At 38.8% G+C, this 518,551-nt stretch overlaps 4 protein-coding genes, 1 non-coding gene and 3 pseudogenes across 20 annotated transcripts in view; 7 read left to right on the top strand and 1 right to left on the bottom strand.

The window, feature by feature from the left end:
- The first annotated feature begins 21,965 nt into the window (after positions 1-21,965).
- RAB3B (RAB3B, member RAS oncogene family) lies at positions 21,966-94,945 on the top strand. 2 transcript variants are annotated; one of them, XM_025912555.2, is made up of 5 exons: positions 21,966-22,191; positions 31,557-31,784; positions 68,551-68,669; positions 71,562-71,686; positions 84,586-94,945. In XM_025912555.2, the coding sequence occupies exons 2-5, from the start codon at positions 31,557-31,559 to the stop codon at positions 84,771-84,773; spliced, it is 660 nt and encodes a 219-aa protein (XP_025768340.1). In that variant the 5' UTR covers positions 21,966-22,191; the 3' UTR covers positions 84,774-94,945. The 2 variants fall into 2 exon arrangements, with proteins under 2 accessions (XP_025768340.1, XP_086573086.1); XM_086716960.1 differs by lacking the exon at positions 21,966-22,191 and adding an exon at positions 31,301-31,410.
- Positions 94,946-125,019: 30,074 nt separating this feature from the next.
- Positions 125,020-233,772, top strand: NRDC (nardilysin convertase). 3 transcript variants are annotated; one of them, XM_025912297.2, is made up of 33 exons: positions 125,021-125,541; positions 170,804-171,110; positions 173,940-174,070; positions 174,981-175,050; positions 175,206-175,287; positions 176,610-176,763; positions 191,823-191,896; positions 197,384-197,479; positions 198,703-198,825; positions 200,607-200,664; positions 202,584-202,657; positions 203,975-204,044; positions 206,692-206,769; positions 208,075-208,195; positions 208,272-208,330; positions 208,619-208,673; positions 213,483-213,587; positions 215,867-215,990; positions 216,540-216,626; positions 218,349-218,468; positions 219,746-219,797; positions 220,964-221,114; positions 223,637-223,764; positions 225,581-225,743; positions 227,576-227,607; positions 227,861-227,999; positions 230,221-230,268; positions 230,561-230,613; positions 231,046-231,129; positions 231,698-231,788; positions 232,074-232,190; positions 233,306-233,395; positions 233,553-233,772. In XM_025912297.2, exons 1-33 carry the CDS (start codon positions 125,198-125,200, stop codon positions 233,748-233,750), a joined length of 3,678 nt encoding a protein of 1,225 aa, XP_025768082.1. In that variant the 5' UTR covers positions 125,021-125,197; the 3' UTR covers positions 233,751-233,772. The 3 variants fall into 3 exon arrangements, 2 of the variants coding, with proteins under 2 accessions (XP_025768082.1, XP_025768083.1); XM_025912298.2 differs by lacking the exons at positions 173,940-174,070; positions 174,981-175,050; XR_015254698.1 differs by lacking the exons at positions 230,561-230,613; positions 232,074-232,190; positions 233,306-233,395; positions 233,553-233,772 and having other exon boundaries at positions 125,020-125,541.
- LOC112872161 (S-adenosylmethionine decarboxylase proenzyme pseudogene) lies at positions 152,024-157,596 on the top strand (annotated as a pseudogene).
- Positions 233,773-234,448: 676 nt separating the features above from the next.
- Positions 234,449-428,591, bottom strand: OSBPL9 (oxysterol binding protein like 9). Of its 11 annotated transcripts, XM_086716949.1 has the most exons (25): positions 428,458-428,591; positions 386,242-386,292; positions 352,360-352,438; positions 313,727-313,803; positions 287,964-288,032; positions 282,438-282,533; positions 281,411-281,458; positions 280,333-280,362; positions 278,958-279,008; positions 268,868-268,906; positions 265,042-265,132; positions 261,438-261,542; positions 255,754-255,913; positions 249,779-249,891; positions 249,538-249,656; positions 244,845-244,930; positions 243,453-243,624; positions 242,145-242,229; positions 241,328-241,438; positions 240,991-241,054; positions 240,729-240,869; positions 238,207-238,285; positions 237,277-237,368; positions 235,419-235,554; positions 234,449-235,167 (listed from the first exon to the last, which is right to left on the bottom strand). In XM_086716949.1, the coding sequence occupies exons 1-25, from the start codon at positions 428,566-428,568 to the stop codon at positions 235,093-235,095; spliced, it is 2,280 nt and encodes a 759-aa protein (XP_086573075.1). In that variant the 5' UTR covers positions 428,569-428,591; the 3' UTR covers positions 234,449-235,092. The 11 variants fall into 11 exon arrangements, with proteins under 11 accessions (XP_086573075.1, XP_086573078.1, XP_086573076.1 ...); XM_086716952.1 differs by lacking the exon at positions 261,438-261,542; XM_086716950.1 differs by lacking the exon at positions 268,868-268,906.
- LOC112872158 (T-complex protein 1 subunit zeta pseudogene) lies at positions 262,843-264,568 on the top strand (annotated as a pseudogene).
- Positions 428,592-450,870: 22,279 nt separating the features above from the next.
- On the top strand, positions 450,871-475,584 carry LOC112863652 (calreticulin-like; annotated as a pseudogene).
- A 14,821-nt stretch (positions 475,585-490,405) lies between these two features.
- Positions 490,406-490,513, top strand: LOC112849094 (U6 spliceosomal RNA). Its single transcript, XR_003222536.1, has one exon. It is a non-coding gene; the product is annotated as a U6 spliceosomal RNA (small nuclear RNA).
- Positions 490,514-515,034: 24,521 nt separating this feature from the next.
- EPS15 (epidermal growth factor receptor pathway substrate 15) overlaps positions 515,035-518,551 on the top strand; it is a 145,570-nt gene continuing 142,053 nt past the window's right edge. Inside the window, exon 1 of one of the 3 annotated variants that reach the window (XM_086716938.1) lies at positions 515,035-515,192. In XM_086716938.1, the coding sequence (XP_086573064.1) occupies positions 515,160-515,192 (33 nt within the window). In that variant the 5' untranslated portion in view covers positions 515,035-515,159. The remainder of the gene's footprint in view (positions 515,193-518,551) is intronic. The other 2 variants (XM_025934971.2, XM_025934969.2) reach the window with 2 other exon arrangements.

Here is a 518,551-nt window from a genome sequence, read left to right as displayed (position 1 = left end):
AGAAGCTGCCTGCTCTGTCAACCACATTTGTTCCCATTCGTGTCTTTGCATTTTGTGTTGTGGTGACACCAAATTGCTTCAAATTCCCCCCAGAATATGCTTTTTTATGCTTTTGTGTCTTTGCTTGGCTTGCTTCCACTGCCATCTCTTCCTGAGAGTCTTTCCTGACCCTACTCATGAGAATAATGTGTCTCCGTATCCCCCCACAAACACATCTGTCCCGGCACCACACTACATTATATTATAATTCTCTATCTGTGGCTGTCACCAGGTGGTCATTCTTCTCCAGGGCAGAGATCCTAGGCCTGTAGCCAGGTCTCCAAACAATGTAGTTTCAAGTGAATTGTCAACGTCTTATGGTAGGTTCTTTTTATCCGTTCTCTTTATAGTTCTATAGTACAGGCATTGTTAGCCTCATTCATGGAATAGGAAACTATGGATAGGGAAATGGCTTGCCCACAGTTTCTAGAGTTAAGTAAATACTGGATTCTCACTACACGTATCTTATTCCAAACTCCTGCTTTTTCACACCACACGTTGCATTACCTCCCTTATGTTCTAAGGTATGACTCAGAACAGGAGTATTTAATCTGGGTTACATAAAGACTTTACAAGAGAGACATGGACACAGAAACTTCAGTGAATTGATATCCAGATCTTCATTTTCTTTTTTAATGATTTTTTTTTCAACGTTTATTTATTTTTGGGACAGAGAGAGACAGAGCAGGAACGGGGGAGGGGCAGAGAGAGAGGGAGACACAGAATCGGAAACAGGCTCCAGGCTCTGAGCCATCAGCCCAGAGCCTGACGCGGGGCTCTAACTCCCGGACCGCGAGATCGTGACCTGGCTGAAGTCGGACGCTTAGCCGACTGCGCCACCCAGTCGCCCCGATCTTCATTTTCTTAAAAGTGATTTCCCAGGAGTCTTCAAAAAATTAAACATAGAATTGCTATATAATGCAATTCCACTTCTGGCTGTATACTGAAAAGACTTGAATGAAGGGACTTCAATAGATAATTTGCACACCCATGTTCATAGCATTTTTCACAACAGCCAAAAGATGGAAGCAATTCAAGGGTCCATCGATGGATGAATGGATAAACAAAATGTGATGTATGCATATAGTGGAATGTTATTCAGTCTTAAGGAAGGACTGATGCATGCCACAACATCAATGAACCATGAAGACATTATGCTAAGTAAAACAAGCCAATCACAAAAGGATAAATATTGTATGATTACACTCATGTGAGATACCAGTCAAATTCATAGTCAAAGCAGAATGTGGTTCACAGGGGGGAGGGGGAATGGGGAGCTAGCATTTACAGAATTGCAGTTGAGAAAGATGATAAAGTTTTGGAGATGGATGTTGGTGATGGCTGCACAACAATGTTAATGTACTTAATGTCACAGAACTGTACACTTAGAAGTTAAGTGGTAACTTTTATGTATATATTTTATCACAATTAAAAAAAAAAAAGATTTACCAGGAAATATCATTCCCACCTCCCTTTTCACTATTCACCTTTCCCCATTACAGAAAAAAAGCACACCTCTCACCTTGAATATTAATGTGGTGCATTGCTCTGGTATGTAAAACCTCGGGGGTGCTAAACAAAGGAGAACTGAAATAAGACTAATAAGTTTCCATGATTAAAGGCCTTTTGTCCTGTCAGTTCTGTCTTAAGCATAGTTCTGTTGGGAGCAAAACTTGACATTAGAAATGGACAGTTTGTACCATTTGGAAGTGTTTTGAATTCAGACAAGTTGTACAGTGAAGTGTTGAAAATTTGCTTCTTCCAATCCCCAGTTATTATTAAAGAAGGGATCTCTCCCAAGGGAGAATTCTAAGGGAGCATAGAAGGAAGTTTGAAGTCATCCAGATGACAAATTCAGGACAAGTCTTCACCTCTTAGAATTCAGAATTAATCTTAGGCATGCCTGGGTGGCTCAGTCAGTTAAATGTCCGACTCTTCATCTCAGCTCAGGTCTTTGTTTTGTTTTGTTTTTGTTTTTAATTTTTTTTTTTAACATTTATTTATTTTTGAGACAGAGAAAGAGCATGAACAGGGGAGGGTCAGAGAAAGAGGGAGACACAGAATCTGAAACAGGCTCCAGGCTCTGAGCCGTCAGCACAGAGCCCGACGCAGGGCTTGAACCCACGGACCGCGAGATCATGACCTGAGCCGAAGTCGGACGCTTAGCCGACTGAGCCACCCAGGCGCCCCTCAGCTCAGGTCTTGATCTCAGGGTTGTGAGTTCAAACCCCGTTAAAAAAAAAGAAAAAAAGAATTCAGAATTAATCTTAGAAGTTGGACCTAGGATAGTTGTCATAGAGATTCATGTTAACACATTTACTTGAATTGGAACATGGAGTTACAATGTTGCCTCTGGGCAAAGACTTAAATGGATACTTCAAAAAGAAGATAAATGAACGGCCAATAAGCATATGAAAATGTGCGATATTATTAGGCATCAGAGACACGCAAATTAGAACTCAGATACCATTTCCTACCTGCTGGAATTGCTAAAATTAAAAGGGCTGATGATACCAAATGTTTAAGAGGCTATAGAGTTGCTCCATAGCAACTCTGGTGGGAATGTAAAGTGGTAAAACCACTCTGGTAAACAGTCTGGGAATGTTTGTAAAATTAAAAATGCACTTACTTTGTAACCCAGCAATTCCAAGATTATGACTATGTGGATTATATGAAACAGGTCTGCAAACAAAAAACTTGTACAAGAATGTTCATAACAACTTCATTCATAATATCCCAAACCTGGAAACAACCGAAATGTCTATCAACAAATAAATGGATAAATTGTGGTATATTCATACAGAGGGGTACTTCTCAGAATAAAGAACAAACTACTGATGCATGAAACAATATGGATGAATCTTAAAAACATGTTGTGTGGGGGGTGCCTGGGTGGCTCAGTCAGTTAAATGTCCAGCTCTTGGTTTGGGCTCAGCTCATGATCTCATGGTTTGTGAGTTTGAGCCCTACATCGGGCTCTGTGGTCAGCACAGAGCCCGGTGAGGATTCTCTCTCTCTCTCTCTCCCTCTCTCTTTGCCCCTCCCCCACGTGTGTGTGTGCGCTCTCTCTCTCTTTCAAAATAAATAAAAAAAAACAAAAACAAAAACAAAAAAAGAGTACATTTATGTGAAGTTTTGGAACAGGCAAAACTTACCTATAGTCTAAGAAATCAAATAGCGGTTACCTGCAGTTGGGAGTGGCAGGGAGGGAATTAACTTGCAATGGCACAGGAGGGAACTTTATGTGGTGATGGAAGTATTGACTGTGATGGTTACATAGGTTTATGCATTTGTCAAAACTCGTACTGTAAACGTACATTTTTAAAAAATTTTTTTTAACGTTTATTTATTTTTGAGACAGAGACACAGCATGAACGGGGGAGGGGCAGAGAGAGAGGGAGACAGAGAATCGGAAGCAAGCTCCAGGCTCTGAGCCATCAGCCCAGAGCCTGACGTGGGACTCGAACTCACGGACCGCGAGATCGTGACCTGAGCTGAAGTCGGACGCTTAACCGACTGAGCCACCCAGGCGCCCCGTAAACATACATTTTTGTATGTAATTTATATGCCAATACATTTGATTTTAAAATACCTATTCCAACTCTCCAAACTGAAGTCTCTGAAAGAGGTCTGATGTGGCTGATTGATTTAACAGTAAAGGCCGATGTGGCCAGTTAGGTAACATATAAGATTTTTCCCATAAATTGAGTGAAAGCTGAGTGTTTGATTAAAACATACTTAAATTACATGAGAAGATACATTTTATGAAAGTGTATTGTGTTTTTTTAAAGTTTTTATTTATAGTCCAGTTAGTTAACACAGTGTCATATTAGTTTCAGGTGTACAATATAGTGATTCAACTATTCCATGTAACATCCAGTGCTCATCACAGCAAGTGCATTCCTTAATCCCCATCACCTATTTTACGTTCCTTCAAAGTATATTGTATTGGCAAAGATTTTCTTAGCCCTTTGTGAGGAATTGGGTTATACAGTATATCTCAAAGGCAAGTGAAAAGGTCTGAGATTTGGTTAATGAGTATTTTTTTTTAATTTTTTTTTAACGTTTATTCATTTTTGAGACAGAGAGACAGAGCATGAATGGGGGAAGGTCAGAGAGAGAGGGAGACACAGAATCTGAAACAGGCTCCAGGCTCTGAGCTGTCAGCCCAGAGCCCGACGCGGGGCTCGAACTCACGGACCGCGAGATCATGACCTGAGCCGAAGTCGGATGCCCAACCGACTGAGCCACCCAGGTGCCCCTGGTTAATGAGTATTTGATAAGTCTTTGTGGTATATGTCTTAGAAATTGAGAAAGTGAATGATTAATGAATGGGCAACAAATTCTTTCACTAAGTAGATATTTTCTACTTCTTTGCTTACAATGTGATTTAAAGATGACCTAATTGAATTATCAACTCATCTATCATTTGAAATTTTTGATGTTACACCAGTGTGATTTTGGAGTATATAACTCGGTTGAGAGTTGAAAGAATTTAATGCCATGGCAATAACAAAACTCCTTCCATTCCCATGTATTTATTTATATGAACATTTCTCAGCAATTATATCTCTAAAAATAATAACTAAATAATAAAAGTTGTGTGAAACTTTTAATGTTTTTGTAGAGCATTGTTGTAACAAGCTTGCATAAAGGGTTATGTGACTTTCTAGGAGAATATTACTTAATTTAATTCACCATTTACTATTAATCAGGGTACAGACATTTTACGACTCTATGAATTATATGTTAACTTAAAAAAAACTAATAAGATGAAAATGATTTCTTTCCCAGAGAGAAAATAACCTTAAAAGTGTTGGCTCTATTACCTTTTGGTCATTAACCAGTTTTATATCTGATTTAGCAATCTTATCTCAGGATTCCTTTTTGTTACTGACGATATGTATATACATTTCTTGTATCCTCTTTTGAATTAGTTTTGTCATCTTGCTGGTCCTCATTAATCAGTTAAAATTTTGGCATGTGCTCAGAAATTTAGAATTAAGTTTTTAACATTCTAAGAATTACTTTTGATATAAAAAAAATAGAGTTAATGCTGAGTCCTGCTAGCCATAACTAACATTCTTCCCACAGATACATGAATGACATTTTTATTTCAACGTTTATTTATTTTTGGGGGGACAGAGAGAGACAGAGCATGAACAGGGGAGGGGCAGAGAGAGAGGGAGACACAGAATCGGAAACAGGCTCCAGGCTCTGAGCCATCCGCCCAGAGCCCGACGCGGGGCTCGAACTCACGGACCGCGGGATTGTGACCTGGCTGAAGTCGGACGCTTAACCGACTGCGCCACCCAGGCGCCCCATGAATGACATTTTTAAAAAGTTGTGTCACTAAGAGATGCACTTTCAGTAAAGTTTTGCTTTTATATTTAATAATTATCAGCATTTGTAATGTTTGTTCTGATTGACATATTCATGATTCTTATAGTGATAACTGAATCTGGAAGAAAAAATTTAACTCATATGTTTTAGTTTAGGTTCCCCTAAAAGCAGGGCCCGAGATAAAGCTTTCTGTACAGCTCATATATTTTAGGAAGAGATTCTAGGGAACAAGAGTGGGGAACTGGGGAGAGTGAAGCATAGGAGGGATAGTCAAAATAGGGTCTACTGTTGAGCTGGTTATCCTTGTTGGTCAAGGATTGCCTCAGAAGAGTTAATTTCTTGAGAGATCATACACGAAAAAGTGACAGAGAACCTTGAGGCAGACAGCAAGAGATAAGGGAATGCAGTTATAGAGAGTTGTCCTCAGCTTCTTATTGTAGCTGGTCACCAGAGTGACAGCTGAAGGGGAAAAAAAGAGGTCAAAAGATTGTAAAATAAGGTATGAAAGCTATCTAACATAGCTTCTTACAATCAAAGGAAATTTTAGCATTTTAATACCAATTAAGTACATATTTTTGCTACAGAGAAGTATGGCATGATGATCAATAAAAGACTTTAAAGCATATAAAAGTATAACATTAGGTTAAAATTTTCTAAGTAGAATGAAAGAAATACAAATTTAAGGGGAAACTATGATACAAAATTTCCAATTGTTAAGAAGAGCTTGTGCATGTATTAGTTTTAAGTGGATAAGATGGGTATAAAATTTCTATGGTACTTAGATTCTAGTGGATACATTCTAGAAAATGACATAAGTTTTATTTTATTTATTGATTTGTTAGAGGGTGCAAGTGAATGAGGGGCAGAGAGAGAATCCAGGAGGGGCAGAGAGACAGAGAGAGGGAGAAGGGGGGCTCACCCAAAGTGGGACTTGTTTTTACTGGAAGCAGGGCTCCTGTTCACCCAAAGCAGGGCTGAAGCTCACCAGATGTGGGACTTGAATTCATGAACTATAAGATCATAACCTGATCCGAAATCAGATGCTTAACTGACTGAGCCACCCAGGCACCCCTAAGTTTTATTTTTAAATTTTAATATTTACAGTATGCCAGAAATTATGTCCTTAGCAGTTATTTAAATAATGAAACTTGTAAATATCAAGCTAAAGTTGTCATCTTAAAAGTACATAGTTTTCCAAAATTCTTTCAAGGATTATTCAACCTAAATTTCTTTCAAGACTACTGATTTCAAACATTCCTCATCTGATAATGCAAATATTTATATAGCACTATATGCCAGGAACTGTTCTAAACCTTCAGTTACATTTGCTCATTTGATCCTAATAACAACCTGATGGATTTGATTCTATTATCATCATTATCATCTGTTTTATAGACATGAAAACTGAGGCACACAGCGAGAAAGTAACTTACCCAGCCTAGTAGGTATTAGAGCTGGGATTTGAATGTGGGCAGTCTGGCTGGTGAATCCATACTTTTAACTGCTATCCTATCTGATACAGTTTCTAGTCAACCAACTCAGGGAATGCATTAATGCCTTGTGCTGTGTAGTTGATCTAAATTTTCAAGATAATAAATACAGTTACAAAAAAAGAGGGAACAATTGTACATTCCAATAATTATTTCTCAAGCCTCCCTTCTCATGAAAACAGAGAAATATTTTATGTAGTTGGATCCAAGGTTTTTTAGGTATTTGAAGTTTTAACTCTGTCAGCTTTTAAAATTTTTATTTTCTTCTCCCTTGGGTGTGGCATCTAAATCTCAGAAAATTATGCAGTGTCACGACATCAGATAGACATTGCCCAAGCTGCCATCTTCCGAGATGTAAGACATCCTGCCTGGTCCTGGCACTCCTATGAAAGCATCTGCTGAGATGTCTATTTTCCTATCAGCCTCCAGTGGTCAGTCCACTCACTCTGTTCCTTTATCCTGTCAGCAAGACCCCTCTGGCTCCATCAGCTCCTCAGCACCATTTCTACTCCCTTCTGTGGGCAGGACAATTTGGTTGCCCTCCTGGGCCACTCAGAGCCATGAGGAGCAGTACAGCATCAGGGCTACTGTTCACAGTTACACTGTTTCTCCAAGTCTGACACTGTTGAGTCACCTGGCACTGTTGAGTGTCCACTAGGCCAGCAGCAGTAGCAACCAACACTGAAGCTCCAGTCAGGCACTGAATCAAAATCCATTTGATTAAACCAGTTTCTTCCTATCATGGATCAAATAGTGATTTGACTTTATTGGAAGAGAATCTTAATCTGGATTTCTCACCCACCAAGCTTCTGCTGTCACATCGCCCTCTGTGGATTTACAGACTGCTTTATATATCATCATGCTACCTCGCTTAATATTGCCTTTGAGCAGTGAACTCACTTTACAGTGATGTTTGCCTGTGAGACCTGAATTGGGAATTGTGGGGGAAAGAGTTGGTAGAGTATGAGGCCACCATTTTGCTGGCATGACCTTGCAAGTGTGACATAGCTCTTGAGCTAACAGTTCTGGCAGCAGCTTCCTCATTCCAGGTTGTAACTATGTCAGTGTATTCCAAGAGGACAATGGCTTCCTTATTTCCAGACTGTATGATCCTGGAACCAGAACCTGGAGGGTAGTAAATTCCTGATGTGAAACTTTCTTTCCTTTTTCAGGACAGTCTGTGATGTTCTGGGAGTCATTCCTTGAAGCCCAGCCCCGTATCTTTTCCTCTAACCCTCAAACTGATTTTTTAGTACCTAATTCTCTGTATTAAATGCTTTTCTGGGGTGCCTAGGTGGCTCAGTTGGTTGAATGTCTGACTCTTGATTTCGGCTGAGGTCATGGTCCCAGGATCATGGGATTGATCCCCATGTTGGGCTCCATGCTGAGTGTGGAGCCTGCTTAAGATTCTTTCTCGGGGCGCCTGGGTGGCTCAGTCGGTTAAGTGTCCGACTTCAGCTCAGGTCACGATCTCACGGTCCGCGAGTTCGAGCCCCGCGTCGGGCTCTGGGCTGATGGCTCAGAGCCTGGAGCCTGCTTCCGATTCTGTGTCTCCCTCTCTCTCTGCCCCTCCCCCGTTCATGCTGTGTCTCTCTCTGTCTCAAAAATAAATAAACGTTAAAAAAAAATTTTTTTTTTAAAAGTTTCTCTCTTTCTCTCTCTCTGCCTCTCCCCTCTCTCTCTAAAATAAAAAAAAAAATTAAATCGTTAAAAAAAATGCTTTTATGATTATAATAGTTAGAATGGCTCCTAGTAACCACAAAAGAACCTTGATGGTTATAGTGGTGAACTTTCTAATTCAGATATCCTATGTACAGACATAACTCCCAGGTCATTACTTAGAGGTTCTAGATTTGTAACTGGATGTAGTGAACGAAGAGACTTTGGGTTGCACCATCTTTAGTGAGTGAGTAATTGCAACTTTGAGTTGCACTATGTTAACTGGGATTTTTCTGAAGCATAAATATGGGGGAAGGGAGGAAGTTTATAGTTCGTGGAGGGCAAATAAATTAGTGAATTATATGGACATTTAAAAATTCTTTTTACCCGTTGCATTAAAATCTCATTCTTAGATTTAAGAAATCTTTCACCTTATCAATTTGGAAGGGAGGCAAAACCCCCTTTCCATTTTAGAAGTTGGAAGTGCCAGGTAATTGCTTTCCTGGCCTCCTCTGCAGCTAGACTACAGGCGCATGGCCTAAGCTCAGCCAATGAGATACACCTGCAACTTTCTGCAGCAGAAATGTGACAGTTCTTGGGGGAATGGTGGTTGTAGTGCCCATGGTGGTGTGCAGTGTTGGAAGCTAGTAGTGTTGGCCGTACAAACTTAGTGCTTAGTGGCGACAGCGGTAGTGTCTTTCCCAGCATGTCTGCAACATGTACCCCCAAACCTGGTTCTCCAGCCTCCCTGGGTATTTCATGGTCTATTCAATATTATATAATAAATTCTTTTCTTCCATATATAAGCCAGAGTAAGTTTCTGTGGTTAGCCACTAACTGTGATTGATGTAATTATCAATACCATCGTTTAAAAGGTTACAGCAGCTCCATCCACACTGTTGCAAATGACAAGATTTCATTCTTTTTGATTACTGACCATTGTATATATATACTACATCTTCTTTATCCATTCATCAGTGGGTGGGTATTTGGGCTCTTTCAGGGTTGCTGGAGGGGAGTTGGGTGGAGTGATGGGCTAAATGGGTGATGGGCGTTAAGGAGGGCACTTGTTGGGATGAGCACTGAGTATTGTATGTAAGTGATGAATCACTAAATTCTACTCCTCAAACCATTACTACACTATATGTTAACTAACTTGGATTTGAATTTAAATAAATAAATAAGAAAAAAACCAATTGGGAACAGCTTAAATATCTACTGAGAATTAGTTAAGTAAAAGATATGCAACAATCTAAAAAAAAAAAAAAAGGTTATAGCAGCATCTTCAAAAGTCTATTTCATGGAACACTAGTTTCTCAGAAAAAGAGTCCACGGCTCAGTAAGTTTGGATAACAATGTATCTCTTAGAATGATTCATAATTCAAAGGAATACTTTAGAAATTCTGAGAGGTCTCACAAGAAAGATTTTTACTTGTTACCAGACTGACTGTGAAGTTGACTTATGGTAGGAGGGGGTATACTGAGAAAACTACAGTGAAACATGGTGGGAGCCAGGGAATTAAGTCAACTTTGAATTCCACATTGTTTTTGGACTTTGAGATATGTGAGGTAACATTCCCTTATATTTAATACCGTTGAAGCTCAGCTTCCCATTACTTGCCATGAAAAACTATGTAAAACATCATCTAACATCTTAACCTCTCATTTATTTGACTTTATCATCACCAATGACCTCCACTCTATCTCAGCCACTCACTCCAATGGTCTCATCTTGTTATCACTCAAAACTGTTCTACTTTTAAAATCTTAAATTCAGAAATTCTTTTGACCACAACCACCTATTTGTCCTTTCTTCCTAACTGATCAACATCTTTTATTACACTTTGACCTTATCTAAATCTTCTGCTGAAACTTGCTCAACTTTCCACTGGTAAATTTATAGACCTTCCCTAAATCTGTCCCATCTTCTTCCCTCTTGTTCAGTGGAGGAGATGACTCCTACTTATCAGAGGCTAATCCTTCCACTGAGCTCTGGAGCCATCCCCTCTTTGTCCTCATATTTTTTTTTCTTCCATCATAAATGTTTCTTTTTCCCTCTTTTATATCATTTGTCTATCTTCATTGGATCATTCCTATACACATTTAAACAAGCACTGTTTTTCTCATTTAAAACCGGACCATCTAGGGGAACCTAGCTGGCTCAGTCGGTAGAGCATGTGGCTCTTGATCTCGGAGTCATGAGTTCGATCCCCACATTGAGGGTAGAGATTACATAAAAAATAATAACAAAAATCTTAAAAAAATAAAAAGTGAAAAAGAAAAGAAAAACAAACCATCTGTAGACTTTTTGTGTCTCTTCAACCTGACCCAATGCAGTCAACCTTTCTTCACCTCTTATTCTCTCTTCAACCTTCTACCTGCTCCACTCTGGCCTATCCCTTTACAACTCTATGGGAGAAGATATTGAGAAGTGAGTCAGGGGAGTTTGGCTGATCAAATTATTTTTGAAAGTTCTCTTTCTAATTCAGACTTGCATGGATAATGCTTGATACAACCTCCCATGCATTTGTGATGTTATGTGCCAATAAATGCCCCAATATGTTGCTGGCCAAACTATTGTATTTTTATATGTTGCTTTACAACTTCCAAAAGATCACAACTACTGAAAAAATAGGAAATGGATCCCAATGGGCCTAACAGTGAACTTTCCTACAAAGTTCCTTATCAAAGTAAATAGCACAACCCTCCACTGTTTTACATGTCAGAAAACTGACACCATCCTTCCCATCTTCTCCCTTACTCCTTAATCATCAATTACTGTTCATTCTTTCTCCTAAATATTTTAAAAATTGATTTGCTCCTTGTTATGGACTGAATTATGTCCCCCCTCCATTAATATGTTGAAGTCCTAACTCCCAGTACCTCAGAATGTGACTATATTTGGAGATGAGGGCTTTAAAGAGGTTATTAAATTAAAATTATGTCATATTGAGTAGGCCCCAATCCAATTTGACTGATGTACTCATAGAAAGAGATTAAGGCATAGACACACAAAGAGAAGACCATGTGAAGATTCAGGGAGAAGATGGCTATCTATAAGTTAAAAAGAGAGACCTTAAGAAACCAACCCCAATCTCAGACCTATAGCCTCCAGGACTGTGAGGAAATTAATTTCTGTAACTTAAGCCACCCAGTCTGTGGTACCTGGTTATGGCAGGCCAAGTCGACTAATACATTTTCTTCATCTCTATCCCCATCACCACAAACATTTGCTGCCTAGATTTTTGCAGTGTAAGATCCATCAGGGAAGGGCTTTATCTATCTCATTTGCTGCTATATCCTCAAAGCCTAGGACAGATTCTGGCAAATAATAGGCATTTGATAAATATTAATGAAACAGCTAAATAATCGAATAGCTATTTAGATGGTGTCCTTGCAACCATCCTTGCCCCTCTCTTCAACTGTTCTCCACAGAGACTATTCTCTTTATATAAAAATTCTGGTTATATCATTCCCCTGCTTGAAACTCTTTATTGTCTCTCTTCCATTATTCTCAGGATAAAGTCCAAAATCAATAATACTGTTTAAGTGGATGGCATAATTTGGCCCACAAGTCTCCATCTTTGATGCATATTATTCTCTCATTCTATCATGAGTATTCCAGCCATTCTTCAAAGTTCCTCATGGCCTTTCCACATGATATTCCCTCACTGGAGTAATCTTCCCCAGATTTTTGCCTACTTCATTCTCCAAAAATCCCACCTAAATATTATTTTGTGAAACCTTTTCTGATCATGACACCCATATCCCCCACTTCTTTTCCTTCAAAACAATTATCACAATGTTAATTAATTATTGATGTGATTATTTGTTTAATGTCTGCTTTCCTCCTTAGAATGCAAGCTCTGGGAGAATAGACTATATCTGTTTTGCTCATTATTGTATTTCTAGTGCTCAGACTGCAACCATACCTCTGTACCATAAATGAATAGTTGTTGAATAAAAGCATGGCCAGTGTTAATTTCTTAGGACTGAATGTTCTACTTTAGCTCTTATGTAACAACAGCAAGCCTAAGGTCCAGAAGTAGTACAAAGGAAGGTGATTAAGTTATCTCCAAGTAAGAAGGATAGGATGGATTGCAGGATGAGTAAGGAGTTTTCTGGATAAAGGAGGGGTATTGAGAAAGACACTCAAGGTAGAAAAGGCCTGTGAAAAGTCACTTTAAAGAAGTTTCTGGAAGCTATAAGTCATTCTGTGTGTCCACAGAGCAAGGAGCAAAAAGCATTAGTGATGGGAGATAAAGATAAGAGTAAAGAATCTGATCAAGTTTGCTAAATAGGTTGAATTTTATTTTATAGTGCAATAAACATCACTGATTTTTACAGTTCTTTCCTTTGTTTAGGTCTGCTTTGTCTTTTATCCATGGACACTTGGGAAAGTCATTTAATCTTGCTGAGCTTCAATTTCCCTTCCTGTTGAATGGCTGGTGAGAGACGTGAGATAAGGCATGGACGGTACTTCAGAGGTTCCAGGAATATGGTAGATGCTTATCAAATGTGAGTTCCCTTTTGGGGTGCCTGGCTGGCTCAGTCAGTAGAGCATATGACTCTTGATCTCCAGGTCATGAGTTTGAGCCCCAGTTGGGTGGAGAGATTACTTTAAAAAAAGTTAGCTCCAGAGCATCTGGTTGGCTCAGTCAGTTAAGCATCAGACTTCAGCTGAGGTCATGATCTCATGGTTTGTGGGTCTGAGCCCCATGTGGGGCTCTGTGCTGACAGCATGGGGCCTGGAGCCAGCTTTGAGTTCTGTATCTCTGTCTCTCTATGCCCCTCCCCCACTCATATTCTGGCTCTCTCTGTCTCTCAAAAATAAACATTAATTTTTTTTTTTTTTTTTTTTTTTTTAATGTTACTTCCCTTTCTTTCATTCCTATGATTTCAGCACCATGGCTTTTGGTCAGTCCTGAGAGAATGCAGTTCCCATTTAGAGCACAAGAGGGAGTATGAAACCAAACCTTTCCAGAGGGTCACAGGGCTGACTTAGCCTCACTTAGCCAACCTTCTGAGAAAGACAAAATAGATGTTTTTCCAAAACTAGAAAGGAAACCTGACTAAGTAGTAACTGCCTTTAGGTTCCTGGACATGTATATAAAGGGGGAAACTATTGGCAAGCATGATGGATTTAGTTATAAGAGCCATCAGATCCCTTAAAACAGCTGATATTTTTAAATATCCTATTATACACCACCTATTTTACATATATTATCACTTTTAATTTAACTCTCACTCCCTTTTTATAGATGAGCAACCTGTGTGATCAAGAGAAAATTAATCACATAACTACAAATGGTGAAAGTTGGATTTGAACCTAGACCTTATGTGCTTTTGGTTATTCCATACTGGTTTACCTTAGAAAGTCTTGGGGTTTATTTTAATTCAATTTCCTTATTTAACAGAAATGGTCTAGAAGGAGAACTGGTCAGTGGTGAGTAGTAATGGAGGAGACCAAGGGGGACTTTGTGTCCACAGTGGGCTTGTGGACACAAAGACCCTGACCACAGACCATTGCTGTGCCCATGTTGCTGCTGTATAAACATGCTGCAAGATGGGAAGTTTTGATTTGGTTATTTAGCCGTGGTCTCACCCTAGGAGAATTGCCTGTCTTGTCTGGCTCTTAATTTCCTCATCTCTAAAATGAGCTGGTCTCCAACTGGTCTCAACTCAGATGTCACTTCCTCAGAGAGGCTTTCCCTGTTTAATCATTCTAAAATAATCCCCTCCCCTAGTTACTTTTTATTCCATTGTCTTGTTGGAATATTTCCTTAAAAGTGCTCATCACTAACTGAAATTATCTTATACATTTTGCTTACTTATTTGTTAGTCTCCCCTCCTAGGATTCATAACCTCCCAGTGAGTAGGGTTCTGTTTGTTTAGTTCACTGTTTGTGTACCCTGTGCCTAGAATACTGCTAAGTGATCAATAACCTATGTGGAATCAATGAATGAATGACATAATGATAAAGATCTGGGGCCAGAGGGTGAAAGCTATAAGCAGGCATATTTCAACAAAGAAGAGGACTTCCTAACAATAAGAGTTGTTCAAAGACAACGTCTGCTCTGGAGGAGGTAGCCTTCTCATTCTGAGCATGCCAAGGCTTAGGGGAGGCTTCCATGTTGGGTTGGAGGGAAGGGCTGATTTGAGGTTCCTTTGGCTTCTCAGTAAAATCTTAATTAGATTTTGAACTAAAACCCTGATAATAGTATGTGGTCTAGTCATTGTTGGTGTTTAATTGTGAACTGGGTAGGGGCGCCTGGGTGGCTCAGTCGGTTGAGTGTCTGGCTTCAGCTCAGGTCATGATCTCACGGTTTGAGTTTGAGCCCTGTGTTGGGCTCTGTGCTGACAGCTCGGAGCCTGGAGCCTGTTTCGGATTCTGTGTCTGCCTCTCTCTCTGCTCCTCCCCGCTCATGCTCTTTCTCCTCTCAAAAATAAATAAATAAATAGACATTAAAATTTTTTTAAAAAAAAATTGTGAACTGGGTATTTTCTCTTAATAACTAGGGGAAGATTAGCCCAGAGGATAGGGGAAGCAGAGACAAGGGAATTGTCAATACTAGCTCCTTCTTCTGGGCTCTGTGGCAAAGGCCTAAGGCACTGGTGGGCTTGCTTAAATTTGAATAAAATAAATGAAAACAATTATGAGTAATCATTTCCAGCTCAGTTGCTGCTTTTACCACTGGTCTTATGTTCCCTTCTTCTGGACCTCACTTCCCCCTTGGCTGTCTCTTCTGTTCCCTTTCTCATAGGGAATGCATCACCCATGTCAGAAAGTTCTCCTAGTTGCCTCAATATTCTTTCTCCCCATCTAATCCAGTTACCAGCTCTTATATTTTCATCCCTTTGATGTTCAACTGCACCTCCCAGATCAGGTCTCATAATCTCTTTTGAAGTCACTGCACTGGTATTCTCTCTGGTCTCCCTGTCCTTTGTCTCTTGTAGCCTCCAATCTGTCTCCCATTGTGCAGGCTGAGATCTTTACAAAGCGTGAGTTTGGCTAAGTCTTCCCTCTGGATGAAGCCCTGTAACAGCTCCGCATTGCCCTGATCAATGAGTCCATCATCCTTAGCACGTCTCTCCCCTCCTCCCAGGCCTGGCCAGCCTCCAGCTCTGACTTACCTCCCACCTCACTCATCACCTCTACTGTGCCTGTCATGTCTGTGCTTCCAGCAACTCACAACCCCTGCAGTTCCCCCAAAGACTTCACACATCATTCCAACCTTTGGGCCTTTGCTCATGATGCCCCATCTTCCTGGGTTGCTTCTCTATGAGTTTAACTCCTATTTATCCTTGGGGTGCCTGGGTGGCTCAGTCAGTTGGGCGTCCAACTTCAGGTCAGGTAATGATCTCACAGTTCATGAGTTTGAGCCCCGCATTGGGCTCTGTGCTGACAGTATGGAGTCTGCTTGGGATTCTCACTCTCTCCCTCTCTCTCTCTGCCTCTCCCCCACTTGCACTCTCTCTCTCAAAATAAATAAATAAACTAAAAAACAAACAAACAAACAAAACAAACTCCTACTTATCCTTGAAGGCTCAGCTTAAGTCTCAACTCTGCATTCCAGCATGGGGCCTAACCTAACTCTCAGGCACCTCCCTGCTGACACATCCCACAGTGAGAATACAGTCCTGTCTTGTCAGATTTATTATTGTGGCTGATTTTAGTCCTGGCTTTCCCTACTCTCAGTAGCTAAGAAACTATGGCCTAGTTATTTCTTCTTCACATCCAAGATAGTATGAATTAGTCTCTACTTTATAGGTTTATTGTGAAAGTTCAATGAGATGGTGGGTGGGAGAAACCCTTTGTAAATATTTATATGACTATTTTTCAGCAAATATCCCCTGACTCCTTCTAAGAATGATCCAGGAGGCACCTTGTTGAGTACTAGTGTGGCCTTTGCCCTATGGAACTCAGACTAGCTGGATCTTATAGCTTGCTGTGCTGCACCGGATACTGAGCCTCTTTGGGGTCAGGGACTGCTTGTTATTCACCCCTCTATATAATAGGTACGTAGGAGATATTTGCTGTGTGAGTGAGTGAATGAATAAATGAATGAATGGCATTCCATGTAGAAGACCCTGACACAAATTCATGGAGGTGTTATGGATCAGGTCACATTCAGGGAAGAGTAGGTAGTTTAATGTTGGTACTTAGGATATGATGGGGGAATTTTTAGGAATGAGTCTAGAGAATAAGTGAGGCTAGACCACAGAGGGCCATATGTGCATATTAACAGACAGACTTTGGAGGAGGGCAATGTGGTGGGGGATTTTAAACTGGGTTTAGGGAGAGCCCTCTGCTGCAGCATGGAGCTCAGATTACAGGGGAAGATTGGGAGCTATGGTGGCAGTAGGACAGTGAAGAGGCTATGGCACTGGAATGGAGAGGAAGGAATGGAATGGAGAGTTCTCAGGAAGTAGAATGGATCAGCTTCTGTGAAGGATTGGCAGAGTGGGTAAAGGAAGAGGGAGGAGTGGTGGGTGGTACCTGTGTTCTGACTATTCACAATTGAATGTTTCCCTGTGTGTCTCAGATTCCACCCTGCTGACAGTGGTGTGCCCTGATGATGGGGGCAGTGTCCTCAATGTACATTTTACCGAATTTCACTTATAAACTTATACTAGTGGGGAGAATGCCCATGCACATTCATTTACTTTACAGTTGAAGAAACTGGAGCACAGAGAGGGGAGGAATGATTAGTGCATGAAGTGGCATTTGAGATACTCATTATCTAAATCTGGTCCCACTCCTGCAGTAGATTGGTTAATGGCAATAGATTCTTCCCTTCCCTGTATCGATGCCCCCTTTGCAATGTGACTTCGCTATTCTTTCCCATCAGAAGTTGATTTCTCCATTCCTTGAAATCTGGGCTGTTCTTGTGACTTGATTCGGCCAATAGAATAAAGTACACGTGATGCTATGCAATTTCTGAGGCTAGCCCTTAAGAGATTGTATCTTCTGCATTTATCCTCTTGGCATACTGCCTGGAAACCACCAGGTAAGCTGATCTAGCCTACTGGTGGATTAGAAAGTGGAGAAGAACCATGGCGCTCAGCTCTCAGCCAGAACCAATTGCCAGACCTATTAGTGAGGCCATCTTAGACCTCCTAGTCTGGCTGAACTTCCAGCTGAATGCTGCTCAGAGTGATCTCAAACAAAACCAGCAGACTAACCTATTCAGCCATCCACTGAACTGGGAGAAAGAATACAGTATTGCTGTTTAAGCCATGAATTTTTGGGAGTGCTTTGTTATGCAGCAATAGGTAACTAAATCAGCTTCTGGGCTCCAGTTGTCAATAAATAGCTTCCTTGTCTACCTGGTTAGTTATGCCAGTTCCCTTTGCCTCATATCTCACATTTAATCCTTCCTAAATACATATCAAATCTCTCTACTCTTCATTTTCCCCACTGTTAGGACATGAGTTCTAGCCCTCTTCATCTCTCACCTGGATTATCAGAGCAATCTCTAATTGTATTCCCTGTTTAGTGAATGTTGTCACCCTGCTCCCTACCCTTCCCATTCAATCTGTCATACCCACCACAATCAGAGCATTCTTTATTTTTTTTAAATGTTTAATTATTTAATTTGAGAGAGAGAGAGAGAGAGAGAGCGCAAGTGAGCGGGGGAAGGGCACAGAGAGAGAGAGAGAGAGAGAGAGAGTAGGCTCTGTGCTGTCAGCACTGAGCCAGATGCAGGGCTCAAACTCATGGCCCTGAGATCATGACCTGAGAGGAAGTCAAGAGTCGGATGCTCAAACAACTGAGCTACACAGGTGCCCCAGACCATTCTTTATTATATGTATATGTAGCCAGGTTACTCCATTGCTTAAATCCTTATGCTTGCAAGGTAAATTCTCAAATCTTTGCCCTGATTTATGAGGACTTAAGATCACCTGGCCCCTGCCTCTTCCCAGTCCTGTCTTCCAACACTCCTCTCATTGAACCCAATGTTTCTAAAGCTGCTTTACAGATTCTGGTGACCTTCCGACACCTGCTTAAGCTCCCTCATTGCATGAGGAAGCTCATGACCCATCGAGGAGGTCAAATGAAAACACTTACTTAACCTGTCAACACATCTAGGTTGGTCATAAGGGACTGGCACTGGGGTGTGGATTTGAACCTTGTAAAGATTTGAACATTCCAAATGATATACACACTTATGATATTACCTTTTCTAAGTGACTAATTCTCATTAAACAGAAAACATCAATTTTATATTTCATGAAAAAAATAGGAGCTGGAAAAGGATGATTACTCTGGAAGTTAGAAAAGATTTAAGGAGATTTTATTTGTAGGACTCTAAACCACGGTGGTGACCATTGACCAACCACAATTCTGGGGGGTCTAATAGAAGGGTCTTAGACTTGGAATCAGACAGACTTGTATCTGGTTCTGCCATTTACCAGACATGTACCATTGGCAAGTCACTGGAACTTTCTGAATTCTGTTTCCTTATTTATAAAAAGGGGATGACAATCCATACATTGCATGATTGTATTGAGAACTAAAGGAGATAAAAGATGTGAATGGGCCCATCACATGTTAAGGTCTTAATGATCATAGTTATTAATCAATCTAATCAAAGACAAAAACTAGACTTTTGGGATAGAATAGATCTTTCTTCCTGTTCTTATTTGGGCATTTGGATCTGGAAGTGAAGGCAGTTCAATATAATTTGAACTGGTGGTAACCTGCTAGTTAATAATAGGGAGGTAGCTATCAGGGGGCATAATTGATACAGTCCAAATGCCAGAAGTGGCCTCTCTGCCCCCTTAAGATCTAACTGCAATGGACTCGAACCTCAATTTTCACATTTTATAATCCTTATATGTTCTAAGTCTTCCTGGAAATTTTTGTAAATTCTACGAGGACTGTGTTCTTATAGTCTCTGCCTCTAGTCTCCTTTTTCAACTCAGGAAAACAAAGCCCACTGCACAATTTCCCTGCTTACTCATCCTCAGTATGCCCCTGTCTCAGAAAGCATTCCTGAGTTCCAAAGTCTCGAGAGTCACAGAAAGCAGTTACATCATATGTATGACAAACAACATATCACATTTTATACATTCTCGAACTTAAACACTCTGTCCATCTGCTATGGGAGGGCTTTTTCTCAGCTTTTACCCATGTAGCACCTACCCTTACACGGGATTTTCGTACTCATCTTTTTCCTTTCCCCCTTCAAGTTCTCTTTATTGCCTCTCCCTTCCATTTTGCCAAGTGAATTCTAAATTCTCCTCCCTTTCCTACCCAGAGCAATTTAGTATTACCCGTTCTCCTCCTACACTTACATACCCACACTCCTCAAGGCCCTAAGTAGACAAAAGATCTTTGTACATTAGGGTCAATCCTTCTTGGGAGGCAATTGTAGCTAAAAATAGCATTTTTTTTCCTGGTATAATAACCACAGTGTTTCCTCTTTATTGAGTGCTTACTATGTGCCTGGCGATCTATCAAGTGCTTTCCAGTAGCAATCTCATTTTCTTATTTAGTCTTCACAATGACCCTAAGAGGTACCTCTCATTATTGCGATTAATACAAACGAGGATGAGGTGTGTGTATCAGAAAAATTATGTAATTTGCATAAGATCACATAGCAAGCAAGTGGTGGAACAAGGATTGAAAACCAGATCTAGCTGGCCCCACGCCTGTGCTCCTTCCACTTTACTACATGGCCTTCCAGGGGAAGCAGAAAGAGAAAGTAATCAGAAGACCTGAGGCTACATAAACACAACACCATCTGTTCTCATATTGTTTCACAACTTTAAAAGAATGTGTTTATATGTTAACTCATTTTTCCTGTGAAGAATGAATAGTAATTATTATGATACCTACTTTGAAGTGAGTAAACTAGGGCCTTATGGGAGACAGGAAATGAGGGAGCAGGCAGTATAGGATATTGGATTTTGAGATCACAGAAGCACTAGTTCCAGGTTAGTAAGAAGTTCAGCGTGTGCCATGGGAGCCAGTGGCAAAAGTGATGTGAGAAGTAGACCAAGGACTGAAGGATCAAGAAATCATATGGCTACTGAAGTCAGGAAGGCAGGACAGGGGTTAATAGGGATAACCACAAATCGGCGGTTGGGATTTTCAATGCATAAGGAGCAACTAAGGGGGTCAGTGATATTTGCAATGATGAAGAGTAGAAGGTGGTATGGTTGAAGAGCAAAGGAGAAGGCATTTTTGTACAAGGATAAATGTGGCAATGCTGACTTTTAGCTTTTGGTGTGTGGGGAGTGGGAAAGTGAGAAGTCTTCCTGCAGAGGACTACAAGAAGAGTCCTGGAAGAAGGTCAAGTTTCAACAAAGGCAAAGAAGAAAACTCACTGAAGAAGCAGAGGATGTAGGAGAGTTTATTGAGAAAGGAACAGGGTTCTAGAGGGCACAGTGGAAAGGTCTGCCAGGGAAGTGGGCAGGGAGAAGGTGAGTGAAAGGGAGGAAGATGGAGAAATTCAGAAATGTATAATGATGAGTCAGATGGAAGTTAGACAACCAGAGGCTATCAATTGGGTGGTTTCCCATGTTGGGGAGACAAATTATAGATAGGGTCGTAATGGAACTTGAGGGAAAATGGTTTTGGTATCTGATTCAGACCTATAAGATTTGGGTTGGAGGAAGAATGTGGAAAAGAACAATGATTCTAAACCAAAGCTGGCAGCTGACTCCTATGACCTTGGGAAGACTTAAAGTGAAGTGCAGGTCAGGATGGGAGGTCAAATTGCCTCCTATACCTGCCTCCTCTGACAGAATTGGGGCTTCCTAATGACTAGGAAATAACCTTTTCTCACTCTAATGGGGAGCCATTGAAACTTTGTTTTGTTTTAACTAGGTTGATGGTAACACGGTGACATGTAGAACAATCACTCATGGTGCTGGTATAGAGGATAAATTGAAGTGGAGGCAGGGACATCTATTAGGAGGCTGTTACATTAGCCTAGGCAAGAAGTGATGAGCCTGAACCAGGGTGAGTGCAGTGGTGATGGAGAGGAAGGGCAGGGATAGGGTATGTTAAGTGGGTTTTATTACCAGACTGATGGGATGTGGGGTGTGAAGGAGTGCATAGGGAAGAGGACAGTGCCCAGGTTTCTGACTTAGTTTCCTCCTGTAGTCAGCGGTCCAGGTTCTGCTTCTCTCCCTGGGCTTTTGTGAGGATGAAGCAGTATGACAGGAGAGTTCTTTGGAAATGGCAAAGCTGGGTACCAATCATCATCTATATTATTATCAAAGCTCTCAACCACCATAGCAGTAAGTTCAGTCTATGGAACGAGACGTGACAGTTAAGATAAATCACTGTAGTCACTCAGATATCCGCGAACTCGTGGGAAGAAGCCTGGGGGGGCCAAGATACCACTAATTTCCTGCACCTGCAGGCTGCGGGGGCCCGGGGAGGAGCGAACACGGACTACGCCCCTGGGCGGGGCGTGGGTGGGGCCTGGACGCTGCCGTAGCGGAGCAGAGCTGTAGCTACAGCCTCAGCCCTAAGTAGCTGCGGTGGGCGCCAGACCCGCCCCGCACCTCCCCGCGTCGCACCGCACCGCACCGCACCTCCCTGCTCTGGGAACCCGGCTGCACATTCCGCCGCGTGCAGCTAGATCTCCAGTCCAATTGCACTGCCAGGAGCGAGCCGCTCGTCCCACACCCGAAGTCCCAGGTAAGGGGCGCGGCCCGGGCGCCCCGCCCGGGGAGGATGTGGGACCGACCCGGGCTAGGGGCGCTGGCGACACCGGGCGGGCGCTAACGAGTGCAGGGCAGCAGAGGGGACACCGAGGAGAAGGGGCTGGGGGAGGCCGCTGAGGAGGGGGCGCCACGGCCGGGAGGGAGGCGCGTAGCTTCGGGAGCGGCGCTGAGGGTGGGGGGGGAGTCTACCAGACCGTGAGGGCGGGGAGGGGAGCTCCGAGGGCAGGGGGCGGCAGGAGGTGGGAAAGGACAGGCGGCCACTGGAGCGCAGTAGGGGCTCTCTGGGGGGAAACGCGGAGCGTTGGGGGAGGGGAGATGTAAGGAGGGACTGAGGGGCAGTGCGGGAAGAGGGTGCCAGGCAGCCGAGGAGCATGAAGCGGGAGCTGAAGCGAGGGCATTGAGGACAGCTAGGGCAAGGGGGTGGCTGGAGGTGGAGAGCTAAGGGCAGGGGACGGGATCCGCAGGGGTCGCTGTGAGCTGGAGAGGAGTGAGGGGATGAAGGGAAGGGGCGCTGGGCAAAGGGGGGGGGGGGGTGCTGGTCGGGGAGAGGGGAAGAGCACGAGGGGATGTGATTGGAGACCTGGGAGCGAAAAGGATGCGGAGCCAGAGGCCAGCCTTGTGCGGCCACGGGGCATAACCGTGAGTGGGGACTGGGGGGTGGGGCTCGGAGGCGGGAATCCTGGAAGAATGGGAAGGTGGGAGGCAAGGCTGGATCTACCCGGACTGCAGAAGAAGGGTGCGGGGAGCTGGTGGAGGGAGAGGGCAGTGGCCTTGGATATGGGCAGTGGGTGCCTGAGTTCTGGCTAGGGGTGGCGGGTGGAGAGGCACTGGAATAGAGCAGGGGTCTGGCGGCTGGGAGTGGAGGAACTGTTTGAGAGCCTTGGGAAGGTTAGGGCAGTGCTGGGTGTGCTGGGTCAGGCTGGAGAGGAAGCCAGGTGTGGGTTGTGGTGTGAGGGTGAAACGATGATGTGGCCCGTAGTGGAGTCCACAGGCACCCAGGTGCTAGCTGTGTCTCAGCTACTCAAGAAGGCTGAGGAGGGGGCGCAGTCACTGAACTTTGTTACACCGACATCTGGGATCACAGACAAGAAGATAATTTTGGAAAGAAAAATTCATCCACTGGCTCCCTCTGTTCCAGAGTCCAAATGTGGGAGGGGACTTTAGGGATGGCAGGATGGCAGCCTCTGGAAGCTAATGCAAGTGTGGAGGGGGGTGGGAGAAAGACAGGGCCTCCATCCCAACTTTCTGGAATCCGGATAGAAAGGGGTGGGGGAGGGTAAAAGGAGTGTGTGTGTACAGGTGGATGACCACGTGTTCTGTGCCTATAAAGGGAGAAAAATCATGGAATGCCATGAAAAGCCCTGGCTATGGTAGTGGGGAAGTCCTGGCCCTGTGTTTGCCAGAGGAGACATTTTGCTAGAAGACGATGGGTAAGGGAAGCCTTTCTGGTAATGAAGAATTTAGCTAGCAGTGGAGAACAATGTGTTTCTGTCAGAGGAAGCACTGTGGGAAAAGCCCAAACTCTAACATGATCTCCAGTCCACGAAATGAATCTCCAGTTTCTTAAGGAATATGTTGTGAAGAGAGATACCAGTAACCTATAGAGGATGTTTTGAAGGATTTCCCTCCCTAAACTCAGAACTCCTTATGGTTCCTCTCCCTCCCTCTAGAGTACAGTACAGGTGTGGTACACAGTAGGTGTTCAGTGAATATTGATTCAGTGAACAATTGACCTGTGCTGGTGCTCGTGCCTCAATTCACTTACCACTACCACCCCCCACCCCAGGCAAGAATTGTGAGAAGTGAATATAACATGGGTGAAAAGAGCTTCATAAGCTATAAAGCACTGTACAAAAGAGAGAGGCCACTAATATTATGCAGGTGTGCCTATATTCTGTGCAAGATAGATTGCATTGAAAGCACTTTATAGAGTGCCTGGCATTTAGTAGGTGCTCAGTACATGGTAGCTATTATGATACTGTTTTCGTGGCTCTGAGAGACCTGGAGAAACAGCGAATAGGTGGCCTAGGCTGGGCTGGTGGTGCTGCATTGGGGAATGGTCTAAAGAAAGGTTGAATTAGAAAAGTTAGTAGAGTTTGGCTTTAGGGGAGGAGGCTGGATATATAATAGGATGAAGTCCACATTTGCCCAACTCCCTTTCTATTCTCACTAAATGTTCCCAATGAGAAGATGGAGTCACATTTATTGAGCACCAACTATGTGTCACATATTACCTAAATGCTTTACCAACATTGACTATAATTTTCTCAATGATGCTTGTTTTACAAATGAGGAAACTGTGTCCTAGTTACATAAAATTTCTTGCCAGGGTCTCAGAGCTAATAAATGACAGACCTGGAAACAGAATCTAGTTTGTTTGGTTTGGAACCCCAAGCTATTTCCACTACCTGAGATGACTTGGTAGAAGAAAATATGAAGCAGACAAAAAAAATTTTTTAAGGGGTTTATAAAGCACTCTCCCATATAGTAGTTTTAATTCTTATAACAATTTGCCAGGAAGTCTTTTATTAACTCATTTTATAGGTGAGAAAATTGATCTGCCTAAGGTTTTACAAGTGCTGAGAGAGCCAGAGCTCAACCCAGGTGTCTCGGACACAATCTTGTGCTCTTTCCACCAAAAGAGAAGTTCATCCGATCACTTGTTCATTACATGTAATGAATTGATCTCTTGCTGGATTTTAGGGCTTTCTCCTCCTCTCTCCCCTCTTTCCTAGCTGAAGTTGGCTTCTTCCGTGGGTGCTTATTTTTGCTGCCTATCAGACCGAAAGCCTTGTTTTTCATACCAATCCTTGCAGGGGCCATTTCCTTCTTTCCCCCAGCTTGGGACTAGAGATGCCTTCCCAGATGGTCCCTGGACCTTCATCTTTATTGCTTGTCATGGAGACAGTGAGCTACCCAGCTCTATCATTTATGTGACTGTCACAAAAGACAGGAAGATCTGATTGATGCTTATCTCACAAATGCGTTCTGCACTCGCTGCTGTGCAGTGAGTGACCTGTCTGCTCATATCTGCCTCAGGTGGTTGCCTGCTGGGATGCTTTTTGCCTCCCCTCCAACTGTCTAAGTAGCCCCTGCCACCTTCCTGAAAAGATCTCCTTGGGGGCTTCCATCTGAATGTGCCTTGCAACTGAACCTCTCTGCCCTCTGCCTCTCCCTATTCTCACACCACCTACTGGGAATGCTGTGCTGTGTGCACATAAACAGATGTTGATAGTACAGTATGGCAAGCGCCAGGAAAGAGCTGCAGGGCGCTGGAGATGCTTCTTTACTCACACTAAACTTACTGAAGTTTTTAATTTCCCTAAGCCTCATCTAATCTGGGAGTCATTAAATAACAGAAGGTTTAGTCATGATACTCCAACTGACTTGCTATGTGACCTTGGACAAATCACTTCTCTTTATAGAGCCTCATTTTATTTTTATTATTTATTCTTTTTACCTGTGCAATGAAGGGAAGTGGATCATATCAGGAATTGAAACTAGTTTTTAGTCTTGTCTCACTCCTTGTGGCAGGCATAGCTCATAAAGGCAGGCACTTTTCCCGCTGATTCTCCAGGAGGCCCCATGTGTTTTTCTCAACACAGTGTATGATGCACATTTATATGCATTCTCTTATTTAAAATTCACAGCAGCTTTCTGAGGTAGGTAATATTTTCATATCATAGATGAGGATAATGAGGCTCAGAGTTTAAGTGACTTGCCCAAGTTCATACATTGAGTTATGGGAAAGTTGGGACCAGGAGTCAGGGGTTTTGTTATGGTAAAGCTGCCACACCCAAATCTCTTCTTATTCCAAAAATCTAAGTGTGTAAACAGCTGCCTCAGAAAAAACGAAGACCAATAATATGACTTTTACATTAATAGTCTGGCACATGGCAAATGCTCAGTAAATGTTTATCGAAAGGAGTAACATAGGGTGCCTGGGTGGCTCAGTCAGTTAAGCATTTGACTTTGGCTCAGGTTCTGATCTCATGGTTGGTGAGTTCAAGCCCCATATTGGGCTCTATGCTGACGGCTCAGAGCCTGGAGCCTGCTTCAGAATCCGTGTCTTCCTCTCTCTCTGCCCCTCCCCCTTTCGTGCTCCGTCTCTCTCTCTCTCTCTCTCAAAAATAAACATTAAATGATAATAATAATAATAATAATAATAATAATAATAATAATAGGGGCGCCTGGGTGGTTCGGTTGGTTAAGCATCCGACTTCGGCTCAGGTCATGATCTCACGGTCCCAGTCCGTGAGTTCGAGCCCCGCGTCGGGCTCTGTGCTGACGGCTCAGAGCCTGGAGCCTGTTTCAGATTCTGTGTCTCCCTCTCTCTCTGCCCCTCCCCTGTTCATGCTCTGTCTCTCTCTGTCTCAAAAATAAATAAACGTTAAAAAAAAAAGAAAAACAATGTATATTTAAAATAATAATAATAATAATAATAATAATAATAATTAAGGGGTAGCATACCCTAAAGATTTGCTTTAGGTCCAGTGTTGCCAGGCTGTAAGGATAGATAAAACTCAGATGAATCCAGAAGAAGAAGCAGACAGCTAATTGTGAAACAAACTCCAATAATGTAGCCCAGATTAGGGAGAGGGCAGTTGAATAAGATCTGACTATGGAAGTGAATTAAAGGGGCCAGTGAAATAATGTTTATTGAGTACCTCTCATAGGCCAAGAAACTATGCTAGATTAATTACATATGGCAACTGCTCATTCTATATGTACCACAACTCTGTGAAGAGAGAGTATTTTCCCTATTGTAAAGTAAAAATGTTGTGGCTTAGAGAGGCAGTACGACTCACCCAAAAATTCAGCTGAACAATAAATAGAGCAGGGATTTTGAACTCCCTATAATAATGCACAGTACTAGGTCTAGTCTCAACTGTTAATTGTAACGCCTGGGCAAATCCTCAATTTCTGGGTCTCAGTTTCTTTCTTGATTAAATAGGAATTATAATCTCTCTTCTTCCAATTTTATCTCCCAGGTTTAGAGAATAAAATAAGGTAGAGGACTTGCAATTGAGGTAAGGATCAAATCTGTGTTTCAGTAAAGTTACTCTTTGACCAGCAGTCCCATTTTTAGGGATCTTTCTTAAGGAAGTAATAGAAAACTGAACACATATTTATGTAAATACATGACCACTTTGATTTAATTTATAATAATTAAGAATAGAAAAGTAAAGGTACAATATTAAAGAATTGGTCATATGACACATACATAAGATGGAATACAATGTAGTCAATTGAAATGATATTTCTGAAAAGTTTTAAAGGTCTCAATTGTAAATAAACTATTGTGGCTGTTAGTTTTTGAAAAAAAAATGAAAAAATAGAAGTCTCAGAAAAAATATTTATGATATAATGTTAAGTGAAATATACATAGAAGTTACAAACAAGGATATATGGTATGCTGTCATTTATATATAGATAAAAAGTATAAATAGATTTCTATGTTTATATATACAAAAACTATCTCTGAAGGGTGCATAAATTGGTAACATGTTTGCCTTTGAGGAGAGGACCAGAGACTGGAAGTCGGAGTGGAAAGCACTATAAACCTTTACATATTATTTATTTTTTAAGTAAAAATTAAAATAATGCCAACTACAGATGGTGATAAGATAATGCTTGCAAATAGTAAAAGTTTGAATTATTTTCAACATATGTATTACCATTTATTTATTTGTTTGTTTATTAAAGGAGATAGAAGTTTATTGAATACACTGCAAGGGAGAGGTAGGCAGGACAGCAAAGGAGAGGCTGTCTGCCCGTATTACTTTTAAAATCAACAAATAATAAGATATAATTTAAAAACAGATGGTACTTTGTTGCATAAGAAAGTAACGGAGGAAAAAAAGGCAAGGGCACCTGGGTGGCTTAGTCAGTTGAGTGTCTGACTTTTAATTTTGGCTCAGATAATGATCCCTGGGTCGTGGGATCTAGCCCACAGAGGATCTAGGCCTTTGTGCTGAACGTGGAGCCTGCTTAAGATTCCCTCTCTTTCTCTCTCTCTCTCCCTCCCTCTCTCCCTCCCTCTCTCCCTCCCTCTTCCCCTCTGCCCCACTCATGTGCACTCTCTCTCTCTCTAAAAAAGAAAGAAAGAAAAGAATAAAGAAAATAAGGGAGAGAATACACTTAACTGTTAATGATGGCTGTTTCTGAGTAGATGGGGTATCTTACAATGTAAAACTTTCTGGGTTTTTTTTGTTTTTTTTTTTTTTAATTTTTTTTTTTTCAACGTTTATTTATTTTTGGGACAGAGAGAGACACAGCATGAACGGGGGAGGGGCAGAGAGACAGGGAGACACAGAATCAGAAACAGGCTCCAGACTCTGAGCCATCAGCCCAGAGCCCGACGCGGGGCTCGAACTCACGGAGCGCGAGATCGTGACCTGGCTGAAGTCGGACGCTTAACCGACTGCGCCACCCAGGCGCCCCTAAAACTTTCTGTTTTACACTCTTGTGTTCTTTTCTTTTTTCTTTTTATTTATATATTTATTTATTTTGAGAGAGTGCAAGCATGAGCTGGGAAGGAGCAGAGAGAGAGGAAGAGAGAGAGAATCCCAAGCAGGCTCTGTGCTGCAAGTACAGAGCCTGACTTGGGGCTCGAACTTACAAATCATGAGATCATGACCTGAGCTGAATGAAATCAAGAGTCAGACACTTAACTGAACCGCTCAGGCACCCCTCTTGTGTTCTTTTCTAATTTTTTATAGTGAATTTATACTTTCAATGCAAAAATTCTGTCTTGTAAACAAACAATAATGACTGGCAGCAGAGTGGAGGATGGTGTGAGGTTGTTGTGGTTGCTTCCCTTGTTTTAGGTAGGAAAAAAAGCATAATTCCTTTGAATTGCCAATTCTGGAAACAGGCTCTCCATCTGGTACCATGAAAAGCTGAAAAGTTAGGGCTATGAGACAGTTTAAGCAAGCAATGGCATCCTCCCCTCTAATCTCACTTTCTTCTTCCGTGTAAATGCTCCAGGTGTCCTGGGCACGTTGCACACCCAATAGTGAGTGTTGATCTGGGGCAGATTGATTATGGGAGTGGGGCCAAGGGTCTCAGATAAGGGCTTGAGAGCTGGGAGAAAAGAGAAAGGAAGAACAGAGGCCACCAGAGGCTAGTGGTGGCATATTTAAGAAAGTATTATTAAAGGGCTGCTATTAGGGGCACCTGGGTGGCTCAATCGGTTAGGCATCCAATTTCGGCTCAGGTCCTGAATTCGTGAATTCGAGCCCCACACCTGGCTCTGTGCTGACAGCTTGGAGCCTGGAGCCTGCTTCGGATTCTGTCTGTCTGCCTGTCTGTCTGTCTGTCTGTCTCTCTGTCTCTCTCTCTCTCTCTCTGCCTCTACCCTGCTCGCATTCTGTCTCTGTCTGGCAAAAATAAATAAACATTAAAAAAAATTTTAAAGGCCTGCTAATAATCCCATATATTTCTTTGACCTTTCTTCAAGAGAGCTTTAAATCTTCTACGTTTGTCAGTTCCTTGTCCTTACAGCTCACCTGAGAGACCCATAGACTTAAACCCACCAGCCAAACTCTCTTTCTTTTCCTTTGAAGAACAAAAACAGGAATTCCCAAAGAGAGTGACACCCTGGACATTATCTCATGTTAGGGCTGTGTTCCCACCCTCCTTTGACCACTTATACAGCCTGCCCAAGAACCCAGTGCTGAGCATAAGGGGTGACTGCAGGTAGAGAAGTAGGGTACTTACTTATTCCAATAAGACTATGGGACCAAGTGCTGGATTATGGGGTTCAGATCCAAAGTGTTCTAGGAAAAGAGAGGATGGTGGCAGGTGTGAGGGAGCTGGGGTCTCAGGGAAGGCCTGGCACATAAATAAATACTTGCTGATGAGTATATGGATGAGTGAGCAAATGAACAAATAAATAAACAAAGGATCTGGGCTTTAAAGGATTGGAATAATAATAACTTATGTTCACAGCTGTGAGGGCTTTATCAGTTTATTAAGGTCTTCCTTAGTGTTATCTCATTTGGGTCCTATAACAGCCCTGTAGGAAAAGCAGGGCAGAAATTGTCCTCTCCATTTTCCAGATGATGAGATTGAGTCCCAGAGTGATGAGTGACTTTTATTAATCCAGCACACATTTACTGAGTGCTGATTATGTACGAGTACTTGTGCTAGAAGCTAGAGATGCAGAAATGAAGTACATTAAGTCCAAGATGCTTGGTCTAAAGGAGGAACTGGAATAGTAAACAGTTTCTAAATGACACCAGTGCTGTTAGTGTGGTCTGGGGGCATAGAAGCAGGAGTGCGTGCCTTTATCATGCACAACGGAAGGTGAGATTTCATTTGGATCTATAAGGATGAATAGGAGTTTATTAAGAGTCTTGTAAACAGAAAGAATACATGTCTAAAGGGATAAAGCAAGAAATAACATGGCTTAGAGTAAAGTGTATAATTTGGTATAAAAGTGGCACTGGTTGGTAGAGAGAAAGCCTAGAAGAAGATCAAGTTTATTTTTTGGTAAGTTGGTTCTTTGGGCTTGATTTTTAGAGTTGTGGGGAGCCATGAAAGTTTTTAAAAAATTTTTTTAATGTTTATTTATTTTTGAGAGAGAGGGAGAGACAGAGCGTGAGCAGGGGAGGGGCAGAGAGAGAGGGAGACACAGAATCCGAAGCAGGCTCCAGGCTCTGAGCTGTCAGCACAGAGCCTGACACGGGACTCCAACTCACGAACTGTGAGATTATGACCTGAGCCGAAGTCGGACGCTCAGCTGACTGAGCCACCCAGGCGCCCCTTTGAAAGTTTTTGAAACGGGAATGATAGCCCCATGCTGGGCCTTTCCTGGAATATTCATATGTTTACTGTTTTGACTTTTTCTTTTCAAAACTCAGCTCAGGAGCTGCCTCCTACAAGAGACTCTTCCTGACCACCATGCCTCTAGGTTGGGTTAGATGTTAGATGTTTCTTGTGGGCTTCCTGGGCCAAGCCTTCCCTCTGTCCTATCACTTATCTACTGCCTTGTTACCCTGTGTTTACATGCTTTTCTACTCTAATCTGTGGCCACTCAGAGGTTATAGCACCATGTCTGATTCATATTTGTATTCCCCATACCCAGCACAAGGCTTGACCCAGAGCAACGTGCTCAGTAAATATTTGCTGAAAGAATGAATGGGAGGAACCGGGTTCCACCCCAGTCCTGAGACAACATTTGGAGCAGGTGTAGTACTGGGGTGATTCTATGGTGTGTGTGTTTCTTCAGTGATGCTTGGGTGGAGAGAGTGTATGTGAATGGTGGAGTAACCATTAAAGATTGGTGACACTGGAGGTGTGTTCCTCCTGAGTGACCACAGGTCTTTCCTATAGATGGCTTCTGTGACTGATGGTAAAGCCGGAGTCAAAGATGCTTCTGACCAGAATTTTGACTACATGTTCAAACTGCTCATCATTGGCAACAGCAGTGTTGGCAAAACCTCCTTCCTCTTCCGCTATGCCGATGACACCTTTACCCCAGCCTTTGTCAGCACTGTGGGCATCGACTTCAAGGTGAAGACAGTCTACCGCCATGAGAAGCGAGTGAAGCTGCAGATCTGGGTGAGTCCTGAGCATCTTGCGCAGGATTCTCTTGGGGGGTGATTGGTCTGCTAGTACAAGAGCTGGGAGGCAGGCCAGTCTGGAACTTCTGGGTCTTATGGCATCAAGCACCAGTGCTGTTGAAGGCCTGGCCCCTGGACTGCCCCTTGCTGCTTTGATAGAAGTTTGCTCGCTTCTGGGGCCTCAGCTGTTTCTGCTGCTTAACTTTCTAAGAGGCTTTATCCTGCCTATACAAATGAGTGACCAAGAATTTGGGCTTTGGGGTTAGAAATTTGGATTCAACTTCCAGTTCTGCCACTTATTAGTTATGGAATCTTGACTAAATATTTATCTTCTCTAGGCCACCCTTTCCTCTTTGGGGGTGTAGCATCGACATCATAGGGCTGTTGGTGCTTAGCATACTTCGTGGAATGCAGTAAATGCACTGTAAATGTTAGCTCCTGTGTCCATAATCTATTACTGTGTAATAAATCACTTCAAAACTTGATGGCTTAAAATAACAGTAATTAATTATTACACAGTTTCTGTGGATGAAACATTTGGGGGTGGCTTGGTTTCTGTCTTGTTGCCTCTTATGAGGTTGCAGTCAGATATTGGCTTGGGTTGTCATCTGAAGGCTTGAATGGGGCTAGAGGATCCCATTCCAAAGTGGCTTACTCATGTATCAGGTATTGGCTATTAGCAGGAGGCCTTAGTTCTTTCCCATGTGGTTCTCTCCATGGAGTTGTGTAAGTGCCTTCATGGCATGGCATCTGGCTTCCCCCAGGGGGAAAGATCCAAGAAAGCAGAGAGGAAGTGACAATGTCTTTTATTACTTAGCCTTAGAGTATCTTTTGGTCACTGATTCAGTGTAGGAGGAAATTACATAAGGGTATGAATCCTGGGAGGTGAGGATCATTGGGGACCACCACAGCTACTATTATTGGTATTTACCAGTGGTACTAATAAAATATATACATCTTTGAGATGATATAGCAAAATGTAGATCATATGCTTTTCAATAATGAATTATTGCCAGGATTAGATATTTTGAAAATTAGTGATTTTTAGTATTCAAAGCATGTGTTGTTTATGATCTCTCCATTCAACCTGATACATTGTGCACATATCTTATTGGCTATATACAGTACTTTTCTTTTTATAAATTATCTCCATATGTTATTATCTTCTGATTAACCCCAAGGGACAGATATTATTTTAATTCACTCCTATTTTACAGAAGAAAAAAAGTCAGACTCAGTAATTAACTTGCCTTAAGTCAACCACACAGTTGCAAAGTGGGATTCCAATTGAGGCCTTCTGATTCCAAGTTTTGTGCTCTTTTCTCTACACTGTGCATGTTAGGTCTTATAGAGCCCTTATTTCCATTTATGATAATGTTAAGTATTAATTTATATAGAGATAAAAGTTTATTTTGTTCATTTAGTCTTTATTAAAATCACTGAGGAATTGTGAGTTATTAGAAATATGAGAAGCTAAAAAGACCACTCAGTTCATTAGTTCTAGAAGTGTGGTCTTCAGGTCATCAGCATCAGCATTACCTGGGAATTTATTAGAAATGCAAATTCTCAGGCCCCTCCTCAGACCTACTTAAATGAGAAACTTTGAGCTATGGCCTAACAATGTGTATTAATTATAACAAGCCTTCCAGGTGGTTTTGAGGCAGGCTAAAATTGAAGAACCACTTTGGTTTAACTACCATTTGGTTTAACTGTCTTATGGTGAGAATCAATAAGCATTTATTAAGTACCTATTATGTGCCAACTGCTTCCACTTGTGTAATCTGACATCCTCTTGGCAGCCAATGCACAGAGAAGTGAAAGCACAGGATATTGGGGGGTGGTGAGCAATACAGGGGAACTGGAACAAGGCTGTGAAGAGCAGGGAGGGGTGCTAAGAGGGAAATTTGCTGGAGGGGCTGTTAGGCAGTGGCTTGAGGGTAAGGGAGACCTTGCACAGCAAACAGAAGTTTCTTACCATGGGCCAGAGTTTACATACCTGACGATTCTTTAGAGACCTGAAGAAACTATTAGGAGTTTTTTTTTTTTTTTAATCTATAAACATAAGATAAAGGTTTACTCATATTTCCTATATGGATTGACACAGATGTCTTCATTTGATCTCCACATCACGTGGTCACATATCCTACACTCAAAAAATCTTCAGGTAGGAGAAGACAGTCTGTCTTCCAAGGGATTTGGCAGTGGTGGCTCCCTCAGTCCTTCATTTATGTTCAGTACATTGTGAACTTTTGCAGTTTCTCTGTCCCTGGTTAAGTGGATTTATTGATTATACTACCTAATTTTAACTAAATAAACCCTCACAATGGATATGTGGCTTTAAAAGAGTCCTGCGAAGATACCTCTGCCTGAAGACTATACTAATTATAGTGAGCCCAAGTGAGCATGGAAAATGGCTGAACTGATGTTTCTTAGACTCCCAGCATAAGTTCATTGTCAGCCATGTTTTGAGGTAAAATCAATGATGATCTAATTAGATCTGACATAGTCAATCACATTGCTTTTGCTAAAAAAAAAAATTAGCAAACAGATTTTGTGCGTGTGTGCATATGTGCCTTTCTATAGCAGAGAAAAAGTTTTCTGTACTGTTCATAAATACATTAAAATGTAAAGATTTAAATATTTGTCATTTTTATGAGTTTTAACATCTTTTGTGTACAGATATAGATCTATATGTATGTGTAATCTAAATAAATATACAAATATTGTGGGTATGTGCTCACATTGTTCACATGGCCTTACTTAAAGGGTATAAATTTGGAGACCATTACCAGACCATGGGGAACCATAGAAGGGTTTTAATAAGGTCAGATTTGCATTCTAGAAAAATCCCTTCTTTCAGTTTGGAGAAAGGATGGAAATAAGGCAAAGAAACCAGTGGTTCAGGTAAGTTATAAGGGCCTGAATTAAGTGTATTAGTCTGCTTGGGCTACCGTAACAAAATACCACAGACTGGACGGCTTAAACAATAGAAATTTATTTTCTTCTAGTTCTAGAGGCTGGAAGTTCAAGATCAAGGTGCTAGCAAGGTTGATGTTTGACAAGAACTCTTCCCTTGTGTTGCAGATAGCTGCCTTCTAGCTGCGTGCCCACATGGCCTTTCCTTGGTGCTTATATATGGAGAGTGAGGGAGCTCTCTGGTGTCTCTTCTTATAAGGACACTAATCCTATCAAATCAGCCACCCCGCCCCCCGCTTATGGTCTCAATTAACCTTAATCACTAACTTAGAATCCTCATCTCCAAATATAGCCACACTGGGGGGTTAGGACTCCAACCTATGAATTTTAGGAGAATGCAGACATTTGGAACATAATATCATGACAGCGACAAAGTGACCAAAGGGATGGAAATGAGGAGAGAGATTTAGGACTAGAATTTACAGAATTCGATGATCAATTAATTGTTTAGGAAGAAGGAGGAACACATATCTGCTTATATATATCTGCTTACATATATTTACTTCTGTAAACAAAAGTTCTGTGATTTTTTTTTAATTATGTGAGCTTTGGTAAGTCACTCTATTTCTATGAATAGATAATATCCTCAACTGTAAAAGGCTCACAGGTTTGTTGATGGGGGGTGCTACATGCGATAACATAGTATTGTGCCTAGCATATATTAGGAACACAATAAATGTTAGGTTCCTTTTTCTCTCTGTTCCTGATCTAAATGCAAAGTGTGACTGAGTTCCTTGCCAGATTTTCCACCCATGGTTCCAGGAGTGCTGGAACATCACTAGCACTGTCTGAAATGTTCAGTTAAATTTCTCTGGTCAATTTGATCTCTCAGGGGATTTCAGAAAGCCATTGTCAGGGTGGAAGGTGGAGAGGGAGGAAGAGGAGGTTATGAGCATTGCTGAGCAGGACCATTCGCAAAAAGAGTTTCTATCATCTCTGGAGGATGTTGGATGATGAAGGTATTGGTAGTGCTTTGTTCCCTGGGGTCCCTGAATACATAGGTCCCTAAGAGCCCCCTCTGTTTCATGAGAGGTTAATTATTGTGGATCAGAGATGAGAATCTTACTGGGGAGGTGGGGGTAGGGGAGAAGTCTCATTAATAGAGAGTGAGAGCATGCACAGGTGTGAAGTGAGAGAGATTAGGTAACTCCACAGCAACAGACCTGACTAGAGGCCATTTACTGCTTGGTGCTGGTTGCCAAGCAACCACTGGAGGCCTGTGGGAAGAGATGAGCAGGAGAGGGCCTTCCACTACTTCCATTTTGAGCCCATTGCAGGGACTGTTGGGTCTGGTGCTGGTCAAGGGAAGAATCTGGGTGTGTGTGGGAGGACTCAGCTGACCTAGGACTCTGGAGTCCTGGGTTCCAGTCCTGGCTCTGCCCTCCAGTCATGTGAGCTGGAGTGACCCTTCTCCTCCATGGGCCTTCCCTAACTATCAAACGGAGAAAATAATCCTTGTTCTTCATGCCTCATGAGTTGTTGTGAAGATCAAGTGAGGAAATGCAAAGGAGAGCCTAAAGAGAACTATGAAGCTTTGAGGAGATCAGAGGATTATGGATATTGTCCGCTATGTGAATTCTTCTTGTATATGCTTTCAATCATTCTTTGTATCTTTCCCACCTGCCCTCTGACCCAGGGAAGTATTGATCTCCTTAAAAGAATTGGTGTTTAAGTCAGAGATGTGAAGTTACTTGTGTAGAGCCAAACTGTAAACTTCATTCTTTAATTCATTCAGTAGATATTTACCTGGTGCTCACTCTATGCCAGGCATTATACTAGCTATGGGGAAACACCCTTCCTACTTACATGGAGTTTACCCTCTAGGAGGGGAGATAAATACTAAGTACATGAATAAAAAATACATAATTTTATCTGTGGTAAGGACCCTGAAGGAAAAGAATAGACTTGTTTCAAACCCAGGCACTGGGACTCCGAACTCTGGAATCGCTGAACTGTGACTTTAATCTCATCCCTGGGCTTGCAGCTGGACTTCAGGGTCAAATTCTATTCACAATTTAAATTTCTTTAATGTTTTATTTTTATTTTTGAGAGAGACAGACTGCGAGTGGCATGGGGGGGGGGTGGGAGCAGAGAGAGAGGGAGACACAGAATCTGAAGCAGGCTCTGAGCTATGAGTACAGAGCCCAACATGGGGCCTGAACTCACGAACTGTGAGATCATGGGCCCGAGCCAAAGTTGGATGCCTAACTGACTGAGCCACCCAGGCGCCCCTCTATTCACAATTTAAAAGGCTAGCTTAGTTGATGACCTTCACCATACCAGTTCACTTCAGAACTGTCTCTGTTAGGGGACATGGTGGCAGGGGTCTCCATTGTGGAAAGATAGTATCTCCTGCTTACATCCACCAGTGAGGCTTTGGGTGACCTGAATGTCCAGAAAGGTTTAAAGATAGGAGTACCTCACGTGTTTGGGATTACTTGTATAAAGATTGGGGAATATACTGGCTGGCCTGTCCAACATTCTTCTGTTGGCTGTTTTAAGAACTCTGTCTTGTGAAGGATTTATAGGCCACTATCCTTACTCCTGGGCCTCTTGTGGTATCACTGTTTCCTATCATCTTTCTTTTTCCGCAACTCATTCCTCTGAAGCCCTCAGTTACTAAGGCCCTTGTGTGTACTTCCATTATTCTATTTCTTTGTTGTGGTAGTAGTGAAGTGTATAAAGCACCAACATATTGCCTGGCATGGGGGAAACACTCAACAAACAGTAGTATTTATTAAGGTTCCCGGGTGATCAAGAAATGATATTCATTTTCCTCCCCATTTAAGTTTGGAACCAAGTGAGAGATAGATGCAGGAGTCAGAGAGATGGGGAGTAATGTGACAGCCTTACTACTGATAAAAGCTAGGATGAATCACATGGCCCAAGTCCTCAGGGAAGTAGAGCTTGCTAATACTTCACTCTGGAGTCGGATAGATGTAGAAAGCCAATCACAGGCCAACATGGGGAGCTAGCTGCAATCTGCTCATGCAGTGTACACCCAAGGTCAAAGTCCATGTGGCCCAGACTTACTAATGCTTCAGACCTAAAGCATCCCACTCAGGACGATAGTAGATGCCTCTATGTCCATGTTCAGTCTTTCTCATGGAGGAAAGGAGGGTGCCTCCTCCAACAGCTCTTTTTGTATTAAAGAGATAGATGGAAGTAAGCATTCACTCCAAAAGGAGGTTGAGTACAATAATGAAAGCCAGGAAAAATAGGAGGAGTCTTAACAGATTTCCTGGGAATCCTGAATTTCACAGTTACACGATTCACTTCCTATGTAACCAGGAGCTGAAAAAGTAAGACCAGGTGAGACAGGGCTGTTGGGAGTCAGCTAGGTTTACTCACTAGCCAACTACCTTATTCCCACACAGCCACCTCAATGAAATTTAGGTTACCACATGATTTTGGAGTCACTTGTAAATATTAAAAGTAGTGAATATTAAATCTGGGAATGCAAAAAACTTATATCTTGGAACCAGTAAGATAACAATAAATGGAATGGGGTTTAGGAATATGGGGAAATATAATCATACCAGAAGCCTAGACTAAGAAGGATTGTGGATCTTAAGTAGTCTTTAAAAAAATTTTTTTTTCAATCTTTAGTTATTTTTGAGAGACAGAGAGACAGAGTGTGAGCAGGTAAGGAACAGAGAGAGAAGGAGACACAGAATCTGAAGCAGGCTCCAGGCTCTGAGCTGTCAGCACAGAGCCTGATGTGGGGCTCCAACTCATGAACCGTGAGATCACGACCTGATCTGAAGTCGGACACTTAACCGACTGAGCCACCCAGGTGCCCCTTAAGTAGTTTTTTTTTTTTTATTAAAAAAAAAATTTTTTTTTAACGTTTATTTATTTTTGAGACAGAGAGAGAGAGCATGAATGGGGGAGGGTCAGAGAGAGGGAGACACAGAATCTGAAACAGGCTCCAGGCTCTGAACTGTCAGCACAGAGCCCGACGCGGGGCTCGAACTCACGGACCGCGAGATCATGACCTGAGCTGAAGTCCCCCGCTTAACCGACTGAGTCACCCAGGCGCCCCAAGTAGTTTTTTAACAAATATTTACTGTGGCTTACACTGGTGATAGAGAAATTAATATGAAGAGACACATCCTGTGCTCTCCAGAAACTAGTGCGATTGGATTTACCTGTGAGCTCCAAAAGTGAAATGAATAGCATAGTTCTCTTGTTCTGGTTAAGGGAAACAAACTAGGACATCAGGAGAGATTGACTTTTTCTAAGAATTTAAGAATATATAATAATGGATTATATGAGATTGGGCAGCAGTTACCATAAATTACCATAAATCTAGTGGTTTAAAACAACACAATTTATTATCTTACAGTTCTAGAGGTCAGAAGTTCAAAATTGGTGTCACTGGGTTAAAAATTGAAGTGTTGGAGGCGCCTGGGTGGCTCAGTTGGTTGAGTGACTCTTGATTTCCACTCAGGTCATGATCTTATGGTTCATGAGTTTGAGCCTTGCATTGGGCTCTGTGCTGACAATGTGGAGGCTGCTTGGATTCTCTCTCTTTCCCTCTCTCTCTCTGCCTCTCTCTCTCTCAAGTAAGTAAACTTAAAAAAAATTGAAGTGTTTGCAGGTGGACATTCCTTCTGGCAGCTCTAGCGGAGAATCCATTAATTTGCAGTTTTCAGCTTCTGGAGGCCACTTGCATTCCTTTGCTTGGGGTCCCTTCCTCCATTTTCAAAGCCAGTAATGCAATATCTTTCAATCTCTCTCTCTCTCTCTCTCTCTCTCTGACCTTCCTGTTTTTCTCTTATAAGGACTCTTTCATGATCTTGGGCTCACATGAATAATCAGGATAATCTCCCACCTCAAAACCTTAATTTAATCCCATTTATGAAGCCCTTTTTGCCATGCCAGGTAACATATTCACACGTTCTTGGAATTAAGATGTGAGTATCTTTTGGGATCTTTTGGGATGTTCTGACTACCACAGCATCTATTAATAACATGGAAAAGATCTATTATACACCTGAAGCTAATATTATACTGTAAATTAACTGGAATTTAAACAAAAACTAAACAAACAAACCCTCAAACCTAACTCCCCCCACACCAAAAACAAACAAACAAACAAATAAATAAAAGTGATAGAGGCAAAAACAAAACAAAACAACCCACGGAAAAGATCTAATATAAATGCTCCCTATCCTTCGAGATTCTAACTTAAGTTCTTTCTCCTCTGATGTTAGTCCCCGCTGCTAGCTGCCTGAAACAGGCACTGTTTATGTCTTAGGCTTACACTGCCCACTGAGAATGCCTGTCACATTGTTAGGTCCCAATAAGCCTATGAGCTCAGAGCTTATCACACCTTAGTCTCTCATTTTAGACATGAGGCTAAGGTCCAGAGAGATACAGACTTTACTAAGGGGCTGCAGCAAGGTTTCCTAACACATTTCAGTGCTCTTCCTACACTTCAGGAAGGTGAAGTCTGTCCACCTGAGCATAGAGAGACTGACGGGCAGCATAGAAGAGGCTGGGGGCTGAACAGGAACACTAGGGCTCTGACAGGGCCCTGTTGCTCCAGGAATCTGGAGACAGTTCTGTGTACAACATCTCATGCTTAGCTCTTATGATAATCAGAATTGATTTTTATAGGCAGCAAGTTTCCTGGTGTGGCTGCAGAGATATGTTGACACTCACCTCCCAAAGCCTGTAGGAACCAGCTGCTAGACAGGTTTAATCTGATTTTTTAAATCACAACAAAGACTATGGGAAGTCAAACCAGAATTGCAGGCCTCATCTGCCTTTGTAACTTGTAAATAAATTAACCAGAAGTCCTGACTGGCTATTCCAGGGGTCTGTGTTCTTTAAGGCTACCACCCCTTTACCTCTACCCAAACTGGTGTGGGTGGAAAGTAAATACCTACAAGCCATTTGCATACTCATTCATTCAATAAACCTGTACCTATTACGTGCCAGGCACTGTCATAAGAGGACAAATACACAGCTATGATACAATATGAATGATATAATAAAGGAGTGAGGAAAGTGCCAGGAAAGGGAAAGGAGCTGCTACCTCTGCATGGGGAAGTTATTTTAGGCTTCACGAAGAGGGGACACTTGAGCTGGGTCTTAGCAAATGAGTCAGAGTTTTTCAGGTTAATGCTGGGGAAGATCTTTTCAAGCAAAAGGAAGCACATTTATTTGCAAAAGCATGATCACTTTTAGGGACCTGTTATATGCCTGGCTGTGGTAGGTGAAACAACATCCCTACCTCTAAGGGGCACTCAGTGCAGTAAGACGGATATAACACACATACAAATTATCAATGATGCTGTAGACATGAATGATGCCTTGAGAGGTACAGAAAGTTTTAAGGGAGTTCAGAGAGGGAGTGCTCCCTCTCAGCTTGACAGCATCAGGGAAGGGTTCATTGAGGAGGTGGCCTTATTGTAATGAAAGTCGGGTCTAGCAGATAATAACATCCTCAGAGGCAGAGCTATCTGTCTCATTCTTCTAGGTCTGTGGTCCAGGCTGACCTCGGTTTTTGACTCAGAGGCAATGTTCTGACATTCCCTGAAACGATTTGCATGTTCAGGAAGCAGTGCAGCATGTCCTTAGGAGCAGAGACTTTAGAGTGAGCCAGGTCCATGCTCCAAACCCATTTCTGCGACTGTTACTTTGTTCATGTCCCCTTTCTTCCTTGTGTTTCTCTTTCTTCTTTTTGAAATAAGGATAATTTTAGTAACAACTACATAGTGTTGTTGAGAGAATGAAATAAGATAATGCTTAGCATGTAGTAAGTGATCATTAATTGGTAGTTTTTGTTATTATTAATTCTGGTTCTCTCAGGGATTGATTTGTGGCACCAAAGTCTGGATGTTATCTGAGCTGGACTCTGCATCTTTTAGGATTTGATGAACATCCATCTGAATTCTTTCTCTGAGTCCTGAGCTGAGTCTGCAGTGGTTGGTGGCTGATCTCTTTGACAGAGCTGTGCCTGATGGCACATGCAGTTTAGCTGGGGGGATAGAACAATTTAGAAAGCCATTAAAAACTAAAATATGTGGCACTGAATAAATTTAATGGAAGTTTAAAGGAAAGAGTTCAGTAAGAGTGGGTAAGAAAGACTTCTGGGAGGAAAGCAGCAAGGGGACCACTATAGGATGGGGAAAGAAGGAAGGTTGTGATGGAGACATCCCAAGCAAGGGGACTGACATTAGAGGAGGGCATGATTTGTAGTGTACTTTGTACAGTGTTTTTCCAGTGAGGTGACTGGACTTCGCCCATATGTAAGTCACAGCTCCTGCCTCTGCCTCAATTGCCATGTGGTGTAGCCATTCCCTCCTTACAATATTTACATTGTACACACCAAGCATAGTTCTAGGTGCTACAGATACAGCAGTAAAAGTAACAGACAGAATCCCCTATCCCACATTTCCCTAGATTTAAGGGGGAAGACTGGCAGTAAACAAGCAAAATATACAGTATATGCTATGATGATGTGTTGTGTTCTGGGGAAAAATATGGCAGGAAAAGGGATATAGGAAGTGGAGTGTTATTTTTAAACATTTTAAAAATATTTATTTATTTATTTTTGAGAGAGAGAGACAGAGTGTGAGCAGAGGAGGGGCAGAGAGAGAGGGAGACACAGAATCCAAAGCAGGCTCCAGGCTCTGAGCTGTCAGCAGAGAGCCTGATGTGGGGCTTGAATTCACGAACCACGAGATCATGACCTGAACCAAAGTCAGACGCTTAACTGACTGAGCCACCCAGGTGCCCTTGAAGTGGAGTGTTATTTATTTGTTTGTTTATTTATATGTTTAAAAATGTTTAATATAATTTACTGTCAAGTTAGCTAACATATATTGTATAGAGTGTATTCTTGGTTTTGGGGGTAGATTCCTGTGATTCATTGTTTACATACAACACCCAGTGCTCATCCCAGCAAGTGCCCTCCTCAATGCCCATCACCTATTTTCCCCTCCCACCCCACCCCCGTATCAACCCTCGGTTTGTTCTCTGTATTTAAGAGTCTCTTATGGGGGCGCCTGGGTGGCGCAGTCGGTTAAGCGTCCGACTTCAGCCAGGTCACGATCTCGCGGTCCGTGAGTTCGAGCCCCGCGTCGGGCTCTGGGCTGATGGCTCAGAGCCTGGAGCCTGTTTCTGATTCTGTGTCTCCCTCTCTCTCTGCCCCTCCCCCGTTCATGCTCTGTCTCTCTCTATCCCAAAAATAAATAAATGTTGAAAAAAAATTAAAAAAAAAAGAGTCTCTTATGGGTTTGCCTCCCTTTCTGTTTGAAACTATTTTTTCCCCTTCCCTTCCCCCATGGTCTTCTGTCAAGTGCCTCAAGTTCCACATATGAGTGAAAACATATGATAACCTGTCTTTCTCTGACTGACTTATTTCACTTAGCAGAATACCTTCCAGTTCCATCCACATTGTTGCAAATGGCAGGATTTCATTCTTTCTCATTGCCAAGTTGTAGTCCATTGTATATATAAACCATATCTTCTTTATCCATTCATCAGTTGATGGACATTTGGGCTCTTTTCATGATTTAGCTATTGTTGAAAGTGCTGCTATAAACATTGGGATACAAGTGCCCCTATGAATCAGCACTCCTGTATCCTTCGGTTAAATTTCAAGTAGTGCTATTTCTGGGTCCTAGGGTAGTTCTATTTTTAATTTTTTTGAGGGAACTCCACACTGGGAAGTGCAGTGTTATTTAAAATTTCTCAAAATAAATAAACATTCAAAAAAGTGAAAAAAATTTTTATTTGAATATAACTGATCCTCAATGTTATATTAATTTCTGGTGTGCAACATAGTGATTCAACTTCTCCATGCATTATGCTGTGCTCACCACAAGGGTAGCTATTGTCTGTGTAATATCACTGACCATATTCCCTATGCTGTGTTCTTTATTCTCATAACTTATTTATTTCATAACTGGACTTTGGAGGGTTTTTTTTAAATTAATTAATTTATTCTTGAGTTAGAGGGTGGGGCAGAGAGAGAATGTGGGCCAAGGAGGGGCAGAAAGAGAGGGAAAGAGAGAATCCCAAGCAGGCTCCGCACTGTGAGTGCAGTGCCCCATGGGGGGCTCAGACTCATGAACTGTGAGATCATGACCTAAGCCAAAATCAAGAGCCAGGGAGTTGGATCACCTGGGTGACTCAGTCGTTGAGCATCCAACTTTGGCTCAGGTCATGATCTCACAGTTTGTGAGTTGGAGCCCCACATAGGGCTTACTGCTATTGGCACAGAGCCTGCTTCAGATCCTCTGTCTCCCTCTCTCAGCCCCTTCCCCTGCTTGTGCTCTCTGTCTCAAAAATAAATAAGACATTAAAAAAAAAAGTCAGACGCTTAACTGATTAAGTACCCAGGTGCCTCTGGACTTTGTGTTGTTTTTTTTTTTTTTTTTTTTAATTTTTTTTTTCAACGTTTTTTATTTATTTTTGGGACAGAGAGAGACAGAGCATGAACGGGGGAGGGGCAGAGAGAGAGGGAGACACAGAATCGGAAACAGGCTCCAGGCTCTGAGCCATCAGCCCAGAGCCCGACGCGGGGCTCGAACTCACGGACCGCGAGATCGTGACCTGGCTGAAGTCGGACGCTTAACCGACTGCGCCACCCAGGCGCCCCTGGACTTTGTGGTTTTTAAAAACAGCTTTATTGATGTATAACTGGTACACAAAACAACCTGTACATATTTAATGTATGCCATTTGATTAATTTGGACATATGCAAACATATGTGAAACCATCACCATAATCAAGATGATAGACATATTTATCACATCTAAAAGTTTTCTTGTGTCCTCTTCCCCAAATCTTTTTTTTTTTTTTTTTTTGGTGAGATTTACCTTTTAATAAAATTTTAAGTGCATAATATAGTGTTGTTAATTATAGGCACTATGCTGTACAGCAGATCTCTAGAACTTATTCATCTTATATCACTGAAACTTTATACCAATTACATAATTCCCCATTTTTCCCTCCCCATAGTCCCTGGAAATCACTGTTCTATTCTCTGCTTCTATGAATTTTACTACTTTAGATATGTCATATAAATAGAATCATGCAGTATTTATCTTTCTGTGATTGGCCTATTTCACTTAGCATAATGTCCTCCAAGTTCATCCATGTTATTGCAAATGGCAAAATTTCCTTTTTTCAAAGGCTGAATAATATTCCATCATATGTGTATACCACATTTTCTTTATCCATTCATCTATCAATAGATAGTTGGGTTGTTTCCATATCTTGTTACTGTGAATACTGCTGCAGTGAACATGGGTTTACAGATATCCCTGAGATTCTGATTTCAGTTCTTTTGGGTACATACCCAGAAGTAGGATTGCTGGATTATATGGCAGTTCTATCAAAGAACTTGAAAAGACATTTCTCCAAAGAAGACCTACAAATGGGCCAACAGATATATGAAAAACGCATCAAGGAAATGCAAATCAAGACCATTAGATATTACCTCACATGTTAGGATGGCTATTTAAAAACAAAACAAAACACAAGTGTTGGCAAGGATGTGGGGAAATCAGAACCGTTGTTTCACTTGTTCACTGTTCTAACCTTGTGTACTGTTGGTGAGAATGTAGGTGCAGCCACTATGGACCATATGAAGATTCCTTAAAAAATTAAGAAAAGGTAGGGACGCCTGGGTGGCTCAGTAGGTTGAGCGTCCGACTTTGGCTCAGGTCATGATCTCACGGTTTGTGAGTTTGAGCCCCGCATCGGGCTTTGTGCTGACAGCTCGCAGCCTGGAGCCTGCTTTGGATTCTGTGTCTCCCTCTCTCTCTGCCCCTCCTCCGCTCACTCTTTCTCTCAAAAATAAATAAATTAAAAAAAAATAATTAAGAAAAGGCTTTTGGTTTTACTCAGAATGAGATGGGAGGGTTTTGAGCAGAGGAATTACATGATCTGGCTAACATTCTTAAAATCAACTTTATTTTTGGATAATTTTAGATTTATAGAAAATTTGCAATGAGAGTACAGAGAGTTCTCATATATCCTTCACCCAGTTTCCCTAATATTAACATCTTACATTACCATGGTGCATTTGTCAAAACTAAGAAATTAAAATTAGTACAATATTATTAACCAAACTATAGACTTTATCTGGATTTCACTAGTTTTCAAATAATGTCTTTTTACTGTTCCAGGATCCAGTTCATGTTATATTTAATAACATATTTTAAAAATTGAGGTATAATTCATATCTCATAAAATTCACCTTTTTAAAGTATACAGTTCAATGATTTTTACTATTCCTAAAATTGTGCAACCATCACTACTAACTCCAGAATATTTTAGTGGCTTACATTTCAATATTTAATATGATTGCTCTGAGGAAGGATTATGCCTACATCAAGAATAAATTATAAAGAGACAAAGGGCAGAAGCAGGGAAGATCAGTTAGGATGTGTAATAATCCAGGCCAGGAGTAATGCATCTGGAAGTTGAGTGGTAGTAAAAGTGGTCAGATTCTGGGTATATGTTGAAAATATTGCTGATGGTATTTGCTAATGAATTGGTAGTGGGGACAGAAGGAAGACGAGGAGTCAGGGACAATGCCGAGGGTTTGGGCTGAGTGACCAGAAGGTTGAAGATGCGTCTAATGGAGAAGGGAAGACTGCAGGGAGAGCAGGATTTGGGGGAGATAATTGGGGCTGAGTTCTGGTTATGTTGAGTTTGAAAAGCCTTTTGGAAAACTGAAGGGAGATACAGAATAGGCTGTTGGAGGGGTGCCTGGGTGGCTCAGTCGGTTGAGTGTCCGACTCTTGGTTTAGGCTCAGGTCATGATCTCACAGTTCCTGTGATCAAGCCCCGTGTTGGGCTCTGTGCTGACAGCATGGAGCTTGCTTGGGATTCTCTCTCTCCCTTTCTCTCTCTGCCCAAGTCCTGCTCAAACGCACTCTCTCTCAAAATAAATAAATAAACATTAAAAAAAAAAAAAAAGGTAAAAGGACTCAAATGTGTGGTACCTGAAGGTGAAGGGAAAAGTGAGTCAGAAAAGGTTTTTGTTTTTTGTTTTTTAAGATGGTAGAAGTACCAGTATGTTCGTGTGCTGGTGGAACAATCCAATAGCAGTCAACCAACCAAACTACCAACAAAGAAACAAAAACACAAACCTGGTGCTGTAGGAGAGAGAGGACAATTACTGGGATAATATCCTTGAATTGATAAGAGGAGGTGGCATCACAAGCAGGGGGTAAGCCCTTGCTAGGAGCACAGACTGTGCATCCACATCAACAGGAGAGAGAACAAAGAGGCTGGGCACAGGTGTGGCCAGGGGCTACATGTGCTGGTGGGGGTTCTCCTGGATACAATTTTGGGATGAAGTAGAAAGCAAGGTCAGTGGTGGAGAGTGAGGATGGGGAGCAGGCAGTGTGGAGATTCAAGGAGAATGTCATCTAGGAAGAGTGAATAGACTAGGGAAATGTAATTTGATTGCTCATTAGCATTAAGGCTCTACTTGAAATTAGTGATCATAAATTTAAATTCATGAATTCATGAATTTGAAGCAAGGTTGTATGTTTCTCTGCAACCATGATTTGCTCTGTGGATACAGTCATAGAGTAGGCAGAGAGTTGGCTTTAATGAAAGTATTGTTTTGCTGAGTATGGACAAAGCAATAGAAGGCCAGGGGAGTCAGGGTTTTGTACAGAGAAGCCATTGTATAATGACCATAGGATTCAAGCTGGGCAGAGAGGGAAGTGATGACATAAGGCGGGTAGAGGACAGTGAAAAGATCACAGGGGGTTGATGAGCATTGAGAAGGAATGAGCTAGAAAGATCATAGAGATCGGAAAGTGGGAGACTGGAAATTACTATTGGCAATGACAAGGTGCAGGGTATGATGATGAGGGTGAATGGCTGAGCTGGATTAGAAATGAACATTATTAGAAGAAAGCTCAAGGAAATGAGAGTCCAAGATATTGGAAGTCTCATCTCTGTGGATATTGAAATCACCAAGAATTATGGAGAGAGTAACAATGAACCAGGAGTTGTTGATTGGTCAGTAGACAAATAAGTGGGTGGCACAGTCTCATGATGCTCGAGATTCAAAGCTGAAGGTGTTTTGATTTGACTTTTGAAGGAGGGAAAGAATGATCTGGAAGTAGGGGTGAAAAGCAGCACTATCTATCCCACCTCCTGGCCCAGAGATTCAAAGGTGGTAAGAGGGAAAGGGACTATCAATTTGGAGGTGTTAGGAGAAGGTGTGGCCTCAGGGAAAGCTGGTTTCAGTCACAGCAAGGGGGTGAAGAAAACATTCAGAGAAGAGGCTGAGGAAAAAGAGATTTCTCTGATGACTCTGTGTTTCAGAAGGCCCAGTGAAAGGTGTCAGTAGGGAGGGGACTGGAGAGGGTTGGAAAAGATAACGTGCTGAGCTGTATGAGATTCAGAGTCCAGAGATCAAGAATGGCTTGAGAGGCTTGGGATGCTTGCCATGACTGACATGAATAGAGGAATAAAAGGTGCAACGTAAATTAAAATGCAGACAGATGGCACCAAGACAGGCGGTGGTTGTAGGGGAAGAGGAATACGGCCTTGCTTCCTCTTGGTCCCTGCTTTTAGAAGTCAAGAGGCTGGTGGAGATGCCATTCTTACTTGGACTGCCTTCCTCTCGATTTCACACATCAGTGATTATTGTGGCAATAAACACCAACTACCATTTATGTAAAATATCCTCACCTGCATCATGGGGCTAATAATACCTCTCACAGGACTAGCATAAGCTGCCATTGGCACTGGCTGATGGCCATCTGTGCTCAGTGCTAAAAGAAATTTTTTTTAAGTAATCTCTTCCCCCAATGTGGGGCTTGAACTCATGACCCTGAGATCAAGGGTCACAGGCTTCACCGACTGAGCCAACCAGGAGCCCCTATACTCAGTGCTTTTATCAACTCATTTCATCCTCACAAAACCCTATGAGCTAGGTGCTGTTATCGTCCCTATTTTACAGATAAGTAAATCGAGGTCTGGAGAAGTTAGGTAGCTTAAGTTCATACAAATAGCATGTAACAGAGTCCAGATTTGAACTGAGTTCTGTCTTTAAACCCCCCCATGTCCTGTGCCGTTACTCTTCTTGTTATATCTTCACATGGATAAGGGCTTGGGTGCTTAGAAAGCACTTAATAGATGGTAAAGATGTTGCTAAGAGTTGTAATTTATTGGGAAGCAACTATATATTGTGCAAATGATTACATGCATTTTTCAAAAAGTGATTACAACTATGCTGCACAGAACAAATGAGAAAACTAAGACTCAAAAGTTAAGGAACTTAATCTTACTAAGATTGGTAAGTGACAGAGCAGAGATTCAAAATTAAGGCCATCTGCTGTGGAGCCTGTATTCTTTTCACAGCCAACTCCCCTCCCACTCTTCCCACTGCCCTGTGATACCCCAGGGACCTCACAGGTGTCAATGTCATGGCTGAAACTTTGGAACCTCCAAGCAAACACCCAGAAAGGGATGGGTCATGTGTTGTAAACTATCTCCTCTTAGCTTTCCTTCCCCTCCCTCTCTCCACCCCACTACAACTTCCCAGGTGATTCTAATGGACATCCAAAGTTGTACAACACTGATAGATAGGTATATAGTAGTTCCTGCTGCACATTCTGGCAGATTCAAAGGAAGGATGGGGGACTGGGTTAGTTCAGCTAAGGAAGAAGTAGAATGAAAACACAGCACCAGCAATGTGTTAAGTAATGATGTCTCTGTAAAATAGGAATAATATTAATAGCTACTTCTCTGTAGTGCAGTAAAGATTAAATGAGACAATATAAGGAAAGGACCCAACATGGTGCCTATGACATATTATGTGCTCAAATAAACTTGCCCAATGCCACACAGTGATTGGTAGAGCCAGGATAAATTCATGAGTGTTCTCTTGTGCCATACTATTGTACTGATCTTGGTTACTACCATTTCAAAGATTGGGGGTGCCTGAGTGGCTCAGTTGGTTAAGTGTCCAACTCTTAATTTTGGCTCAGGTCTTGATCTTACAGTTCATGGGATCCAGTACTGTGCTGTCAGCCCAGAGCCTGCTTGGGTTTCTCTCTCTCCCTTTCTCTCTGCCCCTCTTCCTGCTCATGCTCATGGGTGTACATTCTCTCTCTCTCTCTCTCTCTCTCTCAAAATGAATAAATCAACTTTAGAAAAAAAAACAAAGATTATGAGCTGTGGGGTTTACAGGGTAGAGTCTATCAGCAGAGAAATTAGATATGAGTCACGGATGCTTTACCCCCATTTTCAGTGGGGGATAGAGAGAGCAGAAGTGCTCTGCTCTCAAAGATGCCCAGTTGCCTTCAAAGCCTTCAAAGATTCTCCTAGCTTGCTTAAGTACTGCCAGATGTGTTGCAAAGGGCAGGGGAAGGAGTAGGGGAGGCCATTCAACTGAGAATTTTATAATTCCTTCCTTCTACAAATTTCTTCTTCCCCCACACTGTTGCCCAACACCATTGCCCCACACCTTGGGTTGCCAGGTGGCAGCTGGAAATTCTTATCCTCTCTGTACTCCTGTGCTTCTCACCTTCCTCTGTGAAGTTTGTCAACTCTGTGCTAATGACGCAGAGGCTCTGAGCTCAGGCCCCTGGTGGAGGTGGAGGAGACACGAAAAGGATGGGAGGTCAAGTCCAAGGGAATATCTATACTCCCTCTCTTTTTGAGCCTCCACCTCAAAACTGAGGGTCCTCCTTTATTCCTCTCAGCTTTTGTCCTAGTCATCCAGTTGTTCATGAGAACTAGCAATTCTATCTCCCAAATTTCCCTCCTGGGTTCTGTGCTATAAACATTTATCTAGGGTTAACTGTGTGCCTCCCTTCTGCCCCTTTCTTACCTTAGGTTCCTCTTATTTCCCCCCTTAGACTGTAGCAGCAGACTGAAGGAATCTCCCTGCCCCCAGTCTTGCTCCCTCCTTATGTTCTCTGGTCACTGTCCCTCCACTGCATAAAACCCAGAAAGGGCTGTCCACTGATACCCAATAAATTCCTTTGCCTGGCATTCCAGGCCCTTTCTTGCCTTCCCAGCTCCATCCTCAGTCACTCAGCCCTCAGGCACACTCTACCTGCGTGTTCTCCAAACCCCAAATCCAAACACAGGATGCACTTACAAAAAAACAAAAAACAAAAAACAAACAAAAAAACCCCACCAAAGAACAAAACTCACTTTATTTTTTAGAATAGTTTTGGATTTATAGAAAAATTATAGAGATAACCAGAGTTCTTATTTACCGCACACCCAATTTCCCCTATTATTACCATCTTACATTAGTTAATATGGTACATTTGTTCTAATCAACCAATATTGATACCTTGTTATTAACCTAAGTGCATAATTTATTCAGACTTCCTTAGTTTTTACTTATTATCCCTTTCCTGTTCCAGGATCCCATCCAGGATACCATACTTCATTTAGTTGTCATGTCTGCTTAGGTTGCTCATGGCTGTGAGAGTTAGGATGCACTTTTTTTGTGTCTTGCTTTCCCTTTCTGTAGGGAATACTTTCCCCCACACCCATCCCCCATTTTCTACCAGCAAACTTCTATTTGACTTTAAAGGCTCAGTGCAAATAAAGGCTTCTCTGGAAACCTTTCCTGACCCACCTCACCCCTAGCCTAAGTTAAGGGCCCTTCCTTTACTTCCTACACTTACCAGCTGTACTGCAAGTGTTTCAGACTTGTCTGTCTTCCTCCCAGACTGCAAGTTCCCTGAGGGCAGGGTCAGGTCTGATTCATGTCTACAGTTCCATTGCCCAGCAGGGCCTGGCAAAGAGTAAGCATTCAATAGAGTTTGGCAAAATGGAAGTCAGTGTTCAGGCTGTGGCTTTATACTTCCTAAAGTCAAGGCTAGCCATTCCTCCTGCACGTCTGACACTCCTTTGGCCTAGATTAAGTTTTGCCTCCCCTAGGAACCTCCTCTGGTCAATTCTGCCCCTCGGTGGTTGGGAGGTCTGAGGCTTCTCTTGGGTTAGCCTCTTTGTAGAATGGACAACCACTTTCTCATGTGCTTTTCTTCTCAGAACCATGTGGGCACCAGTCCTGTTAGATCATCAGGTATATCAATGATCTCATTTAATCCTGAGAGGGGGTCTTGTCATCTCATTGTACACATGAGGACACTGAGGACCAAAGAGGTGAAGTGTTTGTACTTTACCAGAGGTCACACAGCTGGTAAATGGGTTAAGTGAGACTTGAACCCAGGCTTTTGTGACTCACCTTCAAACCTGGGCTTTTCTCACTGGCCCACAGTGTTTCTGCATATAAAAAATGAGACCTAACCCCCAAGCAACAATTTAGTGCTGTCTCAGAGCATCCCGGGACATCCCAGCCTCCTCTGCAGGAACTGTTTTAAATAGGGGTCCAGGCTGAACCCTTTAGTTTCCTCAGGAAGGACTGGGGAGGAGAAGATGAGGGAATGGTTTCCTGGGTGGCTCAGTTGGTTAGTGTCCAACTTTGGCTCAGGTCATGATCTTACAGTTCGTGAATTTGAGCCCCAAATTGGGCTCTTTGCTGTCAGCACTGAGCCCGCTTTGGATCCTCTGTCCCCCTCTCTCTCTCTGCCCCTTGCCCGCTGATTTCTCTGTCTCTCTCTCTCAAAACAGATAAATAAACTTTGGAAAACAAAAGAGAAAGATGAGAGAATTAAGAGAGAAGAGAAAGAATGAATACAGGAAATCAGAGGTGATGTTAAGGTTGGACATTGTGTCCAAGCTCCTATGAGGAGTCATTTTGTGAGGAGAGAAAATATTCTCTCAGGATACTGTCCTCCCCAACTGCTGTGTTGCTGTGTCAACCGATTGAGCCCAAAGGCCAGCCTGGAAATTTACCACCAGTGGAGGCATAATTACCCTTTTAATTTCCTTCCAGCGGAAGTTTGCTCAGGTAGTTACCAGCCCTGTTTTCTTGGGCTTCTCCCTCTTAGCACTTTCCCACACGTCCAGCTCTCTGGGAATCTGAGGTCTTCCCTGGATGTGGCACTAGGGGAGGAACAGCAGATAATTGAGGGCATGTAAATTGAATGAACATGACTAATGTTTATACAAAGCTTTACAGCTGCCCAAGCACTGTCACAACAGTTATTTTATCTTTCCAGAAATACAAAGAAAAGGATATTATTTTCAACTCCATTTTGCAGCTAACAAATCAACTCAGAAAGTCAGATAACTAGTCTGAGGTTACATGCCAGGAAGTGGCAGAACTGGAATTTGAACTCAGATGTGTTCCATCCCCAAACCCATGCTCTTACTGCTGTTCCTTACAGTACCCATTCATTCAGTGCTCACAGTGTTTGGTTAAATGATAAATTAAGTGCTGAAGGTACACTAAAATTAGGGGGGATTTTGAGAATGAGGATTTTAATAGGCTTCTTGGAGGAGGTGATCCCACCTTGAGATAGGAACAGAATTGAATACCAATGTATAATATTTACAAAAAATATATTTTTGTCTTGTTTCCACAGGGATTTAAAATGGTAGAGAAAGATTAGACAGAATGAATCATTTTTTTCTTTTTTCCAGTTTGGTTTTGACTCTAGCCTGATTTTTTTCCCTCAGGTTTTCTGCTCCAAATTACCTCCTAGCAGTTTAGTCAATCCCAAAAAGTAAAAACCAGACCAAACAAAACTAAAAGAGTTTATGGTCTTGTGGATAAGACAACTTGGCAATTCATACAGTATTTCCCTAGAGAGAGGGTAGAATAGGGGTTAGGAAGGCTAACCCTGGGGTCAGACTGCCTGGTTCAGACCATTATCAGCTATGTGACCTTAGGCAAGCATTTAACCTCTGAATCTGAGTTACCTCATCTGTTGAAGTGGTATGACAATGGGACCTCTCCCAGAAAGCTGTAATAATGAATTAGCACAGTGCTTGGCAAATGGCAGCCAGTCATTACTTCTATCTGTGAGTTTTGGGGGGAGATTTGAACAGAATTCTGAATGGTAAGTAGGGACTGGTTTAGCAGGGCAGGTCAGGCTGTTCTAGGCAGAGGGAACAACATGGAAGAAAACACAGAGACTTTGAGGAGAACAATATTTGGGACCTGGAGAGTAGCTCAGAATGGTTAGAATCTGAGGAGAAAGAATGGGAGGGGTGGCATGAGCTTAAGGCAGTAAAACTATTGGGTTAGAAAACAAGGGATAAGTTTAGCATCCTAGCATCTTGGAAAGAAGTATGGCACAGGGCTTAAACTACCTTCAACATTTACTAATTTGGGCTAGTTAACCTCTCTGTACCTTGGTTTCTTTGCCCTACCCACTCAGAGCTGGTTGTGAGGATTGTGAAGTAATGCATGAAAAATACTTGTCACAGTGCCTGATACTTAGTAAATACTCAATTTATTATTATTATTATTAGTAGTAGTAGTAGTAGTAGTAGTAGTAGTAGTAGTATTTATCCTGACTCCTTAGAACCAGAAGGGGCCCTAAAAATTATCTAGTCTAATGTCCCTGTTTTTTTTTTTAATGTTTATTTTAGTTTTGAGAGAGAGAGACAGAGCATGAGTGGGGGGTCGGGGGGTGGGGAGAGAGAGAGGGAGACACAGAATCTGAAGCAGGCTCCAGGGTCTGAGCTGTCAGCACAGAGCCCAACGCAGGGCTCGAACCCATGAACTGCGAGATCATAACCTGAGCTGAGGTCGGACACTTAACTGACTGAGACACCCAGGTGCCCCTAATATCCCTGTTTTAAAGGTGGAAAACCAAGGCCCAAAGTGGGGTGTATTTATAATCCCACAAAGCAAGTTAGTGGTAGAATTAAATCATACCCAGGCCTCCTGACTCCCAGCCTGCACCGTGTGGCTCCCTTACTATTGTCAGGCCACCTCTGACAGGTTCTCCCTCCCTCTACAGATGATTGTCTCCCCTCCTTTGTAAATAAATTTCAAGGCATTTATTTTGTGCTTATCCTATTTTTAGAACACTCTGGCACCTGTATGCAAATGATCCTCAGGGGACTTTGTCTGCTATGGTGACTTGGGCCAACTCCCCAAAGAAAGCAGCTATGAAACCAAAGGGAAAGCACAGCCCAGGGTGGGGTGGAGACCCTGCACTATCTTTCTAGTGAAGTCTTAGAAGTCCTGGGGAGTTCATTCATTTTTTTTTTAAGTTTATTTATTTTGAGAGAGAAAGAGAGTAAGAGTGAGTGGACGAGGGGCAGAGAGAAAGACAGGGAGAGAGAGAGAATCCCAAGCAGGCTCTGGCTGTCAGCGAGGAGCCCGGCTTAGGGCTCGAACTCATGAACTGTGAGATCATGACCTAAGCCGAAATCAACAGTCCGACATTTAACTGACTCAGCCACCCAGGCTCCCCCTGAAGAGTTCATTCTAATCTCTTACCTGCCATCTGTATTTTAATTCTTTTTGTCTCTGTTTGGAAATGAGTTCATAAGGAGGTCTTTGGCCAGGTTCCAAGCTGAGTTTTTGGGATTCAAATGTCATGTCAGAAGGTAATGTGAAACCCAGGCCTGTGGACATTCATATCAGCTATTTAGCTGTGATGCTGGCTCACGTTCTGGAGAAATGATTCTTACTTTCAGGAAAATAGAAGTATCATGGGGGATTGGAGGGAAAAAGATAATTTTATCAGACAACCCAATGGTTCTGCCTTACAGAGCTGAAGAGAATTGGGACTAATGAGATGATAAGAAGGACATGGGAACAAGGCCTCAAGCACGTCTCCCATAAAGGGCAATTTCCCTGGCCCTTGGCATAAGCAGCAGTGTCCCCATCCTCAGTGGCCTCACCATTTAGCACACACTTCCTGAATGTCTTCCAGGTGACAGGCCCAATGTTCAGCGCCACAAACCCCTCAGTGGCTTTTCTTTGCAGGACAGTGTCCAAGCACCTGGCCTGGCCTCAATGATCTAGGTAGCTCCAGCCTCACTTTCTACTTCTACCCTCACCTCGTATTTTAACTATTGTGTTTCAGAGAATCTAAAATGCTATCAATTGTAAATTATATTCTTATTTCAGAGATGTTAAAATGTGAAAAAGTGAACATCTTAGAGTCCTTCTGAGTATCTTATACTTCAGTGAAAATGGAACTGCTCGTACTCTCCCCAGATGCCATGGCGTTTCAGGCTTCACTTTTTTTTTTTTTTTTTAACTGTTTATTATAGGAAATTTCAGACAGGCAGTCAAATGGGGAGACTACATATTACATGCATTCCATAATCCATCTACAACAATTATCAACTTATGGTTTATCCTCCATGTTTTCTCCATATTTTGTTTTCCCTGGGCTATATTAAGAGCAACTGCCACTACCTACTATGGACTTAATTTTTCTTAATTATAGAAGTAATATATGCCCATTAAAGAAAATACTTTAAGATTACATTCAGGCATAAAGAAAAAAAACCATTATTGTTGTTGTGGTTCCTTTCTTTCCAGTTTCTTTTCTATGAGTTTTTATCGTAATGGAGGTCACACTGTATATTCAATTTTATATCCTGCTTTTTAAAAATGTAACATAGGGGCGCCTGGGTGGCACCCCTACTTCGGAGCCCCTACTTCAGTTGGGCGTCCGACTTCAGCTCAGATCATGATCTCGCGGTCCGTGAGTTCGAACCCTGCATCGGGCTCTGGGCTGACAGCTCAGAGCCTGGAGCCTGTTTCCGATTCTGTGTCTCCCTCTCTCTCTGACCCTCCCCTGCTCATGCTGTGTCTCTCTCTGTCTCAAAAATAAATAAAACGTTAAAAAAATTTTTTTAAATGTAACATTATAGCATAAATATAGCTAAAATTATTAGCAAGTCTTTACAAATATGATTTTAATGACTTCATTGTACATCATAGGGAGGATGCACCAGATCCATTCATTAATTCATGTAGTCAACAATATTTGTTGCACTTACATGTGTTGGGCACTATAAATAAGGTAAAAGAATGAGGCACAATCTCTGGTTTCTCAAAGTTTAGTTGTTCTCTATGGTTTAAATATTTAATTATTTTTCAGTTTGGGGCTGTTATGAATCATGTTATAGTGATTAGTGATCATCCTTGTGTGTAAAACTTTTCCTAGGTTTTAGATTATTTCCTTTAAATGGATTTTCAATCGTGAAATTCCTAATTCATGTTATCTTGCCAGCATGGAATATGATGTTAGCTTAATTTTAGCTAATTCAATAGGTTAAAAATGGTACCTCATCATTTCAAATTACATTCCTCTGATTACATATGGAACAGTCATCTATATATTTATTAATCATTTGTTTTCTGCAAATTGTCTGTTTGACAAGGTTCCTATTTTTATCAATGTCAATTTCTCAGTACAAGGTCTGATTCTCATTTCCTTTTACTTGCTGTGACCTGGGAATGTATTAGGTATAATCTTGTTCCAAGCTTCTCTTTTTTCTCCTAGCCCTCTCCTACCTCACTTCTTCCCCCACCACTTGCTATCCTGAAGGGGAGTTGGGTGAGTCACCTAAAGGATACAGGAAGTAAAAAATTAAGTAAATTCCTCAGAGAGACTTCTGAGAATGCTCTGAATGGTGCTGATGTCAATTTGGAAGCAAAAAGGGTGAAGAGGAAATGGGTTGCCAACTCTGATGCTAAATTTGTCTATGCCAAAGCACTGAGGTTTTATGGATGATGGTTCATTCAGTAGGTATCTTTAAAATACCTGCTACATGCTCAGATCTGTGCTGGGTGCTGATAAGGGCTTACTAGCTAGAGAAGACACAAATGAAATAGATCATAATTTTTTTTCTAAGGTTTATTTTGAGAGAGAGTGAGAGAGAGCACGGTGCATGTGCACGTGTGCTTGAACAGGAGAGGGGCAGAGAGAGAGAGAGGAAGAGAGAGTATCCCATGCTGCCAGCACAGAGCCTGACTAGGGGCTTGATCCCATGAACCATGAGACCATGACCAGAGCCAAAACCAAGAGTTGGAAGCCCAACAACTGAGCCACCCAGGCATCCCAGAAATAGGTTGTAATTAATAGTCAACTATGTATATTTTAAAGGCATCCAGACTAAGTGGAAAGGTTCAGCAGATAATTAGTAATTTCCATCTAAAACTTAGAAGTGAGGGGTTGAGGGGAGGATAAAGAGCCAGTGTAGAAGACAGAGCAGGAGCAGGGGGAAAATAAAGGGAACACACTGATGAAGCAAGTTGATGCTGAGGAAAGGTGGGGTTTCAAGAAGAGGAATGTATGTTTGGGGGATGCCATCTTTGTTATTTAGGGCAAAAGAGAGACCACTCTTATTCATTCTCTTATTCATTCATTTCTTTGTTCAGTTAGTATTTTTGAATACTTGCCAGTTGCCAGGTACTGCTTTAGACATTGCAGAAGGTATAGAAATGAAAGACATAGCCCCCAAACCATAGTCTAAATGAGGAGATGCAGATGGGAGTGGAAACAAATCCCTGATATAGGTGCTGTGAGTCATTCATTCAAAAAATATTTATTGGGGCACCTGGGTGGCTCAGTCGGTTGAGGATCTGACTCTTGGTTTTGGTTCAGGTCATGATCCTAGGGTTGTGGGATCCAGACCTGCATCAGGCTCTGCACTGAGCATGGAACCTGCTTAAGATTCTCTCTCTTTCTCTCTCTCTCCCTCTGCCCCTGTCCCCTGCTTGTGTACTCTCTCTCTTTCTAAAATAAAATAAAATTAATATTTATTGAACACACAAGACATGCCAGATACATTGAGGAGCAATGAAAGGAAGTCCTATAACCTTTGGTTTATCTGCTTGAAGTAAAATGTGGACATCATGGAAGTCAATAGTTATATCCTTGAGAAGTTTTGAGTGTTTGACAAGGGTTTTGTGTAAGAGACCAATGCCAAAAATAAGAATCCAGGGCATTCATTTCTCTGGGCCTTGGCTTCCCATCTGCAAAATGAGGGAGTTGACCCTATATGTATCTATCATAGGATTAGTCACATATGAGGTAGCTTCCCCACTAGACTGAGAATTCCCAGAGCAAGGATTACATGGGTCTTTGTCACTGGCACAGTGAAATATTTGTGGTAAATCAGTAAATATTTGTGGAATTGATTATTCTTGTGAGGGCCTTCTAGCTCTAATATTCTGTGCTCTGCTGCTGCTAAAATAAAGTCCCAAGTACGTTCTGTGGAAGCCCAGAAGGAATGATGACAAATTTTGATGCTACATCCCAAAGAACTTTCCAGAATAGGCGCCTGCTGACCTGGACCTCAAAGTTAGATAGGATTACAGTGAACAGGGAAGTGCTTTATAATCCCTAGTCCTGGATTCTAGTGACCTCTTTCCTGCCTTGTGCCCTCAAGGATCTATCAGTTACTACCTATATGCCCTTAGGCTTTAATTTTCTCACCTGTAAACCAGTAGTGACGATAATACATGGTATGCGGAAGAGAACATCATGTGGAGTCTGAATAGTTGGATTTGAGTCTTTGACTAGCCAAAAAGTAAGCAGCCATATGACCTTGGGAAAGTCACTTTACCTCTCTAGGTCTCAATTTCTCTACCTGCAAAATAAAGGAGTCAGACTAGATGAGCTAAGATTGATTTCTTCTGGCTCTAAACAGTCTGCATCCAGGGTCATTGTTAGGATCCAATAAGGTGATGCAACAAAATGTTTATAAACTCTAGGTGGTCCACAGTGTGGTCTGTATTGCTGAGGACAGATGGGTGTAACACCAAGCCAGCTCCAAGGGATCACTTTCTCCATTCCTCAGTCCTCGGCTTCTCCCAGACTCCATTGAACCTCTCTGAAAAGCTTCTCTACCTCTGGTTTCCTCCCACTCCCATGGGACACAATGCCTTGGCTTTCTGCTGCTGCAAATACAAAGGGCTTGGAGCTTGACAGGTGTTGGTCAGAGGGTGAGGTGTAGGGAGAGCCAGCCCAGAAGCTCTCCTTACTGCCTTCCTGGTGCTCATTATTTCTATCTCCCAACATGGCCCAGAGGGAGTGAATTGAATAGGAGGGAGGGAGGAGTCTGGCCCGGAGGAGAAAGTATGCAACAGGGCAGTATCCAGGGATGGAGGCCCCAGAAACAACCTCTTACCAGTTGTGTGACCTTCCAGGATGTGTCACTGCTTTGTGCCTCCTGCTTTATCTATAACATGGAAAGGGACCAGTAAGAGGAGGTGGTTTGTATGATCTCACAGACCCTTTTATAACCAAAGGGGTTATAAATGAGGTTTGAAATGAGTTTTCCCTACCAACCACATGGTCAGCTCTTGAGTTTCATTCAGCATTCTTATTAGTGCCTACTATGTCCCAAGTGCTATAGTCAAGGGCCTGGAATTTAGCTAAATATAGGATTGGGTCTCAAGATGCTCATAATCTGAAAGAGGAGACAGACAAATAAACCAGTACTATAATAAATGTGACGTGTCCAGTGACATAATGCCAAACCATGAAAGGGCAGAAAGGGAAGTTACTTTGTCAGGGGAGGGAAGGCCAGGAAAAGCTTCAGAGAGGATGTGACCTCTGAATGAGTTTACAAATTATAAAAGAGAAGGGGATTCCAGGCAAACATCTGCATATCAACAAAAGGCCACAAGTAGTTAGGCAAAACTGGAACTCATGGGTTCAGTGGAGGTATGAGAAGGAAAGAACTGGAAGGGAAGCTTGAGCTAGATCCTGAACACTCCGTATGTTGTACTGAGAAATTTGGGCCCTATGGTGGGGGCTATGGGAGGCCAGAGAGGGGATCTAGACCAAGAGGGAAATGATGAGATTTAGATTTTAGAAAGACCTATCTGACATTGTAGTATGCTCTGTTGAAAATGTTGCAGACACCCAATAAATTCATCCTTTCAACAAGTTTTTATTGGAAATCTCCCCCACCTTATGTGCTAGTGCTGTGCCAGCCACGGAGACACAATAGTAAAGCAAAACCAGACATCCTGTTCTTGTGGCACTCGCAGTTTGGCAAGGGAGACTGACTTTAATCAAATAACTGCACGACTAAATACAAAATTACAGTGAGGATGAGTGCTACAAAGGAGAAGTACATGGTGCCAGGACAGCATGTAATTGGAGTATTTGACTTTACCAGGATGGTCAGGGCAGCTTCTCTGCTGAGTTGAGCTAAGCTCCAAAGGGAGAGTGTTGCCTCAAGGAAAGGCACTAGGAAGGCTTTACGGGAACAGCCTCTCAGGCTTCAGACTCCCATCTGACACATGTTTACCTTCCAAAGCAAACTTCAAGCAAGTATTGCATTGTACTCATCCTTTGATCTTCGGGACCTAGCAGACACTAACCATAGAATCAGCGAAGATTTGAAAGAAAAGGAAGGTAAAAGAGGAAAACCTATTAGGCACCTTAGATATTTGAAGATAGCAGTGCTATTTCCTAGAGTACTAAACATCTTCCATCCTGTAGTTGTTCCCCCTGTAAAACAGTTTCAAGTTCCTGTCACTGTTCTGGTTATTCTGCTAATTGTGAAGGTCCCTGTGACAGGTGACTTAAAACAGAGACATAGCCTTGTGCCAGGAGCCATGGTCTCTTGGAGCCAAAAGACTTGGTATTCTTTAAGCCCCTTTCCATCATTCACTGTCTTTCACCTCTGCAAGCATCAGTTGCCTCTGTTGTGGAATGGGGATTTGGTTCTTCTCTCATAGGATTTCTTTGGGAATTAACTGAGATAATACACTTTATAACCTCTAAGAGCTAAACAAACATAGGATTTAAATTTTTGGAGGGCTGCCACGTGAGTGAAAAATTAGATTTATTCTTTGTGTCTCCGGAGAACAGAATTAAATCAATGGATAGAAATTACCACATGCAGATTTCAGCTCAAGAGAAGGAAGACATGTTCTAATAATCAGAACTGCCCGTCAATGGAATGGCTGCCTTTTAAGGTAGTGGGTGCCCAACATTAGAAACACTCAGTACAAGTATGCCGTGGAATGAATTCCTAGTTTGAGTGAGAGGGTAAGTTGAATAATATTTAAGGTTTACTTTTAACTTTATAATTCAACAATCTGGTAGTCAAGACAAGTGGAGGAACTGGGAGGGGGCATATGTGGCAGAGAGCAGCATGAACAGAAATATGGAGCAGAAATGAGTGTGGCATGTGTGGGCGACCATGAGGAAACTCCAGAAAGAAATGAAGAGTCTGTGTGGTTTGATGATTCAGTGGAAGATAAAGAAGATAACTAATGTTGGTTGAGCACATGTGTGCCAGACACACGTGATTCCATTTAAACTCTCTGGGTAATTTCCAGCCTTACCCTCTGGTGGAGGGGAGATTGTTCACCCCAGGAAACCTTAGAGGACCCCCTCTCTGGGAGGGGGGCGGGGTGCTGCAGAGTGGATTGGTCCTGTCCTAGGGGGAAGAAGGGGATCAAGAATACATAGTCTGGTTGGGCTATAGGTTGTGTTGAAAATGCACAGGCTGTGGTCAAAAGACAGAATTTGAATCCTGACTCTGTCTCCTTACAGTTTGTGACTCTAGCAATTTACTTAACTTCTGTGATCCTCGGTGGATTTATGTATAAAATGGAGACTCAAATTTGTCCTGCTTTAGGCTGCTGTAACAATTAAGATAAATGATGTAGAATAAAGAGCATCCTGGGAAAAGCACAGGCTTTGGAATCAGACCTAGGTTTGAATCTCAGTCTGGCATGAACTGGTTGCAAGATCTTAGGCAAATTATTTAACTTTTTCTCATCTGTAAATAGAGATAACAGTATTTCAAGGTTATTTGGTAATTAAATAAAATAGGTTAAGTGCTTAGCATGGTGTCTGGCCTGTAATAATTCTCAACTAACAGTCTTATTTTGTTACTATAAATAATAAGTGAGATCCCATATATAAAACATTTATCAAAATGCCTGGCACAGAGTAGGTGTTCAGTTGATGTTAGCTTCTCTGCCCCTTACCTATGTGTCTGTCTGCCACATGGGGCTGCTGGAGGCCAGGGCGGCGGCTTGCTCACCCTGGTGTCCACTCTCTGGAATAATGCTCTGCCCATATAAAGAGCTCAATGAATGCCTGCTTCATAGAAGTGAATTGATTGCTCTTGATGACATGGTCTCCTTCCTCAAGTAGCCAGTGAGTCATGCCTCTTTCTCCTCCTTCCTGTCTCCTCTTTGGTTCTATTTCTGACTCTCATCAGTGGGAGGGGAAATCAATGTTTGTTGAAGTGATTTTTAAAAATAAAAGAGAGAGGGAGAGAGAGGGAGGTTCAGGAACAGTTCTCTGGGCTACTTTCCATTGAGCACAGGATGGTGAGAGCTGGATTGTTGTTTCCAACCTTGCTTCTTTTCAAGGGAAATGACAATAACAATAATATCAACAGTAATAGCAGGAACTACTATGGACTTTATTGCATACCTACTATGTGCCTGGCACTCTGCCAGGCTCTCCAAATACGTTATCTATAATCTTCACACAACCACTTTGAGGTTGGTATTATCACTTTACAAATGAGAAAACTTAAGCTTAGAAGGGTTAAGTAATAATGAAAATGATATGTACTCCCCTATTTGAGTACCTATTATGAGCTAGACATTTTAAAAAAATCTTATTTAATTGCAAACAGCCTACAAAGTAGGGATTATTATTTCTATTCCAGATGTGAGGAAGCTGAATCTCAAAGAGATAAAAAAACAAAACAGAACAAAACAAAACAAACAAACAAAAAAACCCCAAGCTTTCCAAAACCACACAATGGCAGAGCTGGTGATGAATGGTGAACTGGTGATGAATGGCAGAGCTGGGAGTCAGACCAAAGCCTGCTCAACTTTTACACTCATCCATTCCCTTTCTATCAGGCCATTTGCTACTCTTTGAGGGAAGCATCATATTGAGACTCTGACTGGAAGCAGCCCTCAGCAGGTTTGAATGAGTGGGAAGTGACACATAGCATGAAACTCATCTACTCCAGCTGGGCAGACTCTGGGAAGCTGGCCCTGTTCCTGGGGCTAACTCTGAAAGTGCAAAAATAGTAACTGAGGCTTTTATGGCTCTTACTATGTACTAGGAACTTTTCTAAGCATTTTAGGTATAATAACTTTCTTAATGTTCACAATAACTTTGTGAAGTAGATATTGTTGTTATTCCCACTTTAAAGATGAAGAGACTAAGGCTCAAAAAGGCAAATTGCCCAAGAAGGAGATTACACAAGAGCATAAATACCAGGAGATAGTGATCATTAGGAGGCATTTAAAAGGCTGCCTACCATAGTCACATAGTAAGTGCTAGAACAGGGATTCACACCCAGGAGTCTAACCCCAGAGACCACCCTCAATTTCAAGACTGTGTAGCCTTTTTGTTTGGCAAGTGATGATTGAACCTCCACTGTGTGCACAGCCCTGTGCTAGGCACTAGGAGAACAGAGATGAAACTGGTTCCATGTCCAAGCTCATTTAGTATTCCATACTAGGATTTATTTTGTTTTATTTTATTTTATTTTATTTTATTTTATTTTATTTTATTTTATTTTATTTTATTTTATTTTATTTTATTTTATTTTAAATAACCTCTACACCCAATATGGGCTCAAATTCATGACCCCGAGATCAAGAGTTGCATGTTCTACCAACCGAACCAGCCAGGCACTCCCCATACCAAGATTTCTAATTAATTGGGCATCAATTGGGTGACAGGACCCCCCCGTCAAAGAGCTGGGGCACAGGGCCAGACTCCAGTCAGAGATGGAGGCCTCAAAACTCTCACAGGGAAATGATACAACACAGGCAGAGTGAGAAAAGTTGAGACCAGCTGCTTAAAAATCCTGCCTGGGCCTTTAAATCTCTAGTCTGGATGGGTGGCTTAATTCTAAACCTCTCTAAACCTCACAGGACAAGATTTGGGGCCTGGCCTGCAGATGGGTGGGAGGAGTCTCATTTGTGGTGTGGGAGCTCAGGAAGCAAAGGCAAGGGGTGTGGGGTGGATTAAATACTGTTGAAGTGTTTCATAGGTCCAAAAAAATTCTGCATAGATAGTGCGAATTGATGATTTCTCTCAGTAGTGCCTAAAATTCCCAGTGTTATGTGTTCACTCACTCATCCATCTCTTCATTCATTTATATATTAATTCATTCATCCACTCACTCATTTATGAACTGGAGAACTTTTAGAAAGAACTCTTACCAGAGTTCGTAGGAAGAAATATTGTATGTGGTCAGAAGAGATACTCTGATAAGCTGCTTGAGGTGAAGAGTAAGACACCCAAAGATCATGCTCAATAAACAGGAGTTGGAGATTTATATGCTCCCCAAGGATAGTGGGTGTAGTAAGTACAGATTTTTTTTGCTGAGTAAAGTTGTGCAAGTCTAGACCAGAGCTGAATTGCTGAGGACATGGAGAAAATGAGGTAACAGATAACTGTTGTCTTTGATTTCTCATCACTTCACCTCCAATTCATCACCATGCCCTATATAACTCATCTCTTAAATACCTCTTGAATCTGTTTGACTTCATTCTCATTGCTACCACTCTAGTTTAAATCCTTATTGGGACTTACTTGAACCACTGCAAAGATCTTCTAACTAGCCTTCCTGCTTTCCATCTCTTCTTCCAGTCCATTCCCCACATCACAGCCAGAGTGATCTTTCTAAATAAAGTTCAGATCTAATTATGTTAATCCCCTGCCTCAAAATCTTTTATTTTAAAAGATAAAGTCCAAGGGCACCTGAGTGGCTCAGTTGGTTAAGCATCTGCCTTCGGCTCAGGTCATGATCTCATGGTTCATGAGTTTGAGCCCCAAGTCTGGCTCTCTGCTGTCAGCGCGGAGCCCACTTCAGATCCTCTGTCTCCCTTTCTCCCTGTCCCTTCCCTGTGCTCTCCCTCTCTTGTCTCTCAAAAATAAATAAATAAACTTAAAAAAAAAGATAAAGTCCAAACCCCATAGCACAACATTTAAAGCTCTTTCTAGCTTCAGCACTTATCCATTACCCATTTCCCATTTCTTCCCATTCCTTAAGTTCTTTTGGAGTACTCAATGGCAAAAACTCTTCTTCTGCCAAAATACTTTTCCCTCACTTCACTGCTTGGAAAATTCTTCTTTAGAAAAGTCCCTGATGGGGTGCCTGGGTGGCTCAGTTGGTTAGGTGTCCAACTCTTGATTTCAGCTCAGGTAATGATCCCATGGTTGTGGGATCGAGCCTGGCATTGGGCTCTGTGCTGAGCATGGAGCTGGCTTAGGATTTTCTCTCTGTCTCTCTCTTTCTCTCTTTCTCTTTCCTTCTGTCCCTCTCCCCTGCTTGCTCTCTCTCTTCCTCAAATAAAAAGAAAGTCCCTGTTATCCTCCTACTATTGTCAAATAAGCACATCTTCAGGCCAATGCTTCTGGACTTGGTACAGATTCCATTAGTGGGAGTTACGCTGTCTACCACGTTTATGATTCTCCTCGTGGGCATATTATAAGATTGCATTTTTTTGGATGTGGGTGTGTGACTTGCTTTGGCTAGTGAAGTGGGAGAAGTAGAAGTTTTAAGAGCCAAAATATGACTCACACACTTTTCCCCCCTCTGGTAGCTGCCCTGTCAGCTATGGAAGACAAAAAGCAGAGCACCCAGCCAACTGTTAATAGATATGTAGCAATAGTGAAAAATAAAACCTCATTTAAGCTGCTGAAATTTGGGGATTGCTTTGCTACTAAATAACTCAGTATATCCTAACTGATACACTATCTCTGCTTTGACAACTTCTATAATTACCCCAAACCACCATGTTTCTACCTTACCTGACTTGTGTGACACATTTTCTTTTTTTTTTTTTAAGTTTATTTATTTTGAGAGAGAAAGAGAAAGAGAGAGAGCATGTGTACACAAGGTGGGAGGCGCAGGGAGAGAGGGAGAGGGAGAATCCCAAGCAGGCTCTGCACTGCCAGTGCAAGCCTGACGCATTTTCTTTATACTGCTTATCTGGAACTAATGACATATTGCCACATACTGTTAGTTATCAGTCTAATGCTCCCCATTAGCATTAGCTACCTCTGCACTTTTACTGAGACTTCCTCAAGTTAGGGATAGTGCTTTGTCCATTTTTATATCACACAAAGTATGGTCCATGGCTAAGGTATAAATTGTAACGGGTGTAGGAGTCAGACTTATTTTTTTTTAATGTTTATTTGTTTTTGAGAGAGCGCAAGCGGGGGAGGGGCAGAGAGAGTAGGGAACAGAGGATCCAAAGGGGGCTCTGCGCTGACAGCAGTAAGCCTGATGTGGGGCTCAAACTCACAAACCGCGAGATCATGACTTGAACTGAAGTTGGATGCTCAACCAACTGAGCTGGAGCTCATCCAACCCAGGTACCCCTCAGATAGATTTATTTTGAGTTCTAATTCTGATACTTAGCGGCAATCTTCTTAAGCCTCAGTTTCCTTATCTGGAATAAAATAGAGTAATCATATATATCCTACGGAGTTTTTCTGAAGTGTGTGGATAACAGGTGCAGCATATACACAAATAATGGCATACTGGAATTATTGTCCCCTTATTTTATTATCATTATAGATTGTGTTCAGTAAATACTTGTGGATAAATCCTTCATTGATTGGAGTTTAGTGGTATGTGCGTTGGACTTGGAATCAGAAGTCCTGGATTTAAGGCATAGCTTTTGTCTCCAGCTTTGTGACCTTAGGAAAGTCACTTCCCCTGCCTGCATTTTTGCATTCTCAACTATAAAATGTAAATGCTAGTGAATAGACATTTCTCCAAAGAAGACATCCAGATGGCTAACAGACACATGAAAAAATGCTCAACATCTCTCATCGTCAGGGAAATACAAATCAAAACCACAACGAGATACCACGTCACACCAGTCAGAATGGGTAACATTAACAACTCAGGCAAAAACAGATGTTGACAAGGATGTGGAGAAAGAGGATCTCTTTTGCACTGCTGATGGGAATGCAAACTGGTGCATCCACTCTAGAAAACAGTATGGAGATTCCCCAAAATATTAAAACTAGAACTACTCTACGACCCAGCAATTGCACTAGTAGGTATTTATCCAAGGGATACAGGAGTGCTGTTTCAAAGGTGCACACGCACCCCAATGTTTATAGCAGCACTATCGACAATAGCCAAAATATGTAAAGAGCCCAAATGTCCATCGATGGATGAATGGATAAAGAAGAGTGGTGTATATATATACAATGGAGTATTACTCAACAATCAAAAAAAAAAAAAATGAAATCTTGCCATTTGCAACAACATGGATGGAACTAGAGTATATTATGCTATGCAAAATTAGAGAAAGACAAATATATGACTTCACTCATTTGTGGAATTTAAGATACAAAACAGATGAACGTAATGGAACGAAAGCAAAAATAATGTAAAAACAGAGAGGGAGATAAACCATAAGAGACTCTTAAATATAGAGAACAAACTGAGGGTTGCTGGAGGGGTATAGGGTAGGGAGATGGGCTAAATGGACAAGGGACATTAAGGAGGACACTTGTTGGGATGAGCACTTGTTGGGATGGGTGATATATGTAAGTGATGAATCACTAAATTCTATTCCTGAAATCATTATTACACTATATGTTAATTGAGTTAGATTTAAATTTTTTTAAAAACGTCACGTGCTTTACTGACTGAGCCAGCCGGGCACCCCTCTTTCTTTTTTTAAAGTAAACTCTGCCCTCAATGTGGGGCTCAAGCTTGTGACCCCAAGGTCAAGAGTTGCCTACTCTACTGACTGAGCCAGCCAGGAGCCCCTCAATTATTTTCTTATTAATTTTTATGAGGTTTTAAAAAACATTTTATTCTACTTACCAAGTACAATACAAGACACACAATAGGTACTCCTTAAATATACTTTGGGCTATTTCTTAATTGTTCCTGAGGACTTTTTAGGAAAAAAAGCAGACTTTCTAGGATGCTAACTCTTTTCTCTTCCTACCCAGGACACAGCTGGGCAAGAGCGGTACCGGACCATCACCACAGCCTATTACCGTGGGGCCATGGGCTTCATTCTGATGTATGACATCACCAACGAGGAGTCCTTCAATGCTGTCCAAGATTGGTATGAGATTCATTCATTCACCTCATTCATTCATTCATTCACCTCAGTTATTCATTATTCATCAAACTCTTTAGGAAAACCTAATGTGTGCTAGGTCTTGTGCTGTATGCTAGGGAAATCTATGTGAATCAGACATGGCTCCTGTCCTCAAGGAACTCACAGATGAGAGGAGAGGAAGATAAGTAAGCAAGCAGTGAGAATATCATGTACATGTGCAGTGATAGAGAGGTACTGTTGGGAATCCAACAGAGGGCTGTGACCCAGCTTGGGGAGTCAAGGAAGGGGTCATGGAGTTGCTGACACAGATGCTACATTTTGTAAGATGAACAGGAGTGAGCCAGGGGGTGAATAGATAAGAATATTCCAGGAAAAGTATACAGATGTACAAAGATGAGAAGGTAAGTGAGGGGTATAAAAAGAGCAGAGGTCATGAAGAATTTTGTGTGTTGGGATAAGGAATTTGGAGTTTATTCCCTAGATGACGACATTTGAACAGGGAACCAGCAGGTTCAGATTAATGTTTTGGAAAGATCATCCTGGTCATAGTAGTGAATGAATCCACATATGACATCCCCATAAAGTTTATCCCCAGGCTAGGGGTCAAGAACACATCTAGTCCAAGTTTGTAAAGATTCAACATACAATGGAAATCAGCACAGCTTCACAGGTACAACCTCTGAATGACTTACACAGCTTTCTTCCTAGAGTATAATTCACAGGGAGAAGGGAGCACAAGGGGAAGGACAGGTAAGAGGGAGGGCCCAGGACACGGTGCCCCTAATCAGTAGAAAGGATTGGGATGGGAGAAGATGGAACATCTGTGCCATGGTCTTCTTCAGAATCAGAGATGCTGAGAAGGCCAGCAATTCAGCAGCGGTGCTGGCCAATGCCAAGGTTATCTCTGCTGCCCTTTGCCCAACAGCCATCCTTCGATGACTTCCCTTCTGTGAAGGAACAGTTGCCGTGACTGTGTGAAGTACTATTGGTGCTTGTAGTCTTGAGTTGTGAGTGACTTTGCAGGCTCTCCAAGGTGCCATTCACGTGTCTGTCATTCATGGTGGTCTAGGTTCTCCTTCTCAGCCTATTGGTTATCCTCCCCTTCCTCCTTTTTCTCTCTTCCCTTTTAACAAGACCCCTCCATCTTCCTTTTCTCTTTACTAGTCTTTTTTCCTCTTTCCTTTTCTCTTCCTTTTCTCCTTTCTTATTCCCTCTTTTCCCTTCAGTCACGATTTGTCTCAGCTCCTCCTCTTTCTCTCCCTCTCCATCTTCCCCCCTACCTCCTACCATGGAATTATTAGCTCTTTCTTTCAGTGTCTCTACACTGCTAATTCCCTGTTGGCCTTGACCTCCTTCCCTTTTGCCATCAGTCCCTGTTCATTCTGTCTCAGGAACACAGTGACTTTAACACCTGGTGACGATTCCTCCAAGAATAACCTGAATTGCTAATCTGGGAGCTGAGAGTGGATGGGGGTGAGAAGAGGGACAAAAATGACAGAAAGAATAGTATGGGGAGACATTAAGAGTTGGCTCCAGAGACCTGCCTTGAGGCTAAAGATTAAGTGTCTATTTCTCCTAAGCCCTGGCCTTTAGGTTTTGCCTCTGAGAAACTTGGTCCTAGCCTAGCCCCTCCAGTGCCCAGCACAGAGCCTCATTCTTTGTCAGCCCATGACCAACGTGGCTGAGTGAATTCCGTATCTTAAGGGAATGGCTTCTCATCCTTAAAGAGAAGATTGGTGGTGGGATCAGCTTTAGGAGCAGGGTTGGTAATAGGTCCAGAAACAGTTAGGGTTCAGTTAGTTTGAGTGTCAGTGTCAGGATAGGGTTGCATTTAAGATCTGCTTCAGGATTAACCATTTGCTGGCTTATTCATTCACCAGAAATTTGCTGACATCTCCTCTACTTTGTGCTCCGTGCTGGGGACTGGCACCCCAAAGACCAATGAGACTATCCTTGCCCTCAAGGAAAGACTGATAAGTTTAGCTAAATATAACAGGTGCCATGGTAAAGGTTTAAGTGACCAAAATGAGATTCCATTTTTGTCTGAAGGGATGGTTAGAGACAGAGTTAGGCCCATCCCCACAAGGAGATGTCCACAATATAAGGGCCCTATTTTATTCCTTACGTTAAAATTTTGTTTCTCATTATGTAAGTAGTATATACTCACTTTTGAAAAATTGAGAAGTACATAAAGTATTTTTGAAAAGTTTCATAATCATCTTTTGTGAGGGAAACTACTGCTGACGTTTTGGTTTCTAAAAATATTCATCATCTGAGGCTTCAGTGAATGTTTGCAAGTCACAGAAGAAGAAGGAGAGGCTAGCTGGGCCTAAGAAAGCCTGAGACGACTTCCCCCAAGGAGTTGTGGGACCATCCTTGGGTCTTGGGGGATGAGTTAGTGTGGGGAAGGGACTCCCAGTATAGACAAAGGCACAAGCTATGGAAGAGCATTTGGGGATGGGTGGGAAGTGAGAGGAAGTATGATAAAGCTGGAGAGACAGGATGTGAATGTTCTTGAACACCTGAGGGATATAGACTTCATCACATAGCTACTCGTTTTGTGGGCAGGGTTGGGGGGGGGGGAGCATAGAAGAGTCCTTTCAGGAAAGGATCAGCTAGATGTTTTAGAAAGAACTCTCTGCCCAGTGAAGAGAGGGATGGGCAGATGTATTAGAGGAATGCTACTAAGAGGTGGGTGAGGTTTGCAACCAGGGCTTAGGGGTCAGCACCTGTGACAACCAGCAGGGGCAGGTATCTGTCTGTCCTCAACTGAGTTAATTGACATAACTTGGGTGTAGCCTGCCTCCTGGAAGGGAAACCACGTCTTAGAGTTTTGCAGGGTCTGCCACCAGAGCAGGATGTCATTAACACAGTCTTCTCTTGGTCTCTCTTTAGGGCTACTCAGATCAAGACCTACTCCTGGGACAATGCGCAGGTTATCCTGGTGGGGAACAAATGTGACATGGAGGAAGAGAGGGTTGTTCCCACTGAGAAGGGCCGGCTCCTTGCAGAGCAGCTTGGTATGTGTACAACGTGTGTGTGTGTGTGTGTGTGTGTGTGTGTGTGTGTGTGTGCGCGCGCGCACGCACGCACATGCATGTTTACAGTTAAGTGTGACATTAAAGGTATGTTGTGATTGTGAATTATGTACATGTGTGCTCTATGTATATTGTTTATATTTGTGTGATGTACGTGTAAGCTTTGTGCTAGTGAATTTTAGGTAATTTATTATTTATGATAATGTGTATATTTTGTTACATTGAATTAATAAGTAAAATTTAAATTTATGAACTATTTTTTTTCACCAGTGCCTTCCACAAAGGCTTTGAGGTATCTTATAAAAATCGTCATAATAGGGGCACCTGGGTGGCTCAGTTGGTTAGGCATCCAACTTCGGCTCAGGTCAGGATCTCGCATCTGTGAGTTCGAGCCCCACATGGAGCTCTGTGCTGACAGCTCAGAGCCTGGAGCCTGCCTTGGAGTCTATGCCTCCCTCTTTCTCTGCCCCTTCTCCACTCGTGCTCTCTCGCTCTCCCAGAAATAAATAAACATTAAAAAAATGTTTTAATTATCATAATACATCAAAAAAATTAGAAAATCAAAGTAAAGGGAAAACAAGGGTAGGAGGAAAATAAGAGGAAGCCAGGGGTGAGATAAGTAATGTATGTTTTAGGTTCCCAGGCATGTGTAAGAGTTGGGTCAAAATATTGGCTTTTAGCTTCCTACCAGCCATGCAAAGAGAGAAACATAATCAATTACACGGTCTCAAGATGGTCCTTAAAATAAAAACAACCCCTCCAAAATAAAATAAAAACAAATCCATTATTCTCTTCACTGGCCACGATAGAGCAGACTCTATATGCTGGATGTGACAATGTCCTTAATAGCAAACATCCTTATAGCAACCACAACACTGTGTCTTAGTATTTCTCTCAATGTAAATTGATGCTTCTTCACCAAAACACAATTCACAACAACAGTAAATGTTTGAAGGGATGAAATAATGTGATTTAGGTATGCAGCTCAGTCTGACTTTTTCCAAGATTAAAGCACTCTTATCTCTGTGTTCCACTGAGACCCAGGTACCTCGGGTGCGTCTCAATGGCCCCACAGCAGAACTCCTACCTATACTTGCTTAAAGGAGCAGCTGCTTTTCTTTTCTTTTCTTTTCTTTTCTTTTCTTTTCTTTTCTTTTCTTTTCTTTCCTTTCCTTTCCTTTCCTTTCCTTTCCATTCCTTTTTTTTTTTTTTTAATGTTTATTTATTTTTGAGGCAATGCAAGAGACAGAGTGCAGGCAGCAGAGGGGCAGACAGAAGGGGACACAGAATCTGAAACAGGCTCCAGGCTCTGAGCCGTCAGCACAGAGCCCGACGCAGGGCTCAAACTCATGAACCATGAGATCATGACCTGAGCTGAAGTCAGACGCTTAACTGACTGAGCCACTCAGGTGCCCCCCTTTCCTTTCCTTTCAGTATTGGGGTTTAATGTAGGATCACCTCAGAAAAAACTTCATCTAGAAGAAAGGATATATTTCTTAACTTTTAGCCAGCCTCCCTAAATATGTCTCACAACCTAGGTATTGTAAGTATTGAGGAGTAGGAAGTTTAAAGTTATTCTCCCTTATGGTCTCTAGAGTATAGGTATTTGGGCTTGTAGGTAGGAAAATTGTGTAATATATAAATGTGAGTTGTGTGTGGTATATATTTGTATTATGTATATTATGAGTACATGTGTGGGAGTGTCTTATATGTCTTTCTTCCCTCCTCTGTTCCCCAGGGTGGCCTGGAATAGAAAGTAGCAAACTGTAGGTGTTTAATAAATAGGGAGGTTGAGTTATCTTGGATTTTGCTGTTCTTACCCCATTACAGAAGTTCACAGGGTCCAGAAAGGGTCTACCCGTCCCCCTGGTTCACAGAACAGTAAGCATGTGGCTAAGCATACGTTTGGGTGACCCTTGCTATCACTTTATGCCTTCAACCTGCTGTCCCCAGGGAGACTCCCAGCACTTTCCCTGGACTAACCATCTGTTCAGAATGCTCTCTTCTACTCCACACCCCCTACCCTCATCCAGCCAGTAAATCTAAACTCACTTTTCAAAGCAGCTCAAGCTTCACATCTTCTATAAAGCCCTTCCTGGCCCCCAGAGCTCTTTTCCTCTTGCCTCTACCCAATGTACCTCAGACACACAGCAGTCACAGTCCCTATCGCACTTGGGTGCACTTGTTTACTTGTCCATCTCCCTAAAGTTCTGTGAGGACAGGAAATGAGTCTAGTTTATTTTTGTGCCCACAGTGCCTACTATATGGCCTGGCTCTGAGTAGACACTGCAGAAATATGTTTCGATTAAATTTTATTATGTTAAGTATTTGGCTACTTCATTTTACTTCAATCCAATTAAGACTTTCTGAGCGCCTACTTTATGCCAGGTACTGTGCTGTGAAATAGGATACACATTCCCTGGTCTGAAGGACAGAAAGAGTGATACCCCAAGTGATCAGTGTTGTGATAGAGGAATGTGGTGAGGGGTGTGGGGGTACAGAGGAGGTTACCTAACTCAGCGGGGATCAGAGAACATGATGCCCAAGCTGAGTCTTGAAGACAAGTAGGAGCAGCCAAGTGAGGAGAAGCCAGGACATTTCAGGGGAGTAACACTGGCAAAGGCAAAGAACAGCACTGTGTGTTCAGGGTACTATAAATTGTTGACTGTGTGAGTCTAGCATTTCCCAAAGAGACTTATGCCATTGGAAGTGTGCAAGATGATTTTATATATATACTTTGGTATGTATTTGAAAAAAATATAGAGGTGCCTGGGTGGCTTAGTTGGTTAAGCATCTGACTCTTGATCTCAGCTCAGGTCTTAATCTCAGGGTCATGAGTTCAAGTCCCACGTTGGGCTCCATGCTGGGCATGGAGCCTATTTAATAAAAAGAAAGAAAAGAAAAGAAAAGAAAAGAAAAGAAAAGAAAAGAAAAGAAAAGAAAAGAAAGAAGGAAGGAAGGAAGGAAGGAAGGAAGGAAGGAAGGAAGGAAGGAAGAAAGAAAAAGAAAGAAAGAAAAGAAAGGGGGAAAAAAATCAGTACATCAAGACCTTAGACCAAGTTTTAAAAGATGAGGTAGTTTTGTATTTGGAAAAAAAATAACCAGCATGCCAAGCCCTTAGGACTAAGATTTTTAAAAAGCGAGTTGGTTAAATATTTATTAGGTGTTTACCATGTGCCAGGCACTATTCTAAGTGTTTTAAAGTATTACTCACTTAATTTAATCCCCCTAGAACTCTCTGACATATGTGCTTCTCTTATCTCTAAGTTGTGTTAGGTGTTTTTTTGTTTTGTTTTGTTTTGTTTTTGTTTTTTTAAACAGAGGAGAAAACTAAGGCACAGAGAAATTGAGTAACTTGCTTAAGGTCACACAGCTAGTAACAGGTTGAGTCAGAATTTGAACCCTAGAAGTGGTCTGGCTCCATACCCTGTGCTCCTAACTACTTAACCTCACTATATATGGTACCATGTATTATCACTAAATATGGTAATAATAGGTGATATATATATTGATCTAGGTGTTATATGAAATGCTGTATAGTAATTCATCTAATTCTCACTATAACCCTTCAAAGTAGGTACTATAGGGTATGTCCAATACTCTGAAAAATGAAGTTCAGAGGGGTTAAATAATTTGCTCAAGTTAAGAGATAGTGGGGTTAGTTTAGATCTATCAAATTTATATAGGAACGTAGATGGAAGCAAGATTAATTCTTAGTGTAGGGTGTAGGAAGGCATTTAAAGAGAGTCTTAATGAATTAGTCCTATTTGGGCAGTAAAGTTAAACCATGTCTGTCCTGTACAATTTCCCGAGTTTTCCTCCATTACTTACCAGTATTTGCATATTGGACATCTATTTCTCTTGCTAGACCTTGAGAGCAACCAGGTTATGTCTAATTTGGGTCATTATCCTAAGGATCCAGCATAGGGTAGATATTCATTCATTCATTCATTCATTCATACATTTATTCACTTATTCATTGAGCACTTAACTCTGAGCTAGGTTCTATTTTAGCATTTGGCATATAATAGTGAACAAAACAGCTATGATCCTTACTGTCATGGAACTAATGGGAAGGGGAGAATAAATAATTATACAAATAAATATATAATTTAAAATGTTGTAGGGGCGCCTGGGTGGCGCAGTCGGTTAAGCGGCCGGCTTCAGCCAGGTCACGATCTCGCGGTCCGTGAGTTCGAGCCCCGCGTCGGGCTCTGGGCTGATGGCTCAGAGCCTGGAGCCTGTTTCCGATTCTGTGTCTCCCTCTCTCTCTGCCCCTCCCCCGTTCATGCTCTGTCTCTCTCTGTCCCAAAAATAAATAAACGTTGAAAAAAAAAATTTTTTTAAATGTTGTAAATAGACAAATTGAATGGTATGTGAATTATATCTCAATACAGCTGTTAAAAATTGTGTTATGTTCTACATGAGTTAGGACTCTTGTTATGGAAAGTGATAAAATCCCAAATCAAACTAGCTTTCATTAAAAAAAATAGCTTATTAGCTCATGTAGCTGCACAGTTCACTAGACCCAGGATTCAACTGCCCTTTCCATTTCTCAATTTTGTTTATCCCTTCAGCCTCCCTCCTTCTCCAGGCAAACTCTGCATGGGGAGTAAGATGGAAGCTCCAGATTCATATCTTCTCAACTCCTGAAAAAAAAAAAAAAGGCCTTCTCTTCTCTCTCCCTTCAATCTTAGGGAAGACTATGATTGGCCACCTGTGAGTCACGTGCCTGTTCCAATGGCTGGGGGAGGCGGGTATTATGACCTATAGTGCCACCACAACTGTTTAAAAATAGGGTTCCCTAAAAGAAGGAATGGTGGGCAGATAAATGTAACATAAGTTACAAGTGCTATGAAGAGAGTGAAACAGAGAAACTTAATTTTAGACTGGAGCGTCAAGATCCTCCCAGAAAGTAACACTGAAGCTGAGAACTAAAAGATGAGAAAAAGTTAGGCAAAGAGTGGGTGTGAGTGAGTGTGTAGTGGGGGCGGGGGCAGGGCATGGAGGCAGAGGACCATGTTCCAGATCAAGAATAGTCCTACTGTGGGGTAAAGCTTGAAGCACTCATGTTATTGAAAGAAGGCCATACCACAGGGACTGAACAATCAAGGGGGGAGTAGTGTGAGGTGAGAGTGGAGAGGTAGGCAAGGGCCAAGTCATGAAGGATCCTGTGGATCATGTTAAGAATTTTGCAAGGATGTGACCAGATTTGGGAACAGTGAGGGTGGATGCTCAGCCTTCCTCATTCCCACTTCAGTCCTATCTCTGCTATGCCAGCAATTGAGTTTCAGTGGTCTGTTTGCCACCATAGTAGTGCCACTCGCTGCTCGATGGGATTCCTCTTCAGGACTCCCTTTCCCTTAGCTTTTCGTAGCTCACTAGGCCAATCTAGTCATATGGCCAGCTGCTAGCTTTTATTAAAGCTGTGAGTAGCAGCAGGCTATCAGTATCCTCGAAGTTCCTGGGACATGGGTGAGACTGTGGCAAGTGGATCTTAGGGAGTATGGAGCAGTTTCAGGGACTCCTATTGTGAGAAGCATGGCATTTTGGGGCCTCTTCCCTCCTGTGCCCCTCAGAAAGGGACATCTTGTCCCTTCTCTGGATCTGAATGCAAATGGACCTGGCCAGAGCCCAGAGAGGATAGTAAAAGAGAAAAACGCACTTCTGCTTACAAGGGAGGGAGAGACTCATTTACGATGCGGTCTTAGAACACACACATACACTCACTCCAGCAAAGTTTAGTGTGAAAAGCACCAGAGTAGGAGTTGGAGGCTGAGGGTTTTATCCTGTTTCTGCCACTAATTTGCTATAAGATCTTGAGCATCTTGTCTCCTGTCTCTGGGTCTCAGTTTACCCATCTGAAAAATAGGAGATTTGGGTTAGTTGAATGGGAAGGTCCATTTGGCTCTATCCCTTCTCTTTGATTCCATGATTTCAGTTCACACAATACCTACTTATCACTCAGACCTCACAGACCTTTGTACATTGCCTTGCTTATTTTAGGTGCCTGTTAAATGGGCTTGTTTATTTGTTTGTTTTTTGAATTGGGATGAACAGTTGAAACCTGCACCACAGAGCCTCGTTGCAGAGAAAGACCTGACATTGATAGTAACTAACTTTGATGCAGTGACTTACAGTTTACAAGGTGCTTTCACAACAATTTTCTGTGACCCTCATCCTCACTCCTAGCCTGGAAGATGTCATTATCATCAGCTCCATAATACTGATGAAGAAGCTGAATCCAAACTTGTGTTTTCTTGCACACAATGAGCTGTGCCACTCACTTCTGTCTCTTTATTTTTTCATTTAAAGATTCTGTAACTTTTCTAAGCCACGCAGGTATCAGGTGGTAGACCCAGTACTCAAACTCAGGCTTTGGACTAAAAATCCTAATGTTCCCATTATATCATCATCCAGTGGTATTTTCCCAAAAGCTTGCCACTGTTTCTCTTCAAATTTCTACCCTTAGTCACAGTGTTAGTGAGATTTCTTTAGATTCTGTTGTGGTAACACATAACTCGAGTCAGGAGCTTAGATAATAAAGGTTTATTTCTCACATATGCTAGCTGCAAGTCAGCTGTGAATCTGTTCCATGTGTTTTCCTACTTTGGGGTCTAATCTGGGATGGCTAAACCACACAAAGGCTCTTAAATCTTCTGTTGGGACTTGGAATGCCCACATCTGTTGGCCAAAGCAAGTTACATGATCAAATTTGATGTCAATGAAACAGAAAGATATAATCCTCCCACAAAGAGGTTCTGCAAAGCACTTGCCAATGGGTGGATATGCCAAATCCTGTACAGAGAGGGCAGTGAATAATCTGCCACAGTTGTCTAACACATGATGGACCCTGGGGACACAGAAGTGAACACCTGCCTTCACCCTGCCTTCAAGATGCCAATTGACTAGGGAAACAAAATAGTAGAGAGGTAATTTCAACATCCTTTGGGTAGATGGCTGTGTCAGTCCTTAGCCTGTTTGATATCATTCTTCACTCTTCTGCTGTCTCTCCTGCAAACACCCCGTCCCCCACCCCCATCCCAGGGGGTTGACATTTGCAGGCTGTGTTTCCCAGGTTCCTGTGACAGTGGCTTTTGGATGCATTTAGCCAAGGAGAGACATAGGCAGGTGATTAGAGATGGGGAAAAGGGAAACCTGTATATTCCCTCTCCCCACCTTGGATGACTCCTCAAGTAGAGGCTGCTCCTCTTCTTTGGCTCCTGCTTTCCTGGCTCTAGCTTCCTTTGGCCTTAGTAGTAGGTTTGTTTTATTTGTTGGTGATAATGTCTGGTTTCCTCACTATTCTTATTGGCCTCTTTGTTCTTCTGTCTCTTATATAACCAGTTTCCTCTAGTTTAAATGTTAAGAATAGTTCCCATTTTGCTGTTGGAATCTGATGGAAACAATTGTGTAAGGTACTATGGGAGAACAGGGGAGAGGTACATTGTATGTTCTAAGTGGTGGAGGTGGGGTGAGAAGAGAAAGGTAATTCCACAGTTGAATAATGAAAGTAACTAGGAGTAGGAGCTAGAGAGTAATAGCATGAGTAATGGCACCAAATGAGAAAGTGTTCATATCTCTGGAGCATGGTGTGTGCCAGGAAGATGGAGCCAGGGAAGTAGATAGAGGCCAAGCCACGAAAAATCTTGGATGTTAAGCCAATGAGTCTGGGTACTGCATTAATTAGGCCTCTTTCAGTCCCAGTTACACAAATCCAAGTCAAAATAGGACAGAAGCATAGCTGAGCAAAATGAATGAGAAGGTCGCTGTAAATGAGATGATTGAGAAATTAAGGGTGTTAGATGAATTGACCACATGAAACCCAAAGTTCCTGAGAATGAGAACAACCCTGGGCATAAAGGAACACAGTGAGTCACTTGCCAAATTATCAATGACCAGCAGGTCATGAATTGAAGATTGATACATGACAGAGATGGGAGGTATCAGAGGGAGGTAGAGAAGGGATTTGAACATAAAAGTGGAGAAGTGTTCTAGGGCAGTGTCAGGATGAGGAGAGGTAAGTTCAGTTGGTTATGAATTTTTGAATAGGATTCTGAGGTCAAACTCAGAAGCAGGCAGTGTGGACAAACTGTAGAGTCTGGGTCTATGACAGCTACCTTTGGGCAGGATAGGTAAACATGATCCTGGAGGGATGTGGATTATCTCAGATTCAGCTAAGAATTGGGCCCTATTAAAGATAGAAGAAATATTGTTGTGAAGCCAATTAGAGGGAGGAAAGGACTGAGGGCTAGTCTGATTAATTGGTTGTCATCTTTCTGACCTCACTAGGTTCTCAGCTCCTGAGAATCCTTACTAATGAATCTGAGGGAAAGGTTACCATCTGGGCCTGCTAATGAAGAGCCTTCCAGAAGCCTGACAGTAATTGGATGGATGTGAATTTGGAGTGGTCCTGCTAGGGAAAGAGACCCATGAGCTGGCTAAGGCCATGAGCTGGTTACTCAAATCAGAGTTCCCACACCTTGGGTACCTTTAAGATGACAGTGACGTCTCTTTGGCATGACACATGAGCCCTCCATGAGTCTCCATGAGACTTACTGTCTCATCTGTCATCACTTTGAGCTTTCTGCTCTAATGATAACAAACTACTATGCTCACTCTGGCGTATACCAATGCTGTTTTTGCCCCATTATCTGTGCTCATGCTGCTTCCCCTGCCTGGTGTAGTACACACAAATGTGCTCACACATACATTCACAATCACCTGTCTTTATCTAGTTGATATCTGTGTAGGAATCAGCTTCTCCAAGAAGCCTTCCCTGGCCCCCCAGGACAGTTAGGTGCCTCCTCTTGTGTCCTGCTAATCCCCTTGCTTCCCACCATTCCAGCATTTATCATGGTAATACTGTCAGTGTGTCTGTCTCTCACACTTGACTAGGAGCTCCTCAAGGGTAAGAACTACTGATTCACCCAAGTGTCATCATGCATGTTGAGCTGACTTTTATGACCCCTACTGTCCACATCCTCTCAAGCACACTCTCCATGCTTCCCCCCTCCTTCAGTCATCTCTTCATCAACCAGCACTCACCAAACACCTATACCTTTGGCTATTTCTGGGGCTCAGATGAATGGCATAGTCCCTGCTCAGGGACCTTCTTGTCAAATGGACTTCTACCATGCAGGGTAACATGTGCTATAGCTGTATAAGAGGCTGTATCTAAGCTGAGCCTGAAAGAATGAAAAGTTAGTTAGGTGAAGAGTTTTGCTCAGTTGTAGCCTCAAAGATTCCTCTTTCCACTAACTTCTGGAAGCCTCCTCCTGCTCTCTTCCCATGCCACTCTCTCTCTCCACTGCATTCCTGCACATCCTCTGGTTTGCTCTACTTGGGTTAGAAATGTTATATAGTGTTCAGTCACTATTCCAACTGAGAGCGAGACAAAGGGGCATAAGGGATAGAGCCCTAGCTTATACCACATCCCCAAGTCTAGGTTTTCCTGTCTGTAACTTACAAGTAATAACCCCTGCCTTGCCCCCCACCCCGCTCACAAGGCTGTTTTAAAATTATTTTGGGGGCACCTGGGTGGCTCAGTCAGTTGAGCATCTGACCCTTGATTTTGGCTCAGGTCATGATCTCAGGGTTCGTGAGATGGAGCCCTGTGTTGGGCTCTGTGCTGACAGCGTGGAGCCTGCTTGGGATTCATATTCTCTTTCTTTCTCTCTCTCTCTCTCTCTCTCTCTCTCTCTCAAATAATAAAACTTAAAAAAATAAATAAAATTGTATTTGTGAACTCTTATAGACTATGCATACATAAGGGCTCTGATTAGTGTATCTTTTCCAAAATTAGATTTGGTCTCCTTTTGTCCCTGGCTCTCAACATGAGACCTGGCACAAAGTCAATGTTCAGTAAAGACTGGTTTATTGATTGACCCTGAATGATTAGGAGAAAGAAGATTTCCCTAAAGGCCCTGGGTGCAAGGAAGCTGGGACTAAAGTGAACTAGGAATATAAGGAAAAGGGAATTAACATGTATTCCGTATGCCAATCATTTCACATACTTATGTGCATTTAATTCTTATTACCTCACTATGAGGTAGGTAATATTCACCCCATTCTACAGATAAAGAAATAGAGGCTGAGAGAGGTTGGGCAACTTGCCCAAGGTCATACAGCCAGTAGCTGACAGGGACTATAATCAAATCCGGGTTATATGACTCCTGGGCCTCTTCCCACTGCCTACCTGTACAACATGACATGTCCTCCCCTCAGTGCCAATTCCTCAGAAATGATTTGTGCCCTGGCCTTGAACTGGGTCCTCATCTTCATCCAAACTAATAGTTAAAGCCTATTTACTTCTTTACCTGTTTGCCCCTTTCCTAGGCAAGCAACTCCCTCCTCTTCTCCAAAAACTATCACTTGTGATAAGCCAGTCAAAGGCCAGAGAGTCAATTTTTATGATACTCATTAAGGAAAAGCTACATGCTGGAAGGTCTCTGAAGCTGACTGGGTTTCTGTAGTCTGAAGATAATGAGCCAGCAGCCAACTCTTTCTTTATCACAAGTCGATGGTTAGCACGCACTCCTGCTGCTTGCCTTTCTCAGGTTGGGGAAAGGGCCACTGAGAGACTGTCAACCAAAGGAGGCCTGGAAGGAGCTGGGAGTGCCTTCAAGCTGAAGATGGTGGAGGAAGAGGAGGCTTGTTTGTTCTCGGGGGCTTCAGTCCTTCAGTCCACAGTGGGATAATAGGGAGTAGGAAGTGGGGAGAAAAGAGAGCCCCTCCTTTGTGGGAAAAGACAATAGAAGAAGGAGAACAGGATGAAGAGGAGGTGAGAGGAGCAGATGAAAGTAGAAGGAAAGAAACTGTTATTCTAACAGGCAACTTCGTACACCAGTTTCTCTCTCCTCTCACTTAATTCTCCCAGCTGTTCTCAGCAGGAACACACTATAGCTATTCCTATTTGACAACTGAGGAGTCTGAGACTCAGAGAGGCTAAGTGATTCACAGAGATAAAGTGACTTGCCCAGATTCAGACAGGGTAATAGTCAGATAAAGGCAAAGGCCAAAGAGACTTGTAAAGAAGAGAAAGGTATAGTCAAGAAGGAAGGAAGGAAGGAAGGAAGGAAGGAAGGAAGGAAGGAAGGAAGAGAGGGAGGGGGGAGGAAGGGAGGGAGGAAGGGAGGAAGGAAGGGAAGAAGGGAGGGAAGGGAGAAAGGAGAAAGGAGAAAGAAAAGGAAAAGGAAAGAAAAGAGAGAAGGAAGTAAGGAGGGGTACCTGGGTGACTCACTCTGTTGAGCATCTGGCTCTTGATTTTGGTTCAGGTCATGAGCTCACAGTTTGTGGGTTCAAGCCCTGCATTGGGCTCTGCGCTTACAGTGCAGAGCCTGCTTGGGATTCTCTTTCTCCCTCTCTCTCTTGGCCCCTCCTCTGCTTGCACACACACTCTCTCTGTCAAAATAAATAAATAAACATTTTTTTAAAAAGAAGGAAGGAAGGAAGAAAAGAAATAAAGATGGAAAGAAGAGAAAGAGAAGAAGTAGGAGACAGGACTGTGTATGAACTTTGGAGCTAGCCAAACCCAGATTTAAACCCAATTTCCACTAATATAGTCCCGTGACCTTGTGTGAGTTATGCAATCTCTTGAAGCCTTCATTTTCTCATTTATAAATTAAAGATGATTATATTTACCCGCAGTAAGATAATAGTTCCAAAGCTCCTGGCATCGTGTCTGACATATAGTGGGTGCTCAATAAATATAAAGAATCCAAAGGAGAAAGTGTGAGGAACATAAGGGAAAAGAAGGAGAGACATGAAAACAAGGGAAGAGAGAAGTTTTGAGAAGAAATAAAGATGGACCTGAAAGGAAAGGAAAGAGGAAGTTCCTTGGACAAATAGGAGGGAGGAGACTGGGTCAGGGACCTATAGAGAAGGAGGCTTTTACTTCTAAGAACTGCCACCAACCTGGTCAGAATTCCTCAGCTGGGAAGTAGCCACTTTGTCTGAATCAGGAGGGACTTTCTTGTGTCTCTTGGGACAATCAAGTTCTGTTCCTTGTCACAGAAAGTGTCACTAAAGATCTCAAGGTACCAAACAGACAAGAATATTTTATGCTTCAAGTGCAGCCTTCCATGTGCCTTCTGTTGGGTTTGTGTGGGAGGCAGAGCTATAGAGAAAGTCCAGGGGAATTCAGGGAGGAGGAACCTCATGGAGTAGAGATAAGCCAGTGGATCCGGGGTGGAAAGGGCAAATGAAGCTTTATTTGGTGTGGATCTTGGGGTGCCTTCCAGATCCCAGAGGGCTAGGCTGTGAGGTGACTGAAAGGCAAGAGAAAGAGGAGGAAAAGCCCTAGTGAAAAAGGTCAAAGCTTGGGCTTCTTTAACTGGTGCCTCTATTTATCTTGGGCAAGTCAGCTTATTTCTCTAAGCCACAGTGTCTGCACTAGTGAAATGGAGGGGTCTGCCCAAATACTCCTCCTCCCAGGGGTGACATGAGGATCAGAAAAAATAATGGATTGGAACACTGTGAAGTGCTGTGTACACATATTGAAGTATTCACTCTTTCAGAAAACACCTAGTGACCCCCACTCTGTGTCAGGCACAGGGCTATATACTTTACATGCATTATCTTGTTTAATGAGTTAGGTAAAATTAACACAATTTATAAACCAGGGACTTGATTTATAAAGAGAATACGTGACTTGCTGGGGATAATACAGCTGACCAGTGGTAGAACCAGGATCTGACTGTAAAACCCGTGCAGGTAATGCCCCTGCCTTGTACCATTTCTTTAAAGCAGAATCCCCTGCCATGGAATTAGGCCTCCTCACTTCATTCCTTAGCACCAGCTGTATTAATTCGGAGTGTTCTGGCCAGGGGGCATACAAAGGAAGGGAAAAATCCTTACTATTTTCTGTCTTCTCTTCTTAGGGTTTGACTTCTTTGAAGCCAGCGCCAAGGAGAACATCAGTGTGAGGCAGGCCTTCGAGCGCCTGGTAGATGCCATTTGTGACAAGATGTCTGATTCGCTGGACACAGACCCCTCTGTGTTGGGCACCTCCAAGAACACCCGTCTCTCAGACACCCCACCGCTGCTGCAGCAGAACTGCTCATGTTAGGCAAGGCCCACCCTCCCGATTTCCCCTTCTTGTGACCCCACACCCACTCTGCTTCCCGCATTACACTCTGTCCACCCCCAGCCCCAAGCAAGCTGAGTTGCTGCTGTTCTTTGCCTGTAGTGGAGGTGGAAGCATGCCCCTCGAATTCTCTGCAGATGGCCTCCCTTGCAGACACCCAGCCCCAAACCAACAACCAGGTCATGGCATGGGTTAAGGTTCACTTTACAAAAGAAGACTCAATCTTACAAAGGGGATTCACTTCAGGGACGTGGAGAGTGAGTCTCTTTTCTGCCTTTAAAATAAGATTTCCTCCTTTGACCAAAATTTGACACATGCACACTTTTCAGGCCTGGCCAACTGGGTAAGTGAGGCCAATCTACACAGCTAATCCTATTAAAGAAAACCTCCTCATACACAACATGCTTGTTTCATATCAGACTCCCTGTGGGGCTCCTCTCAAAGCCCTATGGCTATTACCATGGATGCCCACAGAGCCTGGGCAGTTGCTGTGGTGACAGGCCAGAGCTAATCTCCAGAGAGCTCAGACTCTCTAATGATGCTGAAGGAGCAAAGGCTAAGCCAGAAATACATTTAAAAGAAAAGATTATTCCCTGCAAAATGTCAAAGGTTCCTGCTATATTAAAGAGTAGACGAGTGAGCTCAAGAAAGAGAAAGAGAAAGAAAAGAGAATCACAGGCAAGATAAAGGAACAGGTCATGACTTTCTGATTTTGCTGCTTTCCAGGTGGTTCTTAACTGTGGGAACTCCATGAAATTGGTCTTTGTTTTTTAGACTCCCAGAATTTGAAATATTTAGAGTTACCTGGTCTGACTAGTCAATTCCAGTCTTCACATCTCTGATAAGTGGCTGTCAGACCTCACAACCAAATCTCTTTCTTCTAAAGCATACCTTCTAGGCAGGGATGGGAGCTCGTTGTCCGTACCATCTTTGGGCAACTCTCATAATTGAAATTTTCCTTGCTTTAGGCTGAAATCTGTGCCCTGGCAATTCTTCTTCCTCTTTTTACCCCATTTGTACCAGCTCTGCTGTCAGAGACCTCACAGTCTCTGCCCCTTGACACCCTCAGATAATTTGAGAACAGAAATCATGACCTCTGCCTTTTCTCCAAGTCAGATAGTTCTGCTGTTCTTCATGGTGTCTTCCCTCCAAACTGCCCTTTCCTCCAACCCATCTTTCAATCACTGCTGAGTAGTACAACTGGGAAATGTAATTTAAGGCAGAATAAATCTAGGGGGCATGACCCTGAAAAAATTGGGAAAACTGAACTCAGAGGTCCCAATCCCAAACTCACCCTCCTGGGAGTGAAATCTTAGTTTCCACTGAAGAGAGGATGTGAAACCATTCCTAGGGAAAGCTGCTTAATGAAAGCTGCTTAATTAGTCACATAATGAGTAAAAGGAAAAACCAAAACCAAAATCAAAACCACATGAAAACCTTTGACACCAGAAACAAATGGAGTGGATTCTAGCTTGTTTAGACATGGCACATGTTTGGTTTTTAGCTGAAATAATGACATGGAACTAGCACTGATTCTTGAAAAATCTTTCCTCCCAGCCCTAGCCCGAATCCCCACTTCCCCCTTCACTAACATGCCACCTCAGAAGTTGGTGGGGGAAGTTTTTTGTCCCAAGTTTTTTGTCCATTCCAAATGCAGTTTGTTATCCTAGGAAAGTACATTAACTAGCATAGGTCCAATGACTGCATAAGAGGACCCCCCAGAGTCCTCCCCGTGGAGATGTTGCTTTCTTTGATGTGATGCAGAGGATAGAGCTTTTGGACTTGGACTTGGAATCAGGAGACCTGGACTCTGCCCTTAAATCAAGTGTGACTCTGGACCAATCACTCCATCTCTGAGTCTTGATTTCCCACTTATAAAATGTGGAGGTTATTTGGGTAATCTTTAAGGTCTCTTCTAGCACTAATAATTCTGTGACTCTTTTTTTCACTTTTATCATTTCAGTTGATCTGCAAAATGAACCTGAGAGATGAGGATTATCACCCCAATGTCATTGTAGCTAACACTGAGGTCATGCTTACTCTATACTAAACATTGTTCCAAGCACTGTACATATATTAACTTATCTTCTCAATATCTTTGTGAGGGATGCACTATAGTCAACCTCATTTAAAGATGAGGTTAAGTAAGATACAAAAAAGTTCTTTAGCTTGCCTAAGGTCACATAATGAGTAAATAGTAGAGCTGGGGTTCAAATCCAGGCAGTAGGTTCTAAGGTTTGTGCTCTTTATCACATTCTATATGATATTTTTTATAGATAAACTATGACCCAAAAAGGTTAAGACACTTGACCAAGATGATACAGCTAGCAAGTATTAGAGCCCTGTTAGGATTCAATCCCAAGGCCATCAGATTCAGAGTCCACTGGAGAAAAGACTTATGTCTCTAATCTGTTAACAAATTACTCAACTATTAAGACTAATCCAAGATGATGGATATCTAATGCTTCTGGAAAGGAGTCAGTCTCTGAGGCAATCAGGTCCCAAGGGCCTGAGCGAAAATTGTCCCGTGTTTTTCAGGACCAAGTCCCTGTATCTGTCTCTGTCAGGAAATTCTTATCTACCTCTCAAGCAATGCTTTAAGCAGCCTCCAGCAATGGGGCATTTTGCAGGAGTGACTTGATTAACTTCTTCAACCATGGACAAATGTGATCCCTTTACAGGCAGTGATTCTTGATGTGCTTTTTATACTGCTAAGTCAATACAGGTCAGGTATAATCACTATTTTTCTGAGCAGTAACACCCATCTACCCTAGTACTAGGATTTCAAACTGAGCTCCTCGTGACCTTTGGATATTTTAGTACATATATCCAACAATCTTTTCTCTCATACTGGATATCCAGGCAAATAGTGAAATTTCTACTTAAAAATAGTTAAATTCTTTAAAACTCAGGAGCTAGTTTAAGAGAGCAATCATCTTCACAACAGATAGAATCAAGAGTTAAATGTGATAATGGCAAACCTACTGGGCAACAGACCAACAGAGCTGCTTGCTAGATGGCAGTCCCCCAGACCTGTTCTGTGACCTCATTTCTGCCACATGGAAGCCAGGAGCTTCCAGCCGATTACAGTGCAATGTTTATCAATCACAGTAATAGTGCAACTAGCCACCAAGGTTCAAGCTGCATAATATGTGTTAGTGGCAACTTGTCCCGGTTTTCATCTTGCTTAACAATCCAAATAAAGGAAGACTAAACAAACAAACAAACAAACAAACAAACAAACAAAAACCTCTTGGCCTCAAAAGAGGCAAAAGTAGGCCAAATGTGCAATACAGTATCATAGCTATTTACAGAATCTGTTTTAAATGCATGTGTATCTGTAAATACAAAGTGATTCGTGACTTATTGTCTCCTCAGTCTGTAGCATTAATTAACTTCTGGGAGCAGCAATGGGGTAGACTGTACTAAATGGCCACAGATTCAAATATTAGATCTGGAAGGAGTTTAGAGAAAAGCTTGTCCAGGCTTCCCATTTTACAAAGAGGAAGGTTGCAGTCCTGGGAAAAGGAAATTTCCTAAGGTCACTCTGAGAGTGTATTAGTGATAGAGTCAGGACTAGATCTTGGGTTATCTCTAGGTAGAAGTTTACCTATTCTGTATCTACTGTGAGTCTGGCACTGTTAAACACTAGATAAATATATATGGAAACAAATTATGCCTGCCTACAAGGTACCTATAGTCTAATGGATGTGCTGTTTCTAAAATATTATCCCAATTTGGCAGTCAAGGAAACATAGCCCTGGGAAAGTTAACATGTTTAAGTCACTTGGTAGTGTCATTTGAATTCACCTCTGTCTGACTCATTTTCATTCAATTTTTCTCTTGAAGTTGTGTCTGAAGAGTAGTAGTAGTGACCGACTCCAATGTCCCAATTGAGATTGTTTAATTATCTCTGAGAATCCTTTGCTCTCACAATTACTTTGTGAGTGCAGCCTTGTAATGTCCACAGAATGATATGAATATCCTCCAGACCTGACTTTCCCATTCACATCACCTGCCGCTCCAAAGCTCTTTGCTTGGGTGTCAAGTTTTCTAGAGTGTCTTGAGGAATGTTTGTCTGATTTTGTTTGCCAATAGTTTGGGGTAAGAAGGAATTAGAATAATCGGTGTCCTGGAATCTCACTGATTTCAGATTCTGCATCTCTACTACCCCTGATTACCTGCCACAGTTGGAGGATCAGCCTATGCCTGGGAGTGCATGCAAGAGACTGGCCCATGAGACGTGAATATTGTTAAGTGATGTTTTTGAAGGCCTGGATCCCCAAAACTCAAATTTATTCATTCATATTTACTCATTCAATAAATTAGTGTCTAGTATATGCCAGAATATAATCAATGGCAAATTAAACACAATCCTTGCCTTCATGAAGCTTATAGTCTAGTAGCTTGTGGTTTAGTCTAGACATTGTAAAATACCCAGATATAATTACAAAGTGCTCTGAAGGAAAGATACATCATTCTATGAGAACACAACTGGAAAACTTGAATCATATTTGTGGAGCTGTTTCGGGAATCCTAGGAAGACTCCACTGATCCCCAAACACCTCCATTACCCACTGGCCATTGCTTTACATTCCTCAAGCTTTCATCTTTCAGTTCAAACCTTTGATGATTGATCAAACACAAATCCTCCAAAAGAGTAATGGTGAGAGAAAGAATATCTGTACTTGCAAAATATCTTTAGATGCCTGGTTCAGAGCTAATTATTGTCTTCTGAGGGACATAACAAACCACTACAAAACTTAGTGACTTGAAACAACAAACATTTATTATTTCTTATGATTCCATGGGTTGGCTGGGTGTTTCTCCCTGCTGAGGTTGGATGGCCTAGAATGAATTCACTCACATGCCTGGGGTCCCAGCTGACATGACTAGGGTGGTTGATGTCTCTGCATGTGTTTTCATCTTCCAGAAGGCTGCCCAGGCTTGTTCACATGGTGGCAGAAGTTTTTCCAGCAGCATGAGAAGGCAAGCTCCAATGCAGAAGTACTTTTCAAGCTTCTGTATCATGTTCGCTAATGTCCCACTAATACAAATCACGTATAAGGTGTGGAGAAAGAGATGCCATCTCTTGATAGGAAGAGCTGCAAAATACTTTGGCTATTTTTTCAACCCACCAAAGAAAGCAACACTAAGTCTTATGAAACCAAGTCTGGTAAATTTCCCTAGGTCTTAAAACCTGCTATCCCCAAAGAGAAATGTCAAAATTGTTTACAGCAGGGCAATCTCACCATTTGTTTGGTTGTCCGAAGGGTCTACTCTGGAGGAATGACAACACATCTGCATGGGGTTTTGAAGCATATTTCACCGTTCATTTTATTACTTCTTAACTGCTCCCTGGAGGATGAATCTGGCTTCTCATTCTATGGGATTAACGGTAATAATGGTTGTGATTCCCATCTGAGATTCCTGGCTGGAAGCCCAGCAGAAGGATTCATTATATGCAAAAAGGATTATTCGAAGAACAGTTGAGGGGCACCTGGCTTGCTCAGTTAGTAGAGCATGCAACTCTTGATCTCGGGGTTGTAAGTTCAAACCCCATACTGGGTGTAGAGATTACATAAAAACAAAATCTTAAAAAGAAATAATAGTTGAGTCCCCTGCTGTAGCTGTACTATCTTCCTTGAAGCCCTCATCTAGTTCTGCAGCTTTAGATGCCAAGTATTTGGTAATGACATGTGTACATAAGTGCCCAGTAGACATCTCCATAGCTCAAACTTAACATGTCCACACTGGAACTCTTAATTCTGCCCCAAATTTGTTTCAACCCCACTCTTCACAGAAACCTTGATATTCTTAACTCCTTATTTTTCTTTTTCTTACTGTCCACAGCCAGCAACAAGTCCTATGATTTTATCTCTAAAATATATCTCAAGTCTGCCTACTTTTCTCCAATTCCATTACCATGATGTTGGTCCATGCCATTTCTCCCCTAGATAGCTACCACAAAGCTTCTAACCAGTTTACCTAGTCCACACATGCTCCTCTACAGTCCATCCTCCACACAACACAAATATTTTAAAAATGTAAATAAATGAACAGCTCAAAGCATGGGGGTTTATTTTAATACCACACATAAAAAGAATCCAGAAACTTCCATTATTATTAATAATTATTTTAATTTTTTAAATATTTATTTTTGAGAGAGAGAGAGAGAGAGAATCAGAAAGAGAGGAAGATACAGAATCCAAAGCAGGTTCCAGGCTCTGAGCTGTCAGCACAGAGCCTGACGTGGGGCTTGAACCCACAAACCATGAGATCATGACCTGGCCCAAAGTCAGACGCTTAATCAACTGAGCCACCCAGGTGCCCCATTAATAATTATTTTATCAATTCTCTTTCTAGTCCTGAATCTGCCCTAACTTACTGTAGGATCCCTGGTAAATCATTTCTTGTAATAGCCAGCTATCACTTCTCCCCAGTATTTCTTCTGGAAAAGCAATCTCTTCTTTTGTAGTAATACTGCTCCTTCATCCAAACCAGGTGATTAGTAAAGACTGTCAGTAAAGGGGGCATGTGATCAAGCAAGGCCAAGCAGAATTCTTCCCTAGGATTTAAAAAGAAATAATTGGAGCTATTTTATTCCAAATATTCCAATATTTTTTTTCTGACAAATATTATGAAGACGTTTGCTCTAAAACTATAATGACCGATCCTTAACCCACGTGTAGAGTGCTGATCTGTGGCAGGAGAAAATGAGGCCATCATGCAGACAGAACCATAGGCATGAGATGAGAAAGTGTGTCCTGGGGCCTTCCCAGCTGTGCTTCTGGCTTCTTGAGGTTTGGCAGGTCACATCTTCCTTTGATTCTATTAGACAATTCAGTATGTGTTTCTAATAAAGCCCCGATTTAGTTTTGCTCATTGGAGTTAGGTTCTTAACAACCAAAAATACATTGTCCTCTCTTTGGTTCTCAGTTTTCTCCTTTATGCATACTTCTAGCTCCAAGTGCAATAATTCTAATTTTTAAACACTGAGTCTTTCAGAAAAATCGCACTTCTGTGGGCTTTCTGATGAAGACTTTGTATAATCTCAAACTAAAACCTACTTTCTGCCCCATTTTCTCTTCATGTATCTGAATGTAAGAGGAAGAGGGATTTCTCATGGTGAGAAGTAGTTCTCCACAAACACTGATGACAGCACAAAGTTTCCTATGGTTAGGTCACTGTCCACGCAGAGTCTGGCTTCCCAGGGGCAGAAGCTAGACAAAACAGTGAATGCTGCTGCTGCTCTTTCTCCACATCTGTTCCTATGTCTGCCAACTCAGTGACACCTACCATCTTGACAGAATACCATTGACTGGACTGAGTTGTGTGATATGTTTTGTCTGCTTCCTTCTATCATTTTGAAGTGGCCAAATAGCAAATACCCAAATAGGAAATCTCTGGGAGACTTGAGTAAGAGTTTCTTTTGCTTGGTACAAAATCATGCCATAGAAATACTAATGTCTGGCAAAGTAAATGTCAGCAAGTCCCTGAGGCGTGTGATTAGGATTCCCAGCTCCCTTCAGATTCTGATGCATCTCTTCCTGGTTTTTGCCAATGGACCGGGATAAAGCCAGTAGGCTGCGCAACCTTGATTAAGTCACTCTCTATTTCCAGGCTTCATGAGTTTGGATCAGATGATTTCTGTAGGCCCTCTTGGTGCTCTAATGCTCTGTGATTTTAGGCACATTTTTCTGTCAGAACTGCAAGTGGCAAACAGGATTTTGGTGGGAATCCTTTCATTATGAAAGCCTTCTTTCTTCTTGGGTACAATGAAAACAGCCAAGGCTGTGTGACCACCGCTCCACCCCCCGCCCCCCCCCCCCCCCCCCCCCCCGCCACCACTCACCTAGGCTTGTGGCTTTGGCTTCTGAAGCTTCCAGAAAGCATCTTAGCAATTAAATACATCTGGATGGTCCATGCCTACCTGTCCGAGGCTAGGGGTTCCTAAAGTCTAACAAGAGGAAGAGGAACAACAAGAATCTCTGATGAAATTTGTTGAGAATGGAGTGCAGACATATGTGTTTGAGAAGTGACACCAGGCAGCCATATTTAAGAGCCAGAAATGCATTCCACTTCAAGGGGGAATTAATTTATCAAGCACCAAATCTGTGCCAGGCTGAGCTGAGTAAGATCTTTCTGAGGACAATTTCTGTCATACAGCAGGAAGCCTGTAAACTAAAGAGCTAAGAGATCTGCATCTATCTTCCAGTCCCTCCAAATGTCAAGTTCCAGAATGAGGACTGAGAAAGTAGCATGGTGAAGTGGTTAGGAGCTCAAGATTTGTACTCCAACAGGTCTGGGTTCAGTCCTTGGATCTTCAACACTAAATAGTTTGTGACTTTAAGAAAATTACTCTTGGAGCCTCAATTACTTCATATGTAAATGGAAGAATATCTACTGCAAGACGTTGTTGAGAGGATTAAATGTAAGAATGAGTGTAAAGCCCTTAGTGCAGTGCCTGACACTCATAGTAGGTGCTGAGCATGTAGTGTTGACTGCTGTACTACACAAGGTCATTCCAATCAGGCAGTGTTTTCTGGAGCCTTTGTCAAAAGATGTCCCACCGAGGATTACCTGGCTGGCTCAGTCAGTAAAGCATGTGACTCTTGATTTTGGGGTCATGAGTTTGAGCTCCACATTGGGGATAGAGTTTACTTAAAGACAAAAAATAAAAAGCCCCCCAGCACTCAGAAAACCAGGATTCTGAAAGACCTGGATTTGAGCACGGCAACATACTAGCTGTGTAACCTTGGACAAACATATTTTCATCTATAAAATGAGATTAATAATCTCACTTTTGTGAGAGTCAAAAGTGCATTTTAGAAACTGTGAAATGTTGTGGACATATAAGACAGAGCCACTCACTGCAAGGGGGTGGAAGTAAGCAGCATTCATCCCAGAATAAAACTGAGCCTACCCCTTCCAGAGTCATTTCCAAGTGTCCCTTCCACCTCTACCAATTTCCCCCTTTTCCCCCACATTTTGGTCCCAGGAAACTAACCTCACACAGAAATATCAGGGTCAACATGCCTTACACCTAGAGGTTTAGTTGGCCACAGAGAAACTTCCAGATGCTAACATCAGTCAAAGAGAATCAGCCAGTGCATGCTGAGATTAGATGAACAGAGCAGTGACCTGTGGATGGGGTTGGGGCCCAGGAGGGGCAGACAGTAGAGTCCATTTTACTATGATTAGTATATTATAACAGAAATCATCGATTGTGTGTTCAGCACTTTACAGTTCTCAAAGCACTTTCTCGTTGAAGCTTCAATGGTCTTTGACACACCCTGTGGTGTGGGTTTTATTATTCCCGGTATTCAGATAAGGAAAACTGAGGCCTGCATCAGTGAAACAACCTGCTCAAGACTACATAAAGAAGGCAGCAAATGGCTTAGGAGTTGGTCTCAGAACAAGGTAGAGTCTGCCCCAAGGAGTAGGCAGTCCTGATCCTGAATCCTGCCTATTTTCATCAATGTATGTACAACTGGCTTCCTCTCTGCTTGTGGGAGAGAAGGAAGGAGAGGACATACCGCCCTTAATACAATGAAAGTTTAGAGCAGAGGCATTCCTCATATCGTGGGGCGAGACACTGATGGTCTTGGCAGTCACACAGAGAAATGTCATCTTAATTTGCACACCAGCTTCAACTCCCCCAGTTGCTCTTTCTAATTTATTCAACCAGGGACTGGGCTGGTCTCATGCCAGCCTAGGAGATGTGCCATAATAGGCTGAGCAGAATTCCTCAGGAGGAGCAATTAGCAAAAATTGGAGTTCTCCTTCTATAGGACTGAGCAGAAAAAGGAATAATAACTCATAACTCTCCCTGTAAGATTCTAGCTAAGCAGATGCTTTCATGTTTTTTTATTCTTCCTATGTTCTGTATACTGACATCTATTCTCAGTGGTATATGAAATATATGAAATGGTAGGTGGTATTGTGAGTTTGTACAAATGTGAACACACACACCCACACACACATATGTATACACAGTAACAAAAAGGAAGATCCCATTTGCAAATATCTGTGCTGCCTCCCTGTTCTGTGTTGATATGTTTTATTGATACAAACTGGCTTATTTTAATATATTTCCTATCCTTATTGTAATGGCAGTGGTGGTATGTACATTAAAGCTCATCTGAACTATACATCATTTATGGAGTGACTCTTCCCTGGGTTTGTGCTAAGAACTTCGGGGGTAGACTTCTAAGATCTTAGAATGGAACTGGGAAAACAGGTCCAACACCAATGCAATGAAAGCCACAAGTTAGTGGTTCTTGATGGACTCAGGATAGGGGGAAATCAGGATGGGCTATAACTGTCGGGGAAGGTTTCAAGGTGGAAGGACTGGCACTGTAAGAGGTCAAGGACAGCCAATCAGCTTGTACTTCTGGAGACCCTGTGAGTCCTGGCTCTATACTGGCTGATGTAGAGGATGCAGAGAATCACAAGGAGCAGTGTGCACCCCAACAAAGGTTTAGGCTATACTGCTGGACAGCATGTGGAAGCAAAGCTACTGAGCTGGAGAGAAAGTGGTGAGCCCACAAGAAAATGAAACAAACTGCAGACAGAATTGACGGCTTCTGAAAACAGCAGAACCCACTCCCTACCTGCCAACCCCCCAAAGCTAGTCTAACAAGACAGCAAATTCAGTCCAGTTCTTCACCCATTGACACTACAGTGTGGTAGGGGAACCCTTTCCCTTTCTTCAGCCTGGTTAGCTCCTACTCATCTGTCAGGACTCAGACATGGACACGCTGGTGGGCCAGAGAGGATGCAGAGCTGTGGAAATGCAGAGCAGGGGTGACAGAAGTGTCAGATGCTGCATTCAGTCAAGATTCTTTGGTTATAAGTGACATATCCGAATTTTAAATAATCACAAGGGAAAAAAAGAGGTCATGGTGGGAGGGGAATTTGTTAGCTCATGTTGCTATAAAGTCCAGTGGTATATTTAGCTTCAGGCCCATCTGGAACTGGGTGATTAAATTATTTTATCAGGATTCTCTGGGTTGGCTTCATTCTCAGTCAGCTCCAGGCTTACCCTACCAATATAGCCATCCAGACAGAGAGTCTTTGCTTTAATAGTTTTGGCAAAAGTCCTGGGATCAATTATGCCAGGAAGAGAGATGTTCTGATTGGCTAAGCCTAGATCTTGTCCAACTCCATCTGTGGAGTTGGAGACAGGAGTCAGTACTAACTCAAACAAGATGAACTGAAAGCGGGAAAGGAATGGTTGCTCCAAAAGAAAATTAAGGTGCTTTTTCTAGAAGAGAAAAGAAGGGAGGCAAACATACTAGCTATTCACAGGCGATACAGAATCAGATCACTGCACAAAAGACATCAAAAAAGACTGGACAGAGGAGAACAAAAAATGGGTTCTAACCCCAGGATATGGGAATGGAAGGAATAAAGTGGGCAGGGATGGGGGTGCAGACTTGAGGCAGCCAGCTGAGTGCAGAGCAGAGTCAATATATATGACTCAATAGGGTCTTCCTTGCCACGGAGGACAGCAAGGACTAAATGAGGATTTTGCAGGCAGCCACCAGAAGCTTAGGAGAGAAGCACAACACAGATTCTGCCTCAAAGCCTTCAGATGAAACCAATGCTCCCAACACCTTGATTTTGGACTTCCAGCTTCCAGAGCTATAAAAGAGAATATACTTCTACTGTTTTAAGCCCCCCAGCTTGTGGTACTTTGTTACAGCATCCTTGGGAAACTAATACAGGTGCTATGTGAGCTAGCAGCTACCCTGAGAAAAAGGTTTTCCTACACCCCTGTTCTGGTAGAAGACATGGACAACTCAGGTACTTAAGGGATCCCAGCAGAAATATATGGGCCTCCTCATGGGTATTACTACCTAAGAGTATCCTGGAAGTGTCTGTTACCTTCACTTGCACACAGAGAATAAATTATTTTCAAACGGCAGTAATTCATAGAGAGAGTGAGGCCTGACAGTAAAATGAGAGGCCATCTATCCCTGGTTTGAGAAGAGGATGGGGGCACACTTTAGATCTGAGCCTCTGCATATGCTGCTGTCTTTACTCCTGGCTCCCAAGCTGAGTTAGGTACCTCCTCTAGGAAACCACACCCTCCTTTGTTTTCCTTTGCCATAAATCTACTGTAACTTCCCAGTTACTTGTGGGAGTTGATTGTCACATGTTTCTGTGAAAGAAGCATATTTTTCTGTGAAATAAACCAGGCAAGCAGTAGGCAAATGTGCATAAGGGGTCTGGAGACATACTTACACCAAGGAAATGAGACTCCAATAGTTTCATTAACAAGATTCAGAGTTCTTGAAATGTGAAATGTGAGGTAAACCAGGGTGGTTTGAACACAGGCCAGTGACACGGAAGGGCAATGAATCCCTGGGATGTCATTGCTCAGAGAAGTATACCCCAACTCTATCATACCCCTTCTTCTTGTTATATTTTCTTCATTGCATTAATCATGATGAAATTATTTTATTTGTTTAATGAAAGTTTCATGATAGCAGGGATCTTGCCTGTTGTGTTCACTGTTGTAGGCTCAGAGCCTTTGGCAAGTTACTTTACTTCTATTTTACTTAAAACCTCTGTTATAAACCTCTAATTTGTAAAATGTACCAACCTCATAGGGTTATTGTGAGGATTAAAGGCATTAATATGAGAGCTTACTTTGTAACCTGGCACATAGGTGATAGTCAATACTAGCTAGCACTTATATTGTGCTTACTCTATTCTAAGCCCTTTCCATACACATCAAGTTAATCTTCACAACTTTATTAGATAGTTTCTTTTTTAAGATTTTATTTTATTTTTTTAATTAAAAAAATTTTAATTAAGTTTATTTTGAGAGAGACAGCATGAGTGGGGGAGGGGCAGAGAGAGGGAGAGAGAATCTCAAGCAGGCTACATCCTGCCAGTGCAGAGCCAGATGCGGGGCTTGAACTCTTGAAACCAGGAGATATGACCTGAGCCAAAACCAAGAGTTGGACTCTTAACCCACTGAGCCACCCAGGCGCACCAAGATTTTATATTTAAGTAATCTCTACACCCAACGTGGGGCTTGAACTTAACAACCCCGAGGTGAAGAGTCTCATGCTCCACCAACAGAGCCAGCCAGGTAAACCTGCCCCTAGATAGGTTTCATTAATATCCTTATGAAGTAGATACTATTATCATCCCCATTTTATAGATGAGTAGATAGAGAGGATATTTAATTTTCCTAAATCCACACCATTAGTAATGCAGAGCAGGGATTGAAACCCCAGAGTCCTTGCTCTTAACCACAATACTATATTGTCTCCTAATATAAATCCTTTTTGAATGAAAAAAATCACCAAGATAATGGAAAGAGATAGAGCCACTGGTCTGACTCAAAAATCAAGACAGTATTGAAAGAGAATAGTAGTTTAGGGTCTGTGAGGCAGTGATACTGAAATTTGCGTCTTATTTGTCCTCCTGTGGGCAGGCTTGTGCCAGGGCAATGGCTACAAGGGTCTATTTATAAAGTAGTAAGGAGCAAGGTAATTCTTGACTGACTGTAACACTGGGATGGGGGGTTGTCTTCCTTTACATCCTGAAGAGCTTCTGAAGCCTGGTCAGGAATTCATACTAGTGGCAAGCACAGGTGGAGATGCTGGAGACCCAGCTCCCATCACATAACATGGGATAAACCCAAAGCAACACCTTCCAGTGATGACAGAAGCAGAGGAAAGGATTTCTCTCAACTGCTTACGTTTCAGACACCTCTGGCTTTGGTAGTTCCACCTGTGCTTTATGGAACACTACTGGGGCATTCGTTAAGAAATAAACTTGTTCTGGTGCTCAGCCAGTTTCTCTTTGTCACCACTAAAGAGTGAGCTCCTGGAGGTCAGGGAAGAGGGTTTTATTTCTCTCTCAATCCCCTGATTCCCACAGGTGCCAGTACTTTAAGGATATCCAATGGCCATTTGCTAAATGAAGGGAATTGGATGCTCATTCTGAACAGATGGGATGATTCCTGGACAAGGCAGTTGCTGATATCTTAGATTTTTAGCTGAAGGGTGGGTGGTGGTGGTGGTATTTTGGAAGGGTGTTGAGAGCATGGAGAAATCACAGCCAAGCTAGTTCTGGAGGGGGCAGACAAAGGAAATGTTTGTTCAGGTGGCCACAAGTTTAAAGCCCTTCATGGCCAAAGGTCTTATTTATTTATTTTTTTTCAACGTTTATTTATTTATTTTTGGGACAGAGAGAGACAGAGCATGAACGGGGGAGGGGCAGAGAGAGAGGGAGACACAGAATTGGAAACAGGCTCCAGGCTCTGAGCCATCAGCCCAGAGCCTGACGCAGGGCTCGAACTCACGGACCGTGAGATCGTGACCTGGCTGAAGTCGGACGCTTAACTGACTGCGCCACCCAGGCGCCCCAACCAAAGGTCTTATTTAAATCCTTTCCTAATATTTCTATGGTCTGCTTAAGTTAGAGAACCCTTTCCCCCTGTTTTTCTTTGAGGATAAGTGGGCTGTAATATCCAGAGTCCACTATCAGGCACCTATGGGGAGCTGTGTTTCCAAGGTTCCAGCTTTTGCAAGAACTGCCTGGATCACAATTTTGCCTATTGAAAGGGAAGCCTCTATGCTTTCCTTAATGATGTCTTCTTGTCTGTCAGGGTGGATATAGAGGATGCCTGTGAATCAACTGATAATTGTCTAAATTAAATACTTGGGTTATCTATGCATGACTCAATTAACTGACTTTAAAAGAACAGCTCTAAAAATATGAGTAGCTATTTTTCAACATCTATCTATATAAAACATTATATATATATATATATATATATTCACATAAGCAGATTTCTTTACATATATTGAAAATATGGTTCTAGAAATACTTCTGCTCCATAAACTTGCTCATCCTGGCAGATTAGATCTGCATAAATATTCCTTAGCTACTAGGATCAGGCTCACCCCTCTGTATCTTCCTTCATTTGCTCCCCTTTGCAAAGGGCACATTTCAGGTAACCAGAGTCTTCATGTTGCCTTAGATCCTGTTCTGTCTTACTCCAACATTAAAGTGACCACACTCTCAGATCCTGATAGATACTAATAAACTATTCTCCTGTTGAGATAATCTGAAAAATCTTGGCATTAAGCCAAGTATTAATTTCTCCAGAGGAGCTAATACCAAGTAAGACTTCAGGAGCTGAAGTTCCTAAGAATATACAGACTCTCAGGCACTGTGTCAGTCTAGCAGAATATATAGAGAATCCAGGAAAAAAACTAATACATATATTGAAGTAAAAATGTTATCACAGAAAGCATTTGCAGCCAGTTGGAAAGAAATGGACTATTCAATAATTGGTTATCTGTATGGAAAAAATTAAATCAGATGCCTGTCTTAAACCATACACAAGTATCAGTTCCAGACTTATCTATGGGGGCACCTCGGTTGGCTCATCTGGTTAAGTGTCCAACTCTTGATTTTGCCTCAGGGAGCCCCACTTGGGCTTTGGACTAGGCCTGGCCTGCTTTCGATTCTCTCTCTCTCTCTCTGTTCCTCTCTCTCTCTCTCTCTCTCAAAAAAAAGACTTAACTCTGAAAGACTTAAAACTTATAGTATAATGTAAAATGATGGACCTTTTAGAAGAGAGAATAGGAAATATTTTTATGACCTCAAGGTAGAGAAGGATTTCTTAAAGGGGAACCAAAGATTTTACATGAAGGGAAAAAAGTATAAATTCAATTATGTTAAAATTAACAACTTCTGTGCACTGAAAAATACAATGTGAAAAAACAAAGTGAAAAAACAAGGCACTAATGGAGAGATGATATTTATAACACATACGACTGACAAATGAGCAAAAGAAAAAATAATCATATATATGGCATGTAAGCATGTAAAAAGATGTTCGTTTGTTAGAAACAAGGAAATGTAAATTAGAACCACGATAAGATACTATTTCCCACCTATCAGACTGATAAAAATTAGCAAGTCTGGTAGTAATAGTACTGGTGAGATGGTCGAGTGACAGGAACCTTCATTTAATGCTAGTTGGAGTGTCAATTACTGTGACTTTGGAAAATAGTTTGGTATTATCAAAGTTTAACTTGTACACATCCTATTACCCAGAAATTCCATATACATATACATATTCTTGCATTTGCACACCAAGAGATACACATAGGAATATCCACAGCCACATTGTTTGTGAAAACAAAAAGCTGGAAACAATCCAAATGCCCATCATCTGTAGAATGGATAAATATATTGTAGTAGATTTATACAATGGGATACCACACAGAACTGAATATGAATGAACTACATCTACACACGTGAACTCTCTAATGTATAAACAGAAAGGGCAAGTCACAGAAGAATACATACTGTATGACTCCATTTATGTAAACTTAAAAAGGCAAAATAAGCAACATACTTAGGGTATCTTCAGTTTGCCCCTCCAGATTCACTCTCCACACTTCTATTTCCAGGAAGCTAAGTTGCACAGACTGGATCAAAGGGCTCTTTGACTCCTGCCTTATGGTTAGGTTTGGCTGATGGTAGGCACCAGCAAAGGATTGGAGAACTGGAGGAGAGTGACGCTGGGTATTTATTCTCTGGTACTCTCACTGTGGGTTGTGTGAGCTGGTTGGATTCTCTCCTCTCAAGGTCGCAACTCCTATCAAGTGACCCTTTTCACACAGCCCACCATTTTTTACTTTTGGTAGCTACTCTCTCCTCTCCCCCTTCAATCCTGTGGTGGTAAAGAGCACTGTTACTAGCTTCCAGATAGTATCCTATAGTATTCCTACAATATCCTATATTCTTACAATATCCTGCCTCCTTATATCCTAATTTGAGTGTGTCATATGTTTTCTGCCAGGACCCTGACTGATACAATCATGTTTAGGGATGTACAGATGGTGTGAAAAAACTTATAAAGAAAAGCAAAGAAATTATTAACACAAAATTCAGGATAGTAATTACTCTGTGTGTGTTGCAGGAGGGAAACATGATATAAAAAGCCAGATGAAGAACTCATTATGTACTGGTAGTATTCTATTTCTTAAATTTGGCGGTTTGTAGATGTGTATTTGTTCTATGATTACTCTTTAATATGATCCCATATGTTGTAGATAACTTTTGTATGTATGATATATCTTATAACAAAAATAAAATATAATAAACTCTCATCAGGATGAAAGATTGGGAAGGCATTTTTGCCTTGTTTCTTTGCTAGAATGGTATTGAGACATTAAGTACTAAATAAATATGTGTTAAATACTGGCCCAATGGATATCTAACTTTGGCCCAGGATACGCCCATCCATGATAGAGTCAAGAAATCTTCACTCACACTTTTTTTTTTTTTAACTCTAAATCCCAGGACACCTGGGTGGCTTAGCCAGTTAAGCAACCAACTCTTGGTTTTGGCTCATATCATGATCTCACCGTTCGTGAGTTCAAGCCCTGCATCTGGCTCTACGCTGACACCACAGGGCCTGCTTGCGATTGTCTTCTCCCTTTCTCAAAATAAATAAATAAACTTAAAAAAAAACCCTCTAAATCCCATTGCACAAGCCAAAGAGAGCTTCATTTATTCTGCCTTCCTTGCTACAAGCACCACAGATGCTGTTTCCTTTTCTCTCTTCTTGGTGGTTACCACCGCACACTCTGTGTTTGGAATATTCTGTCACCCCTCCACCTCATCCTTTTCTCAATCCGACTACAGAATTAGATACACTCTCTCTTCATCTTTCTTCTTTTTCAGACTGCAAGATCAAAGAGGGTTTTTTTTTGTTTGTTTTTTGCACTTTTTTGGTAAAGGATTTTATTACCAACGATTTTAGGGAAATACAAAAAGAATAAAAAACAAGAAGTATTTACAAAGGTCTTGGTTGCCAGTGCAGTTTGACTTCCTTATAGAAAATCAGGTTCGATTTTAGCCCTTCTCTTTTAACTATTCTTCCTTTGGGTTTGGTCATTACCACTTCTTACTCTGGGTTGGTCATTAAAGGAACAAACTTGGCAGACCTCCATGGAGGGTCATTCCCCATTCTGGGAATAATTCATTTGAAACAGACCCATACTCCCTTCTCCAAGGTTATTGAATATCTGTCTAGATCCTAATGGTGGTAGTGGGACAGTTAAGAACAGGCTGATCAGGATAAGAAAAACAAAACTAAAATAAGTATTTTCTTTTTTTTTTTTAATTTTTTTTTTCAACATTTATTTATTTTTGGGACAGAGAGAGACAGAGCATGAACGGGGGAGGGGCAGAGAGAGAGGGAGACACAGAATCGGAAACAGGCTCCAGGCTCTGAGCCATCAGCCCAGAGCCCGACGCGGGGCTCGAACTCCCGGACCGCGAGATCGTGACCTGGCTGAAGTCGGACGCTTAACCGACTGCGCCACCCAGGCGCCCCCAAAATAAGTATTTTCTTTTCCTTTTCTTTCTTTTTTTTTTTTAAAGATTTTATTTTTAAGTAATTTCTATACTCAGTGTGTGGCTCAAACTCACAACCCTGAGATCAAGAGTTGCATGCTCCCTAGACTGAGCCAGCCAGCCAAAACCATAAATACGTATTTTCCAAATTGTTTCCCACAAAATACTGGTCTTGTAAGACTGCTATCTGCCCCCTCCCTCCTCAAAAAAAGAAGGTGTTTCTATGGTCAAGCAAGTTTGGAAATGCTACATACTATTTCGTCCTCTTGGAGAATCAGAATATGTTAGCAAATTAAAGATCCTGAGAATCAGCTTTAATTTGTTCAACCTTATGTTTCTCAAGTTTATTTGACTATTGAATAATCTCTTTTCTAGACCTCCATTAATACTCTGCTGAAGTTCTACTGAACACACTTTGGGGAAATTCTGCTCTCATTAGAAAGTAGAATAATGTCTGAGACGCCTGGGTGGCTCAGTCGGGTAAGTGTCCAACTTCGGCTCAAGTCATGACCTCGTGGTCCCTGAGTTCTAGCCCCTCATTGGGCTCTGTGCTGACAGCTCAGAGCCTGGAGCCTGCTTCAGATTCTGTGTCTTCTTCTCTCTCTGCCCCTCCCCCACTGGCACTCTGTCTTTGATTCTCTCTCAAAAGTAAATAAACATTTAAAAAATTTTAAAAACTAGAATAAAGTACTTTAGTCTGCTAGGGCTGCTATAACAAACTAGAACAAACTGGGTGGCTTAAACAGAAATTTATCTTCTTATTTTCTACAGGCTATAAGTCCAAGATCAAATGTTAGCATGTTTAGTTTTCCCTGAGGCCTCTCTCTGTGGCTTTCAGATGGCCAATTTCTCATCATGTCCTCACGTGGCCTTTTCTCTGTTACATATATCCCTTGGAGTCTGTCTTTCTGCATTAGGATATCAGTCATATTGGATTAGGGCCCCACCCTTATGACCTCATTTAACTTTAACTCCCTCCTGAAAGGCCCTATCTCTAAATACAGTCACACTGGGAGTTAGGGCTTTAACATATGAATTTTGGATGGACACAATTTAGTACATAATAGGGCCATACCTTTATACTTTCTCTTTCATCTCATATTTAAACAATTGATCACATAAGTAAATCATACTCCCCAGGCCTTAGTGTTTATCCAGTGGGGCAACAAAATCAAGAACTTGGAGCAGCAGGCCATGATTTCATTATAAACATTTTGAATACCTACTGGGTACAAAATATTCTGCTAGGTACTGCAGGGGGTTTCAAAGATGTTGGTGATAAAGTCCAGGTCTGACTTTCAGGACCTAGGGTAGTCCCCTTTGTCTACCACCATACTTTTCTTATTCTTTAACAGAAATTCTGAGTTAAAAAAAACTTAGATTATTATATTAGTTTTTAGTGTAAGTATCACATAGGCTCCTTAGTTTCATGGAGACCAGATGCTGACAACATCGTGCAGCTTTGGAATCAGTTATGAGTTTTGTGACCTCAACCCTCTTGGTTCACTAATATAAGATGAATACCCTTCTGGAAAATAAACTTGGAAAGTTTATTTTCATAGAAATCATTCCATTTAATCTTAAAGCAGTGCTTGAAGGAAGCACAGGTGGACAGGCAAGGAATAAAGGAGAAAGAGGTACAAGTAAGATACCCAAGGAGAACTGCTGAGGAGGTGCATGTGATGGGGCTAGGAGCAGGAGTAGTTTGAGCCAAATCTTGGTGAACAGGAAAATTTGAATAGAAAAGGCTGAAAAGAAATCATTTCAGACTGAAGAACTAGCAGAAGTAAGGAGATGGAAATTAGCATGATGCTGGGGGCAGTAATCATTGAGGAAGGATTGTCTGGCAGGAGCAGACAATGTTATACATTGGCTATATAGCGGATCATGAGAGACTGAAATTTAGAGCTAACGTGGATCAATTCTGCAGAAGCAAGAGAAGTTCAGTCCCCGGTCGAGGACATGGTAGCAATATCAAGCCAATTTCAGTTATCAAGTTGATCTGCTCAGGACCTAGGGCAGCGTTCCTCAAAATGTGGGCCTAGGAATCTGCATTTCTGATATTTAAACTATCTCCCTAGTTATTTCTTAAGTCCTCTAAAGTTTGAGACTTACTCATTTACTTAGCGTTGAGGAGGCTTTCCTCAGAGTAATGCCCTGTATACTGTATACTAGGCTTCACATACTGACTTTAAAAAAAAAAAAAAAAAAAAGATGATGGCTCTAAGCTATCTCCCTACCCTCGGCACTTGACACTATGTGGATAACATTTGTTAACACCTTACTATGAGCCAGCCAGCATTATCTCATGTAGCTCTCACAATTCTTTTATGCCCATAAGTTCTATTATCCTCCATTACACATGAGGAAATTGAGGCTCATTGAGAATATGTAACTTGCTCAGTATCTCACAGCATTAGAGCCTTGATTTGAATCCAGCTAATCTGACTCCACCACCTCTGCTGTGCTAGGCTGCCAGTTTACTGTAATTGCTTGATGTTAGTTCATTTATTTAATAGATATTTACTAAGCACCCAGTGTGTCAATAAATAAGAAAAGTAATAAAGTAGCAGAGTAATTTTCTCATCTTCATTATAGCAGGAAAGTCAAATTGAGATAAAACTCAGGAAATAATTTCCTGGGAGTATTGAGTTATTTATTCATCCAATAAGTATTACTGAGCACTTACTATAGGCTACAAATTATGGTAGTAATTAAAGCTAAGGATATGAATCAGGGTTCTACAACTCTGTTCCTGACTAATGGAGCCTCATATGGGAGAAAGACATATGAACCACTAAACCTAACAGCAGACACATGCCATAAAGATGCCACAGATAACCAAAGTACTGTGGATAACCAAAGGAAAGAAAGGTCCAACCGTGTTGTTGCAAATAGCAGGATTTCTTTCTTTTTTATGGTTGAATAATGTTCCACTGTGTGTCTGTGTGTATGTATACCACATTTTCTTTATTTATTCATCCATCAGTGGACACTTAGATCGTTTCCACATCTTGGCTATTGTAAATAATGCTGCAGTGAATGTAAGGGTGCAGATATCTTTTCAAGTTAGTGTTGTCATTTCCATCAGATTAATATCCAGAAGTGGAGTTGCTGAATCATCATTTCTATGTGTAATTTTTTGAGGACCCTCCATACTGTTTTCCATAGCGGCTACACCAATTTACATTCTCACCAACAGTGCATAAGGATTCCCTTTTCTCCACATTCTCACCAACACTTCTCATTTCTTGTTTGCTTGTTTGTTTTGGATACTAGCCATTCTAACAGGTGTGAGGTGATATCTCATTGTAGTTTTGATTTGCATTTCCTGGATGATTAGTGATTTGGGCATCTTTCCACATAACTGTTGGCTATATATATGTCTTCTTCAGAAAAATGTCTATTCAGGTCCCCTACCCATTTTTAAATTGAATTATTTATTTGATGCTATTAAGTTGTATGAGTTCTTGATATATTTTGGATATTAACCCATTATCAGATATATGATTTGCAAATATTTTCTCTCATTGCATAGGTTGCCTTTTCATTTTGTTGATGATTTCGTTTGCTGTGCAAAAGCCTTTTAGTTTCTTGTAGTCCCACTTGTTTATTTTTGCTTTTGCTGCTTTTGCTTTTGGTGTCAAATCCAAAAAATTATTGCCAACACCAATGTCAAGGAGCTTACCCCCTATATTTTCTTCTAGGAGTTTTATAGTTTCAGGTCTTACATTCAAGTCTTTAATTCATTTTCAATTGTTTTTTGTGGATGGTGTAAGATAGGGTCCAGTTTCATTCTTTTGCATATGGCTGTCTGGCTGTCTAGTTTTCCCAACACCATTTATTGAAGAGATTATAAAAAAATAATAAAAAATAAAAAATAAAAAAATAATAAAATAATAAAAAAATAAAAAATAAAAAAAACTAAAAAAAAAAGAGATTATCCTTTCCCCATTGTATATTCTTGGCTCTTTTATAAATTAATTGACCATATATATGTGAGTTTATTTCTGAACTCTTTATTCTGTTCCATTGATCTATGTGTCTTTTTTATTTTTATTTTTTAATTTAAGTAGGCTTCATGCCAAGCACAGAGCCAAACGTAGGCCCAAGCTCACCACCCTGAGATCATGATCTGAGTTGAGATCAAGAGTCAGATGCTTAACCAACTGAGCCACCCTGGTGCCCCTTTATGTATCTTTTTTTTTTTTAATGTCAATATCATACTGTTTTAATTGCTATCTCTGTGTAATATAGTTTGAAATCAGAAAGTGTTATGTCATCAGGTTTGTTCTTCTTTCTCAAGATTGCTTTGACTATTTAGGGTCTCCTGTGGTGCCATCCAAATTTTAGGATTATTTGTTCTATTTTTGTGAAAAATGCCATTGGAATTTTGATAAGAAACCCCCTGAATTTGTAAATTGCTTTGGGTCATAGGAACATTTTAATAATATTAATTCTTCTAATCCATGAGCACAAAATATCTTTCCATTTATTTGTGTCGTCTTCCTTTTTTTTTTTTTTTATCAACTTGTGATAATTTTCAGTGTTTTAGGTCTTTCACTATCTCAGTTAAATTTATTTTTAGGTATCTTATTCTTTTTGATGTGATTATAAATGGGATTGTTTTCTTGATTTCTCTTTCTGATAGCTCATTATTAGTGTTTAGAAGTGCAACTCATTTTTGTGTATTGATTTTGGGTCCTGTAGCTTTAATTTGTCTCACAGTTTTTTGATAGAGTCTCTCTTTCTCTCATTTTCTCTCTCTCTGCAAATGAAGACATCTGCAAATAGAGACAGTTTTACTTCTTCCTTTTTGATTTGGATGCCTTTTGTTTCTCTGCAAATGAAGACATCTGCAAATAAAGATAGTTTTACTTCTATATTTTTGCTTTGGATGCCTTTTCTTTCTTTTTCTTGTCTAAGTGTTCTGGCTAGGACTTCCAATACTTTGTTTAATTCTTAGAGCCCCACTCCATGGAATAGGTATTATTGGTATTATAGGTATTAGGAAACTAATACCCAGAAAGATAAAGTGACTCACTCAAGATCACCCAGGTAATAAACTCCAAATTATAAATAAAGGTCCATTTCATTCTTAAACCAATGCATTTATATTGCCTCCTGATCCCAATTCATCTTCCAAATTATGCTGAGATTAGCAATAATATCTCCTAAACCTTTTGATTTCTCTCCATTCTACTGCTATTGCTTCAACTTACAATCAACTCTTACCTCATCAAAGGAGTATAGTGGTTAATAACACAGACTTTGGAAACAGACTGTGTGTATCGAAATTCTGGTTTAGCTCCTTACTAGCTCTGGGACTTTGGGAAATTATTTAATTTCTCTATACCTCAAATACATATTTGTAAAGGAGAGATTCCTCATAGAGTTGCTGTGAGCATTAAATAAGCTAATGTATGCAGACTGTTTAGTAGGAGAATGCCTGGAACATAATTAATGTTAGCTATCATTATTACTACTTGTTTCTTTCTATATCAGAGTCCTGGCAGAAAACATATGGCACACTCATACTAGATAATTTGTAGTGTGTTTAATTAAGGAACTATTTACAAAATATGTGCAGGGTTTAGGGAAACCAACATGGGATATAAAGCTCCCCCTGGTGCTAGCAATGGTGGGAATCATTACTAGCCAAAGGCATAAAAAAATAAAGGAGAAAGTGATTACCAGAATCTGAAGAAGACAGTTGAATGGAGGGTTCTGTCTCATAAGAGCTACATAACCTTTGGTGGACGGAAGTATCCTCACAAAGCTACTCTGTCAGGGAGGAAGCTGGGGCATAAATACTCAGACTTTTCTTTCCTCCTGATCTCTGATCTCCTACTATTTCCCAATGCTAGACCCAACCAGAAGCCAGTGGGCAAGGGAGCCTGTTGGGAGCCCATACAGGTCAAAATTCTGTGACACAAAGCAAGTGGAGCAGGATGGAAAGATTATCCGGAGAGACAAACAAAATATTCAACACACCTTCCATATAGTCTTGCCTTCTTTTAGTCTCTATCTTTGCAGCTAGAATGATCTTTCTTTCTTTCTTCTTTCTTTCTTAAATACTGCCTTAGTATGGCTGTAGGAATATTCGTATTATTTTGGTAGGTGTCTCTGTCTTGTGTGTGTGTGTGTGTGTGTGTGTGTGTATTCATTTATCTATTTTTGAGAGAGAGAGAGAGCACAAGCATGCATGAGCTGGGGGAAGGCAGAGAGATGGGGAGAGAATCCCAAGCAGGTTCTGCACTGTCAGTGAAAAGCCCGGTGTAGGGCTCAATCTCACCAACCATAAGATCATGACCTGAGCAGAAATCAACAATCAGACCCACTTAACTCACTGAGCCACCCAGACACCCCATCACAATGATTTTTCTGAAGCATGAATCTGATCTTTTCTTGTCCCACCTTGATACCCTTTGGTGACTGCATTGTCCTCAGATAAAGTCCATACTGAACATAAAACACAGGGCCTAATGATTTGTCTCCAGCTTACCCCTCCAGTTTTAACTATTGCCATTCCCCTTTCAATCTTTACTGTTAAGCCATATGTAATTACTTTCAAACCTACAAGAACATTGCTTTTTCTTTTTTAACCTTTGCATGTCTTGGAACTCAGATCTTTCCTCTTTCCTTCTCCTTTGCTTGGCTAACACTTATTCATCCTTTGATTATACATATAAATGAAGGGATTTCTTTTATCCAATTAGATTTTGGGGGGAATCTAAGCTCTGTTTTTGCAGTAATACTTTCTTAAGTCCTAAAAGTAGTAGCCCTTTGAAGTTGGTATTTGGTAGTACCTTCATCTTTTGAGTGGACTTTATGATTTTATTGAGATTCTAATCCTAACTGTACATATAATATAATATATAATTTTTTGAGACTATAATTATAATAGGTACATAGCCTGTAACCTCATGCCTGAAGGTAATGAGAGTTGAGTTTTTAATGAACTTTTCAAAATATACCTACAAAGTGATCCTCTGAGAACACCTGAGGCCAAATCTACATCCTGAGAATCCTGGGATGCTAAGATAGACTTCTAGGAGTCTTATTTTCATGAGGACCCAGTAGGCTTCTTGGGAGAAAGGGTAAATATGCCCTTTAGACCAAAGAGTGTAAACAAAAACTTCCTTTTGCCTCTGGAGTGAGGAAGGAGAAAATAAGTGTAAAGATTTTCTCTCATAACTGTACAGTTATCTCTTCTGGACCAGATACCACATTTTCTCCAGGTGAAATTAAATTTTGCGTTATTATTTTTTTTTAATGTCTTATTTTTGAGAGAGAGACAGTGTGCAAGTAGGGGAGGGGGCAGAGAAAGAGGCAGACACAGAATCCAGGCTCTGACCTGTCAGCACAGAGCCCAATGTGGGGCTCAAACCCACCAACAGTGAGATCATGACCCCAGTCAAAGGTGGACGCCCAACCGAGTCACCAAGGAGCTCCTAAATTCACATTATTAAAGAATGTCTATTAAAAGCCCCATTGCCTATCTAACTCTCTCTGAAAAACAAAAAACAAACAAAAAACAAAGGCTCCCATAATGGAGGAATTTGTGTGGTGGCTTAAAAGCAGTTAGACCCAGAAGGAAAGGCTACTCTTTTTACCCCTCTAAGTTCAAAATTCCTGATAAACAAGACATACATTCCTGTGTTTCTACCTCCACCTTGTGGTTGATAAAGAAATCACCCATTCCAGAATCAATTCGTGAATTTGGTAAAGAAGGTATCAGGATCTGTATACTTGTCAACAGTTCTTAAGCACATACTTTGGGCCAGGCTCTGTCATAAGTGCTCTTCAAGAATTATGGCATTTACTTAGGGGCGCCTGGGTGGCTCAGTCGGTTAAGCGTCCGACTTCAGCTCAGGTCACGATCTCGCGGTCCGTGAATTCGAGCCCCGCGTCGGGCTCTGGGCTGATGGCTCAGAGCCTGGAGCCTGCTTTCGATTCTGTCTCCCTCTCTTTCTGCTCCTTCCCCGTTCATGCTCTGTGTCTCTCTGTTTCAAAAATAAATAAACGTTAGGGGCGCCTGAGTGGCTCAGTCGGCTGAGCGTCTGACTTCAGCTCAGGTCACGATCTCGCGGTCCGTGAGTTCGAGCCCCGCATCAGGCTCTGGGCTGACAGCTCGGAGCCTGGAGCCTGGAGCCTGCTTTGGATTCTGTGTCTCCCTCTCTCTCTGCCCCTAACCTACTTGCATTCTGTCCCTGTCTCTCTCAAAAAATTAAATAAAACATTAAAAAAATTAAAATTGTTTAAATAAATAAATAAATAAACGTTAAAAAAAGTTAAAAAAAAAGAATTATGGCATTTACTTAGAGAAAGACAAAAATCATATGACTTCACTCATATGAGGACTTTAAGAGACAAAATAGATGAACATAAGGGAAGGGAAACAAAAATAATATAAAAACAGGGAGGGGGACAAAACAGAAGAAACTCATAAATATGGAGGACAAACTGAGGGTTATAGGAGGGATTGTGAGAGGGGGGATGGGATAAATGGGTAAGGGGCACTAAGGAATCCACTCCTGAAATCATTGTTGCAAAATAGGCTAACTAATTTGGACGTAAATTTAAAAAAATAAAAAATTGAAAATAAATAAAAATTAAAAGAAAAAAAAGAATTATGGCATTTAATTCTCACAGCAACTCTATGAATATTTTATAAATCAGAAAACTAAGATAAAGATAATTTACCAGAGTTCAGGATTTGTCCATGATCATACAAGTGTCAGAGTCAGGAGTTGATCCAGTCTCTTCTAAGCTTTCCTTTCTTTCACAACTGTCTACTTATACACTAATGCGTACATCTATCACACATATTTTTCTTTCCCTTTACAACATATGTGAACAAGATAGTCTTATTTAATCTGCTACTGGAGGGATTTGTATTTATCTTCCACAAGAATTTACATTTGCAAGGCAGTTCATAAAAAGTGGATGATCCATAGGAACAGATTGATGTTTAAGTCACAGGCATTAAATTAGAGCATTAGGCCCTGGGAGGAGCTATTCTTGGTGACGAAATGATATAATGGAAAAGCTCTGATCTTTGCAAAGGACTGGTTTGAATTCCTACTCTGCCACTTAGAAGCTGTGGATCCTTGACCAAGTTACTTAATGTCATTGGCCTCAATTCCTTTATTTATTAAATTAAGAAGCAGTGAACCCAAAGAATATTAATTTTTGTAAATCAAACTCCAGCTCATTTTTCATAAAAACTAATTTCTGTAAATTAATAATGTATTAGTAAACAAAGTCTCCTGTTAGAATCTGATGATTGATTTCGTAGATGGAAGAAATACTCATATCATGAGTTAAGATGCTAAAGTGCTCAGGGAATTTTAGGGAAGTGAAACTTTGAAGAATATACACATGACAAGCAGAATAGTGGCCCCCAAGATGTCCATGTTTTAATCTCTGGAATCTGTGAATATGTTGGGATACATAGCAGAGGAATTAAGGTTACTGAAGGTATTAAGGTTGTTAATCAACTGACCCTAAAATAGGGTGATTATCTTGGAGTATCTGGGTAGATCCAACTTAATCACAAGGGTTTTTGTAAGTGGAAGAGAGAGGAGAAGATGAAATTATAAGCAAGAGCAAAAAGAGATGCACCATTGCTTGCTTTGAAGATGGAGAAAGGGTGACATGAGCCAAAGAACATGACCAGAAGTTGGAGGGGCAAGGAAATGGATTCTCTTCTAGTGTCTTTAGAAGGAATAAAACCCTGCTGACTCCGTAATTTTAGCCTAGTGAGACCTTGGTTAGACTTCTATCTTACAGAATTGTAAGCTAATGTATTTGTGTTGTGTAAGCCACTAAATTTATGATAACTTGTTACAGCGGCAATTGAAAATTAATACAATACCTATGACCATCAGCGTGTCCAGACTTGTTACCTGTTTCTTATGGTAAAAGCTCTAGACTTGGAATCTGAAGACCAAGGTTAGCATACCATTTCTGCTATTAAATGACTTTGTGACTTCCAGGAAATCAGTTTTTGTCTGAGCATGTTTATCACGTGGCGGCACCTACCTCACAGAGTTATGCAGAAAAAATGAGATAATGGATGTGTAGGTATTGCATAAAATGTAAAGTATTCTATACATGTGAGGAATTACTATTTACAGTACCTGATACATAGTGAGGATGCAAGAAATATTCACTAAATGAGATCAATTATCCTTTGACAGTCCTTGGAATGTGGAAATGTGATTTTAAAACATATGCTAGGTACCATAACTATAGACTTGCCAAATCACTATGCTGTCCACCTGATACTAATGTGATGTTGTGTGTCAACTATACTTCAATAAAAAACAAAACAACAACAAACATATGCTATGTACCCTGGGAAGAAACAGAGGTCATATATGGTGTCTGCTCCTAAGTTGATTACAACTTAGAATTATGAAGATGACATATTCAAGAAAAGGCTTAAACAAGAACTCAAAAATTATGTATGATAATAGTACAAGAGAAGTAATAAAGTCATATATGATTAAGTGCCAAGGAAGTAATGCAACAAATAAGTATCCGGAGATCTGGTATCGAACGGATGATGAGTGTAGTCTGGAAGAGTTAAAGAAGGCTTCCAGGAGGAGGTAGGTTTCTATCAGGATCTTGGAGGATGTGGTTCGATGGAGGACAATTGCCACTATTAAGCCCACAAAACAACGTTTTCTATCCACCATTCCAGGAATCACGTTTTCCATTTAAGACATTGGCATTGACATTTTACATTTAAGACATAGGGTATTCCTTTGGACTCCCTTACTAATATTTTTTCTTTTTATTTAAAAATATTTCAAACTTACAGGAAGGTTATAAGAACAGTACAAAAATATTTTTTAAATTTCTAAACCCTTGAGAATAAGTTGCCCATATGATTCTTCATCATCCATAAATTATCAAAATCAGGCAATATAATATTGATGCATTACTGTCATCTAATCCACAGACTCCACTCAAGTTTAGCCAATTGCCCCAATAATAGGCTTTTGGTAATGCATTTAATTATCACATCTCATTAGTCTTTAATCAAAATAGTTCCATAGTTTTTCTTTGATTTTCATGCTTGCTACTTTAAAAGACTATACGTGAGGTTTTTTTTTTTTAATTTTTAAAAATATTTTTATTTATTTTTGAAGGAGAGAGAGAGAGACAGAGAGACAGAGACAGACAGAGACAGAGTGGGGGAAGAGGAGAGAGAGAGGGAGACACAGAATTCAAAGCAGGATCCTTGCTCTGAGCTGTCAGCACGGACCCCAAAGCAGGGCTCAAACTCACAAACTGTGAGATCATGACCTGAGTCAAAGTCTGACGCTTGACTGACTGAGCCACCCAGGTGCCCCTATAGGTGAGTTATTTTATAGAATGTTCCTCAGTTTGGGTTAGGTTAATGTTTCCTCTTGATTAGATTCAGGTTACACGTTTTTAGCAAGAATAGCACAGAGTGATGATTTTTTTTCCTCATTGCATACCATCAGGTAGTAACAATTTCAATTTTCCTATTACTGATGCTAAGTGTTCACAGATTAAGTGATATTTGCCAGATTTTTTTCATAGTAAAATTGTCCTTTTCTTCTTCTTAATAAGTATTTTGTAGGGAGGTACTTTGAGGTTACAAAAATATCCCATACCTCATCAAATTTTGGCTTAGCATACATAAATGTTTCTTGCTTTAATTGTTACTAGTATGGTTGCCAGATGATAATTTTTTAATTCCATCATCCCTTTTACATTCACTGTTGGCTTTCCATTTTAACAACAACTTTCTTCTATGCCTTTTGGTTTATTTGTATCAGTTTAGATGCATGGATTCCTATTTTATACAATAATCTGTTGCTATTGTTATTTATTTTGATTCTCAAATTGTCCCATTCTGGTTCTGTGGGAGCCCCTTCAAGCTGTTCTCTGTGTCCTTTTGGCATGTTCTCATCATTCTTTGAATACTTCCTTACTTTCCAGCATATGAGATGTTGCAGGTTCATCTTGTACCTTCCCTACCCTGGCCTTGGAATCAGCTATTTCTCCAAGAAGCCCCAGTTCCTTTTAGTGGAGAACAGCATTTAGAAATCAAGATGGAGGGGCGCCTGGGTGGCGCAGTCGGTTAAGCGTCCGACTTCAGCCAGGTCACGATCTCGCGGTCCGTGAGTTCGAGCCCCGCGTCGGGCTCTGGGCTGATGGCTTGGAGCCTGGAGCGTGTTTCCGATTCTGTGTCTCCCTCTCTCTCTGCCCCTCCCCCGTTCATGCTCTGTCTCTCTCTGTCCCAAAAATAAATAAAAAACGTTGAAAAAAAAATTAAAAAAAAAAAGAAATCAAGATGGAGATATTAGATATGCTTATTGCTGTTGGGATGTCACTGCTCCCAGTCAATGAACATGGCTTGAAAATATACGTTATGTATATATATATCCTCACATATGCATCTACGCACAGCTACATTTACTTCCATATCTAACTTTTGAAAATCTTGAGTTCACACTGTTACCTGTAATTCCAGTCCAACACCACAGAGTTTACTCTAATTTCTGCTTTTCCATATTTGTAACTCCCTTCTCCCATCTCTCTTCAGTGAGGAAACAAACTCCCATTATCTTTAATATATTTATTTATTTGATCAATCACCTCTGTATGTAACCAATCTCCATTGTGCCACTGCTGCCATCACCCCTCACCCTCCTTCCTCTGCTTGGACTCTGACATCCTGCACCATCAGCCCACATATTCACCCTTCTCACATTGCTCATGTTCCAATACTTCTCATCAAACTACTCTTCCACACCCTGGGTGTAGGGCCTGCTTTGTTTAACCCCACCTAAGCAAATGACTTTTAGATATAATCGTTCAGAAAGGAAGGAAGGAAAGCTGATGGAAAGCCAGATACTTTCTTAATGATAGTTATGAACTGTCCTTTCAGGATATTTAAGTTACAACATTTGTTATTTTGCATATTACATTTAAAAACTGAACTGGGGGTTGACCAGGGAATATCAGGGATATCAATAACCAAATTAATGAGTTAGAAGTCTGTTTATTCTAGGTATTTGACAGGCAGCATGTAAGGGACAAATAAATAAAATCTTTGGAATTTTGGTAATACTACTTTCCTGTTGTGTGATTTTGTGCAGGTTGTTTAAACTCTTGAATCTCAGTTTCTTGATCTGTGAACTGGTGAATAGCAGACTTAGGTTGTTGTGAGGACTGAATGAATTAATGTAAATAAAATGCTTTGCCAAAGTATTGTTACTCAGGAAATGAACACTACCAACAGGGCTTGGCTTCAAGATGTGTAAAATTTAGGGACGTCTGGGTGATTCAGTCCGTTAAGCGTCTGACTCTTGATTTCGGCCCAGGTCATGATCTCATGGTTGTGGAACCCAGCCCCACAGTGGGCTCCATGCTCTGCTTGGGATTCTCTCTCTCCCTCTTTCTCTGCTCTAACACCATTCACTTGCACACACATGTACACTCTCTCTCAAAATAAACTTTTTAAAAAAGATGTGTGAAATTTAAACAAAAAAAGCAAATATCTTATATACTGATTCCCATGGAAGCAGGACCCATCACTACCTATCCCCTCATTTCCAGCAATGACTTTAAACGACATTTCAAAAAGAAAGTGGGGGGATTTATTTATTTAGAAAGTGATGGCTTTTAATTTTCTACCCCTTCTTTCCTCCTAACAACATTTAAAATCTTTGCTGCTTCTGTACCTATCTGTGACTCTCTCTCTGTGACCAATGAAAAAGGTGTTCCTTTCTAATTTAAGGCTAATCCTTCTCTTCTGCCTCCCTAGGGACCTTGTAACTTCAATGGTCCCCTCTTTTTCCTGTATCATGTATTCATTAGTTCAACAAATATTTATTGAATACCCACTCTGTGCCTGACACTATTTTTGATGCTGGGGATATGGTACAGAACAAGACAAAGTAATAACTCTCCAATGGACCTTATAAAATAGAATTTATAGGCAAATAACATGATTTCAGATAATGAGGACTATTTTAGGTAGAATGGTGAGAGAAGGCCTCTTTTAAGAGATCACATTTGAGCTGACATATGACTGGCAAAAAGGAGCCAATGATGCAAAATCTAAAGGAAGAACAGTCCAGGCATGGAGCAGATGTAATGGCCCTAAGGCAAGAACTACTCTAGTGTGTTGAAAGAAATTAAGAAAACCAGTGTGAATGGAGCAAAGGGCAGAATAGTAGATGAGATTGTAAACATAGAGGAAGGATAGAAATCATAAGTAGGCCTTATAGGCTATGGCAAGCAGCTAGACTTTATTCAAAGTGCAAAGAGAAGCCACTGGTGGGTTTTACAAAGGGAAATAATATGATCTGATTTCTGATTTATATATTTTAAGTATCATTTTGTGCCTTCACATTCCCCCTTCCAGGCAGTCTCAAAATCTCTATCTTTAGATCAGAGATGAGAGTACTTAGCTGGATTTGTGATAGAATAACCTTTCATTTGACATAAAGGCTTTTTTTTAGAGTTTGAATTCCGAATTCTTCCTAGAACTGTGTTAATAGTATAGGAAAACATTGTTTTTAAAGATTTTATTTTTTAAGTAATCTCTACACCCAATGTGGGGCTTAAACTTACAACCCTGAGATCGAGAATCACATGCTGTACTGACTGAGCCTGGCAGGTGCCCCCCAAAAATGACTTTTATGGTCACATAAATTCCCTCATATATTGTACATACATTTGGTCTCCTAAGAGAAGACTATATAAGAACAAGCCTACTTCTTGACCTAGATACAAAGCTGCCAAATATGGAGAACAATCAGTGGGCAGTACCCTTAATAACTAGAGCTCCAAAGGTGTAATTGCTTACAGTGTGGGCTCAGGACAAAATTTTAAAGTAAATAATATTTCTCTTGTTACCTACCTCCTCTTCCTGTGCCTTTCTCCCCACCCTAAGCAAACTCTTCACCCACCCCAGGTTCATGGTGATCTCAAATTTCCCAGTGTTTCAAAAAACAGGGAAATAAGACAGATCCATATGCAAAATGGTGGTAGTTTTTCATTCCTTTCGAGGTTATTATTGGCATTTAAAAGGAGTTCTAAAGAGAATAATGAGTCACTAATGGGGGAATTTTAGACATAAGGCAAAATAGATATTTTTGGGCTTGAGACTTTAATGGACTACCAGCAACACTACCAATCTATTCAACCTAGAATTAATATTTCATATTTCTGATCTATCATGACTCTCAAATATAAATACAGGAATGGGGTTAATAAAATTATTTACCTTTGAATGTTTAGGAGTAGGGCTCAGATTTATCCCTCAGGGATGTAGACAGCCATTGCATTGACTAAAATAACTTTGAGAGGCAAGCACCAAATATACAAATGAGATGCTTTTAATTTTCATGATTTCTGACCTCTCATCAGAAAAATAGGGAGAGAAGGGTCATCAAACCTAATGGGAGGGAAATCCTTGAGGTAAAAACGGGAAGAAGTATAGGCTGGCTGAAGACAGAACATCTAAATACTCTGAGAAGGCCTGTGTAAATGAGGCTAAAAATTATGATCTGCACACTTCAACTTTCTTTTTCTTCCTTTCTCCTTTCCTTTCTTCCTTGTTTCCTTCCTTCCTTCCTTTTTGAAAAACTGTTTACTTATTTATTTTGACAGAGAGAGAGAGAGCCCGTGCACATGCGAGCAGGACAGGGGCAGAGAAGGACAGGGGCACAGTCAGCACAGAGCCCAACCCAGGCTTGATCTCATAAACTGCGAGATCATGATCTGAGCCAAAATCAAGAGTCAGAGGCTTAACCGACTGATTCACCCAGGCATCCCTCTTTCCTTTTTTCTTTTTAAATATTTTATTTTTAAGTAATCTCTATACCCAACATGGGGCTTGAACCCACAGCTCTGAGATAAAGAGTTGGCATGCCCCACTGACTGAGCAATTTGGGTGCCCCTGTGCACTTCACCTTTCTTTCTTTCTTTTTTTGTACAGGAAAAATAATGTAATTATTTTTACTCATATTCTTTTTTTTTTTTTAATTTTTTTTTCCAACGTTTATTTATTTTTGGGACAGAGAGAGACAGAGCATGAACGGGGGAGGGGCAGAGAGAGAGGGAGACACAGAATCGGAAACAGGCTCCAGGCTCTGAGCCATCAGCCCAGAGCCCGAACCGGGGCTCGAACTCCCGGACCGCGAGATCATGACCTGACTGAAGTCGGACGCTTAACCGACTGCGCCACCCAGGCGCCCCTCATATTCTTTAATAAATCTTCAACTTTCTTGAGGATCTCAAGCTTTTAAAAAACATTTCTAATGTCTCAATTTCCTATAAAATGATAATAGCTTAACTTACCAGTTTTCTCTAAGGAATATTTTACAATAATTATGAATATTCAAATCTTCAATTCAAATGAAGAATGGCAAATTTCTAAACTACAGTTGACCCTCAAACAACATGGTTTGAATTATATGGGTTCACTTATGTAGAGTTTTTGGATAACTACAGTATACTGTAAATAGATTTTCTATACTGTAAATGTATTTTCTCTGATTTTCTTAACAACTTTTTTCTTGGGCTTACTTTATTGTAAGAATATAATTTGTAATACATGTATCATACAAAATATGTGTTAATTGACTGTTTTTGTTATTGGTAAGCCTCCTGGTCAGTAACAGTAGGCCATCAGTAGTTAAGTTTTGGGGGGGTCAAAAGTTATATACAAATTTTTGACTGTACAGGGAGGGAGGGTTTGGTGTCCCTAACCTCTGCGTGTTCAAGGGTTAGCTGTATTTTATTATTATTACTATTTTTAAATTTATTTATTTTAAGAGAGAAAGAGAGAGAGTGAGTAGGAGAGGGACAGAGAGAGAGGGTGAGAGAATCCCAAGCAGGCTTAGTGCTGTCAGTACAGAGCCCCACACGGGGCTCGATCTCGCAAACTATGAGATTATGACCTGAGCCAAAACCAAGAGTCTGATGCTTAACAGCTTAGTCGACAGAGCCACCCAGGTGCCCCAGGTTAGCTGTATTTTAAATGGGAAAACCAATCTTCTGGTTTGGAGGTCCTGGCTGTGTCATAGGTTGCTTATGAACTTTACCTCTCTGGGTAGGTATTTCTCTTTACATCTGAAGAGGCCAGATTAAAGTATTTCTGTGATACTCTACTAGTTCTCATCTTTTATACATCTAATCTGACACTTTGCAATTTGCTATAGGGTCAGAATGGTATTGAGCCAAGCATCAAAGAGGTATTTTTCTGGAAATATTACATTCTTCTGGTCTTCCTTCTTACCAGGTAGTTCCTTCTGTCACTTTTGGGAATTCTTCATCTGCTAAAAGCTCCTCAAAGCTTGGTTCTTTGGCCCTTTTTTCTTTTCATTTTGCAATCTCAGTGTGGGTGATCTCATTCAATAGAATTTGGTTACCATCTATATAAGCTGATAAACTTCAAATTGGCATCTCCAGTTAAAGCCTCTTTTCTGAGCTCTAGACCTAATCTTTCTTTCTTTTGCATGACACACAAATGACTCAAACATAATATATCCAAAACTGAGCTTATGCTTTTCACCTTCAAAACCTGTTCCTCTTTCAGAATTTGTTCACTGAGGTATGGCACTATTACCTACCTTGGGCTCTCTAAACAATAGAAACAGAAAGGAGACCACAGGGAGTTTTAGGCAAGGCTTTACTCTGGCTTATGCTTGGACAGAAGGGAGACAGCACAAAGGAAAGAATCCTCACTCAGGTTGACTCCATGAGGAGAGGTCAGGGAGAGTTATTTTAAAGAGACTTAGATGGGAAAAAGGTGATGTCTAAGCGTGTAGACGCTAGGATTTATTAGCACCTGTACATTTAAAGGTCATGGTTCTTCATGTGTCCCATGTCTAATTGATGTGTTAAATCTCCATCACCAGCACAATTTTTAGTGTTATACTGAGAGAAAACATCGGTGAAAGTTCAGCACTGGAGTCCATCTTGGCACAGACTGGTTTGGTCCGGTCTTCTTCAGTCTCTGTAGTAAGGATCCTCTTTTTGTAAGCATACTCCCTCTGCTTTCCTGCAAGATATGCTACTCAAGAGACATAGAGTTTTAGCACCCCCCCCCCCCCCCCCCACCTTATGGAGGAAACCAAAGAACACTAGATTTTGCAGTCAAGATAGAGGGGACCCAAGTCCAGTCCCTGGTCTATTTCATACTCATCCAGAAAGTAAGACACCAGGGAGTTATACTTGACACTTCTTCCACATCAAGAAGTTCCCAAACCAGTCAATTCCACCTCCTAAATATATGACATATATGTATACATCTCTCCATCTCCACCATCACTCCTCAAATCCAAATTATCATTTTCTAGTGCCTATATTATTTTAATACCCTCCTAAGTGATTCCTCTCTTCTTACTTTTAGTCTTGTCCTCACCTCCACAATCCAAACTATTTTTCACACATCAACCAGAGTGATCTACCTGGAAAACACTTGTGATCTTGTCTTCCTGTTTCATTTGTTCAACCATTATTTAGTGGGTATTTATACATACATATTTAAGTAATCTCTACATCCAATGTGGGGCTCAGACTCATGAACTCAAGATCAAGAGTCATATACTCTACCAAATGAGCCAGCCAGGTGCCCCTAGTGAGTACCTTTAATGTGGCAGACATTATCCTAGAAGCTAGGAATCCAGTGATACACAAAATAGATAATGCAGGGGCGCCTGGGTGGCTCAGTCGGTTGGGCGTCTGACTTCGGCTCAGGTCATGATCTCGCGGTCCGTGAGTTCGAGCCCCGAGTCAGGCTCTGTGCTGACGGCTCAGACCTGGAGTCTGTTTCAGATTCTGTGTCTCCCTCTCTCTCTGACCCTCCCCCGTTCATGCTCTGTCTCTCTCTGTCTCAAAAATAAAATAAAAATGTTAAAAAAAATTAAAAAAAATAGATAATGCAATTATTTCTTTTTATTCTTATAAAGGTTCTGTATTATTTTGGCCACTGACTCACTTCCCCTTTGCTCTTTGATTATGACACGTTGGTCATATTGACTTGCTTTCTCAGAGCTTTTAAACAAGTCTATTCCTATAAATTTCTACACTAATTCCTATACATGTTTCAAATTTAAGTTTAAATGTCTATTGTTTAGAGAAACTCTCTATTCTAGGTCTCTCTAGATTTTTCCTTTTAGAGCTATTCACAATGATAAATTTAAAAATTTGTGTGCTTATTTATTAGGTACTTACCCAAAGGATGCAAAAATACAGATTTAATGGGGTACATGCACCCCAATGTTTTATAGCAGCATTATCAACAATAGCCAAGCGATGGCGAAAGCCCAAATGCCCATTGACTGACGAATGGATAAAAAAGACGTGGTTTATATATACAATGGAATATTGCTCAGCTATCAAAAAAAAAAAAAGAAATCTTGCCATTTGCAATGACGTGGATGGAGCTAGAATATATTACGCTAAGGGAAATAAGCCAATCAGAGAAAGACAAATATCTTATGATTTTACTCATATGTGGAATTTAAGAAACGAAACAGTTGAACATATGGGAAGACGGTGGGGGTGGGGGGAATAGAAGAAAAGGAAACAAACCACAAGAGGTTCTTAATGATAAGAATAAACTGAGGATTGGTGGAGGGAGGTGAGTGGGAGATGGGCTAGCTGGATGATGGGTATTAAGAAGGATACTTGTGATGAGCGCTGGGTATTGTAAGTGATGAATCACTGAATCTACTTCTGAAACCAATATTGCACTGTATATTAACTGACTAGAATATAAATTAAAAAAAAAAAGAAAAAATTTGTGTGCCTGTTTAATGTCTCTCCCACTAGTTCTCTTGTAATTCCCAGTATCTTTATTCCCAGTACCTGGCATATATTAGGAGCTCAGTTTGTTGGTTGAATGAATAAATGTATGCCTTGATATTTATTTATATAAATAAACACACACCATATCTCTTACCGTATCTCTACAGTCGGGTCAACTATAAGATTTAGAGGGCTCTTTCTAAAGGGAAAAAACTAACGGGTCACACTTTATTATTATTTTTTAAGATTTTATTTTTTAATCTCTACACCCAACACGGGACTTGAACTCACACCCCCAAGATCAATGCTCCACTGACTGAACCAGCTGGGCACCCCCAGGTCGCACTTTAGATATGGCCTCTCTTTGTTCCCAGCTATAAAATTCTAATTACTGGCTGAATCTGAAGATTCCTTATTTATGATGTTATTGCTTTGGTAAGTAAAAACAAAACACCTTCAAAATAGACATGTCACTTCAGGTATTTATTCAACAACAAACATTACTGACTGCTTCACAATGTACTGACTGGGAAGCTAAGCTGGGGGCTGGATATACAAGAAAAACCATTTCCTTGAAGGAGGGAAGTCCAGAGGAGTTCTTAGCTTAAAAACTGATAGATGATCATCCTGAAAAGATGTATGAAAATAAACTGGAATATTTGAACAATATTTTTTCAATTTTATCTCATCTGCTGCCCTAGTTCAGGTTTTCATCATCTCCTGCCTGAATCATTGCACTTACCCTTCCCAACTCCTTATCCGCCTACCCTGCATTGTCAGAGCATTCATTGTTTTAAAAATATATCACTGATTTTATTCTCTGTCCCCCCCCCACCCCCCATTATCATAAGCATGCAAACCCCAGGGGCATCTGGCTGACTTAGTTGGGAGAGTATGCCACTCCTGATTTCAGAGTATTGAGTTGGAGCCCCACCTTACAGGTAGAGTTTACTTAAAAAAAAAAAAAAAAAAAAAAAAAAAAAAGCAAGCCTGATAAAGACAGGGATTTTTGTTTGTTCCTGATTGCATTCCCTGTGTCTGGAACTCAGGCGGCCTAGAAACATTTAAATACCTTTAACAGCCATTAAATGAATCCCTCCCTCTGCTTGGTCTTTCTCCATTCATTTATACAGATTTATTCCCTTTACGTGTGAGGATCTTTTGACTCACGGTGTCAGTATATTGTACTTCATTAACATGGCAGTTGCTTTTCATTTTCCAAGTATGTCTGTTTCAGTTACAGTTTAGATGATGGCCCACCAAAGACCATTACAAGCAGAAAAAACTTTGGAAAAGGTACTTCAGGGTAGTAGCCAGGGAAGCTGTCGCTACTTAATTAAAGTTAGCTGAACATAATGCTGTGGACTCTAGGCTGTGGGGTAGCTAATGTTTTCGCATGGAAGAATGAGCACACTGGTCTTTCAAGCGCTTTCTTAGGCTCTGAGGGCAAATAGCACCAAGGTTTGCCTGGCGATAAGGTGAAAAACCTTAACGGCTATCTGGCATTCAGCTTAGCTTAGCTCTCTCGCAGCTCCCATCCGGCGGCGAAAAATACTTCCGGCGTTCCGCTTTTTATATGCTGAGTCACAGCCTATGGCTACGCGCCGGCTGTGAAGGGCAGAATACACAAAATATAATCGGAGAAAAAAAAACTTGGGAATTCATTTTCTCCACTCGCTTCTCGGTTTTCTCATTAGGGGAATATTTTTCTCAAGGCCGCGGAACATTACTCAGCCTCTCCCTCAAACCTACACCCCGGAAACGTCATAAACGCGGCGCAAGCACTTGCTTCCCGTCGTCCTCCACGCCACTCTCTCCGCCTCTACTTCCTCGCCCCGCCCACCCTAGGTTTCTAGGTGCTCTAAAAATCCGGCCCGGTCGCTTTGGTTCTTTTTATTCCCTGTTCCCATTGGTTGTTTGCATGCGCGTGACCTCTCTTCTTGCCTACTGATTGGCTAGAATCAGTAACGTCATCGGCGACCGCGAGGGCGGGGGCTTGAGGGAAGTTGGTGTGAGGCAGACCGGATTGGGGGAGGGGTTCAGGCCTGTCCTCCCCAGCGGCTGCGGCAGCACCAGCGCCGGCCGCCGCCGCCTCTGGAACGCGGAGGAGGAGGAGCGGCTGGAGGAGTAGGAGGAGGAGGTGGGCCCAGGCGAGCGGGATGCCCATCGCTCTAGCTTGGTGGTGAATGCTGAGGAGAGTCACGGTTGCTGCAGTCTGTGCCACCGGGAGGAAGTTGTGGTTTGAGGCCGGGCGGGAGTCCGCGGCGCTGTGGAGAATTCGAGCGCGGGGTCGGTGCGAAGACTCGGCTGCTGCCAGACCCTTTCCTACTCTGACCATGCCTGGAAGGAACAAGGCGAAGTCTACCTGCAGCTGTCCTGACCTGCAGTCCAACGGACAGGATTTGGGAGAGAGCGGCCGTGTTGCCCGTCTAGGAGCTGATGAATCTGAGGAAGAGGGACGAAGGGGGTCTGTTAGTAATGCCGGAGACCCTGAGATCGTCAAGTCTCCCAGCGACCCCAAGCAGTACCGGTGAGGGAGGAGGCTTGGACCCGGGAGGAGAGCCGGGTGGGGGCTTCTCTGTTTCTGTCTCCCGAAAGAGCAACAGGGGCACATTTCCCATCACAGGTGCTTCCTTGGGTGGAGGGCAATTAGGGGCTTGCATGTGGTGTCAGCCGGACAAGTGGGAAATCTTGAGTTTCACGAGGAATCAGGATGTCAGAATGGGAAGGGCTCTTGGAGTAATTTTGACATTCGCTAAGAATGGTGGCTTCTCTGAGGAAGGCATGCTGGATGGTGAGGGAGTCTTGGTATTAGGTTATGAGGAAAGGTTGAAGGAGTTGGGAATTTTAATTTTGGAAAAGATATTTAAGGGGCATATTATCACTGGCCACAAATAAATAGGTGCCCTTGGTTGAAAGGGGTAAAACTAATGGGTGGAAGTTATTAGAGGGTAGTGTGGCTTCAGTAAAAAAACTTGGGCGTCATAGTTGGCCTACGATGAAGTGGCTTGTTTCTATGGGTTGTTCTTCATTACTAGAATGTTTGGGTGACCTCTTCCAAAGTGTATTAGAGAGGACGTAGGTCTGAGTTGTGTGAGTCATAGAAGTCTTCTGAGGTTTCTTTTAATTCTGAAATTGTCTGCTTTTTGTTTTATGCCGGAATCCTCTAAACATGTACCTGAATATTTCTTTCAGAGGTAGCTTATTTCATAGAATGTTGTGACTATGATGTATTTGAAAGAGAGATCATATTGTCCAACAACTTCATTTTCCAGGTTGAGGAAATTGAGATCCAGAGAGTTGGCTTCTTACTTAGAATTACACTGTTAACTACAACTGATATAAAAACCCTGTCCATTTGACACCAAATCCAGTGCACCATTTACTGATTTTTATAGAGTTCTTGATCCTGTTGAGTTGAAAGGTGAAGGATTCTAGGTCCCAATTTGTTAGAAACCTCTACAGTGTTAGAACAGGAAAGAACCTTGGAGGTAATCTTTTCCACTCCCCATCACTCCCATTGGACAGATGACTGAAACAGGTGATTTAGCTTCTAGTTTAAGACTGGCCGAATTTCTCCTTTAGCTTCAAGTCTAGAGATTAACAGTACACAATTCTTTGTACTATTTTTTCCAGGCTGCAGGGTCAAGAGATCTTTATGGATGGGCTAAATCTTTTTCTCATCAAAGATGTGTTTGCATTAGTAATATGTGAATGAGCAAATTGAAACCTTGATTAAAGGTGCTTAGTTTTCTAGATTAAATGTTCAGTAATAGCTTCAGTTTTTTTAGCCTACGTAAAATTACATATTAACAGCTAATGTTTAAAGAATATACACCATGTGTCAAATACTGTTCTAACTTTTTTAGATATGTTATTTCATTTAATGACCTATTTTGGCAAATTTATTTGACAAATACTAAAGTCTTGTGTGCCACGCACTGCGCTATCTTAAATCTTTTCTAAAACTTGATTGGATATAACTTAATTTTATTCTCAGTGCTGGGCATACAAAAAATGAGTAAGACAGCCTTTGTGTTCAGGGAGCTTCCAATGTAGAAGAGGGACACACACGTGTTAAAAAAAAAAAAAAAGTTAGGTGCACCTGGGTGGCTCAGTTGGTTAAGCGGCCGATTTTGGCTTAGGTCATGATTTCGTGGTCCATGAGTTCGAGCCCCGCATCGGGCTCTGTGCTGACAGCTCAGAGCCTGGAGCCTGCTTCGGATTTTGTGTACTCCCCTCTCTCTGCCCCTCTCCCACTCGTGCTCTGTCTTGCCCTGTCTCTCAAAAATAAATAAATGTTAAAAAAAAAAAAAGTTAAAATTAGGGTGCTAAAAATTTACAGAAGCCATAATGGAAGTATATGTTATATATATTAAGGAATAATATAAGGAGTTGTAAACTGCATTTAGGGAGAAAATTAGGAAAGATTTAAAAGAAGAGGTAATACTTAAGAAGAATTCTTTGAATATATTGTATTTCTGTTTCGATGTGGGCCTTTGTCAAATCATTTTTCTTCTTACTGTCTCGTTTTTCTTATTTTAAAGTGAATGGGGGTTGATTAGTACAGGTATTTTCCAGTGACTTTCTCCTTTCAAAAGAGCAAGTCCGCTTTTATCTCTAATATACTGAAAGTTTCAATTAGACTTCTAAAGAAAAGATTTTGTTACTTAAAAAAAAAGGTGGAAAACCTCAGTGCTAGATGATCTTTAAAGACTTATCCAACCTAAAGTGAAATTCTGTGAATTTTTGTAGCCAGAAACAGACATGAAGCATCTGCAGCCCAGAGAGCTGAATTATCCTTCTAGGACCCTCTCAGATGTCTTCTCTGTGAAGTTTTTATATGTAGAACCAATCCCTCCTTTAACTGTATTTCAGTAGGATTTTGTACATCGTCTGTTACAGTACATATCCGTCTTATTATATGTCTTTGGAATGTGTGAATAAGCACCAGAGGCAGACCTGATTAAAGGATTATTAGGGTGAAATAATGCCTAGAAAGATTTGCTTACCAACCTGCACTTATTAAGTAATAGCCTGTGGAATTTTACTTATGTATATGTGTAATTTGTATTTAGCTTTTGTGAAATGTTAAACATACCTACAGGACATCTATTCTGTTTTTTTTTTAGGGATCTGTATAAGTGTTTAGTAAATGTTGATTTCCTTATTTGGAAGAATTAAGGGACTTCAAATTGGGAACTACTGTTTTTTTTTAATGTTAATTTATTTTTGAGAGAGAGACAGAGTGCTAGCAGGGAAGGAGCTGACAGAGGGAGACACAGAATCAGAAGCGGGCTCCAGGCTTTGAACTGTCAGCACAGAGCCCTACTGGGGCTTGAACTAAAATGTTTCTTTTGGAAATAAGATTTAGCATTACAAAAATTCTCTAGTCCATTAAAAAGAATTCTGATTCTTCTAGACTTTTGGTAGAGTTAGGGAGCAGATACTGAAGCACAAATGCATTAAATGTAAGAGGTGTTAGCATGTGTAAAGTATGGCATTTTTAGTCCTTTGTGTATCTAGTCTTCTGTCACTAGTTATGTGACGTTGGGCACATTAATCTAAGGCAGAAGACCTTTAAGGACACAGAAGAAAACCAGCCCATAAACCACTGAAATTGAAAAGGAACAGTTAGGAAAGAGAAAAACTAGATGATAGTGGGCTTTTTTTTTTTTGTTTTTGTTTTTTTTTTTTTTTTTAATGAAGAGCAGTGGAAAATGCTTTATGCAAAGAATGATCATTGTTAGATTATTCTGAGAAGTCAGGTACTATAAGAACTGAGAAAAATCTTTTTTTTTTTTTTGAAGTTTATTTTGAGAGAGAAAGCATGAGTGGAGAAGGGGCAGAGAGTGAGAATCCCAAGCAGGCTCTGCTCTAACAGTCTGGTGGTTCGAACCCATGAACCAAATTGTGAGATCATGACCTGAGCCGAAGTCGGACACTAAATCGACTTGAGTCACCCAGGTGCCCCAGGAACTGAGAACAATCTTATGGAGACCCAAGAAATTGTTTGTTCCTGGTGACAGCTGTTTTTTTTTTTTTTTTTTTTTTTTAAATTTTTTTTTTCAACGTTTATTTATTTTTGGGACAGAGAGAGACAGAGCATGAACGGGGGAGGGGCAGAGAGAGAGGGAGACACAGAATCGGAAACAGGCTCCAGGCTCCGAGCCATCAGCCCAGAGCCCGACGCGGGGCTCGAACTCCCGGACCGCGAGATCGTGACCTGGCTGAAGTCGGACGCTTAACCGACTGCGCCACCCAGGCGCCCCGTGACAGCTGTTTTAAAGGAATGATAGGGAGGCAGAAGCTAGACTTCATTGAGTCACAAGGTGAGAAATTTTAGATAATGAGATAGACATTTTTAGAGAGGTTTGGTTTTAAAGGGGAGGAGATGAGAGAAAATTTTAGGATAAAGTATTATGTGGGGTGAAGGGAGAATTTTTTTCAAGGTGGAAGAGACTTGAGAATGTTTATTGCCTGAGGGAAAAAAAGAATCAGAGAGGGAGAGGTTGAAGATACAGGAGATAATAGAGGGAACAAAATCCTTACATAGTAGTGAGGAGACGGGATCAAGAATATTCATGAAGCGATTGGTTTAGAGAAGAGGAACACAAAATCTCTTCACTGAAAATGGAGGAAGGTGTAATGAGTATGGATGCAGGCAGTTAGGTGCTGAAAGCATTCTTGCTTTATAGACTTTTTTGTTCTGTAAAGTAAGCGTTGAGGTTTACTTAAGTGATTCTTTAAGAGTTGTAGTGGGAAACAGGAATCCTTTAGTGGTGAAGGTTGAAATAGCTAATGAGAATGGGTGAGGTGTATTTGGGAAATACTAAGAGAAGTTGTGGGTTCTTGAGCATGAAAATGACGTAAGTAAACCAGTGTTTTAAGATGAATCTGAAGATCAGATCCATAGGATGTGGCAAGACTGGTTTAGGAGGTAATTATAATTGTGTATTGAATGGTGTTTGAATGGTGTGCACTGATATAAGATACTAGTCTTTCTTTAATTGATGTATTCTATTTTTTACTTTTTTTTCCTCTCTCGTTGTTAACTCAGTTTAGCTAGGCTAAAACCAGTGAGTATGGAGACTATGTCTTGTTCACTTAGTGTCCAGCACATAGTAGGTTCTCAAATAATATTTGTAGAATGTACAAATGCATGAGTGCTCATATGCTAGGTATTTTCATGGAACTCATGGGGATATTCTGCCAGAAATTTTTTAGATTAAATTTGTATCCTGGCCATGGGTGCCTGGGTGGCTCAGTCAGTTAAGCCTCCGACCCTCGGTTTCTCCTCAGATCATGTTCTCACAGTTTGTGGGTTAAAGTCCTGTGCTGACATCTCAGAGCCTGGAGGCTGCTTTGGATTCTGTGTCTCCTTCCCTCTCTGCCCCTCCCCTGCTCATGTGCCTGCTCAGTTGTTCTCTCTCTCTCTCTTTCTAAAGGTAAATAAACTTAAAAAAATTTTTTTTGTATCCTGGCCAATTTAAAAACATAATTAGTTGGTTTTCAGGGAAAATAGTATGAATGGGTAGGTTACAGAAGACAAAATGTAAATTATACAAGTAGTAATAATATAGGTGATATTGTGTATTTAATTCATGTAGAAGCTTGTGGTGTTTGGCACATAGCACACAGATGTTAGCTATAATGTTCCCAATTACTTTATTATTTTTTAATGTTTTAAAGTTTATTTATTTTGAGAGAGAGACAGAGCACAAGCAGGGGAGGGAGCTCTGAGCAGAGCATGATGCGGTGCTTGGAGATCACAACCTGAGTCGAAATCAAGAATTGGTCACTTGACTGAGCCATCCAGGCACCCCAGTATGTTCCCAATTAAATGATGTTTGCAGCATTGTTTGTAATAGCAAAAATTGGTGACAACTTTAATGCCCATTAGTGACTAAAGATTAAGTTTTTTATATAATGAAAATCATATATAGCAATAAAAAAAAGAAATGGAAAGATGTCCTGATATATTGTTGAATGAAAAAAGCTAGTTGCAGACCAAAGTAGGTTGTATAATTCTTTTTTTTTTTTTAATGTTTGTTTATTTTTGAGACAGAGGGAGACAGAGCATGAGTGGGGGAGAGGCAGAGAGAGAGCGAGACACAGAATCTGAAACAGGCTCCAGGCTCTGAGCTGTCAGCAGAGAGCCTGACGGGGGCTCGAACCCACAGACTGTGAGATCATGACCTGAGCCGAAGTCAGATGCTTTACCGACTGAGCCACCCAGGCGCCCCTATAATTCTGTTTTTAAAAGGAAAAAATAACACCTCTCATTATATGTTTACCTAAAATATAGTTCTTTATGTTTAGATTTATATAGAAATGATTAGGAATGATATTCAGTAAGCTTATTTCTCTAGGGAAAGAAAGAAGGAATTTGATTTGGATTATTTACTTTTTAATAATGAAAGAAGATCAGTAAATAAAAGTATTAGGTATTCATTGTAGGAAATTTAAATAACAAAAAATTTAAAAATTCTTATAATCATCCCTTCCAGCATTAACCACTTGTAACTGCATTTTTATAGTCTTTATTCCTTTGTGCTATGCATTTGTAATTTGTATGTATATTTTTAATTGACATTTAGTTGACATGTAAGTTTCAGGTGTATAACATAGTGAGTTGACAATTCTACGTATTGTGATATGCTCACCATAGTAAGTATAGTTACTGTCACCACACAAAGTTATTATGATATTATTGACTGTATTCACTATGCTGTACTTTTATTCCCCGTGACTTATTTATTTTATAACTGGAAGTTTGTACCTTTTAATCCCCTTCACCTGTTTTACCTATCCCTCCACCGCCTCCCCTCTGGTGATCACTAGTAGTTCTCTCCGAGTCTGTTTTCCTTTGTTGTTTGTTTTGATTGTCAGATTCCATATATAAGTGAAATCATATGGTATTTAAATGTGTTTGTCTGATTTATTTCACCTGTAGGTCCATCCATCTTTTCATGAATGGCAAGATTTCATTCTTTCTCACGACTAATATTCCATCATGTATGTATACCACATCTTTATCCATTCATCTGTCAGTGGACACTTAGGTTGCTTCCATATCTTGGCTATTGTAAATAATGTTGCAGTAAATACAGGGTGCATATATCTTTTTGAATTAGTGTTTTCATTTTTCTTGGGTAAATACCCAGAAGTGGAATTATTGGATCCTGTGATACTTGTATTTTTAGTTTTTGAGGAACTGCTATACTGTTTTCCATAGTGGTTGCACCAATTTACAGTCTCACTAGTAATGCACAATGGTTCCCTTTTCTCCACATGCTTGCCTTGTTACTCCTTTAGCTATGCTGACTGGTGTGAGGTCATTTCTCTTTGTGGTTTTGTGATTAGTAATGTTGAGCATCTTTTTATGTTTCTGTTGGCCATCTGTATGTTTTCTTTGGAAATATGTCTATTCAAGTCTTCTGCCCATTTTTAAAAAAAAATTCTTATTTATTTTGAGAGAGAGGGAGAGAGAGTGAGGGAGTGCACATGTGTGTGAGCATAGGAGGGGCAGAGAGAGAGAGAGAGAGGGAGAGAGAAAATCCCAAGCAGGCTTTGTGCTGTCAGTGCAGAACCTACATGGGTTTTGATCTCATGAACTGGGAGATCATGACCTAAGCTGAAATCAAGAGTCAGTCGCTTAACTGACTGAAGTCCCAAGGTGCCCATTTTTTGCCCATTTTAAGTCAGATTATTTGTTTTTTTTGTGTTGAGTCATAGGAGTTCTTCATATATTTTGTATATTAACCCCTTATTGCATATGTTATTTGCAGTTCTTCCAGTGAGGAGGTTGCCTTTTCGTTTTGTTGATGGTTTCATTCTCTGTGCAAAAGCTTTTTAGTTTGATATGGTCCCAGTTTATTTTTGCTTTTGTTTTCCCTTATCTGGGCAAACATATCCAGAAAAATATTGCTAAGGTTGATGTTTAAGCGATTACTACCTATGTTTTCTTTTAGGAGTTTTATGGTTTCAGGACTTAAATTTAGGTTTTTTAATCCATTTTGAGTTTACTTTTGTGTATGGTGTAAGAAGGTGGTTCGGGCCCATTCATTTTCATGTAGCTGTCCAGTTTTCCTACCACCATTTATTGAAGAGAATTTCTTTTCCTCATTGTATATTTTTGCCTTCTTTGTCATAGATTAATTGATCATGTAAGCATGTATTGGTTTATTTCTGGGCTCTCAATTCTTTTACATTGGTCTATGTGTGTATGTTGTGCCAGTACTATACTGTTTTGCTATACATTTAAAAAAAATGGTAGGGGCGCCTGGGTGGCTCAGTCGGTTGAGCGAGCGACTTCGGCTCAGGTCATGATCTCACAGCTCGTGAGTTTGAACTCCGCATCAGGCTCTGGGCTGACAGCTCAGAGCCTGGAGCCTGCTTCAAATTCTGTGCCTCCCTCTCTCTCTGCCCCAACCCACTCACATTTTGTCTCTGTCTCTCTCATTAAAAAATTTTTTTAAAAATGGTATATATTTAATAATGTCGTGAACATTTTCTTACTGTTTTTTGGTATACATGCTTTGTCTACCAACAAAGTCGGTCCATTGTGTAGATATACCATATTTAATCATTACCATTTTATGAGATATTGTCAAATTTTCTTTACCTAAGAAGCCTCTTTATTCCCTACAGAGTCCTTTGGGAATGAACCCAGTCCTAATGAGTTTGGTAGATATGTAGGGTAACCTCTAGTGATCTTGTCTGTTTCAAAGATGATCTGTAATTGGGAGAGCTGGCAGACAAGACGATTGGTTTATTCTGGGACTTCCACTCTGACATAGGTCTCATAGTCATATTGTTTCCCAGAATGAAGTCAGTCCAACTCACAGGAAACTGAGTATAGTCTATTTCTAGCATTTTGGGGGAGGGGGGCATCGGAAGGCTCAATTATATGGTTGGACCAAAATTTAACTGTTTTCGCGAGGGTTGGAAGTAGATTGTAATTTGAAAAGTTATTTCATATATATATCACTACCATCAACAGTAATCTTCCTTCTAATAATAATAGCTGGTATTTGTTAAGTGGCTACTATATACTGGGTCCTATTCTAAGGAGTTTACGTTAGATTATCTCACTTAAATTTTTTTTTTTTTAGCGTTTTTTAATTTTTGAGACAGAGACCGAACATGAATGGGGGAGGGTCAGAGAAAGAGGGAGACACAGAATCTGAAACAGGCTTCAGGCTCTGAGCTGTCAGCACAGAGCCCGACGCGGGGCTCGAACTCACGGATGGCAAGATCATGGCCTGAGCTGAAGTTGGACACTTAACCGATTGGGCCACCCAGGTGCCCTGATCTCACTTAATTTTTATGGTAATCCTATTAAGTAATGCTTTTATTACCTGATAGCCTAAAATGCTGTTCTGTGAAAACACATTCTGAACAGGTATTGAGCACTGATTAGTGTAAATGGATTGTGTTCTCATTTGGTTCCATCTAAGCATATTTCTTACCATGGGAGATAAGCTCCAAGCCCGTCCATTTTGGTTTCTTTCTAGTTTCATCTTCTGTTGTGCTGTTTTGTACTCTTTCTTGGCACATGCTATACTCTTAGGTCATATTTGCCTTGTGAGTTGAAGTATTGCCTCCTTTGTGAATCTTATGTATGTGTGTAATCTCTGCACCCACTGTGGGGCTCAAACTCATGACCCCAAGATCAAGAATCGCATGTTTGACCGACTGAGCCAGTCAGGTGCCCCTTGTGAATCCTTTCTCACTCTTTTAGGTCAGTCTTCCCCTCCCACATGTGAGTTATTTACACTCCTGTGTGCCCCTGTAGCAATTTTTTTCAAGCTGCTTTAAATTTTTTAAGTTAAATTTATCTTTACCCCTTATTCTGAAATTTTTGTAGGGAGGGACTTTGTCTCTTTGAGTCTTTGCATGCCTTTTCTTTTTTTTAAAAAAAATTTTTTTTTTTCAACGTTTATTTATTTGTGGGACAGAGAGAGACAGAGCATGAACGGGCGAGGGGCAGAGAGAGAGGGAGACACAGAATCGGAAACAGGCTCCAGGCTCTGAGCCATCAGCCCAGAGCCTGACGCGGGGCTCGAACTCACGGACCGCGAGATCGTGACCTGGCTGAAGTCGGACGCTTAACCGACTGCGCCACCCAGGCGCCCCTGCATGCCTTTTCTTATGTTACTAATGAGTCACATGTCTGTACCTCTTAAGACCCATCTCTTCATTTGTGCACTGGCCCCATCTGCTCTTTGTTGATGCTGTCCATCAATTCCAGCAGTCGTTCCCCTTCCATTCTGCATTACCAGTTTCTCTCTTTTACTGGATCATTTCCACGAGTATACAAATATGTTGTAATCATTCCTGTCTTCAGGGGAAAGACTTTTTTTTTTCCACATCCTCTGTGAGCTATACCTTCCATCTACTCAAGTTTCTTGGTTTTCTTTGTAGCAAAGCTTGTTAAAAGAATTGTCTACACTTGAAATTTGCAGTTCACCTAATCTCATTATTTCTTTTTTTTGAGATAATGTCCATTTTAATTTATATATTTTTTCATTTAATGTGTGATTTATAGCTTTCATTGCCATTAATATGTTCCATACTATCATTTAAAAAATTGAAAAATATTTTTAATGTTTATTATTTTTGAGAGAGAGAGAGAGAGAAAGCACGCGCGCATGTGGGGAAGGAGCAGAGAAAGCGGGGGTGAGGGGGTGGGAGGGGTGGGGTAGGGGGTTGGACACAGAATCCGAAGCAGGCTCCAGGCTCTGAGCTGTCAGCACAGAGCCCCATGTGGCGCTCAAACTCATGAACCGTGAGATCATGACCTGAGCCGAAGTTGGATGCATAACCGACTGAGCCACCCAGGCACCCCCCAAAATTAATTAATTAATTAATTAATTAATTAATTATTTATTTTAATGTTTATTTTTGAGAGAGAAGGAGACAGAGCATGAGCAGGGGAGGAGCAGAGAGAGAGAGGGAGACACAGAGTCAGAAGCAGGCTCCAGGCTCTGAGCTCTCGGCACAGAGCCCGACGCGGGGCCCAAACTCACAAACTGCAAGATCATGACCTGAGCTAAGTTGGATGCTCAACCAACTGAGCCATCCAGGTGCCCCTATTTAAAAATTTTTTTGAAATGTTTTTATTTATTTTTGAGAGAGACAGAGTGGGAATGGGGGAGGGGCAGAGAGAGTGAGGGAGACACAGAATCTGAAGTAGGCTCCAGGCTCTGAGCCGTCAGCACAGAGCCTGATGCAGGGTTGGAACTCACAAACTGCTAGATCATGACCGGAGCCAAAGTCGGACACTTAACCGACTGAGCTACCCATGTACTCCCCCCCCCAATTTTTTTTTTTTTTTAATTGAGGTATAGTTGACACTCCCATAATTTCTTGAACTCAAGAGTGGTCTTTTGCCACTATTGCTATATCAAAACAGCTGTTTTCAAGATCACCAATATCCTTTACAGTTGAGCCGTTCTCAAGTTCTTATCTTTCTTGGCCTTTCAGTATCATATGACATGGTTAATCATTCTTTCCTTCTTGAAATGCTTTTTTCAGATGGCTCCCAGGTCAGTCAGCACTGTTCTAGTTCTCTTTCTGCCTCACTTGAAGGTTCCTTCTTATCTCCTTGACCTCTAAATTTTGGAGTACCGAGGGCTCAGTTCTCAGACCTCTTCTTTTCCCTGGCTACCTTTGCTCCCTGCATTATCTCATCCAATTTCATTGGCTTTAAATAGAACCCTGTATAAAATAACAATTTTACTCAGGTTCCCAATCCCTATACCCTTTCTCATGGTTATGTTTCTTCATAGCACTTATTGCCACTTGATATACTATATATTTACTGGTTTGTGAGAGCAAGGAGTCTGTTTTGTTCACTGCTGAATTCCCAGTGCCTACAGTAGTACCTGTCTCAGCCTTGCTTCCATCTCTGACTCTTTCATCCTTTTCTTCTCTGCTCTGATTGTTATATAAAGATAAGTTTTTCAGTCTTTCTTTTATCATTTTATTTCTTGCTTTTGTTTCAGATAAAAAATTAAAAAAAAAAATAAAACCATACTGCAGTGCCTGGGTGGCTCAGTCGGTTAAGTGTCTGACTTTAGGTCAGTCATGATCTCAGTTTGTGAGTTCTAGTTCCACGTTGGGCTCTGTGCTGACTGACAGCTTAGAGCCTGGAGCCTACTTCAGATTCTGTGTCTCCCTCTCTCTCTGCTCCTGCCCCGCTCATGCTGTCTCTCTCAAAAATAAACATTAAAAAAAAAAATTTAAAATAAAAGAAATAAAACCATACCAATACAGTTGAAACTCTTTATAACTGCTTCTCTCATTTCATTCCCTACCCTCTTTTCCCAGTATTAACCATTATCTGAATTTGATAAAATTCATTCCTATATATATTGTTATACTTTTTATCAAATGTACATTTATCTGTAAACAGTATATATTCTTGTTTTTGCATGTTTTAAGACATACAAATAGAAATTGTCATATTAGATGTCTCAGAACCTGCCTTTTTTTTTCCTTTGTTTTAGCATTGCTTTTGAGATTTATCAGTGCTAATAAAGTGTAATACTCTAGTTATTAATGGTAAATGCTCTCTTTAGTAATATCTTGTATGAATATATCATAATTTGTCTGTTTTCCTATTATTGGTCATTTAGATTATTCCCAGGTTTCTGTTATTTTTTTTATGATTATGCCACAATTTATCTTTTCTCTGATTGTTGACATTTAATTTGTTTCTAGTGTTCAGTGAACATTTTTTCTTTTTCTCTTTTGAGAGAGGGCACAAATGAGCAGGGACAGAGAGAGAGAGTCTTGTGAGGGGCAGAGAGAGAGAGAGAGAGAGAATCCCATGAGAGAAAGAAAAGCAGCGTTCACCCGAAGCAGGGCTTGAGCTCACTGGATGTGGAATTCAAACTCTCCAACCGGGAGATAATGACCTGAGGCAAAGTCAGATGGCTTAACTGACTAATGACTAAGCCCCCTAGGTGCCTGTTCAGTGAGCATTTTTATACATGACTCCTTGGGCACACATTTGAGAGTATATATACCTATAAGGGAAAAAGTTTTTGTTTTTGTTTTTAATTTTTGAGAGGGAATGTGAGTCTGGGAGGGGCGGTGGGGGGGTGGGGGCACAGATAATCTGAAGTGGTCTCCACACTGACAGCAGCGAGCCGGATATAGGGCTCCAGTCCATGAATCGGGAGATCATGGCCTGAGCGGAAGTTGGAAGCTCGACCAAGTGAGCCACCCAGGTGCTCCTCTCTTTTTTTTTTTTCCCCCTGAAACAACTTGTTTTTTACTAGATGTTTCCAAAATACTCTTCTAACTGGTTGTACTGTTTTATTTTACATTTATGCCAATAGAGCATTAGTGTTCCTGCTTTTATAGAGTTTTCTACCAACTCTTGATATTGTTAGATTTAAAAATTACTGAGGGGCTCCTGGGTGGGTCAGTCAATTAAGTGTCTTCAGCTCAGGTCACGATCTCCTGCACATGAGCCCTGTGTCAGCGTGGAGCCTGCTTGGGATTATCCCTCTCCCTCTGCCTCTCTCTCTCTTTTTCTCAGAAATAATAAGAAATCAGACTTTAAAAAAATTACTGAGAATTGATCTGTAGGATGTATTTTCTCTTTCAAAAAGTCCTTTTGTTTGCATTTTACCTTATTACTAATAAGATCAGGCATTATTTCATGTTTCCTGGCCATTTGGATTTCTCCTTTTATGAACTGCCCATTTTGTTGGAGGGGAGTGTTCTTTCTCTTCTTCTTTAAAATTGATAATTTACATATTTTGAATCCTTTGTTGGTTATATGAGTTGCAAATATATTCTCTAAGTCTGTATAGCTTATCTTTATCCTTTGTTTATAAAGTCTGAAAAGTTAGTCATAGTACTTTATCTTTATATTTATGGTTTGTGTTTTTTTCATCTTATTTTCTTCTAGAAGTTTTACAGTTTTGCTTTTTATAGGATATGGATCTAATTTTATCACTTTTTAAAAAATAGGGACAACCAGTTGTCCAATACACCTTTTGAAGTCTATATCCCAGAAGTCACCAAATGTTTTCTTTAAAGGGTAAATAGTAAACGTTTTAGGCTTTGCCAGTTAAGAGGCAAAATTAAAGATATTAGGTGGGTACTTTTAAAACAAGGAAGAAAGCATTTCTGCAGTTTTTAAAAATTTCTGCAAATTTTAAAGTTTTTTTTTTTTTAATATTTATTTTTGAGTGAGAGAGAGAGAGAGAGAGAGAGCGCGCAAGCAGTGGAGGGGCAGAGAGAGAGGGAGACACAGAATCGGAGCTGAACTCCATTCTCTGAGCTGTCAGCACAGAGCCTGATGTGGGGTTTAAACCCACGAACCGTGAGATCATGACCTGAGCCAAAGTCGGATACTTAACTGACTGAGCCACCAGGTGCTTCCAAAATTTCTGCAAATTAAAAAAAAATTTTTTTAATGTTTATTTTTGAGAGAGAGACAGAGTGCATGTGGGGGAGGGGCAGAGAGCGAGGGAGACCCAGAATTCAAAGCAGGCTCCAGGCTCCAGGCTGTCAGCACAGAGCCTGATGTAGGGCTAGAACTCACAAACGGTGAGACCATGACCTGAGCTGAAGTCCAACATTTAACCAACTAAGCCACCAAGGTGCCTTTGCAAATTTTAAATAAAATTTGTATTAAGTTCAAAATATAGTAATAGTACTTTTTTGATAATACAGATTTACTAGTGAGAAGAGTGGAATTCTTTGTTTTCTTTCTTCCTTTTTTTCTTTTATTTTTGAGAGAGAACTTATGCTTCGGGGTGGTTGGGGGTGGGGGTGAGAGGGAGAAGGAGAGAGAGAATCTTAAGCAGACTCTACACTCAGCACCAGCCCATTGTGGGGCTTGATCTCACAACCATGAGATCATGACCTGAGCCCAAATCAAGAGTCAGGTATTTAACTAACTGGGCCACCCAGGTGCCCACAGTGAAATTCTTTTTATTGGGGTAACATTTGTTTTTTGGGGGGTTCACAGTCAGTGTTTCTTGTAATCAAAGTTGATTGTGAATATGCATCTGTTAATACTGATTTGTAATGAGATTTTACAGATTTCATCTTTGAAAATGTGTTTTCATCCTGATAGTTACTACTAAATACTGATATCAGTCCCTGAGTATATGCTTTTAATTTAGCATATTCATTGCTTGGAAAGCATTTATAGAATTCTCTTAGATTCTTGTGATATTTTTGCCCCTTAGCATGTTATTACATAGTAGATTAATCATTTCTGATTGAAAATTAGGTGGAACCTCCTTAATTAGATGGAGTCTTTGCACAGTTAAAAGGACTTACAAATATGGAAATTTCCCTTATGCTTGCACCAAAATCTGAAAAACTTGCTGGAACTAGAGTTTGCTTGGAAAACATAACTGCTGCAAATTTGTGTGGTAATGGAGCTATGGCTTCTTGTTTTAACTTTTGACAGCACGGGAAGTGTATAAAGCAGTTTGCCATTATTGTGATTCAGATAACTTTCGTTATTGTTGAAATGACTTTACCATAAGATGTTTTGCATAAGTCCTATTTTGTAATTTTGGGTTGAATTCATTCAGAAACATTATGGAGCCTTCAGCAAAAGCTAATTTCCAAAGCCATTTGGTGTTTGACAATAGTGGTGGAAGGCGGTTTTTTTGCAGAAAAATTTGTCTTAGCCTTGAGCTCAAAAATTGCAATAAAATGGGGCGCCCGGGTGGCGCAGTCGGTTAAGCATCCGACTTCAGCCAGGTCAGGATCTCGCGGTCCGTGAGTTCGAGCCCCGCATCAGGCTCTGGGCTGATGGCTCAGAGCCTGAAGCCTGTTTCCGATTCTGTGTCTCCCTCTCTCTCTGCCCCTCCCCCGTTCATGCTCTGTCTCTCTCTGTCCCAAAAATAAATAAATGTTGAAAAAAAAAATTAAAAAAAAAAAATTGCAATAAAATGTTCCCATTGCTGAGCCATCAAACTGCTCTACAATAAGGGTAATTCAAGATATTCTGCCTCTATTTCTAACAAAAATTCACAGAACTGATGATTGTGAAGTGTACGAGAATAAGTGACACTACTGTCTCACTAATACATGATAGATTCAAATATTTTCTGTGGAGTACTGCTGATAAGATCGTGAATAATCATAGACTTTGAAACACCTCACGAAAGGTAAATTTGTCCAACTAAATCTTTTTTTCTGCTCCATACCTATTTTACCAACATTAGTGGGACTATATATTAGATCCCACTTACAGTTGTAGTACATTCATGTTTTCTCAACCCCTTTGAAAATATTCTTATCTGTAGTTCTTGCAGAATATTCATGGAGGCTAATTGCTCAGTCACTTCAGACTTGGCACTGACTCTTCAAGTAAACAGCTGAGTTGTTGGTAACATCTCTAGGCACATCAAAAGTCAAAATCTTGAAATCATTTGCCTTGTTTTTTTTTTTTTTTTCAATGTTTATTTATTTTTGGGACAGAGAGAGACAGAGCATGAACGGGCGAGGGGCAGAGAGAGAGGGAGACACAAAATCGGAAACAGGCTCCAGGCACTGAGCCATCAGCCCAGAGCCCGACGCAGGGCTCGAACTCACGGACCGCGAGATCGTGACCTGGCTGAAGTCGGACGCTTAACCGACTGCGCCACCCAGGCGCCCCTCATTTGCCTTGTTTTTAATTGCTTATCAGTTACTAAGGTCCTCAAATCTTTGAGCAGTAGTTCTCATCAACAGGCTAATAGTTTTAATTAATAATTAATTTTATAAATTTTTTCAGCTGTTACAAAATACAGTCTAACTCGTCATTGGTAAATAGTTTTCCTTGCTTAGCTAACAAATGGAGCTACTCAGAAACTTACTTTGGTTGTAGTCTCATTTTCATCTTTAATTTTTGTGAAGAAATTCTACTGTAATGAGGTATTTCATTTTAAATTTTCTGATTTTTCTGAGTGTTGCTCTTCTGTGAGTTGTGAATACTGTGATGAGTGCTAAGTATTGGTAATAACATTTTATTCTTTTAGCATAGCTATAATATTACATAATAAACACAGCATTTTGCTATTATTTGGTAACAAAATCCACACTAAAAGCGTGACATTTGAATTTCACTTTTCCCTTTCCTTATTTGGACATGATGAATATGTATTGCCACTTTAAAAAAAGTTGCACTGGGGCACGCACCTGTGTGGCTCAGTTGGGCGTCCAAGCTCAGGTCATGATCTCACTGTTGGTGGGTTCAAGTCCTGTGCTAATAGCTCAGAGCCTGGATTCTCTGTCTCTCTCTTTCTCTGCCACTCTCCTACTCGCACTCTGTCTTTCAAAAATAAAACATTTTCAAAAATATTTTTTAAAAAGTTGCACTTACAGTGATACATGTGGCACTTGAAATGCTGGTGGGTGATAAAGTGCATTGCTGCAATTTTTACAGTGTGGAGCCTGCAGTGCACAATAGTGAAAATGCCACAAAGGTCTTTGGAAGGAGAAAGCAGCAATAGATGATATGTAAATGAATGAGTGTGGCTGTGTGCCAGTAAAACTTTATGGAGACTGAAATTTGAATTTCAGAGAATTTAATGTATCATGAAATATTTTTTCATTGGATTTTTTCCTACTGCTTCAAAAAAAGTAAAAAAGTTATTTTAAAGGCTGTAACCATAGTTTCTTAATTCCTGGTATGTCTTTTTTTCCTGTAATGCTAACTATCATATGTTAGGTTTTCATAAATGCATGGATATTTTTTCAGGGATCTTTACTACGTTCCATTTTGTTGATTTCTTATTTCATTATATTATGGCCTAAAAGTTCATATTTTTTACTTGCAGGGAGGGTTTTTCAAAAAATCTTCATGTTATGTAGACAAAAACAATAATGATTTCTTACTGTTTATTTTACTTGACACAAATCTTAATCTAGTTGATTATGTTGCTAAAATAAATAATTTTTTATTTTTCATTAGCCAGGTCTTTTCTGGTAATGAAATTTATATCTAACTCTCCCCTCTTCCCTTTCTCTATTGTAAAATACATCCCAGTTTTTTTGATAAACAGTATTCAGTATTTGCAGTATCCAAATATTGTTTGTACTAGGACATGTAGTCTACCCTAATTATATTTTCTTTCTTGAACAACTGTTTTCTCTTTAATTGCCTTATTTTTAAAAAATTTTTATTAAAAAATTTTTTTTAATGTTTATTTTTGGGGGAGGGAGAGCGAGCATGAGTCAGAGAGGGGCAGAGAGAGAGGGAGACACAGAATCTGAAGCAGGCTCCAGGCTCTGAACTGTCAGCACAGAGCCTGATGTGGGGCTGGAACCCGCAAACTGAGATCATGACCTGAGTCGAAGTTGGCTACTTAACCAACTGAGCCACCCAGGTGCTCCTAATTGCCTTATTTCTAAGAACAGCTTTATTGAGATCTAAGTCACACATCACACAATACACTTTATTTAAAGTGTACAACTTAATAGCTCTTAGTGTATTTGCAGTTGTGCATCCATAACCACAATGTTTTTATTACCTCAAAAAGGAATCCTTCACTCCTCACCTGTCAGTCTCCCCAGTCCCCCATCTCCATAGCCCTAGGCAAACACTCATCTGTCTTCTGCTCTCTAGATTTGCTTATTCTGGACATTTCATGTAAATGGAATCATAAATTTTTCATCCTTTGTGACTGGCTACTTTAATTTAGTGTATTGTTTTTAAGGTTCATCTGTGTTGTACCATGTGTTAGAACTTCATTTATTTCTGAGTAATATTCCATTGTATGAATATGCCGCATTTTATTTATTTCAACAGTTGGTGGACACTGTTTGGTTATTATGAGTAATGCTGCCGTGAACATATATGTACAAGCTTTTGTGTGAACTTATGTTTTTATTTATTTTGGGTATATAATAAAGAGGGGATAATTGCTGGATCAGATGGAAACTTGTTATCCATTTGAGGATTTTTTTCAGACTATTTTTCAAAGTGGCTGTACCATTTTACAATTTTCTCTAGCAGTGTAAAAGAATTCCAGTTTCTCTGCATCTTCACCAATACTTGTTACAATCTTTTTTTTTTTTTTTTAAGTTTCAGGTTTTTATTTAAATTCCAGTTATTTAACATACAGTACAATATTAGTTTCAGGTGTAGAATTTAGTGATTCATCACTTACATAACAACACCCATTGCTTATCACAACAGTACCCAGTGCTTATCACAAGTGCCCAGTTTAATACCCATCACACATTTAACCCATCCCCCTGCCCACCTCCCTTCCAGCAACCTTCAGTTTGTTCTCTGTAGTTGAGTCTTTTTTATGGTTTGCCTCTCTCTTGTCCACCCCTCCCTCCCATGTTCTTCTGTTTTGTTTCTTAAATTCTCATTTGTTTCATAATACTTAATATGAGTAAAATCATATGGTGTTTGTCTTTCTCTGACTTATTTCATTTAGCATAATACTCTCCATCTCCATCCATGTCATTGCACATGACAAGATTTCATTCTTTTTTATGGTTGAGTAATGTTCATATAGATATATCTTTATCCATTCATTAGTCAGTGGGCATTTGGGCTCTTTCCATAATCTGGCTATTGTAGATAATGCTTTAAACATCAGGGTGCATGTATCCCTTCAAACCAGTATTTTTAGATCTTTTGGGTAAATACCTAGTAGTGCAGTTGCTGGATCATAAAATTGCTATTTTTACCTTTTTGTGGAAACTTCATACTGTTTTCCAAGTGGCTGTACTAGTTTGCATTCCCACCAACAGGGTAGGAGGGTTCCCCTTTTTCCTCATCCTCACCCTCATCTCTTGTTTCCTGTGTCGTTAATTTTAGTCATTTTGACAGGTGTGAGGTGATAGCTCATTGTAGTTTTGATTATAGCCCTCCTGGTAGGTGTAAAGTGGTATCTCATTATGATTTGCATTTCTCTGATGGCTGATGTTGAACATCTTTTCATGTGGTTTTTGGTTGTCTTGTTGTCTTATACCATGTATATCTTATTCGGAGAATGTCTATTCAGATCCTTTGCTCATCTTTATTTTTTGTTTTAATTGAGTAGTAATAGTTGTTGTGTTTTAGATATGGATCTCATTAGATAAATGATTTGCAAAGTTTTTCCTTTGGTACTATTCTTTGAAGCACAAAAGTTTTCAATTTTGATGATGTCTAGTTTATTTTTTTTCTCTTGCCGTGTGTACTTTTGGTGTTATATCTAAGATGCTTTATTATTTTTGTTTAGTGTGCTTTGTTATCTAACATGAATTTTTCCCTACTACTCTGCCAGAGCTTTAAAACTTCTCCAGCTTTGGTCAAACATATCAGGTAACAATCAATGCATTTGTTTTGTTGTACCTTTATTCCTCAGTCAGTCTAGAATGTATGTTCTTCAGTTCCAGGAAGTTTTTCTTTTCTTTTTTATGTTTATTTAATTTGAGAGAGAGCGAGAGAGAGCACGCACACACACATACATGCGCACATGAGCAGGAGAGGGGCAGTGAGAGAGAGAGAGAGATTGGGAGAGAATCCCGAGCAGGTTCCACACTCAGTGTGGAGCTCGATCTCACCACTGCTCGATCATAACCTGAGCTGATGCCAAGAATCAGAAGCTTAACTGACTGAGCCACTCAGGAACTCCAGCCAGGAAATTTTCTCAAAAAAATTTTTTTCTAGTTCTTCTCCTCTGTTTTCTTTTGAAACTATTATATACTACTATAACACTGGTTAAGTGTGGAGGGACTTTGCTATGGGAAAATGCAAGAGCCAAGATGGGCTGGGGACACAGGTGAGGGGTTTGCAGCCAAGGATTCTGCAGTGGAGCCTTTCTTCCCCTCCCTCAAGGCACAAAAAAACTCGTAGCTTCTTTCTTTACCTCTTCTCTTCACTGGAGGAGTGATTTATCTGATTAATGAGTGCAGTAGAATTAGCTGGGGCATGTGCCAATTTAACCTGTTCATCTCTCACTTCTTTCCAGCCTGTAGCCAGCAAGTACTTTGGCATATTCTTTTCTAGTACAGTAAACTGAGTGCAGGACAAGTTCTGCTTTGGGGGGGAAATAGTTCTATTTTGGTTGATAACTTTAATTCATAGTGTTTGCAAGCCATTTCTGAACCACTCTTAAGCCATGTTCTTCATCCTACCTTTTTATCAAAGATAAAGCTGATATTTTCCTTTCTACTTACCTATTCCTGTAACTTTCTCTTGTTTGATTATGAAATCAAGTGGGGAAGAGTTGTGCTTTTTAAAAATGTGGTAAACTATACATAACAAAATTTACCATTTTAACCATTTTTAAGTGTATGGTTCAGTAGCATTAAGTATGTTTATATTGTACAGCCATCACCACCATCCATCTCCATATCTTTTCATCTTGTCAAGCTGAAACTCTGAACTCATTAAACAATAACTCTCCATTTCCGCCCCCCTCCCAAGCCCTGGCAACTACCGTTCTACTTTCTTGCAGTGAATTTGGCTTCTGTAGGTATGTTGTATAAGTGAAATTACACAATATTTGTCCTTTTCTATCTGGCTTATATCACTTAGTGTATCTTCAGAATTCATCCATCGTGTAGCATGTGTCAGAATTTCTTTCCTTTTTTGTATTATTATTATTTTTTTAACGTTTGTTCATTTTTGAGAGACAGAGAATGTGAATGGGGGAGGGGCAGAGAAAAAGGAAGACACCGAATCTGAAGCAGGTTCTAGGCTCTGAGCTGTCAGCACAGAGTCCAGCACGGGGCTTGAACCCACAAACCATGAGATCATAACCTGAGCTGAAGTGGGACGTTTAACCAACTGAGCCACCCAGGTGCTCCAGAATTTCTTTCCTTTTTAAAGCTGAAAAATACTCTGTTGTGTGCATATACCACATTTTGTTTATCCATTCATTCAATGATAGACATTGGGTTGTTTGCACCTTTTAGCTGTTGTGAATAATGCTGCTATGAACATTGATTTACAAATCCTGTTTGAGTCCCTGCTTTATATCTAGAAGTGGTGTTGCTCAACCATTTGAGTTCTCCCAGTATATTGGTATTGTTGTGTAACAGTCTACCTCACAATTTAAGTGGCTCAAAGCAACAATGATTTATTATTTCTTAAAATTCTGTGGGATAGCTGGGCACTCTTTTGTGCCTAGGGTCACATTTGTGTGCTGCATTCATTCGGTGGGTTGACTGGAGCTAGAGTATCTAAGGTGACTTCAGTCACATGTTTGGGACCTTGGTGAGGACAGTGAGAAAGTGGGCCTTCTGTCTGCACAAAATCTCTGCTTATTCAGTCTGGCTTGTATTACTTTACATGGCAACTGATTCCCAAGAGAGTAAAGGCAGAAGCTGCAAGACATCTTGAGGCCTAGGCTCCAGGACTTACACATCAATTTCATCACAATATATAGGACAAAATTTACAAAACTAGCCTAGATTTAAGGGGTTGAGAGAAATAGCCTCTGACCCTTGTGGGAAGATTAGCTATGTCAGTAATTGGGGCCATTATTAAAATAATCAGTCACACCTAATAACACCTGTTCCATAACTGAGGAACCTTGAGAAATGGGGAAGGACTGCCATTTGGGGAGCAAAATGTACCTCTGGTGGGTCCTAAATACAGTGGCTTGGTATTATGTTTTAACAAGTAAAGAGGCATGTGAGTTTTTTGAGCGTGGTTATTTGCAAGAACTATGTTGTACCATGCAGGTCTTCTCCCTGCGCCCCCCACCCCCCATAGCTTTTTTAAAAAACAGTTGTATGTTTAGCTTTAAACTAATGCTGCTTGGGTAAGAACACTTTAGTTGATTCAGGCTGGTCATGTCAGTTTTAGTATATGGGCTGTTTTGACTCAAGAGTTGCAGCTGGCCTAGAATTATAGGCAAGGGTAAACAGGGATTTGATTTTTTAAAGCTTTTTTAATGCTTTTATTGATTTCTTGAACCAGGCCTGCAGTTTTAAACTGCAAAGATGTCTAAAATTCCAAATGTGCTGTAATTAATGATAAAGGCTCTAGCCTTAAATTGTTAATTCTAGGTCTAAACAGTGCTAAATCTCTTTAGGTTAAAAGTGGATATTGTGGGGCGCCTGGTGGCTCAATTTGTTAAGTCTCTAACCCTTGGTTTCAGGCAGGTCATGGTCTCACGGTTCATGAGTTTTAGCCTGCAGTGCAGAGCCTGCTTGAGATTCTTTCTCTCCCTTTCTCTCTCTGCCTCTCCCCCTTTCGTTCTCTTTGTCTCTCAAAATAAATAAACTTAAAAAAATTAAAAAAAAAGAGGCTATTTGGGAGGGCTTACTTTGTAACTATGTAACTTGTCCCCACTCTCCCTACCCTCACCATGTGGTCTCAAGTATTTTTGGATTTAGATATGTGAGCTCGTAACTGGTAATTTTAGTGACTGAAAGTGGGCTTCTTAACAAAAGGTTAGCTTGTTAATGGAACAAATAAAAGTGAGTGGGTGGATACTTTATGATGGAGAGAATAATACCATCTACTTCAGTCTTCACTATCAGTACAGGAGCAATGGGAGAATGAAACCAAATAAAGGAAGACAAATTGAATAAGTTGGAGGAAGAGAAGTTTTCTTAGAGATAGGTGACATCTTATATACATACAAATATTTGAGACTAAATCGTTTGGGGGGAAGTAATGACAAGTTTATGTAATTACACTGTTAGCCCTCCAAGTATTCTTTTTGACTAAAATGATTTAGCACTATCTAGGCCTAAAAATAGCAATTTAGGCTGGAACTTGCCTCACTATTTTCTCTCTATATGAGAAAATGAGGTCTTGAAGGCTAAGTAGTATGCTATGTTATGGTTGTAGAATAATTTATTTGCACATTCATCTATCTGTGGACATTTGGGTAATTTCTAGTTTTTCTCTATTAAATGTTGCTTTAGTGAACACTGTTGACATATCTTTATGGTGTATATGAATATTTCCATAAGATACCTAGAAATGAAATTATGAGGTTAAAAGTATGCAGAGTTTACATTTTAATGGGTATAGCTGTATTTCCCTATACAAACACTATACCAATTGAGATTTATAAACAGTGTTGCACACTATAAGTCTGGAGTTCTCTCTTGTCCATCAAGAGAGCGGACACAGAATTGAATATGAGAGAGGCTGATGTTTGGGAGGAGACAAGAGTGGTGAACAGGGGTTTCATCTCTGTATTTTTTGAGCTCACAAGATTATTACTTATGTGGTGAAAGTGAAGAAAACAAGATTTACACATGTAAATGTGGAGAAAACAATCAGACAGTAATCATTAACTTGTATATGTAAGAAGCAAAGGGTCTGGGGGCAAGTGGAGTTTGTGATCAAAGTATAATAGTATATTGGTGTCAGATGGAAAGTAATTTCACTTGTGATCCCATTACAATATTTTGCTACCTAACCTTGGGCACTTTTTTCTAACCCATTTATGTAAGCAGAACCATTATGTAAGCAGAACCCCCAGACTAGGTGAGAATATTCTCTCCCTTGTCATTACTGCTATTAGATAGCAGTAATTTTTATTTTTTTAGCTAGTTTGCTAGATGAAAAATATATTATTGTTTTAATTTGGTTATCTTTGATTTCTGGTGAGTTTCATCATCATTTCATTTATTGGATGTCTTGTGGTTCTTCTTGAAATGTTTTTATATCTTTGTAAAACTTGTTTTCCTTGGGGCACCTGGGTGGCTCAGTCAGTTAAGCATCCAACTCTTGATTTCAGCTCAGATCATGATCTGACGGTTCGTGAGTTTGAGCCCTGCATCGGGCTCCATGCTAACAGCACAGAGCCTGCTTGGGATTCTCTCTCTTCCTTTCTCTGCCCCTCCCCTGCTCATGCTTGATCTGTAAATAAATAAATAAGTAAATAAATAAATAAATAGTAAAACCTGTTTTCCTTACTTTTGTTTCTTTGCTCATTGATGTGAAGGAACTTTTATATATCGTTGATATTTTCTCTCAGCACAGGCATACCTCATTTTACTGTGCTTTGCTTTATTGCACCTTACAGATACTGCATTCCCCCCCTCCCCCCCCCCCATAAATTGAAGGTTTGTGGCAACCCTTTGTCAATCAAGTCTATCAGCACCATTTTCTAGCAGCATTTGCTAACTTTGTGTCTCTGTGCCCCATTTCGGTAATTTTCATCATCATTATTATTATTTTTATTATTTTATTATTACTACATTATGGTGATCTGTGATCAGTTATCTTTGATATTACTATTGTAATTGTTTTGGGATGCCACAAAGTGTGGCCATATAAGATGGCAAGCTTAGTCAATAAATGTTGTGTGTGTTCTGACTGGTCCACTGACTCGTCATTCACCTGCCTCTCTCTTCCTTGGGCTTCCCTGTTCCCTGAGATGTAACAATATTGACATTAGGCCAGTTCATAACTCTACAGTTAAGTGTACAAGTGAAAGGAAGAGACTTGTGTCTCTTACTTTATTTAAGTCAAATGCTAGAAGTGATTAAGCTTAGTGAGGAAGTCATGTCAAAAACTGAGACTGTGGGGTGCCTGGGTGGCTCAGTTAAGTGGCTGACTTTGGCCCAGGTCATGATCTTACGGTCCAGGAGTTTGAGCCCCGTGTTGGGCTCTGTGCTGACAGTTCAGAGCCTGGAGCCTGCTTCAGATTCTGTGTCTCCCTTTCTCTCTGCCCTTCCCTTGCTCCCTGTCTCTCTCTCTCTCTCTCTTTCAAAAATAAATAAACAAAAAAAAATTAAAAAACTGAGATAGACTGAATGCCAGATCTCTTGAGCCAGTTAGCCAAATTGTGAATGCAATCAAAAGTACTACTTCAGTGAATACAGTAATGATAAGAATGACAAGAAAGCAGAACAGCCTGATAAGGGAGAAAGTTTGAATGGTTTGGATAGATTATTTCCTTAAATCAAAGCCTAATCCAAAACAAGGCCTTGATTCTCTTCAATTTTATAAAGGTCGAGAGAGGTGAGGAAGCTGCAAAAGAAAATTTTGAAGCTAGCAGAGGTTAATTTATGAAGTTTAAAGAAAGAAGCTGTTTCCATAAAAGTGCAAGGTGAAGCAGCAAGATATAGAAGCTGCAGCAAGTTATCCAGAAGATCTGACTAAAATAATTCATGAAGGTGGCTACACTAAATAGATTTTCAGTGTAGCTGAAGATGATGCCATCTAGGACTTTAATAGCTAGAGAAGAGTAGTCAGTGCCTGGCTTCAAAGCGTCAAAGGACAGGCTCTCATGTTAGGAGCTAATGCAGCTGGTGGTTCTAAATTGAAGCCAGTTCTCAGTTCCCATTCTGAAAATCCTAGGGCCTTTAAGAATTATGCTTAATCTACTCTGCCTGTGTTCTATAAATGGAACAACAAAGCCCGGATGATAGCACATCTGTTTACAACATGGCTTACTGAATATTTAAGCTTACTGTTGAGACCTGCTCAGAGAAAAAAAGATTCCTTTAAAAAAAAAAAAGATTTCTGCTCATTTTATTTTATTATTATTTTTAAAAAATATTACTGGGGTGCCTGGGTGGCTCAGTTGAGTGAGTGTACGACTTTGGCCCAGGTCATGAATCTCCTGGTTCATGAGTTAGAGTTCCCTGTTGGGCTTTGCACTGACATCGCGAAGCCTGCTTGGGATTCTCTGTCTCTCTCTGTCTCTGGCCCTCCCCTGCTTGTGTGCACTTGCATTCTCTCTTTCTCAAAAATAAATAAACATTAAAAAAATAAAAATATTACTGCTCATTGACAATGCACTTGGTCACCAAGAGCTATGATGGAGATGTACAGTGAGATGAATGTTTTCATGCATGATAACACAACATCCATTCTGCAGTTCATGGATCAAGTAGTAATTTTGGCTTCTCTTATTATTTAACAAATACATGTTATAAGGCTATATCTGCCATAGATATTGATTCCTCTCTTGGATCCGGGCAAAAAGTAAATCGAAAACCTGCTGGAAAGGATTCATGATCTAGATGCCGTTGAGAACATTTGTGATTCATGGGAAGAGGTCAGAATACCTACAAGTACATGAATAGGAGTTTGGAAGAAGCTGATTCCAACCCTCATGGATGACTTTGAGAGGTTCAAGACTTCCATGGAGGAACTAACTGCAGATGTTGTGGAAAGAGCGAGAGAATTAGAAGTGGAGGCTGAAGTGTGACTGAATTGCTGCAACCTCATGATAAAACTTGAATGGATGAGGAGTTGCTTCTTATGGGTGAACAAAGACAGTGATTTCTTGAGATGGAATCTACTCCTGGTAAAGATGCTATGAAGATTGTTGAAAGGATAACAAAGTATTTAGATTACTATATAAACTTGTTGATAAAGCAGCAGTTGAGTTTGAGAAGATTAATTTAAAGAAGTTCTGGGGTAGGGGCTCCTGGGTGACTCAGTCAGTTAAGCATCCAACCTTGGCTGAGGTCATGATCTTGAGATTCATGGGTTTGAGCCCTGCATTGGGCTCTGTGCTGACAGCTCAGAGCCTGGAGCCTGCTTCAGATTCTGTGTTTCCCTCTCTCTCTGCCGCTTCCCCACTCCTACTCTCTCTCTCTCTCAAAAATAAAAATAAACATTAAAATTAAAAAAGTTCTGTGGATATAATGTTGTCAAACATTGTATGCTACAGAAAAATCCTTTGTGAAAGGAAGAGTCAGTTGATGCAGTCAACTTTATTGTCTTATTTTAAGAACTTGCCACAGCCAACCTGTGCTTCAACAGCCACCACCACAATCAGTTAGCAGCCATGAACATCGAAGCAAGACCTTCCACCAGCAAAAAGATTACGACTCACTGAAAGCTTGGGTGATGATGATTTTTTAGCCCTAAAAGTCTTTTTAAAAAAAATTTTTTTTTTCAACGTTTTATTTATTTTTGGGACAGAGAGAGACAGAGCATGAACGGGGGAGGGGCAGAGAGAGAGGGAGACACAGAATCGGAAACAGGCTCCAGGCTCTGAGCCATCAGCCCAGAGCCTGACGCGGGGCTCGAACTCACGGAGCGCGAGATCGTGACCTGGCTGAAGTCGGATGCTTAACCGACTGCGCCACCCAGGCGCCCCTAAAAGTCTTTTTAAATTAAAGTATGTATATATTTTTAGACAATGCTATTGCACACTTAATAGATGACAGCATAGTGTAAACATAACTTACATGCACAGGGAAACATAATTTACTTGACTCACTTTACTGTGATATTTGCTTTATTATGGCATCTGGAACTGAACCTGTAATATCTCTGAGGTATGCCTGTATGCAGTTTGCTCTTTGTTTTGTTTATGATGCTTTGTTTTAAAAAAGTTTTAAATTAGGGGCACCTGGGTGCCTCAGTGGGTTAAGTGTCTGACTTTGGCTCAGATCATGATCTCAGGGTGTGAGATTGAGCCCTGTGTCGGGCTCTGCGCTGACAGTGCGGAGCCTGCTTGGGATTCTCTGTCTCCCTCTCCCTGTACCTCTCCCTCTCTGCCTCTCTCTTTCTCTCTCTCTGTTTCTGTCTCTCTCTCTCTCTCTCAAAATGAATAAATAAACATTAAAACAATACTTGTAGGGGTGCCTGGGTGGCTCAGTCGGTTTAGCATCTGACTTTGGCTGAGGTTATGATCTCATGATTTGTGATTTTGAGCCTTACATCTGGCTTTCTGCTGATAGAGCAGAGCCTGCTTTGGATTCACTGTCTCCCTCTTTCTCTCTGCCCCTCCCGCGCGTGCATGTGTGCTCTCAAATATAAACATTAAAAAAAAAATACTTTTAGAACATTTTTTCCTTTTAGTTCTATAATCTCTCTGAAATTTATATGTGTTGAATGTAAGGAAGTAGATATTGCCTGTTTTTTCAGCATCATTTATGAATCATAATAAATGGTGTTGGCAGCAGTATTATAAAGACTGCTGTTTCTAGAATATCGTTTCATTGATCTGTAAGTGTTCCTGTACCAGTATACTGTTTGATTTCAATTCATTTAAAAGTTTATATTTTTATAATTGGTAAGGCTCTTCCCTCTCATTGTTTTCCCTTTTCAAAATGTTCTTGCCTTTTTTGTGACTCTTGTCCTCATGAATTTTAGAATCAGTGTGTATGTTATGTTGCACAAAAAATCTTGAGATTTTTTCATATTGGAATTGCCTTGAATTTACAGATTTCATGTGGGAAGGAATTTATATCTTTACAATATCAGGTGTTTTCATTCACCAGCATGGTATGATTAGTCACGTCTTTTATTTTCTTCTGCAGTTTTCTACTTTTCTGCATGTTGATTGTGTTGAGTAGTAGTGAAAAGAATGAGTTCTAGTGCCATGCTATTTGGGTTCAGTGTGTGCTAAGCTTGGGCAAATAAAAACCCCTTTTTATACTTTAGTTTTCTCATCCATAAAATGGGAAGAATAATAACTCATTAGGGTTATTGTGAGGATTAAATGGTTAAGACCTGTAAGTTAACACAATATGTTAGCTATTGTTATTAAGTGTATATTTAGGTATTTATAGTTTCTGTTGTTTTTGTGAATGGGGTCTTATATTTAAATCTCATTTTAATTGGTTTTGTTTGATATATAGGAAAGTTCATGATTTTTTGTTCATGGTTCTTGATTTGAATACTTTGTGGAACTCTGTTTCATACTAATATTTTTGTTTTCTGTTTTTTCATTTCTTTTAAGAGAGGGAGAGAGAGAGGCAGAGGGAGAGGGAGAGAGAAAATCTTAACCAGGCTCCATGCCCACAGTGGAGCCCAATGCAGGGGTCAGTCTCAGGACCGTGGGATCATGACCTGAGATGAATCAATAGTTGGATGCTTAAGCAACTGAGCCACCAGCTCCTTGTTTTGTTTTTCTAAATTCTTGCATTCTCTAGGTAATCATATATTTTGCAATGAATTCTTTTAGCTTTCAGTATTTTTGCCTCATAGTTCTATTTATTTATATCATAGATCTTTTTCATTGACTAGAACTTCCAATACAATGTTGAATAGAAGTGATGAGCTTCCACAGTATGGCTGACGACATAGCTAGTGCTCACTCTACTCTCTTTAACGGGGAAACAGCGGACTACAGGAGACTGAACTGTATCTGCCTCTATTTCCAACAAGCTCATGTTCGTTCAACTTTCACTCATGAAAAAAAAAGCCAGGAAAATTTTATTAATCCTTTTTTAAAAAAAATTAATATAAAATTATAGCAAAAAAAAGGAAACTGAACTTTAGTAGCACAACTGGAACAATCTGCAGCGACGGCAGCAGCGGTGGGAGAAGAGATTTAATTTAGTTGATTTTCTGTGGTTGTTGGTTGTTTGCTAGTCTCACGGTGACAGAAGCTGCACAGTTTTTCGAAGGGACTGAGAAGCTGCTGGAGGTTTGGTTCCACAGGCAGCAACCTGACTTAAACCAAATATCTGGGGATCTTCGCACTATCCCAAGATCCGAGTGGGACATACTTTTTGAAGGATGTGCAATGTTCAATCATAAGTGTGACAACTGACAAGCAGGAAGCTTATGTACTCAGTGAGAGTAGCACGTTTGTCTCTAAGAGACGTTTCATTTTGAAGACCTGTGGTACCACCCTCTTGCTGAAAATGTTGGTTCCTCTGTTGAAACTTGCTAGGGATTACAATGGATTTGACTCAATTCAAAGCTTTTATTCTCGTAAGAATTTCACAAAGTCTTCTCATCAAGGGTACCCACACTGGAATTTCCAGGAAGAAATAGAATTTCTTAATGCAGTTTTCCCAAATGGAGCAGCATATTGTATGGGACGTGTGAATTCTGACTGTTGGTACTTGTATACTTTGGATTTTCCAGAGACTCAGGTAATCAGTCAGCCAGATCAGACCGTGGAAATTCTGATGAGTGAGCTTGACCCAGCAGTTATGGACCAGTTCTACATGAAAGATGGTATTACTGCAAAGGATGTCACTTGTGAGAGTGGAATTCGTGACGTGATACCAGGTTCTGTCATTGATGCCACACTGTTCAATCCTTGTGGGTATTCGATAAATGGAATGAAATCGGATAGAACTTATTGGACTATTCACATCACTCCAGAATCAGAATTTTCTTATGTTAGCTTTGAAACAAACTTAAGTCAGACCTCCTATGATGACCTGGTCAGGAAAGTTGTGGAAGTCTTCAAGCCAGGAAAATTTGTGACCACCCTGTTTGTAAATCAGAGTTCTAAATGTTGCACAGTGCTTTCTTCACCCAGAAGATTGAAGGTTTTAAATGTTTTGCTTGCCAGAGCATTATGTTCAATGATTACAATTTTGTTTTTACCAGTTTTGCTAAGAAGCATCAACAACAGCAGAGTTGATAAGAACAAATGCAAAAAGAGAACACACATAGAAGGAGGTGGTGGCTGCTTTTTAGATATTGATACCAGGAGCCATGCTTTCCATAACCACCACCTTGTAGCTGCAGAAAGCCCTAGATGTAATGATAATGTAATCATTTTGAATTATATGCATTATTATATGAAGGAGTTAGATATCTTGCATGAATGCTGTCTTCTGTGTTTAGGTATCCTATGCCACTCTTGCTGTGAAATTGAAGTGCATGTAGAAAAAACTTTTTACTATATGAAACTTGACAACACTTGTGAAAACAATTCAATTTGGCTTATGCACAATGTAATATTTCTCCATGTATCATCCAAAATTCCCCACAGACAAGGCTTTTTGTCCTCATTAGGTGTTGGCCTCAGCCTAATCATCTGGGACTGTTCTATTAAATTGCTGCCAGGATTTTACATCCATTTACCTCCACTTTCCAGAACATATTCTCTACTAATATTACTGAAACCAATTTCTACTTCATACAGTTGTTTTTTGTAACAGCGTTTAAAATGTATCTTCCATGAGCCGAGTCCTCTTTAAGAAATGATTGCAGTTATCCATTTTGTGTATTACTATTTTAACATTATTGCTTCTTGTACCTGTACTTTTTTAAAAATTGATTTCATTCCTTGCCATGGTGTCTTGCCTCCTGACCCCCTCTCAATAAAGCAATACACTGTTAAAAAAAAAAAGTGTTGATAAAGAGCATTTTTTCCCCATGGCTCTTTAAATGGACTTGGTGTTGATTTATGAAAGATAACCCTCTATAAAGCTAAGGGCTTTATGTGTGTATATGTGTGTTCTTAATTTGTTGAGTAGTGGGTTTTGGATTTTTACTAAATTTTTATTATATAAATAATAATTGAACATACTTTTATTACAAAAGATTGAAAAGTACAGAAGTGATAGACTATAGACTAATTTTTAAAGCATGGAGATTCTTTGTATCCTGCTCTACTTTTATTCCTCTCTGTACATATATATGTTACATTTGGTTTATACCTTTATATATATTTAATGTGTACAGGTGTACACATACTTTTCTTTTTAATGTTTATTTTGAGAGAGTAAGAGGAGAGGGGAGAGAGGGGGAGAGAGACCAAGTAGGCTGCACACTCAGTGCAGAGCCTGACATGGGGCTCAATCCCATGAATTGTGAGATCCTGACATGAGCTGAAATCAAGAGTCTGAGGCTTAACCAGCTGAGCCACCCAGGTGCCCATATACACATATTTTTATTTGTTTCTATAAAAGTAGGTGTTAGATTTTATCTGATATTTTGTTTCATTTAGCAGATATTAAATACCTACCATGTATCAGGCATTAACCTTCTTCTGTTCATTCAACAAATCTTTAAATGGTTCCTAAGTGCCAAACAATATCTCTTAAAACGTTTACTAAGTGCCAGACAATGTCTCTGGTGCTGGGGATATGGCTGTGAAGAAAAAGAAGAGCTCTGCTCTCAGAACTAACATTCTAAAGGTGTAGACAATAGAAAGAAGGGAAGGAAGGGAAGGAAGAAGGGAGGGAGAAAAGGTAAGAAGGAAGGAAGGAAGGAGAGAGCCAAATGTTGAGAAAAAAGTAAAAGGATAAAAGAGCATAGAGATTGGGGTGCTATTTTAGATAGTGTGGTCAGAGAAAGTTTCTGAAAAGGGGAAATTTCAGTAAAGACTTGAACTAGGTGGAACAGTCATGCAAATACTGTACTTGGGATAGAGCTTTAGGACTGGGAGTAGCAAGCCCAAAGGCCCCAGTGTGAAGCCTGTTGGGAATGTTCTTGAAACAAGAGTCATTTGGTTAGAGCAAAGAGGATGAGGGAAGAGTGGAGGGAAAGCAGGTTGGAGAGGTAGTGGGTGGACAGATTATGTGGAGCTTTCTAGGCTCTGGTAACGATTTTGGATTTTATTCCAAGTATGACAGGAAGCCACTGATGATTTTTGAAAAGTGAAGTGCCTTGTATTAGTTGTTAGGATTGTTTTGACAAAATACCACAGACTGGGTGCCTTAAACAACAGAAATTTACTTTCTTACAATTTTGGAGGCTAGAAGTCCCAAGATTTGAGTGTCAATAGTTAGGTTTCTTCTGAGGCTTCTATGACTTACAGGTGGCTGCCTTCTTGCCCTGTCCTCATGTGATCTTTTATCTGTGTAGATACATCTGGTGTCTTTGTGTCCAAATGTCTTTGTCTTATAAGTATACCAGTCAGATTGGATTAGGGTTCACCTCAATGGCCTCATTTTAACTTAGTCATATCTCTTTAAAGGTTCTATTTCTAAATATAGTCACAGTCTGAGGTACTAGAGGTTAGGACTTCAACATATGACTTTGGGAGAACATAATTTAGCCCATAACACACCTGATCTGCTATTTCAGACTGCTGAGGATAGATTTTTAAGTTTATTTTGAGAGAGAGAAAGAGAGCATGCACGGCAGGGGGAGGGACAGAGAGGGGGTGAGGGTATCTCAAGCAAGCTCCATACTGTTAGTGTGGAGCCTGATGCAGTGCTCAATCTCACAAACTGTGAGATCATGACCTGAGCTGAAATCAAAGAGTCAGATGCTTAACCCACTGAGCCACCCAGGCTCCCTGTGATCTGTTTTGCAAGTGGAATGCTTAGGATTATTTTGAAAGTAGAATGCCTCCACCCACCCCCACCCTTTTCTTTTTCTGGTTTTGAAAATTTGAAGCTAGTAAAAAAAACACATTTTACAAAGGCTGTTTGGGGTGTTCCCCCCCACCCGATTTTTTTTTTTTTTTTACATGCCTTGATGTTTGCCTTTTGAAGATTCTGTGTCTTAAGATTTATCCTAGGATGCATTTCTTGACAGATTGTTCACATTCTTAGAAAATAGCTCTTTGATTTTAACATATCCTACTGCTGTTGAGTTGATTATTTGGCACAGAGGAGCATGACCTGACTGGCCTATTATTAATGAAGTTCCTTTGATTGTTACTTAAGAAATTTATAAGACTAATATTTTATTTTTATTTATTTTTTTAATGTTTATTTATTTTTGAGACAGAGAGACAGAGCGTGAATGGGGGAGGGTCAGAGAGAGGGAGACACAGAATCTGAAACAGGCTCCAGGCTCTGAGCTGTCAGCACAGAGCCCGACGCGGGGCTTGAACTCACGGACAGCTAGATCACGACCTGAGCCGAAGTGGGACGCTTAACCGACTGAGCCACCCAGGAGCTCCAAGACTAATATTTTATATATACAAAAGAGAACACACAGCGTTTATGGTGCATAATAAACCCCAAAATGGATAACCTATTACTCAACTTAAAACTATTTCATGGGGCGCCTGGGTGGCTCAGTCACTTGAGCATCGGACTTCGGCTCAGGTCATGATCTCGCGGTCCGTGAGTTCGAGCCCCATGTCAGGCTCTGTGCTGACAGCTCAGAGCCTGGAGCCTGCTTCACATTCTGTGTCTCCCTCTCTCTGCCCTTCCCCCGCTCATGCTCTGTCTCTCTCTCAGTCAAAAATAAATAAAACATTAAAAAAAAAACAAAAAACTTCAGGGGCACCTGAGTGGCTCAGCCTAAGTGTCCGACTTCAGCTCAGGTCATGATCTTGCAGTCTGTGAGTTCTAGCCCTGTGTCAGTCTCTGTGCTGATAGCTTAGAGCCTGGAACCTGCATCTGAGTCTGTGTCTCCCTCTCTCTCTGCCCCTCCCCAGTTCATGCTCTGTCTCTCTGTCTCTCAAAAATAAAGATCAAAATAAATAAAGGTCAAAAATTTTTTTAAATAAAAAACAAAACTAGGATCTACTTTAGTGTTCTGCCACATGCCCCTTCCTCTACCCTCCCATATTGTTTGCCCCCATAACTATTCTGAATTTTGTATTTATCATTCCTTTGTTTAAAAAGAAGTTTTATCACATGCATATGTATAGCCAAATATAGCCTTTCCTTTTCCTTTTTTTTTTTTTTTTTGGTTTTATATAAATGATATTCATATGGTATATAATCCTTTGTGATATGCTTTTTATACTCATATTTTTAATTTAAAAAATATTTATTTTTAAGAGAACATGAACAGGGAGGGGCAGAGAGAGAGGGAGACACAGAATCTGAAGCAGACTCCATGCTCTGAGCTGTCAGCACAGAGCCCCATGTGGGGCTCGAACCCACACACCATGAGATCATGATCTGAGCCAAAGTTGGACACTTAACTGACTAAGCCACCCAGGTGCCCCTATTTTTTTTTTTTTTTTTAAGTTTACTTATTTATTTGGAGAGAGAGCGAGAGACAGAGCTTGGAGGGAGGGGTAAGAGAGAGGGAGAGAGAGAGAATTCCATGACCTGAGCCAAAACTAAGAGTTGGACACTTAACTGATTGAGCCACCCAGATGCCCCTACACTTATTATATTTTTAAGATTTACCACATGTGTAGCTTTTTGTTGGATTATGTAGTTTCCTGTATTTAAACATTTTTTTAAAATCTTTATTATTTATTTTTGAGAGAGAGAGAGAGAGAGAGAGAGAGAGAGTATGAGCAGGGGAGGGGCAGACAGAGAGGGAGACACAGAATCCGCAGCAGGCTCCAGGCTCCGAGCTGATAGCACAGAGCCTGACGCAGGGCTCGAACCCACAAACCCTGAGATCATGACCTGAGCCGAAGTCAGGCGCTTAACTGACTGAGCCACGCAGGCGCCCCTGTATTTTTCTGTATTATAATATTATGTGAAAAAGAAATACATTCTTTGAACATACCACAGTTTCTCCATTCTGCTGTCACTAGACATTTGGGTTATTTCCATTTCAGTTAATAATTGAGCGTCTTGCCCTGAGTCTCTCCCTACTTTCATTTTTTGGTGTGGAGTTTAGGCTTCCTCCAGGGCTTCTTGGGAAGAAGTAATGTTTTATCATGTATATTTAGGTAGGCCTGCAGTTCTCCTTTCTATTTTCTCCATTAGTCTAATTAAATTTACTTATTGTTTTCTAATAATTTCTAAAAACTTCTGATCTGCTAACAGTGTCCTTTTCTATTTTCTGAGTCTGTCATGATTTTATTCTCAAAACCAAAATGAAATATAACTTTTTCGGTTATTTAAATGTGATTTTTGGTATGAAAGTAGGTAAATCTATATGTTCAGTCTTTCATCTTAAGTCATCTTTCTTTGCACATTATTCTTCCCAGTTTCTGCTAGACTGACTTTTTCTTTTTCTTTTTTTTTGTCTTTTTTTCCTCCCCTTTATTTTATTTTTTTAACTATTTTAATATGAAATTTATTGTCAAATTGGTTTCCATACAACACCCAGTGCTCATCCCAAATACAATCCAACTCTTAAAACAAGTTAGACTAACCTGAAGGCCTGTGTCTCAACTACTAAGGGATGAAATTAGTAGTGAGAGGGCTTCTTGCCTGAATAGGAACTAGTGTTGTGAGTTTATGTGTAAGTGGTCAGGAGAGCAGTGGCTCAATATGGTGGGTGTGGAGGCCTACTTTTCCTTAAAAAACCTCACAGGCTTTTTTCATCCTAACACTATTTTTTTAAATTCATTTTGCTACTTCAATGTTAGATGTAATCTAGATGTTCAGATGATAGTGTAAAATATGGAAAAGCAGAAAAATAAAAACCACTCATTTAACTACACAAAACCATCCATTGGGTATATTTTAATATATTTCTTTCTAGGGTGTTTCTTAAGCACTTATTCTAATGGCTTTGGTCATATTACATGTGTGCATAATTTAGTGAGTATTTTATTTTTTTTTATTTTTTATTTATTTTTTTTCCTGTTTGTATTTTTTTTTTATTTTTTTTTTTTATATATGAAATTTATTGTCAAATTGGTTTCCATACAACACCCGGTGCTTATCCCAAAAGGCGCCCTTCTCAATACCCATCACCCACCCTCTCCTCCCTCCCACCCCCCATCAACCCTCAGTTTGTTCTCAGTTTTTAATAGTTTCTTATGCTTTGGCTCTCTCCCACTCTAACCTCTTTTTTTGTTTTTTGTTTTTCCTTCCCCTCCCCCATGGGTTCCTGTTAAGTTTCTCAGGATCCACATAAGAGTGAAACCATATGGTATCTGTCTTTCTCTGTATGGCTTATTTCACTTAGCATCACACTCTCCAGTTCCATCCACGTTGCTACAAAAGGCCATATTTCATTTTTTCTCATTGCCACGTAGTATTCCATTGTGTATATAAACCACAATTTCTTTATCCATTCATCAGTTGATGGACATTTAGGCTCTTTCCATAATTTGGCTATTGTTGAGAGTGCTGCTATGAACATTGGGGTACAAGTGCCCCTATGCATCAGTACTCCTGTATCCCTTGGATAAATTCCTAGCAGTGCTATTGCTGGGTCATAGGGTAGGTCTATTTTTAATTTTCTGAGGAACCTCCACGCTGCTTTCCAGAGCGGCTGCACCAATTTGCATTCCCACCAACAGTGCAAGAGGGTTCCCGTTTCTCCACACCCTCTCCAGCATCTATAGTCTCCTGATTTGTTCATTTTGGCCACTCTGACTGGCGTGAGGTGATACCTGAGTGTGGTTTTGATTTGTATTTCCCTGATAAGGAGCAACGCTGAACATCTTTTCATGTGCCTGTTGGCGATCCGGATGTCTTGTTTAGAGAAGTGTCTATTCATGTTTTCTGCCCATTTCTTCACTGGGTTATTTGCTTTTCAGGTGTGGAGTTTGGTGAGCTCTTTATAGATTTTGGATACTAGCCCTTTGTCCGATATGCCATTTGCAAATATCTTTTCCCATTCCGTTGGTTGCCTTTTAGTTTTGTTGGTTGTTTCCTTTGCTGTGCAGAAGCTTTTTATCTTCATAAGGTCCCAGTAATTCACTTTTGCTTTTAATTCCCTTGCCTTTGGGGATGTGTCGAGTAAGAGATTGCTACGGCTGAGGTCAGAGAGGTCTTTTCCTGCTTTCTCCTCTAAGGTTTTGATGGTTTCCTGTCTCACATTCAGGTCCTTTATCCATTTTGAGTTTATTTTTGTGAATGGTGTGAGAAAGTGGTCTAGTTTCAACCTTCTGCATGTTGCTGTCCAGTTCTCCCAGCACCATTTGTTAAAGAGACTGTCTTTTTTCCATTGGATGTTCTTTCCTGCTTTGTCAAAGATGAGTTGGCCATACGTTTGTGGGTCTAGTTCTGGGGTTTCTATTCTATTCCATTGGTCTATGTGTCTGTTTTTGTGCCAATACCATGCTGTCTTGATGATGACAGCTTTGTAGTAGAGGCCAAAGTCTGAGATTGTGATGCCTCCTGCTTTGGTCTTCTTCTTCAAAATTCCTTTGGCTATTCGGGGCCTTTTGTGGTTCCATATGAATTTTAGGATTGCTTGTTCTAGTTTCGAGAAGAATGCTGGTGCAATTTTGATTGGGATTGCATTGAATGTGTAGATAGCTTTGTGTAGTATTGACATTTTGACAATATTTATTCTTCCAATCCATGAGCAAGGAATGTCTTTCCATTTCTTTAAATCTTCTTCAATTACCTTCATAAGCTTTCTATAGTTTTCAGCATACAGATCCTTTACATCTTTGGTTAGATTTATTCCTGGGTATTTTATGCTTCTTGGTGCAATTGTGAATGGGATCAGTTTCTTTATTTGTCTTTCTGTTGCTTCATTGTTAGTGTATAAGAATGCAACTGATTTCTGTACATTGATTTTGTATCCTGCAACTTTGCTGAATTCATGTATCAGTTCTAGCAGACTTTTGGTGGAGTCTATGGGATTTTCCATGTATAATATCATGTCATCTGCAAAAAGCGAAAGCTTGACTTCATCTTTGCCAATTTTGATGCCTTTGATTTCCTTTTGTTGTCTGATTGCTGATGCTAGAACTTCCAGCACTATGTTAAACAACAGCGGTGAGAGTGGGCATCCCTGTCGTGTTCCTGATCTCAGGGAAAAAGCTCTCAGTTTTTCCCCGTTGAGGATGATGTTAGCTGTGGGCTTTTCATAAATGGCTTTTATGATCTTTAAGTATGTTCCTTCTATCCCGACTTTCTCAAGGGTTTTTATTAAGAAAGGGTGCTGGATTTTGTCAAAGGCCTTTTCTGCATCGATTGACAGGATCATATGGTTCTTCTCTTTTTTTTTGTTAATGTGATGTATCACGTTGATTGATTTGCGAATGTTGAACCAGTCCTGCATCCCAGGAATGAATCCCACTTGATCATGGTGAATAATTCTTTTTATATGCCGTTGAATTCGTTTTGCTAGTGTCTTATTGAGAATTTTTGCATCCATATTCATCAGGGATATTGGCCTGTAGTTCTCTTTTTTTACTGGGTCTCTGTCTGGTTTAGGAATCAAAGTAATACTGGCTTCATAGAATGAGTCTGGAAGTTTTCCTTCCCTTTCTATTTCTTGGAATAGCTTGAGAAGGATAGGTATTATCTCTGCTTTAAACGTCTGGTAGAACTCCCCTGGGAAGCCATCTGGTCCTGGACTCTTATTTGTTGGGAGATTTTTGATAACCGATTCAATTTCTTCACTGGTTATGGGTCTGTTCAAGCTTTCTATTTCCTCCTGATTGAGTTTTGGAAGAGTGTGGGTGTTCAGGAATTTGTCCATTTCTTCCAGGTTGTCCAATTTGTTGGCATATAATTTTTCATAGTATTCCCTGATAATTGTTTGTATCTCTGAGGGATTGGTTGTAATCATTCCATTTTCATTCATGATTTTATCTATTTGGGTCATCTCCCTTTCTTTTTGAGAAGCCTGGCTAGAGGTTTGTCAATTTTGTTTATTTTTTCAAAAAATCAACTCTTGATTTCGTTGATCTGCTCTACAGTTTTTTTAGATTCTATATTGTTTATTTCTGCTCTGATCATTATTATTCTCTTCTTCTGCTGGGTTTAGGCTGCCTTTGCTGTTCTGCTTCTAGTTCCTTTAGGTGTGCTGTTAGATATTGTATTTGGGATTTTTCTTGTTTCTTGAGATAGGCCTGGATTGCAATGTATTTTCCTCTCAGGACTGCCTTCGCTGCGTCCCAAAGCGTTTGGATTGTTGTAATTTCATTTTCGTTTGTTTCCATATATTTTTTAATTTCTTCTCTAATTGCCTGGTTGACCCACTCATTCTTTAGTAGGGTGTTCTTTAACCTCCATGCTTTTGGAGGTTTTCCAGACTTTTTTCTGTGGTTGATTTCAAGCTTCATAGCATTGTGGTCTGAAAGTATGCATGGTATAATTTCAATTCTGGTAAACTTATGAAGGGCTGTTTTGTGACCCAGTATATGATCTATCTTGGAGAATGTTCCATGTGCACTCGAGAAGAAAGTATATTCTGTTGCTTTGGGATGCAGAGTTCTAAATATATCTGTCAAGTCCATCTGATCCAATGTCTCATTCAGGGCCCTTGTTTCTTTATTGACCGTGTGTCTAGATGATCTATCCATTTCTGTAAGTGGGGTGTTAAAGTCCCCTGCAATTACCACATTCTTATCAATAAGGTTGCTTATGTTTATGAGTAATTGTTTTATATATGTGGGGGCTCCGGTATTCGGCGCATAGACATTTATAATTGTTAGCTCTTCCTGATGGATTGACTTTTTCTTTTTTTTTTGAATAAATATAGTATGTAACATTGTGTAAGTTTAAGGTGTATAGTATGTTACTTTGATAAATTTTTGTATTGTAATATTGCTGATACGGTGATGTTTGTCACCTTACCTAATTATAGTACAGTATTTTTGTTTATATTCATTATACTGTGTGTAAAATTGCTGTGGCTTATTTGCTACTCATTATAAGTTTGTTCTCTTAAACACTATCACTCTTACTTCCCACCCCTAACCCCCATCCCCTTACAACCACCATTTTATTCTCTTTTTTACAGGTTTAACCTCTTTAGATACCACATATAAGTGATATATGTTTATCTCTGACTTATCTCATTTAGTATAATGTGCTCAAGTTCTGTCCATTTTGTCCTTTCACATGGCTGAATAATATTCCATTGTGTGTGCATACCACATCTACTTTATTCATTCAATCATTGATGGACATTTGGGTTGTTTCCATATCTTGCCTATTATGAATAGTGCTGCAATAAACATGGCAGTGCATATATCTTGTTGAATTCCTCTTTTCATTTCCTTTGGGTATATGCCCAGAAGTGGAATTGCTGCATTTCATGGTAGATCTAATTTTAATATTTTGAGGAACCTCCGTATTGTTTTTCATAGTAGTTGGACCAATTTGTATACCTACCATTAATGTTAAGGGTTTTCTTTTCACCACATTCTCTCTAGCACTTGTCTTTTGTTTTCTTAATGATAGCTATTCTGACAGGTGTGAGATAATAGCTTATTGTGGTTTTTATTTGTACTTCACCGATAACTATGATGTTAAGCATCTTTTCATGTATTTGTTGGCCATTTTGATGTTCTCTTTGGAAAAGTATCTAGTTCTTCTGCCCTTTTTAAAATTGAATTGTTTTTGTCATTAAGTTGACTTTTGTTCTTTATATATTTTGGATATTAACACCTTATTCAGTATATGGTTTGTAAAAATTTTCTCCTGTAGGGTGTCTTTCATGTTGTTAGTTGTTTCTTGGTCTGTACAGAAGGTTTTGGGTTTGATATAGTCTAATTTTTTTTTTTGCTTTTGTTGTTTGTGCATTTGGCATTGTATAGAAAAATCATTGCCAGGGACGTGCCTGGCTGGCTCAGTCAGTGGAGTGTGCAAATCTTGATCTTGGGGTCATGAGATTGAGCCCCATGTTGTGTAGAGATTACTTAGATAAATAAATAGATGTAAAAAAAAAAAAGAAAAGAAAAATCATTGCCAAGACCAATGGTGGTGAGCTTCTTTCCTACATTTTTTCTAGGAATTTTATGGTATCAGGTCTTATATTTAAGTCTTTGATCCATTTCAATTTCTCTGAACGGTGTGAGGTAGGGTCCAGTTTCACTGCTCTGCGTATGTTTCTCCAGTTTTTATAGTGTCATTTGCTGAAGAGACTGTCCTTTCACCATTGGGTATTTTTTTTTTTTTTTTTTTTTTTAAATTTTTTTTTTCAACATTTATTTTTCGGACAGAGAGAGACAGAGCATGAACGGGTGAGGGGCAGAGAGAGAGGGAGACACAGAATCGGAAACAGGCTCCAGGCTCTGAGCCATCAGCCCAGAGCCCGACGCGGGGCTCGAACTCACGGACCGCGAGATCGTGACCTGGCTGAAGTCGGACGCTCAACCGACTGCGCCACCCAGGCGCCCCTCACCATTGGGTATTTTTGGTTCCTTTGTTGAGTATTGTTCACCATATATCCAGGGATTTAATTCTGGGCTCTCTGTTCTGTTTTACTGGTTGATGTGTCTATTTCTGTGCCAGTATCATACTATTTTTATTACTATGGCTTTTGTAGTATAGTTTGAGATCCAGGAGTATGATACATCTGGCTTTGTTCTTTTTTCTCAGGATTGCTTTGTCTATTCAAGGTCTTTTGTGGTTCCACACAAATTTTGGGATTGTTTCTTCTATTTCTGTGATGAATGAATGCCTTGGATATTTTGATGGGGATTGCATTGAGTATATAAATAGCTTTGGGTAGTATGGCCATTTTAACAATATTAATTCTTCTGATCCATGATCATGGGATGGCTTTCCATTGGCATCTTTTTAAATTTCTTTCAGCAAAGCATTGTTTTCATTGTACAGATCTTTCACTTCCTTGCTTAAATTTATTAAGTATTTTATTGTTTTTGATGCTAATGTGAATGGGATTGTTTTCTTTATTTCATTTTCAGGTGCTTCGTCATTACTGTAAAGGAATGTAGTTAATTTCTGTATGTTGATTTGTAGCCTGCCAGTTTACTGGTAGTTTTTGGATTGTTTTTTTCGGATTTTCTCTAAGATCATATGTTCAGCAAATAGTAGTGGTTTTTAATTATTATTTTATGATTTGGATGCCTTTTTTATCTTTGTCTTTCCTAATTGCTCTATCTAGGGCTTCAGTACTATATTGAATAGGAGTGGTGAGAGTGGACATCCTTGTTTCTGACCTTAGAGGAAATACTTTCAGTTTTTCACCGAGTATACAGGCATACCTCATTTTATTGCACTTCACAGATACTGCATTTTTTGCAAATACAGGGTTTGTGGTAAAGCTGTGTCAAGCAAATCTTTTGGCACCATTTTTCCAACAGCGTTTGCTCACTTCATGTTTCTGATAATTATCACAGTGTTTCAAATGTTTTTATTATTATAATTGTTATGGTGATCTGTGATCAGTGATTATGATTTGCCGAAAGCTCAGATGATGGTTAGCTTTTTTTTTTTAGCAATAAAGTTTTTTTTTTTTTTTCAACGTTTATTTATTTTTGGGACAGAGAGAGACAGAGCATGAACGGGGGAGGGGCAGAGAGAGAGGGAGACACAGAATCGGAAACAGGCTCCAGGCTCTGAGCCATCAGCCCAGAGCCTGACGCGGGGCTCGAACACACGGACCGCGAGATCGTGACCTGGCTGAAGTCGGACGCTTAACCGACTGCGCCACCCAGGTGCCCCAGCAATAAAGTATTTTTAATTAAGGCATATACATTTTTTTCTAGACATAATGTTATTGCTTAATAGGCTACAGTATAATGTAAATATAACTTTTATGTGCACTGGGAAACAAAAAAATTCATTTGACTCACTTTATTGTGATATGTACTTTATTGTGGTGGTTTGGGATTGGCCTGTATTTCAGAGGTAAGCCTATAATGTTAGCTGTGAGTTTGTCACATGTGGCCTTTATTATTCTGAGATATGTTCCTTATATGCCCAGTACATTAAGGGTTTTCATCATGAGAGGATGTATTATGTATATAATATACAATGCTTTTTTTGTGTGTATGGAAATGATCATGTGATTTTTGTTTTTCATTTTATTGATGTGATGTATTACATTTCTGATTTGCATGTATTGAACCTCCCTTGCATCCCAGGAGTAACTCCCACTTAGTCATGGTGTATATCCTTTTAATGTATTCTTGAACTCAGTTTGCTAATATCTTGATGAGAATTTTTGCATCTGTATTCATTAGGCATATTGGCCTATAGGTTTCTTTATCAGAGTAATGGTAGGTTCATAGAACTGGTTTGGAAGTGTTCCCTCATCCTTGTTATGTTAGAAGAATTTGAGGAGGATTTGAGGTGTTAATTCTTCTTTAAATGTTTGGTAGAATTCTCCAGTGATTCTGTCAGGCCAGAGTTTTTTGTGTTGGGAGTTTTTTGATTACTGATTCAATCTCTTTGTTATTGGTCTGTTCAGATTTTGTATTTCTTCCTGATTCAGTCTTGATAGGTTGTGTTTCTGAAATGTATCCATTTATTCTAGGTTAGGTATTTTATTGACATTGCATATTTTTCTGCTGTGATCTTTGTTATTTCCTTCCTTCTGCTAACTTTGGGCTTAATTTCTTATTTTCTAGTTTCTTGAGGTTCAAAATTAGGTTGAGATCCTTCTGATTGTTTAAAAAAAAATTTTTTTTTTAATGTTATTTCTGAGAGAGGGGAGAATGAGCAGGGAGGGGGAGGGGCAGAGAGAGAGGGAGACAGAACTCAAAGCAGTTTCCAGGCTCTGAGCTGTCAGCACAGAGCCTGATGCAGGGATTGAACTCACGAACTGTGAGATCATGACCTGAGCCAAAGTCAGAAGCTTAGCCGACTGAGCCACCCAGGCGCCCCTCATTCTGAATTCTTACATGTATTTATTGCTATAAACTGTCTTCACAGAAGAGTTTTTGCTGTGTTCCACAGTATTTGATATGTTGTATTTCCATTTTCATTTGTTTTGAGATAATTTTTTATTCCCCTCTTGATTTCTTCTTTGACTTAATTGTTTAGAAGTATGTTGTTTAGTTTCCACAATTTTGTAGAACTTCTCACTTTCCTTTTGCTGTCAATGAGTAGTTTCATACCATTGTAGTTAGAGAAAATAGTTGGTATGATTTCAATCTTAAATTTGCTAAGATTTATCTTGTAGTCTATCATATGACCTGTCCTGGAGAATGTTCTATGTGCACTTGAGAAGAATGTGTATTGTGCTGCTGTTGGATAGAATGTTCTGTATGTCTATTGAGTACATTTGTTTTTAAGTGTGGTTCAATTCGAATGTTTCCTTGTTGATTTTCTTTCTGGATGATTTGTCTATTACTGATAGTGGGATATTGAATTCCCCTATAATTATTGTATTGCTGTCTATTTTTCCCTTAAGATTTGTTATTATTTACTTAATATATTTTGTTGCTTGGGTGTTGGGAGCACGCATATTTACAATTGTTACATCTTTTGATGAACTGACACCTTTATCATTATATAATGACTTTCTTTGTTTTGAAGTCCATTTTGTCTGATAAAAGTATGGTGGGGCATCTGAGTGGCTCAGTAGGTTAAGTTGGCTTTGGCTCAGATTATGATCTCATGGTTCGTGAGTTTGAGCCCCGTGTTTTTTTTTTTGTTTTGTTTTGTTTTTTAAATTCTGCTAAGATGATTACTTGTGTGACGTAATGAATAGCTGACTCAAAATGTTTGTGATTTTTTTTTCCTCTTTTTTTTAGGTACATCAAATTACGGAATGGCTTGCAGGCACTTTTGATTTCAGACCTAAGTAATATGGAAGGTAAAACAGGAGATGCAACAGATGATGAGGAAGACGACGAAGAGGAAGAAGAAGAAGACGATGACGACGATGATGATGAAGATTCTGGAGCTGAAATAGAAGATGATGATGAAGAGGGTTTTGATGATGAAGATGAGTTTGATGATGAGGATGAACATGATGATGAGGATCTTGATACTGAGGATAATGAATTAGAAGAATTAGAAGAGAGGGCAGAAGCTAGAAAGAAAACCACTGAAAAACAGGTGTGAATCTTGTTTATTATTATGTCTTTTTCTGATTTGGAAATTCTTTGGGATAAGTCCTAAATTCATGTTTTATTTCTTAATGTAAAGAAGGAAGTATATATTTATCTTTTGATCTTTAGTAAAGGTCTATTTATTCTGTATAAAAATAATATTTAAAAAACATTTTGCTCTGATTAGGAAAGTATAAAAGCTCATTATAGAAATGAATGGAGTATGGAAACCAATTTGACAATAAATTTCATATATATATAAAAAAGAAATGAATGGAAAATAAAGAAAAACTCAAAATGTAATGATCTCATATCATAAGTCTTAGAGGTGTTCACTGGTAATATTTGAGGATCTGTGCAATTCTTAGCTTGGAATACAGGGATAGGAGAGTATATTATCCTTGGAGGGATAGTGTAGAACAGGGTAGTGTAGAATTCTCACCTGGGCCTATGGTTCTAAGCATCCTCATGGATAATTTCCGCTTAGTAATTTCATGTATTTTTTCTCTTTTTATGGGGAGGCACCAAGTAAGTTGGAGGAATTGAAATAAAAATGGGCAGTTGAACTTTGACTCTTGAACAATGTGGGGGTTAGGGGTCCCCATCCTCCTGTGCAGTTGGAAATCCATGTATAACTTTTGATTCACCTAAAACTTAACTACTAATAGCTTACTTTTCCCTGGAAGACTTACTGATAACACAAACAGTTGATTAACACATATTTTGTATATGTATTATGTATTGTATTCTTACAGTAAAGTGAGCTAGAGATAATGTTATGAGGAAAATCGTAAGAGAAAGTACATTTACAGTGTTGTATCTATTGAAAAATATAAGTTAAGTGGACCTGGGCAGTTCAAACCTATGTTGTTCATGGGTCAAGTATAATAACAATAAGTAAATATATCAATAGGGCTTGATAAGGAGAATTTTCCTCTCTAGATATCTTTTAAAGAATGCCTCCATTTTGCAGTAGGGAGTACCTACATTAGAGGATAATATTTTGGAGGCATTATAGTGGGATTGATCAGCAAATGTTTGTTAAAGCTAGTTTCTTGAATACTGATAATATATTCAACATGGTACAGTCAACATACAAATGAAGTAAGGTTCATATTATTAAGACTAAAATATAGATGTCAAATGTATTCTACCATAAGGTGGTCAGCCTTCAGAGATAAAAAGATGTGAGATATAGGTAGTGTAAATATGTTATGAGTAAATCCTTTTGATAGTCACTCTTCCTGGAAAAATTACTTTCTTAAAGAAGATTGTACCAGTTTTTTCACTTTTTTGTTGAAAGGGGATTGAGTCATGTTTGTGAGAAGCTATTTGCCCCTTGCTATGTAGATTATGAGTAATGCCTGTTTTGGGGTAACATGTTAGGACAAGTGGTTTTAGTTGGAAAACTTTAGTCATAAAAACCAAAATACTGAAAGGAAAAAAATATATATACATATGCCACTTGATACTTTGTATTAAGGTCTTTATAAATAAATTGGGAACTAATACATTAATTTAAAATAGATCTCATAATTCCAAATAGAGCAATAATAGGAAGAAATTATATAAGTCACAAAGTGAAAAGAACACTGACAGTCAGGAAACCTGAGTTCTAATTCTGGCTCTGTCTCTATCTGGATGGTTTTACGCCTTTTCATTTTCTTATTTCTAAAACAACAGGATTAGATTATATAGGTAGTTATTTTTTTAAGATTTTATTTTTTCTTTAAGTAATCTCTCCCCCAACATGGGACATGAACTGAAAATCCTGAGTTCAAGAATCACATACTCTTACTGACTGAGCCAGCCAGGTGTCCCTAGATTATATACATAATTTTTAAGTCCTATTTTAGCTCTAAAACTGATTATGTTGTAACTTAATAAGTGAATATTTCCTATCTAAAAGTTTCCTTCTATATCTGTTAGCAACTTTTCCATACTTTGGATTTCTTTATATCATCTGTCAACTGATAAGTAAAACTCTAGGGTTAAAGACTTGTTTTGACAGCTGATTTTATTGTCAAGACATAGTAAAATACTTTAGATTTATTATAGGGGTTGTAAGCCCCTTTGACTAATGAAGATGTGCATCCAGTATTTTGGTACCCCTTTTTATTTTGCTTAGGTGGATCAAACTCTAAATGTTTACCTTTTTTAGAACAGCAAGATCAGATTCTAGTGCTCATTTAAAAATGGTTTAGATGCTGCCTTTCTTTTCTGAAAACTCAGTTGATATATTCCCTCATAAGATATTGATTGCTAATGTTCTAGATCGTATTAGAAAGGAATGCAGGAACCTAATGTAGTTTGAAGATGAAATCAAATTGTTTATTCAGCTGCAGTGGTTATACTAGTGAAAGGAAAGATCCTATGACTGATTGTAACATTGGAAATGATTTATATTCATGAATGAATAAGTGTATGCAAAAGGGAAATAGTCTATGTAAGAGATGGCTTAAAGAGTAGCTTAGGGTTTTTCAGTGATTTTATGGTTTAATTTTTATTTGAAAAATGTGGATCTTGTTTAAGGTAAATATGAAAGTTAATAAAAGAAGCGGGAAGAAATAATTTTGAGGTTTTTGGAGAACATTTACCTAATTAAGAATTAACTACTTACCTGAGGCATCATTTTTAGCCCTCTCCATCTTCATCTTCCCAAAAGGAAGTTGTTCTTGATCTGAAAGGTTTGATAAACTAACAAAGTTGAAATTTAAGTATGATACATACAGAATTATGATTTGTTCAGGGTTTTCTTAAGTCAGTTCTCAAGTATGAATTTCTCAAGTATGAATTTCTTGGGTAGATAATTCTCAAGTATGAATTTCTTTTCTAGCAATCGCAGAGCCTGTTTTTGCTGTGGTCAAAGCTGACTGATAGACTGTGGTTTAAGTCATCTTATACAAAAATGTCTTCAACCCTGGTCGAAGCAAGAAATCTTTATGGGGTAGTTGGAGCTGAAAGCAGGTTAGGCACCTATTAAACATCCCAGAACAGGTTAGACTGTAGTTTGAAGAAGTGGATATTCCCCTATTTTTTAACTGAGTTTATGTGCCTACAACTTCAAAATGGGATTTACAGTGTAAAATGAGGCTGTTTGGTTCTTCTGTAAACATATTTTCCATTTATGACACATGGTCAGGCTTTATGCCAGGTACATGCTATTTTTTTGAAAGCTCTCTTTTTAGAGGAGTAACCATTTATCAAAACAGTCTATATCACCAAATGTTAGCCTTTTAAAATTGACATTTCTAAAATGTGGGGAAAGCTAATAATTCAACTTCCTATCCTCAAGGATTCAAATAGACTATTTTCCTCTTCTGTTTTGTGTCTTTTAATTTACAATCACATAATGGTATACCCTAATCATTTTTAGTGCATAATTTGGTATACCTGTTGGCCATCCATTTTGTTAAAAACTCTGATTTGCCCAAGGTATTGGGAGAATACCTACTGATCAGATATATGTTCTGTATATCATCAATAAGAAAAGAAGAACTAAAAAGCCTCTTTAAAGTTTAGTTCTGTAGTTTTTTTTAATAAAGACTTTCTTTTTTAACCATTTACTATCTTTATTAAATGTTTTCCTGACATGTTATTTTTTACCCTGTTTTAATAAAAACAAAATTTTCTGAGTAACATATTGAGAAGTCTCACCTCTGATAACTGAGTTACTGAACACATAGTCGTTAATTGCTAAGATCTTTAGAAATAATCTACCTAGATAAATTATTTCTGCAGATTTCCAAAATCTATTAAGTCAGGAAACATACTTGGTTCGGAACTCTGAAATGCTGGCAGGAAATAATATTTGGGTGGGCTGGCTAGTCCCCTTTCCTTTTTTTTTTTTTTTTTCTGTTTCTGCTTTTTCCCTTAGGTCTGCACCTGTTCAGCATTTGGGAGGATGGCAAGAGGAGGAGCAGCAGGGTGAAACTGACACAGTTCTGGTGAGTTTCACTATGCTGCTCCTCCTGATTCTCAGGGAAAGAATTTTGTTACTTTCTGTTGGAAACATCCATCTCCAAGTGAATCCTTAATATGTGATGACAGTGTTATTCCTTTAGGATTGACTCACTATTTGCATGTGTTCTACTTACTCCAGTCTGCAGCGGCTCTTTGTGTTGGAGTTGGGAGTTTTGCTGATCCAGATGACCTGCCTGGGCTGGCACACTTTTTGGAACACAGTAAGATCTTTACAGAATATTATTCCTGAGTGTGTTTTTTCCTCCAAATTTGTACAAATTGATTTTAAAGATAAATAACTGGTTTTATAGAAATGTGATATGTTTAATAAGAGAAAAGACTAAGAAAAACATTTATTTATTTAAAAAAAGTTTTTTAAACATTTATTTTTGAGAGACAGAGACAGAGTGTAAGTGGGGCAGGGGCAGAGAGAGAGAGAGGGAAACAGAATCCGAAGCAGACTCCAGGCTCAGGGCTGTCAGCACAGAGCCCGACACTGGGAAGAACTGTGAGATCATGACCTGAGCAGAAGTTGGACACTTAACTGACTGAGCTGCTCTGACGCCCTGAAGGAAAAACATTTATTAATATCATAGGGGAAGACTTAATTTTAATCTCCTTGACTGTATAATTTTGTGGATTAGAATGAAGCCCACCTATAAAACTATTTTAAAATGTAGATTTTATTATTGTTCTGGTATGGTAAGGCCAACAGATCAGGAGATAGTTGCCCATCTCTAAGAATCTTATAACCTTGGGAAGGACTGCCTCTTCCAGGGTAGCAATGCCCCAAGCTGTCAAACATTGGGAATACAGAAAATAAAAAGGCATGATTAATACCAAAACGAAACAAAATCTTCAGTTTAATTATGAATATACCTAAATAAAACCTGTGTGGTTGCTGTACGGTTATAAATTTAAGTCTATATTTGTTTTCTTGAATTATTTATTTATATTCTGATTTTCTAAGCTATTTGAGGGTAAACATGCACCTTAGGACTTTCATAGTAACAATCTGCATATATGCTAATACTTACATTTTAACCTTTTTATAAATATTTTTAAAAAATAAAGTGCTTAGGGGCGCCTGGGTGGCGCAGTCGGTTAAGCGTCCGACTTCAGCCAGGTCACGATCTCGCACTCCGTGAGTTCGAGCCCCGCGTCAGGCTCTGGGCTGATGGCTCGGAGCCTGGAGCCTGTTTCCGATTCTGTGTCTCCCTCTCTCTCTGCCCCTCCCCCGTTCATGCTCTGTCTCTCTCTGTCCCAAAAATAATAAACGTTAAAAAAAAATTTTAAAAATAAAAAAATAAAAAAAAATAAAAAATAAAGTGCTTAGTTTTTTTAGTATAAAACTAATAGATGAGCATTATGGAAAATTACAAAAGCAGAAATATAATGAAGAAAGTATTATCCAGGCATAAGCATTGTTAGTATGTTGGTATATTTCTTCTGTTTGTTTTGTTTTGCACATGAGAAATTTCATTGTTGATAATAACATTGTCTACATCTTTGTGTTCTTTGACTTTGTGTTCTTTCCACTTAGTGGTATTCATGGGTAGCTTGAAATATCCAGATGAAAATGGATTTGATGCCTTCTTGAAGAAACATGGGGGTAGTGATAATGCTTCAACTGATTGTGAACGTACAGTCTTTCAATTTGATGTCCAGAGAAAATACTTCAAGGAGGCCCTCGATAGGTAACTAACTCAAAATGTATTTTTATTTTAATTATCTAACGACATTTTACAAATGGAGACATTGGGCATTTTTCTATGGTATTTCTTTTCAAGCTGTATTCTAATTCTGTAGAATTGTCATACTTTATCTGGAGAAATGAGCAAACTATTAAATGCACCTTGGCTCTTGTTCTGTAATATACTTAGTCTTTGTGTTGAAGATTACACTGAAACCCTTAAACACCTTTGAGTTTTATAAATAATGTATACTCTATTGGCTCATTATTGCGATTATTTTTTCTAATTTAGTAGAAAATATGGAAAAACAGAAGCAAAAAAGGGGTAAGATTGTTCCTAATTTGATATCTAAGGATAACTATGGTTAATGGTTTTGTGTATGGTCGTCTATATTTTTAAATGTATTTAGGATTATTATTCATATTCTTTTATATTTTTATTTTAATTTTTAAATTTTAATTTCAGTATAGTTAATACACAGTGTTAAATTCATTTCAGGTGTACAGTATAATGATTCAACAATTCTAACTATTACTAAGTGCTCATCAAGATAAGTGTATTCTTTTTTTTTTTTTTTTTTTTATTTTTTTTTTTTATTTTTTTTTTTATTTTTTTTTTTTATTTATATATGAAATTTATTGTCAAATTGGTTTCCATACAACACCCAGTGCTCATCCCAAAAGGTGCCCTCCTCAGTACCCATCACCCACTCTCTCCTCCCTCCCACCCCCCATCAACCCTTAGTTTGTTCTCAGTTCTCAACAGTCTCTTATGCTTTGGCTCTCTCCCACTCTAACCTCTTTTTTTTTTTTTTTTGTTCCCCTCCCCCATGGGTTTCTCTTAAGTTTCTCAGGATCCACATAAGAGTGAAACCATATGGTATCTGTCTTTCTCTGTATGGCTTATTTCACTTAGCATCACACTCTCCAGTTCCATCCACGTTGCTACAAAAGGCCATATTTCATTTTTTCTCATTGCCACGTAGTACTCCATTGTGTATATAAACCACAATTTCTTTATCCATTCATCAGTTGATGGACATTTAGGCTCTTTCCATAATTTGGCTATTGTTGAGAGTGCTGCTATGAACATTGGGGTACAAGTGCCCCTATGCATCAGTACTCCTGTGTCCCTTGGATAAATTCCTAGCAGTGCTATTGCTGGGTCATAGGGTAGGTCTATTTTTAATTTTCTGAGGAACCTCCACACTGCTTTCCAGAGCGGTAAGTGTATTCTTAATCCCCTTTACCTATTTGACCCATCCTCTTACACACCTCCCCTCAGTAGTTAGTTAAGCGTCTGATTTTTGAGTTGTCCCTTTTCTTCCCTTTGTTTGTTTGTTTTGGTTCTTAAATTCTACATATGAATGGGTCCTTTTTATATTTTAAACAAGACCTATCATTTTTATACATCATGATGTAATTTATAAAACCTAATTTTAAGGGATTGTGTGTTATTTTTATCGCATAAGGAATAACATAATCTGTTTAACAAGTTACATATGATTGGTTAGTTGAATTGTGTTCAGTTTTTAAAAAAAAAATTTTTTTTAACGTTTATTTATTTCTGAGACAGAGCGTGAGTGGGGGAGGGGCAGAAAGAGAGCGGGGAGGGACACAGAATCCAAAGCAGGCTCCAGGCTCTGAGCTGTCAGCACAGAGCCCGACGCGGGGTTCAAACTCACAGACCGTGAGATCATGACCTGAGCCGAAGCCAGACGCTCAACTGACTGAGCCCTCCGGGCGCCCCTGTGTTCCGTTTTTAGTATTTGTAATGCTGTGATGAATATCCTAATCTCTGTGCACATCTTTAATTATTTTTTAATTAAGTTCTAGGAAGTAAAATTGCTGAGTATATTTGCATGTGTATTTTTTTTCATGCATGTGTATTTTTTTTACATGTGCATTTTTAAGGATTTTTTCTTTTTTTGAATTTTTTTGAATACTTCTATTACTTATTTTTTAAAATTTACATCCAAGGTAGTTAGCATGTAGTGCAATAATGGTATCAGGAGTAGAATCCAGTGATTGATCTCCTACATCTAGCACCCAGTGCTCATCCCAACAAGTGTCCTTCTTAATGTCCCTTGCCCATTTAGCCCATCCCCTCTCCCACAACCCCTCCAGCAACCCTCAGTTTGTTCTCTATATTTAAGAGTCTATGTTTTGTCCCCTTCCCTGTTTTTATATTACTTTTGCTTCCCTTCCCTTATGTTCATCTGTTTTATATCTTAAATTCCACATGAGTGAAGTCATATGATATTTGTCCTCTCTAATTTCGCTTAGCATAATACCCTCTAGTTCTATCCATGTTGTTGCAAATAGCAAGATTTCAATTTTTTGATTGCCGAGTAATACACCATTGTATGTAAATATACCACATGTTCTTTATCCACTCATCAGTAAATGGACATTTGGGCTCTTTTCATACTTTGGCTATTGTCAATAGTGCTGCTATAAAACATTGGGGTGCATGTGCTCTCTTCTGTTTCATTCTTGATTTTATTTATTTGTGTCCTTTCCTTTTTCTTTTTGATCACATTGGCTAGGGATTTATCAATTTTGTTAATTCCTTCAAAGAACCAGCTCCTGGTTTCATTGATCTGTTCTGTTTTTTTTTTTTGAGATCATTGATTTCTGCTCTACTCTTTATTATTTCCCATCTTCTGCTTGTTTGGGGTTTTATTTGCTGTTCTTTTTCCGCTTTTTAAGGTGTAAGGTTAGATTGTGTATTTGAGACCTTTCTTCATTCTTTAGGAAGGCCTGGATTTCTGTATCCCTCTTTTGACCCAAAAGGGATCAAATCTGCATCCTGGAGGTTTGGGGCTATGGTGGTGTTATTTCATTGACTTCCATGTACTTTTTAATTTCCTCTTTAACTTCTTGGTTAACCCATTCATTCTTCAGTAGGATGTCTTTTAATCTCCAAGTATTCGTGGTCTTTCCAAATTTTTTCTTGTGAGTGATTTCGAGTTTCATAGCATTGTGGTCTGAAAATATGCATGGAATGATCTGGATCTTTTTGTACTTGTTGAGGGCTGATTTGTATCCCAGTATGTGATCTATTCTGGAAAATGTTCCATGTGCAAGGCTTTTTTTTTTTTTTTTTTTTTAAAGCTTTTGATACTCACTGTAAAATTGTTTTCCAGAAAGTTTCTGTCCATGTGTTAGTAGAGTTTTGATGTCACAAGGTTGCAGACCAGAGTCTACACTAGAAAATTCTAGATAAATATAAGATTGAAATATAAAAAAAGAAATCTTGGGGTGCCTGGGTGGTGCAGTCGGTTAAGCGTCCGACTTCAGCCAGGTCACGATCTCACGGTCCGTGAGTTTGAGCCCCGCGTCAGGCTCTGGGCTGACGGCTCAGAGCCTGGAGCCTGTTTCCGATTCTGTGTCTCCCTCTCTCTCTGCCCCTCCCCTGTTCATGCTCTGTCTCTCTCTGTCCCAAAAATAAATAAACGTTGAAAAAAAAAATTAAAAAAAAAAAAAGAAATCTTGAATTTGATCAATATAATGTAAGCCCTCTGAGGGCAGGGATTTTTATCTATTTATTTGTTGATATCTCTCTGGCATCCGGAATTTGATAGATAATCTATACCAATATTTGTTGAGTGAATTAATACTGTTTCTTTATAGAAAAAATTACCATAAAATTAACCCATAAATGACCAGAAAATTCTCAAAACATGACAAAAATTCAGTTTTCTTAAAGAAATTGTCTTTTCCATTAAGAGATTTTGACCCATAAGTTGAAAGCATATGCCGTTCTTCTCAACGGAATAAATATTTATGTTCCTCTATCCCCAGTAAACAACCCTTTTGCTAAAACAGTGTTAAAATACCATTAAAATTGACAATATTACTTTGATAACATTTATAATAGGATACAACATTCTAGTTTTTCTTCCTTAATCTCTAATATGGCTGCCTGTGTTCAGTGAACTATTTAAAAACTAGCTGTTTTTAATTGTATATTTTATTTTATTTTTTTTAATTTTTTTTTTAACGTTTATTTATTTTTGAGACAGAGACAGAGCATGAACGGGGGAGGGTCAGAGAGAGGGAGACACAGAATCTGAAACAGGCTCCAGGCTCTGAGCTGTCAGCACAGAGCCCGACGTGGGGCTCGAACTCACGGACCGTGAGATCATGACCCGAGCCGAAGTCGGCCGCTCAACCGACTGAGCCACCCAGGCGCCTCTTAATTGTATACTTTAGAACATGCTCATAGCACACACATTTGATACTCAGTGTATTAGTTTCTGTAATTAAACATTTAATTTGAAAATAACCAAAAGATAGGGACAAAACTAATCAACTAAGGCAATGCAAATCATGTTCAAGATTATCTTTCCTGTGAACTTATAGAATCAAGAATACTCTGAGATGACTGCATGTTTGCTCTTGTTTCAAAGTTCTTAGCTCCCAAGATTTCACAAAATCCAAACAGATATTTGTAAATGTGGAGAAATCTTGAGCGGTAGTCAAGTTGAATTCTCATGACTTTATATTTGGTTAAAAAAAAAACCAAAACCCAAAAAACAAAAACCAAAAGACCAAACCCCAAAACAAACAACAAATAACAATACCCCTAAACTGAAAATACCCACATTTGATTATATCTAAATATAAAGAAGGAAAAAGCCTATTTTGATGGAAAAAAGATTAGGTGAAGAGTATGTTGAATAAATTCTGACCACCTCAGAGTTAATGAAGCATGGTGTAAAGTCTAGTTAAAGAACTTATTTCATTTCTTCTTTGGAGACTATCCATTTTTGATTTGAGGACTGCTGTAGGAAATCAGAAGATATTTATACATTTGTTTCTACTTAGAAAAAAAGAAGCTATCAGAAATAAAAAGAATGCTACTATATTAATAGAAAATAATTAGAATGTCATCATGAATTTATGACATAAATGACAGTGGTAGAGCATTAAGTATTGTATCCACTATAATTTATATAATATACTTCTACAATTACTAAGGAATAAAAAGTCTTTTGATCATTTGGAAAGGACTTCTATAGCATGTATTAAGTGCTAGGATTTTTTAATAGGTCAGTAAATCCAATTCCTTCACACAGGTCACATTGTTTATTAATATCTTGGATCATATAAGTAAAAAGTTGAGGCAATGACTGAATTTTTACTCTGGTAAGTAAATGAGAATGGAAGCTGCTTTTGCCCTGATGGCATTTGCTAATTTCAATATATTTGGACTTGGCTACATCAGCGTTTCAGGGCAAGAGCAAGAAATATCAGAACCCTGAATACCCACAAAGTGGGGTATCTAACAGGAGATCTTCCTTATAGTAATCTGGGACTCAGGTTGAGGAAGTGGATCAGGCATCCAAAGAAATTACAGCCTATTCTCAAAATGCCTGAGTTTTCTGGTGAACTTCAAGTCTTCATTGTGAATTAAAGTGGCCCAGAACTGGTAGTGTTCTCAGATGTCTGAGAGAAGCAAACACAAGTTCTTTAAAAAGAAAATGCTTGCATTGATAGATAAATGGTTGAAGAAAATGTGAAATATGGGGCGCCTGGGTGGCGCAGTCGGTTAAGCGTCCGACTTCAGCCAGGTCACGATCTCGCGGTCCGTGAGTTCGAGCCCCGCGTCAGGCTCTGGGCTGATGGCTCAGAGCCTGGAGCCTGTTTCCGATTCTGTGTCTCCCTCTCTCTCTGCCCCTCCCCCGTTCATGCTCTGTCTCTCTCTGTCCCACAAATAAATAAACGTTGAAAAAAAAATATCTAAAAAAAAAGAAAATGTGAAATATGTCTACATAGATATAGACAATGGAATATTATGCAGCCATAAGGTGGAAGGAAATCTTGGGGTGCCTGGGTGACTCAGTTGGTTAAGCCTCTGACTCTTGATATTGGCTCAGGATGTGATCTCTCGGTAATGAGATTGAGCCCCCTATCAGGCCGCCCCTGCTTGGGATTCTCTTTCTCCCTCTCTTTCTGCCCTTCCCCTGCTTATGTTTGCTCTCTCAAAAATAAATAAACATTTAAAAAAAAAGTGGGGGGGGGGGGAAATCTTGCCGTTTGCAACAACAGGGATGAACCTAGAGGACATTAAGTTAAGTGAAATAAGCCACACAGAAAAAGACAAAAACTGTATGATCTTAACATATGTGGCACCAAAAAAGAAAAAATATAAAATAATAATAATAATAATGATAATAATAATAACAATAAAATAAATAAGAAGGAAAAGAAAATCCAAACTCTATAGAAACAGACTGGAATGGTGGTTACCAGAAGCTGGGAAGATGAGGACATGGTGGTCAAAGGGCACATGTCTTTAGTTATGAGATGAATAAGTTCTCAAGATAAAGTGTTCAGCATGGGGACCGTAGTTAATAATACTATATTGTACACTTGAAGTTTGCTGAAAGACTAGATCTTCAACTTTCACACACATACAAAGAGGAAATTATGTAGGGTGATGTGTTAATTGTAATCACTTCAAAAGGATACGTAATCAAATCATCATATTGTGTGTTTTAAATATATATAGGGTTTTTTTTGGTAAGTTGTACTTCAAATAAATGTGCAAAAGAGAAAAAAGAACAAGAAAATTCTTCATCCTAGGCTTTGCATTGCTCCTGTAAATAGTTTTTCAAGTAAAATGATCAGCATTTAGTCAAACGTAAGCAGGCACACAAAACAAGACATGAGTTAAAACAGAAAACAAGGATTAAAAAAAAAAGTGTTAATATATATTTTGGATTGAGAGAAGGTGGAAGGGCAGAGAGAGAAAATAAAGATTTTTTTTTTTTTAAATTTTTTTTCAACGTTTATTTATTTTTGGGACAGAGAGAGACAGAGCATGAACGGGGGAGGGGCAGAGAGAGAGAGGGAGACACAGAATCGGAAACAGGCTCCAGGCTCTGAGCCATCGGCCCAGAGCCTGACGCGGGGCTCGAACTCCCGGACCGCGAGATCGTGACCTGGCTGAAGTCGGACGCTTAACCGACTGCGCCACCCAGGCGCCCCTAAAGATTTTTAATACATTAGAAATCTTAGGCATTGGAATGGTTAGACACAAATTATAAAAATGTTTGCACTTTCTGTTTTTAAAGAAAGAAGGCACAAGTTTGAATATAGTTGCAAGGAATAGGCAACTGTAACATGACCTATGAGATTTGGATAATAAAAATAAAAAGAATATCTTGAACTGAGATAGGATGATTGAAATTGAAAACCTAAAGTTCTGGTTTGGGCACCTGGGTGGCTCAGTCGGTTGAGTGTCTGACTTCTGCTCAGGTCATAATCTCGCGGTTTGTGAGTTTGAGCCCCACATTGGGCTCACTGTGTCAGCCTGTCAGCACACAGCCCACTTCAGATCCTCTGTCCCAATCTCTCTGCCCCTCCCCAACTTGTGCTCTCCCCAAAATAAGTAAATGTTTAAAAAAAAAAAAAAAGGAAAACCTAATTCCCTGGTTTAAGAAAAGAGTAGATACGGTTGAAGACAGAATTAGTGAACTGAAAGGCTGAAAGGCCAAAAGATGTTCCAAATGCAACATAAAGAGGGGGGAATAAATACAGAGAAAAAGAAAAGAGGCATAAAGGATATAGCAGAAATGTCAGTATATCTCGGAGTCTTAGAAGGTGGGAGAGAAAAATAGAGAAGACACAATATTTGAAAGGTTGATCATTGGAAACTTCCCAGAACATCAAATTAAAGGTTAAAGAAACCTAACAAATTCCAAAGGTGGACGTTAAAGGAAATCCAGAGGTGCCTGGATGGCTCAGCTGGTGGAGCATGCGACTCTTGATCTTGGGGTTGTGAGTTCGAGCCCCATATTGGGTGTAGAGGTTACTTAAAAATAAAATCTTTAAAAAAATTAAATCCATATGTAGAAAAACATAGTGATTTGAAGAAAACCAAATATAGGAAATGTTTGCCAGGTTAAAGGTCAAATTTCCTTCAAAGGTATATTAGATTGATAAATGACTATTCAGAGTAGTGAAAGGTTAAAGACAGTTGGATATCTGCAATAGCCTGAAAGAAAATAACTACCAACCACAAATTCTATACCAAGCAAAAATATCTTTAAAAAAAAATTTTTTTTTTTTAATGTTTGTTTATTTTTGAGAAAGAGAGAGAGACAGAGCACGAGCAGGGGAGGTGCAGAGAGAGAGACACACACACAGAATCCGAAGCAGTTTCCAGGCTCTGGGCTGTCAGCACAGAGTCTGATGCAGGGCTTGAACTCACAAACCATGAGATAATGACCTGAGCCGAAGTCGGATGCCCACCTGACTGAGCCACCCAGGTACCCCAAGCAAAAATATCTTTCAAGAATGATTGTAAAATAGACCTTCAGATACACAATTAAGTTTGCCACCAGCCAACTTACTGAAGGAAATTTCTGAAGAATTTATTTCAGGCAGAAGGAAAATGAAGATCAGAGATGAAAAAAAGAACAATGAAAGTCATTTTATGTGAATAAATATAAATGAACATTGATTAAAACAATAGTGAAAATTTAAAAGTACAAAATTAAAGCAACAATGGCATATCAGTCAGGAGTAATGGTAAATGCAGTAAAAGGTATTTTGAGGGGTAAGGTATTGATTAACGTTAGACATTGATAAGTTAAAAGTTAAAAGGATGCATGTAATATTTTCTAGGGTAACTTCTAAAAGAACAGGATTTGAGTGTAAAACTTCCAAACCAGCAAAGGGAAGACATTTGGAATAATTAAAAAAATTGTTTTAATTAAGTGACGTTAGGTGGCGTCAATTCTTAATTTCAAAGGAACTCACAAAAAAAAGAGAAATCAAGGGAGGCTACATGAAGGAGGTGTGTTTTCTAGGACCTGAAGGATGAGTACAAACTGGTTTGGGCTGGAAGCAGCATAGGAGCCAAGACCCTCTACCCTCTTCTTTTTAAATGTGTATTTATTTTTGAGAGTGAGAGTGTGAGCAGGGGAGGGGTAGAGAGAGAGACAGGATCTGAAGCGGGCTCTGTGCTGAGAGCAGAAAGCCCAGTGTGGGGCTCGAACTCATGAACCGCGATATCATGACCGTAGCCAAAGTCTGACGCTTAATTGACTGAGCCACCCAGGCACCCCAAGCCAAGTTCCCTTTTTTAATGTCTGATAGAGTACTTGCTTTCCAGTGAAATCTCTTCTCAAGTGTTAAGAGTTGAAGTTGGGACATGGCTGCCCAATTTGAATGAAAAATTTCAGCCTCCCCTGCAACAACAAGGAGTGGCCTTGTGGAAAGTCTCACCAATGAAGTGTAAATGTAAGAGAGATAATGTCTGAACTTACACCTCAGCTGGAAAGTAAATGACTCTGAAAGTCACATGTTGAAAACAACAGTGCCATTATAAGCCTGAGTCCCTGAAAGTCTGAGTGGAGGAGAGCTACCTACTTAATCTGGTTCAATCCAGCCTGGACTGTCAAAGTTGCAGGACATAAACTTTTGTTTTGATTGAGTAATGACATTTTTGGCCCTTTTGTTATAGCAGTTAACATTATATGTTTGTGTGTGTGTGTGTGTATTTCTTTTTACAAAAACAATTATCATACCATATGTACTATTTCACTTAAATGCATAGTATCAGTACATATCTTTCTATAATTTTTTGAACCTTTAGGTTGAAAGAATAGTACAAATGATACCCATTACATTTTCTTGTTTATTTGCTTTATCTCTCTATATATTCTTTTTCTGAACAATTTCAAAGTAACCAGGCTTCATGATACTTTACCCTTAAATACGTAAATGTGCATCTCCTATTGAAACAGACATTCTCCTACAATGCCATAATACCATATCTTAGGAAAATTTAATAGTCCCTTACATTATCTAATATGTAGAGTGTATTCAAATTGAATTGTCCTCCAATTATTTTTTAGCTGTTTTGATCTATGATCCAATCAAGGTACATGCATTGCATGCAGTATGTCTCTTTAGTCTGTAGTTCTCAGATTAGATAAATTCGTAGAGACCAAAAGTAGAATAGTGGTTGCCAGGGACTAGGAACATGGGGAAAGGGAATGACTGTTAACGGGTATAGGGTTTATTTAGTGGGCAATGAAATTTTCTGAAATTAGTGTTAATGTTTTCACAATCCTGTGAATGTAGTAAATCTGTTCAATTGTGCACTTTTTTATTTATTTTTTTTAATTTTTATTTATTTTAGAGAGTGCGAGCAGGGGAGGGGCAGAGAGAGAGAGGGAAACACAGAATCTGAAGCAGGTTCCAGGCTCTAAGCTGTCAGCACAGAGCTGACGTGGGGCTTGAACTCCTGAACTGTGAGGTCATGACCTGAGCTGAAGTCAGATGCTTAACTGACTGAGCCACCCAGGTGCCCCAGTTGTGCACTTTAAAAGGGGGAATTTTGCAGTATGTGAATTATTTCTCAGAGTTTCAAGAAAGTTAGATGTGGGTTCTTGAAAAAACTGATGAAATAGTTAAGCCTTTCACGAGACTGGTCAAGGGGAAGAAAAAGTAACTTGCAGATGTCAGGAATGAAAATGAATATGACTTACGATTTTTCAGATATTGAAAATATAATAAGATTTTGAATACTTATGCCAGTAAGTGAAAAAAAAAAAAAGAGAAGTGTGTAATTCTTAGAAATATAACTTATAAAACCCACACAAGAGAAATTATAATTAAAAAGTTTGAATAATCTGGGGAGCCTGGGTGGCTCAGTAAGTTAAGTGTCCAACTTTGGCCCAGGTCATGATCTCACAGCTCGTGGGTTCAAACCCTGTGTTGGGCTCTGGGCTGACAGCTCAGAGCCTGGAGCCTGCTTTGGATTCTGTGTCTTCGTCTCTCTCTGCCCCTCCCCCACTTAAACTGTCTCTTTCTCTCAAAAATAAACATTAAAAAAATTTTTTTTAAGTTTGAATAATCTTTTTTTTTAATTAATTTTTTTTTAATTTTTTTTTTTTAACGTTTTATTTATTTTTGAGACAGAGAGAGACAGAGCATGAACGGGGGAGGGGCAGAGAGAGAGGGAGACACAGAATCGGAAACAGGCTCCAGGCTCTGAGCCATCAGCCCAGAGCCCGATGCGGGGCTCGAACTCACGGACCGCGAGATCGTGACCTGAGCCGAAGTCGGCCGCCCAACCGACTGAGCCACCCAGGCGCCCCAAGTTTGAATAATCTTATAACAAAGAAATGAATGTGTAATGAAAAATCTCAAAAATCAACTTTTAGGTTTAGAGGTCTACAAAAAATTGAAGGAATAAATAATTCCTCATTTATGAAGGTAGTATGACCTCTTGATATAAGAAAGTGTAATATAAAGAGAACTGTAGACCATACTCACATACAAATAGCAATAAAGATACAGTAGTACTGAATTGGGTTGAAAATTATGAGGTAGGGTTAACATGAGAAAATCAATTAATGCAGTTCATCACATTGTCAGATTGAAGGGAAAAATGTATGTAGAAAATATGTGGTGAAATTCAGTATCTGGTCATCAAGATGTTCTTAGCTAACAGAGTGTAAGTCAACTTTCTCAAGATGATATTTGATATTTTAAACCAAGCCTTATATTTAATGGTAAAACCTGGAAAGCTTTCAAGTTGCGATCAGATATAAGAAGGAGATGCAGATTGTGATCACTTCTATTTAACATAATTTATTAGTGTGGCTTGATACATAAAATAAAAATGATAAAATTGATAATGTTTAATATATAAAAGTCAGTAGTATTTCTCCATAGCAATGATAGTTAAAATACCTTTAAAGCTATAAAAAATAAACACTCAGAAATTATTCCAAAAATTAGGTATAAAGACTCTTTTTGGGGAATATATTAAAACCTTATTGTGAGATTTTAAGGAAGAGCTAAGTAATTTGAGAAAAGTACTATTCACGGATTTGAAGCTTAATTTATTTTTAATGATACCTGTTTTCTTTAGTTAATGTATTGATTCAGCGATATTGCAACCAAGATCTCAGAAGATTTATGTAGTTTTAAATAAAAAAAACTAAGTCTAAAATTTACAAGGAAAGGCAAAGGGCTAATTATTTTTGCATAGGAAAAATAACAGGATAGCAGGACTTACTAGATACTAAGATTTGTTTTGTAATTATGACATTATGGTATTAGAAGTCTAAGCAAAGAGACCAATGGAACAGAGCAGAAATCCTAGAAATAGACCAACACATATGTAGACACTTGCTTTTTGATAGGGGCACTGTGTAACAGTGATTAAAGAACTTTTTAAAGAAATGATTCCAAGATAATTGGGCTTCTATAAACTTGACTTCTTCTCAACATACACAAAAAGTCAATTCCAGGTGGATTATAGACCAAAAAGTAAAAAGTACAACTAAAAGTTTTAGAGATGAGTATAACTTTAGCCCCAGTAAGAATTATCAACAAGATACAAAAAGCACAAAAAATAGAGAAAACTGATACTACATTATATTCATCAAAAGATACCATAAGGAGTGTGGGAAAAACAAGTATAAAGTAGAAGAATATATTTACAACACACATAACCAAGGACTTATATTTAAAATAACTGTTGGGGCACCTTGGTGGCTCAGTGGGTTAAGCGTCTAACTCTTTGATTTTGGCTCAAGTCATGATCTCATGGTTTGTGAGTTGAAGCGTCCCTCATGGAGCTCTGTGCTGACAGCACGGACCCTGCTTGGAATTCTCTCTCCCTCTCTCTCTCTGTCTCTGCCCCCACTCCCCGCCAAATAAATAATTCTTTAATTTTAAAAAAGTTAAAAGTAACTGTCATTAATTTTTAATTATTAGATTATATGTATAATTGTATGTAACATAATTAAATATTATATAAAATGAATATATATTAGAATCAAGAAAAAAATACAACATAGTAGAAAAAAGCCTTAAGTATTTTACCAAAGAAAAAATTCAAACGATTAATAAATGTATGAAATGGTAATCAATCTCATTAGGAGTCAGGAAAATGTAAATTAAAGCCAGTATGAGATTTAACTTACTCTTGAAAGTTGTAGTAAATTTTAAAGTTTGATTATACCAGGTGAGGGTGAGGTTTTGGAGGAATGGAGGAATTGGAACTGCTGATAAAAATTTTGGTTTTAGCTAGTGATGTTGAACATATGCTTGCATATACTATTACCTAGGAGTTTTTTCCTAGATTTATACCTAGACAAACTTGTGCAAATGTGCATATTACACATTTGTAAGAATTTATGGTAGCATTGATTGTAATGGTCTAAACCTGTAATCAGCCTGACCATTTGCAGTAGCTTGGATGAGTAACTTCATGCAGTGGAATATTCTACAGCAGTGAAAATAAATGAACCATAGCCACAAGTACCATCATGGATGACTATTAAAATAAATAGGTAAATAAGTCAGACATAAAAAATACATAAAATATATTTCCATTTATAGAACATAAAAAATAAAACTGGATTGTTTAGAACACGCATTCTCAGCAGGGAGCATATTGTTCCCATTGGTGGCAAAAATTGGTTCTTTCTAGATGAAAAAATGTTCAATATTATAATGGTTTGTGGCCCTCCAAAGCTTAACCCTAGCTGGCAAAATCTTTACTTAGTATTTAATTTCTGTTTTTAATTTACTTGAGTATCACGTGAGCACCATTTACAGTGATAAGAATTCATAGAAGATAATACAAAGCACATTCACTGTCAGTGCTACAAAACTGGTGCATAGATGATTGGAGAACTTTGAAATGATTGTTTGATCTTGGAGTCATCACTAGAGGTGATCTGCATTGCATGTGCCAGTTGGTTTCATGACCTGCTTTGTGGGTATTGATACTCTGTGCTTTTGTATATGACTTTGGAATTAAATAAAAATATTCTACTTTATTTAATTGAACAAGTTATTTAACCCATTAGTTATGCCAAGTACTGAAAGGAAAATTTTGATTGTTTTAATATCTAGTAGCCAGTTAAGCTAGAAGTTTCTTTTTGGATCAAGCAAAAGTGAAAAGTTTACTAAAAATTGTAGGAAATTAATTTTTTCAATTGCTTTTTTTTTTTGCTGGAAAAATAGATGTTAATTAAAATTTATTTGCATTGCTATTAATAAATGGATACACATGTAATTTGATGCATCACAATTTAAATTACATTAAAAAGCAAATACAATTATAAAGCAAAGTAAAATATTTGATAGCCTTTAAAATTTTAACTTTTAACTTAAAAAAGTTAATCATTTGTAACCCTGCATTGAATAAGAGTAGGCTTTATATACCTTATATGAAATCACAGATATACATACAGATAAACAGTGTATCTGTGATATTAAAAGTTCAAAGAGAGTGATTAGGAGAAAATCTGAAAAGGCTCCTTAGGGTTGATAATGGGAAAAAGAAAGGTCAAGAAACACTGGTCTAGAAGTACACATATGTACTTATATGTACAAACTATAAAGCAGAGAAGTGATTATCATAACATTTAGGATATAGGTGCCGGGTGCTTTTAGAGTTCTGACAGTGTTTCTTAACCTGGGTCGGTTTCTTGACCTGGGTGGTAGCCGCTCAGACTTTTACCTTGTAGTTATGCATTATTTTGTTTTGTTTTGTTTTGTTTTGTTTTGTTTTGTTTTGTTTTGAGAGAGAGAGGGTGCAATGGAGTGAGAGGGAGAGAGAGAGAATCCCATGAGGGGCAGAGAGGGAGAGAGAGTGGGTGGGGCGGGGAAGCAGGGCTCATGCTCACCTGAAGCAGGACTCAAGCTCACCTGAGGCAGGGCTCAAAGTCCCCTGAAGCAGGGCTGGAACTCTTGATGGAACTCATGAACCATGAGATCATGATGTGAGCCGAAGTCCAATGCTTAACCGACTGAGCCACCCAGGTGCCCCTATGCATTAGTCTTTATGTCCATGTTTTATGAACTTTTCTGTATGGGTATTATAGATCATAATGAAAAAAAGGTAGTTTGTAGACTTTAAAATACAGAAATGCAGAATATTACTTAGATTTTACATATCATGATTATGAACTAAATTTCCAACTTAGTAAATTTCTTAAAAAAACAGATGAACAGATGAAAAGATTTTTATGAACAAAAACAAATGCTAGGGTTTTTTTGTGTTTTGTTTTTCAGATGGGCTCAGTTTTTCATCCATCCACTAATGATCAGAGATGCAATTGACCGTGAAGTTGAAGCTGTTGATAGTGGTAAGAGAAGTGCTTTATATCTTACGACTGTTTCTTGCATTGACTAGTTATTTAGCACATTTATCATTATTATCACTGGACCATTTTATCCTTTTATCATAAAGGGCAAAATTAAAATAAATGTGTCATATTCTTGAACCATTAAAATGTAATTCATTGTAGATTTGAAATAAAATAATGATAGATTTGTTTTTCAGTCTAGTTTTTGAGCATTTTACCATAGTGACTAATCTTTTGCAGGACAGTAGCTTAATTCTTTTTTTTTTTTTTAATTTATTTATTTTTGAGAGAGGGAGAGAGCGTGACAAGGGGAGGGGCAGAGAGAGAGAGGGAGACACAGAATCTGAAGCAGGCTCCAGGCTTAGAGCAGTCAGCACAGAGCCCGATGCTGGGTTGAACCCACTTACAGCGAGATCATGACCTTGCAGAAGTCAGACGCCCAGCCAACTGAGCCACCCAGGTGCCCCAGGACGGTAGCCTAATTCTTAAAGTTAATACCAGGTGTTAAAACTTTAAAAGTTAACATAACTCTTTCTGAATGAAGAGACATTTTCTCTGAAGCTTTAAGTAACATTCTGATACTTAAATAGCTCATACTGGGGGGTGCCTGGGTGGCTTAGTCTATTAAGCTTCTGACTCTTGATTTCAGCTCATGTCATGATCTCACAGTCATGAGATTGAGCCCCATGTCGGGCTCTGCACTGGGTATGGAGTCTGCTTAAGAGTTTCTCTTCCCCTTTTCCTCTGCCCCTCCCCCCTTCAAAATAAACAAATAAATAAATGGTTTATCCTTTGTTAGGTCTATGGCTTGAATTTTGGTAGTTCTGAAAACAGTTGTGATATATTTATGAATAAAGAAACTAAATCCCTGAATAGGAAATGCATTTAATTTTGTTAACAGTTTTTCTTGTCTTTAGGATTTAAAGAATGAAGACCATAAGGAAAAACTGTACTTATATAGGGTGAGGCTTCATTACAGAGCCATGCTATAAATACCGTTAATTACAGAGTACTGGTAAATAGCACCACCATAGAATGGCCCTGCTTGCCTTATTTTAGCATTGAAAACAAATAATACTAGACTTGAGGGGACTCTCGGTTCATATAGGTTAGGCTTGGCTTGCCACAGCCTAAGAGGCAGATTTCTGTTCTTGTTTCTCTTCTTTGTCTTAATTCATTGTTGGGTTGTAATGACTTACTGCATTCATTAAGAGGAGTAAACTTGTAGATGGATAGAAAGAGCCGTCTGCCTGGACGTCAGCAGATTTTTGTTTTACTTATAGAAATTTAACTGACTGTGGCCCTCAACTTACTTGTAAAAGAGGGTGGGACGGAATTGTATTCCTCTTAGCTCTTGTAGCTCCTTACAATCAAGGATTTATTTTCTTCACTTTTGTTATTTGCCTACCACACTATCTCTTTTATCATAGCCCAGATAAGTATTTGTTGAGTGGTTGATAAACCAAAATAACCAAGGAAAACTCTGAAAGTCTTTCTTACTTTTGAAGAAAGCACCTTCTGTCTTAAGTACTTTGAAGTATTTTTCTTCATACAGTTTCTAGATTGGGTTGAAGTGTTGGTGTTTACACAATCTTTAATTTGGTTTTTATAAGTTTAAGTTAGAATATATTTTATTTTGAAATATGCAGAAATATATATATGGACATATACATGTGATATATGTACATACATACACATGTACTAAGTAGTTTTGGTTTAAAATTAACTTAAGGTAAAGGCTTTGTTTTTTTGTTTTTGTTTTGTTCATTTATTTGTTTTGATGATAGGAGACCTAGTTCAATTTGTGACCTGATACAGATAGCTAGATATATGTCATTAGTCACTTAACCTTCTAAGTGTGAAGGGTTTACTTGAGATCAGGGAGATGAGGTTGCTGTTAAGTTGTAACTGGTGTAATAACTTTAGTATTCATTAACGAGTTTTGAAAGCTCAATAATCTGGTGTTGTTTTCTTCATTCAGCTGTGATAGTCTTTCTTCTATCATTCTTTTTTTTTTTTTTTTTTAATTTTTTTTTTTTCAACGTTTATTTATTTTTGGGACAGAGAGAGACAGAGCATGAACGGGCGAGGGGCAGAGAGAGAGGGAGACACAGAATCGGAAACAGGCTCCAGGCTCTGAGCCATCAGCCCAGAGCCCGACGCGGGGCTCGAACTCACGGACCGTGAGATTGTGACCTGGTTGAAGTCGGACGCCTAACCGACTGCGCCACCCAGGCGCCCCTCTTCTATCATTCTTAACTCATTTGCGTGTTTTCAGTTGCCTGCTTGCTTGGATGGCCCATTCCATGTAAGAGGAGTTGAAGGGAGATTCAACTTTCCTGGCAGATTCCTCTTCTCATTTTACTTTTTTAAAAAAATTCCTCTCTACCTGCTTATAAAAAAGATTCTTTCCTGGGTTTTTAATTTATTATGTAGATCTAACTTCATTAGTCTTATCACTGTGCCCTGCATTGGCAATCTGTTTTGGGCCTAATCTTTCAAAGGAGTGGTTATACAGTTATATTTATAAGCATTTATTTACCCATTGCAGATAGGTGTGTTTAGTGTTTTACAGTTTTCTTGAATACATTTGGTAACAAACTCATGTCAATGTCTATAGGGTAGGTTTTAAAATGGGATTAGCTTATTCCTAAAAGAAGATTGTAGAGAAAAAAAAATGTTCTCAATGATTAGCTTTTTATTTTAGTGATAGTTCATGCTCTCACATAAATATGTGTAATTTCCTACAGAATATGTCTTAGTGATTGAGACTGAGGATATGTCCAAAACCTTTTTAATCTAACCAAGTAGCAGAATGTGTTCTCTAAGTGTTCAGATATTTATACTCTATTTTTATCAGTTGTTGTGGATAGATAATTTTTTGTGGATATGTTTACATGTCTGTTAGCTTCCTTTTGCTACTGAAACAAATGACCAGAAACTTGGTGTCTCAAAATAACACAAATTTGTTTTCTTAAATGTTTGGAGGTCAGAAGTCTAAATTATTTCATTAAGGCTGCATTCCTTTTGGAGGCCATAAGAGAGAAGCTGTTTCCTATCCATTTCCACTTTCTAGTTACCATCTACATCCCTAGGTTATGGCTCCTTTCTCTATCTTAAGAGTCATCAGAGTAGAATCTTCTCTCCTCTCTGAACTCTGCTTCTGTCCTTAGATCTTTTCTCTGACTTTGATCCTCTTGCCTTTCTCTTGTAAGGATCTTTATGATAACATCGGGACCACCCAGATAATCCAGGATAACTTCTCCTTCTCAGGATCCTTAATTTAATTTATACCCACCAAGTTCCTTTTACCATGTAAGGTAACATATTCACAGGTTTTAGAGACTAGGATGTGCACATCTTTGGGAACTATTATTCAATCTGCCACACTTAGGAATTGTTTTTCTCATGTTATAGCCATATCTTCATATTTTTTTTACAGTTTTATTTATTTATTTATTTAAAAAAATTTTTTTTTCAACGTTTATTTATTTTTGGGACAGAGAGAGACAGAGCATGAACAGGGGAGGGGCAGAGAGAGAGGGAGACACAGAATTGGAAACAGGCTCCAGGCTCTGAGCCATCAGCCCAGAGCCTGACGCGGGGCTCGAACTCTCGGACTGTGAGATCGTGACCTGGCTGAAGTCGGACGCTTAACCGACTGCGCCACCCAGGCGCCCCTACAGTTTTTTTTTATTATTTACTTGTTGAAGGTATATATATATATTGCTGTCTCATTGTTGACTTAGACTTTATGATTTATAACTAAAGTATTTTGAATATGTTTACTTTTGTTTCTTCCTATCCCTACTGTCACCACTTTCTACTCTCTTCAGCAAATATTACAGTGATGGCCCCTAATCAGTTTTCTTGTCTCTACTTTTGCTTTCCTACCACCCATTCTCTACTTTCACAACCAGAATGAACTTACTGAAGTCCAAATCTGATCATGTCACTCTCCTTATTAAACATCTGCAATGCCTTGCCATTACTCCTATGATAAATGATAATAGCTGACAGTTTGAGCACTACTTATGTGCATTATTGTGATTGTTATCCCCATTGTCCTTATTTGACATGTAATGAAACAGGCTTACAGAAGTGAAGTAATTAACTCAAAGTTCCAGAATCAGTCATTTCCCCAATTTTTTTCAAAAACTGTGTCTGTTTTTCAGAGGTGCCATAACCTCCTTCTAAGTTTTTTCTCCTTAAAATGTTTTACACACTCCCATTTCTCCTTCCGTTGCTATTTCCTAGAAGACCCTAGTTTGTCCCTCAATACTCAGCTTGAGTCATTCTGTGGAAAACCTTCCTGAGCCTCCCCCTTACCCAAAATAAATTCACACACAAATAAGACAAAATTAGGTTAAGTGACAGCCCTTATATATATTTAAATTACTCTATGCATTTTAGCACTTACCCATAGCAAACTGTAATTTCTACTGACCCTAAGCTCTTAATGATTATTAAACTACTCCACTGGCCTCTTTGCTGCCTTTGAATTCATTAAAATATTTCTTGTCTTAAAGCCTTTGAATTTATAATTTCGATACCTGGAAAACTTCCCCAAAACTTCTTATGACATCATTCTCACTTTATTTGGATTTTGCTCACTTGTCACCACCTTAGGCCTTTTATGGCCTGTTGTCACTTTCCATTCTCTTACACGGTTTCATTTTTCTTCTAGCACCTACCACTGACATTATGTCTGGAATCTGTTTGTTTTAGTTATTGTTTATCTCCTCTACTAGAATGTAAACTCTTTGAGGGCAGGGACTGGGTCCATTTTTTTTTTTTTTTTTTTTTTTTCACATTTCTGCCTCTAGCAACTGGTTCAGTACTACCTGCCTCATAGAAGATGTTCAGTGAGTAATTGTTGAAGGAATATATCTTGTCTTATTTCTTATCAAAAGCCTATGAACTAAGTACCAGTAACTCTATTTTATAGATGCAGAAATAGAATCAGGAAAGTTAGGTAACATCCTATCCTCAAGGTTGTACAGCGTAGTAAATGGCAGAATTGGATTCTAGACAAGATATTTCTGACTTCATAGTGATTGTTCTGAACAATTAATATTTTATTAATGACACAGCTGGTTTTAAAGGAAATTTAAACAGTATGTATGACAGAGTTCCCAGGTAATGAGAAATTTGCTTTAACATCTTATTAAAGCACTTTATCAGTAAATTCTTGGACATAGCATCCTAGAATTGAAACCTTCAGATCATTAACTATCTTGTTTCATTTGAAAATAAAGGAAAACCTCTAGGAAGGTGCATTGACTGCCTAAAGATACAGAATGTGTTAAATCATAGAGCCTGACCTGGGTCATTGAGTTCTCCACTTCAGTCTTATAACACACAATTCATAAAATTAATTTTTGTTACTTCGTTACTTTCAGTCCTGTGCAGTTCATTTCTTGAATTTCTAATAATAAAGCAAATACTGAATTTATTTTATTAAAAGTGTTTCTTTAAAACTGACAGAATATCAACTTGCAAGACCTTCTGATGCAAACAGAAAGGAAATGTTGTTTGGAAGCCTTGCTAGACCTGGACATCCTATGGGGAAATTTTTTTGGGGTAAGATGCTTTATACCTTCATCTTCTTTCTCTCCCCTCCCCCTCCTCCGCCTCTTCCCTCTCCTCTCCCTTCTTCTCCACCTCCTCCTCCTCCTCCTCTTCCTTCTTCTTTTGGCAGAAGTGTTATTTTTTTAATTTAAATTTTAATTAACATACAGTGCAATCTTGGTTTCAGGATTAGATTATTTTCTAATTGAGGAAGATTGAGAATATGCAAAGTTGATTAAGAATGGAAGACTGTGAAAGAGTAGCTGGGCACCTTTTAGGATTGGTAGGCAGCTTCTCAAATAGAAAGTGGTTGAGCATGCATGTATTTGGTTTTCTGACATTAGGTATATCAAGAATAGCACTTAATGTTTTGTGAATGCTTTTTGAGTGCCAGATACTCTGCTAACACTACATGAATTACCTCATTTGATCATTGTTAACATTGTTATGAGCTGGGTCCCATTATCATATCCATTTAAAGATAAAGAAACAGCTTCAGGGAAGTTATTTAATTTGCTTAAATCACACGGTGTTGGGTGTGAGATTTGAACCTCTATTTTTATATGATTATAAAGTCTGTGCTCTACCCCAACCTGGTATTTCCCTTTATCAACAGAGATTCAGCAATGTGACCAAATTTTGTTTAAATGGTAAGCTGTTTAAATGGTATGTTTTTTATAATGGCTTTTTCTTAGTGTTAGAATTCAGTTATAGCCTTATATTAATGCTTTTGACCGTAAGGTAGAATCTGAGATGAGTTGATCTAAATAGTACTTCATTCAAAGGCTGTTCTGCTTCCCGTATATCTTGTACAGTTATATGCAATTTATATGACAGCCTTACTTTATGTGGTTTATTTTTAAGGATTATGTAGAATATTATTAAAATAATTCAGAGATAAAACCTGAATTGGATGCTAGACTAATGATTAAGAGAAGAAGCTGAAGACAATTACTGTTGTTAAGGTATTGCCAATTGGAGATTAATTCCTTATGTGTTAAAATACACTTCAGAATTGTTTCTTTTGAATTTTTGTCCTATATTGACATTATTGTTATGCATTGATTCTATATTCTTGAGTCACTTAGGTTCATTAGTTATGTATCAGTAGCAGAGCATGCATTTTTGGTATAGAGGCTTTTGACAAAGTAAACATATTTAAGATATTTTAATTTTAGTGTGGTTCAAAGTAAACTACTTATTTCTGTGATGTTTTTCATCTTTTTTTTTTACAGGAAATGCTGAGACACTGAAACATGAGCCAAAAAGGAATAATATTGATACACATGCTAGATTGAGAGAATTCTGGATGCGTTACTATTCTGCTCATTACATGACTTTAGTGGTTCAATCCAAAGGTAGTATATTGTCTTTTATGGCCCTTAGAATTATGTTGAAGTAGTGCTTTCTTAGGATTTGTTTGCCTTGATTAGTGTTGCAGGGTATTATTAATTATTTTAGTGCTTGACCTTAGTATGACCTAAAGGAAGTCAGGGTTTGGAAAAGTCACATAGCAAGTGGCACAGCTTAGCAATCACAAAATCATCTGATTCTCAGGCAAATGTTTTTTTCTTTTATAGACATAGGTCTTATCTCTAGGCTGGTCTATGAGCTTACTGATGTTCTGATAGGCCATGAATTGGTCTTTTAGGTCACATTTAGTTGCTGCCTCTGTAAACTCTGACAGAGCAAGGTGTCTGTCTTTTCATCTTTACGTAGGGTCCAGTAAAATGGCATGATTAATTGAAATCCATCATGGTGATAATAGCAAAATGTAAAATACTGATCAGTACTTCTTTTCCTTCTTTTGTCATTATCTTCAGCAATTTGTGTTAACTTTTTATCGTTAAAGAAATCATGGTAGCTTTCGTTTTCTTTACACTTCAGGAAGTTGCCAAACTTCTTTTTGACATATACTATAGTTTGCACATTTGATTTTGAAAAAGTAATCTTCTCACCCTATGACTCTCCTTTTCATGAGATTTTGTTCTTTCGTTGTCAAAATTGAAATTGAAGCTGACCTGGCACTTAAATATGAAACATTTTTGCGTTTAGGATCAAAATTAGTCCACTAAAACTTGATTTGAATCTAAAGCTATGGCTATAGAATGGTAGATTCTTTTGTTGAGACTACAGACGTGTATCTAAATTCCTTTTACAACATTTGTTAAAATAGGCAGTTCCATATTCAGTATATAATTTACAGTTTTTAATTCCTATTTCCAAGTGCGTCACAAACACGCATTTTTCTTCAACTATGTATTGTTTCCTTTATTAATGCTTGTTGCAAATTTCTAAAATAAACCCTAGATATTTGATAAGAGAACCTTATACAATTTAAATTCAATTGTTTTTTAAGCTTTAGCATTTATCCATTTAAGAGTTGAATATCTATATATATAGTATAGAATAAATTCAGAACTTGATTAGTCTAATTTGTATCTTGTGTTTTACATAATGGGGCATCTCTTGAAAATTAGTGAAACTTGTGTCTGGTGGAAGTACAAATACTATTCGGTAATAGTAATGAGTCAGTGGGATAAAGGAAAAAGGTTTCTTTTTGTACCGAGATCTGCTTTTAAAAAGAATTTTGTATGAAATACAGGAATCAAAAGAAGATAGAAATCATATTATAGGCAACCTAAGAGGAAGACTTACAGATTAAAACCTCAGCAAGTATAAATTAATGTAAAATAAATGGAATGTTGACAGTACTAATGAAATCCTGAGAAAGAATGATCAGTAGAGTGTGGATTAATTGGGAGAAACCTTCCTAGAAGAATTAAGTTTTAGAATGGAGTAGGAGGATGGAGATATTTTTACTCTTGGCTCTCCACAGTAGCCTAGTGATAAACAAAAACTTTCCTTTTTTTTATAAAACAAAACAAAAACTTGTGTACATTTTCTAACTTTACCAGCTAGAAATACAGGAGTCTAATAAAATTATGTGTCTTAAGGTTTTCTTAACTATTGTTTTTATTGTTGTTGCTACTTATTACTGGTTAAGGAGTGGCAAGTAATGCCCAAATTAAAGTATCCCTTTGTTTTATACCTAAAGATTTTATACCTAAATCTAATTGCATTTCTTCCTTCAATAACAACATTGTATTTCCCTGTCTCCTACCTGCCCTCCCCAAAGAAACACTGGATACTTTGGAAAAGTGGGTGACTGAAATCTTCTCTCAGATACCAAACAAGTAAGACATTAATTTTCATAAACCATATGCTTTAAAGAATTAAAGAGGCATCTTCTTGTATGAATCCTAGAGGTGGTCCCCCCACCCCTCCTGCCTGGGGAGGGGGTGTTATTTTTTAAACAGGTGATTAAGACCTAAAATGGTTTAGCAAGATCACATAGCTTTTTGATTGGGAAACCAAGATGAGAGCCCAAGTTTCCATAATGTCTGTAGTTCAAAATTTATAAGCTTGCAATCTTACAGTAAGTAATAATTCTGAAGAATTTATGGCTCTTTCTCCTTTTACAGTTATTCAGAGTTTTTCTGTTACTGTGTAGAGTGTTTGACACTGTGTTTTGAAAGCAAGTATTATATCGAGAGGCAGCCTATATATACACTTGTATACCCTGCCTCAGAACAAATTTTGTTCTGAAAGTTTTTTTTTTTTTTTTTTTTAGTATTTATTTATTTTTGAGATAGAGACAGAGCGTAAGCAGGGAAGGGACAGAGAGAGAGGGAGACACAGAATCCAAACAAAGCTCCAGATTCTAAGCTATCAATACAGAGCCTGACGTGGGGCTCGAGCTCACCAGCCGTGAGATCGTGACCTGAGCCAAAGTCAGACACTTAACTGACTAAGCCACCCAGGCGCCCCTGGAAGTTTGATTTTTAAGTCTGTTGTTTGGAACTTGGATTGCTTTCCTCCATAAAATAAATAATCTTGTAGGTGATGATTGACTTTCCATACAAGCTAAAAAGTCTGTTTCATATATTTGAACCAAATTATCTTTTATTAGAAATTGTATATAGAGTTCCAGTTGAAATAACTACTACTTTTTATCTACTTCAAATTCTTCAAAATAATAGTTATTTAAAATACGTTTTATTGCTACATTTTTGTTACAAAGACTATAAAAAATAAATTCTGAAGTACTTAAGTCCTTTTTTCTACTCCTAAGTAGTTTGCATTTTAATACAATAAATGAAAAGTTTTTTTCTTGCATCAGGTGAGTAAGCTAGATTTCTTCCAGTTCCTCATTCCAGGGCATAATTTAAGTTTATGAAAGAAAAATTCACTATGAAAATGTTAGAATATTGTAGTAACAGCTGAATGATTATTATTAACTTGGCTTTATGTAAATTTCCATTGATAATTAGCAGTACTTTTATGTATGGAAAAATAATGAAAGTCATGCCGTAGTTGTAGGGTTGTTTTGTTTGGTTTTGGTTGTTTTGATAAGAAATGAGTATGAGCTATGGAAATGTTAAATGGCAGATTGAAATGTGTTTTACTGTGAAACTTTGCCAATAAAATCAGAAGTATATTGATTGGAGAGATTCATTAGGTCCTGTCAATCCCTGATAAGCACTTTTAGAAATTCTCTTAAATAATACTCACTAATAACTTTGGTTCTAAAAAATCTTCTAGGTATTTAATAATAATTCATATTGACCATGTTTTAGAAGAAATAGTTAATATCTTCAACCACATGAGAAGCCTCCAGAAGGAAAGGCCATGTCTTTTAAATACCACAATGCCTAATACAGTGCTTCATACCTAATAATTATTTCATATATATTTGTTGAATTAAAAAAATATCTCTAGTATGTTTTCTTTCTGAAGTAGCTTTATACAGGAGGAGAATTGAAGTTGAATGGGGCTGATAGAGGTAGTAAATATTGGGCAGGGAGGCCCCTTCAATTGTTTTCTGTCTCCCATGAGTTTTAAAGGCATTTGAATTACTACGACTGAGGTTGACATGACAGTTCAGGATTTTGTGGCTTTGTTGCCATCTATTTGCTTATGCCTAGAATGCTTTTCAGCCAGGAGTATATAGAATAGATTATAATTATAAATACCTATCAGTTAGGCATCCCTAAAGATACTGCTTATAAAGGCTTTTGCCAATTAAATTTTAATGTATGTGTTTTATTTTCAGTGGGTTACCCAAACCAAACTTTGGCCATTTAACGGATCCATTTGACACACCAGCATTTAACAAACTTTATAGAGGTTCGTGAACCAAAGGTTTAAAACTGTTTGAAATAACTTCAGCGCATTCTCTAAAACATAATTGAGGCTGCCAATTTTCTTTGAAAATGATAACAGAAAGTATAGCTGGGTTGGAAAGGAAGTATAAGGACAGAGGAGATCCAATTAGTGACAGGCCAGTAACTGGCAGCAGATTGGTCTGCTACCCTGCTGCTACTTGAGTCTGTTTCATGCTTTGTCCCTGTTTTCTCCTTGTTCTTTTTATTCTTTGGTTTTTGCTTCTTTCCTCTCATTTAATCTATGCTCTGCTCTTTATTACCTTTAAAAAGAGAAAAATACAGGATGGATAAGACTTTCAAATTATTTCCTTTTATCTTAATTATAAAAACAATTTTGTTAAATGAAGAAAAATAAAAGTAAAAATGAAGTGTAAAGAAATAGGGGGGAAAGTCACCCTTAAAGCTTACCACGTAGAGAAGTCATTTTCGCAAATTTCCTTTTGACAAAGTTTCTATAGGTATATTTTAACATACTCGAGATCATAAAATATGTACACTTCTATCTCTTGCTTTTTTTCATTTAATATGGGTAATAATTTCCCAATGAGCTCTGCTATAATTTACTTAATAATTTGCCCATAGTGAATATTGCAGAAATATTTTTTTTTTTTTATTTTTTTTTAATGTTTATTTTTGAGAGAGAGAGAGAGCATGAGCAGGGGAGGGGCAGAGAGAGAGGGAGACACAGAATCCGAAGCAGGCTCCAGGCTCCGAGCTGTCCGCACAGAGCCCGACGCGGGGCTCGAACCCACGGACTGTGAGATCATGACCTGAGCCGAAGTCGGACGCTCAACCGACTGAGCCACCCAGGCGCCCCCAGAAATATTCTTAATTCAGCTTTTCTCTTTCTTTGATCTTTTTAACATGGCAGGTTTTTTTTCTTTTTTTCCTGATTGCTTAGGTATTTCCTCCACTTCCTCCTTCACCCCATTGGCTGTCTCTCTCCTCTTCCCTTTCTTTGATCAATGGCTTTTTGTCACACCTTTTATCTGCCTTCTGTTCCATTCTATCTAAGCTGACTCTTCCCAGAGACAACTTATTTTCAGTTGTAGTTTTTTTATCCATGTTTTCTCCACCTGTGAAACCAAATTGAAGAGAAATTTCCAAAAATTGCGCTATTCAAATTGGAAAATTGGCAACTTGAAATAATAATTGCATTGTATTTAACCTTCCCCTGTTTATTGGAGGATGAAATATATTGCAGTAAAAAATCGTGTAGCATAATAAAAATTATGGAAAGACACTTATATCTGCTTTTCTGAAAAATATTTTTGTTTAGTTGTTCCAATCAGGAAAATTCATGCTCTGACCATCACATGGGCGCTTCCCCCTCAACAGCAACATTACAGGTAAGAGTTGAAGGGCAAATTTACTCTAGTACATACTGAATGAGAGTCATATTTTTAAAGAATACTAAATGGTTTAAATTTGAGTGTTCTGTAATGTGATAAACTGGGACTTCACTACTCCTAGAGTTTTCAAACTGTGCTGTATATTTTAATGTCTTCTGGGATAAAAACTAGAGTTTTCTTATAGCTGGTTTCCTCTTCTGAGTCTTTGAAATTAAGTATCTTTGTACGAGTGCTAACTTTTGTAATTAATTTCTTTAGTACTTTGAGTACAAAAATATATTAGCTTATGATTTATTTGTCAGGGGTGATCATTTAGTTTGATTTTTTTTAATGTTTTATTTTTGAGAGAGAGAGGGACAGAATGAGGGAGACACAGAATCTGAAGCAGGTTCCAGATCAGACGCTTAAACGAGTGAGCCACCCAGGCGCCCCTCAATTTGATCTTGTTAAAAGTAAAGTTAAATAATTTTGAGCCTAGAATATGACTACAGCTGAAATCTTAAGGACCTACACATTTGAGGTGGTAATGAGTTAGGGAAGATTTATTCAGATTAGGAAAACATTTCAACTGAGCAGTATAGCTTGAGCTAAAATGTTTTTTAAAGATCAGTCAATGCCTACAAATACTTTTCTGATTAAAAACAAATGCTAATGAACTAATAAAAGTTTACCTTGTTTTTTTTTTAAACCATAACCAACAAAACCAAACCATAAGAATAAACACACAAGCAGAAGTAATGTTGCTTAAGTTCAGTAAAAAATTTTTTCACATGTGATAGAATATTCAAACATCCCATCAAGAATGATACCATTCTCACTTACAGTGAGAAAGTAGAGGACATGTGTATTGTCTACTTGCTTTTGGTGCAAGGATAATACAGGAAAAAGCAGTGTACATTGATTGTGTAGTTATGGTAGATTGTGCCCAAAAGTGTTAAAATTCTTATGTGCATATTATTTAATTTTGAGAGAGAGAGAAAGAGAACACGTGTGTGTGAGCAGGGGAGGGGCAGAGAGGGAGGGAGACAATCCCAGGTAGGGGATTCTGACGTGAGATCTCACAGGCTGTGAGAACTTGACTTGAGCCAAAATCAAGAGTTGGAGACTTAACAGGCTCAGCCACCTACACGCCCCTATTATATGCATATTTAAAAGTTTTTACTATAAAAATAATACTTGTAAAATATTAAAATAGGACAAAAGAGTATTTAGTAAAAAGTAAAGCTGTGCTTCCCCATTTCTTTGTTTCCTAAAAGGCCCAACATTAATAGTTTCTTATATATCTTTCAGACATTAAAACTGAATACGAAACATACCTTTTTTTATGAAAATGAAATCATACTGTATATACTATTCCTCCTTTTTTTGGGTAATGCTTAGTTTTCTAATTAACAAAGGCTTATTTATCCTCTTATTGATTACTAAGGTAGGTTCATTGTAGAAATCCTGAAAATCACTGAAAAGTAGAAAAAAAAGTCATTCATGATTGTCTTTTCCAAAGAATGTTAAAATTTCTATGTTTTCATCCAGTTATTATTTTTTATGGACTGTTTGTTTTAATGTGCCTTTCATCATGAATCTTTTCAAATCTCTACGTCAATTAGCCTTTTGAGGGACCCATTTTGTTTTTACAAAAAAGCAAATTTTATCCCTACAGAGTTACAAATACAAAACCGTTAGTTCAGATGCAGATACTGTGTAATCTACTGAGTTCATTCTTTAACTAATGTACTTCCCTTACATCAGTCTTAGGATAGGTGTAATTCAAATTCATATTTTAAACAATCTTATGTGGGGTTTGGGAATTGCTTAATGTAGTTGAGATCATTATATTATATCTTGGTTTTTAAGAGTTTACTGAATATAATTCTGTAAACTAATTTTAAAATTTAAGAATTCTTAGATTTTCTAACTTTATTTTTCTATATATTTTTGTTTTGGTGGAAATACATTTATGAAATTATAGCAGAAGTCAGTGGGAAAAGACAATTTAAATAATATATATACAACTACTCAGATTTTAAAGTATGTTGTTATATAATGTAGCATTTTTATACCTCTTGCACTTATATTACATTGTCATGAACACTCTATGAGTAAGTAGTTGGCCAAGTGAAGAGAAAAAGAAAAATACAATGAAGTTAAGTCTCTTGTTCAGGATCATGCATTTACTTAAAGGAAAAACTAAAACTTAAATGCTAGATTATCTGACCCATAAAGCAACACATTTATTTTTACCACAGAGCCTGATGCAATACTGAAAGCTTTTCAGATACTTAGTGATTCATTATCTGTATTAGGTTCTAAAATGATAAGGAATGTATGTAGTTTCCATTTTGGGTGAAACAAAAATGAAAGATTTTACCATGAAAAGAAGTTTGAGTGTCCAAGAGAAAAAGCAGTAGTCTTAATTTTGGAATGATTATACTCATTCAGTGATTTCAAATAAAGAAGTTAAATTTTACCATGTTTTCTGTTTTTATCCTGCTATTGTCAAATGAATAATAATTTCATGTGTGGTGTAATTTATGTGATAATAAGTTTATAATCATATTCTTAAATATCATAACCTTTGAAATAAGATTTCCTGGTGTTGCTTATACCTTAATTATTTTTGTTTCTGACCTTAATATTTTTTTTAAAGGGTGAAACCACTTCACTATATCTCTTGGCTGGTTGGACATGAAGGCAAAGGCAGCATTCTTTCTTACCTTAGAAAAAAGCAAGTATTTAATTAATAAGTATTTTTAGTATACCAATGTCTGAAAAATAATAGACAGTAAACATTCTATAACCCATTCTTTTGACTTTATTTGCCAGAAAGCCTAGCATCAAATCTAATGCTTAATTATAGTCACTTAATACCTAGGTTATGTTAATAGTCCTATTATATTTATTTCCTTGGGAGCCACCTTTTAGCCCTTGTTGGAAGTAGTACACAAAATTTAAAAAAATCATAAAAAAATAGATTCCAGAGTTACATAGAAGGTTAGCTCTAATCAGGAATTTAGATTTGAATAGTAAAGAAGTCGGTTATTTAAATGCTATGGATCTCCAGACTGTCCTAACCCAAAAGGTGGACTTTAAAACTACATTGGGCAGAGAAAGCGTAACAAATAGTGGGACTATAAACATTCTGTGCAGCTGTGTTAGCAGAATGTTTCCTAATACATTTAAGCATTTGCTTAAGTTGCCTAGCCAAATCACAGAAATCTAGCTTTAAATCAGGACCAATAATTAAAGTACGTCCTTGTTTGATTTTTCTGTAGAGTAATTCAAGAATGGAAAGGAAGATGAGAATTATAAATAAGTACTTTAAAGTACTGATAGGACCAGAATATTCAAAGAAAGCTAAAAGGCCAGGGTTATTACAAAAGAATAATGATAATAGTTACATATATGACTTACATAATAAATGCAAAATGCTTTGAGATGTGCTCAATCTCTCTACATTACTGAACTTTTTTAGAATTTCACATTCTTCATTCTGGCTTCCTCCTTTCTTTAGGTTTTCAGGATTATTCTAGTCAGGAAAAGATACAGTTTCACTGCTTCTTTCTTAAACAACCTGTAGAGGTTAGCTGATAGTGTCAAAGGGCTCACTTGACATCCTAAGGAGAGATGTATCTGAAGTGTTTAAGCTGCTTCTGGGAGATGGATTCGAGAGGAATGAGTGAAATGCCTCCCAGCAACCATAATTTTAATATTTTGTACTGTTCTCTTCAACAATAATAACTATGTCTTCATAAACCTGTTTTACTATGTTGTAATATATATATTTGTTTCCATTAAACAAATAAATATGGCTGTTATTTCCTTCTGGTGATTCTTGCATGCAGTGCAATTGTTTGGGACACCTTGTACTTTAGAAATTTGTACTTTTAAACTTACCTTTGGAAAGTACATTTGCCTCAAAGACTGAGCTTCCCAAATTTTATATAGAAAGCCTACCTATTTTGTTAATTTGAAGTATTTGTAGGCTATTAATCCCAAGATATTGATTGGATTCATTTTTTCCTAACAATAGGTGCTGGGCTCTTGCACTATTTGGTGGAAATGGTGAGACAGGATTTGAGCAAAATTCTACTTACTCAGTGTTCAGCATTTCTATTACATTGACTGATGAGGGTTATGAACATTTCTATGAGGTAAATAATTAAAATGGAATTAAAAAAATATAGATATTACTTTATGCAAAAGCATAATCAGATATTTTGTTTTCAGGTTGCTCATACTGTCTTCCAGTATTTGAAAATGCTGCAGAAGCTAGGCCCAGAAAAAAGGTAATATATAGATACTAGAATTAGGCTAGGAATCAATCCTAGTGTGTTTTAGCATTCAGACTGACAAATAGACATGCTTTAGTCCTACCAAGATAGTTTTTTAGGCATTTCCTGCCTAAGTTCCTTCACTGGCTCCATATCCTGCTTCTTCTACCTGTGAATATTACATGAGAACACGAAACGTTAAGGGTTTACGTTTATGTGGCCAGTCTGTTTTTTCTTTTCTTGCTGAGGATTCGAATGAGAAATGTAAATATATCTTCTACTTATAATTTTCTTCTTTCACAGAATTTTTGAAGAGATTCAGAAAATTGAGGATAATGAATTTCATTACCAAGAACAGGTACTGGAAGTTAAATTCTTTTTGAATGTTTTCTGTGATCAAGTTGAAACTCGTGTGGACATTATTCCTCTTTTTGGAAGTGTCACTGGAGTTTTAATTCTGCCACTCTGTGTCATGTGAGTCCCAAGATGCCCTTGAGGTTATCTGAAAATTAACTTTTGTGTTTCTGAGTTATGTGTATTGTGTAACAGTGAGAGGTGGGCAGATTCACATACATCATGTTGTGCAACAATCATTTTATATATGTACTCATCCATCTGTCTATGCTTTTGATAAACAGAGAGCTTGCTATGGTACTTGATATTTGGGAAATTCTAATATTATGAAGACATGAAGAAATTCTGTAGGATAATCTCTAGTAATTACCATATGTACTATTAGAAATGGCATGCTTTAGGATTTCAGGGCAAGGAGAGCATTTGCCTTGATTGGAATAGAATCAGGGAAGGCTCCATGGATGTGGTAAATTTGAATTGAGTTCAACATTAAAAAATGGATAAAGTTTGGATACATTGTAAGCAACAAGGAAAACATTAAGTAAGGAACTCTGGAATATTGCGAAAAAGTAAATGATCCTGGGTATCTGTAGGATAGGGTATTTGAAAGGAAGGTATTATATAAGGCTGAAAGGTAAGGAGTTTAAAACAGGATTTCTCTAAAACCCTTTTGTGTATTGGATCCTTTTGGAAATCTGTTGAATCCTGTGGACCTCTCCTTAGAATAATATTTCATCCCTTCAAATTTTTAACCTCTCAGAAAAATTGTCATTGGTTACTGGTTTATCTCTCATCTAGGTTCACCAGTTGTGAATAGTTTTCTATATTTTCTTCTGTCTCTTTTCCTTATATATGTATGTGTGTATGTGTATCTTTTTTCCCAAAACATTTGAGATTTAATTACAGATACCATGGTACTTCACATCTAAATTTTTTTAATTTTAGCATGTATCTGCTACACAAATGTGTTCTCTTGCATAACCTCACTAATATTGTCATAGTTGGGAAATCACATTGAAACAATATTGTTGAATATTATACAATTCATAAAATATTGTATTTAAGTGCATAAAATAAAATACAGCAGTTTACAAACGACTGTTGAAGTATAAAGTACTTAAAACGGTAAAAAAAAAATAGTAATGTGTCTCTTTCTTAACATATTAAACAACAAGGTCTAGCAGTAGGTCTAACAATTATTTCAGTTTTAAGTAGCAGTGTGAGATATCTACAACCAGATTGTGATTTTTTATTGGTTCGTCATAGATGCTGCTAATACAACTGTGACCTGTTGCTTATATTCATAATAGAATAAAAATGCAAATTTAGAGGTTAGTGAAGATAAATATGTAATTTCTTCCCAAATTTGTGTACATACATGCCCCTGAATTTGTCCACTGTTCTATCTTGTGGGAGATGTCTGTGGACCCTGGATTAAAAGCCTCTATTTAGAACTGCTTCACAGAGCATCTTGAAGCTGCCTTTTTGGATCATCACCAGAGACAATTCTCTGAATATTTACTATAAGTAAAGAAGATTTAGGTATACGTGACAAGGTCACAAAAACTGTAAGCGTCCCGTTGCTGTTGATTCCTGTGTAACCTGCTCTTTGCACTTGAATCATTGAAATCGAAATAGAAATGTTATTCTAAGGGCACCTGGGTGGCTCAGTTAGTTAAGTGTCTGATTCTTGATTTTGGTTCAGGTCATGATCTCATGATCATGAGATTGAGCCCTGTGTCCCAGCGTGGAGCCTGCTTATGATTTTTTCTCTGCCCCTCCTCCACTTGTGCTTACACACGTGCGTCTATGCTCTCAAAAAAAAAAAAAAAACAAAAACAAAACAAAACAACCACCACCACCACCAAGAACCAAAAAACCAAAAAGAAAATCTTATTCTATGAAATCAGAAAGGCTGCTATGACACATATATTGGCCATTAGAGTGTTCTATAAACACTCTTCCCTATAAGTGGACTGATATGCATAGAACTCCACAAGACCTGCCTCCTACCTTACTAGGAGTGATTTTGTGCAGTGTCCTTATCAGCTGTGGTGGCAACATGTGGGTCAGAACTATGGCAGGGAAGGAGTGGGATCAAGAATTGTAGAATACAACCATATGTGATACCCACATTCCGTTTTTGAGGATCAGCTTTTTAGCATTGGTTGAGTGAGTGACACTTTTGTTCTGTCCCTCCAGTTTCTTCTTAGCAAAACATTTCGGATATCTTTTACTGAAATCTCCCCATTTTGTAGCTCATTTTTTTTTTTTTTTTACCTTTAACAATATTCATGAATACTTGTCTTGATTTTAAAACATGTGCCCAAGACATCTTAATTTTAAACCTAATCAGTGAAAAGTGAGAACAAATCAGAAAGGTCTATATCTCTGTGTGAACTGCTAACTCAAGTTAATTATTTTAATTATTTTTAAGGCTTTTATAAATTTTTTTTAACAAAGTTGGAATGCCTCCTCTTTAGACTTTCTGATTTTCATCAATAAAGGCAAATAGGAGTTCCCTTTCCAAACTATTCACATCAGTCTTATTTAATTAAGAAATCTAAAAAATTATTTTCCATAGGAACTTGAACTCAATATCTTATAAATCAATAATTTGAATTAGAAAAAGCTGCTTAAGTTCTTTTCTGCAGGCAGAAAAACAGCAATAATGTAACAATAATGGAAGGCAGTAAGAAGTAGATAAAAAAATTAGAGGACAGACAATAACAAGTGTTGGAGAAGAAGTAGAGAAATTAGAACCCTCATATATTGCTGGTAGGATTGTAAAATGGTGCAGCTGCTTTGGGAAACAGCTTGGCATTTCCTTAAAAAGTTACATAGAGTTACCATATAAGCTCTACCATCAGTTCTATTCCTAGGTATATACAAGAGAATAGAAAAACTGTCCACACAAATGCTTGTACACAAGTGTTTATAGTAGCAATATTCATTATAGGCCCAAAGTGGAAACACGCAAATGCCCATCAACAAATGAATGGTTAAACAAAATGTAGAATATGCATACTGTGGAATGTTAGCTGTGAGAAGGAATGAGGTACTGATTCATGCTACAACATGGATGAACCTTGAAAACATGCTAAATGAAAGAAGCCAGTCACTGCAGGTTGCATATTAATATGATTCCATTTATATGAAGTTTCCAGAATAGGTAAATTCATAGAAATACAACACAGATTGATGGTTGCCAGTGGCTAGGGGGAGTGGGTAGCAGGGAGTGACTGCTTAGCGGTTATGGGAGTTTCATTTTGGGGTGATGAAAATATTCTCGAACTAAATAGTGGTGATGGTTGTACAGTTTTGTAAATATACTAAAAACCACTGAATTGTACGCTTTATTTTAAATTTTACTTCATTTTTAATTGTGCACTTTAGAAGTGTGAATTTTATGGTATGTGGATTAATATCTTTAAAAAATTAGAGGATAGCATTTAAGTGTTTTTCTTAATACCTGCTCCATTGCTTTGGTACTGGAGATCTGCTTGTAGCCAAGGTCCTTAGTGTTTTTTTATTGGAAATATTTTGAATCATTCAATTTTGTTGCATACTGACCATTTACTTTATAACTAAGTGGCTAGTGAGAATAACTTATTTTTAAAAAGTAGAAGAGAGTAGGAGGAATCGTTTTAAATAATAATAGCACCTTAGTGACTAGTCAACTTGATTCAGGAATGTTTCCTGAAGTGGGGCAAAAAACAAAAACAAAACTTAACAGTGTTTCCTTACTTTCTTCTTATTCTATTTTTATGTGATAATATAGTAGATAATATATACCTATGGTCTCTAGTTTGATGTATGCATGCATTAGTTCTTCTCCATAAATGCAGTAACCTTCACTTCTCCTGTGTCTTCCATTAGATGAGAGAACAACCCATTCTGTCTAGTAAAGGACTGGATAGTGTGGTATTTTAGAAAGCGTGTTTGCTGCTACATTAGGAGCCCTGAGTTCTAGTGTCTACTCTGCCTGATGCTTAATGTGTGACTTTGGGCAAGTCATCCAATCAGTCTGGGTGTATTTCCTTATAAAATGTGGGAATGGAACCACTTGGTGTCTGAAGGACTTGTCAGTTTTAAGCTTCTGTGCCTCTGGGTGCTCAATAAGTACTTGAATTGATTGCTTTCCTCTGAAAAAGTATTTCCATTTCATAGGTTAGAGAACTTGTGGTCACTCTTGCATTTTTAAATTGAGGTAATATACTGATTAATATAATTTCTTATATCAAGACTTTAATGACACATTTTGATTTCTACGTTGATCTGATTCATGTTTACAGATAGTTTTCAAGTGATAGTGCTGTAGTGATACATGATGAAGACCCTGTCTTTATGGGCATCATCAGTCATATGGGGTACTTGACATATAAATAAGCATTTACAATTCAGTGTTGTAATTATTCTCACAAAGAGGTCATGACATGATTAGAGCCTTGTGTGTTATTGGGCTCAGGTTGGGGATTGGAGGGGTGTCAGGTTAAACTCCTTAAGATGGTAACTCTGGCTAAATTTTCTTAGAATTCAGAGCATCAAATTCTTTTTCTTTCTCTCTTTCTCTCTTTCTTTCTTTCTTTCTCTCTCTCTCTCTCTCTCTCTCTCTCTCTCTCTCTCTCTCCCTCCCCCCCTCCCCCCCATGGGGAGCTCAAGTGAGCATCAGATGCTTAAGCTAAAGTTGTATCTGGTTATTTCTGTTCAGAAGCTCTTGGTTTCATTGTTCATAAAAAGAGAAAAAGTATATTTTGTGGTAAATTAAGGATAATGGAAGTTTCTGGTGTGAAATAATTACATCTCTTTACAGACAGATCCAGTTGAGTATGTGGAAAATATGTGTGAAAACATGCAGCTGTACCCGCTACAGGACTTCCTCACTGGAGATCAGCTTCTTTTTGAATACAAGCCAGAAGTAAGGACATTTCATTTCTGAGAGTTACTTTTAGACAGAGAGAAGGGGGAGAAGTGCAGACATGACTTAGGAACTGTGAGAATGTAGACAACTTGGTTAAATATGTCAGATTTTTTGTTTGTTTAAATGGAAGAAATAACAGTATTTTTTTTGGCAGTTTTTCATGATTGTTATATATGATTATGTTTTAATATGAGGAGAAAACCAAGTCCGTTTCTTAGGTACTATTATTCTCACTGTTTTTCAAGTGTTGAAACATCTACTAAAACAATTAAAGTGATTCCTAAGAATTACATGCTTTGGTTATTAAGCTTACTTAGGGAGATGTTTTGCTCACCTTTTTGGTAACCTTACTTAGAGAGTTGTCTTTGCTTACCTTATCTAACTCAGTTAGATACTCTGGGCAATTAAATTTAACCATTTTGAAAATGTTTCTGAGAAATACAAGATTCCCTGGGGCGCTAGGTGGCCCAGTCAGTTAAGCAGCTGACTCTTGATTTTGGCTCAAGTCATGATCTCACAGTTTGTGAGATCAAGCCCCACGTCTGACTTCATACTGACAGCATGGAGCCTGCTTGGGATTCTCTCTCCCTCTTTCTCTGACCCTCTACCCCGCTTGCTCTCTCTCAAAATAAATAAACATTAAAAAAAAAAAGAAATAAAAGATTCCCTGAATTTGAAACATGTGACTTAGAGATAATTATTATATACAAATAAATAGTTGGTTTGGGTCTTTCCTCCTTTACTCGTTGGGGTGAAGTCATTTTGCTCCATATGGGATAGCAGTTCTCAGTTGGCTGATTTTGCCCCCAGGGTATATTTGTCAATGTCTGGAGACATTTCAGTTGTCATAACTGTGGGATGCTCTTGGCATCTAGTGGGTTAGAGGCCAGAAATGGCAGCTAAACATCTTATAGTGCAAAAGACAGCACCCCACAATAAAGTATTATTTGGTCCAAGATGTTAATAATGCTGAGATTGAGAAATCTTGATTAGGGTATTCCAAAACTACTAATTTTATTTATTTATTTATTTTTTTAAATTTTTTTTTTTCAACGTTTATTTATTTTTGGGACAGAGAGAGACAGAGCATGAACGGGGGAGGAGCAGAGAGAGAGGGAGACACAGAATCGGAAACAGGCTCCAGGCTCCGAGCCATCAGCCCAGAGCCTGATGCGGGGCTCGAACTCACGGACCGCGAGGTCGTGACCTGGCTGAAGTCAGACGCTTAACCGACTGCGCCACCCAGGTGCCCCCAAAACTACTAATTTTAAAGATAACAGAAAGGTGGGGGACCTGGGTGGTTCAGTCAATTGTCTGACTTAAGCTCAGGTCATGATCTCATGGTTTGTGAGTTTGAGCTCCACATCAGGCTCTGTGCTGACAGTTCAGAGCCTGGAGCCTGCTTGGGATTGTGTGTTTCCCTCTCTCTTTGCCCCTCCCCTACTCATTCTCTCTCTCTCTCTCTCTCTCTCTCTCTCTCTCTCTCAAAAATAAACATACATTTAAAAAAAAAAGATAATGGAAAGGTAAAGGAAGAGGCAGTGATAATATTCTTGTTATCTCCTGGGAATATTGTGTCCAGGGGCCCAAGTAGTTTATTCTGAACCTCCATTTGTTGTGTTTCTCAAAGAAATGGTATTTAAATGCTAGTCAGGGTTTCAAACTTTACCCACAAAATCTTTTGTTTATTCCTGTCATAGCTGAAGGATTATTGAAGGAGGCCCTGCAATGGTATCATGTTACTGATTCTTGGGGATGAAGGTAGTATAATACCTAGGGGTTAAGAGCATAGTCTTTGGAATCATGTACGAACTTGTTTAGAACTCCACCTTTGCCACTTCTAGATGTGTTGTTCTGTGCAGATTATGTAATCTTTAACCTGAACAAATTACTTAATTTTTAATAGGAACCTGAGTACTATTTTTTGTAAAATGGGTATGCTTAGAGTTGTTTTTAGGATTAAATGAAATAATGTATATTAAACACTACCTGGTACATAGTAAAACTTAATAAATGAGAGCTGTTTCTACTGTTAGCACTATTATTACGTAGGATTTGAGATGGGCACTGTTTATAGCTTATCAAGAAACATTTGAAACAATAGACTAACAAAGTTTTATAAATTACAGTGTTCATGATGATAATTTCATGAGCATTAAGATGCTAGGATCTTGGGGATGCCTACCATAACGTGATTTTGCCTTTTTAACAGAGATGTATTAGGTTAAAGTTATTATTGTGTATGTGTGTGTGTCTCTCTACCTTCCCCTGATTAGGTCATTGCTGAAGCTCTTAATCAGCTACTGCCACAAAAAGCAAATCTTGTTCTACTGTCTGGTGCTAATGAGGGAAAATGTGACCTCAAGGAGAAATGGTTTGGGACTCAGTATAGTATGGAAGGTAAAATATTTTAATAATAGTCCCACATTTATCTAACTCAACTGAGAATTTTTATTCCTTAATATTTCATCTGATGGTTCCTATGGGAAAAAAGTATATCCTTTTTTTAGGAGTTGACTTTGAAATGAAAATTATACTGCTTAACAGAAAATTATTTTCTGCTGTGTTTTATAGCTATTTATTAACTAGTAAAAAGAAATCCTGTTTTCTGGATAGTTTGGGGAAGGGTTTTTTGATTGTGTTTTAGCAAAGTACTTCTGAAACTTCAGTGTACATATAGTATCACCTAGAAATCTTATTAAAATACAGATTCTTATTCGCTAGCTCTGGAGTAGTGCCTGAGATTCTGCATTTCTAACAAGCTCCCAGGTGATACCAGTGCTGCTAAGACTACACTTTGAGTGGTAAATAGCTAGAATGCCTGGATATATTATAGTTTTCCTAAGAAAAGAGAATCGATTTGTGAAGGCTGGTTGTTAACTGGTTTGTCATTAAGAGAATTCTCAACATTGCTTGTTTATTGGATCAGTTTGTTTTTCATCTCCACAGATGTTGAAAACTCGTGGGCTGACCTATGGAAGTCTAATTTCGAATTAAATCCAGATCTTCATCTTCCAGCTGAAAACAAGTACATAGGTCAGTGAAATAGCAATAATTATACATAATTCATTTATGTAGTAATAAAACAAATAGCATCTATATAGTACATTTCCAAAGTATCATTTGAATTCATATTTCAGCTTCCCAGTGTAACACTCTGGGATAGGGATTACTGTTTTCTTACTTTTTTGAATGAGAAAACCTGAGGCTTAAAAAAGGAAAGTAACATGTCCCAGACTATTCAGTTGGTAAATGGAGGAAACAGGACTTAAATGTAGATCTTGGGACTCTGAAGCTTTTGCTTTTTTTTGTATGTCATAGCTGATCCTTCCCTATCATCTCTGTAGGAATTGCCTTGCTAGTGTTTTTCAAACTACAAGGTTTGTGAAATCAGTGAGTTCTGTGTGTTGTGAGTTCTGTGTAATGAGTTATGAAAGCATTAAAAAAATTAATTAGGATGGAAAATAGCAAAATGTTTAATTTCATAAAGTATTATTTCAAGAACTTTTATTCCGTGTAGATATATATGTTTGTATCTGTGCCTGTGTACTAGCTTGCAGTGGGAAACATTCTAACTATGAGAAAGCTACCTAAGTCAAAGGTTACAATTGTATATAACCAATTTATTCAGAATTTTCCCCAGCAATTCCACTCCTAGGAATATACCCAAAAGAATTGAAAATGGGTACTCAAACAAATATATGTACATGCATGTTCATAGCAGCATTATTCACAGTAGTCAAAAGTGGAAATAGCTCATATGTCCATCAGTGAATGAATGGATAAACAAATTGTGGTAAGTATATACAAAGGAGTAATAGTCATAAAAAGAAATGAGGTATATACATGCTACAATGTGGATGAACCTTAAAAACATGCTAAAGAAGCCAGACACAGGAGGTTATAGGTTGTATGATTCCATTTATGGATCCATTTATGATATATCCAGGATATATATATATCCATAGATGAAACACAAATTGATGGTTGCCAGTGGCTGGGGGAAGTGGATAATAGGGAGTGACTGTAATGGGTTTAAAGATTTTCTTTTAGGGTGATGAAAATGTTTTGAAACTGGATAGAAGTGGTGGTTGCACAACATTGTGCATGTACTAAATACCCCTGAATTATTCACTTTAAAATGCTTAATTTTGTTATGTGAGTCTAACCTCAATTAGGAAAAAAAGCCTTTTAAAAAAGTCTCACATATTTTAGACCATTCATTTCCACATCTTGAACTTTAAGTATCTAAACAACCCAATTCTTCTTAATAAATATAACCAGTAGTTTTTTCTGTTCTATAGTTTTCTCTTAAGTAGCTATTTCTCACCTACATATTGATGAAAGAATTTAGGTTTTCATTAACTGAGAGGACAAGTTTGACTTTCACTTTTTTGTTACCTTTCAGAAGTCTGTAAGATTGGTAAAAGACATTCAAGAATGGATTCATTTATAAATTGGTTTATACAACCATCCTGACTAAAGGTCCCTCTTACGGTTAACATTGTGTTTGAGAAAGGGAATGAAGCAGAATGCAGAGAGATTAGAATTGACCTTTAGGAAATTACAAATCTTCAGAGTTCATTTAGTTTAAGACCAAGAGAATTTTCTATTCTGTATTGTTTTACTAATTTACTGTTCTCTAGCATCTTAATTTGGCTTATTTTTGCCACAAAAGTCACCTAGACTTCAGAACTGCAGATTGTTGGGAATCTTGCTGAAATACCTGAATTAATGATTACTCTTTTCTGTTGTTAGCCACGGACTTCATGTTGAAGGCTTTTGATTGCCCTGAGACAGAATACCCTGTTAAAATTGTGAATACTCTACAAGGTTGCCTGTGGTATAAGAAAGACAACAAATTCAAAATTCCCAAAGGTAAAATGTTTCCCTCTCTAATTGGAGTGAAATAAGTATATCAACTCTTTCTCTACTTGGTAGCAATCTTATTTCCCTCTATCACCCTTTCTCCTTTCTCTTCATTTGAAGATGTTTTCTAGGCTTATCTATCAGATTCATACTGTGCTCCAGTGCTGTCACGGAAACCCTTGTATACCTTACAGATTCTAGGAAATAAGTAAGGATTCAAGGCTAAAATGAAATTGTTGTCAAGTATTTTTTCTTCTGGTTAAATGAAAGCAGAGCCAGGTGTTTGGCCATCTTAGGGAATGGTGGTATGTTTTAAACTTTATTTTTAAAAAGAGGATAAAAGTATGGTGAAGGAAATTATTCTGAGACACAATAGATAGCCTTTTCCAGCATTACAAATGTGAAATATTCTCCCTCTCTCTCCCTCTATCATTTTGCTTTTCATCATAAAGGAATCATGGTATACAGAAATAGACTCCAAAGTTCTAGTCTTTAATGTGTTAACCCAAACTGTTGCATTTTTATTTTCTGTTCTTGTGAATAGCATAGGAATTTACGGAAGCAACTTAGAATCAAAAAAGCTGAGGGCTCTTCATTGCTATTTAACCCATATTCCTAACCTCAAGACAACTGTAACATAGCTCTGAGGGATTTTTTAGATTACTGGGAGGGTGTTTTTTGAATAGCTTATTAGTGTTTCTTTAGAAAGTCTCTGCTATAGCTCTCTGTGAACATTGGGATTGTTCCGTTGTTTTTGACATGTATACCTCTGTAAACATTTTCTCTGACCAAAGCTATTAATAAAGATGACTATTCCTAGGCTTCTTTGTGTATCTGTCTATATACTTGTGCTTCCCATAGACTGAAGTGTGCCTTCTGAACACTGTTTAGACTGGTAAATAATACTTTTTAAAGACACTTCAGGATAAAAATGTAATGCGGATTTAAGGGCTAGTAGCTTACTTCAGAATTTTTAGAGGTACTTGGGTGGCTCATTCGGTTAAGCGTCCAACTGTTGACTTTGGCTCAGGTCATGATTTCGTGATTTGTAAGTTGGAGCCCTACATCACGCGCTGACAGTGCAGAACCTGCCTGGGATTCTGTCTCTCCCTCTCTCTCTCTGCCCCTTCCCCTTGGCTCTTTATCTCTCTCAAGATAAATAAAAATAAACTTAAAAAAAAAAAAGAATTTTTAGAAAATATGTTAGGGTCAAATAGCAGATGTATAAAATATTTGAGGCCTCTGGCCTGTAATTTCTTACCTGTTTTTTTTTTTTTTTCTTTTAGCATATATACGCTTCCATCTGATTTCACCTTTGATACAGAAGTCTGCAGCAAAGTAAGCAATTGTCCTCTTTTCTGGAAAATATATTTCTTATGGAAAAACTATTTGGTTTGTTTTGTTCTGAATCATTCTGTTATTTTCTCTGTGAGTACTGAGTTATGCTGCTGATTTGTGTATTTTTTCTGTACCCAAAACAAATTATTTGTATTGATACTGAGCATTAAAATGGAATTGTGGCAGTTCCATCTCCACCCATTTATAAAACATGCTGATGGTATAGGCTAATCATAGGATTACTGGACTGAGAAAGTTCCTTAAAGATGCGTTTGGATTAGCTTCTAGTTTGTAATGAGAATGAATGGATCTGTTTGATCCTATATTTAGAAACTGGCAAGGAATCTGATTATACTTTGTTCTTAGCAAATAATTTATGTATTTATACAGATACCTGCTCTGTGGGAGGTCAGAGCCTAAAATGTCCCTGAAACATAGGAGGTGCTCAGGAAATGTTACTGTACTTCTTCCTTTCCTTTGCTACTTAAACTGTAAAATCTGGGGAGCCTGGGTGGCTCAGTTGGTTAAGCATCGACTTTAGCTCAGGTCATGATCTCACAGTTCATGAATTCAAGCCCCATATCAGGCTCTGTGCTGACAGCTCAGAGCCTGGAGCTTGCTTTAGATTCTGTGTCTCCCTCTCTCTCTCTGCCCTTCCCCTGCTCATGCTCTGCCTCTCAGCAATAAATAAATGTTAAAAAAAATATTAATAATAAAAATAAATAAATAAATTGTAAAATCTAACCTTAAAATGATAAGCAGCACTAACATTTATTAATACCACATAAAAAATGTATTAATCTCCCCCTTCACTCAGATTTTTAATTTGTCAGTCAGAAAACCTAGGCTGTGGGGATGGCCAGAGCCTTTGGGCCAATTGCCTTGTATGCCTTTTACACTTACCCCGTTTTTCAGTATAAATATTAACATTTTGTATGTGTATATAACATGAAAAAGATTGGGAAGCACTGCTAAAGGTAGGTGTCTGTAATGTCCCTGTAAAATTGAATCCTAGGTAAACTCTAACTCAGTACACAGTTTTACATTCTGGAGTAGTGGAATTAACATCTTGCTAAAAGTGAAGTTTCCTGTTGTTAAATCAAAGTACATTTATTTGTGTTTATTTCTTGCCAATTAATAGTGCTATTTGTATTTTATATTCTCAGTGTGGTTCTCTTTGATATCTTTGTCAATATCCTTACCCATAACCTTGCGGAACCAGCTTATGAAGCAGATGTGGCACAGCTAGAGTATAAGTTGGTAGCTGGAGAACATGGTTTAATTATTCGAGTGAAAGGATTCAACCACAAACTACCTGTAAGTACACATGTTCTGTTTTCCTCATAGCTTGAAATTTTATGTTTGTTGCCCCTAAAGCACAAAGTATAGAGGTTTATGCATGCGTTGCTATACATAGAACAAAATGTGGATTCTTGGCTGGTGACAGCTATTCTAACTTGGGCCACACATAAGAGCAATATACATTCATTAATTATTAGCAATGCATGCAGTACAGTCTATGCCTCAGGCTTGATTTCCCTTCCCTTTGCTGTCAGTTCCTCTGCAGCCAACACTGGCATTTTGGACTGGTGTGAGCTTAATTTCATGCTCAGACAGTAATAACAAATTTAAAGCACGTGGCACATTACCTGACAGAGTAGAACTCAAATATTTGTATCTTTCCTTCTTCCTCTTTCACTCCATCCCTTTGTTTCAAGTATGTGTCTTATTTCCCTTCTAAGTTTTTGAGCCTTTTAGAAACGGTCTATGTATCTTGTGGTTAATTTATCTTTTGGTAAGGAATATGTTTCAGTGTTATTTGTCAAAAACTTCTTAAGCAGAAGAAGAAATAATATGGGATGCTAGCTAAGAGGGTTATGCCATTAAATACCAGCTAAAATAATATGTGTCCATCAACAAATTTTATATCTTGATTTCTTGTGTAGGACATATATTAAGATTTGCGGAACTAGGTTCATACAAGAAAAACTGTGGAGGCAAAGACCTGGCAGAAGTTAGACCTGTGCTAAGAGGCCTCTGTCATAGCCAAACCCAAGAGCAGACTATAGTTCTCTTCTTTGTACCCTTGTCCCTATTACTGTCCCAGAGAACAAAGATTGGTTTTAGGAGGAGACACTGTGGAATATTTAACCTTTATCAACCTTCAAAGATCTAAGTGTAAGGTAGCTTAGAGCCAAACAAATTAAAGCCTAATAACATTGGTTGTCATTTAAGAGGTATGTTTTGAAATTACTTGGGGAGCTTTTAAAAAATATAAGCCATATTCTGTGCTGACAGTGTGGAGCCTGCTTGGGATTCTGTCTCTCTGCTCCTCTGCTGAGCGCACACATATGTGTGTGCTTTCTCTCTAAGTAAATAAATGTAAAAAAATATATATGTAAGGTATAGACAAGTATTTGAGGCTCTTAATTTTATGAAGCTTACCTAGCCTTAATATTAAAACCTGGTATAGAATCTATCAATCTCTCTCTCTCTCTCTCTCTCTCTCTCTCAAAGTAGACACTAGTTTCACCTATATAATATGGACTCAGACATTTAAAAAATAAATTAAAAATGTAACAAAAAGAATAATTCATGTGATCAAATGGGAAGAATGCAAAGGATTGGTTCAGTATTAAGTTGATGAACACAAATCATCATAACAGGTCGATTGAGAAACATTATATGATAAGTGCTAAAAAATCATCTGATAAATGTAAGTAGGCATTCTTAATAAGTAGGAATAGAGGGAAATTAAATACAGTAAAAACCTTCAGGGGCGCCCGGGTGGCTCAGTCACTTAAGTGTCTCAGTTCCGCTCGGGTCACGATCTCATGGTTTGTGGATTTGAGCCCCATGTCAGGCCCTGTGCTGACAGCTCAGTCTGGAGCCTGCTTCAGATTCTGTGTCTCCTTCTCTCCCTGCTCCTTTCCTACTCATACTCTGTCTCTCTCAAAAATAAAACATTAAAGAGAAATTTAAAACCTTCATTAAGAACAGTAACAGCAAATGTTACAGTAACTGATGAAATGCTGAACACTAAAATCAGGAACAAGCCAAGGAAGCACATGATCATCTCTATTATTCTGGCTACTACATTAAAATGGAAAAAAAAAATCCAGTTGGAAAAGAAAAAGTATTCCCCTTTGCAGATGATATGATTGTATTCTTAGAAAACCTAAGAATCTACTGAAGTTTAAAAAATAACATGATGTGGCTGGTCATGAGATCGGTATATCAAAATCAATAGCTCTTTTTCCTATAGTAGCAATAACCACATAGAAATGGATGGAAAAAGTACTCCGTTATATGATATTGAGAAAAATGGAATACCTAGGAATAAGGAAGAAAAGTACAGAATCTCTCTAAAGGAAACCAGAAATCTTACAGAATCATATAAATAAAAGACTTTAAATAAGAGAGAGAGAGACTCATTATGTTTCTGGATAGAGTAGCTTTGATAGAAAGTTGTCATTACTTCCAAAATGAATATATATATGTAATGCCCTCTCAGTTAAAGTCAAATTAGGGGCAATGGAGATGCTGAATAAAAAGTGATTTAAGTTTATTTGGATGAAAAAAAATGTTTAAGAATACCCATGAAAACTATTTAAAAAAAAAAAAAAAGTAATCATTGCTCCAAATTTCACAGTTATTGAGGATTTTAGCTCCTAAAGATCCTTGAGTCACGTACTTCTCTTATGTCCTCTACAAATGCCTATTACCATGCTGGGCCCCTGGTAAAAAACAATGGAAAAACCTTCCCCCCTCATCCCTGCCCCAAAACGTAGTGAATTTCATGCTTCTCTACTTAAAGTGCTTTTTTCTTTTCTTTTTAGCTACTATTTCAGCTCATTATTGACTACTTAGCGGAATTCAGTTCCACACCAGCTGTTTTTACAATGATAACTGAGCAGTTGAAGAAGACCTACTTTAACATCCTCATCAAGCCTGAGACTCTGGCCAAGTGGGTATACATAGAATCAGCTTATATATATATATATATATATATATGTATATACACACACACACATATATATATTATATAATATATAATTTAATGTTTGTTTTTGAGAGTGACATAGCGCAAGCGGGGGAGGGGCAGAAAGAGATGGAGACAGAATCTGAGGCAGGCTCCAGGTTCTGAGCTGTCAGCACAGAGCCCAATGCAGGGCTTGAACTCAATAAGCTGTGAGATCATGACTTGAGCTGAAGTCAGACGCTTAACCTACTAAGCCACCCAAGTGCACCAGAATCAGCTTATATTTTGAAGGCCTGAAAGTATTTGCCTTCCGAGGGGTTAGGTGTGGGGGATGATCCTATAGTTTCAGTGCTATTTTTCAGACATACTAGAATTGGCTATGGTTTAGGAAATCGTCCATTGGATTATAGGATTTCTGAACCCAGCTTAAGTAGCTATTTGTGAGTAAGACTAAAATAAGCCTACTATACTTATTTATAGGCTAAAGGCAAGCAACCTGGGTGCTTTTTCCGAAGTTAGTAAGTAAAAGGTGGTGAATGCTGGCTTTGTTATAACTCAAAATTGTTTTACTGATGATTGTAGTATGTAGGGTATTATGATGAGGTAGCTGAGTTAAATTGCTTAATCCATAGTTTATCTGGCAACTGCAACTACCCAGAATTCAGCCAAGTTTCCAAAGGATAGCAAAAAGCTTCTGACAGTCTGTAGAATAATGCTTAAACCTCCTGCTCATAACACCCTGAGCCTTTCATTAGAGCCTGTTCTTTTGTCTAGGGCTAATGGTAGCCCAGAGGTACCTCTGTGTGAATCAGAAGAAGTGCCCCTTTGGGGTGGCCTCTATCAGCAGGTGGAGTCTTTGTGGAGGGGAAAAAGAAGTCCCCTCTGAGTAGATACCACCCTTTGTGCACATGGCTTGACTTCCTTGCTGGACATCTATAAATGGTGAACAAACAGCACAACGTTATATAGAGGCCCTACTTTTGACATAGTCATAAGGAGCCCATAAATGAACAAAATTCAAAAGCAGGGCAGGGAGCAGTTGAGAAATCTGTAATAACTTATAATCTTATCACAAAAAGTTATAAAAACTAATAACCAAGTATAAGTTGGAAAGGAGAGTTGCCTAGAGCTATCAATATGAAAAATAGACCTATGTATCCAATAACTACTGAATGCTACTTTATTAAAATGTGGTAAACTAATCATATCTATTTATTGAAGATTTGTTACTTGTTAAATCTAAAAACGTTAGATGTATATATTTATTTCTCTCCAAAACCCTATAATGGTAGCCATTATTATTCCCTTGTTTTACAAATGAAGAAATTGAGTCACAGATGTGAAGTAACTTGACAAGTTCAGATAGCTTAGTGTGAGGAGAGGGGAGTTGGGTGGTGAGGAGTAGGAGTTAGTCTGATTCTGGCCCAGAGCCACTACTTATACTGTATAGTTACTGTAGTAATAGATACCCATAATGGTGGCCTTTAGTAATTAATAAAATGTTAGTGAGAGTTGAAGTAAAAATAGTAATAATTTTAAATTGGTGTGTGTGACTCGTGTTAACCTAATGTGAAGTATTTTATTTTGCAACTGAGATACTTGAGCTGTACCGGTGAGTAAATCTATGCATAATTTTGTATATGTAATTTTATAAATACTTTTTGGTGATTATGACATTGTTTCTCCCATCTTATGATAGAAATTGTGTCTCTTTAGAAACACATCATCTGTAGAATCTTTTTTTACCTTAAGATTCATTTCAAAATGATAAAACTTTGTCTTTTTTCTGCCCTCTATATAGAGATGTACGGCTTTTAATCCTGGAATATGCCCGTTGGTCTATGATTGACAAGTACCGGGCTTTGATGGATGGCCTTTCCCTTGAGTCTCTGCTGAGCTTTGTCAAGGAGTTCAAATCCCAGCTCTTTGTTGAAGGCTTGGTACAAGGAAATGTCACAAGCACAGTGAGTGTGAGGTGCTCTGTTGCTGTTAGCTAGGTCTGAATGCTGTTGTGGGCTCTGGAATTGCATTAGTTCTCCGAAAAGGGAAGCTCTATAGTAGTTTTCGCAGGTCAGAGTTGTCCTAGCACAGCCATTCTGATGCTGGGCAAGACTTCCTTAATGAAGAAGACTGCTGATAATGGACAAGGCTTTGAGTGAAATGATTCAGTAAATACAAGGTGTTGGTTACTTGTTGAAGAGTGTGTGTGGAAACACCAGTTTAATTTAGAGATTAAAGTGGGAGATCTGGGGTGTGGTGAGGGATGTGTACACAAACAGACACACAGGCAGAACTTGTATATCAAGCTTGTGTGTCAAGTTAAGGAGCTTGGGTTTTATCCTGTAGTAAATAGAAAATCACTGAAGCATTTAAATGGGGATTTGTTGTTAAGAAAGATGCAGAGAGACCAGTTATGAGGCTGTTATAAGAATTGACATGAAGTATAATTCCAGAATATATGAAATATCCATAGTAGTCAAAGTCGTAGAAACAGAAAGTAGAATGGTGGTTACCAAGGGTTGGGAAGATGGAAAAAAGGGGGGAGTTGTTTTATGGGTATAGAGTTTCAGTTTTGCAAGGTGAGAAAGTTCTGGAGTTTCATTTTGCAACAATGTAAATATACTCAATACTGTAGAACTGTTTACTTAAAAAATGGTTAAGATGGTAAACTTTATGTTATGTGCTTTTACCATTACACACACACAAGTTGAAGTGAAAAATGATAAAGCCCAAAGTTACACAAATAAATGAAAAAGAAATAGTGAGATAGAAGATGACCAAAACTCAGTGACTGATTGGATGTTGGGGTGAGGGAGAAGAGAGAAGTCTAAGATGATGCCCGGATTTCTTGCTTTAGAAACAGTGGGTTGGTGGAGGAGTAGGAAAAATAGTAGGTTTGGGGGCATATGAGGAGTTTGTTCTGATATATATTGAGTGGGATAGGTCTGTGAACCTTGTAATTACCTGAGGCCTCTTCCAGCCAAGAATGCTTGTTTGGGACTCTCCCTAAATTTTTTGCCTGTTGACCATCTTCCTTCATGGCTTTCTAGTTTCTCAGGACTGTTCCTTCAATGGAATATGTAACTGGCCACTCTTGAGACTGCTGTCTCCTCTGTACTTCCTCTGTCTTTATTCCCCCAACCCCCAAACCAGCCTTAGTTTCTTTTCCTTTCCTCAGAAAGAAGTTTAAAAGCTTTAACCCACATAGAGAAGAGCAGGATAGCTGCCTGCTTTTCTGAATACAGTGGGAGTACTGGGCTGGGGTCCTTTTGGTCTAAACAACTTTTGTACCATGAATTGCCCCAGATAGAAACCACTGTAAAGATGAGCTCACCCCTTCAGTTATCCCCCATTTTATAGGTTAGAAAACAGAAGTCTTGGGAGAGGATGCATTCACTTAGTGTGTTAAGTGTTGTTATTCTTTTGCTCATTCTATGCCAGGTTCTGTATTTATAGACCTAGGTTTCTAAAACATAGTCACAGGTATCCTAGAGGACACAGCTTAGTGGGTTTAACTGAACAGTTAAGTTTGATCGTGTCACAGTGTACAGGTTAACAGAATGCCAAAGGGAAAAAAGAGAGGAAGCTGTTCAGTTGAGAGCCACTTAATATTCAACAAACATAATATTAAATCAGTGAATGATGAGCCCAATTGATGAATTTTGCCGATTATATCTGCTTTCCTTATGCTATCCAGGGCTTCTTAAGCAATTAGAATGTTGATAGTAGTTGGTTCAGGGTGAAATTAATGTTATAAGTGCCCAATACAGTTATTTTTTTCTCTTTTGCTTCCTAGGAATCAGTGGATTTCCTGAAATATGTTGTTGAGTAAGTATTGGTATGAGTTTTCTCTGTAGGAGTTCTATATTCCTACCAGCAGGAGGGCCTTGAACCACAGCTCAGTTATTAGTAAATCCACAGGAGATGATACTACTCCTTGTAGTAGGTTTTCTTGAGGCTGGTTATGTAAACAAAGCAATTCAGAAGGGACTCTGGATGGCCTCACCTCTTCATAGTAGTTTTTGGGAGGGGGTAAGAGGATAAAGGCACTGTTCAGTGATCCACACTCATTCTTTTGCAGTAAGCTGAACTTCATGCCTCTGGAGCAGGAGATGCCTGTGCAGTTCCAGGTGGTAGAGCTGCCTAGTGGTCACCACCTGTGCAAAGTGAGAGCTCTCAACAAGGGTGATGCCAACTCTGAAGTCACTGTGTACTATCAGGTCAGCTGGCCCCGTTACACACAGCCATCCTCATGGCTAAGAGCCTGATGGAAGGTCCAGAGTACCTTGGAGTAGTGACCCTATGACTTTCGAGGCCCTTTATTTTGCATTTAGTTTTTTCCTTGCAGTCATTTGTCTTCTTGAAGCAATTACATTAAAAAAATTTTTTAATGTTTATTTTTGGGAGAGAGACAGACAGAGTTGAGTGGGGAAGGGGCAGAGAGAGGGAGACACGGAATCTGAAGCAGGCTCCAGGCTGTGAGCTGTCAGCACAGAGCCTGATGCAGGGCTCGAACTCATGACCTGTGAGATCACGACCTGAGCTCAAGTTGGACGCTTAACAGACTGAGCCACCCAGGTGCCCCATTGAAGCAATTGCATTTAAAAATTGCCCCTATCAGTGAAATGGATTCTTTTTCAGTCATAATGCTTCATTGAATCCTTCAACCACTGGGCCAGAGGGACAGAGACTGAAGAGTAGTTGGGAGTTCCTACATGTTCCCCTGACAGAACCAACCCCAGGCAGGAGGACATTTGTTAAAAGGACAGTTTTGAAAGAGACAAAAGTAAACATAGCCAAGTAATCAGTATATATAGCAAAAAGAATGACTACCAGAATTCCAATTAAAAATTTCAAAGCATTTAGATAAAGGATTTATCTCTTGTTTTATGGATGATGAATCTGAGGTCCAGAGTCCCTTACTTGCCTGAGGTCATACTAAGTGGGGCTTGAATTTATTCCTTACACCCCCAGATCCTTTGTTCTTTCCACATCATTCTGGGAAGGTGCGATTGGGCTTAAAATAAGGTAGAGCTTCGGAATAATCTCATTTGGTCCGTAGCTTGTGGTTAGCCCACTTACTTCTAGGACTATGGGGGACCTGTGCTTGTCTAGACTGATGTCAGACTTCCTACACTCTGGGGCTTCTACCGCTAGCTGCTGCTCTAGTTCCTTGAAGTCCTGCATGAGGAAGTCCCTTCTGTGTCAGGCCCTGTGAAGAGCCCTCTGGTCAGGGCTTTGGGCAGGGCTACATGGCCTTAGTGTCTGTCACTTTGTCCTTTTATTGTGTTTCTGGCCTGGACCTAAGTCTTTCCATTGAGATCCAGTTTGTCTGTAGAGCCCATCTCTTTCTGACTATAGTTGCCTCGTTTGTTTGCTTTCATCTAGCTTCTCAGCTTATTTGAAGCTGAAATGACTACCAGGCCCCAGAGTTCATAAATAATATGGCCTGGCCCTGCTTATTAGCCTTGTCCACATTTCCAGTGCTTCTGCTGCTCAAAACCATAGTACTTCTGTTTTAGGCAGGATTTCATAGCATAAGACCATGTGTGACCATGTCTGTCGAAGTGTTTATCAATCACCTGTTAGCACTAGCTTCCAAAACAAACTGCTTTCTTTAGGGCACCACTTCCCTCCCGCCAGACAACATTTTAAACTGGAAATTGATACAAGGTTTCAACTAGTTTTGCTACAGTCCTCTTAGAGGCAAACAGGAAATATCTTTGCCTGACTAAACAGGACTTGCAGGGCACACAGGCTTTAGCCTCTTCCTCTGGTGAAGTGGGAAGGAATAGCAATGAGTACGTGTCAGAGGAGCCTGCAAGAGCCTGACTATTTAATGTACTAGCAACATCCTTGGATTTTGGCCTCCTGCCCTTTCATTCTAATTGCATTATTTTGCTACTCTTCAGGATTGCCAGCATGTGGTCTCCAAGTATGGTATCAGCCTCTTAGGTATTTCTCTTAGCAACTGGTTTGGGTCCCTGTATGTGGCCTTAAAAACTTCTATTCATGTCCTTCCTATTGAAGGAATAGCTCCAGATACTGTTCATTGATCCCATTTTCTGCTTTTCTCCTTAGGACCCTGAACTGCATGTACTTGACTTTAGGTTATATCCTTTAGGTCCTCTGGGCAGGAACTGGCAGGTTGGGTGGGGATTATTGGACTTCCCTTCATGTGTGCCTGCAGTCCTGTGCATGGGCCAAGAATTCAAATGATCAAGCATGATTTCTGTCCTCACAGGCCTGCAGTCTAGTGGAAAGGCAGATGTATAAACAAAGTTGTTGCAAGTATGGCAACAGAGGGTGTGATCAACTCTTTGGGGGGAAGAGAAGAGTGGGATGGATACCTGAATAAATGGTTGCCAAGAATAACTGGATTCTTAAAAAGCCCTATAAGCCATTGGATTTTCAGTTGGTCTGACCAACTTCTCCTTTCAGTCAGGTACCAGGAGTCTGAAAGAATACACTCTTATGGAGCTGCTTGTGGTAAGTTGTAATAAAGGAGAGTTGAGGTGTTCAGGAGCCCTTGACCCACTACGAGGACTGGCCTTTATGCCTGGGAGCTAGGGACTTGGGAGAGGTCAGAGGCCTGTTTGGTAGGTGAGATGGTTATGTTTAGTATTCTCATCTGGTGTGAGAATGGACAGGGGGCCTGGGCGATTTAGGAAGACGACAGTAAAGAAGGATGGACTTGGGGTATGTGGAACACTTGGGGGTTAGAAATGGAGGTTTCTCTGCTGGGAGGAGTTGGGCTGATGGGTAGTATGTTGAATTACAGATGCACATGGAAGAGCCTTGTTTTGACTTCCTTCGAACCAAGCAGACCCTTGGGTAAGTCTGCTGGCAAGAGCACTGAGCTCAAATAAAGGTCTGGGGCTTACTTTGCAGGCTGAGGTTTATCAGATATCCTGACTGAGCAGCCTCAGAGCTCGCTGGTCCTTCCATGCCTTAGCATCATCATCATACCTACTGGTCAAGACAACTTCTAGAATTTGCATCTTGTACTGTCTATGATCAGGTTTTCAGTTCAGTCAAGTTTCAGAGATTAGCAAGGATAAAAGCTAGCCTGTAGTCCTCAGTTCAGGAGAGGGGGTGGACACCCTAACCTGAGAATGAAATAGATGCATATACGTTTGTGGATTCTCTTTCAGGACCTCCAGGTCCAGTAAAGATGTGCAGAAACCCTTCCTACTTACCTCTAGTTTCTGAGGGCAGGGCCCAGGTGACTACCTGCGTTCATAGAACTTTTCATTCTGGTTGTAGGTACCATGTCTACCCTACCTGTAGGAACACATCTGGGATTCTAGGATTTTCTGTCACTGTGGGGACTCAGGCAACTAAATACAAGTGAGTAGATGGGCCCAGCTATTATTATTCTTGGCCTGGAGAGTGGGGGCTATAGGTGCTTCCTTAAACCTCAGGCAACTCTGACCAAAATAGGGTTTGCTTCACTTAGTCACAAGGGGGTGGGGATGGAGGGTGATTCAGAGATGCCTGCCTGATCCAGGACAGATCAGTGGTTCCGGTGATCCTATAAGGCTTGACTCAAGTCCTGTGGTCACTGTGCACGGCTTGCCAATGTTTCCTCTCTTTAGGCAGGTCTGAGGACAAAAGCAAAGAATGCCTGGCCTAGCATTCATACTAGAACCAGAGTTACAAACAAGCCTTGTTTCTCAGCTTTGGGGTGGTCAAGCATGGGTTGTCACTGCTTCAGTATTGAGGAGATCAGGAAGTTGGGCTGGAGGTAGGGGTTGGGTTCTCTCCTGTATCTCCCTCAGCGTAGGGGAGTACTGAGGCCTGGGAGGAAAATACTTCAGTCTCTTCCCTAGAAATAATGCCTTAGCTCTTTTCTTCCTCTGCATTCTGCTTGAGACTAGGTTTCTGATGACTCTTAATTGAAGATGTTTTGTTTCAGTTCTGAAGTTGTTGATAAGAAGATAGAGGAGTTTCTTTCAAACTTTGAGGAGAAGATCGAGAACCTCACTGAGGATGCATTCAACACCCAGGTAACTGTGCTGACCTGCTCTTTTGTTCCTTGGCCCACACAAGCCCGTAAGACAGCTTGATACCAGTCTTGCCAGTGCTACCTGCTGGCCAGATTTTGAGTTTTGTAGCCCCCACCTTAACATGGTCATAATGTCTTTGTAGCTTTATCCTTCCCCATCGTGCTGCAGGTCCCAAATAAAGGGACCATAGCAGGTCTGTCACTAACCAGATTGAACAGGGCTAAGTGTGTTCTGGGGCATCTGGTGTGATACTATACCTGAGGGTCTCCTTTCTTGGTGGACCAGGTCACAGCTCTGATCAAGCTGAAGGAGTGTGAAGATACCCACCTTGGGGAGGAGGTGGACAGGAACTGGAACGAAGTGGTGACACAGCAGTATCTCTTTGATCGCCTTGCCCATGAGGTAGTAGTAACACAGTTTTGAGTGACAGAGCTCTGATAGGGACTCCTGATTTTATAGGAGTCCCAATCCCAAGCAAATCAATATTGTATGGAAGAGAAACCTGGGGTGTTCTCTAGGTTTGGTTTTTTACTAAATCAAATCCTGTTTCCAGACTGGCCTGTCTAGCACCTAAGTGAGCAGATCTATTTTTGTATTTATATTGTTTTTGTAAAATACTTTTATATTTTGTATTTATATTGAGGTTCACTGCAGGATTGTGGGGGGAAAAAGGGGTTTTCTATTTAAAGAAAATTGAGAACATCTGGTCGTTACGGAATTCCTCTCCAGATTCTGGCTGTGGTCTTTTTGACAGCTTCTAGCCCCAAGTAGTAAAACACACAAAAGCTCTGGAACTTGCAGTCTAGCGCTGAGACTATAACTGTATAAGGTGAATTAGCAAAGGACACAGAGGCAAGAAAGTTATTTAATAAGAGATTTCAGCCCAGCTCATACGGTGCTCCAGTTTTCCTATTAGAAGACAAAATTCTAAGGGCACCTGGGTGGCTCAGTCGGTTGAGTGACCGACTTCAGCTCAGGTCATGATCTCGCAGTCTGTGGGTTCAGGCCCCGCGTCGGGGCTCTGTGCTGACAGCTCCAAGCCTGGAGCCTGCTTTGGATTCTGTGTCTCTCTGCACCTCCCCTGCTTGCACTTTGTGACTCTCTCAAAAATAAAATTCTTTTTACCTGCTTCAGTTGTTACTATATTTTCTCAAGCAAGCTAGAATATACAGTTACCATGTACCTGAGAAGTGACACTGAGGCAGTAGTGGGTTTTGGCTCTGTGTGTAGTACTCAGCTATAATTACAGCATCTGCTACCCTCTCTTGCTTATTTGCCAGGGTTAATTATTGCTGTGAAACAGATGAAGGTGTGTCTCAGAGGCTTGTTTTCACCCTTCTCTGGAAGGTTGAAGGCAAGCTGATACCTGGAAGAATAAAATGATGTGCTCAGGTGCTAAGCAGGACCAAAGAGATCCACCTCGGGTGTTAGTTTAATAACAGTCTTTCCAGAAAATGCATTGCTAGTGTTTTTTATAGCTTGCTTTGTTTTTTCCTATCTTCCCTTTCCCCTGTAAGATTGAAGCACTGAAGTCATTCTCAAAGTCAGACCTAGTCAACTGGTTCAAGGCTCATAGAGGACCAGGAAGTAAAATGCTCAGCGTTCATGTGAGTATGGCTAACTGAAGCTGTAGCTCTATCCTTTTCAGAGCTGTCATTTAGCCCAGTTACCATTCACTGAGTTGGGGTTGGTATCAAAGATTCTAACAGGGCTTTGCCCAAATCTGGTCAGCCTTTCTCACCTCAAGTTTTTGGCTTCTTTTAGGTTGTTGGATTTGGGAAGTATGAGCTGGAAGAAGATGGTTCCCCTTCTGGTGAAGATTCAAACTCTTCTTGTGAAGTGATGCAGCTAACCTACCTGCCAACCTCTCCTTTGCTGGTAGAGTCTACCATCCCCATTACTGACATCAGGGCTTTCACATCAACACTTAACCTTCTCCCCTACCATAAAATAGTCAAATAAACTGCAGTCCCGTTGGCCTGAAGCATTGTGTATTTAAAAATGTGTTTGTATTTTATGAAGTTAGTTATACTGCTAGTAGTGCCATTGAAATTTTGCACTGCCATCATAGAATTTGACTTCTCCTCCTACCCACCACATTATGACTAACAAACCAAGGGTTACTATAGCAGCTGGCAGAGAGAAAGTAGCAGGGTGCACCAAGTGTGACCAAAATGCTTGCAGGAGCAATATGAGAAGCCCTGGCATGTCCTGGTTCTCTCAGATGGAGGATCTAGGTCTGTAAGAGAACCTTGAGAGGCCCTATGTAACCGATGTCTTAGTGCCTAAATGCTAGGTGCTAATACCTGTGGTTTTTTGTGTTTTTTTTAATGTATTTTTAAATAAAGATAGTTCTGTAATGCCCTTCAGAATGAGCCATTTTGCTGCTGTAGCATTCTTTTGTTTCAGTGTGGGGTGGGGGGATCTAATTATTCTTCCCAAACCCTCTAAAACAATAAAATATTTTTGTATAAAATGTTGGGAGCCCTATGTGTGCTGTATGAGAGTTCAAGGAAGACTCTGGAGGATAGCATGGTGGGGGCTAAAACAAGGTATAAAGGAGGGGTGGAAAAAAAAGAATAGATCCTCTATTATTTCTGGAGAGTCCTTAACTCTTAGATCCCAGGCTGCCAAACAATAAAAGAAACACATTAAAAAAAAACTGGAAAAATTACTTTATGAAGCCTTAAGAAGCACTGAGTATAATTAAATATAGTCCCGCATTAGATACAATTTAATAGTCCAATTCCTAATAGTCCAATTCCAAAACAAAAGTTGTTATAGGTGAGGCCAAGAAATTTCCTAACACTTGATTTTAATACATTGCACTAATTTTCTAAAATAACTCAGGAATATTTACAGTAGTTGGAGCATTTATGAAAATTCTGGCATCAGGTATATATTTATATATGTGTGTATGTAATTATATATATATATATCCATCCCAGAATTATATGAACTAGGAAACAAATGTAGATCTTAACAGCCATACTGGTATGCAAGATTTAAGACTGGGATTTATAAATGCTTTTCAAAGCATGGGGTTTGGGGAAAAAAGCAGACATCTTGTTTTCAAAACCTGAAGTTTTTCTCAGGACTGAAGTCAAAACTGTAACTGCCACAGAAAAGGAAAAAACGGGAAGCTTTTCTTGCTTTAATTGTTCATCTGCATCAGAAAGTCCAGTATCCCTGAGATAGGAACCACTGCAATAAGAAGGGAGTGAATAGGTTCTCCCAAAGGAAGATTGTTGCTTAATTATGCCTATTGCCCTGGTCATCAGGTGTAAACATTGCATTTCCCAACCTAATGCTTTGCAGCACCAAGACGTTTCAGTAATGGTTCATCATAAACCCAACATTCTCCATCTTCATGAAATAGCTGTAAAAGAAATGGAAAATTCAGTTACTCACTTGCTCTGTACTTCTAGAATTATACTTATTATTTTATATTTTCTTCCATTACACTAAAATGAGTTTCAGGCAGGGACCAAGGCTCATTTTGTTTATCGCCATGCTTATTTAAAAGTGGTCCTTCACTTCAGCATTCGCTGAAATGAGTGAGTTATATACCTCAGGATACAGAGGGAATAGGAGCTGGGACCTTGGGGCAGGCAACCCAAACAAGCTTACCCTGGTCTCCCACTGAATTTCCTTCTCTTTCCTTTCCCGGGCTTCTGCTCTTTGTCTTTCTTCAAGTCTATGCTTGGCTTCAGTTGCTGCATCAATGTCTCTGATTTTTAAGTTGAAAGTGACATCCTTCCAAAGGCTAAAGAAAAGAAGTCAAGGTGCTAAGTACTTGACGGACAAAGGAGTTAGCAAACTTGAGAATGAAAGTCTAGAGCCTCACTAAATACAGCACAATGAAAGTATAAGTCAAATAACTTTGAGTATAGTTCACAGACAATCTCCTTAAAGTGGCAAAGAACAGAGAAATGGGCTTGGAAGATTGCACTGTTAGTGTCAAAGGAAGAAAATAAAGGATGGGCAGAAAGTTGGATATGGTAGAGACAACAGGAAAAAAGAACAGAACTGAAACCTGGGATTTTACTTCTGGCTTGACCTGTAGTTGCTATGCAACTTTAGGGGGTATGTTTACCTCTCCATGGGGCTTGAGTTTGCTGTATTATAAACCAAAAGGGTTATTAGATCAGGGGAGAGAAGTTCCATTTCAGAAAAACTCCCCTGAACAATGAAATCTTGGAGAAACTGTGTGAATAGAGTAAGAGTCAAGATGTGAAACAGAGGCTTATCGGGGTAAGAGATGTGGCTTCTTCTCAGAGCCTGGAAGATGACAACTAAGTAAGACTAGTGTCAGTGTACAAATGAAGATGCCTAGGAACCAGAAAAGTGGCCATGACTAAGATCCCCCTATGGATTTCTATAGATTTCCACTTACTAATAGGACCAGGCCGTCCAGCCAAGCAGACTGTTAAGTCAGAGACCATAGTTGGGTGTTTAAGATCCTCTTCCTTCACTTAAGAAATACCCTAATATGCTAAACAAAGAACTTTAGTGCATGATTCCTTAAACCACTGAAAGATCTGGATTTTACTATGCAGATGGAAAAGGAAAAAATTAGGTTTGAAACCACTGGAATATTGAGTATCAACTAGATATCTGATGATATTAAGGAACCTTTTTTTAAAAATTTTTTTAGAAAGAGTGTGAGGGGGGGAGAGGGGCAGAAGGAGAGAGAGAGGATCTTAAGCAGGCTCCATGCTGAGCATGGAGACCAATGTGGGCTTGATTCCACAGCCCTTGGATCATGACCTGACCTGAGCCACCCAGGTGCCCCAGGAATTTTTTTAAAGCATGATCATGATATTGTGGCTAGTGGTTTTTAGGTCACTTTATTTATTTTATTTTGAGAGAGAGAGCATGAGCAGGGAAGGAAAAGAGAAAAAGAGAGAATCCCAAACAGGCTCTATGCTGTCAGTGCAGAGCCTGATATGGGGCTTGAACTTCCCAACCGTGAGATCACAAACTGAGCTGAAACCAAGAGCTGGACACTTAACCAACTGAGCCACCCAGGCACCCCTTTAAAGTCACTTTAGAGATACATACTGAAATACTTAGAGATGAACTTTAAGGAAAAAAAAAATTTTTTTTTGCAACAAAAAACCTGAGGGTGTTGTACACACCTCTACTGGAAACCTCACTGCCTTCTTGTATAAACCACAAGGTGATAAGCCAACGACACAGTGAATACTTACTATATCCTTACATCATTTATATACTACATGATTATCTCATTTAGTCCTCACATCAACTCTGAGGTAGTTCCCATTTCAGGAAAGAAGGCAAAGAGATGCTTAGCTTACCGTCATGGTTACACAGCTACTAAAGTGGTGGAGCTCCATATGAACCCAGGTATTCAAAATTAGTCTGTACTGTTACACTGTGCTACTGTGTCTCTAAAACCCAGCCCTGCCTATGCCTAGCCATTAGCAGGGGCACTGCCACAACAACTCTAGCAAAGTTCTCTTACCAGCGGGATTCATACTCATTCTGATCTTCTAACTTCCTCACTTTCTTCTTAATTATAGGCAACTTCTTGGTATCTATAAAAACTGCATTTTCCTAAAAAACAAGAGGTAGGTAGATACTTTATTGTTCAAACTGTTCTAGGAGGAAAAGTCAACTCTTCCCAGAAGTCCTGAACAGATTTAATAATCAAATCCCACATTGGAAGACAACATATAAACAGTTTCATATGCTACTATCAGCATAAAATAACATTAGTGTATCTTAAGTCTTGATACAAGCTCAACAGAGGTTTTCAATGTGGCTAAGTGCTACATGCTCAGTATTAAATCTCTTAGGAAAGCTCGACCCATAAACAATGACTTCTAATGTTAAATGCTGAAGTGCTTTTTACATTTTTACATTTCAAATTCTCCAAGTCCAAAATCCAGTTCATTGGCTCCTCCTGTTAATCCCATTCCACCTTCCTCCCTACTTTAATTAGGTACTATTTGCAAGTTCCTTTAGGTCAAGGACTGTCTTAATCATTTCTGCATTCCTGGTGCTAGCTAGGTAGTAAATACATTTCTTGTAAAAGAGTCAAGCTGTGTATACAAACAGACGAGTTAGTTTAGCACTTAATTTTATAAATATACCACATATTCTAATGATATAGCTAAACCAATTTACTGGGTTTGGCATACAGTATGCCAAGCATTTTTTTCACATATATTTTGAGTATATATATATATACGTGTGTGTGTGTGTGTGTATATTTGAGAATTCTGAGAGAGGAGAAAATAAAAATCGCTGTACTGCTGGGGAAAACGCAGGGGAAGGAAAAGGATTTCCCTGAAGAGTTGGCATCAGAGCTGGCCTCAGTGTTTAAATTTCCAGATGAAGGAAGGCTATAATTCAACGTAGCCTAAAACAAGTATAAAATACAGGTTCTTACCCCTGTTGCATATTTTGCATACATTACACCATTCCATTCCCCTTCAACTGAGCAAAAAGATTTCTTGTCATTTGGAGAACTAAATAGAAAAGGAAACATTTCTGTTAGTCTTAATTTAAAAATTACCAAAGAATCTGGTTGGTGTGGCCTTCTACACAGAGCAGAACATAGAAGAGCAACTGTGAAATAAGTCTCTGGTGAAAGCAGCTTAGTAAAATTGGATTTCCCTGAGCCAACTATAAGAATGAGGGCCCTAAACAAGATGCTAATGAACTGAAGATCCTATGAACAGTGGGCATGAGATGAGCAAGAGAGCCTTGTCCTGGAGGCACAGGGGCCACAGCAGATGATGGACAGTCCCTGTCCTCAAGCTGTTCACAGCCTAGTTGTGGAGACCTCACCGTCGAGATTCTGGGTGGTAAGTGCTATGGTGAGTTTATGTGAGCACTGGAGATCAAAGGCAAAAGTTGGAATGAAGGTCAGGGAAGGTCTCACTTAAGGATGTAACACTGGAGACCAGGCTTTTCATCCTTAGGAAGGATCCTGAAGTCCAAAGGTCAAATGGTTTGACCTCTTTTCTTGAGGAAAACCCCAACAGGCCTCTACTTGGACATGACAATAGTATGTATGGCAGGTATGAAATTTGGGAAGTTAAGCATCACAGCAAAGGACAGGTTAGAAAGGGTAAGGTATGAACATAGGAGGAGCTATAAAAGAGGTCAGAAAGAAAAAAATACACAGGGTAGAAGGATGCAAACTGCAATCACAGTACTGAAACAAGCTTCCACTATGATTTAGGGGCTTTGGGTGAAGAGGGACAAAGGGGAAAAGAAATGGACGAATCCCTTGTTTAGAAGCTCATTGTGCAGTCTTCTCAAAGTGTGTTGGGGACTCTTGGGGGTTCCCAAGACTCTCTTAGGTCAAAACTATTTTTATAATATTAAGACATTACTTGCCTTTTTCACTCTAATTTTCCCATAAGGGTACAGTGTTTCCCAGAGACATGATATGTAGCAAGAGACTGACAACAAGCAGTTAGGAGAACCCAGCTGTTTTCTATTGTATCAGAGATTTACAAAATTCAAAAAATGTATAATGTCACTCTTCACAAATTTTTTAAAGAAAAGTTTTGGAAAAGTTTTTTCATAAAAATACTATTGTCATTTGTAAATGTATTTACAAGTATTTTTAAGTCTTAATTTATTTTTTTAAAAAGTATTTAAGGAAGAAAACGCACGCTCGAGCAGGGGAAGGGCAGAGAGGGAGAGAAAGAATCCCAAGCAGGCTTCACACTATCAGTGCCGAGCCCAATGCAGAGTTTGATCCCATGAACCAAACCATGAGATCGTGACCTGAGCCGAAATCAAGAGTCCGACACTTGACCAACTGAGCCACCCATGCACCCCCTTTAATTTCTAATGTGAGAGATATCAGTGGATATAATAGACATAGACAAAGCTCTTCGGGGCTCTTAATCATTTTTAAGTGTAAAAGCAGTCCACAGACCAAAAACTTTGAGAGCCACCCAGCTGGTACAACCATTCATCATCTTGTGCTCAAATCCCTAATTTAGAGTCTACCAAGTACTCTTCTCAGCTCCCAGCTTTGAGGGAAGTTTTCTATATACGGCTATGACTGGCAGAAGATTTTGCTGAGCCAGCATTTCCTGTTGGTGCTGGTTACCTCCAAAGAACACTGAGAAGCATCCATGCCTTTGTTCTGGACATCCAATTTCCACCACCTGCCTATTTTGGAGGCACAGATGCATTAAAGTGGTGACTTATGCTACTCTCTGAGCTCTGCCCATATTCTCTGACTGCAGTAATTTTTTGGATTTTACACTGATCCTTAGCAACCTTCATCTTATATTTGTGGTGCTTCCTGCTCCAGATTTGGGTGGGTGGGTGGGGGGGTGCTGATTTTGTCATCCCAATCATCTATCTCCCTGGAAAACTGGTTAACCAGTCATGTATCTTCCGTCTGCAACACTGTTCCCAATAAGGCCTTTTAGGGAAGACAAAGTCCTGCAGATGTTCCTTTTCCAGGCAGGCTCTGTCTGTTACCCAGACAGCACAGTTGTCTTCATCTGACCCTAGATGGAAGCAAGCCAAGATGTGATGTTTTCCCCCGGCAAAGGCACAGAAAAAAGGACTGTGAGGTCTTGGAGACAATGCAGCAGGAATCACAGAGTCTACTGTACAGACTAGCCCATCATCCAATCTAGCAGTAATGAGTCAGAAATCTACGATTTGCATTAACTAGGCAATTTAAGAAGACTCCCCTCAGGTTTCTGGGAAGGAAATCCCACCAATGAATGACCTGTGAGTGTTCTGAAATCCAGACTTTAGGTCTTCTTCTGATAATAGGATTTTAGGAAGAGACATGACATACAAGATGTGAAACAAGTTTACAAAGACAGAACCAGTCAAACCGTCAATTCCTAGTAAGTTATAGTTCAAGACAAAAAGAAAAGTATTTCAGCGAAGCACAAGAGCACTGAAGCAGGAAAACAAAATACCTACAAAATCTCAGCAGTAATTCTGTGCTTCTTGCCCCCATAGAAAGGCTTAGTGTGGAAGACGATATTTGCACTATATCCAGTTTTGGAACAATTGATATTGCATTCTCCACCTAGTTCCACCCAGGGCACTGTGAGGATAGACCTGCAAAACCAAAAGTGCACGTAAGGCTGACAGTTTAGAGGAAAAAAAGGAGGAGTGTAGCTTAAGGAACAGCAGGGTCTGCTGCCAGCTGGTCAGAGGAAATGGGCATAGCTCTACTTGCCTTCCATAACCATTTGGGAATGTGAGAATGTAATGTTCGTCATAATCTAGACATGAGACACAGCCTGTGGAGAGAAGGGATAGAATCTCTGATGAGTAGTGTCAACTGGCCATAAAGATTTTGTTGTCTGGTTGATAGATACTCCAGAATACTCCATTCAATTTAGGGAAAATCAATCTCCCACCCCTGCTCTCATCCCCAATACGCATATTTATATGCAAATGATGAGATCCAGTCTGGCTTTCTGGTGCCATTTCCCCTCACTAGACAAGGGTCCAGCACATATTTGAATAAAATTCTATTAACAGTGCAGTCCACCCTAAGCCCACAGACTTACCCTGCCCTATGTTGTGCACCCCAATCGACATCCCAAGGAATTTTGATTTGGTCCAGATATGAGCATTGAATTGTATCTTCTTGTTAAAACACTCAGCATAAAAAGCTGAAACTGAATAGAAATTATTTGCAATTAGTGCACTACATAGCTATAGTCACCTCTCCAACACAACTTGGAGAAAGAACAAGCTCCACTGGGAAAATCCTTGTAGCCCTCAAAGAACAGCCTCAAATGAGGCCAGAAGGTATCTAACTGCCTTTTCTACCCTGTTTCTCCCAATGCAAGCACCATTCAGGGCCATATAAGAAGGAACTTTCCTGAATGATGACGCTGTAGCAATCCTGGAAGCTTAAAACTCTTCTGGTCAGTAAGCATGTCCTCGCCACAGCCCCAACCTGGGACCATCCAGTATTTCCAGTGTTAACACTGTGTTGAACAATTAAGACATTAAGGATGTGCATTCTCTCCACTATGTCAGAAATATACGGCGCAGAAACTACATCTCATTTTATAAACTGTCAAAATTGAAGTCTCTATAACATAGCTTGTTATGTGTAAGAGGACTTTAGAAGCACCAACGAGTTAGTTGCCTAAATCCCTGCTTTCTATACACAGTTTATCAGTGAATAGAATCTTTGGCATTTATATAAGGAACAGACAGGAGAAACTAATCCTCCTTACAAAGATACAGGCAGCCATAAAACTGGTATATCAGCTGAGTGAGGTAAAGCTGAGTGACCTCAGCTATGAAGCTTCTCATGACCCTTTAGACAGAACAGTTCGACAGTGGATGGTACAGAAAAGCCCTGTAACTTACTGGGTGGATGATGGGAAACCTGCTCAGCCACGAATGTCACACAGTTTTTGGAAACCCAGGGAACTGGTCCTTCTGAAACTAGCTCCTGTAAGCAAATACAACATTTTCTTTTGATGTGGAAACAAATGACACTGTGGACAGTCTAACAATTGGAGTCTCTGCCTCCCAAGGTGGTTAACTGTTCTCTCCTCCACACACACCAAGCACCTTATACACACTTTTATTATGGCACTTAACTTCACTACTGGAATTATGGCTTTGTGTCAGTCTGCCTTGACTAGGTCTCCCTGAGACATCCTTGAAGGCAAGCATCATGTGCCTAACTCAGGGGCAGCATAGAACAGACAGCGGTCACTTATCAATGTCTGCCAAATGAGTAAGAACAGACAAATTACAGTGCCTGTCTTCAGTAAGGACTACATGTAACAAATCACACGGAAAGGGAAAAATACGGAGATTTACGTTTACTCAGGCTATTATGTATCAGGCACTGTGGGCTAGGGCCTTTTTACATTTGCTTGAGTATTCCTTGTTGGTCATCTTCCTCAAACCAACCTCTAGATGTTGGGACCCTGGGGACTCAGGTCTGGGTTACTTACTCTTCTCTATGCTGTCTTCCTAGATCATTTCACCTCATTCCAGCGCTTTAAATGTCATCTAAATATACTAAAATCTCTAAAAGACCCATTTTCCCCCTTAGACTCTTCGACTCCAGATTCTTAAAATTCTAACTCCCTGATAATTCCACATACATGTGTAACTCATACTTTTTATTTCAAATTCGAGTTCTTGATTCTTTCTCCCCAGATATAATTTTTTTCCTTTTTTGTAAATGGCATCAACCAACTGCTGAAGCCCACATGCAGGGTTCATCTCTGTCCCCTTTCTTTTACTTCTCCAGTCCACCTATCACTATTACCTCCACAATACAGCTTAAATCAACTGTGTCTCTCCTGGAATAATGCCAAAAATTCCTCGGTGGTCTCTTTCCTTCTTTTTGCCCCTTTCCAATTTATTTTTAACAAAATCATTACAGCGATCTTTTCAAAATAAAAATACAATCCTGATAAGCCATAAAATTACCATTATGGCCCACAAGGCCTTCCATGACCTGATCTGTGAATCTCATTTCCTGCCACTTCTTCCCTGCTCACTGTATCTAGAGTATGTTGCTCCAACAGCACTGCTCTGTGAGTGCTGAGCATCTTCTGATTTCTGCCTTCACCATTGTTATCTGCCCCCAAATAAAATGAAATCTTGAATCAGTCTGCAACTTAAGATTATTAAAAATGTCAGTGTAGAACTCACTGCGTTCTCTTCAGTATCATTTGGTAATGTCCAGTGACACTGAAAGATTTCGCCCAAAATGGGGTTGTATGGCTTTTTGGCAACCGATCCTTTCCTTCCTGCATGAAAGGCTGAGAGGTACCATTTCACAACCTGAACCATTCGATCTCTGGCATCCTTCTGGTCACTAATGCTGCAAGGGAGAAAGACAAAATGTAATGTCCTGCTTTCTAGTAACAGAAAAGCTGATGCAGCACTCCTCAGCATGGTCCACCCTAAGCTAGGCTGAGAGGACCCAAGACAAAGAGTTACTTCTAAGTTTCTTTTTAAAACTGAGGTATAATATACATGATTAGACACACTAGTCTTAAGTGTTCGGTTTGATGAATTTGATAAATGGATATAGCTGACCTTTGAATGACATGGGTTTAAACTGTTTGGGTCTCCTTACACGTGGATTTTTTTTCGATAAATACAGTAAAGTACTGTAAATGTGTTTTCCCTTATGACTTTAACAATGTTTTCTTTGCTTTAGCTTTCTTTATTGTAAGAATACATAATATATGTTATGTACAAAAATATGTGGTAATACTGTTTATGTTATCAGCAAGGCTTCTGGTCAGCAGCAGGCTATTAGTTAAGTTTTGGGGGGAGTCAAAAGTACACACAGATTTTTGACTGTGTGGGGGATAAGCAACCCAAATCCCCATGTTATCCAAGGGCCAAGTGAATACCAATGTCAACCAGTGTGCCCAACCATCATGAAACCTCAAAGTGATTTATATCTGGCTTCAGTAAACCACAGTCCAAGGCCAAAGAATGTAGTCAGAGAAGATGGATTAGAACATCCTGCCATAAAGAAAAATTTCCTGCTACCACTGAAAAACAATGTGAACTCATCTCCTTGTAAATCAATGTCAACTTTAGAATACTTTACCCTTTGTACATATATCTAATATTGCAATATTTAAAAAATGAGTCGGTCTGTAATCTGGACACTAGACTATAAGCTCCTCAAGGGCAGACACTGTGACTTTTTCTTTCTCCAGCTCATAACAAAGTCCTGGCAAATAAGAGGTGCTTTAGAATGGTTTGCTGAACTCAATTAACTGAATTTCGTCAGGATATAGTATAAACAGTGATTACCAATCCCTGGATCAAATAAGCTCATAGCCTTGGTTCTATAAACACTGCCTCTCAAGATTTTTTAGCATCTAACTTGGTTGCCTAACAACATCACCACCATATAACCTAAGCAAACAGACAGGTATCTAATAAAACAAAGTATTTAATGGCTTTCCCCAGAAATGTCTGAAAGGTAAAAAGGATAAAAGGAATCCACCTATCCTGTACAAACACAAAGCTACCAAGTAACATCTTAAAAATTGGAAACTACAGTGTTCAGGCAAATACCTCACAAACAGGTCCGGATGTGCAAAAAAGTCTGCATACATTTCTAACAGAGATCTTCTTTCAAGAATGAATGTTGGAAGAACTACCTGAAAAACATACACATTTGACCCTTGAGGATCAAATTCCACTACAGATAAACAGACTACTGTATTGATTAAAAATTTTTTTTTACCCAAAACCAAAAAAATCTCATTCCAATCATGGTAATACCCACCACGTACTGCCCAGCATGCTTCTGATACCTACTTTCCAAACTATTCTGATTCAGAAATGCTCATTAACCTGCCCGGCAGATGGGAAATGAAGAACAGATTTTCAATGTTCAGACGTCACTTCCTCTGTGCAACCTCCCTATTGCTCCCAAATCAGTATAACGATGACAAACTCTCAGCACCAACTCTCTGATGCTTTCTACCTGCTGGGGCACTACATATACTTTATGTTATTAAATTGTACAACAATCCTGTTATGAAAAAACTAATACCCCTATTTTACAGTCAAGAAAAATGAAACTCAAAGAGAGTAAGAAATTTTCACATTGCTCCGTACTGCTGTGGAATTCAAAACTGAGTCTGACATTGAAGGCTCTGTGCACTTTCTAATAATGCTGCTTCTCTGTTATTGTTAGTTGTATTAGGTAATGGATATACTTACAAACCTGTCTCCTCAAATAAATGATCTCCTAGAATGCAAGGACCACACTTACTTACACTTGCATTCATGGCTACTATTACACAGTAAGAAATCTTTAAATGAGCATTAAAGGAATAAACAAAGAAGAGAATAAGGATGGGAATCAATGAACTCTTTCTACCAGGGACTGAGCCCATGAAGAAACGCTGAGGGGCTGGGAATATGGCAGAGGAGAAAGTAAATAGGAAACTGGAATATGGGAAGAAGGAATGAGGAATATTAGGAACAACCAATTAAAAAGAGAAGAATTTAATTAGGGAATGGAAGAACAGTTTTTGATATGTCTATCAAATTACAGTATTCATTATAGAGCACCACAGTGAGCAAAAATTCCCTTAAATTTAGTAATTACTGCATGTGAACTACATTCAAGGTTCTGTGTTAAAATCCTGTAGAAAAGGCAAAGGTAAGTTTGAGAGAATAATATCATATAAGAGATGTTCAAAGTGTCCTGGAAGTTTAGGAGAAGGAAAGATCATGTTCTGTTAGGCAACCAGAATGAGGGCAGAGCTGGGAAATGACTCACTGAGGTAGCACTACAGAAAAGCCTTAGAAAAGAATAAGACTGTATAGAGGAGAAAACAGAAAAACAAGACATGGTCATGGGCGGGGGCGGGGGGGGGGGGAAGGGGGAAGACATGGAGACAGGAAATAGTGTGTGACAGGGATTTACCAGTGTACCAGTGTGGTTGGGTATATTAAGAATACAAGAATGATGGAACACAGTTTAGAAACAACACTATGGCTCTAACATTTAGAATCTTTGTTATCAGACTCCAGAGTTTACATTTTAAAGTTTGTTTGAGAGAGGGAGAGCAAATCCCAGGCAGGTACCTCACTGTCAGCACAAAACCTGATGAAGGGCTTGAACTCAGGAACTGTGAATCATGACCTGAGCTGAAGTTGGGACACTTAACCGACAAAGCCACCCAGATGCCCCAAGAGTTTACAGTTAAGTAAACATTCTCCTATGTATGTTTCTTTCCCATATATGCTCATAATCTAAAGATGGTTAGACTGGTAGGTAAGCTTATGTACTGACTTCGTACAACCAACTTCCTACCACTCTTGAAAAACAAATTACAAACTGCTAATTAAGAATGTTAAAGAACAAAACTGGGGTAAATACTTTTAATATATAAATAACTCTGACAAACCAACAAGAAAAAGATTACTACTGCTCGGAGAAAAATGGACAAAAGTACTGAACTTTTCTTCAAAAAGAAGAAATGGCCAAAACCCAATTTACATGTAATAAAAGAAAAAAGAAAAGATTTTTTTCTCCCTACTTAAATTTTCTTGATAACTCTCACTCAACAGCTCTTCTTCAATGTTTTTAGCAATATACTGATACATGCCATTATGTCAAGTCACTGGAACAGGGCTAGGCTGTCTTAGACCTGGGTTCAAGTACTTATTTTGCCACCCCTTAGGTATGAGGAGCCCCTGGAAAATTAACTCAACTTCTGTAAGTTTGTATAAAAGGAGGATAATTACATGCCCTGCTTCTACCTTAGAACTGTTTGGAAGATCAAGTGAGGTAAATGGGATGTGACTTTGTAGTATTTCTGAACACTACAAAGTACTTAGGAAAGAAGTCTTTTTTTAGAAAGTATCTCAAGTGAGAAGATACATTTAAAAATAGAATGAGAAAAATTTAAGGCATTACTGTAATATTTTGGAATGCATAAAGGCATCAAGATTTCAGAATCTGTTGGCAATCATAGCCATTTGTTTGTGCCAATAACTAAAATAACTCATTATTAACATACTTGGTAAAAAATTAACAATTATTATCACATCTTTGATAATATAACAAGCTTATAGTAACTATGGACCAAATGTAGATTAACTGGCAGAGGAAATTATGTGAGGCAAGTATTACAAACTTGATTGTGGCAGACACTTTTGGTTGTCTATGCACATCCCTGCTTCATCCTTAGTAAGAGAATTCTGATTCAGCTCAAGATTCATGAGAATCTAGATTCATGAAAGTCACAGGGTCCTCCCAGATCTCAAGGGGTGAATGTGGATAAATCTGTACCTATCATTTAACCTCCCTTACTAGGTACTGGTTTAGGTGTGGGCACAAGCATCACTCTGGCCAATAAGATTCAGTTGGAAGTCTGAGGGGCCACTACAGAAGAATGCCCTTCCCTAATAATAATAACAAATCCAGGAAAAGCAATTATTTTTCTGGCTCTTGACATTATTTGCCTAAGGATGTGATGACTGGAAGTGGGACAGCCATTTTGCAATTACAAAGAGACAAGCCTGAGTGTGAAAGTCAACATGCTAAGGATGGAGGAACAGAAGGAACCTAGGTTCTTTCTCAGACACAACTGACTGAATTAATCCCAGAACTATGCTACTTCTAGCCTTCTCATTATATGAGATAATAAATCTCATATTGTTCAAGATATCTTCTGGTTAGTCATCCATTACTGAAGACCAAGACAGACCAAGGTGGAAAATACAGAAAAGAAATATTTAGATGTCAACATCTAAAATTACACTATAACTTGCAAATTTGAAGTGACAATTCTGTCCCAGCAATTATGCAATCTAATGATCACCAAAAAAGTTCTGGGACAAACTTCTGCAAATATTCTCTTACCTGAAAATATTCTCATACCTGGTAAATATGCTGATTTCCACAAATTAATGCTATCCTTGTGTTTCTGTTCTCATTTAGATTTAAGGTAAAAGGTTTTATTATGGACACTTACTTGGAAAGTATTAAGGATTAGTTTTTTCCTCAATAACCCTCTAAATCCAAAACCAAAATGAAGCTGACTGCTGATGAAGACTATATATAGCCCTGGAGCTGATTTGGTCTTAAAAAAAGTGAGAGTCCTAAATTTTATTAACTTTCTAAAGCCAGGTAAAATAATAATCTAACCAATATGAAAACTACTAGAGCTCAAGTCTTTAGGACAAAAGGCAGTAGTAGAAAGACTGCAGATTTTGAAGTCACAGACCAGATTAGAATCTTAGTTCTGCCACTTAATAGGACTCAGCCAAACTACTCAGCCTCTGTGGGTTTTAGTTTCCTCATCTATAAAATGTTAACAGTAACACCTTTGCAGAGCTGTGATGAGAATGAAGTGCAAGAATAAGGTTTCCAGGGGCACCTGGGTGCCTCCGTTGGTTAAGTGTCCGACTCTTGGTTTTGGCTCAGGTCATGATCTCACGGTTAGTGAGTTTGAGCTCCACGTTGGGCTCCACGCTGGCAGTGCAGAGCCTCTTTGGGATTCTGTCCCTCCCTCTCTCTGCCCATCCCCTACTCATGCGCTCTCTCCCTCAAAATAAACAAACATTTTAAAAAAATGTTTAAAAAAAAAAAGAATATGGCTTCCAGCACAGTGGCAGGGATATACAAAAGGCACCCACATGCTAGTCTCCTAAATCAACAGGGCATTTCTGTTTAGAGCACCAAGTTTAAATTCAAATTAAAATGCAGACCATAGTAAGTGTATGGTTCAATATGTCATACAATTTCCCATTTACTACCTGTTCCAATCCTTAACAACAACCCTGTGAAGTGGCCACTGTATGTTCATCTTGCATGAGAAATGTAAAGATCACAGAGGAGGGGACCTGTGCAAACACATGGTTTCGTAATAGCAGAGGCAGGATGTAAACAAGGGTCCTCTAACCCCAATTTCAGAACTCTGCTCATTTGATTCTGTGCACACCACACTACTTTAGGTTTTATCCAAATAACTCATCAAGCCCAACACTATTCCTTGTTTGCCCCCAGTAAAAACCAAATCTTAATTCATACAATTCACATACACTATCTCTATGAATTCTAGCTTTACATATTTTATCCATTTATAAAACTTCTCAGTTTACTCATCTATGTAGATATTAAACCACAAAAGTATAAACAGAAGTTATGTCATTATGCTACATTTGCAGGCACACTCGCTGTACAATCACGAGAATCCACGCATACACATTAAGACTTCTAGCAAACGCCAAATTTGATTCTTACCTTAGTAAGATCCATTCCAAGCCTAACCTGTGATAAGAGATGCATGATAACGCTCTTGTGCTCTTCCACGGACCCTGCCTCCCCTTCATCATCTCTATCATCATGTGAATCAAAGAGGTCTAAAACAAAACAGATCTGCTTAGACCAATGTTAAACTGGGCCAATCTGTGATGCTACCAGTGTTACAAATCTTTCTTTCAAACAGTTTTAAGAAAAAGTTAAATCCTCCAAGGCTACTTACCAGCATCACTTGTTCCATTGGACATGGAAGAATTAAGTGACTCTGTGGTATCAGGGCGCTTGAGACTATTTCCTGAGCTGCTGTGTGTCAAGACTGAGGCAGATCCAGAGGAACTAAAAAAACAGTAATCACATCCATAAGCTTTTAAGAAAGCAATTTAGAATCATAGTAAGACATTAACCTATAAAGCTACCTAAAACCAATAGAGGCAGATAGGTGACAGAAATAAGCTAGACTTACAGTTAGCTGGTCATACACACACACTTTCCAACTCTTTCTCTGTCACCCTCATGACTGTAAAGTGTGATGACTAGGTTTCTTATCTTGTACTTTTTGCATAGTGTGTGGTCAACCAAGCCATGCTGAAAAGTCATCAAAAATTAGTAAGATTTTTGCCTCTGCATCTAAGTTTAAAACTAGAGTTCACTTTCTTATCGTGTTACTTTGCATAAAGTTACCTATAATTCTCTGCAACAATTTTCAGAACCTCAAAACTTGCAAGTGTATTACTTAGTCTCAGAAAGATGCTTTGTCTATATTTTTGAGATCCTTTGATAAAAGCCCACGCTAGTACATAACACTCTTCCCAGTCCCTTAAAAACTGTATTTGAAATTAAAAAATAAAAAAGCATATTATTTTTTACAAGTAAACTGATGGTAACTGGAATTATGAGCTGGTTAACAGGGTCTAAGGAAAGCTTCCTCTATTATACTGTCATACCTGTGATTACAACTTACCCAGGATTAGTTGTATATTAATAAAATAATCAGGGCCTACAGTTTACTTATTAAATATAAAAAGAAAACCAAAATTTTTACACTGCAGATACTATTTATAAAATAGTACACACATAATCAGTCTTGTTACACATTTATGGGTGCAAAACATATTATATATTCTAATTTAAACATAGTTTGCCCTAATTACTTACCTTCAATTTTTTTTTTATTTAATAATAAGCTTTCTAGTTTTCAGAAGCAGTTCTTCACAGCAAAACTGAGCAGAAAGTACAGAATTCCCATGTGCCCCTTTGCCCACACATGCACAACCTCCCTCCCATACTACCAACATCCCACACCAGAGTGATACACTTGGAACAACTTATAAACCTACACTGGCACATCATTCTCTGACTCAAAATCCACCGTTTACATTAGGGTTCACTCCTGGTGATGTACTTTCTATGAATTTTGACAAATGGATGATGATAAGTATTCATCACTGTAGTGCTGTATAGTTTCACTACCCTAAAAATCCTATGTACTCTGCCTATATTAGAACATTAGAATATTAGAACAATCTAATATTAGAGTATTAGAACAATGTATATTCTAATTTAGACATAGTTTGTCCTGGTTACTTACCTCCTTTTGATCTACTTTTCAAAAATCCTTAGGTAACTAAATATTGCTTCTTTGATAATTTAGTAGTATACATCACAAGGTACTGTAACTAATGTCTACCTCACCAGTTTTGAGAGCCAATGGAAAATATGAGTAAAAGACCTAGGTAAGAGAAATCAAATTATCATTAAATAAAGGAGCTGCATGAAAATTATCTTCAAAATGTTTTGTGGCTCTTTGATACATCATTAAAATAGAGTCAATCTTTTAACCAATTGATCAAAAAACCCCCAAATTCTTTAAAACACGTTACTTTATTTTAGGTGCAATTCCAAAGGTCAGATTTATGCTGGGCTTTTCTTTCTTACTCAGGTTAGAAACCATGTCTGGGCCAAATGAAATGCTCAATAAAGCTCAAAATTTTTAAATGGTATAAATTCTCATTTATCCATTTCATAATTTACTTCAATCAGGACAAAGAATTTAAAGAATACAGTTAAAAAATAACAGCAATATTGACAAAAATCATATGCATACAGGAAACGTTTATCTGCAACAGGCTAACTTGTATAAATATCTAATGATAATATCATAAACTAAAGCAAATAATGTAAAGTACTGAATTGCATTATAGTAACAGAATCCAAAGTCTTCCTGAGTACCTAGGCACCTGCCAAATGCTGTGTTTATCTCCATAACAATCGAACCTCCATAACAATCCTACAAAGTAGACAGGATTATTCTCATCATGCATGGATGCTCAGCCCAGAGGTTCAGTGACTGACCTGAGGTCACACAGCTGGTAAGCAGTGGAGCTGTTTCAAATGCACATCTGGCTCCTAGCACAAGTTCTTTCCAACATGCACTTTAATCTAGTTTATAACTGTGTACAACCATACTGCTCGATAACGGAGTTTACACAGTAACTATCATTACTACAGTTCTTCAGAAAGTGAACAGTGAGAAGACTTTAGCTTTTAAGTTCTCTTCCTTCAGTGAGAGACAGAAAAACTGTTTAGACCTGAGTTAGAAAACAAATAGTAGTAGCTGATGACCAGCAAGTGTCACACACTCAATGCCTACACCAAGGTCAGGCAGAGAACATAAATACATGGACAGGGCTAGGTTACAAGGCAATATAAACCTGGGGCCAACATACTCAATTTGCAGGGATTTAAAGCCCCATTTAAAAAACAACACACCCCACCCCTCCAAAAAAAAAAAAAAAAAAAAAAGTAAACAAACACTTTGCTGGCCAAATAAAACATCTGTAGGCCTACCAGTTTGGGAATCCACATTAGGGCATATAAGGAGAGCATAAAATTGAGGGAGATAAGGAACCCAATGGGCTAGCAGGACACAGAATTTAACTCTGGATCCTTTCAAATGGGAGGTTCATAAACTGTATTTGTCATGCAATGGGTACCAGGAGAGCACAGAACCTTATAAGAAGAAAAAAGAAAAGCCTATGACCCTACAGGTGATTTTCTAAATATGCCCATTACAGGTACAACAGTTAAGTATTTTAAAATTTCCTACCTCATAAAAATTTCAGGAGAACCCCTTGAAACTGATAGCCGGAGACTATCTGTATTGTTAAAAGGAAGTTAACCACATACTACAAACTAACTGAATACAGTTATATGCTTCTAGAGGATAGAGGAGTCCATTTTGATATTCAACTGTACTTTGTTTAAAGTAATACCAAATTTTTGATGTAAGATTGTCCTTAATTCTGTTTAAAGGAAACTTACTTAAAAACATCACAAATCAGTTTACTTTGGAATTTTCCTCCACTATCATAAAAAAACAATTTTAAAATTAAAGTGAAATCCCTACTGGCAAACTGCTTATAATGGTTTCTCAATAGTTTATTTCTCCACATACAACACTAAAAAAAGATACTAAACCAAGCCTTTCTGCTAACCTGGCCTTGAGCTGTGGGTTCAAACCTCTTTTCCTTTAGTCTCATGTCTTAACTGTATGTGTTTACTTATATCACAGAGACTTCACTTTTCCCACATTAAAAAGCTGAATCTGATCCACTAAGACATAAAACTTCCTGAACCAATAATCATTTTCCTTAAAAGTTTTGAGATTTTGAGCAGTTATGATGAAATTATATACGAATACTGTATTTTTCAGTTCATGTGTACACTTGAGAAAAGCAGAGTCCTGGGGTGCCTGGGTGGCTCAGCCGGTGAAGTGTCTGATTTTGGCTCAGGTTATGATCTCCTGGTTCATGAGTTCAAGCCCTGCGTTGGGTTCTGTGCTGAGAGCACAGAGCCTGGAGCCTGCTTCAGATTCTGTGCTCCCTGAGCCCTTCCCTGGCTCATGTTTTGTCTCTCGCTCTCTCTCTCAAAAATAAGCATAAAAAAAAAAAAAAGAAAAAAAAAAGATTTCAATAAAATAAAACAAAAAAAAGAAAACTAGAGTCCTACACAGTATTTATTAAAAGGAAACAAAGTTTGAGGCTTAAGGACTGGCTGATGGTACTGGGCTTACAGATTCACATATAATTATTTCCAAATTTGTACTTTCTACAAAGCAAATGCCAAGCTCTAACAATAGTACCAAGTCCTGAAAAAGCAGAATCAGAAACAATACCCAACAACAACTAAGCCAACTATATCTACAATAAACATAAGTAACATTAAAGCAAATAAGTATTAATTTTTTTCTATATATTTGAGTGCTTATTACATGCCAGATACTTTATTAAGCACTTGACTGACACTATTCTCATTTAAATGTTCACAATGACACCTTGAAGTTGAAACTATTATTAACCTCATTTTACAAATGAGGTAACTGAGGATTACACAGGTAAATAACTTGACCAAGACTACACACCTTAAAAGCAAAACAGATTTAGAACCTATTTCTTTCTGAGATTCCAGAATCCAAAGTCTTAACAATAGCAACCTATATGCCAATAGGGCATATTTTGCTTATCAGCTATCAGATAAATGACTTTACACCTAAAAAGCCTTGTCTGTGCAATGGAACATACCTAACTAGCCTTTTCAATAGTATAAAAAAGGACAAATATTTTCTAATGAGGGAAACTCTATCATTAATATCTATTAAAATCTGCCTGCTTAGGGGCGCCTGGGTGGCGCAGTCGGTTAAGCGCCGACTTCAGCCAGGTCACGATCTCGCGGTCCGTGAGTTCGAGCCCCGCGTCAGGCTCTGGGTTGATGGCTCAGAGCCTGGAGCCTGTTTCCGATTCTGTGTCTCCCTCTCTCTCTCTGCCCCTCCCCCGTTCATGCTCTGTCTCTCTCTGTCCCAAAAATAAATAAACGTTGAAAAAAAAAAAAATTAAAAAAAAAAAATCTGCCTGCTTAATGTCTCTGGAATACACATGTTTCCCTCATTTCCATGCTAGTACCTTAGCCAAAGCTATCAACATTTCTCAACTTACTACCTGGTTTAGGCTGATCTTCCTACCTGTAATGCAGCCCCACTTCATTCAATTCTATAAACAATCTAGGCAAATCTATTTTTCTAAAATGCAGACCTGACCAGTAACGGCTATTTTTTGTGAGAAAATGTTCAAAATTTATAAAAGGCTAAAGGAGTCTTTTTTTTGCCTTTTATTTATTTATTTTTTTCTGAAAGAGTGCTCAAGTGGGGAAGAGGTGCAGAGGGGGAAGGAGAATCTTAAGCAGGCTCCACGCTAACTGCAGATCCCGATGTGGGCTCAACCCCACCACTGTGGGATCATGACCTGAATCAAAAATCAAGAGTTGGATGCTCAACCATCAATCAATGGGGTCACCCAGGCACCCAAGGCTAAAGGAGTCTTAAATGACCTGGCCCTTGTCAACCACTTCTGTATCCTTTTTTAAGACAACTTATGCTCCAGTCACACTCAACAATTTATAGTTTCCACCAAGAAACTCAACTCCCCTCCCTTTGTGTAGCTATTGGCCTGCCTTAATAGGGTTCTACCTCCATGAAAATATTTCTATTTCCCCTTCATCACCACCACATCCCTTCTTCCTACTCACTCCCATTCTTACCTAGAATCACGCCCCCTGCCACCTCTGTGAATCCTTCCCTTACTTCTAAGGACTTCAAAAGGCTCCCATGGCCTTTGATTATTCTTACCATAGCATGTATCCCACTGGATTATAACTATCTGTTTGATCTCCCAACAAACTCTAAGTTCCCTGAAGGCAGGAACTAGGTCTTTTTAACCTCTAGATCATTCCCTCCACTGGTATAGTGCCTGGCTTATAGGTATTTAATATCTCCACTCTAATACAAAACAAGTAACGGTAACCTCTTATTTGTATAATACTTGCTAGCTTTCTCACTCTCCTTTAACTCTCTCCTAATGTTCTATAGAACATAGGTGCTATAGAAATAATGCCTAGAGTTTAATGAACAATACTGGCATATTACTTGAACTGATGTTTTTTTTTTTCCATTTGAATTAAATCAAAAGTAAAATCAACATTCTCACAGAAATGGCTTTGCTCAATAACCAAAAATAAGCTTATAAGGGAATATGTCAACACCAGTCTAATAACTTGTAAGGGAGTCCATCATTAACAGCAGTCTCAAAATCAAATTAATTTTTAAAAATCAAAAGAGTCACTTAAACACATAGTTCATTTACTTACTCTATTAAGCGCTTTGGGGATGAGCCACTTTGATGAAATTCATCAGCATCATAGAATTCATCTTCGCTGCTAGAATAAGAGAACTCGGGGACAGTATTTGGAGACAAGTTGACATGGCTTGGAGAAGTCAAACTGCTACTAGGTGGTGAGTGCCCACTGCCTAGGAAATTAAAACATTTTAAATTGGGAGACAATGCTGGTAACAGAGGGGGGAAAAATTAGGGAGATGGAGTCAAAGCAGACTTTCCTAAAATCAAGAAAAAGTTAAGTTGGTAGAAGTCCCTACATTATTTTTAAAGAAAATCACTATTTAAATTAGACAAAGGCAAATCATATTATAGAAGGGGACACAGCCTTTTAAACGAAAAATTGCTATGTTCCCACTCCATAATTATTTATAATTAGGGAGCTCTTTTGATTATAATCTCAGTGTGTGAGTTCTGGGGTCAGAAGTCCCACAAAAGATACAAGCCAGGGCTCCTACTTTATACTGCAGATCCAGGTATTTAAAAAGTGCAGCAGTGAGACAATGAGAACGCATATGGAAAGAATATTAAAGACCACATGAATGTTAAAATGCTATCCAGAATATCATATTCACATCAGTCACTGTTTTGGCAGTCACATGAAAACACAGAAGTGCCGCACAAAGCCCCAGCACTCACCATCCAAACTCCTTACTTCTTTCCTACCTAAGTCACAAATCAGGTGCCTGGGACTTGGGGGCAGAGAAAAACAGAGGTCTACTGTGAGAAGAATGTGGAAAAGGAAAGGACCAGGAGGAACATTTTTCTATTCCTAAACAGTCTAAGGAAATGGAAGTTAACAGAGATCCACAGAAAGAAGACTACTACTATTTAATCTCTGTGATCACTGGATTGTCTAAGTAACAAAGTAAAACAATAAAAGTATCAAATAATGGAGGACTACTGAGATATTAATTTAACAAGTGTTTACAGAGCATCTAAAGGCTTTGACGCAATGTATGCTAAACTGCTACAGATTAAAAAGCAAATTCATCTGCTACATTTAGTTGCCATGTTCACAAAGATATTTTTTTTTAATTTTTTTTTAACGTTTATTTATTTTTGAGACAGAGAGAGACAGAGCATGAACAGGGGGGAGGGTCAGAGAGAGAGGGAGACACAATCCGAAGCAGGCTCCAGGCTCCAAGCTGTTAGCACAGAGCCCGACGCGGGGCTCGAACTCATGGACCGCGAGATCATGACCTGAGCCGAAGTCGGACGCTTAACCGACTGAGCCACCCAGGCACCCCAAGATATTTTTAAGAACATAACAAAGAGTTTGGAACCCCAAAAAGGTAATCTTATTGTAGATTCCAAAAATAGTTCATCTTAGCAAATAACTTTAAGTTCTTCCTCTCTGCCCCCTGCAATAGCAGCAATAAGATGGGAAAGAGACTTTCTTTTACTAAAATAGGAAAAACAATCAACCCACCCAGGAATCAAAAATGATTAAGTAACATGCAAACACTCCAGATGATCACACAATTGAAAACGTGTCCAAAGAAGAAAATGAATTTGGGAAATGCAAACAAAAGAACGGAGTTTTCCTTATGAGAACAAACAATTTTATTTCTTTTCTCAGTTGTTATTACCTTATTTCTTTTTTGTATTGGGGAAAGACTTAGGTGGAGAAGATGAAGAAATTAGGTTGAAAAATCAAACAGGATATAAATCATATGTTAATTTAATTTCCAAAATTTCTTTAAATCTACCTACTCTAAAATGCTATATTTTAAAAATGTCATCTGAAACAATGTATCCTAAATTATTATTTATTAAGTAATTATGCTAAAGTGAATGTACATAGGAAGAGTGCTCACTTTTTTAAAGTTTGTAACGAATTTTACATATCTTCAAATAGACCTATTTTGGCTGTTTCAAAACTCTGACATAATCCTTTTTTTAGTAAAAGGCAAAAGATTTATATGATCTAAAGAGAAACCAGAGTATCCTTTCTTATAAAAACATAAGAAAACACAGGTACTGTTTTTAAAACGAACAAAAAAGGAAGATAAAAGTAATGAAATACAGAAAAAAGTTGGGCAAACATTTCAACCTCATTACTCAAACTGCTTATCAGCATTTTCCCAAGAGCTTCAAATAAGAGGAGTTAGTTTTGCTTTTCTTTCTTTCAAAATTCAGGAGAGAGCTGCCCATGCTAGTAAATATTAAAGAACAAAGTAATAGCATCAGCATCTTTACTAATTCAAATTTCAAAATGGACTAAAGTCACAAGGTAATTTTTCATTATTACCAAGAAAAAGTTCTGCCCAGGAAAGAAATCTGTGGAGCAACAAACAGGGGCTTATCTTCTACTTCCTCAAGTTATAATAGGGACAAAAGCACTTAGTTCTCCTTTGAGTTTGGTTCAACAAGCACCTCAATATACAACTAATCAGTTTCAAAATAAGAACTAAATTTAATACTAACACTGACAGCAACTCTGTAAATTACAGAAAGAATAATGACCATAAGTCTAAAGAAAGAGAATGCAAATTAAAATGAAGTACCCTTTTTTGCCTGTGAGATGACAAATATGTGAAAGAATGATAAATCTTCCTTAAAAAAAAAAATGTATGGGGGCGCCTGGGTGGCGCAGTCGGTTAAGCGTCCGACTTCAGCCAGGTCACGATCTCGCGGTCCGGGAGTTCGAGCCCTGCATCAGGCTCTGGGCTGATGGCTCAGAGCCTGGAGCCTGTTTCCGATTCTGTGTCTCCCTCTCTCTCTGCCCCTCCCCCGTTCATGCTCTGTCTCTCTCTGTCCCAAAAATAAATAAACGTTGAAAAAAAAAAAAATGAAAAAAAAAAAAATGTATGTACCAAAAGTGGCTGCACAAGGATATTCACTGAAGTACTACTGCTTATAGATAGGAAAATACTGGAAACAACCTAAATGTCCATCAGTGGAAAAACAATATGTGGTCAGGCAGCCATAAAAAGAACATTGTATGTATCTAACTGTATGAACATGGAAGGCTGTTTAAGCGTTCTCTGTTAAATGAAAAGACAAAGTCACAGAAATGCATGATCTCAATTCAGGTTAAAACAAAAACAGCAATAAGAATATACAAAATATTTTCACAAAACTAAAGCAAATAATACTAAACTCTGTATGGAACCACAGAAGACCCTGAATAGCCAAAGCAAGTCCTGAGAAAGAAGAACAAAGTAGAGGTATTACAATACCAGATTTCAAAATGTACTACAAAGCTGCAGTAATCAAAACAGTATGTTACTAGCACAAAATAGACAGACAGATGAGTGGAACAGAACAGAGATCCCAGAAATAAGTCCATTATATGGTCAATTAATCCATGACAAAGACAAAGGAAGAGAGGCAAGAATATACAATGAGGAAAAGACAGTCTTTTCAATAAATGGTGCTGGGAAAACTGGACAGCTGCATGTAAAAGAATGAAACGGTACCATGTTCTAACACTGTACATAAAAACAGACTAAAAAATGGATTAAAAACCTAAATGTGAGACTTGAAATCATAAAAATCCTAGAAGAAAACACTGGCAAGTAATTTCTCTGATATTGGCTGTAGCACATTTTTCTAGATGTCTCCTGAGGCAAGGGAGACAAAAGCAAAAATAAACTATTGGGACTACATCAAAATAAAAAGTTGTTGTTGTTGTTGTTGTTGTTGTTGTTTAAGTAGGCTTCATGCCCAGCATGGAGTCCAATGTGGGGCTTGAACTCACAACCCTGAGAGATCAATATCTGAGCTGAAATCAAGAGTCTGACACTAAGCCACTCAGGCACCCCTAAAAAATAGAAAGTTTTGCATAGCAAAGGAAACTTTTGACAAAACAAAAAGACAACCTGCTGAATGGGAGAAGATATTTGCAAATGACCTATCCGATAAGGGGTTAATATCCAAAATATATAAAGAACTTACACAACTCAACACCAAACCCCAAATAATTGGATTTAAAAAGGGGAGGAGGACCTGAATAAACATTTTTCCAAAGAAGACATACAGATAGCCAACAGGCAAAAAAGATGCTCAACATCACAAATAACTGAAATGCAAATCAAAGGCCACAATATCACCTTATACCAGACAGAATGGCTAAAGTCAAAATGACAAGAAATAACAAGTGTTGAAAATGGTAACACTAATTCAAAAAGATACATGCACTCTCATGCCCACTGCAGCATTATTTTCAATAGCCAAGATATGAAAGCAACCTAAGTGTCCATTATTAGGTGAATAAAGAAAGAAAATGTGATACACACACACACACACACACACACACACACACACACACAGAGTAATATTACACAGACATAAAAGGGATGACACTGCCATTTGGGACAACATGGATGAACCTAGAAGGTATTATGCTAAGTGAAACAAGTCTAAGGAAGACAAATATCACATGACTCCATTCATAAATGGCCACAATCTTAAAGAAAGAAACAAAGAAAGAACACAAATGAATAAACAAACAAAAAGCAGGATCAGACCTATAAATACAGAGAACAAACTGATGGTTGCCAGACAGGAAGCGAGTGGGTAAGCAAAATGGGTGGAGAGGGAAATACAGACTTCCACTTATGGAATTAATAAGCCACAGGAATAAAAGGCACAGCATTAGAAATACAGTCAATGCTATTGTAATAGTGATATAACAGGACAGGTGGTAGCTACACTTGGGGAAACATAGCATAATGTTTAAGCCTGTCAAATCACTAAATTGCACACCTGAAACTAATGTAACATTGTCAACTATACTCAAAAATTGTAAAACAATAGTTTAACTAAAAAATAACTAACTAACTAAATAAATAAACAAAGGCATATACAGGTATATGTGTACATATATGCATGCATTACGTATAAATACACGCAAATGACAGAGGGAAGAATAAAGAGGACTTTTAGCTTTTGTTCTCTATATTTTTGTACTGATTTCTTTACAATAATAAAGTATACAAATCTGACTTGAGCAAATTTTTTAAAAAGCCAATACAGATCTTCAGAATAAATCTTAAAAAAAAAAAAAGTTTATTTATCTTGAGAGAGACAGAGAGAGAGAGTGTGTGCGAGCAGGGGAAGGTCAGAGAGAAAGGGAGAGAGAATCCCAAGCAGGCACCACACTGTCAGCACAGAGCCCAATGCGGGGCTTGAACTCACTGTGAGATCATGACCTGAGTGGAAATCAAGAGTCAGAAGCTTAACCAACTGAGCCACCCAGGTGCTCCAAAATAAATCTTTTCTTAAGGTTAACAAACAAAATCCTGGAATATTTTATGTAAAATACAATTATTACTAAAGCTTCTAGCTCTATCACAAAGTTAACTACTTCATGTACAGAACTGTAACGGTAAAATTAGGATAGCTCCAATACAAATACACATTTCTTCATTCTCTTTCCCATCAGCAATCAAACACATCTTAAATGTTAGTGGGGCTTTATGAGAATTAAAGAAATTATACAGGGGCACCTGGGTGGTTTAGTCAGTTGAGTCTCTGACTTCGGCTCAGGTCATGATCTTTTGGTTCGTAAGTTTGAGCCGCACATCGGGCTTACTGATGTCAGTGCAGAGCCTGTTTTGGATCATCTGTCCCCCTCTCTCTGACCCTCCCCCACTTGCACACTCCAAAAAATAAACATTAAAAAAAAAAGAAAGTTACACAAATCTGTACCTGTACTATTTGGTGTTGGAGTCTGATGATGTCCCAAGGTAGCTAATACAGGTCCAACTGGTAGGGAAGATGGACGCTGCTCTGACTTACACAACTGAGCAGGTTCTAGAAGATTTAAACATATAAAATAAGTTAGAGAAAAAGCCAAACACAACTCTGTTAGCTGCAATTGTGTGCAATTCAAAATCATACAAGATCAGGAATTTATGAAACTGTCTTCTATTAAGTCAAATTCTATGCTACTCCTTCATGACCTTCAATCCCCTTTAAACTCAATGAGGATAGGCTACTCAGTACTAAGACATTAGGCAAGATATCAAGAGACTAGTCAAGGTAGTCCAATACCTCAGTAAAAATGCTCTGTTAAAACTCGCAAATGCTTCTAATGATAAGGTCTTTCTAAGCATCAAACCACATAAAATCATTTAAAAATGGGGCACAGTACTTCCTCTTTAGCCCCACAAGATACTTAAACTCATTCTCTTAAGGAGTCAAATTCACAGGGGTGCCTGGGTGGCTCAGTTAAGCGTTTGGCTCTTGATTTTGGTTCAGGTCATGATCTCACAGTTTGTGAGTTCGAGCCCTGCATCAGGCTCTGTGCTAATAAGCATGGAGCCTGCTTGGGTTCTCTCCCCTCTCCTCTTTCTGCCCCTCCCTGCTCACGTGCCCACTCTCTCAAAAATAAAAAAAAAATAAACATTAACAAAAATTCACAAAAGGATTTCACATACTTGGAAGTATTTTTAAAGGGATTTTTTTTTCATTATAATTTCTGACTTAACTGAATCATTGAAAACACAAAAGTGTTGGATGCCACAAAAGGTAAGAGGAGGAATTGGTATACATTGGGTGTTGCCCCTAAGCTTTCTTTTGCCAGTTCAAAAAAAAATTACTATTTTTTACTCTATACTTAAAAATTCATGTCTATATATAGGCATCACAAATTTCACTCTTCCCTTCTATTACCATAGAATCCACCATGAAGAAGAAACCATTTGTATTCTTCATAGCTATAAAGAATACCCCCAAATAGAAAGTTCCTGGATTACCTTCAAGTATATATCAAGGTATAGTAAGCTTTCTTTGGTAGCATGAATCCTGAGTCATAGGATTCTGTCCCACCAGCTAACCCAAGTCTTAGTAATCATGTTTTTCTTCTTTCTTTGAAAGCCCTTTCACTGTATTAAAAAAGCCCAATATTGGGGTGCCTGGGTGGCTCAGTCAGTTAAGTGTCCAACTCTGGGTTTGAGCCCTGTGTCGAGTTCTGGGCTGACAGTTCACAGCCTGAAGCCTGTTTCAGATTCTGCATCTCCTTCTCTCTCTCTGCCCCTCCCCTGCCTGTGCCCTCCCTCTCTCTCAAAAATAAAATAAAAGAAGCATTTTTAAAAGCCCAATACTGAGAAGACCTGGGTAGCGCCTCCAGGCCACACTGAACCGGCTTTAGGCACTCCGCACGCTGGGTCTCCTCCTCTTCCTGTGGTGGTTAGCTATGGCGGCCGTTAAGACCCTGAACCCCAAGGCCGAAGTAGCCAGAGCCCAGGCGGCGCTGGCGGTCAACATCAGTGCGGCCCGGGGACTGCAGGATGTGCTGAGGACCAACTTGGGGCCTAAAGGCACCATGAAGATGCTTGTTTCTGGTGCTGAAGACATCAAGCTTACTAAAGATGGCAATGTGCTGCTTCATGAAATGCAAATTCAACACCCAACAGCCTCCTTAATAGCCAAAGTAGCAACAGCCCAGGATGACATAACTGGTGATGGTACCACTTCCAATGCCCTAATCATTGGAGAACTACTGAAACAGGCAGATCTCTGCATTTCTGAAGGTCTTCATCCCAGAATAATAACAGAAGGATTTGAAGCTGCAAAGGAAAAGGCACTTCAGTTTTTGGAACAAGTCAAAGTAAGCAAAGAAATGGACGGAGAAACACTTATAGATGTGGCCAGAACATCTCTAAGTACTAAAGTGCATGCTGAACTTGCTGATGTCTTAACAGAGGCTGTGGTGGATTCCATTTTGGCCATTAAAAAACAAGATGAACCTACTGACCTCTTCATGGTTCAGATTATGGAGATAAAACATAAATCTGAAACTGACAGAAGCTTAATCAGAGGTCTTGTTTTAGACCATGGGGTGCAGCATCCTGATATGGAAAAAGAAAAAAAAAAGAGTAGAAGATTCATACATCCTCACGTGCAATGTGTCATCAGAATATGAAAAAACAGAAGTGAATTCAGGCTTTTTTTTTTACAAGAGTGCAGAAGAGAGAGAGAAGCTTGTAAAAGCTGAAAGAAAATTCATTGAAGATAGAGTTACAAAAATAATAGAACTGAAAAAGAAAGTCTGTGGTGATTCAGATAAAGGATTCGTGGTTATTAATCAAAAGGGAATTGATCCCTTTTCCTTAGATGCTCTTGCAAAAGAAGGCATAGTAGCTCTGCGGAGGGCTAAAAGGAGAAATATGGAAAGGCTGACTCTTGCTTGTGGTGGAGTAGCTCTAAATTCTTTTGATGACCTAAATCCTGATTGTTTGGGACATGCAGGACTTGTCTATGAATATACATTGTGAGAAGAGAAATTCACCTTTATTGAGAAATGTTAACAACCCTCGCTCTGTCACATTATTGGTCAAAGGACCAAATAAGCACACACTCACTCAAATCAAACATGCAATAAGAGATGGCTTGAGGGCTGTTAAAAATGCTATTGATGATGGCTGTGTAGTTCCAGGTGCTGGTGCAGTGGAAGTGGCAATGGCAGAAGCCTTGATTAAATATAAGCCCAGTGTAAAGGGCAGGGCCCAGCTTGGAGTGCAAGCATTTGCTGATGTATTGCTCATTATTCCCAAGGTTCTTGCTCAGAATTCTGGTTTTGACCTTCAAGAAACACTAAAGTTCAAGCAGAACATTCAGAATCAGGTCAACTTGTAGGTGTGGACTTGAACACAGGTGAGCCAGTGGTAGCTGCTGAAGTAGGCATATGGGATAACTATTGTGTAAAGAAACAGCTTCTTCACTCCTGCACTGTGATTGCCACCAACATTCTCCTGGTTGATGAGATCATGGGAGCTGGAATGTCTTCTCGTGTGTGTGTCCCTTGTGTCATTTGTATCATGAAGACTACAGAGTGATCCTAAGAATGTAGCTATGGAATTTTCGTCCAAGCTTCAAATGATTTTCAAAAGCATTTTCCTTTCCCATACGAAAAAGAGAACACTGACACTCAAATTTTGAAGTTCTGAAATTATTATTACAGTATTTATTTAAATTTCACTGCAGTGTACACTATTAAGCAGGCTGTTTTCACCCAATGAACAGGATGCTTTGCTTTAGCTTCCATGATCTAAAGGTACCATGTTAGACAAGTATGTTACCTACCTTGTTATTAAATGTTCCTTGAAAAGCAAAAAAAAAAAAAAAAAAAAAAAAAAAGCCCAATACCAAAATATATCTTTTTCCATTTCATTTTCTGTTATACCATTTCTTTGATTCCTTTTACTTATCAAAAAACCAAAAATGAGCCCTTCAAGATTACCATGACAGTCGTACAAATTAAGTTTTTTCTAATCAATGAATCTGTGAAATGTCTTTCCAAATATCATACCTGGAGGTAAGACAGTCTGAGTAGGCATTGTGTTGATCACAGGTTCCAAGGGACTAGGTTGATATATTGCATCCACAGGATTAATAGTACTCTGAGATAAAGAAACACAGTACAGTTATTTTTAATTAAATGCTTTCCCAGTGCTGACCCTCCCAAATGTATGAAATGCCCACATTTCTGACAGCAAAGTCCTGAGGGTAGCTATATAGATACACTGATCAAAATGCAAGGAAGAAATGAAACACTTTTACAATACAGAAGAATTTCCTAAAAAAACAAAAATGTAGTAAGGAAGGAAAATGACAGTCTCTGTCATATAGATAGGTAAAGCTAAAATGGAAAAACTTGCATAGAGTTGTAAAAAGGTGTGGGAAAATTTCAGGAAGCTACAGCAATAACTTCTCAATTCATTTCAGTGCTTCTCACTTAATCCTCAGTTCACCACAAATACTGCTTCTCTATCAAAGATAGAGAAACTCTCTCTTGCTTTGGTATTAATAAACACTAAACTATATTAATAAACACTATATAAATAAAAGCTATAACTATGTATAATTATATATATAAATATATATAACGATGTAACTATATAACTATATATATAGTTATATATAACTATATAACTATATATATAGTTATATACATATAACTATATATATAACTATATACATAACTATATATATAACTATATACATAACTATATATATAACTATATACATAACTATATATATAACTATATACATAACTATATATATAACTATATATATAGTCATATACACACACACACATATATATATAAACTACGACTTGCAAATTTATTTGTACCACTAGGATTTTATCTTTCCATCTCATACTATTGCCACCTTCTAATACTGTGTACACACAGTATAAGCATCTAATTTTACAGTCATTAAAAGCAAAGATGTATATTCTAATTGGGGGATGCAGGGAAAAAGCCTTCCTTTTTGAAGATTAGAAGAAAAAAAATAAACGTAGTTATAATTTTAGAGGGAAAAAAAAGTCTAGGTGTTTCTAATTTCAAGCCAAGAAATTATTCTGCCAGCAGGATGGTATTTTAAAAACCAGACTCCATAGTTTACTGATGCTTTTTTATTTGGAGGAGGTGGGTGGTATTAAAATAAGGTCTTTGTCAGAGTTAAATTTGATCTCTCATTTAGAATACCACATCAGATAAAACCCAAGAAATACAATTTTCAGTTCTTTAGCTTTCCTTGATCCAGAAAACTAAATTTTAAATGTATATTAGGGCTTATAACAGAAAATATCAAAATAGAATCAGAAGAGAAATACTTTACTGATGAATGAGCTCCAATAGTATTCATAAAAATTTAGAAGCCCCTAGCAATAACTGAGATAATGGGACAGTTTTTAATCGCATTCTCATTTAATGTCTAAGTTCAAAAAATTTTTTTCTTAAACTACCTCTCTGCATAAATTTTAAAAGCATTAAGTCAGATCTCTTAAATCAACTGATTTGAACATAAGAATTCTGAAGCTTGTCACTACAATAGCTTACCTAACATAAATATTCTAACGGAAAAATAAAGGACACTTAGAGAAGAGACCCTGAAAACAGTCATTAATAATAAAACCCCACTAAAATGAAGTACAGAAGGTTTTGAAGCACTGGGAAAAGCAGAGAAACAGACTAACAATTTTAATTCCTTAGAATCTTTCCTCTACCAAGAATTTGGCAAGTCTCTTATCTGCTGTGGTCCACACCTTCCCAGTCTGTAAAATGAAGAAATGGCTGGATTATACGTTCTATAGGGGCTTTCTGCTTATTACTTTGTGATTCTATTTTCAGATACTGGACCAGGACATAATAACAAGTGTTTCACCAAGTCCTGGAGCTGTTCTTAGAATAAATTCCATTTTTACCCAGTGGTTTTCTCCAAAGAACTCCAAGTGGTTTAAAGTCAAAATCTTGCCATTAATACTATGATCCATGGGAAGGAGAATATGTCACCTCCTTATTATCCTCATCTTTTATACAAGAAAAATTACTGAAGCAACTAAGAAATAACTTTGGGAAAAAGGACCAGCAGAATTCTATCTTTTGAATGTAATCTGTTTTCCAGGTGAAATGTTCTAAAGATTAGGCTAGTCAACCAAAGAAGATACTTTTAGACTTTTTTTGCATGGATATTAAAGGTACCACATATCTTTTGTTGCTTGTTGTTACAGAAAATTATAGAAACTCTAATTCTATAGAAATTATAGAAATTCTAAAGCAGAGCTTTAGAAGTGCAAACAAACAATAATCCTCAGCTCTAATCTGTTATAACATTTATAGAATTTATGCAATGTTATAAATTATATATAAATGTATATATATGTATAGTGAACATTTATTGATTCTGTGCTCATTCAGTACCTTACAACGTTTTGAGGTAGATCTAGCCACTTTTCTTTATACATGAGAAAACTAAGGTTCAAAGGTTGAGTAACATGCCTACTAAGGTCACAGTTAGTGAGTAGGAAGGCCAGGTTCTAGCTGTATGGGTCCAAGATCTAAACCATGAACATTTCCTTTATCTTTTAAAAATAAAAACTCTTAGGAAAAAATGTTATAGTCCTTGATCAAATGATTCAGATATGTTTGTTTTCTACAGGTTTAGATTTTCTTTAAGTATAAATTTTCTAGATGTTTTTAATTGTAAATGACCAAACATTTTGGGTATGCTTTATAAAACTCAGCCAACTTTTTTTAACATAATAAAAAAATAACTAATAATAACAACATAAATAGTCATTTTCTATGAGGCTTACAATCTTAAGTGATATCTCAGGAAGAGATACTACATTACATTGTATTTATATGACATATTCGTATTAAATCACCATGCCTCGAACTCTGAACTCACACTGTGAAGAGAGATAAAAATTCCAATGCCTTTAATTCATATTTTAAAAATGCTTCTCTTATCTCTGCCTTAAGAAACATGCAAACAACACAGATTTTTTAACTTTTTTCATTTTAAAACAAATATAAAGTTAACACGCTTATCCTTTCAAGTATAATCATGAGATGGTTTTGAAGATTTTGAAGAGTTTCCAGATCTCAGACAAGCTGGCATTTGTAAAGTCTCAAAACAAAAAAAAAGAGGCTGCCTCCTGCTTTAGAAGCACAGTCTAAACAGAAGTCACTCATTTATCATAAAAATAGGGTGGCTCCAACTATAAATCTTCAAACTCGAACTTTTATTTCCAGATGGGAAATACCAACAATAAAATTTTCTTTTCTTCTTAAAGTAGAAGTTGAATCTAAGCGAAGAGTAAAAAGCCAAGGGGGAGGAAAGAATAAGAAAATGGCTACAAGTGAAAGAATTCATGGTGCAATTTGTTCTAATAAAGATGCAATATATACTGCAATAGCAAAATCTAAAAATAAAATGGAAACCAATAATCATATTGAAATAGATTAAGATACGTTTCAATATTGTATCCTTCCCCTTCTGCTTTCATTTGAGAAAAAAGTTTGATAGTAGCATTGTGAGTTATGCCTTAGTCATAAAAGCTGCATTTTCACACCATGATTAACCCTTCATGTTAACACATGCAAAGTGATTCGATCTGAATCAATACTTAGAAAAATTTTAACATTTCCCCTCCAAATGATTGCTGAAAGATGGCCAACTTTAGAAGCTTAAAGAAAATTGCAAGAGTCAACAACAAAAAGCAGTGAGTAGGTAAAAGAGGAATCTGTGTTGAAAAATGAGTAGAAGTTCAGGCTTCTCCTGACATGACTGGTTATAATGCTCTGCAGAAGTAAAGGGAAACAAAAAGATTAGATTAAACTTACTATAATTCCATCTGCGTGCTTCTCCGCATTACACTGGTCCTTAAGGAGAAATGTTAAAAATATTAACTTCATTCTTTTAAGTAACTCCTTCTGTACTTTCTTCCCTATTAAGAAAGCTTATTTTACTATAGGTAAGTAACAACGTTAGACTATCTCTTGGCTTCTACTAAAATTGTAATTCTATTTGTACACTGCTAACCAAACACAATTCTATTACTGGCTATAAAACAAACACCACCAACAATTATTTTTTCTCTACAGGTATTTAATTAAGTTCATTATAGAAATAACTTATGGAACTGTGTACTCATATTGGTACCAACTATTAAAAGCAGATACACTAATTTAGGATGGAAGACCCTGAATATTTCTGGGTTTAATTTTATAGTATGTTATGATAACTACCCACAACCCTTAAACTCTCACTGCAATTTAAAGAGATGACAATCATATACCCTTAAAAACTTGGGACAAACACAATTTCCTATATCTGGCTGTGGGCCCAGAATTACACTTTTCTTAATAGATGGTCTGATGTTTGTTTCAGTAAATATAATCACTGTATCCATGGAATCACATAGGAGCGAATGCCTGGCAAATATTTCCCACTTATTATTTCACTTATTCCACCAACAACTCTATAAGGTAGGTGCCATTATTATTCCCATTGGACATATGAGAAAATTGAGACAGAAGGTGGGCAGCCAGGATTCCACAGTCCAGTTTCGGAACTCATGTTCTTAATTAACTAATACGCTATTTTGCCTTGCTTCTCCAAGCACATACTTTAGGAAGGTGGTGGAAAGTTACCAACACATATTCATTTCTGTAATTATAATCCACCTATTTGCATTATATAGATAATATGTTTAATTTTAAATAAAACTGTTTAATGTTTCAACTCCATAGTATGAGGATATTTAAGTTTGAATAGAAACCAGTATCTGGTCTTGGTTTTAAATGTAATGTCCACGTTCTATCTCACGTACCTATACCTTTTTCTTTACTGAGTTTACTCAGAAATCTTCATATTGAAGTGTCAACCAAGAGCACTTTGAAGATTTGGGAATAAGTTAACACTAACATAGCAGGCCTGTCTGCCTGCAAAGCTGGCCTCTGACCATTCTATCTGATAAGGGTGGCTCACTGTACCTAAACTGTATAAGCAAACAATTTGTTTGTGCTGACAACCTGTTTTCCTTCTCTAAGTCTGGAATCTTGATAAGTGCTATGTAGAAAGTGCTTACTTGACAAAGCTCCAAGGTGTTGAGTCTTTAATGAGCTTCCCTGGTAGACATTTTACACATGTTGTCACAATTTGTTACTGGAAGAATTAAGCACATTCTATGCAAATCTACTGGGAGAAGACAGACAGAAGCTTGTGCCTGGTTTTCTCTGGATTTTGCCCCATGTGCCTTTTCCCTTCGCTGATTTTGCTTTGGATCCTTTGCTCTAATAAACTGTACCTATGAATATCCATCATGTCCTGTGAGTCCTCCAAGCAAATCATCAAACCTAGAGGTGCTTGTGAGAACTTCTAGCACAGTGTGTATCTTTCACATATCCTTGAGAATATCTGGCATTTTGTTATCTATGTAATTCATATTGGGGTTTTCCCCATTTGAAAAATTAACTATATATTTAGAATATCCAAAGTTTCAGTAATTCTTAATGAAGACAGTTGAAAATAAATTATTGGGAATTCTAGAGAAAGAAATTAGAAAGTTTCTTGCTCAGATGACATTTTGATTTAATTATGGCTTTCCCCTATTAATTTCTAAATATTGGTTTTTCCAAAGGATTTCTTAGAAAGGAATATTACACACATGTGATAGATTAAATTTTCCAGAAATGGCCCCAACAAGAGGTAGTGTTCACGTCCCTTACACTAAAACCTAGTTGGGCCTTTGTGACAGTCTCTATCAGTAATTACAGCAGAAATGACTGTATGTGATTTCTAACGTTAGTTCATAGATATGTCACAAACTTTCTTTCTCCTTGTTTTCTAGGAGAAAACAACCAACCCAACCAACCACCATACTGTGAGAAAACCCAAGCAGCTGTAAAGAGGGCTCTAAGGAGAAGAATCTAGGCCCCCAGCCCAACTTTGCAGTGTGTGAGTGAGCCATCTTAAAAGTAGATCCTCTAGCCGCCCCCAAATTATCACAGGTGACACTGCATGAAATATGAACAAGTCATGAGGTCTACCCAAACTGCAAATTTGTGAGCAAAATTTAAATCACTACTGCTATTTTAAGACACTCCAGTTTAGACTGCTCTGTTATGCAGTGATTGATTACTGAAATACTATGTTATATATACACACGTATGTTATCTAAAAAAACCACTTTTAATTCTGGTGTAATTTAAAATAAATTTCAATATCTGACAAACTCCCCCCCGCCCATTAATAATGAATGATACCTACAGGGAATTTTAATTTTTTTTAAAGGGTGTATTTTTAAGAAAGAGAGGCGGGGGAGTGGGTGGGAGGGAGGGGCAGAGAGAGAGGGAGACACAGAATCTGAAGCAGGCTCCAGGCTCTGAGCTGTCAGCACAGAGCCGGATGCGGGACTTAAACACACAAACCATGAGATCATGACCTGAGCCGAAGTCAGACGCTTAACCAACTAACTGAGCCAGCCACCAGGCACCTCACCTACAGGGTATTTTAAATCAGGGTTTATTATTCTTGTTATTGTTGTGGTTTGTCTTTTAAGGCAGAGTCAAAGCTAGATGAACCCACAGACTATTAAATGCTTTCCTATTAATCCATTCCCATCATGTACTTTAGGAATTTTGTTCTACTACTTAAAATTAAAGCTATATTGATCCCCCCCTTCCCCATTTTTCTTTTTAAAAACTATTCTGTTTTTAAGTATACCACAAATGGCTTTTAATTAGGATCAGTTAAAGCTAAACCTCAAGTATTACTGAACTGGAGATTTAATTGAATTCAATATGAACTATGCTAATGAAACAAAGAAAGGGTCTAATGCTACTTCCCACTTAAATTATACCATACGTTTATCTGGTTCTAAGTCCCTCATTCCTTAATGCAAAGGCTATTCTCTTCTCTGAACATACCAGCATGACTGAGATCTGGAAATATGATAATGAACAAAAACAACAGCACAACATAACCTGGATTTCTGATTTCTGACAACTGTAGACTCCAGTATTTTTAAAACCATACCTACCAATAAAATACATGAAATATATCCCCATCTCTCTAATAAGGCAGTATAGTCTAGTAAAAGCTCTCATAATTATGGACCAATACACTTATTATATGAAACAAAAAATAAACATCTTTTGATGACAGAAAATTTCTAATTCAAGTTTGATGAGATTCAACAAATGAGGCTGGGACAATTGGATATCCACATGCAGAAAAATGAATTTAGACCCCTACCTCACACCACAAAGATGAACTCAAAGTGGATCACAAAACTATAAAACTCTAAGAACAAAACACAGGAATAAACCTTTGTGATCTAGGATTAGGCAATGACTTTCTCAGGTAAGCCACCAAAGGCACAACCAATAGAAGACTGATAAATTGGACTTCATCACAAATAAAAATATGCATGCTTCTCAGGATGCTATCAAGAAAGAGAAAAGACAACCCACAAACTTGAAGAAAAATTTGCAAATCATAGATAAGGATTTGTATTTAGAACATATAAATCACTCCCAAACTCAATGAGATTTAAAACAAAACAACTAAAAAATGGGCAAAGAATTTGAATAGACATTTTCCCAAAGATCTATGAAATGGCTAACAAGCACATGAAAAGATCATGAACACCACTATTTCTTAGGGAAATGCAAATGAAAACCCTGAGATGCCACTAAGAATGGCTAGACAATCACAGGAGTGATCTCATCATATTCAGAGGTTCCATGAATCCATTATTATTTTTTAAAGTATAGTGACACACAATGTTACGTTAGTTTCAGGTGTACAACACAGTAATTCTATGTAATTCTATGATTCTGTACGTTACGCTATGCTTATCATAAGTGCAGCTACCATCTGTCAACATACTATTACAGTATCATTGAGTATATTCCCTGTGCTGTACCTTTTATCCCTATAACTTACTCATTCCATAACTGAAAGCCTGTACCTCCCACTCTTCTTCACTCATTCTGCACCACCCCCACACCCCCTTCTCTGGCAACCACCAGCTGTTCTCTGCATTTATGGGTCTGTTTCTGTTTGTTCATTTGTTTTGTTTTTTCAGATTCCATATTTAAGTGAAATCATATGGTATTTACATTTACAGTTAACCATAAGACAGAAGCATTACGCAGGTGGGCCTGATCTGATCTCATGAGCCATTAAAACCAGAGAGCTTTCCCTGGCTGGTTGCAGAAGAGAGATAAGGTCAGAAATGTGAACCATGAGAGGATATGATATACCACTGCTGGCTCTGAAGACAGAGGGAGACTGTGCAAGGATGAGACAGAGGCCTTTAGTTGCTGACAATGAGTTCTAGCCAACAATTAGCAAGGAAATGGGGACCTCAGTCCTACAACAAGGACCTGAATAAGCCTAGAAGTGGATTCTTTCCCAGACCGTCTAAATAGTTCAACCTGTCCAGACCTTGATTTGGGCCTTAAGCATACAATCCAGCCCAGTCACCTTAGAGTCATCTACAGAACTGTGAGCTAATAAATGACTTTTTTTAAGCCACTTAAAAAAAAAAAAAAAAAAAAAAAAAGGACAATCACAAATATTGGTTGAGGATGTGGAGAAAATGGAATTCTAACATACTGATTGTGAGTGGGACTGTAAAATAGTGTAGCTGCTTTGAAAAGTAGTTCAGCAGTTTCTAAAAAAGTTATTACCATATAATCCTACTAATGCCACTTCTAGGTATACAGTTAAAATAAATGAAACATATCTCCACACAAAATGTAGACATTTACTGCAGCATTATTCACAGTAGCCAAAAAAAAGGGAAACAACCCAAATATTCATTAATTGCTGAATAGACAAAATGTGGTATATCTATTCAATGGAATGTTATTCAGAAATGAAAAGGAATTAAGTCCTGATACATGTGACAATATGAGCCTTGAAAACATTATGCTAAATAAGCCAGTCACAAAAGACCACATACTGTATAATCCTAATTATATGAAATGTCCAGAATAGGCAAATCTAGAAACAGTAGATTAGTGGTTTCCAGGGATTGGAGGAGGAACAGGGGTGAGGGTAGCAAAGAAAAGAGGAACAGGGAGGGGGTGACTGCTTAATAGATACAGTGTTTCTTTTTGGAGTGATAAAAACGTACTATAATTTGAATATGGCGATGACTGCACAAGTTTGTAAATATACCAAAAACCAATGAAGTGTACACTTTTAAAAATTTTTTGAATGTTTATTCATTTTCTGAGAAAGAGACAAAGTGTGAGTGGGAGAGGGGCAGAGACAGAGGAAGACAGAATCTGAAGCAGGCTCCAGGCTCCATGCTGTCAGCACAGAGCCCTACGTGGAGCTCAAACCTGTGAACTGTGAGATCATGACCCGGGCCGAAGTCAGACGCTTAACCAACTGAGCCACCCAGGTACCCTGAAGTGTATACTTTAAATGAGTAAACTTTATGGTATATAAATTAGTATCAATAAATCTGTTTTTAAAAAGTCTGATGAGAAATTAACAAATACTTATGAAAAACAAAAAGTCTATGAAGAAAAATATTCTGGGGAGAGAACTGGAGATCCCAAGACAACTTAAATATACAATCTACTTTGAAAGGATAATCTATACCTGTACTGTCCAGTTTGGGAACTACTAGTCACACGAGGCTACTGGGCACTTGGAATGTGGCTAGTTCAAAGTGTAATATACACCCAAGATATTGAAGACTTAGCACCAAAAAAAAGACAGAATATGAAGTATGTTGAAATGATAGTATTTTGGATATATTGGGTTAAATAAAATACGTTATTAAAATTAATTTCACTTGTTATATGAATTATGGCATATGGTCTTATCACCTAATCTTGATAAGGAATTGGTCAAGTCCTCCAATGTAGAGGCCTCCCAGGTTATTTCTGCTTTACTCCACCTTCCCCGCCCCCCCTCCCGGCCACTTCCTCTGCAATTTCCCATGAGTGAAACACCAGCTGCCTCTATCTATGGTACAAAGGAAGAATGAAGTTTTCTGAACACTGCCCACCTGAAAATCCCACTAACCCAAGTGGTACCCAAATTTTGCTGCATATTAGAACTACCTGGGAGTTTAAAATCCCAAAAGCCCAGGTAACACCCCACAGCAGCTACAACACAATGTCTGGAAATGGGAGCCAGACACGAGAACTGTTAAACATTCTCGAGTGATTCCAACAGGTAGCAAAGTTTGGGAGTCAATACATTAATCATTTAGGGAGGAGGAAAACTTGTGGGAGAATTAAAATGAAAGAATCAAAACTGGAAGGAGTTTAAAATCCTACCTACAGCATTCTGCCTCTAACAAGCTAATACTAAATAAATTCCAAACAACAAAGGCATCAAATTAGCTATCCTCTTATATCCCTTTGGGGTCTCAGGTGGCACTCTCTAAAAGTAGCTGATTTCAAGATTTTATTAACCCACCAATGAAGAACAGTCCTCCAAAGGGACTGCAACAATTCATATTCCCATCAGTATTAGACAGAAGTCCTCCCAGCACAACAGAGAGGTGGCTAAAAAAAAAAAAAATAAATAAAATAAAATAAATCATACATAGAGTGGATACACTAAACTATGCAACCATAAAAAATTATGTATTAGATGGGACACCTGGGTGGCTCAGTCGGTTGGGCGTCTGACTTCAGCTCAGGTCATGATCTCACAGTCCGTGAGTTGGAGCCCCCCATCAGGCTCTGTGCTGACAGCTCAGAGCCTGGAGCCTGCTTCGGATTCTGTGTTTCCCCTCCCTCGGTCTCAAAAACATTAAAAAAATTTTTTTTTAATTATGTATTAGAAACATTAATTCAAAATTCACAATTATTGGGCCCCTATTATGTGGCAGGCAACTGTTCTGGGCACTGAGTATACAGTGGTGTTTTGCAGTAAATATTTGTGTGCCCTGCCTTCTACCATATTCAGATGAAGCCCTAACCTCCAGTATGACTATTTGGAGATGGGGGCATTTGTTGAAGTAAATTATAGTTAAATAAGGTCCTAAAAGTGGGGTCTGGACCTAATTAAGTGTTTTTATGAGATACCAGAGAGCTCTCCTCACCATCTCTCTCCCTATATCCCTCTGTCCTTTCAACCTTCTCCTTCTCCTTCCCTCCCTCCCTCCTTTTTCTCTCTCTACTCCTTGTGCACACCATCAAGGAAAGACCACGTGAGGACATAGTGAGAAGGTGGTGGTCTACAAGCTAAAGAGTCATTACCAGAAACCAAATTGGCAGGAACCCTGATCTTGAACTTCTATAGCCTCCAAAACTGTGAGAAAATAAATTTGTTGTTTAAGCCACCCAGTCTGTGATGGTTTGTTATGGCAGCCCAAGTAGACTAATACAAGGGTAAATAAGACAAAGTCCTTAAGGAGAGTACAGTCAGGTGTAAACAGACAGCAAACAATATATCAAGTGAATTTGGCTAGTGATGCAAGGCCATGAAGAAAAAGACCACCAATGGGAAGTTAGACATTATTTAGGTAGAGTGGTCAGGAAGGTCTCTTCAAAGAGATTTCATGTGGGCAGAAATCTGAATAAAGCAAGAGAGTGAGTCCTGGAAATATGGAGGAAGTGCCTTCCAGGCAGAGGGGAAAGTAAATACACATCCCTGAAGCAGAAAGCATCTGGCCTGAGAAAAAGAAAACAAGCCAATGTTGTTGGAATAACGTGGTCAAGTGAGGGCAGATGAGGTGAGAGAGTAGTGACAGTTCAATTGATATAAGTTATTATAAGCAGTTTAGATTCCAAGGGAGATGCAAAACCATTTAGGGGGATTTTTTTTTTTTTTTTTAAATTTTTTTTTTTTCAACGTTTATTTATTTTTGGGACAGAGAGAGACAGAGCATGAACGGGGGAGGGGCAGAGAGAGAGGGAGACACAGAATCGGAAACAGGCTCCAGGCTCTGAGTCAGCCCAGAGCCTGACGCGGGGCTCAAACTCACGGACCGCGAGATCGTGACCTGGCTGAAGTCGGACGCCCAACCGACTGCGCCACCCAGGCGCCCCTATTTAGGGGGATTTAAGGAGGCAAGTGAAATGATCTGATTTACATTTAGATTTAAAGATACTCATAGAATTCATATAGAATACATACATAATTTAAGGGATGTTTTTGTACACTGAAAGCCTTTAATGAAGGCTTTTTCCTTATAGAAAAAACTAAAAAGCCAAACTCCATTTACTTAATCTATGTTACCCCTTCTGAAGGACCTTGAAATATAAGTCTATCAAGCTGGGCTAAAAAAAAAAAAAAAAAAACAAAACACAGAGAGGTAGCAAGTACAGACTAAACAGTAGAAACTTCCAGGAGAAACTGAGCACCTGGCTGCCTCAGTCAGTGGCGAGTGCTGCTCTTGATCTTGGGTGAGTGCGTGTCCCACATTTGTAGAGATTACTTAAAAAATGAAAAATCTTTAAAAAAAATAGTAGACACTTCCAAAAAGGAGTGTTAGTAATTTGAATTGTAACTCATTCCAAAGACAGAACACGGAAAATGTTCTTGATGGGAAGCTAAAAGGTGAGCTACTCAAAGAAGCTAGGCAGTCTTGTTTTACATCTATCTAAAAGTTTTGAATGACTTGTAGAGATTATCCAAACTGGCCTAAACACTATCAGCTCTTCTATTTCCTCAATCTTCTAGAGAAGGCAGTATGAATCCCTAAAACACCTACCTATTCACACTGAGCATAGTGTAGTTCACTGCTTATCTATATATTGTAGAGGCTTTTGGGTAACAGTAGGTGCCCACCTACCCATGTAATTTTACAGTCAAGAAAAACAGAAACCTTACCACCTCTTTTATACCCCCAACACTATCCTCCCTTTATAATATATTCTCATCCACAGAAGATGAAAAATTTAGACATATACACAAGAAATCAGGTATAGTGATAAAAAAAAAAACAATACACCAAAAACCTAGAAAGTGAACACAAGCCCTTAAATTCAGACACTTTAAACTCAGAAGAAAATGATATTGACCTCCTTTAACTTATATGGTGAATATCCTTACTATCTAAGCACAAATGGATTGTCCTATACAATTGTGTTATTAACAATACTAGGTAAAAAGTGACCATTACTGGGCAAACAAATATATGCAACTGAATAAGTAAAACAGGCCATTAATTAAAAACTCATGCAAACATCATTTCCCAACTTGGCTGCTGAATTGCCTGCCCACCCTCTTCTAGCCACTGGCTAGAAATACAGAGGTACAGTCAGATAGAAACAATCAGGGGACATTTTTTAAAATTCTTATTTTCAAACCCTAAAATGCCTATTTCTCAAAATACCAGGCAATCAAATCTACATTTAAGTTGAATACACCAAAATTTTTCAGAAAAGCAGGCACAACGCCATGAAATTTTTACCTCACCACAATAATTCAAAATACATTTTATTGCATGAATAAGGAACAGCAATTAAAGTAGTGGTTCACTGATGTAGTTTAGTACTAGAAAAAAAAACAACTAAAAAAATATATATTATATACATATAATACACACACATATATATCTTTTATACTCTTCATCATGGATGAGAGAAAGAACTCTTGCTAAAATTTAATTCCTTTTTTCCTAAGAAAAACTTCTCTGTGAAAAGTTTTGCAAAGTATGCCCTTGTTCTAAAGCAGTATAATGGGTAAAGTGGAAGAAAGGAGTGAGTCATTCAAATGTGCTCCCCTCCTTCCAGTCATCATATCAGAAATTACCTTATCAAAACCAGGCACATGCTGCTAAGGTAATATCCAAATACACAGTTGTTCAATAGTACTAGGAACCCCACAATTTACTGCAGAAAGGTAATATATTTCAGAACCAGGTCACCGGACTATTAAAGAGAAATGCTATTACAATTTTTAAATCTCATTAAATTAAAGGAATCAAAAGTAAAATTTACTTACTTTAGCAATCTGCAGCAACACAATGCAGTGTTTAATTGATTCTACCATGCTCTGTAAAAACAGGACACTGATTTTAGGATCTTGCACCAAATAAAATGGTCTTTTGATACAACTTTAGATATAAAAATCAGTTCAAATGTACAAGATTTAAGTCTATACTATACAAGAAATACCCTCTCTGGATATCTGGTGGGTTCTAATATATTGACAGTCTCAGATGAAGTTATCATTAGCAATTCTATAAATCATTAAAGAATGCCAAAAAGGGGCATCTGAGTGGCTCAGTCATTAAGTGTCCAACCTTGGCTCAGGTCATGATCTTGCGGTTCACAAGTTCAAGTCCTGTGTCATGCTCTCTGTTGACAGCTCAGAGCCTGGAGCCTGTTTCAGACTTTGTGTCTCCCTCTCTCTCTGCCCTTCTCCCACTTATGCTCGTGTGTGCTCCCTCTCTCTCTCTCAAAAATAAACATTAAAAAATTTAAAAATAATGCTAAAAATTGTTAATTTATACTGATAACATCCTAAACGGATTTTCAACACTTCAAACAGAAAGAAACAGGGGGCTGATTAACTTCCAAATTCTTAGATCAATGGCAGGTAACCCTAATGTAAATTCCTAAAATATCTATTGAAGACTTTTATGGAATTATAGAGAGTAAAGGATTCTAACCCCAATACTGGTGAACCTAGAATACTACTACTTTGTTTTCAAAAAGGCTTTTATCAAAATGTAGATCTTATGAGTAGCCTATTACATAATGTCAGAAGGCCAGTACATCAGGAAGCTTGAATCATAATACATTTTAATTATAAGAGAATATACGTTGTGCATGGATGACACCTTTTATCCAAGAATCTCAGACAGACAAGACCAGAAACAAATAAAATGGCACATGAAGTCCATTTCAATTAGAGGGATTATTTAGTCTTTTTAACTCCTTTAGAAAATAAAATTCTTTTTTTTTTAATGTTTATTTATTTTGAGAGAGAGCAAGCAGGGAGGGGCGGGGGGGAGAGAGAGGGAGGGAGGGAGGAAGGGAAAGAGAGAGAGAGAGAGAGGGAAAGAGAGAGAGAGAGAGAGAGAGAGAGAGAGAGAGAATATGAATCCAAAGCAGGTTCCACACTGTCAGCACGGAGCCCGATGTGGGGCTTCAGCTCATGAACCATGAGACCATGACCTGAGCTGAAATCAAGAGTCAGATGCCTAACCAAGTCACCCAGGCTCCCTGAAAATAATAAAATTCTTAAACAGCCTTGTAAAAAATTCATAAAAATTAAAATCTCAATTGTTCTTAATAGTGGCAGCTTAAAATAGAAACAGCATTTTAAAGTACTTTCTAATGCAAAGCCAGAGTTTATCAAACACATAACTTACATTTGTTGTTTCTTTGAGAGTTTCAATTTTCTGTGAAAAATGAGATGTTTTAAACAGAAATAATCAGAAGCACAAAGAGATATCATTATTTTCTACTCATCATTTAAAGAATTTTACTAAAATGTACTCATAACTCTGAGTACAAGCAAGTTGGAAAGGGAGTACTTTTGGTTATACTTTTTAAAACTTATATCAAACATTAAATAAAACATTCAGATATTTTATGGATTATGGATTACAGGATTAAAAAGAAAATGATTACATCTGCAAATAAAATTCATGTGATTCAATTCAACATTTGTAAGAATACAAAACATTTTTATTCGTTTTATTAAAAAACGTCTCTTTTCTATAGACTGATTCACTATATGATTTTAAAACACGTGTTTCAGAACTACCTTAAACTTTGCCAAGCTGTTTAAAAATGACATGGGACTAAATTCCAAAACTAAGAATGGAAAGGGAGCTAAACATGAGTTACAGATACAATTATCAAGTGTAAAAGAGCCAAATGCAAAGCTACAGTCAAAAGAAACACACACAAAAATAAATGATACTGCATTAGGAAATCTAATCAAAGAAGAAAAAATGTTAACTGGAAGAAAGCAATATTCAAAATACAAAGTAATTGTCAGAAATTCACAGAGGGCAGTACGGGAAATATAATTAAAGCAACACTTGTTTTGTTTCCTCAACTGTGGCTTCTTGTTTATTCTGCAAATTCTTGCCAGTTTACTATATGAAGTGACCACAAATCAATTTAAAAAAATAAACTTTCTACCTTCAACATTTAAAAACCTCTAAACAAAGAACTTACTCCTAAGAAGGTGGTACTTAACAAAATGGGCATCATATTAAAAATTTTGTACATTACCCTCTCATTTAATTATGAAACCATAACAGAAATTCCCCAGAACTCCCTGCCCCCTCTGCCCCGCCCTGGTCTGTACAGCAGTACTACCATAAACAGTAAACAGTACTATTATAGTAGCCAAAACACTGAGGTCCTTCTGTTATTTCTCTAAAAGGCTCTTGGTTTTAAAATGGTTTAAGGCAAAATAATGATTATAGAACTAACCTTTCTCTGTTCATCATCTTTGCAGTTTTGAAGTTTGTCATCAAAAAGCTACAGGATTAAAAAGAAAACGATTATAGTATCAAGCCACTTTACTATATTGTATACGTGTACTAAACATAAAACAGCAAACCTTAGTTCTTGAACACTTTTCTTCCAGGGATGATCTACATGTATTTTTAAGGTAACGTACATTTTTCCAAAGGACTGTATCAAATCCAGTTCTACTGAATTATTTTAAACGGTCAAGTTCAATTACTCTGGTAGAATTACAAGCAAAAGAAAACATTCTGAACTTAAAATATCAACTGAAATCTAAACTTTTTCTGCTCTGTGATCCAAGTTTATTAACACTTCTTTTTCTTCCCAGGACTTTTGCTTTTAATTAATTTTAACGTTTATTTATTATTGAGAGACAGAAAGAGACTGAACATGAGCATGGGAGGGGCAGAGAGAGGGGGAGATACAGAATCTGAAGCAGGTTCCAGGCTCTGAGCTGTCAGCACAGAGACTGACACAGGGCTTGAACTCACAAACCAAGAGATCATGACCTGAGCTGAAGTTAGACATTTTACCAACTGAACCACCCAGAAGCCCCTGCTTGTAATTAATTTTAAAGTAGGAATTGAAAAAGACAATTTCAGTAATAATAAATGAAGTAGAGAAATGATCTCTCTCAACCCCCAATCCCCAAAATGGAAAAAGGCTTTTGAAATTGAACGACTTTAAAATTTACCAGTTTCAAAGAACTTTAAAACAGAATATGAATCTAATCTTATCATGCTTTCTTCTAATTATGTCTAGATATTTATTTTTTAATGGCCAAAAAAGTGCATTATACAATTTGTCAATATAAATCAGAGATAAAGATCTATGAGTAAGTCACCCAGATCTTTTAATAAGTCAGCTTTAAAAACTGCTGATGAACCATCTAGGGGTTCAAATTAACATCAAATAACTTTACATTCAGAATGAAGCTCAGTAACATTTACTACTTTATACCAATCCAGTATATAAACTAATGCCATACCTTTAATTGTTCTATCAAGATTTGTAGGTAAGCATCGGCCTCTGTAAGTTTCTTATCAAAGTCTTGGACACTAGGAACAAATCCTGAATCCAAACCCTAGAGAAAAAGAAAATTTGTAATAAATCTAACAGTACCCATGCAATGTTTAATAGTACAGAAGATAGATACTTCATCCTTCATACATGACATTTCAATTTTTGAAGTAAAAATAGTACTTTTACATAAATAATAGGCATATTTAAACTATCTAAATTCTCCAAGAATAGGGGTACCTCAATCTCCCTCATGAACTTCTAGCCCTGTTCCCTTATCAAACATGTGCTGCTGCTTAAATTAGGATTCACCCTGTTCTTCAGAATCATTTTATTCTCTCCCAAAATGGCTCCCAGTGATATCCAGAGCAACAGTAATTTAGATAAATAACCTCGATCACCACCTTGATTACCTCCTACTTTACCCCCACTTTGATTCCTCCAGTCCCTTATCTTAACTTCATATTCTATTTAGTTCTCTCATTCCCTAACCCACCCCATTAGCACTGATGCATTCTCCTCCTTCCTTATTAAAAAAGAAAAATGAACCTCAAAATTCTCACCTCTTCTAAGAATAGGGCCCTCTCTAAGTGAAAATGACAATACTTCTGTCTTAATCAAGTTCCCTACTCACTTTCACCCTTGGCATGAACACTACACTCTGGACACGGTGTAAATGTTTATTTATTTAAAGGGTCCACTCATTTCTCAGTTTAAGGGTCCAGCATTTGCATGTCCCACTTTTTGTACACTAAAAATTTTAAACTTCAAGAGCATGGGATTCCTATGTTTTAACTTTACTCAAAAGTAATCATCTCCGACTGAAAAACACATCAATCCTAGGTGTAAAGACAAAAAGTGGGGTGCCTGGCTGGCTCAGTCAGTGGAGCGTGCAACTCTCGATCTCTGGGTTTTGAGTTTGAGCCCCATGTTGGATACAGAGATTACTTAAAAATAAAATCTTTTAAAAAATAAAAGACAAAGTTGGAGACTGAACAAGACTACCAGCCTGCCATACTTGCATGCCCAAATGTCATGCAGTTAAAAAGGGTCACAAACCACTAATGTCACAATCCCAACCCAACCACAGAATTCATCACTGAATGGGTAAAATATACCAGTTAAATATACCATACTTGATTTTCACTTATTGGCCAAAACATGCTGATCATTTTCACATTCCCAATTTAGTAAATTGAGGCCAGGGTTCATTGTGTATTATACCAACACCTCATCTCTTCACAATACTTTATTATTACTAAAGCACTTTTACAACCATTATCTCAAACACCAGACTGAGACTGTATAGTATGGAAAACAACAATGGGTTGGCAAGCCTGGTTTCTAATTGCAGCTCAGCCACTAACAGGTCTCTCTAAGCTGTTTTCTTAACTGCCAAATATAGGCATCCTCCTCATACTATTATTGATACCACAGCTAGTACTTAAGACAATTACTAATACAATCAATTACTACTATTAGCATTTATTGTTGCTCTTGCTTCAAATTCTGAATCAGAACAGTAAAAAAAAACGAAAACAAAAACTTAAGTCATATTAGACCATGGGAAAATCAACTTAGCTTGTAACCCATTTTCTTTTTCAAATTCAAAGGCAATACAACTGCCTGTTTTTTTAAATATATACATGTAAAGAAACTGCTTGAATGAGTATTAAAATATCCCTTCCCAATGAAATGTCATGCATAAAAACAAAATTTAAGAAAAATCATAATAAACATCGTGTATAATAAAACTGTGGTTTAAACATTTTCATTTTAAAAGATAATCCAAACAACTTCCTATTAAAAACATTTACTATGTAGAGCATGATAATAAAAGATGTGGAAAAGGAAGGATAGATCCATTACATTTCAGACATACTACAGTACTGCATTATGAAAGAAGTAATTTCTTTGTATGTTACTGTACCACAGAAAAATTAGAACTGCTTGGCTTAGTTTTTGTTTCACACAGCAATAGAACATAACCGCCATTAACGTAACAATAAGATCCAGTTAAAAATCAGTAAAATACATTATGCTTGCTAAATATTGGAAAGGTTAATGGCGTAGTCATAAATAAAAGGTAAAGCATCTAAACAATTAGAAAATGTAACTTTTAAGAATTTTCCCTCTTTTGAATCCAAAATGTAATTAACATATTATTTTGAACAAATCTGATTAAAAACCCTCCTGTAAACAGAAATAAACTGGATTTCAATTACTGAGATCTAAAACCCACCTAAATTAATTCTTAAAAAACAATCCTTTGATGTTGCTATAATCATAGAACCTCAACGTGGCTCTCTTCTTAGACCTGCCTCTAGATAGTCCTCCACAACATTCCTTTAACCTCAGAATAAACTCCACACGTCGTAACATCCAAGTCAAAGATCTACTTACCAATCTATTTTTATGTAATGTATAATAGGAGGTTTATAACAAGAGTTATTAGCGTAAAAGCCCAGCACTAGCCTAAACTTCCTTGCACAGTAATCCATACATCTCTAATGTACTTAAACAGAAAATGTATAGTTGCCCAATCTGCAATCAATAAAACAACATGCACACATTTATCAACATGGACAACTGATAGTAATTAAACTACTTCCTCACATTAGAAGAAAATGCCAAGTTGTTACTATGTATTGTGACTTACAGTAAGTACACAGAAACAAAGCCATCTCTAAAACCTCCCACCTGAAGTTACTTTTACAATGTCTTTGAAAGTCTCCTAGGGGTGCCTGGGTGGCTCAGTCGGTTGAGCGTCCGACTTCGGCTCAGGTCATGATCTCACAGTTCGTGGGTTCGAGCCCTGCATCAGGCTCTGTGCTGACCGCTTGCTCAGAGCCTGGAGACTGCTTCAGATTCTGTGTATCCTACTCTCTCTGCCCCTCCCCCGTTCACACTTTGTCTCACTCTGTTGCTCAAAAATAAATGTAAAAAAATAAGTAAATAAAAAAGTCTTCTAGTCTTTAAATATCTCAACAGACAAGGAACTCGTTACCTCCTAACATATACTATTTCATAAAAATTCCCTTTAAGTCATAACTATTCCTCTTTCTATTCAACATTTACAATAAGACCCTACACTTATTCATGTCCTTTTTAATGGAATTTTGTTTTAAAACAAATTATCAGAATATATAGCCCTTTACACCATGTTGAGAATGGTCTTTCTTCAAAAGAACTAAGAACAAACAGAGCAGATCCTTTAAGACAGTGTGTGACTTCATATTTCTTACAGGGGCATCTTATAGTAACTCTTGAGAACAAGCTGGCTGGGTCAAGCAGATGTACCACTCATTCAATGCTATACCCTCAGGGATAGTTCAGCCTTGAATAAATGTGTGTGGCACTGACTGCAGCATCTGGCAGCTACTGATGCCTTGACAAGGGTCTACTCCACTCCCCCTCCTCCCTAAGATTCCTCTTGCCTTTCTGTTGTCTTCATCCTCCCCTTTGTCTACCCCCTCACTTCCTTCTTCAGGTCTTTCTTTTCTTCCCTTTTGTCCTTTAGCAGTGACCAAAGTGGTTTTGTTGCACTTTTGGCAGTCAGGACCGAAGAGGTTGCTGCTCCCTAATTTACTATATTAATGAGCCATAGTTCTCATTTGATGACTTCTGTGTGAATTCATTTAAAGTTTCAATTTTTTTTTTTTAACATTTATTCATTTTTGAGAGATGGAGAGAGACAAAACGTTAGTGGGGGAGGGGCAGAGAAAGAGGGAAACAGAATCTGAAGCAGGCTGCAGGCTCTAAGCTGTCAGCACAGAGCTCGATGCAAGGTTCTAACTCAGGAACTGTGAGGTCATGACCTGAGCCGAAGTCAGACAGCCTACCGACTGAGCCACCCAGGTGAACCTAAAGTTTAAACACAACTATTACAGAGAAGTAAAGGCAAATGATCTGTGATGTAAAAGAAATTAAATTGGAACAAAAGAAACGAAACCTGTAAGTTACATACATCCATAAAATTAGAAATCAACGTAAAAGGGGGAAAAAAAGCCCCTTTATGTGGCAAATATACTAAAAACAAAACAGTCTCTAGTTTTCAAGAATACTTTGCTAATAGGGGCATCTGGGTGGCTCAGTTGGTTAAGTGCCCAACTCTTGGTTTCGGCGCAGGGCATGATCTCACAGTTTGGGGTTTCGAGCACTGCATCAGGCTCTGCGCTGGCAGTGTGGAGTCTGGTTGGGATTCTTTCTCTCTCCCTCTCTGCCCTTTCCCTATTCTCTTTCTCAAAATGAATGAATAAACATTTTAAAAACAAAAATCACAACAACAAAAAAGAATCCTTTGCTAATAAAGGAAGCTATAAAATCAAGACTTTATAGCTGTATAAAGAAGAGTAACACATGATTCAACACCAGCCAAGATCTATATATTCAGTTTAAAATATATAAAGAGAGAAACATTTGGCCCAATTTCAAAAATAATATCTAGACTGCCAGAAGAACATCAGACTGCCTCAGAGCTGTATGTAAGTACTTCCTACTATCTTCCTAATACTTATATTGAATAGCATCACTTCTCTTCTCAGAAAGCACTTCAAAGCTAACAAATGTCAGCAAAATTAAATGAATCCCTATTAATGGCTTCAGTTGGGGCCATTAAACACTATTTATACACACACATAACCAAATGCTTCACCTCCATTAAAAAAAAAAGTATTGCAAGGACGTCCTTAAAACTGAAGTACATATGAACGGTAACTGCTTTGTAGAGGTACTCTTTTAGTAAAATAGTACAGGAGGCAATTTTTGAGGCAGGCAGTTAAGAGCTTTTAAAGTAATTCCTGGTGACAGAGGAAGAGTAATGAACAGTGGAGGTAAAGGTGGTAAAAGGTGGTTAAAGGTCTTGTTGAGGTCAGAATCAGGAAATAAGAAAGTCATGAGTAATCTGAGGAACGGAGGAGATTAACACAGAACAGGAAGGGCTATGGCTGAATAAATAACACTGTGAAATTAACAAATGAGTAATTATTTTCATATCAAATCTTATTTTACAGCAAAAACATAAAGGACTAAGTACTCTATACTCTGCTTTCTCTTATATAGGAATAGTATATAATAAAAATATGTTGCAAAAAGAGAAAAGGAAAATATATTAGAGAAATCAGACCATGTAATAAATCTCACAGAAAACTTCAGAATAACAAGAAAACAGAATAAGTTATCAACAGTAGAATTGTAAAGGGGAGTAGCAGCTTAAAAATTTAACAAAGGAAAAACACCAAAGAAAACAAGCCTCCTAATGAAAAAAAAAAACACAACATGAATCCAGACAAAAGTAGATGATTTTTTAAAAATTAGCAAAATACACATCCGATAATTAAAATAATGAAAACTTTGCAGAAATGTCATTTTGATAAAATATGAGAGTATCTGGAAAGTTTAAGTTCACAATTAGCAATTTGAGATGACATGCATCACAGATAGGCTTTCATCCAATGAAAGAAGTATAGAGCATACTTACAATTCAATCACTTACAATTATTTTTGAAAATTCAAGAACTGGAGAGATACCAGAAGACTGGAAAAAAGCAAGTGTGGTACTGATCTTCCATAAAAGTAAGGAAAAGAGAGAATAGAAAGTTACTTTACCATGCTGTGAGTCTGACATCAATAATTAAGTAAAGGAATAATAAGAGAAAAACCTGTAACTGAATATTCAGAGGAAAAGTAGGTACGTGAGCAGCAAGTGGCAAATTAAAAAAAAAAAAAAAGAATATTTTATGCCAAACTTAATGGCTTTTCTGTTCCTTAGAAATTTATTAGCAAATTAAGTTTTTTGAGAAATGACACCATTTTGTCTCCTTATCAAATGACTTAAAAGTTGGCTTAATGATGAAAATAGTATACTAAAGAAACCAGAAATATTAATCAGATTATGATTTTATGTCAAGTATACTACTCTGTGATTTTCTTGGATTGCTGAAAACCTGAAAACATTTATAATCCCTATTGTCTCTGTGGTTTATTCACCTCACCTAAAGGAATTTCTGAGGGAAGAATTTCTATTTTTAATCCTAAAGACTACTCCACTATCAATTCATTTGGAGTGAAGATTATCAATTCAAAACTGTCAGCAAAACTGAGCCTATTACTAAATACTTTCCTCCACTGTAACTTCACGCTATTTTCCATTTAAGTCAATGTTCTGATAACCTAAGGCTCCAAAGCAAGTTCTTTTATCAACATGGTAGCTATAGTTAACTTACCAGCAGTGCTAGGTACCCCAAGAATATCCTATAAGGTTTTTTTTCTGTAGTTCTAACACCATGGATTCACCATGGATGTACTATATTAAAATCTTTTCACAGTATTAGGTCCTCTGGTAGATACTTTATAAGTTTTCTCATTTGATTATCACAAGACAGTAAGGTAGACAGACATTAACCCTATTTTTATAAGCATTTACCCAAGTCATGAGGCAGGAGTTTTCTTTAATTGGGATTTCAACCCAGTCCTTTGACTTTAACCCGTTAAACTTTTCTCTTAAATCACAATAATGTCTGAAAAGAACTCATGGCATAAGAGCACTAAAATGTAATAGAAAAACTGCCTGAAGGAGCTTGAGGGAGCTAAAATGGGCACAAGCTTTAAGGTCAGACTGATCTAGTTTTAAATCCTGAATCTGCAACTTCCTAACCAATTACCTGTATGATCTGGCCAAGCTACTTTCCCCACTGCCATTTTCTCATCTAGAGATGGGCATAATAACAAACCATTCAAAGTTGTTGGATAAATGAAATGAAAGAATATCTGTAAAGTAACACAGCAGTAAGTTTTCTACTTCCTCTTCATAATCTGGAATCATAAATAACCAGGATTCATTATCTCCAGGGCCTAACTAGTGCCTAACATAAAGAGGGCACTCAATGAATATTTGATAAAAACAAAACTGATTAATAACCAGATAATACCATAAAACATATGCAATTTTAATAGAGACCCATAATCAAAAAAGGATATAAGCCTAAGTGAAATTGTATTTAATGTTCCTTTAAAAAAGGAAAACAGTAAGTTGATAAATTCTGAAGATAATAGTAATGTAGGTATGAGCAATACACAAAACAAGTCATAAAATACAGTTATAGAAAATAGATCAGAAAAAAAAATTCCATTTGAGATTTTCAGGAAAGTATTGGGTATTAAGCCTGAATCATAAAAGGTAAATTGTACTGAATTATTATTGTGGTCACAAAGACTCAAACAACATAGAGAAAGCCTTTTTCACCATAAAATAAACTGATTTTTGAAAGCACATCAGCTCTTTAAAAAAAGGAATCACTTTTGAGTTTAAAAAAATGGCTTATACATAGTATTAAGTTTCTGTTTAAAAAATATATATACCACAAAGCAAACGTGAATTGCTCATACAGTTGGGAAAGACAACTCCTTTGTCAAACAGGAATTATGTACAGACATCGGTGTCAAAATTCATGAACTTGAATCATAACTCTTAGCACAACTGCTTATTCTTCATGATCTCTTCATCTAATGCTGACCCTAAATGTAACCTAAGAACTTATAGAAGGAAACACTAATATTGACTGCATAAAATGACTTGGTTACAACTGCACAAAAGAGGTTTGGGATTTGTACCATTTTCCTCTGTTTTTAAATCATTGATAGCTTGTTTTTCCAAGAGTTCTCTCAATTTATTCAATAAAGTCATATAAAAAGTCCTGTCAAAACTAAATACAACAGGGGCGCCTGGGTGGCGCAGTCGGTTAAGCGTCCGCCTTCAGCCAGGTCACGATCTCACGGTCCATGAGTTCGAGCCCCGCGTCAGGCTCTGGGCTCATGGCTCGGAGCCTGGAGCCTGTTTCCAATTCTGTGTCTCCCTCTCTCTCTGCCCCTACCCCGTTCATGCTCTGTCTCTCTCTGTCCCAAAAAATAAAAATAAAAACGTTGAAAAAAAAAAACAAAAACAAAACTAAATACAACAAATAAAAACCTGAAGTTTATGAATAGGATGACCACATATCCTAGTTCGTCTGGGGTAATCAATGTTTATGCCTGTTGTCTCAGAAAAAAATTATTAGCAGCCTCCTTCAATCTCAAAAGTGTTCCAGTCTGGAAAATAAATTGTATGGGCTCCTTCTCTATAAAGAATGTAGCTAGCATCCTGGAAAGTGTGTGAGATTGCCTCTGAGTTGTCAGAATGCAGCAAATTACTTAAAACATTGTTTTAAATGAAAAACGAGGTTAAAGGCTCTCAATGTAGAAAGCCAATTACAGAAGTAAGGCTTTAACATAACTCAAGGTAATTAATATTAACTGGGTGCTTACCTTATGCTAGCTAAATGGAGACGTAAATAATATAAAAGCTACATTTTTTAAAAGTTATCTTATTTATACACATATTCCCCTCTGAAATAAAATGCAAGTAACAAAACACATGAAATACATCATGTATTATTACCGGGGATGGGGATTAAGGAAAGGGGGTATATGAGACAGGGACTGGTATAGTTTTTAGTTTATACATTCACTTGTCTCTGATTTTTAAAAATAAGTATATATTTATTTTAATTCAAAAACATGTAAAAATATTTGGAAACTGCAGGTTTATAAATATTTTTCAAAAGTTTTATTACTGTTTTAGCTTGCAAAATTATTCTCTTACAATTATCTATAAATGCGTAAAATGTCTTGAGAGTAAATTTGACAATACAGCTGCTCAGGTACACCTTTCCAAGCAAAATGTAGCATAACAGATTTATAATATCATTTACAGATCAAAAGCACAAACTAGCAAAAAAAAAAAAAGGGGGGGGAGGGCACTAAAAAATTAGCAAACACTATGTTGAAATAAATGCCAAGAAGAAAAATAGCCAGTAAAACAAAGCAGAATACCTATTTTTTTCTATATCCTTCCTGCCAATAACATAATAACTGAACATTCAAGAAAGCAAACTCCTGAAAGACAAAAACACCCACTACATCACTCCCTCTAACAAAGCCCTGTTTGACCATGTGATGGTGGCAATCAGCCAAAGCTTTTCTTTTCACACACTAGCTGTCAGGCTATTGGCCATCTCTTTCTTACAAGTCACAGGTTAACTCATTCCAAGATTTATATAAGCTCTGAGTGACTAACTAGTATGGGATGGAAAAAATACATTCTTCCTTTCCCCAACCTCAGACTACTACCTAGCATGCGGTTTAACAGCATTCTGGAAAGCAAAAAAGTCTCACTATTGTTAAGGGCCCACAGAAATGAAAGTTTTAGGTAAATACTGGATATTTGCTCTAAGCATAACTAACAGAAACTCATATTCAAGCACATGAATCCTTAACCTGGGTATTTTAGTAGGTCAATTTTTGAAATAACTGCAGAATTCTCACAGCATAATAGTTGTTGAAATTTTGATTATGAAATGTTTTCAAAAACAAAACTTGATATATTCCTCTAACAAACCCAGATCTCTCTGTATGGCAAAACATAAAACACTGAAAATGAAACAATATCTAACAGGAGCTAAATGATGAACTAGTCAGACCAACAGACAAGTACTAAAAGGCGTAAATCTCACATAAACCAACCAAACAAAAATAGAAGAACAACACTGAAAAAGAATAAATACTGTAATTGGTTTGGCATATATCCCTTAAAAATCATATATGCCAAAGCAGTTTTTGTATATCTCATTTTAGCTGCCAGTGAACATTAAACAGAACAGGTTCAGTTTTTGCTAAAGCTGTTAAAAGTGTCATAGAAAATTACCCTAATTTAGTTTAATTGTGGTCACAAATCTATCAAGATGGTCTAAAACATAACTAGAATATATCAGGACAGGACTCAGTGTTGTTCTCAACTGTATCCAAGGCCAGTGCTTGGTTTGTAGAGGTGCTCAATAAAAATGTTGCAAATGAAGGAATTCTGAAATGTCCCTACCTGTTAGCATTTAAACATAAAAAGTAATCAAAGAAATTATAAATCAGTGTATCATGAAAAAAGCATAAATAACTTGTTTACTCTAAAGGATTTATTATTTTACAAGAATGGAAGCTGGCTTTTTTAGGGCTAGGTAAAACTTCTTAAATAAAAAAAAGAAGTAACAGATAAGACACTGTATTGTACAGGCAGTACAAAAAACAAGACCAGGCAGGGGCACCTGGGTGGCTCAGCTGATTGAGCGTCCAATTCTTGGTGTCGGCTCAGGTCATGATCTCATGGTTTGGTCCGTGTGATCAAACCCCGTGTCGGGCTCTCCAATGGCAGTGCAGAGCTGCTTGGGATTCTCCACCTCTCTCTCTGCCCCACCCCAATTCATGAACCCACATGCTCTCTCAAAATAAGTAAACTAAAAACAAAAACAAACAAACAAAAAACACAAGACCAGGCAATGACAACTGACTTACCCCTCTAAAACCTCATTCTTCTCATGCCAAATCTTCTCACGAGCAGTTTTACACATACAGGTATCCCCTGATCTTTCAAAAGTCCACCTTACCACTTTGCTTTCACAAAAGACCTTCATCAGTACTTATTTTCACTAACCAAAAGATATTTGAAGAGGGTATCTGCTTTTATGAAAAAAGGCACAAAGCAAAAACAGCATTCAACATTTGTTTTGCAGCAAGCTGTTAGAGGCAGCAAATACCACAATCAAGAATGGCACCACCAAGCTCCTTCTCTGGGAACTACACTAAGCATCTCAGCCATTATGCTGCCACAGCTTGAACTGTATCTGTGAGCATTTGTGCTTTATCTAAATTTCTTGAGCATCCATTAGCAAGACGACCTAAAGTGTCAGAAAAGTCTGAGAGGTTATTTTTAGGGTCTGAGATCCTTCAGAAATCTTTCCACTTAAATTTATGGTAATTGCTTCTTCACTTTACACCATTTTGACTTAGGAAAGATTTCATAAGAACACTCTAATTTCAAAAAGCTGAGGAAACTTACACCGTTCTAGGGTTGGAATTCAGCGTTACAATAATGATTTATTCATTGGGTATCTTTTTTGACTATGGCACTGTGCTAGATGCCAAGATGAATCAGATGTAGACCGTGCCCTAAAAGTTTCAAATCTGTAAGAGAAGATAAACATCTGTCTACAAATAATTGATTCAAACGTGGTAAAATAAGTGTTATGAGAAAAGTGCTAAGAGATCAGAGGGGAAAGTTGAGAGGATAAGAAAGGTTTCACAGAGGTAGCACTGTGAAGTACAAGATTTGGACTGACATGTGAGGGGGAAAGTATTATAGCAGTGGCCAGAGGCAGGAAACACCATAATGGAGTATTTGAACTTCTCTTCAATGATGGGGCTACAGAAATGAGAGCAGGGTTAAGTAAACTAACAAGGGATGCTGGACCCAGGAATGAGGAACAGCAGGAAGCCTTCACCACCTCAAGCCTAAAGGAACAAGGAAGGAAACATTACCTAGGATGAACTGGAGGAGGAGCTAATCAAAGGACGCTCTAACATAGTGCATAGCCACTGCCAGAAATGCATCAAAACAGAGTAGCAAGAGGAATAAAGACCGCAAGAGCTCTCGCTTTTCCTCCTTCCATCGTCTGTCACTACCTCCCATTCCCACTGGCTAACCCCAACCAGAATCCAAAGGAAAAAGAGCCTCAGGTGACACAGGCTGTAAAGGTCAGCCTTCCTGAGCAAAGAGCAGAGAAGGGCAAAGAATCAGTCTGCAGGAAAATGGAAAATAACCAGAAAAGGCATCCTTAGACTCAGGGGCTAGTATAAGCATAGAGAGGCTGTAAAGAGAAGAAGGCCAAATGAGGGACAATATGCTCTGGAAGGAGAACATGTTTTTCAGATTCAGATGCTGAATCTGAAAAGAAATCAAAATTAGTGGCTTAACTGGAAAAATTACTAGGGTTTGGGGAGGTAGGAGAGCAAAGGATGGAGAACAGCAGCAGGTTAGCACTCTGATTCTCTCTATAGTCAAAAGAGCAAGAATCATAGGACTCTAGGCCTAGTTAATCTAGTCTCTAACTGTGACCTTGGGCTAATCCTTTGGCTTCTCTGAAACTGTTTTTTCCACTATAAAAATAGATAGACGTTGTGTTAAAACATTAAGATCACTTCCAACTCTAGGAGCCTGTAAAGCCAGTATCTCCAGGTAAATAAGCATGTTCATCAAGTGAGTAAATAACCTTTCTGCACTGGAAAAACCTGGAGTCCACTTATTTACTTTTATAAAAAATTAATTTCGTTTAAATAAAGACAATAAGAACTTGTAGGTTCCAACTGCAGCCAAGTCCTGCACAATACAACAAAGAATGTTAAAATACAAGCAGACTATCATTTAGTATAACCATGAAACTGAGTGAGAAAGACCAATGTAACCAGATTTTAAAACATGCTTTGGAATGCAGAGAATGCAAAGAAACAATGGAGTAAGCAGAATAACTTGACCGAAGTGGCACATTTTGGAAAAAACAAAATGAGGTGATAAAATATAGCGAAGAAGCAAAGTTCTTAAAGGTGTCTTCAGAAATAAATGAACTCCAATGTAAAGTCTTTGTCTCTCTCTCTCTCTCTCTCTCTCTCACACACACACCTGGGAACAATTTCTTCACGACACAGATATTCAATGAATATGCTATGTGCCAGGTACTATCATGGTCTCCAAAGGACATCTTTAAGGACAATACAGAAAACAGCAAATATAATTAATCATTACCTAATCTTCTGCAATGAGCTCAAATTTCACCCCTTCCAAGCAACATACTCTGACTTCCTACGATACTAACTACCATAGAACTAATTAGTGCTGGTACTGTAATCAGTATTCTTCAAAATACATCAGAGATCATACAGACTGGGGGGCAGAGGGAGTTTGCCTAGGAATCTGCTCACCATTTATAACACTGTTTCTAAATATTCTCTCCAATCCTGTCTCTCAGAAGTGGCAGCAACTAGGGAGCTTGGTGACTTAGGAAATATTTCTACCTCACAGGGGATAAAGCTAAGTTTGAGTTTGCACACTTAGGACATCGTTAAGTCATATATTTTGACCATTTAACAAGCATTCATTGAGCACCTACTATGTGCCAAGCACTGGACTACAGACAAAGGCCCTGGGGATACAAAGATGAGTAAAGACCTTTGACCTCTGGAGGTCAGGGTGTAATGCAAGAATCAGACATGTGAACAAAAAATCTACAATACAATCCAATGAAGGTTCAAATACAGAGATATTAACAAAGTGCTATAGTGGCACACAGACAAAGGACAAGAGTAACTCTAACTGGCTCTGTCTGAAGGAAGACCTCAGAGAAAAAGTAAGATGTGAGCTGTAAGTGAAAGGAAGAACTGGAGGTTTATCACTTGCTAGAATTCTAAGCAATTATAATTCTAAGCAAGAGGGAAAGGCTGTTTAAGGACAAAGAGCTGAGAGGCTAAGTCATGTTCTAAATAATTAACAGTTCACAGTGCTGGAGTGGATAACTTGGGTAGAGCACCTGCAGCTAGCTAAGTTGAGACTAAAGAGAGATAAATTAGGACCAGGCTGTGAAGGGCCTTGGACCTGACAGACAGCTGACTTTGGCAAAATGGATTCAAAACAGATTTTTAAGCACTGATGACTGAGACTGATCTGATTAGGGATAAATAATGTGAGGAGAGGGAAGACTAGTTAGAAGGTTTTGCAAAAGTCTAGGTAAGAGATGATGAAAGCCTAAATTAAAGCATTATCATGTGGGAAAACAAGGACAAATCCAAGATATATTACTAACGCAAATTTAACAGGATCTGGTGACTGGACATGAATAAGGGAGATGGAAAACAGCTTTAAATGACTAATTACCTATGTATGGTGGAACTTCAATTAATTAAAATATTTAGGGAGAGGGCAGGGCGCCTCAGTGCCTCAGTCAGTTAAGCATCTGGTTAAGCTCAGGTCATGATCTCACCGTTAATGAGTTGGAGCCCCACATCATGCTCTCTGCTATCAGCACAGAGCTGATCCTCTTCGGATCCTCTGTCACACTCCCACACCATCACCCCCACACCCTCTGTGCTCTTTCAAAATAAATAAACTTTAAGATATAAATAAGTAACATATTTAGGGAGACTTACTTGGCTTAATTATATATTCACGCTAAGAACTATTCTTTCAAACATAACCTTTGTTTAAATCTTTATTGAAAAACCTTGCTGAATATAATAGGCTAACTACATTAAAACTGTCTTTTTCTATAGAATCCACATAAACATCAGTTATCATTCCACACTACAAAGTCTAGGCACTGATAGAACTCCACATATCGCAGGGGTATACCCTAGAATTTGCTTTCAGAATAAAAGCCTGGTATTATCTTCCTCAAGCAACAGACTGCACACCATGCAACAGCCTGATTTTCCAATCAGCAGAATATGGCTGGATCATGATGCTCCTTCCTGGTTGAATCAAACTTAAACTCCCTGATATGATCTTCATATCATCTGGGGATGGCTGGGTGATTAGATTATTACTGAATACAATCTTTTTGCATTAAAAAAAAAATCCACCTAGAACTTTAGAAATATCAAAATGGATGTGACCAAGAGCCTTTGCAGCTTAGTATTTATTGAGAGGCACTTCAAGCATAATGCCATCTCTGTCAAAACCAAACTCAGGACACTTGGAAACAGATCTGGCTTGTCTGTGATATTCCTTATTTCTCATTTAAGCTCTCAGACTAAAAGTCCGAGTTTTGGTGGTTTATATTTTCCCTGAGTTAGGGAAGGTAAGATATTATTTTATTTGTCTCTTGCTAAGCTGCACAAAAAATGAAAGCTACAAAAATTTTTTTAAGAAGATGAAAGATGTTGATCCTAATCCTTAAAGGGTTTTATCACTTAATTCAACACAGGCAATGTTCTGAGAAATGATTCACAAACAGTGTTTGAAATTTTCCAATTTAAATATCACTACAAAAGTTCTTAAAACTGCAACTACATGCCTAAACTTCTCCACTGAAAAGTAGGAGAAATAATTACTTGATTGTTTTTTAATTCCCTGAACACAGCTAAAAGTAAACAATTTAACGGACAAGCAAAACCAAATGTTACTTCAAATTAGCAAAAAGTTTTCTGGCTCAATACAGCTCTTTCATAACAAAAATACTTGTGAAGTACGGTATGAATGCTGAAAAAATTGCATGATTCAAACATGCTTTTTACCCTATTCATTATATTCAACTTTGCATTACTGAGTTGTGCTAAGAACCTAAACCTTTACCTCCAGTTTTTCTGAGAACCCCATATTACTCCAAGGTTTTTAATTTTTTTGTACAAGCTACCAAATAAGAATAAAAACACCCCCCCCCCCTCACAAATAATAGCACCTATAATTATCACACACAAAAAATACTAGGCCAGGCTAAAAGAACAACAGGGCCAAAAATAAAATGTTTGGCCTGCAACTGGAGATTCTATTAATGGGCAACTGGTCAAAATTAAGCTTTCACACTACGAGAAAGCTTAACTTTTGTGTTTATATCTTGAGAGAGCTTTCGAAAAGGAAAGTGAGTTCCACAGAAATGAGAAAAAGGGGAAGAGATACCCTCCAGTCTGGTTTGGTGGCGAATGACCCCTAGCCTCACCCTCCAACCCATCTCAGCCGAAGAAGTGAGGAGAGCTCCCCGAGAAGAGAGGGCCTCGGTGGCCACGTCGTCCTACTCACCCCAGAGGGCAGCGGAAAGGAGGCGGGGAGAGAGCGACATTCGCGCCCACGGCCCGGCCCGGCCAGGCAGCAGGGACCCCGGGGACTCAGGGGTGGGGGCCGGCCCCTTTCCCAGACCCTCTGGGTCTACTCACTCCGCAAGTGGCCAGCAAGAAAGCCATTCGCCAAGGCCCCCGCCCTCTGTGCCTCCAGAGGAGGGAACTAGGTGCCGCTTCCAAGCACCCCTTTTCTCTCCCCCAGTCCGTATCCCCCAGAATGCAGTGAAGTCTCTCCACTCAGGTTCCGCCAGTCCCCCGGGACACCCCTTTAACCGCCCCCCATTCTTGCCCCGCCCCCCGCCCGGGCCTAAGGGCTGCACCGATTGGCTGGCCCTGGCGGCTCCTGGCAAAGAAACCCCTGGCGATTGGCCATAGGTCACCTGCTGTAAAAGAGGTGAGCGGCTGATGATTGGCCGTTAGGCCAATTTTGGGTGGAGAGGCGAGAGGGAGACGTCTACTCACGGGAGGGACTGGCAGCTGCGGTGGGCACCGTAGAGCCTGCCCCCCTGCCTTTCAGCCCAGACCCAACCCCTGCTGCTTCCTCACGGAGCCCGGGGCCCCCCTCGGGGGCTGTGAGCTGGAAACCCAAGCCTGCTGCAGGACCTATGTTTCGAGACGTGCAGCTGCTGCCAGCTGAGCCCACGCACTCCTTAGGAAAGGGAGGTCACTGCTCAAGGGAGCTGGGCTTGGCTTGAGAACTTCAGCCCCAGGAATTCCCATAACGTGGCGACTGGAGAAGAATTTACCGACGAAAAACTGCTCCACCTACACCCACCGACTTCTAGTTTACTATCTAAAAATCTGGCAGCTGTGGAACCAAGTTTCATCTTGCTGCTTTGGCTTACTTCCGCAGAGTTGTTTGTGTCGCGTGCGGGGGGGTTGGGGGGAAGGAGTTGAGGGGAGGAAAAGATACTTCATCAGTAAACAAAAGCGTGGGTGCCTGTTTTATTAATACAGGAAACATCGTAGGCCTGCTGTTATGCCACAGCTCCATAAGGAATGTAGGTGGTTTGTGAAGATGCTTCAAGAAACTAAATGGCATAACTTCACATTAGATCAAAAGTTCGAATTTAGAGGGCCTTAACAGTTATCCAAAATGCAGGGAATCACAGACATAAATGATTAACTTACTGCTCCGGAGGACAATCTCCTTTTCTTTCCCTTACTATTTTTCTTTCTGGTTATTTGTATATCTGCAACTACTAAATTCCTAAGCACCTTAATTTTTCTAGCTCTGTTGCTTATCCCCTACAACTAGCATAGTGTGCCCTGCACAGAAGGCTCAATAAATGCTTGCTGCACTCAATGTTAAAGATACATACAGTTTAATGTAAATTTTTTTTCCCCAAAATGCCAATACCAAACACAATCTCTTTTTCCCAAACCCATGCTTCAAAACCCTGGTCTTCCAGTACTCCATGTCAGTAAACGATAACCACTACCATCCACTCTAATATGCAAACCATAAACTGGACAGTCCATGTTGCCTCTCTCATTCCACCTTCAATCCATCAAGTTCCATCATTTTTACCTCCCCAATACATTCTCAATTATGCCCACCTCTCCCCATTATCACCACTCGGTTATAGGTCTGGGCCTTTTGCAATAAACTTCCTGAATCTACCCTAGCTCCTCCAATTCAGTCTTAACACTATAGCCACAGTAGTTGGTTTTCAAAGCCAATTTAATTACCCCCTCCTCACCCCCTACCACAACCAATTAAAGAACTTCAACTGCTTTCCAATGTGCTTAGGATACAATTCAGTCTGTAACAATGGCTTACAAAGTTTAGCTCTACTTACACCCTTAGTCCATTTTACACCTTCCACTCCTTCATTTTTTGCATTTCACATAATGACCTTTTTCAAGTTTCTTCAATTTGCCATGGACTTTCCAAGCTCATAGGCTTGGAGCCGGCTGTTACTTCTTTTACACTTATCCACTTGACACAAATCTTCAATTTACTGCTATTCATCATCTTATCCTCCCCACCTATGTGAATTCCTATTATGTTCTCATGGCCCCTATAACTCTCCTTTACAAAACTTATCACAGCTATAATTTTACATGTATTTGAGTTACTTTTTAATTACATAAAATACTCTTGTTAATTACATAAAATACTCTTTAATTACATAAAGTGAGATAATTTACATAAAATAAAACATCTATTTTAGATGTACACTTCAACATATTTTGATAAATGTATACATACATGTAATCACCACAGTTAAGACACAGAATATTTCTATCACCCCAGGATTTCCCTTAAGCCCCTCGAGCAGTCAATCCCACCAACCACTGCTCTATTTGCATTATTCTTTCATTAATGTTCATGTTCACCACTAGACTGTAAGCTTAATTAGGCAAGGATCTATCTGATTTGGTTCAACATTATATCCTCAATATTTAGCCATATGCCTGGCACATATTAAATGCTTAATAATGGATTTTCTATGTTAATAGATTATGAAAATAAACATCAATTGTATGATAAATATCAAACCATAAACAGTGATGTAGAAAAATACATGAATTTTGCCAGATGGACAAGGTCAATGTCTAGCAACTTTCACTAACACCCTTTAACATTTTCCTTTAATATCTGCCTTTCTAGCAGTTTTGTGCTTGAGCAGCCCAAAGTATGTAATTCAATATTGGCTGATCCAACAGTTCTGCAGGGGAAAAAAGCCTCCATCTCTAATTCTATGTACTGTACTGTTTAACCCCATAAGAGACATAATACTTATTTATATCTTTCTTGCTTACCAGGTCCATCATGTGCTTATGTCTTATCTCCCCAACTAGACAGAAAGACCCATGGTGTCATCAGTGACTTCATATTTAACAGTGTCTATCAAAGTGTCACACTTTTTTAAAAAGTGTTCTCCAAATCTACCACCACCACCACCACCATCATCATCATCATCATCATCATCATCATCATCATCATCATCGGTCAGTCATTTCAAAATATAATGCACTATCATTTTTGACAATATAGGGTAAATAGTAAAGTTCTAGTAAGATTTTAGTGGACCTGATTATTATTAGTTTTTTTTTTTATTAATAAGCTGAAGTATTAAGATTAGGGGTAATGGCAATAGAATATATGAGTTATGATGGTCTCTTAAGACAATTCAATTTTCTTCTACTGTGTGTGTGTGTGTGTGTGTGTGTGTGTGTGTGTGTGTGTGTGTGTGTATAAAACTCTACATTCTAGGGGCGCCTGGGTGGCGCAGTCGGTTAAGCGTCCGACTTCAGCCAGGTCACGATCTCGCGGTCCGTGAGTTCGAGCCCCGCGTCAGGCTCTGGGTTGATGGCTCGGAGCCTGGAGCCTGTTTCCGATTCTGTGTCTCCCTCTCTCTCTGCCCCTCCCCCGTTCATGCTCTGTCTCTCTCTGTCCCAAAAATAAATAAACGTTGAAAAAAAAAAATTAAAAAAAAAAAACAAAAAAAACTCTACATTCTAGTTACACATTTAAAGAGGCCACAGCTACAATCCAAAGTCTACCCGTTCATCTAGTTTCATGCTAGAGATAACTATTTGTTACATATAGTTCTCACTTTCCTAATCCTAGCATAAAGTTAATGTGCATGAAAGATGTACTATTTAAGATGAAAAATAATTATGTGATACAGGGCAACTTGACCCATTTTATCTCAAGAAACTAGAGGACTCATAAGCAAATTTGGCAACTCAAATTGTTTTTTAAAACATCTACAAATTGGGGCACCTGGGTGGCTCAGTCAGTTAAGCATCCAACTTCAGCTCAGGTCATGATCTCACGGTTCGTTGGTTCGAGCCCCGCCCCGGGCTCTGTGCTGACAGCTCAGAGCCTGGACCCTGCTTTGTATTCTGTGTCTCCCTCTCTCTCTGCTCCTTCCCCACTCACGCTCTGTCTCTCTCTCTCTCAAAAATAAACATTAAAAAAAGGTTTTAAAAAATCTACAAATTATTTCAGAAGAAAGTTAAGGGACCAATGCCTTAAACCCATATATAGCAATGGACTTCCAATGTATGCATAAAAAAAAAGTCTTTAATACTTATCTTTGAACTACATAACTAAGGCTATTATGTGATTAAATTAGTACTTCTGTTTTTGTTCAAGATAAAGAAGAATACAATAGGATGAATAAGGAGTACAAAAAACAACCTGAGAAAAATAAAAACACAAAGACTCAGGGTGAGGGGGTCTTTCAAATGGCAAGAGGTCAAGCAAAAAATAGGCCAATTTTACCTACAGCTATTAAGATGAAAAGAAAATTTTAACCATACAGAATTCATCCACTACTTTCAAAAATATTCTGCTAGAGGGCTCAATTATGTTTATGTATATATTACATTTATATTCATAGTAAATGAATATATACCTATGAATTTGCTTTGCAACTCAGGCCAAATGACTGGAACAGGTAACATTAAGAGACAACTCTTGGAAGAAGGACATGCAGCTCCACTATTTAACCAGTATCCAAAAGTCTCAAATTTCCACATAGAAACTTTGGTCATATGGAATCGAAACACCACTTGCCATATGGTAGAAGCAGTCTGTACTATCTCGTGACCACGGTGACCATGCTCCAAAAGTTTATTTTATTTGCAATTCTCAGTGCATTATCAAACAGAAGAATTATTTGGTTCAAGGTTAGGAATAAACACCCTTTATAAACCACACAATGGCTATGACAGTGTACTGCCTTGTTCACCAATATATCTTTAGTATCTTCTTAACACAGGGACTGACATGTATTAGGTACTTAATAAATATCTGTTAAATGAATGAAATGCCAGGTATTATACTATGAAAACAGCAGTACAAACAACTAAAAAGCCTGAAAATGGCTAGTAAAGCAAGCAGAACAGAGAAAGCAGAGACAGAAGGCTGTTGTTTTACTGTATGAGCCCTTTAGTACTATTTAATTTTAAAAGCTTATATTAGGTACTAGTGCCCCAATTTTTACAGATAAAATTCTGCAACTTGTAGATTTCATTAAAAAGACATGAGTTGCTGGGGTGCCTGGGTGGCTCAGTCGGTTGAGCGTCCAACTTTGGCTCAGGTCATGATCTCATGGTATGTGAGTTCGAGCCCCACGTCAGGCTCTGTGCTGACAGCGGGGAGCCTGGAGCCTGCTTCATTCGGACTCTGTGTCTCCCTCTCTTTCTGCCCCTCCCCAACTCATGCTCACTCGTGCTCTCTCTCTCAAAAAAAAAAAAAAAAAAAAAAAAATTAAAAAAAAAAGACACATGAGTTGCCAAATTTGGTTAGAAGTAAAGCTCCTTGCTACAAAATGGATGAGATGGCTTTGTATTATGTAATTACTCTTCATTTTAAATGCTCCTGCTTTTATGCCCTCCAACTTTATGTAAAATTAGGAAGTTAACAAACTGTGTGTTTATCTCTAAAGAAAGGGTGTGGGAAACACTACTACTTTTATTTTATATACTTGTATATATAAATATGTATAAATATAAATATGTATAAATATATACATATTTAAAAAAATTTTTAGAAGCATGACTTACTTATGTCATTATTTTATTTTAATTTCAATTAAAATTGAAATTCTCATTTTTAATGAGAAATTCAATCCTCATTATTTTTATTTTCTACTTTATACTAGACTGAACTCTGTAAAGTCAAAGACAACACGGCACTTATTCACGATTATATCCTCTATAACTAGTACAGTGCATGGAATATATTAACTGTGTGGTATTTACCAAATGCATAACTTTTTTGTATTCTCCATATGTTCTGAAGTGAGCATGCACTATTTTTTTTTAATTTTTAAACCTTACTTTTATACAGAGAAGGCAGGAAAATATATAATAAATTCTAAAAGATTCCCATAAAAACACAGTTATGATAAATTTCTGGCAGTTAAAGGAATGACCTTCAGCAGCTATAAGACTGAATCATCTGTTCTTTTAATTTAAAAAATTTTTTTGAGAGAAAGCGCACACAAACACTAGTGCACGCAGGGGAGGCACAGAAGGAAAGGGAGGGAGAGAATACCAAGCAGGCTCCACGCTGGGATTCAGGGCTCAATCTCACCACTGTGAGATCATGACCTGAGCTGAAATCAAGAGTCAATGCTTAACCGACTGAGCTACCCAGGCACCCCTGGACCATCTGTTTTTGTTTCCTAAGAGTTTAAGATAGATGGGCCATTGCTTGGACAATAGAACTGAAGAAAATTATGAATCCTAGAATCCTAAATGCCAATTTGGGAGCCAGAGATTATCTACCCTCAGTAATTGCAATGACTATGGAAACAGCCCTTAGGGAAATTTTTCTTTGTTATAGGAAACCCAAGTAACTGGCTACTTCTCCATACCACTTCACCTATGGAAAAGGTGGACACATATATATTGCAATCATTTTCTTTGGGAAACAAAGAGTTTCAAGGGAGAAAAACAAAACACATCTATTTTTCTCCATGATACAAAAATAAAATCTAAGGTAACAGGAGAAACACTACAATGCTGGTAAACAGATACTTATATACTGAGAAATTAAAACATATGTTCAAAAAAACTAATCTTCAGTGAAGTAGCTTAACACCTAAGAATAGTACTCAAAAGATTTCTATTAATTGTAGCTACCCAGTAAGACACATGAGACATTACAGAAAAGAGGGTAGAATTAAGGTATCCTAATACTAAAGATTAGTTTCTCAGCTACTATCCCAAATTATACCTTAAATACAAAATTTGGCAGGTATGTAATTGACCGAAGTATCTAATTTTGAAAAAAGCCTTCATAATGGCTCTATAATGGTTCTGTTATTTTTCAGCTTCAATAATGATTTGCAATCTGAATTCTATCACATTTTCTTTATGTATAATTAGGTTTTACCCACAGATTGAATGGCATTTCTGGTGAGGTTTCTACTAGCCCTCTCTATTCCCCTCAGCCATATTCTTACACAAGGTATCATGTCCTTTCTAGGGGCTTGAGATCAAAGCCAATGGATAATGAATGAACAGTAAAGGGCAAAAATTATAAAATTACAAGACAGTAGCAATGAAATTCCAATTTGATAACCACCCAAGATACAGTCTACAATGGCCTACATAAACCTATATAGACAAGGACAATTATAGCCCAATTTCTCGGACCAAACAACAATCACAGAAGCCATTTAGTATGAAAAAATTTTAAATATCAACTAATTTATAGCATAAATGTAAAAAAATATAAAGGTCTATACTACTCAATTAAACATCTACATGAAGGTTTTTAAACTGGAATCTAAAAAAGTATCTACCACAATCTTCTATGTTTTCATTTTTTCTATAACCTATATAGCCACAAACTGAATCATCTCAGTAACAACCTTAAATCCAAGTGGTACCAACTTATTTCATTGTTCATTTTGTTTATGATCAACTTGGCACCAAGTACTACTACTTGTCACAGAAGAGCCTTGACTATGAAAATGACATATTTTGTGAAGTGAAGGTCAAATAACCTCATAGGATGTGATGTACAAATGAAGGTTTCCCAGTAGTCAGAACAGAGAAAAGTGGCAAGATGACAGTCATCACAATCCATAGCAGTGTATACATGTCAAACTTAAAAAGATTCTATACCCTAACAGTCAGTACCATTTTCACATTGTAAGTAGTGACCCATTTTTACAAGGCAGTATCATTCATCACATTAAATAAATGTTAATTTAGATTTTATTGCTTTGTATTTTGTTTGTATTTAACTTGCAATTTTCTTTTGCATGTATAAAATTTTAAACATAAGAAGTTTATGCCTAGCTTAATTTTTGCCCACATTAAATAACATGATATATATAATACTTGAAACACTGGAATTTTGGGCTTGCAAGAGTTTTATTTTGTTTTTTTTTCTAAAATAGGTCCTAGTTTACTGAAGATTATAAACCTTTTTTACATCTGTATGATATCCAGACAAGCTGCTATAATTCACAAAACTTTGCACAGTATAGGTAACACTGCTAAACCTACAGGATGTAGCATTCTATCTTCTTCCAGTGATCAATTCCTTGCTTGGCAATCTCTTGCATTTTGTCTGTACTAAAGCTTACTAGGGCAAATAAACTAAAAGTTTCCCTCCATTAATCAGTTTCAGCAAATATCCACTGAAGGATTCTTACAGGCTAAGAAGAGGGGAATAAGAAGCTCAACAGCCCCTATGGCCCCTCTTCAAGGAGTATCCTAATTTAGTTGGCTGTAAATACATGCAAAGATAACACAAGCTAACATACAAATTTAGAATGACTAATGGAAATTAAACTACTATACGAGTTGCAAGGAGAGAAGATTTTAATTGTCTTCTCACATCCTCAGACTATCCTAATTGCAATTTTAAGATACCCACAGAGGAGGGGCACCTGGGTGGTTCAGTCAGTTAAATGGCTGACTCTTGCTTTCAACTCAGGTCATGACCTCACCGTTCCTGAGTTTGAGCCTGACAGTGTGGAGGCTGCTTAGGATTCTCTCTCCCTCCCTCCCTCCCTCTCTCTCTCTCTCTGCTCCTCCCCTGCTCATGCGTGCTCTCTCTCAAGATAAGTAAATAAACTTAAAAAAAAAAAAAAAGATACCCACAGAGAAGCAGGGAAAACAGGAAAAGAGGAAAGATAGAAGGTTAATTTACAGTTTACAGTTAATTTACAGTTAATCAGAATAAAAGGAAGAATGGAACTAATATTTATGAATACCTTCTACATACAAGGTAGAATATATTAGAGATATTATAAATCTGAACACGACTTTATTGAGGCTTTATACTTACCTTTAAAGATCAGCTCAGACTTAAAAGAAATTAAGTACTTACTAACCCACATTATACAGCTAGTAAGAGGGCAGAGCCAGGACCCAAGTCTTGATAAGCCTAACTCCACAGATTTTCTACTATAATATACTGCTTCTTAAACCATATTCAAGTTAGACAGTGCCTAGTGGGCTAGGCACATAGGTGCTATGATAAAAATAGTATCAAAAAGATAGGTTTGCTCTCATCTCATGAAACTTATAATCTCAAATGGGAGATGAATTAAACAATAATGTATTATTAAAAGAGATAATGCATGTAAAGCCCACATAGTTCCTGGCACATAAGAAATGCTCAAATATGGGGCGCCTGGGTGGCGCAGTCGGTTAAGCATCCGACTTCAGCCAGGTCATGATCTCGCGGTCCGTGAGTTCGAGCCCCGCGTTGGGCTCTGGGCTGATGGCTCAGAGCCTGGAGCCTGTTTCCGATTCTGTGTCTCCCTCTCTCTCTGCCCCTCCCCCGTTCATGCTCTGTCTCTCTCTGTCCCAAAAATAAATAAACGTTGAAAAAAAAATTAAAAAAAAAAAGAAATGCTCAAATATTAGTTGCTACTGTTATTACTACATACCAGAATGTTATATGGACCACAAAGGAGGGAAAATTACAGCAGAGGTTAAAGAGGTAAGAGAGTACTTTTTTTCCTCCATGTTTGGATATTTATTCAGCAACTAAATCAGCAGGTGGTTTCATGGAATAGATGTAAAATAAGGAGAAAAAGAAATTAATGTGTATTCCTTAGAATATGGGGGCATGCATAACTGCTGAATTAGGTATTTTCTTCCTATCTAATAAATTTGGGTGCCAGAAGTATGGTTAGAGCTATCCTAAGTCAGGGCAATGGAAAGGGGCCTTAGCAGGAGTGGCTGTTACAACTAGAGTTTGTTGTGTTAAAGATGCATGAGCTTCCCAGGGATCAGGTTAGTAAGGTAGAAGGATAATGGAATCCTCCTTAAGATGGCTACTTTCTACCACAATGAGACTCAGAATTAAGAATTAAAAGAATGTTAAATGTTCTGCCAAAAATAGAAACTGGGGTGTGAAGGGAGCAAGTGGTTAGTCGGAGAGCAAATAACAAAATGCCTGTGTCAATGAACTGTGTAGCATGGGATATCCCAATGGGAGGATGTCCAAAGAATTCCCTGATGAACTCCAATTTATTTATTTTTTATTTTTTTAATATATGAAATTTATTGTCAAATTGGTTTCCATACAACACTCAGTGCTCATCCCAAAAGATGCCCTCTTCAATACCCATCACCTACCCTACCCTCCCTCCCACCCCCCATCAACCCTCAGTTTGTTTTCAGTTTTTAAGAGTCTCTTATGCTTTGGCTCTCTCCCACTCCCAATTTAAAAAATCTAATATTTAGGCACCTGGCACACATAAGTCACCAGTCATATAAGACTTGGCCTATTTTTGTCCTGTACTCCCTTTTCATATCCTTGCCCTAACTCAGAAGGAATACCTATGAAGACAGAAGACAAGTGAAAAAAAATGAATCCTTTCCATTGTCCCAATAATACAAGTTCCTCAGTCCTCAGTTGGAGTTATCAGGCAAACTATGAGTTGAATAAGAAATTAAAGTTTTGATACAGGGCTGAATTAGAATTTCTTAACCTAAAACAGTTTTAAAATCCAAAATAAGACTTATTCTTATAACTCTGACCAGAAAGCTATGAATATGCTCAAGCTCAAGCAGTCAGACATGGGGAGGGAATATATGGCAGAGCAATTTTTTTTTTTTTCTAGTACTGGTTTCAGGAGTAGAATTCAGTGGTTCATCAGTTACATATAAAAGCCAGTGCTCATCACAAGTGCACTCCTTAATGCCCACCTCCCCTCCAGCAACCCTGAGTTTGTTCCCTATAGTTAAGTCTCTTATGGTTTGCCTCCCTCTGTTTTTATCTTATTTTATTTTTCCTTCCCTTCCCATATGTTCATCTGTTTCTTTTATTATATTCCACATGAGTGAAATCATATGGTGCTTATCTTTCTCTGATTTATTTTGCTTAGCATAATACACTCTAGTTCCATCCACATTGTTGCAAATGGCAAGATTTCATTCTTTTTGATGCCTGAATAATATTCCATTGTGTATGTATATATATATATATATATATATATATATATATATATATATACACACACACACACACACACATACATATATATACATGTATATACATGTATATATACATATGTATACATGTATATACATGTATATACATATATATACAATATACACACACACACACATATATATGTGTGTGTGTGTGTGTGTGTGTGTGTGTGTGTGTCTTTTTTGTCCATTCATTAGCTAATGGACATTTGGGCTCTTTCCGTAATTTGGCTACTGTTTACAGTGCTGCTATAAACACTGGGGTGCATTTGCCCCTTCAGATCAGTATTTTTGTATCCTTTAGATATATACCTAGTAGTGTAATCATTGGGTCATAGGGTAGTTCTATTTTTAGCTTTTTGAGGAAACTCCATACTGTTTTCCAGAGTGGCTACATGAGACTACTTTTTATTACAGTGATAAGAAAGAGATGAAATGAAAAGGTAATATGTGCACTAGGTCTTGAATGACTGGAATTAATCTTTCAGAGGCAAATTTGAGGACTAAGGATGGTGAGGACTTACAGTAGCATGAGTAGAAGCATGGAACCAGAGAAGATTTCTATGCGGAGCATCAGATACATGTAGGATCAGCAAGTGGAAAGGTAGGTTGGGGTCAAATTAAAAGGAGACAGAAATCCCCTAATAAAGTTTTACTTCATCCTACAGGCAAATGTAAATAATTAAAGGTTTTTCACAGTTATCGATACCTTAAGGTGTTTTATTAAAGGTGCTCTTTTATAAGATGAAGAGAATAAATTCAGGAATATTACAAGGGTACCAGAAATAGTTAGCAAGATGCAACTTACATGGTAGTCAAAGTGAGAAGAGGAGTATGAGCGATTCTATTAAAAAGAAAAGACACTGGGGTGCCTGGCTGGCTCAGTTGGTAGAGCATCCAACTCTTGATCCCAAGGTCATGAGTTCAAACCCTACACTGGGCATGGAGCCTACTTTAAAAAAAAAAAAAAAAAAAGGACAAGACAACACACACACACACACACACACACACACACACACAGTTTGGCAGGTGGGAAGTTATCACCCAAGAGGACTCTCAACTCCGAAACTTCAATGGCTCAGAGAGTAACACTGTCATTAACAGAAACAGGAGAATGGGATAAAGAGATGGGTTTGAGGAAGAAGGAGATGACAAGCTCAGATTTAGCCATGTTGAGGTTGAGTTCCAGGGGACATGTAACTGGCAAAATCCAAAAGGAAAGAGTGTAGGACTAAAACCAAATATGAAGAGATATATATAAAAACGGGTGGGTGAGAGGTAAGGAGAAGTCACCTACATAAAAGTTTTAGATGAATCCATGAAAATGGTGAGGGCTACTGGAGGCAGAGGGAGTAAGGTCATAGTCTCAAAAGAAACATCATACATTCAAGAGGATGGATGTAGTATTAACTCTGAGAAAGTAAGCATATTTTTCTTTGAATGCAAAGCAGAGAAAGAAAGTATAGGTGAAATCATTAAGAACTATTGCAGTGAGACCTTTTTCTATAAAGAAGGGAGCAGGCTGTGTTAGATACTGCACACTTTAAAGATTTCACTGTGGGGATTTAATTGAAAATCAAGGAGTCAATAAGAAGACTGTTAAATAGAAATCCAATTACAGTTAGACAAAATTTAAATACAGCCATCTCAATTTTGTGACCCCTAATAGTACTAGAGGCTGACAAACCAAACAATGGGGGCCTTGGGGAATGGAAACCAGAATGGTATACAGCCCAAAACATCAAGTGACAAAAAATTCTAAGGGTGATAGCAAAATCAGTGCTCGAGAAGCAGGCATAAGGTCTACATGGGAGGATGACGTAAGCAAAATTAGACAGGTATTAAATGGCCAGAAAAAACGAAGTAGAGCTCAGACCAAAATAAGAAAAGTTCAGAAGAAGTAAAGTGATAGAGGGTAAAGGTAAGAAAACTGTGGTCAAAGAGAAAACACTTTTAAATTCAATATTATGGAGGTAGTGCAGCCCTCAGTAACAACAAGGCCAAAGCAGTATCACTTAATGGCTAAAGTAGAGATGAAATTCAATGGAAAAAGAAGACATGTAAAGCTTTCTACTGTGACCATTTGCAAGAGAGTTCCATGAGTGCCTACTCCATAGTGCCTAATAGTACACTATACATCTCAAAGTACTCGATAAACAGCAATGGAAGAGCAACCTATACATCATCTGTTTCTTTGTTAATTCTTTCAATTATTTTTCATCCAACTAACAGTTATTAAGCACTCTTTAGAATGTCAGTCAGGTACTGGGAGTAAAAATGGTGAGAGTAGTTGCTGTGTTAGTAATAGCAGCTAACATTTATCAAGTTCTCACTATAGCTAGGAATGATTACAACAAATTTGCATTTAACTAATTTAATCATCAAAACAACTCTATAAAGGTAGGTACTTTTATTGTTTTCATTTTATAGATGAGGACAGTGGAACTCAGACTAAGTTCAATGTAAAGAGTTAAACCTAAGTGGTGGCACTGGGATACAGACCAAGACATTCTGGCTCCAGAGTCAAGTTCTTCACCACACTTCACTATCTCTGGGAGGAAAATCTTTACTTTTTTGCCAATCAAATTAACATTTACTTACATATTTCTAAATGTCCTATCTTATGCATACATAAACTTTATTTAAAAATATATATTCTCTTGTATTACATGTATTTTAAAATATCAAAGCTATCAGAGTCTAAGATTTTAAAATTTTTCTTTTCTTCTTGTTACTTCTTCTGAGTGAAAACTCAGAAATTCCAAAAATGGATCAAACTAGGTACCCGACCTTCAGGAGTCTGCATCCTAATTGGGAAAGCTGGAGTAACACATACTTTAAAAGATAAACCAAAAATATATATATATATCATGAGGACTTAGTGAATTGTGCGACAAGTATGGCATTCGAAGGAAAGAGATCATTTTGAGTTTGGGGGATGGCTAGGAAGGGGTCAGTCAGGGGAAGCTCCACAGAAGAGATCAGTTCTGAACTGGGCTTTCAAGAAAAGCCATGGTATATAAAAGCAGAGTGGAGGCAGATGGCATTTCAGAGAGGAGAGAAAACATAATGTGCAAGAATGTGGAGACCAGAAATGAAAAGATGCATTCAGAGGAAATTAAGTAAACAGCAGCAGCACTCTAGTAAAAAGTTGACATAGAGGTATAATGGTAGAAATGTCTAGAAAGGCAAGTTGAGAACAGATCACAGAGGGACTTGAATTGAATGTCAGTCTCACCAACCATGGAGGGAATCTCATCTGCCGCATTCAGGTTAATAGAATTCTTAAAACACTTGTCTTCCTACTGAATCACAAATTTCCTAAAATGATGTCACAGTCATTTATAAAACTGCCTAAAAGCAAGCCTTCAGAAATTATGAAATTGCTTTTAAAAAGCATAGCTCAAAGAATAACTTACAGATCTCCTAGTTCAACTCCATATTCATTCTTATAATCTCTTAATAGCCACATCCTTGAATAATGTTTTTTAAGTCTCTATTTGAACAGTTTCAGGTGATGAGGAGTTTCCACCTTGTAGAACCTGCAATGCCCTATATACCACTTTGTATAATCAAGCCAGTTCCTGGTACAGGACAAAAATCAGTAGAGAAAAAGAGTTATTAAATATCAGTTTTCTACAACTCAACCCTATAAATCAAAATAATTAAAACAAAATCCTCCAATGCCATAATATAAGCTCCTTCATTTAAGAATGAACTTGGAAAACTATCTGCAGTATGGTGGAGTAAACATTTGTTGTTTTTGTCATCTATCATCTTTTTTCCCTATTATGACTTTGCTTGGTGGGCACCATCTTCTACCCTACAAGCAATATGTTTCTGGTGAAGCAGGTAACAGCTCAGCTCCAGGAGTGAAAGATGTGACTGTGAAATTGTGATTGGTCAGGATTAAGAAAATGACTGGAGATAAGGTGATCAGCACTAATCCTATTGGTCTTACTATGGTCCAGAAAGAATAATAACCTTCTGTGGAATTGGGAGTTCCTACAATATTTTCCTGATAGTATGTTGTACATCTCAACAATGGGAGGCTGAAATTGCTACAACAAAAAGAACTTATCTAAAAATAAAGGCACTCCAGAAGAAATGAGGCCTAGAAATAGAAATGGTGGATTTGGGTCCTCATGACATTAAGTGCCTACTTCAAACCACATTTCAGCCAGATTTACATTTTTCTTAAACCCAATTTGTCTTTTTTTTCCTTTTACTTTCACCCCAAAGAGTACTACTTAACACATATGGTAACTGCCAAATCCAGTAACAAGAAAAGTAGGTCAACTCATCAGTACTTATGTATTATTATACATTACTGCATAATTTAGTTGTATCAATAACCAATCATAGATACTAAATTTAAAAATGATCTGGTACATATTAACACAGAATTTCACATTGAATATGGCCTTGAACTGTCTTATTTCTAAATAAAAATCAGTATTTTACCCCATAGAAAGCAGAAGAAAAGGAATATACCTTTACTGATATAACACTATAAAGGCAAGAATAAGCAACTCAGAAATAAGAAATTTTCATTATATCATATCACAGTTATTTAAAAAAAACAGAAAGTAAACAAACAAAAACTAACGAACTATCCAGAAGCTATGTAAAGACTCTTACTTGAAGCTGAAGAGTATGTCTAAGAATTGTTTCTTCTAAGGCATGGATCCACTTCTCTCGCTCATCAGCATCGCGAGCTGAAATAAGATATTATAAAAATTAAACCGCTAATTTCTACAAGACAGTTTTATGTTTTAAAGTAAAAATTTTAAACCTCAATACTAATAGGAGAGGCTTTAGTTGTGCCATTTTCTTAATAGGTTCATCTTCCTATCCTTTTTAAACATGCAATCCACTTGCAGCAATTTATAACAAAGGGAATAATTATGGTCAGTAATAGCAAGCTACACTTCACTGAGAACAACTAGAAAAGCTGGAAAAATTACTAAAAAATAATTGATTGGAGACAACAGAAAATAACAAGGTAATAAAGAAATAACAGGCCAAAGTCTAAAAGACAAACATCTAGAAGATAAGCCTTATATTGAAGGCCACTTCTCTCCTTATAAATTCCACCAAAGGAGTAGTAGACTGAGCAACGTACTTAAAAGCTTTGTCAGTATGTTTGGGCAGGAGCTGTATGGGAACTCTATGTATTTTCTGCTTAATTTTTCTATGAACCAAGAACCGCTTTAAAAAATAGTCTATTAAAAAAAAAAAAAGCCTTGTCAAGGCAAAAGTTGGAAACCAAGGCCCACCACCAGTGGAGTCTCTAGTGAATAAGTCATGCTTCAATTAGGGTGTCATGGGGCTACACTTAATAGAGGGATTAAGAATAAAACAATTAAATTAACTGCTCAGTTCTGAATGGCAAAGAAAAATCTTCATGCCCAAAATGGATTAAAACAACCCCATGTTATTAGTGACTCTAGGTACCTGGCTAACAAAAGCAAACAAAATCTTTTCTGTAGGAAGATAACATCATTTCAACTGCTGAATCATCTCTATAAATAATTTTTTGACACAATGTCTAGCACATAAGTACAGATAGCCAAGTATACAAGGAGACAAAACTATACATTAATGAAAATCAAAAGACAATACAGGGGCATATAGGTGGCTCCGAAGGTTAAACATCCAGCTCTTGATTTCGGCTCAGGTCATGATCTCACAGTCTGTGAGCTCGAGCCCCACATCAGGCTCTGCACTGATAGTGCAGAGCCTGCTTGGGATTCTGTCTCTCTCCCCCACTCACGCTCTCTCTCTTTCAAAATAAATAAATAAACTTAAAAAAACATAATCAGCAAAATTTAAAACTCAGTGGATGAGCTTAACAGCAGAATAAATCAACTAATGAGACAATTAGAGAAATGGAAGAGAGATCAGAAGAAACTTATCAGTATAAAAGACAGTAAGTCAAACAGATAGAAAATATTTTCAAAAAGGTAAGCAGGGCGCCTGGGTGACTCAGTCAGTTAAGCTTCTGACTTCGGCTCAGGTCACGTTCTCACTGTTTGTGAGTTCGAGCCCTGCATCGGGCTCTATGCAGACAGCTCAGAGCCTGGACCCTGCTTTGGATTCTGTCTCCCTCTCTCTCTTCCCCTCCCCCACCCATGCTCTCTTTCTGTCTCTCAAAAATAAATAAATGTTAAAAAAAATTTTTTTAAAAGCTAAGCAAGCAATTGAGCTAAACTCTCAAACAATGCTAGCCAAAAGACAACAGAGTACTATATTTAATGGATAAAAGAAAATAGCTTCCAATCTAGAATTTGGTGAATGTCCTTCAGGAACTAAGATGAAATAAAGTCATTTTCAGACCAAAAAAACTAAAAATTTGTCACCAGCAGACACTCATTAAAGAAAATTTGAGGGGCACTTGGGTGGCTCAGTCAGTTGAGCATCCGACTCTTGATTTCAGCTCAGGTCATCATCTCACAGTTTGTGAGATCAAGCCCCATGCCAAGGTCTGCCCTGACAATGTGGAGCCTGATTGGAATTCTCTCTTCCCCCCTCTCTCTCTCTGCCCCTTCCTCTCCCTCCCTCTCTCTCTCTCTCTAAATAAACTTAAAAAAAAAAGAAAAAGAAAATTTGGAAAGGTATTCTCCATGCCTACATGGATAATGTCTGATGGAAGGTGGTAGAAGCAGGAAAGAATGGAGTCACAAAAATGGTAAGTATATTAAACCATAAGAAACCTAGGAATAAACCTAACCAAAGAGATGAAAGACTGGTACTCTGAAAACTATAAAAACACTGATGAAAGAAATTAAAAAGGACACAAAGAACTGGAAAGACATTCCATGCTCATGGATTAGAAGAACAAATATTGTTAAAATATTTACACTACCCAAAGCAATCTACACATTTAATGCAATCCCTCTCAAAATACCATAAGCATTTTTCACAGAGCTAGAACAAACAATCCTAAAATTTGTATGGAACCACAAAAGACTCAGAATAGTCAAAGCAACCTTGAAAAAAACAAAGCAAAGCTGGAGGTATCACAATTCTGGACTTCAAGTTATATTACAAAGCTGTAGTGATCAAACAGTATAGTATGGTACTGGCATAAAAACAGAAACATAGATCAGTGGAACAGAATAGAAAAGTCAGAAATGAACCCACAACTATATGGTCAATTAATCTTTAACAAAGCAGGAAAGAATATCCAATAGGGAAAAGACAGCCTCTTCAACATAATGGTGTCGGGAAAACTGGACAGCAACATGCAAAAGAATGAAACTGTACCACTGTTTTACACCATACACAAAAATAAATTCAAAATGGATTAAAGACCTAAATGTGAGACATGAAACCATTAAACTCCTAGAGAAGAACACAAGCAGTAATCTTTCTGACATCAGCCATAGCAAGTTCTGACTAGATACGTCTCCTGAGGCAAGGGAAACAAAAGCAAAAATAACTATTGGTACTTCATCAAAATAAAAAACCTCAGCACAGTGAAACAATCAACAAAACTAAAAGGCAACCTATGGAATGGGAGAAGATATTTGCAAATGACATATCTGATAAAGGGTTAGTATCCAAAATTATAAAGAACTCAACAAACTCAACACCTAAAAAACAAATAATCCAATTAAAAAGTGAGTGGAAGACATGAATAGACAATTTTCCAAAGAAGACACATGGAAAGATGTTCAACATCACTCATAATCAAGAATACAAGTCAAAACCACAAAACTTATTATACTATTGGTGAGAATGCAAACTAGTCCAGCCACTCTAGAAAACAGTATGGAGGTTCCTCAAAAAAGTTAAAAATACAACTACCCTATGATGCAGCAATTGCACTATTAGGTATTTACTCATTCAAAGGGATACATGTACCCCAATGTTTACAGCAGTATTATCTCCAACAGCCAAACTATGAAAATAGCCCAAGTGTCCATCAACTAATGAATGGATAAAGAAAATGTGGAATAGATATACAATGGAATATCATTCAGCCATAAAAATGAAATCTTGCCAGAATGATGTGGATGGAGTGACAGTATATTATTATGCTAAGAGAAAAGAGAAAGACAAATACCATATGATTTCACTCATATGTGGAACTTAAGAAACAAAACACATGAGCATAGAGAAAAAGAGGGAGAGAGAGAGGCAAATCAAGAAACAGACGTAACTATAGAAAACAAACTTATGGTTACCAGAGGGGAGGAGGGTTGTGGAATGGGTTAAATAGGTGATGGGGATTAAAGAGGGCACTTGTGATGAGCACTGGCTGTTGTATAGAAGTGTTGAACCACTAAATTGTACACCTGAAACCAGTATTACACTGTATGTTAACTAACTGGAATTTAAATAAAAACTAAAAAAAAAAAAAGAAAGAAAAAAACAGTTAAAAAATGGTAAGTACATTGGGGCACCTGGGTGGCTCAGTCGGTTAAGCGGCCGACTTCGGCTCAGGTCATGATCTCGCGGTCCGTGAGTTCAAGCCCCGCGTCAGGCTCTGTGCTGACAGCTCAGACCCTGGAGCCTATTTCAGATTCTGTGACTCCCTCTCTCTGACCCTTCCCCGTTCATGCTCTGTCTCTTTCTGTCTCAAAAATAAATAAACGTTAAAAAAAATTAAAAAAAAAATAATAAAAATTAAAAAAAAAATAATAAAAATAAAAAAAATGGTAAGTACATGGGCAAAACTAAATGCATATTGACTACATAAAATAATAATACCTTGTGAAGTTAAATACATATAAAATTAAATACAAACAACTGAAAATAAAGTAGGAAAGAGAAAATGGAGTTAAAGAATTCTAAAGTTCTGCATTGTTTGGAAAGAAGATAAAATTACCAATTAACATTAGATTTTGATAACTGAAAGATTTATGTTGTAATTTTTAGAGTAATCACTATAAGGTTAAGTGTTTAACTTCCCACATAATAAATAAAAAAATCAGTAATGAAAAATAATCCAAAAATTTACAAGAAAAAAAAAAAAGAAACAAAATACAAGACAAAAAGAAAACATATGGTAAAATGGTAAAATTTTAACCCTAAAACACCAATAATTAAATTAGGTATAAATGAAGTATGTAAATGTTCCAATTAGAAAAAGAAGAATTTTTAAACAAGATTTTATGACACAAGAGATACTCATTAAATATAAGGATACAGAAATATTAAAAATAGGAGTATAAAAAAAGACAGACCATAGAAATACTAACTCTAAAAAAGTTGATATTATTCAAATCACACAAAATAGACTTTACCAGAAGATCAAGAGGCTCACTTTGCAAATGCAACAGAATTTTATCATCAAGAAGATACAATAAATATAAATTTATATGTAGCTAATAATATGTATTCAAAAATATATGTATATGGCAAAAACATATAGAATATAAGGAAAAATAGACAAAACACCACCATCATAGTGGCAGATTTTAATACAACTCATTCATCTCCCAATTAGATGAAGCAGACAAAAAATTAGTAAGCATCTAGAAAATATGAATAATCCCTGATGAATAAACTTGATCCAATGGACATACATAGAGCACTACACACAACAAATGTGAAACAGACATTCTTTTCAAGCACACACAGAATATTTCTAAAAACTGACCATACAGCAGCTCTTCCAACAATAGCCAGGTTATGGAAAGAGCCTAAATGCCCATCAACTGATGAATGGATAAAGAAGATACGGTTTATATATACAATGGAATACCACTTGGCAATGAGAAAGAATGAAATCCTGCCATTTGCAACAACGTGTATGGAACTGGAGGGTACTATGCTAAGTGAAGTAAGCCAGAGAAAGACAGATACCATATGTTCTCATGTGGAGCTTGAAAAACTTAATAGAAGACCATGGGGCAGGGGAGGGGAGGGGAGGGGAGGGAAAGGGAAGGGAAAAAATAGTTTCAAACAGAGAGGGAGGCAAACCATAAGAGACTCTTAAATACAAAGAACAAACAGAGGGTTGATTGGGGGGGGGGGGACAGGTGAGGGGGTAAGTGGGTGATGGGCATTGAGGAGGGCAGTTGTTGGGATGAGCACTGGATGTTGTATGTAAGCAATGACTCACAGGAATCTATCCCCAAAACCAAGACAAGAAAAGAATAAGGAACTGCCATAACTAAATGTAATGCAGGATCTTGGATTGAATCCTGGAAGAGAAAAGGAACATTAGAGGAAAAATCAAATGATTTGTGGTTTAATTAAAAGCATTTTAGCATCTGTGGTTTAATTAAAAGCATTGTACCAAATGAGTGGAAGATTCAGCTCAGGACATTAGAGCCTGAGCAAGATGAGGAGGGCACGCGGTAGTAACCCCTTATCAACAAGGGATACATTCCAAGACACCCAGTGGATGCCTGAAACCATGGACAGTAATGAACCCTATATATACAGTGTTTTTTCCTATACATACTTATGATAAAGTTTATTTATAAATTAGTAAGAGATCACTAATTAGTAAGAGATTAACAACAGTAACTAATAATAAATAGAACAATTATAACAATATACTGTAATAAAAGTTATGTGAATGTGGCCCGTTTCTCACATACATGAATGCTCTTAAAATATATATATATATATATATTTAATATTGTTTATTTTTGAGAGAGAGAGAGACACACACAGAGCGTGAGTTGGGGGAAAGGCAGAGGGAGGCAGAGAGAGAGAGAGAGAGACAGAATCCGAAGCAGGCTCCAGGCTCTGAGCTGTCAGCACAGGGCCTGATGCGAAGCTCAAACTCACAGACTGAGAGATCGTGACCTGAGCCGAAGTCAGATGGTCTACTGACTGAGCCACCCAGGCGCCCCTTAAAATATCTTAATGTACTGTACTCACCCTTCTTCTTGTGATGATGTGAGATGATAAAATGTCTATGTGATGAGATAAAGTGAAGTAAATTAATACAGGCACTGTGAAGTAGCATTAGGCCATTACTGACTTGGCAATATGTTAGAAGGATCATCTGCTTCCAGAACACAGTTAACTGTGAGTAATTAAAACCGCAGAAAGCAAAACTGCGCATGAAGGGGCACTACTGTACATCATACCAATGGACAACGTGGCATGAGGCATCAAAGCCCAAAACAGGATGAAGAGGGAATCTACACAGTGGAAGAGTCCAGCATGAAGAGTCAGAAGACAAGAAAGGTGAAGAGGGAGTCTACATTGCAGGGGACAGAGTCAAGTGGGCACAAGGTTTCCAAGGCTGGGTGGAGTAAGGATGATATTCACACAAAGTAGGTAATGATAGGAACTACATACAGGAGGACTGGCCAAGTAAGTAAACACAACAAGGATAAAGGATTTCTCACTGTTGGAAAATAGTGTTACAAATAATGTAAGCGAGAAAACCAGAATGATTTCTGGGGTATGAGACTGGAAATGGAGGTATCGGTATGAACTCATGGTTTTGGCTATATAAATAAATACATATGGAAATATGGACATGGAGGCACACGCATGTATATAACATTTACATGTTTCTTAGCTATGAGAGAGCCTGGGTCCCATGACACCTAACAGTGCCAAATACACCTAAAACCAGGTATTGATTTCTGAAAGCCATTCTCCTTTCAAAGGTACCAGGGCTTCTTGGAAAAATGGTTGATTATAGAACAGGAAGGAAGGGAGAAAATAAGCCTAGAATCCTTTTTTCTTTTCTTTTCTTTTTTTTTTTTTTTTTTTGTGTGTGTGTGTGTGTGCCAGAAAGTAAGTAAGGAAATGCTTTTTTGTGCCAGAAAGTAAGGAAATACTCAGAGAATTATAGGGACATGTCAAAAAGAATACAGAAGTCAGCTTAAAGGGAATTCTAGTGGCCAAACTGAGGGCAATTTAAGCATCAAAATAAATAATGATAGTAAAGAATTATAGTCTGTTGAGTAAAACAAGATACTATGTTACTACTGATATATAAATATATATATACATATATATGTATATGTACATATATATGTATATACACACACACACTGAAAGTTTGATGAGGAATGGGATATTGGCATAGCTTCAAAATACTTCCCCACAAAATATTAACTAAGTTGGGAAAAAGATTAAATGTAACAACAAAAGCCTGGCAATACCACCTTAATGAGATGATTAAAGTAAATGTCATCAGTAATGGGATATATTGAAACCCTGTGATAAGAACACAGAATCATGTCTGTGATCTTTGAGTCAAAGACAGGTAATCTGAATCAAATTATAAAGAAACATCAGAAAAAAACAAACTGGGGGACATTCTACAAAATAATTAGCCTATAACCTTTAAAAGTGTCAAGGTCAGGGGCGTCTGGCTGGCTCAATCATTGGAGCATGAGACTCTTGGGGGTTGTGGGTTCAAGCCCCACAATGGGTATAGAGATTACTTAAAAATAAAATCTTTAAAGAAAAAGTGTCAAGATCATAAAAGTCAAGGAAAGGAAAGACTGTGGAACCATTCCAGACTGAAGGAGACTAAAGAGACATGATAACTAAATGTAAAATGTGATGCTGAACCAGATCCTCTTGCTATAAAGGACTTTATTGGGACAACTGGAAAAGTTTGAACAGAGTCTAAGGGTTAGAAAGCATTAAGGCATCAATGTTAATTTCTTGATTTTAATGGTTGTATAGTATGTATAGAGGAAAACTTCCTTATTTGCAGGAAATATTTTAAAAAGCAGGGATGATGGGATATTCAATTAGCAACTTTCAGTTTGGGAGGAGGATTGTACTGTACTTGCAACTTTTCTGTAAGTATAAGATTGAATCATACTTTAAAAATCATATTTAAAATTATGATAAATCAAAGAAGACATAAATAAATGGAAATATTTCTTCAGGGACTGTAAAATTCAATACTGCAACCTATTCAAATTAATCTATAGATTAAATGCAAAGCAAATTAAAATTCCAAAAGGCATTTTTAAACTTTGTCAAGTTGATTCTAAAATACAAAATGGTACAAAAGATAAAGAATAGCAAAGGCTTCCTGGAAAAGAGAGAAGGTTTACTGTATCAAATATAGAGTAATAAAGAAAATGTGGTATTAGAGCAAGGCTATATAAACACACCAAGGAAACAGAACAGAGCCCAGAAACAGGCCCACTCATATATATAAACACTTGATTTGTGACAAATGTGGCACCTAAGAGCAGTTAGGAACAATCTTTCAATATATAGTTGTAGGACAATATGGGAAAAAAAGAAACCTGACCATACCTTTACTACACACAAAAATTAATTCCAGGCGATTGCTTTATTCTTAACTGTGAAAGAACAACAAAGCTTCCAGAAGATAGAACAGGAGAATATCATCATAATTTGGGGATAGAAAAAAAGCTTCTTAAACAGGATACAGAACTAATTACAAAGAAAATGACTGATAAATTTAACTACATCAAAGTTAAGAATTTTGGTTCATCAAAAGACATCATTTAGAGAATGTCATAATAAGCTACTGTGACATACAGAGTTAAAGAACATGGACTCTAGGTTCAAACCTGAGCTTTGCTAGTTATTAACCATATAATTTGCAACAAATTATAAGCCTCAGTATTCTCATTTGTAAAATGACAGTAATAGTATCTACCACAAAGGGTTATTTCGGAGATTAAATGAGTTAATACAAATACAACACTTGGACAGGTAAATGACATAAAGTGCTCAATAAGCATTAAATTATTACTATCAGACTGTTGAGCATTAATTATGATCTGGCCCTGATTTCAAGGAGTTCAAAATCTAGTAAAGAAAGATTTGTATTTAACTGTATGAATTCATGGCTTATGCCCACCACCCGCCCTGCCCCCACACACAAAGGAAGTGAATAAAAAAATCAGGGAAGAGCTCCTTGAGGAGTTACACCCTAAAGAATAAGAATTAGTTTGTTAAGTAGAGAGGGTAAGTACATCTTGAAAGAGAAAAGAACAATAATAAAGACACTGAGACATGAGAAAGGTATATTTGGGAAACTGGTTTAAATATGTCTAGAACATTGGATTGATTTGGGGAGGAGGAAATGGCAAAAGATTAGGATCCCAGCCCAAGGAGTACAAATGGACTTTATCCTTAAGACAATGGAAAGCCCTTAAAAAGTTCAAGCATGAGAATGACATGGTCTAATCTGCATATTAGGAACATCAGTCTGGCAGTGTTGTAGAGAATGAAAAATGGGGCAAAAATTGAGGGGGTCACACCAGTTAGGAAGTGGTTGTACCAGTAAGGCCAGAATTGAGAAATGGTTAGGGCATGACAGGGGTGTTATTCTCACTGCCATCAGGCCACCAAATGGTAATCATCTTTAAATCTGCCACCTCCTCACAAATGATATCAGATACCAGGTTCATCAGATTCTTCCTTGAGATAGTCCCTCTTTCTATCCTGTCTTTCAATTCCTAGTGACTACATGCTGGTTGAAGCAGTCATACAGTCTTATGTCTGTAAACAAAATATCATCACAAATGTAGTACATGTGTATACTCTGCAACCTCCAACACAGCCTGCACACCTCAGATTGAGCTTATATTGAAATGCTATTTAGGAGTGCCTGGGTGGCTCAGTCAGTTGAGCATCCGACTTTGGCTCAGGTCATGAGTTCATGGCTCATAAGTCAGAGCCCAGTGTCAGGCTCTGTGCTGACAGCTCAGAGCCTGGAGCCTGCTTCAGATTCTGTGTTTCCATCTCTCTCTGCCCCTCTCCACTCACGCTCTCCCTCTCTCTCAAAAATAAACATTAAAATTTTTTTTTAAAAAAAGAAATGCTAGGGGCGCCTGGGTGGCTCAGTCGGTTAAGCGTCTGACTTCGGCTCAGGTCACGATCTCGCGGTATGTGAGTTCGAACCCCGCGTTGGGCTGACTGCTCAGAGTCTGGAGCTTGTTTCAGATTCTGTGTCTCCCTCTCTCTCTGACCCTCCCCCGTTCATGCTCTGTCTCTCTCTGTCTCAAAAATAAATAAACGTTAGGCGTGCCTGGGTGGCGCAGTCGGTTAAGCGTCCGACTTCAGCCAGGTCACGATCTCGCGGTCCGTGAGTTCGAGCCCCGCGTCAGACTCTGGGCTGATGGCTCAGAGCCTGGAGCCTGTTTCCGATTCTGTGTCTCCCTCTCTCTCTGCCCCTCCCCTGTTCATGCTCTGTCTCTCTCTGTCCCAAAAATAAATAAACGTTGAAAAAAAAAATTTAAATAAATAAATAAACGTTAAAAAATTTTTTTTTAAAAAAAGAAATGCTATTTCTATTTTTAAAAACCTCAAAATTTGACCATATTCTACAGAATTCACCTAACCTCCCTGTTTAACAATAAAATCCCTCCACATCTTCCATTTCATGTTTGTTTTACATGAACCAAACCACCGTCTCAATGACCTTAAAACACTCTAAATTATCTTCATGGAATACTTCTTCCCTCTGTGAACCTTAACATTGACTTTACCCTTCCTTCCATCTACCTAAACATCATATGCCTCAGAATAAGTCCTAGTTCTCCTCAAGGAAGTCTTACCTAGCTAGTCCAACAGCACTGATCTCTTTCTCCTTAAATGCCAATGCGTCATTCAATTATTCTTTGATCAAGTATTTATTGACTACCTATAAAATTTAATCTTATACTGCCCACACACTGTTATTTACACTTTTTCACGTGTTTATGTTTTGTCTCTAAGATTTTAGGTTTTCTGACAATATTAACCATAGTGTTTATCACAGTATTAGATATATCCATCCATCTTCCTATCCATCCATCCAACATTTATTTAGTAGCTAGTAAATACCAAGTACTGTTTAGAAACTGGGGATATATATTCAAATAAGACCCAGTCCCTGTTTGTGTAGAACATACACTCCAGTAACAGAAAACATATGCAAACTGACAACCGCTACTATACAGATGACTGAGTAAATCAGTGTAAGCAGAGTTCAAGGGGTGTACACTTGTGGAGATGAACTCAAGGAAGGCTTGAGCTCATCAAGGAAGCCTTCTAGAGCATGGAGATTAGAGTTGAGTTTTTAAAACTGAGTGAGGGGCACCTGGGTGGCTCAGTCAGTTAAGCTTCTGACTTCAGCTCAGGTCATGATCTCACAGTTCATGAGTTCAAGCCCTGCATTGGGCTCTGTGCTGACAGCTTGGAGCCTGGAGCTTGCTTCGGATTCTGTGTGTGCGTGTGCGTGTGTGTCTGCCCCTCCCCCACTTGTGTTCTGTCTCTTTCTCAAAAATAAATAAAACATGAAAAAAAATTTTAACTGAGTGAGAGTTAGAGGCAAAGGTGTGGATGTGGAGGGAGGGAGGAGATAGAGAAAGGAAGAAGGAGAGGGAGATGTGAAGGAGGAGAGGGAGAAGGGATGTGTGGTGAGGGAAGCACTGACAAGGGAGGTATTCAAAGGTAAAGAGGGCAATATAAGGAAAGGTAAACATGTGGCAAATTACTGTATGAGAATATAAACTAAGAACCAGAAAATATAGCCCATGCTTTGCTACTTTTTTCTAGTGTTGACCTTAGCAAGTCACACCATCTGAATACTCATTTTAGCATTTTCAAATTAGAGGCTTACTGGCATAAAGATGGGCATATAGACCAATGGAAGAGAATAGAGGACCCAGAAATAAACCCTTGCATGTGTGACCAAATGATTTTTTTAAAAATATAATTTATTGTCAAATTGGCTAACATACAGTGTGTAAAGTGTGCTCTTGGTTTTTGGGGTAGGTTCCTGTGGTTCATCGCTTACATACAACACCCAGTACTCATCCCAACAAGTGCCCTCCTCAATGCCCATCACCCATTTTCCCCTCTCCTTCACCCCACCATGCACCCTCAGTTTGTTCTCTGTATTTAAGAGTCTCTTATGGTTTGCCTCCCTCCCTCTCTGTTTGTAACTATTTTTCCCTCTTCCTTTCCCCCATGGTCTTCTGTTAAGTATCTCAAGATGCACAAATGAGTGAAAACATATGATATCTGTCTCTCTCTGACTTATTTCACTCAGTATAATACCTTCCAGTTCCATCCACGTTGCCACACATGGCAGGATTTCATTCTTTCTCATTGCCAAGTAGTATTCCATTGTATATATAAAACACATATCTTCTTCATCCATTCATCAGTTGATGGGCATTTAAGGCTCTTTCCATAATTTGGCTATTGTTGGAAGCGCTGCTATAAACATTGGGGTACATGTGCTCCTATAAATCAGCACTTGTGTATCCTTTGGATAAATTCCTAGTAGTGCTATTGCTGGGTCGTAGGGTAGTTCTTTTTTGAGGAACCTCCACACTGTTTTCCAGAGTGGCTGGACCAGTTTGCAGTCCCACCAACAGTGCAAGAGGGTTCCCGTTTCTCTGCAGCCTCGCCAGCATCTGTTGTTTTCTGAGCTGTTAATTTTAGCCACTCTGACCAGTGTGAGGTGGTATCTCAGTGTGGTTTTGATTTGTATTTCCCTGATGATGAGTGACATTGAGCATTTTTTCATGTGTCTGTGGCCAAATGATTTTTGACAAGTGTGCCAACACAGTGGGGAAAAGTCAGTCTCTTCAACAAATGGTGCTGGGATGATTGCATATCCACATTCAAAAGAATGAATTTGGACTCTTATGCCATATGCAAAAAATAACAAAATAGACTAAATGTAAGAGCTAAAACTATTAAACTAGAAGAAAACAGAAAGAGAAAGCTTCTGAACACTGGATTTGGCAAGGATTTCTTGGATATGACACCAAAGGCCCAGGCAACAAAATGAAAAATTAGACAAATAGAACTACAACAAACTTAAAAATTTCTGTGAAAAGGAAACAATCAAAAGAAAATAAAAGCAACGTACAAAATGGGAGAAAATAATCGCAAATTATATATCTGATAAGAGGTTAATACCCAGAATATATAAGAACTTCTATAACTCAAAAACATAAAAACAGCTTAATTTAAAAAATGGCCCAGGGACTTGAATAGACATGTCTCCAAAGAAGACATACAAGTACTAGCCAATCAGCACATGAAAGGGTACTCAACATCACGAATCATTAGGGAAATTCAGGTCAACACCACAATGAGATATCACCTATCAGGATGGCCACTATCAAAAGAACAAAAAATAGTTTTGATAAGGATGCAGAGAAGTTGGAATCCTTATGCCTTGTTGGTGGGAATATAAAATGGCACAGCCATTATGGAAAACAGTATGAAGTTTCCTCAGAAAATTAAAAATAGAATCATCATATGACCCAGCAATCCCACTTCTGAGTATTTATCCAAAAGAACGCAAAGTAGAATCTCAAAGAGATATTTGCACGACTAGAGCATAACATTATTCACAGCAGCCAAGAGGTGGATGCAACCCACTTGTCGTTGACAGATGACTAGATAAAGAAAATGCAGAATATACATGCAACGGAATATTATGCAGCTTTTATTTATTTATTTTTTTAAAAAATTCTTTTTTCAACGTTTTTTATTTATTTTTGGGACAGAGAGAGACAGAGCATGAACGGGGGAGGGGCAGAGAGAGAGGGAGACACAGAATCGGAAACAGGCTCCAGGCTCTGAGCTATCAGCCCAGAGCCCGACGCGGGGCTCGAACTCACCGACTGCTAGATCGTGACCTGGCTGAAGTCGGACGCTTAACCGACTGCACCACCCAGGCGCCCCTTTGCAGCTTTTAAAAAGAAGGAAGTCCTATCACAAGCTACTACATGGATGAACCTTGAGGACATTATGCTAACCAAATTAAGCCAGTCACAAAGGGACAAATACTGCATGAATCTATTCACATGAAATATCTGAAGTAGTCAAAATAATAGAAACAAAGTAAAAATGTGTTTACCAAGGGCTAGAGAGAAGGGGCAGGGGGGGATTAGTATTTAGCAGGTATAGAGTCTCAGTGTCACAAAATGAAAAAGTTAGATTTGTTGCACAAAAATGTGAATATATTTAACACTACTAAACTATACACTTAAAATGATTAAGATGGGGGTGCCTGGGTGGCTTGGTCGGTTGGGCGTCCGACTTCGGCTCAGGTCATGATCTCACGGTCCGTGAGTTCGAGCCCCCCGTTGGGCTCTGTGCTGACAGCTCAGAGCCTGGAGCCTGTTTCAGATTCTGCATCTCCCTCTCTCTCTGACCCTCCCCCATGCATGCTCTGTCTCTCTCTGTTTCAAAAATAAATAAATGTTAAAAAAATTAAAAAAAAATAAAATGATTAATATAGTAAATTTAATGTTATGTGCTTTTTTATGATAATTAGAAATAAAATTGGAAGCTTGGACTAAATCATACTTTCTAGCTGAAAATTCAATACTCTATTATTCTGACTAACGTAGCTCACCTTCTCCCATTTACCCATGAGTCAATAAACAAACCTCTACTCTGCTAGATCTAACAGGAAAAATCTCTCTGTGTATATGAAGCACCAATAAAATGTCTGGTTATTATTCAACCATAATATATTACCTGTTCATATGAAAAACAAAAACATAATAATGATATACACAATTCACAAATCACCTGCAGAGGCAGCTCTCTAAAAGTGAAATTAAAGCTACACTAATTCTGAGTGAATCCCTGCTAAAAGGGCTCTAAATTTAATAAATTAGTTAAAACAACTTATAAACAGTGTATTATTTTCCCCAAATTTGTAAAGATAGATCAACTCTTCCTCGTTTTAAAGTTTATTTATTTTTTAGTAATCTCTACACCCAACATGGGGCTTGAACCCGTGACCTGCATATCAAGAGCTGCATGCTCCTCTTACTGAGCCAGCCAAGTGCCCCAACTCTTCCTCTTTTCATAATATTATTTATACACTCAGTTTATATCTAAAATTTCTTCTCTAGAGTCTATGTCTCCTCTTCATTACATTTTTCAAACTCTTTCCATTCTCTAAGCCAGTAGGTTACAAATTTTGTTTGGCTGTGACCCACAGTAAGAAATACATTTTATAACACGACCAGTTCACAAACACACATACATATAAAATTGGAACATTAGTTTCACAAAACAATGTCTGCTCTTACTACATTCCATACACATTGATATTTCCTCTGTGTTGTATTTCACTTTTTAAAAAATGCTGATCTTGGTCCATTAAATAGGATTCACAATCCACTAATGGAGTACTATCCATAGTTTGGAAAACACCACCCTAAGTCACCCAATGTCCACAAAGCTATTGCTTTCTGGTGTCTCTTGGGCAGTGTAGCGTAAAAGCTAAGAAGGTGGAGGCACCTGGGTAGCTCAGTCGGTTGAGCATCCAACTTCGGTTCAGGTTTGTGAGTTCGAGCCTTTCATTGGCCTCGCTGCTGTCAGCACAGAATCTGCTTCAGATTCTTGTCCTCTTCTCTCTCTGCCCCGCCCCTACTTGTACGCTCTCACTCTCTCTCAAAACTAAACATTAAAAAAAAAAAAAAAAAAAAAGCTAAGAAGGTTGGCTCTGATACCTATTTTTGTCCTTATTCAGCCAGATCTTGAGCAAGTTACTTAAACTCCCTAAGGTTTACTTTTCTTATATATAATCTAAGGATGATAATATTATGTATGGGGATGATAAGTGTAGCTAGACCTTATAAGGCTGTTGTGATGTTTAAATAAGATAATTAGGGGCACCTGGGTGGCTCAGTCAGTTAAGCATCTGACTCTTGAATTCATCTCAGGTTGTGAGAGCCCACATCTGGCTTTTGGCTGACACCACAGAGATTGCTTGGGATTCTCTCTCTCCCTCTCTCTCTCTCTGCCCTTCCCTCGTGCAAACATGCTCTCTCTCTCAAAATAAATAAATAAACTTAAAAAAAAAAAAGATAACTAATTTGTATATTTACCATAGTGCCTGACATATACTAAAATATCAATATACTATTCTCACAAATAGCCTCATAAGAAAACAATTCTATTAATAATCTAATAAATGATTAACCAGAGTAAATACGTCAGGAAGGGATTACTGGTAACTCCTCTAATTCCCAATAATGCCTGGCTTATACAGAAACAATATAAGGTACATAGAAGGAAAAACAATATTCATTAAGTAAAATACTTACATTTTCAGGATTCTATAATCTTATCTCTTTTATTACATATTCACATTTCCTACATTATACATATTTGAAGCAGATTTTAAGACAAGTTTTCAAAATTCCTGTATTTTGCCATTCCTGATGCACTACTTAGGAATCTGTCCTCCTATAGACACATTTTTTTTTCTCCATTAAGACATATGACAATTATGAATACGTTACTGCCTGTTTGCAAAAGGAAGTGGTTATTTGCCTGTTTTGTAATTGTAGTAAAAAGAAGAATTAGCCTCTAAAATCAGGAAGGTGTCGCTTTCTCTGAAAGTTCTTTTGAAATAAAAACATTACATAAAAAACATGTTTACAAGATTAAGTGCTAAGATACCACTCAAATATCTACTGAGCCCCAATATGTATCAGGTACTGTGTTGGAGGTATAAGCAAGGAGAAGACAATCCATGATCTTAAGTAATTTATTCTCCTGGAAAGTACAATCACTTGGTTGGGTAGACATTGTTGAGTGAAGAGTTATCCTTACCCATTCTGATAACTTCTAATATCTGCTTACTAGAATCCTATTCATTCTTCTGGGCTACACTGAAATGTCACCTTCTCTATGTATATTGCTCATGATAGAAGGACCTACTCTCTCCTTCCTGAAATGTATTAAAATATTTCCAATATTCAGGTAGTATATAAATACATGCCATTTTCAGCCATTGTCTCAGGCATTAGGGACACAACTTCAAATAACAGTTTATAACTATAGCCCAGCAATAATCAGGGTCCAAATCTACTATTTCCCTACTAACTTCCTGATACACTCCTCCAGGAACCACTATATTTCAGTTACATAGTACTTAATGCTCACATAAGTTATAACTCCTGGATTTTCCTCAAGTTGTTTCCCCCTCAGCTGAAATGCCTGAGTCTTGTCTCTGTATAAGTAATAAAAGCTATCTCTATTGAGCTTATTGATACTTAATTTGTATCAGCATAGTCTGATGCATATCTAACCACAGTATTAACTAATTAAATCCTCACAACTACATGTGATAGGATAATTATTATTATTATCCTTATTTTCCAGAATATAGAAACAGTTTAGTATTTTGCAACGACACAGTACACAGAAAACAACAAATACAAATGAAATCTCTAGGCTTCATGCAACCCTACCTCTGTTATACAAGCCTCATCCCAAGCCCTTCTTGCTAGATAAAATCCTTAAGAGATAACAATATAAACCTTTCCAGGACACCTGGTTGACTCAGTTAGCTAAGCGGCCAACTTCAGCTTGGGTCGTGATCTCACAGTCCTTGGGTTTGAGCCCCACCATCAGGCTGTGTACTGCGGTTCAGAGCCTGGAGCCTGCTTGGGATTCTGTGTCTCCTTCTCTCCCTGCCTCTCCCCTGCTCATGCTCTTTCTCCCTCTCTCTCTCTCTCTCTTAAAATAATAAGTAAACACTAAAACTTGAGTTGTATCCACGAATTTCAAAAGGGGTTAATATCACCAACTACCTCAAAGACTTACTGTGAAAACAAGATAAAATAAGGTATATAACACTACTAGGGGTCCAGTGAGGTTAAGGTGTTTTTAAGGTAAAACCAATTTCATGATGATACTAGGAGGCTATCTGCATTTTTCACTGTGTTGACTTTTGCACTAATGGTGCAAGAGCAATGGTGATAAAACTGCTGGCACCTTAGCATGAATGGTAGCACCAAACTGAATTGGTAGTCGTATTTTTTACCACCATGCACTTGTAAGAAAACAATTCCTGTTTCACTTAAGAATGCCCTTGAAGGGGTGCCTGGATGGCTCAATTGGTTAAGCATCTGACTGGCTCAGGTCATGATTTCGTGGTTCATGAGTTTGAGCCCTGAGTTGGGCTCTGTGTTGAGCTCTGAGTTGGAGCCTGGATCCTACTTTGGATTGTGTCTCCCTCTCTCTCTGCCCTTCCCCCACTCATACTCTGTTTCTCTCCCTCTCTCAAAAATAAACATAAAAAAAAAAAAAGAATGCCCTTGAAGAAGCAAGTAAACATTATTAAATCTCAACCATATAAAGCATAAAATATATGCTTTATAATAGTCTACGTAACAAACAGGAACTAGGCGTAAGCACATCTGCTTACCAAAGTACAATGATTATCTCAAGGAAAAGTACTTGTGTAACTGAGTTATGAACTAAGTGGCACTTTTCTCATGGAACAGCATTTTTACTTAAAAGAACTGACAAGCTGTAGTATTCAAACTGGGGTATTTGGCAGACGTTTCCCTGACAATGATGGAAATGAGCCTGTTATTTCTGGGAAAACTTGCAGTTTATGTTGTCAATTATAAAATCCAGACTTTCAAGCAAATATTAGAATTTTAGGAAACCTGTATTTGCCAGCCACCATGATAGTGACAGATTCTCAATACTTAAAGCCTTTTCTGAAGAGTTTAGGGCAATATCAACAAACGTGATTATGTCACTTAATGGTATGTGTCAATAATTGTAAGATCCACATATGACAAATGCATGATGTTACAAAATCATACCTAGGGTAAAAAGATCCATCCAAAGTGCCAGACAAACCAATGGATTTTAACGTAATAGAGTATTTTCATATGTAAATTTCATTGTTATGGGTTCAGATTCCACATGGCAACTAACCTTTAAGAAACTACCACTTGTCAAGTTTTGATGAAGTATCATTCACAATTATCTAAAAAGGCTATTAAAATATTCCTCTCTTTTCCAACTATGTATCTGTATGAGACACTATTTTCTTCATATACTTCAACCAAGACATGTCACAAGATTGAATGTAGAAACAGGTATGAGAATCCAACTATCTTTTAAGCCAGACATTAAAAAGATTTACAAAAATGTAAAACAATGTCATTCTTCTCACTATTTCTCTTTTGTTTGGGAAACCGGTTATTTTCTCATAAAATGTTATTAGTAAAATGGGTTATTGATATTTTAAGTGAATACATAAATAATTTTTTAAAGCCCTCAGTTTTAATTTCTAACCTGGTAAATATCTATACCTATGTATCTATATCTATATCTATATCTATATCTATATCTATATCTATATCTATATCTATATCTATATCACCTACATAAACAAAAGCTCTTTGGTGTACTCAATAAGTTTGTAAAGTGGTCTTGAGACCAAAAAGTTTGAGAACCACTGGTGTATAATATATAAACATCCTATTAATTACATATTGATTGCTTCCTCCACTAAAATGTAAGCTCCTAGAAAGCAAAGGTTTGTCTTACTAGTTGTATTTCTACCACCTACCAAAGTGCCTTGCACATTTTATAGATACTCATTATGTATTTGTGCATGGGTACAGAATGAATGACTGGACTGATGCTGAATGAAAACAATCCACTTAGATAATCAGGTGGTTCCAAGTGCCACTGACTGTAATTTGTAACAAGTTTGGACAGGCTGGGTAGTCAGAGGGTCTCTTTTTAAAAGAAAATAGGAAAGAGGTGTGTAGAGAGAAAAACCAATTCACGTTAACTCTAAATCTAAAATAACCCAAGCCAATGTTTTGATATTCAGGTTTAAGAGCCATAGTTTAAATAAACTGCTTACCATAATAAGAGCAATGGTGAGATCCAATTAAGGAAAAGTCTATGTATGTTTCTATCAAAGCATCTATACCAGTATAATGCTTTTTTGTTTACATTTTTTCCTCTTAAAATGTTTTTTAACATTTTTATTTATTTCTGAGAGGCAGGGAGAGACAGAGTGTGAGTGGGGGAGGGGCAGAGAGAGAGAGGGAGACAAAGAATCCAAAGCAGGCTCCAGCCTCTGAGCTGTCAGCACAGAGCCCAACGCAGGGCTCAAACCCACGAACCACGAGATCATGCCCTGAGCAAGAGTTGGACGCTCAACTGAGCCACCCAGGCACCCCGATTTTTTCCTCTTCTTGCTCAACTGTGTATACACTGAAGTTTGGGATGGAGTCAGATGCATATTTTCTTAATTCTCAAAGCATAACATGTTCTTGGCAACTAATAAATATTTATAGGACAAATGATAATTTGTCATCTTCTCAAATGATACATTTTCAATGAAGTCTCCTCACTAGTATATACCAAAGCATGGCTCCCCAAACCAGCATGGCCAATTCCCTGTATGCTGCTTTATCTTTTCTCCATTGTATTTACTCCTTCTAACATGCATGCATGTGTGTGTGTGTTTATTTACAGTCCATCTCCTGCCATAGGAATGTAAGCTCCACAAAAGCAAGAATCTTTGTTTTATTTATGGATGTAACCCAAACCCTGAGAATCATCCCAGGCAAACAAGTGTTCAATAAATATTTGCTGAATGAGGAGTAATGATCCATTGATTTCATTGTTGATTTCATGGTTTTTATATATGAAATCTAAAAATAGGTTGGATTTCCTTAAATCATTATTTCTGTTCAGTATCCTTTAAAGCTGCCACAATTGACTCCCTCAAAGATCTAGGAATAGTTTTAGCTGAAGTCTCCAGACTGATGAATAAAACATAAGCAAATATTTACAAAAGGGTTTCTCTCATCCCTACAAATTCTGCTTTGACTATCTGAAGCAATACTATGCTTCTCCTGGACAGAGTCAGCATTGTATTGGGCAACTGGATATCTTTGATTCAGTCAAAACAGACAATGAAAATCAAATGCAGATTAATGGGTTTTTTTCAAATCATTCTACAATTACATGCTTCTAAGTCAACTTATCCCTGGTAAATGAAAATCCTCACCAAATTTATATGTAAATATATCCTAATAATTTTAGCTCCAGCAGATGTTTCCTAACCACTTTCACTCCAGGTTTTAGTAAAGGGGTATTCCTTTATCTTAAATTTGAGAAAAATTCAGATTTGAGGGGCACCTGGGTGGCTCAGTCAGTTGAGTGTCTGACTCTTGATTTCAGCTCAGGGCATGATCCCAGAGTCATGGGATCAAGCCACACGTTGGGCTCTGCATTGAGCATAGAGCCTGCTTGGGCTTTTTTTTCTCTCTCTCTTTCTTTCCCCCTCTGCCCCTCTCCTCCACTCATACTCTCTTCCTCTAAAATAAAAAATAATAAAGAAAAATTAGGATTTGAGTTTTCAATCTTAAAGATTTATAATACTGGGCAGGGGGTGGGGGGAATGTTAAGAATAGGATGGCTTTAGGGTGCCCAGGTGGCTCAGTCAGTTGAGTGTCCATCTTCAATTTGGATCAAGATCTTGTAGTTCATGAGATCAAGCCCGTATTAGGCTCTCTGCTGACAGTGCAGAGCCTGGAGCCTATTTCGGATTTTGTGTCTCCCCCCTCTCTCTGTGACTCCCCTGATAATGTTCTGTCTGTATGTCTCTGTCTCTCTCTCTCAAAAATAAACATTAAAAAAAATAAGGGGCATCTGGGTGGCTTAGTTGGTTAAGCGTCCAACTTTGGCTCAGGTCATGACAGCTCAGAGCCTGGAGCCTGCTTCAGATTCTGTGTTTCCCTCTCTCTCAGCTCCTCCCCTCCTCACACTCTGTCTGTCTGTCTCTCTCTCTCTCTCTCTCTCTCTCTTTCTCTCTCTCTCAAAAATAAAAATAAACATTAAAATTAAAAATTTTCTGTGGATAAAATGTTGTCAAACATTGCATGCTACAGAGAAATCCTTTGTGAAAGGAAGAGTCAGTTGATGCAGAGTTGATTGATTTATGTTACTTTAAATAAAATGCTTCAAGAGTTTTTTGAAAATAGATGTTATTCCTGCAAACTGTGGGTAGTGAAGCCCTTTAAGACTTAAAAAATATGCAAATATATCCTTAGGGTATAAAGTACAATAGAGGCATCTGCATTATAATCTTACAATATTCCTAGTGAACAACTTTTCTAAAAGTTTCACTCTTTGCGCCCCCCACCCCCACCCTGGTAGCTCTCCAAGGAATTTTGCTCAGGCAGAGAGATACCAATAAGCTACTTCCCTCTTTCTCTATATTTAGCTATAAGCTATTAATACACTATCTTCACCATTCTTTAGGAAAACATATATTTCCAGACCAAGACTGCAGTATAAACTAAGACATTCCATAAGCTTTAACTTTATCTTGTAAAATACAATCTAGATATAGTAAAATGTTATTGATTCAGCCCTCCCCATAATTTAGGACTTGTAACAATTTATACCAAGTCACTATGCTTAAAACAATTCACTAAGTACAAAGTGTAAATAACATTAAAACAAATTCTTAATGATGACCTAACATGCTAAAAAAAACATCAGACAACAATGTTAGCTTAGTTCTGGTGTCTGTACATAAAACTAGAAAAACGCATTTCTTTCCAGATAGCCTATACTTCAGATTTGCTTCTCCCTGTCCACCATTATCCATCCTGTCCACATTACTAAAACTCAGCTATACATTGTATTTATGGAATTACCTTGATTTACCTCATTCACCTAAAAATGCACATTCCTAAAAGAAAAGGACTCCATTTGATTCATATTCAAAAGTTCTGCAAGATGGCTACAAACCTGTACAGAGAAAACATCGTCAAGAATCAATGCATATACTTCAAATAGTTATATTCTACTCGTGGTCTTTCCATTAACAAATCAGGACATACCCTGTGCAAGTAAAAGTCAAACATTGCTCCCACATATCTGAGTACTTCTTTTCAAGCTGAAGTCACTGGTCTTGTGACTCTTTTTAAATGAAGATTGTTTTCTCAGAAATCTGAAGCTCCAAAGCTTCCTTCAGTGGGATAACTTCACATATTTTTCCTTAACAACTGCACTTAACCCTGATATATTCCAAAATTACACTTTCATCCAATAAAATAAAATTCAGGGCATACATGTCCATAGCAGTAGGCACTGGTGACAGAGCAGTGAAAAAGACACACCTCAAAGGATGGTGCCACCATCCTCCCATTACTCTGTCAGAAAGCTGGGGATAATTCTGAACTTCTTTTTCCTTACCCTCTAACATGCAGTTAGTCGCCAAATTCTGTCATACATCTTCTGCGTTTATCCCTTCTGGGGATATTTCACAAAGGCCTTTATTCAAGCCCTCATCACCTTTCACCAAAGCATCTGCAGTAAGCTCCAAATTGGGCACCCTGACTCCAATCTCACTTCTCCCCAGAGTGTCCTGCAAACGGCTCCCAGTGTTTTTTCAAAGCCATATATGTGATAATGACATTTCCCTGGTTAAAATACCAATGCCTCTCACTAATTTATAGAGACAATATTTTAATTTATCATTCCGATACATGACACTTTTTTTTTTTTAAAGTAATCTCTAGCCCCAACATGGGGCTAGAACTCACAACCCTGAGATCAAGAGTCACATGCTCCACTGACTGAGCCAGCCAGGTGCCCCCATGAGACGTTTGAGGATCTATTTTAATTCCAGACTGAACTCATATCTCCTTCCCCTCAATTGCCATCTATTCTAAAACATGCTACACTCCTTACATTTCTCAAACAAGTTATCCTTTTTTATACTTCCAAGCTTTTGTACATATTTTCCCTGGACCTGGAATGTGTTTCTCCTTTCTCTGAAGTTTGGTAAAAGTTCTTTTTTTTTTTTCTTTTTGGCTTCTAAGCTCTGCGTATCCCATCTTTTCATCCTTCAAAATCTGCATCAAAATAGTCTCTTCCGTGATGCTTCGCTGACTCCACTAGTTCTCTTTTCTACCATTCCATATGCTCTATCACATTTACGTTATACTATAATTATTGTTCTAAACTGTGTACCCTGGATAAATGATTTAGCATTCTATGCCTCAGTTTCCTCATAGTGGTCTCTCGGCATTAAAAAGGTTAAATGCGAAAATGCATGTAAACCTTTGGTACAGAACCTGTACCCAGCTGCTATCCTCATCACTGCCTTCTAATAAATATTCCCAGTAGTCATTCTGGCTTTTCAATTTAATAACTGAGAGCTCCCTGAATTAGCAAGGAATGAGCGCTGCATCCTGGTATTATGCTCAGTGTGTGGCATTTTCAAGAACCTAATTTGGGTTACCTCTAGCCCAAATCCTAGGCTACAAAAAAGAGAAAAGAGAATCCCAGAAACAGCAGTATGACCATCAGCAAAATGAGGCAAAATAGAAAATAACAATAGCAACAGCCACTAATTTTTGAGCCCTGCTATTTGCCAGACATCATGTTGAGTATTTATATGCATTTTCTCTAATCTCACAACAATTCTGAAGGTTTATATTGCCCTCCTCATTTTGCTGGTGACCTCCTGCTCCACATTAGGCTTCTTAAGTAGCAGGACTTCCTCTGCAAAGGAGAAATAAACATGAGAACAAGTGGGATGCTCCCTCGGTTGACTATTAAGAGAACTCTGCACTCAGAACAAGAATAAAATTAAATATTTGACTCTCTACCCTTTAAATCCTTAAAGGGAATATTCCTGGCTCTTTCTCTGGCCAGTTTTCCAGGCCTCCCTCACACCTGGAAACAGATTACTCACCTCATGCTTCATGCCATGACTCACACCACTGTCTTCTGACCAGTGTCCCTGTTCCCTTGCACTTGCTGGGCCCCTGCCCAGTGACAATGATACACTAAGTACAGGAGAAATTCTGACAATCAAACCACCTAATAGTATGAAAACACTAACTACTATCAGAGTTAGGAAGTATGCTGTATTGAGGAAGAGAAAACAGCAGTGAAGCTAGAGCTGCAAAGAGGCTACGGCATGGTGAAAAGAGAAGTCAATGTGGCTAAGAGTAACAGAGAGGAAAGGCATGAACAAGCAGCACTATGTAATGAAAATAGCATGTATTTGAATCCAGACTCGGCCACTTCTTATACATGTTACCTTGGATAAAAAGTCCTTCCAAGTCTGTTTCTGTATATATAAAATGATAATAAAAATATCATAAGCATGTACATAGGAGGATTACAGTGCCTAGCACATTATCTGCAACCTCAGATGAAGTGTTTGTTTCCTCTCCACTTCCTTCTTTTATTCATCTGAGGGTCACTTCTAAAATATAATCACCTTGGGGTGCCTGGGTGACTCCATCGGTTAAGCGTCTGACTTCAGCTCAGGTCATGATCTCATGGTTTCTGAGTTTGAGCCCCGCATTAGGTTCTGTGCTCACAGCTCAGAGCCTGGAGCCGCTTTGGATTCTCTCTCTCTCTCTCTCTCTCTCTCTCTCTCTCTCTCTGCCCTTCCCCCACTGTGCTCTGTCTCTGTCTCTCAAAAATAAATAAATAAATGTAAAAAAATTTTTTTAAATATAATCACCTTAACCAGAAAAGGTATCCAATCATCCTCCCCAATATTTAAAAAAAAAACACAAAAAAACTCATTGATATCTGTTCACCACTTGACTTAAATCACCCACATGCAAGGGCTCAGCTCAATTCTCTCTCATATGATACTCTGATTCCTTCTATTAGTCACCCAAAACAGATGTCCTCATTAAAGCTGGCAATCCGGGGGCGCCTGGGTGGCGCAGTCGGTTAAGCGTCCGACTTCAGCCAGGTCACGATCTCGCGATCTGTGAGTTCGAGCCCCGCGTCGGGCTCTGGGCTGATGGCTCAGAGCCTGGAGCCTGTTTCCGATTCTGTGTCTCCCCCTCTCTCTGCCCCTCCCCCGTTCATGCTCTGTCTCTCTCTGTCCCAAAAATAAATAAAACGTTGAAAAAAAAATTAAAAAAAAAAATAAATAAAGCTGGCAATCCGGCAAAAATGCAGCTTCTTTACAGTTTTCTGAATTCTAATTATTTTTTCTGGGATATTAGTCAAACTCTTTTAGGTATCTCAATTTTAATATTAAGAAACTCTTAATATCCAAATTTAATATTAAGAAAATGCAATGATGAACTACAACTTCAATTTATATGCTGGACTGTTATGCATGGAGTACATTGATTAAAACATCATAATCATGAGAATGAATGTTCATAAACTGCATGTGGAGTTAATTAAGGAGGTTGAAAAGACAAAGATGACCTTGGCAGAATGAGCATTTTCTTAGAATTCATCAGCTAGTTAGTTACCTAAAAGTGAAACAAGTGCAGTCCAGGCATTATTACCAGAATACAGAGCTTAACTGAGGGATATTTAACCTGGAATCAGAGAACTATATGAAACTGCAACCAGAAAACCTCCTCTATAATGATTTTCAAAATGTGAGATCCTTGAGGATAAGCACTTTGCTTTGCTCATTACTTTATACTCAGAAACTAGCCTAGTGCCTAGCATACAATAAGCACTCAAATATTTGTTGACCATAAAAATGAAGGAATACATGAATAGAGGAAAGAAATAAATTTAAATACTGGTATTTTCTCAAAAAAGTGCCCAGGAGCTGCCTGTGGCAGAGCTCTAAGCCTTCCATCCCTCTTATTTCAACCAGAGCAGCTCTACTTTTTTCTATCTCCCATTTAGGCTTTTAAACAAGATTGCATTTGTAAAATGCTTTCATTAAAAGTTTGAAAACCATGGAAAATCTATCATTATCACTCCCTTCCTTGAACTATTAACTAACAAGTACATAAAAATTAATGTGTAATTGTCCCTCAAATTACTGTTGAGTTCCCCAAATTTCTTGAGGTATGACATTACATTTTATATAAGCAGTATTTGCTTATTCAAGTTTCATGTAATCTACACTTTCTTGTAGACCAACTCTTCAGAGGAAAATCTGAATTTTCTTATATCAAGCAACAAATGGACATTTTGTGCCACTACTATGTGCAAAGTCTGCCATGCAACAATTTAATTCTTGCAGCATCACCATCTCCACTTGAAGAGCAATGCTCATGCAACCACGTTAATATATTTGGCATTCTAGTCTACCCTTCTTTTAATTAGAAGAAAAATAGAAAAATTAAGTGTCAATAGGAATGCTAATAAAATTTTATAAACATAATATAATTGAGTAATAATTGGGCATGCTGAAAACAGTAAATTTTTATCATCAGTGGAACACTTATTAGACTTTGGCAATAAGACTTTGGTCTACTGCCTATATGGCTATTTTTGAAGAAAAGGAAATAAAATGTACGAATACATCTTATGAATAAATACTATGTCTAAGAGGCTAGGTGTCATTACGGACTCTGTAGTAAGTGGTAGGAATATATCCCCCTTCTACCCTGCAAATCTTTGTGCAACTCACATGGTTTACTTTCATGCAGATTTTCAAGTACACATTATGTACTAAAGTAAGGAAATGATTTCCTTTACATGTCTTTATATACTCTTCACACTAACACCTTACCAAGTCATGTTCCAAACTGGGTAAAAAAGATGACAATGTCTATTAGCAATTTCTCAGACAGTAGGGTTAATGAATGAAACTGTTTTCTATTCTCTTTCAAAAAAGAATATGAGAAAAAGATGAGCACACCACCAACAACAAAATGGACAAAGGAATTAATGAGTTACCAAACAAGAAATAAACACATTAAAAAACACTTTTGAGAAGGGCCACTGGGTTGATATTCTTTTAAAATGGTATTACCAGGGGGGCGCCTGGGTGGCTCAGTCGGTTGGGTGTCTGACTTGGGCTCAGGTCATGATCTCGAAGTTTGTGGGTTCAAGCTCCACACTGGGCTGTGCTGACAGCTCACAGCCTGGAGACTGCTTCAAATTCTGTGTCTCCTCCTGTTTCTGCCCCTCCCATGCTCATGCTCTCTCTGTGTCTCACAATAATAAATAAACATTAAAAAAATTTTTTTAAATAAAAATTTTTAAAAATGATAATACCGGGGCGCCTGGGTGGCTCAGTCGGTTAAGCGGCCGACTTCGGCTCAGGTCACGATCTCACACTCCGTGAGTTCGAGCCCCGCGTCGGGCTCTGTGCTGACAGCTCAGAGCCTGGAGCCTGTTTCAGATTCTGTGTCTCCCTCTCTCTGACCCTCCCCCATTCATGCTCTGTCTCTCTCTGTCTCAAAAATAAATAAACGTTAAAAAAAAATTTAAAAAAAAAATGATAATACCAAGGGCGCCTGGGTGGTACAGTCAGTTGAGCGTCTGACTTCAGCTCAGGTCATGATTTCACAGTTTGTCAGTTCGAGGACCACATCAGGCTCTGCGCTGAATGCATGGAGGCTGCTTGATATTCTGTCTCCCTCGTTCTCTGCCCCTCCCCCGCTTGCTCTCTACCTCTCTTTCAAAATAAATAAAAATAAACTTTAAAAAAATTATCAAAACAAAGAATTATGTTGATTTACTACCTTTACACAAAGACTTTAAATTGTTATTTATTTGGTTTCAAGGAGAGGTTATCATGTACATATCAAAAATATATAACTACAAAGGGAAATTTTTTAAAAAGTCATTAATGAACACAAGATAATGGAATCTGTTTACTAATAATAAGAAGGCTGAGATGATTTTTTTTGAGAGAGAAAGAGAGCACACACATGATTCAATCTCACAACAGTGAGAGATCATGACCTGAGCTGAAGTCAAGAGTGGACACTTAACCAACTGAGTCACCCAGGCACCCTTCATATGATTATTTTCTTTAATGTTTATTTATTTTTGAGAGCGAGAGCACAGGTGAGCAGGGGAGAGGCAGACAGAGGGGAGACAGAGGATCCCAAGTGACGCACTCTCCCCACTGCCAACCCCCACCCCACTGCCCTTTTGCTGATGACAGCAGAGAGCCCCATGCAGGGCTCGAACTCCAGAACTGTGAGATCATGACCTGAGCTGAAGTCAGAGGCCTAACCAACTGAGCTACCCAGGCATCCCAAGATGATTATTTTTAAGCAGAAGACACTTAAGCCTGCAACCAAGGTTACTCTGATGATGTACTGTCTGTTCTTCTAAATGATTAATGATGAGGATGTATCATGCTGCACTGACAAATGTTAATGCAGTAGGGGCAATGATGCCCTAATACACTTGATCAATATAGCTTTCCTGAATTAAACACTTTCTTTCACCACTGGGCTGATTTGTAGCAATTCTGCAAGCTCCAATGGACTGAGTTGAAAAGGTCAGCTATCAGCCCAAGCACAGATGACTTCCACTAAGATACAATTCCTGAAGATTCTTCTAATTTAGACATTTTTTATGTCTAAAAAATGTATTTGGTCTTATGCAACTTACATTGCTTTAAAAATACATCCAAATAAATTTGCAAACCAATTTCATACTTGAAATAATTTTGGAGAACATACTGTCTAAATGGGGTCTTCAGTAAAGTCTTTGAAAGTAAAGGATTTTATGAAGACCTAATCACATCTTTAAAAAATTTAGATTTTTCACACACCAGGTTTGCTTAAGGCAAAACAAACACCCCTAGTATGTAGGTTAGGACACAGTAAGAGACAACCTAAGAACGAAGCCAAGTCACTTGACTCTTTGTGTCTCGTTTCACTCATATATAAATTGGAGATATTCCATCTAATGTGTAGGGTTGTTAGGAGAGTAAACTGGAATAACATGTAAAACCACAGAATCCAGACCAATGGCTCTCAAACTTCAGGGTGCATCAGAATCACTACACAGGGCCCATTCCCAGAGTTTCTGATTCAGCAAGTCTGGGGTCAGGCCAGAGATTATGTTTCTTACATGTTCCCAGGTGATGCTAATCTTGCTGGTCTGGTAGCACACTTCAAGAACTAGAGAGACCTTATCTAGAGAGACCTGAGCGCTAATCTACCAATCCTGGACTCTTAGCTTCTCTAAAACTCAGTTTCTCTAACTCTAAAACTATGTTTGTTGTTGTGGAGTTTAGGAACTACGGAAGTAATGTACAGTGCCTGTTGAACACTGTGCCTGGTTCATGATAATAATATCCTAGATATTTAGTACTAGTAATAGTGGTACTTGTTACCACCATCACTACTATACTATTTATACTAAGTAATGGAACATATAGAACATTAACATCACAAAAATTTTTAATTGCATTAAACTGCACTGTAAATTAAAAGTTCCTTATATTTTACATTAATTCCTTTCCTGATAAAATTATAAAAATTAATTATAAACTAGTTACAAATCTCTACAATAACTTTTTGTAGCAGTTAAGAGAACAGATCTAGAGCACAACTGTTTGTGTTCAAATAACAGTTCTGCCTTACAAAACCTATGTGTCTGTGGCCCTCAGTTTCTTTATCTGTAAAATAAAAACAGTATTAGTACCTAAGGTCATGAGAACTGAGTTAAAGGAAGTAAACTCTGAACAGTGTTGGCATAAAATAAACATCCAATAAATGTAGCTATCATTATTATCCCAAAACGCTAACAGTAACATTGTAAATCATTATATATATATATGTCATTATATATGTCATTATATATCATTATATTATATACCATTATATATATATATATATGCACATATATATACATATGTATATATATACATATACATATACATATTAAAGCATTAAATAATGGGAATGCAAGCTGGTGCAGCCACTCTGGAAAATAGTATGGAGGTTCCTCGAAAAGCTCAAAATAGAACTGCCCTATGACCCAGCAATTGCACTACTAGGCATTTATCCATGGGATACGGGTGTGCTGTTTCAGAGGGACACATGCACCCCAATGTTTATAGCAGCATTATCAACAATAGCCAAAGTATGGAAAGAGCCCAAATGTCCCTCGATGGATGAATGGATAAAGAATATGTGGTATATATATACTATGGAGTATTATTCGGCAATCAAAAAGAATGAAATCTTGCCATTTGCAACTACGTGGATGGAACTGGAGGGTATTATGTTAAGTGAAATTAGAGAAAGACAAAAATCATATGACTTCACTCATATGAGGATTTTAAGAGACAGAATGATGAACATAGGGAAGGGAAACAAAAATAATATAAAAACAGGGAGGGGGACAAAACAGAAGAGACTCATAAATATGGAGAATAAACAGAGGGTTACTGGAGGGGGTGTGGGAGGGGGGATGGGCTAAATGGGTAAGAGGCACTAGGATTCAACTCCTGAAATCATTGTTGCACTATATGCTAACTAATTTGGATGTAAATTTATTTATTTTTTTTTAATTTTTTTTCAACGTTTATTTATTTTTGGGACAGAGAGAGACAGAGCATGAACCGGGGAGGGGCAGAGAGACAGGGAGACACAGAATCGGAAACAGGCTCCAGGCTCTGAGCCATCAGCCCAGAGCCCGACGCGGGGCTCGAACTCACGGACCGCGAGATCGTGACCTGGCTGAAGTCGGACGCTTAACTGACTGCGCCACCCAGGCGCCCCTGGATGTAAATTTAAAAAAAATAAAAATTAAAAAAAAACACCTCAACATAAATAAAAAAAAAAAAACTCACCTAAGATGGAATATACAATCTGAATATTCCAATAACTATTAAAAGAATTGAATTCATAGTTTATCTAAAAAAAAAAAGCATTAAATAGACTCAATGTTATTTGAAGGTAAAATTTAAATAACTGGGTATTTTTCTAATTATTAGTGTGAACTACAGACTATCTAGTCTTCTATCATTAGGTTGAGTCATATGAACTGCTGACATGCAACTAATAAATACAGTACTGGCATAGGTTCAGAGTAATAGCTTTCATCCCAATCTCTCTGATCATTCTTTTGAGCCTATTGATGGTTCCACTCTAGTGTGCTCCCAGGTTTGGTCCTCAGCTCTGTCCTTTTTTAAGTTTATTTTTATTTATTAAGAGAGAGATAGAGAGCAAGCAGGGGAGGATTAGAAATAAAGAGACAGAATCCCAAGCAGGCTCTGTGTTGTCAGGGCAGAGTCTGATGCAGTGCTCAAACTCACGAACCGTGAGATCATGACCTGAGCTGAAGTCAAGAGTTGGACGCTTAACCAACTGAGCCACCCAGGTGCCCCCTCAGCTTTCTTCTCCTTCAGATCTCCCAGAAGGTTCCTAATGACTATTCTATGGTTTTAATCAGAGACTGAAAATACAGAGAGGTTTTATCTAGCCACAGATGCATTTCATTGGCCTACATAGTTTGTTGTTATTGTTTAATTTGAAGATCTAACACACACATACGCAAACTCCTACCCACACACACAAAAAAAATTGGATTCTGGCTTCTCTTGAAAAACTGGACAATCTGGCAACACTGGACAAGCATTAGCAAAAGCCTACAACTGTCTGGAATAGCAACTAACTTCCAACAGGGCATGAGTTTTCCAAATTGCTAAAGTCTTCAGTTAGCTTTACTCTTCACTCATTTATTTATCTGCCTAGCTCTTAGACATTCAATTTTTCAACTGCTAGTTCTACTTACTAGCAATGTGCTGATAAGCACCAATCTCCATCTTCAGCCCAGACTCAGATCCAGTTGCCATCCCCATCTATACCTATGTGTCCCACAGACATAAGTCCCTTACCATCTCTGTTCCCCTAGTTTCTCTACCTCAGATGTTGACAAATCCAAACAGTATGCCAAGCCAAGAATGTCACCTTTACTACAATCATTTTCTCACTTCCCATTTCCCAGCAGTCACCAGTTTCTACAGATGCACCTCCTAAAAATCTCAAATCTATTTCCTCTTCTCCTTCCCCATTACTACCGCTTTCCCATTCAGGCGCTTATCAACAATCACAGCTACTCATCTAAAGCCCATGTCTCACTCTGTCTCTTCTCTGCTTAAAACTCTGCTTCACTGGTTCTTCACTGACCCCAGGATAAAAATATAACCTCTTTATTTTAGATGTAAGCTTCTGCCTATATCTACAGCCTCATCTTCCCATTGTTCTAACAGTACCAACCTTCATAGTTCTCTGAACACAGTGGCAGCATCATATTTCCATACCTCTGCACATGCTACAACATCCCTCAGCCTAACAAACTTGTCCAATCTTCAGAAGTGCCACGGAGAGAAGGTAAGGAGGAAGCAGAAGGAAGCAGCGTCTGGTTACAGGAACCTTTTAATTTTTACATTAAATACTTTACTATAAAAATAATTACTTGGTAACAAAAAACCCTGCTCTTCTGTGAAACACTGAGTGACTGCCTTTTTTGTCTCTTCATTATTTCAGTGTCTTATACATATTTCTACCTCTACAGCATATTTCACATTACATTACAATTACTTCTTTACAAACTCCTTGACATCATGACCCAAGTCTTATTTACCAGTATATTCTCAATTCTGAAAACAGGGAGTTACACATACTATATACACAATTAATGTTTGAATTCAACAGCCAGTCTATACCAAAACTACTTTCCATCCACTGTCTATGAGAGAATCTATATGCAAACAAGTTTGGCTGACTGATAGGAAAGGGAATCATTTTTTTGCCCTTGTTCAAAAGAAAAAACAGCCACCTTGTAAAGATAAATTGGCAACTATTTTTAATCTCTGACAAAGGACAGAATGAAGTTGTAGTTTTTAAACCTTTTTAAAGCTCTAACATGCTAGAACTGTAATTTCAATGATTACCTAAAGAAAAAAAAAACATAATAGAGTATTTCTTTTTCAAATCCAAAGTTAATTTAAATTGACTTTGTTTTGATAATTTTATGGCATCTCTTAAAAATTGGAGACATTCTGAAATAATAAGTTACCAGAACTGGGAATCATTGTGATAACAAGTAATCTATTGTTTTGGGGGGAAAAATTTTTTTTTGGTACCAATCCTCTTTATTATAAATAAATGATGTTTCAGGATATAGGATGTGGAGGGCAGCTAGAGATTTAAACCATAGTGAAAATGAAGGTGATAGGTAACAACCTACCTATGTATATTTCCATACTCTTGACTTTCTTTCTTGTTATTATGGACGAACTATCTGTGCTCTTAGAGAAAGGCAATGCCTCAGTTCTGTATTAGATCCCATCCTCTCTTGTGTTCTCAATAACACTCATCCAGCAACTCTCCCCTTTCTCTCCTGCATCAATTTTTCCCCTTTTACTGAATCACTGCTAACAGCATAAAAACATGCTATTATTTCTCTTATCAAAAAATTTTTTTATTCTCATTGTCCTCTCCAGCTACTGCTGTAGTTCAGTAATTTCAGCAGAATGTGAAAGCACTGTCTATACTTCCGTCTTACAATTGTTCTTCTCAAGGTTATCAGTGAATTCCTAATGGTTAGAAGTCCTCTGATCACTTCATATCCCTCAACTTACTTGATCTATCAGGAGCATCTGACACAGTTGCTGATGCCTCTGCTCTCCTCTTTTAGAACACTGTCTCTTGGCTTCCAGGGTACTACATTCACCTGGTTTTCCTCCTTCTTTTTCATTGCTTCTTTTTAATCTCTTTTGCTAGTTCTACCTAAGCTCTGTGCCCTATAAGTAAAGGTTGGAGTGTTCGAAGGCTCATTACTTGGACCTCTCTTTTCTCTCTACACTTACTCCTAAATTCTTGTGGCTCTAAATACCATCTATATGCCAATGACTTCCAAATTTACTTCTTCAGCATGAACTCCTCTCCTGAACTCCACACTTCAAGTGCCTACTTGACATCTCCATCTGGATGTCTGATAGGCATCTAGAACTTGTTTATAAACATGTCCAAGGCTAATAAGCTCCTGATGCCCACATCCTCTCTCTAAACTAGTTCCTCTCGCAATCTTCCTCACCCCAGTTAATGGCATCCCCATTCTTGTGGCAAGTCAAAAAATCTTGGTGTCAACCTAGACTCCTTTATCTCACGTGCTGTAGTTTAACCTTTAAAATATAGTTATCATATGACAATTACTTAACAATATAAAAGGAACAAACTACCAGTACATGGAACAACATGGATGAATATTTAAAACATTATGTGGCGCGCCTGGGTGGCTCAGTCAGTTAAGCGTCTGACTGGATTTCGGCTCAGGTCATGATCTCATGGTTTGTGAGTTTGAGCCCTACATTGAGCTCCCTGCTGCCAGTGTGGAACCTGCCTGGGATCCTCTCTCCCTCTGTCTGTGCCCCTGCCCCTGTTTATATATTAAACATAAACGTATTTATGTAAATTTATAAATAAAATAAAACTTAAAAAACAAAAACAAAAACATTGTGCTGAGCTAAAATAAAACCAGACAAAAGAGACGACATAATGTGTGATTCCATTTGTGTGAAACTCTCCAAAAGAAAAATCTATAATGATAGAAAGTAGATCAGTGGTTGCCTGGGGCCAGTGGCTGAAAGTGGAGACTGAAAGAAAAAAGGAAATCTTTTGGATGACAAAAATGTTCAATACTTTGATTGTGGAAGCAGTTATGAGTAATAAATTTGTCAATACTCACTGAACTTCATAATGTGTACATTTTATCATATATTAATTATACCTCTATAAAGATTAAACATACATACATAATTCAACTATTTCTCACTGCCTCCCTACCCCCTGAGTTACCATGTGGGAGCTATATTACCTCTCTGGATGACAATAGCCTAACTAGTTTCCCTGCTTCTGTCCTTGCCTCCTGCATTTTATTCTCAACACAGTGGCCACACTGATACTGTTAAAAATTACATCATGTGACTCTTCTTCTCAAAACCCTCTAACGGCTTCTCAGTAAAATCCAGCATCCTTACTCTGACATATGAGGCCTCACATGACCAGCTTCTCTGTTACCTCATAGATCTCATTTCCCACTACCCTCCCCCATGATTACTTGCACTCCAATCAGAGGTGGCCTCCCTGCTGCTCCTGAAATATAGCAGGCACACTCTTTTGCACTTCTTATTCCCTCTGCCTAGGCATGATGTACTCCCTATTACCAACCCCAATAAGGCCTTAAAGCTTGTTTCCTCACTTCCTTCAGGTCTTTCACCAAAGGGCACCGTCTCAATGAGTCTTTCCCTGGCCACTCTCAAATTTCAGCACCTCCGTGCCCACATACACAACCTCACTTGTATTTCATTTTCTCCTTTCCTGCTTTTATTTTTTTCTCCCCAGGCCTTAGCACTGTTTTATGTATTTGTATTTTACTAATATATATGTTACTTATATCTTATTGGCTTTCTCCTCTACCAGAATGGATGACCCAAGAGATAAGGAATTTTATCTGTTTTGTTCACTACTGTAACCCCAGATCTTAAAATGGATGTTGAATAAATGAATGTAGCTCAACAAATTCTAGCTTTCCCTTTAATAGCTGATAGTAAGTAAAATTTACTTTATAGATGCATCAACTGATACTTTATTTGCTTTAAAAAATTCTGGTAAATTAAATAAAAACTTCAACACACTTAAACATATACAAATATATATCAGCCGAACTTGTTTTCAATTCTAATCAAGAATACAGAATCTATCAGGGGCGCCTAGGTGGCTTAGGCAGTTAAGCATCCAACTTCTCTTAGGTCATAATCTCATGGCCCATGAGTCCAAGCCCTGCATCAGGCTCTGTGCTGACAGCTCAGAGCCTGCTTCAGATTCTGCGTCTCCCTCTCTCTCTGCCCTTCCCCATCTCACACTCTGTCTCTCTCTCTCTCTCAAAAATAAACATTAAAAAATTAAAAAAAAAAAAAGAATACAGAATCTACCAGACATTAAGAACTTTTTATCAAATTTTCAGAGAATTTCTTCTGAGTAAGGATCTATGTGAAATAACTCTCATTACTGCCAAGAATATATAGGATATAGAGTCCTGCTGAGTTCTTTACAAAAGCCAGATAATCTCATGTTGCCTGAAGCTCCCATTACTATTACAGTAGAGAAAACTAATCAGTTTGACAGTCCCAGAGCTAAGAATTAATTTTAAAAATACATATAACTCTTACTTACACCTGTCATTTATAGCAATAAAAGAATTAAAGGAATTGCTTATTTTATAAGCAAACCACAGAAATATGGGACTATCAAACATAAGTAATTTAAAAGTTAGAAGGTACAGGTACCCTTACTCTAGAGGTCTGAGTCTCCTCTCCTTTAAATAGGCAAACAATACAGCTTCTGGAAGTCCAAAGGAGGTGTCTCCTTAATAACTGCAGAGGAGAAAATTCTATACTGCAGCCTTCACCTGCATCCAGCAGCTATTACTGGAAACACATTAAAGTATTCATATTCACTCAAGTAAAGAGTTTCAGTGTGGGGGTGTTATCTACTTTAGTTTATGAGCAGCATTATATATTCAACCTAAAAATAAAGGCCCCGAGCTTTCATAATAAGATTTAAAATGTTTTGTATAGTTAAATGCAGTGGAAAATTTCAGAAAGGATTATTAGTTAAGCAGCTCTGAATAAAGAGTATGACCAAACACAGTAAATATTTTAAGGATGTTTTTTCCTGAAAGCATTAGGTATATCACTATTGAGTTATATTGGTTTGTCTTCATCGTATATAAGCTGCATCTTTCATTTCTATGTGTCAATTTCTTAAACAAGACAATGAAGAAAAATAACTTCACTATACTATCCTAGCATGGAAGGACAATAGCTGTATCAACATCTCGTATAATATATCCGGTCACTGACTTCATAACCCAAAACATTTTTAAGCTATCAACTTATTTAATATATTTATTTACACTGGTACACCTAGCATCTATCATAGTGCATTGTCACTTGTAGTTCAGAGAAACTGCTAACATATCCAAAGCTTCTCATTTCTAAGTTCCATGGACTGCTTTAACATAAAATAGAGGTTACTCTGGATAGGCAAAATGACAAAACCATTAGTAACAAAGCTAATAGACATTCCTAATAGATGAGAGGTACATTATACATGAAAGGTACATCATTAAAATTGACTTTTATTTGCTGGTTTAGTTTTCAAAGCAAGATGAAATGAGAATGATCATACAGTACCTTACCCTTTCTACCGGTGAACCATAGCATGCAATGCCGAAACATAGCAGTGGCAGATGGCATTGGTGTTATTAACTATAAAAAGGATAATAGCAGAGAAATGACGGCTGGCAGACAACACACAGAAATGCAGATGAAATGAATGCAAACTTGCAGTTCTTGAAGCAAAGCAAAACCTTTAAGCCAAAGGTTGCCACTAGCTTCAATTTAATTTACATTTTGAGTTTTACACAGACAAACACTGCAACCTTCACAATCAGTCTTTAGACTCTTCATGCAGAAGCAGAACCATACTCCTCGATAAAGAAGATCAGCAACCTTCTGTAAACACAAGCCAGCAGCAGCAGCAGCCCATTACTTTCTCCCTTCACTGATTTTTATCCTTTAAATTTTTAATCTCCAATTGCAGCCAGATCCACAGTCGTTTCAAACAGATCTGTATCCACTGCAGATACAAATCCCTGCCTAACCTGCAGTACCACTTCATCCAGAACGTTCCTGTGCACTCATTCATGCAGATCAGTTGCAAAACCATTCAAGTCATCCAGCCAACAACCCAAAAGAGAAGGAAAGAAGCAGTTGGCACTGTGAAGAGAAAGAATCTCTTCTTTCAGCTCACCCTGGAAATGGAAGGTTTTCTGATCAACAGTTATTGTGAAGGTGCTGTCGTCCTCATCGTCTATACCAATCACAGCTCCCTGTGAAACAAAGAGCAAAATCCCAATAAGGCAAACAATGACATCAGCAATATTCACTACTGCTACAGCCCTGGAATGCTTAATGCACCGAGGACACTGGCAGTAAGCTAGACACAGAAAAGGGGAATCTGAGACCGTATTTTTGCTTAGGGAGGAAGAACTAAAGGAGAGGGGATGGCAGGGCACTGTAGTACTCTGCATGGCTACCTTCTATCCTTGCATAAGGGGCATGGTTGTGGTGAGGGGGAGGGGACAAACATAGAAGCTGAGTCTAGAATCTGTGTTTCAGAGTCAGCCACTGAGGCTTTCTGAGCTTTGGACTACTCTCTAAAATTGGGGGGTCAGAAACCTCCACCTCACCCAGTTGTTGTGAGGCCAAAGAATGCAGGTCCTCTTCAGCAGGCTGCTTTGTGTTACACTTCTTAGTGCAGAAATGTCAGGTAACAGTTGCTTCAAAACACTACCCCAATCAATTCTTCCCAGTGTGCCCCCATTTATACATGGCTGTGCAACTGCACTTTCCACTTTCTGCTGTAATTTTCTGTTCATATGTCTGCCTCCTCCCACTGAAGTGCCATGAGATCTTGGAAGTCAAGGACTACATTATTTATTTTGGTACATGACCCTTAAGTACACATCCAAGCTATGTTTTCTAATAAAAGCGTGAACAACTCTCCAAAGACAGGGGAGGAAGGGAATGCATTTGTAAGTTGTTTGTACCAAGAAAGTGGATAGGCTGGGTTTTTAAACTTTTTTTGTGTTCAACCTCAAGCAGCTCATGAAGACAACAGGAATTAAGAGACAGGAAGCTACTCAAAACAGGGAGTGTAACATTATAATCAGTGTCCTTAAGAAGTGTCTAAAGTATTCCAGAGAGAGAAGCTAGAGAACCTGAGATAGGCAAAATGCCCCAGGATGGTTACAAAAGTAACAGTGTGCCACAAACAAAACCAGGACCTTGAAAATGGGGGTTGAAAAGAATCAGGGGGCCAAAATACCTAATCCCATGAAAAAAGGCTACTCCTATTACAAGAGGATTAGGTAATAGAGCCAAACATTTATTAAATCTCTTCTCAGAGGCCATCTGGATAAACCCCAACTATACGCAAACCCCACTGACCTGAATTATCTTATTCTTCAGTTTTGGATTGGGTTAGGATTGTTACCCCATTTTCAGATAAGGAAAGTATCTCCTGAGAGTATAATGACTTACCCAAGGTCACACAAAGAATGAATGTCAGAACCAGAACCACTGGCAGGATACCTACTTATTCCATGACAGCAAATATAGACACATTTCAGTGGGTAAGCAAGTGTGGGAGTGGATCTTTCTGGTTAACTGAGTTAGATGTATCAAATATTTGCTAAGTCATACTAAATACAAAAATATGTGCTAGATACAGCTCTGTAATATGTAACAACAGTCCCTGCCTTCAAGGCACATATACTTCAGAGGAGGAGATAAAACATGCAAAGAGGTGAGTATAAAACAAGGCAAAAAATGATCTCTACATCGATGAACTTTGAAAACATCATGCTAAGTGAAAGAAGCTAGTCACAAAGGACCATAAGGTATAATTCCATTTATATGAAATGTCCAAAACAGGCAAATTCATAGAGACAAACAGTACATTAAAGTTTGCCTAGGGTTGTGGGGAAGGGAAGAAGTGGGGTAAAATAGGGAGTGACTGCTAACAGGTATGGATTTTTTTTTTTTAATTTTTGTAATGTTTTATTTATTTTGAGAGAGAGAGCATGAGCAGGGGAGAGACAGGCAGAGGGGAGCAGAAGATCTGAAGTGGGCTCTGCACTGACAGCACAGAGTCCGATGCAGGGCTTAAACTCACAAACTGTGAGATCATGACCTGAGCTGATGTCAGACACCCAACCAACTGAGCCACCCTGGTGGCCCGCAGATAGGGGTTTCTTTATGAAAACATTCTAAAATTGATTGTGGGAATGGTTGCTTGACTCTGTGAATATACTAAAAACAATGAATTGAATACTTTAAATGGGTGAATTGCACTGTATGTGAAATATATCTCAACAAAGATGTTATAAATCACCCCAATCCCAAATGTCTGTTCTTTCTTTTGGATCCCTTAATGTAAATTTACCATTTACCTGGTCAACTCAGATGGAAACCTCTAGGTTCTACACATGTCCTCCTTCATTCCATCCCCATAAGTTGTGCTCATTCCACCCTTGAACCATAATCTCAAATATGTCAATTCTTCTCCATCTTTGAATTGCCAACACCCGAATTCAGGCTCTCATAACTCCATGCTTGATAAGGCAGTCTGTCTCCCTTCAGTCTGGCTACCTTTTTAGTCCAGTCTTTTGCTATTGCTAGAGTAATATTTCTAAACTACAGAGTCTCACGAAAGAAAAAGATGTTTAAAACCTTCCTTGGGTCTCTGAACTAAGAGATAAAGTCAACATTTCTTCATAATGCCAATCAAGACTGTTCAAAATCTAACTAACTTAGGAAACTAACCTTTCCACTGTTATCAACTAGACCCTTCCTCCTTACCACACACAAAGGCCCTGTACATACAGCCCCAACATTTCTTCCACGCACTGGGGGGAAAAAAACTAAACACACCAATTAATTTCACTTTTTTATGTCCTTTCTTAGGCTCAATTACCAACCATTTATGAAAAAAAGCAAAACCCCACATCTCCCCCTAGCTACAACCTCCTTTTTCACAAAGGAGTTTTTTTTTTTTTCTTTTTAATGTTTACTTAACTTAGAAAGAGAGAGACAAAGTGCAAGAGGGGAAGGGGCAGAGAAAGGGAGACACAGAATCCAAAGTAGGCTCCAGGCTCTGAGCTGTCAGCACAGAGCCCGATGCAGGGCTTGAACTCAAAAACCTCGAGATCATGACCTGAGCTGAAGTTGGACGCTTAACTACTCACCCAACCAGATACCCCAAGAATCAAAAAAAATTTTTTTTAAAACTTTTTAATGTTTATTTATTTTTGAGAGAGAAAGAGGGACACAGTGTGAGTGGGGGAAGAGCAGAGAGAGAGAAAGACACAGAATCTGAAGCAGGCTCCAGGCTCTGAGCTATCAGCACAGAGCCTGATGTAGGGCTTGAACTCACAAGCCATGAGATCATAACCTGAGCAGAAGTCGAATGCTTAACCGACTGAGTCACCCAGGCACCCCTCACAAAGGAGCTTTTTAAAAACTGACAATGTCGGGGCGCCTGGGTGGCGCAGTCGGTTAAGCGTCCGACTTCAGCCAGGTCACGATCTCGCGGTCCGTGAGTTCGAGCCCCGCGTCAGGCTCTGGGCTGATGGCTCGGAGCCTGGAGCCTGTTTCCGATTCTGTGTCTCCCTCTCTCTCTGCCCCTCCCCCGTTCATGCTCTGTCTCTCTCTGTCCCAAAAATAAATAAACGTTGGAAAAAAAAAAATTTATAAAAAAAAAAAACAAAAAAAAAAACTGACAATGTCTTAACCTTTCATCCACTCCTGCAATCTAGCTTCTTTCCCACCACTGCACCAAACTACAGTCGCACAGTTCTCCAATGACTGCTTTAGTACTCTCTAGTTATGTCATACACCACCAGTCTAAAGCACTGTTGCTGCTGCTGACCGGTTCCTTCTTGAAACTCTCCTTCAATGGCCCTTAATTACCTAAGCTGTGCTTCAGAAATATTTCTACTTAGGTCCCTTTGACAGCCTATACAGGAGAAAGTAGTCTTTTGTCACCCATTATAATTTATCTCTCCTCTGTCCAAATGCTTCTGTGAAGACTCTGGAAGATAGCTAACAATCTCCCAGTCCAATTGGGTCTTGCCATTATCCTGAACATTCTTCAACATACAGATGTACAATTCATTTGACCATCTGGCCTCCCAGTTTCCTGATTTGTTCAACTCAAATAAACTTCACTGCCATTCTCCTTCAGTCACTCATTCCCAATGGCAATACACCTGCACTACCCAATATAACAGCCATTAGTCACACATGGGTATTTAAATTTTAATTAAAATTTAAAGTAAGTTACTCAGTCACATTTCAAGTGCTCAATAGCTACTACATGCGGTTAGTGGCTATGAAACTAAGTGCAGATACAGAATATTTTAATAATTGCAAGAAGTCTACTGGACAGTGAGTGTTGCCCTAGATCTTGTCATCATAGAGACCTAAATCACAATAAATAGTTAATACTGCCTGTTACTGAATATTTTCAATGACCCAGGCACTATAAGCATTTTACATATTCTTTATCATTTGAAAACAACAACTTCATATTGAAAGGTGACATATACATAAATCATAACCCTACAAGCTTAGTGAAAAGAAGTTCCCTTTGTAACCTTTCTTAATCATTAGCCCCACTCTCCATTCCAAAGGTAAATACTATCTTTCTTTCCAACATTACAAATTATTTTTGTCTGTCTTTGAACTTTATACAAATGGACTTCTGCAATCTGCAATATACTTTCTTTTGTGTCTGGCTTCTTTCATTTAACATAATGCTTGTGAGATGCATCACAGTTATTGTATATAGCAGTAGTTTGTTCACTTTTATTGCTATATATAGTATTCTTTTGTATGGATTTTCCACAATTTATTTACAGTCCCATTGTAGATGGATATTTATGTTGTCTCCTGTTTTTGATTCATAGGATCATGCTGCTAAGGCATTCTTATGTATCTCTCTCATTATACATATGCTTATATATCTAGGAGTAAATTTGCTAGGTCATAGGATATCTACATGCCAATTTTATTTTTTTTATTTTTTAATTGTTATTTATTTATTTGTAGTTTGAGAGAGGGAGGGAGGGGGGACAGAAAGAGAGAATGGGGGAGAGAAGGAGAGAAAGAGAGAAAAATCCCAAGTGGCTCCATGCTCAGCATAGAGCCTGATGTGAGGCTCAATACCACAACCCTGGGACCATTACCTGAGCCAAAATCAAGAGTCAGATGCCCAACCAACTGAGCCACCCAGGCACCCCTATTTATTGTTTTAAATAGGCTCTATGTCCAATATGGGGCTTAAACTCATGACCCTGAGGTCAAGAGTCACATGCTCTACCAACTGAGCCAGCCAGGCACCCTTGCACATGCCAGTTGTAAAAGATACTGTCAAATAATTCTCAAAAGTGGCTGTGCCAATTATACTCCAACCAATGGTCTACAAAAGTTTCAACTGCTACACATCTTCACTAACATTGTTGTACTTTAGTCATTCTGGCAGGTGAGTAGTGCTATCTTATAGTGGGTTTAATATACATTTCATTTCCCTGATAACTAATAAGGTTAAGTATCTTTTCATGTTTCTTGGCTATTTGAATATCCTCTTGTGAAATAGTGACAAGACTGGACGATTATTTTATAATTATCTGTAGAAGCTTTTTACAAATCTTGGATATGAACCCTTCTCTAGTTATGAATTAGGCAAGTATCTTCTCCCATCCTGTTGCCAGTCTTTGTATTCTCATAAAGATGTCCATGAAGAATTCTTAATTTTAGTGTAGTACAATGTATTAATTTCACACTTTATGATTGGGCTTTCTGTGTTTTAAGAAGTCTTTCCCAATCTCAAGGCCATGAAAATATTCTCTCCAATGTTATCTTTTAGAAGTCTTTACATATGGATATCAGGCGAAGTAAATCCTCCACCTTTTTTCTCTTGGCCTTTATAAGTTATAAATCAACATCAGCACCACAGTCAATGCCCAGGTCCCCCTAGGCCACCAGGTGAGAACAAGTCACCATTTCTACTGGGGGTCTGTTGGTTGACTGAGATGGCAGGAATCAGAAGTGGGTGCTCTTGGTCCTTTATAAATCTGAACAAGCAGAACAAGTTACACAAAAACTTGCTAGGATTCTGATGGAATGAACTGGGACTGCCAAATATTTAAGTCTCTTTACATTTCAATGTTTATAGTTTTCTGAGTAGAGGTCTTGTCCACCTTTCATTAATGTTTATTAAGTGATTAATGTTTTTGATGCTATAGTAAATATTCCTTATTTTTAAAAATTCATTTTCTAATTACTAGTTGTTAGTATATTAAAATACAGTTTATTTTGTATAATGACCTTGTATCCAGTAATCTTGCTAAATTCATCTATCAATTCTAATAGTAAATCTGTAAATTCTCTTGAATTTTCTGTTAAGTTGCTACAAATAATAACAGTTTTAGTTGTTCTACTCCAATTCTTATACCTTATATTATTTTTCGTGCTTTATCCATTGACTAAGAATGCCAGTGCATGTGTGGTTAAAGACTGCCACTAGAAGAGCAGATGACGGTGAATCTAAGTGATGACAGAGGGCATCCTTGCCCTTGGTCTCTCTCCCATTGTCCTCTGTAGCTATTTAAAACTTTCTCTATTTTCCTTGAACTCCCAACAACAACATAAGCAGTCATCAGGTAGAAACTCTAGACCTGCTATGCCCTCTCACCCAAACATTCACCTGCATCTATACCTACTCTTGCTTCCTTTCCACTTGTCATGATGGAAAAAGGGCTCCAACCCCATCACTGTTCCTTAGATCTCTTACTCTACCAAATTTTCAACTTCTTTGACTACTGGCTCTTTCCCAACAGCATTTACACATGTTGAAATTCTTTACCCTATTTAACAACAACAATCATTCATTCAATTGTATATCCTCATCTAGCAACTGGCCCACACCTCTCATTCCCTTCCAGTCAACATTATTATTTAGATTTGTCCAAGCCTCCTAAATTGTTTTAGCCTCCCATTCCTTGTGGGATATGTAACCACATCAATGGCTCTTCTTCACCTTCAAGTAAGGTGACCATATGACTTGGTTTGCCTGGGACAGTTCCAGATTATTTCTGTTGTCCTGGCATAATAATGAATAGAGTATCCTGGTCTTTTATTCTTGAGTGTCTGGTTTAAGGGATATGGTCACGCTGGCATAGCCTAGCCTACAATGTCCTCAGTGATTTGCTCCATGCCTACCTCTCATCTCTTATCAAACTCTACAGTTGGACAGTTTGAGGTTTACCAGTTGTGCCAGGCTCTCTTCCACCAAACATTCATCCTTTCACTTTATCTGAGTGTATGCTACTTTATTTTTTACATTTGGTAAAGCAAAACTCTGTTAGCTAATCCACATATTGAATAACATTCTACCTTAAACAAGTTCTTTACGATGCAAACCCACCAAAATACCAAAGTTTTTATTTCAGCCTGCTTTTATGACCCACTGTACCAACATAGTAAACACATATATTTTTCACTTACTTCTCAGGATTTCTATTCTGAATATATGAGATGCTCCACCTTGCAGGTTATCAGTACTTTGTGTTCACCAAGATACCTGCTGCTTCAGGGTCACACTATCCAAGTTCCAAATAGAAAGTAACTAGAGCTGGAGTCTAGTGCAACCAGATGAAATTTCTGACTTTCTCTCTTCTTTCTTCTACACACAAACATACCCCAGACATGAGTCATAGTTCTGGTACCAAAGACAGAAAGTTTTGCTCTCATGGCTTAGAAGAAAAACAGAACAAAACAAAACAGAACACCACAAAACAGAATTCTGGCTATTTTGGGCCAATCTCCCTTTGCAAGAAGAGAAAATTGAATTGGTAAACTGGATCTAAGATAGTAAGAAAGAAATGATGACTCCTCTGGGACACAGACTGCTCACACAGCTCCTAAAAGAAATGTACACAATGTTATAAATACACAGCACAGCCACTCCCACAGTAACTCTACAACCACATCCTTTCTCTCCCTGCTGAAATATTAGAAACCTATCTTACATTCATATAACACATTTAAATATGAACTTGGAGATTCAGACAGAACAGGTATTACGCTTCTTTAGAAATTAGAAAACAGGCTCAGAGAGGTTAAAAAAAAAAAAACTGTCCAAGGTCCTACAACTAAAAGGCAGGAGAATTCAGGTTTTGGAATTCCTGATCCAAAGCCCTTTCTTAATAGGGCATTGTTATAATAAGCAACATTCACTAATTACTTCAATAGATTTATTAAATACCTATTCTGGGCCAGGAACATTAATAGCCAAGGAATATAAATAGGAGTAAAATATATCTCTGCCCTTGAAGAGCACATCATCTAGAGGGGAAAGAGAGGAGTCAACAATACAGAAGGAAATAGGAAAGCCTGAGGTCTGGCCTGCTTACCCAAATGCTGTTGCATGGAGGACCTATTTTAACATCATTCATTGATTTAACGTATATTTATTAAATTTTCTAGACATTACTATAGCTAATAGGAATAGATCAGTGAACAATCTGCTTTGCTGTTTTCACTAAATATTGTTTTGAGGTTTCTTAGTGCTGTGTGTGTGTGTGTGTGTGTGTGTATGTATGTATATATATATGTATGTATATATACATACATATACACACACACAAACTTTTCATGCTGAGAATATATGTGCACATATACACGCACACACAATCTATTTTGAGAATACATATGTACGTTTTACCTGCTATATAGTATTTCTACTATATAAGTATTCCACAATGTGTCAGTTTCCTAACATTTAGGTTATTTTTCATTTTTCCTGTTCCAATAATCCAGCAATGACCATTACTGTATATGTCTCCTGGTAACACTTCTATAAGAAAGTAAGAATATGCTCTAAAATGGAATGAGTTCCAATTTTATGTAGAGTTGGGCACATCTTAAACTTTATTAAATACTACAAAATGTCTCCGTAAGTGTTGTATTGATTTATATCCCAACCAGTACTATATGAAAGTTCTTACATCCCCAATCATTAGCCAACACTAGGAATAATCAGACTTTATAAATCCTTGACAATGTGATAAAAATACTATCTTCCTGGAGTTTTAGTTTGCATTTTCTGATATCACTGAGAAATAAGAACCTAGTTGCATTTATTGCCATTCTTATTTCCTCTTATATGAATTGAGTGTACATATCCTTTGTGCATTTTCTTTTAGGCATTCTTTTGTCTTTTTTACTGATTGGTATGTGTTCTTTGGGATTTCTTTTTGTCTTTTTTATTATTAATCTGTAGGATTTTAAAAATATACCCTGGATATTAATCTTTTGTCAGTTATATGCATTGTAAATATCTTCACTCCTGTCCACGCATTATCTTTCTCTTCAATTGTGGTGTCTTTTGGTTGTTGGTGGTGGTCAAAAGTTTTAAAATTTGAAGGTTATCAAATCTACCAATCTCTTCTATCATGGTTTGTGCTTTAAAACATCCTATTCTGTCTTGACATCATAAAGACATTCTTCTATATATTCTTACAAGTATGAATTTTCATTTTATACCTTTAATACTTCTGGAATTTATTGTGTATAGCATAAGGTAGGAAGTAAATTTTATTTTTCCCATATGGGCAGTCACTTGATCCAGCTTCATTTACTGAGTGACAGTATCTGGTTTGAAATGTTATCATATTCTGAACTGTCATAGTTGTGTGGTTCTATTTGAGTTTTCTCTTCTTTGCCACTGATCAATTTCTTTCCTCTTATATCAACACCATATCATTTGAATTACCAGTTTCATAAAAAGTCTTAGAAATGGCAAGTCCCCCAACTCCTTATTCTTCAAATTTTTCTTGCCCCTTTACCATTTTAAATGACTTTTAGAATCACCTTAGCAAGTCATTTAATAAGCCTAATTGTGGTTTTGACTGAATCACATGTATTTACAGATTAATTTAAGGGATATAAGCATATACATGATATTGAGTTTAACAAGTAGGAATAGTATACATTTTTTTAATGGTCAGATCTTCCTTTAGTCTTTCAGTGATGTGTTACAGTTTTCCTCCACCAAAGGAATGCACAGATCTTGTAAAATATATCCCTAATAACTTCTGGCTATTATATTTTTTAATAACGTTTTTCTAATTGTCTGGCTATTATATTTTTTAATAACGTTTTTCTAATAGTTTCTAACTATATGTTTTCTGCATATTCATTTGATATCCAAAAACTTTGCTGAAGGTTAGTCTTTCAAATAGTTTTTCTGTAGATTCTTGTGAATTTTTTTTTATGTAGACAAACATTATCATCTGCAAATACCAGTAATGTTTATTCTTCTCTTCCAATCCTTTTTCTTTGAATTCTTATTTCTTATTCTTGTGTTACACATTTGCCAGGACCTATAGTACGGTTACAGAGACATCATCAGCAAATCCTAATTCTCATTCCTCCTTCCAGGCCTTATATTTTCCATATCTTTTGTCTTATAGCATTTACTAGGACCTCCAGAGCACAATATTTAAAGTAGTAGCAAAAGCAGCCACTTATGTTTGCTACTGACTTTAAAGAGAATGCTTCTACTATTTCACCAGTAAATACACTGTAGTATTGCAGTAAATACCCCTTATCAGGTTGAGATTATTCTCTTCTATTTCTAGCTTGGTTAATCTTGAAGGCATGTTTCATTTTAGTCACTGCTTCTTTTGCATTTATTCAAATGATCATGTAGTTCTTCCTCTTTTGATCTATTAATAGGATAAATAACTTTAATTAATTTTCAAATTAGCATCATAGTATTACTAGAATAAACTTCATTTGGTCATAATACTTTTTTTTTATACATCACTGTGTATGGTTTGCTGTATTTTGTTTAGGACTTTGACATCTATATTAATAAAGGACACAAGCCTAAAAATTTCCTTTGTTATTTTTTTATTACTTTATTATTACCTTTTTCTTTTTCTAATTTTTAGAGTTAATGCTTAGTTCATTAATTTTCAATCACTGTTTTATATTAAAATTATAAATCACAGACTGCCTTAGATGCAGCTTTAACATGTGCTCCTTTCATTATTATTCAGGTTTAAATATTTCATAATTTCCATTATTATTTCTACATTCACCAATGAATTATTTGGAAGTATGTTTGTAAGGCAGTGAGTGGTTACTGTTTTGTTAAAGGTTTCTTAATTTATTCCACTTTTGTCAAGGAATGTTATCTTTGTGAACTGTGTTTTTGTTATTCTTTTTCCATAATAATTTAAATTTCTTTTTCTTAAAGTATAGTAGGTCTCACATTAATACTGTTTCTAAGCTTTCTTTTGGCTAACATTTCCTGGCTAACATTTCATCACTTTCTTATTTTTTTTTAAGTTTGTTTATTTATTTTTGAGAGGGAGAGAGAGAATCCCAAACAGGCTTTGCTCAGCATGGAGCCTCAGGCTCCATCCCACAGCAGCAAGATCATGACCTGAGCCAAAATCAAGAGTCAGACACTTAACTGACTGAGCCACCCAGGTGCCTCCATCACTTTCCTATTTTTAATTTAATTTGTAATTATGAAATATTGCAAACATTCAGAAAATATAGCAAAATGGTATGTATGTGTCAATGAAAAGATTAAACAGAAATTTACATCTTCCCCAAGGGACAATATTTTCAGTGTCAAATTCAGGAAGAGATGATGTTTGCAGAAAAGCTAATGAATTAACAAAAAAGGCAGAAATTAATAGAGTCATTTTTCATAATGAAATGACAAAACAACAGACAAAAGTTCTTACAGGATGCAGCTCTAAGGGGACAAAACTGAACACATTCTTAAGCTTATACATAAAACTAAAAATACCTTATTGCATCCATTCTAGGATGGCAATAATTGTAAGACGAATCCCAATGCCCGAGATGTTAACATTTGAAAAAATAATGTAGAATCAATGAAATAAGGCACTAGCAGAAAAAGTCAGTGCTAAAACTATGTTTTTTCTGTTTCACCACATTTTATTTTCTGTTGTAGTTAAGTTCATTTTGGAAGGCTATTTCTTTCTTTTTTCTTTTCCTTAAATTTAGTTAACATACAGTTCAATATTGGTTTCAGGAGTAGAATTCAGTGATTCATCACTTACATACAACACCCAGTGCTCATCACAAGTACCCTCCTGAATACCCATCACCCATCTAGCCCATCTCCCTCCATCAACCCTCAGTTTGTTTTCTATCACTAAGAGTCTATTGGGGCAGCTGGGTGGCTTCAGTCAGTTAAGCATCTGACTTCAGCTGAGGTCACGATCTCACGATTTGTGGGTTCAAGCCCGCCATCAGGCTCTGTGCTAACAGCTCAGAGTCTGAAGCCTGCTTCAAATTCTGTATCTCCCGCTCTCTCTGTCCCTCCCTGGCTCAGTCTGTCTGTCTGTCTGTCTGTCTCTCTCTCTCTCTCAAAAACAAATAAACATTAAAATTAAAAAAAAAAAAAAGAGAGACTCTTGTGGTCTGTTTCCCTCTCTCCTCTTTTCCCCCCTTCCCGTATGTTTATCTGTTTTGTTTCTTAGATTCCACATGAGTGAAATCATATGGTATTTGTCTTTCTCTGATTGACTTATTTCACTTAGCATAATACATTCTAGCTCCATCCATGTTGTTGCAAATGGCAAGATTTCATTCTTTTTGATGACTGAGTAATATTCGTGTGTGTGTGTGTGTGTGTATAAAACTTCTTCTTTATTCATCAGTCAATGGACATTTGAGCTCTCTCCATAGTTTAGCTATTGTTAATAATGCTGCTATACACATTGGGGTGCATGTACCCCAGTGCTAAGACTAGTAATAATCCATCACAATACACTGCTGACCTCTCTTGTGATGAACTAAAAGAAAAGAGAACAGATGACATATCCCTCAGGAAATCAGTCAACTTTGATGACCAGCACAACTGGTAAATGGAGTATTCAGTTTCACTGGACTGGGTAAAAACTGTTACTGTATTAGAATACTTTTTAATATATCAATTAATTTGATATTCATAATTCTATGAGTAAATAACATGATGCCCATTCCAGAAAATAGGACTCAGCGCGGAATAGATGAGTTGCCTAAAGACACGAGCTAGTAAGAGGCAGAATCTGGATTTGAATTCCATTTTATGTATGGCTTGTTTTTATCTATATCTCACACTACCTTTTTAGTATTATTACTTCTCCCTTTTGCAGATTTTTCCTGGAAATGTCAGTACTTTGCTTTTGGCTAGTATGTGTGTGGGACAGATGGAATCAGACCCTAGGTCTCAACCAACATTTTACTTTTCCGTCAAGGCAAGGGCACCATCTAGTGGCATATACTTTGCCACCAATGTAGTCAAAGACAATAAATAGATGGGAAGGAAATGGTTTTTCACAGTTCCGCTTTCCTCCACTGGTTTGACACTACCTTGTCACAAGTTGGAGTGTGTCTGCATTAACTCTCGTAAGTCAAAAAGAACAGGAATCTGGTAACACTAAAGATTAAACAGAGTTTAGTAATGAGACAGACTCAAGTTCAATCCTAGATTCACCATTTACTTTGTGACCTTGGTAAGTTGCTAAAAGTAGCCTGAGTCTGTCTCCTTATCTGTAAAATAAAATAACATCATTTACCTGACAAGATTATTATGGGATTACATGTGAAAATCATCCAGCACACTACCTGCTAGGAGAGCTTCCTCAATAACTACTTGTTCCTTTCCCTATTCTCCTTTTATGTAGATTAAAACCACCTGTGTGTTCTGCTTTGTTTTTGTTTTTAAGTAGGCTCCACACCCAATGTGGGGCCTGACCTCAAGACCCTGACATCAAGAGTCACATGGTCTATTGGGGCGCCTGGGTGGCGCAGTCGGTTAAGCGTCCGACTTCAGCCAGATCACGATCTCGCGGTCCGTGAGTTCGAGCCCCGCGTCAGGCTCTGGGCTGATGGCTCGGAGCCTGGAGCCTGTTTCCGATTCTGTGTCTCCCTCTCTCTCTGCCCCTCCCCCGTTTATGCTCTGTCTCTCTCTGTCCCAAAAATAAATAAACGTTGAAAAAAAAATTTAAAAAAAAAGAGTCACATGGTCTACCAAATAAGTCAGCAGGCACCCCCTGCTTTGTTTTTTTTAGAAATCATACCATACCACTGGCTCATACTGTGTTGAAGATAACTTCCATAGTTCTTTTGCAAGCAAACTATAGTAAAGGCAAATTCCACAACATTTATTCATTATTTTTCTAAATCTACAAAATCAACACTAAGCATTTTTTGAGTACCTACTTACTACATAAGCAGACACTATGACAGTGGATGGGAACTCACTATTGAGTAGGGAAAACAGATAAAATAACATGTAATACTATGTAATAAGTACTTTCATGGATATAAGTGGCAAATGTAAAGATACAGGAGGACCAAGTCTGTTTAGACGGATGTGGATCAGAAGTGCTATACAGAAGAAGGAACATTTGAAAAGTCTTTAAAAGATGAGCTTACCAGACAAGGGCACAGAATTTCTGTCATAAGAAAAAAATATATCAGTATATCAAAAACAATGATGAATGAAGAAACACAGTGAGGAAATACAAGTACACTGTGGTTGGAACACAGTCTGGGATGGATGGAGAGGCAGGGAGAGATCTATGGCCCAAGACAATCAATGATAGCTCATTAAGCTCACTTGGAATCTAGATGTTAAATGCACTGTCTATTGCCACCATTATCATCATCGTCATCCATAGCAGTTATCATGTATAAGATGTGTAATATGTGCCCAACCCTGTCCATATATAATTGCTAAGCCTTACAACAACCCTGTAAATTATAGTTTATCTTCACAGAGGTTAAGAAATGTGCCCAATGGCACAGAGTCAGTAAGGGGTGGAGCTGAGTGAGATTTAACCCCAGGTCTCTGACTCTACTACACCAGTTGCCCCAAACTTGGCTACACAATAAAATCACCTGGAGAATCTATTTTAAAAAATAGGTTCTAGGGGCGCTTGGGTGGGTCAATCAGTTAAGCATCCAACTCTTGGGTTTCAGCTCAGGTCATGACCTCATGATTTGTGAGTTCAAGCCCCGCGTCAGGCTCCATGCTAGAAGTGCAGAGCCTGCTTGGGATTCTTTCTCTCACTCTCTGTCTACCCCTCCCACTCTTGTTCTCTTTCTCTCTCTCTCTCTTAAAATAAATTAATTAATTAAAAAAAATAAAAAACATGTTCTAGACCCTATTCTAAAACAGTTTGTCTAGAGAGTAGGAGGAGGGAACATAATTGTAAACAAAGTCTCCAAATGATTCTGAAATAGGAAGCCAAATGGCAGTCCAGCACTTTGAAAATACCACAAAGACTCTTAAACCACACACACACACACACACACACACACACGCACACACACACAATGAATTCACAGCTTCCATCTATGTGCCAGGTGCTTAATTGTCACAAAATTCTGCAAGGGCATTATAATCCCCACTTTATTTTTTTTTTTTTTAATTTTTTTTTTTTTTCAACGTTTATTTATTTTTGGGACAGAGAGAGACAGAGCATGAACGGGGGAGGGGCAGAGAGAGAGGGAGACACAGAATCAGAAACAGGCTCCAGGCTCTGAGCCATCAGCCCAGAGCCTGACGCGGGGCTCGAACTCACAGACCGCGAGATCGTGACCTGGCTGAAGTCGGATGCTTAACCAACTGCGCCACCCAGGCGCCCCAATATAATCCCCACTTTAAAGAGAAAACTCAAACTCAGGAAGCTTACAGACAGCTTACCTCTTGCAGTCAACATGTAAAAGGCAAAAATAAGATTCAAACACAGGTATATCTGTTCTTCTCTGTCATGCTCTGTAGTAAGCTACATTCTAAAAAAAGAAAAAAGAAAGACCCTAAATGACCCTTGCCCCTATACAATCTCCCTTTCATAGGTTGGTGGAAACCTATGAATGTGATGACCTATCTATGCAGTTATTATATTACAGAATGAGTTATCACTGGAGTGATTATGGCAAAAGGGAGATTATCTGCTGGTGTAACCTAATCATACGAGGCCTTTTAAAAGCGGTGTTTTTTGCAGCTAGTAGCAAAATGGGGAGTAAGAGAGATACAAAGCACTAGAAGGATTCAAGGTATCTGCCCTGCAACCTTGAAGATGGAAGGGGACACATGACAAATAGTATGTGCAGCTTTTAGAAGTTGAGAGAAGAACCCAGATGACAGCTAGCAAGAAAAAAAGAACCTCAGTCCTACAGTCACAAGGAACTGAATTTTGTCAATAACCTGAATGACCTGGACCCTTAGATTCTTCCTCAGGGCCTCCAGATAAGAGCTCAGCCCAGTGAGCGGAAGGACTGGGATTTCCCTTTCCTTCAAACACAGCCATTTTAAGGTCAGATCACCTGGAAAACCCAGGAAATCAATCTGCAAAGTGGCAGAAGGATATCCACAGGTGGAGGGAGACAGCATGGCAGAATCAAGGTGCGTGTATGTGTATGGCACAGGCATGGAGAGGAGAGAACCCCTTCTGTGGAGAGATAAAAGGGAGAGAAAGAGAGGCTATGGAATTGAGGTACTGAGTTGAAACAAAAGGAAAACCTCTCCGGACCACACACTGGGGAACAAGAAATACAGAGAGTGCCAGCTTCTACTCTGCAAACAGCCTTAGCTGCTGAATATCAGGCTCAATTAAGCCTGAACCGTGTGCACATGCCTGGCAGGGGAAAAGCGACCTCAGGGGCACACTGAGAGAGGTCTCCGAACTCAAGTACTGTGGGAAGAGGGTTTATTGCCTCCCCAAGGACAAAAGATGCTGCAGGCTCCAGCCAAAGGACTTTTATCTGCAGAGCTGAGTGACGCTACCCCAGAAGAGGGCCCTCAGAGGGTCCACCCCAGAAGAGGTGCAGGTTAAGATATCAGGTTTTGAATCCCAGCCAAGTGCCTGGGGGGGGCGGGGGGAGAACTGTGGAGCACGGCAAGCCAACTGCTACGCTGTGAGGGCTGCCTGAACAGCATGTTTTGAGACACCTGGTCTGGGAAGGAGAGGTTGAGGTGTCGCCATTTTTCTCCCCAACACCAACACAGTGGGACTTCAGAGAGCAGCACAGTGGCCCCCAGAGGAGGGGACCTGCTTACACCAAACCCCACCCCTCCGTGCCTGGTAACCTCTTATTTACAGAGACTGATCTACTGAGGAAACTGATGGCCTCTCCTCCAGACCAGCACAGCCACTGGTCCCAGGCACCAACAGACAACTGTTTTGTGTTTTTGTCGGTTAGTGTGTTTGTCTGTTTGCTCTTCTCTTTTTCTTTCAGGTTCATAGTTTCTGATTTGTTTTTGGTCAATTCATATTATATATATATATATATTATGTTATATATATATATAAAATATATATATATATATGGGGTTTTTTTCGGTTTTGTTTGTTTAATTAGGCATTTGTATTACATTCTTTTTATGCCTTTTCTATATTTCCTTTATTTTCCTTTCTCTCTCTCTGGATTAAACCTTATAGGGTTTTCTGTGTTTGTTTTTTGTTTTTTATTCTCTGCTTGGTCTTTTTCACTCCTTTCATTTTTGTCTTGGGGGGGGCGGTACGGGGGGGCGGAGCCTGATTCCATACAAAGGGATACCTTTTCCATACCTTTCCTTTTTTCAAGCGTTGCTTCAACAAACAAATCAAAGCACACCTGGCAGAAGGTCCAAACACTCCACCACAAGCAAGAAGGAGCTTTGCAGAGGACTGACCGGCAGGATAGAGCAGCCCAAATGCAACAACAGAGTGCACACAACACACTCCAAAAACACTTCCTGAAGCACTAGGCCCTGGAAAGTGTATGACCCCTTTTTAATACAGTAGTACTCACAGGTACAGGACACATAACCAACTATTAAAACATGTAAAATACAAAAACCTAGCCAAAATGATGAAACAAGAATTCTCCTCAAAAGAAAATCCAGGAAAAAATGACAGCCAGAGAATTGCTCAGAACAGATATAAACAATATATCTAAATAAGAATTTAGAGTAACAGTCATAAGACTAATAGCGTGCTTGAAAAAAGCATAGGAATGCGGCCTACTAGAGACTCAATTTAGACCTGATGACACCTGCAGATTGAAACTGAGGGGATGGGGGTGCCTGGGTGGCTTAGTCGGTTGAGCGCCGACTTCAGCTTAGGTCATGATCTCATGGTTTGTGACTTCAAGCCCCACATCAGGCTCTGTGCTGCCAACTCAGAACCTGGAGCCTGCTTCGGATTCTGTGTCTCCCTCTCTCTGTCCCTCCCTCGTTTGTGCTGTCTCTCTCAAAAATAAAATTAAAAAAAAATTTTTTTTAATTAAAAAAGAAACTGAGGGGATGGAGAGCCATCTATCATGCTACTGGATGTCAAAAGAAAGCTGGAATAGCCATACTTATATCAGACAAACTAGATTTTTTTTTTTTAATTTACATCCAAGTTAGTTAGCATATAGTGCAACAATGATTTCATGGGTAGATTCCTTAATGCCCCTTACCCATTTAGCCCATCCCCCCTCCCACAACCCCTCCAGTAACCCTCTGTTTGTTCTCCATATTTAAGAGTATCTTATGCTTTGTCCCCCTCCCTGTTTTTATATTATTTTTGCTTCCCTTTCCTTGTGTCCATCTGTTCTGTGTGTTAAAGTCCTCATATGAGTGAAGTCATATGATATTTCAGACAAATTAGGTTTTTTTTTTTTCCAACTTTTTTTTAAATTTATTTTTGGGACAGAGAGAGACAGAGCATGAACGGGGGAGGGGCAGAAAGAGAGGGAGACACAGAAACGGAAACAGGCTCCAGGCTCTGAGCCATCAGCCCAGAGCCCGACGCGGGGCTCAAACTCACGGACCGCGAGATCGTGACCTGGCTGAAGTCGGACGCTTAACCGACTGCGCCACCCAGGCGCCCCCAGACAAATTAGGTTTTAAAACAAAGACTTCTATGGGCACCTGGGTGGCTCAGTTGGTTAAGTGTCCAACTCTGGGTTTCAACTCAGGTCATGATCTTGCAGTTCATGGGTTCAAGCCCTGTGTTGGGCTTTGCACTGGCAGTGTGGAGCCTGCTTGGAATTCTCTCTTTCCCTCTCTTTGCCTCTCCCCTCCTCACTCTCTCTTTCTCTCTCAAAATAAATAAATTTAAAAAAATAAAAAATAAATAAAAATATAGACTGTAACAAGAGAGGAAGAAAGGCATTATATCATAATTAAGGGGTTTATCCATCAAGAAGAGCTAATCATTGTAAATGTTTATACTCCCAACATGAAAGCCAAATATATAAATCAATTAATCACAAACATAAACAAATGTACAGATTATAATACCATGATTGTATGGGACTTTAATACTCCACTTACAACAATGAACAGATCATCTAGGCAGTCTAGGCAGAAAAACAATGGCTCTGAATGACACATTTGATCAGATGGGCTTAACAGATATATTGAAAATTTTACATCCTAAAGCAGAAGAATACACATTCTTCTCAAGTACACACGGAACATTCTACAAAACAGATCACATACTGCATCACAAAACAGCCCTCAATAAATATAAAATGACTGAAGTCATAGCATGCATATTTCCAGATCACAACACTATGAAACTTGAAATAAACCACAAGAAAAAATCTAGAAAGCCCCCAAATACACGGAGTTTAAAGAACATCGTACTAAAGAATGAATGGGTCAACCAGGAAATTAAACAAGAAATTTAAAAACATACAAGCAAATGAAAATGAAAACATGACAGTCCAAACCCTTTGGGATGCAGCAAAGGCAGTTCTAAGAGAAAAACACATTGCAATTCAGGCCTATCTCAAGAAGCAAGAAAGGTCCCAAATACACAACCTAACCTTATACCTAAAGGAGCTAGAAAGCCAACAGCAAAGAAAGCCCAAAGCTAGCAGAAGAGAAATAATAAAGATGAGAGCAGAAATAAACAACATAGAATTCAAAAAAAAAACCAAAAACCAAAAACACCCAAACAGTAGAACAGATCAATGAATCTAAGAGCTGGTGTTTTGAAAGAATAAATAAAATTGATAAACCCCTAGCCAGACTTCTCAAAAAGAAAAGAGAGAGAACTCAAACAGATAAAATCACAAATGAAAGAGGAGAGATGACAACCAACATCACAGAAATATAATTATTAGTACTATGAAAAATTATATGCCAACAAACTGGACAATCTGGAAGAAATGGACAAATTCCTAGACACTCACACACTACCAAAACTCAAACTGGAAGAAATAGAAAAGTTTGAACAGACCCATAACCAGCAAAGAAATTAAATAGGTTATCAAAAATCTCCCAAAAAATAAGAGTCTTGGGCCAGATAGCTTCCCAGGGGAATTGTACCAGACATTTAAAGAAGAGTTAATACCTATTCTTCTCAAACTGTTCCAAAAAATAGAAACTGAAGGAAAGCCTCCAGACTCATTCTATGAAGCCAGCATTACCTTGATTCCTAAACCAGACAAAGACCCCACTAAAAAAGAGAATTACAGGCCAATATCCTTGATGAACATGGATGCAAAAATTTTCAACAGGATACTAGCAAATCGAAATCAACAGTATATTAAAAGTATTATTCACCATGATCAAGTGGGATTCATTCCAGGTTGCAGGGCTAGTTCAATATTCGCAAACCAATCAACATGATACATCACATTAACAGAAGAAAGGATAACAACCATATGATACTGTCACAATAGATGCAGAAAAAGCATGTGACAAAATACAGCATCCTTTCTTAATAAAAACCCTCAAGAAAGCTGGGATAGAAGGAACATACCTTAACATCATAAAAGCCATATATGAAAGGCCCACAGCTAACATCATCCTCAATGGGGAAAAAATGAGAACTTTCCCCCTGAGATCAGGAACATGACAGGGATGTCCACTCTCACCACTGCTGTTTAACATAGTATTGGAAGTCAATCAGCAATCAGACAACAAAATGAAATAAAAGGCATTCAAATTGGCAAAGAAGTTGTCAAACTTTCACTCTTCACAGATGACATGATACTCTACATACTCAAAACCCAAAAAAACAACTCAGTGAAGAAATGGATAGAGGACATGAACAGACACTTTTCTAAAGAACACATCCAGATGGCAAATAGACACATGAAAAGATACTTAAAATTACTCATCATCAGGGAAATACAAATCAAAACCACAATGAGATACCACCTCACACTGGTCAGAGTAGTTAAATTAACAACTCAGGAAACAATAGATGTTGGCAAGGATGTGGAGAAAGGGGAACCCTCTTGCAATGTTTGTGGGAATGCAAAATGGTGCAGCCACTCTGGAAAACAGTGTGGAGGTTCCTCAAAATATTAAAAATAGAATTACCCTCTGACCCAGAAATTGCACTACTAGGAATTTATCCAAAGGATCCAAAGGATTCAAAGAGGCACATGCACCTCAATGTTTATAGCAGTGCTATCAACAATAGCCAAATTATGGGAAGAGCCCAAATGTCCGTTAACTGATGAATGGATTAAGAGGATGTGGTGTGTGTGTGTACACACACACACATACATACATACAATGGAATACTACTCGGCAATGAAAAAGAATGAAATCTTGCCATTTGCAACAACATGGATAGAACTGGAGGGTATTAAGCTAAGCAAAAGAAGTCAGTCAGAGAAAAACAGATATCACATGATTTCACTCATGGAATTTGAGAAACAGGGGAAGGGTAGGAAAAATAAGAAAAATGCAGAGAGGTGGGTAAACCGTAAGAGATTTTTTTTTTTTTAATTTTTTTCAATATATGAAGTTTATTGTCAAATTGGTTTCCATACAACACCCAGTGCTCATCCCAAAAGGTGCCCTCCTCAACACTCATCACCCACCCTCCTCTCCCTCCCACCCCCCATCAACCCTGTGTTCTCAGTTTTTAGGAGTCTCTTATGCTTTGGCTCTCTCCCACTCTAACCTCCTTTTTTTTGTTTCTTTTCCCTTCCCCTCCCCCCCACCATGGGTTTCTGTTAAGTTTCTCAGGATCCACATAAGAGTGAAACCATATGGTATCTGTCTTCCTCTGTATGGCTTATTTCACTTAGCATCACACTCTCCAGTTCCATCCACGTTGCTACAAAAGGCCATATTTCATTCTTTCTCATTGCCACGTAGTATTCCATTGTGTATATAAACCACAATTTCTTTATCCATTCATCAGTTGATGGACATTTAGGCTCTTTCCATAATTTGGCTATTGTTGAGAGTGTTGCTATAAACATTGGGGTACAAGTGCCCCTATGCATCAGTACTCCTGTGTGCCTTGGGTAAATTCCTAGCAGTGCTATTGCAGGGTCATAGGGTAGGTCTATTTTTAATTTTTTGAGGAACCTCCACACTGTTTTCCAGAGTGGCTGCACCAATTTGCATTCCCACCAACAGTGCAAGAGGGTTCCCGTTTGTAAGAGATTCTTAAATACAGAGAACAAACTGAGGGTTGATGGGGGTGGAGCGTGGGGGGGTGGAGAAAATAGGTGATGGGCATTGAAGAGGGCACTTGTTGGGATGAGCACTGGGTGTTATATATAAGTGATGAATCACTGGATTCTACTCCTGAAGCCAAGACTGCATTGTATGTTAACTAACTTGAGAGTAAAATTAAAGGAAGGAAGGAAGGAAGGAAGGAAGGAAGGAAGGAAGGAAGGAAGGAAGGAAGGAAGGAAGGAAGGAATCCAGCCTAGTCAATACCTTGATTTCAGCCTTGTGAGACCTTAAGCAGAGAATGCTTCTGAAGTGTCTCATTTACAGAACTGAGATAATAAAGAGGCAATAGTGTGGTTTTTTTTTTTTTTCCTTTTCAGGTAGATGTTTTTTAATTGTGCTGAAACACACATAAAATTTACCATTCAAACATTTTTAAGTGTTTAATTTAGTGGCATTAAGTATATTCACACTGTTGTGTGATCATCAATATCCATCTCCAGAACTTTTTCATTTTCCCAATCTATAGCCATGTACCCATTAAACACTAACTTCCCAATTTCCCTTCCCCTCAACCCCTGGAAACTACCACTTTCCATGAATTTGACTACTCTAGTTACCTCAACTAAGTAGAATCATACAGTATTATCTTTTTGTGACTGGCTTATTTCACTTAGTATAATGTCCTCAAGGTTCATCCATGTTGTAGCATATGTCAGAATTTCCTTCCTTTTTAAGACTAAATAATATTCTATTATACATACACACACACACACACACACACACACACACACACACACCCCACACTTTGTATATCCATTCATCTACTGAATGAATACCAGGTTGCTTCTGCTTCTAGGCTATTGTGAGTAATGCTGCTATGAATATGGGTGTACAAATATCTGTTTGAGTCTGCTATCAATTTATGTGTGTGTGTGTGTGTGTGTGTGTGTATACACACACACACACACACACATATATATATCAGTATTATTTTTTTTAAGTTTATTTATTTTTGAGAGAGACAGACAGAGTGTAAGCAGGGAAGGGGCAGAGAAAGAGGGAAACACAGAATATGAAGCAGGCTCTAGGCTCCAAGCTGTCAGCACAGAGCCCTAGGTGGGGCTGGAACTCACAAACCATGAGATCATGACCTGAGCTGAAGCTGGACACTTAACCAACTGAGTCACCCAAGCACCCCTAAATCAGTATTATTTTAAGTCAATTCACTATCTTGAAAACTGGGTGAGTAAAAGGAAATAATCAAGCACTTATCCTATTTATTTGATCTGTAGCACTGGGTAAGCAAATACATGAAGAGAACTATCTCCTTGTAAAATTATTTCTAATAAAAATTAAAACAAAATGATGAAATATCACAATTTTGCAATCCCAAAATGAGTTAATGAATCTATGTACTAAGCATCAGCAGCTGTTAATATCAATCATGAGCAAAAACCAGACATTACATATCTCTTGATAAAAGAACATACCACCCCCTAGAGTGTTACCAAAAGGATCAAACCTGAGTCTGATCTAATCTGTGCATCCACTTTCTAATTTGCAGGAAAAACAGAGGGCAAGAGGAGTATGCAGAATTACAGCTGTGTGCAATCAGTAAAATCCACACTATGGAAATCTATAGGTCAAAGGATCTGGATTCTTCAACAGGTAAATTACAAATAAAAGTTATCAAGTTAAAAAGAAGGGCAAGACCAAAGTATAGAATTTAGGAATGTAAATCCAAGAAGTGATTGCTATAAGAAAATAGTGGTTACTTTAAGAGACAGGGAGGGGCCTGTAATTTAAATAGGGCACATAAAGAGGCTTCCAGCATACCTGCCAAAATTCTATTTCTTAACCTGGATGGTAGTCACAAGGGTTAGTAATTAAGCTACATTTAAAAGAAAAAAAATAGTCCATTAAATGTAACAATGGGACATTGGTCCAAATTCAGATTGAATTCAACTGAAGAGCTGTCTCAAAACAGCTCTGCCAAAGTCTACTTAGCTATCTCAAGCCAAGAAAGCAGTTAATACCAGACTGAGCAGTGACTAAGGTCAATAACAGTGCTTAGAAAAACAATAAAACCAAGGCAACAAAAGAGAAACCAGTGGAAAGAAAAAAACAGTAAACAGTATAATAAGTTGAATTTTAAAAAACCTTAATGCTATCACATATACATCATCAGCTCAGAACAAGCCTGTCTATCTCATTTCCATCCTGCAAATTCACCATACTTATTTGTATCTCTGCACGAGATTTTCCCATTAGATTTTGTTTTTGGATTCTGATACAAGATGGCAACATAGGAAGATCCTGAACTCACCTCCTCCCACAAACATACTGAGTCTACAGTTATACATGGAATAATTTCCTCTTTCAAAAACCTTAAATGCTGGTTGAGTGACAAACTACACATCCAACAAATGAGATGAAAACCACATCAAAGTGGGTAGGAGAGGCTGGGACAAAACCTTACCATAAACCATACTCCAGGTACTGCATCCCATTACCAGGAGAGAACTCAAAACCTGGAGTTTCTCCTTGAGGAGCAAAGGGTTCAAACCTCACATCAGGCATCCCAACTTTTAAGACATACACTCGAGAGACAAAACATCTTTGAAAATCAACTGGACTTGCATCTGGAGACCCACAAGACTCCAGCAAGCTGGGAAACTGCTCCTAAAAGGCTCAAGTGCTCTGATTCACCCACCCCAAGGCCCAGCTCACAGACAGCTGATCACACCCAGACTTAAAGTGAAGGAAGCTCACCTGCTAATATTAAAGCATCAGCCTAACAGACAGGCATCTAATTTAATACACACATCTAAAAGCCTCTTGGAATATTATCCACGGATAGAAACTGGTGGATGCCATTTTCACACTCTCCTTTTGCTATGCTGGAGAGTATCTCTTGGAAGGGAGCTTTTACATATGTCTAGTGCCCGACTGTGGCAGGCTACTGCGTAGGAGATGCCTCTTGATCTGGAGGCCAAGGGAGCTTGCACTCCTTGTCCCATAGGACTGTAATAATCAGTGTCACCCAGAAAGAAGAGTATACTCATCTGCTGCTCTGATTTTTGCCATTTCTACCAGGGGACCCCTCTATATCACCTTACTTTGGTAACCAGTGGGGTTTACATTTGTGGGTCCCACAGTCTGTAACCAACAGAGAAGAAATTCTTAAATGGTTACCACCCCAAGTACAAGAGGCAACAGACCCAGGAGCTCAGTCTTTCTGTGAAGGAAACTAGGTAAACATCAGGACTACAGCCTGAGGGGCTTTTAATTAAACATGCATCCTGGGACGAACTGTAATCCTTTCCCGAGACCTTGGAGGGTGGCCGCTACCTTCACATTCATCTTCTGCCACACACCAGAGCACCAGTGTCTCCTGGACGGAAGCTTTACACATGTCTGGTACCCTGGTTTTTATGCCTGAAGCCCAGCCAGATTTTCTGGCTACTGCCCAAGGAATGTCCTTTAATTACCTGGCTCTAGTGGCCAGGGTGGGTTGCATTGCTGGGTCCCACAAGATTGTGGTAAGTGAAGAGATGGGTCTTGGCAGGCTACAACTACACAAACAGCAGATTAGGGCACACTCCCCAATCTTTCTGTGAAGGGGACCCCCTTTGCTCATCCAGTAGCTTTGGTTTGAGAGGCAGGCTTCACATGTGGCATATATTTAGTGACCTATGGAGCTGTTCTCAGGAAACATAGGCTGTGGACACCATCTTGGCCCTCTTCCTCTGCCTTGCTCTAGTTCGCTGGTATCACCCAAAAAAAGAGCTCATACATGCATCTGCAGCCCCAATTTCTGTGTGACTGACATCCAGGGGATGCCTCCAGATGGCCTGGCTCTGATGGCCAGTAGGGCTTACATTTACAGTCCCAAAGGACTGTATATAATTGCATACTTTTGAGGGGGGGTTATTAATTTTTTTAATGTTTATTTATTTTTGAGAGATAGACAAAGCATGAGTCAGGGAGGGGCAGACAGAGAGGGAGACACAGAATCCGAAGCAGGCTCCAGGCTCCGAGCTGTCAGCACAGAGCCCAACATGGGGCTTGAACTCACAAACCGTGAGATCGTGACCTGAGCCAAAGTCAAGCGCTTAACGAACTGAGCCACCCAGGCATCCCTATAATTCCATACATTTAAAAGTTCAGACCTCAGGGTCTGGCTTCCAGTCAGTTTGAATATAGGTGCTGAGATCCTCCCCTTTGGGACACTGACAAGTCTTGGCACATCCTAAACTACTGGGAGCTATTACAAATATAACAAGCTGCTTGGACAAGCATTAAGGTTTGAAAGACAACCAAGAGCTAAGGAAGGGTTGAATGACAAGTTTCACCTCCTACATGAGGCCACTCCTTCAAGACTGGGAGAGGTGGGTGAGAGTCAAGCAAAATGAAAAAAAACAGAGTATGTTCCAAATGAAAGACCAAGATAAAACCTCAGAAAAAAAACCTTGAAACAGAGACAAGTAATATACCTAAGAGTTCAACTTAATAGTCATAAGGATGTGGGGAACCTGGGAGGCTTAGTCGGTTAAGCACCTGACTTGAGATCAGGTCATGTTCTCACAGCTCGTGAGTTTGAGCCCCACATCAGGCTCTGTGCTGCCAGCTCAGAGCCTGGAGCCTACTTCAGATTCTGTGTCTCCCTCTCTCTGCCCCTCTCCTGCTCACACCGTTTCTCTCTCTCTCTCTCAAAAGTAAACATTAAAAAAAAAAAATAGTCATAAGGATGCTCACCAAACTGGAGAGAAGAATGGATAAACATAGGGGGAACTTAGAGAAATAGAAAATATGAAAAAGTACAAAATAGAAGTCACAGAACTGAATACACTAATTGAACTGAAAAATACTTGAGGTGTGTTTCAGTGGCCCAGTCGGTTAAGTGTCCAACTCTTGATCTCAGCTCAGGTCTTGATCTCAGGGTCATGAGTTCAAGCCCCACACTGTACTCCATACTAGACATAGAGCCTACTTAAAAAAAAAAAAAAACAACAACACTCAAGGGGTTCAACAGCAGATTAGATGAAGCAGAAGAAAACATCAGTCAACTTGAAGACAAAGCAGTGGAACTCACCCAAGCAGAACAGCAAAAGGATGAAAAAAAAGGGAAGACAGTTTAAGGGACATATGAGACATCAAATAAACTAACATTTGCATCACAGGGCTCCCAGAAGAGTGAGAGAAAGGGGCAAGAGTCTTATTTGAAGAAATAGTGGTTAAAAATTTCCCTAACCTGGGGAAAGAAACAGACATACAGGTCCAGGAAGTACAGAGAGTTACCAATAAGATGAACCCAAAGATATCCATATCAAGACACACTATAACTAAAATGTCAGGGCACCTGGGTGGTTCAGTTGGTTAAGTGTCCAACTCTTGGTTTCAGCTCAGGTCATGATCTCACAGTGTGTGGGTTCAAGCCCTGCATCAGACTTCACGCTGCTGAGGTGGAGCCTGCTTGGGATTCTCTCTTCCTCTCTGCCCCTCCCCTGCTTACATGCATGTTCTCTCAGAATAAATAAACTTTTATTTATTTTTTAAAAAATTTTTTGATATTTATTTATTTTTGAAGGAGAGAGAGATAGAGTGTGAGTGGGGGAGGGGCAGAGAGAGAGGGAGACACAGAATCTGAAGCAGGCTCCAGGATCTGAGCTGTCAGCACAGAGCCTGACGCAGGGCTCAAACTTACAAGCCGCGAGATCATGGCCTGAGCCAAAGTCGGACGCTCAACTGACTGAGCCACCCAGGCACCCCAGAATAAATAAACTTTTAAAAATAAATTAATAAAATATCAGAAGTTACAGAGAGAATCTTTTTTTTAAATTTTTTTTAACGTTTATTTATTTTTGAGAGAGACAGACAGAGTGCAAGCAGGGGGAGGGGCAGAGAGAGAGGGAAACACAGAATCTGAGGCAGACTCCAGGCTCTTGAGCTGTCAGCACAGAGCCCAATGTGGGGCTCCAACTCACAAACCACGAGATCATGACATGACCCAAAGTCAGACACAACCAACTGAGCCACCCAGGCACGCCAAAGAGAGACTCTTAAAAAGAGACTTGTGATATACAAGAGAACTCATGTAAGAGTTTTTAGCAAAAACTTCATAGGTCAGAAGGGAGTGAATGTTATATTCAAAGTGCTGAAAGAAAAAACTTCCAATCAAGAATACTGTACTCAGCCAAGTTATCATTCAAAAGTTCAGAAGAAAGAGAATTTTCCAGGCAAGTACATGATAAAGGAGTTCGTCACCATTAAACTGGCCTTTTACAATGAGAAAGAATGAACTACGGCCTTTTGTAGCAATGTGGATGGAACTGGAGAGTGTTATGCTAAGTGAAATAAGTCATACAGAGAAAGACCGATACCATTTTCACTCTTATGTGGAGCCTGAGAAACTTAACAGAAGACCATGGGGGGAGGGGAAGGGGAAAAAAAAGAAAGAGAGGGAGGGAGCCAAACCATAAGAGACTCTTAAAAACTGAGAATAAACTGAGGGTTGATGGGGGGTGGGAGGGAGGGGAAAGTGGGTGATGACCATTGAGGAGGGCACCTGTTGGGATGAGCACTGGATGTTATACAGAAACCAATTTGACAATAAATTTCATATTTAAATAAATAAACAAATAAATAAATAAACAAACTGGCCTTTTAATTAATGTTAAAGTGACATCTTTAAGCTGAAAAGAAAAGGCACCATCTAATAACAAGAAAACATATGGAAGTAAAAAACTCACTAGTAAGGCTAATATATAGTAAAGGTGAGAGATTAACCATTTATAAAGCTAGTATAAAGGTTAAAAGACAAAAATAGTAAAACCAACTATAACTGCAATAATTAGTTAAGGGATACACAAAATAAAACGATGTAAAGTATGACATCAAAAACATAAAACATGGTGGAAGGGTAACAAAAATGTAGAGTTTTTATAAGTTGTTATTGACTTAAAATATGCTGTTATATATAAAGACTGTTATTTGTGAACCCCATGGCCAACTGCAAAGCAAAAACCTAAAATGAAAAAGTAATCTAAACATAATACTAAAGAAAGACATGAAACCACAAGGGTAGAGAGCAACAGAAAAGAACAGAGAGGAACTACAAAAATAACCAGAAAACAAATAACAAAATGGCTATAAATACATACTTATCAATGATTACTTTAAATGTAAATGAACTAAATTCCCAATCAAAAGACAAAGAGTGGCAGAATGGGCTAAAACACACACACACACAAAAACAACAACTAGACTCCTTTATATGTCACCTGAAAGAGACTCACTTCAGATCAAAGGACACATGCAGACTGAAATTGAAGGGACAGAAAAAGATATTCTGTACAAATGAAAATCAAAAGAAAACTTGTTTAGCTATCCTTATATCAGACAAAATAGACTTTAAAACAAAGACTGTAATAAAAGACAAAGAAAGGTATTACATAATGATAAATGGGTCAATCCAAAATAGGATATAACATTTGTAAATATTTTTGCACCCAACATAGGAGAACCAAAATATATAAAACAAATATTAACAAACCTAAAGGAAGAAATTGATAACAATACAATAATAGTAGGGGACTTCAATATATTTTCATTAATGGATAGATCAACCAGACAGAAAATCAATACAGAAACACTGGCCTTAAAAGACACATTTGGCCAAATGGACTTAATAGATAAATAACAGAACATTCCATTCAAAAGCAGCAAAATACACATTCTCCTTAAGTGCACATGCAACATTCTCCAGGATAGATCCCATTAGGCCACAAAACAAGTCTCAATACATTTAAGAAGACTGACATCATATAAAGCATCTTCTCTGAACACAATCATATGAAACTAGAAATCAACTTGCAACATTGTGATTTATGAGAAATATATTTTGGTCTTCTGTATAACCAAATACATATTTCTCATAAATCACAATGTTGCAAGTGATTTATAAGAAATTTATAAGAAATATATATTTGGTTATTCAGAAGACCAAAATATATTTCTCATATATATTTATCTTCTTCTATAGTTTCTGACTTACAGCTCCCAAAACCTTTGGATTTTCCTAGGTATTGAGAGTGTGCAGTGTCTTTTGTTAACAAGGCAAATTTTAGAACCCACATAAGGATGCAGGCTTGTTGGCAGGAGGACCAATCATGTGATTAAACAGTTGGAACTTGTAGTCGACCCCACCTCCAACCATGGAGAGGAGAGAGGTTGGAGGCTGAATCAGCCAATGGCCAAAGACTTAGTCAATCATGACTATGCACTGAAGCTTCCATAAAAACCCAAAAGGACTGGGTTCAGAGAGCTTCCAGGTTAGTGAACACATGGAGATGGGGGGGCAGTGGCATGCCTGAAGAGGGCATGGAAGCCCCATACCCTTTATCCTTATCTTGTCTTATATCTCTTTATCTGGCTGCTGATTCATATCCTTTAGTAAACTGGTAAACATGTTTCCCTGAGTTCTGAGTTGCTCTAGAAAATTAATCTTAAATTAATTAAGGAGGAGGCTGTTGGAACCTCCAATCTGTAGCTGGTCCATCAAAACACAGGTAATAGCCTGGGGCTTGCAATTAGTATTTGAAGTAAAGGGTGGAGGGCGGGCTTGCAGAACTGAACCCTTAACCTGTGAGCATTTTTCAGACACATCAATCAATGGAACAGAATAGAGAGCCCAGAAATAAACCCACACATCTATGGTCAGTTAATTTATGACAAAGGAGCCGAGAACATACAATGAGAAAAGAGAAGTCTCTTTAATAAATGGTGCTGGGAAAACTGGACAATGAAACGCAGAAGAATGAAAGTGGACCATTTTCTTATACTGCACACAAAAATTAACTCAAATTGATTAAAGACTTGAACATAAGACCTGAAACCATAAAACTTGAAGAAAACATAAGTGGTAAGCTCCTTGACATTGTTCTGACTCCAAAAGCAAAGGCAACAAGAGCAAAAATAAACAAGTGGGATGACATCAAACTAAAATTCTGCCTTGCAAAGGAAATCATCAACAAAATGAGAATGCAACTTATTAAACGGGAAAAAATATTTGCAAGTCACCTACCAATAAGAGGTTAAAATCCACAATGTATAAAGAACTCATACACTCAATAGCAAAAAACCCCAAACAACCCAATTTAAAAATGGGCAGAGGATGTGCCCATTTAGACACATTATTCCAAAGAAGACATAGGTGGCCAACAGGCACATGAGAAGATGTTCAACATCACTGATTATCAGGGAAATACAAATAAAAAACATGAGATAGCACCTCATACCTATTAAAACGACTTATCAGGGGCGCCTGGGTGGCACAGTCGGTTAAGCGTCCGACTTCAGCCAGGTCACGATCTCGCGGTCCGTGAGTTCGAGCCCCGCGTCAGGCTCTGGGCTGATGGCTCGGAGCATGGAGCCTGTTTCCGATTCTGTGTCTCCCTCTCTCTCTGCCCCTCCCCCGTTCATGCTCTGTCTCTCTCTGTCCCAAAAAAATAAATAAAAACGTTGAAAAAAAATAAATAAATAAAATAAAACGACTTATCAAAAAGATAAGAAATAACAAGTGTTGTAGAGAACATGGAGAAAAGGAAACCTTGTACACTGTTAGTGGGGATGTAAATTGGTACAGCCACTGTGGAAAACAGTACAGTGGTTCCTCAAAAAATTAAATAGAACTATCATATATATGATCCAGCTATTCAACTTCTGGGTATTTATTCAAAGAAAGCAAATGAACAAACAAAACTCATGGCTACAGAGAACAGGTCATCAGAGGGGAAGAGGGTTGGAAGGTACAAAATGGGTGAAGGAAGTCAACTGCATGGTCATAGATGGTAACAAGATTACTGTAATCATTTTGTAGTGTATACAAATATCAAATTATTATATTGTATACCTGAAAGTAATATAATGCTATAAACCAATTTTACCTCAATAAGAAAGAAAATGAAGGGAAATTTCATAATTGTTTTTATGAAGCAACTAAAAAAAAAGGGGGGACAAGAAATAATAAGTGTTGGTGAAGATGTGGAGAAAACATAACTCTCACGTAATGTTGGTAGAAATGTCAATTGGTGCAGCCGCTACAGAAAAAAAGTATGAGGTTCCTCCAAAATTAATGAGAACTACCATATGACCCAGCAATTATACTTCTATGTATTTATCTGAAGACCATGAAAACACTAATTTAAAAAGATATATGCACCCCATGTTCACGGCAGCATTATATATAACAGCAAAGATATGAAAATTACTTAAGTATCCACTGGTGGATGAATAGATAAAGAAATTGTGTTATATATATTTCTTTATATATCTGTATGTGTATACACACACACACACACACACACTGGAGCATTATTCAACCATAAAAATGAATGAAATCCAGTCATTTGCAACATGAAGTGACCATGAAGCTGTTATGACACGTGAAACAAGTCAAAGAAAAACAAATACTGTCTGATCTCTCTTACATGTAGAATCCTAAAACAACAACAACAACAACAACAACAACAACAAACCACACACCAAGTTCACAGATACAACGAACAGACTGGTAGTTGCCAGAAGCTGGGGGTGGAGTAGGAGAAAAGTTCACTGTTTTTGTTTTTCTTTAGTTTCAATAAATTGAAGGGAAAAAAAAGAATTTGGTTTCTTTAGTTATTTCCCATTTCTGCCAATTAGCTACTGCTAATAAAGACAACAATATGTTTACCAAATATATTCACATCTTCAAAAGTAAACATGCAGAAAAAAGATGGCAGAGAGAAAGCAACAGGAGTCTGAGGAAGAAAAGACTACTAGAAGCTGATTTACCCAGTTATGATAAAGGTAGGCTCATCTTTAGATGTAATGGAGTACTAGAAATTATATCCCCAACCAAGTACTCTTTCTTGCCTTTAGCAATTTGGATAATGATGGAAACTCCAGTAAGGTAGCCACTAGCCATATGGGGTTACTGGGCACCTGATATGCAACTAGTCTGAACTGAGATATGCCATATGTGTAAAGGACACACTAGATTTTGAGGACTTAATATGAAAAAAAAATGTAAAACATCTCATTAATAATTTTTATTGATTACATGTTGAAATAATAACATTCTGGATATACTGGCCCAAACAAAATATATTATTAAAATTAACTTCACCTATTTGTTTTTCCTTTTTAGATGTGGCTACAACAAAATTTTAAGTTATATATATGGCTCACATTATATTTCTACTGGATGTCACTGCTACTTAGACCCTTATTAAATAGTGTTGAATAGGAAAAAAAAGCAACTATAAGTGGGGATTTTCAGAGTTATTTCTACTCTTTGCTCTACTACCAATACTACAATTCATTTAATTTCTTGTCTCTGACTATAAAAATAGAGGTTAAAGAAAAAAAAATCAGTTGCTGCATTAGTCATGAATATAACATTAAATCAATGACCAAAAAACTGAGTTCTACTCCTGGTTCTGGCACTCATTTTTTTCTCTCTGAGCTTTAGTTGCCTGTCCCAACAATTAGTGAGAAAACTAAACTAAATTTAACTTCCATGATCCATCAAATTTTTTTTTTTCATCAAAATTGGTTTCCATAAAATGAAAACATACTCACTCTGAGTCTCACACATCCTCTGCGAGAGCCTCTCATCATTTTGTCCTTGGACTAAAAGAAAAACAAAAACATCCAATGAATAAAAGATTAATAGACTGTTTATAGAATCATCTGGGGATAAAGAGAAAAAAATTATAGTAGTAATATCCCTCCCTTCTCCCTATCCCCCTGCAACCCCCAAAATCATTAAGGATAGGAATTAGTTTCAAATGAGTATGTTTTAAAGAGGTAGTGAGGATGCTGGTGCACCATTGGTAGAAATGTAAACTGGTGCACCCACTATAGAAAACAGTATTGGAGGTTCCTCAAAAAACTAAAAATACAAATACCATACGATCCAGTAATCCCACTTCTGGGTATTTATCCAAAGAAAACAAAAACACTGATTTGAAAGATACATGCACCCCTATGTTTACGGCATTATGTACAACTCCCTAGAAATTGAAGCAGCCTAAGTATATATCAATAGATGAATAGGTAAAGAAGATATAGCGTGTGTGTGTGTGTGTGTGTGTGTGTGTGCGTGCGTGTACGTGCGTACACGCACACACACACGCACACACAATGGCATATTACTCAGTCATAACAAAGAATGAAATCTTGCCATTTGTGACAACATGGGTTGGCCTATGGGGTATTATGCTAAGTGAAATAAGTCAGACAGAGAAAGATAAATACCATACAACTTCATCTATACGTAAAATATAAAAAAACACAAACAGAAACAGACTCATAAATACAGAGAACTAGTGGTTGCCACAGGGGAAGAGGTGGGGGATGGGCAAAATAGGTGAAAAGGATTAAGAGGTATAAACTTCCAGTTATAAAGTAAATCATGGGGATGAAAAGCACAGCATAGAGAACATAGTCAGTAATGTCATAATAACTTTGTATGGTGACAGATGGTAACTATACTTGTGGTAAGCAGTGAGTAATGTATATAAATGTTGAATCACTATGTTGTACACCTGAAACTAATATAATATTGAATGCCAACTATAAAAAAATAAAATGAAAACCTTTTATAGTCTATACAAATAAACCTAACCATAGAACTTTATGTGTGCCTTTAATGTAGCATATATTACACTATAATTTTCATTCCTCCTCATGCCCCTTGACTCTCACTCAGTGTTTCTCATATTTTATGAGTTTGAAAAACACCTAGAAGGCTAAGAATCACCCAAAGGTTTAAGATTCACTCCCAGATGATAACTCAGGCAGATAGAGGACCACATTTTTAGAAACATTGTTTTATCTCTTTTCAATTCCTCAAATGATTCACATTTGGGCATATCTCAGATTTGCCTCTGAGATATCTCATCCAGTGTTCCTCAGTTTGGAATATACTTGACCCTGATTTTCTGCCTTTCGGTCACTCATCAAGCACTTTTCCTTACCTCTGATTTGGATTCCTATCCTGGTTCTCAGAGTCTCCCATATATTCCCCTGTCATCGCATGCACCCTGTGCTATAATGGCTAGTTTACTTGTCTAAGTCACCCACAAGACTGCATATTCCTTAGACAGTAGGAATTGTATCTGATTTATGCTCCAGAACAGTGTCTGGCACACATTAGATGCTCAAAAAATATTTACTAATGAAATACTGCTTACCTTTTAAGTCTCCCTTACTAGACTGAGCTGAGCAAAGGCTATATTCTGCATAATAAGCCTTGTGTTGATATTCAGTAAATATTCCTAAAATTAAATTCAGTCATGCACAATAAAGTGAAACCTCAAATAATCAAAGTTTTAAGAAGATTTAACACCTCCACAACTGAAATTTTTCTGTACTCCCCTATGCGAGAGAGAAGTAAAACAAGACAATATCATAAAATTATGTTTTAAAGAAAACTGTTCCACTTTAAGCCACAGATGCCCCACATCCAATGTACTGAGCCACAGGCAAACTTCCAGCTATACGATGACTATACAGGATTTAACATACAACATGGTTACTATAGTTAACAATACTATATTGCATACTTAAAAGTTACTAATAAAGCAGATCTTAAAAGTCCTCACCCCCCCACACACATACAAAGGTTAACTATGTGAGGTGATAGATTATGTTAACTAACCTTACTGTAGTTATCATTTTGCAATATATACATATATCAAATCATCACACTGTACACCTTAAACTTATACAATATTATAATCAATTATACCTCAATAAAGCTGGAAAAAATAAATATTTCTTGGGGATATCTGCATGTCTGTACATAAAGATCTGCTTTATCCCTTTCATTGCCTACAGTACTTTCTATAAACATAGCCTATTTTTTCATTGATTCTAAACTTATGAATGTAACAATATCACAATGATAAATCAAAGTTGACTCTCTTCAAAAAAAAAAAGTACTGAGCCATAGGAATTCACGTTCAAAAATGATTATTAAAGTATAGAAGACAGTCTTCTTTTATTCTACTTAAAATACAAGAAAGACTCATATATTTTATTAAAAAAATTCAATACCAGGCACAGGTGTAAGAGTTCTTTGCTAATAATACAGTTAGCAAAAACACAGTTAACAAAAACATCCCCTAAACAAAAACCTTTACCATACCCTAGACTTATTTTCAAAAGTGTCAAGACAAACACAAAAATAATAATTAGGTTTGAAAATACTCAGTGAGAAATAGAATACAACTCAAGGTAAGAACCAACACATTCATCCTCAATTACTCTCCCACTTTAAAAAATATAATTATAGTAAACAGGAAAAGAGTAAGACAGGCCCCAATGATGGTATCACTGTTAGGGTTATGAATTAGTAAACATTGAAACAAATAAGTGAAAATAATTAAAACAAATGTAACTAGAAACAATCAGACAAATCCAGAATGTGAAACATCCTACAAAATAATTGGCCTAGACTCTTTAAAAATGTCCAAAAAAGGGGAACCTGGGTGTCTCAGCTGGTTAAGCGTCTAACTTTGGCTGAGGTCATGATCTCACGGTTTGTGGGTTTGAGCCCCACATCATCATCTCTGTTGTCAGCACAGAGCCTGCTTCGGATCCTCTGTCCCCTCTCTCTCTGCCCCTCCTTCCTTCCCTCCCTCCTTTCCTCTCTCTCCCTCTCTCAAAAATGAACATTAAAAATAAATAAAAACTTAAAATGCCCCCCCAAAAAAAAGACTAGCATGTAAATAATTGCAATACAATAAAAAATAAATTACATGAATACAGGCACAAAGTGATGTGAGCTACAGAAGGCTCCCTGCCATGAAAAAAGATTAGGGAAGGCAATACTGAAGGTTTCAGGTTTCAATCTGGGACTTAAAAAAAAAAAGATTCTAATAAAAAGAGAGGAGAGGTAGGAAGAAAAGGGCATTCCAATCCAAGGAAACAACACCAGCAAAGGCACAGTTACAGAAAACTCTACACACAAACTATTCATAAGAGAGTAGACTTATAGACCCAAGCACAGAGTGCAGAGGAATGGGGAAAAAGACAAGACTGAAAAAGAGATATTCCCCAATATCCATCCATTCTCCTCTTCTTCCTTTCAGTAATAAAACCTTCCACCCCAAGTTTTAACTGAACACATGGCTTTCCTGTTGGATATTACACTTCCAGCCTCCCTTTCAGGTAGATACAGGCTATTTATCTATATAATGTCCAGTGGGCTATGAATGGAAGCAATGTCTGTAACACATAATGCCTTTATTTTTACGTGTGAGAGAAAAAGCAAGCATGAGTGGGTTAGGGGCAGAAGGAGAGAGAATACCAAGTAAGCTCCATGGCCAGTGCAGAGCCCCATGGGAAGCTCGATCTTAGGACAGTGACCTGAGGTGAAGTAAGAGTCAGATGCTTAGGGGCGCCTGGGTGGCTCAGTCGGTTGAACGTCCGACTTTGGCTCAGGTCATGATCTCATGGCTCATGAGTTCGAGCCCCATGTCAGGCTCTGTGCTGACAGCTCAGAGCCCGGAGCCCAGAGCCTGCTTCTGCTCCTGTCTCCCTCTTTCTCTGCCTCTCCTCCACTCAACACTCTGTCTCTCTCTCTCTCAAAAATAAATAAGCATTAAAAAAAAAAAAAAAAAGAAAGAAAGAAAGAAAGAGTCAGACGCTTAACCAATTGAGCCAGCCAGGCGCCCCTACATTGTGCTTTTAAAAGAAAACTGCTTACAGGGCTCCTGGCTGGCTCAGTCAGAATAGCATGTGACTCTTGATCTTGGGGTCATGAGTTTGAGCTCATGTTGGGTGTAGAGGTTACTAAAAAAAATAAATAAACTTTAAAAAAAAAAAGAAAGAAAGAAAGAAATGCTTAAAAACCCATTTTTCTCAAGCGCACACGGAACATTCTCCAGGAAAGACCACATGGTAGGCCATAAAACAAGCCTCAATAAATTTAAAAGGATGGAAACAATACAAAGCATGTTCTTTGATCATGATGTGTTAAAAGCAGAGCTCAATAACATTGGGAAATTCACAACTATGTGGAAATTAAATGATACTCTTCTAAATAATGAATGGGTCAAAGAAAAAAATCAGAAGGGAAATTAGAAAATATTTGCGATGTGAAAATGAAAACAACATACCAATACTTATAGGAGATAGTGAAAGCAGTTCTTAGTGAGAAATTTATAACTGTAAAAGTCTGCATTAAAAAAGAAAGATCTGAAATCAAGAACCTAACTTTTTACCTTAAGTAATAACACAAAGTAGAGCAAATAAATCTAAAGCAAGCAGAAGAAAGGAAATAATAAAGGTCACAGCAGAAATAAATGAAATTAGAAAATAGAAAAACCACAGAGAAAAATCAATGAAACCAAACACTGGTTCCTTGAAAAGATCAACAAAATGGGACAATTTAGCTTTACTAACCAAGAAAAAAAGAGGATTAACATTACTAAAATCAGGAATAAAAGAGGAGACATTACTAACAACCTTACAGAAACAAAAAGGAGTCTGACTAAAGAAGACAAAAAAATCTGAATAGACCTATATAACAAGAGATTGAACTAGTAATCAAAACACTTATCACAAAGAAAAGCCTTGGCTCCAGGTGGCTTCACTGAAAAATTCTATCAAATGTTTAAGGAACTAACAACCTTTCATACCCTTCCAAAATTTGAGAATGAACACTTTCCAACTTTTTCTATGAGTCTAGTGTTATTCTGATACCAAAACCAGACAAAGCTGTCACAAAAAAAGACCAACACCTACTGTGAATAAAGATGCAAAAATCCTTAGCCAAAATACTAGCAAACAAATCCCAGCAACATGCAAAAAGGATTATACAGCAAAACTATTATGGTCTAAATTTGTGTCTCCACCCTTCAAATTCATATGTTGAAATCCTAACCCTCATGATGATGGTATCAGGAAGTAGAACCTTTGGAATAGCCCTCATGAATGGGATTAGTGCCCTTATTTAAAAAAAAAAAAAAGCCTAGAAGAGCTCCTTTGCCCTTCCACAATGTGAGGTTACAGTGAAAAACAATGGTCATCTAAGAAGCAGGTCCTCATCAGACACTGAATCTACCACTGCCTTGATCTTGGACTTCCCAGCCTCCAGAACTGTGAGAAAAAATTTCTGTTGTTTATAATCTAACCAGTCCATGGTATTTTTGTTGTAGCAACCCAAACATACTAAGACAGTGACCAAGTGGGATTCATTCCAGGAATGCAAGGTTGGGTCAACATATAAAAATCATAATATGCTGTATTAATAAAATAAAGAACAAAAGTCACATGATCATCTCAAAAACAGGAAAAGCACTTGCCAAAATCCAACATTCTTTCATGATAAAACCACTCAACACTCTAGGAATGGAAAGTTACTTCTTCAACCTCATAAAGGGCATCTATGAAAACCCACAGCTAATGTAATAATTACCAGTAATGGACTAAAAGCTTTACACCTAAGAACAGGAACAAGACAAGGATGTCCTCTCTCATCACTTCTATTCAACACTGTACTGCAGGTTCTAGCTGGGAAAATTAGATAAGAAAAAGAAATAAAAGACATCCAGATTGGTAAGGAAGAAATAAAACTATTGGAAGGTGACAGAACCTATATACAGAAAATCCTAAGAAATCCACCAAAAAACTATTGGAGATAATAAATGAGTTCAGCAAATTTTCAGACCACAAGACCAATATATAAAAACCAATTGTGTTTCTATACTCTTGGAACAAAATATCTAAAAATGAAAAACAAACAAACAAACAAACAAACAATTCCAGGTGTGCCTGGGTGGCTCAGTAGGTTAAGCATCTGACTTCAGCTCAGTTCATGATCTCACAGTTTGTGAGTTTGAGTCCCTGCACCAGGCTTTTCGCTGACAGAGCAGAGCCTGCCTTGGATCCTCTGTCTCCCTCTCTCTCTACCCCTCTTCCACTCATATGCTCTCTCTCTCTCTCTCTCTCTCTCAAAAAATAAACATTTTAAAAATCCATTTATAATATCAAAAAGAATTAAAATACTTAGTAACAAATTTAATTTTTAGAAATACAAGGCTTACAAACTACAGAAAGAAACTACAAAGTATTGTTGAAAGAAATTAAAGACCTAAATAAATGGAAAGACATCTCATGTTCACGGAATGGAAGACTTAAAATTGTTACAATGGCAATACTCCCCAGATTGACAGATTTCACATAATCCCTTATCAAAATCCCAGCTGTCTTTTTTGCAGAAATTGATAAACTGATCCCATAATGGTCAAAACAATCTTCAACAGAACAACAACAAAGTTGGAGAACTCATACTTCTCAATCTCAGAACAATAAAAAACTAGAGTAACAAAGACAGTAATTAGAACAATGAAATAGAATTGAAAGTGTAGAAATAAACTCACACAGCTATGGTCAACTGACTTTTGACAAGGATGCCAAGATCATCTAATGGGGGAAAGAATAATTTTTCTAACAAAGAATACTGAGACAAATGGATATACCCCTATGCAAAAGAATAAAGATGGACCCCTACCCTATACCATATAAAACCATTATACTTATTAATAATAAGCTAAAACTATGAAACTTTTAGAAGAAAACATAGGTATAATTCTTTGTGACCTTGGATTACACAATGGTTTCTTAGTTATGACACCAAAGACACAAGCAACAAAAGAAAAACAAATTGAACATCAAACTTAAAAAAAACACTTATGCGGGGTGCCTGGGTGGCTCAGTCGGTTAAGCGTCTGACTTTGGCTCAGGTCATGATCTCACAGTTTGTGAGTTCGAGCCCCGCCTTGGGCTCTGTGCTGACAGCTCAAAGCCTGAAGCCTGCTTCGGATTCTGTGTCTCCCTCTCTCTCTCTGCCCCTCCTCTGCTCACATTCTGTCTGTCTCTCTCTCTCTCTCAAAAATAAACATTAAACAAAAATTAAAAATAAAAACACTCATGCTTTTCAAAGGACACTATCAAGAAAGTGAAAAAACAAACCACAAAGTGGAAGAAAATATTTACAAATCATACATCTGGTAAGGAACTATTATCTAGAATACATAAAAAACTTAAAATTCAACAATAAAGATAACCCAACTTAAAAATGAGTAAAGGGGGCGGCACCTGGGTGGCTCAGTCGGTAAAGCATCCAACTTCATCTCAGGTTGTGATCTTGCAGTTTGTGAGTTCGAGCCCTGTGAGGGGCTCTGTACTGACAGCTCAGAGCCTGGAATCTGCTTCAGATTCTATATCTCCTCCTCTCTCTGTCCCTCCCATGCTCATGCTCTCTCAATAATAAATAAACGTTAAAAAAAAATGTATTTTTTTTTTAAATGAGTAAAGGATTTGGATACTTCTCCTAAGAAAACCAAATTAACAAAATAATCTCAGCTGGTGATAAGCTAAGAAAATAAGGCAGGGTAATAATCAGAAAGCTGTTGTGGGAAAGTGGGGTTCTACTTTAACGCGGATTGTTTGGGAAGACTGTTAGAGGGTTCATATCTACACTGAGATTTGAATGAGAAAAGCCATTCAAGTGAAGAATCTGGGGGGAAAGTTTCAGGCAGAAGGAAGAGCAGGAAAGGATTCATTAGTAGGCTTGCTCTCCCATTCTCAGCAAGGGCTATTTCAAATTGTCTCCATTCTCCCACCACACACTCTCCCTCAGCACATTTCCACTTGGCTTTCTCACAGGCATTTCAAACCCAACATGTCTGAAACCAACTCACGATTTTCTTTCTCAAATCCTATCTTTCATCCATCCAAAGTCCACCGCCCTACTTCTGTCCCCTAAAAATCTCTCAAATGCTTCTGTTTAATATCATCTCCACTGTAACCACCCTAATTGAGACCTCCATAATCCATCCCCTATGCTGTATCACCTTCTAACTCCTCTCTCTTTATCTACTCTTCCTCTGCTCTAATCTTTCTCCATACAGTAGCCAGAGGAATCTTTTCAAAATATAAATCTGAGCAGGTCACTACCTTGATTAAAACCAAAATAAACAAGAGGCACCTGGGTGGCTCAGTCGGTTAAGCCTCTGACTCTTGATTTTGGGTCAGGTCATGATCTCATAGTTCCTGGGCTCAAGCCCCACATTGGGCTCCATGCTGACAGTGTGGAGTCTGCTTGGGATTCTCTCTCACCTTCTTTCTCTGGCCCTCCCCAACTCACTGTGCTCTCTCTCTCTCTCTCTCTCTCTCTCTCTCTCTCTCAAGATAAATAATAAATAAACTTAAAAAAATAAAATAAATAAGAAAAAAAATATTTCAAAGCTCTACACTGCTCTTAAGATAAAATCCAAATTTCGTAACTTATCCTCCTACAGAGACTGTTTGCCCTTGCCCCAGCCTACCTCTAAAGTCTCCATCATTCCTGCACCCCAGCCACACTGACCTTTCATTACCTGAACGAGCCAAGTGCTTTCCTGCCTTAGGACTTTTATATAGATTGTTCCCATTGCCTAAAGCACTTTCACTGATCTAGTTTCACTTCATTAACTGGATAATTCCTATTCATCCCTCAGTTCCCTAAGAAGGCAACCTTTACCTGAAGCCCTAGACTAGATTACATAATATTCTCACATAATATTCTTATTTTCCTTCATAGTACTGTGGAGAAAAAACTTCCCTGGATTTCTCAGTGTCACTGTAAAAAGCCCAAGAGTTCGCCAACATTTCCACCTGCCTTATGAATTAGATTTGTTGTTTTCCCCATCTGAAAGAATAATAAAACTTCTTCTATTTCCCATAGACAGTTAAAAGGTCAAAGCCTGGAGTAGGTCCCTAGGCTAAGCCCCCAAGGCACCAGGAAGAGGGTACCAAGTATCTCCCTAGGTATTTACATGAAAGAAGGAAAGAAAGAAAGAAAGAAAGAAAGAAAGAAAGAAAGAAAGAAAGAAGGAAGGAAGGAAGGAAGGAAGGAAGGAAGGAAGGAAGGAAAGAAAGAAAGAAAGAAAGAAAGAAAGAAAGAAAGAAAGAAAGAAAGAAAGAAAGAAAGAAAAAATGAAGCCTCAGAACTGAAAAAGGTCTCTAGTCTGTAAAAACAGAGACCCACAAGGCTATCTGGCTCCAGGCAAGATTTTACTTGTATACCAAGTTAGATATGCAAGTAAAGGGCTGAAGTTAGGATTTAGGCTTCTTACCTTTCGAAGGCAATCTTTTCAAGAGGGCAGAGGGACAGTTGCCTCTTTACCCTTCAAAAGTAGAGAAAACTCATTTTTCCTCATCTCTCACATACATCTACTTGGCTATATAAATATCAGTTGTAGGACAACTGATGTGGCTCTTATGACACTGCCCTAGGGGTAAGGGCTTGGACTAGGGCAGAAGGAAGCCAATACTCATATGCTTATGAAATCTGTCTCTCACCCAGAATACCTCATGTGTGTGCAATCAGGATAAAATTAATAAAAAGGAATATTAAAAATATACCAAATATGTAAATAATAATTTACTGAAATTACTTATTTGAAGTTCATCATCCCTGTTAGCCTATAAATTCTAAGAGAATAATCTAATAATACAGTAAAGATTCAAAAACATTTGTTGAATGATAGGAAGGCTGTACATACATGCAGACAGCCATTTTAAGTTTCAATAAATAAAGCCTGTAACCATATATATTATGTCTTAACAGCAAGTAATCTGAAGCTTCTATTACTATTTTGGTTACATTGTTGAGCAAACTAAAATAAAGCTGTTAAATTAGCTGCTGTAGTACAAATTAAATTTCACAGCTTTTAGTCTGTTACTAAGTCTGTTAAGCCTGTCTCAAAGGAAAAGAACCTCTGTCCTTTATGCTACCATCTTCATATCTGCTTGACACTTAGATATTTATCTTGGCATTGACTGCTGCTCCCAGGAAGTCAAGGAACAGAGCCTAACCCCCACCTGTTTTGATAACAAAACAGTCAGGGATATATAATCAGCACATTCATAATAAACCCCTGCTAAGAGGAAATCTAGGCTGTGGTTAAGCAACCAAAAGAAGCTAACTGCAGAATAAAGGGCCTTGTAGAGAAAATTACTAAATTAACAAAACCAGAAACAGTTCTCCTTTTCTCACAGAAGTAAGTTTCTTAAAGGGTCACATAGGTGTATCAGAAAGAATTTACACTGCCATGGGGCGCCTGGGTGGCGCAGTCGGTTAAGCGTCCGACTTCAGCCAGGTCACGATCTCGCGGTCCGTGAGTTCGAGCCCCGCGTCAGGCTCTGGGCTGATGGCTCAGAGCCTGGAGCCTGTTTCCGATTCTGTGTCTCCCTCTCTCTCCGCCCCTCCCCCGTTCATGCTCTGTCTCTCTCTGTCCCAAAAATAAATAAACGTTGAAAAAAAAAATTAAAAAAAAAAGAAAGAATTTACACTGCCAAAATTAAATGCACAAACTATTTCAGAATATAACTTGTTTAGGTAGGCTCACTTAATGAGAGGGACACCTGTATCCACAGAGATACTTATCATCTCTTTCACTCCAAACCCACTAACAACCACCACTACTCACCCCCCCACACACTCTCCCAATGACCACTTTAGGGAAAATGACAAAAGCCCAGCAGACTAATGAAAAATACATATTATGTTATCTTCCTCCTAGTTAAAAACAAATGGACTTCACTTTACATATAAATCACACTATGTGATTATAATTTCAGCAGTTCATCAGGAAGTTATCAATGAAGATTCCATTAACTGTTAAATAGAAAATAATGTAATTTCAACCTCAAGTTGCTTTTTTTTTTTTTTTGAGAGAGAGGGCACAAGTGAGCGAGGGCACAGGGGTGGGGGTGGGGAGTGAGAGAGAGAAGCAGGGCTAACCCAAAGCGGGGCTCATGCTCACCAGAGTGATCTCACCCGAAGCATGGCTCAAGCTCACCCGCCATGGAACTCAAAGTCCCAAACCATGAAATCGTGACCAGAGCTGAAGTCAAATGCTTAGCAACTGAACCACCCAGGCACCCTCACGTTGCTTTAAAATGCTTTGTGGACAGGTCAATCATCACTGAGGGATGCTACTAAATTTTATTTATTTATTTATTTATTTATTTATTTATTTATTTATTTATAAATTTTTTTTCCAACGTTTATTTATTTTTGGGACAGAGAGAGACAGAGCATGAACGGGGGAGGGGCAGAGAGAGAGGGAGACACAGAATCGGAAACAGGCTCCAGGCTCCGAGCCATCAGCCCAGAGCCTGACGCGGGGCTCGAACTCACGGACCGCGCGAGATCGTGACCTGGCTGAAGTCGGACGCTTAACCGACTGCGCCACCCAGGCGCCCCACTAAATTTTATTTTTAAATAAACCTTCTGATCTATCAGCCTGCAGGGAGAAAGGAAAGTTTTTCTTTCATCTGAGAATTACAGAATCTTGCAAAAATTGCTATAAAACATGGGATCTGAAATTGTTGTGAAATGAGTATTAGGAAACAAACAAAAAGTCCCAAAATCAGAGTGGTGTGACAATAATGACCTGCATTCTCAATTCTTAACTTACAGAGTTGTCTGTCTGTTCTGTCCATTTCTTAAATCCTTAGGAAAAGGTTATTCTGAGGACACTGAGAATTATGAGCTGAATGTCAAGTCTTAAATCAGCTTAATGTACAATTGCTTCTCAAAAAGAGGTTAACACAATCTAGCAGAGCCTCTTAATTGTTACACACGAGATATATTTTATTACTTTATCTGAACTTCAGTGTACCACATAAAAAACATCTTCTGAAAGGATGGCTATATACATTTCAAAGTAATTTAAATTAAGAACAGCTCAAAATAGTCTCCAGTTAGGCTTCTAAGGTTATAGACACATGAAATCATTATTAAAATGTAAAAAATTCAGGGGTGCCTGGGTGGCTCAATTGGTTAAGCGTCAGCTCGGTTCATTATCTCCTGGCTCATGAGTTCGAGCCCCACATCGGGCTCTGTGCTAACAGCTCAGAGCCTGGAACCTGCTTCAGATTCTGTGTCTCCCTCTCTCCCTGCCCCTCCCCCACTCACACTCTGCCTCTCACTCCTTCAAAATAAATAAACATTTTTTAAAAATTAAAAAATAAAGAATAAAACATACAAAATTTGTGGCACCTGAGTGGCTCAGTTGGTTGAACACCCGACTTAGGCTCAGGTCATGATCTTGCAGTTCATGAGTTCAAGCCCAGAGTAAGGCTCCGTGCTGACAGCTTGGAGCCTGGAGCCTGCTTCAGATTCTGCGTCTCCTTCTCTCTCTGCCCCTCCCCCCCGGCACAATCTCAAAAAAACATTAAAAAAAATTTTTTTAATAATAAAATGTACAAAATTATTTCAATCTCTCAATCATATATGTGCTTTTTAAAAAAGAAAAGGAAGTACTATTTCTAGGAAAAAATTACATTAAGTAAGCATACCCAGAGATATATAATTTACATTATCCTATAAACAGTACAGTTTAATGATATACCATGGGCTGTAGAGTGAAAGAGATAAGATTTTGAATTTCTGCCCTGCCAACTTGATAGAAGTGTGACTTTGGCTAAACAGCAAGTTCCCTAAGCTATTACTTTCATAGGATCATTACAAGTACTGAGTTAAAACAAATCACTTAGCATAACATCTGGCACAAGATTCATGACCCTTCCTTGCTTCTACTTTAAATATTGCAGGAGATGCACAATCATTTCCTCTGAGCCTAAGCTAACCCTGTGCCCTTTAGACCATACTTTCAGGCATGTCTCCTAGCATCAGCTCAGTCCCCTCTATACACACTAAACACACACACACACACACACACACACACACACACACACACACACATCTGCTTTAGTAATAATACATAGCCCCTACAAAAATAAGCAACTAAACAAAGCATAATGTTTTCCTCCTTCATGCTCACACACTTCCTTTGTGGATTCTTTCCCAATCCAGCTTCTATAATCAGATACAATTTATTATATTCTATTCAATTTATGGCTATTGCTATTTCACTAGTTATTATAACTGTTTGTTACATCTCATTTACTTGCCAAACAGTGGGTTTGATTATCATTGTATTACTATTATTCCCACCCTATCTTACAGAACTTAATCGATGCCTAGAACCTAAAAGGTATGAGATAAATGTCTGCTAAGTGAATAGCCCCAGCTTCCTCTCCCTGGCATGCCACTCATTCAACAAACATAATTCACTCAAAATACAATTTAGTATTCAACAATTCATTCCCAATTTAGTATTCAACAATTCTGAGTAAAACAGGTGAAACTTTTTCCCCATTTCTAATGCCTTTACATCTCTTTTAAAAAAATTGTTTAATGTTTATTTTTTGAGACAGAGAGAGACAGAGACAGAGCACAAGCAAGGGAGGGGCAGAGAGACAGGGAGACAGAGAATCTGGAGAAGGCTCCAGGCTCCAAGCTGTCAGCACAGAGGCTGACACAGGGCTCAAACCGACGAACGGTGAGATCATGATCTGGGCAGAAGTCGGATGCTTAACCCATTAAACCACCCAGGCGCCCCCTTTACATCTCTTTTAAACAATTTTTTTACAATTATACTTAAAAATACTACCATAAAACAACTAAAGAGCAATACAAATTTCTAATGTTAGGTAAGCACTAAATCAAAGTACCAAAGTAACCACTTAGTTATATCTTCATTATAACTAGTTAACTGTACCTCCAACAGGACTATAAAGATTAGTTCAGCATATTCCAGCATACACTAACTCAAAAGTATCTTAAGTTTATGAATTAACTAACTCACAAAATCTAATTTGGTGTTGGTACATAGTGCCACCAATGAAAACATGTTTAATTGGAAATATAACTATGGATTTACTCTGCTTCACAAAGCAACTGAGCCTGGAAAAGTTTTACACGAACACATTCAAAATTCAGAGGGGGTTGGGGCACCTGGGTGGCTCAGTCAGTTGAGCGTCCAACTTCGGCTCAGGTCACGATCTCACAGTTCGTGGATTTGAGCCCTGCATTGGGCTCTGTGCTGACAGCTCAGAGCCTGGAGCCTGCTTTGGATTCTGTGTCTCCCTCTCTCTCTGCCCCTCCCTTGCTCACTCTCTGTCTCTCAAAAATAAATAAATGTTAAAAAAAAAATTCACAGGGGGTTTACCATTTAAACTAATTCTACAATCCTTTTATAAAGCAAAAAATGCCTCCCCAAACTTGTTATATAAAGACAGTTAAATTCTGGGGTGCCTGGGTAGCTCAGTCAGTTAAGTGTTTGACTTCAGCTCAGGTCATGATCTTGCAGTTCATGAGCTCAAGCCTAAGCTAACCCTGTGCACATCAGGCCATCTGTTCTGATGATGCAGAACCTGCTTGGGATTCTCTCTCTCCTCTCTCTCTGTGGCTCCCCTGCTTGTGCTTTCTCTCTCTCTCTTTTTCTCTCTCTCTGATAAATAAACTTAAAAAAAATTAAAGACACTTAAATTCTTATTTGAACGTTAATTTTACTTTGCTCGAAATAAATTAAATCTGTATTAAAAAGATCAAGTAACACAACTATATGGTCAACTAGTCTTTGACAAAACATGAAAGAATATCCAATGGAAAAAAAAAAGTCCCTTCCACAAACGGTTAGGAAAACTGGACAGCAACATGCAGAAGAATGAAACTGGACCACTTTCTTATACCATATGCAAAAACAAATTCAAAATGGATTAAAGACCTAAATGTGAGCCAGGAAACGATCGAAATCCTAGAGGAGAACACAAGCAACAACCACTTTGACCTCGTCTGGAGCAGTTTCATATTAGACACGTTACTGAAGGCAAGGGAAACAAAAGGAAAAATGAACTATGGGACTTCATCAAGATAAAAAGATTCTACATAGAGAAGGAAACAATCAACAAAACTGAGAGGCAACCAACGGAATGGGAAAAGAAATTTGCAAACAACATATCTGATAAAGGGTTAGTATCCAAAATCTATAAAGAATTTAACAAACTCAACACCCAAAAGACAAATAATCCAGTGAAGAAAAGGACAGAAGACATGAAAAGACATCTTTCCAAAGAAGACATCCAGATGGCTAACAGACATATGAAAAGATGTTCAACATCACTCATCATCACGGAAATACAAATGAAAACCACAATGAGATATCACCTCACACCTGTCAGAATGGCTAAAGTTAACAGCACACGTAACAACAGGTGTTGGTGAGGATGCCAAGAAAGGGGAACCCTCTTGCACTGCTGATGGGAATGCAAACTGGTGCAGCCACTCTGGAGAACAGTATGGCAGTTCCTCAAAAAGGGAAAAACAGAACTACCCTGTGACCTAGCAATTGCTCTGCTATTTACCCAAAGGATACAAAAATACAGATTCGAAGGGGTACATGCACCCTGATGTTTAAAGCAGCATTGTCAACAACAGCCAAACTGTGGAAAGAGCCCAAATGTCCACTGACTGGTGAATAAAGAAGATGTGGTATATATACAATGGAATATTACTCAGCCATCAAAAAGAGTGAAATCTTGACATTTGCAACAATGTGGATGGAGCTAAAGTGTATTATGCTAAAAGAAATAAGTCAATCAGAGAAAGACAAATACCATATGATTTCACTGAAATGTAGAATTTAAGAAACAAAACAGATAAACATATGGGAAGGGGGGAAGAAGAGAGAGGGAAACAAACCAACAAGAGACTCTTAAATAGAACAAACTGAGGGTTGATGGAGGGAGGTGGATAGGTGATGTTAGATGAGTGATGAGTATTAAGGAGGGCACTTGTTATAACGAGCACTGGGTACTATATGTAAATGAAGAATCACTGAATTCTACTCCTGAAACCAATATTGCACTGTATGTTAACTAGAATTTAAATTAAAAAACATAAGACATCCAGATGGCCAAATGACACATGAAAAAATGCTCAACATCACTCATCATCAGGGAAATACAAATTAAAACCACAATGAGGTACCAACTCAAACCAGTCAGAATGGCTAACATTAACAACTCAGGCAACAACAGATGTTGGCAAGGATGCGGTGAAAGAGGATCTCTTTTGCACTGCTGGTGGGAATGCAAACTAGTGCAGCCACTCTGGAAAATGGTATGAGGTTCCTCAAAAAAATTAAAAATAGAACTACCCAATGACCCAGCAATTGCACTACTAGGTATTTATCCAAGGGATACACGTGTGCCGTTTCAAAGGGACACATGCACCCCAATGTTTACAGCAGTGTTATCAACAATAGCCAAAGTATGGAAAGAGCCCAGATGTCCATCTACAGATGAATGGATAAAGAAGATGTGATATATATATACAATGGAGTATTACCCAGCAATCAAAAAGAATGAAATCTTGCCATTTGCAACTACGTGGATGGAACTAGAGGGTATTATGCCTAGCAAAATTAGTCAGAGAAAGACAAATATCATATGACTTCATTCATTCATTCATACAAGGAATTTAAGATACAAAACAGATGAACATAAGGGAAGCAAAATTAATATAAAAACAGGGACAGGGACAAAACGTAAGAGACTCTTAAATATAGAGAACAAACAGACGGCTGTTGGAGGGGTTGTGGGAAAGGAATGGGCTAAATGGGTAAGGGGCATTAAGGAATCTACACCTGAAATCATTGTTGCACTCTATGCTAACTTGGATGTAAATTTAAAAATTAATTAATTAATTAAATTAAAATTAAAAAAATAAAAACACAAACTCAAAAAATAAATAAATTTTGAAAAGTAAAATAAAAATAAAAAGATCAAGTAAGAGTCTCATCTAACATGCTCTGATGCTCTCATATCTAAAAGTAAGGTCTCCTGGGGCACCTGGGTGACTCAGTCAGTTAAGCATCCCACATCAGCTCAGGTCATGATTTCACGGTTTGTGAGCTTGAGCCCTGCATCGGGCTCTCTGCTGTCAGCCCAGAGCCTACTTTAGATCCTCTGTGTTGCTCTCTGCCCCTCCCCCAATGGTTCTCTCCCTCAAAAGTAAGTAAATAAACTTAAAAAAAAAAATTGGCATCCCATACAGCTTGCTTTCAGAGTATATGCACTAACACACTAACCAGAAAGCCTAAGAATACAGTCTCCTTAACAGTTATATTTCTTGTTATGAATAAATTGGAATACTAGTTTATATAACAGTAAACACAATGTATAGTTAGCAAATATATGTCAAATACTGTCATAAACTTCAGCTTTTTGTTAACATTTACTGAGCACTTCTATGCCAGACACTATGCTAGTGCTTTAAGCAAAATTTTATTTAATTCTCACATCAGTCTTATAAATTCTTTTTATTATATCCATTTTATAATTGAGGAAGCAAAGGTTCAGAAAAGTAACTTCCCATGGACTCATAAACAGCACATGGGAGATACAGGATTCATATCCAAGTTTAATTCCAAAGGCCATGAATTTCTACCAGTTACTATAAATCTGGTTAAGTCCTCCTTCAAAGATTTTCTGAAGGCTGACTGTCAAATCAGCAATCCTGAATTCAGTAGTATAAATGTCACCCTATAAAGCCTCACAGCAGTACCTCAGTAGGTGTACCCCTGCCTTCTGAACTACCTCTGGCCTATAAACCCTAGGTCACTAGATAACAAATTCAGGTCCACATCCCTTATCTGAGAACTCTGTTCATACATGTTTTGAAATTCACTATTTTAGAAAAATAATACAGTATCCATATAGTACATACACGGTGTCATACCTGAAATGGGATCTAGGGTATCAAGCATTTAATTAATTTCACAATCAGGCATATTAATATTTCTGTAGTACAACATATATTTACACTAACTATGATCAAGACCATAAATAGCCACACAGTTCAAGACAGGCTTTACTTCCAAATGAGAATATAATAAATTTAAGGAAAAAACTTTTGGAATTCAAAGATTAAGAAATTTCAAGGGCACCTGGGCAGCTCAGTCACTGGGGCATCTTGACTCTTGATTTCAGCTCTGGTCATGATCTCACCGCCATGAAACTGAGCATCATGTCAGGCTCCATGCTGAGTGTGAAGCCTGCTTGAGATTCTCTCCATCCCATTCCCTCTCACTCTGCCCCTCCCCCACTCATGGTCTCAGTCTCTCTCTCTCTCTCAAAAAATTTTTAATAAATAAATAAATATGAAATTTCAAAATTACAGTAAAGGATTGTGGGCTTGTATTTTGATCTAATGACCTATCACATTGTGAAGTCCCAGGTCTTTCACTATTTCTTAAAAAAGATCATTTTATCTTCAAGTCAGGATTTTAAGCCAACAGATCAGTGAAAAGAATGACTTTCACAAGGTTTAATTAAGCACAGCTATGATGACTTGCAGTTGCCACATTCTTTCTAAATACTAAATAGTAGCCTAAATTCTGTAAATTAAATTATGTTAATATATGTAGACCTCAAGGTAAATTTTCTATTTTTGCTTTGTTTCTCAAATACTGCCCAAAATACTAAATAATAATTGTTATTTCACAAAAAAATGATTGAAGAAATGATGGAGACATGCATGTTAAACTCCAGGTGGTTTGTGTTGTATATTAGTACAGTACTTCTCTGTGCAGTGATAATCCATTATTATCATTCAACTTCACTTCTGTAACAAAACTTTTCTAGGAATGTTTTTCCTCATTTGGCAAAGACTAAGTCAGGGCCCAAGATAATAAGGTCATGAAAAGACAAGCAGTAAGAAGAACATTACAAAAATTTGAAGATAGGAGAATTTATACAACATACAAAATAATTAGCATCAACAAGAGTCAGAACCACAGAATTTTGTAGTCTTTGTCCTAATTCTAAGACTCATCCTCAGGCCCCAATTTAGAATGGAGCTATACTCCAAAAGCTCCTGTTCAAATGGAGACTGGAACTAAGAACAAATATTTGTAAAGAAACTGGTAAAAATAGTTCCCAAGAATTCCAGAGGTATGGCTAAGGGCTTAAGAAATTTTCAAGGACTTTGGGGCGCCTCGGTGACTCAGTGGGTTAAGACTCTTCATTTCAGCTCAGGTCATGACTTCACGGTTCATGGGTCTAGCCCCACACTGGGGTCTGTGCTGACAGCATGGAGCCTGCTTGGAATTCTCTCTCTCCCTCTCTCTCTCTCTGCCCCTCCCCACTTCACAAAATATTTTTTTTAATGCTTTAAAAAAAAAAAGAAAGAAATTTTCAAGTGTTTTTTCCTCCCTAAGGAAAAAAAAAAAAAAAACCTCAAGGCCACCTGGCTATATGCATAGGTGAAAACATCCCTCATGACCTTCTAAAATGAGACCACTTAGACTGAATGTTTGTGTGTTACCATATATGGGAGACAAAGAAGTAAAAAATATATAAAAAAATAAGCCACATGGCGTTTGGGGCTCAGTTCTTCAGGTATGAACCCAAGTGAGTGGTGCTGGCAGGAATACAGTTTCTTCCTGGAAAGAAAAGCCTCAGTGTCATGTCTCTCTGTGCAAGAATCTTGCTACACAAGGACTTGACAAGTTAATGATCTACAATAAACATATTTTACTTTCATAATCAGGGGAAAAAAACTTTTTAGAAAAGCAATGTAAAAGCCCTCATTCTTTGTCAGGTCTAATTTTACTTCAAAATTGGGTTTCTTAAAAAGGAAAAAAAAAAACAAAAGGAAGAAGGCAGAAGAGTGAACATGCAAGCACAAAATGGTGGGTTTGTCACGCAGGATGTCACCTATCAGAAATTTACACCTATCAGAAATTTGAATTGTAGGTGACTACAATTTCAAAGTGGAATTATCTTTAAGAATTTGCCACTACCTTTCTATTCTCATGTCCTGTGAATATAAAATATTCATCACTCAACAAATTCTAAAACTTAGTATCTGCTCCCTACTCCCTTCTCCTCATCTAGTAGGCTTTTAGTGAACTGTAATAGGAAGGACGATCTTTGCTTATCCTTGGCATTTCAACAGGAATGATCTAAGTCCCTATCTTACATCTTAGATGTAAAAAGATTCAGTACTTTTTAATGATTAATCAATGTAGTTAGCATTTTAGAATGATCTTTGCAGAAAGTTTACTTCATTGTGATAATGATATAAATTATTTATTACCTGTCAGCAGACTAGTGATAACTTGGGTTTATCATCATTTTTAAGTATCACTGCAAATGCAATTCAATATCCTCTGAAAGAAAGAATATTCTATGTGGAGTGAGAAAACTTTATCACACACATAAATTGTGTGATTTCGTAAGTCTCAATTTCTTCATATTAACTACTTCACACATTCCCTAAATATTTACTGGATACTCACTAAATGCCAGCTACTGCTCTAGATGTTAGATATAAAATACTGAAGATAAGTTTCTCATGGAGTTTACATTCCAGAGGAGAGAAAAAGACAACAAACAAGGAAAAATAATCTCCGCAGCTAACAATAAATGCCATGAAAAAATAAACCAAGATCATTGTGATGGTAGCTGGGAGTGAGGTCTACTTTAGGTGGGCTGTTATGGAAAGGCTTCTCTGAGCAGTGACACTGAATTAAGACCTGTATAACAAGAAGGAATCCACCATGCCACAGATCTGGAGTGATAACAGACTGAGAAGCCAGAAAACCTATGCAAAGGTGCTGAGGCAGGCACAAGTTTGAGGTGCTCTAGGAACAGAAAAAAATAGCTGGAGTGGCTAGAGAGTGGTGAGCAAAGGGAGTAATGTAGAAAAAGAAATGGAAGCTGATAACCAAGCACATATAAGTCATAATAAAGAGTTTGGATTTTTTCCTAAAGTTACTAGAGAATTTTAAGCAGGGAAGTAACATGATCTTTTGTTTTTCTTTTTTTTTTTAAGCACTTGGACTGCTGATAGAAATGGATTTTAGAAAGTAAAAATGGAAACAAAGAGAATAGTTATGAGGTTTTTGCAACAGATCAAGTGAGACATAATGATGATGGTTTATATGCTAACATGGTAGCAAGAAAAAAATGAGAGATGTTGTGAGGCCTAATAGGGTGATATACTTGACCATATTAGAAAATACTTAGAACAAGATTAATAGCTAATATAGACTTGTGACAGATTGTACTTTCCTATAATAGCCAATAATATTTCTCATCCCACAAGCTCTTCTAAAGTGCCACTTCCTCGGCTGCCTGGGTGGTTCAGTCGGTTAAGTGACCAACTTTGGTTCCAGTTATGATCTCATGGTTCTTGGGTTCGAGCCCCGCATCAGGCTCTGTGCTGAACACTTGCTCAGAGCCTGGAGCCTGCTGCAGATTCTGTGTCTCCTCCCTCTGCCCCTCCCCCGCTTGTGCTCTGTCTCACTCTGTCTCTCAAAAATAAATAAATGTAAAAAAAAATTTTTTTTTAATAAATAAAATGGCACTTCCTCATTAAGAAGTAGAGTCTTACTTGTTGGTGGGTCTTCATAAACTGCCTTAACTAAGTAAGCCGATTATTACCCAACTGAGCAAAACCATGTGAGATAATGCAGATTATTATACCTTCCCTTCAGCATCAAACAGCATAGGACTCTTAATCTCCCAAAGTCAGATAAATGACATCTCATTATCTCAGTAAGTAAGTAAAAATGAAGGAAAAATTACATCCTTTGTTCATTTTGCTACTTGAAGAAATGCAATACTAAACTGTATACAAAAATTTTACTAAAATGTAAGTTGTAGAATATCATGTATAAAATGATCTAATTATGTAAAATATACATACATGTATATTTAAGCATGAACTGTTTTTAGGAAAAGTTACTCTTCAAAACACAGAGGAATTTCAGATGGAACTTTTCTTCCTTCTATTGTATATACTTTTCCATACTGTTTCAATTTTTTTTTAAATTAAAGTGTCATCTCTTATTTTTAGAATAATAAAACTGTTGTTTGAAAGCTTTAAAAAAAAGAGGAATTAGGGGCACCTGCGTGGCTCAGTCGCTTAAGCGTCCGACTTCAGCTCAGGTCATGATCTCACAGTTCAGGAGTTCGAGCCCCACATCCAGCTCTATGCTGAACGCTCTGAGCCTGGAGCCTGTTTCAGATTCTGTGTCTCCCTCTCTCTCTCTCTGCCCCTCCGCTCTCTCTCTCTGCCCCTCCGTGGCTCGTGGCTCGCACTATCTCTCTCTCTCGAAAAAAGAAAGACAAAGAAAGAAAGAAATTATGTTGCCAAACTCTGCAGAGACAGTGCTATTAAAATTAAGTGTGAAGGGAGAAGTAGGCAGAATCAATACTTCCCATGTCTCTCAAAGAAGTGTAGAAGCCAAAGGACTTTGAACAACAGAGCCTGGGAGGAAAACAGACTGAATCTACTAGGAAGAAAATGGGAAAGCTGGAAAAAAAGATAGGTGGGTAACTGTGAATTGAGGGAGATTAAAACCAAAAAAAGGCTGCGTGGGCACAGGGGGAGGGCCCCCCCCCCCCTTCTGCAGAGAGACAAAGGGAAGAGAAAGAGCGGCTAGGGAAATGCAGGAAAGTGCAGGACCATATCTAGACAGGAGAAAGACCTGAGACTGAGACTGAGAGGGATCCAATCTCTAACTGTGGGGCTTTCTTCGGACTGGGGCTGACTCCCTGTTTGCGCACCTGGGGAGGAGGGGAGCCAGCCCTGGGTGTGGTGGTAGGTCAGAGGCTCAGTCTGCAGTTGGAGAAAGTGGTTCCCTCCCTGGAGGGCTGAGCAATAGTACAGAACCTGCCTGCATCCGCCACCCCCGGGGACGCAGTGTCTGGGCAGAGGGCACAGTCTGCAGGAGAAAAAGGCAGCCGTCTCTCTGGAGTGCTGTGGGAGAAGACAAAGCCTGCCTGCGTCCACCATCCCTGGGGCTTGGGCCGGGGAGGACGGCGGCTTTCAGGCTGAAGTAGGAGAAGGCTGCCCTCCCTGAAGTGCGGAGGCACAGACAAAGCCAACCGGGACCACATATCGGGCCGCACAGAGAGGCGCTTCCCCAGTGCCGGAGTGCACGGAGCGGGACTTTGAATCCTAGCCAAGCACAGGGTCAGGGGAGTTGGAGCAAGAAGGACCGCCCTGTCTGCACCCACGGCACAGTGAGGACGACTCAAACTGAGTCCACCAGTATGGCTCTCCGTGGAGAAGAGACTGGGGGATCACCATTTCCCCACCACCACCAAGGTGGGGCCTCAGGGATCACTCCAGGGGCCCATAGTGGAGGTGGGTCCAGATAAAGCCAAACCAGGCCCCTCTGCACTGGGTAACTGCATATCCACCCGAGCAGCACAGACCCTGCAGACATCTACTACCGACAAGTGATACAGCATTGCCTGGATTAACTCTAGGTCAATTCTGGATATTTAGATATACTCTGCCCCCCCCCCCCAATTTCTCCCCCTTATCTCTTCCCTCTCCTAGGCTGGTTACTCTGGTTATTGGTCTATCTAAACAAACATATTTAATCCATTGCCTTGATAAATGTTCTACACCTCCTTCTTTACACTCCTGTCTCTCTCTCTGAAATAATCAAGCCATATAGTTTCTCAGTCTGGGTAACTATATCTTCGTTTAGTTTTCCCAGCCTCCTTCTTTACTTTACTTTCTCTCTCTCTGGATTGAGCCATTTAGTCTCTGCCTAATCAATGTTTATTTTTTCTCCCCCCCCCCCAACGTCATTTTTCTCTTTGTATGTGCTCTTCCATCAGCACCGCCTCCACCCTCTTCTTTACTTGTAGTCTGTGTTTTTGGGTTTTTGTTTTTAGTCTTTAGGTTTTTGTTTATTTGTGTTATTGGCTTGTATGTTTGTATGTTTTTGTCTCCTGTTTGTCTATTTGTTTTCCTTTACAGGGCTACTCCAAGGAACAAATCAAAGCACATCTGGTGGAGGGTCCGAAATATTACTATGAGTAGGGTAATAAAATAACCAAAGTCACAACAACAGAGAGCAAGTAACAACCCCGAAAAAACACCTCCTGAAGGGCCAGGCTCTGGACAATGTATGATTCTCCTTTAATATAGCAATGCTCACAGGTGCAGAGCACACAACAAGCTTTTAAAACAGATAAGGGACAGAAAACTAGCCAAAATGATGAACTGGAAGAATTCTCCTCAAAAGGTATTCCAGGAAGTAGCAACAGCTAACAAATTGATCAAAACTGATTTAGGCAATATAACAGAAAAAGAATTTAGAATAATAGTCATAAAATTAATCACTGGTCTTGAAAAAAGCATAGAGGACAGCAGAGGACAATCTATTGCTACAGAGATCAAGGGACTAAAAACTAGTCATGATGAATTAAAAAATGCTATAAATGAGGTGCAAAATAAAACGGAGGCAGCTATACCACGGATTGAAGAGGCAGAGGAGAGAATAGGTGAATAAGAGGATAAAGTTATGGAAAAAGAGGAAGCTGAGAGAAAGAGATAAAAAAAATCCAGGAGTACAAGGGGAGAATTAGAGAACTAAGTGATGCAATCAAACGGAACAATATCTGTATCACAGGAATTCCAGAAGAAGAAGAGAGAGAGAAAGAGGCTGAAGCTGTACTTGAACAAATCATAGCTGAGAACTTCCCTGATCTGGGGAAGGAAACAGGCACTGAAATCCAAGAAGCACAGAGAACTCCCTTCAGACGTAACTTGAATCGATCTTTGACACGACATATCATAGTGAAACTGGCAAAATACAAGGATAAAGAGAGAATTCTGAAAGCAGCTAGGGATAAATGAGCCTTAACATACAAAGGTAGACACATAAGGGTAGCAGCAGACCTATCTACTGAAACTTGGCAGACCAGAAAGGAATGGCAGGAAATCTTCAATGTGATGAACAAAAAAATATGCAGCCAAGAATCCTTTACCCAGCAAGTCTGTCATTCAGAATAGAAGGTGAGATAAAGGTTTTCCCAAACAAACAAAAACTGAAGGAATTCATCACCCCTAAACCAGCCCTACAAGAGATCCTAAGGGGGACTCTGAGTGAAATTTTGCAAGGACCACAAAGTACCAGAGACACCACTACAAGCATGAAACCTACAGATATCACAATGACTCTAAACACATATCTTTCCATAATAGCACTGAATGTAAATGGACTAAATGCTCAACCGAAAGACAAGGGTATCAGAATGGATAAAAAAACAAGACCCATCTATTTACTGTCTACAAGAGACTCATTTTAGACCTGAGGAGGACACCTTCAGATTCAAAGTGAGGGGATAGTGAAGTATCTACCATGCTACTGGAAGTCAAAAGAAAGCTGGAGTAGCCATACTTATATCAGACAAACTAGACTTTACATTAAAGGCTGTAACATGAGATGAAGAAGGGCATTATATAATAATTATAGGGTCTATCCATCAGGAAGAGCTAACAATTATAAATGTCTATGCACCGAATTCGGAAGCTCCCAAATATATAAAACAATTAATCACAAACGTAAGCAACCTTATTGATAAGAATGTGGTAATTGCAGAAGACTTTAAAACTCCACTTAAAGCAATGGATAGAACATTTAGACAGAGAATAAACAAAGAAACAAGGGCCCTGAATGATATATTGGATCAGATGGACTTGACAGATATACTTAGAACTCTGCATCCCAAAGCAACAGAATATACTTTCTTCTCGAGTGCACATGGAACATTCTCCAAGATAGATCACATATTGGGCCACAAAACAGCCCCTAATAAGTATAAAAGAACTGAGATCATACCATGCACACTTTCAGACCACAACACTATGAAACTTGAAATCAACCACAGGAAAAAGTCCGGAAAACCTCCAAAAGCATGGAGGTTAAAGAACACTCTACTAAAGAATGAATGGGTCAACCAGGCAATTAGAGAAGAAATTAAAAAATATATGGAGACAAATGCAAATGAAAATACAATAATCCAAACACTTTGGGATGCAGCGGAGGCAGTCCTGAGAGGAAAATACATTGTAATCCAGGCCTGTCTCAAGAAACAAGAAAAATCCCAAATACAAAATCTAACAGCACACCTAAAGGAACTAGAAGCAGAACAGCAAAGACACCCCAAACCCAGCAGAAGAGAAATAAACAACATCAGAGCAGAAATAAATAATATAGAAGAATCTAAAAAAACAGTAGAGCAGATCAATGAAACCAAGAGTTCGTTTTTTGAAAAAATAAACAAAATTGATAAACCTCTAGCCAGGCTTCTCAAAAAGAAAAGGGAGATGATCCAAATAGATAAAATCACAAATGAAAATGGAATTATTACAACTAATCCCTCAGAAATACAAGCAATTATCAGCGAATACTATGAAAAATTATATGCCAACAAACTGGACAACCTGGAAGAAATGGACAATTCCTAAGCACCCACACATTTCCAAAACTCAAACAGGAAGAAATAGAAAACTTGAACAAACCCATAACCAGCAAAGAAATTGAATCAATTATCAAAAATCTCCCAACAAATAAGAGTCCAGGACCAGATGGCTTCCCTGGGGAATTCTACCAGACATTTAAAGCAGAGATAATACCTATCCTTCTCAAGCTGTTCCAAAAAATAGAAAGGGAAGGAAAATTTCCAGACTCATTCTATGAAGCCAGAATTACTTTGATTCCTAAACCAGAGACCCAGCAAAAAAAAAAAAAAAAAAAAAGAGAAATACAAGTCAATATCCCTGATGAATATGGATGCAAAAATTCTCAACAAGATACTAGCAAATCGAATTCAACAGCATATAAAAAGAATTATTCACCATGATCAAGTGGGACTCATTCTGGGGCTTCAGGGCTGGTTCAACATTCACAAATCAATCAATGTGATACATCACATTAATAAAAGAAAAGGTAAGAACCATATGATCCTGTCAATCGATGCAGAAAAAGCATCTGACAATATTCAGCATCCTTTCTTAATAAAAACCCTCGAGAAAGTCAGGATAGAAGGAACATACTTAAACATCATAAAAGCCATTTATGAAAAGCCCACAGCTAATATCATCCTCGATGGGGAAAAACTGAGAGCTTTCCCCCTGAGATCAGGAACATGACAGGGATGTCCACTCTCACCGCTGTTGTTTAACATAGTGTTGGAAGTTCTAGCATCAGCAATCAGACAACCAAAGGAAATTGAAGACATCAAAATTGGCAAAGATGAAGTCAAGCTTTCACTTTTTGCAGATGACATGATACTATACATGGAAAATCCGACAGACTCCACCAAAAGTCTGCTAGAACTGATACATGAATTCAGCAAAGTCGCAGGATACAAAATTAATGTACAGAAATCAGTTGCATTCTTATACGCTAATAATGAAGCAACAGAAAGACAAATAAACTGATCCCATTCGCAATTGCACCAAGAATCATAAAATACCTAGGAATAAACCTAACCAAAGATGTAAAAGATCTGTATGCTGAAAACTATAGAAAGCTTATGAAAGAAACTGACGAAGATACAAAGAAATGGAAAAACATTCTGTGCTTGTGGACTGGAAGAATACTGTTAAAATGTCAATACTACCCAAAGCTATCTACACATTCAATGCAATCCCAATCAAAATTGCACCAGCATTCTTCTCGAAGCTAGAACAAGCAATCCTGAAATTTGTATAGAACAACAAAAGACCCCGAATAGCTAAAGTAATATTGAAGAAGAAAACCAAAGTGGGAGGCATCACAATCCCAGACTTTAGCCTCTACTACAAAGCTGTAATCATCAAGACAGCATGGTATTGGCACAAACACAGACACATAGACCAATGGAATAGAACAGAGACCCCAGAATTGGACCCACAAAAGTATGGCCAACTCATCTTTGACAAAGCAGGAAAGAATATCCAATGGGAAAAAGACAGTCTCTTTAATAAATGGTGTTGGGAGAACTGGACAGCAACATGCAGAAGAATGAAACTAGACCACTTTCCTACACCATTCACAAAGATAAACTCAAAATGGAAGAAGGACCTGCATGTGAGACAGGAAACCATCAAAACCCTAGAGGAGAAAGCAGGAAAAAACCTCTCTGACCTCAGCCACAGCAATTTCTTACTTGACACATCCCCAAAGGCAAGGAAATTAAAAGCAAAAATGAACTATTGGGACCTAATCAAGATAAAAAGCTTCTGCACTGCAAAGGAAACAATCAACAAAAGTAAAAGGCAACCGATGGAATGGGAAAAGATATTTGCAAATGACATACTGGATAAAGGGCTAGTATCCAAAATCTATAAAGAACTCACCAGACTCCACACCCAAAAACCAAGTAATCCAGTGAAGAAATGGGCAGAAGACATGAATAGACACTTCTCTAAAGAAGACATCTAGATGGCCAACAGGTACATGAAAACATGCTCAACGTCACTCCTCATCAGGGAAATACAAATCACAACCACACTGAGATACCACCTCACTCCAGTCAGAGTGGCTAAAATGAACAAATCAGGAGACTATAGATGCTGGAGAGGATGTGGAGAAATGGGAACCCTCTTGCACTGTTGGTGGGAATGCAAACTGGTGTAAGCTGCTCTGGAAAACAGTATGGAGGTTCCTCAAAAAATTAAAATAGATCTACCCTATGATCCAGCAATAGCACTGCTAGGAATTTACCCAAGGGATACAGGAGTACTGATGCATAGGGGCACTTGTACCCCAATGTTTATAGCAGCACTCTCAACAATAGCCAAAAAATGGAAAGAGCCTAAATGTTCATCAACTGACGAATGGATAAAGAAATTGTGGTTTATATACACAATGGAATACTACTTGGCAATGAAAAAGAGTGAAACCTGGCCATTTGTAGCAATGTGGATGGAACTGGAGAGTGTTATGCTAAGTGAAATAAGTTAGGCAGAGAAAGACAGATACCATATGTTTTCATTCATATGTGGATCCTAAGAAACTCAACAGAAGACCAGGGGGAGGAAGGGGGGGGGGGGAAGTTACAGAGAGGGAAGGAGGTAAAAAACCATAAGAGACTTTTAAATACTGAGAACAAACTGAAGATTGATGGGGGTGGGAGGGAGGGGAAAGTGGGTGATGGGCATTGAAGAGGGCACCTGTTAGGATGAGCACTGGGTGTTGTGTGGAAACCAATTTGACAATAAATTTTATATAAAAAATGTCAATGTTATCATATAATAAAATCATGTGATTTATAATTTTTCATTTGTTAATGAATTATATTAAAAATTTCTTGGGGCACCTGGGTGGCAGAGTCGGTTAAGCGTCTGACTTCAGCCAGGTCACGATCTCGCGGTCCGTGAGTTCGAGCCCCGCGTCGGGCTCTGGGCTGATGGCTCAGAGCCTGGAGCCTGTTTCCGATTCTGTGTCTCCCTCTCTCTCTGCCCCTCCCCCGTTCATGCTCTGTCTCTCTCTGTCCCAAAAATAAATAAACGTTGAAAAAAAAAATTTAAAAATTTCTTGACGATAAAAAAAAATTAAGTGTGAAGAAGTACCTATTGGGTTTAGCAACAAAGCTATCACTGGAGACCTTTGCTAGGATTTTCAGTAAAATCTGGAGGTAAAGACTGCTGCAGAGTAAATATAAGATGGATAAAGAGATACAACGTAGAAACTTTCCACAGGTTTGAGAGGTTAGGATGTTATTTCCAGGGAGACACAGCATTAGAAGAGACATTTTTCTACTTGAGAGAAATATGACCATGTCAATTTGTTAATAAAAAAGTCAGTAGGTCCTAAAGTTCAGATGGAAATTTCAAGAACCCAAAACAGACAAAACAATCTTAAAAAAAAAAAAAAAGCTGAAAGTCATACTTCCCAATTTCAAAACTTATTACAAAGCTATAAATAACAATTGAGAGTCACCTGGGTGGTTCAGTTAACTAAGTATCCAACTCTTGATTTCAACTCAGATCATGATCTCACAGTTTGTGGGTTTAAGCCCCGAGTCGGTCTCCGTGCTGACAGTGTGGAGGCTACTTGGGATTCTCTTTCTCTTCCTCTCTCTCTGCCCCTCCTCCGTTCATGGGTGCATACCCTCTCTCTCAAAAAAATAAGTAAACTTTTTAAAAATTAAAAAAAACCCAAAGCTATAATAATTGAAACAGTGTGACACTGATATAAGGACAGACATAAAGATAAATGGAGTAGAACTGTGAGTTCAGAAATAAAACTGCATGCTTATGGTCAATTGATTTTCAACACGGTGACAAGAAAAAAAAAGTCTTTTCAATAATTGGTGTTATTATATGGATATCCATACACAAAAGAATAAAAAAATTAAAAAGAATATAAAATCTAAGAAAAGAATATGACTCTTAGCTGACACCATATACAAAAATTAATTCAAAATGAATAAGAGCTTAAACTATAAAACTCTTAGAAGAACACAGGTATAAACCTTTGTGACCTTAGATTAAGCAACGGGTTTGGTTTTTTTGGGTTTTTTTTAGGTAGGCTCCGCACCCAACGTGGGGCTTGAACTCAACCCTGAGATTGAGAGTTGTGCTCTACCAACAGAGCAAGCCAGGCACCTCTAAGCAATGGTTTCTTGTCACCAAAAGCACAAGCAACAAAAGTTAAAGTTAAATTAGACATAATCAAATTTAAAAATTTTGTGCTTCAGAGAATGCCATCAAGAAAAAAAAAAGGAGAAAATATTTGCAAATCATGTATGTAATAAGGGACTTGTATCTAGAATACATTAAAAAAAAGTCTTACAACTTAATAAAAAAGACAAGTAACACAATCTAAAAATTAGCAAAGGATCTGAATAGATATTTCTCTAGAAAAGATATACAAATGGTCAATAAGCATATGAAAAGATGTTCAACATCAATAGCCATCAGAGAAACACAAATGAAAACCTTAATATATATACTACTTTACACTCACTTAGGATGGCTATAACCAAAATGACAGATAATGACAATATTGGCAAGGATATAGAGAAACTGGAACCCTTATACCTCTGGTGGGAATGTAAAATGGTGTTGCTGCTTTAAAAAACAGACTGGCAATTCCTCATAAGGTTAAACATAGAGTCATCATATGACCTAGCAATTCCACTCTTATATATCTAAGAGAAATAAAAACATATGTCCACACCAAAACTTATGTATACAAATGTTCATAGTAGCATTAATCACAGTAGCCAAAAAAAAGTGGAAACAACTCAAATATCTATTAACTGATGAATGGATAAATACAATTGTGTAATACTCATACAACAGACTATTCAGCAGTAAAACGTACGGATATGTGCTATAATATAGATGAATCTTGAAAACTAAATGAAAGAAGCCATGTTAGAATTATTTAAGGAATAGTTTTATAATAGGATTCTAGTAAAGGAAATGTACAAAATAGGCAAATCTATAGGACCAAAAATAGATTAGTGGTTGCCTAGGCTGGGGTGAAATACTGGTACGAATATAATGGAAACAGCATTTATTTGGGAAGTGATGAAAATTTTCTAAAACTGACTGTGGAAATGGTTACACAATTCTATGAATATATTAAAAACCATTTACCTGTATCCTTCAAATAGATGGTATGTGTGTTACTACCCCAGTAAAACTGTTACACACACACACACACACACACACACACACCACACACAGAACAAAAAGCAACAGGCAACCCAAAGATTTACTCAAAATTTCCACATGAAATTGTTACAACACAGATTTTTTTATGTTTTTAACATTTATTTATTTTTGAGAGAGAGAGAGAGCACATGCGAGAGAACGCATGGGGGAGGGACAGAGAAAGAGGGAGACACAGAATCTGAAGCAGGATCCAGGCTCTGAGCTGTCAGCACAGAGCCAGATACAGACAGGGCTTGATCTCGCACCTTGAGATCATGACCTGAGCCGAAGTCGAATGCTTAACCCACTGAGCCACCCAGGCGCCCCAACAACAAAGATGTTTAATTGTCGTATTGCAAAATAAATATTCTTAAAAATAAACCACAAAAGCAGCCCTGGGTGGCTTCAGTGGCTTACGTGTCTGACTCTTGATTTTGGCTCAGGTCATGCATAATCTCATGATTCATGAGATTGAGGCCACTCAATCTCAATACACAAGCACTGTATTGACAGCACAGAGACTGCTTGGGATTCTCTCTCTCTCTCCCTCTCCCTCTCCCTCTGCTAGTACTCACTCTTTCTCAAATAAATAAATAAACTGGAGCGCCTGGGTAGCTCAGTCAGTTAAGCACCCGACTTTGGCTCAGGTCATGATCTCCCTGTTGGTGGGTTTGGGCCCTACATTGGGCTCTGAGCTGTCAGCACAGAGCCTGGAGCCTGCTTTGGATTCAGTGTCTCCCTCTCTATCTGCCCCTCCCCACTCTCACTCTCTCAAAAAATGAATAAACATTAAAAAAAAATGTAAATTAAAAAATAAATAAATAAATTTAGAAAAAGAAAAAAGAGAAATCACAAAAGTCCATACATAAAAAGGAAGTTGAAGTTACATGAGAGAAAGGGAGTAGAGAAAAAGCAGATGAAGGAGAAAATCTACAGACTGAGGTCCTATGAAAATTTGTGAGCAGACTGAAATCAGAACACCCAAGGATTACCTCTTCCACTCAGATGGGGACAGATGCAGGCAAGGGTTGGCAGGAAAGCAGGTAGAGTAACAAGGTAGTTACATGGGTACACGATGTTGAAAGTATTCCCACTAAATGTATTCCATTGTCTCGGAAGCATGGGACCTTCTCTGAATAATGGAGGAAAGAGAAGGGTTGAGAGAATGTAGAGACATCTGGCAGAGTGACAAAGCAAATATTCACCCAATATTTTATCCACCCGCCTGTGCTATAGCAGTAATGCTAAAATAAAATGCAAGAAATGAAATGAGTAGACAATCTTAGCATGAAGGCTTAATGTGAACAAAACTCCAGGAAACAAAATCAACTTTCATAATAATCTTAACATTGTCATGTGAATGAATACCTCAAAACACTTCCCTTGAATATAATTCCATTTGTATGATTCCATGTACCTTGTAAACTTAACTTTTGCGCAAAAAAAAAAAAAAAAAAAGTAAATTCTCTTTTTTTAAGGAACTAGTCTATGAAGAGAATCCTTCATGATAAAGTGAGAAGGAAAATAAATAAGTGGACTGGCCATTTGTTTGCCTTTCTCTATAAGCAATAAAAGGAATTAAATTATTAATCTAAATCACTTGTGTACTGTTCTACCTTTGATTGGAATTATGTAATTATTTGAAAATCTAACCCTATCACAATTGCCACATACAGGAGTGGCATGTTTGAGAACAACTCTATTTTCTGTCCTTCCACAAATTATTACCATCAACAAAACTGCTTACAACAGAAGCAAGAGCTGACTGCTTGTCTGATGGAACAAACTAAGCACAAGATCCACACATTTCTACAGGCTCTAGATAATTAAACAAAAGCCACTGTTGTTGATACAAGGCTTTACATAAAGCATGTACATATTTGTACATATTTGCTATTAGTACAATATGCAAAATTTACAAGGCTGTGTAAAAAACAATTCCAAAACAGCCTTCTGAATCTCATCTCTAAGCCAAGTTTTAAGGGCCCTGGACATTACATTCACTACAACAACAATGTGCCACAGTGTAAGGCTTGAAGATTACAATGCTCAGTACTGCCATTGAAGAGTTTACAAACTTGTACAGATAAAGAATGTACTCTAGATACGACTAGCTAATGATAACAAATGTGAAATGATTAAATCCCCAAAGAATTAAATGAGCAAGTTTCAAGGGTATTAAAACAGGGAAAAAAATCAAGGCTGAGTAGAGTATTCAAGGAAGCAAAAGATATAAAATTTCCATATACTTCTTCACACTGATACCACTTACCATTTTATGAGCTTTCTTTGTTTTCTTTTCAGGACATTTAGATTAAATACAATTTTTGTTCTGTTCCTTTTATTTATTTTACTATTGTTTTAAGTTTATCTCTTTTGAGAGAGAGAGAGCCAGCAGGATAGGGGCAGAGAGAGAATCCCAAGCAGGTTCTGTACTGTCAGTACAGACTTTGACATGGGGCTAGAACCCATGAACCGTGAGATCATGACCCGAGCTGAAACCAAGAGTCAGACATTTAACCACTGAGCCACCCAGGCGCCCCTTGTTCCTTTTACAATTCAAAAGCTACTTTATTAGTTTTGGATTTCTAATACATACCATTTAAGCTTAATAAAAACTGTCAAGAACAGTTTATTTAGAAAAGTATAAATTCACTTTTGTTTGATGGGAGTGGTGCTGGTATCTTCCTAGGAGAATCTGACACTACCTCTTCTACATCTTTGCAGGAAAAACACATATTCTTAAGCTTTTCAAAATTTTGATCATCCTCCAAAACAATGCTAAGGACTGCCGAATAACACTTGAATGTGTTTCAACTACCAGTGGTTCTGAAATGCAAAATCATTATGAGTCTCTTCCAGGCAGCAAGTAATAGCAAAGAACACATGATTTTTCTAATGATTCTTTTGCAAATAATACCTTGGGTGGCTCTGGTAACTTACTAATTCATTGTTTCTAACTTTCTCTCCAAAATGTTATAAAAACAATGCAAATCAAGAAAGAGTGTTAAACATTTTGGGGTAATGATGAAACAAATTATATTTTATAATCCCAACTAGTTTCTCAAACAATCTGATTAACCTTTAATGTGTCTCTAGCTATTCCTTTTTCCAGGTCCCAAGGCCACTGATCGATCTAAAGCTTTACTATACTTAAGTCCTCACTGTACCCTCATTTTTAATATGGACCTTGATTCCTGTCTCCACAACATTTAAGCCAACCCCTATCGTAGAAGCCCTCCCCCTCAATTCCATATTCCTCTCTGCCTCTTTCAAAATGAAGTATCTTGAGTAATGTGTACTCACTTTTTCTATTTCTTATACCTTATTTACTCTTTAAACCACTCCAATCGGCCTTCCTTCCACAACTACCACCCCACAGAAACTGCTCTCACTAAGGGCATCTGTATGTCCAAATTGATCAATTCAATGGATATTTTTAGACTTCACCTATTCAATCCTCTCAACCACATTTAAGCCAACTCACGATTCCCACTTTGACTGCCAGTGTTCTGATTTTTCTTGTATCTCTAGCTGTCCCTTGTCACTTTCCTATTACAGTTTTTTTTTTTTCTCTGCCAATCCCTTGAATGTGATTGTGACTTAAAAATCTGTCCACAGGAGCACCTGGGTGGTTCAGTCGGGTAAGCAGCTGACTTTGGCTCAGGTCATGATCTCACGGTTTGTGGGTTCAAGCTCCGCGTCAGGCTCTGTGCTGACAGCTCAGAGCTTGGAGCCTGCTTCAGATTCTGTGTCTCCCTCTCTCTCTGCCCCCACCCCCCACTTGCATTCTGTCTCTCTCTCTCTCTCTCTCAAAAATAAACATTAAAAAATAATTTTTTTTAAATCTGGCCACAAATTCTTTGACACTCGTTTCAAAAGGTAGAGCCTAATTGCCCTCCCCATGCCTGTAATTCCCATCCCATGAGTGTGAGCTAAACTGTAGGATTCATTTCTAATGAATAAAATAAGGCAGAATTCTCAGACTAAGACATAAAAGGCACTGCAGTTCCTTGTTGCTTTTACTTTAATCATTCCCTCTGAGTGAAACCATAAAGCCTGTCATGATGACACTAGTCTAGTCTGGAGAGGCTAACTGGTGATGAACTGAGGCCACCTTCTAACAGCCAGTAAGGACTGAGGCCTTCTGCCAACTGATGTGAGAGTGAGTCATCCTGGAAGCAGATCCTCCAGCTCCCATCAAGCCATTCACAGGACTACAATCCCAGCCAACGTCTTGACTGCAACTTTTTGAGACCCTGAGCCAGAGCCCCACAGCTAAGTCACTCCCAAAGTACTGGGCCACAGAAACTATGATAATATTTGTCAGTTTAAATTTCTAAGTTTTGGGGTAATTTGTTACAAAGCAATAGAGAACTAATCCAATGGTGTCTCTCAGCATCCTATTTATTTATTCTCACTCACTCTCTCAATTCTCCATGTATAAAGCTAATATAGATCTGTAACCCAGATTTTTTCCTAAATTCCATACTATTGGACATCTTTACGTCAATTTCAACATGCCCTAAAGCAATCTTTCCCCGAACCTGTTTGTCTTCCCTATCATCATTCATCCATGTGAAACCAAAAACTTGGATTTCATCAGACAACTCCTGCAATTTTGTTCACATCCAATCATTAAGTCCTGTCAATATGACCCGATTATTTCTCTGTAATGACAGTATTCTTTAAAAAATACAAATTTCACCTATACCTACTGATCAATTTTGTTTATTTATATTTGAGAGAGAAAGAGAAAGAGACAGAGCACGAGCTGGGGAGGGGCAGAGAGATGGAGACAGAATCTGAAGCAGGCTCCAAGCTGTGAGCTGTCAGCACAGAGTCCAACGCGGGGCTCCAACTCATGAGCAGTGAGATCATGACCTGGGCAGAAGTCAGATGCTTAACCGACTGAGCCACCCAGGCACCCCCCTACTGACCAATTTTAAAATCATAAAGACAATCAGACATCATGTGCCACTTGATATAATATGTTCCACCTATGAAGAATTCTCACCCAAAAGAAAAAAAAATGGATCTGATTAAGCTTCTAGCTCTAATTATCAGTTTATACAGTTCCTGTATTACAGGAAATACAGACAACAAAGGAACATGTTTAAACATACCACAGAACATTGCCAGTGAAATCCAGAATGTAGAAAACTCTACAGAATAAATGATCTGGTTTCTTCAACAAATAAGTGGCAAAGAAAAAAAAGAGGGAAGGAGGACCTATAAACTAAAAGAGAGATGCAATTTTATGTGTGGATCTTATTCAGAATCCTGACTCAAACCTACTGGTGAGGGAGAGATGCTTGAGACAACCAAGGAAACTGAACATGACTGGATATCTGATATTAGTAAATTATTATTTTGGCTTTTTAAAAAAATTTTTTTTAATGTTTATTTATTTTTGAGACAGAGAGAGACACAGCATGAGCAGGGAAGGGGCAGAGAGAGAGGGAGACACGGAATGTGAAGCAGGCTCCAGGCTCTGAGCTGTTAGCACAGAGCCCGACGCGGGGCTCGAACTCACCAACTGTGAGATCGTGACCTCAGCCGAAGTCGGACGCTTAACCGACTGAGCCACCCAGGCGCCCCTATTTTGGCTTTTTTAATGTTTATTTATTTTGAAAGAGAATGGCGGAGGAGCAGAGAGACAGGGAGAAAGAGAGAATCCCAAGCAGGCTCCACACTTGTCAGTGCAGAGCCCAACTCAGGGCTCAAACTCACAAACCGTGAGGTCATGACCTGAGATGAAAGAAAGGCTTAACCAACTGAGCCACCCAGGCACATGTTAGTATTATTCAGTTTTAATAATGCTATTGTGATAACATTTCTTTAAAAGAGAGAGACCTTAACTTTTAGTAGTACATCTAAAATATTCACAAATGAAATGACATACAGTCTATCTGGGATCTACTTTAAAATAATCCAATGGGGGGTGGGGGCGCCTGGGGTGGCTCAGTTGGTTGCACGGTTGATTCTTCATTTCAGCTCAGATTATGATCCCAGGGTTGTGGGAGCATGAAGCCTGCTTAAGATTCTCTCTCTCCCTCTGTCCCTCTCCCCCACTCATAGGCTCTCTCTCTCTCTAAAATATTAAATAAAATAAAATAAAATAAAATAAAATAAAATAAAATAAAATAACCCAATGGGGAAGAAAGGGTGGTGGAAATATTAACAAAACTAAATTGGCCATATGTTGATAACTGTACATGCTGGATGACAGGAATCCATTTTACTATCATCTTTTATGTATTTTTTTAAATTTTTTTAACATTTATTTTTGAGAGACAGAGAGAGAGCACAAGAGGGTGAGGTGCAGACAGAGAAGGAGACACAGAATCTGAAGCAGGCTCCAGGCTCTGAGCTGTCAGTGCAGAGCACGACGTGGGGCTCAAATCCATGAACCGTGAGATCATGACCTGAGCTGAAGCCAGATGCTTAACCGACTGCCCCTATAATAAAAGTTTTTCTGTAATAAAAAGTGCTCACAACACTTAAATGACTTTCCACTGCCCTGGGGGTAAAGTTCAAAATCCTTAGCATGGTTTACCATGAAGGCTAAGAAAGCATTTCATTATCTAGCCCCTGCCTCCCTCTCCAGCTCATGTCACTGCTGTCCATCTCACAGACCAAACTCTAGAACTCTCAAACTCCTTACTCTTGTCTGCTCCAAAAACATTTATTCCATCTCAAGCAGTTCTCTCTCTCTGCTCACATGGCTAGCCTCTACTCATTCAGGTCACAGCAAACCTTTTCTAACCCTTCAAGACTGAGTCAAGCAACCTACCTACATAGCCCCCAAACATCCTATGTCCCCTATCATAGCTCTTACTTGCTGTATCCCCCAGTAGATTCTATGTATCATGAAACCATGGATTATTTCCATTTTATTTACCATTTTAACGCCTCTGCCTAGCATACTGCCTGGCACACAGTAGGTTCTCAATAAACATATGATAAATTCACAAAAGACATGACTTTCACTTTCTAACCTTCCAACTCCTCAATTATCTATAACTCCCTCAATTTTTCTTCCTTTCTCAGCTTCTTTTGTGATCATGATTCACATAAATTGTTGGCTGTTCACAGTGTTCCCAAATTTATACCTTAGCCCTTTCTGGGTATCTCATCCAATAAAAATACATAATAATAATTTATATGCTATAATTTTACAGATCTACATCTCCAGGCCTGATCTATGGCTCCAAATGCCTTCTGCACTCAATCTCCTGTTATCTCCCTTACACATCTTTACACTAGAGCTGCTCAGAAATTCTCAGTGTCTTCTTAATGCACCTTTATGTTCTCAAGTTTCCCATTTTGTGCATATTTCCCCTTGCCTGAAATTCCCTTCTTCTTTTCTTCCTTTATCCTGTAAATCTCAGCTCAAATGTCTCCCTCACCTTTTCTAGGCAATGTTCCCACAGCACTCTATTCTTATTTCCATTGTAGAATTTATCATATTGTTTTGAAATGTATCGTATTTTTTTGAAATTATGTTTAGGTGTCTGCTGCTGGATTGTAAGTTTCTAGGTAGAAGGACTCTCTCACCTTCTGTATCTCCATCATATACAATACAATCCCTATTAATTGCTTACTGAGTGAACTGCATTATATTGTTTCTAATAATTAAGATACTGAACTAGAGCTGAAAGGACTGCCTAAATCTACTTTCCTAAAAGAGATAATCAGTTTCTCTGTTCCTGTATTGGACAGAGCAACACTATATGAAGTTCTTCTTCAAAAACAGAAAATTCACAGATTATGAAAATAAAAGAAAGGTAAAGTAAAAAGACCATCCATTCCCAGAGAACAATAGGTCTAGGTCTAGACCCAGGCCCAGAGAAAAAGATTCAGACTGAGGTGAAATTTAGGTAAATCTATTCAGTCCATGGCAATCCCAGTGACTCTAACCCAACACTGAGATTATCCCAATAATCAATTTTCAGTACAGGACAACTCTAAACCAATGCCAATCTACTTTAGTTCAGGGTTTTCATGGCCACCTTGGAACAGATCTCCAACCATAGAGCCAGACCAGAGCCTAAATGATTCTGGAAACAAGGAACAGAGTGACTTGCTATTTATCACTCTGCTTAAAAGGCTATGTAACTAATTCAGATACTCTTCCTGGAAGATGCAGCTCCAAGTTATCAGCCACATGCACTAAACTGTACCTTCTAATCCTCCCAAATCCTAATGTACTAAAACAATGTCCAAGTGTATAGAAGTCATTGACAACATTCAACGTGTCTCCTACTTAGTCTTTAAGTGATTACCTATCCTCTTCCCATCTTTGCTGGACTTCCTCTAATTTGGGATTAGGTATCATTTTATTTTCCCAAGATCATTTTACTTTATACTTCTCTGCTGTTTCTCTACAAGCAAATGTTTTAACACCAAAGAACCAGAAAGGGAGGGGGGGAGCCTTCTAAAATATCTATTAGTAAGAAATATGATACCTCCTTCAGCTGGCAATGATGACGTTTTATAGAGTGTGGTCTCAGAAGGGAGAAATTAAGTGGCAGGCAGGGGAGTATATGGAAAAAAAGAAAAGTGTGTTTAGCCAGTAAGGCAAGGATCTATCAAGGTATTCAAAAACTAAAAGGGCAGGGAGGCAGTAAAGGATACATTAAAGGAAGAAAAACAGGAAGAAGGAAGGTTCTGTCTGGGCTAAGAGTTCCTAAGAACCCTAGCTAGGGCTCCAGTACAGCCCTAGAATTTAGACCAATACAATAGGATTTGTAGAGTTAACTTAATTCCATAGTGCCACTTATTGAAATTACCTTGAATAGGCTAGAAAGGTCCATGGGATTTTCTGATTATCACATCTACTGAAACCCAACATTATTTTACATGCATCTAAGCCATGGGATTTCATTATCCCAGAATTTTCAGTATATAATGTTCAGTTGCCTCACTTTCATGGCTACCTAAAGATAATCTTGAATGATGGGTTTAAATCTCATTCAGGTTTGGTCTTTTTCTCCCTTTAAAAAAGTATATAGAGCAAGGAAGTTGATAGTTAAAGGATGCTGAAAGTTATATTTTTTTTACTTCTGCAGACTTGCCTTTAGTAACTTACAGCTTGTACTTTTCTCCTCCCTGAGGTGAAAGTGAAGTGCAGTGAAAATAGTCAGAAAGCCAAGAAATTTGTAATCCTGATTACACCACTTACTGCTAGCTTTGTGATCTTGAGCAAATAACTTAAAAGCCTGGAGCCTCAGATTCCAGAACTGTAAAATACCTACCTTGCATAGTTACTGTGAGTAAAATGAATTAAGGGAATCACTAAACTAGAATATAAGCTCCAGAGGAAAAAAAAATGGTGAATATCCACATGTGTCCACACACACCTAGTCCAAAGCAGTAATAATTAATATATAGTGGGAGTTCAATAAATATTTTTAAATGAAAAATAAATACTAATGTCCCCACTTCTCACATTAACCCTTCCTCTATAATGATATTTTTTCTTTTATTATTTTCTGAAGATTTCAAAGGATTCTATTTTGTCCTTTTAAGTGGTTTCCTCCCTTTCATTGGCTATTATTAACTATACACCATTCAAAGACAGTAACTTTGGAAGTAATTTCTCTAATACCACCCACCTTCCGTTTCTAATGCTGTAGGTGTAGAAGGGATAGACAGATTCGTGGCAATTCGTGCACTTGCCCATGGGCACTGATCCGCGTTTAACGACAGTGAAGCCCTGAACTCAGCCCTCCCCAGAGTACAACTTTCAGGACACACCGCACTAGCCATTCTCTTCGTTAACAGGCTCCTGTGTTTGAAGTCCTTGGCTTCAAAAGTTAAGGTGTCGGTTAGGCTCGCCTCTCACAGAATAGAAGTGTGCATCCCATGAAAGAAACACTCAATTTGGGCAGACAGGAGGGATTTCGGCTTCGGGTTGCAGCAGAGCCAGTTACCTTAGGACCTGGCTAAGCTTGTCTGAGCGCTGCTCCGAGAAGGCAGAGCTCTTTAATCCCTGGAAGGAAGCTAAGGGGCGCGGCCGTCTACAGGCCCTGGAGGGGCCAATGTCAAGTTCATGACAATGTGGGGAGAACCTCGTGGACTGCGCGACCTGACACTTTAAATCATGGCTATGATTACCCTCACTCATCTATATCTGCGCTGGATCCCACCACAGATTAATACCAGATCCTAAAAAAGGAACGCGGCTCGCCCCTAACCCATAAATCAGACAGCCACTGCCAGCTTATTGGCTGCGCCAGCATCTTCTTCACCCTCATTGGCTATCCTGGACGTAAAACCTTCCCCCACGAGGGAACCCTCTCGTACGGCGGCACCCCCAGTTTAGCAACCTTTACCCGGCTACCAAAAAGCCCGTCCCCACTCAGAGATAGCGACCGCCGAGGCACTCGAAGCTTTGCCCCCCGAGGTCTCACCGTGTAATAGGAGAGCAACCCTGCATTGTAGTCCAGCACAAACCAACGGTACTGCCAGCCCTTCATCACGTTAGTCCATTTACTCAGCGGCCCTTCCATGATGGACGCCATCTTGGGAGCCGCCAATGACAACAAACGGCCTGACGTCACTCGCCTATAAGGAATTCACCATGCGGGGGCGGGGCCGCCGCGGGAAGGGGAGGGACCAGGCGGGGCCGGGGCGGGGCCAGCTGGTGCTTCTTGTCGTAAACTGCCCACCCACACCCCCAGCTATCAACTTCAAACAAGCTTTTTGGGGGCGCCTATTGTGTGCAGGACTCGGTGCCAGGGATGTGAGAAGTATAAGCCTGAATACCGCTAAGACTATTTGTTAACATAAATAATTTTATTACCCATAATGATATCTTACACGTCCCAAGGATTTCACATCTGATATTCATTTATACATTAATTTCACAAATCCATTCATTTAAGAAATATTTGCTGTTTTGTGCTAGATACTCTTTTAGGCTTTGAGGATTCAACAGAGACTTCATGAGGGGTAGAGGTGAACAGGCAATAAAATAAATAGTAAATTATGTAGTATATTAAACACTGGTAAGTGCTATAGAGAAAAATTAAGCAAGGAAAGAGGCAGAGAGTTAGGAGATGCAATTTTAAACTCTCAAATAGAGAAGGCTTGAATGAGAAGGTAACTTTTGAGCAAAGACCTAAAGAATGTGAAGGAGGAAGGCTGGGGGAAGAGCCTTCCAAGGGAAGGAATAACAAGTGCAAACACCACTAGCCTGGCGTGTTGAAGGAACAGCAAGTTCACTGTGAGTGGAACAGTGAGCTAAGAAGAAAGTAGTAGGAGACAAGGTCAGAAAAGTAAGGGTAGATCACTTAGAGCCTATAAAGACAATGAAGATATTGTCCTGCTATATTAGGCACTGTTCGAGGTCCTGGGAATGCAACAGTGAAGGAGCCAAACAAGTTCCTTGCTTTCTAAAAGCTTAAAATCAGTGATGAAAAGCAAATAGTAACTTAACAAGTAAACAAGAAAAATATCTAATGCTGACTTAGGAAAAAAAAAAAAGACATCTTGCAGAGAATTTAAATTGATGTAACAGGAATCCAGTGGGTGGCTCCTTTATATTTGGGGTAGGGGATCCAGACATGACATTTAAACTGAGTTGTGAAGGTTAAGAGCCAGCCATGAAAATATGAGAGAAAGAACTAAAAAGGGAGCTGAGAAATGGGGCATTAGCTAGAATTAGTTATGAGGTCAAGGGAGAGGTTTTCTTTGTCTTTTATTTTTTTCATTTTTCTGAACTTACAAAGTATCTTTATTCAGGTACTGTGTTTATGAATCCCTTCTCTTTGCTGATAACACAAACTCTAGGAAAAAGAATATCATTGAGGGAGCTAAACAGAGAACCTATTTGCTAGCTAAACAAAATTGGGTGCAAATCTAGACTAAATTAATCATGCTTAATCTCTTTGTTATCTTTTTTCCCATTTTATTGAGATGTAACTGATATAACATTGTGTAAGCTTAAGGTGTACAACATAATTATTTACATATATATACATGATTATATACATAACTATATATATATATATATATATATATATCTTTTTTTTTTTTCCAACGTTTATTTATTTTTGGGACAGAGAAAGACAGAGCATGAACGGGGGAGGGGCAGAGAGAGAGGGAGACTCAGAATCGGAAACAGGCTCCAGGCTCTGAGCCATCAGCCCAGAGCCCGACGCGGGGCTCGAACTCACGGACCGCGAGATCGTGACCTGGCTGAAGTGGGACGCTCAACCGACTGCGCCACCCAGGCGCCCCTATATATCTTGAAATGATTACTATACTATGTTTAGTTAATATCTGTCACTTCACCACACAATTTTTTTCTTGTGATGCAAACTTTTAAGATCTATTCTCTTAGTAACTTTCAAATAACTATAGTCACCATGCTGTACATTACATCCACAGAACTTATTTATCCTATAACTGGAAGTTTTAACATTTGGTTGCCTTTTAATTTGACATAGTCTCACTTGTTTGTTTTTGCTTTTGTTGCTTATGCTGTAGGTATCATATACAAAAATCATTACCAAGACCAATGTCAAGAAATTTTCTTCTAGGAGTTTTATGGTTTCAGGTCTTACAATTAAGTCTTTAATTAATTTTGGGTTAATTTTTGTGAGGGGTCGAATTTCATTATTTTGCATGTGAATATCCAATTTTCCCAACGCCATTTATTGAAGAGACTATCTTTTCTCCAGTGAGTATTCTAGGCTCCTCTGTCAAATATTAGTTGACTGTACAACATGGGTGGACCTAAAGGGTATAATTCTTAGTGAAATAAGTCAGTTAGGGAAGCACAAATACCATATGATTTCACTCATATGTGGAATCTAAGAAACAAAACAAACAAAGAAAAAAAGAGATGACAACAACAACAAACTGGTGGTAGCTAGAGGGGAGATGGGTGGAAGGACAGGTGAAATAGATAAAGGGGATTAAGAATACACTTATTTTGATAAGCACTGAGAAATGTATAGAACTGTTGAATCATTATATTGTATATCTGAAACTAATATAACACTCTGTTAATTATGCTCAATAAAAAATAAAATAAAGGGGCAACTCCAATGGGCATTCTCCAGATTAAAAAATGCATGTGTGTTAGTTGACTATATATGTACATGCATTGGGTTATTTCTGAGCTTTCAATTCTGTTTCTTTGGTCTATATATCTGTTTTTATGCCAGTATCATAATGTTGTGATTACTATAGCTTTGTAATATAGTTTGAAATTAGGAAATGTGATATCTCCAGCTTTGTTCTTCTTTCTCAAGATTGCTTTGGCTATTCAGGGTCTTTTGTAGTTCCAAACAAATTTTAAGATTTTTTCTATCTGTAGAAAATGCCATTGGAATCTTGACAGGGATTGCATTGAATCCACAGTTTATTTTGGATAGTATGAACATTTTAACAACATTAATTCTTCCAATCCATGAACACAGGACATCTTTCCATTTATTTGTGTATTCTTCAATTTCTTACATTAATGTCTTATAGTTTTCAGTGTATGATCTTTCACCTCCTTGGTTAGATTTATTCTTAAGTATTTTATTGCTTTTGGTGCTATTGTAAGTGGGATTGTCTTCTTTATTTCCTTTTCAAATAATTCAGTGTTAGCATGTAGAAACGGTACTGATTTTTGTATATTGATTTTGTATCCTGCAACTTTACTGAATTCATGGATTAGATCTCAGATTTTTTAGTGAAATCTTTAGAATTTTCTATATGTAAAATCATGTGATCTGCAAACAGAAACAATTTGACTTCTTCCTTTCTAATCTGGATACATTTTATTTCTTTTTCTTACCTGGTTGCTCTGTCTAAATAAGGTGAATAGGAGTGGTGAGAATGGGTACTCTTGTTTTGTTCCTGATCTTAGAGTGAAAGCTTTCAACCTTTCCCCAATGAAATATGGATTTGTTATATATGGCCTTTATTCTGTTGAGGTACACTCCTTCTATATCCAATTTGTTGAGGGTTTCTATCTTGAATGAATGTTGAACTTTGTCAGATGCTTTTTCTGTACCTATTGAGATGACCATATAATTTTTACCTTTCACTCTATTAATGTGATGGGTCACATTTTTTGATTTGTATATGTTGAACCATCTTTGCATCCCAGAGGTGAATCTCACTTGATTGTGGCGTATGGTTCTTTTAATGTGCTGTTGAATTTGATTTGCTAGCATTTTGTTGAAAATTCTTACAACTATATTCATGAGGAATATTGGCCTGTAGTTTTCTTGCAACATCCTTGTCTGTATCAGGACAATGCTGGCCTCATAAAATTAGTTTGGAAGGTGCCTTCTTCTTCAATTTTTTGGAAGAGTTTGAGAAGATTGGAATCAATTCTTCCTAGAATGTTGGGTGAAATTCACCAGCGAAACCAGGAGCAGGGATACTTCATCCATAATCACAAGAGAGAACAGAGACTATGAATTCAAATACTATGGTTTGATAGTTTGATGGTAGAGAGATGAATGAGTTTTTATCTGCTTTTAGTTAAGAAAAGGCTCAAAGCTTAGTGGTTAAGAATGTAGACTCTGGTGCCACAGTACCTGAATTTGAGTCCTCAGACCCATCACCTAGTAGCCATATGGCCTTAGGCAAGTTTTCTAACTTCTCTGTGCTTCAGTTTCTCCATCTTTAATATGTGAAAAATAATAGTAGGTTGTTTGGGGGATTAAATGAGCTCATAAATGGAAAGAGCTTAAAACAATACCTGGTAAAGGGGCACCTGGGTGGCTCAGTTGGTTAAGCATCCGACTTTGGCTCAGGTCATGATCTCATGGTTTTGTGGGTTCAAGCCCTGCATCGGGCTCTCTGCTGACAGCTCAGAGCCTGGACCCTGCTTCAGATTTTGTGTCTTCCTCTCTCTTTGCCCCTCCCCTGCTCATGCTCTCTCTGTCTGTCTCTCTCTCTCTCTCTCTCTCTCTCTCTCAAAAATTAATAAACTTAAAAAAAGAAATATTTATTTCAAAAAAATACCCGGTAGATACTAAGCACTCAATGAATACTACTTCTTAGAATTTTTTCCAAAGAAACATGGCACAAAAGTGGAGGGGAAAGTTTGAAAGAGTCATTTTAGAGAATGAGAAATCAATAAAAGTGGAATAGGATTGCTTGGGCAGTATTGCATGCCCATTTAGGGCTCATGGTCACAAATTTAAAATGAAACCAGTCAACAGACCAGATACTGGCTTTTCTTCAGCAATATCAGGATGTTCAGGAGTAAGCTCAGAGTGTATAGAGAGCTAGATTAACCAAGCAAGCTGGATAAAGGGAGAGAAGGACAATTAAGTTCACAATGATACCCAAAGGTGTGATTATAATTTTGGACTATGAAACCGAGTTTGGGTAAGAAGGGAAGTAAGAACAAGAGGGGAAAGAATAATGGCTTGCGAATCTTATTAAGGTGAAGGAAGAGCTGGAGTGGGAGTAAATGACCTTGAAGGGTAAGAAGTGGTCATGAAAACTTCAGGTGGACACCTGAAGTCAAGATTTTGGAAGGAAAACAGTTACTGATGAGGGCAAAGACTGAGGTATGAAGACAGGCATGGACAATTAAGGTCAGGGAGAGGAGCACATTGTGGATGTGGAAGTCCAGGAATGGAGAAGCAAAAGAGTTGTAAAGTGTTGTCCAAGGATATGTTGAGGTCATCCAGAATAATGACAGGACAGGTGTAAAAGAAGAAAGCTAGGAGCTAAAATCACCACCGAATTGGGGCTAATGCCCAGGGGGTAGGTAGATGACAACAAGAAAGCAGAAAAGCAGGTGGTAAAGTGGAATGGAAAGGACTTAAAGAAGCTAAGGTTTATGAAGGAGAAGGGGTAGTTCCCCCCCGCCTTTTGTTTAGAGGCAGCAAAGAGGAGCATTTAGTCTTTAAAACACCCTATGGGATAGGTAGTAATACCCCTTCAGATAATGAGAAAATTGAATTTTCAATTTTCAATTTTCAAATTTTCAATTTGGGCAGATATACCCAAGTTCACAGAGTTACTAAATAACAGTGCTATCATTCAGCACAAAATTATTAAGACCTTTCTATGTGCCAGGCTTTTGCGCTAGTCACTGATATTATTCAGGAAAGTGAGTTCCCTCCCCTAAATATGAGAAAGTCTGATGCAAAAGAACAATATATAAACAGACAGTGACAGGACAGTATGATAAGTACTTTAGACTTCTTTCCCCCTCCTTTTAATTTTTATTTTAAAGAAAGAGAGAGTATGAGTTGGGGAGAGGGGCAGAGGGAGAGAGAAAGAGAATCTGAAGGATGCTCCACACTTAGCATGGAACCCAACAGGGGGCTCGATCCTATAGCTGCAGGATCATGACCTCAGCTGAAATCTAGAGTTGTACGCTCAACCTAGTGAGCCACCCAGGCACCCCTATGCTTCTCCCCCTAATCCAATGTTCTCTCTACTGAATTCACTCTCAAGACTCCTGGACAAATAAACAATTATATATCATGGAAAATGCTGGGAGAGATACATGTTTATTGTTTTCTCTCCCACTTCAAATGTAATCTCCATGACAATAGAGATTGCATCTGTCTTGCTTTCAACTCTATACCCAGCAATGAAAGCAGTACCTGAAATATGGTTGGGGCTTCATAAATATTAATTGAAAGAATACTCTGTCCTCCCTTGCTTCTCATCTAGTTCAATTCAGCAATTCAATGTCTTAAAATTGTATGAAGTGAAAGACACTGGTTTATGCATAGATATGTGGATGTAGTCCCTCGACTCAAAAAGTTTCCAGTCTAGTGGGAAGGATGGGCCACACACAAAAGTCAAATAAAACTCATCAAAGAGGTACAAAGAAAATGCAATTGGAAGTCATAGAAAGGAGAAACTTGGTCAAAACGAAGGTGCTTATTAGGAAAAGGCTATTTTCATAATTATTGAAAGCATATCACCTGTTTCCTACATTCAAGAGTCTCTTTGACCTACCTGCTATTTGAGTTCTTCATACTATTCCGTTGCAAGCCACAATTTGTCTTTTCAAAGGAAATCTGTGGATCTCAATATACGTGAGGAATATTTTCTTTATCCTTATTTACATGACTTTTCATTACTTTTCCAGAAGAGATGGCAAAATGGAATAGGAAGAACTTGACCCTAGAATTAAAGAGCTAAACATGAGGTATCCTAGCTCTGCCATTTTGGCTGTGCTTGGGTAAGCCTTTGTAAGACTTAAATTTATCTTCATAATCATGAAAGTAACATCTCTATCTAATTTAAGGAGCAAATGAGAACATATATGAAGGGGACAGCCGCCAATAAAAGTTACCTTCTTTCCTTTTCTTAGGATAGCCTCTTTCCTGTAGACTACAATTCAACAAAATTTGTTGGGAACATAGCAAGTGTTTGACACCTTCAAGAAAGCTAAAGATGAAGAGATATACTTTCTATTCAGTAGCTAACCTGGGGCATGAAACCTCTGTGCAACTGAGTGTAATATAAAGCCATTTTCTTTTTTGGAAATTCTGCCACTATTGAGTGTCTACCATGTGCCGGAGACTGTGCAAGGAGTTTCATAAACCTTCTTATATTTATTTTTTTTAAGATTTTATTTTTTAGGTAATCTATACATCCCATGTGAGGCTTGAACTCACAACCCTAAGATCAAGTGTCTCATGCTCCACCAACTAAGCCATCCAGGGGCCCCAACCTTCTCACATTTAATCATCGCAATAACCCTATCAGTGTATTAGCCTCCACATTTTGCAAATAAAGAATGTGAGATTCAAAGAGATTGGCCAACTTGCCCAATATTAATAGTATCAATTGGTGAGTATCTGAGTTCAAGTAAACACACATCTGTTTTTATTATGCTACATGTCCCCCCCAAAACACACTACACACTTCTCATAGAAACCTCATATTCTAGAAACATTATTTAGCAGAAAGCCTCATGTTGCTGATATTTTTTGAGATAAAGTGCTGGGATCTTGAAACATCATGATTCAGACTGAGTAAAAAGATTTACATAGTGTTAATAACTCCTTCTTTATTAGCTTCTTAAGAGCAGCAACCAGGTCTTATTTATCTTTGTAGCCCTAGAAATTAGCCCAGTACCTGGTATACAGAAGTGTTTAACAATTACTGTTTGATTTGAATTACATGCTGTATTGAAACTGACCTAAGTTCCAGGACTATGCTAAGAATCATCACCTACGTTTTCTCCTTTAATCGCACCACAATCCTTTAAGATAATTACACCCATCTTACAGATGAGAACACTGGGACACAGAGATATTGAGTGGCTTGTCCAAGGAAGCACAATTAGTGAAACAGCAGAACCAGAATTAGAATCTAGGTCTTTTCACTCCAGATCCATTCCACCCCAGCTGCAAGCTATATTTGCATTGTCTATGTGTAAATAAATGTCTTGGACATAACACAGGCAACACCATCAACTACTAAATCAGTTTTAACCAGAAGTCGACAGGCTTTACTTCAAATGTCAGAACACAGGTCCTCAGGAAAATCCAGGAGCAAGGACAATTCTTGACTCCTAAAACCATGTCCAATTGCATAGCACTTCGTCTATACTCTACATGAACTGTTCAACTACATGCTTTAGATTATCATCTAAAGTTAAACTTGGCAGAAATACACCAGCTCTCATTCTGACATTCCTCAGTGACAGACCTCTTGTGAAATGAGGTAGCAGCTGAAGCAGAGCAGAAAATGAGGATTAGATTCAGAATCAGAAGCTAGAGATGATATTAACCATCAAACATCATGAGTTCATCAAGGGCAGACACTGGGACTAATCCATCCTGCCACTTAGAATATCAATAAATGTTACACTAAAGTGATTTTTTAAAAGATCACTCACAGCAAAATTGAGAACAAATTGGAGAGGGGCAAGACCAGAGGCAGGAAGACGAACTGATTTTTACAAAGCCAAGCAAGCAGTAGAAAGAGTCTAAACTTGGAAGATAGCAGGGATGGAGAGTGGGAAAGTTACTCTGTTGCATATTTATTAAGAAATATTCTGGAGATGAGATCTTAAAACTCACTAAACAATGGGATTAAATGAGGAGAGAATAAGAGGAGTAAGAGACAATACCAAGATTTTTAACTTGTGTATAACTGAATGATTACTTAAGTGATCAAGTTTGGTTTTTATGTGTATTTTTTAAGGAAGAACAAAAATGGCTATGTTTCTCAATATGAAGCTTCCTTCCTTTACACAGCTGTTTAGAAATGTGATTTTTTTTAGTTTCTTTTTTTTTTTTTTAATTTGAGAGAGAGAGCACGTGAGCTGGGGAAAGGAGCAGAAAGAAAGAGCCCAACAGGGGCTCAATTCCACAACCAGGAGATCACGACCTGAGCTGAAATCAAGAGTCAGATGCCCAATGAACTGAGCTACCTAGGCACCCCATTTTTTAAAATTTTCTTGTAAAGATGATTTCCAAATTTTCCACAGCCAAGATTGTAGTTACAAATTGCTTCATAACGGATTCTGTTGTTGCTGGTTTGCTGCCTTCTCAAACTTCCAACCAACTGCTTTTTGTTGTTGCTGTTATTGTTGTCATGTTTCTTAATTGACAATTGTTGGGAATCAAATGATACCACATTTACAAAATGCTGCCTTCTTAAGGGAAAACACAGAAACCTATCAAAACTTGACTGTCCTTTGCAGAGTGTAGAGGAAACAGAAGATGAAGCATAAATATGGAAAAAAGAAAATAAGACATAGCTTCTTTTGTCCACAAACAAGTCCTAGCTCTTTCCCACTCTTTCCTCTAGAAAGAGAGTAAGAAAGTGAAATGTCAAGTTTAGAAAAATGTGGCTATGATTTTGAGACAAAGAGAGTTGGGGAAGGAAAAGAAAATATTTTACATCTAGGCTATGGAAGTGTTCTAAGGAGAGAACAGAGGAATGTACTCATCTTTTGCCCTGCCCACCTAATGTCCCTTGGAGAGCCACATCCCAGTAACCTTTGGCTTTAAACATTTCCCTCTTTAAATATCCTCCCTCTTTCAGGTGGAATTGACCCCTCATTCCCTTGTATTCCACCTATACTCTGAACAAACTTCTAGCAGAAACAAACTTCTAGCAGAAATTCTGGAACACCTTATTGTATTTACTGATTCACAGAGTCTGAGTGCTTCCTTAACAGTGGGTTCTTTGAGGACTCAATTGTACGTGCATCCTCAGACTTAGCCCAGTGCCTGATATGGACAGTAGCAGAACAGTGGATGCAATTTAGCAGCAGTAGGCAATCTAGATGAAAGGTGAAGGGAAGTGGGTTTGCTGGGAACACAATTTTTACTTATATTTTATACTTATTTGCATTGGACTAAAGGAGCTAATAGAGATTAAGGAACTAAATCTCCTGAGCCACCCTCCTCAATAGATGGTAGTCAAAAAGTAGCTTCTCTGGATTATAATCTTCTTGAGGTCAGTGACTTACTCACCTCTATATCCCCAATGTTAGAATACTGCCTGAGTCATAGCAGCCCACACTGAATATTTATGAAACTGAACTGAACTGAGCTCTTGCCAGTCCCTCTTTCTGGATTGTCCTTTCCTTCTTTATCTGCTTTGGGAACTTTTTACTGATCATTCAGGTCCCAATTCAAATATCAATTTGTCTTTGAGGCCTTCTTTGGACACCCAGTCTATGCCAACAGCCAGATAGAATTGATCTTACCCTTTACTATGTCCCGCAGCAGATTACGCACTCCTCTAATAAAGATAGCAATATACTTTACAGTGTCCTGAATGAGTTCATCCACAATGCATTGTGACAGTATATTAAACATTGTCAGGATATGTTTTAGAACAACTCTGCTATGACCAGGATGGATGCCATGCTGGAGTTAAGAAGACCACAGTCTATAAGATGAGTCTAGAGCAGAGAGGATAAAGACTAGATTAAAACAGGAACAAAAGAGATGAAAAGGAACACAATGGAAAGGAGAAATGTTAAGGGATTAGGAAAAGGGAGGAATCAGGTGGACTCCAAATTTCTAGTTTGTGAACTCTAGAAAAGGTGTGAATTTGGGGAAACACTGATAAATGTTGGACATGTTGAATTTGAAGTATGTGGCACATCCAGATGGAAATAGATGCTCAGCAAGGCAAGATGATATACTAATTTGGAGCTTAGGAAAGAAACCTGAACTAGAATTATAAATTTGATAGTTTTAATCCATAGTTTGTAATTGAAGGCATGGGAAGCATTGAAATCACCTAGGGAATGTAGACAGAGCATATGGATCAGGATGGAACCCTGGAGGACAGCAACATTTAAAGAAGGAGAGGAAAAACAAAAACAAAAACAAAAAAACCCAAAACAGAACCCAAGAAAAAAGACTGACAATGAACAATTAGAATAAAGAAAAATGAGAAAACTTGGGGAAGCCAAGGCTGAAGGAAAATATTTCAAGGTCATATGCAGGAAATTAAGAGGCCTCCTTCTCAGTGGGCTCTTTCTGTGTGAATTAGAAGGTCATTGGTAGATAATTAGAGGGGAATTATTGGGGGAGGGGCATTGAGAGACAGGGAATGGACTAGATAGTGAACTTTAAAAGAGGATGAAGTATGAAAGGCAGGTGGGAGGGGCCTTGTGAAATGAAAAAGGATTTCCAAGTAGCAACAGGGGCCTAGCTGAGTTTAAGGATACAAACTTTTAGCAGCACTGGCTTATCTGCTTGTGGGGTTTGTTTGTTTGTTTGTTTTTCTCAGCAATTCTTAGCAACCTGACTCTAGGCACAGAAAAGCAACCTGACTCTAGCAACCTGACTCTAGGTACATAACTGGACATATCCAAGTTAGGGGGAATTAGAGGGTAGTTGTGGCAAAAAGGCTAGAAAGGAGTTGAGAGTATTGGTTGAGGTGAGAGATCATAGGATTTAGGCTGACTATAGCCAAAAAGGAGGATAGATAAGGAGAAAGGAGTCAAGAGACTGAATGGGATCTCCTTGTGAGGTTCCAAGTTTTAGTAAGATTAAGAAAGCTTGGAGAAAAAGAAGGTTATAATCAGACAGAGGAGTTTCAGATTTCACTAGTAGAATGGTGTCAGGTAATGGAAGGTTGAGGAAATAGCCATAGGAGTGGAGAGCTGAAGTGTGTTGGGAGGTATAGATTACAGGAGCTCCAGAAGTCAAGGAATTGTGAGGCCACTATACTGCAGAATTCATTCTCATGGAGGTTGAAATTACCCATTTGATGGCAGGGGTTGGAGTTGAGAATAAAGCTGTAGACAAGTTGAGAATAAAGCTGCAAACTTAATAAAGGAAGTTGCTAACTGACAATGACAAAAGGATTCCTCTGTGATTGCCAAACTTTCCCAGTGGCCTGAGCAGAAGACTAAAGAAGGTTGAGTTTTGTAAATTATTTGAGTTTTATAAATTACTTGTGGCTATCAGTTATTTATGGTAACCCTTCGCATGACTAGCATAGATATTCTCCAGTTGCCACAGCAAAATAACATCAAGAACTTCTAGAAATTTATCAATAAGGAAGTAATATGAGATTTATATGCTAGGATGTTGTTTGTAATAATGAAACCCTAGAAACAACTTAAATGTATAACAATAGGGAAGAGGTTAAATAAGCCATAATAGATCTATCTGATGGGCTAAGGTATAGCTTTTAAAAATTGTTTAAGATATATGACAAATGAAAAAAGTTATGATATAAAATTATATATGTATGTATATCAATAGGTATAAAACAGTTCAAAATTATATGTATGATATGATTATGATTCTAATTTTATAAAAATGTTCATATCTTCCTGGAAGACTCTAAGGATAAATAGAAAAACATTTGAAATCAGTTTATAGTATTGTGATTGACTTTATTTTTCTCTTTATCCTTCTTTTGTACTCTCTAGATTTTCTACAAGTAACAGACACTTGTATTTATAATGAGGAAAAAAATGCCATTTTATGAAGGAATTTTTAAAATAATATAAAAAATACCACCAGGTAATTATGTCAGCTCTGAATTTGTCCAGTATTTGCCATTTTTAGTCATAAAATGCCAGCCTTCTTAAAGAGCTGGAACAAGCTAACACCATAATTCAAACAGTGATATCCTGTCAGATCCCAACAAGCCTCTGTGCCAATCAGGAGGCCTGCAGAATTCCTATGCCCTCTCCCTCATTCTATATCCATATAAAACTCCTTGTGGGCTGATACTACAACGTGTCACCTTTGCAAACTTAGAGACAGATCACTGCAGCCATGAATTTGGTGTGTATTCATTCACTCCTGTTTTCAGAAAAGCAGACTTTACTGAGCAGTGGTTCTGTGTCAAGCCCTGTACCAGACACTGAGGATAGAGATTAGTCGTGCGTGGTTCCTGTCCTCATGGGGCTCAGCGTCTGTGGGAAAACACAATGTGTTGCTGCACAAGATGATCTATGCTAAACCAGTGGTGAGCAAGGCTGTTAGGGGGGCAAAGAGGAGGCACCTAATGACAGCCAGCCTAGTGTCTGTCAGCCAGCCTAGTGACAGGGTGGAGTTTATCAGTGTGCTAAGGAAATAAGTAGCCTTTCCTTTTTCATGGCCACTGCTACCATCTTAGCTCAAGCCTGCACCATTTCGGGCTTGAATCGCAACAGTACCTTAGAGTTATCAACCCACTATTAGCCTCTTCAACTTGGTTTCCATACTGACTGTAAGAGCCATTTATATTTCAAAAAAGAAAAAAAAAGACAAAATTTGACTCCTTACTTTCCAATTTTACTTTTGTGTCACTCCTCTCTCCACATCCAAATATGACACTAGTTTCCTAAATTCGTCTTATTGATGATTTATGTTTCATTTTCGCTATTTCTGCCCACTCTAGGTTGAATGGGTTTTTTGCTCTGTTTCTGTAGAAACATCTTTTAGGGCTCTGCTAAGGGATTTGTTATATCTTTTATGAAGATATAACACATGCTTGATTTCTCTCCCAACTAGTTAAAAATCACCATTCTCTTACTTGCATGGCTACTATAGCATTTGTAACACTTTTTTTGCACTTACTGGTTTACACATCTATCTTTTTCATTGGATTATAAATTCTTTAAAGACAAGAGAATAATCTTATTCATCTCAGTATCCCAAGTACCTAGCTCAGAAACTGGCAAACATTTTCTGTAAAGTGCCAGATAGTAAATGTTTTCGTTTTTGCAGGCCAGACATTCTGTATCACAACTACTTCATCCCCTTTGTAGAGCAAAAGCATAAGTGAATGGACATGGATATGCTCCAACAAAACTTTATTTACAGTGGCATCTGGGTGGCTCAGTCGGTTGAGCATCCGACTTCAGCTCAGGTCATCATCTCACAGTTTGTGAGCTGGAGCCCCACATCGGTCTCTGTGCTGACAGGTTTGTGAATTCGAGCCCTGCGTAGGGCTCTTTGCTGACAGCTCAGAGCTTGGAGCCTGCTTCAGGTTCTCCTGTGTCTCCCCCTCTCTCTATGCCCTTCCCCTGTTCTCACTCTGTCTCAATCTCAATCAAAAATAAATAAACATTAAAAAAAAAACTGTATTTACAAAAACAAGCAGCAGGCCAGATTTGCCTTCCATCCATAGTATGTCTATCCCTGACCTACTGTATAATGAACTTACAATAAGTACCTAATGAACTTCTTTTGAATGTTGAATGAAGTGGTAGAGGCAGGGTTTGTATTGCATTACATTCTGTAGCAGATGCTAATGGTTTCTTGTCCATATTTTCCTGGCATTCACTTCTATACACCGAAGGCCACTTACAAAGAGCACCTACAGCTCTTTGCCTTGAAGGGCTTTTTTGTTTTGTTTTGTTTTTTTAACTTTCTTACCAGAGAACATATTTGGCTTGTGCTGAGAGCAAACTGGGAGTCTCAGAGATTTAATGCCACCAGAAGCAGCCTTGAACTCAGTGATGGATAGTGAGCTAGTGAATAATACCCCAAGTTCCTCACCTTTCAATTACAATACCCTAAATGTGTCCTGTACTGTCACTCAGAGCTCCCCAGCATAATTGAGCTTCAGTTGGCTACCATGGCAACTAGCTTGATAATGTATGTATTTTTGGCCTTCTTCACTCCCCTGTCTCACTACCCTACTCCCACTCAGGTTTTCTGACATCATAAGTAAGTTACTTGGATTTTAACCCAAACCAAGATACACATTCATTATACTATACCACAATGTTTAGCCAGAAGACCCCAGGGAAAATGTTATTGTTGCCTAAAGAGTAACATACAAATTATTAGTGTCTCTCAACATCAGGAATCATCAGAGAAATGCAAATTAAAACCACAACATGCCTCACACCTGTCAGAATGTCCAAAATAAAAAACACAAGACACAACAAGTGTTATTGAGGATGTGGAAAAACAGTAACCTTTGTGCGCTATTTGTAGGAATGCAAACTTAAATGGCCACTGTGGAAAACAGTATGGAAGTTCCTCAAAAAATTAAACATAGAATAACCATACAATCCAATAATTCCTTTACCCGGTATTTACCCAAAGAATATGAAAACACTAATTTGAAGAGATATATGTACCTCTATGTTTATTGCAGCATTATTTACAATAGCCAAGATACAGAAGAAACACAAGTGTCCATTAATAGATGAATGGATAGAGAAGATATGGCATATATATATATATATATATACACCATGGAACATTGCTCAGCCATACAAAAGAACAAAATCTTGCCATTTGCAACAAAATGGATGGATCTAGAGGATATAATGCGAAGTGAAATAAGTCAGAGGAAGACAGATATCATAGGATTTCACTCATATGTGGAATTTAAGAAACAAAACAAATGAACAAAGTAAAAAGAGACAAACCAAAAACCAGACTCAACTGTAGAGAACAAGTTGGTGGTTACCAGAGGGGAGGTGGGTGGGGGATGGGTGAAATAGTGAAGGGGATTAAGAGTACACTTATAGTGATGAGCACTGAGTAATATATAGAATTATTTTTAGTGGTTGTTTGTTTTTTGTTTTTTTTTTTTAGTTTTAGTTGTTGTGGGGTGTTTTTGTTTTGTTTTTGTTTTTGTTTTCAAGTAGGCGTCACACTCAGTGCAGAGCCCAATGCAGGGCCTGAACTCATAACCTTGAGATCAAGACCTGAACTGAGATCGAGAGTCAGATGCCTAACCAACTGGGCCACCCAGGCACCCCTAGAATTGTTGAATCACTATGTTGCACACCTGCAACTACTATAACACTCTATATTAATTATACTGGAGTTTAAAAAGAAGAGTAGATTATGCTAATACAAATTTGGTATTTGAACAAAAAGAAAACCAAATTTCCAAGTTGTGTTACTATGATATTTGGTGATAAAAAATTCGCAAAGCCCTTTTTGTCTTATGATGTTAAAAAATAAATAAATTACTAGTATCCCCTAAAATGTTGACACAGAATAATGCAGCTATCATTTTTTTTTTTTTTAAGAAAAAAAAAAAAACAGGGCTCTTAGAGACTGGAACCTAGAATAGGCTCTGCTATATGCCAGCTGTGTGACCTTGGGGAAAACACTTAACTTCTTAAACAAAGAGATTTTGTTCCCTTTCTGGGAAATAGTCAATATCACTAACTTCACTGGATTTTTGTGAAGATGAAATAAGCCATCATATTAGAAGTGTTCCATCAAGTTCCCTAAATGGAACTCTAAGATGGTTTTCTCTCCAAGTCTAAAAATCTTTTTCTCAGTCCTCATTCACTTGGCCTTAGTTATTTTATTATATGGGTATGCAATGATGTTAGTCCTAATATTGTTTTGTTCATAATCTTTTTCACCTGCATATAGTTTGTGTTCTCATTTCTATTGCTAGCTTCCAAGGGCAGGGACTTAATCTTATGCTTATTTATAATTAGATAAACTCGTATATGTGAAAATGGTTTACAGACTGCAAAGTGCTTTGTTATTATTCACCTCATTCCCTCAACATGTTTTGAATACCCTCTGTGCACCAATCATCATGCCACATGTTAAGGATACAGAGAGAAGTAAGAATTGGTCTCTGATTCAAGATTTTAGTGAAGGAGACAGCTTATGCTGTTATGTAAATAAAATGCCATACAGTGAGAATTATTAGTATAGGGGTATGATGAAAAGGCTGTACGAGCACCAATAATGGAGTGGATTTTCCTGAGAGAGACAGCCCAGCAAAACCAGGTTAACAGTGCCACTTCCACTGTTTGCTAGCGTGAGACCTTGGCTAAGACACCTAACCTTCAGATGGCAGGTTCCTAACATGGGAACTGAGAATAAGCATAACATTTCACACAAAATTGCCCTGAGGATTAAACAAGATAATAAATGCAAAGGATCCAGCATAGTTTCTGAAACCATAGTTTCTACATAACTGTGTCTAGTACAAGTACATCCCTTTTTTCCCCTTCTAGAAAGGGAAGGTAAGAAAGGCTTCCAGAGGAAATAGCATTCAAACTGAGCTTACTAACATGAAAAGTTTGCTTTCCTACCCAGGAGGAGAAACTAACACTTGTAGAGTAGCTACCTGGAATAGGTACTCTCTCTGGGGTTTCCCAGAATGAGGAGAGGAAGAACATTCCAACCAAAGAGAACAGTAGAAGTAAAGACACAACACTTCGAAATTATATATTATGCATTTGGGAAATGGCATATCCTTTCGGTTGCAGTGGGGTTACAGGAACCAGTGAATCCATGGTGGGAGATAAATCTATAGAGAAGGAGAATAGGGAAAGATTGGATACCTATTGTTTGGAATTTAAATGTCCAGCTAACCCTGTAGAAGTGCAGACACACTATTTTATTTATTATTATTTTTTCAATATATGAAATTTATTGTCAAATTGGTTTCCATACAACACCCAGTGCTCATCCCAAAAGGTGCCCTCCTCAACACTCATCACCCACCCTCCTCTCCCTCCCACCCCCCATCAACCCTCAGTTTGTTCTCAGTTTTTAACAGTCTCTTATGCTTTGGCTCTCTCTCCCACTCTAACCTCTTTTTTTTCTTTTCTTTTTTTTTTTTCCTTTCCCTCCCCCATGGGTTTCTGTTAAGTTTCTCAGGATCCACATAAGAGTGAACACATATGGTATCTGTCCTTCTCTGTATGGCTTATTTCACTTAGCATCACACTCTCCAGTTCCATCCACGTTGCTACAAAGGGCCATATTTCATTCTTTCTCATTGCCACGTAGTACACCATTGTGTATATAAACCACAATTTCTTTATCCATTCATCAGTTGATGGACATTTAGGTTCTTTCCATAATTTGGCTATTGTTGAGAGTGCTGCTATAAACATTGGGATACAAGTGCCCCTATGCATCAGTACTCCTGTATGCCTTGGGTAAATTCCTAGCAGTGCTATTGCTGGGTCATAGGGTAGGTCTATTTTTAATTTTTTGAGGAACCTCCACACTGTTTTCCAGAGCGGCTGCACCGATTTGCATTCCCACCAACAGTGCAAGAGGGTTCCTGTTTCTCCACATCCTCTCCAGCATCTATAGTCTCCTCATTTGTTCATTTTGGCCACTCTGACTGGCGTGAGGTGATATCTGAGTGTGGTTTTGATTTGTATTTCCCTGATGAGGAGTGACGTTGAGCATCTTTTCATGTGCCTGTTGGCCATCCGGATGTCTTCTTTAGAGAAGTGTCTATTCATGTTTTCTGCCCATTTCTTCACTGGGTTATTTGTTTTTCGGGTGTGGAGTTTGGTGAGCTCTTTATAGATTTTGGATACTAGCCCTTTGTCCGAAATGTCATTTGCAAATATCTTTTCCCATTCCGTTGGTTGCCTTTTAGTTTTGTTGGTTGTTTCCTTTGCTGTGCAGAAGATTTTTACCTTCATAAGGTCCCAGTAGTTCATTTTTGCTTTTAATTCCCTTGCCTTTGGGGATGACAGACACACTGTTTAGACAAAAAAGTTCTCACAGATCCACAAGGTTTCAACTCCTAAGTGGGAGCATATCAATTACAAAGATCTAACCTCCTATCTAATTCCCAAGACTACACAGTGATTTCTAAAACATGGGCTGTGGTGCATAATTTATGCACTCACTTTGTAGCTCTGTAATTAAATCTGCAGAGGATTTGGAGTGGAGATACACAGCAATACTGGTACAACATTGCATGTATAAACATACCATACAGGACTATAAAATTGATGGTTTCCAAAACTCATCTTTCTTATCTACTTATCTACCTGGCTAATGATAGATTGTGTTACACTATACCACCAATACCGCACGATAGATTGTGTTATAAATGCAATTAAGTGAGCCCAGGGCACGGATGCACTGACAAAAAATTAAAAAGCATGCTAACTGATTGACCCACATAATCCTTCCTGACCCCAATTCCTGTTACATTCAGGATCTGTACCATACACTCCAGCTCTCTGATATCTGTTATGTACATCCTAAACTGTCCTCTAGGACTTCTGGTGAAAGAAACCTGACAGTTGTCAAGTGTTTACTGTATTCTGGCACTGTGCAGATAATTTCACATTCATATTATTGAGTGCTTACTGTGTCGAGTGCTGTAGGTACACAGTGGAAAATAAATTAGACTTGGTTTCTGCCCTCATGCAGCTTCTAGGTATCACAGATAATCATCCTATAACAATCCTTCAAAATTGGAATTTTCGGTAGCAGAAAATGAGAACTAGGTGAGGTCAGTAACTGGCCCCAGAGCCAACTTATCCATTTGGCTCAAAGGCACAGTATGAAAGAAAAAAATGAATATATAATAATGAATCCAATCTGCATTGTATTTGGCTTTATACCATACAGTCATAAATATATATATTTAAATGCATTTTTTAAAATTTTTTATGGAGGAAGGGACTCATTAAGGCAAAGGTGCCTAGGGCCTATAAAAGTCATGACATGGCCCTGACTGGCCCAAGATGACACTGCTGGTAAGTGATAGAAAAAGGTCAGGCAGGCCCTGGTAAGCCTGACATCCCTTTTGATTAGATGCATCTACAGGATGGAAACCATGCCTTTATTTCTCTCCTGCTGCATAGGGGTAGCCCAATAAATGCTGAATTAAATTGCATTGGGTCACTCCAAAGTGCTTTATACAGTAAACAATTAACAGTATATTCTTACAGGTTGAGGAAAATCCTGTGGATGCTGCAAAAATCATGTGGGCCTATCTGATTTAGAAAATAAACCTGTAAATGAAATCTATTTTTTTATCAATTTGTATAACTTTTGGATCAAAAGATTAAAATATACATTTTTATTTGCTTGTAAAGATATTTGCTTAAACTATATATTAAACACCTGACAAATCAGGTGTCTCTATCAGTATGACATCCTAAAATTTTTATTTTATTTTAAATTTATTTTAAATTTAAATTTTTATTATACATATAAGTAACTAAAATTATATTAAATTTTATTATACATATAATCTTATTTATTTATATGTATAATAAAATTTAAAAATTCATCCACTCATTTAACATTCACTCCTAATTTTTGTTGAATACCTATTGTGCAACAGTGTATTTTTTTCTTTGTACATTATTTTATTAAATCTCTCAACGGTTCTATCAAAAAGATGCTATAACCTCTCTTTCATTGATGAGAAAACTGAGGTTCAGAGAGGTTGAGTGACTCTCCCAAGGTTGCACAGCTAGTGTCAAAAGTGGTTTGGAGGCCAAGTAGGGCAAACTCTGGAAACGTTCATTGCATTGTATAGTTAGAAGACAATTTGATGACTCAGTGGAGTGGTGGAGGTGGAAGGATGACTTCAATAGGTTTAGGGGAGACGAGAGCCTAGAAAATGAATAGAACAAGTATGGGCTATGTTTTAGAGAATTCTGGCTGAGACACGAAGTAGAGATCCTAATTAATTTGGAATGCAAAGTGAGAATGGAAGGTTTGGATGACACAGGTGGGGGTTTTGCAGAAAGGCAAACAGGCAAGAGAGTTGAGAGACATGAGTAAGGTGATAGACCCATATCTCCTTCAACATTATAAACTTGCGTTAGTAGTGTCTGGCACATAGAAAATGCTCAACTAAAAGTTTGTGGAAAGAAGGAAGGAGGGAGGGAAGAAGGACTGTGAAAGTTACACAGGAAGGAGACAGCTGACTGAAAAGAAATGCAAGAGATCAAAGAACAGGTGTACTTCAAGTAACAGCGTGTGAGAACTGAAGGATAGCAGGCCATGAATCGTAAAGGGGAAGTCTGAGTTTGAAATTTCAGAGGCAGAACAGTTCCTGGTGATGAAAAGGCCCAAGGTGTGAAGACAGGGACAGAGTGCTAAACTGGTGTGGAGGGAAGGTCAGTGGAGTGGGGGTAGCATTATCAATAATTGGGAACATTTGGAGACAAACCGAAATGTCCAACAGTAGGGGCTCAGGCAAGTAAAATATGATACATCCATAGAATATTTGGGAGGTCTTTAATGTCGTAAGGAAATCTTTGATATAAGCTTAGATGTAAAATGTATAAGATAATATCTAAGATATATATTGTCACTATTATAAAATACATTTGTTGTAGAAAAAAATAGAATATACCAAAATGTAAATAGATAATGGAATTCCAGATGACTTTAATGTTTTCTTTGTTTTCTACAATGAACTTGTGTTACCTTTTAATAAAAAAAAAAAAACAAGATTAAAAAATTAAGTGTTCTGCTGATCCATTTCTGCTTGGAACTAAATTTCCTCCTTTTAAACTCTGGTTTTTATAGCTAAATTGTATCAGAAACCTTAAGTAACCTTTGTTGAGCACAGTATTACTCACTAGGCACGATGCTTTCCATACTCCATTCCTCATCCGAACTCTGCAAAGTAGTTATTCTTTTTCCCAGTCTATAGACCATCTAACTGAAGCCCAAGGAGTTGGATCATTTATCTAAGGTCACACATTTATTAAAAGGCAAAGTCAGAATTTGAACCTATGCCATATGAATACAAAAACTGATCTTTCTTGCATTACCCCTGCTCCCCACCCCACTGCCTCCCATGATTCCAATAAGTTGAAGTTCTTCTAGCTCACATTTTAAGTAGTATTTAACAACCTCGGGAAAGGTAAATCTTAGATACTTTGATGTTAGAGCTAAAGGGGCCCTGAGAGCTCATCCAGCCCCAAATGGCCTCCTTCTCCCCATATATAGATGGGAATACTGAGGTCCAGAGAGAGGTCATGACATTGCAGGGCCATTTAAAAGCTTTGTACCAGAGTTTGATTGAGGTTCCTTTCTCTCTGCTGTTTTCCTAGGCTATTCCAGGCCAGAGAGCAGCTCAGCAACCGGAGGGCATGCCAGGCCTTTAGAATCCAACCCTCTCACTGTACAGATGAAATGGAGAGACTCAGAAAGGAGAGGTGGTTTTCCCAAAGTCACAGAGTAAGTAACTGGCAGAGATGCTTGTTGAACCCAGGTCTCTTGCTTCCATAAAGGCTGTATTGGCCACTGCTGCAAAGCTGCCAAGTGTCAGTTAGCCAGCAGGAAGCAGTACCAGTGGCCTCAGGGCAAAATGAGCTTTTGGAATCTGAGACCTTGCATAGGGGCTGGCACATTAAAATATGCAGAAATGTTGATTGATTGAATTGGAGAATCCCTGAATTAGTGATACAAATAAGTGTGAGGGGAGGGCGAAGGCAATGGCAGTGCCATTTGTAAAAGCACAAAATCAGGCAGAAAGAAACTGGAATGCAGATGAGGATCTAAATGATGCAGAAGTCACAAGGGGGTTGGGTGTGTGTGAATGTTAATTCTGTCAACTCTCAGACTTGACCATGAAAACTTGGCCGAAGAGACATTCTGAGACAAAGGGCCTCTGTGCCCAGCTGGCTCACACCCACGGAGGACAGCTCAGAGGGCTGAGGAGCAGCCTGCTGCTCAGGCCTCCAGCTGATGACGCGATTGGGTCCATCTGCCAATTGTGGATACTTGGACATGCTTGGCCTGAGGAAGAATCACTCTGGACAGATGCCCAAACCAAAGAGGCCTGATCCAGCTGGCCTTTCCAGGTCTCAAGTGCAAACTGATGGTAAGGATCTCTGCAGGGGCTGCAGAGATGTGGAGGTGGGAGCAGGGGCCATTGTTAACACACAAAACAACAAAAAGACTGGACGGAAATATATCAGAATGCTGACAGTGGTCATGTCTGTGAGGTAGATTATAGTGTTTTTACTGTTTATTTGCTGCTACCATAAATTATTTTGCTTTGAAAAATCACGAAATATAAAATGAGAAAAATAGACACTTTATTTGCCTTTCTTATTAGACTGTGAGCTCCTTGAGGGCCAGAGGGCTTGAGGAATTGTGTCTTATTAGTACTTTGATGTCTAGCACTTGCACTGCAACAGTACAGGAGCTCTGTAAATATTTAAGTGAATGACTTGTATTGTCTTTTACTTCAAGCATTTAGACTCTTATTTAACGCCCCTTTCTTAATAGACTTGGTTATGTGCTTCCTAGGGTATAGTTGATTAGAAATGACAACCCATAAAATAAATGAAGGACCTACTAGTAGTACCCATTCAGTGAGAGCAAAAATAATTATTTAAAAAAATGTTTTTTAACATTTATTTATTTTTGAGAGTGAGAGAGAGCACATGAATGCCTGAGTAGCAAAGGGGCAGAGAGAGAGAGAGAGAGAGAGAGAGAGGAGGACAGAGGATCTGAAGCAGGCTCTGCACTGACAGCAATGAGCCCAATGCTGGACTTGAACTCACAAACCATGAGATCATGACCTGAGCTGAAGTCTGACTGTAAGCTGACTGAGCCACCCAGGTGCCTTTTTATAAAATGTTTCAAATGCTTATTTATTTATTTTAATGTTTATTTTATTTTTGAGAAAGAGAGAGAGACAGAGCATCTGAGCTATCAGCACAGAGCCAGATGTGGGGCTTAAACCTGCAAACCGCGAGATCATGACCTGAGCCAAAGTCGGATGCTTAACTGACTGAGCCACCCAGGCACCCCTATGTTTATTTATTTTTGAAAAAGAGAGAGGGAGCATGAGTGGGGGAGGGCAGAGAGAGAAGGTGAGAGAGAGAATCCCAAGGAGGCCCCACACTGTCAGTGCAGAGCCTGATGGGGGGCTTAAACCCACCAACCGTGAGATCATGAGATGAGCCAAAATCAAGAGTTGGATGCTTAACCGATTGAGGCATCCACGTGCCCCAAAATAATTATTTTTAATAATTATTAACAATCACAATAATAGCAATTATCTTAATTATTATTATCTTACTTCATTTGGTCCTCATGCCAATCGGTTATTCAATAAACATTGAGCAGCTACTATGTATTCAGTATCCCCTTCTTTGAAGAGTTTAAATATAAACCTTATTTATAGATGAGAACACAGATTCAGAAAAGGGATTGGCTCAAGTCACATACAGAAATAGGGGGGAAGGCTCAGATTGTTATCCAGTGCTGTTCACTATACCACAAGGCGTTTTATCAGTTAATAAATATTTGAGTGACTATGGTCTATGTAACAAACGTGGATAGACTGGCCAGTAAAAAGAAAGGAAAGGAAGTGGGCAGATAAGCTGGCAGGCAGGTAAACAGGGATGTAGGTCCACTGATCTCACTGGGTAGATTGCTAGAGGCAAACACATTGACCTCAGGGAAAAGTGAGTGTTCACGGCAGAACAAGAACAATGGAGACAAAATTTTCAAAACAAACCCACACCTCTGCTGTACATTACAACCTAATGTAGGGTTTGAGTCTTCAAGGAAATTTACATTTTAAGATTCTGTACATAAGAGGTCAAAGTCTTTTATAATGTTTACAAAAATTTTCAATTGAAAATGATATATAAAATGTTGGCACCTGAAGAAATAAGCTTTAGTTTTGTCTAGCAAATTCTCTTTTGCAAAATGCAGTCTGATTATGTTGAATAAATGCAGCAAATCTGTATTTTCATGTAATTACACAAGCATTTTCTAAAGGACCTATTGTGTCCCAAGCTCAGGACTAGGTGTTGGGGAAGGTACAAGGCTTACCTTCAAGGCTAAAAAAGATTTCTCTCTCTTTACCTTTGATGTTGTATCTTTGTATACATATACACATATGTACAGATTCAGCTTCAGGTAGTATGTATTGAGCACTTACAATGTGCCTGACACTGTGTTACATTCTATTTTATTTGATTCTCCCAGAATCTCAATAAATTAGATAATCTCTTTCTATAGATGAAGAAACTCAATCTCAGAGAGGTTAAAGATACTGCTAAAGCTATAGGTGGAGATGAGTCCCTAGCCCAGTCTTTGGATTTGAGCTACATTACAAGCCAAACACGGTGGGAGGTGCAATGTGGATATAAGTTCATTTGACATAGGAATCATGTTATATGGCCTCCTTGGTCCTATATTTCTATAGACTTGGGTATGATTATGTGCACTCATCAGCTAGATGTACCAGCTTCCAAACATCTATTACTTTTTATTGATTGGATCTCTGGGGACATACAGTATTTGACCAATTTGAAGGAAAGATTTATCAGAGGAGAAAAGATAGTAGCATATACTCGAGGTTGATACACTGCTCTCCTGCTCTCAATAAGATCTCTCTTTGAGCTGGTCCCTATTTACTTTCCTCTCCTGTTCCCTGAAAACTATAAAGTACTGTTTGCATTTCCCTTGAAACACTGTGCTGTTTGATGCCTCTGGGCCTTTTCATGTGCAAGTCATTCTATTTGGAACACCCACTCCTCATCTTTTCTGCCTTTCCCATTCTCACTTCTTCAGGTATGCCTTCTCTGAAGTTCACTCTGACTTTGGAGGGCATTCAGTGTTTTTCTGAATTTCATTGCCCTGTGCTTCCTTCTATCACTGTCCTTACCACACTGTGTTGTAACTGTCTACTTGTCTGTATTTTCTACCAGACTCTGAGACCCTAAAGAGAACCTGGGAGATCCATGCCTTTGTGCCTAATGCCTTGCACAAAGTGAATGCTCAAGAAATATTTGTTGAGGGGCGCCTGGCTGGTGCAGTTGTCTAAGCGTCCAATTCTTGATCTTGACACAGGTCGTGATCTCATGATTCATGGGTTTCAGCCCCATATCTGAGCTCTGTGCTTGGGATTCTGTCTCTCCTTCTCTCTGCCCCTCACCTGCTTGTGCTCTCTCTCTCTCTCTCTCAAATAAACCTTAAAACATTTTTTTAAATTATGTATTTGTTGAGTGAAGGAATAATGAACCCAGAACCAAAGTGCAGAAGAACTAGGTTCTAATCACAACTCTGCAACTGACAACCTTTTGTCTATAAGCAAGTCACTTCCTTCTCTGGGCTTTAGTTTCCCTGCCTGTAATATGAGGAGGTCAGATGAAATGACCACCAACAGTCATTCTGGCTTGAGCATTCTCTGATGTTAAGATGTTATGATGCTAAGAGGAAAAATATAAAACATTAAAGTAGGACTTTATTAACCACAGGACATTATTCTCCTAACAAGAAAGGCTCCTTATTTGGGGACATCTTAAATTGTGTCAGGTTTGATTTATATCAGTACTGTTCACCCAGAAAAATAATTAGCCATAAACAATTCTGAGTTCTGCCCTAGCCTCTCTTACCATAAAGTTCAAGATCAAAGTTGTACAACTGTTTCTGCGTACTTGTTAAATTCAATTAACATTTGTCAAATGGATTAATAAATGAATCTATCCATTTATAAAGCTGAGAATCTTATGTCATAGGCAAAAGGTAAGATCATACATACATCCATTCAGTCATTCAACAAATATTTTGGCAATTAACTTTATGAGAGATACTGGGACACAATGGTAAGTAAAACAGTTATGGAACTTACCAGCATGTTGGTGTCTGGGGAAGATAGACATTACTCCAATTATACACAAATAACTTTATTAATTACAAAGTGTAAAGTACTATGACTCTTACCTTTGCTGTGCATTCTAGGCTATAAAGGGCTTTTCACACACATCACCTCATGGGAAGCCTTATAGTATAGGGGTTAAAAGTAAAGATTTTGGCATTATAGAGGCCTGCGTCTGAACCTGGCTTGCCCACTTACTTACAAACTGGGCTCTTGGATAGGTTTCCTAGCTTTACTTTTCTTATCATTTGAATGGGGAAAAATAGCACGTTTGTCTCAGAGCTATAATGAGAATGCAGTGAGATAATGCATGTAAAGCACTCAGCACCATGCTTGACATATGACTGCTGTTAGTTGTTATTATGATTATACAACTTTTTGTTCTTCATAGCACTTTTCCCTGTAGCTCCCTCTTTTTCCAGAAGAAAGGCCAGGTTTGAAGTCAGACAAATGAGTTCACATCTCAAGTCCTCCACTTAGTAGACACAAAATGCAACTAATAGTACCTTTTCATAGCATTATCGATGGGAGTAAATGAGGTGAAATTTTTAGGGACCCACATAAGGGCCAAACACACAATAACAAATCTTTTAACTTTGGTATCAGTCCTTATCCTTCTTTGGATGAACAATGGGAGGCCCGCTGTCAGGAGTGGTGGGTAAGGTGGTCACTGAGATGTCTTGTCCTGTCTAATGCTGAGATCTTGGGAGATGAGGCAAGACCGTAGAAAGCAAACTCACCCCCTAAGCCTCATGAGGGGAGGAGGTGAGCTGTCAGGCTTGAGTAACAGGAGCTGACAGAGCCAGTTCAGGGTGGTCTTACTGGATGTGAGTTGAAGTAGGGTTTTCATGGGCAGAGCTCAGGCAATAACCCGACATACTGGGTAGTGGAATTTGAGAAATATCCATTTAGCTGCAGGGAGGAGATGAAATAAAGGCTACACCCAAGGCCTTTTCCATCACAAGCTGCCAAATTGCCCTGTGACTCTGGGACCATGGTGGGCCCAGGAAGTGGGAGTCAGCAACTCTGAAGCCTAAAATCAGAAGGGCACTGAATGTTTGCATGGAGTGCCAGGTCCTAAAAAGATGTCTGTATGCCATCTATGCCAAAGCAAAACAAATTTATCAGCATCTCCTCAAAACTGCAAGGAAGAGTCTAAAAATTTTAAGCAATAAAAAAATGGTAAATGGAAATTGATTGTTTAATATCATCATTACTAATTCAAGAAGTATAAAATGGTATTGCTAATCTCTTGGTGAGTTGATTTTATTATTTTATCTTATTAGACATAAATATGCATAAGGACTTAGTTCCCCTAACCATATTTTTTCCATCTATTGTTAAGAGAATCCCTCAAGTCTTTCAACCAATCATACATTGCCATGATGGTTTTTAAGACTTAACTCTCATAGAGGAGGGTAGGGTGGAGCATTAATGTGTAAGTGGCTCAAATATTTAGTAGTCAAGCCACTCCACACAGTAGGGCACAAATGGTAGAGTTTAGGGGGGTCTGGGTAGCTCAGTTGTTAAGTGTCTGACTTCAGCTCAGGTCATGATCTCATGGTTTGTGAATTTGAGCACCACATTGGGCTTTCTAGGCAACATGGAGCCTGCTTGGGATCTTCTGTCTCCTTTTCTTTCTGCTCCTCCCCTTCTCTCTCTCTCTCTCCCTCTCTCTCTTAAAAGTAAATAAACATTAAAAAAACAAACAAACAAATGGTAGAATTTAGGCATCAGATAGTAAAGGGGTTTTCAGGAATATTGGAGTTATCCCATGATATTCCCTTACTGTTCCTGTAGGCTTGGTCAGCCTTAGTTGCATCTTATTGTCTTTAAGAAAACACAAATAATTTCTATATGTTGCTTTTCTTCTTTCCCCCATTAGTGGGTGGAAAAAACGACGGGTATAATTTAAACATAGGCTTGATTATGGTAATTTCAGTTTACAGCAGGAAAATTTTATAGAGACAAAGAAGAGGATAAAGGTGAATGCTGGAATTCAGGAATATACTAATTGGGAAAAAGTTCTGACTTTCATGTAATTGTTTTTATTCATAATTATCAATTCATTTCTCTTTCTTAGAATAAAAAATTAGCAGGTGGAGAAGAAGGAACTGTCCACAAAATAATAATGTCCATTTATTAAATAACAGATATTCAAAGCTAAGCCCTTAGACACATTATCCCCATTAATCTTCCTAACAACTTCATGAGATGGTTACTGTTATGTTCCCAGTTTTGCAGAGGGGGCCCAGAGAGGATGGGTAATTTGCCCAAAGCTATATACACAGCTGGCGAGAGGCAGAGCTGTGATCTGATTCTAGGTCTGACTCCAGGACTGGGTTAATTACTGCTGGGCTACCCTGCTTTCTCCACCCTGAGTTTTTTAAATATAACACTGCAATTGAAACAGGAAAAAATGCTGTATAACCTTCAAATGTTGCTTTCCCCTAGAGCAGCTTGGTGCAAAGGAGAGTGGAGCAGACAGACTGAGGGCTAACTCCTATGACTCACTAACTGCATAATTTGGGCAAGTCTTTTCACTTCTCTGAGCCTTGATGTTAAATGGAGATGATAATCATCACCTGCCATGCTCGTTAGGCAGAACTGCTGTAAGAGCCAAAAAATATTATGAAGGAAGGGGGAGCTCTAAGGGCAAAGTCTACAAGGCAAGGGTTTTTGCCTGAGAAAGCTTTTATCCTATAAATAGAATCCATTGATTGTCCCCTGGAGTAACTTCCCATCTTCTCTCTCCTGGCTACTGTTATGAATCTCATTTTCATTTTTATTAAAGGAGAACATTACAAACTGACTTGAGCATTTAAAGTCTCATTTAAATCCACTCTGAAAAATTGCTTCCAAAGGAGAGAGAATTGGAGATTGAGAGACTCGTGGGACGCCTGGTTCTTGGTGGCTCTGGGGGCAGTCTGCACAGACACCCACCTCCTCTCAGTTTGATTTCTGATTTGTTGCTCCTCAGATCTCATTCCACTTAAGTGCATTAGGTTCCCTTTGGTTGTCCAGAAGGGCTCTTAGGTACAAATGAGGTTCAGCAAGGATGGAGGGGATTGCATTGGAGTACATAGCAGGGTCTGGTAGAGCAGAGATTCAGAGCTTGGTCTTCTGCTTATGGGTGCAATACTCTTTCCCTTTGGCCCACTCCCTCGCCCTGAAGTCTTCTCTGGCCTCACTTGAGGTCTTCAGTGAAGTAAGCATACTCTCTAAAATACACAGTTCCTAATGCAATATCAGACATGAAAGTGTTTAGCACAGAGACTAGTATGCAATAAATGCTCCAGAGATAGCTGAATCAGCACCTGTGATTCTTCTGTGCAATTTAACACATATTTATTGAACATCTCTTCTATGCTAGGCCTTGGTCTAGATTCCAGGAATATGAAGATTTCCCTTCTCTTCAGGAGCTTAAAAACTATTCAAAGAGACTGAAATAAACCTAGTTGCAACTTAGTGTGACCCAGGGATGTGCAGAGAGCTGTGGAGTCATGAAGGAAGGACCCTCTCTAAGCATGAATGATGATAGCCCCTTGCATTTTATGTTGACAATGTACAAAGTGCTTCTCACATCTCTTACCCATATGAATTTCATGGGATCCCTATGAGGTAGGAATAATTATCCACATTTTCTGATGAGGAAACTGAGACTTAGAGAATTTAAGTGACAGAGACAAAACCAGTAAGCTGGGCAGCAGCATGGAATAATGGAAAGACCACTGGCTTGGAAGTCAGGAGACTTGGCTTCTTGTATGTCTGTTGTTTGTGACTGTGTGATCTTGGATAAATAATTTTCCTTTCTGGGGCTTGGTTTCCTCATTTATAAGATAACGTACATAGACTAGAAATGTTCTGTGCTTCTTGGGATAAACAGGGCCTTGTTTCGTAAAGCTGCAGAACAGTATTTATCTCTGAGCATTAAAGACAGAATGGTATAAGGGGAAGAAAGAATCAGACAAACATGGAATAAAATCCTAGTTTAGTTACTTATTAGCCATGAGGGCTTAGCCAGGTCACTTCACTCCCTGTGACTCAGACTTCTAATTTGTAAAGTAGAGATAATACCTATTTTGCAGGGTTCTTCTGAGGCTTGAATAAGGTAATGTGTCCAGGATAGCACCTGGCACATAGTAGGTATGTAAGAAAGTACCAAAGATTGGTGATACCAAGTATTGGGTCTCTCTGGCTGCTCTTTGAGTACTTAAGCCTAAAGATTTTGTGTTCTCTGCTCCCGGGTCTGCAGACCAATGAAGATGCCAAGTTTTATGCCCTTTCAACCAGGTTTAAGCCATTTAGCAATGAGAATGAGACCTTGGTGGTTCAGTTTTCAGTAAAACATGAGCAAGGCATTGATTGTGGTGGCAGGTATACAAAACTCTTTCCTGATACCCTGAACCAGGAGGATAGGCATTCAGAATCTGAGCATTACATCATGCTTGTAAGCTCTCTGATAGTGGTCACTATAAGCCACATGAGGTCTTAATGAGAGGCACTGTAATTGTTGAAGAGGCTCAGATTGACCTGAAAAAGGAAATTTCTAATCCACCTTCCTACACAGTAAGACTCTTCAATGACCTGAAAAAAGCAACCTTAAGCTTAAATGTTAATATAAATAGACGAAAGAGATAGTCACATGGTTATTAACAAGGCTGCAATACAGAGAGACATTCCCCAGTTCCCAAAAGGGAGAAAGGAACCATAAACTGTGTAGACACCCTCAAATGCACCTACTAAAATATGCTTTGCTTTGAAAGCGATTCCTGCCCTTGATGAGAGAAGGCCCAAGAGGTCATATAAATCACCTTTATTAAGCATCCATAATGAGTCCAGAGTATTGCATCTGTAACCTCAAATATGTCACTAGGCCTCCTTGGAGCAGTCCACCTCTTACTTAGCTCCAATCTTGAATGATGGTTGAGATTTAAAAACCAACAAACAGGGATGCTTGGGTGGCTCAGTTGGTTAAGTGACGAACTTCATCATGATCTCGTGGTTTGTGGGTTCAAGCCCCACATTGGGCTATGTGCTGACAGCTCAGGGCCTGGAATCTGCTTCAGATACTGTGTCTCCCTCTCTCTCAGCCCCTCCCCTGCTCACACTCTGTCTGTCTCTCTCTCAAAAATAAATAAACATTAAAAAATTTTTTTAAACCAACAAACAACAATAAAAGCTAATCCAACTCCCAAAGCACTGATGAGGAATGTACCAAATGTTTTTGCACAAAGTCAGAGGCAAGCATTATGCCACATGTCATACAGCAAAATTTTCTTAAAATTTTCCCTAAAAATTTCTTTCTTTTCCCAGGGAGTTTCAGATTTCTTGCTTCAAGCTTTTGCCAAAATCTTCCTCTTCAGCCTCTTTCCCTTTTTTTATTTGCACCCCTCCCCCACCAACTCTTTCTCCCTCATCTTTCAAGCTCTTGCATGCATAGAACAATATAGCACTCTGGGTGCCTGAATGTGTCTTCGCCCATTTCTCTTTTCGTCAGAATCCACCCTCCTTACAAGGAGTTTATATATGTTTATGTATGAGATGGTTGTAGTAAGGAAAATGGAAATACTTTTTCAAATGTGATTTTTTCATATGAATGTTATTTATTTGATGCTCAAACAACCAAAGCAGTTTCAGCTGTTAAAAGCTCCATTTTATAGATGAGGAAACAGAGGCAAGAAATTTGCCCAAGGTGAGTAAGTGGGAAGTCAGAATTCAAATCCAATCTATCCAGATTAAAGCCTGTGCTTTTTTCTACTCCATATTTTTGCCTTCTATTTCGTGGGGAAGCAAGCATGTGAATATTTTTTTTAAAGGCAGAATGAAAGACATATTTTCTATTTATTTATTTATTTATCCATTTACTTCTTTTTGAGAGAGAAAGAGTGTGCTCATGCACGTGATCAGGGGAGGGGCAGAGAGAGAATCTCAAGCAGGCTCCACACCCAGTGCAGAACCCGATGCTGGGCTTAATCCCACAACTGTGAGATCATGACCTGAGTGGAAATCAAAAGTTGGTTGTTCAACTGACTGAGCCACCCAGCTGCTCCAAGACATAGTTTTAAAAAGATATTGATGAGGTGCTATGAGACTACAAAGATGGCATGACTCAGTCCAACTTGGGGGGCTTTTTGGATGGGGTATTAATTGTTCTTTGAAGAATGAGTTAGATGTTAATAGGCAGAGGAGGAGGTGGGGGAAATATAATGAGGACAGAGGAAGCTATACAAAAGCTCAGAGGCATGAAATTGAAATGCAGGTAGAAAACCGATGAAACCAGTGTGGCTAGAGCACTTTGCGCACGCACGTACGTGTGTGTGTGTTTAGGATAGTCAAGAAGAACATGGGGAGTGAGGTTGAAAAACTAGGTTAAAACCTATTCTTGGACCTTTGTCACATTAAGCTCTCCAGGCTCAGAGCCACTGATCAACAATTGCCTCTAAAGTTTTCACAAAGCAGAAAGAACCCCAGGCTCTATTTCTTAGTAGGCTTGGGTTGAATCCCAGCAATGCTACTTATTAGCTATTTGACTTTGGGTGAGTTACTTAAATTTTCTAAGCCACAATTTTCCCAGCTAAGAGTGGAGATAGTAACACATGCTTGTCACAAGAACTAAATGATATGGTATAAGGTTCCTGGCACAGGAAGGATTTTCTGGTTGGGTTTGGTCAATGGAAGTCCTGGCAGTAGATCAGAGGGAGGAAAGAGAGTTGTGCCTCTCAACTGAAAGTCACAGTTTCCCTCCAGCCACCCTCCCCACAGGAGTCTTTCTTCCAGGCTCTGGTAACCACTCTTACTCTTTGCCCCTTCAGGGATAAGGGTAGGAATAGCCCTTCTGTTGCCAGCGCACAGCACAGCACTATTCTTTATGCCTTCTCAAGGTCCCCTATCTTTGTAAATAGTCCTTTTATTAAATTCTCCTCAAGTAATACTAAATTTGAGTGTGCTATCTGTTTCTTGCTGGGGCCCTGATTAATATATTAGCTATGTCTGTCTTAGCCTCAGACCAGGCAAACTGCCTAAAAGTGATGTAACACCATGCATTAGGGTTTAATTTCTAGGCCCTGACATTCTGTGGCTTTGGCAACAACAAAGTGCAGGTCATCCTTCATTATCAAGGGAAATAGCATGAGAACAACAAGACCATCAAATTCAGGGTAAGTATGTGGGCTGGTCTTCAGCCTAGGGGGAAGGATATGCATTTTATATGTGTTATCTCACTTAACCTTTACAAAAACCCTATAAATTAAACACTATCAGAAAATAGATATAGAGAAGTGCTATAGATTGCAGAAGTTCACATAACTGAAAAGGAAGTTAGATAAGGTCCTCTCTTGGAAGAATGTTTGGCATGGCCCTGTTGCCCTGCTAAATATTGAAGGGATGGGCGAGGTGGCAGGTACTAAGCTAAAATATGAGTGATGGGCTTGTCTTAGTAGCATTAGATTAGAGAGACCTAGGTTAGCTGGAGGATAGTAGCTGGATTTCTTTAGCATCTCAATCGGCATTCACCAAATTCCAACTCTGTGTTGGGACTTGGGGTGGGGATAAAGTGAGCCCCAGACATGGCCTCTGACCTCACAGAACTCACAGTCCAGTGAAGGTATGAATCAAGAAAAGGAGAGGACTACCCAGTATGATCAGAGTCTGGGGAAGCACAGAAGAAGCCCTCTACACAACCTGGAGCCTTAGGAAATGTTTCCTAGAGGTCTTGCCTGTGCTGAGTTTTGAAAGATGAGCATGAATTGGTCTTGTGAAAGAGTGTGACAATTTTAGGGAGGATTTAATTCCTGGAAGAGGCAATCACATGAGAAAAGTAAAAAATACCTGAGAAAGAGTGGTACTGTAAGTAACTCAGCACAACCAGAGTGCGGGGGAGAGGCAGAAATTGGGTCTAGAGAAGCCCATAGGACTTGAGTCACTGGAGAAATTATGTTCAGGCTCAAGGCCTTTGCTAGCAGGACTGTGAAAGGACTGTATGTGCAAGGGCTCCCTGAGGTCCTCCTCTGGGGTAGGCCTTGTGCTGGAAGCTGTTAACACAACAGATGAGTCAGATATGACCTCTGCTTTTGAAAAGCTTATAATCAAGGGGCACAGACAGAAAAACAGAAAACATCAGAGAATGACCAGAACTGCGATGGAGCTGAAGGATGGTGGTCAGGGGAGCCAAAGAAGTATGTACTTAGGAGAAAAAGATCCAGAGTCTCTACTGAATTAATCATAGAAATGGGAGGAGGGGTGTGGCGAAATATGTTTGTGTATATTTGGGGGATGGCATTCAGGAACTGTTTTAGGTGGTGCATTTAATGCTTGAGGTCCAAAGATGTCCAATAGTGGAGCTGAAATATTCCCTATCCTCTTTCTAGATCAATAAAGATACTCAACTATACACTTTGATCATTCACCCAATGCTACTTATGAGGTCAAAATCAACAACAACTAGCAAGTGGCTGCTGGGGGTCTGGAAGTTGACTGAGACTTCCTGTCTCCCAAGAAGATAAAAGACCTCTATGCCTGGAAACCAAGGAAATGGGATGAACATCTGCAAATAGAGGGTCCTAAAGATAAGAAACCTGAGGTTAGACAGTGTTTGGCTGGGAAACAGATGGAGATGTCAGCTATGGGGCTGGGAGAAGAAAGCTGGGAAGAGAAGCAGAAACTGGGGCATTAATCACTCCAAGAGGTATCCAGCTAAATATTGGTATCCAAAGAGGTGTGGAGGAAAGAGGGAAGCAACTTACATTTGTTGAGACTCTATTGATCCTTCTGACAGCCTCTGTGAACAGTGTGCTCTGATCCCTGTTATAGATAAGGAAACAGACAACACGTAGAAAATGAAGTGACTTGGCAAGTATACCTACATTAGCACCAGGATTTGAATCTGGATCTCTGACTCCAGAGTTACTGATATGGGGAGTGTGTGGAATATATTCACTGATTTCTTATCACTCACTGCAAAGCTCTCCTGGATATAGCTATGAATAGCACAATCCAGGGATTGAGAATCCTCCTGGTATTCAGAATCTAGTGGAGTTTGCAGACAAGTACACAGACAGAGGTCACACTGCGTAATTAGTGCTAAGAGTCAGGGAAACCCAAATCCTGTGGAGCCCAAAAGAGGCTCCTAACCTAGCCTGTGATAGGGTTTGGGTGGTGGTCTTGGAAGGAGGAGGCAATGTTTGAGTGATTGGGTTAACCTAGGGGTTGGAAACATAGACTGCAGTCATATAGATATGGATTGAAATCTGAGCTCCACCCTTTACTAACTGTGAGACTCCTACCTACTTGCAGTTACATTTGGGCAAGGAATGTAACTGCTATGAAAGTCAATTTCACAAATAGGGACTATTATAATACCTATGTGTGAAGGTGGTTGTGAGGATTAAATGAGCTAACACACATAATATAGTGATTAGAAAATAGTAAGTCCTTTTAATATACAGGATTTATATGTTAAAATGTACTGGATTTCAACACTGAATTTACTAGAGCAAGGGAAGTGGGAAATTGGGTTAGAGGGAAGATATTCCAGACCCAGAGAACAGCAGGAGCAGAGGCACAACAATTAGGTGGAAAGCAACATGGCTACATAAAAGAATTGAAAGCAGCAGTTTACTATTTTGGGAGCATAAATTTCAAGGTGAAGACTGGTGGGAGATGAAGTTGGAAAGGTTTGTTGGAGCCAGGTCATGGAGGGTCTTAGCTATTTTGTCGGTTCTCCACAGGTCAGAGAAGATTCATTCTCATGCAGAAAAGACGTTTAGGGTTAAACAAGGAGCAACATGGGACCCAGTGGCTGGAACTCCTAAGAAGAGGCCTGCAGAGAGGTGGGCAGTGGCTCAGCTGTGTGTAGGATGATTTAGCAAAGGGATCCAGTCTCATGGGAGGGAAGCATAGTCAGGGAATTAAGACAGGTGAGCAGGCTGTGTCCTGTGGTCCTTTGGCACCACAGGAAAATTAGGGGTGAGTCTTCTTCCAGGTGCAGTAAGCAGGCTTAGAGCAGCAAGACTAACCACAGACCCTCACTCCTGTTGAGGACCATGTACCTGATGTAATCAGGGTTGGCTCAAGACCTGGGGGAGAGGGGAGAGGCTACAGGTCTCTGTGCTCGCTGCTGAGTAAAATTAGAGAAGAGGGAAAGCAGTTAGATAGGCAGGGATCTATGAAGACTTAGCCCTCATGATGGGATGCTGACTATTACATCTCAGGAATCAAAAAGTGGCTGAGACAGCTGAGGAACTAGAGAACTTTCCCAGCTGCAATGTTACTGAATGACAGGGTCTAGTTGGCTTAGCATTGAAGCTTTCAGTCAGTCTGGGCAAATGGTCAGCACCAAGATGACCTGCTAGGTAGATAAAACAAAATTTTGGAGGCTCCACAACAGAAGAAATATGAAAGTCAGGGTAGGTTGTTTGTGACTTGGAGTTTTGTCTTGGTAAATAGAAGAGGCCTGGAGTAAAAGGGAAGACTGGTACAGGTCTGGGAGCATTCTGGGTACAAAGCAGATCACCAAGGGGGGTCTTCAGGAAGAGTGATACAGGCTAGAAGACTTATTCTGACCATAGGGGCACATGATCGAGGGAGGGAGAGGGTCAGACAGAACGGAAATTTCCAACTTATTTGAGCTTGAAGTATTCAAGGTCAAAGTGATAGTGACAACTTGAGGAAGAGCGAGAGTTGCTTAAAGGCTTTTTCTCTCCTGTATTGGATTTGTTTGCAGAATCTTGAGCTGGGCTTTCATAGGGGTAAGGACAGGAGGTTGGCAGGGTTAGGGAGTCAGGTCTAGCCTGACTGTAGGGACCCCAGTTTTATCCCAGCCCATTCACCTGTCCTAAAGAAGGAACATTTTGTTTTAGAACTGGAAGGACTTTGAGTACATCCCAGACCGAAATGCCAAGAAGCCAGATGACTGGAATGAGGTAGTGGATGGGGAATGGGAAGGGCCTCTGATGCCAAACCTGAAGTATAAAGTGAAGGGGGCCTTTCCTTGCAACAGGTATGAGAAATAAGACAGAAGAGAGAGATGTAAGGTATAATTTACAAAACAGAAACTCTAAGATCCTGCGGTTTTCTCCTCACCACCACCCCCACCCCCACTCCCCATAAGACTGTAGCCTCATCTAGGCCCTGTTCTCAGGGCAGTGCCTACCTGGTGGTCTGGTAAATGTCAATGCTGGGAGGGAGAGATCTAAGCAGCCCTAGACAAGGGGTTTGTCCAGAGTGGTGGAAAGCAGCCAAAGAAACATGGTCAAAACAGAAAATGGGTCTGAGGTCAGGAACTGGAAGTCTCAGAACTGATCCTGAAAGAGAAAGGTGGGATATGAATAAGCCAAAGGTGTTGGGGGTGAGGATGGAGAACTTCTCTTTAAGGACCAACTCCTGACCTCATGTCAGAAGTGAGAAGAAACTAAAAGGATTGGCTATCAAATAGTCCAGAGATATAACTGAGGCAAGCAGTTTGCATCAAACTGATACATCAGTTTGACAGAACTGATGATTTTATTGGGCCACAGTTTCCTGTGTCATATACTAGGAAGAGAATGGCCCAAGTGCCAAAGTCCTTAGATGGTGTTCCCTGTGAAGCTACATTTCCTTAATGTCATGAACGAACTTATGCACAGAGATGGAACCAGGCTTAGAATGGGTCTCTGCCACCTTGTTCTACCCTCTGGGTAAAAGGAGAACTTGGAAGAGTCTCATTCATTAGCTTGAGGAAAGGGAAAGAAGCTACAGGAATCCTACTGTCTTTATAAGTTGTATAAATACAACTGTCTTTATAAATTAGTCTTTCTGATTGCATGAGAAGAATGGAAAAATATTAATGCCATGTGCACTCTTTGGTTCTTTGCTTAGGAACAATGGAAACCTCAGATCACTGACAATCCCAGTTAACAGGGGTAGTGGATTCATCCAGGAATAGATAACGCTAAATATAAGCCTGATACCACCATTTGTCACTATTATAACATCAATGTTTCTGGCCTGGACCTTTGGCAGGTAAAGTTCTCAGAGCTCAGAGCCACTGATCAACAGTGCCTCTAAAGTTTTCACAAAGTGGAGTTCCAGGCTGGAAATCACAAGACTTGAATGAGTCTTGATCTTTCTAACCCTCAAACTGCTCATCTTTAAAACAGGGCTAATTATATTCATCCTGAAAATCATAATAGCTAAAATGTACTGAGTCCCTACCATGTACCAAGCACCATATTAAAGACTTTGCAAATGCCACTTAATTCTCACTATGAAATCTCCCATTTCTAAAAGTGAACACTGAGGTTTGGAAAAGATAAATAATTTGCCTGAAGACACATTTGGTAAAAAGAAAATCTGAGATTTGAGTGCAGATCTTTCTGAGGCTAGATTCAGGGTTGCAATACTTTACACTGCCCTACTGGTCCCGCATGATTCTTTTTTTTTTTTTTTTTTTTTTTTTTAACGTTTATTTATTTTTGAGACAGAGAGAGACAGAGCATGAATGGGGGAGGGTCGGAGAGAGGGAGACACAGAATCTGAAACAGGCTCCAGGCTCTGAGCTGTCAGCACAGAGCCCAACACGGGAATCAAACTCACAGACCGTGAGATCGTGACCCGAGCCGACATTGGATGCCTAACCGACCAAGCCACCCAGGCGCCCCCAAGGTCCCGCATGATTCTTGAGGGTGTTTTTTGGGTGTAAAAGGGAATCATCAGAGATGTGGTAAAATCTTGAAATATTAAAATCCCCAGATAGATGTTGGGTGTGATTGGCCCAGCCATGATGACAATTCTTGGCCTAGTCTTTTTCTCTCTGCCAGTCATCTTTCCTGGTTCTGATTGGAGGGCTCATATACTCAGGTCTTCATAGAGTTGTTCTCTCTCTCTCTCTCTTCCTTTGAGACCAGTTATTGAAGATGGGGAGGATTCTTTCCCAACCCAGGAGAAAAGGGTGCCTCAAGAGCCAGCTCCAGAATGAAGGCCTTAGCCCAGGAGGCCTCTGAAAAACTGCAATCTATAAAAAAAACAAAACCTTGAAATCTACATAGTCTTGGAATTCCTTTGGAGAGGAAGGGAATTCACTTTTGGTAAATACAGGAGTGGGGTCAATGCTTTACCTATATTGCTTCTTTTAATTCTCATAACTATGTAATGTATTATTGTCTCTTCTTTTACCATTTTACATTTGACAGAATTGAGACTCAGAAATGTCGAGTGATGTGTCCAAGAGTACACAGCTAATGTGTGGTAGAGACAGGAATCAAACAAAACGTTTATTGATTATAACCCACTATACAATAGAGCCTCTAGAAACTACAGCCACTTGTCTTGGAGTGTATCATGGAAGTTTCCATAGCCAGGGAAATCTGTCTCTGACCAGTGATTTCTACAGTACAGGGCTGCCAAAGGGTTCTTGGACAAGACACTGCCTCTATGAAGCTTTCTTGGTTTAGTTATTTTCCACTTTATTTATTTCCACTTTCTTGGTTTCCTAGCTCAGTGAGACTGGCATGGAAGTGCAAGGAGATGATGTATGTAAATTACTACACACACAGTAGGGTTTCAAGAGATATGGACATGAGGGCAGGAGGGAAGGATGAAGGAAGGATGAAGGAAGGAAGGAAGGAAGGAAGGAAGGAAGGAAGGAAGGAAGGAAAGAACCAAGGGACACATGTTGTTCTTTCCTTCCTTTCCTATATGAAGAATGTAGATGCACTTTGCACAAGTTGCCATTGTTATCTCTTTTTTACTGTTTTCTCTTTCTGTTTTTATTTTTACTTATTTTTAATTTTTTTTAACGTTTATTCAATTTTTGAGAGACAGAGAGAGACAGAGCATGAGCGGGGGAGGGGCAGAGAGAGAGGGAGACACAGAATCTGAAGCAGGCTCCAAGCTCTGAGCTGTCAGCACAGAGCCCGACACGGGGCTCCAGCTCACGGACTGTGAGATCATGACCTGAAGTCGGATGCTTAACCAATTGAGGCACCCAGGCGCCCCTCTCTCTCTTTTTAAAAATATTTATTTATTTTGAGAGAGAGTGCAAGAGCAGGGGAGGGGCAGAGACACAGAGAAAGGGAGAGAGAGGATCCCAAGCAGGATCCACACTGACACAGGGATTCCATCTCACAAACAGTGAGATCACGACCTGAACCGATATCAAGAGTTGGACACTCAACCAACTGAGCCACCCAGGGACCGCTCAGTTTTCTCTTTTTAATAAATAATGGGAACTTTCTATATCTTGTGTAAATATGTGGTCATGTTAATATGCCTAATTTGATTGTTTTCTTAAAATCTATTGGGTTTTTTTTTTCACTGAAAACATTAAAGTATACATTTAAAACTATGTATTTGTTCATCTATAAAAATGTATTTAGTTGTTTTTTTAAATGTTTATTTATTTATTTTGAGAGAGAGAGAGAGAAAGAGCGGGAGAGGGGCAGAAAGAGAGGGAGGGAGAGACTCTCAAGCAGGCTCTGCGCTGTCAGCTCAAAGCCTGATGCAGGGCTTGAACTCACAAACTGTAAGATCATGACCTGAGCAGAAACCAAGAGTCAGATGCTTAACTGAGGCACTAATAGTTCTGAGTTCTATCAACCTCTCCAAGCAGGCAAACCTTCTATTTGTGAATTTAAATCACGCTGAAGGAATGCTTCTCGCACTTTAATGTGCATATGAATCACTAGAGGATCTTATTAAAATGCAGATTCTGATCCATCAAGTCTGGGTAAAGCCTGAGAGACTAGATGTCTAAAACTCCAGCATTATCTTTTTATATTATTGTTTTTCTTGTGACACAGTTCTGTATGATGCTGACATCACCCTTGCATGCATCCTTTCCTTCTAAGTTCTAATTCGGTCTGATACTCCCACATCCTACTTCACTTTACACACTTAACCAGCTGGACACATCCAGTTTACCATGGGGTCCCTACACCTTACTGTAAAAACCTAGTGACTCTCAGCATGCCTATAGGTGGGAACTCCCTTACCTGCCCTGTCCCTATCAGGGTTTCCAGCCTTCAGATGCTCTGTGAGCCCAGCTGTCCTCCTGGTGGGTCCTAGCCTAGAAAACTGGTTAATTTCCCTGCCTGATCCCTCACCCTTCCTGCCCTCTGTTCTGACACATCCATACACTATCCCCTTGCTTTTGTTATTATTGTTGTTGTTTAGACAGAAGTGGTTACATTCTTTCATTAGGACAGAGGGTGGGGGGAGATGGCCACAAAGGAAGAAAATTCTTTCTCTTACTTTTGGGACTCTTTATGATCTTTGAAGGAATAATGACACAAAAAAGCAGTGAGTATAGCTTTGCCACAATGCAAAGCATGTTGATATTTCTTTTTTTTTTTAATTTAGTTTATTTTTTGAGAGAGACATAGAGTGTGAGGGGTGGGGGGAAGGGGCAGAGAGAGAGGGAGACACAGAATCCAAAGCAGGCTCCAGGCACTGAGATCATCACAGAGCCCGATGTGGGGCTCAAACTTACAAACAGTGAGATCATGACCTGAGCTGAAGTCAGACGTTTAACTGACTGAGCCACCCAGGCACCCCGCATGCTGATATTTCTTAAGTCATATGGTCTGTGAGGTCTCCCTTTTTCTGACGAGGAAGCAGAGGGCTCAAGAGGTGACTTGACTTGTCAAGATGCTATAGCTAATAAAGTGCCCAAACCTAGCCTCTTTCCGTTTTATGATTCAAGTGGGATAGCACGGGAAACAGGTAGCTTTCAGTGAGCTTTTTAGCGTTTACAGTCTAACAAAATGCTTTCTTATGTATTCTGTTTCTTTTCTTTTCTTTTCTTCTCTTGTTATTTATTTATTTATTTATTTTTATTTTTATTTTTATTTATTTTATTGTCAAGTTAGTTAACATACAGTGTAGTCTTGGCTTCAGGAGTAGAATCCAGTGATTCATCACTTATATGTAACACCCAGGGCTTATCCCAACACGCGTCCTCCTTAGTGCCCACCACCCATTTAACCCACCCCCCACCCCCACAACCCTATCAACCCTCAGTTTGTTCTCTGTATTTAAGTCTTTTATGGTTCTCTGTTTTTATCTTATTTTTCCTTCCCTTCTCCTATGTTCATCTGTTAAGTTTTTCAAATTCCATATATGAGTGAAATCATATATCTGTCTTTCTCTGACTGACTTATTTCACTTAGTATAATACCCTCCAGCTCCATCCACGTTGTTGCAAATGGCAGGATTTCATACTTTTTCATTGCTGAGTAGTATTCCAGTGTGTGTGTGTGTGTGTGTGTGTGTGTGTGTGTGTGTACCACATCTTCTTGACCCATTCATCAGTTGATGGACGTTTGGGCTGTTTCCATAACGTGGCTATTGTTGATAGCTCTGCTATAAACATTAGGGTGCACGTGCCCCTTTGAATTCTTTGGATGCTTTGGATAAATTCCTAGTAGTGAAGTGCAATTGCTGGGTCATAGGGTAGTTCTATTTTTAATTTTTTGAGGAACCTACACACTGTTTTCCAGAGTGGCTGTGCCAGTTTGCATTACCACAAACAGTGCACAAGTGTTCTCCTTTCTCCACATCCTCACTAACATCTGTTTCTTGAGTTGTTACTTTTAGCAATTCTGACCTGTGTGAAGTGGTATTTCATTGTGGTTTTGATTTGTATTTCCCTGATGATGAGCAATATTGAGCATCTTTTCATGTGTCTGTTTGCCATCTGGATGTCTTCTTTGAAAAAGTGCCTATTCATGTCTTCTGCTCATTTCTTCACTGGATTACTTGGTTTTTTGGGGTGTTGAGTTTGTTAAGTTCTTTATAGATTTTGGGTACTAACCCTTTATCTGATATGTCATTTACAAACATCTTCTCCCATTCTGTCTGTTGCCTCTTAGTTTTGTGATTGTTTCCTTTGCTGTGCAGAAGCTTTTTATTTTTCTTTTTGAGAACTGTATGAAGAAAGCACATAAGGTCTATTTTCTTCTATTTTTCAGATGATAACATGGAGGAATAGAGAGGATGTTTATAGACCAAGATCACTGCACTAGTAAGTTTTAGGAAGCAGAACTAGCCCTCATGTCCTGATTTTTAGTTGAATGCAGAACCAAGAGTTTAGTGTGAGGGGGATGGGAGTAAGGGGGCACTGAAGAGAAGAGAAGATTAGGAACATTTTTTGTTGGAATAAGGAAAATGGAAGAGCCAACAAATGACCAGTTCTCTAACCAAGACTTCTGATGATTCAAAAGAGAAAAAAAATCTCCAACTCAAAAGAGAAAAAAAATCCCAAAGATAAAAAAATATCTTAAAGTTGTAGAAGGAATTATTAAAACCGACTAAATCATGGCTCCCAGTAAAATAACAATCTCTATTCAAAGTGGCTATTTTGTCCTTCATTCCTCTGTTGGAGGCAGGGTTGGTAGGATTATATAAACCAAACAAAAGTCTTCTCATTTAAAGAAAATAAAACTTTTTTCAAGCCTTGGAGGAGGGACACATAACTTATGCTGTGAATTTTCTTTTTGGTCACACAACTGCTCCCACACAACTAACTTGCTGATTTATTTAACGTACTGCTAAGGTAAAAAAAAAAATACAGAGACATCTACATGGCTCAGTCCATGAGATCCAGCCCCATGCTGGGCTCTGTGCTGACAGCATGGAACATGCTTAGGATTTGCCTTCTCCCTCTCTTTCTCTCTGCTCTGCTCTGGTGTGCGCACATGTGTTCTCTCTCTCAAAATAAATAAATAAATAAATAAGCTTAAAAAAAATACAGAATGACTCTTTTTTGCTCCTTCTGAAACATATCCAGATATTGAAAAGTTGTGATAATTGTTGCCATTTATTGAGTGACTATTAACTGCCAGATATTGTGCTTTACAAATATTTTTTTAAGTTTATTTATTTATTTTTAATGTTTTATTTTTATTTTTGAGAGAGACAATGTGAGCAAGGGAAGGGCAAAGAGAGAAAGAGACAGATCTGAAGCAGGCTCTGTGCTGACAGCAGTAAGCCATATGGGGGGGCTCAAACTCACAAACCGTGAGATCGTGACCTGAGCCGATATCAGGAGTCAGATGCTTAACCAACTGAGTCACCCAGGTGCCCCTACATATATTATTTTGAATTCTCATTACAACACTGCAAGGGAGTTATTGTCAATATTTTACTTAAGAGGGAAGAGGCCCAGGGGAGTTGAGTAACTTGCCCAAAGTCATACAGCTAGTATGTGGTTGAGCTGGTCTGTCTGACCCATGATTTGTGCTCTTTGTATTCTGTTCCTATATCATTAAATCAACAAACACTGGACTTATTATATGCCATTGACTTAATTCACTTTTTTCTTTAATTATAAATACTAAATATGTTATTTTAAGAAAGTAGAGCGGTGCCTGGGTGGCTCAGTAGGTTAAGCATCTGACTCTTGATTTCAGCTCAGGTCATGATCTCATGGTCACGGGATCGAGCTCCCACTCCCCCCACACCCTCCCCCCCACATCCCCCCTGTCAGGTTCTGTGCTGGGTGTGGAGCCTGCTTAAGAATCTCTCTCTCCCTCTTCCTTTTCCCCTCCCCTGCTTTCGTACATGTACTTTCTCTCTCTTTCTCTCTCTAAAAAAAAAAAAAAAAAAGAAAGAAAAAAAAAGAAAAGAGAGAAATATGGTAAAGAATCTAAATTCTGCCCATACTTCTTGTCAAACCTTTCCTTTTCCTTATGTTCTCTTAATGTTTCTTATTATATTAAGGAGAGAAGCTTAAAAAGGGCATTTCTAAGTGGCATCAGAGGTAGATGCTGTCAATCTGAGCTGGGGCAAGAACCACTGGGCAGCAATTTGGAGCCTAGCAGAGTAATGAAAATTTCCTTATAATCTTCTAAAATAGTGGTCAGAGGTTTGAGGGACACAGAATCTTGGGAAATAGTAAATGAACTTCTTTCTAGAGTGGATCAACTAAGGTGGTACAACATTCTGGATGCTCCATATTATCAATCACCTTTGTATTCCCTCATTCTGCCTCAATTATTGATTAAAATCTTTGGGTCCATGGTCTGAGAATCTGCATTTTAGCAAGGCCCCCAAGTGAATTTTTAAGATTTTTAACCTCATTCTAATCCCACTGTTTTCATTTCAACAGGTACAATCAGGCAGCATCTTGGATATTTTCTTTCTTACAAATGATGAAGTTTGCTGAGGAGACTGGAAATAAGACCTGGGGAATAAGAAAAGTAAGATATTCCCCTACCCTGAATTCCAGATGTCTGACTCCTCAGTTGTACAGTGTTCTTTGCATTTGCAAGATCAGCCTAATAGTCATTATCTCATTTGCTGGTCACATGGCCCTGAGAAGAGGGGAAAGGAAAGAGCTCATATATTCATTGGACATCCACAACTTTGTACAGGAGCACTTTCCAAAAGTTATCCCACTTAGCCCTCAAAATCACCTAATGAGACAGACATTATTCCCATTTTTCAGCTCTAGGAACTGAAATTCCAAGAATATATATAAACAGCCAAGGTCACACACAGCCTTAAACTTACTGAGTTAGAACTGACACTCCTTCTGTGTCATACTCCCTGCTAACAGTGTGGTGATCTAGAAGGTGGCTGCTAAGCCCATTTCTGATGAATGCTTTGGAGAAAGAAGGAAGGTGTTAGAGCTGCTCCCCAGCTTTCCTGCTCTCCTAGAACTGTTTTATGGGTAGAGTAATAATTGGGACAATGGATTCATGACTCCCTTATTCTTCAAGAAGGTCTATTCAAGCAGATTTGTGGCCAGTGGCAGGCTTGATTACCCAGTAGGCAGATTAAACTCATGCTTAAAAAACCTTTTGAGAGAACTTTCATACTTAATATTTCCAAAGAAGCATTGAAGTAGTCATCATGGAAAAATAAAAATCTATTAAGCCCTTTTACACTTTTTAGTCTAGTTTTGCCTTGTTTTTACTTTGAGGTTATCATCTAATAATGTTTTGAGGCAATATTACATATTGGTTAAGAGTATGAGTTTTGTTTTTTTATTTTTTTAATTTTTATTTTGAGAGACAGAGTGTGTGCGCATCTGTGTGTGCACAAGCAGGGGAGGGGCAGAGAGACAGAGAGAGGGAGAGAGAGAATCGCAAGCAGGCTCTGTGCTGTCAGCACAGAGGCTGAAGCGGTGCTCCATCCCATGAACCTGGAGATCATGACCTGAGCTGAAATCAAGAGCTGGACATTTAACTGACTGAACCACCTAGGCATCCCAAGAGCATTAATTTTGGAGCTAGATTGCTTAGGTTCAAATCCAGGCTCCATCACTTACTAGCTATATGACCTTGAGCAAGTTATTTAACCTTTCTGATCCTCAGTTTTCTCATCTATAATTTGGGAATGATGATAGCAACTACCTTATAAGTTCCTGGCATATAGTAAGTGCTCAATATATGATACCCATTATTATTAAACCATACGTTCACTTGACAAATATTTGTTGAGTGCCTGTTCAAAGCACTGTTATAGGTTATAAAGTTGTGTTAGTGAAATAAAACAGAGAAGTTTCTGTCACCATGGGGCTTACATTTCAGTTAGGGGAGACCAACAAGAAACATATACATATGTATGTGTCATACTCCCTGCTAACAGTGTGGTGATCTAGAAGGTGGCTTGTCAATACATATGTGGGAGATGGTAAAATAAGCTATGGAAAACAATAAAGCAATAGAGAAGGCTGTGAGAGTTTTGCTCTTTTCTTCTAGAGGTTGTCAGGAGAGGCTTCATTGAGTAAACAACATCCAAGAGACTTGGAGGAAGGATCAAGCCATGAAGATACCTGGGGAAGAAAACCTAGGTAGAAAGAACAGCAAATGCAAAGTCCCTGAAGTAGAAGCATAATTTGTTTCCTCATGAGTAAGAAGCCCAGTGTGATTAGAGCTGAGTGAGAGACAATGAGAATAGTTAGGTTCAGATCCCTGAGTAAAATGGGGAGTGATTGGAAACAGTTTTAGCTAAGGAGTGATGTAAACTGGCTCACAGTTTAAAATATTACTCTGACTGCTGTGTTGTAAAAGATGATAGGAATAAAAAGGCTATAGTTAGGGGTGCCTGGGTGGTTCTGTTGGTTAAGGGTCAACTCTTGATTTTGGCTCAGGTCATGATCTCACGGTTCATGGGAGATCAAGCCCTGCATCAGGCTCTGCACTGACACCACGGAGTCTGCTTGGGATTCTCTCTCCCTCTCTCTCCCTGCCCTTCCCCCGCTTGCTTGTACACACATGCTCTCTCTTTCAAAATAAATAAATAAACATTAAAAAACAGACTATAGTGGAACAAAGGCAGAAGCAGGTGATAGTAGTGGAGGTAATGAGAAATGCTCAGATTCATTTTGAAGGCAAAACTCACCATAGTGATGGATTAGACATGGGACATGAGGAGAGTAAACAAGGATGGCTCCAAGGTTTTTGACCCAAATGACTAGAGGATGGAATTATTGAGATAGAGAACAAGGAAGGAGCATTTTGGTGGTGGAAGTGGGTACAGAAATCAAAGGCATTGGGGCGCCTGGGTGGCGCAGTCGGTTGAGTGTCCGACTTCAACCAGGTCACGATCTCACGGTCCGTGAGTTCGAGCCCCGCGTCGGGCTCTGGGCTGATGGCTCAGAGCCTGGAGCCTGTTTCCGATTCTGTGTCTCCCTCTCTCTCTGCCCCTCCCCCGTTCATGCTCTGTCTCTCTCTGTCCCAAAAATAAATAAACGTTGAAAAAAAAAATTAAAAAAAAAGAAATCAAAGGCATAACCGTTAAATGTTAAGTCAGATATTATTATTAGAAATCCAAATGTCAAAGAGTCATTGAATGTGAGTCTGCTTAAGAGATATAAATTCAGGAATCATCAGCCTACAGGTAATACTTAAAACCCCATGAAGCTAGGTGAAATCCCCTAAGGAGTGTGTTAAGGAGATTCAAGGATGAGCTTGGGATATCCCAATATTTAGAGATCAGGAAGATAAAGTGAAACAAGCAAAGAAGACAGAAAGAGTAGCAAACAAGGTAGAAAAAGAACCAAGAAAGATTAGTATCCTGTAAGGCAAGTGAAGTGTTTTAAGGGGAAAAGGAGTGATCAGTGGTGTCAAATGTTCAAGAAAAATGACGACTGAGAATAGACCACTGTTTTTAGTACATAGAGTTCATGTGTCTCTGACAAGAACCATTTTAGTAGACAGATATATAGGGGGGAAATGGGTTCAAGAAAGAAAGGAAGGAGAACAGAGACAAATTTCCTCCTACCTGCATGTATGCTAATGGGTATGATCCAATAAAGACAGAAATCAATATAGGAGATGCAGAGGAGAATTTCTGGAGCAACATTCTTGAGAATATGAGAATGGATGAGATTTAGTGCCCAAGAAGATGAATTGGCTTCCCATCTGAGTATGGATATTTCATCCATAATTGCAGACATAAAGAATAACAATATGAGAATAAAAACAGGTACATATGGTAGTGAGGGGTATTTGTCAGTTGGATTCTTTGGGAATCAGATTCCAAGACAGAGCTAGAAATGTAGGCTATTTACTGGGAATAATGTGTGGGAGAGATTAAGGGTGAAGGGTACAGAAATAGGCAGAAAAGTCTGGCACCTGTAAAAGAAGAGGGGGGAAAGAGGATTGGGTAAGAATTTCTGTGAGTGCAGCACAGCTCTGAGAAAGACTCACTTACCCAACAGGGCTCCAGTAGAAAGACTGCCTATAGAGGAGTACTCTGTTAGAAATGGCCAGACCTCAGCACCCCCTCCATGCTCAACCACTGGCTAGGGGCTGCTTTGAAACAGAATGTCTTGGGGGCGCCTGGGTGGCACAGTCGGTTAAGCGTCCGACTTCAGCCAGGTCACGATCTTGCGGTCCGGGAGTTCGAGCCCCGCGTCAGGCTCTGGGCTGATGGCTCAGAGCCTGGAGCCTGTTTCCGATTCTGTGTCTCCCTCTCTCTCTGCCCCTCCCCCGTTCATGCTCTGTCTCTCTCTGTCCCAAAAATAAATAAACGTTGAAAAAAAAAAAATTAAAAAAAAAAAAAAAAAAAAAGAAACAGAATGTCTTGGGTTCAAATGCTGCAGTGGACCCCCAGGTGCTACTTCCACATGCCAGCAGCTCACTGCACTCCTCACAAATGACTGACAGGCTCTTCTTCAAGGGAAATCCAAGTGGCATAACTCCATGGCTGTCACAGAATACGTGGAAAGTTTCTTCTGATTGTGAAATAGGAAGTAAGGCCAACAACTTAACTTGAGATTGGGAAAGATGTATTGGAGGTTTGAGGAGGAAAAGAAGGTGAGAAATAGTTATCCAAGTAGAAGGAGAGTGAATCAACCACAGAATATAGTAGGCTCACTCACTAGCACTAAGGGCTCGCCTGAGTTTAGTCATAATGAGTTTAAAATGAGAACAAGTGGTTGGTTTTATTGTTTTCTCTAGCTATTTTCTCTGCTTTGATGCAGGCATGTAGAGTTGGATTTAACCAGAGTTGAGGGTTTGCCTACCTAAGGGAGGGCAAGGGAATTGAGGATGTTTGCAAGAGAGCAATCATACAAAAATAAAGAAAGGAGAAAAGGGAGGACATGAGTTGGTTGAGGTCAAATGAAAAATAGATAGGCTCAATGGATTGTTGTAGGTTCAAGTGGAGTTGAGAAACTGGTGGAATTGGAGGTCTCTGGTTACCTTTGGCAAGAGTAGTTTTGGAAAAGAAAGGAGGGTGGAAGCTGATGAATGAGTAGAGCCATGAGAGGGAAGGGAAGAAATAGAGACCTAAATTGTAGCCAGTGCTTTCCAGACATAAGAAAATGAAGGCCTGGATGAAAGAGAATGTTTTTGCCTCTAATAATGTGGGAAACACAAACGAGATGCCAAGCATTTCCTCACAAAAGGATTCTAGAAGATCACCACCTACTGGGCATGCAGGTTCTCAGTCTAGTCTTATCCCCCAAAACTGGGTAAAAGACCACTTGGCCCAGATGCTCATCTAAAGCATCTGGAGGAATGTGGACCGTGTCCCTTCCTTAGTGACCTTCTGAGTAGGAAAATCTATGAAATTGGCTTTAGGGATCAAATTCTGGGACCTAGATGAACACATTGGAGAACATAGAAGGAGTCTCATTTCTGACTTCATACAAGTTTGTACTGATCACAGGTCAAAAGCAAATTCAAAGAGTTCCCTAAGATTGTGTCACTGGAAATAGCAGAGACAGGACAAGACTCAGATGCAGAAAGCCTGGATTTCTAATTCCGGTTCTACCACTCACTAGCTATACAGCTTGGGCAAGGCATTTAATCAGCCGGAACCTCAGATCCTTCATCTAGGAAGTGGAACTAGTAACATTTACCTCATACATTGTTGTGAGGAACAGAAATAATGTGTATAAATTGTCTAGCACTATTCTTAGCAATGCTGTAGGCATTCAGTACATGATTGCTGAATCTGAACCAATTTTACTTATGAACAAATTACACACATACACAGAGTTCTCTCCACCACACACACAGACTGAAAATTTGTATGTAAACAAACACCACCCCAGAAATCTTTAAGAGTTTGGGAAGACACCAGACATTTCTAAAGTGGGTTAATTTTGTTTATACTATCTGTAAATTATTTTGAAATTCCATATTCTAAATAGGACAAAGAGAAGCAATGGATAAAACTGTATGAAGAGATGGAAAAAATAAAACAGGAAGGAGAAGTCAAGAAGAAAAAAGAAAAGGAGAAGGAATGGGAAGATGACACCTGGGGAGTTGAAGAAGAGGGAAGTGAAGAGGATTCTGCCAAGGACCCAGGAAATGACAGGCAGCGGAAGGAAGATGATGCTGAAAGTGTGTTTCTGGGTAAAAATGAAGAAGTCTGTGTTGACCAGAAGGATGAACTGTAATCTGGTAAAAAAAACAAAAACAAAAACAAAACACCTTACATTCAGAGGCAAATGATGTTGCTTAGAAGGAGAAATGTTCATGAGGTTGGCCAAATCTGGAGAGCAAAATTACTTGCTCTTTTTTTAAAAAAATGTTATTAATTTAATTTGCTTTAACAAATTTTTAATGTTTATTTTTGAGAGAGAGAGTCAGAGACAGAGACAGAGCATGAGTGGGGGAGGGGCAGAGAGAGAGGGAGACACAGAATCAAAAGCACAGAGCCTGACATGGGGCTCGAACCCACAAACCGCAATATCATGACCTGAGCTGAAGTCAGACACTTAACCAACTGAGCCACCCAGGCGCCCCTAATTTAATTTTTTTAATTTTGTATTTTAGAGAGAGAGAGAAAGAGAGCAAGTGGGGAGAGGGGCAGAGGGAGAGGGAGAGAAACTTAAGCCGGTTCCACACTCAGCATGGAGCCTGATGTGGGGCTCAAGCCCATGGCACTGGGATCATGACCTGAGCCAAAACCAAGAGTCATACACTCAACCAACTGAGCCACCCAGGCACCCCTACTTGCTCTTTTTGACCAGACTTTGGATTTGTTTTTCTACTCTACCTCCTTTGCTCTATATGACCTTGGGAAAGTCACATCAGCCTCTTGGGGCTCCTATTTCCTTGTCACTGGAAAGGGAGTGAGAATTCCTATTTCATGAGGTTGTTGCAGGGATCAAATAGTCATGTGTGTACAGTGCCTGATATAAATATATAGTCAACAAATAATCACTATTCCTACTATCATTATCATGGTGTTTCTGAAATTAATTGTTGGTAAATAAACTTCTGTATAAACTTGATCTTCACTTTCAATTTATCTTAGTACATCCAGGGAATTTTATTTTGTTTAAATATCTGTATTACTTGGGGCATCTGAGTGGCTCAGTTGGTTGAGCATCTTCCTCTAGATTTCGGCGTAGGTCATGATCCCAGGGTCGTGGGATAGAGCCCTACATCAGGCTCCACACTGAGCGTGGAGACTGCTTGGGATTCTCTCTCTCTGTCTCCCTCTGTCCCTCTCCCCTGCTCACATGCTCTCTCTTTCTCTAAAATAATAAAATAAATGAATATCTGTATTACTTAATATTTACTGAGTCGTTCTGATGGTTATACCTGTGGGTGATGTTGTTTTCTTCTTACAGATGTAGCAAGCACTTAAAAACAAAATCAGACTTCCTCTTAACATAAAGAAGGTACTTTGTGAAAGTCCTTTTGCTTCTCTGTTGTTTTGTGCCCTAATTTTTAAATAATTGTTACTCATTTGCAGGGTTGCTAGTCTTACACTTATCTCTTCTTACCACCTGCTCATAACAACATTATCATGGGCATTCACATAGCTCTTTACAGATTGCAAAGCACTTCCCATAAATTTGAGGAGTTCCTTCAGTGTGCTTATTCAATCCTCATAGCAGCAATTGTAGAGGATACCATTATTAGCTTCGTTTTACAGATGCAGAAACTGCTTAGAACACGCAAGTCATTTGCTTAGGGTCAAGCTGCTGGTAAGGGACAGGACCAGTATCTGAACTCAAGTTTGTCTGATTCCAAAGCTTATCCTTTCATTGTACTAGGTTGTTGATTGAATGAGTGGATCTACATTATATTGAATGCAGATAATACAGATAGCAGGTACAGAATAAATACCATTTTAAGATAAACAAAAAGTCATCTTCCTCTTTTCAAAAATTTCCCAAAAAACAAACATACAGACAAGCAATTGAGTTCAGTGGAACAGCCTTTTCATTTTCAGAAGTGATACAGTTAGTGTGTTTGCCAGCTGTTTGAGGTCACTGTGCTTGATTCATGGCTCTGTTTACTTATCAGCTGTATTATCTTGGGCAAGTGATCTAACTTTCCTGTGCCTCATTTTTCACATTTGTGAGACAGGGTTAATAACGGGACCTACTGCAGACTTAGCTGTGAGGATTAAATGCTGACTCCTTCCTGCCTTTGTTTTACTAGAAGTATACCAAGGACTAATCCCAGTCTAGCTGGGGAGTCAGGCCAGGCACAGCTGTCATATGATAGCACAGGGATACAAATATAATATGGGTCTGGAACACCATAGGTACTTAATAAATATTAGTTGAAAGAATGAACAGAACTCTGGCTGGTATTTTCAGGGAAGATTTCATGAAGGAAGTGACTTTTGAGCCAGATCTTCAAGAATGTGTAAGAGTCTGTCTGATGGAGAAGGAGATGTGTGGACCAAATTTCAGGGTCAAAGATTAGGGCACCTAGATAACAGGAGTTGGGTGGTGAGTCAGGAAGAAGTAGCAAGTATTCCATCTCCTTTTTTGTTATAGGTTGATGCCTAGCGTAGTTTCTGAGCCTTACAATCTTTGGAATATTCTGGCTTGGGAAACTTGCCTTAGTAGAGGAGGCAAAACTTTGCCTCTACCCTCTAGGATCTTTGACTGGGCCTGAACATTTAATTGACATAATACAGATTAACAGGAGAAAAGCATACAAATTTATTTAATATAAACTTTTATGGGACACAGGAGCCCTCATAATGTTCAGGGAGGCTATAGGAAGGTAAGAATTATTTTAACAAGGTCTGTTTGTACAGAATCCTCTTAATCTCAACTTTCTGTCCTTCATAAGAGTGTTTCTTTTCTCCTAGGAGCTCAAGGGCAGCTCTCACACAGGAGTTCTATCTCCTGTTTTCAGGAAGAAAAGAGATCAGAGTGTCCCTATTGTATCTGCTGTTTTTCAAGTGCTTTTCACTCAAAATAATCTTTATGCCAAAGCGGCATTTTATAGAGTGGCTTTTTTGGGCATCCCTCATTTTTATATCTCTTTCTATAACATAAGAGTCTTCCCATTGTGAAAAAGGGCAAGGCTTTAGATGCCTGCGTCTGAACACTGTGTTAGGGCTAGAGGACTGGCTTGTGGGTAATCTATATTTTAGGCATTCCAGTCTGATGAGAGCATCTCGTCTACTGCCAATATCTGTTCTAATTGGTTAGGCATATGCTCTACCAATTGTTATGTATTTTCAAATATCACCAGATAAAGATACTGATTTTCATGCAAAATTTGGGTGGGGGGGGGAGAGAATAAACAATAAGGATCTATTCAAATATTTTTTAAAGCTGCTACTTTGGAGCATACAACTCTTGATCTCGGGGTTGTGAGTTCAATCAAGCCTAGCTCCACGTTCCGCTCAGAGCTTACTTTAAAGTATATATACGGGCACCTGGGTGGCTCAGTCGGTTGAGCGTCCAACTTCAGCTCAGGTCATGATCTCCCGGTTTGTGAGTTCAAGCCCCGCGTAGGGCTCTGTGCTGACAGTTGGGAGCCTGGAGCCTGCTTCGGATTCTGTGTCTCCCTCTCTCTCCGCCCCTCCCCCACTCACACTCTGTCTCTCTCTCCTTCAAAAATAAATAAACATTAAAGTCTACATAAAAAAAATTTTTTAAGCTGTTGCTTTTACCTTTGTTAAATTTCCTTGCCTTTATTTTGATAGATTGTAGAAACATTATTTCAAAAACTAAGGTAATTTAACAAGAGAAAAATGCATGCATAGTTCCACCCATTCTGCACAGACTTTGAAATTTTTTGTATTTCCTTTCAGGTCTTGTCTTTTGAATACTACCATTCTACCACTGAAACCTAAATCTCCAGATGAAGTTTTTTTTGTTTTTTAAATTCTGGTCAGTTAAGCTTCCAACTCTTGATTTTGGCTCAGGTCATGATCTTATTGTTCCTGGGATCCAGCCCCATGTTGGGATCTGTGCTGAAAGTGCAGAGCCTGCTTAGGATTCTCTCTGTCTCTGTCTCTTTCTCTCTCTCTCTCTGCCCCTCCCCTGCTTGTGCTCTCTCTCTCTCAAAATTAATAAATAAACTTTAAAAATCTTATATATTTTATTTTATTATATAATTTATAACTATATTATATTATATGTTATATAAATTATATATTATTATAATATAATATATAATATAATATAATATTATATAATTTATATAACATATATTATAATATGTTATAATTATATTATATAAATTATATAATATATTATATTATATAAAAATCTTATATATTTTATTTTAGAAAGTAACAGGTGTTCAATGTAAAAAATTTTGATTCTACAAATGTATTAAGTAGAATATAAAAATTTCTCATTATCCCCAAATCCAGGGGCAACTATACAATACTTACTGTCTTTTCTTCCAGTTTTATGTTCATTTGTTGATTGGTTGGTTTGACTGGAGGTGTAGAGGTTTTAGTTAATCACTCTCCTCAGTACATGGCATTTTATCATCTTAGGTCACTGATAATACTTTTAAAAAATGTTTATGTATTTACTTTGAGAGAGAGAGAGAGAGAGTAAGAGCATGAGCAAGCATGCATGAGTGGGGGGAGGAACAGAGACAGAGAGAGAGAGAGAGAGAGAGAGAATCCTAAGCAGGCTCCATGCCTAGTGCTGAGCCTAAAATGGGGCTTGACCTCGCAACAGCGATATCAGCACCTGAGTCTAAATCAAGAGTCAGATGCTTAACCGACTGAGCCACCCAGGTGCCCCAGTGTTTATACATTTAAGTCTTATTTGTTATTTATTTTTTCTCTTTTATCCCTTTCCTTTCCCCACAAAGGCAGCTGTGTTCTATTTGGTGTATATCTTTTCATTTGTATATGTTCATATGAAATGTGAATTTTTATTTTGTATAGATGTATTTTAATTTATGCAAATGGTACAGTATTTAAATCTCATTGTGTTTCTTCAGATTTTTTACTGAGCACTGTTTTTAAAATGCATTCATGTTGCTGTGTATACATCTAATGCATTGCTTCTGACTGCTATGTAACTTCACGATATAAAATTTACTACATTTTAGCTATCTAGTCTCCGGTGATAGACCACCAAACAGGTAGTCTTTAAGTCCTTGCCTTCATAAATAATACTGCAATTAAAATTTTAATCCTTTGTGTGTCCACATAAGAATTTCTTTGAGATATATCCCAGGAGTGGCTATGGGCTCATAGAATATGTGAGTTCATAATTCTCTTAACTTATGTCAAATTCCTTTCCACAGTGGCTATAGCAGTCCATACTCCTGCCACCATGCATAAGGTTCCTTCCAGCCACCAGCAGGCATCAAACATTCTGATTTTTAAACTTTTATTTTTTTTTTTTCAACGTTTATTTATTTTTGGGACAGAGAGAGACAGAGCATGAACGGGGGAGGGGCGGAGAGAGAGGGAGACACAGAATCGGAAACAGGCTCCAGGCTCTGAGCCATCAGCCCAGAGCCTGACGCGGGGCTCGAACTCACAGACCGCGAGATCGTGACCTGGCTGAAGTCGGACGCTTAACCGACTGCGCCACCCAGGCGCCCCATCAAACATTCTGATTTTTATAGTTTAATTGATATAAAACCATAGCACATTGCTGTTTTAATTAACATTTCTCTGATTTTTTAAGCATCTCTTCACATGCTTTTTGATTTGTAGATTTCTTCTCTGTTCATATCTTTTGCTTATTTTTCTCTAGAGGTTGCTGTTTTCTTTATTTGCAAGAGTTTTGTATGCTAAGTATTTCAAATATCTTCTCCCATTTTCTCATCTAGTTACTTTGTCCACAGTTTTTTGTTGAATGGGAATCCTGATTATTCATCAACATTATTGTGTCATAGTCTGTGATTTTGAAGTTTTGTCTTTCTCTTCTCACAAACTATGTTTCCTATTTTAAAAATATATTTTTAAATATTTATTATGTCTTTAATTCTCCCAGAGTCCAACTTTGTATAAGGTGTAGAATTGTCAAAATATGGTAATTATAGTATTCCAGCCTTGATAGACCAGTTTCTGAGAGGGAGATATTAAAATCTGCAGCTATAATTATGCATCTATTTCTCTCTGCGGTTCTGTGTATTTTAATACTCTGTAATTAAGTGCACCTATGGGTTTGCTCATTGTTTCTTTAATGAATATATAATTACTTTTTATCACTTTTTACCTTTTGATACTAAAATTTCTTTTTGACAGAATTAAGATCACAACCCAGTTCATATTTGCCTAGTGTATCTCTTTTCATCTTTTTATTTTTAATCTTCATATATTTTTATATTTTTTCATTTTTTAAAAAAATTTTTTTTGCAACGTTTATTTATTTTTGGGACAGAGAGAGACAGAGCATGAACGGGGGAGGGGCAGAGAGAGAGGGAGACACAGAATCGGAAACAGGCTCAGGCTCTGAGCCATCAGCCCAGAGCCCGACGCGGGGCTCGAACTCACGGACCGCGATATCGTGACCTGGCTGAAGTCGGACGCTTAACCGACTGCGCCACCCAGGCGCCCCAATATATTTTTCATTTTTTAATGTTTATTTATTTTAAGAGAGAGAGAGAGAAAGCAAGCAGGGGAGGGGCAGAGAGAGAGAGGGAGAGAGAGAATCCCAAGTAGGCTCTGCACTGTCAGTGTGGAGATCAACGTGGGGTTCTAACTCATGAACCGTGGGATCTTGACCTGAACCAAGATCAAGAATCGAACACTTAACCTACTGAGTCACTCAGGCATCCCCTATCTTTTCATGTTTTAAGTGTCTCTTACAGCCAATTTATTATTGGATGTAATTTTTAAAAATCCAATTGGTGAGGTTAACTTATTTGCATTTAATGTAATTACTATATACTAAGGTTTAGTCCCACCATCCATTTACTGTACATTCCTTTTTATCTTAAATTTCCATTTCTACTTTCCACTGGCTAGACTAAATTTTCTTCTGCAGGTTTAAAATTTATACATAACATTGTATTTACTGTGGTAGTGGCCACTAACTTCAGTCTCCAGAGAGAGTTCCTCTCTCTTAATGGCTTGAATAAAAGCCTAAACAAAAGTTCCAAGCTCTTTTGGAACACATCCAAGATCTGATGTGTCATGTGTTCACATTGATCTAATCACTGTTGCTGTGATGGAAGGTACTTGATCTCTAAAGGAAACACGGGGTGTCATTACCAAAAGGAAGAAAGGAGTCTGGGAAAACACAAAACAGTATATGTCCACTTCTTCATACTAAATCAACTTCTTAAGCCTCAGTTTCTTCATCTGTGAAATGGCAATGATAATACCTATCTCAAAGGGGCGATATGTGGAGAATTGGGTATCACATCTCTTATAAATTATAAAGTACTGTACAAAGATTAGTTATTATTCTTGCTCTTGCATTTCTCACATGGTATTATTTATCTGTATGTATTTGTATTGTTTGTCTGTATTTATTGATGGTATTTATCTGTACTATTATATGGGGAAGTGCCATTCTAGCCAGCATTCTCCCTAAATTGTGCCGATGCTTATGGAACTGATTTTTCTTTCCTGAGAACAATGAGTGGGCAAGATGTTAGAAGGGTGTTTGACCTGAGAGTAAGTTTCCATCCAAAGAGCCCTGAAGGTGCAGAGCAGGTTAACTTGTTAGTAGACGTGCCAGACTGCACACAGCTGAAAGTTCAGTGCAATAGTGCCAAACTGGGCTCCAGTTCTTTGTCTACCTCAATTTAGATGTGTGACCTTAGGCAGATCACTTAAACTCTCTGAGCCTGAAAAATGAAGGTCACAAGAACACCTATCTCTTAAAGTTGTGGTGGGATTAAATCAGGCTATATGTTAAATGCCCTGGCCTTAAAGAAATTCTTAAGCTTCTGAGACACATACTCAGATCTCTTTATTGAGCACTTATTAATTTCCATTCTGCTATATAATGGCTATGCTGAGTGTAGGTTCTTTCTCATCTCTGAAGTACATTGACTTGCTCTCTTTTCTTAGAGAATAAATGTTGTCAAGGCCCTATGTCTTCAGAATTTGAATCAGGAATACTTGCTGACAGAATAGAATCTCACAAGAGATCCTGATCATTACGGGCAACTAAAGTTGATAATTATATATTTTTTCACACGTGTAGATTTAGATTCACACAAAACTGAAATTATGTACCTGCTATGTTTACTGGAACAGGCTATTTTACCACATGATTGCTCATAAACCTATGATAATCCCATGAATTAGGTACTCATATCCCCATTTTACTGATAAGGAAATACAAGGTCACATAAATTAAGTAACATGACCAAGGCAACACAGCTGGGAAGAAGAAGGGATACAGTCTAGTGTAATCTAAGGAAGATGGGCTTTGGAGTCAGAAAGATCTAAATTAGAATCCCAGCCATGCCATATACTAGATCTTGAACTTGGAACAGTAATCTAATCTGTTAAATCTCCATTTCCTCGGTGGGTATTAGAATATCTACCTCACCCAAGTATTATGAGGTTGAACTGAGATAGTATTTGTAAAGCAGAGTGCCTGGTACATGGTAGGTGCTTTGTAAACCCTTAGGTACTTGATAAGTATATTGGGAACCCACAGCCCATGGAGCCACCTATGGTGCTATTTTAGAGGAAACTTCAATCATCATCCAGTTTCTTTAGATACAGTGAAAGGAGCCCATCATGGGAGTTTAGAGACCTGGGATTTGATGCTGGCTCTTATTTAGTATGTGTCTGACTTTGGGCAAGGAAATTGAGCCTCAGTTTCCTTATTTATAAAGTGGAGACAATATTCTTGGCCTCACAGGGTTGCTAGACTAACAAATACAGGTGGATGCATACTCTTTTTTAGTTTTAGAAATGCTGTGTAAATGCGAGGTCTTTCAATTTGTGTTTACTATTTTCAGAGGGAGAGTACACAGGACTCAAGATAACCTGAGACCTGCCTCCTAGAGAGCAACTGTTGGAGAACCTGACCCTTAAGTGAGGCCTGATTAACTATTTGCCACTGCTGCTGCTGTGGCTGCCGCTTGTGCTCAAATATCAATCATTGTGCCTGATCGGAAAGGCAGCGCTGTGCAGAATATCCCCCCCACACACACACACATACGCCCTGCCCCACACAACTGTTTGGACCAGGACTAGGAATCTGACCCAAAGGCAAGCAACTCATGAACTTGCCAATGACCTACAAATGTCTGTCTCCTAAAAAATGAGTTGAACAAATAAATATTTCTCTTTCAGGAATTTAAATTGGGAAACATGAGGTGATTGAGGTAATTAGTAGCACTAAAACTATGACTAAAAGGATGCAAAGAGAGAGGCCACGAGGTTGAGTAGGGGTATATGAGAGAGGAGACAGAGTCTAGGCTGTGACAAACCAAAGTGATGAGGAGGCAGAAATTATGAGTAAATGGAAGCTATAAAGTAGAAAATGATAATATATGTTTATTCAACAAATATTTCTAGGGTTCCTTCTATGAACAAGGCACTGTGTTAGGCTCAGAACACACAAAAGTGACTAGGACACAGCCTCTGTCTTTATAGCACTTAATTTTAGTGGGGAAGAGAGACAAAACAAGTAAACAAATAATTACAAATTGTTTTAAGGGCTAAAAAGAAAACAAATATGAAGCTGAGACAGAACATACAAGCAAGGGAGCCACTTAAGAAACAGCAATGGTAAGGGAATCACATATCATTAAAGTGATACCTGAAGAATGAGAAGAAACCAAGGAGAAGAGTGTTTGAAGTGGAGGATAAATAATGTCGACTGGCAGGAAATGGCTTATCATGTTCAAGGAAACTGACAAACAGAAAACAAAACAAGCCATGTGGCTGAAGGAAAGTCAAGGAAAGGGAACAGCATGAGCTAAATTTGAAGGGGTAAGCAGGAGGCACATCACAGGACCCAGCAGGCCTAAGTATGGAGTCCGGAATCTAGTTCCACTGAGCCCCAGTGAGAAGCCATGAAAGTATTTGAGTCTGGGTGATATGATCCAGTAGCATGTGTACATAAACTTGAAGGCTAAAGAGTCACTCTGGGTTCAAACCTAAACTCCACCATATACCAGCTGTGTGACCTTGGGCAAATTAGTTAAACTCTCTGTGCCCCAATTTCCTTTTCTATAAAACTGAGATAGGTTTTACCTCATAGAGTCATTGTGAAGATAATATATATACAAAGTGCTTACAGCAGTTCCTGGCACATAATAAACACCCAAAAAATGTAAGCTTGTATTATTATCTTGTTTTCAAAAATATCATGGTAGCTACTGTATAGAGAATGAATGTGTGAGGGATAAAAGAGAAGCCAGTTATGAGGCTGATGGGTCACCTAGGTAAGAGATGATGCGCAAAGTGGTAGTAGTGGTTTCTAGCTAGAGCAACCAGGTGGAGGGAGGTGACATTTACTGAGAGGGAGGAGCTTGGAGGAAGCAGGTTTGCCAGGGAAATTAGGAGTTCTGTTTTAGACATGTTAAACTTCAGCTGTCAGTGAGATCCATGTAGATGTCAATGAAGTAGTTGGTTGTAAGTTTGGAGCCCAGAAGAGAGGTATGGGACGAAGGCATGAATTTAGAAGTCATTGACATAATCAGCATTCAAAGATTCCCTTCCTAGTATCATCATTCAAAGATACAGAAGTAGTTGAGATTATCTAGGAAAACAGTATACAGAGAGAAGTGAAGAGAGCCAAGAAGAGTCCTGAGCAGCCACATATTTTGGAGCAGTTGAGCAAACAAGGAGAATGAGGAGAGGCCTGTAAAGAGGAAGTAGAACCAGAAGAGTGTGGAATCAAAAACCAAGAGAGTAGAGTGTTTCAAGAAAATTAGGTCAGTTGAGTGTGGAAAGGTCAAATAATATAAGGATAAAAAAATAGTGAAGTGTGTGTGTGTGTGTGTGTGTGTGTGAAGGCGCTAAGTAAACATCAAACGGGCTGAAAATGAATTGAAGGTGTTCTTACTTTAACAGCACATATGCTAAAACTAAAACAAAACAGAGAAAATTGGCATGACTCCTCCATATAGATGACACACAAATTGCGAAGCATTCCATATGTTTTCATATGGATTTGACAATGTTAACTTTTACATATTCAAACAGAAATTTGAATCTACAAGAATGAAAGACATTCTAAAAATTAATATAAATAGAAAACAAATAAACCTAACTATGTATAAATAAGTAATATAAACATTCTGAAGGAAAATAAAACTTAATCCAAATAAATTTTGAATGCAGTACTTTGCATATATACCTTTAGTCTAAAAACAAAACAAAACTACAAACAAATTTTGAATCCAATTTAATAGACTTTTTAGGTGACATGGATATAGCAATTCTGAAACTATTTTGTGTGTATCACAACACTGAGCAAATGAAAAAAGACACTGATGCTGTTGGGAGTCAGAGCTCCCACTGTGGGAAAATAAGGAATAGGAGATGCAAATAAGGAATAGGAGAAAAAACCCTGTGGTGCTGAATTGGAATTAGAGTGTGCCAGTAATGAATTCATGATTAAAAATAGTTAAACTATGTTAAGTTGCCATTTTTCCTTCGTGGCTCTGTTTACCTAAAAGGCCTAAAAGCAATTATACCCCAGTAACAATGAGTATATCTGGTGCCCAGATCTTGGTTTCTAAATACCATTGCCTACTAAAAGGGGAGCTCTTTGGAGAGATGGATGATTTCCAAGACTAGACAGGAAAAGTAAAAGATGTACCTGGGATGCTATATTACGCCAGAAAGCAAGAAAGTGCTTAAAAAAAAAAAAAAAAGATGGGTGTGTGTCAAAAGGATACAGGAGCCAGTATGAAGGAGCTCTCACTGACCAAATCTGGGACAAGTTGAACATTAAAATGAATAATGACAGTAATAGATTATAACCTATTAAATAAAATAAGAATCTATAAGTCTATACTGACAATAATAAATATACAAATAAATGTGAGAAAAGGGAAAGATCTTGCTTACAGTATAATGCCAACTAAAAATGTAGGTGGAATAATGGAATGATAAAATCACCACTTGACCACCTTTAGAGTAATGAATTCAGATGTTGCTCTGGAGTTTTATTTTACACACGTTAAACTGAAGATGTCAGTGAAATATCCAAGTAGATATCAATTAGGCAGTTGGTTGTAAGTTTGGAGCCCAGAAGAGAGGTCTGGGATGAAGATATGAATTTAGAAGTCTTTAGCATAATCAGCATTTGAAGACATAGAAGGAGTAGAGACTATCAATTAGCAATGAATGTTGAAAACTTTGAGCATAAATTTGAAGAGGAACAAGATATTTATACAGTTTCAAAGTACCTCTCCAAAGATTACTTATTTATATGGGAGAAAATGCTAACTTTATAGTGAAAAAACCTGGCAGATGCCATCTTAACCAACTGATCAAAGGTGAACAATAATGGGACCAGGTGACATAATGTTTTTCCTCACCTTGTGCACTCAGGACATAACATCCCCTGGGTAGCATTCCTGCTCCCTCTAAAAAAAAACAAAAATAAATAGAATTATAAGTAAACATGAAACAAAACCAAATAGAAGGAAATTCTACAAAACATTGGTATGTACTTTCCAAAAATGTCAATATCATGAATAACAATGTAAGACTGGGGAACTGCTCTAGATTAAAGGAGACTAAAGAGTCATGACAGTTAAATGTAATGCATGATTAGGGATCAGGCACTGGATCAGAGGGAAAATTGCTAGATAGGACAGTATCAGGCCAATAAGTGAACTTTGAATATGTACTAAATATAAGGACTTCTATCAATGTTAAATTTCCTGAATTTGATCATCATACTTGGGGGTGGGGGAGGAATGCAGGTACATAAGAGAATGTCCTGGGGTGCCAGGTTGGCTCAGTCAACCATGACTTTGGCTCAGGTCATGATCTCACATTTCTTGAGTTCTAGCCCCACATCAGGCTCTGTACTGACAGCTCAGAGCCTGAAGCCTGCCTCAGATTCTGTGTCTCCCTCTCTCTGCCCCTCTCCCACTCACACGGTTTCTCTCTCTCTCTTTCTCTCAAAAATAGTCAAACATTAAAAAAAATTAAAAAAGAGAGAGAATGTCCTTGTTCTTAGCAAATACACACTCAAATATTTAGGATATTAGGGGTAAATACTACAAATCTAATGGTTCAGGAAACATTTGTATATATGCATGCATTCATACACATATGCAAACACACACAGAGAAAGAGACTGTGGCAAAATATTAAATTCTGGTGCATTGGGGTGAAGAGTGTATAGGAATTCTTCATAATATTAGTGCACCTCTTCTGAAAGTTTGCAATTATTTTGAAGTAAAAAGCTTAAAAATAAACTGGAAATGAGGAACTAGAAAGAGTATACTGATAACTCTTGAAAAATTTGGCTCTGAAGGGAAGCAGAGAAATAGGACTGGAGAGGGAGTCAGGGTTATAAAATAGCTCTTTAAAGATAGGAGAAACTAGAACAGATTTGTACGCTGATGAAAACAACGATGAGCCTCAGCCCATCCTTTATAAGAGATTCGATCAAAGCCAGTTGCGTTAGGCTCCTCTGAAAACATTTTATTCCTTAAACTACAACCAAGAAGACATTTGGGTCACCACTTGAGGGCAGTACAAAATGACGCTGTATGTCATTCTGGTGGTTTTACTGTTTCAGCTGCTGGAACAAAACAAAGCCCTTTATGTGATTTTCTCTCAAATATGCCATGTGAAATAAACCTCCTAACACATCACTTTTTCCAAATCTTTTAAACAAGAAAAGACCAACATAATTCATAACAAGGGTGAGGAGAGAAGGGGGTGAGAAAAAGGGTCTCATCCTTAGAAAAATGCCTGTCACATGTCATGAATTTAATACAGAATAGAAGGTAACAGAAAAATTAGAGCATGTCAGTTGGAAGCAGCTCTAGAAAAGGATGAATCCAGCCCCCACATTTTATAGACAGGGCCTTGGGTCCAGAGGAGGGAAGGGACTTGACCAAACCACAATAATGTGGTAGAAAAGATAATTTTTTTAAGGCAGTTCTTGCTTGATTTAAAAAAAAGTTTTTTTAATGTTTTTATTTATTTTTGAGACAGAGAGAGACAGAGCATGAGCAGGGGAGGGGCAGAGAGAGAGGGAGACACAGAATCTGAAGCAGGCTCCAGGCTCTGAGCTGTCAGCACAGAGCCCAATGCAGAGCTCAAACTCAGGGACTGTGAGATCATGACCTGAACTGAAGTCGGATGCTTAACCAACTGAGCCACCCAGGCACCCTGAAAAGATAATTGTTTTAACATTTACCCTGGTTAGTCTGTAAAGACAGAGGTTCTGATACTTTCAAATGACATCGTAAATATAGCTTGCAAAGAGACTGACCCCATCATTGGTACTGATACTGAGTTCCTGAAAAAATTGTGACCTCTGTTGTGAAACTGTGCCCCTTATGTCTTCTTCTACCCTGGGAGGATTTGACTCTTCACCTTCAAATCTTGTCCACTTTGTTTTGTTTTGTTTTGCTAATTTTTTTTTTTTTTTTTTTTTTTTCAACATTTATTTATTTTTGCGACAGAGAGAGGCAGAGCATGAATGGGGGAGGGGCAGAGAGAGAGGGAGACACAGAATCAGAAACAGGCTCCAGGCTCTGAGCCATCAGCCCAGAGCCCGACGCGGGGCTCGAACTCACGGACCGCGAGATCGTGACCTGGCTGAAGTCGGACGCTTAACCGACTGCGCCACCCAGGCGCCCCTGTTTTGCTAATTTTTTAAAAAATATTTTTATTTATCTTTGAGACGGAGAGACAGAGCATGAGCAGGGGAGTGGCAGAGAGAGAGAGGGAGACACAGAATCCAAAGCAGGCTCCAGGCTCTGAGCTGGCAGCACAGAGCCCGACGCGGGGCTCAAACTCACGGACCATGAGATCATGACCTGAGCTGAAGTCGGACGATTAACCGACTGAGCCACTCAGGCGGCCCAAATCTTGTCCACTTTGACTAGTCCTAATGCTCTGGACAGCATAGTTCTGATCACAACCAACCTATTTCCTACCCCTTTCTGGTAGGGCCTAAAGGGGTCACATAATTAGACTTTCCTACCAACACTGGGGGATGAAGTTGAAGTTGGAAGATGAAGTTGGAAAAAAAGGGAATGGGCATGTGGCAATACATTATTTGGAGAGAAATAACAGTATCAATGCAGTAGACTAGAGATGATCTTACAAGGACAATCAGAAAATCCAAGAGAAGTACAAAACTATAAATATGACATAATATATAATGGAGAAGAAAGCACTTTTAGATTGATTAAAATACAGAAACCAATATGACTTCTTATCATGCTAACAAGTGGGCTCAATTATGCAGAAGGGCTCCTAACCTCACTATTACCTGTAGAAAAATGCTCACACATCAGCCTGATGTTTCAAATGCTCACACTATTACCAGCCTAACCTGGCCCCAGCCCATGCTTTAGTCTCATGTCCTGCCATAGTTCCATCCCATGCACCAACCACGGTTTTCTTTTTCTTTTTCTTTCTTTCTTTCTTTCTTTCTTTCTTTCTTTCTTTCTTTCTTTCTTTCTTTTTCTTTTTCTTTCTTTCTTTTTCTTTTTTAAATATGAAATGTATTGTCAAATTGGTTTCCATACAACACCCAGTGCTCATCCCAACAGGTGCCCTCCTCAATACCCATCACCCACCCTCCCCTCCCTCCCACCCCCCCATCAACCCTCAGTTTGTTCTCAGTTTTTAAGAGTCTCTTATGATTTGGCTGCTTTCCTCTCTAACCTTTCTTTTTTTTCCTTCCCCTGCAAAACTTTTCTAATGTTTATTTATTTTTGAGAGAGAGAGAGAAAGACAGAGTGTGACCAGGGGAGAGGCAGAGAGAGAGGGAGACATAGAATCTGAAGCAGGCTCCAGGCTCTAAGCTGTCAGCGCAGAGCCTGATGCAGGCATGGAACCCACGGACTGCAAGATCATGGCCTGAGCCAAAGCTGACGCTTAACTGACTGAGCCACCCACATGCCCCTCCAACCACTGCTTTCTGAACACTTGCTGCAATAGTTTAAGTGCTGTGGTATATCAGGCTGTGCTCTGCACGTGCTCCATTTTGAGGTTCACCTCAAATGCCACCTTCTTTGGATGTTTTTCCTTGATCTGACCCTCACATTTACTTGAAGATTCCTTTTGGCCCCCACAGGCATTGCATGTACTTATCTTGAGCATTCATTTCTGCCTTTTCTTCTGCACTACATAATGAGCACTTGGAAGGCATAGACTGGGTCTTAATACTACTATTATTTCTTAGGGAGTGTTTCCATTTATTAGTAATCTACTAATCTTTCTTTTTAAACATTTTGCTTCTGAGGGAGAGAGGAGAGAGGAAGAGAAAGGGGGCATGCAAGTTGGGGAGGAGCAGAGGGAGAGGGTGGGTAAGAATCTAAGCAGGCTTTTCTCTCAGTGCAGAGCCCCATGCAGGGCTCAATCTCACAACTGTGAGATACTATGATTTCATAGTATTCCCTGATAATTGTTTGTATCTCTGAGCGATTGGTTGTAATAATTCTATTTTCATTCATGATTTTATCTATTTGGGTCATCTCCCTTTTCTTTTTAGAAGCCTGGCTAGAGGTTTGTCAATTTTGTTTATTTTTTCAAAAACCAACTCTTGGTTTCATTGATCTGCTCTACAGTTTTTTTAGATTCTATATTGTTTATTTCTGCTCTGATCTTTATTATTTCTCTTCTTCTGCTGGGTTTAGGCTGCCTTTGCTGTTCTGCTTCTATTTCCTTTAGGTGTGCTGTTAGATTTTGTATTTGGGATTTTTCTTGTTTCTTGAGATAGGCCTGAATTGCAATGTATTTTCCTCTCAGGACTGCCTTCGCTGTGTCCCAAAGCGTTTGGATTGTTGTATTTTCATTTTCGTTTGTTTCCATATATTTTTTAATTTCTTCTCTAATTGCCTGGTGAACCACTCATTCTTTTTTTTTTTTTTTAATTTTTTTTTCAACGTTTTTATTTATTTTTGGGACAGAGAGAGACAGAGCATGAACCGGGGAGGAGCAGAGAGAGAGGGAGACACAGAATCGGAAACAGGCTCAAGGCTCTGAGCCATCAGCCCAGACAGAGCCTGACGCGGGGCTGAACTCACGGACCGCGAGATCGTGACCTGGCTGAAGTAGGACGCTTAACCGACTGCGCCACCCAGGTGCCCCATGACCCACTCATTCTTTAGTAGGGTGTTCTTTAACCTCCATGCTTTTGGAGGTTTTCCACACTTTTTCCTGTGGTTGATTTCAAGCTTCATAGCATTGTGGTCTGAAAGTATGCATGGTATAATTTCAATTCTTGTAAACTTATGAAGGGCTGTTTTGTGACCCAGTATATGATCTATCTTGGAGAATGTTCCATGTGCACTCGAGAAGAAAGTATATTCTGTTGCTTTGGGATGCAGAGTTCTAAATATATCTGTCAAGTCCATCTGATCCAATGTCTCATTCAGGGCCCTTGTTTCTTTATTGACCGTGTGTCTAGATGATCTATCCATTTCTGTAAGTGGGGTGTTAAAGTCCCCTGCAATTACCACATTCTTATCAATAAGGTTGCTTATGTTTATGAGTAATTGTTTTATATATGTGGGGGCTCCGGTATTCGGCGCATAGACAATTATAATTGTTAGCTCTTCCTGATGGATAGACCCTGTAATGATTATATAATGCCCTTCTTCATCTCTTGTTACAGCCTTTAATTTAAAGTCTAGTTTGTCTGATATAAGGATGGCTACTCCAGCTTTCTTTTGGCTTCCAATAGCATGATAAATAGTTCTCCATCCCCTCACTCTCAATCTAAAGGTGTCCTCAGATCTAAAATGAGTCTCTTGTAGACAGCAAATAGATGGGTCTTGTTTTTTTATCCATTCTGATACCCTATGTCTTTTGGTTGGTGCATTTCATCCATTTACATTCAGTGTTATTATAGAAAGATACGGGTTTAGAGTCATTGTGATGTCTGTATGTTTTATGCTTGTAGTGATGTCTCTTGTACTTTGTCTCACAGGATCCCCCTTAGGATCTCTTGTAGGGCTGGTTTAGTGGTGACAAATTCCTTCAGTTTTTGTTTGTTTGGGAAGACCTTTATCTCTCCTTCTATTCTAAATGACAGACTTGCTGGATAAAGGATTCTCGGCTGCATATTTTTTCTGTTTAGCGCACTGAAGATATCGTGCCAATTCTTTCTGGCCTGCCAAGTTTCAAAAGAGAGATCAGTCACGAGTCTTATAGGTCTCCCTTTATATGTGAGGGCACGTTTATCCCTTGCTGCTTTCAGAATTTTCTCTTTATCCTTGTATTTTGCCAGTTTCACTATGATATGTCGTGCAGAAGATCGATTCAAGTTACGTCTGAAGGGAGTTCTCTGTGCCTCTTGGATTTCAATGCCTTTTTCCTTCCCCAGTTCAGGAAAGTTCTCAGCTATTATTTCTTCAAGTACCCCTTCAGCACCTTTCCCTCTCTCTTCCTCCTCTGGGATACCAATTATGCGTATATTATTTCTTTTTAGTGTATCACTTAGTTCTCTAATTTTCCCCTCATACTCCTGGATTTTTTTATCTCTCTTTTTCTCAGCTTCCTCTTTTTCCATAACTTTGTCTTCTAGTTCACCTATTCTCTCCTCTGCCTCTTCAATCCGAGCCATCGTCGTTTCCATTTTGTTTTGCATTTCGTTTAAAGCGTTTTTCAGCTCTTCGTGACTGTTCCTTAGTCCCTTGATCTCTGTAGCAAGAGATTCTCTGCTGTCCTCTATACTGTTTTCAAGCCCAGCGATTAATTTTATGACTATTATTCTAAATTCACTTTCTGTTATATTATTTAAATCCTTTTTGATCAGTTCATTAGCTGTTGTTATTTCCTGAAGATTCTTCTGAGGGGAATTCTTCCGTTTGGTCATTTTGGATAGTCCCTGGCGTGGTGAGGACCTGCAGGGCACTTCCCCTGTGCTGTGGTGTATAACTGGAGTTGGTGGGCGGGGCCGCAGTCAGACCTGATGCCTGCCCCCAGCCCACCGCTGGGGCCACAGTCAGACTGGTGTGTGCCTTCTCTTCCCCCCTCCTAGGGGTGGGATTCACTGTGGGGTGGCGTGGCCCGTCTGGGCTACTTGCACACTGCCAGGCCTGTGGTGCTGGGGATCTGGCATATTAGCTGGGGTGGGTAGGCAAGGTGCACGGGGGCAGGAGGGGCAGGCTTAGCTCGCTTCTCCTTAGGTGATCCACTTCAGGAGGGGCCCTGTGGCAGCAGGAGGGAGTCAGATCCGCTGCCGGAGGTTTGGCTCCACAGAAGCACAGAGTTGGGTGTTTTCGCGGAGCGAGCAAGTTCCCTGGCAGGAACTGGTTCCCTTTGGGATTTTGGCTGGGGGATGGGCGAGGGAGATGGCGCTGGTGAGCGCCTTTGTTCCCCACCAAACTGAGCTCTGTCGTCCGTGGGCTCAGCAACTCTCCCTCCCTTTGTCCTCCAGCCGCTTTCTGAGCAGAGCTGTTAACTTATGACCTCCCAGACGCTAAGTCGCGCTTGCTGTCGGAACACACTCCATCTGGCCCCTCCGCTTTTGCCAGCCAGACTCGGGAGCTTTGCTTGGCCGGCAGGCTGCCCCTCCGCCCCGGCTCCCTCCCGCCAGTCCATGGAGTGCGCGCCGCCTGGCCGCCCTTCCTACCCTCTTCCGTGGGCCTCTCGTCTGCGCTTGGCTCCGGAGACTCCGTTCTGCTAATCCTCTGGTGGTTTTCTGGGTTATTTAGGCAGGTGTAGGTGGAATCTAAGTGATCAGCAGGACATGCGGTGAGCCCAGCGTCCTCCTACGCCGCCATCTTCCTGCAGTCTTCCTGTGACTTCCTTTCTTAATCATTCACCCTTTCCCTTACTCTACCCCAGCCATATTGGTATCCTTCATATTTCCCCAATCCACTAGGCATACTCCTGCCTTGCACTGCTGTTCTTTTTGCCTTGATTTCTCCCCACCCTAGATATACTCTTTGTCACTCTCTTACTTAAAGTCTTTTCTCTAATGTTCCCTTATCCATGGGACCTTTCTGACCACCCTTAAAATCCCAAACACTCTTCCTTCTCATATTCTTTCCCATCCATCTTTCTTTCTTCCCTGATATGTTTTTCTCCTTATCAACTTATGATTATATATGTTACATATATTTGTACTTTCATAAATAATTTATATAAGCTACATGAAGACAGAGATTTGTCTGTTTTGTTTACTGCCATATCCTCAGTACCTAGGACAGAGCTTAGCACATAGTAGGTACTGAATAACTGTTTCTTGAATTAATGAACAAATCCTCATGATAGCTCTGTGAGGTAGATTCTATTTTTTATCATCTTTATTTTATAGATGAGGGAACTGCGGCTCAGAAAGGCTAAGGAACTTAAATCATACAACTAGCAAGTAGTAGAGCTGAAGTTGGAATCAGGATGTGCTTTTATTTACAGCCCACAACTTTAACCACTATGGTATTTTGCCTTCTTTATATCTCTATAATCAGTCCTCTTAAGTGTATCACCACTGCCTCTGCTATAGTTGTGGCTCCAACAACTCTTATCTGTATCTCTTTAAAACATCTTTGACCTCACTGCTCCATCCTATACACAGAGCCAGAGTGACATCTGTTTCTTTTTGTTTTGTTTTCAAATGCACAATTAAGTGGTTTTTAGTATATTCACAGAGTCACAACCATCGTCATTATCTAATTGCAGATCATTTTTATCACTCCAAAAAGAAACCTTATATCTATTAGCAGTTACTCTTCATTTCCCTTTCTCTCAGCTTCTGACAACTGTTAATCTACTTCTGTCTTCATGGATTTGCCTATTCTGGACATTTCATATACATAGAATCATACAATGTGGGGCATGAAAGCCTTTTATATCTGGCTTTTTTCACGTGGCATAATGTTCTCAAGGTTCATCCATGTTGTAGCATTTATCAGTACTTCATTCCTTTTTATTGCTGAATAGTACTCCATTGTGTAGATATACCATGTGTATTTATCTATTCATCAATGATGGACATTTGTTTTTTTACACTTTTTGTTATTATAAATAATATTATTATGAATATTCATGTGCATGTTTTTTATGCAGACATATGTTTTTAATTCCCTTGGCTATATACTTAAGAGTAGAATTGTTGGGGCATATGATAACTCTATGTTTAACTCTTTGAGGAACTGCCCAATTGTCTTCCAGAGTGGCTGTATCATTGTATATTTCCACCAGAAATGTATGGAGAGTCCAATTTCTCCACATCCTTGCCAATACAGGATTATTATTATTTTTAAGGTTATTTATTTATTTTGAGAGAGAGCAAGCACGAGCAGAGGAGGAGCAGAGAGAGAGGTAGAGAGAGAATCCCAAGCAGCCTCTGTGCTAACAAGGCAGATGAGGGGCTCGATCTCGCAGTTTGTGAGATTATGACCTGAGCTGAGATAGAGAGTTGAACACTTAACCGACTGAGCCACCCAGACGCCCCAATACTAGATTATTATAACAATCTCAACAACGTTCTTTTGCATGTAGATATGCAGTTGTTATTATCCATTTAAAAATTGTAACCGTTTTAGTAGGTGTAAAGTGCTATTTCACTGTGGTTGTGATTAGCATTTCCATAACGATTAATGATGTGAGCTGTTGAGCATATTTTGTGCATTTTTTTGGTCACATGTACATATTCTTTGGAGAAATGCCTATTCAAATAACCTATCCATTTAAAAAAATGTTGGGGCTCCTGAGTGGCTCATTCAGTTAAGCACCCAACTTCCACTCAGGTCATGATCTCGTGGTTCATGAATTTTGAACCGCATGTCAGGCCTGTGCTGACAGCTCAGAGCCTGGAGCTTGCTTTGGATTCTGTGTCTCCCTCTCTCCCTGCCCCTCCTCCACTCATACTCTGTCTCTCTCTCTCTCTCAAAAATAAATCTAAAAAAAACATTAAAATTTAAAAAAAAATTTTAATGTTTATTTATTTTGAGGGGGGAAGGGGCAGATAGAGAGGGAGAGAGAGAATTCCAAGCAGGCTATTCTCTTAACTGTGAGATCATGACCAGAGCCAAAACCAAGAGTAGGACATCTAAGTGACTGAGCCACCCAGGAGCCCCTACCCAATTTTTAAAATTGGGTTATGTATCTTCTTATTGTTGAGCTGTAAGACTTTTTAAATATATTCTGACCAATTTATTTATCAGACATATAATTTGCAAAAATACTCTCCCATTACTTGGATTGTCTTCATTTTCTTCATGGTGCCCTTTGAAGCACAAAAGTTTTAAATTTTGATGTTCAATTGATCTATTTTTCCTTTTGTTGCTTATGCTTTTGGTGTTATAGCTAAGAAAGCATTGCTTAATCCAAAGTCATGAAGATTTACAACTATGTTTTCCTCTTAATGTTTTAGAGTTAGGGAACTCACTTTCTTCTAAGAGCTTTATAGACTTACATTTTATATCAATGAACTATTTTGATATATGGAATGAGGTTGGGGCCCAACTTCATTCTTTTGCATGTGGATATCCAGCTGTCCAAATACCATTTGTTGAAAAAAACTATTCTTTTCCCAATTGAATTGTCTTGAACTCTGAATTGTCTTGGCACTCTTGTTCAAAATCAAGTGACCAGGGCACCTGGCTGGCTCAGTCGGTTGAGCATCCGACTTTGGCTTAGGGCATGATCTCACAGCTCATGAGTTCAAGCCCTGCATCAGGCTCTGTGCTGATAGCTTGGTGCCTGGGGCCTGCTTCGGATTCTGTGCCTCCCTCTCTCTCTGCCCCAACGCACTCAGATTCTGTCTCTGTCTCTCTCAAAAATAAGTAAACATTAAAAAAAAAAAAAAAAGAAAATCAAGTGACCATAGGGGTACCTGGCTGGCTCTTTTGTAGAGCATGAGACTCTTGATCTTGTGGGATTGTGAGTTTGAGCTCCATGTTGGGTGTAGAGATTACTTTAAAAAAAGGAAAACCAATTGACCATAAACGTATGGGTTTATTTTTGAAGTTTCAATTCTGTTTCATTGATTTATATGTCTTTCCTTATGCCAATACCTCCTTATGGCAATAACCAATAGCTGCCTTGGTTACTCTACTTTAGTGGTAACTTTGAAATCGGGGAGTGTGAATCTTTCAACTTTGTTCTTCATTTTCAAGATTGGCTATTCTGAATCTTTTGCAAGATTGACATCTCAACAGTCTTGAGTTTTCTAATCCATGAACAGGAAAAGTCTGCATTTATTAGGTCTTTTTAATTTTTTTTCAGTGATGTTTTAGAGTTATCAGTTGTAAGTCTTAAATGTCTTCTTTTAAATTTATTCTCAGGTACGTTTCTTTTTGATGCTATTGGTAATAAAATTATCATCTTAATTCCATTTTCCTATTATTCATTGCTAGCATATAGAAATACAACTGCTATTGATCTTGAATTTTGCAATCTTGCTGAATTTGTTTATTCTAATAAATTTTTTGTTGTTCCTTTGGAATTTCCATACATACAAGATCATCTCACTTGTGAATAAAGATAGTTCACATCTTTCCAATTTGGATGCCTTTCATATCTTTTTCTTGCATAATTGCCCTAGTTAGAACCTCCAGTACAATGTTGAAGAGAATGACCTTTCTTTCTTTTTCTTTTTAATATATTTTTTTAACATTTATTCATTTTTGAGAGACAGAAAGAGACAGAGTGTGAGATGGGGAGGCACAGAGAGAGAGAGGGCGACACAGAATCCAAAGCAGGCTCCCAGCCCTGAGCTGTCAGCACAGAGCCCGACGTGGGGCTTGAACTCATGACCTGAGTCGAAGTCAGACGCTTAATTGACTGAGCCACCCAGGCGCCCTGAGAGTGACCTTTCTAAAACACAATTTTGGGTTTTTATTTCCCAACCTTGAAACCTCTCAATGACTCCACGTTGCCCTTTGAATAAAGATTTCACAGGGGCACCTGGGTGGCTCAGTGGGTTAAGTGTCCGACTTCAGCTCAGGTCATGATCTCACTGTTTCTGAGTTTGAGCCCTCTGTCGGGCTCTGTGCTGACAGCTCAGGGCCTAGAGCCTGCTTCAGATTCTGTGTCTCCCTCCCTCTCTCTGCCTCTCTCCTGTTCACGCTCTGTCTCTTTCTGTCTGTCAATAATAAATAAATGTTAAAAAAATTTTTTTTTTTTTTTTTTTTTTTAAAAAGAATAGGGGCGCCTGGGTGGCTCAGTCAGTTGAGCTTCCGACTTTGGCCCAGGTCATGATCTCACCATCTGTGAGTTCGAGCCCCGCATCGGGCTCTGTGCTGACAGCTCGGAGCCTGGAGCCTGCTTCAGATTCTGTGTCTCCCTCTCTCTCTCTCTCAAAAATAAAATAAAACAGTAAAAAAAATTTTTTTTAAATAAATAAAAAAAGAATAAAGATTTCACTTCTCATTTACTTACTTGCATCTCATGTTAGCTTTGCATCCTTAAAATCTGACCCAACTGAATCACAGTATTTTTCCCAGCTCCTTGCTCTTTTTTGCTTCTGGGCCTTTGTGCACATTATTCCCTGTGCCTGATACAGTCCACTCTCCATCTATCCCTTGCTTCAAGGTAATTTCTGCTCATGCTCCAGATCTCAGCTTGTACACAACTTCTACTAGGAAGCCTCCCCTCCCTTGTCCCACAGTGCAGATGTTACATTCCTCCAGTGTATTTCCACATCACTGGGATCTTATTCTTTTAACTTTATTACATTGCATTTATAATTGCCATTTTGCTTGTCTGTCTTCCTTTCTAGGCCATGTGCTCCTTAAGGGTGGAGACTATGCCTTATACACTTTTGTAACTCCCCTACCTTGCAAAATGCTTGGGGCATAGTATATACTTAAAACTTAACTTGTTGAATAAATTAATAAATGGGTAGAAGCCTATTTATCTGCTCTTTATAAGTCCCATACTTCAGTAAACCTGTCCTTGGTAGTTCTAATCAGTGGTCTGAAAATGAGCCTACTAGGCTAGGAGTTTGCAGGATGTTGTTCAATGTTCCCTTATAGGCCTGAAATAATTACTGTTCCCTTGAAGTTCCAATCAGAATCTTCTCTGTTAAGTAGTAAAAAAATGTTTTTTCTCAGTGTCCTTTGGGTAGACATTTAATTATAGAGATAATTTGTTTTATATAGAAATTCAAATTTATAGCCTTTCAAAAACTATTGGTTTTCTTGAATCCAATTCTTCAAAGTTGATGATTTTCTAGACCCCACTGCATTTTGATGTAACAAAACTACCCAAAATATGTAGTGAGGTAGGGATTATCATTTCTATTTCACACATGAGGGGCAGAGTAGTTAAGTAACTTGCCTAAGTTCCCAGAATTTGAAACCAAGTCTGCGACACAAAACCCGTGCTCTTAATCATTTACTTCCTTCATCTTACCTGCTTATAGAATATAATTTTGCAAAAAGAACAGCTGTATCTTACTTGAGGTTAAGCTTGACACTTAGTAAGGCAAAACTTGTGTATTGTCAGAATTATCCCAGAAAAATTCTAGAAATTATTCAGTATAATATACAGACACATTGTGTCTGCATAAGCTCAACACAGCCAATTATTTTCTTCGGGCTTAAATCAAATCCTTGCTTCTCTGGTTGAGCATCAGCTGAAATCCTTGGCTTGCATATAGAGATAATATTGAAAGTAACAACAAAACCCCCTTTCTTTAAACACTGAGCACTGAAGGCATATAATTACATTCATATACAGTTAAATGCAAACATCATGCTACTCCTGTCTTTACATACTTTGATTTTCTGGACTGTAGGATAGAGTGGACAGTGCCTTCAGTGAAATAGGTACCTTTTTTTTTTTTTTTTTTTATCTCTCAGGGCCAAATGTTTCTATGAATGAGGACAGTCTCCTGAGATTTTCAAAATTTGACAGATTTACTTCAGATCTCTGTTAGGGGTGAAGACATTGACAGTGTTTATTAGTAAAGTTAGACAACATGGGACAATTATAAGGATAAGCAAATCATTAATTATCATTGTCATAACCATAATGTGATAGTCCCCATTTGTTGAGCACTTATTCCCATGTGCCAGACACCATGTAATGTGCTTTATAAGCATTGTCCATTTAATTTCCTTTATCACTCGGATGTAGTTTCCATAAAACTGAGGCTCAAAGACTTTTAGTAAATTGTCCATGCTGTTATAGTTTATAAGTAGAGGACCTTGATCTAATCTCAAATTTGTCTGATTCCAAAGCCCATCCTCTTAACCACTGTCCTGATGTCAGGGTTCCTGGCTTCCTTTTGAAAGGGTAAAATAGATTACATATTGTCCTTTATAAAAATCAAGGTAACTAGATTTGAAAATGTTATCAACACAAAACAATAGTGATCCCTTTTGTGGCCACTAATGATTTTGCTTGTCTGAGAACCTCAAGACAAACACATTTCCCTAAGCCTCTTCTGACCCGGACATGATTCCTTCTGAGTATGTCCTAACATCTCCTCTATCTTTTTCTGCTAGCTCCTCCCTCTTCTATCCCCACCATGTTCCATCCACCAAACATCTCAGAATGCTCAAAACATACTTGTTCTTCTTTGCTGACTCCTACTTTACCTGGAAAGACCTGGCCCCTTTGTAAGTGATGGTCAGGGGTCTGAGAAGTCCCAGAGGGTTTTAAACAGAAATTACAAGATCTTTTTGTTTGTTTGTTTTAAAAGATCACTCTGTCTGTGATAAGGGTAATAGATGTAAGTGCAAACATGGAATTGGGGAGCTTAGTTAAGGAGCTTTAGGAGTGGCCCAGGAGACAGGTCATGGTGGCAGTGAAGACAGAGAAATGGTCAGATCTGGAATATATTTTGAAAACAGAAATGGAATTTCAGATATACATTGGAGGTTGAGCCAACAAAACTTGCTGATAGCTTGGACTTTTTATGGAAAAAAGCACAGAATAAATTAAGAAAAGCGATGGACTAAACAAGGCATCCTCTATTTGTGTTATAAGATGTTCAGTACACAGTAATCATTTTTAACTGAGACACAACTGTGATTATGGCTTAGAAAATCTTTGACTGAAAGAGTTGTTTGTCATTATGTGTGTATGTGGCAGGTCTTAGTTTTCTCCAACTATGTGAACCTGCTAAGTGCAGGACATGGCACCAGGTAGTTTCACAAAAGTTGCATCATTTAACTCTCCCTAAATCCTTAGATGTAAGAATGAATATCCCCATTTTATAGAGAAGGAAACTAAGACTTAACTTATGATTTGACTTTGCACAGTTCTTAAGAAGCTGAACTGAGATTTGAAGTCCAAGTTGACTCTAAAGCCCATGCTCTTGTCACTGAAATGATTCAAAGGTACAAAATCAGAATTCCCCAAACTTTTCTCCTTGTAATGAGGAGAAGCCTCTATTGACTCTCATGTGTCCTACTTTAGAGCCCAAAGCTGGCAAACAGGACAGCTTTGTTCTGTCTGTAGCCCATCCACTGACTTGCCTTGTGATTTAGGGCAAGCTTCTTAATTTGATGGTGTCTCAGCATTCCCACATGTTAAGCAGGGCTAGTAATTAGTGTTGGAGACAATGCTTTGAAATCCACAGATGAAAGGACCTGCAGTCTTGAGTGCAAATATTTTGTTTCCCATGATGTTCTTTTGGTTTCTTATAGTTTCCAGGACCTTTCATACAGAAAGGAAGAAGGAAAGAAGGAAGGAAGGAAGGAAGGAAGGAAGGAAGGAAGGAAGGAAGGAAGGAAGGAAAGAAAGAAAGAAAGAAAGAAAGAAAGAAAGAAAGAAAGAGGAAAGAAAGGCAAGCAAGGAAAGAAAAAAGAAGGAAACAGGGCAAGTATAAAACTGCATTTGCTTGCTCACTAGGAGCCAATGGAACTTCTGGGACATGAACGTAACAATCTTCCTTACTCTGTAGTACTCAATAAATATTACTAATAGATGAATGGATTTTATTTAAAAAACCCATTAAGGTAAGTTTTGGTAAACCAGGGAAGATCTTTAAAAATGATTTCTATTTTGTTTCTGATTTCTCAAATCCTAAATAATCTCTAATAAGAAGAAAAAGAAGCTACTGCTCATCTAGTGTCCATTGTGTGCCAGGTTACAGGCTAACTGCTTTCACATGAAACCTCATTTAATCATTATAATAGCACAACCAGGTAGGTGCTATTATTACCTATTATTACCTTCAGTTTAGCAGGAAACAATGGCTTGGTAGAGTTCACAGTCATGTCCAAATTCACAAAATTAGGAAGTAGCAGAATTGAGACTGGACCAGACTGGGCCTTCCCAGTTCTAAATTCAGACTCTTCCCAGGACACCCCGTTGCCCTGAAAAATTAGTGATGAAGACAATTTTGAAATGTTCTATCACACCCTGGGTGTGCATGGCATTTAAAAATCTTACTGCTTGTTCTTTTCAGTTCCTGGCACAGGGAAAGTTATTTGTGTAGCACAATTGTTATTATTGTGCAGCCTCACATATTCTTTCTGCCCTAGGCAAACATGAACAATAATGGGCTATATTTATGCAACCAACAGCTTGCAAGCATGAGCTCCAGATTATCACTACAATTGTAGTTTAATTTTTTTGTTTTTGTAACTTAGCACCATTTATATGGAAGGCCTTTCTCAAAGTCTCATGCAAATAAACTGGTTCTTTGTATATTCAGAGAGCTCCTCAGCTTTTTTTCCATAGTTTCAATCAAGCATCCTGTATTTCTAAATGCTGACATCACAAATGTGCCTTGTTCACGAAGAGCTGATAGGACAGTCACCTCTAAAGTTGGAATATAAAGAAATAAAAGTAGTTGTGGTGTCCCTGAAGGGTGGGTCAGGAGGAGTGGGAGTTAGAGTAGGATAGAAAGACAGAAAGGCCAATGACAAAGCTGTTCATGGTCTAAGTGCTCCTCTTCAGGATTGTCTTGAGTTTAGGGTTATTATAACCCAGAACCTCATCTTCAGCTTTCCGTGGTCAAAGCACCATTTTATCAAGGTTTCTTGGACGTGATCAATATCTACAGGACACCAACAACATGCCCTAGTAAAAAGCACATTTGAGTTGGAAGACCTATGTATAATTTCTACCTTTGTCACTATGGATTTGGACAAATTCCTCTTCTATAAGATAAAATTAATAATAACCCCTGGGTTGTTGTGAGGATTAAATGAAATAAGGTACATGAAAACAGCATTTTTTGGTTGTCAGTATCCGGATTTAAGTCATCAGACACAACTTTATTACCTAGGGACCATCTACCTTGCCTATAACAGGGATACATGCATCAGCTGTTTGAGGCACTCCTTTCTTATGGGCAATGCATCTGCAAAACTTACTTAGTAATTGGAGAGTTGTCTGATGGGTAGAGTTAAATGGTGATCTTGAAGAATGGTATCCTTATAGCTACCACTTACTGGGCATCTATTCCAAACAAGGCTCTTTGATAAAACATTTATGCATGATTTGTAGCCCTTTTATCATCCCTACAAGGTAGATATTAATATCTCCAATGTACACATGAGGAATATGAGGCTTAGAGCCAAAGACGTTAAGTTGCCCTAGGAAAAACAGGTAAGCCCTTTTTGTCTGCTCCATGAAGCTCATTCCTGTTACAATGAATTAGATCACAACATATCTTCCAGTAGCTACATTTTACTCTCTTAAAATAGATTTAGAATATGACCCAGTGCTTTGATGAGATCTGGGACAGGCATTTGCAAACTGTCATTGGTGTGTCATTTAAAAAAATATCCAGTCCCAGAAGTTCTAGGCCTTTATGGGGGTTTGGACCATCATTCCCGTCCTCCATTACATGTCAAGTTTTAAATTTAAACCAGAACCAATAAGTGGAAAAGGAAGCCAGTAAAAATTATTGGTGGTCTGGAAAGGGGTCTGGGGAAACTCCCATGTAATGATTTTGAGCTTGTCTTCCCTTGCTGAGGGCTCTGATTATCATTATTATTATTTTAACCAAGGCCCAAACCTGCTTTAAGTTGCCTTTGCTTAAACAAGTTGCTTATAAAATATTTGTTCCTTGGGGCGCCTGGGTGGCGCAGTCGGTTAAGCGTCCGACTTCAGCCAGGTCACGATCTCGCGGTCCGGGAGTTCGAGCCCCGCGTCAGGCTCTGGGCTGATGGCTCAGAGCCTGGAGCCTGTTTCCGATTCTGTGTCTCCCTCTCTCTCTGCCCCTCCCCCGTTCATGCTCTGTCTCTCTCTGTCCCAAAAATAAATAAATGTTGAAAAAAAAAAATTAAAAAAAAAAAAATATTTGTTCCTTGGTTTTCATATCTGTCAAATGGGGATAAAATGAAGATGCAAATAATAACTACACATGAGACTATGCATTTAGTCCATTTCAACAAACTTTTATTATGTATTCATCTCTAAGACTTATGCTAAATACTATTTGTGAAAATATTTATAAACTGTGAAAAGCAATACTAAAAAAATACAATGTGTTGTTTTTGACTTACTATGAATCACACAGTGATTATAACAGTAATAATTCCTTATATTTCCTCCACATTTTCCACATCGATCTGCTCATTTTTCTTTTTTTTTTTAAGTTTATTTATTGAGAGACAGAAAGAAAGCGCAAGAGTGGAGGAAGAGCAGAGAGAGAGGGAGAGAGAGAGAGAATCCCAAGCAGGCTCTGCACTGTCATTGAGGAGCTGGATGTGGGGCTTGAACCCACAAACCATGAGATTATGATCCGAGCCACCTCAGGTGCCCCTGATATGCTCCTTTTTATATATGAGAAGCTAAGGCTTAAAAAGGTTAAATGGTTTTCATCAAAATAAAAAGCTCTGCACAGCGAAGGAAACAATCAGCAAAACCAAAAGGCAACCAATGGAATGGGAGAAGATATTTGCAAATGACATATCAGATAAAGGGTTAGTATCCAAAATCTATAAAGAGCTTATCAAACTCGACACCAAAAAACAAATAATCCAGTGAAGAAATGGGCAAAAGACATGAATAGACACTTCTTCAAAGAAGACATCCAGATGGCCAACCGACACATGAAAAAATGCTCAACATCAGTCATCATCAGGGAAATACAAATCAAAACCACAATGAGATACCACTTCACACCTGTCAGAATGGCTAACATTAACAACTCAGGCAACAACAGATGTTGGCGAGGATGTGGAGAAAAAGAATCTCTTTTGCACTGCTGGTGGGAATGCAAACTGGTGCAGCTACTCTGGAAAACAGTATGGAGTTTTCTCAAGAAATTAAAAGTAAAACTACCCTATGACCCAGCAATTGTACTACTAGGTATTTATCCAAGGGATACAGGTATGCTGTTTCGAAGGGGCACATGCACCCCAATGTTTATAGCAGCACTATCAACAATAGCCAAAGTATGGAACGAGCCCAGATGTCCATCAATGGATGAATGGATAAAGAAGATGTGGTATATACACACAACAGAGTATTACTTGGCAATCAAAAAGAATGAAATCTTGCCATTCGCAACTACATGGATGGAACTAGAGGATATTCTGCTAAGTGAAATTTGTCAGTCAGAGAAAGACAAATATCTTATATTCATACGAGGACTTTAAGATACAAAACAGATGAACATAAGGGAAGGGAGGCAAAAATAATATAAAAACAGGGAGGGGGACAAAAACATAAGAGACTCTTAAATATGGAGAATAAACAGAGGGTTACTGGAGGGGTTGTGGGAAGGGGGATGGGCTAAATGGGTAAGGGGCATTAAGGAATCTACACCTGAAATCATTGTTGCACTCTATGCTAACTAATTTGGATGTAAATGTAAAAAATAAATTAAAAAAATGTTTTTAAGTTAAAAAAAAAAGAAATAACACGTGGCCCTGGAAACTTTAGGGACAGTAAGAAATGAAACTGATGCAGATCAGCTTGTGTTCATGGCTTAGCATTGCATTTTAATTAAAACATAAAATCATTAAAAAAAAGGTTAAATAGTTTGTTTGAGGCCACACACGAAATGATTCCAATATGCTCCTTACTACCCCAACTGCCTTCTAGAAGACTCTATACATGAGGAACTCCACTCTATCCAACCAGGAGTATTATCTCATATTTCATATCATTTGGAGGAACTTCTTTGAATAGCAAGTGAATTTGTATTTCTCATGGTAACTTACTCCATGGCTTTCAAACTTATTAACCCACATCTACATCTACAACTACCTACATCTTTAGGCATTTTCATATATGTTACTTCATTCATCCTCACAGTAACTCTAAGATTGTACAGCTAGTAAATGGTGGAGCCAGAATTGTAACCTGGATGTTTCTGATGTCCAAGCCCTGTTTATTCTGCTATGCTATACTGCTTTGGTTATTAGCTGTATAATTTTGGACAAGTCATTTAACCCCTGTAACCTTCATTTACTGCATATATAAAGTGGGTTTATGCCTTTTAAGGTTGTTGTGAAGCTCAAATGTGATAATGTAAAATAGGAGAGTCAAATAGAAACATCAGTTGTGGTTATAGCTGATAAATGTATCAAGGTAGAATAGTTTAAAACAGTATCTCCCTTTCCCCCTTGAGTTAAAAAGGATAACAGCAAAAAAGCCAAAGGAGACTCTTTAATAAGTGGTTGTTCACCAGACGTGCATGGCTGGCTCTGTATGGCTGCACCTTGTAAAAAGGGGGTGGAGTAAGGAGTTTCTGGGGGCATTTCTGGGATGGTTTGCCTATGGTGGCAAAGGTCTAAAAATTTAGGTGAGGCTTACTCCATCACATGGGTCTTGTTCAATTGGCTCTCCTGGTAGGTCAAATGAGGACCGCTATGATAATGGTGACAAGAGCATGGGCCTGATAGAGTTGTGGTTTGTTGATGTGGGAAGCCACCATGACTGAGAAAGGAAGACCAATTCTGGGCAAAAACATTTGTTGAGGCCTACTCTGTGGTAGGCTAAACTGAGAGTGGGATGTAGTAATGAGTCAGCCCCCTGTCCTCAAGGATTTTATAGAGTAGTGGGGTACAGAAAAGCCCTTAATTCTTTTTTTTTTTTTTTTTTTTTTGGACTGGAAGTTTCTTTTTTTTTTTTTTTTTTTTAGTTTTTTTTTTTTATTTATATATGAAATTTATTGTCAAATTGGTTTCCATACAACACCCAGTGCTCATCCCAAAAGGTGCCCTCCTCAATACCCATCCCCCACCCTCTCCTCCCTCCCACCCCCCTCAACCCTCAGTTTGCTCTCAGTTCTCAACAGTCTCTTATGCTTTGGCTCTCTCCCACTCTAACCTCTTTTTTTTTCCTTCCCCTCCCCCATGGGTTCCTGTCAAGTTTCTCAGGATCCACAAAAGAGTGAAACCATATGGTATCTGTCTTTCTCTGTATGGCTTATTTCACTTAGCATCACACTCTCCAGTTCCATCCACGTTGCTACAAAAGGCCATATTTCATTTTTTCTCATTGCCACGTAGTATTCCATAGTGTATATAAACCACAATTTCCTTATCCATTCGTCAGTTGATGGACATTTAGGCTCTTTCCATCATTTGGCTATTGTTGAGAGTGCTGCTATGAACATTGGGGTACAAGTGCCCCTATGCATCAGTACTCCTGTGTCCCTTGGATAAATTCCTAGCAGTGCTATTGCTGGGTCATAGGGTAGGTCTATTTTTAATTTTCTGAGGAACCTCCACACTGCTTTCCAGAGCGGCTGCACCAATTTGCATTCCCACCAACAGTGCAAGAGGGTTCCCGTTTCTCCACATCCTCTCCAGCATCTATAGTCTCCTGATTTGTTCATTTTGGCCACTCTGACTGGCGTGAGGTGATACCTGAGTGTGGTTTTGATTTGTATTTCCCTGATAAGGAGCGACGCTGAACATCTTTTCATGTGCCTGTTGGCCATCCGGATGTCTTCTTTAGAGAAGTGTCTATTCATGTTTTCTGCCCATTTCTTCACTGGGTTATTTGAGAAAAGCCCTTAATTCTTAAAAACAAGGCAGAGTATAATAAGGATCATATCAGAGCAACTAGGAGGTGAAGTGGGAGTTCCCAGAAGTCTTCTTAAAGTAGGTGACATATAAGCCAGGTCTTTAAAAATCAGGGTTTCTATGGGGCGCCTGGGTGGCGCAGTCGGTTAAGCGTCCGACTTCAGCCAGGTCACGATCTCGCGGTCCGTGAGTTCGAGCCCCGCGTCGGGCTCTGGGCTGGTGGCTCGGAGCCTGGAGCCTGTTTCTGATTCTGTGTCTCCCTCTCTCTCTGCCCCTCCCCCGTTCATGCTCTGTCTCTCTCTGTCCCAAAAATAAATAAAAACGTTGAAAAAAAAAAATTTAAAAATCAGGGTTTCTAGGAACTGGTTGGTAATTCCAACTGAAGATGGCAGTATGAGATAGTGTAGAATATGTTATGTTTAACACAGGTGGGAACAAAGGTCTTTATTGAGTACATGCTTTATGCTAGGGTCTGATGATATAGAGATATATCAGAAATAGTCCTTGCCATTGAGGAGCTCTCAGTCTAGAGGGGTAGGCAGATGTAAAGAGTCATTAGAGTGATAATGACTTCATAAGGTAGAGAAGAAATGTTAAAGAAGAGTGTGTAACTCTGACTTGCAGAGGTCAGGAGATGCTTTGCAGAGGGGAAGATACTTGAGCAAGTGTTCAGAAAGTAGAAGTTTGCTGGGTGGACTATGGGAGGAGTTAGGTATGCTGCAGGCATCTGAGCAAGTCCCGGCGCTCTTTTATTAAACAATATAAGTGTGTCAGGCAGCAAGCAGGCAAGAAAATTATTTCTCCACCCTTCCCACTTGGTTTTTGGCTCCTAGATGGAATGACTTAAAAGTCTTCTTTTTCTTTCTATTTAAAAAAAATTTTTTTTTACGTTTATTTTTCGAGAGAGCAAGAGAGAGAGTGAGTGTATGGGAGGGGCAGAGAGAGAGGATAAAGAGAGAAAGAAAGAGAGAGAGAGAGAGAGAGAGAGAGAATCCCAAGCAGTCTCCCCACTGCCAGCACAAGGAGCCTGATGCGGGGTTTGAACTCATGAACCCGTGAGATCATGATCTGAACTGAAATCAAGAGTCAGATGCTTAACTGACTGAGTCATCCAGGTGCCCCAAAAGTCTTTTTCAGTATAACATCCTAATACCAGCTGGTTAAATGAAAGGTTTTGGAGTCAGACCTTGATTCTAATTTGGCTCTCTAATCAGCTGTATGACCTTAGGTAAAATACTTATTTGTGTCTCAGTTCCTTCTATTCATAACCTCGAAAGATAAAGTGTCTAGCACAGAGTCTAGCATATATAAAGTACTGTTATTTCTATCATGATCTCATTTAGTTTTCACAAGCAACCTGGACTTTGGGTATAATTTCCTCTATTTCTCAGAAGCAGAAGCTTAGGGTAGGTAGGTGGCCTGCCTAAAGCCTACACAGCCCGTCCGCCTTACTTTTATATCCGCACCGGGTTTTCTTAGGCGGCCCCGGTGGGTGGGGGTGGGGTGAGGTGGGGTTGTGTAAGGCTCCGGTCCGGCAGCTCAAATTCCGGCGCCAGGATTTGGGCGCTGCCACGCCGGCGCCGGGAGGGCGGGGCCAGGCGGGGCGGGGCGGGCAAGAGGAGGGAAGTTGTCGAAGTTAGGGGAGACGCCCGCCCGCCTGCCCGGGCCTCGCCTCTGACCGCTCCCTCCGCCTCCTCCCCGCCCCGAGCCCCAGTCTGCCCGTCCTTCCTTCCCCTCCTGTGCATGATGGAAACACCATGGCTGCGGCGGCCCAGTTCTCCTTGACACAGGTAACGCCGCCCGCCCGTCCGGCTCGGTCGGCCGGTGTCCCCAACCCGGCCCCCTCCCCCACCGTCCTGTGGTTCACCGACCCGGGCAGTTTCTCTCGCCCCGGGCGGGGTGGCCGATGGTGAGAGCGAGAGCGTGTGTATATGTGCGAGTGTGAGACACTGTGACTGAGGGAGGGCGCCATCCCGAGCCCGCAGCTCCGCGGCTGCAGCCTTGACCCCGCCCCACACTACCCCCCCACCCCAGCGCCCGGTCCCGCCGCCCTTACGTCCCACAGCTGAGTGGACCGTGCCCCCTACCCTGCTCAGCTGACGTCTGGCCCTTCTCACTCCACGCAGCTTTCACCCAGCCAGGAAGTTTCCTTCTTCCAGGCCAGACGCACTCCAGGTGAGCTCCTGTTGAGCTCGCGCGGATCAGCCTCACCCCCTGGTCAGCCCTTGCCCCGCACGAGGCTGGTCTCTGGGCCATGCAGAGCGCTTCCCGTAGTTAATACTCACCTTCCAGACCTAGACGCCCAGGGCCCTCTCTAAGCCAGTCTTTCCTCTCGAAACTGGCCTTTTCCCACTGGAGTCCAGTGAAAGCCCTCTCCCTTCCCCAGCAGTTTCTGATAGTCAGCCTCTCTTCCAAGTATGTCTTATTCTCCTCAACTGCTTACCCTGCTAGCCTCTTCCTGAGTTCAGCCTCTTCCTCTCCTGATCAGATTTCCTTCTGGGTCAGACCCCCCCAGTTCCGTCTCTTCCTGCTTCTACTCTTACCCGGTGGGCTTCACTTAATCGCTGCCCACACGGATAACAGGGAAACATCCTTTTACAGGTGTGATGGTTCCACCAGTGTTGGTGCTGGGAACGACTATAGAGATCACTCATTATGGGCGAACCTGTACTCGGGGTCTTTCCTCTTGTCTTTCTGTTGTAGAGTCCAGTCCTTGTGCTTCCCAGAAAACCTTGTGCTTCAACATCATTCACTCTGGGAAGCCTTGTTCCTCCTTGTCTGTAAAGAAAGCCAATTGTAATGTTTTCATGATGTTCAGGATGATGAGGGGGTGACATTGCACCTGTCAGTCTCTTCCTGCTCCTCTGACCAAAACTCACCCTCAACCTCAAATTCTCAGTTTGTTCTCCCCAAAGCTGGGGAGTGACCATGTACGCCCCGTAGAGGCCCACCACAGCCTTTCTTCCTGCCTTATATCTCCCTGCCACCTTGTAGTCTCCTTGGCCTAGATTTGTGAGTGCTTATACATTTGGGCCTTGGAGTTTTCTGTGTTGGAGCGGAAGGCTTTGGAGTGTTTCATTTAGCACTCTGGGATAGAGAAACTGAGTGAAAAAATGTTTTCTTTCCCTGGAGTCACCTATAAACATGTACCTCAGTTAAAATAACTAACTTCCGTTTGCAGGATTTCTCAGTTTCCTAAGTGAAGTCTGTTTGTTTCCCAGTTTTCTTGGTGTTGCTTATCGTATTTTGACAAGCAGATGACAGAGGAGAATCCTTGGAATGTGGCAATTTAGTTTTGGCGGTGAATCCCTTTGGAAGGGTCATCCTGAAACTCAAATAAGAGTAGTGGCAACATTGACTTTTGGGTGTTCACTTCTTATGAGTCTAGTTAGTGACTTGCATTATATAAGATCCTGTTGGCAGGCTCCTGCTCTCTGGTTGTGTTGGCCAATTCAGGCAGTTTTCCCCTCTTGAAGTTTTTGTTCTCTTGAAGTCTTCTATAGATCTGTTTCTTAGTTGTGTGCATACTTTATTCTCTCCCTGGGTAATACTGTGTTTTTAGTTTCTGTTTACTGTCATTCATCTTTGGAAATTTTCTTCAGGCTCTGTCAGTTTTATAGACAGTTAAATAATTTAAATATGTTCTTGTGGTTATGTATTTAAATATTAACATGTACACATGGTAAATACTGAATCAGTATTATCCTTCAGTGTCTCACATATGAGAGAATGTACGTTGATGGTTCCTTTATACTGATAATTCAAATTAAATCAATTTAGAATATTTTGATTTTAAGACATTAAGAAGCAATAAGATACATGTAAAGGGACATGAAAAAGAACCTAAGTGTTAATATACCCTAATGTGCCTCCTTGTTATTTTAAAACTTTTCTAATTTGTATATTTTCAATTTAATTTTTTTAACTACTTGAAGCAAATAAACTAAGATAATCAGCCTGGTTTCACATTCATTATTGATCTATTTGTGTTATACTCACTGCCTCCCCCCTCACTCCCCACCCCTCCACCCCCCCAACACACACACTTAGACATAGGCATACTCAAGAGAGAAATCCTCCAGGGCAGGGACATCTTTTAATTCATCTCTCTTCCTCAGTGCCCATCTGGAAGAAAGTGATTAAAAACTGTCTTATGAATGACTGCAAATTTTAAAGGGCTCTGTGACAGTTAAAAGATTAGACAGATGCTTGGGTTGGTTTCTGCCCCTGGTCGTGAGATAATAATGGTTTTGGAGTAGGTTCTTTCATTCAACAAATATTTGTTAAGTACCTATTATGTGCTAGGCACTATGCTGGGATTGTCTCGTTTATAATATTTTGCCTTTATCAGTTAAGCAAAACTGGCAGTTTGGGGGGGAAAATGTGAAAAATATTTTAATTTATTCCTTCCTTCCTCTTTCCCTGCCTGACAACCAACTTGCCAACTCCCCAGCCACCAAAATAAATCATCTAAATTATCATATTCTAGCTCCTAGAGAGGATAGAATACTAGAGTAATGAAATGTTAGTTCCAGTCTCAGATATGCCAAAAGCTAACTCTATGGCATTGAGTTAGGTCTCCAGGGCCTCGATTTTCTTAATTTTAATAGTCATTCAACAAAAAGTTGTTGAACATTCACTGTGTGCTAGGAATTATTCTAGGTACCGCGGCTATACTAAGGAACAAAATACATAAAAATTCCTGGAGACAAAACATGGAACTTACATTCCAGTAGGGGAGCTTGAATTAGCTGATTTAAGGACCTTTCCCACTAACATTCTTTTTTATAGATCATATTCTATGATTTGTAGCTCTAGTGGGACTTTCCCAGGGTACTTTAGTGTTATATAGCCTTAGTGTTTTCTAATTTCAGTTGTCTTCACTAGGCATTCTATTTTATTCTAATCAGTAAGAAGTGAAACTTGAGTGAGAGAGATCTTGTGATTTTTGCTTTGTGGTGATAGATTACAAAAAAGATATTAATACTTTCTCTCCTTAAGCTTTTCCAATTTCCCATTTCTTCCTCAAGCCTGTATCCTTAATAATACTCTCAGTCTTTCTTACTATATGTAAGGAATACTTACTATATATACAAGGGTGTTACTATATGCAAGGGGTTTTACTTCATTTAACACTCAGTTTTACAAA

Source organism: Puma concolor, chromosome C1 (genome assembly GCF_028749965.1).
Source record: "Puma concolor isolate L17-30 chromosome C1, mPumCon1.1.hap2, whole genome shotgun sequence".
In the NCBI taxonomy this organism is placed as follows: Eukaryota; Metazoa; Chordata; class Mammalia; order Carnivora; family Felidae; genus Puma; species Puma concolor.
Note: the sequence above shows the minus strand (reverse complement) of the source record. Positions and strands in the feature narration are given on the sequence as shown.

Excerpts from the sequence above, each read along its gene's own strand:
- OSBPL9 (XM_086716949.1), bottom strand. The coding sequence starts at position 428,568 with ATGGCGTCCATCATGGAAGGGCCGCTGAGTAAATGGACTAACGTGATG. Across the intron at positions 386,293-428,457 it reads GGTTGCTCTCCTATTACACG|TCCAAGGACAAAATGATGAG; the intron begins GTGAGACCTCGG and ends TTTTTCTTTTAG. Across the intron at positions 238,286-240,728 it reads AGAATTACTGCTGAGATTTT|TTCTCCAAATGACAAGAAAT; the intron begins GTAGGTATTTTG and ends TTTTCTATTTAG.
- NRDC (XM_025912297.2), top strand. The coding sequence starts at position 125,198 with ATGCTGAGGAGAGTCACGGTTGCTGCAGTCTGTGCCACCGGGAGGAAG. Across the intron at positions 175,288-176,609 it reads GGCACACTTTTTGGAACACA|TGGTATTCATGGGTAGCTTG; the intron begins GTAAGATCTTTA and ends CTTTCCACTTAG. Across the intron at positions 200,665-202,583 it reads TTCTCTCAGATACCAAACAA|TGGGTTACCCAAACCAAACT; the intron begins GTAAGACATTAA and ends TTTTATTTTCAG.
- RAB3B (XM_025912555.2), top strand. The coding sequence starts at position 31,557 with ATGGCTTCTGTGACTGATGGTAAAGCCGGAGTCAAAGATGCTTCTGAC. Across the intron at positions 31,785-68,550 it reads GAGTGAAGCTGCAGATCTGG|GACACAGCTGGGCAAGAGCG; the intron begins GTGAGTCCTGAG and ends CTTCCTACCCAG. Across the intron at positions 68,670-71,561 it reads TTCAATGCTGTCCAAGATTG|GGCTACTCAGATCAAGACCT; the intron begins GTATGAGATTCA and ends GTCTCTCTTTAG.